Below are 576,716 nucleotides of genomic sequence, written 5' to 3'. Positions count from 1 at the left end.
GTTTTTAAGTCCCCTGGGGGAAGGGGAGCAGGAATAGTTTAAGGGTTAAACAACGTTATTATTAACGTTATTACCTTATTACAACGTTTTAACCTTGATGGAAGCCTCTGGCTAAATAGGTACTTACAATAGTGAGATTATTTCATCTTATATAGGATTCCCTCCTAGAATGGATATGAAGGTCATTTTGCAACAATATTTGAGGATTCCTTCTTTTCCAAGGATCTTCTTTAATTTCTTGATATCCAAAATAAATCCTATTGGAGTTCTTATGACTACATCCTTTTTGCTCATTTTCTCATACTTCAATATGTACGGTACTGAACCTCATTCATCTGGCTTTCTGTGGATTGGGAAAATTCTCCCAAGTCACTTTCATAAACGTCATAATATTAAATTATTATAAGATTTTTATTTTTAACTTTTAAATGTATTTTCTTTGTACCGAGATCTCCCAAATGCTGGACTTTCAGAAATAGAGAGGCCTGTGAGGAATTGACATATGAAAGAGGTAGATCAAGTCTGGCTATAAGGGAGAGAGATATACAAGTAGGACTAATTTTATGAGGAGGCAGCTCTTTAAATGAATATTACACTGTTAGTGTTATTTCTTCCATGAGTAATTTGATTAATAAATATGCAGATCTAAATGAAGAAATTTCTGCATACATACCAATGTATCCCTTCTCCCTTTCTAACTGCTGTATTAGCCAGAATGTATAAAACATAATCTATTTTGTGTCACAATGCCAGTGCCAATAAGACACATATAATGCACACAAATACAGAGAATCGAGTCTCTACTGTCAAAGAGCCTTTAGACATCTCATTCCATTCTGGACTACCTTTGTGCGTTCTTTTCCATAGTCCCCAGAATAAAACAAAATCTATTCTAGTATTTATGAAAAGAAAGTTTCTTTTAAATTTCCTATATTGCTTATAACATCCCCCATAAAACCTCTACTTTTTTCATTTAGAAATTCATTTCATAGAATAAATTTCATTTATTCTACTTAAAAGTTAATTTGTTGTTAATTGCTGGTGTAGCGGTTGTACAATATATGTTTATTTTATATTATATCTAGCAAGAGAAATAAGCACAGTGATATGTGGATAAAAATAAGAAAAGCATGGGTTAAATACATTTATTTCATAACATGGGAAATAGTGACTATATTCAAATTATTGTATGATACATAGTGTTTTTAGTTCCAGCTTAATTTTAAAAATGGTTATAAGCATCTAGAGGGTAAGTTTGCAATTCTGTTATGCTCTGTATGGCATTATGTAATGCTTGTGTGCTTTTTATTACAACATATCTGGAATTGTTTTTAATAAATGCAAAGGTGCAGCATAACATTTGTTATAAGCCACTGCTTAAAGTAGAGCCTTATTGATCAAGGGGTTTGAAATGAAGGTTTGAAATGAAGGTTTAATATTCCAGACTATAATTAAAAGAAGAGAGAAAATATAGAAAGTCAAATCAAAGTCCTAAAGTGAATACCTTATGAAAGAGAACAGAAGCTTACAAAGTGAATCATCAACTAAAATATATATGATTGCTTTGGGGTGTGTTTCATTGTTCAGCTGTAATCAATATGACAATCCAAGTCAGATACTATAATAGCAATAACTTTTAAAAAGTCTTTGAACATTTATTGCTCATCTCTCTTGCATTTCATTTGATTCAGGGTGCTTCAAATTTGAAACAATCTAAGTAGAATGCAGTCATTGTGCTTGAAATGGTTAGTGTAGGCAATTGAAAGAAATGTTCAGCTTTCTATTTGATGTTGCTGCTGGTATCTTATGCCTTCTAGTAAGGCCAGAGATAACTACACATAGTAAAGAAAATTCTATTGACAATATATATATTTTATTCTAATATATCCTATTTATTTTGTGTTCTGTTTGTAAAATATACTTTTGTAGGAAAATACACACACACAAACAAACTTTATAATTCTATAGATAAAAAACACAGTTCCTAATCTCCCAGAATAATAAAGAACAAGTAGATACTAGGTAAGTACCATTGGAATTAAAACAAAGTTTTGTTTCTTCAGTTGGTTGGTTGGCTGGGGTTTTTTTTTTTTAAGATTTTTATTTATTTATTTATTTATTTATTTGACAGCGAGAGAGAGAGAGAGAGATCACAAGTAGGCAGAGAGGCAGGCAGAGAGAGAGAGAGGGAAGCAAGCTCCCTGCCGAGCAGAGAGCCCGATGTGGGACTCAATCCCAGGACCCCCAAGATCATGACCTGAGCTGAAGGCAGCAGCTTAACCCACTGAGCTACCCAGGTGCCCCAGCTGGTTTCGTTTTTATCAGAATTACAAAGACTGTTCTATACATGCCAAGTTTCAAATCTGTTTCTTGAGATTTATTATGCGACTTTTCATTTCTAAGATCCTTGTAATGGAAACTGTATTGTTAATTGTAGCAACTTGGGAATGCTGTACCTATCTTAAAAGTCCCATAAAGGGCAAAGAGTGACCTGTAATGATGAGTGTCAAAATCAGACTGAAAAATGCCAAAGTTTGAAATGATTTTGTTTTAAAAGTCTTAGAGACTTGTCACGAGTTTCCCTAATGAATATTAAGAACCCAGGTTAGCCAAGGGCAAGATCTATTTTTCCCTTTGCCTCATATTTGTTTATCTTCTTTATTTCATATCATCTTTACTTTTTGCAGGGTAACCAGGGAAATTATATGTGAAGAGCTGAAGAACTTAGGGGATCAGATGGGAACTGGAAACCCTAGGGATAACAAAACCAAGGGTACTAATATGCAGTTGATGAGCCCCAAATGCCTCTAATATAAATATTGGAGACATGTTTTCAAAATGAGAGCTGTTATGGGTACTTAATCAAAAATATGAAAGCAAGCAACATTTTGTATTTCTCTTTCATACATCTTCTCCTATATCCCCAGTCCCAACTCCTGCCCCCCCCACCACCAGTAGTCCATAATCATCTACAGACTGATTTAGGAATAATTTTATAGAGAGAACCACACTTTATCCAATGTTCATTCATTGTTTTAAAAACATACTTTTTTTGAAGGGGCAGGGGTGGGAGGTTGGGGGAACCAGATGGTGAGTAATAGGGAGGGCACGTATTGCATGGAGCACTGGGTGTTGTGCAAAAACAATGAATACTGTTATGCTGAAAAAATAAATAAATAAATTAGGAAAAAAACCATAATTTTTTAAAATTTATTTACTTGACAGAGATCACAAGTAGGCAGAGAGGCAGGCAGAGAGAGAGAGAGGAGAAAGCAGGCTCCCTGCTGAGAAGAGAGCCCGGTGCAGGGCTCGATCCCAGGACCCTGAAATCATGACCTGAGCTGAAGGCAAAGGCTTTAACCCACTGAGCCACACAGGCACCCCTAAAAACATAATTTTATTTTATTTTTTTAAAGATTTATTTATTTGACAGAGATTACAAGTAGGCAGAGAGGCAGGCAGAGAGAGAGAGAGAGAGGAGGAAGCAGGCTCCCCGCCAAGCAGAGAGCCTGATGCGGGGCTCGATCCAAGGACCCTGGGATCATGACCTGAGCTGAAGGCAGAGGCTTTAACCCGCTGAGCCACCCAGGCGCCCCTAAAAACATAATTTTAAAGGGAGGGTTAAATTTGACATAGATAATATACCGATCCTCAGAAGTATAGTACATTGTGGGGATGATTGGAGATAACAAATTTAGTAAAATTAGGAGATAAATGTGAAGAAAAGAAAATCATGCAGGATGATGATTAAAAAGGACAATAAAACGATGTTTTCATTTTTTTTAATGTTATGTTCATCACCATACAGTATATCATTAGTTTTTGGTGTGGTGTTCCATGATTCATTGTTAGCATATAACACCCAGTGCTCCATGCAATCTGTGCCTTCCTTAATATCCATCACCCGGCTCACCCATCCTGCTACTCCCCTGCCTTCTAAAACCCTCAGTTTGTTTCCTGGAGTCCATAGTCTCTCATGGTTCAGGATGTTTCACATGAGTGAAGTATTGAATGGATATATGTTTGTAAGCCAGAAGGACTAGTAGTTTGGTCAGATATGAAGACTCAAATGTCTAATTCAAGGCATTTACTTTGAACTAAGTTGACTAGAAAATTATTGCTTTCATTAATTACAGTAGAATAGCAAAAAAAAAAAAGTTATACATGATGTTTAGTGCATGGTCAGGTGTTAGGCATTGTCAGAGATTGGGTTTCTCAGAAAGTGAATGCTGAGACAAATGTGTATGAAGAAAGATTCCTGGGGATCTTCTCTGGGTAATGACACATTCCGGAAGCTGAAGAAGCAAATGGAAAAGTTGGTGTATTAGTTAGAGTTCTCCAAAGCTGGAGACATAGGAGAGCCAATGGTTCATTTCCAATTCAAGTCAAGGATTTTTCAGTAAGATGCTTTATGTTTTTATAGGATAATTTGAGCAATTGTGTATAAAATAAACTGGGATTGTGGGACCAAGATAGAAGGAGTCAGAAGAATTGTTCAGTCGGTTGACTGGATTATTCTAATCCAAGATCACTTGATATAGAAGCAGAATATAGAATGATGACTGGAAGGTTAATATGAACATGTTCATGAAGGCTGAGATGTGCTCTCTGCAAATGCTTGAGAGTAAGGCGAGGGTAAAGAACGGACATTTGAATTTGGCGCGTAAATAAATACATAAATAAACAAAATGTTTCTGGAAAGTTGACTTTCAGTAGAATGTTTGATATCCAAAAAAATACGTGTTTATAAAAAAAAGACAAAGAGAAATGGAATGGACATGTCGAGATTTGACAAATATCTGGAAAAAAATAAGTTTATAGTTCAGGGTGGAATTTTGAAGACAAAATGGCAACTTATATGGAACTTTGGATATAAGACTATAAACAGTCAAATATTATACCTTATTAGATTGTGATGTATAAGATAATGGAGAATGATGGGCACAAATCTGTAGAAGCACACACTTGGAAACCTCATTAATGAAACAACTGATCTTGCTACTCAACAGTCCTGGCAGATTTGTACAGAGAGCCTGACATTTCACCTGATACTGTGAAGAATAAAAACTGAATTTTCAGAAGCATTTCCTAATTTTTTTGCTCAAATTTGCCGTATGAATAAGTTGTAGAATGACAACTTTAATTCTCTTTATAAGCTGAAGACTTCTGAAAGATCTTTCCATTAAGTCTATGTGCTTGCAGGAATGCTGAGAGCAATATTACTTACCTTGCAATTCTCCAAAATCAGTCCTTCAGAAAGTACATTGGGACAATTCTACCATTTTTGGCAAAATAATTAGTTTAACATTAGCTTTAATTTATAGTTCAATAAAGAAGCTCTTTTAAAGGACAATCCATCTTAACTCTCAAAACCAGATCGTTGGAAACAGACAAAACAAATGGCCAGAGCAAATAGAAATTAACACACCAAAAGCAAAATTCTTTGTTTACTTATATGTAAAATGAACTCATCACTCCTTTTCCAAATGGCTATGATTAATCAAATGATACAAAAGCATTTATATATGCCCAACTTTTTAGCCTTCTATAAAATTCTTACCTGTGACTCAAAGATTTTTATCTGCTAATAAAATATTTTTAATTTATAGTTTTCATAAAAGTTCTTTTTGTTTCATATTTAGTTAACATAGTTACTAATTATTAATTGTTCATATAATGCATTTGTATTTCAAATTTTCATATCAAAAAGAGCCAATTAAAATCAATATCTCATCATAAAAGCATAGTCATTTCAGTTTGCTTCAATATTACTTATTTGTTTTCGTTGCTTTTTGTTATACTTGGTTCTTTTATACTATGTCATTTAAAAAACATCTTTTCCACATGGTGAGCAGTAATAGTCCATTTGTAAGTATATTGAACAGCAAATTGTAAAATACATCATATAAATAGCATATAAAATATGTATGCTTTAAAATCATAATAAAACAAAATGATACATGGGTGCCTGGGTGGCTCAGTGGGTTAAGCCCTTGCCTTTGGCTCAGGTCATGATGCCAGGGCCCTGGGATCAAGTCCTTCATTGGGCTCTCTGCTCAGCAGGGAGCCTGCTTCCTCCTTTCTCTCTCTCTGCCTTCCTCTCTGCCTACTTGTGATCTGTCTGTCAAATAAAGTTAAAAAAAATACAAAATATCCACCTTCCAGATCAAGACATAGAATATCAATACTATGTCCAAAGTCTTCCATGTACCTTTCATAATAGCACACTTCCCTCCTTTCTCAGAGACAACTGCAACCACTAATTTTTACGAATTATGTCCTTCACATTCTACATAGTTTTAAAATTATATATGTCTGTTGTATTTGTAAGTTTTCAAACTGGGAAGGAAAACCACATGAATATTGTCATATATGAATTATATTATGTAAATTAGTCCTTGCACCATTGTGGGAGGAGAAGAGGAAGAAGTCCAAAAAGGATCAGAAGAAAAACTAACCATGCCTGGTATTATTAACATGTCAGAGCCAGCAGGAAGCTAGGCATTTCCAGTTACTAGACTAGAAGTACAAGGAGGCTTAGTGGAATACTCAAGGGAAGGTCATTGATTCTTTCTAGCTATTACCTCATAGGTAATATGCATATAAGTTTCTTCCCTATCTTCTTAGGTCTGCTAACTCCCTTCTTTTCAGTGCTGCATAATATTGCATCGCCTGGATGTACCACATTCATTTATCCACTCACCAGCGGAAGGACATTTTTGTTGCTTCCAATTTTTGGCAATTTTAAAGACAGCTGCTATAAATATCTGTGTGAAGATTATTATGGGGCTTAAGTTTTCAACTCCTTTAGGTAAATACCAAGGAGTATGCTTGCTGGATCATACAGCAATAGTATGTTGAGTTTTGTAAGAAACCACTGAACTGCCTCCAAAAGTAGCTGTATCATTTTGCATTCTGACCAGCAATGTATGAGAGCTCCTGTAGTTCCATCCACACCAGCACTTAGAGATATCCATATTCAAGATGTGGGCCATTTTAATAGGTAGAGAGTAATATATCAATTTTGTTTTAATTTTCATCTCTCTGATGAGATATGTGAAGCATCTTTTCATAAGTGTGTATGTCATCTATATATTTTCTTTAGTTAAGTGTCAAAGGCTTTGGCCCATTTTTTTTAGTAGATTGTTTGTTTTCTAATTGTTGAGTTTTGAGAGTTCTTTGCATATTTTGGATAATAATGTTTCATTGATCCTTTTGCAAATATTTTCTCCCAGTCTGCATTCTCTTGATGTTGCTTCTCATTTTTTTGATATTGTCTACCATAAAGCAGAAGTTTTTTAATTTTAATGAACTCTAGCTTATCAATTATTCCTTTCATATATCAGGTCTTTGGAGTTGTACCTAAAAGGGCATCATCATACCCAATAGGTTTCATCTGTCATCTCCTAGAAGCTAAATTTTGCATTTCATGTTTCCATCTATGATCCAATTAGAATTATTTCTCTGAATAGTGTAAAGTCTATATTGAGATTCATTTTTTGGCATATGGATGTCCAGTTTGTTCCAGCACCATTTGTTAAAGATACTTTGTTCCATTGTATTGCCTTTGCTTCTTTATCAACTCATCATAAGATGAGTTGACTATATATATTGGGATTATTTCTGGGCTCTCAATTCTTTTCCATTGATCTTTGTGTGTTCTTTCACCAATACCACACTGTCTTGATTACTATAGTTTTACAATAACTCTATAAGTTGGGTAGCATCAGTGCTTCCATTCTCTTCTTCCTCTTCATTATTGCATTGGTTATTCTAGGTCTTTTGCCTCTCCATACGAACTAGAATCAATATGCTGATAACCATAAAATAACTTGCTGGGATTTTTATTGGGATTGTATTAAATCTATAGATCAAGTTGGGAAGAACCAACATGTGGACAATTATGAATCTATCAATTAACTTGGAACATCTCCCCATTTATTTAGTATTTTTGTATTGTTTATCAGAATTTTACAGTTTTCCTTATATAAATGTTATATATGTTTTGTTGGATTTATACCTAAGTATTTCATTTTGGGGATGCTAATGTAAAATGACGACATGTTTTTAATTTCAAGTTCCACTTGTTCATTGGTAGTATATAGGAAAAAAAAATTGTTTTTTGTACACTGATCTTATATCCTGATACCATGCCATGACTGCTTATTCCTGGAGCTTCTTTGTCAATTCTTTTTGATTTCCTCAGAGACAATCCTGTCATCGTCAAGCTAACAAACAAAATCTTTATTTCTTCCTTCATAATCAGTATACCTTTTGTTTCCTTACCTTGTCTTATAGCATTACTAAGGAATTTCAGTCTAATGTTGAAAAGGAGTCATGAGAAAGAACTTCCTTGCCTTGCACCTGATCTTACTGGGGAAGTTTTTAATTTCTTACCATTAAATAAGTTTGTTTGTTTGTTTTTTTTTGTGATAGACTTTATCAAGTTAAGGAAGTCTCCCTCTACTCCCAGTTTACTGAGAAATTTTATCATAAATGGGTGTTAGATTCTGTCAAATATTTTTTTCTGAATCTATTGATATGATAGATCCTGTAATTTTTCTTTTTTAGTCTATTGATATAATAGATTATATTAATCAATTTTTGAAGGTTGAACAAGCCTTCCACACCTGGCATATACACTATTTGGTCATAGTGTATAATAATTCTTCTTATATTTTTATGGATTTGATTTGCTAATATTTTGTTGAGGATTTTAAATCCATGTTATGACAGGTATTCATGTCTAGTTTTCTTTTCCTGTAAAGTTTTTTGTATGGTTTGGTATTAGGGTAACACCGGCCTCATAGAATGAGTTTTAGACCTTAGATCTCATAGAATGAGTATAAAAGTATGTCCTCTGCTTCTGTCCTCTGATAAAGATTGTAAAGAATTGGTATGACTGGATTCCCCTGGAGTTTTGAACTCTGGAGAATTATCTGCACTGAGCCTCCAGCAATTTTTCAATTACAGTTCACCTTCTTCTACCTAGCACTGGTTCCTGTGATAGTTTCACCTTCTGAGTCTCTGCTTCCGTTAGCCACAGCTCCTTATATTTGCCTGTCTGCCTCCACAGTCCGGGTGTTTTCTCCCCAACCCCCTGCTTTTTAAAAATATTTTATTTATTTATTTATTTGCGAGAGACTTCAGGGGGAGGGGCAGAATGGGAGACAGAGGAAAGAATCTCAAATAGACTCTGCTGAGCACAAAGCCCAATGTAGTGCTCAATCCCAGGACCCCGGGATCAGGACAAGAGTCCAAACCAAGAGTCAGACGCCCAATGGACTGGGCCACCCAGGCGCCCCTGTCATTTCCTCTTACTCATCCAAGAAGAGTTCTTGATTTTTCAGTCTGTTCAGCTTTGAACTTTTTCTCAGAATGCAGTAGCATCTTCCAAACTCTTTACATGAAGCAGTGGAAACCAGAAGTCCAGTAAATTTTAATCTTAAAACACCAAAAATGTTGAAATGAAGGCAAGAGATTTACCAAGACTGCTGCCAAAGAAAGTGTAAAATAATAACCAAAGATAAAAGAAAGAAAATTAATAAGAAGGGATTTCTCTTATATAACATACATTATCCTAGTATCATAAGCATTTGTTGAATATGTTAGCAAAAATTAACCAAAGTACAGCAAAATCACTGGTTTTAAGCCAAATTGATTATTTACAAATGTTATCAACTTTTCCAATCTTCTGATATTGTCCAAGAAACATTTCCTTAATCTCATTATTCTGTCATTCATTTAAGAAAACCTGTTTTTGAGATGCTAAATATGTTATCAGAACTAATAGTCATAGATCTACTACTTCAGTAAGAGTCCCTTCAATAAACTCAATAAACTCGTTGCACCAGCAGTAAATTTTACAAACTTGTAATGACTGTACACATTGCTACCGTAGAAATGCATGAAAATTTAAGAGAAGTATATGGTAGATTTGTTAAAACTGTCACACAGATCAGAGTCATCACTGAATTCTGAACAATTTTCTACCTTCTGAAGGCATTATTTATAATTAACATATTTTTTTATTCTAGTCTTAGGTTTTCATTTAATACGACTCATTCTTTCAATTGGATGTGAGATGAACTTTAGCAATTTCTAGGACACTTCGCCTACTTGGATCTTAAACACGATTAGTGCTGGCTTTGTAGATTAGCATATCTTGTATATCCAGTACAAATGTAATTGTTTTCTTACAAGACTGACATGCTTGTTTAGAATTGTTTGAAATATGTCACAAAGGAATTTATAAACATTTTTCAAGTCACATAACAATGGCTTATAAATAAGAATTATTTTTATATTTTCTATCACATTGGAGATATTACCAAATAAGCTTAACACTTTTAGAAGACACTAGAGATTTCTTGATCAAAAGTCTTTTAAATCGGGGCACCTGGGTGGCTCAGTGGGTAAGCCGCTGCCTTCGGCTCAGGTCATGATCTCAGGCTCCTGGGATCGAGTCCCGCATGGGGCTCTCTGCTCAGCAGGGAGCCTCCTTCCCTCTCTCTCTCTCTCTCTGCCTGCCTCTCTGCCTACTTGTGATCGCTCTCTCTGTCAAATAAATAAATAAAATCTTTAAAAAAAAAGTCTTTTAAATCATTTGGATTAGAAAATTAAGGTCATTGTCCAATATAATCAAATAAAGCTCTAAATATGTTTTGCATTTTATAGATATATTTCCAAATATGTAAGAATAATAGATGTTTCCAGCATCAAATCTAAGAAATAAAAATCACTTCCATAGCACAAACCTTTCATTTCATTTCATGTAATCAATATCAAGCCAAATCTCTCCATCTTACTAACTATAATAAAAATACTCCATTATTTTACTGAATTGCCTTCATCAATTGTAAATTTCTGGAAATTGATTAGCTTTAATATTATGTTTCAATATTTGTATTTTTGGTAGTATAAATTTTTTAATCAAATTTTGCCACTTTATTTTCATTTTTTGGTCTTTATTATGAGATATAATGCTTTTTATTTTTTTGAAGATTTGTGTATTTATTTTAGAGAGGGAGCATGTGCATGTGTGGGGGTTACAGAGGGAGAGAAAATCTCAAGAAGACTCCCCACTGAGCACAGAGCACCATGTGGAGTTCATTTCACAACGCTGAGATCATGACCTGAGCCTAAATCAGGAGCCAGATGTTTAACTAGCTGAGCCACCCAGACACCCCTGATGCTAATGATAAAGTTTACCATATCATTATATTTATTTATTTTTATTTCACTTATTTATTTGAGAGAGAAGAGAGTGTAAACAGGCAGAGGGGCAGAGGGAAAGGGGCAAGCAGACTCGCTTCTGAGATGCAGGGCTCAATCTCAGGACCCTGATATCATGACCTGAGTCCAACTCAGATGCTTAACTGACTGAGCCACCCAAGTGCCCCTTCATACCATTACATTTAAATAACATTAAATTACATTTTCGGTTAAGGAAATATTGTTTTAAATTGCAGTGCAGTTAAGGTGAAGATATGACCAAAGAAGGGTAGGGAAATGTATATAGAAAGCTGCATTTTGGACTCCTGGGTGACCCATTGGTTAAGCATCTGCCTTAGGCTCAGGTCATGATTCCAGGGTCCTGGGATTGAGTTCATCTTCTCCCTCTCCCTGCTTGTGTGTGTATGCTCTCTCTTTTGGCAAATAAATAAATAAATAAATAAATCTTAAAAGAAAAAAAAAAAGAAAACAGCATTTCCAGTGCAGGAACGATTAAAGTTTGAGAAATCTGACACAGAAGATTCAGGAGATAGTAACTTTTTAAACAACCATTTTATCTATTTTCAATATTTATTTTTCTTCTTTGTGAAACTTGTATAGGTGATTCTTCTTGTTCGGCTCCACAGCCCAATATCTCCTTATTTTATCTTACTGTCGGGTGTTTCATAGTGATTTAAATTAATTCTTAATTATGCATCTTAAATTGCTTTTCTTCCCCATTTCTTAAAGCATTCTAAGATTTTTCATTAAGTGACAATTCATATAATAGGATATTTTAAGCTTCTCTTTTATAAAAAGAAGCTTTAGAACATTATTCTTATCACCATGTATTTTGGTAAGAGTCCTATTATGAAAATGGAATTGTTACCTGCAATTTAAATGTACAGAATGCATTGATTATATACTTCTGTTTTGTCAGAATATTTTTACAAAATAAGTACCTTTTGTGAAAATTGAACATTTCCTTGATCCTGCCTTTCTGAATTCATAAAATATACAATTGAAAGCCCTTTTGGAATTCCAGAATATTATTAAATGGAAAGAGGATGGTAACCAGGTGTGCTGTTCAAGTACAAATGAATAGTCTGGATCTCTAAGACATAAAAATTCTAGAATAATTGTTTTTGATAGCCCATTCCCTATTAAGTATGAATGTTGACGGAAATCCCTTCCCTATAAATCGTTCTTTCATCCCATTCGGGATCAGTTGAGGTACTGAATTATGATCCTGCTTATCACAAAAAAACCCTAAATAAACAGATAAATAAATTATATTAAAATAAACAAGAAAAATAATAAAACTTGCCAAAAGTCAAAAATTTCACAATCAGCCTTAACCATTCTAGTTACAGGACTATGTCACAGCAATCACCTAGAACATTTATTTTCTCTGTTTTCTCCTTTATTTTTTTGTTTCTTAAATTCCACATAAGAGCAACATCTTGTGGTACTTTCTATGACTGACTGATTTCACTTAGGATAATACTCTCTAGCTCCATCCATGTGGCTGCAAATGGTAAGATTTCATTCTTTTTTATGGCTGAGTAGTATTCCATTTGTGTGTGTGTGTGTGTGTGTGTGTGTGTGTGTGTGTGTGTAACTCAAATGATATATGCACCTAGAACACTTAGAAAGTGCCTACTTCACTATTAAAGAAAATGGACAACCAAACCACCAAAAATGTTATGGCAACCAGTAGCATTAAAGGAAATAACAAATTTTAAACCAAAATAAGACCATGTAAAAAAAGACCACAAAAAATAGGGAAAAAAAAAGAGGTAATTCCTAGAGTAAAATCTGTTAAACAGAAATCAAATCTCCTATTAAAATTCTTAGAAAATTTTAGGGGTGCCTGGGTAGCTCAGTCAGTTAAGGGTCTGCCTTCAGCTCAGGTCATGATCCCAGGGTTCTGGAACCAAGTCCTGCTTTGGGCTCTCTGCTCAACGAGGACCCTGCTCCTCCCTCTGCCTTCTGCTCCCCCTGCTTGTACTCTCTCTATCTCTCTGACAAATAAATAACTTAAAACAAACAAACAAACAAGTAAATAAAATTCTTAGAAAAATTCAAAGATAATTTTTTTTCAATTAAAAGAACAGAGTGGTGAAAAATATCAAAGCAAAAATATATGTTGCTGAATATAATTAGAGATAGATAGATGACAGATGATCCATGGATAGCCATATTATGGCTAAATTAATAGATCAATATCATCCAAAACATATAGTCTGGACAATAGTGTGAAGACTTTTCCAGTCTTTATCTTTGCAATAAAAAAGACAAAGATATGAGAAGAAGCCATCCAATCATGAATGTTGAATGTCTCATAAGTAGCAGTTTAAGAAAAATGACCAAAAAAATGGAAAAGAGAAAATTACCTAAGATACATATAAAGAAATATTGTAGAACAGAAGATAAATTATAGCAATGGTGGTATATTAATATTCATACACATTTTTTAAGTTTATGATTTTTTAAGGAGAAAAAGTAAAGAAGTTAAAAGAGATGAATATATTCATATGTTTATTACAATACAAGATCAATTTAGAAGCAATAGTTCAGAATTTCTATGGAAAATACACATATGATTATTGAATACATACATGGAAAAATATTAAAACATTTTAAGCTCTGATAATTTAACCTGGACAAGGATACCATGGCAGCTCAGTGGAATAAGATAAATCTAAAACCATGACTTTGTGTGTGTGTGTATGTGTTTTACATATATGCAACATCATATGTATGATAGGCAAAAATGTATGCGAGTTTTCACAAGATACCTGTGATGTTTATAATCATTGGGGGATGAAATGATTTTGTGACATATTGTCTAGGAAAAATGAAATTATACTTCTACTTCATGTTGTCAAACAAGTTAAAATATGAGAAAATTGTTTAATAGTAAGGCAGAAAAACCGGAATAATAAGGAAAATATTGACATGTTTATCTATTTATAGAGTATAAAATAACCCTTTATGCAAAAGAAAATGTGAAAGTATAAATTAAATGACTGATAGATTTTATTTTATTTTGATATAAAATTTATTCCTATAATGCAAGTAACAAAATTTTTATATAAGAAAGTATAACCAAATATGATTTAATACCTGCATTTAACATTATTTTAATATCGTGGGGCCAGTTTTATGTATAAACACATACACACACACACACTTTTAAGGGGGAAAGAAAATTTAAAATTCAAGAGAAAGTGGGCAAATAATACAATGATAAAGTTCAAAAAATGTATCAAAATGACCCACAAATATAAAGAAGAAAAGCTGCCTTACTCATAAAAAATCATGAATGCAAACAAAATAACATTTTAATAGGTATAATGTTCTTACAAATGTGTTTTGTGGACCTGGGAACATTAAATATAATTTATTACCCTGTTTTAAATGTAATTGCATGGAGGAACACCGAAAATTTAATACTTTCATTATCTTTTAGAACTTTCTGTGTGACTCACTGAGGAAACTATTTAGTAAATGTTGTTCTGGATCCAACATATTTTTTTATATTTTCAAATCCTGAAAAATAGAAGGAAATCCAAAGTGTATATATTACCTTTCAACCATGAAACATCACCTCTTTCTTTTCTGGGTCTCACCTGCCCTGTGATGTTTATGGTGAATAAGGAAAGGGAATCCACTGTCATGACAACCTTCTACACTTACTGTCATAATTACCTAACTCCGTATTCACTATTCAACAGATTGCAATTTAAGGTCTTTCCCAAACCACCGAAATTGCTTTTACTCAGATAACAATGACACTGTACTGAAAAATCTAATAAACGTTTTTTTGGTTTTTTGTTGTTGGTTTTTTTTTTAAGATTTTATTTATTTGAGGGAGAGACAGTGAGAGAGAGCATGAGAGGAGAGAAAGTCAGAGGGAGAAGCAGACTCTCCAAGGAACAGGGAGCCCGATGCGGGACTCGATCCCAGGACTCTGGGATCATGACCTGAGCTGAAGGCAGTCGCTGAACCAACTGAGCCACCCAGGCGCCCTAATAAACATTTTTATTTCTCAGTTTACCAGCTCTTTTTGTAATTGTTTTGTCTCATCACTTCTTGTTAAATATCTTTGGCTCTTGCAGCAAACCTGTTTTCTTAATTATAAGTTTTCTGTACCTTCCTAAGTCCCTCCTTCCTTTATGATATCTTTTTCTTCATGAAGAGCTATATTTATAATCTCTTATACATAATCAAGTATCATAATATTAAATCCGTGAAAATCTAAGGAAGTCAGTTTTACTCTTGTTTACTCTTACATCCAAGCAAACAGTCACCAATTCCTTCTAAATTTATTTCCTGAATATGTATTAAATCTATCCTTTCCTTTCCATCTCTGTCACTGGTGCCTTTGTTCAGATCCTCATCAAACAAGGATTATTCTATCCAAGATGGTCTAGCACTTTCTTAATTGATAATACATGTTCCAATTTTGTCTTCATTTAACACCTTCTCCAAATTACCACTGAGCTTTCTAATACTAATATGCAGATATACTCTAATATAATTATGCTGATATAATCAATGCCTACAGAAGAGAAGTCATGCCCCGAAGATCAAATAGATGCCATCCAGAGTCTGGCCTCTTCAACCTTCTATCACCATAAACGTGAATGACTTTTCTGCCTTAAATACTACCTTCAAGTCAACCATTGCATTTTTAAAACACCAGGGTTTTATCCTTGATTAAGAAGGGTTCTTTGCTCAGGAGGGTCCTTTATGTACACTATCTTCGCTTCTTCCTTTGCTCTCCATTTACCTTTTAAATTTGAACTGAAGCTTATCAGAGTCCATAGTCTCTTATGGTTCGCCTCCCCTTCCAATTTTTTTTTTTTATAAACATATAATGTATTATTAGCCCCAGGGGTACAGGTCTGTGAATCGCCAGGTTTACATACTTCACAGCACTCACCATAGCACATACCCTCCCTAATGTCCATAACCCCCTCCCCCTCTCCCAACCCCACCTCCCCCAAGCTTAAAGAATTAACTTTTTTTTACTCATAAAAATCAGTCTTTCCTCAAATCTCCTTCTGCAAGATTGTCCTTTGATGAATTGTGTAAATCTGTCACTGAAATTAACATATAATATATTTTTTTGGATTTTAGTCTATGATCCTTTTTTTTTTGGATGATTAATTTTAATGTGTCGATTGAGCCACAGGATACTCTGATAGCTGATTAAACATTATTTCCAGGTGTGTTTTGATAGTGTTTGAGAATGAGATTAGCATTTGAATTGGTGGACTGAGTAAAGCAGATGGGCTTCCCCAGTGTGTGTGGGCTTCATCCAATCCTCTGAGATCCTGAAAAGAACAAAAAGGCAGAGGAAGGTTAAATTTACTGTCATTCTGACTTTTGAATCTTGACATCTATCTTCCCCTGCCCTCAGTGTTCCTGGTTCTTATGCCTTTCCTGTGGGCCTGGAATCTGCACCTGTAGCTCTATAGTCTCAGGCCTTTGAATGATCATACTGGCTTTCCTAGGTCCTCAGCTTACACACAGCAGTTGGTAGACTCAGCCTCCATAATCACAGGAACTGATAAGTTAGAACAAACCTCTTTACATATAGTATATTCTATGAGATCTGTTTCTCTGAAGAACCATAAAGCAGTCTGTCTCTCTCACTCCTTGTGCATGTGGGTTATTCTCTTGTATATCTTCAGTCACTAGTATAGGGACAAACATAATAGAAACTCAACAATTATTGAATGACAAGCAGTGAATACATTTGCTCCATTGTTGGATGGCGTATAACAAAAGCCTGAACACATCATCTAGGATGGAATGACAAATATTAGAGCCGAAGAAAAAAAGGAAACGAAGCCAAAATGAACTTAACATATCCCTAATAAATTTATATTTTTATATTAATGTTAACATAATTTCATTTTGATGGTTACTTTTTTTTTTAAGATTTTATTTATTTATTTGAGAGAGAAAGTGAGAGAGAGCACAGCAGGGGGGAGGGAGAGGAACAAGCTAACTCCAATGAAGGGCTCAACCCAGAACCCTGGAATCATGACCTAAGCCAAAGGCAGAAGTTTGACCAACTGAACCACCAAGCATCCTGATGCTTACTTATTTTTCACTTTTCCCAAATACTATGGTATTTTAAGTACTTTATAAATATCTTATTTTGAGCCAAATGTCCATAATCTTAAATGATTAGGAAAGAAGGAGATTTAACCCTTTAAAATATCTATTATTTCAGACAAATATAGAAACAAAAGTACATATTTCATTCCTTTCATATGTAAAATAATATGACCTAATTTATATGTATTTCTCAGTAAATTCAATTCTATATATTAAAAAAAAGGATGTGAATAGGTTTTCAATTGGTGTAATTTTAGATCTAAGTTATAATGGAATAAATAAAAATCATATTTTTGTCTACTTTGTGGCTTTCTATCATGAAATAGTTTCTTATACCCAGACTTTGAACTGAAGTTAATTATTTCTTTGATTATAGCAAACATTTAGTGCAGTTTTTATTTCACTAAGACAATTTCAATAAAAATAAAAAAACATATTTTTTGCCAAGCATGAATTTATCATTTATATACACAATTCTATAAAGTTATATTCAAAAAGAAGTAAAAACTGTTTAGTTTATTAATGATATATGTTTTCTTTACAATGTAAGCTAATTTTATCCTGAAGCATTTGGAAGTTAATGATCCTGAGAGTACATATAGGAAGCAATATTCTGATAGTTTCAGGATGCATGGAACTATTATTCCTTAGAACAAGATAAATAATAAGAAGAATAATCAATGTTGTAGTTTAAATTTTATGGATTTTTTTGTTATCAAGGCCAAATTTGATTCCCAGTCATATTATAATCTATAAATATGTAAAGTTTATGGTATCTTTCTTCTAAATATATTAAGATTATTTTGTTAAATATGAACTATGTTTCACCTACTTCTAGAGAATTATTTGGATACACCACAATGCTCCTTAAATGAATAGTTTTAGAATTAATAGTGCATATTTTTCAACTAGGAATTTTTTTTTAAATATGTTTCAAGATCCTACAGAAAGAATGTGAAGTCCAGTTGTATCACTTTGTTACTGCATGCTTTAGTTTCCTTAAGTAAGGATATTCACATAACATACTTTATGAAGATACCTATATTCATTTCTTTGGGGAGAAAAAAAGAAAAGAAGAACTGTGGGGAGAAATAATAGTTCATTTTTTAAAAAACTAACAACTTGAATTCTATTCTTAGTATTGCCACGATCTTGTATGCTTTAGGCTTAACCCTTTTCTAGCTTCTTAGAGTAGAATTTAAAAAATTTCTTTGCAACATCTTATTTTCTACTATCAGCACTTATTGTTAGAATTTTTCCTTTGTGGGTTGCCTGGTGGCTCAGTCGGTTAAGCATCTGGCTCTTGATTTCAGTTCATGTCATGATCTCTGGGTCAAGGGATCTAGCCCCATATCCAGCTCTGTGCCCAGCAGGGAGTAGATTTGAGATTTTCTCTCTCCCCTCTCTCATTTCCTCAAATAAATAAATCTTAAAAAAAAAAAAAAGAATTTTTGCTTGCCTAATATTTTTGTTGCATCTACAATAGGTTGTGTTATAATTTTTATTCAATTCAACATAATGTTCAATCCTCTAGTGACTTCTTTCTTGGCCTGTATAGTCCTCAGAGGAATAGTTTTTTTTTGTTTTTTGTTTTTTCATTTTTTACTCTTGCAAATTTTTATTCTTTCTGAGATAAAAGCTCCAAGTCTGTGAGAGAGAGGAGACAAAGAGGGGTCTCAGGGGGAAAAATATCTTCATATTCCCTTTCTGCCTTCTCCTGGCCCTCCCCCAAAGATTAGGAAATTCTTTACGTGAAATACTATGTGGTAGTTCAAAAGTCCTTATCTTTTAGAAACGTGGGCATTCATTTCTTCGATAAAAAGTTTGGGGTGTCTGCTTTGAGCCACGGGTTGGAGAAGCCACAGGGAACAGGATAGGCTTCGCTCCTGCCTCCTAAGAGTTTATCAGTGGGGGGTATCAGTAGAAGCTATTTTTCTCTGAGCAGACAGTAAGTACTAGGCATTGTGCTAAGTCTGTGATCTTTAAACTTCCAGGATCCCCCTGGAGGGCTTGCTAAAACGCAGATTGCTGGACCCTCACCCCAGTTTCTGATTCAGGTAGTCTGGGATGCCTGAGAATTTGCTTTTCTAGTAAGACCCCAAGTGATGTTCTTACTGCTTTTCTGGGACCACCCTGTAGAAATCATTTGCACTAAGCTCATGGCACACACCTGCTCACGGTGTACTGAGTGGTTAGAATCATTCAAGGTGGTCGTGGGTGTGCAGGCTGAGGTATTCCTGCCACATGAAGACACCAGAGATACAGTAGAACGTATCAATGAAACTAGAAGCTGGTTTTTTGAAAGAATCAATAAGATCGACAAACCATTTGGCCATCCAAAAGAAAAGAGAGAAAGCCAAAATTAATAAAATTATGAATGAAAAGGGAGAGATCACAACTAACACCAAGGAAATAGAAACAATCATCAGGAATTATTACCAACAGTTATATGTCAATAAGCTAAGCAACCTAGATGAAATGGATGCATTCCTGGAAAACTATAAACTCCCAAAATTGAACCAGGAAGAAATCGACAACCTGAATAGACCGATATCTAGTAACGAGATTGAAGCAGTGATCAAAAACCCCCCAAAAACAAGAGCCCAGGACCTGATGGATTCCCTGGGGAATTCTACCAAACTTTCAAAGAAGAAATAACACCAATTCTCCTGAAGCTGTTCCAAAAAATGAAGCAGAAGGAAAACTTCCAGACTCTTTTTATGAAGCCAGCATTACCCTGATCCCCAAACCAGGCAAAGACCCTACCAAAAAGGAGAATTTCAGACCAATATCACTGATGAATATGGATGCTAAGATTCTCAACAAAATCCTAGCAAACAGGATCCAGCAGCACATTAAAAAGATTATCCACCATGACCAGGTGGGATTCATCCCTGGGTTGCAAGGATGGTTCAACATTCGCAAATCAATCAATGTGATAGAACAAATCAGTAAGAGAAGAGAGAAGAACCACCTGGTCCTCTCAATTGATGTGAAAAAGCATTTGACAAAATCCAGCATCCGTTCCTGATGAAAACGCTTCAAAGTATCGGGATAGAGGGAACATTCCTGAACTTCATAAAATCTATCTATGAAAGACCCACAGCAAATATCATCCCCAATGGGAAAAAGTTTGCAGCCTTCCCGTTGAGATCAGGAACACGACAAGGATGCCCACTCTCACCATTCTTGTTCAACATAGAGGAATTGTTTTTAATTCCACATATTTGAGGATTTTCCAAAAGTCATTCTGAAAATAATTTCTAGTTTTATTCTAGTTGGGTAGAGAACATAATTTGTAAGATATCAATCCTATTGAATTTATTGAGACTTATTTATTTGAAAATCATATAGTATAGTTTGGTGAATGTCCTATTTGTGTCCTACAATTTCGGCTGGAGTGTTCTATACATGTCAATAGGGCCAAGTCTTCTATATTTTTACTGATTCTGTGTATGTCATATTGTCCTTTCACTTATTCAGACTGCCTAAATTCTCAACCAAAATGGTGAATTTGCCTATTCCTTTAACTCTTACAGATTTTCTTCGAAGTATTTTATGTATGTATATATTTATATTTTTATAAATTCTGGATGATTTTCAAGAAATATCACTTTTTATCCCTCATAATATTCCTTGATTTTCAATCTGCTTTGTCTGAAAGTATGTAGTTACCTCAGAATGGGATTCCTTTTTCCAAATTTATTTTAACTTATGTCTTTATGTCTAAATGGCTTTTTAATAGAATTACATAGTTGGACATTGTTATTTTATCCCATCTTTCCTTCTTTAGAATTTTTTATCAACTACTTTGTTATGAATAAGTTACCATTTTAAGATGTTTTATATTTGTCTCATTTGTTCTTGATTCCTTTTTATCATTTTCCTGCCTTCTTTTGGATTAATTATTTTTAATAATTCCCTTTTTATCTTCACTATGGGCTTAGTAGCTATATCTCTCTCTGTTTACTGCTTAGCCCAGGGTTTACAATGTATATATTTAACTTTTCAATGTCTGCTTTCAAATAACATATAAATTATACATAATCTAGGAAATGTGGAGTACTTTTCTCCTCCTATCCCTTGTGCTGTTTTTGTTATAGATTTTCTTTAGACATATATTACAGATTTCACATTGTAATTATGTGCCTTTAAACCATTATAATTTAAAGACATTTAGCAAAATAATAAAAAGTGTTTTATGTTTACTCATATATTTGCCATTACCAGAAATCTTTATTCATGTTTGTAGGTCAAATTTTCTACCTGCATTTGTGTTCTTCTTTATCATTTTATTCCTGTCTAAAGAACTGTCATTACCATTTTTTTAATAATGACTGTTGACAGTGAATACTCTCAGGGATTTTTTTTTTTTTTTTTTTTTGCTGAAAAAATCTCCATTTCATCTTCATTTTTGAGTGACACTTGAAAGCTTATTGAATCCTAGTCAGCTAAGATACCCCTGGCTACCTCAAAGATAGCACTACATTGACCTTTGACTTGCACAGCTTTTGCCAAAAAATCTATGACTTTTTACTAATTCATCTACAAGTAATGTGTCATTTGCCTCTGACTGCTGTTAACATTCTTTCTTTATTACTGATTTTCTTTCTTTATATCTATTTTATAGGAAGAATGATTTTTTAAAAAATTCTGTGGGTTTTATTAAAGATTATGTTGGCTAATACTAACCTTTTGCACAGAATATATATATAATATATATATACACATATATGTATATATGTGTATGTATATATATATTCACAAGTTGTTCCAACTTGTGAGTAGTTTAAAAAAAAAAACCTGGGGGCGCCTGGGTGGCTCAGTGGGTTAAGCCACTGCCTTCGGCTCAGGTCATGATCTCAGGGTCCTGGGATCAAGTCCCACATCAGGCTCTCTGCTCAGCAGGGAGCCTGCTTCCCTCTCTCTCTCTCTCTGCCTGCCTCTCTGCCTAGTTGTGATTTCTCTCTGTCAAATAAATAAATAAAATCTTTAAAATAAATAAAAATAATAAAAAAAAACCTGTAAAATTTTTAAATGATTTACACTGAAACAGGTGAAAAAATATGGAGAGATTTGGCATTAAAATAATGAGTCCTCTAATCTATAAACATGGTAAACATTTTTCCACATTATTTATTTTCTCATGGAAATATTTTATGTCTTTAACCATGTACCTCTTTTATTAGATGACTCTTAAGGACCAAAATTTTTGGATAATACTATAAAATCTATATCAAAAATCAATTCTGTCTTCTTCTGGTATATAAATGCAATTGATTTTCTTGTTTTGACTGGGCATGCATGTAGCATAAGAATTATTGTGTTGGACATATACCATTTTTTATGGTTTGGGTTTATTTCTCTGTACATGCACCAAAGTCTCAACAACTTGATTACTAAACATAGTCTATGTATGTATATTTATATATGCATTATTATATGTTATTTATAGATTTCACATATTTATAAATATACTTAGATTTTATTAATGAATATAAATAATAATTATTATGTTCAAGACTTGATACTACATAAGAGACATCCCATATAGTATTCTCTATTTAAGTCAAGCATATGCGCACATCACCACCAATTCACTTTTAACTGGACATTCACAGAAGTGTACCTAAATATATAATAACTTAATGGGATTTGAATGAAAATATTCATATCAGCTTTATGAATAGTAAACCCAAAACAGAAACTATCCAAATGTCCATCAGTAGTAGAATGTTTAAGTAAATGGGGGGTTATTCATATAAAAAGACAACATATAGCAACAAAAAAAAACTATAGCTATTCTAGTATGAAAAGTGCTTTCCCGTAGTAAGCAGTACATAGGAATACCTACCACATTGATTTCAATATATTATATTTAAAGCAGGCCCAAGATGTCATTCCATTGACTTTTAGATGGCAAAGATTTTGACAAGAAATTGTCACTTTTATCCTTTGTCTGTAAGCGAGATTTCATTCTCCACAGTTTTTTATTTTTCCGCCTAAGTTAACATGCTTATCTCTAGGGAGAAAGGTGAGGTTTGTTATGAGAATGGGCATTGTGCCTGCTTAGTTTTGATATCTGTTTTGTGATGTGGGTGAGTTTAGATCTGTTCATTTTACAGCAATGCATTGAGTTCATGTTCTTGGTATAGTGTCTGTATACATGTTATATGCAATTGAAACATTTCAAAATAATAGAAAGGTATGTTATACATACACAGAGGTATTTCACACACATAGCTATATATATATGAAAGAAAGAATGGCATGTGTGTGTGTATATGTATATACACATAAGATACATAAAATTTTTAAAATGAGATATATATGTATGTGTGTATATACATTTATATATATACACACACACATACACACACATACCATTTTTTCTTTCTTACAGGAAAACATATTCTACATCATATATAATATATTTTCTTTTATATATACACTAATATTTTTAAAATATTCTTCTGTATTAGTTTATAATTATGTACCAAGATGATCTCATTTTAAAAATTTTATGTATCTTTAGGATTAAGCAAGTTGTCTTGAATTAGAAAGTATAATGTGTTCATCAGATTAGATATTTATTTTTGTTACATGAAAATGGACTATTACACATTGGGTTCTCAGATTGGTACATAATTAGACAGTCATTCCTTTATGAATGTGCCCTAACTTGTTTTTGCCATTTTCCCAATAATGACTCTTTGTGTGTATATTGATTTGAAAGATAAATTCTTGGAAATGAAATTTCTCATAAAGCTAAGTATTAAAAATGTTGATAGATAATGCAAAATTCATCTTCTTAATTGATTAAATAAACATTCATTCCTATCAATAATGTAAATGGGTGACTGTTTACAAATAGACTCCCTAAACTAGGTAAATAGTAAAATATATTTTTTAATCTAATAGGCAAAATTTAGTCTCATATTGTGGCTTAAATATACAATATGCCTTTTATTAAGGCAGAGATTAGACATACATTAACACATCACATATAAATAACATTTTTGTCAGTAAAAAGCCTGATTCCTTTTCTTTATTTCTCTGCTCGGTTATTCATTTTTTTCTTAATTATTTTGTGTGCAGTGTTGAAAACATAAGACCAAAGTCCCTAGGAGAGATACTATACTATAGTGTTTTTAACACTGATACTTTAGCAACATAAGCATAATACTGATGCCCGATGTTATACTGAGACTTTAATGCTATAGTTCTTTTATGATGGCTCTCCATTAATTTTTCGATATGTGAAGAAACAATGCTGTATACTCATGCATAACAAAATATCAGACTGTGAGCACCACAAAAATATTCTTACTTCAAGATATGCTTACTTGAAATAAGTTTTGTCATTGTACATCCTTGAATAACCTCATTGAATTGATTAATACTTACTATGTCTAAATATATAGCTATTCTTAATATACCCAACATATAAGGTATTGCTCTTATAAATACTAATGCCAATAATAATAAAAATAGCAACAAAAACAGATATCTTACAGAGGTTTTGAATCAAATCTAATGAAATGTATATAATGAAAGATGCTGCTGTTTAATTGCACACAAGTTCGATAGAATTATATGCTAAGGATAAAGATTAGTAGTAAAAATAAATATTTTATAAACAAATATTAAGAGACCATTTATAACACAGTTTAAAAGGAAGCTCAAATGATATCCTTTTTGCTTTCACATACCAAAACAATTTTTACCATACATGCTATTGGGGTTATACTTGATAATATTAAATACTGACTAGAATGAAATAGAATTTTACCAAGAAAAATTTAATATTGCTTATTTTCATACAATTAAATAATTCCCCAAAATATTATGCACAAATAAAGCTATAAAAATCATAAAACAGCAGGGATCAGAGCAGCATGTACTTTAGCAGCACTAATTGACAAAAATTTTCTCCATTAGTAATATTTAGATTTTTGTGTAAACTAGGGTATTTACTACACTGTAGTTCAGACTGCAATATAATGGCAGTGAGGTGTAAAAAAGGGAAATTTAATTATAATAATAAAATCTTATGTACATAGAACTATGTTCATTAGAAAGTGTATCCCAATTTTACTTTTGCTTGCAACTAATTAGGCATCTTTACTTTCTAATCATACTTCAATGACTGGCAAATAGAATAGTGTACACTATTAGTTCAAGTCCTATTCAAAGCTTTAAATGCATATTCTACCTAAAAATAATTATCCTTACATTTAATTGAAAACATAATATATGTCATTGGTGTGCTTGTTATTCCACAAATGTAACTTTGCCTATTGGAAATAACCCCTAACAAAGAAAATATTGATTGTGGCAGCATCTTAGCAAAGCTTCCATTAAACAACACATTGCATGTTTTAGTGTTTATTTTCATATTGTATTGCATGTGTTTAGAATCACTACAAAGTACCCCACCACAGGGAACTCTAATCCCACTTTTCCAAGTTCCAACATCAGTGTCATCTTTTCATCAAGCATCATTCAAACATACCAGGAAACTAATGCTACTCTCCTGTGTTTCCAAAGTCCTTAAGCATGACAGTTACTTCATCATACTTCTGCCATGGTATCTACTGCAGTGTGTTAAGATTTATCTCCATTTCTGTTAATCATGAACCTCTTTAAAAGCAGGGATGATGCCTTAGTCACATTCATATCACTTGCTCTAGCTTGGTGCAGTGCCTTTTGTATCTGACCTTATTGAGTGAATGAAAGACTTATTGAAACATGTAGATGGAACTTATTGAAGGACAATTTTCACCAAGCACTTGATACATTACCGATTATTATGCTGCCCCTAAAAAAAAGTCAAACATAATTTTTATTGAGAGAGAAGTTGCTTTTGCTGGTATTGATTTATTCTGTGGTTTCACAAAATTTAGCATTACTATATTTTTATATATTTTTTTGTATGCTGTCCTTTAAAAATGTTGCATCATGAGTAAATGGTGAAGGAATTAGATTTTTATTTTGGTATTTTTCAACTTTATTGAGGTATAATTGTTGAAAAATAAGTTGCACATGTTTCAAGTGAGTACTATAATGGATTTTGACATAAATATGCTTTCATGACACCATCTCCACAATCAAAATAATGAATATATCCATCACTCCAAAAAGTTTCCTTTTACTATTCCTTAGTAATTAAAGTTAATAACTAAAAGGGCCCCTTTGTAATCTTCTCCCACATCTTACCATTTGCTTATGTTAAAGCAATCATGATCTTTCTGTCATTATGTATCAGTTTGTATTATTTAAAATTGTATGTACATAGAATAATGAAATATGTGTTTTTGTTGGAGGACTTTTTATTGAAGTACAATTGAGAAACTACATTACATTAATTTCAAGTGTACAATGTAATGATTCAACATTTGTATACATTGTGGAAAGATCACATTAAGTCTATCTAACATCTGTCACCACCCAAAGTTACATTTCATTTTTTTTTGGTGATAAGTTTCAAGATTTATTTTCTTAGAAACTTGCAAATATTATTACAATGATATAAAATATTATTGATTATAGTTCCCTTAATGCACATCACATCCCCATGACTTATAAGTGGAAGTTTGTACTTCTTGATCTCCTTCATCCCTTTGCCCACTCCCCACCCCCTCCCTCCGGCAATTACCTATCTGTTCTCTGTATCTATGAGTTATGTTTTGTTTTGTCTATTTACTTCTTTTGTTTTTTAGATTCAATATTTAAGCTGAATAAATTAAGAATAATTATTATGTTGTTAGATTTTTAGATTAATTATTAGGTTAAGATTTTATAGCTGAGTAGTATTCCATAGTGTATTCGTATACCACATCTTTTTGGTCCATTTACCCATAGATGGACATTTAGCTTGTTTCCATATCTTGCCTATTGGAAATAACACAGCAGTGAACATAGAAGCTCCTATTGTCTGAGTTCTTTCATTCAGTACTACTGTTTTTTAATGTATAGGTACGTTAGTACTTTTACTGTTGAGTGATATTCCATTGTATGGATATATTACAACTTATTCACTTACTGATGGGCATTTGGGGTTATTTCATTTTTTGACTATTACGAATAAAATAATATGAACATTTGTGTACAAAACTACTGGCTTCTTTTGTTTTCCATTTTTTTACCTTTTTTAAGATAAGTAACTGTTCAGATATCTTTTTTTTTAATTTATTTGTTTTTTCAGCGTAACAGTATTCATTGTTTTTGCACAACCCCAGTGCTCCATGCAAAACGTGCCCTCCCTATTACCCACCACCTGTTCCCCCAACCTCCCACCCCTGACCCTTCAAAACCCTCAGGTTGTTTTTCAGAGTCCATAGTCTCTTATGGTTCGCCTCCCCTTCCAATTTTTTTTTTTAATATAAACATATAATGTGTTTTTATCCCCAGGGGTACAGGTCTGTGAATCGCCAGGTTTACACACTTCACAGCACTCACGATAGCACATACCCTCCCCAATGTCCATAACCCCCTCCCCCTCTCCCAACCCCACCTCCCACCAGCAACCTCCAGTTTGTTTTGTGAGATTAAGAGTCATTTATGGTTTGTCTCCCTCCCAATCCCATCTTGTTTCATTTATTCTTCTCCTATCGCCCTAACCCCCCATGTTGCATCTCCATGTCCTCATATCAGGGAGAGCATATGATAGTTGTCTTTCTCCGATTGACTTATTTCACTAAGCATGATACCCTCTAGTTCCATCCACGTCGTCGCAAATGGCAAGATTTCATTTCTTTTGATGGCTGCATAGTATTCCATTGTGTATATATACCACCTCTTCTTTATCCATTCATCTGTTGATGGACATCTAGGTTCTTTCCATAGTTTGGCTATTGTAGACATTGCTGCTATAAACATTCGGGTACACGTGCCCCTTCGGATCACTATATTTGTATCTTTAGGGTATATACCCAGTAGTGCAATTGCTGGGTCATAGGGTAGTTCTATATTCAACATTTTAAGGAACCTCCATGCTGTTTTCCAGAGTGGTTGCACCAGCTTGCATTCCCACCAACAGTGTAGGAGGGTTCCCCTTTCTCCGCACCCTCGCCAGCATCTCTCATTTCCTGACTTGTTAATTTTAGCCATTCTGACTGGTGTGAGGTGATATCTCATTGTGGTTTTGATTTGTATTTCCCTGATGCCGAGTGACGTGGAGCACTTTTTCATGTGTCTGTTGGCCATCTGGATGTCTTCTTTGCAGAAATGTCTGTTCATGTCCTCTGCCCATTTCTTGATTGGATTGTTTGTTCTTTGGGTGTTGAGTTTGCTAAGTTCCTTATAGATTTTGGATACTAGCCCTTTATCTGATATGTCGTTTGCAAATATCTTCTCCCATTCTGCCAGTTGTCTTTTGGTTTTGTGAACTGTTTCCTTTGCTGTGCAAAAGCTTTTGATCTTGATGAAATCCCAATAGTTCATTTTTGCCCTTGCTTCCCTTGCCTTTGCCGTTGTTCCTAGGAAGATGTTGCTACGGCTGAGGTCGAAGAGGTTGCTGCCTGCATTCTCCTCAAGGATTTTGATGGATTCCTTTCTCACATTGACGTCCTTCATTCATTTTGAGTCTATTTTCATGTCTGGTGTAAGGAAGTGGTCCAATTTCATTTTTCTGCATGTGGCTGTCCAATTTTCCCAGCACCATTTATTGAAGAGGCTGTCTTTTTTCCATTAGACATTCTTTCCTGCTTTGTCAAAGATTAGTTGACCATAGAGTTGAGGGTCTATTTCTGGGCTCTCTATTCTATTCCACTGATCGATGTGTCTGTTTTTGTGCCAGTACCATGCTGTCTTGATGATGACAGCTTTGTAATAGAGCTTGAAGTCCGGAACTGTGATGCCACCAACTTTGGCTTTCTTTTTCAATATTCCATTGGCTATTCAAGGTCTTTTCTGGTTCCATATAAATTTTAGGATTATTTGTTCCATTTCTTTAAAAAAAATGGATGGTATTTTGATAGGGATTGCATTAAATGTGTAGATTGCTTTAAGTAGCATAGACATTTTCACAATATTTACTCTTCCAATCCAGGAGCATGGAACATTTTTCCATTTCTTTGTGTCTTCCTCAATTTCTTTCATGAGTACTTTATAATTTTCTGCGTATAGATTCTTAGCCTCTTTGGTTAGGTTTATTCCTAGGTATCTTATAGTTTTGGGTGCAATTGTAAATGGGATTGACTCCTTTATTTCTCGTTCTTCTGTCTTGTTGTTGGTGTACAGAAATGCAACTGATTTCTGTGCATTGATTTTATATCCTGACACTTTACTGAATTCCTGTACAAGTTCTAGCAGTTTTGGAGTGGAGTCTTTTGGGTTTTCCACATATAACATCATATCATCTACGAAGAGTGATAGTTTGACTTCTTCTTTGCCAATTTGGATGCCTTTAATTTCTTTTTGTTGTCTGATTGCTGAGGCTAGGACTTCTAGTACTATGTTGAATAGCAGTGGTGATAATGGACATCCCTGCCGTGTTCCTGACCTTAGAGGAAAAGCTTTCAGTGTTTCTCCATTGAGAATGATATTTGCAGTGGGTTTTTCATAGATGGCTTTGATAATATTGAGGTATGTGCCCTCTATCCTTACACTTTAAAGAGTTTTGATCAGGAAGGGATGCTGTACTTTGTTAAATGCTTTTTCAGCATCTATTGAGAGTATCCTATGGTTCTTGTTCTTTCTTTTATTAATGTGTTGTATCACATTGATTGATTTGCGGATGTTGAACCAACCCTGCAGCCCTGGAATAAATCCCACTTGATCGTGGTGAATAATCCTTTTAATGTACTGTTGAATCCTATTGCCTAGTATTTTGGCGAGAATTTTTGCATCTGTGTTCATCAAGGATATTGGTCTGTAGTTCTCTTTTTTGGTGGGATCCTTGTCTCTTTTGGGATCAAGGTGATGCTGGCCTCATAAAATGAGTTTGGAAGTTTTCCTTCCATTTCTATTTTTTGGGACAGTTTCAGGAGTATAGGAATGAGTTCTTCTTTAAATGTTTGGTAGAATTCCCCTGGGAAGCCGTCTGGCCCTGGGCTTTTGTTTGTTTGGAGATTTTTGATGATTGTTTCAATCTCCTTACTGGTTATGGGCCTGTTCAGGTTTTCTATTTCTTCCTGGTTCAGTTGTGGTAGTTTATATGTCTCTAGGAATGCATCCATTTCTTCCAGATTGTCCAATTTGTTGGCGTAGAGTTGCTCATAGTATGTTCTTATAATTGTCTGTATTTCTTTGGTGTTAGTTGTGATCTCTCCTCTTTCATTCATGATTTTATTTATTTGGGTCCTTTCTCTTTTCTTTTTGATGAGTCTGGCCAGGGGTTTATCAATCTTATTGATTCTTTCAAAGAACCAGCTCCTAGTTTCATTGATTTTTTCTATTGTTTTTTTGGTTTCTATTTCATTGATTTCTGCTCTGATCTTTATGATTTCTCTTCTCCTGCTGGGTTTAGGGTTTCTTTCTTGTTCTTTCTCCAGCTCCTTTACGTGTAGGGTTAGGTTGTGTACTTGAGACCTTTCTTGTTTCTTGAGAAAGGCTTGTACCGCTATATATTTTCCTCTCAGGACTGCCTTTGCTGTGTCCCACAGATTTTGAACCGTTGTGTTTTCATTATCATTTGTTTCCATGAATTTTTTCAATTCTTCTTTAATTTCCTGGTTGACCCATTCATTCTTTAGAAGGATGCTGTTTAGTCTCCATGTATTTGGGTTCTTTCCAGCTTTCCTTTTGTGATTGAGTTCTAGCTTCAGAGCATTGTGGTCTGAAAATATGCAGGGAATGATCCCAATCTTTTGATACCGGTTGAGACCTGATTTGTGACCCAGGATGTGATCTATTCTGGAGAAGGTTCCATGTGCACTAGAGAAGAATGTGTATCCTGTTGCTTTGGGATGAAATGTTCTGAATATATCTGTGATGTCCATCTGGTCCAGTGTGTCATTTAAGGCCTTTATTTCCTTGTTGATCTTTTGCTCGGATGATCTGTCCATTTCAGTGAGGGGAGTATTAAAGTCCCCTACTATTATTGTATTATTATTGATGTGTTTCTTTGACTTTGTTATTAATTGGTTGATATAGTTGGCTGCTCCCACGTTAGGGGCATAGATATTTAAAATTGTTAGATCTTCTTGTTTGAGTAGGATATAGGGTCCTTCCTCATCTCTTATTATAGTCTTTGGCTTAAAATCTAATTGATCTGATATAAGGATTGCCACCCCAGCTTTCTTCTGATGCCCATTAGCATGGTAAATTGTTTTCCACCCCCTCACTTTAAATCTGGAGGTGTCTTCGTGTCTAAAATGAGTTTCTTGTAGGCAACATACTGATGGGTTTTGTTTTTTTATCCATTCTGATACCCTGTGTCTTTTGATTGGGGCATTTAGCCCATTAACATTCAGGGTAACTATTGAGAGATATGAATTTAGTGCCATTAGTAGCCTGTAAGGTGACTGTTACTGTATATTGTCTCTGTACCTTTCTGATCTACTACTTTTAGGCTCTCTCTTTGCTTAGAGGACCCCTTTCAATATTTCCTGTAGAGCTGGTTTGGTGTTTGCAAATTCTTTCAGTTTTTGTTTGTCCTGGAAGCTTTTGATCTCTCCTTCTATTTTCAATGATAGCCTAGCTGGATAGAGTATTCTTGGCTGCATGTTTTTCTCGTTGAGTGCTCTGAATATATCATGCCAGCTCTTTCTGGCCTGCCAGGTCTCTGTGGATAAGTCTGCCGCCAATCTAATATTTTTACCATTGTATGTTACAGACTTCTTTTCTCCGGCTGCTTTCAGGATTTTCTCTTTGTCACTAAGACTTGTAAATTTTACTATTAGGTGACGGGGTGTGGACCTATTCTTGTTGACTTTGAGGGGGGTTCTCTTCATCTCCTGGATTTTGATGCTTGTTCCCTTTGCCATATTAGGGAAATTCTCTCCAATAATTCTCTCCAATAGACCTTCTGCTCCCTTCTCTGTTTCTTCTTCTTCTGGAATCCCAATTATTCTAATGTTGTTTTGTCTTATGGTGTCACTTATCTCTCGAATTCTCCCCTCGTGGTCCAGTAGCTGTTTGTCCCTCTTTTGTTCGGCTTCTTTATTCTCTGTCATTTGGTCTTCTATATCACTAATTCTTTCTTCTGCCTCATTGATCCTAGCAGTGAGAGCCTCCATTTTTGATTGCACCTCATTAATAACTTTTTTGATTTCAACTTGGTTAGATTTTAGTTCTTTAATTTCTCCAGAAAGGGCTTTAATATCTCCAGAGAGGGTTTCTCTAATATCTTCCATGCCTTTTTCGAGCCTGGCTAGAATGTTCAGAATCGTCATTTTGAACTCTTGATCTGACATATTACCCATGTCTGTGTTGATTAGGTCCCTAGCCTTTGGTACTGGCTCTTGTTCTCTTGTCTGTGGTGATTTTTTCCGCCTTGTCATTTTGTCCAGATAAAAGGATATGAAGGATCAAATAAAATACTAAAAGGGTGGCAAAGACCCCAGAAAAATGCGCTGTAACCAAATCAGAAGAGACCCCAAATTGTGGGGGGGGGGGGAGAAAGGGGATAAAAAGAGGTTCAGGAAAAAAAAAAGAAAAAAATTTAAAAAATAAAACAAATAAAGAAAAAATATAAAAAAGAAAGAAAAAATATATATATTTAGATAAACTAGTCAAAAAACGTTAAAAAAGAAAAGGGTCAAAGTTTTTAAAAATTTAGCAGAAGAAGAAAAAAGAAAAAAAGAAAAAAAATTGAAAAAAGAAAAAAAAATTGAATTGGCTGCAAGACTAAAGAATCATGGGGAGAAAGCCATGAGTTCCGTGCTTTGCTTTCTCCTCCTCTGGAATTGCGCTGCTGTCTTAGGAATTGAACCTGCTTTCCTTGATAGATGAACTTCATCTTGGCTGGATATTTTGTTGATCTTCTGGGGGAGGGGCCTGTTGTAGTGACTCTCAAGTGTCTTCGCCCCAGGAGGGATTGCACCGCCCTTACCGGGGGCTGGACTAAGTAATCGGCTCGGGTTCGCTTTTGGGAGCTTCTGTTCCCTGAACGCTTTCTGTAGAGTTCTGGAGGACGGGAGTGAAAATGGCGGCCTCCTAGTCTCCAACTCGTAGGAGCTGAGAACCTGGGGCCCCACTCCTCAGTGCGCCCCCAGAGGATAGCACCCAATCACTCCCGTATCCCCAGCCTCTAGCCGTGCTCCGAGCTCACCCAGCCCACGACCAGTTCAAGGTAACCCCAAGCTGAGAGTTCAGTCCTCGGCTCTGTCTCTGTAGCCGGCTTCTCTGTTCTAATACCTGCGAGCTCTGCAACACTCCGACACACCCGATCCTTCTGTGACCCTGACCCCGTGTGGGCTTCACCCTGGTTTAGCCTCTGGAGCAATGTCCCTCAGTGGAACAGACTTTTAAAAGTCCTGATTTTGTGCTCCGTTCCTCTGCCGCTTGCCCGGAGCTGTCCCCTCCCCCTGCGGTCTATCTTCCCGTCGTTTTAGATTCACTTCTCCGCCAGTCCTACCTTTCAGAAAGTGGTTGACTTTCTGTTTCTAGAGTTGCTGTTCTTCTTCTCTTTGATCTCCCGTTGGATTTGTTGGTGTTTGCAATGTTTAGATAAGCTATCGAGCTGATCTCCTGCTGCCTGATGTAATCTCAGCCTGCTATTTCTCCGCCATCTTGACTCCCTCAGATATCTCTTTTTTTTAATTATATGAAGGATAATATGTATTGACTCTTATTTTTTAGATATAGGGCTATTCAGATTATTTTTTTAACTTGTATGATATTTGGTTGTGTCTTTCAAGGAATTGCTCAAAATTTTCTTTTATTTAACTTTCAATATCCATACAATAAGTATTGATGGCATCTCCCATTTCTGATATTATTTTGCATTTTCTTTATAATTTTCACAGCTACCCTAAATGAAGGTTTATCAATTCATTGTTTATCTTAAAACACAAGCTTTTTTTTTTAAATGAACTTATGATGGTTTTCCTGTTTTCAATTTTATTGATTTCTGCTCTAATTTTTATTATTTCTTTGCTTTAGACCTAAATTTCTTTGTTTTGGACCTAAATTTCTCTTCTTTCTTTTGTTACCTATGATGGGAATTTATGTTATTGAATTCAGGTCTTCATCTTTTCTAACATATATGCATATAATGGTATTAATTTTCTTCCAAGCACCACTTTCTCTTCATTCTACAAATCTTGATGTTATATTTTCATCTTAACTTAGTTCAAAGTTTTAAATTTCTCTTGAGACTTTCTTTGGTCCATATATTATTTAAAGCTGTGGTGTTCAATATCCAAATATTTGGGGATATTTCAGCCCACTTTTATTTGATTTCCAGATTATTTTTATAGTGGTTGGAGAACACACATTGTAAGAATTCTTTTATTTTAAATTTGATAATGTTTTGATAAGGCATGTTTTATGTCCCAGAATATGTTGTTAGAGGAAGTCCCATGGGAGCTAAAGAAGACTGTGTACTGTGCTGTTGTTTAATGAAGTATTCAAAAAAGTCTTTCATATCTAATTAGTTGATATTACTATGTAAGAAACTAAATCCTTCCTGATTTTTGCCTCTTTGCTTACAAATTAATGAAGAACAAGTCTGGAAGTTTCTAATTATTATAATGGATTTGCCTATTATTAAATTGCAGGTCTTTCAATTTTTGCCCATTTTGACACTCAGTTGTTAGGTGCATCCATGTTAATGATTGTTAGGAATTCTTGGAGACTTGCCACTTACGAGTATGTAATGTTCCTCTTTATGCCCTATAACTTTCCTTGTTCTGAAGTCTTCTTATGCTGTAATTAGCATAGATATTTTAGCTTCCTTTTATTAATGTTAGCATGAGATATCCTTCTCTATCCATTTAGTTTTAACCTATCATAATTTTTATATAAAGTAGGTTTGCTCTAGATAAAACATATTTCATCTTATTCGCTTACTCAGTTGACAATTTCCATCTTAACTGGTTATGTTTAGATTGTTCACAAATCAAGTGATTACTGATTTGTTGTATTAATATTTACCATGTGTATAACAGCTTTCTATTGATTGGACTCCTTCTTGTTTTTTTTTTTCTTTCCTCTTTTTTGCCTTCTTTGGTTTTGATTGAGCATTTTATATGATTCTAATTTATCTCCTTTATTAACACAAGAAGTATGCTTCTTTTTTGTCTTTTACAGTGTACCTTGTAGTTTTCCATTTACAACTAATCTAAGTCCCACTCCAAATAATACTGTACCACTTCATGAGTAACACAGATCCATTGTAACATAGTGTTTCCAATTCCTCCCTTCCATCCCTAATGGCATTGCTCTCATTTACTTCACTTATCCATATACTCAAACCACCCAATACTATTATTACTTCAAAATTATATTTTACTTTTAAGTTAATTACTAGTTTGGTAATCAAGTTTTTTTTTTAAGATTTTATTTATTTATTTATTTGGAAGAGAGAGAGTGGGAGGGAGAGAGAGAGAGAATCTGAAGCAGATAGTACTGAGTGCAGAGGCTGACACAGAGGTTGATCCTAGGAAAGTGAGATCGTGATCCAATCTGAAACCAAGAGTGAGACACTTAACCCAATAAGCCACCCAGGCACCCTTAAAGTTAATTACTTTACGGTTATCTTTTAAGTCAGTAAGTATAATAAAATATTTTACCTTTAAGTATTCCTTTTTCTGTGCTCTTCCTTTTGAGGTAGATCACAATTTCTGACCTATATTATTTTTCTTCGAAGGCCTATGTGTCTATTATCTATTGATGGAGCTTGCAATTTTGCCAGCCTTTGTTTATTTGACATAGTGTTTAATAAAAAGTTTTCAAAGAAAACAAAATTAAGTATCTAGAAGAATCTAAGTGTAACACTTTTCTGTCTAAAATCTTTTCAGTGCTCCACAATTCTTAGAATAAACCTCATTTTATTTATAGTGTTTTATAACATTTGGCTCAGGTTTATTGTTCCAGCCTTAAGTCCTTTTACTCTTCTTTCACCATAATCAGATATTTTTGCCATTTTTTTTCAAAATGTACACTCAGGCCCCTCATGTATTACCCTCATATATGTTGTTCTGTCTGCCTGGAAAACATTCATTTATTGAGTTTGTAACTGATTATTCTTTCCATTTCTTCAATTTTATAACCATATGTTTCTTATAAAGATAATTTGCCTTTGACCAGTATAAACAAGAACAGGTCTCTTGTGCTAAAATTATATAAAAACCAATACTTCTTTTTTAAAGTATATATAAAAATTACAATTACCAGGTTTGTTCTCTAATTATGGTCTATTATGGCTGCTTATCCTGGTGCTATGGTTCTATTTCATGATTATATCTCTAGTGTTTACCATAGCATCTAGCACTTAAAGTATATCCAATGAATATTCTTTGAGTAAATTCATTAATGCTTGGTGAGAGACCTATCGTTATTTTGACCTAATGGATAATTTAATTGATAAACCCAAACTAATAATCCATTTTTATTTCTTAGTGGAGACACTGTCGTATCTTTACAAAAACACAGACAGTATTTTTATTTTGTTTTCTTCAGTGTAGGTGGCTAGCACTTTTTCTTTCTAGTTTGTGCATAACATCATTTTAAATTTATTCTCGCAATTACTACAGTACTTTTACTACTTCTTATAAATACTTATAGATATACATAAGAACATAAAGATGGCTAAATTTAAATAGTTTTCCATCTTTTTGTGGTTGCACTAAAATGTCACATTACTATCTGTGTCTATTTTCTGACCAAGAAAATACCTTCTTTTAATCTTTGGAAATTTTGTACATATGCAATTATACATAAAATATTTTTATTTTACTAATATTATACTATTTGCACAATGGTCTCAGCTTTTTGGAAGACTGATGAACATTATATGCAGAAATAACCTTCTAACCAAGGAAGTGTTTTATAAATATACCATTGTTTATAAGTAGAGGACAAAGCACTCAAAAGGGAGATGTGTGACAGCAAGGCTTGACACCAGAGAGCATTTTACTGTGGGGGGAGGGGAAATAGTCCAGGTGAGACAAGGATATGCCTGGTTAACAGCTGATATGTTTACACCATCTGCTCTCTCAGGCTTTCATTTACTCTGAGGCACAGGAAAGTATCACAAAGTCACACAAGGTCACTTAGTTCTTTGAGAAAGTCATTTAAGGAAAAAAATTAGGTATGCAGTTAAGCTTATTTAATAATACAGAAGTGTTCAATGCTAAGAAACTTTCAGGCATAATTTTTATCATCATTTAAAATCTATATTCTCTTAAAGACTCTAGATATTTAAAAAAAACCTCCAGATATTTAAAATACTACATTATTCACATATACAGGTGAATTTAAGACATTCATTTTGTGAAAATTAACTTATTTGTTATTTCATTCTTGGTACTGATGACATTTCCTTGGTTAAATTATTGTTATTATTACCTCTATGTATTATCTTTCTTGATAACTATTTAGTCAGGTCCTACAATGTATGCTTCACAAATACATAAACCTCTCTTACTAATTTTGTATTCCTATTCTGTTACAGAATATTCTGTTATGCTCCCCGCCCCCCCAAATTCATATGTTGAAACCCTAACCTCCACTTTTCATAAGCTTAAATTTTAATTTTCTGTCAATGGCAACACTTTTGTTGTAATTCTGTATCATAGGGGAAAATTTTCCTACTGGCTAGAGTTGAACATTTATATCGAATTAATGCTTGTTTCAATCTGTTTCCACACTTCTAATTGTTAATAAAAGAAAAAAAAAAGAAAAAAAAAGAAAAAAAAATAAAAGAAAAAAATTAGTCTCTTAATTAAGATTTCTAATACCTATCTTCCCATATTCATTACATAATATGTATCTTCCTGGTAAAGAGACAATGGCTGCTTCTTTCCAGTTACCAGGTGCTTCATGATAATTTGCTAAATGCCCCAACCATATTCGATAATAGCTAACATATACATAACATTACTACATGCCAAGGGCTGTTCAAACACTGTATGGGTATGAAATCCCACAACTGATAAATTGGCTGCTTTTATCTTCTCCATTTATACATGAGGGAATTTGGGATGTGAAAGGGGCAAAATTGGGAACATTCATAATTATGGGATTTTTTTTGGCATCATACCTCTGCTCTTAACTGTGATTTTTTTTTGTTTAAGTGTTTATTCCAATTAGAAATTCCAATTAGTTAACATGTAGTGTAATATTAGTTTCAGGAGTAGAATTTAATGATTCATCAGTTACAAGGAACACCCGGTGCTCATCACAAGCGCCCCCTTTAGTACCTACCACCATTCTGAATCCAATGTACTTGACTGAAACTCATGAGGAGAAAAGAAAAGAAAAAAGAAAAACTCCTGATTATATTCATTCCCTTTCTTTCTTCACAAGGGGAGGCTGTTTGTTTTCCTCACAACCTGCATGTCACAGGTTGGAGTTCAGATCAATGCCCTTTACATTTCAGCCCTGTGGCGCATACTCGCCTGCTTGTAAAACCATTTCTAAATTAAGGTTGATACCATCTAGCAGCACTACACTCTTAGTCTCTTGATTTCTGATATCTTCTTAACTTACTGCAGATATCACACCTGGCCAATCCTAGCTGATGTTAACACCCAAATATGCAATTTTTTTTTTATTCGTTTATTTGTTTATTTACAGCATAACAGTGTTCATTGTTTTGGCATCACACCCAGTGCTCCATGCAAAACGTGCCCTCCCCATTACCCACCACCTGTTCCCCCAACCTCCCACCCCTGACCCTTCAAAACCCTCAGGTTGCCCCAACCTCCCACCCCTGACCCTTCAAAACCCTCAGGTTGTTTTTCAGAGTCCATAGTCTCTTATGGTTTGCCTCCCCTCCCCAATGTCCATAGCCCGCTCCCCCTCTCCCAATCCCACCTCCCCCCAGCAACCCCCAGTTTGTTTTGTGAGATTAAGAGTCATTTATGGTTTGTCTCCCGCCCAATCCCATCTTGTTCCATTTATTCTTCTCCTATCCCCCGACCCCCCATGTTGCTTCTCCATGTCCTCATATCAGGGAGATCATATGATAGTTGTCTTTCTCCGATTGACTTATTTCACTAAGCATGATACGCTCTAGTTCCATCCACGTCGTCGCAAATGGCAAGATTTCATTTCTTTTGATGGCTGCATAGTATTCCATTGTGTATATATACCACCTCTTCTTTATCCATTCATCTGTTGATGGACATCTAGGTTCTTTCCATAGTCTGGCTATTGTAGACATTGTTGCTATAAACATTCGGGTACACGTGCCCCTTCGGATCACTATGTTTGTATCTTTACGGTAAATACCCAGTAGTGTAATTGCTGGGTCATAGGGTAGTTCTATTTTCAACATTTTAAGGAACCTCCATGCTGTTTTCCAGAGTGGTTGCACCAGCTTGCATTCCCACCAACAGTGTAGGAGGGTTCCCCTTTCTCCGCATCCTCGCCAGCATCTGTCATTTCCTGACTTGTTAATTTTAGCCATTCTGACTGGTGTGAGGTGATATCTCATTGTGGTTTTGATTTGTATTTCCCTGATGCCGAGTGACGTGGAGCACTTTTTCATGTGTCTGTTGGCCATCTGGATGTCTTCTTTGCAGAAATGTCTGTTCATGTCCTCTGCCCATTTCTTGATTGGATTGTTTGTTCTTTGGGTGTTGAGTTTGCTAAGTTCCTTATAGATTTTGGATACTAGCCCTTTATCTGATATGTCGTTTGCAAATATCTTCTCCCATTCTGCCAGTTGTCTTTTGGTTTTGTGAACTGTTTCCTTTGCTGTGCAAAAGCTTTTGATCTTGATGAAATCCCAATAGTTCATTTTTGCCCTTGCTTCCCTTGCCTTTGCCGTTGTTCCTAGGAAGATGTTGCTGCGACTGAGGTCGAAGAGGTTGCTGCCTGCATTCTCCTCAAGGATTTTGATGGATTCCTTTCTCACATTGAGGTCCTTCATCCATTTGGAGTCTATTTTCGTGTGTGGTGTAAGGAAGTGGTCCAATTTCATTTTTCTGCATGTGGCTGTCCAATTTTCCCAGCACCATTTATTGAAGAGGCTGTCTTTTTTCCATTGGACATTCTTTCCTGCTTTGTCGAAGATTAGTTGACCATAGAGTTGAGGGTCGATTTCTGGGCTCTCTATTCTGTTCCACTGATCTATGTGTCTGTTTTTGTGCCAGTACCATGCTGTCTTGATGATGACAGCTTTGTAATAGAGCTTGAAGTCCGGAATTGTGATGCCACCAACTTTGGCTTTCTTTTTCAATATTCCTTTGGCTATTTGAGGTCTTTTATATAGCGGTACAAGCCTTTCTCAAGAAACAAGAAAGGTCTCAAGTACACAACCTAACCCTACACGTAAAGGAGCTGGAGAAAGAACAAGAAAGAAACCCTAAACCCAGCAGGAGAAGAGAAATCATAAAGATCAGAGCAGAAATCAATGAAATAGAAACCAAAAAAAACAATAGAAAAAATCAATGAAACTAGGAGCTGGTTCTTTGAAAGAATCAATAAGATTGATAAACCCCTGGCCAGACTCATCAAAAAGAAAAGAGAAAGGACCCAAATGAATAAAATCATGAATGAAAGAGGAGAGATCACAACTAACACCAAAGAAATACAGACAATTATAAGAACATACTATGAGCAACTCTACGCCAACAAATTGGACAATCTGGAAGAAATGGATGCATTCCTAGAGACATATAAACTACCACAACTGAACCAGGAAGAAATAGAAAACCTGAACAGGCCCATAACCAGTAAGGAGATTGAAACAGTCATCAAAAATCTCAAAACAAACAAAAGCCCAGGGCCAGACGGCTTCCCAGGGGAATTCTACCAAACATTTAAAGAAGAACTCATTCCTATACTCCTGAAACTGTTCCAAAAAATAGAAATGGAAGGAAAACTTCCAAACTCATTTTATGAGGCCAGCATCACCTTGATCCCAAAACCAGACAAGGATCCCACCAAAAAAGAGAACTACAGACCAATATCCTTGATGAACACAGACGCAAAAATTCTCGCCAAAATACTAGGCAATAGGATTCAACAGTACATTAAAAGGATTATTCACCACGATCAAGTGGGATTTATTCCAGGGCTGCAGGGTTGGTTCAACATCCACAAATCAATCAATGTGATACAACACATTAATAAAAGAAAGAACAAGAACCATAGGATACTCTCAATAGATGCTGAAAAAGCATTTGACAAAGTACAGCATCCCTTCCTGATCAAAACTCTTCAAAGTGTACGGATAGAGGGCACATACCTCAATATTATCAAAGCCATCTATGAAAAACCCACCGCAAATATCATTCTCAATGGAGAAAAACTGAAAGCTTTTCCTCTAAGGTCAGGAACACGGCAGGGATGTCCATTATCACCACTGCTATTCAACATAGTACTAGAAGTCCTAGCCTCAGCAATCAGACAACAAAAAGAAATTAAAGGCATCCAAATTGGTAAAGAAGAAGTCAAACTATCACTCTTCGCAGATGATATGATACTATATGTGGAAAACCCAAAACTGCTAGAACTTGTACAGGAATTCAGTAAAGTGTCAGGATATAAAATCAATGCACAGAAATCAGTTGCATTTCTGTACACCAACAACAAGACTGAAGAAAGAGAAATTAAGGAGTCAATCCCATTTACATTTGTACCCAAAACAATAAGATACCTAGGAATAAACCTAACTAAAGAGACTAAGAATCTATACACAGAAAATTATAAAGTACTCATGAAAGAAATTGAGGAAGACACAAAGAAATGGAAAAATGTTCCATGCTCCTGGATTGGAAGAATAAATATTGTGAAAATGTCCATGCTACCTAAAGCAATCTACACATTTAATGCAATCCCTATCAAAATACCATCCATTTTTTTCAAAGAAATGGAACCAAATATGCAATTTTACCAGAACTCTAAATTCTAATATCCCTCAGGTTCCCACTCATTCTCTTTTGCCAAGACATTTCAAAACAGTGTTTTTGCACATGCCTTCTCCACACCTATTTACTATTTATGCCACAGTACACGGTGTTGCTCTTAAAATGGTGCTTGCTGGTCACTGAAGATTCTCCCATTACTAATTCTGAAAGCACACTTCAACTTCCTTTCTTTTCTTTTTTAGGTTTTTATTTAAATTCCAGTTAGTTAACATAGAGAGTAATCTCAGTTTCAGGTGTAGAATTTAGTGATTGAATGCTTCTATACAATACCTAGTGCTCATCACAACAAGCACCCACCTTAGTACCCATCACCTAGTTGACCCATCCGTCTGCTCACCTCCCCTTTAACAACCCTCAGTTTGTTCTCTATAGTTAAGAGTCTGTTTCTTGGTTTGCCTCTCTCTCTTTTTTTTCTCTCCCCTATGTTCATCTGTATATCTGTATTGTTCCTTATATTCTATGTATCAGTGAAATCATATGGTATTTCTTTCTCTGACTGACTTATTTTGCTTAGCATTATACTCTCCAGGTTCATCCATGTTGTTGCAAATGGCAAGATTTCATTCTTTTTGTTGGCTGAATATTCGTGTGTGTGTGTGTGTGTGTGTGTGTGTGTGTGTGTATATACATATATATGTGTATATATATATATGTATATATACCACATCTTCTTTATGCATTCATCAGTCAATGGACATTTGAGATCTTTTGATAATTTGGCTATTGTTGATAATGTTTCTATAAACATTCGTGTGTGTGTATCCCTTCCAATTAGTATTTTTGTATTTTGGATAAATACCTAGCAGTGTAATTACTGGGTTACAGGGTGGTTCTATTTAGTTCTTTGATCCCAACAGCATTTTTAAATTTTTTTAAAAAAATTTTTAAAGATTTTATTTATTTATTTGACAGACAGAGATCACAAGCAGGCAGAGAGGTAGGCAGAGAGAGAAGAGGAAGCAGGCTCCCCGCTGAGCAGAGAGCCAGATGTGGGGCTCAATCCCAGGACCCCGATATAATGACCTGAGCTGAAGGCAGAGGCTTAACCCACTGAGCCACCCAGGCGCCCCTTTTTAAAACTTCTTAATTGAAGTATAGTTGACACATAAATTAATTTCAGGCATACAACATAGTGATTCAACAGCTATATGCATTACAAAATTTTATTTAATTTCATTTTATTTTATTTTTTTAAGATTTTATTTATTTATTTGACAGGCAGAGATCACAAGTAGGCAGAGAGGCAGGCAGAGAGAAGGGGGGAAGAAGGCTCCCCGCTGAGCAGAGAGCCCGATGTGGGGCTTGATCCCAGGACCCTGAGATCATGAGCTGAGCTGAAGGGAGAGGCTTAACCCACTGAGCCTCCCAGGTGCCCCACATTACAAAATTTTAATCAAAGAAACACCATGTGATTTTACTTCTATGTGAAATCTTAAAAACAAAATAAATGAACAAAAGAACAACAAGGAAGAGAGAGAAACCGACTCATACTAGTATAAGCTCAACTGTTTTTCAAAGTTTAAAAAGTTATCCAGAATATATTCTCCAATCTCAGTAGAATTAAGACAGAAATAAATAACAATAACAATAAATATTAGGAAATGCTAAGATCTTTGAAAGTTCAGCTATACACTTTAAAGTCACCACTGGGTCAAAATGGAAATCACAATTGAAATTTATAAACATTTTAACAATAACAGTGACATATTAAAACTTCTTGGATTCAGCTAAAGCCATACTTGTAGATATTTTTTAAACCTAAATGTTTCTATTATAAAAAGAAAGCCTGAAATCAATTATTTAAATATCTATCTCAAAAAGAAAGAGCTTACAAATTAATGCTATTTAAGTGCTACAAAGTGAAATGTTAAAAGATAAATGAATTAGAGAATTAACATACAATAGAACAAAGCAAAAAAATTAAAAATTTGTACTTAAAAGACTAATAAAATGCTTGATCTTCCAGCATGATTGAGAAATACAGAAGAAAGAAAGCACCGTTAATAGTACTGGGAATAAAGTGTCATCACTATGGGTCCTAGATACATTACAAATAGATATTAATAGATATAATAATGGGTATTTGAACAGTATTATACTTAGATAAAATTGACAAACCCCTGGAGTATTATAACCTCCTATTCATTATATCAAATAATGAAGAAGGAATGAATTCCTTACTCATTTTATGGGAATAGTATATCCTATGTAGATTAAAAGAAAGGTATGTTAAAGGTTGTTTAATGAATACAGATGAAAATTCTTAAAATATTACTGATCAGTCTTTTGGTATCGGTTAAGTTCTGTTTTGTGACCGAGTATGTGGTCTATTCTGGAGAAGGTTCCATGTGCACTTGAGAAGAATGAGTATTCTGTTGTTTTAGGGTGGAATGTTCTGTATATGTCTATGAGGTCCATCTGGTCCAATGTTTCATTCAATGCTCTTATTTCTTTATTAATTTTCTGCTTCGATGATCTGTCTATTACTGAGAGAGGCATATTAAGATCTCCTACTATCAATGTGTTCATATCAATATGACTCTTTATCTTGATTAATAGTTTTCTTATGTAATTGGCAGCTCCCATATTGGGGGCATAGATATTTACAATTATTAGATCAGCTTGGTGGATAGTCCCTTTAAGAAAAGACCTCAACGTGAGACAGGAATCCATCAGAATCCTAGAGGAGAACATAGGCAGTAACCTCTTCGATATCAGCCACAGCAACTTCTTTCAAGATATGTCTCCAAAGGCCAAGGAAACAAAAGTGAAAATGAACTTTTGGGACTTCATCAAGATCAAAAGCTTCTGCACAGCAAAGGAAACAGTCAACAAAACAAAAAGGCAACCCACGGAATGGGAGAAGATATTTGCAAATGACAGTAAAGACAAAAGGTTGATATCCAGGATCTATAAAGAACTCCTCAAACTCAACACACACAAAACAGATAATCATATCAAAAAATGGGCAGAAGATATGAACAGACACTTCTCCAATGAAGACATACAAATGGCTATCAGACACATGAAAAAATGCTCATCATCACTAGCCATCAGGGAGATTCAAATTAAAACCACATTGAGATATCACCTTACACCAGTTAGAATGGCCCAAATTAGCAAGACAGGAAACAACGTGTGTTGGAGAGGTTGTGGAGAAAGGGGAACCCTCTTACACTCTTGGTGGGAATGCAAGTTGGTGCAGACACTCTGGAGAACAGTGTGGAGATTCCTCAAGAAATTAAAAATAGAGCTTCCCTATGACGCTGCAATTACACTGCTGGGTATTTACCCCAAAGATACAGATGTAGTGAAAAGAAGAGCCATCTGTACCCCAATGTTTATTGCAGCAATGACTACGGTCGCCAAATTGTGGAAAGAACCAAGATGCCCTTCAACGGACAAATGGATAAGGAAGATGTGGTACATATACACCATGGAGTATTATGCCTCTCTCAGAAAGGATGAATACCCAACTTTTATAGCAACATGGACGGTACTGGAAGAGATTATGCTGAGCAAAATAAGTCAAGCAGAGAGAGTCAAGTATCATATGGTTTCACTTATTTGTGGACCATAACAAAGAACATGGAAGACATGGGGAGATGGAGAGGAGAAGGGAGTTGTGGGAAATTGGAAGGGGAGATGAACCATGAGAGACTATGGACTCTGAAAAACAACCTGAGGGTTTTGAAGGGGCGGGGGGTGGGAGGTTGGGGAACAAGGTGGAGGGTAATAGAGAGGGCACATACTGCATGGAGCACTGGGTGTGGTGCAAAAACAGTGAGTACTGTTATGCTGAAAATAAATAAATAAATTTAAAAAAATATTACTGATCAAATGCAGTGATGTACAAACAAGGATAATATATCACCATAAAATTAAGTTCATTCCAGGGGTGCCTGGGTGGCTCAGTGGATTAAAGCCTCTGCCTTCAGCTCAGGTCATGATCCCAGGGTCCTGGGATTGAGCCCCACATCCGGCTCTCTGCTCTGTGGGGACCCTGCTTCCTTCTCTCTCTCTCTCTCTCTCTCTGCCTGCCTCTCTGCCTACTTTTGATCTCTGTCTGTCAAATGAATGGATAAAATCTTTAAAAAAAAATTAAGTTCATTCCAAGGAAGCAAGCTGGACTTAACATTCAGATATCAATAAGCAGAATTCACATCACTAACAGACTAAAGATGAAAAGCACATAATCTTCTTAAAGATGGCAGAATGTGTTTGCTACAACTCAGTACCCATTGGTGATGATGATGGTGATGATGATGTTAGCAAAGTGGGAAAAAGAGGGAAACCTAGATAAAGAGTGGAATTCGAGCTGTGTGTTAGCGGACTGGTATTGATTAGCTACATTATGAGAGCTGAAATCCACATATACCACAACTCTTCAAAAATGAAGTCTGATTATAGTACTTCATGTGTAAAGTGAATGGACATTTTGTATATAAATTATGTTAACAGAGAAGACATTATGTCAAAAAAAATCATAAAAAAATTTATCTTGTTTTAAGCAGGAATGTATTATATATGTCATAATAACCCTTCTGTATATTAAAGATCAACTCAAACATTTCTATTTTATCTTCTAATGGGTGAAGATAATAAAGAAGAACTATGGATGTAGAAAGACAAGAACAAGGATTATTTTTGTGTTTTTAAGAATATATTATTAAACCAAAGTTTAAAACAATTCAGCAAAAAGTATGAAAAATTGATGTTCTAGATGCTTTTGGTGTTTGTTTTGTAAGTGCTATTATGAAAAAAAAAACATTCATTTTGATGACTCAGTATGTTTAACATGATCAGAAAAGAGAGTGTTTATCAATTCATAGTGTGTTTAAACAGAAAACTTACTGAGGTTGAAATCAGCAGACAACAGCAAGAAATGCAGAGGTTTTGTCATTAGACCATGAAATGAAATAAATTCAATGTGAATATCTAAAGAATTCAAACCATAAGAAATGATTATTTGATAAATTGTTCTCAAGTTTGTTCATGAGCGTATTGTGTTATTTCAGTCCACTGGGTATTTCCTCTTTTATCTCAGTATATATGAATATTCACTTTTATACACTCAGATGCAAGTTGTCTTGCCTTAGCAGAATTTTCAGAAAAAAAAAAGGGGGTGATTCCATAGTTACTTATCATTCAGTAATGAGGGATAGACTTTTATTGAGAGCAGATGAAAGTTTCACAATGTAATTCAATATTTATTTGGGATTTAACTAAATATTATTTATCAATATTACAGATTTATTAATTAGTTGATAAAGTTTATAAATAATGTAATTAAAAATATCTTGCAATGACATCTAACTTGATCTTTGCCATCTTTACTAGTGTCTTCAAAACTGATTACATTGGCAGATGGTAATGATCTAATAAATGCCTTGAATTCACCCTTCCCCACTATAAATCACTTCTGTGTATAAATCACATCTATTTGCTGCAGATATGTACTGGCCATAGTGGATAATTTTTATAAGATACTTTTTAAAGTATTCACTTTTGAGGAGCTCACAATCATTAACAGCCTAACATGTCCTCAGTTAACTTCAGTGTGCAGAGACATATCCCATACCACAATGTATAAGATTAGTATTAATGACAAGGACTTCAGAGAATCTACCAAGGATTAATTCATCACATTTTATTCAGAACCCACTACATGGCATGTAATTGCACTAGGTGCTAAAGGTAAGAAAGTATGAAAAAAACAAAACAAAATAGCAACACTAAAACAATTAAAACCCTCACCTGTCCTTAAGTCTTTTATAGTATAGTAGGAGATTACACAAGGATGCAAATAGCTAAAACATAAGATAGAATGTAACATGTGATATGGGAAGCATCATAGTTCTGGGATTTCAGAATTGATTGATAAATTTGAATCAAGAAATGGGATGGGGGGACAACAACCCAGAAATAGAGACACCAAAACCAATTACAAGTTTTGGTCTTGGGCAACTTTGATATTGAATCCTTGCTCTTAGTACATTTTCCTGATTTATTTTACTCTTTATTAAATGATATTATAAAAATTATATGTGTGTGTGTATATATATATAATATATATATATATGAATGAAATGGCACGTGTGTGTTAAGTGTTCCTTTAAAGTACTATGAATTAGACTCACATAGATTATAAACTTCATGATATTTCAAATGACACAACACAAGAACTAAATTAGAATATTTAGTGTTGGGATCCTACCATTATTTTTTTGTTTTTGCTTTTGTTTTACTTCTAAAGCTTTCCAGGTGATTCCAATGCAGATCCTAGTTTGATAAATACTACTTAGTATTTTATTTGTGGATAAAAGACTATACAGATCAGAGAAGATGATTACTTGACCGGTGGTGATAGATTAAATGTTTCCATTATTTTTATGTCTTTTTTTTCCTTCTAAGTGTCAATATATTCTCAATCTACTGTAAGTTTTAAATTCATCTTGCTTCAGGCTTCTTTAAAGTTACTAGAATGTCTTACCTAAGAGATACTTATTCTTACTGTATTAGCAAAAGGAATATAAGTGTAATGACATTAAAAATTAACTCATTTTTTTATACAAAGGATTTCTCATTTCTGAAGACAGTCTATCAAGTTATCAAGTGATTTCAAGTAATTTAGCTCAGGTTATACTGCTAGACTTGGTTTAGACAGGCAAGATATTTCAGTTGAGGGGAGATCGTTAAGGTCTAAAACTATAATGAAGTATTAATCTGTGAATATAGAGTAAAATTTCTAGCACAGGGCACACTTCTGTGTCAAAATGCCCTGAAATATCTATAGCCAAAAAATAGTCTAGAAGTATTCACCATTTTTCCCTTTGTTTGTCTTTTTTCTTAATTTGGAGAAAAAAGATGGACTTAACTATCCTTCCTACAGCATGAAACATGAAGGAGATTATTTTCTACCTCTGTTAATTTGCATCAGTCATTATAAATTAGATGAGATGAATGCACAATGTATTTGAGATGAATGACTAATATATTATTCAAAACTTTATACACAGTTCTGTCATTACAAACTTTTCATTCTCGCCACTTAGTATTATTTCATTTAAGAACTAAAGGAAGCTCATTTCTCAGTCTATATAAATAATAAATGTAATGAATGATTGGAGGCCAACACTGGCAATCATTTGGAGTTTAAAAAAGGAAAGAAAAGGAGTGCCTGGGTGACTTGGTTGGTTAAAAGTCTGACTCTTGATTTTGACTCAGGTCATGATCTCACAGTTGTGAGACTGAGCCCCATGTAGGGCTCTGCACTGGGTATGGAGCCTTCTGAAGATTTTCTATCCCCTTCCCTCTCCCTCTACCCTTTCTCCCACTCTCTCTCTTTCAATCCCTCTCTAAAAAAGGCGGGGGGGAGCAGAGAAGAGAAAATAAGGTTACTTTTTCCACAAGCAGGCCAGGTCACATCTATAGAGCTAATTTAAAGCAAATTTTTTTTCTTAATTCAATGAATTCAGGAATAGCTTATCAGAAAAGAGCCAAGAGACCAAAGGAGCTAGTATATGAGTGTCACCAGGACTAGAAAATTATTTGAGCATTGTTGGAAAATGTTTATTTTGAAGAAAGTCTGCTCTCAAAATTTTGAAAGTCTTACTTATCATCTTATAAATATGGTCAATTATTTAATTAGGGCCCAACAAAAACAATGAAATTTCTTTGACTTTGGGCCAATCATTTAATAGTCATTTTTTAATGTTTTGAATTTATCTTGTAAATAATCAATGCATACAAATTTTTTAAATTGCAATATAGTTAACATACAATGTTATATTAGTTTCAGGTATAAAATATAGTGATTCAGCAATTCACTACATTACTCTGTGCTCATCATGATAAGTGAACTCTTAATCCTCTTCACCTATTTCACCCATCCCCCTACCCACCTTCCCTCTGGTAACCATTCGATGACTCTACAGTGAAGAATCTGGGGTTTTTTTTTGGTTTGTGTCTTGGTGGTGGTGTTCATTTGTCTTGTTTCTTAAATTCCACATGTGTGTAAAATCATTTGGTAGTTGTCTTTCTCTGAATGACTTATTTCACTTAGCCTTATACTCTTTATATCTGCCCATGTTGTAAAAAGCGAGATTTCATTCTTTTTTATGGTTGAATAATATTCCATTGTATACCACCTTTTCTATATCCATTCATGTGTTGATAGACAGTTGGGCTGCTTCCATAGTTGGCTGTTGTAAATGATGCTGTAATAAACATAGAGGTGCAGATACCTTTTTGAATTAGTGTTTTCGTATCCTTTGGGTAAATACCCAGTAGTGGAGTTAGTAGATCATATGGGATTTCTATTTTTAATTTCTTGAGGAACCTCCACACTGTCTTTCACAGTGGCTGCATCAGTTTGCATTCCCACCAACAGTGCACTAGGATTACTTTTTCTCTACATCTTCACCAACACCTGTTGTGTCTTGTTTTGTTAATTTTATCCATTCTGACAGGTATATGGTGATATCTCATTGGTTTTCATTTTCATTTCCCTGATGATGAGTGATTTGAGACACATCTTTTCATATCTTTTGACCATCTATATGTCGTCTTTGGAGAAACATCTGTTCATGTCTTCTACCCATTTTTAATCGAATTATTTATGTTTTTGGTGTTCTTTATGTATTTTGGATACTAACCCTTTATCAAATGCTTCATTGCAGATATTTTTTCCCATTCAATAGGTTGTCTTTTAGTTTTGTTAATTGTTTGCTTATTGTGCAGAAGCTTTTTATTTTGATGTATTCCCACTTGTTTATTTTTGCTTTGGTTTCTCTTGCCTCAGGAGACATTATCTAGAAAAATGTTACTATGGCCAGTGTCAGAGAGATTCCTGCCTCTGTTCTCTTCTAGGATTTTCATGGTTTCATGTATCGCATTTAAGTCCTTAATCCATTTTGAGTTTACTTTTGTGTAAAGTGTAAGAAAGTGGTCGTTTCATTCTTTTGTATGTAGTTTTCCAACACCATTTGTAAAAGTGACTGTCTTTTTACTACTACATGTTCTTGCCTTCTTTTTAGAAGATTAATTGACCATATACTCATGGGTTTATTTCTAGGCTATGTATTCTGTTCTATTGCTCTATGTATCTATTTTGTTCCAGTACCATACTGATTTGATTACTACAGCTTTGTAGTATATCTTGAAGTCTGGGATTGTGATACCTCCAGTTTTGTTCTTCTTTTTCAATATTACTTTGACTATTAAGGGTCTTTTGTGGTTCCATACAAATTTTAGGATTATTTGTAATAATACTGTGAAAAATGCTGTTGATATTTTTATAGGGATTACATAAAAGCTGTAGATTGCTCCAGGTAGTGAGGACATTTTAACAATATTTGTTCTTTCAATCCATGAGCATGCAGCATCTTTCTTTCTTTTCTTTTCTTTTTCTTTTTTTTTTTTTTTTTTTGGTGCCATCCTCAATTTCTTTCATCAATGTTTTCAGAGTACAGGTTTTTTACTTTTTTGATCAAGTTTATTCCAAGATATTTTACTATTTTTGGTCAATACATACAAAGTTTTTAAGTTTCTGTCTTCACATTTATTTTCCTAGATCTTAAAAGTAATATATATTAAAGAAGAAAACAGCAGGTATATTATTAAGCTAATTAGAAGAATCAGAAGATGTCATATACCAAAGAAAACTATTATTTTTTTTATTATTTTTTTTCTTTTTAGACATATCATTGTTATTAATGATGACTCATATAGAGCTTGAAATTGTATCCAATATTTCACATAGCTTAATTTCAAATCTCATGAATAATTGATATAGGGAGAATATCCCCCATTTTAAAAAAAGTCACTGGATATTAAGATGCAATTCACCTCCTTGAACTCTGCCCATCTCTAGAAAGGACTCCGCAGATACAGAGAATTGCTGTCAGTCTGGGTCCCAGACTGGACCCAGAAATTGTAAATTTCCTGAATGTGGAAGCAAATTGTAAATGGTTATGCAATATCCTGTATATTCCCCAGACACTTGCACACTAACTTCATATAATGAACATATCTATGAGCATCAGGTCTGCAAGTGGATCGTCCAAATTCAAATTCTGGATTTCTGAAGTAACTTTGTATGTTCCCTTACTTAGTCTTTCAGTGCTCAGAGTTCTCACTAGCAAAATGGGAGAATGCCTGTCTCCTAGCACGGTGAGGAGGATAAATGAGATGATTCATACAAAACACTAAAAAGACAGCCTGCCAGATGCAATGTGCACACAATAGTTGTATTTGATTATTACTACTATGAAACATGCCTTTTTAATTAGTGGAGGTCCTAGATAAGAAACAGTGTGGATTCAAAAAAGATAATGAAAGAAAAATTATAAGTAATTCAAGGGTTAGTGATATTAATATTAATTTCAATATTAACTATATACAAATTAGATCTTAAAAGTTATATATAGTGTGTACTATACTATGTATTGTATATATTATAATAGTATATACCACACTATATATTACATATGTAGTATACATGTAGAATAATGTATAATCAATAGGTGAAAGATTTCATGTATTGTCAGTAATCCAGACATTTAGTAAAAAAAAAAAGAAAGGCAAAACTTTCCCTGACTGACTGGGTAGTCTACAAAATACATGTTTGTCTATATGTGTGTAATGAGTCTATGTGCAACTATATATATATATGTATATATATATATATCTCCATATGAAAATATACATAAGTGAATCTAATAAAACTACCTACAATTACAGTGCCTTATGTTTCAGATTTTATGAAATTTCCCATAAGATGCCAGTGGTATTTTTAATAAGCGCATTTTCCTCAAAAACATGTAAAATAACTTTTCTGTAAATATAATCTTGAGCTAAAGAGGTATGTATTTTAGGCTATTACCATAAACTTTAAAAAGCAGAACATCATAGGAAAGGCAAAACAAGCAAGCCAGAAACTCACTTTTAAGGTGACAAACAGAAGAATATATTGAGGACTACATAAGCAATCTTTAACTAATGCTGTGTTTTAATATCTTAGTAGTACTTCGGCTCATTTCTTTTTAAATTCACCTTTTTTTTTTTTTTTTTTTTTTTATTTATTTATTTTTTTTCAGCGTAACAGTATTCATTCTTTTTGCACAACACCCAGTGCTCCATGCAAAACGTGCCCTCCCCATCACCCACCACCTGTTCCCCCAACCTCCCACCCCTGACCCTTCAAAACCCTCAGGTTGTTTTTCAGAGTCCATAGTCTCTTATGGTTCGCCTCCCCTCCCCAATGTCCATAGCCCCCTCCCCCTCTCCCAATCCCACTTCCCCCCAGCAACCCCCAGTTTGTTTTGTGAGATTAAGAGTCATTTATGGTTTGTCTCCCTCCCAATCCCATCTTGTTTCATGTATTCTTCTCCTATCCCCCTACCCCCCCATGTTGCTTCTCCATGTCCTCATATCAGGGAGATCATATGATAGTTGTCTTTCTCCGATTGACTTATTTCACTAAGCATGATACGCTCTAGTTCCATCCACGTCGTCGCAAATGGCAAGATTTCATTTCTTTTGATGGCTGCATAGTATTCCATTGTGTATATATACCACATCTTCTTGATCCATTCATCTGTTGATGGACATCTAGGTTCTTTCCATAGTCTGGCTATTGTAGACATTGCTGCTATAAACATTCGGGTACACGTGCCCCTTCGGATCACTATGTTTGTATCTTTAGGGTAAATACCCAGTAGTGCAATTGCTGGGTCATAGGGTAGTTCTATTTTCAACATTTTGAGGAACCTCCATGCTGTTTTCCAGAGTGGTTGCACCAGCTTGCATTCCCACCAACAGTGGAGGAGGGTTCCCCTTTCTCCACATCCTCGCCAGCATCTGTCATTTCCTGACTTGTTAATTTTAGCCATTCTGACTGGTGTGAGGTGATATCTCATTGTGGTTTTGATTTGTATTTCCCTGATGCCGAGTGACGTGAAAACACAACAGTTCAAAATCTGTGGGACACAGCAAAGGCAGTCCTGAGAGGAAAATATATAGCGGTACAAGCCTTTCTCAAGAAACAAGAAAGGTCTCAAGTACACAACCTAACCCTACACGTAAAGGAGCTGGAGAAAGAACAAGAAAGAAACCCTAAACCCAGCAGGAGAAGAGAAATCACAAAGATCAGAGCAGAAATCAATGAAATAGAAACCAAAAAAACAATAGAAAAAATCAATGAAACTAGGAGCTGGTTCTTTGAAAGAATCAATAAGATTGATAAACCCCTGGCCAGACTCATCAAAAAGAAAAGAGAAAGGACCCAAATCAATAAAATCATGAATGAAAGAGGAGAGATCACAACTAACACCAAAGAAATACAGACAATTATAAGAACATACTATGAGCAACTCTACGCAAACAAATTGGACAATCTGGAAGAAATGGATGCATTCCTAGAGACATATAAACTACCACAACTGAACCAGGAAGAAATAGTAAACCTGAACAGGCCCATAACCAGTAAGGAGATTGAAACAGTCATCAAAAATCTCCAAACAAACAAAAGCCCAGGGCCAGACGGCTTCCCAGGGGAATTCTACCAAACATTTAAAGAAGAACTCATTCCTATTCTCCTGAAACTGTTCCAAAAAATAGAAACGGAAGGAAAACTTCCAAACTCATTTTATGAGGCCAGCATCACCTTGATCCCAAAACCAGACAAGGATCCCACCAAAAAAGAGAACTACAGACCAATATCCTTGATGAACACAGACGCAAAAATTCTCGCCAAAATACTAGCCAATAGGATTCAACAGTACATTAAAAGGATTATTCACCACGATCAAGTGGGATTTATTCCAGGGCTGCAGGGTTGGTTCAACATCCGCAAATCAATCAATGTGATAGAACACATTAATAAAAGAAAGAACAAGAACCATATGATACTCTCAATAGATGCTGAAAAAGCATTTGACAAAGTACAGCATCCCTTCCTGATCAAAACTCTTCAAAGTGTGGGGATAGAGGGCACATACCTCAATATTGTCAAAGCCATCTATGAAAAACCCACCGCAAATATCATTCTCAATGGAGAAAAACTGAAAGCTTTTCCGTTAAGGTCAGGAACACGGCAGGGATGTCCATTATCACCACTGCTATTCAACATAGTACTAGAAGTCCTAGCCTCAGCAATCAGACAACAAAAAGAAATTAAAGGCATCCAAATTGGTAAAGAAGCAGTCAAACTATCACTCTTCGCAGATGATATGATACTATATGTGGAAAACCCAAAAGACTCCACTCCAAAACTGCTAGAACTTGTACAGGAATTCAGTAAAGTGTCAGGATATAAAATCAATGCACAGAAATCAGTTGCATTTCTGTACACCAACAACAAGACTGAAGAAAGAGAAATTAAGGAGTCAATCCCATTTATAAATTCACCTTTTTATAGAGCGCAAAATACAGTGTTGACTTTGCATTTTCAAAACTACTTGTACCAATCAGTATTCTCTTTTTCCTCAATATTTTTAAAATGTATCATGGTCAAATAACACACATAGTTACGTTTCTTTACTCACAGCTAAGGCAAAATTATGATATTCAAGGATTATCATCTTTTCATTCTAAATATTTCCTTCATATTTGTTATATTTGTTACACCTGTCATTTTTCCCTAGGCGATTAAACCCTTTAAAAAAATGTCATTGGGAATAAAAGAAGGACTAGCTGAAATGCTGGGCTTCATCTGTTTTCCGTGGACAATTGGATTTTCTCATCTATTTATACTGGCTTTTAGGACATTAGACGCTAGGATTTTTTTTTTTTTTTCTTGCTTGAACTGAATTTTCCTGTCAAGTAGATAGGACAAGGGACCAATTTAGGAGCAGGATTAATTGAAGAATTAGGCTAAACTATTCAATTCTCAGCTCAGGCATACTGATAAACAAAAGGAAATATAGAAGCTGATGGGACTCAAGAGATATAACCCATTGTTGTAAGCTTTAGCAAGGAAAAAAAAAATCAAAAACAAGAAACCAACCTGCCCCTCGAGACTGGAGGTATTAAAAACTGAGGTATGGGGGCGCCTGGGTGGCTCAGTGGTTTAAGCCTCTGCCTTCAGCTCAGGTCATGATCTCAGGTTCCTGGGATCGAGTCCCGCATTGGGCTCTCTGCTCAGCAGGGAGCCTGCTTCCCTCTCACTCTCTCTGCCTGCCTCTCTGCCTACTTGTGATCTCTCTCTGTCAAAAAAATAAATAAAATCTTAAAAAAAAAAACAGGTATGTTGAGGATCATATGTCAGTGCTGTTGATTCTTCACAGCTGGTGGGTCAGTAGTCTTCTGAGGGTGTTTCTTCATAAGAACCTATGGGGAAACTAAGGGGTAGTCTTCCCTTGGTTGTGTTCATGGTCCACTGTAGCAATCACATTGGCTCTGGATTGAAAACATTTGCTCATAACAAAGTAAAGGGCACTGTGTGCACATATGGTTTCCCAGGGGTTTTTAAGAAATATGGGTCTCAAAGGTGAAAAGAAATTAAGAGGCTTTAAATTCTTAGAAAAATTTTAGAAAGACTCTTCTTCTAATATTGAGGCTAAAAATGTTTTTTGTATAAACATTTTGTACATTGTACAAATGTACAAATGTTTTAAATTTCATAATTTGGCAAGTAGACATGATTATCTCATTCTCCATTCCCTATGAGAAGATAGAAAACAAAACAAAACAAAACAAAAAAGTAAGCACTTGCCCCAATTTAGTAAAAGCAAGGTGTCTCTGATTAATCTTATGCTGAAGATGTCCCCTAATTTGTTTTAAGTTTAAAGGTCTTACTCTCTGGACAGCGGTTATAGATTAATTTTTAATAGTAAACTGAAACCAAGCTAATTGTCTCAGTCTATCCCATCTTCTCTATATATAAATGATTATTTTGATGGTCTTTGGCAAATGTCCTTCTATTAGACTCAATGCTGCATCCTGAGAAAATAAATTTATTTGGCATAACTATCCTAGACCTTAGAATTTGGCTTGATTTCTAAACTTTGTATTGGGTTGTTCTCATGATAACTTCATATAGCTTCATATAATTCATAGAACTTCATATAATTCATAGAACCCCCTTAAAAGTGGGACACAAGAAATATAGATCCACTGACTAGGTCCACTGACTAATTCACTTCCTAAGGTTCCGAAGTAACCTCACCCTTAGACTGAAAATGATCCAGTCTTCACCTGTTACAAGAATCCCACCTATACACAGGTTTTTGAAAGAAAATTCCTCTAATAGAGACTGAATAGAATTAGCATGGGAGAAAATGCATTCTTTTCCTTTAATTCCTTCAGATTTTAACTTACAAGGATTTAATTAATAAGTAATTATTTAATTTACTCCTGGAACATTAATAATGGGAATATTTATATTCAAACTTGTTGGAATTTTATCATTGACTATATTCATACTTTCCTCGGATCCCATTTCAGAACCTCTGGTGAGCTGTAATAAGCAAAGTGGGTGTAGGTAATTTGGAGGAAAAATAGATTAAGGACTACATCTTTGGTTAAACTTTTTGAAACCACTTTGGAGACTTTTAATAACAAACTTGAAACTGCCTAAGGATGATCCCCAAAGGACATTGAAAAGCGGTGATTGGCGTGACGTAACAGCACAAGAAGCTCAGGAAGAGGTCACGGACCATCGTCCTTGGCTATTAATCAGGATAGGAACAGCTCTGATTAATCACAGGCTCAAGAACTATATTCACAGTATAGAAAACGTAGAAAAAATATATGAAGAAGATTGGAGAGAAGAATTGGTGACTTTTGCCATCAGTATTATCTTTCTTCTAATTTCTCACCCAGTTTTGCCTGGAATAAGCTGCACATTTTCTTACTGGAGAATATGTGATGAGCATAGTATATTGCAGAGCATTGAGCCTTGCCTACAAGGACTGTGCTTGAGGATTCTCTCTCTGCCCATCTCCTCACTCACATGTTCTCTCTCTCTCTCTCTCTCTCTCAAACAAATAAATCTTAAAAAAAAATACTTATTTAGGTACAGCTGTCAAAATTTTCTCCACCTGCCCTCTAACCATTCAGAATAGTTGGTGTGGCTCTGCTTGGGATTTCTGTAGCACAAGATTCACACCAAGAGTCATATTTTATAGAAATGACTTAGTCATGTTGCTATCATTTGCTTCTTAAAAGTTGTTTCCTATTTCACCTACAATACCTGTCTCAGGACCTGACATGTCTTGACAAAGATAGGTACTCAAAAAGTGTTTATAAAAATAAACTAACATTCCTTACACATGTCTAGAGCTCACAAGCAGTGCATTATATTTCTTTTGTTTAATTCAGAATAAAAATGTAACTGATACATTCAAAATGCATATGTGGAATCAATGAATAGATCAGTAATGATTAATAATATTTTATGAAAAAGTATTATCTGCTTAAAAACAAAAACAGACCACAAAAAATATTGGTAGATTCACATGGTAGATTTGTTATGTGCTTTCATGGGACAAAGGAGGATCATGGCGTCCTTCTTGCACATTCTTTCTTTCTTTCTTTCGGGCAGGAGGGGCAATGGGAATGGAGAGAAAGAATGTTAAGCAGGGGGGCGCCTGGGTGGCTCAGTGGGTTAAAGCCTCTGCCTTCGGCTCAGGTCCGAGCCCCACATCGGGCTCTCTGCTCTGCAGGGAGCCTGCTTCCTCCTCTCTCTCTGCCTACTTCTCTGCCTAGTTGTGATTTCTCTCTGTCAAATAAATAAAATATTTAAAAAAAAAAAGAATGTTAAGCAGGGTCCCTGCACAGTGTGGAGTCTGAAATGGGGCTTGATCTCAGGACCTGAGATCATGACCTGAGCTGAAAGCAAGAATCAGACATTCACCAACTGAGCCACCCAGGTGCCCTGCATTGGCTGTTTCTTAAGTAATTTTAATTCAAAATAATCAATATGCCAGAATGACATATTTGGGGGTAGCATGTTTTGTTCCCTTCAAGTTAAAAACTTTCCTTAGCTGATGTGCATCAGGGAGCAGCTAAAGATCAAATAACTCCCTGAGCCAAGGAGGACTGGAGTTTTATAGGGTGAAGAGAAAAGAGAGGGGTGTCCTTGTGGTTTGGCTGAAGCAGAACTTCTCCTCATCTCTAACTGCTATTAAAACCTATGTTTGAAAAATACAGAAATTATTGTGGGATTCCCTGCCTCCTGTTAGAGACTGTGGGTGCAGTACCATTAGATAACTGTCAGAACAATCTTTGAGAACTGTTTCTGCAAGACTTAAAATTTTTCAAGGTCCAGAGGAAGGTTTGAAATTCAGAAAAAGGAAAGGGGAGAAAGAGAAGACAGGAAATTATAAGGAGGCACAGCTTGCAGCCAGTGAAACTGAGACATGGGGGGATGGGTGAGCCTGGTGGTGAGTGTTAAGGAGGGCACAGATTTCATGGAGCCCTTGGTGTTGTTCATAAACAAGGAATCTTGGAACACTGCATCAAGAACTCATTATGTATTTTATAGTGACTAACATAACACAATGAAAAAAAAGAAGTAAAAGAAAGAAAAAAGAAAAAAAAGATAGGGTCAGTACCTTCGGTCAGAAAGCCAACAAAGCAACATGAAAAATGCCTGGAGAATTGCCACCAGTGTGAGTCAGATGATTAAGGAGCATAAATTCCCTATAAGAGAATTTGTATTTCAGTTTATTATTTATCCATCCCATCCTCATTCATCTCATGCAACAATCACTGAGTACATCTTATACACCAGATATTTTAGGCATTTTGAATACAATGAAAATATTCATGCCTTTAAGAAATCAAGATTATGGTTGGTAGAGATAGTGCACAAATTGTTAGAATATATGAATAAGGGCTATTTTGTATATACACATACATGTAGAATACCAAAATCAGTAACCAAAAAGATATTTAAAGAAGAGAGGGATGAGAAGGAAAAGATTGAAGGCAAGAATATCACTTACGAGAGAATTCTAACCAAATCTGGTGCTGCACTAAAGAGTTGCTGAAAAATGATGGTTGTGGAGAGAAGAGGATGTATTTAAAAAAAAAAAATTAAGATTATTTGGAAAAGCTTCAGTTCAGGTGTCACTGATTGACAGCCGTGGTTGCCTGGAAACTGAGAACATTTAATGATATCCATTGTTTGGTAATCAAGCCTGATTGTATCCCAGACAGACTAGAGGTGGAGTTGAACATTCAGGAATAGAAACCCATAATAAGCAGAGGTACAGGTACCCACAATTCGTATCTCCCTCCTGAGGCTTGGAAAGAAAAGTCTCTGCGGGAGAACTAGAGTCATAGTGGAGTGGTGGCTGATAAGGAAATGTAGCCACTTACTAGAGTTTTACTGTTCTGATCAAAATTTCTTCTAATAAAATTACTACTCAGGAAAAGGTGATTTGGAGAAGCTTAGAGTATTAAGATTTGCATATCCTTTCTCTAGGTTAACATATAATAAAATAAAAATGCAAATAAATGATTAGCAATGGTTCTTTGCAGAAATAATAGGCAAAAGAGAATTTGACATATATATTGGCTGTACATATCTTAGTGTTTATTTACTAAATTCAATAATATTCTTTCATATATTATATATTCCTTATTAGATTGGGAACGTCTTCTTGTTCCTTAGTTTTCACTTGCTTGATTATTTCAGTATGTAAGACATATAATTATGTATAATTATATAGTTTATTACATATAGTAATTATTCTTATTAGTAATATTGCTAATAAGAACCGAAATAGTTTTTTAGACAAAATAGGTAAGGATATGCGATTAAGAACTAATTTTATCGCTGACCTTCACTAACTCTGAAGCAAAAGTATAAAGGTAGGTTGGGTCCAGACTATTAAAACCATAACCGTCTTGTAAGAGAGTTAACACTCTATTCCAAGGGCCATCTGTCCATTACTCATCTATGCCACTAAACTCATGGAAGTATACATAGTCATATAATGAAAGTAGTTTCAGACTGCATATCCTATAAATATAATTCACCATCGATATTTTCATCTTGGACTTTGAGTAACATATTAGGCACTTTCTTCTCTTTTCACACTAACCCCCACATCATCTCCTTTGTTATGCTTATCAAGGATTCTATGCTAGCAGGTTTTTCAATACATATTTGGTTAGTACTGATTTTAGTCAGTTCGGGGCAAAGGTCTTCTAGAATAATAAATGATGGTTTATATTTTTTAGATGTCAAATATGTACCCTCGGAAAGTAAATAATAACGTTATGAAATCTGAGGGGTTACCTGTGTGTTACCTGTCAAGCTATTCATGCTTGAAGGTAAATCATAAGATTGCTTCCAGCCAAATTCAGAATTTTTCCCAAAATAAGACTTTAAATTCACCCTAGGAACTTAATTAGAAAATCCAGACATCTGTACTATGAGGCATTGAAAGTTTTGTATTGGAAACAGGAATAAGGCAGTCATTTCTTAAACTGCATAGAATCTATATAACAGTTGTAAAGTTGGAAGTTGGGGGTTGTTTCTTTTTTCTTTCTCTTTCTCTTCTTTCTATCTTCTTCTTTTTTTTTTTTTTTTGTTTTTAGAAAGAGTAAGAGAAGTGCATGGGCGCATGTGCACAAGTGGATGGGGGAGGGGAACGGGCAGAGGGAGAAGAGAGAGAATCTTAAGCAGGCTCCATGTCCAGTGTGGAGCCAACATGGGGCTCCATCTCATGACCTTGAGATCATGACCTGAGCAGAAATCAAGAGTCTAACGCTTAACATACTGAGCCACCCAGGCACCCTAACAGTTAGTTGTAAAGTATTAATTTATTTTCAAAATTATGGATTTCTCTTATTCAAAAAGATTTTCATGGTCATGCAGAATAAAAATGAAAAAAAGAAGAAAGGAAGAAAAGAAAATATTTTTACTGGGTGGCAGGGAGACATCTCTGCCTGCATTTCAGTTGTCATTCTGTACTGTTTCTCCATCACTGGGTTTTCTTATACCTGGTTCTATTCATATTTAAGCATGAATTTCATAGCTCTATAATATAGAGTAACCTCAAGTGTCTTGAAGAATATCTTTATTGTTGAATACTTAAACTGTTTGTAAATTTCCACCTTCTAAATAATGTTGAAATGTGTATCTTGGTGCATGAAGATGTTAGCTATTGGGACCAATTTCAGAAAGGGAGAAATATGGTTTATAAAGTTGTGTGCATATGTTTGGAGGTGATATCTTGACTATTATTAATATGTTTCCTGCTTTATTCTTTGCTCATTTTTTTCCTAGTGGTAATTTTGTGATTCTCTTGTCAATCACCTGTATTTAAAAATGAAGCCTCATATTTTCTAGCTTATTAAAAAAAACAAAACCCATGACCTTTAAAAAGTCATTTTCTTAATTTTGTGATCCATACACTCTGGCATCACCTTTGTGAGATGGAACTTGATCTGTGCTTCCTCCCTTAGTGCTAGCAATAGTATCAGAATAAAATCCATTTCTTTTTCTCATCTTTTCTGGTGCAATATTTTTTTTTAACAGCTCCAAAATATACCAGCTCTGTTACATTAGGTGAGTTGCATGTAGTCTGTCAGATTCCTCACTGTCTAATCAAATTGTTGAGATAATACATGAAATAACACATGTCAAAGCATGTAACACTGACACACATTACACATTGAATAAATAGTTCCTTTATACTCCTTCAGCAAGAGAGTACACTTTATGGGACACGAACTGAATTTTCTGGCCCTAATCTTGGCTTATAACACACCTGAGCCAATAAGATGTAGAGAGGAGTGTGAATGTCCCTTATGTATATCTCTGCTTCCCTAATCATTAATCTAGGAACATCTTGCTGTTGCCTCTGTCTATGTTGATGATAATGAGTTTTGAAATTGAATCCCTGGAGAGTCTGTTAAGCTAAAGAACTGTCCAAGTGAGACATGGCCCCAGCCTTCACGAATTTTACATATAATGGTGGTTGGTGACAAGCATGGAATCAAAAATAATATAATGCAGAATTAACATGAAAGCTATAATAGGAGCAAAAGAACAGAATGATAAAATAAAAATTGACCCCTTGATACCTTTGAAGTGAAAATAAACTGTGTCTCTGAGATAGATTTCTGCTATATTATTTAACCCTAAAATAGTGAGCCTAATCAAAACAGTTCTCTGGTTCTGGTGTCTGAACACTAGAGAAGCCTTTCCTAACATCAAGGACAAGTGGTCCCTGAATAGTTCTTCTGATGTTGCCTGACTCTCTTCTGTCCTCTAGTGGCAGTCTGTAGAATTACTTCATCCTTATTTCAAGATTGAACCATCCTATGTTCCAAACAATTGTCCCAAATCCTGCATGCCAGGAATAGGAAAGTGAAAGACATTATGGAGACCAAAAAATTGACTAGAAAATAATTTCAGGTTCTCTGAAAATATCATAAAAAGTGACTTGCACCACAGATACTTTCTTCTAAATTTATCCTGGGTTTATGTTGGTTTGACTAGTTGCTTGCCATGTTAAATTAGAGGGAAATAATAATAATAACAACAACAAAAATAACAATAATAAATGGAATATGAGTAAAAAGGAATAAAAGAGAAATTTTTGGAGATTTTACCATGTATCAGGGACTGCGTTAAATGCTCCAAATACATTCTTTCATTTAATTCTCACAAGAAACTATGAGGCAGACATGACATGTATGTGATTAAGAGCTTGAGTTTTAGGGTAGTTGAGCGCTTTGTTCAAGCCACACAGCTAGCCAGTAAAATATTTGAGAACTGGCCCAGTTGTCTAACCTCAAAAGCCTTACTTAACAACAAGCCGTTGTTCTCTGTCAAACATACTATGAATAAAATTTCTTTGGTAGCACAGAATCACAAGAGCCAAATGTTATCATTCCTTTGTCCCATTTTTTCTCTAATTGTCATTGCATTTCTCTGGTATACATTACCATGCTTCTTTAAAAAGTATCTAATGAGATAACGCCACTTCTTCTTCACTTCCCTGTCATAATTCAGTCTAACTCAGCCTGGCTTTTTCCTCTGTTTCAGTCCACTGAAGATACTTAAGGTTATGATGACCTGTGTCAGGTATCAGGAAATAGCAATGATATATATGTAGATTTCCAAAGATCCTTATTTAAACTCTCAGGAGTATTATTTTGAAGATTTTTATTTATTCATTTGAGACAGAGGCAGCACAAGCAGGGAGAACAGTAGAGGGACAAGGAGAAGCCAACTCCCTTGCTGAGCAGGGAGCCTGACATGGGGCTTGATTCCAGGACCTGGGGGTCATGACCTGAGCCAAAGGCAGATGCCCAAGCTCCGACTGAGCCACCCAGGATTACCCAAACTCTCAAGAGTATTAAACACAAAAGACCACTCCCTCCTTTTCAGAAATGTCCCTCCTTTAAGTGCCATTTACATTATTCCAAAATTCTTGGTTTTTTTTTTTTCCTTTGACTTCCTCCTCTTCCTCCTTTCCCTTCTTTCCTCTTAAAGTTCATCTTCACCTCAGTAGAGCTTTTGGTTTATTTTGTAGACACAAATCCTCCAGTGGAATTCTGGATGAGGGAATTTTTTAGCCTCATTTTTGGCTCTATGTTTTACACTCATAGATTAAAAAGTGAAAATGTGTTTATCCACATTACAGCCAAATTTGTATCTCTATGAGATCTCTAACCCATCTAAGTAATTGGTATCTCCATTTCAAAGTCTCAAATTCATCTAAACTCAACATATTTTAAATATTTATCTTCGTTTTCCTCACCAAATTACAATATCTTTATTTCTATCTACCACCCCACACGCTGTCTGATCTCAAGAATTGCCGTGTTTATCTGCCTGGATCTTTCAACTGGAAACCTTGGAATCCAGCTTTATTTCCACCTGCTTTCCCCTCATCTGCAACATCCCATCCGTCAACATCTTTTTTTTTTTTTTTTTCTGTCTCTTTGCTTTTCTCCAACTCCCCCCTCCAATGCCATAGTCCAGGCCACTGACATCAATTTCCATCACTACTACAACTACCTCTTAATCCTCTCACTTGCTCTAGTTTAGCCTAATTCTCCACTTACAAAAACCTTCCCAATAGTCAAATATTATTGGGGTGCTTGGGTGGCTCAGTCAGTTAAGCACCTGACTCTTGGTTCCAGCTCAGTTCATGATCTCGGGGTCTGGAGATCAAACCCCGCCTCCAGCTTCACGCTCAGCATGGAGTCTACTTTAGATTTTCCTTTCCCCTTTCTCCTTCTGGCCCTCCCCTCACTCATTCTCTCTCTCTCTCTCTCTCTCTCTCTCTCTGTGTCAAGCAAATAAGTAAAGTCTTAAAAAATACAAATATTATTTCACTTACCTACTCAAAGTCTTTCCACAGCTTCTGGTTTTACATAGAATAAAAGTCAAACCTTGAACGGCCCAACACAACTTGGCTTCTACCCACATCTACCTCTGCTCTTCACCTTGTGTAAAATTTCAGTCAGTCTGCTCTCCTTTCATTTTCTCACACATATTCCACTTCTATTTCCAACTTTGGCTGGAATCTTGGTTCCTGAATCCTCATACCCTGCTACAGAAAAAAACAAAACAAAAACAAACAAACAAACAAAAAAACGGTTTCTTACATTGGTTGCCATTTGAGGAATTACATATCCTTTATAATTTTCTTGTCCCTGAAGAGCATTGCTTTTCAGCTACCCCTATCCAGAGTTTTCTCTTGAGGCTTTGCTATATATTTTTTTTCTTATCTATTATTATCTTCTAATATAATAAATAAATTTTTGGCAATTATGCTGCTTTTCTGGTCAACTTTTTTTCCAGTAGACTGTAAAATTCAGGAGAGCCAGGGTTCTTGGTCTGTTTTCTCCATTTGTGTGACCACCCAAAACAGAACCTTGCATATTGAAGTTCCATGATTGTTTGATGAGTGAATGACAAAACAAGTATGCCATTTGAAGAAACCTATATTATGCCAAAGAAACTAGAATATAGACTTTTGGCATACCATTCAAAAGCTGTCTCCTCTTACTCAAATTCTTTTATTTTCTCTGAAAATGAATTTGAATTTTTTGGCATGAGAAATAACATGCCTTGTTTTTTTGACAAGACACCTGTGACAGTTATGTTTATAGTTGTTTTTTTTTACCATGGCTTTTAAACATATATTGAAAATAGGTTATAAAGAAAACTCAGATCTCTCTCAGGTCTAAGAAGCTAATCTAGACGTCAACACACTAGTTTTCACTTATCTCCCCTATATTAAATGAAATATTCTAAAGACCATAGTGAAAAACTGCTTTTTTTTTTTTAGAAATATTTTATTTATTTATTTGACAGACAGAGATCACAAGTAGGCAGAGAAGCAGGCAGAGCTTCTCTGGGGGTGGGGGGGAGCAGGCTCCCTGCTGAGCAGAGAGCCCGATGCGGGGCTCGATCCCAGGACCCTGAGATCATGACCTGAGCTGAAGGCAGAAGCTTTAACCCACTGAGCCATCCAGGCGCCCAAAAAACATGCTTTTTAAAAAAGATTTTATTTATTTATTTGACAGAGAGAGCAAGCACAAGCAGGGGGAGAAGCAGGTTCCCTTTGAGCAAAAAGCCTGATGCTGGGCTTGATCCCAGGACCCCAGGATCCTGACCTGAGCCAAAGGCAGCCACTTAACCAACTGAAGCCACCCAGGCACCCCTATGCTTTTATTATAAAATAAGATTTTTTAGAGCACACATTTCTGATCACAACTGTAACTCAGTTCTCAAATATGCACACATTAAGTTCATCCAATTTTACAGTTTTGGAAATATTAAAATACAAAGATTTAATTTTATCATAATGTTTCTTAAAACCCAGCCAAATGAAGGCAGGGGCTCAGGATTACTGATGTCTTAGAACCTGTATTTTACTAGCTCAAACATATTTAAATGGAGCTCCACAAAGTCATTTTATTTCAGTAACTGGGGAATAAAAAGAGGTAATAGAATGGCTTTCTATTTTAAGAAGAATAAAATACATGCACATCTTTAGAAGTGAGAAATTTTAAAACTCATTCCAGGATTCTAATATTATTGTCTTATATGTATTCCAATGTCAATATAAAATGCATAGTGCTTTTATTATATTTTATTCACTCTATTGTTCCACGTTAGTCGACTGAAGTTCTTAAAGAGAATTTGGGGAACATAATTGAAAGGGGAATGTGAATATATGAAAGTTTTTCCTGAACTCATTATTGTTTTGGTAGGATTAATACTAGTCCCTTCAACTACATATTTCCAAGATTTTTCTGGTCTTGTTGTCACCTTAATACATCATTCTCTTGAGAGACTTTGTATAACCTAGTCACTTAAAATAAGCACACATAGTTCATTTTAAAATCATCTTCTCTTGCTTTTATATTAAAGGTAACATTTTATTTTTTTTCCCACCATTTTAAAAGAACTCTTCATGGACTAAGGAAATAGAACAATGATTGCTTATATTACTTCAAATATTATTGTATTTTTAGAATTTTATAGTTATATGATATATATTTATAAAAATCAGAAATCATAAGTATACAGCACAATTAATTTATACAAAGTGAATACGCCCAGGTCTCCATCACCCAAATGAAGAAACAGTATCAGCTTCAACACAGGAGAGTTCCCCTGCCATGGATTATAGTTATATTATGTTTATTTTTTTATAAATTCATATAAATTAATTATTCAGTAAATACTTCTTTTGTCTAGCTTATTTTACACACCATTATGCTGAGATCCATCAATGTCTTCATACAGTAATAATTTATTTTAATTCATTGTATAAATATATCATAACTTATTATTCATGCTTTTTTGATTGATATTTAAGTTGTTTTTGTCTTCTGGCTACTGATGACAGTGCAGGCATGAATATTCTATTATGTATTTTGGGGTAAAGTGGAATACATTTCTATTAGGATAGGATACACCTATAAGTAGAAATGCTAGATCACAAGGCACGTAAATACTCACCAGTAGTAGAAACTGTCAAACAGTTTTCCGAAGAAACTTCGTCAACTCATGCAGTGTATGCAAGTCCCAATTAATTCACAGGCAGGCCATCAGAAAAAATCACATTTATTTATGGCCATTCAAGTGAGTGTATAGTGGTACTTCATTATAGTTTGAATCTGTATTCTCTTGTTGACTAAATATTTCTGCACCTTTTTACATGTTCATTTGCCATTTGGATACTTTCTTTGGTGAAGGGACTCTTGCCTATTTTTCTATTGGTTTAATTTTATTAATTTAATTGTACTTATTTTTCTATTCTCTATACATGCTTTTGGGTATAAATGGATGTGTGTGTGTTTATATATATATACATATATGTATATATATATATATATATAAAATTTTCCACTTTATTCCTTGTCTTTTCCTTTTTTTAAGATTTTTAAATTTACTTTAGAGCGAGAGAGCAGAGGGAGGGGCAGAGTAAGAAGGAGAGTGAGAATATGGAGCAGACCCCCTGCTGAGCTTGGATCCAGAGTGGGGCTCAGTACCCCCAACCCTGAGATCATAACCTGAGCCAAAGTCAAGAGTCAGAAGCTTAACAGACTGAGCCACCCAGACACCCCTATTCCTCATCTTTTCAATGATGAAAAAAGAGATTTTTAATTTAAGTGAAGTCTGACATTTTTTCAATGTAAGAAAATGAAAGCCATCCTTTTCCAGGTTGGTCTTCAAGACTTCCCATTGCATTTGGTTGCCATGTTACCTTAGGACACTCTAGTCTGTTTCAGTTTTTTCCTAATTTTTCATGATCTTGATATTTTTTGAAGAATATCGGTTAGATATTTTTTTAAAGAGCCCTCAGCTTAGCCTTGATTGATGTTTTGTCCCAGTCAGGCTGTGGGAATGAGTAGAGGGGAGCTGTCCTTCCCCTGCGTTGCCTGGGGTTCACAACTGAAAGCCTGACCAAACTGGGAAGGAGTTAACCTTGATCTCTGCTTCAGATGGTGTTTGCCAAGTTATTCTGATGTACTTCGTTGGTTTGGAGGGTTTTGTTTTGTTTTGTTTTTTTGTTTTTGTGCAGTAGGGGAAGATCTTTTATTTATTTATCTTTTTAATTATTTTAATTTATTTGTTGCTGCACTTTCTCCACTCCATCCTGAGGTGTCTGCTTTCTAGGCTCTGCCCATTCAATTCCCATGGCTCCATCTGCTTTTCCTTCTTTTTTTAAAGTTTCTGTTTGTTATTTTTTAAAAATAATGTATAGCTGTCACGTAACATTATATGAGTTTCAGGTGTACAACATAATGATCTGATATCTGTATATATTGCAAAATGGCCACCACACTAAGTCTTAAATAATATCTGTCACCTAATTATATTTTTTTCTTGTAGTGGAAACTTTTAAGATCTACTCTAAGAAACTTTTCACATAGCCTTTCTTATATTAGTTATGCCTTCATTAATAAGACCCATAGCTATCTGTTGAGGTAAATATTATCATTATCCTCATATCACAGATGGAAAAACTGAGGACGTTCCAATGTAGTTAGCATTTTTTCCCCACTCTGTACTCTGTAAGCATTCACTAAGTCCAGCCCATGTCCAAGGTGGGTATTAAGCTAAATACATATCATTTGAATATATTACCTGAAAGTCTTCCATCAGACTTTTCTCTCTTTCCTCATTTTTTTGAATCAATCATTTATATCACTATGCAGTCATCAATATCTATTTTCTTCTTTGAATTATCATCAAATATGATCATTACTAATTTTGTCTAAAATAGCTCCAGTTTTGGAGTTATTTTAGTTTGACTTCTCTGTCCTTTTGATGTGTTTCCATTATTTTTATTTTATTTATTTATTTGACAGAGAGAGTACAGGCAGGCAGAGCAGCAGGCAGAGGGAGAGGGAGAAGTATGATCCCCGCTGAGCAGAGTGCCTGATGTGGGGCTCGATCCTAGGACTTGGGATCATGACCTGAGCCGAAGGCGGACGTTCAACCGACTGAGCCACCAGGCGCCCCGATGTGTTCCCATTATTCACATAATATCCCCTTTCGTTCTGGCACCATATACAGTGTTGTAGTCTCATACTTTATTTTTCCCATCCAGGCCTAGAATTAGCTATTTTCTCAAGGATCTCTACATTTCTTTTTAAATTAGAAAATGGCATAGAATCCAAGATCTGGGCTGTGCTGACACCTGTAAGATGAAGCCAGGAAATACATGTACATAGGCTAACCATGTGTATTTATTTATACATGTCTGTGTCTGTGTATGTCAGCATGTATGTATGTTAAAGTGAACATGAGGTTATATTGGCATCTTTGACTCCATTCTAGCACTACGGGGTTTGTTCACCTTTTCCCCCTTGCTTACTCTTTACTCTGTGAAAAACCTGCTTAATTATTTACCATTAATTTACATATTTGTTCAACCCTAGTATAAATGATGCTAGTATGTCAAGTAACTTCAGAATTGCTAACCTGAGGCGCTTTCTGCAATTTACTTTCGTTAGCTTTCTTAGAGTCCTCAGTTCTCTGAGGAGCTAAAATATTTTTTCGTTTTGTAGATGAACTGGATCATTTGGCTTTTAGGGTAGGGTAATGATCTCCTGCAACATTTCTACATCTGAACTGGAAATCCTATTTTTCTTTTTCCTTCTATGTACCACTGACTCATAATAACTATCCACTTTCCCCTTACACTGTATATTTATGGCTACTTTTTATCACTCTCTCCTAGTTTTAATATGCTATAATTTTATAATTATTAAGATAAAATTCTATTTATAATATGATCTCTTCTTTGGCCACAGACTATAAATCTACATAGCCAAATTCAATTCTAAATATATTCTAGTAATTTTTGAGTTATTTTTAGTATAATTGCAGTGTGATCAGAGAATATATTCATAATTTTAATTTTTTATTTTCTTATACTTCTTGATATGCTGAATTTTGTGTTTCATGGCTTGAAAAGAATGTTTACTACATATTCAGGGTACAAATTATGCATATATAATAAGGAGAATTTTATTAATAATGTTGCCAAAGCATTTATATTTTTACTGATATTTTGTCTGCATGTTCTATGTACCTCTAATGCATGTGTGTTTAAATCTCCTTATATGGCGGCTTCCTTCATTGTTAACATTTTTCCCCTCTTTCTTTCTCTTCTTTCTTTTTTCTTTCTTTCATTTCTGCTCTGTTTTTTTCATTACGGATTTTAAATCTATGGTATTAAGTACAAAATGTTTAGAATACATAGATTGAATCTTTTAACGTAAATTATCCTCTTTATATCTAAGAATTAAATGTCCTTGGTATCTTTTATGTGTTATCATAATATAAATACATTAGCTTTCTTTTGAATAGTGTATTGATGAACATCAGTTTTAATTATTTTACTTTCAAACTTTCTGCATAACAAATCTTCAGATATGTTTATTACACATAAAATAAATTTGGGTGTTATCTATTTAGCGATCTAATCATGTTTAGTACATTTACTTAATATAATTTCTCATTTACGATTTGCTTTTAATTAATTCCACCTACTCTCTGTACTCACTTTCTCATGTCTTAAATTTTTCTCATTATTTTCAGCTTTCTATTTTTACTCATGTATGCTCAATAATTTTCTAGAAGTTGAAATTTTCCTTCTTGATTTAGCAAAGACTAACATCTTACATTTTACACTTTTGTCATTCCAGAAAATACCAGAAATTTAGGACTACTAATCATCTGATTCTGCCCCTTTCTGATAGACATTTCAGAATCCCCAGTGCTTATTAGCCCACTCTGAATGATTCCTTGAGAGGGGCACCCTCGGCCAGGTGAATATGACTGTGTTGATGACATAAGTATGTATGTATACTTCTTTAAGTTGATTTATGCACTGCTTCTTCTGGCAACATAAAACTTTAAAAAGCTTTAGGTTATTTGGGGGGGCTCTCTCCCTCTCTCTCAAATAAATAAATAAAATCTTTAAAAAGTTATGGCTTATTTTTATCAAAATAGGAAAAGAAAAGAAAAAAAATGCCCTTCATATGTAAATCTACTTTTCTAAAGTTCATATTCTATATTAGGATATTGAGTGATAAATTTATTATGAAAGATCATGTCTTAAAACCACTTATACTGTAGCTTTGTTTTGTTTTCCCAGAACACTGAACTCCTATTTTTTTCCATTTTAAGGTATGTCAGTATCTTCTCTCCATTCCTTCCAACATTCATACCTGGTACCATGAATTCTCAACACCTTGTTTTCAAATCAGTAATAAAATGTCACCAAAATACTCCCATTTACTTCACTTTGCTTTTTTTTTTTTTTTTTTTTAAGATTGATTGATTAATTGACTTTAGAGAGAGTGTGAGTGAGCAGGGGGAGGGGCAAAGGGAGGGAGATTCCTGGAGCTGACTCTCCACTGAGCCTGGAGCCGTGAGGTGAACTCAGTCCCAGGTCCCTGAGATCATGACCTGAGCTGAAACCAAGAGTCACTGCTTAACCCACTGACCCACCTCAGTGGTGCCCCACTCCTATTTACTTTTCAAGCATATGTCCTCCTTTTACTTTGTTCTGCTGTGGAGTAGCAAAGATTCCTTGACTGCACTCTTAAGCTCCTCTCAGCTCTTTTTCAACTAGGGTTTGACTTTTGGACTTCTGTGTTTACCTCTGAATTGCCCAGTTTTAATAAGAATCCTGCTGAGTTTAGTCAGAATCCTAAATCTTCCTCCATTTGATTACCCTCAATATCTAATTAGGTTCCTCACCACTCTGGTCTGCCTTCAGCAAAAATTGTTAGGTCAGTGTAGCCGGAATCCCCACTTACCTCTTTTTAAATATCCATCTACTTAACCTCACCATACTCGGCTATAATTTCCCACTTGGCCATGGTGTTTTTGGACTGAGCCCTGAGGTCTTTCTCCTGTCACAATTTTTTTTTTTCTATATAAAACCTGTTTATACTGCTTTAACTACTGTCCAGCTCTGGTTTTTCTTTGGCAGTAGTGACAATAAATGCAACTATAGTCATGATTCACAGACAAAAAAAATAAAAAAAGAAAGAAAGAAAGAAAAAACCCCTCCAATATGGCACTTAAAAACTGATCTAGGGGCGCCTGGGAGGCTCAGTGGTTTGAGCCACTGCCTTCGGCTCAGGTCATGATCTCAGGGTCCTGGGATCGAGTCCCGCATCGAGATCTCTGCTCGGCAGGGAGCCTGCTTCCCTCTCACTGTCTCTGCCTGCCTCTCTGCCTACTTGTGATCTCTCTCTGTCAAATAAATAAATAAAATCTTAAAAAAAAAACAAAAACTGATCTATAGATAGATCATTTGGGTTAAATCTTAGTTGTTCCAGTTCGTAGCTATAAGATCTCAGCAATTAACTTTTTGGAGCCCCAATTTTCTGATCTCCAAAATCAGAGTAGGAAAAATACTTATTTCACTGAGTTGCTATGAAGTTTAAATGGGTTGTTATTTGTAAAAGATCTTGAAACCATTCACCAAACATACTAGGCACTGTGTAAGTGTGTCTTAAATAAACTTTAAATTGCAAAGAAATGTTAACCCATAAGTGTTGGGGGCTGAATGTTTATTTTCTTCCACACCCCAATTCATAATTTGAAATACTAATGCCTAATGTTACGATATAGTGGGTGGAGAGTTGGGGACATGCTTAAACCATGAGGGTGGAGCCCTTATGAGTGAAATTAGTGCCTCATAAAAGAGGATGCAGAGAGATCCCTACCCACTTCCACTGTGTGAGAAAGCATTTGTCATGAACTAGGAAGAGGGCCTTCACCATACTGGCACCTTGACCTTGGAGTTCCCAGAATCCAGAACTGGGAGAAATCTCTCTTGTTAATAAGCCATCAGCTTGAAAGGACTGTGACAGTAAGTAGAACTTACTTAGTTCTTGCTTTGTTTTATTAGAATGATGAAGAAAATACTGGGGTTTGCCAGTGACATAAATAGTTTTCATAAAGTGATCACAAAAATAATCTCCCTTTATTCAAATTTTTCCATTTACATAGTATAATTTTCTCATTTAAATATTTTTAAAAGATTTATCTTTTAGAGAGAGAGCGTGAATGGAGGGAGGGCCAAAGAGAGGGGAAGAGAGAGAATCCTCAGGCAGACTTCCTGCTGAGCCACAGCCTGATACAGCGTTTGATACTAGGATCCTGAGATTATACCTGAGCAGAAACTAAGAGTCAGACAGGTAGGTAACCGGCTGAGCCACCCAGGAAACCCTCATTTGAATATTTCTAGATGATGTTTTATATGGAACAATGCTGATGCATGTTTAATGTACAAAAGCAATGAAAATATAATTTTTGCTTAAGAAGTCTTTGGATGATCATTCTGATATATTTTTGTATAGACAAAAGATGAAAATATGGTAATATGCAAAATACAGAAGTATTACCCGAGCAATATATAAATTCAAAATATTTCAGATTCCAGCATTAATTTTTTTTTCTTTTAAAACAGTATAAGAAATTGGGGTGCCTGGGTGGCTCAGTCATCTGAGCATCCAGCCTTTGGTTTTGGCTCAGGTCATGATCTCATGGGTCCAGAAATCAAGCCCCATGGGGTCCATACTCAGCCAGAAATCTGCTTGAGATTCTCTCCCTCAGCCCCTCCCTGCCACTGGAGCACACACACTCACATTTTCTCCTTCTCTCTCTCTCTCAAATAAATGGATAAATCTTTTTTAAAAAGTATAAGACATTAAAGATATGATCAAGTTACTAACGTCCTTCTCAGGGAGAAAGAATATAGTGTAAAATATAACACTATTTTACACTACTCTTTGGTAGGTACTTTCTTAAAGCTTTATATCCCATTATATATCTCAGAATTTTCTCCTTTTTTATTATTATTTATGAATTATAACAACCCTTTCATAGGTCAATTTATTTATTGTCTGGATAATCCAATGCAAGTTTGGTTAAAAATTGGTTCCAACATATTTCTTTCTTTTGTTTTTGCTTTTTTTTTTTTTTGGAATTATACATAGATAACCTAAGAGCTATTGGGATACTGTTTTTTAAATTCCTAGATATAGAAACAATCTTCCTAATAAAGTTAGGATTTGATACTTGGGAATCTGTATTTCTATAAATTAGAACTTTCCTTAAAATAAATCCTATAATGTAAAGTCATTTCATTCTTAACAAAACTTCATGTGTATAGCTAGATTCTCTCTACACACATTTATTTTCATTATTTAGCACAGATACATTGATATTTCTTATCCCCAGTGATACTTTTATTTACCATTCTTATCAAGAAATTTAGATGAAGCTTATCTCAGACAGCAATGACATTCATAAACTCTGGACTACCTTGAAATACTACCAGATTATCACCTAATTTTGCTAATGGAGTCCCTGAGCTCCAAAATGATACAGTTAATGTGTCCAATAATGAGATTTATATGAAAATCAGTATATAGTGAGTAGAATAATTCAACCTTTCAAGAACATTCTAGGATATCCAGTCCTAGAAGTAGGTTTCATGGGACCAGATATTATTAACAAGTAGTTTCTAAGGTATTTTATATAAATATAGTGCTGTTCTTTGTTGTACCTGAATACCTCCTAACAGAGCCATCCTACTCCTAGATGATAATGATAAACTCCGGACAAATGTTTTTTTCTTTTTTTAAAATATACTCTGAGGGCTCTGTGTGGTGAACAAGAGGAGACAAATCTTGGAGGTGGTGTCAGTGTCTGTGCAATAGAGAATTGAATATTATAAGAAACACATTTCATTGTGTTTAACCTGATAGGAGGCCACATTTGGTGCCTAGGACAAAAAAATGAAAAGTTTACTAATTGAATAGAAAATGTATTAGAAGAATTAAATATTAGATTATACAACCACAGAAGAGATGATTCGAAAATTGTAGAATAGTTCTGAAGTAATTAATTTAAACTTAGTGCACAAAAAGGATAAAATAAAAATGTGGAAATAAACAAACAAAAAAGTTGAGTGTGAAATTAGCTAGAACTTCTGCTGCAGGATAAGATGCAGGGCATGGTGCTCCTGCTAGAGGGGGAAAAAAAAAAAAAGGTCCAGATTAAATAAAATTTCAGAGAGAGAAAAACCTTCCCTTTCTAGAACCTATAATCTCTTGGAAAATATGACCGGAAGATTCTGTGGTTCCTTTTTATACAAAATACCAGGTACATGGGGAAAAACCCAGCAAAATAAAAATGGAAAAATGAAAAAAGTTATAAAAACAATAGAGAGTTGTTGAAGCAATAAATATTTCAGAAAACAGAGGGAGAGAAAATGTATTTTATGAGGCCAGTGTAAGTAAAGTGAATATAGCACAAAAGTATAATTAAAAATATATACTATCTTTCATAAACAGACATAAAAACCCTTAATAAAATATTAACATGTTAAATCCAGCAGTTAATAAAAAGTATATGTATTATCAAACATTTTGAAGATATCTAAAAAAAAATACAGAACTAACTGTATACTTACTGAAAAAAGATTGAATTATGTTCTTCTAAGATCAGGAATGTAGCAAGGATGAAAATCCTCACCACTTACAGTTAAGTATTGTACTAGAGGAATTACACAGTGCAGCAAGGTCATAAAAAGAACTAAAAGCCATGAAGATAAAAGAAAGAAATTTGACTTTATTTGCAGTTATGCTTGCTTACATAGGAAAAAAATCTGAAAAACTCTACAAATAACTGTTAGACCTGACCTAACAAGTGAATTCATCACACTTCAGAAAAAAGACCAATATGCAAAATTAATTATAGTTTTATATGTTAACCACACAAAAAAAGGAAAGTTGGAACTAAAAGTAAATTCCATTCAGGTAACACCTGAAAAACAAAATTCTTAACCACAAATTTAATACAAGATGTCTGACATCTCTGTGTAAAACAGAAATTACAAAACATTTGCTGCGAAAACTTCCACAGGATCTAAATGAATGACGAGATATACCATGATTAGTAGATTTCATACTGTGAAGATGGAACTTCTCCCTAAATTGAACTACAGATTCCTTGAAATCAAAATCCAATTCAAGCTGGCTCTTCTTCAAGATGATTTTGTGGGTGTGCACTGTTTTTATTTTTAATCTTATTTAATTTTAAATAAAGTTTTAAATTTCATAATACTTTTATATTTACAGAAAAGTCTCAAGAAACTATTCCTATAACTCACACCCAGTTTTTCCTATTATTGACATCTTAAATTACTAAAGGTTATACTCACCAATTTCTGTGTGCGTGTGTGTGTGTGTGTGTGTGTGTGTTGGATGCTATCCCACACCAAAAAGCAATTCTCTAGCACCAACGGGGTATCCAACAATTTACTCAGTTCTGACACCATCTAGAGATAGAATCATATCCTACAGATGAAGGGGTCAGTGCCATGAGACTGCCCCCCTTCACTTCAGGTGCCAATTTCAAGTCCACACTGTTACCTATACTTTTGACAGACTTGCTATGAATGAGAGGTTCCACCACGCCTTCCTTGTATTCCATTAATTTGCTAGACTAGCTCACAGAAACATTTTCTTTACTGGATAGTCAGTTTACTTTAAAAAGATGTAACTCAGAGCAATCAGATGGGAGAGATGCATATGGAAGTTGTGGGGAAAGGGAAATAAGTATTTATTCCCTCTCCAGGAGTGCACCTCTCCCCAAATTTCCATGTGCTCAACACCCTGAAGCTCTCTAAATTTGATCCTTTTAGTTTTTTAGTGGAGGCTTCATTACATAGGCATGGTACATTAAATCATTGGCCATTGGCAATGGAGTCAACCTCTAGCCCTTCTTTCCTCCAGGAGCTAAATGAGGTAGAACTAAATATTCCAACCCTCCATGCACAGTTGGTTCCCCTGAAAACCAGCCCCCACACTTAGGTGCTTCCCAAAAGTTTCCTTGTTAACATAAACCCAGTTATGAAGCTGTAATGAATAAATTACAAGACACCCATTTCCCCTTTATGGCTCTGAAGACATTTCAGGAATTGAGAGCAAAAGACCAAATATTATGACAAAAGATGCTCTCAATGCTCTTAATGCTCAGCAAATTCCAAGGGCTTTGGGAGTTGTGAGCCAGGAACCATGGACAAAGATCAAATATATATGAGAAATATATTTTGGTCATCCAAATAACCAAATCTGAATTTTTTATACATCATAATATCAAAACCACTATAGTACGTTTGTCACCAACTAATAATTATTAATATTAACTAAAGTCCACACTATATGTAGATTTTTTGAGATTGTCCTAGTTTCTGTTTCAGCATTCTATCTAGAATACATTTCATTTAGTCATTTTTCTCTTAGGATCTTCTAGACTTAAGAATGACTCATGCTTTTCTTATTTTTCATGAACTGAATAATATTGAGGATTACTAATCAGATGTTTTTTGAGTTCACATGGTATTTTTCTCATGTTTAGACTGGTGTTCCAGGTTTTGGAGAAATGATCATAGAAATAAAGTATCATTTGCAAACTCATCACATCAAGGTACATGCTTACATGACTTAACACTGATGGAGGTGAAGCTAGGCCACCTGGCTGAGGTACTATCTGCTTCCACTATAATGTCATGTGTCTTCTGACTTATTTGGGAAAAGGTCAATGTGCACAGCTACACTTAGTTGGCAGGGAGTTATGCTCCACCTTCTTGAAGGTAATACGTGAGTTATTTGGAATTATTCTGCATGAAGTTTTGTTTATTTTCCCCCATTTATTTCTTAATTCAATAATAATTTGTTTGCCATAAATATAAATACATGAAAACCCAACAAATGTAAATAGACCAGAATATGCAGAAAGAGACATTCAAATAAGTAGAAATTTGAATATATGATTTTGAAATTTGAAATTTGAATTTGATTTGAAATTTGAATAAATGAATAGTGAATGTTTATATGAATGAATAAGTAAAGAACAAATTTGAAAAAAATAGAGTGAGAAAAGTGCAATAGTCAAGTAGAAGCATAAAATCATAGATTCAAGGTAAAAAGGCTTGATTCAAGTTCATGAGGTTCATTATGTATAGAGAAGAGTTTCAACAAAGTTGGAAATAATAGTAATTTAATAATTATATTTAGGGAGTGCAGAGATTTAAAATATATAAAGCAAACATTGATAATACAGCCAGGAAAGAAATTTACAATAGTAGTTTTTAAAAACCATGTAACTGTGATAACTCAGGCTGACAAAGATGCAGTAAGCAAGTAGAAAAACTTAGATAGTCAATAAATATGATAGAATTTCTGTATGCATAGGGCCACCAATATTTGGAGAATATGATAATGAGAACTGATTTCTAGCATTACAGAATATTTACAAAATTGACTATGTGTAAGACATTAAGCTAGATTCAATAAAACTTTACAAATTTTCAATCATCATCTTTGAGTATATTTTCTATAATAGTTCAACTAAATAAAGAAATAAAAGGGTTAAGAAAAATTTCGTAAACTTTTTAATATTTTACTTCCTAAATAATGTCTGGCTTAAAGAAGAAATCCTAATAGAAATAAGAAATATTTGAAGCTGCACAACAAAAACACTGCAATATAATACCAGTGAAGTAGTAAAATAATGTTCATAGCAAAATTTATTAACCTAAGCTCAATATTAGACAAGAAGAGTGGCTGGAAAATACCGAGCTAAACATTCAACATAAGGAGTCATTCAAAGAATAACAGGACAAATACATAAAAAAGAAGTATATCTGTCCAAAAGTGTTGAAGATAAGACATATTTTAATGAAATGGTGAAGAGGAAAAATAGAATCAACTAAAGAAATATTTTGTTTTGAAAATTTAAAAAATTAAAAAATACTTTTTTAGATTAATCTTAAAAATAAAAAGAATGGATTATATTGAAATAGAAATGACAAATGTGAAGTCATAAATGTTGAAAAGGTAAAAAGCAACAACAACACATGCAAAGCACTAAAATAGAAACATTAATTCCTTATTTTTTTTTAAAGATTCTATTTATTTATTTTTGCAAGAGAGAGAAAAAAAGCACAGGAGCACAAGTCGGGTGATGGGCTTGGAGGGGCAGAGTAAGAAGCAAGCTCCCCACTGAGCAGGGAGCCCAATGTGGGGCTACATCCCAAGACTGTGGGATCATGACCTGAGCTAAAGGCAAGTGCTTAACCAGGTCAGCCACCCACATATCCAATATTAATTCTTTTTCAAAAAATTATCATTATGATAAATGAGATTGAAAGTAAAAATAACAGAAATTTTGACTCTGCCACTATTTGCCATTCGCTACAAAGACAACTGGAGAAGCATGTGTCTTAATGACCAGGAATTATCACAACCTCTTTTTATTTGTTTCTGTGTTTTTCAACTAAGGACTCTGAAACTGTGGTCCACCGATTAGAACTAGCCTTTAATGATGGCAATGCTCTTCTTCAAATTGCAGTGTTGGATTTTTCCTTTTTGTCTACCCACACCCTTCCAATGTTGAATTTCTTGATGGAATAATAAGTCTTAGAATATTGGAATTATAAATTAAAAACTTCCTTCCTACAGTTTTGTAATCTGGGATAACAAAATGTTCGGAAAGGAATGTATTAGGGAACACCAAAGAAAATCTTATATTATTTTGTAAGCCCTTACAATTGATTTCTAAAAATATGTTTCTCCTAAGTGAAGCTTGACTAGGTACATAGTCTAACTGTCTGTTAGAAAGGTTCACGTGGTCAATAAAACCTTTTTGGAGTTTGTCCTAGTTAATTTGGGGCGTTATAACAAAACACCATAGATGGATGGCTTAAATAACTAACATTTATTTCTCACAGTTCAGAAGTCTGGAAAATCAAAGATCAAGGGGACTACATATCCAGTGTCTGGTGAAAGCCTGCTTTCTGATTCATTGATGGTCATCTTCTCAATGTATCCTCAGGTGGAAGGCACAGCAAGGAATCAAGCTCCTCTACCTCTTCTTATGAGGGCTCTAACCACGTTTATGAGGGCCCCACCCTCATAACCTAATCACCTCCCTAAGTTCTGACCTCACTGTATCGCCATATTGGGGGTTAGAACTTCAAGGCATGAAAATTGTGGACACACAAACATTCAGTCCACAATAGTCTTAGAGTGAAATTGACTCTCCCATCACCTAACCTTGTTTTGGGGTGGTTGGTGAGAAGGGTTCCTAAGACTGAGAAACCAAAAGTTTTAAAAAGCGAGGATGGCTTAATATATAGTAATAGAATAATTCCCTAAGCATTTTCTTAGATTTTACTTATTTCTCATATCCATTTGGTACTCCATATAGAAGAGGATAAGATTTTTGACAAACAACCCAGTTTAGATTTTATGGCGACCATATTTTTTCTTTTTTTTTTGACAATATTTTTTCTTACTAAAACTTTTATTCTTTCTTGATCATAAAAGCAGTTTATATTAATTACCAAAAAAGAGAAAAAAACACAAAGAAGAAAATTCCTATGTAACCCAAGTCAGAAATATTAACATTTTGGTATGTGTCATTCTCTTCTTTTCCTGTGAGTGTGTGGCATTTCTATGCATGTGTATATGTGTAACCATGCAACAAATACATTGATGGTCACTTTTTGTTATAGAAACTTATGAGCAAGAATAAAACCCCAGTTTCTTCTGAAGATTTATATAAACTAAATTCGGTTTAAACGTATTGAGAGCAAAATATGACGATATTGGGAACGATTCACTTTGATGAGAGAAATGCCTAAAAGAAAAAAGAGAGAAATTCCTAAAATGCACAGATCATCTAGTCATTCCATCATTCAAATTGATCATTGTTCATGCAATCACCTCTGCCTTTTTCTTCAAACCATTTTCTACATTGAACAAAGAATACTGTTCATGTATAAATTATTGTACACCTACAGACCTGTAGGCAATGCTTTTTTAAATAATGTGTCTTCATTTAAGTTCTCATAACATTTTGCTTAAACTGTTGAAGTTTCTAGGCTGTAATTTTCTTAAAACATGAGTTATGCTTCCGTCTTCAATTGATTAATCCCTCCTTAAGTTGCAAAAAGGTCTGATGAACACTATTAAACTAAATTTATGATTTTCTTCCCTTCAAAAAGCAAGCAGACTGGGGTTGTCCCTCCTCTGTGCTTCCACCGTACCTTCTGTAATCCTTCATTTTAGCACTTACCTCACCGTGCTATAATTATTTGCTTGCATTTGTCTCTCCCTTTAAATAATGATCCCATTAAAACAACGCCTATTTCTTATTCCACCCTAAATTCCTGGCACCTAGCAAAATTCTTGGCATATGTAGACTTCAGGAAATAATTGTTAAATGAATGAAACCATCAAACCTCTTATATCACTGTCACCAGTTTTAATGGCACAATTTGTATAGCAATGTTGACAGAATGGCCAGCATTCCTAAGTTATCTTTAGAGATTTCACAGCTGTTTTACACACATTGAATCATCTTTAGGTTTTAGCAAGTCCTATATAAATTTACAAATCGTTAAAGAATTTAACATGGTAATATTAAGCTACTCAGGTGAATAATGCATTTACAGTTACTAACTGGTTTCTGATTTGGTCTTTGTCAACATCAAAAGAGAAAAGACCAGTAAACATTTCACAGTATATATGTGTATCAAATCAACAGGTTGTACACCTTAAACTTAGTGTTATATGTCAAGTATATTCCAATAAAGATGAAAAAAACACATTAAAAAACAAGAAATGGGATCAGAACACTTTAACACAATACTTGGAAGGTCACATGGGACCTTATGTACTGAGATAAAGAAAATCTCTACATTTAAAAAACTGTAATGAAATAGGATGGTCACTAATATGTGGAGAATCTCTGTTCTCTAGAAAAAGATAATTTTTTTTTTAATTTATTTATTTGACAGAGAGAGACACAGTGAGAGAGGGAATACAAACAGGGGGAGTGAGAGAGGGAGAAGCAGGCTTCCCGCCATGCAGGGAGCCTGATATGGGGCTCGATCCCATGACACTGGGATCATGACCTGAGCCGAAGGCAGACGCTTAACCCACTGAGCCACCCAGGCGCCCCAAAGATAATTTTTTTTAAACTTTAGAACATACTAATTGATATAAATAACTGCTTTAAATAACACTGTCTATAGAAGTCATGCTAATTAAGAACAAGAATAGTGGTAAATCTATATTTCTATTAGAAGATATAGAGTATTTTAACTAACTGTTGGCTTCATTTGATTCTACCAATGCTCAGAGTGTTTTTAAACCCTCTGCTAAAGCTACTATCAGACTATGTATTATATTCTATGGGTTACCTACAATGGTGGCAACTTAATTCATAATTCTCAGAATTATAATATTGTGTATTTTTCATTTTTTATAAAGATTTTATTTATTTATTTGACAGACACACTGTAAGAGAGAGAACACAAACAAGGGGAATGGGAGAGGGGGAATCAGGCTTCCCGCTGAGCAGGAAGCTCAATACGGGGCCTGATCCCAGGCCCCTGGGGTCATGACCAGAGCCGAAGGCAGATGCTTAATGACTGAGCCACCCAGTCACCCCAATATTGTGTATTTTTCATCCTAGAACCTAGCTAAACTTAACAGCAGTCTAGAAATAGCCTGCAGCATTTTAGGACTGTGCATGGCAAAAATATGTGTGATTTTTCAAAATGTGGGAAGACTTGGCCCTGAGGATATTTTACGATGACATTGTGTGAAAGGCTAGCCAGAGGTAAATCAGGTGCTTTAGTTAATGAAAGCAATTTAGTTCTAGAGTTAAAGTTGGAAAATATTGGTGAGTTAAATATATAGAAAAAAACTACATGAGTCTCATTCAGGCTTAATTTAAAATCATTAACATTGAATCAGATTTGAAGTAATCAAAAATAGGAAGCAAAAATAATACATAATTTTTGAAGTCAGATAGGTTTGGAGGTGACCATTGAAGCTCCAGGAAATCATTCAGTTTACTACTGCTCTCTGTAACTTGGGATATGTGAAAGAAGAAACCCAGCCTGAAAGAAGGTATTGGAAAGAGCTGGCCATAGTGAGCTCTAAGTTAATAGCAAGTGTTGACAGAAAAGCGTGTCAATGGAGATGGAGACCCCTTACAACTCCTCCGAGATTCAAACTTATAAATTTAATTGCCCAATTGTCATGTTTATTTGAAAGCTATATAAACATTTTCAACTTTATTTTTGCCATCAAAAACCCTCCATTTCCCTTCTCCTATTTAAAGGAACCAATATCTGCTGTCCCTCTCAAGGGAGGGATTTAGCAATCATCCTTGATTCCTCTGTCTCATTCAATTCCACATCCAATTCCTGTCACTGCCTCCTCTAATCATGTCTTAAAGGTATCACCCTCTCTCGGCTTCATAGGACTCCAGTCTAGCCACCGGCATCCATCTCACCTATACCACCCAGATGGTCTCTCTGCTTCCACCATGAATCCCTCCCATTTTTTTCTCCAAAGGAAAGCCAGAACAGTTTGCACTAACATAAAACCACTCCTCTCAATCCCCTGCTTAAAATCAGTTGGATATCTTCCAAATGAAACTGACCAGAAGCCTCATCCCGTGTGACCTGGCTCTTAGTTATCTCTGAAAATTTTCTTTGTGACATTTCTTCCTCAACAAATGACTCCATTTATATTGGTTTGTTTTCAGATTCTTAAACATGATGATCCTTATCCTCTATGGTTATTTTTGAGATATAGCACATATAAAATTTACCATTTTAAAATGTATACTTAAGTGATTTTATTTATTTATTTATTTATTTATTTATTTATTTATTGTGGGGAGGGGAGAGGGACAGAGGGATGGAGGGTCGAGAAATAGAGAAAACCCCAAGCAGCCTCCATGGTCAGCCTGGAGCCCAAAGTGGGGCTCCATCTCACAATCCTGTGATCACGAACAAAGCTGAAATCATGTCAGACACACAACCGACTGAGGCACCTAGGCACCCCTTCTTCAGTAATTTTTAACATGTTCCCAAAGTTACGCAACCATTACCACAATCTAATTGGAGAATATTCTTAGCATAAATATTTAGCAATATTTTTAGCACTCCTCACTCATTTGCAATCCCTCTTCATTACTCACTACTCTCAGTCCCTGGCAGCCACTGATTTAGTTTCTTTGTAGATTTGCTTGTCCTGGACATTTCATATAAATGGGATCATGCAGTGTGTGGTTTATTATGTTTCACTTCTTTTACTTGACCTTACTGTTTTTAATGTTCATCTATGTTAAGTGTATTAGTTTTTCATTCCCTAAGTAATATTTCATTATGTAGATAGATGTGCCGTATTTGTCTATGCATTCATTAGTTGATGGAAATTTGGGTTGTGTTTCTTTTGGGGCTATTATGATTAATGCTTCCAAAACATTCATGTACTTGTCTTTGTTTGGGCATGTGTTTTCAATTCCCTCTTCCATTCAGTTTGAAATTGCTGTTTCATATGGGAAACCTGCGTTTAGTCCTTTGAATTCTGTATTAGATATTTCCACACCAGCACTACCATTTTATATCCATTTTATATTTCCACACCAGCACTATCAATTTCTTGATGTAGTCATCAACGCTGGCTATCCCCCATTAGTAGAGGTGGTAGTAATACTGGAGGCAGGGTAATAGCATCATTGTTATTATTATTCCAATCCTAGCTGCTGTGAAATGGCATCTCATGTTTGATTTGCATTTCAATAAACACTAAGAAGAATGAGTAGCTTTTCATGTATTTATTGGCTATTTGTATATCTTTCCCCAAGGATACTTTTTCAGATTGTTTGCCCACTTGTAAATAATAATAATCTAATAATAGTAAGTAAAGTGTGTTCCTCAGTTCCGTTAACCACAAGTTATCAAACTGGAGGAGGGGGGCATGGTAACCTATGGTTTTTAGCCAACTCAAGCAGAAGTGAGGTTAGCCTGGGCACCTGAACTACTTGGATTTGGTGTCTGAAGTGGGGGACAATCTTATGGGACTGAGCCCTTAACTTGTGGTGTCTGTGCTAGCTCCAGGTAGTTATAATTCAGTTTATAACGTGAATATTCAATTATAAATTGAATTATAACACACACAATTGGGTCCTCAGGGGAGTTAGAGCATTGGTTGATGCGAGAAAAAAACCGATTCATTCAGTGGTAGAGATATTCCATAGGTAGAGTAAAAGTTGTCTTTTACACATACACATACACACACACCCACACACACACGACACAACAGTCTGGCTATAAACTAGGCCCAAAAGAAATTATAAAATAGGAGTGAAAAACAGTTTTAAACAGTAGCAAAATCCTTGGTCTTTCCACACATATGGCTAATTTAACAATCTGAATAGTCCAATATTCAATTTAATGGAGTAGTAAAGTCACTCATGTTTATTATAACAACATGTAGAATTCCACCATTTTATATCAGGATACAGAAAAGAAAAAAGAAAAAATTTATGATTTATAAATACTTTAAAAATTAAAGCACTGTCCTAAGGAATCAAATTATTCAAAGAAATTAGCAATATGGATTTGTTGTTATTGCTAGAATGTTCATTCATTACAAAACCTAATATGGTCCTTTTTATTAAATTTTACTTACTCTACTTTCTATCCCATTGAAGTCACAGTGAATATATGGTATAGATTTGGCATAGCAAACCAAATAATAGGCTTTCAACTAAATAATCCAAATAAAAGATTTAAAAATAAACTGGTGGGTAGAATAAATATCAAGAAAGTCGATAATATATCTATATCACTTTATCGCAAAAAAAGCATAAGTCTTCATTTGACACATTTTACTGATTTTCATAGGTAGTTCTATTTTTAAACTTACCCTCTGTAAGCAGTGGATTTAATAGGAATTCTCCTTCCTATCCACAACTTAACAGAGCAGGAAGTGAAACTGCTTCCATAGGGGCAATCCTGTTGTCAAAGGTGAGGATTTGGGACAAAGAGAGAAAAAAGTGTGAATTTACTGTCTATAAACAATAACAATTGCTACAACACAATTAAGAAAATTCCAGTGTCTGTGTTTTGAAAAAACTTCCCAGGAGAATTGTCTCATTAGAAGGTAAATGAATGATGTATCTGTCTAAATTCTGGCTTTCAAAAAAAATCATCCTCTTTCTCCAGCGTGTCTGCTTTCTTCAAAGAGCAATCACCACCTGGCCATATTATTACCAAGTTGATGAATTATAGAAGTTTTCTTTCCTGACATCTTTGGGTGATACTCTGGGAAGAGAGATATCCCAGGAGGATGGAACAAGCTGCAAATGAATCGATCCAGGGTTTAACATTTTAGTAGAATAAACAGATATGCAAGCAAATAATTTTAATAAACTAATATAACAAATATTTACTAGAGTTTATCATTTGAACAAAATGGAAATCAGCATAACTGTGCCAAAAATCTAATTGATTAATAATTCTCCATTCTGCAGTTAATTCAACGATATCATGCTCCTAATTGAAGTTTGTTAAAGAATATATTTTTATTTTTATGATCCTCGGTATATATAATTGCCCTCTGCTTTTCAATTTTACTTTTCCATATACAGGGAACATCACTGAGTAAAAATTGCCAGAAGACATGTAATGCTGATACTCATCACTGAGGAGAGGAAGAACTACATGGGTTGACAAGTCCATAATTATATTGATGAAAAAATAAACAACTTTTTAAGCTAATTAATTTTGCTTTTATGTTGCAGAAAGTAGTTCTAACTTTTGTTACATTTGCTTTAATGCCCAGGGCACTTGGCATAGCTAAAAATAAAGAATATATCATTGCTGATCAGAATGATAAACATGCTCTTACCTTTCAACTAATTTTTAGAGAATGTTAATTAGATAACTTGCTGCAAAAATACTTAATGAGTTCTCATGTGAAGTGGAAATCCTAAGTATCTTCCTTTTGTGCCTTAATACAGACTTGATTAGTAGCTCCAGAGTAATTATGTTTCAAAGCACTAAAGCAAGTATATTGGGAAAAGGCACATTTAAGATTGTAACTAATAAGAAATTATATATGATAAAAATTTAAATATAATGTGTTAGGAATATTGCAGTTTTGCCAAACTATGCAAGTAGGCTTGAACTATAGGAATTCTTAATACATTTTATTTGATTTTTGGAAATGACTTAAATATTAGTACTTTTATGTACTTCTGGTATTTATCAAATGTCAATTTATTTGATGCAATTTATGAAAAGATACAAATATACAGCTTATAGCGTATATCCACTAACTGAAAAACACTTTTCCCCTTTAGGTACCTGGCAAGTACTATCTACTTTTCAAGGTCTGATTCATTAAGAGCCTGTCATGCCAATGAATTCCTACCTCCAATTTTCAGTTTTCTCCAACACACCTAATTAAAACCAACAGTTCCATTGGGATATACTGCTATTATTGTTCTATGAGGTGTTTAGAACATGACCCTCTAAATTATATTCAAAATGTTCAGTATATGAAAGTATGTGTTTTTTCTTCAGATATGATATACATTCTCAAAAATATAAAAACAACCATAAAGTTTAATTAAGAACCTCTACCCTAGACTGTGTAACTTGCCAGAGGGAAAAGATCTTAAATTTTAATTATTAATTTTAGATATAGGATAATGACAAATGTATGCATAAGTCATATTCACATTTTAAAGAACAAGATGAATACCACATGCCCAACAGCTGAAAAAATACAGCCATAATACTATTTTTCTCTTCATCTTCTCTTGAAATTTCATTTAGATAAATGTTACACCCTCACTGTACTTCCTATATCTCATGACTTTCATATTTTCTTTCTTTTTCTCATCTATTTTGTTCTACATCCATTACTAATTCGAACTTCACCTCTGTCTAATTTGTTATAAAAACTGCAGCAACACAACCTAAATTTGGGATTTAAGATTGCCATCAGATTCATCAGACACAATTAGGTTTTGATCTGATGCTACGTTTATGTAGCTTTACAGATGGCTACAAGGTAGGATTTACAGCAGGAACATAATCTTCATCTCATCAGGAGATCCAAGAGCTAAACAGGTACAAAGCTTCTTTGGCCTCCTCATCCACACTGACTGTGTATAAAGCAAATGAAACAAGCATAATATCCTTCAGATGTTTTGTTTCTCCAGAAAGAATTCACATTTGCATATGTTGGGCACCTAGGTGTTATGCGGTGGCAATCCTAGATCACCTTAATCCGGTCAGAAGCTATCAGACTTGAACCATGTATTTAAGTCCTGACAGTACTGTTCTATTTAATGTTTATTGTTATCCTTGGGATTTATATCCTTAGAGTTCTGCTCTACTTAGTGAGCCCTACATCCCATGATAAGTATAATTATGGATCTCCCTTGGCTGTATGTTGTTTCTGTTAGTTGTTTCTAAGCATGTTTTTATTTCAGTTCATTGGAATGTTATCTGTAGAAATCTGTATAAGCTGTTTTGTCAAGACAGCATTTATATGAACATATTCCACATTATCTGTAAGCACTAATAAATTATGATCCCTCAAAAACAGACTTTTCAGAGATAATTCTAAACTGGATAGTATATGTCTATGGGACAGGCTTTTGACACTAAATTCTCAAGGGAGATTGTGTTTTGTTTTCCTCTTCAGCATCAAGCATCTATAGGATGACACACAGTTTATGAGTATTAATAAATCTTCCAAGAAATATGATACTTAAGTCAGATGCCTGAACACAAGGATTTGACTCAAACAGAATCTATAATTACATGAACAGAATCTTAAAGTCAGATGGAGGGAAGTGGACCAGAAGGAATTACCTGGTGCCTTTAAGAATGGGATAGTAAAGTAGAAATTAACCAGCTTCTGCTGCTTAGACGATGATTAAATAGAAAAGTGTATGAGTGAAGTTCTAATTCCTCATCTGGTTTTCTTGTCCTGTGCCAGCATGAAGGTTATAGTTCAATTTAGTCTAACTATTCTTGTTTTTAAATATAGAGCAAATGGTCCTATTAAATATACGTAATGTGTGGAAAAGGATAAAATATCAGCAATTTGTAAAAGCAGAAATATAAAATTTAAAGAGTATTTATGTTGTGAATAAATTTGGGCAACTATCACTAGAATGCTAATATTAGTTCCTTTTGATTCCTTATACTTGAGACACTAGATGACTAGGGTAATTAAATTTGTGGAACTATGAGCCACAGCTGTACATAGTTAGTACCATCTCTCAGTGATTGGTTCTTGTTATCTCACCAAACATGTAATTTCCACATGGAGTCCTTTCTTGTCTATCACGGCATATGTATAAAATATAAAATATACTATTTTTTAAACAACATATGACATATCTTTGTATATTAACATATTAAGAATATAAAATATGGCAATAGTCTTAGCAGTTGGTCAGCCTTATAGATAGCCGTCCCTGTAAAGTTTTGTTTTTCCTTTTGCTGTTTCTGTATTTTCTTTATCCCTCTTCTACCAATTTTCCTCATTTTTGAGAGTAGATAATACAAATAGGAAAAGGAACCATTATTGTCTGAATTATTTGTAGCCTTGTTTGTGTCTAGTTGAACTATTAAGTAACCAAAAAGATTACATGGAAAATTATTTGGTTTCCTTTTTCATTAGTTTTTGTTTTGTTTTGTTTCCTTCTTAGAATATGGTGGGTTTGTCAATAAAGTTATTAACAAGATGATTTGCCTTGCCTCAGATTACCATCTACCTATTCCCCAGAATGCTCCAGAAAAAGCTGTTGACCAAAGCTGAGCTTATTAAAATGTGGATGTAAAGGAAATCACCACCTTGGGAATGTCCCAGGGTTTTGTGTCTAAGATTGCGATTTTATGGTGAAATTTGCAAAAGGGAAAGCAGATTGGAATTGGGCATAGTTTAGTGCATAAAATTTTGGATTCCTATACACAGTAAAGTTTGGTTCTTGAAAAAGTCTTGATAAACAATCTGTTATTTTTGATAAATAAATTTGGTTAAATTTGTCCATTGTCTTACCTTACAGGAACAAATATTATTCAGCTATATTTGCCTGCTATCAGTACCATTTTTGCGTGGAATGAGGAAATCATAACTACATCTAGAAATATGTAACATAAGGAAAAGAAAACATGTTTGGTCTCAGTATTGGTTAATATTGTTGTATGCATTGGTACTAAGGACTTTCAGCTTCTGTGCTCTTACTTCAAGGGACCAACGGAAAGAACCTACTTTATTTTTTAACCTTCTGATCTTTTCCTTTGCCCTGCTACAAAATTATTCTAAAAACATGTCTGTTCAGAATTAACCTAATTAACCCAACTAAAATCATACTTCTCATAATGAGTTTCCCCTTAGCACTTACTAATGCAGTTCACACTGCATTATTTTGTTCATATTTAGTTCTGCTCAAGTAAATTACATGAACTCTCTGACACACAGGCCGGTTTTAACACCACAGCATAGTTTCATTCTGTTCCAGGCTTCCTGACAGTCTGTCATTATGCCTTCATTCAGGTTCCCTTCAGTAACTATTTGCATCACTTTTATCATATGTCTGTTGTAATTTTGCATATATTCAGGTCCCCACAGAGAAAGAATAGAGAATTTACACACAAATGCCAGACTTTCCCATGTTGTATCCTTCCACACTGAAACAGAGACTCCATTCATGCCCACAGCTGTCAACACAGAAACTGTTTCCAGGATTTTAGTTATAATAATCAAAAAGAGCACATGATGAGAATTACTCCATTTAACTATTTATTCTTAAAAAATAAGATAGATAATTTTTATTTTCTGGAATTAAATTTGTTTTTTCTTATTTCCCAACCTTTCTGTAAATGATTAGATCTTCAAAACATACTAGAAACTTATGTTTGTGAAAGTATTGTTTTTTTTTTTTTTTGAAGTGCACTTAGTCCTTAGAAGGACTAAGCAGGCAACTACTTTGTATTTTTTTTTATATATTATTTATTTAACAGAGAGAGCACAAATAGGCAGAGAGGCAGGTAGAGAGAGAGAGGAAGGGAAAGCAGGCTCCCGCTGAGCAGAGAGCCCGACGTGGGGCTCGATCCCAGGACCCTGAGATCATGCCCTGAGCTGAAGGCAGAGGTTTAACCCACTGAGCCACCCAGGTGCCCCGAAAGTATTGTTTTTAAAGAAAAATTAGTCCTATGTTTTATACTTAGATTTTCAGAAAAAAAGGATAGTATCTGGTTGTCCTACATTTTTCTTTGTTCTCATCCCCCTCCATACTTATATGGTTACTATATATACTCAATAAAGTTTTGGGATTTTTCTTCTTCCACAAGTAGCTTGTTATGCATTTGGATTATAATTTTAAAAGTAGTTGTGTGATACATTAAATTAAATTAATCTCTATTCCTTGGACTTTGGTTGGTTTTTCTTTTTCCTGTGAGAAAGAAAATCTCCACATGTGTCCTAATTTAATATAAAGGGATCAAAATTGATTCTTTAGTTTTAAGTTTAAATATTTTGTTAAAGTTTAATTTGTAATTAAAAGTAATAGTACACACTTGATCATGATAGCACACTTATATCATAAATGCTTAGAAATACTGAAGAAAAATACAAAATCATTTTGGGAGTGCATGTCTTATAGAGATGGATGGTGATTTTTTAAGACTGAGTTTAAATATCTTTGATAAATATAATTTCTTTTAGAGCTGCAAAGTTTTTTGAGTACAGTTGACACATGATATTACATTCATTTCAGGTATACAACATAGCGATTCAACATTTCTATGTTATGCTATGAATTATATGTATATATTTTTATTTTAATTCCAGTATAGTTGACATACCGTGTTATGTTAGTTTCAGGTGTACAATGTAACAATTCAACAATTCCACATATGACTCAGTGCCCATCAGGGTAAGTGAGCTCTTAATCCCCTTCACCTCTTTCACCCATCCCACCTCCACCTACCTCCCTTCTGGTAACCCTGTTTTTTCTCTACTTAAGAACCTATTTTTTTTTTTGTTTTGTCTCTTTTTATTTCCTTTGTTCTTCTATTTCGTTTCTTAAATTCCACATATGAATAAAATCTTATGGCATTTGTCTTTCTCTGACTGTTTTTTTTTTCTTCTTTTTTTTTTTTTTTTTGCTTAGCATTATACTCTCTAGATGCATCCACATTGTTGCAAATGGTAAATTTTCACTCTTTTTTTAATGGCTAAGTAAATAACATTACATTATATATACCATATCTTCTTTATCCATTCATCTATCAACAGACACTTAGGCTGTTTCCGTAATTGGCTAGTTAAATAATGCTCTAATAAACATAAGCGTATATTCCTTCGAATTAGTGTTTTTGTATTCATTGAGTAAATACCCAGTAGTACAATTATTGAATCATATGGTAGTTCTGTTTTTAATTTTTTGAGAAACCTCTACAGTGTCTTCCACAGTGTTTTCCACAGTGGCTGCACTAGTTTGCATTCCCACCAACATTTATTTATGTACATTCGTGTATATATATATATGCATATATATTTATTTATAAATATTTATAAAATTTTATTTACATTTATATTAGAAATTATTTCTTTATATTTATTTATGTAATGCTACACGCTCACACACACATATACATACACATACACGCACACACCTCCTTGGCGTTCTACCCTGCTCTAAAATGCCAGACAGTTGCATCCTCCTTGCTCAAAGGATGCAAGTTACTCCACTTTGACAGCTCTGGAACTGAAGCATCCCTCAAAGGTCTGAACAGCCATGAAAGAGGCTGCCTCACTTCCTAAAACTGAGTAGCAAGTACTCCTTTGAACTGGGAATTTAGCAGACCTCTGTGTCTACTGAGGTGCACTTTGGGGCTAGTTGTCTATCTCTCCGAATTTGGGAAATGCTGCCTCCAAGACTCTGGTGCCTCTTTTTTTTCTTAGAAGAGAAATGTTAGGGAGAAGAACTCTTTTCTTCACCCCTGTAGTTTGTTTCTAGGCCACAGTCAGCCTTCATCGTTCAACGTCCCCATTATTCACTTTAGATTCCACTTATCCCAGCTAGTTGGTCTGGTGATCTAACTCTGATCGTCATACCTGAGGAGTCGAGTCCTCAGTTATCATGTACTTCTGTGACTGGGTATGTTAAATTTGTTCATTTATAGTCACACTGGTCAAGGTTTCCTTTGTACAATAGCTTCTTGATGACCAGAGGTTTTTCTGCCAAAGTCCCTGAACATAAGGAACCCAAAGTGCCCAGGCATCAGCCATACCTTATCAATCAATGGAATTCTAGATATGAACCCTGGCAAAAGTATGGCTCTTTTGCACACCAGAAGTTGTAATTCAGGGCACCTGGGTGGCTCAGTCAGTTAAGTATCTGCCTTCTTCTGCTCAGGTCGTGATCTCAGGGTCCTGGGATCAAGCCCCATTCAGGGCTCCCTGCTCAGCAGGGAGCCACTTCTCCCTCTGCCCCTCCCCCCTGCTTGTGCTTGCTCTCCTTCCCTCTCTGTCTCAGATAAATAAATAAAATCTTAAAAAAAAAGTCGTAATTCTGTGGAGTTCAGGTTTGTGCCGTGTGTGACAAAATAATTCATTAAGAGTGATGATAAACGCTGCCTTGCCTACAATAGTGCATTAGCACTTGAAACCATGTTTTATTTGTATTTCAGACAGAGCATAATACAAATGCCTTCGATTCCATTATATACTGCTTCCTGAAGAATGGTTTTCCCTCTTTTCAGAATGTTGTCTAGACGGTAAAACCTCACATGTGCAGGCTGTTCCAACTTTTTGTTGAGATAGCAGCTGCTGAGGAGGGTGGTAAGTGTTATGATCAATCTCATGGTCATGGTTACGTTCCCATACCTCATTTGTGTTAAGTGGATTTCTCGGTCTAATGCAAGGTTTTCTAAGAATCCACCCTGGTGGATTAAACACATATTCCTATGAGAACATATCACCGGATTTGTGGAAACTTTCTTATTCTTTCCACACCAATTTGCATAATTCTATTATTTTTAATAGATGAATGAGATTGGTGTTATTTGTGGTTACACTGAGTACTATAGCTTATAAAGGACCCAAAATATGTGCTTTAGAATATCGTTTTGCCATCTCTTTGAGAGCAGTTAAAGGTAATGTGCTTCCATTGTGGAAAGAGCCTAATAAAGTCAAGTTATACTCAGGTCGCCATTGGTCTCCTTTAGAAATGGTTCTATAGGGGCGCCTGGGTGGCTCAGTGGGTTAAGCTGCTGCCTTCGGCTCAGGTCATGATCTCAGGGTCCTGGGATCGAGTCCCGCATCGGGCTCTCCGCTTGGCGGGGAGCCTGCTTCCCTCTCTCTCTCTCTCTCTGCCCGCCTCTCTGTCTACTTGTGATCTCTCTCTGTCAAATAAATAAATAAAATCTTTAAAAAAAAAAAAAGAAATGGTTCTATAATGGGAACCCACAGTTAGACTCTGTTGCTGGAAGATTGTACATTAAGTGTCACCAGGAACTAGATGACTCTGATCAGCCAGCCTTAGTGATCAGCAATGTTGGTGCTGGCATAGCAGACACGCGAATCAGGTCGCCGTATGACAGAAGTGAGGCTGTGCATGGGCTCAGTAGTATGAACTCGTTTCCATGCCTGTAGACGATTGCCTTTAAGGTAGGACTTCAGCTGTGTGATTGACATATAAATATGCACTCATATTTGTTGACTAAATCAATGAAGATCAAATATACAATTGATTGTCACCAGTTCTGAAAACCGATGAAGATGCTTATAGGAAAAAAATTAGTTAATTGAAATATGAATCATGTAGCAAGGCATTAAACTGGCTCAAGGAGGTTATGAGCATGTGATGGTTGAGTCTTCTTGGTTTTGGAATTACCACTTATGTAATGTTTGTGAGTCTGTTATATTTTAAGACTTGAGGATGTACTGTAACATATATGATGTACTTCTCAGTCCTTTACTTCTGAATTATAGAGTATGTCTCTCAGAAAATTCATAGGGAGAAAGCTATGTGAATAAGAAGGAACTCATAGTTTTTGTCTCTTCAGGAATAAGGGTCAGATCTGTTTGGCCTAAAGCAGATTCCAAAATTCTAAATTTTCAGTGTCAGCTTGAATTAAAGAATATTGACTAGACTTATCACGGGGGTTGTTTCACAATGTACAAAAATATCAACTCACTATGTTGTACAGCTGAAACTAATATGATATAGTATGTTAATTGTACTTCAATTTTAAAAAAAGAAAAATAATTTCAAGAGTGCTAAGAAGAGACTAGCTCCCAAATATTTTGTTTTTTCTTATAAAAACAACATATTCTTCTTTTACAGACTTTAGAAAATGTAAATAAACAGTAACAGAAGCAATAATAACAATTAATATTTAAACTGCACTTACTGTATGCCAGGTATTATTATATATAAGTATTATTATATAATAATTATTATATTATATTATATATTATTATTATAATTATTATTATATAAGTATTATTGCATTCAATCCTCATAATGCACTTATGATATGTACAATATTACTAATATTTTTTATGTACAGTAAATGAGGAATGGAGGTTTAAGCACTCTGCCTAAGGTCAAATACTTCCATCCAGTGTAAATTTCTAAACTTTTACTGAACATGTAAGAAGATAATTTTTTATAGAATGGTTTATTTAAATATTCCTAACATTATATTTTTGATACTAAGAAATAATTTGTACACATAATAAGATTTAATGTAGCTAATAAAATGCCTCTTAAATCCCTTTTGTTTATAGACCCAGGAATTTATTTCTTAAATGTATAGAATATATTTTTATGTGTCTTTGAAATATATACACATTTGAGTCCATGGATAATTTCTTTAGATTCTATGTGGAAGTTAAATTAGAAAATTAGAGCACCAAAGAAACCTCAAAGGAACAAAATTGTGAAAGATTACTTGAGAGTTATAAAAAACTAAATTTCTTCTTTTTATCAATACTGACATGAAATAAATAACTGGTAGATAGATATAGTAGAATTAAATGGATCATTGAAATAATACTCCAGTGAATGACTCATAAGAACCCCCAAGATCTTGTTTATCTGGGATGATTTATATTTTCAGTATGGCTGTTCACTTGACAAGGTTTGCTCCTGATCTTGCTTTTCTGGAACAAATTAATGATGATAATCTGGCTTTCGTGATTTTATTTTTCATAAGCTAGTATTGAAACTTCGTTTTTTTTTTCTGGTTTATACCTATGTGTTCTTAGGTTGGTTGATAATTTCTCTACCCCTTAACTTAGAGGGTACTCATCATTGGAATCAAGGATAATTCTGAGCAACATGTGTCTTCCTAGACTATCTGACTGAGGCTTTCTATTTATTAGAAGAGAAAATTTACATTCAATAACATATTTAAGAGCTGTCAAGGAATATGTGATACACTCAAATCAGGTAATTTGAGGGGAATTTAGCAAAGGGAAAGGGTTCATTTTCAAAGATAAAGGTAGAAACTATAAGGAATAGCATAGACCCATAGGGCTTACTACAGAAAGAAAGTTTCTATCCTAAACTGAAGAAATCAAAGGAGAAGGTCAGATTACCAGAATCTGGGAAAGATAGCTCTGTGGAATGACCTACCCAAAGAAACTGTGGCCCTTGATTGAGGGATGCAGACAAATCCCAACACTATGACTCTGAGGAAATTCACAGAATTAAAATTCTGACCTCACTATTTATACAATTTTTTTTAAAGATTTTATTTCTTTATTGGACAGAGAGAGAGAGAGAGATCACAAGTAGGCAGAGCAGCAGGCAGAGAGAGAGAAGGAAACAGGCTCCCTGCTGCACAGAGAGCCTGATGCCAGGCTAGATCTCAGGACCCTGAGATCATGCCCTGAGCCGAAGGCAGAGGCTTAACCCACTGAGCCACCCAGGAGCCCCAAACTCTTTATACAATTTTGAAACTCTTATGACTCATCCCATTGGCTGAATCTATTTAGGATTTTGTCTCGAAGCCAGATGACTTGGGAATCTGTTACGGAGTCTATAATGATAAAGTCCTGATTAAAGGACCACTCTAGAGAAGTAGCGTAGATGTGGAGTAGCAAAATAAAAATCATGAGAACAAGCATCTGGATGAAATATCCACAGAAGATATAAATTTTTCTGACTTTTTAGATCATACATATGAGGGGAAAAAGTGCTTTTTTTGCATGGAAAACAAAAGCTACTCTCCTGGCACTTTTTTAGACATACTGAGGTTATCGGAATGAGAAAGACAAACTTTCTATCCTCATGAAACTTTGATTGGAATGAAAAGAATAAAAATAATGGTAGACAAGTACATAAAGTGTTATAGTCTTAATGAATGCTCTCCAGGAGAGAAGTAGTTGAGGGGAAAAAAAAACAGAATAATACATATGTAGAAATGGAGCGAAGTAATGATTAGTCTCTTTCACAGATGTTGAAATTTAGAGATTGTTATTATGAAAGTTGGCATATTTTAATGATATATATAAAAGACCTAAATTTTGTGTGTTCACACCCAGTTTTATTTTTTCCTATTCCCTGTCAGGGAAGATAGTGCTTTAAAATATTAATCCTATGTTTCTTCCAAACCCATAATTCTTTGTACAATTGGTACTTCCAGTATTTAGTGAACAAAGCTTCCTGTGCTTGTTGCCTCAGGAGAAAGGTGATGAAGTAGAAAGCAAAGAACTTCTATGGCTCTCAAATAGTTTGGCACTGTGGAGATTCAGGATATAAAACAATCACAGTGAGGGGCGCCTGGGTGGCTCAGTGGTTTAAGCCGCTGCCTTCGGCTCTGGTCATGATCTCAGGGTCCTGGGATCGAGTCCCGCATCGGGCTCTCTGCTCAGCAGGGAGCCTGCTTCCCTCTCACTCTCTCTGCCTGCCTCTCTGCCTGCCTCTCTGCCTACTTGTGATCTCTCTCTGTCAAATAAATAAATAAGATCTTTAAAAAAAAAATCACTGTGAGTAATGACAAAGTATCTTACTGACACTAGAAAACTTGCCAAATGGGAAAAGGTGGAAATGGAAAGGTTAAGTCTTGAGCAGAAAAGAAGAAAACAAAAGCTAATAGATAGGACTTTTTCAGATCAAATCAGATGAATTTGGATATGACAACATGATAATGTGCAGCTGCATTCCATGAAGAATCAGAATATGAGGGAAAAACAAAACAAAAAGAGCAGGGGCACTGGGTGGCTCAGTCATTTGAGCATCCTCCTCCTGGTGTCAGCTCAGGTTATGATCCCTGCATGGGCTCTGTGCTCAGCAGGGAGTCTGCTTGGGATTCTCTCTCCCTCTCCTCTGTCCCTCACCCCACTCATGCTCGCATTCTCTCTCAAAATAAATAAATTAATCTTAAAAAGAAACAGGACAGAAATGACTGCCTAGTATATTCAGTTAGAAGTTTCAGGAATGATTTTCTGAAACTATGTGGAACCGCAAGAGATAAAAGAGCAGTAGAGTAATTTTCACTTACACAGAGGTAGTGAAAGGTCCTACTTAACAACATGAGAGTGCACCATAGGATTTCCTTTGTTTCTAGGTAGCCAGGCATACTCCATTCTAGATAAGAACAAAGAATAGAATAGTAAAACCCTAAAGAATAAACACAGAAAACCGACAAAGCAAAGTACATCTCAGTCAATGCCGCTGTCTTTTTTTTTTTTAATATTTTATTTATTTGACAGAGAGAAATCACAACTAGGCAGAGAGGCAGGCAGAGAGAGAGGAGGAAGCAGCCTCCCTGCAAGTAGAGAGCCCGATGTGGGGCTCGATCCCAGGACCCTGGGATCATGACCTGAGCTGAAGGCAGAGGCTTTAACCCACTGAGCCACCCAGGCGCCCCAATGCCGGGGTCTTTGAATGATGCCAGGCGTGATATGAAACCCTCTCCCACTTGACTCAGCATTTAACTTCTTAGAACTCCAATGCAATAACAGGGAAAGTTTCTGCAACCTCAACAGAATAGGGTTTATAAGAGAAATTAGAAATCTTCATGGGAGAAAAAAAAAAGAACAAAATATTCTTTGCATATCTGATCTCACAAAAATACAATTCAAAATATTCAACTTCAAGATTTTTAAATGTTTGGATTACATGTTCTTTTTCTTTGGGCAGTCATCCATATTAAAGTGATTCATTAGGTTTTAAACTTTTATTGTTTTTGTTTTATTTCAGAAAAATGTAAACCATTAATTCTTCTATTCAAAGCCTGGCATGAGGAAAGCATTTGCATTTTTGTGCTATATACACCTGGAATTTATTCAAACTAACCCCATTTTTCTTATCTGTATGGTGAAGAGAATACCATTTACCCGCTAGGGATATTTTCTGACATAAAAATCATGTACAGAAGGGTCTCACAGAGTATATGTTTAATAAACAACTGTTTAATCTTCCTTTTAAAGTTGGTAAGTGAGTCTATAATTCTTTGAGGATTTGATAAACTTAATGTTCACGCTTGACTGATTTTTTTTTTTTTCCAAAATAATCTGTTTCTTTACTGCTCTCTTTATGGTAGTAAGCAGTCATTTGGGAATAAGACGTTACTATCTTGGAAATGATAGTTTTCAGACCTAGGGAATATTGCAGTTGTTTTTGCTAAGTCACATGTGCTACAAATCTGGGAAGACTTCTGTAATCACAGAGTAAGTATCCATTACATGATAGGCAGAGCTTATAGTTGTCGAAATTAAGGAGAAAACACACACACACGAGAACCAAAGAAGAAATTTATGACTGGAAGGAAGATGAGGGCTGATGTTATTTCTGATTTACTCTAATTCTTTTCATGGTTCCCTTCAACTCTGATAATGATATTCAAGTGGTTTAATTCTATCCAATAGTAGAAACAATAAGTAAAACCATGACCCACCTTCAAACTCACACCTAAGAACATGTGGAAATTGTATAAAGTAGGAAGAGAATCATTTAGAATATCCCTGTTTTTCTACTTGCACTGTGTGCTATCATTGCTTTGGCTACTCTGAGTACATATTTGTTGTACACAGATCACAATATTAAAGCAGCAATAGCTAAAAACTCTAGCTAAGAATAGGTGGGAAGTCAAATTAAAGAAAAAACTGAATAATTGGAGTAGATAGAAAAGATATAATGTCAAATGACAATGATAATTCAGATAGCATCCACAAATAAAAGAAGCTATATTCCTAATAAAATCTATTAATTTTGAAAGATTTATTTACTTTAGAGAAAGAGAGAGAGGGCAAGTGAGCACAGGGGTAGGGAAAGAGGGAGAGGGAGAGAGAGTCTTAAGCAGGCTCGGTGCTGCGCACAGAGACCCCTGAGATCATGACCTGAGCCTTAACCAAGAATTGGATGCTTAACCAACTGTGCCACCCAAGCATAGTAAAAATCTGCTAATTTTTAAATGGAAAGTTATAGTATTTACAATGAAATATTAGTTAAATATAATTTATTATCATTTAATATAATTGTATCTAATTATTAATATATTATCGATCAATATTTATTGGCATATTAAATTATGCTAAATATGCAATATAGTTCATATTATAGAAAAATGATTTTTATAAATGATCTTGTGCTATGGGAGATAAAAAATGCAAATGTGAGGAGAGGTAAGTGGCAAAAAACAAGTTAACGTTAAACTGTAAGATTCAAAAATAAAAGTGTAAGAAACTGTTAGCATAGAAAAGAATGGTATAGAGAGATCATACTTAACATTTTTTTAATTTGGAGATTCAAGGAATGTACACCTTAAGTTAAAGTTAAACATATTAAGTTAATGTATAACAAGAATGTCAAAATAGGGATGAATAGGTCAAAGCAGAGGGAAGGTTAGGGGACAAATTGGTAGAACAGAACCATGCCAGGAACTAAAATATAAAGAAGAACTTGATTTCATAAAAGTAGATTTAATCAAACAATTCTGTGTGTGTGTGTGTTTCTTTGGGAAAACAGGATATTTGAGTAATATAAATTAATGGATAATACTATAATTTTTTATTATTTATAAAAGATTTTATTTATTTATTTGACAGACAGAGATCACAAGCAGGCAGAGAGGCAGGCAGAGAGGCGGGGGGAGCAGGCTCCCCGCTGAGCAGAGAGCCTGATATGGGGCTCTATCCCAGGACCCTGGCATCATGACCTGAGCCGAAGGCAGAGGGTTTAACCACCCACCCAGGTGCCCCTATAATTTTTTTAAATCAAAGTTAGTGCTGGTAATGTGTTTGAAATTCTTACAATATATTCAGAATATCTACTATAACCATGCCCCTGTCAGAGCATAGCTGCAAGTCTGGCTCCTGTTTGAGTTTAAAAAGAGAGGAAAGAGAACTCAGGAAATGCATGCTAGAGGCCAGAGAATCCATTGAGGAGGCAAATAGTTCTGTGCCTCAGTCTTAGTGAGACCTGAATGCATTATCCCCACAGATCTTAAGTTCTAAATGGTAGCTGGGTGTTTTTCACTGATTTCAGGGAGGAAAAAAAAAAAAAAAGCTTTACAGATCCGTAGACTGTGGGGATGGGAAAAAAAAAGTGGGGTTGCTCAAGGACTAGGGAGTCTAAATATTTATTACCTCAACTAAAAATAAGATTTGTGCTGCTAAAAGTAATTTTGAAAGCCACTGATTTAGTTAAAATTAACAGTACAAAGTCCCCATTATTTTACAGATAGATATAGAGATACATAGATCTCATTTCCCAGGTTTAATGGCAGTTTGTGATCTAATACAGTTAAAAATGCTCTTGGAACAAAATGGGATTGGGAGGGAGACAAACCATAAATGACTCTTAATCTCACAAAACAAACTGGGGGTTGCTGGGGGGAGGTGGGATTGGGAGAGGGGGAGGGGGCTATGGACATTGGGGAGGGTAAGTGCTATCGTGAGTGCTGTGAAGTGTGTAAACCTGGCGATTCACAGACCTGTACCCCTGGGGATAAAAATACATTATATGTTTATTAAAAAAAAAAAAAATTTGGAAGGGGAGGCGAACCATAAGAGACTATGGACTCTGAAAAACAACCTGAGGGTTTTGAAGGGTCAGGGGTGGGAGGTTGGGGGAACAGGTGGTGGGTAATGGGGAGGGCACGTTTTGCATGGAGCACTGGGTGTTGTGCAAAAAGAATGAATACTGTTACGCTGAAAAAATAAATAAAATGGGAAAAAAATTAAAAAAAATTTAAAAAAAATGCTCTTGGCGGCCTATTTTCCGTATCTCGCTTCTCAGGGACTTCATGAAACTCACTGGAACACCAGCTTCATTGATTACAAGCTGGGTGGTTGGACAAATCATGGCTGTCTCACAGGAGTTTTACTAACCTCACCTTTGTTTCTGTGGCTGTTGTTAATAATTATTGGGGTGTGGTCTGAGCTTGCTCTAGTCAGTTTCTAGAAAACTCCCTTTATTTCAGGAGTCTGCACATCAGAGTCCTGTTCTCTCTGTTGGACTTCCCTGATGATTTCTGCCGAATTCTGATGCTTTACCTTTCTCGCTCTGGCATTTTGTTTCTTTCCCCCCACATTATATAGTGCCAGGGGCACCAAATCAGCCTTGAATACTCACCATCACCTTCTCATCACTTTGGGATTCCTCTAGTGTTGTCTGTATAGTGAAGCTGGGGTTCTGGGTCCAACCAGTCATTTAGGTGAATGAAGCCGGTGTTATCCATGATACACCCCCTGTAAGATGAAGGTTTAATTCTAGCTGTTGGTAAAGCTATGTATCTGTTACAAAATTGTTTATTTTAAAATGATACTCTTAAACAAAATGCTCATTTGAATGGGAGGAGAATGATCTCTTCTGACTTCTGTCTATGCATAGAAATTTTTAATTCTATAATGGTCATTCAATTAGAGATTTCTCTCCTAACTAGGAAGATTCATCATCATCATCCTCTTGTTTTGTTTTGTTTTTAAGATTTTAAGAGATCACAAGTAGGCAGAGAGGCAGAAAGAGGGGGGTAGCAGGCTCCCTGCTGAGCAGAAAGGCCGATGCGGGTCTCGATCCCAGGACCCTGGGATCATGACCTGAGCTGAAGGCAGAGGCTTTAACCCACTGAGCCACACAGGTGCCCCCATCATCTTCTTGTCTGTGGGGTAATTAAAACATTACTTTGAAAAAAGAAAAAAAAAAGAGAGAGTCGTTTAAAAAATTTTAAACATTTTTTTTTCTACTGTGTTCCAATGAATTTGTTTTTATTGGGATAAAATCCCAAGGAAACTGACTCTGAACACCTGATTACAATTTTGAACCATTAGAGTCCTTTGAAATTTAGATTCCAGAAAGGTAATATGTCATTATGTAGCTTTGAAACCACATTAAAATATTGCTTAGGTTGCCAATATTTCTCTTGCTTTTCAGTGCTTGCAGAAAAAATAAAAGTAGCATTATCAAGGTTTTTCTTCCTGTTTTTAAGTTGTTCTATATTTTCTTGGTAAAAACCTCACTAAAGCAAACAATTTCCTTCATCCATATTCAAACCATCCTCCAACTTTTTCATCAAATGTCAGTCTCACTCAGCCTCTCTTTTTTTGCTAAAGTGGTTCCACGTGGCCGCACAAAATACAGAGTTTAATTTAAAAGGAGGCAATAGAATATTGGCATCAGCCAATTGTTGATGTCAAGGGAGAAAATGTAATGAAGGTTTGCCTATTACTGAAAGGAACCTAAAGGTGATTTGTGAATCCCATCCACTTTCCAAAAAAACATATAAATCCCAATGCCATTATCAACTCCAGTAAACAAGTTTCAAAGATTAGGTGAAGTCAGCACTTGAGCCCACAAAGCTTAAAAAGACTTCTAGAATGAACTAAAAACAAGGACAGAAAACCTGCTGAAAAAAGTAACACACGATCATGTTTACTCTAAAAAGAAATTAACAATAATACATGTATCACCAAATATGATTTTGTTCACTAAGATAATCCAGATCCATTTAGAAATATTTTTACAAGAATATGATTACTGACATTTAAAAGAATGAAGGAGTAGAGTATTATGTTGATAACAAATAATATTTTAAAAATATGCCTGATAACAGCCCAGTACATAGCTTCTGTGATGCTTTATGGGTTCTGCCCTGTACAAGAGCCCCTTGGGAGATGTTCTTATACATAGATAGATGATCTGAAAAAGTGCAACCAAAAGAGACTGGACCTGGTGTTGGCCTTTTTAGTGCAGCCCATCTTTAACCTGGCCAACACCATATGATATAGCCTATTGGAATAGTTCCGCACAATATGGCCACTGTGTAGTAGATGGTGATGAAGGAGGGGTTTCTCTACCCTCAAAAAAATTTCATACAATGAGTATTCAAATTAAGAATCACCAAAATATTGCTAATTTATCAAAAGACTTTGAAGAGCTAAAAGATAGTGCCTTTATTTTAGACTCTTCATTTGATCCTTTAGTCCTAGAGTCCTTGTTGGGAAATTGGAGTAAAGCCAAGAAAATGAATATAAAGGCATTGTCCACAAGGACCTTACATTCTAGCAGAGAAGATAAGTTACAAAACAAGACTGTATTAAACATTTTAAAGTGTTTACTAGAAGTAAGTGTAATTTTTTTAATGGGAAAGTCGAAAAAGGAGGGAATAAATTGCTTTTGCCCTGATAAATAAAGGAAAGTTTCCTAAAGAAGTAACATCTGAGATAAATTTTGAAGGATAGATAAGTTAAAGAAGATAAAGAAATTAAAGAAGAGAGAAAAAGAGCATACCACAAAGCTCATGTAAATGCACATTTTTAAATACATAACAAAATGATTCTCTGTGTTTGATTCAGATGTTTTGAGTGGCTGGAAGGAGAGAGAAGGGGAGGCGAAGCGAAAGTTAGCAAATACTGTATATCACAATTGTTGAACTAAAATTAACTCTCCCAATCCTCAGTTTCCTCATCCTTGGAATAGGGACTATACTGCTTGCAGCAAAACTTTTCTGTAAGAATTCACTGAGTTCCAAACACAGAGTCTCTCATATAGTAGATACCCAATAAACAGCAGCTTCATTTCCCTTCCCCATCAAAAAAGGATGGGAGTACAGGGAAAAAAAAATGGATGTAAGACTACACGTAATTATTAAAGAGAATTTGGAAGAGCTGTGAAAGAAATGATTGAATGGAATGTTTTCCTGTATCTTGTGCTACAAATCTATTGTTATTACTTTGCTACGAGGATGGTGAAAAGTATGAATGTGTAAGTCAGATGAAAATGCTAATGTGTGAATTGCTTATCTTTTAACAAATTGCTTTCTTTAACACTTTCTAAAAGATACAATTTTTTATAAGTGAATCTAATTTTCTATTGACCTTAGACTTCGATTATGAAACTATGACATCCTCTGATAAACCAGAAGTTCCTTATATGTAAATATAAATATATTTAAAATGGTAGCAAATCTCAAATCATGCATTTTGAAGGGGATGATAACTTTCTGCTATATTTATATTAATCTGGAAATTGTTGCTTCCTTTAGGAGAGATTAACTTAAATAAATTCAGTGTGTATTTACTGATTTCCTACTATCTCCCAGGTACTTTAATAGCTTTACTACTTAAAAACCTAGATCAGATATGATTAAGAAAGAGATATAATCTTAAGAAACTTACACATAAAAAAGGAAAGATTGAGGATTTCATTATTTATATTAATGACAGAGGATGTAAATGCTATAAATTTTCTACATCCCATAAATACTATGCAATGCTGCATAATTGAATCTAACAATAAGTTGTAAAATTATGCAAGTCATAAGATTTAACAAGATTAGTTAATTTTAATCAATTCATATTTTTGTTTCAAACTAAAGAGCATAAAGCATATTTTCCCATTTGCTTTAGTAGAAATAAAATGCAAGGAAGCTTCCATAATATTTTTGAAGTAAATCTACATTTTACACCAGTTAGCAATATTTTACGTTGCATTAGAATCTACATTTTTAGTTCAACATGTAAAGAGGGAGAGTGACAGGAGAGAGAGATACACAGAGAAAGACATTAAATGTCACGGAAACATACAAGATAAACATGTTCTCTTTTACTGTCTAGCATAGTAATAAAATAATACATTGGAGAGTCAATGACATTTGAATGTGTTTTAAATGATGAAGAATAAAGGAATGGAGAAGGTATCTTAAGCAGAGAAAACAAGGGCCCTAAAGAAGAGGCTCAGACCTGCAGAGCTTCATCAGAAAATGGTGAGACGTTCACCACTAGTGGGAGAAAGTGGAGAAGTGATAGGATGTAAAGATCAAAGTATAGATTAGGCCAAATACTAAGGAGCCTTAAATAGCAGGTGAAGGAGTTGAGGTATTATCCTCTGTATAAGAGATTATATCAGAGGTTTGTGGATACAGATGCAGTACGGTTAGATTTCTCTTTGAGAAATATAATGTTGACAACAATGAGAATGATGGATTCAAGTTGGCAAGAACAGTTAGCAGACTTATAACAACATTGCAGGTGAGGAAATTAAGATGGATTAATCTAACGAGTGACAGCAGTGAAGGCAAAAAGTTATCCACTGGGGTTTGAGTGACAGACGTCCTATAAAACAATTCTCTAACAATGCTGTAAAAACAAGCTTCTCCATAATAACTGATATGTTTGATGGATTCTGAGAATCATATTTTAAGAATAAATGTAAAAAAATACTTTGTTCAGCTATCTACCCAATATAAAATCTCCTCTAGAATAGCAAGACAAGCATCATTTTTCAGTCTTTATTCACTTGTACCTCTCTATTGCCTGGGACAATATGCAATAATTCTGTCTTCTCATTTGTCTTTCATAATGAACAACACATTATTATCTATGTGTTTATTGTTTCCTTACTGTTTTTTTTTTTTTTTAAAGTAAACTCTACACCCAAGGTGGGGCTTGAACTCAGAACCGCCAAGATCAAGAGTCACATTGTCTACTGACTGAACCAGCCAGGTGCCCCTATTTCCTTGATTTTTATTTACTAAATTCTATCCATGTATTATATCTCCATGTCTCTTGGCTTTTTTCAAATTCCATTTCCGTGTGCTAGTTACAGTGGGCATTGAAAGAGAGACTACCTCAGGTTATTTTTTAGTAAAATTCAAGATATCAAAAGAAAACAAACCAGAATAAACATTCTTGTATCATTAGCCATTAACAGTAAAAAATACAGCCATGTAAGACATAATTCAAGTGTGAAGTTATTTTTAGGAACAGAGCCATTGTATAATGAGCTTTAATCTATGCACTCTTAAATTGGATCAACATATGAATTTCCTTTCATACTAATAAAAAATTAGTTCAGGATGGGAAATTTTCCAAGCTGAATTAGTTGAATGAAGATGGACAGAGTAGATCTCAACTCTGAGATTATAGTCAGCCAGATTTCTTGGCACTAAGTTATCAATTTATTAATAACATTATAGATAAGATGTTAAAATCAGCCACACTTACATAGATTCTTTAGTCATGATTCATTAAGTTAATTTTATAATTAACTGGATTTTTAATGTGGCAAGCCTGTAAGAAACCAAGTAAACAGCAGAAATGAGGATATTCTGTAATTTATTCTATAAACACAGTCATATATGAAAGCCAAAAAGTAAATTCTTAACATTTAATGACATGCTTTTTCCACACTCTGTTTCCACAATGTTTCTCAATCACTATACCCTGTTAGAACCACCTGAAGTTATTTGTATTTGTTAAGGGAGAAGAACTTCAAGTGAAAAGATATTTTGTTAATTTGATTATTTTAGTGGTTTTTTGTTCATTTGCTTGTTTTTGATAGCAATTATTACGGAGATGATTTGGGCAGCTTAAGCAAACAAAAAACGTAGAAAGCAATATATATTATTTTGTTGTTGTTGTTGTTGATACTATAAATAATGGGAAGACATAGAATTGTTTTAAGCCTGACTGAAATTGTATTTGTAATTCTAGGAGATCACACTATTGACAAATGTGAATTAGATGGGTTAGACTAAAATGATAGGAATAATTTAAGAGTCTATGTCAAAGAAAGAAGCATGAAGGATAAAGGACTGAACAATGTACCATTAATAGGCATTACAAAGATAGGAAAATGGGGTGCCTGTTTTGTACAGTAGGTTAAGTATCTGACTCTTGGTTTCAGCTCTGGTCATGATCTCAGGGTTGTGAGATGGAGCCCCACATCAGGCTCCACGCTGAGGGCAGAGTCTTCTTGAGATTCTCTCTTCCTCTTTTTCTCCCTCTACCCCTCCCGCTCATGCTCTCTTTCTCTAAAATGAATAAATAAATAAATCTTTAAAAAAATAGGAAAATATTTTCAATTTGGGAGATATTATGAATATAACTTGTTGATTATATGGGCCAAATAAGTGAAAGGCTAGAGTACATAACACCACCATTAACACCATTACAGGAGGTGATGTAGGTCTTATGAAAACATAATTATTATGTTACTTGCCTTTAAAAAGTTCCATAAAGAAGTATAAAAGTAAAAGTCAGGAGGTAATATTGGGTTTCGTTACTCATAATGATCTGTGGACCAGCAGCACTGGCATCTCCTGGGAACTGGAAAATAGGAAAGAATGAGGAGAGAATCGGGCTTTAAAATTTATTTAATGAGATGCTCACAGGAAGAAACTGAGAGAATGAATGAGAATATATTCAAAGATGTAATGATTAGAAAGTTTCTACAGTCTATCCAGGAAGGTCAATGAGTAGCAAGCAGAATGACACAAATTCATATGTGGACATATTTTGATAATACTTCTAAACAACAAACATAAAAATATCTTCAGAAGACAGACAACCAGATGAAACATTTAAAGTGATAAGAAATATGTGTGTGTATACACATATATATGTGTATATGTATATATACGCACACACATATAGATATATACGTATATATGTATTATCTATATGAGTGTGTATTAACAGAACTGTGTTAAAAGAACTATGAAATTTTCTATAAAAAAAGGACAATTCAGAAATATGGTCTTATTTTTTAAAAAATGAGTGGAAATAGTCTTTAATATACACATGCATAAACACCAACATTCTTGTTGCCAAAAAAAAAATTACTGAGAAAAACTAAACAAAAAAAAATGCTAATAGCTTTTTTTTTTAAAGATTTATTTATTTATTTATTTATTTGACAGAGAGAGATCCCAAGTAGACAGAGAAGCAGGCAGAGAAAGAGGGAAGCAGGCTCCCTGCTGAGCAGAGAGTCAGATACGGGACTTGATCCCAGGACCCTGAGATCATAACCTGAGCCAAAGGCAGAGGCTTAACCCACTGAGCCACCCAGGCGCCCACTAATAGCTTTCTTTAAGCAAAAGGATTTCCTTTCTTTTTAAAAAATATTTTATTTCTTAAGTCAATCGGAGAAAGACAACTATCATATGATCTCCCTGATATGAGGACATGGAGAAGCAACATGGGGGGTTAGGGGGATAGGAGAAGAATAAATGAAACAAGATGGGATTGGGAGGGAGACAAACCATAAATGACTCTTAATCTCACAAAACAAGCTGGGGGTTGCTGGGGGGAGGTGGGATTGGGAGAGGGGGAGGGGGCTATGGACATTGGGGAGGGGAGGCTAACCATAAGAGACTATGGACTCTGAAAAACAACCTGAGGGTTTTGAAGGGTCAGGGGTGGGAGGTTGGGGGAACAGGTGGTGGGTGATGGGGAGGGCACGTTTTGCATGGAGCACTGGGTGTTGTGCAAAAACAATGAATACTGTTACGCTGAAAAAAATAAATAAAATGAAAAAAAAATTTATTTCTTTATTTGACAGAGAGAGAGAGCACAAGCAGCAAGAGCAGCAGTCAGAGGGAGAGGGCGAAGCAGGCTCCCATGGAGGAGGGATCCTAATGTGGGGCTTGATCCCAGGACCCTGAGATCGGGACTTGAGCAGAAGACAGACACTTAACCCACTAAGCCATGCAGGTGCCCCAGCAAAAGCATTTTCTACAATTTTTTCTATCTTTAACGTTTGTTACTAAAGATCTTCAGTAGCTAGGCATTAATGATATAATAAAAACAATGATTATTCAAAATTATCAGTTATTCACACTTACTTGAACATCTTTTAAAACTAATCCAGAGTTTCAGATAATTTTGATGATGGTTCCTTAAAGGGGAAAAAGTATCAATATTTTCCATTCTTCTCTTTTCCATTTTCATGAGGATGATCAGTATTTTCCACAAACAGAGGTACTTAGGTGACTCAGTCGGTTAAGCATCTGACTCTTGATTTCACATCAGGTAGTGATCTCAGGGTCATGAGATGGAGCCTGTATCAGGCTCCAAGTCTGCTTAAAATTCTCTATCTCCTTCTCTCTCTGCCTGTCTTTCCCTCCTCATGCTTTCTCTCCCTTTCTAAATAAATAAATTGAACCTTAAAAAATTTTTTGCCACAAACAAAAAGGATACCAATTAGAGTCTTAAGTGTTAGATATTCTATAATCACTTGTCATATTCTACTAACACTTGTCAATTGGCTGACCAGAAATTATCTGTGTATTTTCATATATATAATATGATATTTACGATAACTTCTATATTTTATTAACCTGAAATCACTTGATTAGGTTTTAACTGTTTGTATTATATTCGACATGCATCTTCTTAAGTAAGGTCATCTATATTAACAACAATGTCTGTATACTTAATGAGAAGTGAGTGTATCTATGCCCAATGAGAGTGGTTTAACATTGTTTACTAAAATACAAATTAAAAATGTTCATCTTGCCCAGGAAAGAAAATTGAGATTTATACTGAAAAAAAAAAAAGTTCATTTCATTTATTTGACTCCTTCAGATTTTTTCTCTTTTTTCTTTGCAATTAGTAACCAGAAACATTTCATAATCAAGATATATTTAGGATTGCTTGTGCAACTCCATTTTTAATGCTTCAGTGTAACACTAACACTCTCAACTGCTCTTGCATATTCTGTGTGTTGTGGGGAAAGAGTAATTAGGAATTACTGAATGTGTCACAGACCAGTTTTCCCTCTTTGTGCTTTTTTTCCTAGTAACTTTAATCTTCCATACAATTATAAGTAACTCAAATATTGAAAGTGATTATTAAAAAAAAAAACTTTTCATTTTGAAACAATTTTAGGGGTTGTGAAGATGGTGTAGAAAATTCCTGTATACCTTTCTCCTAGTTTCACCTAATGTTGCCATCTTACTTACATAACCATGGCACATTGATCAATACTAATATACTAACACTGGTACAATACTATTAACAAAATGTACACCTTATTTGAATTTCACCTTTTCCACTAATGTTTCTTTTAATATATTAAGATCCGTTCCAGAACACTACACTGCTATTTAGTCTTTTTGTCTTTCTCTCCTCCAATCTGTGATAATTTCTAAGTATTCCTTTTTTTTACTGAAAATCTATTATTTTTTATTTTCTTAAACTATTTTTAAAGATTTTATTCTTTTATTTGACAGAGAGAGAGAGAACATGAGCGAGGGGAGGGTTCAAAGGGAAATGGAGAAGCAGGTTCCCTGCTGAACAGGCAGCCAGATGCTGGGCTCAATTCCAGGACCCTAGGATCATGATCTGAGCCAAAGGCAAATGTTTAACCACCTGAGCCACTCAAGTGTCCCTGAAAATCTATTATTTTTTTAAAAATCATTGAGTTATAATTGACATATAACATTTTATTAGTTCCAGGTACATAACATAATGAATCATCTATTACTTGTATGTATTGAGAAATGATTAGCCTAAGTCTTGCTGGCTTCCATCACTGTATATTGTTAAAATGTTTTTTCTTGTGATGAGAACTTATAAAATTTCCTCAGAGCGATTTTCAAATGTGAGATATAGTATTATTTAATACAGTCACCATGCTGATATTCCCATGACTTATGTATTTTATAAATGGAAGTTTGTACTTTTTGACCCCCTTCATCCATTGCACCCACATCCACAAACTCCCCCACTTCTGGAAATCACCAATCTGTTCTCCATAACTATGAACTCTTGATTAATTAATTTATTTTAGATTACACATATAAATAAGATCATACTGTATTTGTCTTTCTCTGTCTGACTTATTTGATTTAGCATACTTCCCTCAAGGTCTGCCCATTTTATCACAAGTGACAACACTTCATTCTTTTCTATGGATAATTAGTATTCCATTTTATAGGTCTATATCTATGTCTACCCATAGTGCATCTTTTTTATCCGCTCATCCATCAATATACACTTAGGTTATTTCCCTATCCTGACTATTGTAAATAATTCTGCAATAAAAATAGAGATGCATATATGTTTTTAAGTTAGTGTTTTAATTTCTTTTGGATAAATACCCAGAATGTGGAATTGCTTGATCATATGGTGGTTCTATTGTAAATTTTTTGAGGACTCTTCATACCATTTTCTTTTTTCTTTTTTTTTTTTAAGATTTTACTCATTTGACAGACAGAGATCACAAGTAGGCAGAGAGTCAGGCAGAGAGAGAGGGGGAAGCAGTCTCCCTGCTGAGCAGAGAGCCTGATGCGGGGCTCGATCCCAGGACCCTGAGATCATGACCTGAGCCGAAGGCAGAGGCTTAACCCGCTGAGCCACCCAGGTGCCCCTTCATACCATTTTCTATATGGACTGCACCAATTTGCATTCCCTTCAGTAGTACATGAGGTTTCCCTTTCCTCTATGTCCCTACCAACACTTTTTATTTTTTGTCTTTTTTATGATAACCATTCCAGAATGTTTTGGTAATAGTGGTTTGAATTCACATTTCCCTGATGATCAGTGGTTTGATCTGTCATGTACCTGTTGATTGTCTGTATGTCTTCTTTGGGAAAATGTCTCATCATATCCTCTGATCATTTTTTCATATTAGATTTTTTTTTTTTTGCTATTGAGTTGTGTGAGTTTTTATGTATTTTGGATATTAACTTCTTTCAGCTACACCATTTGCAAGTATTTTCTCCCATTCAGTAAGTCACCTTTCATTTTACTGATGGTTTCCTTTGATATGCAGAAGCTTTTTATTTTGATGTAGTCCAATTTTTTTCATTTTTTGTCTTGGTTGCCTTTATTCTTGGTGCCAATCCCAAAAAGCTACCACCAAGACCAGTAGCGAGGAACTTACTGCCTATATTTCCTTATAGGAGTTTTATGGTGTCAGGTCCTACTGTCTTTAGTCCATTTTGAGTTAATTTTTGTGTATGATATAAGATAGTGATCTGGTTTCATTCTTTTGCATGTGGTTGTTCAGTTTTCCCAGCATCATTTATTGAAAGAAACTGTTTTTCTGGGGAGGGCACGTTTTGCATGGAGCACTGGGTGTTGTGCAAAAAGAATGAATACTGTTACGCTGAAAAAATAAATAAAATGGAAAAAAAAAAAAAGAAACTGTTTTTCTTCACTGTATATTCCTGGCTCCTTTGCCATAAACTAATTGACTGTGTATGTGGGGTTTCATACTGTGCTCTTTATTCTGTTCTCTCGGTCTATGTGTCTGTTTTCATGCCAATACCACACAGTTTTGATTACTATAGATTTTTAAGATAATTTGAAATCAAGAAATATAATGCATCCATCTTTATTATTCTTTCTCAAGATTGTTTTGGCTATTTGAGGTGTTTCATGGTCCCATACAAATTTTCCATTGATTTTTTCTTTTTTTGTCACTGGATTTTTCAATAAGCATTGCATTGAGTCTATAAATTACTTTGGGTAATATGGGTATTTTGACAATGTGAATTCTTCCAATTCCATAACATGGAATATCTTTCCATTTATTTATATTATCTTCAATTTCTTTTGTCTTATAGTTTTCAGTATACAGGTTTTTTACTTCCTTGGTTAAATTTATTCTTAGATATTTTATTTTGATGCAATTGTAAATGGAATTGCTTTCTTAATTTTCTTGTCAGATAGTTCATTGTCAGTGTATAGAAATGCAACAGTTTTTTGTATATTAATTTTGTATCCTGAAACCTTATGAATTCATTTATTAGTTTTAATAGTGTTTTGATAGGATATTTAGGGTTTTCTATATGAAAAAAGCGATGTCATCAGCAAACAATGACAGTTTTACTTCCTCCTTTCTGATTTGGATGTTTTGGTTTTGGTTTGGTTTGGTTTGGTTTGGGTTTTTTTTGGCTGATAGCTCTGACTAGGACTTCTAATACTATGTTGAATAAAAGAGGAGAGGGTAGACATCCTTGTCTGGTTCTTGATCTTAAAGAAGTTTTCAGCTTTTCACCTTTGAGTATGATGTTAACTAAGGCTTGTCATATACGACCTTCATTATGTTGTGGTACATACCCTTTATACACTCTTTGTTGAGAGTTTTTATCATAAATTGATATTGAACTTTGTCAAATGCTTTTTCTGCATCTATTAAGATTATCATGTGATTTTTATCCTTCATTTTTTAAATTTGGTTTATCATGTTGACTGAGTTTCAGATGTTGAATAAATCTCATTTTATAATGTTATAAGATCCATTAATTTTTAAAAAATGGAGAGAGAGAATCCTTAGAATAAATCTCATTTTATAATGTTATAAGATCCATTAATTTTTAAAAAATGGAGAGAGAGAGAGAATGCCTGTGACTATCTGTCCTATGTTATCTATATTGGTTTTCAGTAATCATTTTGAAATATTTATTATAAATATTATATTGGTAATCACTATAAAAATTATATTGGTAATTCACTTCTTATACACACATACACACACATGCACACCCAAACACAAATAGTGTGATCATTGATGATATTTGAACAATTTTGAATCTTACAGTTGATACGCTAAATTCAGACGAAATATTTTTACTTACACTAACTTGCCAAACTGTACACATCAGATTCTAAGCTTTACTCCTTTCAATTATATTCCTGTATTTCTGTCATTCTTTTTTTTTTTTTAAAGATTTTATTTATTTATTTGACAGAGATCACAAGTAGGCAGAGAGGCAGGCAGAGAGAGAGGAAGGGAAGCAGGCTCCCTGCCAAGCAGAGAGCCTGATGTGGGGCTCGATCCCAGGACCCTGGGATCACGACCTGAGCTGAAAGCAGAGGCTTTAACCCACTGAGCCACCCAGGCGCCCCTATTCTGTCATTCTTAAGTACAACAGGCAAGATTTGCCTCATCTGGGTTAGAAACTATTGTTTAAAACTTACTAATAGAGAAATTAATCCAGTACCACTGGATTGTATGCTGACTAGAGTAGATCAAAATCAGATACCCTGACTTCCTGGACACATACCATACATACGACTCTGTATTTAAAACAAAAATAAGAAAGAAACAAACTATCATATTATTAAATGCACAAATTCTTCAAAATAAAAAAGACACTACTATTTCTTAAAAAATGATCAGTTGAAAAACACACAGACTCATAGATACAGAAAATAATCTGATGGTTGCCAGAGGGTGAGGAGGGTAGAGGGTTGGGTAAAATAGGGGGAAAGGATTAAAAAGTACAAACTGCTAGTCATAAAGTAAGACATGGGATACAGTGTACAGCATAGGGAATATAGTGAATATGTGATAAAAACTTTGCATGGCAACAAATGGTGGCTAGTTAATTGTGGTGATTAATCACTTCGTAATGCATATAAAATGTTGAATCACTATGTTGTACACCTGAAGCTAATATGATCTACACCAACTACACTTCAAATAAAAAATAAATAAATTTAAAAAATGATCAGTTGATACAAACTTTCCTAAGTGCAGGTAAATTCTAACTAACATGGGTGAATACCAATATAAAGAGAAAGCCCTCCATCAGGAAGCAGAAGAATCCAGGGAGAAAAAAATCCAGACATATAAAACTCATTGTATGTTGGTATTTGTTGAGTGATTTGTCCACCTTTCTGTGTTAGCTCTATTAAATTCAGTGCCCCAGGAGCCTCTACTAGTTTAAACAAACAGACAAAAAATCAGACATCTCCTCAGCCCGTGATTCTTTTCAACCCCTACTGTGCTCCGTCTAATGTAAAATATTCTTTGGTATAATTTTGTTATAAAATGCTCAGTGAAATAGCATAGATGCAATTTGGTGAAATTTTGAAACAGATGAGGATATTTTAGTTGCCCTCACCCCTTTTGCTTGAACAATATACTTTGTAGGCTAAAACATTTTCTTAAAAACAAGATAGGAGCTGAATATATTTTCAGGCTGTCTTGAGAAAACCATGAAAATAGATATCCATGAAGCAAGTTTTGTTGTTGTTGTTTTGTTGTTGTTAATGCTTACTTGCTTCACACTGGGCCTTTTAAGAAGCCACAAGTAATTTTGTCATGTTATGTGCCTTTGTGTAGTTCCATTTAAGAGGATATTTTAGTAAACAATTTTGTCATGCATATTACATGGAGAAGGTTTTTCTCTTTCTTGATTTCCTGTTATGTCTGACCCTCTGTTTTCTTTCATCATCAGTTCTTTTCATTCTTTCTTGTTGTTGTTGCCCTTGTGTGGTTTTTGTTTTTTTTTTTTTTTTTTTAGATTTTATTTATCTATTCATGTGAGACAGAGAAAGAGAGGCAGAGGGAGAAGCAAGCTCCCCACAGAGGAGGGAGCCTGATGCAGAACTCAATTCCAGGACCCCAGGATCATGACCTGAGCGGAAGGCAGACACTTAACCATCTGAGCCACCCACGTCCCTGTTTTTTCCTTTGTTAATGATTAATATTTTTCCCATCTATATATCTTTTCCACCTTTTATTTTCTAGCCAAACCTATATAGAACAATATAATAATCCTTACACAAGAAATTTCTTTCTGTCTTTGGATGTACAGATGTTTTTCCCTGCAAAATGTACTAGCACATGCTCAGCAGGTAAATTTTTAATTATTCTGTCTCCTACATAACTGTCATAAATGGAGTCTTCCTGACACAGACTTAAATATTTTCACATATGCTAATGAAAGTGACATATCAACTTTACACATAGAATGTGTTTTATTGTTGCCTAGAAAATATATTTGCACACTCTTTTTAGACTTTTCGTAATAAGAATCAAAAATTGACCTAAAATAGCTGCCTTATATTTTCATTTTTATTTTTTTTAGATTTTATTTATTTATTTGACAGACAGAGATCACAAGCAGGCAGAGAGGCAGGCAGAGAAAGAGGAAGGAAAGCAGGCTCGCTGCTTTGCAGAGAGCCCGATGCGGGGCTCGATCCCAGGACCCTGGGATCATGACCTGAGCTGAAGGCAGAGGCTTTAACCCACTGAGCCACCCAGGCGCCCCTATTTTCATTTATTTTATATATTGAATTTGATCACTTGTGATGTCCCTATGTTTCATTGGATTTGCTCTATAAATTGTTTTCCTTTTTTCCAGACATATTGTCTTGAATACTTGAATACCAGTCCTAAGACAAATTAAATCATTAATAAGGTGTTTTTTTTCCAATGACCTCTGACTTTGGGCCCTCCAACTTTCAGTCATCTTCTGAGTTCTCCAAATGCACTCTCCACCTAGAACTCCTTACACAGACTCCTCTTCTGGCTGGAGAACACTTACTCCTGCCCTAAGATTCCATGTAAACCACTCTCACAGGATTTCTCCGCCACTCCCAGCATCACTTCTGCCCAACATATGTTTTAGGCATTGAGTTCCTATGGGCTTTGTTTCCTTTTAGGGATTTTTCCTACATCTTTGATGTTCGCTCATCTTTCTTTCTCAAAGTGAGGCTAGAGCATACCCGAAGATCAGTCCAGAAAATTTGCAGGTCCCAATAGGACAGAATGGAGGGAAAGCACTTCTTCAGCAAGTGAACAAACTGAAACTGGAACAATACAAACCAGAACAAAAGTGGCTAGGAAGCTCTCTATATATGGTTTCTACAGCCACTATTTCACAAGCGAAATGACACAGATTTCCAAAGAGCAGTGTGGGTTAATCAATGTGTTGTATTATTTAGTCCTCTCTACCACCAGCTGTGGGTTTCCTGAAATAACGATTGCATAATCCATCTGAATGTCTGCAGAAAACAGTGCTTAGGATGCTGAAGTTGCTCAATAGTTGTTGAATTAATTAATAAAAAAGGGAGTAAATTAGGCACTCACCGATTCATAATGAAATTATCAAGTAAAGAGAAGATTCCACAAAGATTCACAAATTTCAATATCTTCATGTATTTGAATTAGATCTACTTCTTTGAACATGTCTTCCCAATTGATAGGAAATTTCAAGCTAAATTCTCAGTAGTGAAATACAGCGTCCAAGGTTATGTGAGGCTTCCCTTATGTAACTAAAACATAAATAATTAGATAGTTAAATTATCCTAATAATATCCCATATTAAATTGTTTGCAATCATACAAGCACATATATATTTTTTTCCTTTTCCCTGTTTCTATTGTGTGTAATAAATATTTAATCACTTAAAAATTTTGTTCAGTCAATTTAACTACTTCTGACAGCTTCCACTAAGGAAATGTTTTCTTTCCCTTCCAAAGAAGATTTTTTAAAACATTCACCAAAATATCTTATGGATTCTACAAATATATAACCCTGGAAGAAATCTCTTCTACAATTTTTTTCAAAGCAAGTAACATATAAATTCACTAAAATACTGTGTTACAAGGATGTTTGGAAACTGTCCTAATGATAGCTGTTATGTTATTGGGCTGAAGACTGTTGGATGAATACACCAGCTGCCATGAGTTAAACTTGAAGAAAAATATCCAAGTTTCTGGACACTAAAACATTCACATCGGCTAGAAGTAAAATTAAGAAGTTATCCTAAGCAGGCGCCTGAGTGGCTAGTTGGCTAAACGATCGACTCTTGGTTTCAACTCCAATAATGATCTCCGGATCTTGGGATCAAGTTCGATGTTGGGCTCCACACTCAGTGAAGATTCTGCTTCAGATCCTCTCTCCTTCTCCTTCTGCCTCTCCCCCAGTCTCTCTCTCACTCTCTCTCAAATAAATAAATAAATAAATAAATAAATAAATAAATAAAATCTTTGGGGGAAAAAAAGAAGCTATCCTAAGAATGAAAGAGATTGGATGACTTATTTTTTTAAACAGCACGTTTTATTGCCATTGGTAAAAATGAAATTCACAAAAAGAAGGCTATTATCAATTACAAATAAATGATGTGCAATGGCAAGATTTTTTTAAATGTTGATTAATTCCTGTGCTCTATACGTATCATAAAAAAAAATTTGTAGGAAGAGAAAATGGAAGGCAGGTCCATCTGCTTTGTTAATAAAGAATATATTAATTTTTGTAAGAAAAAATATCCAACCAACATTTTTTTTAGAAGTGAGATATTTTTGCCATAAGTTTTCCCTTTTTTTGTTTTGTTTTGTTTTCACCTGAAAAGTATGTTTACTTTTATACTTCAAAATCAGTCTTTTTCTTTTACTTGCTACTACAGAATTAATATGTATGCATGTTATACAATTAATATAATCCAAAATTTAGAAAAAGGAAAGGTTAATTTATTTCCAAAAGTCCTGAAATTGAGTACTTTATAAGAAATAGGACATTTAGGGCACCTGGATGGCTCAGTAGGTTAAGTCGTTGACTCTTAATTTCAGCTCAGGTTGTGATTTCAGGGTCCTGTTTGGTGGAGAGTCAGCTGGAGGATTCTCTCTCCCTCTCCCCAACCCCCTCCCTCATTCTCTCTTTATCTCTCTCTCTAAAATAAATAAACAAATCTTTTTTTTTTAAGAAAAAGGACATTTGTCTGTTAATCTGCAATAGTGTTACTTAATATTTGTAGAGAGTAAAACTAGTATCAGAACTTTAAATAAACTTTGTAAGCTAAACATGACTATGAGTTACCTATAGTGATTATTCCCATTTTAAAGATGAGGAAATTGCTATAGCAAAGATTAAATATTGCTTGTAGTCACATGAGTCACAGAGTTGGGAGGGTGGTCTCTGATTTGAGTGTGCCATTTAAAATTTGCCTAGTTTCTCTCAGCCTCCTTATTTGGAATTGATTTCGAAAGATCCAGCAGGAAAAAGTGGAACCTTGTTAACAGATTTTCAAGTTCTGAGAAAAGCATTGCATACTCACTTCACTTGGCTATCTAATCATAGAATTTGTCTATAATCTGTTATTCTGAATGGAGTCATTTTGGTTTTTAGGAATGCTTTTCTAATTTAGGGCCTCAGTGTTTTACTCTGGTAAGTGTATAAACAGAAGCTTTACCATACACTTATGATCTATGAGATTGGGTGTGACTTTAAAACAACTGAGTTATAGTTTTCTCATCTGCACAGGGGAGATGATGCCTACCTACGTTATAGTGCTAATGTGAGGATTTCAGGATTATTATCTATGTAAGTTCCCCTGATGACCCTTAGCACACAGTCAATGCAAAATAATTCATTTTAATTCCTTTATATTCCTGAATCCCAACTTAATTTTCTTTCTGTTTAATATCTGCTACCACCAATTATATATTTTGAATCTCCCTTTTTTGGCCAAATGAGTAGAAGAGTTTGACTTAGAATCTCCTGGATACTACCCATACTCAATATTTACTTTCCCTTAATATCTCACATACAGTGCAAAGTATATTATTCCTGTTAATATTGCCCACCTTTAACCACAGATACTTCTCCTCTTCCATTTTTCTACTGTTGCTTTGCTTCCTAGGACCACAAAAACCTTTATCTGCCATTCCTCTAGGGTTCAGCTTCTAGGTTTTATCCTCATCAATCCTTTACATTGCTGTCAGAGACATTCAGTGCTGATGCTATATAATCCTACTGCTTTAACCCCTTTGGTAATTCCCCATGGTCTTCAAAATAAAGTTAAATTTTCTTGGTATGGCCAATGAGAACAATCCCGAAATAGGTCCCCCTTATTTCACTGCTGCCCTCCAGTTTTCTCAATGCTTTACTTTTATCCCATTCTTTATGTTTTGCTGTTTCTTTTGACAAGAACAAATGTCTCCATCCTTTTCAAAATTCAAATAAGCAATTCCTCATTTTTTAGCTCTTTCTGAATTCTATACGGAATGGAATACTTACTTGACTTTAATGCAAAATCAGACCCATTATAAATTTCCACCAGAGTATTTTGGTTATTAAGATCTCTCAACTCATTGAGATATGCACACAAATGGCTTATTTTTTCAAATTGCTACTCCATTATGCCATATCAAAATTTACTGCTAGATAATGCCTTTTTTAAACCATAATTTGCAGTTGCCTTGGTTATAGATGTACTTTCATTATATTTTTCAATCTGAGAGGTGTTAATGTTAGAACATTTATTTAAGGTTTAATTTTTTTTAAATATCAGAATGTATTTGACATATAACATTCAAATTATATATGCATATATAATTTATATATTGTAATATTGTTGCCACTGTAGTGATAATTAGCATATCTGTCATGTCACATAATTCATTTTGGAGAGTAATTAACACCTAGCCTCTAAGCAAGTTTGATGATTATAGTAAAACAACATTGTGTAATTCACTCTACTTTGCATTAGATTTCTAAGATGTACTACTAGTTTCAAGGTGTACACTTAAACAACATCTGTCTATCTCCTCCCCATCATCCCCTGGTAACCATCATTTCACTCTCTGTTTATATGAGTTAGGCCTTTTTAGACGCAATGTTAAGGGATATCATCCAGTATTTGTCTTTCTCTATCTCACTTTTTTCACTTAGCATGTCCTCAAGTTTCATTCATGTCTCAAGTGGCAGGATGGCCTTTTTATGGTTGAGTACACATATTTTTCTTTATCCATTCATCCCTTGATGGATACATTGGTTGTTTCCATATCCTGACTATTGTGAATAGTGCTGCAATGAACATGGGAGATGAACATGCAGATATTTATTCAATATCCTGTTCATTTCCTTTAGGTGTATACCCAGAATTGAAATTGATGGATCATATGGTAATTCTCTTTTTATTTTTTTAGAAATTATCATATTGTTTCCCATAGTGGCTGAACCAAATTACATTTCCACCAACATTGTATAAGGGGTTCCTTTTCTCCACATCCTCACCAACATTTATGTTTTGTCATTTTGATAATAACCATTGTAACAGGTATGTGATACCTCATTGTGGTTTTGATTTGCACTTCCCTAATAATTAGTAATGTTGAACATCTTTTCATATACCTGTTGCCCTTTGGATGTCTTCTTTGAAAAAAAAAATCTATTTAATTCCTCTGTTCATTTTTTTTTAAAGATTTTGTTTATTTATTTGACAGAGAGAGAGATCACAAGTAGGCAGAGAGGCAGGTAGAGAGAGAGGAGGAAGCAGGCTCCCTGCGGAGCAGAAAGCCCAATGCGGGGCTCGATCCCAGGACCCTGAGATCATGACCTGAGCCGAAGGCAGCAGCTTAATCCACTGAGCCACCCAGGCGCCCCCTCTGTTCATTTTTTAATCAGATTGTTTGTTACTGAGTTATATGAATTCTTTATCTATCTTGGATTTTAATCCTTATCTGATGTATGGTTTATAAAATTTTTCTCCCATTCTTTAGGTTGCCTTTTTATTTTGTTAAGTTTTATTTTTCTGTGCAGAAGCTTTTTCACTTGTTGTAGTCCCACATGTTGATTTTTGCTTTTGTTGTTTGTGCTTTGGGTGTCATATCCAAAAAATCATTATAACAACCACTGTTGAGGAGCTTCTTCCCTATGTTTTCTTATTGAAATTTTATGGTATCAGGTTTTATGTTTAACTCTTTAATCCATTTTCAGCTAACTTTTCTGAGTGGCATCAGATTTTATTTTTCTGCATGTGTTTATCAGTTTCCCCAGCACTGTTAGTTGCATTTGGTGTTCTTGGTTCCCTGGTTGAACATCAGTTGACTGTATATGTGGGGACATAATTTTCAGATCTCTATTCTCTTCCATTGGTCTATGTGTCTATTCTTACGACAGCATCATACTGTTTTAATTTCTATGGCTTTAGAGTATAGCCAGGGATCAAGAAGTGTGATGCCGAGCACCTGGGTGTTTCAGTGGGTTAAGCTTCTGCCTTCGGCTCAGGTCATGATCTCAGGGTCCTGGGATCGAGCCCTGCATTGGGCTCTCTGCTCAGCAGGGAGCCTGATTCCCCCCACCTCTCTCTCTACTTACTTGTGATCCCTGTCTGTCAAAAAAATAAATAAAATCTTTAAAAAAAAAAAAAAAGGAAGTGTGATGCCTATAACTTTGTTCTTCTTTGTCAGGATTGGTTTGGCTATTTGGAGTACTTTGTGGTTCCAGGCAAATTTTAAGGTTATTTTTCTATTTCTGTAAAGAATGCCTATCAGAGTTTGGGAGGGGGGAGACTTACATGGCTAATTTCTCTAGATGCATTTGGTAGTAGGGACATTTTCTTTCCTCTTTCTCTCAATGTTCTATTTCTTCAACATGGGTAACTTAAAGAGAAGTAGACAGTCGGGCTGATTTTCACATAATGTTTTCCATACCTTCTTTGTACATGTCCCTCCAAGGTTGGTTAAAATGGAGACAAGAAAAATCGGAGGATGACTTCATGCATAGGAATTTAGAGGTGTTGCTCTCCCATCTCCTTGGGAATGCCTTACCATATCATTTCTCCTAAATGTACCCCCACTTTTTTTGCTAAAGTAATACAGGGGCAGGCTGATGGAAAAGCAGATGTCCAAGTTTGGAGGAAAAAAAATAAAAACAAAGGCTTTCTTTCTTAGAGGTACTCCTAAAATTTATGACTATTTCACTTTGTGCTCACTTTTCATCCAATAAGAAAGCTGAAGTAACACTCTTCTTTTCTACAGATAGGAGATTAAAAAAATAATAGGTGCCCTTTGGCTAGTCATCTAGGACCCATAACCAATATGCTTCAATGCAATTGAGGGAATCGTCCATTAAAATGCTAATTTTGTCATTATTTAATTATCACACATAGAATATTTAGACAGCATCAATTAAGGCATGACTGCCTTCTGGCAGCTTTTATAAATTGGAAGGGTACAAGACCCCAAATAGCAGGTTTTACCTGAGATGTCATTCCTTTTCATATGGCTTATTGAAACCACTTAATCTGAATATTTATTTCTCTTTACTCTCTATGTTTCTGATATTCCAGAAGCTGAATTGAGCATCGATTGGTCTATTGATATAGTACCCACTCTCTATTGAACAGATCTTTTCCTATGTCCTTTACTCTGTATAGAATGTCTTGTGTATATATGAAACCTGCCTTTTAAAGTAGGTTTCTTCCTTATCTACTGGAGAATGCATCAGCTGGAGAATAATCTTCACCAGATTTCTGATATGAAGTTTTCATTGATACTTTCGCAGTGGGTCTCTTAGAAGCCAATGAAGACTAGTTCTCAAAGACTAGTTTTCAAATTTAGGTCTCCAAATTCCATAGCTATGGTCAGGGTTCAAATGTATGTAACTAAACAACCCAAGGCCAACTTGAACCTAGAGTGAGAAAATGAATGTCTCTTGAACCCATGGACAAGCTACTTGAAGATAAAGACAGTCCTTCAAATTGCCCCGGTTTGGTCCTAGATAATGAATGGAATTTCACTCAGCTACTCCTGCACTGTCTACTACCTAAAATCCAGAGCCTCACACACTAATTCCCTGGGACACACAAACCATTTACTCTACTTGCCTGCATATTGGACAGAAAACACACACACACTCACACACCCAAAGTAGCAAATAATTGTTTCATTTTCTTGTTTCATTTCTTTTTTTTCGTGGTATCCTAAATTTTTCCTCAGAATTAGCCACTTACTAAAAAATATCTCAGCACCCACATACACATTTTAAGGACTGTGTTTAAACAGTTCAAAGTCATAATAAGTCACAAACATTACATGTGTTCCTATGAAACCCTGCACCCTATAAAAAGAGCCAATCACCTGTATAAAAATAACTTCTCACCTGCGGATGAGGTCTCATTTGTTAGAGCCATCTGTCAAATCTGTAACACTTAAGTGCACAATTCTAAAAGTGGGCAGGATGTACGGGATGTACAAACCACTAAAATGAAAAATCTACATTGTCTAATTTCACTAACTCATCACTGAAACTTAAATTCACTTGATTAAGGACCAACCAGAAGTTCCCATTCTTACTTTGTACCAAATCTCTTTCCTTGGACGTTTTTCAGAGTTTTGAGCCTACTATGTTGGTTGCTGAAGTTCTCCTAAATTAAACATAATTCTTTCTGCCCCAAACTATAGATCTCGCACAGAGCAGTTGGGAACCCCAGTCTTCTTCCAGGAGAAATGTAACAAGTCTCAAAGACAAAGAAGCAAGTAAGCCCCTGCAGGGGAGTAAAGAAAGGAGAGTAGTGAGGACATGCTCTCAATCTTAAAGTACCTATGTAAGAAGGTCATTATTAGTATCATTTATGACAGGTGTCACAGGTGTTTACTTCATGGTAAGCACCCAGCAAATAGGAACTTTTATTATTAAATTACTATTAGCTTTTTGTATTTATTCCTTGGGTTAGACCAAACCTATTTGTACTGTGTTTTCTCCACTTTTTTTCCTTGTAATCTTCTCTGGTCTTTCAAAGCCATCCACACTGAGGTGAGAGGAAGAACATGCATTAAACCAGCTTCATGCAGAAAAACAGTCTGAGTCAATATAAAGAAGAAACTAGAACAATTTAGTCCTTTGCTCCTTGATGTAAAGTTCACCTCAAATAAGATGAGCATTTATATCCTTTCTTTAATACTTGGGACCACACTTTCTAACATAAAAAATAAAATCAAATATTCTTAATAAGCTAGCAATATGGTGGAAACCAAATGCTCGCTAATAATTATAATAAATGAAGTAAGCATAATGCAATGAGGACTTGAAAGACACGGGTGTGATACCTGTAGAGAGAAGCAGAGTGTTGGTGGCTAGAAAAAGCTGCTTGGAGAAAGAAGACTATAACATTTGGTTTCCATATAATTCTACCTAATTTCTTGCATGTCTATGAGCAAAAATATATTTTTTAAATAGCATAGTTAAAGAGAAATATTGACTTTTTTGGTTTCTTTTGTGTATCTTTTTGTTTTAGTCACAAAAAGAAAAAAAAGAGCAACATACGTCTGATACAGTAAAATCAATAATTCTAAGAATTAACTTACCTTTTCCAGTAATAGAATTAGGCATACACATGAATAATGTATTTTATAGTATGAAAGAGGGAAATACATGTGTAGGAAAAAAATAATTTACTGAAGGTAGCTAAGATTGCTATGAGAAATGCCCAGTGGCATTGAGAGTAAAATAGAGTGGATTTGCTGGGATCCATACTTCATTTTGATACAGAAAATGTGTCAATATGAGGCCTACTTCAGGGATGATAAGCAATGCTTTTCTTTTCTCTTATTTTTTTAGTAAAGTCAGGACATAACTCTTTTCATGAGTAAGTAGTATTTGAATTTGATCATAGTTTGTTTCTTCCTCTTTTATGGGAACACAGATTGTCTATCAAAGAAATTCAGAAAGAATTTACAAAAATGTGCACTACATATACTGCTTCAGAATTAAGAAATGTTAGAGAAAATGTGTCAGTGTTTTTAAGTTAAGAATAAATTCCTTAAGTAGAAATTCCCTTAAGTAGAAATTTTGAGTTGAGTAAAACTACTTTTTTACCTCACTGGAGAAATGTTTAAATCCCAAGGAAACTGTCACCAAAGCAAACTGTCAGTTTGTATATTTCTAACTGATTACAGAAAGAATCATGTCCCATTGCACTCTCCCTCTGGCCAAGAATATTTCTAAGGTTTTAGTAAAATGTGAGTATTGTTAACTACCTAATACATAACACTGAGTAAATGTACACATTACTCTGATTAAGTGAAAACACCACTAACTGAACCAACAAAGCCCAACAATTTGTCTTAAAATAAGTGTCTCTTTTGTGTTCAGTAAATGGGAATACATTCACTATCTTCCTCATTCTATATAATTACAGCAGATGGGAACGTTTTTCCTTAGATTGAGAACTTGGCATTTTACGTGTTTAATTTGGCTCAAGATACAACATTTATAGAACTGCATTCCAAGCAGTGATTTTCTGAAAGATTCCCTATTGAATATGAATGTAATTATGTTAAATATTCCACCCAGAAATTATAACCCTAACCCTAAAGGTTATTTCTTGGGCATAAAACAAAAACATGGGCCTTTTTTGTTGTTTTCTGGACCATTGAGCAAAAGTCTATAAATTGTTACTCCAGGGTAATAACTGACTTAAATTTGAGTCTGAATAGAATCAGATCTAACTAACAGGCAGAATGATATACTAAGCTTTTTTATTATGGCTTTGCTCACTGATTAATGTCAGGGCTGTTTCTGTGTGACTGGCAGGCCAAAGGCTAACAGGAAAAGGAAGAGGTAGAAAGAGAAGGAGATAATTTGGAATACCTGTCAAGCATCTCTCTGCTTTTTCTCTTTTGCAGTTGTTCTGCCTAACGGTGAGGACTGGGCCACATATAAGACCAGCACAAATCATTAAGTCAGTGTTGAGTTTTATGAGAATCACCAGAGTCTATAGAGAATGAGGAAGCCAGGCCAGCCAAAAGGATCTCACCCCCCTCAGGTGTCAGGAACGTGGAACAAGTGAAATGCCTGCTGTGGTAGCTTTGGACACAATACTTAGGCTATACAGAATCACAAAATGTATTCAAAACAACTCGATACCCAGGAGAGGAGGTCATCATGAGAATGAGGCCAGGGACCTACTGAGTTTGTCTAATATTTGTCATTTTTTTCTGAGGAATATGTAATGACTATCAGAAAGGCCGGGGGTGGGGGGGAAGAGGACAAAAGTAATTTCAAGAAAGAATAAATTAAAGATCAAGATGTTCAGAATGAAGCTAGAGGTACACAAAGTATGTATGTGCTTGGTGAAAGTGGTACTCCACCTCAGGTAAAGAGTGAGAGGGAGAAAAGAATGCTATTATTAACACTGGTTAACAGTGTGTTGTATGAAGACCTTAGAAAGGATGAATATAACCTGCATAGAAAATGAATGTGTGAAGGAAAGCAAGAGTCATGACCAGCGTTAAGGGTTTGGTAAGAATAGAAATACACTAAGAGGAGAAAAAGCAGAAATTCTGCCTCGGAGCTACAGAATTCATAGAATGCTTTTCTACACTGAATGGGTGTTGTTGTTTTTTTTAATTATTACAGTGAACACTTTCTTCTATATAGAAGCTCACCACTGTAAGGCAGCTCCTACACAAACTTGGCTCCTTGTGGCTAAGCACAATTTGAAAACCTCTGATTAGAGGGTGAACATGGCTCTTGCTCCGCCCTTATCTGCAACAGTAAGAAATAAATAAATATTAACTATGGAGAACACTACAGCCTTATGAGAATGGTAAAAATAAAATGAAAAATAACAATAAAAATCCAGCAATATCACTTCCTGGTAAGGAGGAAAAGAGCATCTCTGGAAGGGATGTAAAATAGCAAAAATCCCCTGGACAACAGTTTGGCAGTGCCTCACAAAGCTAAACATCGTCTCACCAAACAACCAAGCAATTGTGCTCCTAGGTATTTACCCAACTGATCTGAAAACATATGTTCATGCAAAAACCTGCATGCTAATGTTTATTTCAGTTTTATTCATCATCATGGAAAACTGGAAGTAATTCAAGATGTCCATCCATGAGTGAATGGGTGGAAAAACTGCAGTACATTTATACACTGGAACATATTCAGTGATAAAATGGAAAGATTATCAGCTCACACAAAGACATGGATAAATTTCAAATGCAAAGTAAGAAGTGGAAGAGGTCAGTCTGAAAATTCTTTAGAGTACATGATCACATTTATAGGACATTCAGGAAAAGGTAAAACTGCATAGATAATAAATAATCTCTACTTTTTTGATTAGGTACTAGTTTCTTAGGACACCAAAAGCAAAGGCAACAAAGGGAAAAAATAGAAAAATCAGACACCAAAATTAAAAACTTTTGTGTTTCAAAGGAAACTATCAAGAAGGTGATAAGAAAACTCACAGGGTGGGAGAAAATATTATCAAATTGTAAGTAATTAAGTGTTAGGAAAGGCAGTCTCATTAGTCTTCAGATCTCCACTTATCCACATAAAAATGAGCCCTGGTTTTGGAGCGCTTCCTTACCAAGAGATAAAGAGTTCACGCAACCTGTGGGGCACTTGCCATGTTGTGTGGGCTGCTTCAGCCTCAGTGAATGTTCTCTAGTCTCTGCTCAAAGCATGTACACCATATAGCACCTAGCCAACCCTGCAGCTGTATCTATCTTCTGCCAGGAGGATACAGAGTCCTTCCCTTTGGTGGGAGAAGGGTGTGCACATGCAAACTGCCTTGCACCGGCTGCAGGTTCCTGCAGTGGTTCCTGAAGCAGTTACGGAGGACCAGTACACACTACTGAGGCTGATCTTGAACAGTCTCTTCTCTATGAAAGTACAGCTTTGTTCCTTCCAGGGCTTGACTGTGTTTGTCTTCCTTGGGACTCAGACATAAAGATGCAATGACCAGGAGTGTTTAAAGTCCTCCCCTGGAATTGGTAACCAGTGCACAGTACTCTGTTTGACAATAAGGAACATGTATATAGAATGTTTTTAAAACTCTTACAACTCATAATAAAAGAAATAACCATGTTTTTTTTAAAAAAAAGACAAAGGATCTGAATAGACGGTCCTCTAAAGATAGATATAAAATGACCATTAAACAAATGAAAAAGTGTTCAACATCATTAGCCATCAGAAAAAAAAAAAAAATGCAGGGCACCTGGGTGGCTCAGTGGGTTAAAGCCTCTGCCTTCGGCTCAGGTCATGATCTCAGGGTCCTGGAATCTAGCCTCACATCGGGCTCTCTGCTCAGCAGGGAGTCTGCTTCCTCCCCTCTCTCTCTGCCTGCGTCTCTGCCTACTTGTGATCTGTCAAATAAATAAATAAAATCTTTAAAAAGAAAAAAAGAAAAAGAATGCAAATCAAAGCCACAACGAAGCACGCCTTTACATAAACTGATGTCTCTAATAAAAATTAAAAAACAAAAACAAAATTAGAGTGCCTAGGTGACTCAGTGGGTTAAGCACCTGCCTTAGACTTGGGTCATGATCTCAGGGTTCTGAGATCAAGTCCCACCTCAGGCTCCCTGCTCAGAGGAGAGCCTGCTTCTCCCTCTCCTCCTGCATGTCAATCCCCCTCCCCGCTTATGCTATCTCTCTCACTCTTTCTCCCAAAATAAATAAAATATTTTTTAAAAAATTAAAGGAAAAGAACAAGTGTTGGCAAAGAAGAAATTAGATCCCTTATTCCCTGCTGGTGGAAATATAAAATGGTGTGGCCACTTTGAAAACAGATTGGCAGTTCCTGAAAAACAGTCATAGAGTTACCATATTACTGAGCAAGTCCACTCTTAGAGAAATGAAAATATAGCACCACACACACACACACACACACACACACACGAACACACACACACACACAATGTACACAAATGTTCCTAGCAGCATTGTGCATAATATCCAAAATGCAGAAACAATCCAAATGCCCATTAACAGATTAATCGTTAAATAAAATTTGGTGTATTCGTACAACAAAACATTATTTGACAATAAAAAGAAATGAAGTGAAAAATTAAATCACAGTTTCCAGTCTGGCATGTAAAGACCTCGGAAGTCAGTACTTCATCCTAACAAGTAAAAAGCTGAACAGACAAATGAACAGCTCTTCTTACATCCATAAATAGAGATCCCAGAGTAAATGGCTGCCCCTTCCGTTAGAAAGACCTGTAAGGAATACAGAGGATTACGACTTACCAGAGCAGAACGCCACAAGCAGAGACATCCATGGGAACCAGTGCCAGGGCAAAGGAAACTGAGCCGTAATTGATGAAAAGCTGGAGGCTCAGGGTGGGCAATGACGAGAGATTCAAAACCCCAAGGGGACCCAGTCATTGAAGAGCCCCCACACTTTTGTGAATTATACCTCCTGCAGCTCCCCAAGATTCTCACAGTGAATATGTATTTTTAGAAAAATCCCCTCACACATCCAGCACTGGAAGAAGAAAAGGAGCCATTAGGAAGTATGTCAGAACCCTCTGTTCTTGACCAGGTCTGCCCTCAGCAGAAACTGTTTACCCTGAGCCTGGGCTTTTATCATAGCCTGACTGACCTAGAGGAAAGGAAATATTCCAGTCCATTCTAGCCATCCTGCCCCACTTATATGGGACATTAAAAAAAAACAATTCCAATTCCAGTCCATTCTAGCCATCCTGCCCCACTGATATGGGACCTTAAAGAAAACCCCGAGAAGCGCTTGTGCAGACTACAATCAGATGTACAGGCTTGTAAAAAACTTAAGTGTAGGACTGTAGAATACTTCCTTTCCCCCGACACCACCTCATTCCTAAAGTCCTCTTCATAGCAGTCCTTTTACTCTGAACATTATTTTTTGCTATCAAGAAAATATTACAGTATATTACAAAATATTATCAAGAAAAATACACTGAAAGGCAAAAGCAAAAACAAATAACTATAGTTTGAACAGACAGAGTGACATCAAAACCAGATTCAGATAAGTCATGGATGTTGGAATTATCAGATGATTAATATGCTAAGGGCTGTAATAGTTAAAGGAGACCATATTCAAGAAAATGTGGGCAATGTAAGTTCAAATGTTGAAATTTAAGAAAATAAGAAGAGTTAATACCAATACTTCTCAAACTCATCTAAAAAAACGAAGAGAGAATTCTGCACTTCTAAACGTTGCATTGTTCAATTTTGTCTATTTTAAAAACATAAAATGAGTGACAGTATATTTTTGACTTGCTTTTTCTTTCTATTCAACAATATTATATGGATTTATCCATGTAGATACATACCTGTAGTTCTTTCCTTTTTACTTTTGTACAGTAGCCCACTATATTAATATATGTTATGCACTTAGTGTACTCATGTTGAACTTTTTTATGTTATTTTAGTATGTGACTATTACCAACAATGTTTCAGTGATTTTCATTGTACAGTTCTTCTGGTGTACCTGTATTTCAGTTCCTTTATACCAAGTGATAGAATCACTAAGGGATAGCCTATACATATGTTCTATAATACTAGTTAATACACACGTGCTTTCCAAATAATAATAAATAAATATAAAAAATGTATATTCTCAACAGCATTGTATGATAATTTGCTTAGCTCCCCATTCCTTGTTTATGTATACTATTATGAGACTTTCTTAAGAAAACAAACAAAATAGGGTGTCTGGGTGGCTCAGTGGGTTAAAGCCTCTGCCTTCCACACAGGTCATGATCCCAGGGTCCTGGGATCGAGCCCCATGTCGGGCTCTCTTCTCAGTGGGGAGCCTGCTTCTCCCCCTTCTCTCTTCCTGCCTCTCTGCCTACTTGTGATCTCTGTCTGTCAAATAAATAAATAAAATCTTCAAAAAAAAAAAACCTATACCAGTCCAAGAAATAGCATGCATTAATGTAGTTTTACTTTGGATTGCCCTAAGACATGAGGTTGTATCTTTTTTCCATATAATTATGCCATATGTATATATGTATATATGGCATAATTATATGTTATATATATGTAATATATTTACATATAGACCCTTTATAATCCTAGTCTGTAAAATGCCTTTTCATGTCTTTTGCCTGTTTTTTTTCTTTGAATATTATTTTTTTATTTGTACGGGTTCTTTCATTTTTCAACGATAAAATCAATCATTCCTTCAGGGGTGCCTGGGTGGCTCAATGGGTTCAGTGTCTGACTCTTGGTTTTGGCTCAGGTTGTGATCTCATGGTAGTGGGATCAAGCCCCCCACCCCCAATCAGCTCCACACTGAGTGTGGAGTCCACTTCACATTTTTTCTCCTTCTGCCTCTCCCCAACTCATGTGCACACATGAACACACACTCACTTTCTCTCAAATAAATAAATAAAGCCCTTAAATATATTCTTTAAGCTTTTTCCCCACTCTGTTCTGTACCTTCACAAACAGATTTATAGTTGAATTTATCTGTATCTTCACTATGTTCTGTATTTTGTTTCATTTAATAAATATTTCTCTGTTCTTTACACATGAAAATATTTTCATATAACTATCACTATTTTTTTCTCCTTAATGAGATTTAGTTAGTTAGTTAGTTAGTTGTCATTGACCCCCTTTGCCCATTTCTCCCACTCCTCACCCTCTTACCTCTGGCAACCTCTAATCTGTTCTTTGTATCTATGTGTTATTTTTATTTATTTATTTTTTTGCTGTTGTTTGCTTGTTTTAGGTTCCACATATAAGAGAAATCATACAATATTTATCTCTCTCTTTCTGAATTATTTCACTTAGCATAAAAACCTCGAGGTACATTCATCATGTTACAAATGCAAGATTTCTTTGTGTTGTTTTTTTTTTATGGCTGAATAATATCCCATTGTGTTTATATGTGTATATCAGTTTCTTTATCCATTCATCCATTGATAGACACTTAGATTATTTCTATATCTTGGCTATTATAAATATGCCGCACTGAACATGGGAATGCATATATCATTTCAAATTAGTGCATTTGTTTTCCTTGGAAAAATACCCAGAAGTGGAATTGGTGGATCATATGATAGCTATATTTAAATTTTTTGAGGAACCTCCATACTGTTTTCCACAGTGACTGCAACAGTTTACATTCCCACCAACAGTGCACAAGTGTTTCCTTTTCTTTACATCTTTGCCAATGCTTATTTCTCGTCTTCTTGATCATAGCCATTTTAACAGGTGTGAGATAATGTCTCCTTGTGGTTTTGACTTGCATTTCCTCAGTGATTAATGATGTTAAGCATCTTTTCATGTACCTTCTGGCCATCTGTATGTCTTCTTTGGAAAAATGTCTACTCAGATCTTCTGCCTGTTTTTTTAATTGGATTGGTTTTTACTATTGGATTGTATGAGTTCTTCTTTATATATTTTGGATATTAGCCCATTGCCAGATATATGGTTTGCAAATAATCTCTCCCATTCAGTAGGTTACCTTTTCATTTTATTGATTGTTTCCTTTGCTGTGCAGAAGCTTTTAATTTTGACGTAGTCCCACCTATTTATTTTTGCTTTTGTTGCATTTCCTTTTGGTGTCAGAGTCATAAAGTCATCACCAAGACGATGTCAAAGAATTTACTGCCTATGTTTTCTTTCTAGGAATTTTATGTTTTCAGGTCTTGTGTTTACGTCTTTAATCCATTTTGATGAATTTCTGTATATGGTGTAAGACAGTTGTCCAGTTTCATTTTTTTGTACATAGCTATCCAGTTTTCCCAACACCATTTATTGAAAAGACTGTTCTTGTGTGCTGGGTGGCTCAGTCAGTTAAGTGTCTGCCTTTGGCTCAGGTCATGATTCTAGGGTCCTGGGATTGATCCCCCCACATTGGGCTTCCTGCTCAGCAGGAAGCCTGCCTCTCCCTCTCTCTCTGCCCCTCCCCCTCCTGCTCATGTTCTCTCTCTCTCTCTCTCTCTCAAATAAATAAATAAAATCTTTAAAAATTTTTAAAAAGTAAAAACTGTTCTTTCCCTAATATGTATTCTTGGCTCCTTTGTTATAATTAATTGGCCATGTATATATACTCTCTATATTGTTCCATTGACTTCTATATGTCTGGTTTTATGACAAAGTCATACTATTTTAGTTACTCTAGTTTTGTAATGTAGTTTGACATCAGGGAGTATGATGGTTCCAGCTTTGTTGTTCTTTCTCAAGATTGCTTTATGTATTTGGGTTTTGTGGGGTTTTTTTTGTGCTTTCATACAAATTTTAGGATTATTTGTTTTTTCTTTTTTTCTGTGAAAAAAAAAACGTTGGAATTTTGATAAGGATTGCACTGATCTGTATATTACGTTGGGTAGGGTGGGCATTTAAAAATAGTCATTCTTGGGTGCCTGGGTGGCTCAGTGGGTTAAGCCGCTGCCTTCGGCTCAGGTCATGATCTCAGGGTCCTGGGATCGAGTCCCGCATCAGGCTCTCTGCTCAGCAATGAGCCTACTTCCCTCTCTCTCTCTCTGCCTGCCTCTCTGTCTACTTGTGATCTCTCTCTGTCAAATAAATAAATAAAATCTTAAAAAAAAATAGTCATTCTTCCAATCCATGAGCATGAACTATCTTTTCATTTATTTGTGTCTTCTTCATATTCTTCATAACCTTGTAGTTTTGAATATATGGGCCTTTCACCAACTTGGCTAAATTTATACCTACATATTTTATTCCTTTTTATGCAATTGTAAATGTAATTGTTTTCCAGGTTTCTATTTCTCTTCATCATTACTTCATCATTAGTGTACAGAAAGGCAGCACAGTTTTGCATATTGATTTTATATCCTACAGCTTTTCTAAATTTGTTTATCAGCTCTAACAGGTTTTTTATGGGGTCTTTAAGGTTTTCCATATAGGATGTCATGTCCTTCACAAATAATTATTGAATTGATCTTAATTTGGTCTCCAAAATTAAATGCCAAACTAATATAAATCCATAATATTATAAACACAGCAGCTTCTCAGTGTGCTCTGATCTTCCCTCATGTCAGTGGTTCTCAAAAAAAAAAAATGACTAATGTCACATAAAATATACTATTTTATGGAAATGGTGTGATAAGGACTGTTCACAGGAGTTGACTCAGCAGTTGTGTTTTTCAAACACAAAATAGTTGCTTCCTGTAAAATTAACAGTATTTAATTATTTTGGAGACTTAACTAAAGTCAGGCATAATTCTATGGTTTTTACATATATTAATTTATTCATTCTTCAAAATAACTCCATAAATTAGATACCTCTACCATTGTTTTGTGCTGACAAAAGCACTGAGGTGGAGGGCTAGTAGGTAATATGTCTAAGGTCAAACAGCTAAAAAAATTAATAAAATTAAATTAAAGCTTAGTCATGTAGATCCTATAGCCATACTCTCAATGAATATAATGTATTCACTTTGTAATAGTGTGTGGTCAAGGCAGGCTTCACATGCATATGATCTCTGCAGTTGGTTTAATGCCCACATTGCTTAGTTCATGCTTACTTCAAAAACTCTGTCCCTGCCATCATGCACACATTGTTTGTAAGTCTACTGTGCAGGCCATGGGAAACTGTTGAGGGAAGTTGGCTAACATCAATGCATGCAGATAATTTTATAGCCAGGAGCTGATACAGTCTGGAGGTGTCTTTACTCGCACCTGGTGGTTGATGCCGGAGGTTGGCTGGAACTTCCACTGTGGTTGTTGAACAGAGGACTTACAGTCTCTCTCTGTGGCCTGAGCTTTCTCCCAGGATATGGACTTCAGAGTATTCTGACTCTTACATCAAATAATTCTTACAGACAGCTTACCTAAGCGATAACTGAATAAGTTGCTGTCTTTTTCTTACCTAGCCTCAAAAATCAACTTCTGGTGGCACCTGGGTGGCTCAATGAGTTGAGGCCTCTGCCTTTGGCATGGGTTGTGGTCCCAGGGTCCTGGGGTCGAGCCCCGCATTGGGCTCTCTACTCTGTGGGGAGCCTGCTTCCCCCTCTCTCTCTGCCTGCCTCTCTGCCTACTTGTGATCTCTTTGCCAAATTAAAAAAAAAAAAAAAAAAAACACCTTCTGTCACTTTTACTGTCCGTTATTGGTTAAAGTAGTGACAGATTCATGGGGGAGAGTACCTAGTTCCTACCTCTTAATAGGAGAAGCATAAAATAATTACAACATAATAAAGATCTTTAATAATCTCTCATAAACTCAGAAAAAGCAGGACCATCTATGATACATTTGGAAATCATCTTATATACTTACTATGGATCTATTTGCCATAAATGGGTCATACAAAACGTGATATAAGACATTGACTTCACATAGGCTCACAGATTACATTCAAAACATAGCATAGCACTTGACATGTAACAGGTGCTGAACAAATATTTACTGTTGTTGAGTTACCACCTCCATTGTCATTATTGTATTGAACATTCATAAAAGAATAATATGAGAAGAGTTATACTTTGCATATGGTTACAAAGTTAGAGGATCAGAAAATATAAGATAGATTAGCAGAGGTTTTTCCAGTAATAATAGATTTTAATAAAAATCACAGGAAATAGTAGTAGAGGAAATTGGTCACTGAAAATATTATAGTGGAAATTGGAGTCAGGTGATGAGAAAATTATGGATTTATTAGACAATTATTTGACTTCTTTACAAAAGGCAAAGTGAATTGACTTTTATTGGATACAATTTGAATTAATTCTATTTTTAAATGCAGGCAAATACAAACTTTATAAAATCTGAAAGTATTGTAGTATGAGAATGGTTACTATGGGGATTAAAAAATTTGGATTTTCCGTCTTTTGCTTTGAATTTAGTAAATTAAATTAGGGCTTTCACAAAACTGAATTTAAAACTCAGTCTTATGAGAAAATACCATTCCTATGCATAATTTGTGAAACATTTTAAATTTTGTTTATATATGTCAGATTGGTAAACTCAGCAAACTCACCAGCCATGTTTACATGAAGGGAAGAATTGAGACAAGTCTCTTAATTACACATGCAATCCAATTGACCCCACCATGATCTTCTTTGCAGAAGCTCCTATTGAGACATGTATTAGAGCAATATGTCTAGGCATATGTATAGAATATAAAGTAAGTAAAAAGTAGTCTCTGTATTACCCAACTTTTAATTTCACTTTTCATGAGTCTTTTTTTCTTATGCTGAGCAATGAAGGACACCTCAATTTTCTGTTTCCAAAAATATATTTGTAAAATTCAAAGATGAAGTCTAAAGTATTCTTCAAACATAATTATTTTGTCAAAAGTTAGATGCAGGGGCGCCTGGGTGGCTCAGTGGGTTAAGCTGCTGCCTTCGGCTCAGGTTATGATCTCGGGAGTCCTGGGATCGAGTCCCACATCGGGCTCTGTGCTCCGCAGCGAGTCCGCTTCCCTCTCTCTCTGCTGCCTCTCTGTCTGCTTGTGATCTCTCTCTGTCAATTAAATAAATAAAAAATCTTAAAAAAAAAAAGTTAGATGCAGAAACTCATTAGTATCTAGTAATCAAATAAGAGAACTCAGGAAGCATTCACTCCTTTCATGTATTAAATGTTTGTGGATTGTTTGCCATATGTAATGAACACAGATCTAGGTACTGTGGACACCAACGTGTATAAGATGCAGCCCAGACTTTACAGTTTTCTGGAGAAGCAAAGACTTAAAGCAACTACAATGTAGTGAGACTTTGGTAAAAACTCTAGAACACATAGGAGGGGCATCATAACCAGGTAGCAACAATCAAAGAAAGCTTCCCAGAGGAGGGCACCTTTGAGCTGAGATATGAAGAATGTACCAAGCACTTTCTTACTAAAAGGCTCTGTGTTTTTTGAGTAAGAGTTGGTGTTTTTTTTTCTTTTTTTCTTTTTTTGACAATTTGTGGATGACTGTAAAGTATCTCCTTGTAAATACAATTTAGATAATGCATGTTGCCACTAAAGTAAGTACTTGGAAGCAAATATATGGTACAAAAGTTAACTACAGCATCTCCTTCCTTTACTTAAATCCAACCTCTTACAAATCTTTCAACTGAATTGCATATTTGATCCCCAACCTCTACTTCTTTTGGTCCTATATGTCAAAATGCTCATAGAGTTTTGGATCAAAAGAATTTCATGTTAAGTTTCTGAACATAAAGATTTTGTTCTGATTTTGATAGTGATGTATGTTCATTATACAAAATTTGGAATATGCAAATACAACAGAAGCAACAAAGAAAAAAAATGCTACTTAGACTTTTCTCATCTATAGTAAAAATGACTAATATGTTGATTTGTTTAAACATGTAGGATATGTAATTAGAAAAAAAAAGTTCAAATTCCTCTATTCCCAATATTTAACACTCTAGTAGAGAAAAAGATCCAAATGTACCTGGGATGACTTACGGCCATATTTCTCTGTGTTACAAATAATGTCCCTTTACCCTAATATTAAATTCTCCTACCAGATTAGGCCTTCCTTGGTGACAGAAAGTATCAGGGCATCCTCAGAGTGTCTCCAAGCTATCTTGGCCTTAGCTACTCAGAGCGTCATACACATTCTTCTGCTCCAACTTCTTTATGTGACCACACCCTGCACACTTGCTGCCTCCATATCTGTGGTAGGTGCTTCTACAGGGTTGTCTTTCTTCCACGGCCACAGCCTTTGTTTTCCTTCTAGGTAACAAGCTCTAGTGGGGGGTGCCAGTGAGCTCTATGGCAAAATGAGGTCACTATACCCTTTCCGAGTTAGTGTTGAATCTTCTCGTTTTGACCTTGATACAACACAGTAGGAATAAGGATTTTCAATCAATGAGAATCCTTTGCTTCCAGATATATATTTTCTCTCTGGTGGCATAAAAAAAGGAGCCACATTTTCCTGCCCTCGTATCTGAGCTCAAAGTTCCTGTGCATGAATCTTCTTTATCCTCTGTCAGCACCAAATGATACAAGCAAAAACCTTTTGCAAACACAGTTAAAAATTATGTGCATACACATGTGAAGAAGAGGGAGAATATTGCTCCCCCAACACAATCCCTGTTAGGCTCACGTTCAATGGCTTGCTAAACGTGTAAAAAAGAAACATTTTAAAAACAATGCAAATATGTGATAATAGGTGAACATGTAGAGAAAGGCATTGAAAACTAAACAGATCTTCCTAATGTTTTAAATTTTGAAACTGTCAGAGCACTTTTATTAAACATCAAAAAAAGATGATAAAGTAGACTGCTCTTTAAAACCAGAAATTACACTGAGGTTTTTATAGAAAAGGTGAAAAGCAAACATAGCTCTAGGACTGAGAACCCAGAGAGTTCACTGTAAGTTCAGGTACAAGTAAGGAGGTTAACAGTAAGTACCACCACTGACTTATTACTCGTTGCTACATACTCATGTTTCATTAATTCCCACAGTTATCGAAGGCATGCTTCACCAACTCACTTACATTTGAAGGCTTATAATAAAGTTGAGTAAAAACAATGCCAGGGGTAAAAATAATTTCACAGGAAAAAAGGTTCTTGTTATTTTACATGAAATGACAAAAAAAGCAAAAACAATTATGATGGAGATCAAAGCATAATAAAATTTTTAATTTTGCTTGAGACCAAATTAATTAATCAAAGTTTCTTTATTTAAACAACTAGTTCACAAATTCAGTTTGGTTAAAAGTAAAGAATAGGATATTGTACAGCATGGCATCTAAGTGACTAAAGTAGATTATTACATAGTTTTCCTTTCTTTAGACTTGCCCTGTGTTTACCAGAGGACACTCTGAATCAGTGACTGTGATGCGTATTTTCCATACTCAGGGGAATGAGGAAATGAGAATAGCTCCTCTTAGCAAACATGGGATTGAAATGAGAGTGGCTTCTCTTGCTATTACATCTAATGAACCATGTTCTTTCTATCATAGTTCTGGCTTCTGCTGGGTTCAAGTTCTCAGTACTCGAAGAATGAGTATTTCCAACAAGGGACCCTAGAATGTTACCAGCAGATTAGAAATTGAGATCACCCCCTCTCCATTACATGCTAATCGGGCCATTGGGAGAACAGCAAAGGAGGGGAAAAAACGGAGAGCAGCTAGAATGTTGGTAGGTATATGATCCTGGACTTTATGAGGAAATAGAATAGATGCTAAAAAATAGAGCAAGGAATAAGCAAGGAAACGACAGAATTAAAATACTGTCTATTGGGCGCCTGGGTGGGTCAGTGAGTTAAAGCCTCTGCCTTTGGATCAGGTCATGATCTCAGGGTCCTGGGATCAAGGCCCATATCAGGCTCTCTGCTCAGCGGGGAGCCTGCTTCCCTTCCTCTCTCTCTGCCTGCCTCTCTGCCTGCTTGTGCTATCTGTCTGTCAAATAAATAAATAAAATCTATAAAATACTGCCTATGTAAGTGCTTCTTTTTTTTTTTAAGATTTTATTTATTTATTTGACAGAGAGAGAGATCACAAGTAGGCAGAGAGGCAGGCAGAGAGAGAGGAGGAAGCAGGCTCACCTGCGGAGCAGAGACACCTGCGGAGCAGAGAGCCCGATGCGGGGCTCGATCCCAGGACACTGAGATCATGACCTGAGCCGAAGGCAGCGGCTTAATCCACTGAGCCACCCAGGCGCCCCTATGTAAGTACTTCTTAAGGAAAATTGGATCAATCCACAATGTTAAAAAAAAAAAAGACAAAAAAAAAAAAATCGGAAATCAACTGAGATGTTACCAAAGGTAAAAAGAATATGGAAAGTGGTGGAGAAAACAGTAATACATATAAAATCTCAAAATCAATTGCAAAACTGAAGAAGGTAGTGTTTATTCATTTTCTTCTATCCTATGCTAGACATGCATTTAAATATATTAATTTATTTTGCAATTTATTACATAGATTACTAAATACCACATAGGATATTGAGGCAGAACTAAGAGGGAAATTTAGGAAAACGTGGTGTCATACAGAGGTAGGTTTTTGTTCAATAAGAGGTTTCATGAAACTGACCCTCATTTGGGGACAGAATAAGAATGTTTTTAATTACAGAAGAGATTTTTATATGATGTTAGGCAGAGCCCAGCTATGGCTGTTGTTATTGTTTTTGTGTAGCTTGGATATTTGAGATGGGCTAGAGGTGTATTTTGATGTTAAGCAGTCGAAATGGTCGACTGTAGCATATGTTTTTTCAGTTTTTTGGCTCTCTATAATTTTGAAACCATTCTGTGCAAATGTGAGAAATGTCTAGAACTTATTACTGTGTCTCCTTTGTTTGAAGTCAGAAATGCAGTTTTCCTGCCTTTCTTGTAGGCATTGAAGCGAACTCCATCACTGAAAATTGTTTATACCAACTTCAAAAGAGATGCAAGAATTCAAAGAAGTAGGCTTCTCCTCCTTGAATCTCCTCTGGCAATGTAATGTCAAATCCAGCTGCTCAGAAGTAATCATGTCAGAGGTTTTAGAAAGAAGGATCAGTAGTAGAGAGATTTGACAGTGTTAACTGTGGTATCTGTGCCCAGTGATGATTATCCAACTTTCTATGCTGAAGGGGTTATATGCTCTGAACTGGACACTTCTCTTGGCTATGTAACTTGCAACTCTGACCATTGGGCATATATATATATATGCCCAATGTATATATATATATATTGCTAAAACTACTTATAGTGGGTCTCTCTTGTTTATAATTATGAACTCTTTTCAAATGCCTCAAAGTGATGAAGTGAATGAGTACAGTGATATATCCCATTTCTTGGATGAGGAAGGGATAAAAACTAAAAGCAAAACAAAACAACCCACACAAAATAGTTTGTCATCTCCAATTGTTCTAAAGCAATGAATACAAATGTACATTAATATCTCAAAAAAGTAACCTTCCCGATGAATGTAGATTCTCATGTAATTAGAAAGAAGTTCTCATTTAAATCTATTCCCAAATCCCCCATCTTAATTTTTCAATAAAATGTGTAAATGCAAACATTTACAGAAAGAAAAAAATGCTGGAAACACATGAAAGAAAAAGAGTGTCTAAAAGCAGTCTTTTTAAGACATGAAGTGATTTTTAGATTTGAATGGCTGCTGTTATTAGACAAAGGCAGCTAAGAAAACAACTTAAGGGGGAAAATTCCCTTCCTGTTTAAAAAAAAAAAAACCTGTGGCAATTTAACATAATTAGGTCTAAAGCAGAACAAAGTTTGAATCTTACAAAAAGGAACAAGGTACTGAAAAGGGAACAAGAAAAAATTGGAGTGGACTTCAGTGGTTTCTGGACAGGGACTTGCTATGTCAATTTGTGAGGTTTCCTCTCTGGAAAAAATGTTATAGCAAAGGTGATCTGTAAAGAAGTGTTCATATAAGGATGCTGCCACTTTCCTCTTTTCCAGGGCACGCAGTATGGACATTCTCCTAGTTGCCGGGTAACTGGCAGAAACTCCCCCCAGAAATTAAAGTATAGGTACTAAGCAAATTTAGACATCTTAGACATCTAGAAATTTTCTTCAGGATTTAGAACTGAGGGATTCACAGAACCTGAGATTTAGAAATAACTGGGAAGAATCAACAAACGAGACTGTGGGACATATTACCTTGCATTTTGGATTTGAATCAGATTGTAGAGTTGTGCTAGGTGTAAAGTTTCTCTGAGAAGATTCTTCCCAGGCTTCTGAAGAACTAGAGACATTTCCCTAACAAGAATCAACTATCTTCATAATTTGGCTACTGTAGATAATGCTACTATAAACATCAGGGTGTATGTATTCCTTCAAATTAGTATTTTTGTATCCTTTAGGTAAATAACTTGGAGTGCAATTGTTGGATTGTAGGGTGCTCTATTTTTAACGTTTTGAGAAACCTCCAGAGTGGCTGCACCAGTTTGCAGTCTCACCAACAGTGTTAAGACTGTTCGCCTTGGGGCACCTGGGTGGCTCAATGGGTCAAAGCCTCTGTCTTCGGCTCAGGTCATGATCCCAGGATCCTGGGATCGAGTCCCGCATCGGGCTCTCTGCTCCGCGAGGAGCCTGCTTCCCTCTCTCTCTCTGCCTGCCTCTCTGCTTACTTGTGATCTCTGTCTGTCAAATAAATAAATAAAATCTTAAAAAAAAAAAAAAGACTGTTCGCCTTTCTCCATCCTCTCCACACCTGTTGTTTTCTGTTTTTAGCCATTTTGACTGGTGTGAGGTGATATCTCATTATAGTTTTGTTTTGTTCTGTTTTTCTCTGGTGTTGAGAGATCTTGAGCATCTTCCCATATGTCTGTTGGCCATCTGTATGTCTTCTTTGGAAAAATGTCTATTTATGTCTTCTGCCATTTTTTAACTGGATTACTTATTTTTTGGGTGTTGAGTTTTATAAATTCTGTATATATTTTGGATACTAACCTTTTATCACATTTGTCATTTATAAATACCTTCTTCCATTCTGTAGGTTGTCTTTTAGTTTTGTTGCCTGCGAAATTATAGAAAAAACCCGAATGTCTATCAACTGATGAATGCATAAAGATGTGATATATCTATATATAATGGAATATTATCCAGCCATTAAAAAGAATGAAATCCAGACATTTGCCATGATGTGAATAGAACTAGAGAATATTATACTAAGCAAAATAAGCAGATCGGAGAAATACAAATACCATATGATTTCACTCATATGTGGATTTTAAGAAACAAAACGAAAGAACATGGTGAGGAAAGAGAGGAAACTGAAGAAACAGACTCTTTCCTATAGAGAACAAACTGATGGTTACCAGAGGGGAGGTGAGTGGTTGGATGGGTTGACTCGGTAATGGGAATTAAAGAGAGCACTTGTTATGAGCACTGGGTGTTGTATGTAACTGCGGAATGACTAAATTCCATACCTGAAATTATTACACTGTATGTTAACTAACTCAAATTTAAATTAAAAATTAATTTTTTTAGAAAGGAATCAACTATCTTATATCATTCCCTTTCCTAAATGATAATTAGTTTTTTTCATATACAAAGCTAGAAAACTTTCTTTCTTCCTTTAGTTTTCCTTCCCTCCTTCCTTCCAATCATAGTTCTCCAGTTCCAATGGAAAAGGGAGATTTAATAAAGAATGAATTTTTTTACTTTTTTAAAGAATAAGTTACTTCTCTCCATCTAGTTTAAAAAAAGGTAACATAATTTTTTAAAGAGAATTATATTCTTCATGATTTTGTGTGATATTATGGAGAGATTTAAATTTTCTTTTAAAGCATTTAAGTATTTGACTCCTTAAAACCTCTCTAAAGCTGAAAATCTTATATTAGCATAGAGAAACATTTAAAGCAGCTTCATTTCAGATTTATATTCATGTATGCAAGTATGTCTTAGAGTAAATCTTTCAGCTGGATTTTGAAATATTCTAGCAGAGTACAGAAAAATCACTTTCTGAGTTAGTGAAGTTTCTTATTACTCCAAAAGTAGCAAAATATTTTGGTTCCTTAATTAGTAAAAAGCCTCTACCTTTCAGCAAAATTAGTCACTTTGGTGAAATTTAGGACCATTTACTTTCAAGATAGAGCCAGTAGACTTGGTTTGGGCTGTGAATAATTTCAAAATAATCTAAAGACTTTGTTATAAAATGTACATTTGATGGAGGCTGCAATTGAAAATACATCATTTAAATTTTTTTTCAATTCCTTATGTCTTCACGAAGAACAAATTTAATAAACTCTTGATTTGTGGGAGGTTCTATCCTACCTAACTTAGAAGACATAAAATGCTATTAGCTCAATATGCCCGCCATAGGAGTAGAAGTTAAATATGTGCAGAAATAATACTGCATGCTTAGACTACAGAGTAGAATTATTGACTATGTAGTGCTTAGAGAAGTTTACAAAAATTGATATACGTAATCATCTGAATTTGCTCAAATTTAACAAAAAGCTGTGATTTCTATATATTTATACTAAAAATGTTACAGATATAATTTTAGACTACCTCAATCATATTCTCCTCTTTTTCTCTTTAATTTTCCATAAGTGACCATTATTTTAGCCTTATGATAAATCATGTGAACCTCATCATGTGTTTTTACTTAAATATTAACCATACGTTATATAGCATCTTGAAAGTTTTGAGTAGCTCTTTAGTTATCTTTTATTACATGTAATTAATTTCTATTTATTATGTTTTATACATTTCTGATCTAATTAATACATTTTAAATACTATATAGAGGAGCACAGTAAATATAGGACTAAATGTTTTTACTTTCCTACCAATGACTGATTCTGATATTTTGTTATTACAAGCGAGAGAGCATTGAATATCTTTAGCACATCTCATTATATGTGTGTGAGAGCAGAAGTGCTCAAACAGAAATTGGGGGGTTCACGGAAAGCATCTTTAAATTTTTCTTAAATCAGGAGACAACAAATAGCAAATGTAGATTAGTTTGCTATTGTGTTGAATTTTATCTATTCTCATTAACTGTTTATACTTAATTTGCTTTAAATACTCCCCATCTAAAGATATGCCTACATGAGCTTTCATCAGAATAGAGTTTTTTGCTATTTTTGAAAATATTTTTGAAATCCATTTGAAAATATATTCCTTTGCCTGAAGATTTTAGTTTCTTTATATTAATTGTGGTTACTGATACATTCAGAGTTATTTGTACTTTATTATTTTGTGTCACCTTTTTACTATTATTTAATTTGTTTTTTTAATTTCTTTCTTAACCCTTCTATTAGATTGTTTTCATGCCATTTCTTAGACTTATCCTTATTTTATAAACTCTGCTTATATTGTTCTAATGTTTCCTTTGAATTTTTGCTATGAGTACCTAATATTTCTATCCTTTTCCAGAATCCTGTAACTCCAACCCTCACTTTTTAAAATTCCAGTCAAAATTATGTATCATTATTATCCTCACTTAATTTCCATGTTATAGTTGTTTAGTAGATCCACTTGTTTGAAACTTTCTTAAATTAGTCATTTTATCATTATTGTTAAACTATACCTACATTTTTAGAAATTCTCTTAATTATTTTTGTTTCTGTAAGTTTCTTTAAATTGCTAAATTCAATGTCTTTTCCAAAGAACACTCTTCATAATTTTTTTCAAAGGTAAATTGGAAGCTATAAATTCTGTCACAATTTCTCTCAAAATTTCTTACTCATTTATATTATTTTAATTAAGCACACTTTTGGCTAATTGTGAATATATAATTCTATTACCTTCAAATATTTAGTCTTTGATAAAAAGACTGTTGTAAAATTAATTGTCACCCCTTTAATATATTTTATCTATAAGTCTTTAATATTTCTATTTGTCCTATATATGAATTTCAGCTATTCTATACATATATTATATGTCATATAAAATATGCTTCTTTAAAAATATATCTTCTATTTGAGATATTTCTCAGCCAGTATCTCTTGATTTTCACTTTCTCCATTATTTTTATTCTTTATTTGCAGAATTCTTATTCAATATAAGATACTTTTATTCCATATTCCAAACTTCTTAAACTACTTTTTAAAATATTTTATGTATTTTATCTGTCTGTGATGCATTTTGATGATCTGTCTTCCCACTCACCAATTCTCTTTTCAGCTGCATTTGATCAGCTGTTTAATCAAACTTTTTTTAATTCATTGACAACATTTAATTATTTTTTGTTTTAATTCCATGCAATGTCTTTGATGATGACATTTTATTGTTTCCATTCCTGTTTATTAATTATATTAAATGTTATTTTTAAATTTTATTTCCAAATATTTCATTATTTCTAGTTCTTGACATACTAATTTTATTGTGTCTTACATGTTGTTTTTTTTTTTGTTTTTTTTTTTATTTGACAGAGAGAGATCACAAGTAGATAGAGAGGCAGGCAGAGAGAGAGAGAGAGGGAAGCAGGCTCCCTGCTGAGCAGAGAGCCCGATGTGGGACTCGATCCCAGGACCCCGAGATCATGACCTGAGCCCAAGGCAGCGGCCTAACCCACTGAGCCACCCAGGCGCCCCGTGTCTTACATGTTTTGATCAGATCTAAGGTCACGAATTCATAATTCAATCATGTCATCTGAGGCATGCTTCTTAAGGGCTAGATATTATTATATTCTTGGATATTAGGACTACATTATCTTTCTTCCTTCCACCCAATAGCATGGACTATGTTAGAAAGAATAACATTTTCTGTGGAAAATGTGGGTTTCCTTAATAAACAAAGTAGAATTCAAGTGACTGATAATAAAAAAACATGTCCTCCCAAGGGAATTTTGTTTTTACAATCAATTCTGTCTTCCATTGATAACAACCCCAATTGTCATATGTGGATATGTTATAACCCTCTATTAGGCCTGGTGCAGATGTAGAACACATAACCAAGCCTAAGTCAACCAATCATTACTTTTTCTTATCTACATTAATTGGTTCAAGGTTAGCTTGTGATTCAAGCATTGTAATCATAATGAATTTTCCAATGAAATTGGAAAATTTACTCTTTTTTTTAAGGGTTTATATTTCAGAGGATGAGGTTGTGAGTGGTAATAAAAGAATCAGCGGAAAAAAAAAAAAGAAGCTAGGAAGTACATGAAGTAGTTTCTAGAGATGTAAATTAAACCCTGCATCAAATTTGCCCCTGTCCAGCTATGTGAACCTATAAGGTCTCCCTAGTACATCAGTTAATTTCAGCTGAGATTTTATTAATTAGAAAGAAAAATGGAGGAGGAAGATTCTTAACTGTTAAATTTATTATTCCTTAAAATATATTTAAAATATACTCCTTAAAATATAAAGCCATTTTTATTACCTAGCATAAAGAACAGGGAATCTTAGATTCAGATATTTCCTGCATGGTGATTTTGAACACATCTCTTATTCCCTTTAACATCAATTTCTTTATTTTAAATTTAAACAAAATAGTGCCTATTTATGGAGATATTTTAAGTATAGAATGAGATGTTACATATTCGATGCCTATTGTATGCTAAGAATATTTTTTTAAAGTTGTTAGTATTACTTTAAGAGTTACTAATCAAATTATCAAACTAGAAAATAATCAGTTTTCAGCTAAGCCATATTACCCATTTTGCAAAAAAAGTCTATCTGGATCAAATAATTTACATAATATTATTTTTCCGTGGGGACTTTTGTGCTTGATAGCACAAGTTGAATTTGAATCCAGGTCTCTCAAGTGAAAATTCAGTAACACCTCCTTATTTGACACTATTTTTTATGTACTTACTTATTTAATACTCACAGTTTTCTATTTTTAGTTATCTATGTGAATATTTTTTCACAAAGTCAGATTGCCTTGCAAATTTCTAAGTAAGGATCACCTGGAATTTCTCAAGGTGATCTTTATTATCATTTAGGTATGGCTCCTTAACATGAAAAAAAAAACCTCTTGCTTTTCCTTATTCAAACATTCTCTGAATATGATGAAAGAGAAGGAGGGAAAAAGTGTAGGGAAGAGAAATACAAAATAGGAAAAATATTTTAGAGAATATCAGTTATATGCAATTAATGTAAGCAGAGACCGGTTATTCAAATAAAAGTCGTTTTGAAAAAAAAAAGTAATTTTGAAAAACAGATGAACATGTTTTTATACTTGAAAAGACAATTCTGCAGTGTGAGTCATCTGTCAATAGTCACAAAGCATAGGGGAAAAGAGGAGAGTTCTCTCTTAATTGAGACAGAGGAGGACAGTGACAATGTTATGGCCTGCAGCCCTTTGTTTACACAAGCTTCTTTTGATGATTTATGTTTTTCATAGCAAAAGCTGGGAGCCATTGCTAATATATGAATATATTACAGGTGTCAGAAGAAATGAAATCATTCTTGCTGAAGAATAAAGTAGAAAGCCATTAAAAATGAAGAATAAGTACTATTTAGAACAGGCTGTTCATGTCTCACTCATAAAATCATCTCAAACAATATATGATGACTTGCAAGCTTCTTTAATATCTGCAAGCTATTGTGCTGTTTAATTTAGCAGGTTCTGAGCCCATAACTATTTGTTTTCATCCCCAGATTTAAATACAAAGAAACTAGGTAGGTAAATAGATACATTTAGGTTACATGAATCTGGCTAACATCATATATATGCACAAATATATACATGTATCTAAAAAACGGTTTAAAATTAGTTTTAAACAGCAAGCAATTAACATGTATACAAGATTATTATGTAAGGTGTGGTCCCAGCTAAAGGGGGAGAGGATCAGACAGGAGACTATTCTTAAAAACTCAAGAGATTAGAAGAAGAACAAATTCTGAGATAAGGAAAAGGTACATATTCAAAATGTAGTGGAAAAATGCACATATCAATGTTATGTTGACAGAAGATTTAAGTCAAAGGAATGAATTCACATTAAAGTTTGCTAACATAAAATATAGTATGAATTATAATTCAATCAATTAGGATACCCAGTGAAGAAGTCCTGTGGACTATGGGAATTACAGGAGTGCAGATACAGATGGTAAAAGTCATTAGCATTTATACAGCATTTAAAATCGAAAGGGTAAATGAAATCAACTTGGGATGTATCCTCCTAAAAGAAAAGAGAATGAGTTTCTTGGGAAGCTGTTGGTCAATATTCTGTATTTTTTATTTGATATGTCTGGCTCCTACCCTGATGCCTTACATAAATTTAGGATACATATATTTACAATATTCATAGAATAAATGATTACCAAATTTAGAAAATAGGCAGAAATCAACTAATTTAATACTGAGAGAAAATGGTATGTCCATAGGGGGAGAAAGAGTCATTTCTTGGTAATCAACTGGTCCTGAACATTTTAGTAGGATGGAGTAAAACTTTGACCAACTCATCAGTAAAGTAGAATAAAATCAGGAATAAATACTAGCTATTTGGGGAAGAAGTATTTACAAAAGACATATACAATAGGGGCTGTTATCCCAAATATATAAATAACTCTTAAAACTTAACCATAAAAAAGGAAAGAACCCTGTTAAGAAATGGGCAGAAGACCTGCACAGCAACCTCGTCTAAGAAGATATCCAGATAGCGTATGAAAAGATCTTCAGCTCATTTGTTACTAGAGAACTGAAAATTAAAATAGCAATGAGATACCACTACACACCTACTAGAATTACCCAACCAGAACACTGCTTCTGGTTCACTAAATGCTGGTGAAGATGTGGAACAACATTGCTGGTGGGAGTGCAAAATGGTGCAGAAACTTTGACATACAGTTTGGCAGTTTGTAATAAAACATAACATATTCTTACCATGTGATCCAGCAATCATGCTTCTTGGGATTGACCCAAAGAAGTTGATAACTTATGTCCACAGAAAAACCTGCACATGGATAGTTGTTATAGCAGCTTTCTTCATATTTTTTTTCTTTTTTTAAAATATTCTTTTTTAAATTTCTTTTTAGTATTCCAGAATTATTGTATAGGCACCATACCCAGTGCTCCATACAATACGTGCCCTCCTTAATACCCACCACCAGGCTCATCCAACCCCCCACACCCCTCCCCTCCAAAACCCTCAGTTTGTTTCTCAGAGTCCACAGTCTTTCATGATTCAACTCCCCCTCCAATTTCCCCCAACTCACTTCTCTCCATCTCCCAAAGTCCTCTGTGTTATTCCTTATGCTCCACAGATAAGCGAAACCATATGAAAATTGACTCTCTCTGCTCGACTTATTTCACTCAGCATAATCTCTTCCTGTCCCATCCATGCTGATACAAAAAAACTTTTAAGAAACCAAGATATTCTTCAGTAAGTGAATGAATAAAGAAATTGTGGTACATCTGAGCAATGTGTTATTATTCATGACTAGGAAAACTATCAAGTCATGAAAAGACACAGAAGAAACTTAAATATATATTTCTAAGTAAAAATGAAAAAAAAAGCCAACGTGGAGAAGTTACATACTATGATTCCAACTATGTAATATTCTGGAAAAGGAAAGACAATGAAGACAGTAAAAAGATTAGTGGTTGCCAGAGACGGGGAGGGAGGAAGGGATGAATAGGCAGATCACAGAAGATTCTGAGGGCAGGACTCTACTTGCTGTGATTCTGTAGTGATGGATACATGTCATTGTACATTTGTCCAGACACACAGATTGCACAACACTAAGAATGAGTCCTAGTGTAAACCAAAGACTTTTGGTGATAACAATGTCTCAATATAGGTTTATCAATTATAACAAATGTACCACTGTGATGGGGGATGTAGAAAGTATGAGAGATTGTGAATGTGTGGGGACAGGGAATATATGGAAACTCTCTGTACTTTTTCCTCAATTTTGCTGTAAACTTTAAACTTCTCTTAAAAATTAAGTTTATTAAATAAAAACATAAGCCATATATTTTAGCAATCAGGATCTCTTCAAGGAACTTTCTGATATACAGGAAATGTGTGCAGATCAGAATACAATGAACTGAAAATTTAATGTAACAGAGCACCTGGATGCCTCACTCTGTTAATTGTCTGCCTTTGGCTAAGGTCATGATCTCAGAGTCCTGGGATCAAGCCCTATATCAGGCTCCCTGCTCTTTGGGGAGCCTGCTTCTCCCTCTGCCTACCTCTCCTCCTGCTTGTGTGCTCTCTCACACTCTCTCTCTGTAAAATAAATGAAATCTTAAAAAAAAAAAAAGAAAGAAATGTAATGTAAAATATTGATATTTTTCTCTCTAAATGTCTTGTGCTTTTTCAACTCAATATTTTATTAATATTCTCATTTTTCTTGGGAACAAACCCTCAGGTTTGTTGTTGCAATGATGTTTTTTTCTTGAAGTTTGGTTTGAACACCAAATGCTGGCAAGAATATGAAGTAACCAAAGCACTCATATTGCTGGTGGGAATGTAAAATGATATAGCCATTCAGGAAGACTCTGACAGTTTCTTACAAAAACTAACCTTACAGTTGCCATAGGACACAGCAAATTCTCAGGCATTTAACCCAGAGAAATAAAAACACTTCACAGAAAAATTTGGATACAAATATTCAGAGCAACTTTGTTCATTATAGCTTCAATCCAGAAACACCCAAATGTCTTTTAGTTTATAAATGTTCACACTAACTGTGATCCCCTCACACCCTGGAATACTTCTCAGTAATAAAAGAACAACTTGGATAGACCTCAAGGGAATTGCACTGGGTATAGAAAGCCATCCTCAAAGTTTGCATGTTGTATCATTTCATTTATATAGCATTTTGAAATGACAAAATTACAGACATAAAGAACAGATTAGTAGTTATCATGTATGCATGGGGCACGGTGGAAGGAGGATATATTTATAAAACAGTGCACAAATCATCCTTATGATAGAGCTGTTCTGTATCTTAACTATGGAGGTGGTCAGACAAATCTACCCATGCAAAAATTTGCACAGATCGAAACAGAACACAAATGAGTGCATAAAAAATTGGTGAAATCTGGGGGTGCCTGAGTGGCTCAGTGGGTTAAAACCTCTCTGCCTTCGGCTCAGGTCATGATCCCAGAGTCCTGGGATCGAGCCCCGCATCGGGCTCTCTGCTCCGCGGGGAGCCTGCTTCCTCCTCTCTCTCTGCCTGCCTCTCTGCCTAGTTGTGATTTCTCTCTGTCAAATAAATAAAATAAAAAAATAAAAAATTGGTGAAATCTGAACAAGATCAATAGAGTGTATCAGTGCAAGTTAACTAACTGGTTGTGATACTGCACTATGGACGTACGAGATGTTACTCTTTGGTGAAACTAGGTGAAAGAAAAACAGGACCTATCTACATTAATTTTTGTGACACTACATGAATCAGGTATCTCAAAAATATATTTTTCCATAGTTTTTAACAAATTTACATATTTGTCATAATAGAATCATAGATTGACTGTGGTGTTCAGAATGTTTCAGTTGTTACATTTGTTTCCCACATTGTTCACATTCCTGCTGGTTTTCCACTTTTCCAGAAGCTTTGAGATCAGAAAATGTTTTCTCCATAAACAAGTCAATCATTAAAAAAAAAAAAAAAAACAAGTCAATCATTAGTTTCAGACGCAGGGAGAATTTCAATTGTCATTCTTCAATTCCTCCTGTATCTCTTATTTTACATCTTGCATTATTTTTGTATGTTCGAAAAAAGAATTTTGAATTCCCTTTTGCAGGGTTCTGCTGGTAGTGAACGAGCGTAGTCTTTATTCTTGAATAAGAACTTTAATGGTTATAAATATTAATATATTATATATTATATATATATATAATATAAATATAAATATTAGGAGATGTTTATCAACATTTCTAAACATTATTTCATCTTAATCTACCTTCCAATGTGTCTATTGAGAAGTTAGCTGTCAAACTCAGTCTACTTTTTGTACCTCTCCAATAACCTTTAGCCTTCATTGTAGTTGCTTTATACACCTGTTCTTTGCCTTTTTTTCTAATCAGATTTACTATAATGTGTCTAAGTGTGATCTTCTTAAAATTATTTTTTATACTTGTTGGTTTCATTAGAATAAATTTAATATAATATAATATATATTATATTATTTAATAATATATAATATATATTATATAATAATAATAATAAATTTAATATACCTGTCATCAATTTTAGGAAATTCTGAGCCTTGTGTCTTAAAATATTGTTTTTGCTTTATTTATTCATATCTTTCTCATTACTTAACCACTTGAATTCAACTTTGCAGGTATTGTTTAAGTCAAATTGTATTAGGCTCTAGGGTGGTAACAACCACCCCAAAATCTCAATGGTTTAAAAAAAACTGTTTTTGTTTGTTTTTTTTTTTCCTGTTAACAGCAGCCACTGTCAAACTATAGCACTTCTCTATATTTCTTCTTCATTTTGATACCCAAACTCATGGAGCAGCTCCTATCTCTGGAGAACGCTTTTCTTGCATTTGATTGAAAAAAGGAATTGCAGAACCGTGTCCTGTCTCTTAAATCTTCTGCTCAGAAATAAGAAAGGTTAATTCTGATCACATTCTGTTGTCCAAAACCAGTCATGTAACCAAGTTTACATGAATGAGAGCAAATCTTATCAAAAGGAGATCTATAAATTAACTGTAAAAAAGTGCAATCTACTATATACCTTCTACTGTATTCTCTATATCTTACCACCTCATATCTATTTTCATTATTTTGTTTTTCTATTGTTCTTTCAAATATTTTGCCTTAATTAATTTACTAATTATGACTTCAGAGATGTCTGTTCTGCTGTTAAACACATCTTTTGAAATGATAATATAGTTACCATATATTTTAGTTCTAGAATTTCATTTCTATTTAATTTTTGCTCTTCTATGCTAAGTCACTTTTCATTCTTCCAGTTCTCGGCCAAAATTTTCAAGCTGGAATTTATTTCTTTGAACATAGTTTTTACCATCTGTCTATGATAATTTCACTATCTGAGGTTCTGTGCATCTGTGTCTGTTGTTTGTTGTTTCTGTATGTTTTCACTTCTTATTATCTCCTTATGGGACTGATTATCTTTAGTTATGTGGTGGACTTGAGATTTAAGTGCTATTTATAGAAATAATTTCAGACCAAGAATGATGTTAATCTTTCTAAAGATGTCTGCTGCTGCCAGGTGCAAGGAGTACTGGTACTCTACGATCATTTTAATCCAATTTCAGTGTAGAAAATTTTGGAAAGGGCCACTGAGAAGACTTGAAACTAAAAACCAGTTCACTAAGTATCAGTTTACTCCTTGACTGTCTTACTCTGAGGCTGAATCCTTGCAGCCTTCACTCTTGGTGTACCTGGGACTCCACAATTTTTTTTTTTTCTCATATCCTACAAATTTATCACAAGTACTGCTTATACTCCAAGGTCTTTATTCAGAATTGGTGAAGTGCCAAGACATAATGAGCTCTCAAGAACAAGGTCACATCTATGCATTTTAGCTTTAGCTCAGATTAACCTAGTGAGCCTTATCTTTATTTTTAGATATCAAATGTTTTAGAAGCTTGTTTTCAATATTTTCTGCATTTTTACTTGAAGGAATTGATCTGAATTACATATTCTGATATTCTATGTTGTCAGCTTTGATTTACTGAATCAACTCATGCAAAACATTTATTTAAGTAAAATTCAACTTTTTAATCTAAATTTGTTACCTATAATTAAATAGAATACCTTTCCAAAAATCAGCATCTTCTCCATATGGATGAACTCTACTCTTGCAACTTGGAGTTATCTCAGCCTCTGAAAAATCCAATCTCAGTTTGCTCACATGAGGGAGTCCATTGTTTTCTTTTAAGTTCCCTATCCTGCACCTGGAGTCCAGACATTCCTTCCAGGCAGAAGCCAGGATGATTGTAGGATTCTCCCACACACACACACCCTTCCCCCAGGGGTCAAAGCCCTGTGCTACTTCTATCTAGTGTCTGAAAACAGCTCTCTCATCTATTTTGTTCAATGTTATAGTTATATTTGGCCCAGGATTAAATTCAATCTTATTTACTCCATTAGGAATGTTTTTACCAATAAAAATATTAGTTTGTTTACTTATCATTGATTTATAGGATATTTTAATCTATTTTGTATATAAATTACCACAATATTTGTGAAACTACAAAAACTCTAATAATGTGACCAGATGTGTACTACTGCTATTCACTATTATAATTAATAAAATGTCCATTTATCAAAAAGTCAAAGTGAGAATAAGTTTTGTCACTTTGAATTTCTTTCAATCACCAGAAACTAAAACCTGAGCTAATATCATCTGTCTAAGGAGTTGAAGGGGTCTTCATTTTTTAATTATTTTATTAAAAGGCAATCCTATCTTATAAAAAGCCAATGATTTTAACTCCTAATTGTAATTTTACAATATCAAAAAAGTTTCACAAATGCATAGTGTGTCTGGAGTAAAGATTATTGAAAAAAATTGAGCGGAAAAGTGAGATTTTGAAATCTTTTAATTTACTTAACTTACATAAAGTATTAACGGTATCTATCCAACTACCTGTCATATAAAGATTTTTTTTAATTTTCTATTTTTATTAACATATAATGTATTAATTGTTTCAAGGATACAGGTCTGTGATTCATCAGTCTTACACAATATACAGCACTCACTACAACATATATCCTCCCCAATGTCCGTCACCCAGCCACCCTATTCCTCCCACCCCCCTCTACTCCAGCAACCCTGAGTTTGTTTCCTGAGATTTAGAGTCTCTTATGGTTTGTCTCCCTCTCTGGTTTGATCTTGTTTCATTTTTTCCTCTCTTCACCTATAGTCCTCTCTCTTGTTTCTCAAAGTCCACATATCAGTGAGATCATATAATTGTCTTTCTTCGATTGACTTATTTCACTTAGCATAATACCGTTGAGTTCCATCCAACTCATTGAAAATGTCAAGATTTGATTTTTTTCTTATTTATTTTCTATTGTTTTATAAACATATAATGTATTTTTATCCCCAGGGTACAGGTCTGTGAATTGCCAGATTTACACACTTCACAGCACTCACCATAGCACATACCCTCCCCAATGTCCATAACCCCACCACCCTCTCCCAACCCTCCTCCCTCCAGCAACCCTCAGTTTGTTTTGTGAGATTAAGAGTCACTTTTGGTTTGTCTCCCTCCCAATCCCATCTTGTTTCATTTATTCTTCTCCTATCTCCCTAACCCCCATGTTGCATCTCCACATCCTCATATATCAGGGAGATCATATGATAGTTGTCTTTCTCCGATTGACTTATTTCACTAAACATGATCCCCTCTAGTTCTATCCATGTCGTCACAAATGGCAAGATTTCATATCTTTTGATGGCTGCATAGTATTCCATTGTGTATATATACCACTTCTTCTTTATCCATTCATCTGTTGATGGACATCTAGGTTCTTTCCATAGTTTGGCTATTGTAGACTTTGCTGCTATAAACATTCGGGTGCATGTGCCCCTTCGGATCACTACGTTTGTATCTTTAGGGTAAATACCCAGTAGTGCAATTGCTGGGTCATAGAGTAGTTCTATTTGCAACATTTTGAGGAACCTCCATGCTGTTTTCCAGAGTGGTTGCACCAGCTTGCATTCCCACCAACAGTGGAGGAGGGTTCCCCTTTCTCCGCATCCTCGCCAGCATCTGTCATTTCCTGACTTGTTAATTTTAGCCATTCTGACTGGTGTGAGGTGATATCTCATTGTGGTTTTGATTTGTATTTCCCTGATGCCGAGTGACGTGGAGCACTTTTTCATGTGTCTGTTGGCCATCTGGATGTCTTCTTTGCAGAAATGTCTGTTCATGTCTTCTACCCATTTCTTGACTGGATTATTTGTTCTTTGGGTGTTGAGTTTGCTAAGTTCTTTGTAGATTTTGGACACTAGCCCTTTATCTGATATGTCGTTTGCAAATATCTTCTCCCATTCTGTCAGTTGTCTTTTGGTTTTGTTAACTGTTTCCTTTGCTGTGCAAAAGCTTTTGATCTTGATGAAATCCCAATAGTTCATTTTTGCCCTTGCTTCCCTTGCCTTTGCTGATGTCCCTAGGAAGATGATGCTGCGGCTGAAGTCGAAGAGGTTGCTGCCTGCATTCTCCTCAAGGATTTTGATGGGTTCCTTTCTCACATTGAGGTCCTTCATCCATTTTGAGTCTATTTTCGTGTGTGGTGTAAGGAAGTGGTCCAATTTCATTTTTCTGCATGTGTCTGTCCAATAAAGCACCATTTATTGAAGAGGCTGTCTTTTTTCCATTGGACATTCTTTCCTGCTTTGTCAAAGATTAGTTGACCATAGAGTTGAGGGTCTATTTCTGGGCTCTCTATTCTATTCCATTGATCTATGTGTCTTGTTTTTGTGCCAGTACCATGCTGTCTTGATGATGACAGCTTTGTAATAGAGCTTCAAGTCCGGAATTGTGATGCCACCAACTTTGGCTTTCTTTTTCAATATTCCTTTGGCTATTCGAGGTCTTTTCTGGTTCCATATAAATTTTAGGATTATTTGTTCCATTTCTTTGAAAAAAATGGATGGTATTTTGATAGGGATTGCATTAAATGTGTAGATTGCTTTAGGTAGCATAGACATTTTCACAATATTTGTTCTTCCAATCCAGGAGCATGGAATATTTTTCCATTTCTTTGTGTCTTCCTGAATTTCTTTCATGAGTACTTTATAGTTTTCTGAGTATAGATTCTTAGCCCCTTTGGTTAAGTTTATTCCTAGGTATCTTATAGTTTTGGGTGCAATTGTAAATAGGATTGACTCCTTAATTGCTCTTTCTTCTGTCTTGTTGTTGGTGTACAGAAATGCTACTGATTTCTGTGCACTGATTTTATATCCTGACACTTTACTGAATTCCTGTACAAGTTCTAGCAGTTTTGGAGTGGAGTCTTTTGGGTTTTCCACCTATAGTATCATATCATCTGTGAAGAGTGATTGTTTGACTTCTTCTTTGCCAATTTGGATGCCTTTAATTTCCTTTTGTTGTCTGATTGCTGAAGCTAGGACTTCTAGTACTATGTTGAATAGCAGTGGTGATAATGGATATCCCTGCTGTGTTCCTGACCTTAGCAGAAAAGTTTTCAGTTTTTCTCCATTGAGAATGGTATTTGCGGTGGGTTTTTCATAGATGGCCTGGATAATATTGAGGTATGTGCCCTCTATCCCTACACTTTGAAGAGTTTTGATCAGGAAGGGATGCTGTACTTTGTCAAATGCTTTTTCAGCATCTATTGAGAGTATCCTATGGTTCTTGTTCTTTCTTTTATTAATGTGTTCTATCACATTGATTGATTTGCGGATGTTGAACCAACCTTGCAACCCTGGAATAAATCCCACTTGGTCGTGGTGAATAATTCTTTTAATGTACTATTGAATCTTATTGGCTAGTATTTTGGTGAGAATTTTTGCGTCTGTGTTCATCAAGGATATTGGTCTGTAGTTCTCTTTTTTGGTGGGATCCTTGTCTGGTTTTGGGATCAAGGTGATGCTGGCCTCATCAAATGAGTTTGGAAGTTTTCCTTCCATTTCTATTTTTTGGGACAGTTTCAGGAGAATAGGAATTAGTTCTTCTTTAAATGTTAGGTAGAATTCCCCTGGGAACCATCTGGCTCTGGGCTTTTGTTTGTTTGGAGATTTTTGATGACTGTTTCAATCCCCTTACTGGTTATGGGTCTGTTCAGGTTTTCTATTTCTTCATGGTTCAGTTGTGTTAGTTTATATGTCTCTAGGAATGCATCCATTTCTTCCAGATTTTCAAATTTATTGGCATAGAGTTGCTCATAGTATGTTCTTATAATTGTCTGTATTGCTTTGGTGTTAGTTGTCATCTCTCCTCTTTCATTCATGATTTTATTTATTTGGGTCCTTTCTATTTTCCTTTTGATATGTCTGGCCAGGGGTTTATCAATCTTATTAATTCTTTCAAAGAACCAGCTCCTAGTTTTGTTGATTTGTTCTATTGATTTTTTGGTTTCTATTTCATTGATTTCTGCTCTGATCTTTATGATTTCTCTTCTCCTGCTGGGTTTAGGATTTCTTTCTTGTTCTTTCTCCAGCTCCTTTAGCTATAGGGTTAGGTTGTGTATTTGAGACCTTTCTTCTTTCTTGAGAAAGGCTTCTACCACTATATATTATCCTCTCAGGTTTGCCTTTGCTGTGTCCCACAGATTTTGAACCATTGGTTTTCATTATCATTTGTTTCTGTGAATTTTTTCAGTTCTTCTTTAATTTCCTGGTTGACCCATTCATTCTTTAGAAGGAAGATTTCATTTTTGATGGCTATATAATATTCCATCACATGTGTATGTGTGTGTGTGTACCACATATTCTTTATCCATTCATCTCTCAATGGCTTTGTGGGCTCTTTGTATAGTTTGACTATTGTAGACATTGCTGCTATAAATATTGTGGTGCAGGTGCCCCTTTGGATTACTACATTTGTGTCTTTAGGGTAAATGCCAAGTAGTGCAATTTCTGGGTCATAAGGTAGCTCTATTTTCAACTTTTTGAGGGACCTCTATACTCTTTTCCAGAGTGGCTATACCAGCTTGCATCCCACCAACAGTTTAGGAGGATTTCCCTTTCTCTGCATCCTTGTCAACATCTGTCATTTCCTGACTAGTTAATTTTAGTCATTCTTACTGGTGTGAGGTAGTAGGTATCTCATTGTGGTTTTGATTTGTATTTCCCTGATGCTAAGTGATGTGGAACATTTTTTCATGTGTCTATTGGTCATTTGGATGTCTTCTTTGGAGAGATATCTGTTCATGTCTTCTGTCCATTTCTTGATTGGATTATTTGTTCTTTGGGTGTTGAGTTTGATAACCTCTTCATAGATTTTGGATTCTAGTCCTTTATCTGATATGTCATTTGCAAATACCTTCTCCCTCCTTCTGTTGTCTTTTGGTTTTATTGACTATTTCCTTTACTATACAAAGGAAAGGATTTGTTGACTATTTCCTTTTGCTGTGCAAAAGTCCCAATAGTTCATTTTTGCCTTTGCTTCCTTTGCCTTTGGTGATGTTCTATGAAAAAGTTGCTGCAGCTGATATCAAGAAGATTGCTGCCTATGATCTCCTCTAGGATGTTGATGGATTCCTGTCTCACATTGAGGTCTTTCATCCATTTTGAGTCTATTTTTGTGCATGGTATAAGGAAATGGTCCAGTTTCATTCTTTTGCATGTGACTGTCCAGTTTTCCCAACACCATTTGTTGAAAAGACTGTCTTTCTCCATTGGATATTCTTTCCTGCTTTGTTGAAGATTAGTTGACCATAGTGTTGAGGGTCCATTTCTGAGTTCTCTATTCTGTTCCATTGATCTATGTGTCTGTTTTTGTGCCAGTACCACACATCTTGATGATTACAGCTTTGTAGTAGAACTTCAAGTCCAGAATTGTGATGCCACCAGCCTTGGTTTTCTTTTTCAACCATACCACCCTGAACACACCCAGTCTCATCTGATCCCATATACAAATTGTTTAATGAAACAATCCTCTTACTTTATCTCATTGCAGCCTTCCCTTGCTGCAATGAGATAAAACTACTCTCATTAGTGATTGGGCATTTCAATGGGTTTCTTTGGGAGGGAGGTGGTATGATTGATTTTCTTATTTACAAGTTAAGTATAAGACCATATCATAGATATAAATTAAAATAATAGCATTGCATATTTGATATTTCATCTATTATAGGTAAACACACAGAGATGCTACGTGATTAATAGATAAGTAGATAGAAGATAGAAAGAGATACATAGGTGATAGGTGAGAGAGAGACAGAATGAAAGAGAGAGAGCAGGGAAATAGAAGCCACATATTCTTCCAACCTGCTTGAATTTTTGAATGAGAGTGTATATGTGTATGTATGACCCATTGACAACTAGACATTATAAGAAACTGCATATTTTAATGCATTTTTTAGTAGGATACCAGATTTTAAAAAGTTGAATAAGTTTATACAAACTTAAAAAGTATCTGTGGTAGGTAGAATTATCAACCCTATCAAGATTCCATGCCTTAATTTGCAGAACTGTAGAAAAGGTGATATACCATGCCTTTGAGTAAGTTAATTTACATAGCTAAAAATATGTGCAGATATAATTGAGTTTGCTCGTCAAGTTGACCTTAAGATAGATTATCTTTGATTATCTGGGTAGGCCCCATGTAATTGCAAATGCCCTCAAAAATGGGAGAAAAAAATCAGAGGATGAAGTGGACAAGAAATAGTAGAAAAGAAGTCAGAGAGATGCAAATCATGAGAAAGTCTCCTTGACCTGCTGTTGTAATCCTGAAGATGAAGGAGGTTTATGGAAAGTATGAGAAGGAATGTCAAGCCTTCTGACAGCCAGCAAAGAAACAGAGATTTCCATCCTACACTGCATAGATAAATTCTGACAACTGGAGACATTAGATGCAGAAACTTTCCAAGAATTACGAGCAAGTAACTTAGCTCTGATGAACTTTGACTTTGGTCCTGTGATTAGTAATTTTGATCTTGTGATTAGTTAATGTTCCACAAATGTATGACAGAAATATTTCTGTGGAACTTCTGTTCTTGATGATGAAAAGGAATAAAATGTCTCAATATTGATTATATTTAGACATTCGCTTTATATCTTTTTAAATACCATAGATAAAATTTGTTTAATTAAAAAACTGCATTAGATTAATGAGGTCCACCATGTGCCTCTTTAATTGGTAATGATAAATTTTTTTATTATTTTGAGGGGATGTTACATTGAATTAATAATGTGAAATCTGCTTATATGAGGTTTACCAGTTCAGAAAAACAAGCAAGAAATTTTCTTAAGTTTAAACAGTATAGTATAATCTCCCTCTATCTCAATTCCTTCTACACATAATAATGATATAAATATGGCCAGGCATTTAATGTCCATAATACAAAATAAGAAAAAGATGCATTACTGTATTTACTATTGCCAAGACAGACGAATTTTAACTGCTAATATGCCAATAGTTTTTAATGCTTTCCAAAAGAAAGAGAGAGAGAGAGAGAGGAAGGAAAAGAAAGAAAAAGTTGGGTTTTTTTTTCTAATTTTAATTTTAGTCTTTCTAAACCAAATCAACTCTGCTAAGTAGGCTCAATTCAAAGATTTGACTTTTACTCTGTTTATTGAGTTATTTCCAACAGAGTTTCAGACACACGTTTTAATGTCAGCTTGTAAAGTTCCCTTGTATGTCCAGTAGTGTAAGATTATAACTGCGTAAGATTGATGGAATCAGAAAAGAATCACTGCACAGTTCTGGAAGCAGCAAATACAAGACTCTTCTAACATCAAGGTGGTATCTCACTTAACCAGAATCAGAGAGAATGGATACTTAAGTACTCTTTCCAAGAAGGAAATGTTGCAAGTCATTTATAATTGGAAACTTCTATAACCCAGTCTTGATCTGCCACACCATCTCATTTTATTTGCCACAGCAACAAGAAATATCCCAGACAGTGGCTGCCTGTCAGTATAGGTCCATAGGAAAAAACAACATGAAACCAAATCTTAGTCAATTCATTATCAATGTATAGCATGAGTGGGAGAAAATATTCATGTTTTAACCACTAATATTTTGTCATTAATTACTATTTCTACACAACCTAGATCATTGTGATTGACACACTTTGATTTTACCAACTAGCTCATTCCCAATTAACTTTCTCTTCAGCCTTTTGGCCATCTATCTTTCTCTACTGAGTCTGGAACCTGTAATTGATACTTTAAACTCAATTTTTAAGTGATTATTTATTTGTCTCTTCACAATTTTATTTATTTACTCGATAGTAACTAACTAGGTGTGGATAGAGTGGGCAAAACATCTCATGTAACTGGGGGTACAAATAAACACCTAACATTTAACTCTTTTAAGTGTAATGAAGAATAAAAATGGAGCATACACAAACTATGAAAGTGATTTGTCTCCATGTCAAGGAGATCAGAGAATATTTCTTATAAGAATTAAAGATGAATTTGAGACATGAATGAATGATGAGCATTAACAAAAGAGGGAAGAAAGAGCATTAGTAAAGGGATGCTGGTGAGTGTGAAAGACTCAAAGGCCAGCATAACGATAGGACAAGAAAAGCAGATGAGTATGGTACAAAATGAGCTAGAGATATAGGGAGAATCCGGCTTATAGGGCCTTAAAGTCTCTGATCAGGAATTTGGTTTAATTTCCAAAGAATGAAAAGCTTCTAAAGGATTATAAACTGGGAAGGAACATTGATCAGCAATTTGCAATATCTGGCTGCAGCAAGGAGAAGAGATTATAATTCAGCAAGAATAAGAGCAGGTCGTCCAGTCAGGGGCTACTAGATTATTCGAAGTGAAATATGAGAGTGGCTTATACGAGGCTTTTAATATGGACTTAAAAGAGAAAAAAATGGATTTGATGAGCATTAGAGAGGTAGAAGCCACTAGACTTAGTGATAGATTGCCCAGGAGAGTGAAAGAGATGAAATAGTTTTGGTTAATTTGCAGATCTCTAAAATGTCTGAGTGCATAAATTGTATGGCACTTTATTAAGATAGGAAAAATTAGAAAAGGATCATCTTAGGACAAAAGATAGTAAGTTCACGCAAATCTCACACATATCTGAATTCATATAATTATTTTTAAATATGGAAGATACTCTTCAGTTAGACTGAACTCTTTATGGTTAGAGATATATGACTTGCTTATTCCTTTAGCCTAAAATAGATAGCAGGTCAATACATTCTTTGGTGGTTTGCCATAATGCAAAAGGAAGAAACAAGGGCTCAAAGCAATAAATATTGTAAAACTTCTAAAAGGAATGAGTAGCAGCTATTTTCAAACTGGCGTAAGGGAGTAGAGCTAGACAGTGACACTTCATCTGTGTGTGATCACTAGTGTTTAGCATCCAGTAAAGGAAGGAGAATGTCATAATTGGAGGAAAATCTAAACTTTCCACTATCAATCCTGCATGCTCTTTTCTGCTGAACGGAACAGTTTGCCATTCAAATTAATAATGTCCATAATTATTCTAACAACTTCATGATATATCTGTTCAAATGCTCACGGGAGGAGAACAATGACTTTTTAGCAACCTCAGTCACCCTGTGCCCTGCTCTGGAGCTAGAGGTTGATACTCAACCAATCCTGGTTTCTGTTTCTGTTGCCGCTGTTTGTTTAGTTGTTTGTTTGTTTGTTTGTTTGTTTGTTTTAAGTAACTGTTCATCATGTGATGTGTGCCTTAAAACATTTATTTTAGTTGATAGTTTTCTTCTATGTGGTAAGATATCATGCATTTTATTGAAACATATGGCAACGGGGAACTTGCGTCTAAACATGGGCATCTGACAGATCTTGTTCCTTGCTGAGAAACAATTATTTCACTATAGCTTGACAGTATGGCTTTTTCTCAGACATTCTATGTTTCATCTTTCCCCTGAAGTAAGCATGCTGTTAAGAAAATTTATTCACACAGGATCCTTTATTCAACCTACAGCCATAACAATAAGCTTTCTCCTAAGCCCTCTCAGATTCCCCTCTAGTGACAGTGAGGAGGCACTGCACCTACCAATTCAATCCGGTTGTTTTACACTGTAAGTGTTTAAATTCATTCCCTTTGTGTAGCCACCACTCCTAGGAATTAAATGAATCTAGAGCGTCTATTTCAGCTCACAGACATCATTCAGTATATAGACATCTTTGCATAATAACATCTGCCATTAATCTTGTCCATTTTTTTTTAATATGCCAGTGGTTTTTTTTTTATTTTTACATTTATAATTTTTTTTCATTTTATTTATTTTTTCAGCGTAACAGTATTCATTCTTTTTGCACAACACCCAGTGCTCCATGCAAAACGTGCCCTCCCCATTACCCACCACCTGTCCCCCCAACCTCCCACCCCTGACCCTTCAAAACCCTCAGGTTGTTTTTCAGAGTCCATAGTCTCTTATGGTTCGCCTCCCCTTCCAAATTTTATTATGCCAGTGTTTTTGATTGCAAACTGATTCTGATATGGATCATTTTGTTAGGTTTCCTTAAGCTTCCTCTCAAAGGACACACCACATGTTTTCTAAAAATAGGTTTAATAACATTTTCGTTGTACTCTCATTCAATCAAGAAAATTATATCTAAAAATTTAATTTAGATTTATTTTTCTAATTGATCAGAGAAGGATTTATGGAACTATGTCTCTGGTCCACATACTATAAATGAAATATATAAATCAAAGTTTGTTCATTCCTCTGAATAATTATTCATGCAGCTTTGGGTCTTTGTTATATTATCCTGACACAATTTGTGTTTTGCTTACATTATGGTTTAACTAATATATCCTTCCCCCAATGTATAATGCTTTACTGACTTTTTTTTAAGATTATTTATTTATTTATTTGAGAGACAGACAGACAGACAGAGAGCAGAGCATGAGAGAACATGAGCGGGGATGGGGGGTGGTTACAGATCCATATATAAACAGGGAAAAGAAAACATCATTTTGTCCTCATGTATTGAAAACCTATTCTAACCTATTACATTTTTCTGGCTTCCTTATTAGAGTGTTTACTCTGCCATTACAAAGATGTTAAGTAGAACAGGGAATATAGTAGGTGTTCAAGGAACAATTGTGAAACAGCTGATCTATATAGATCCCTAATGTTGAAAATGTGCCCCAAATAAATTAAATTCGAGATTTCTTGTAGATTTATTTTTTGCAGTAGATAGAATATGGATTCTGGGAGTTAAGAAACAAGTGGGGGCGTCTGGATGGCTCAGTGGATTAAGCTTCTGCCTTCAGCTCGGGTCATGATCTCAGGGTCCTGGAATCGAGCCCCCACATCGGGCTTTCTGCTCAGCAGGGAGCTTGCTTCCCCCCTCTCTCTGCCTGCCTCTCTGCCTACTTGTGATCTCTCTCTCTGTTACATAAATAAATAAAATCTTATAAAAAAATAAAAGAAACAAGTGAATTGTATTATCTGTATTTTTTTTTGATATTTGTATTATCACTCCTTATCATTTAGTGTCTATGTTGGCTAATTAAAACATTTAATATTATAAAATAATCCAGAAATATTTCTCAGGTAAGGTCAAAAGGTAACCATTCTCTTAATGGCATTTTGGATGAACGTGTTCTTAATTTTTATAAAAACTTTTTACAGATGTTTTTGTTATGGATATGTTTTTTGTTCTATTTAATTAGTCTTTGCTCAAATCAAAACCATAAAGAAGTTCCCCTCTGTTCTCTTCTAAAACATTTACTTTGACATTTAGCTCATAAAATATCTAAAATTCATTTTTCTATTCTTTAGGAAATCGTATAAAGGTGAACTTTTTTTCCTTCTATATAGACATCTAATTGGCCCAACCTTATTTAATGAAAAGATCATCCATTCCCCACCACACTCTAATGTCACCCTTGTAATAACAGACGAACCAATAAGCATTAGGATACACAAATATGGAAGGGCTAGTTGTATTTGTGATCAGATTCTATTAATTGAAGATTTTTTTTAAGCCTTACAGAAGCAACTAGGTTGTAAAATGGGACTGGTAAAGGATGAGTCTAATAGGTAATACTGAGAGACCTAGATGCTGTATTTTCTTTTTCTAGAAATCGCTTCTTCTCTTAGCCTTTGTTAAAAGAGTGAAATGTGTATTACCATGATGTAGTAATTCTAAGGTGTGTATTTTATCATTTTTGTTATTTCTGAAGTTGGAATTTATAGGTAAATAGTATTATTCTTCTTAGAAGTACACGAAGAGTGATGGAATTTTAAATGAACAGTGTCATAGATTTAATGACACAGTGTAGGATTCTCTCTCTCTGGCCGGAGATTATTAAACTTTACACCTGACCCAAGACCATTCAGAAACCAGACATGTGTCTCTTCAGAATCTGTGCCAATTGTACTAACAAGACACGAGTAAAGTTGGTGGTTTATAAATCTGTAATGGTACTGGCATGTGGTCTCAGAGATAACACCAGTGTTGGGGCATGAACATGAAGAAGTCATTTGAGAGAATGGAATAGAAAGCTGTAGGGGAGTGTCTAAAGTGAGAGATCATGAGGCCCATTAGCGAAGAACAGAATGTGGCTTTTTTTCCTAAAGGCTACCTCCAGTTCTCATGACACATGCATGTATTTTAACTTCTATTTTTTTTTTTATTGAATAGACTTCATTACATATATCTTTTGTAACATTTTGTGCCATACATAATTGATGATTCAGGTATTAATAAGGCCACTTGCCTAATATCATAATGCTAAATAAAATACCAAAGAATGTTGTTCTTAGTTCCATACCTATTATTTGTAAATAAAACCAGGCTTAAAGAACTTCAAAGAACAAAAAATTTCTCTAAAGAAAATGTGAGATGGTGTAGTTAAATAAATACATTGGGTCAATATGCAGCACAGTTGGTTTATTGTTAAGAATTCCCTTGATAGGCACCTGGGTGGCTCAGTTAAACGTCTGCCTTTGGCTCAGGTCATGATCCTGGGGTTCTGAGACAGAGCCCTGCCTGGGGCTCCTTGTGCAGCAGGGAGCCTGCTTCTCCCTCTCCCTCCACCACTGCCCCTGTTCATGCTCTCTCTCTCTCCATCAAATAAATAAATAAACCTTTAAAAAAAAAAGAATTCTCTTGATACTTTGTTTTATTTTGTTGGGGTTTTTTTTTCAAATTTTTATTTAAAGTCTAGTTAGTTAATATATAGTGTGATATTAGTTTCAGGAGTAGAACTTAGTGATTCATCACAAGTGCCCTCCTTAATGCCCATCACCCATTTAACCCATCCCTCTGCTCACCTCCCCTCCAGCAACCCTCAGTTTGTTCTCTGTGGTTAAGAATTACTTATGGTTTGCTTCCCTCTCTCTCTTTTCTTTTTCTTATTATTACTAATAAGATTACAAATAATCTTATTATTTGCCCCAGGGTACAGTTCTGTGAATCATCAGTCTTACACATTTCATAGCACTCACCATAACATATACCCTCCCCGATGTCCATAACCCAACCACCCTCTCCATATCCCTACCCCCCCCCGCAACCCTCAGTTTGTTTTGTGAGATTAATTAAGAGTCTTATGGTTTGTCTCTCTCCCGAACCCATCTTGTTTCATTTTTTCCTTCCCTACCCCCCACAATCCCCCACCCTGTTTTTCAAATTCCTCATATCAGAGTGATCGTATGATAATTATCTTTTTCTGGTTGACTTATTTCACTCAGCATAATACCCTCTAGTTCCAGCCACATCATTGCAAATAGCAAGATTTCGTTTCTTCTGATGGCAGTGTAGTATTCCATTGTAGATATATATACCACATCTTCTTTATCCATTCATCTGTTGATGGGCATCTAGGTTCTTTCCATAGTTTGACTATTGGGGACATTACTGCTATAAACATTTGGATACACGTGCCCCTTCAGATCACAGCATTTGTATCTGTGTATACTGTACCCAGTAGTGTGATTGCTGGGTTGTAGGGTAACTCTATTTTCAATTTTTTGAGGAACCTCCATGCTGTTTTCCAGAGTGGCTGCACCAGCTTGCATTCCCACCAATAGTGTAGGAGGGTTTCACCTTTCTCCACGTCCTTGCCGATATCTGTCATTTCCTGACTTGTTGATTTTAGCCATTCTGACTGGTGTGAGTTAGGTATCTCATTGTGGTTTTGATTTGTATTTCCCAGATGGCGAGTGGTGTTGAGCATTTTTTCATGTGTCTGTTACCCATGATGTCTTCTTTGCAGAAATGTCTGTTCATGTCTTCTGCCCATTTTTTGATTGGACTATTTGTTCTTTCGGTGTTGAGTTTGATAAGTTCTTTATAGATTTTTGCTTCCCTCTCTTTTTTTTCCCTCTTCCCCTATGTTCATTTCTTAAATTCTGCATATGAGTGAAACCATATGATATTTGTCTTTCTCTGACCCACTTATTTTGCTTAGAATAATACACTCTAGCTCCATCCATTTTTTTCCCCAACAACAATCCTGCTTTATTTACTTTTTTTATTTTTTAATTTATTTATTTTTTCAGCGTAACAGTATTCATTGTTTTTGCACAACACCCAGTGCTCCATGCAAAATGTGCCCTCCCTATTATCCACCACCTGTTCCCCCAACCTCCCACCCCTGACCCTTCAAAACCCTCAGGTTGTTTTTCAGAGTCCATAGTCTCTTATGGTTAGCCTCCCCTTCCAATTTTTTTTTTTATAAACATATAATGTATTTTTATCCCCAGGGGTACAGGTCTGTGAATCGCCAGGTTTACACACTTCACAGCACTCACGATAGCACATACCCTCCCCAATGTCCAACATTCAATTCTTTTTTGATGGCTGAGAAATATTCCATTTCATATTTCCCCCACATCTTCTTTATCCATCATCAGTCAATGCACATTTGGGTTCTAATTTGGCTATTATTGATAATGCTGCTATAAACAACCATTGCGGAACATGTGCTCCTTCGAATCAGTATCCCCTTGATATTTTTAACACAGTTATTTCGTATGATCCTCAGGACCATTTATCCAACCATGTGGTTATCATTTTTACAAATGACAGGCTGTCTGCCTAGCTACACAGTCAAAGGATTTAACTTTTCTCCAAGTTTCTCTGATTCTCACATTTAATCACTAATTCCTACAGAGTCCACATCAGACATATCTAATTCCACTATTTTATTCATTTCCAACTTCACTTCACCACTGTAAACTATAATCTCTCAATCATAACAATTTTTGTTCTTAGTCTACTCCTACTACTCAAAGATGTTCTTCAAACTATTGTCAGAGAAATCTTTGCAGAATATAGATTATATTCTGTGACTCTCCTCCTTAAAATACTATAAGATAAAATTATAATTATGGTAAAATCTAAAATATTTATCCTAGTATATAAAGCTTTGTGTAATCTTGACGTTGTCTATTTCTAAAGACATGTGTCTTATTATCCCCTTCTCTTGTATTATTCTTTAATATGCATGTTGCTTCCCCAGGGGTTCTTCTTTGACCCCGGCATTTTGGGTTTTCCATCATCCTGTGCATGCCATAACACATGCAATCCCCTCCTCTTTGTCCTTTGCTTGGATAAGACTGTATTGTTATTATTCCTCTGCCTATATATATCCTTATCTTTCTTCATTATTCAAAACTGAATTTTCAGCACCTCTTGAAGTGCCTGGAGCCATATAAAGTTTTTAATAAAAATGGCTTGAGTGAATTAAGAAATATATACCTTCTCTGCCTTTATAAAAAACTACTTTGACTTGAGTAAACATATTTATGATATATTAAATATTTGGAGAAATAAGGTTGGAGATAAATTTGCTTCACTGTATGTTTAATTGAATGTTGGAATATTTATTCTTACTACTACTTAGAAGTTTGTGTTTATTTTTTATTTTTTTCTTCTTTTAATTAGTATACAATAAAAATGACTTCCATTTAAACATTAAAGTGTTTCACTTATAATTAAGGAAATGTGAATGAAATCAATAACATATCATTTTTTATATAGATCAAGCAAAGATTTAAAAGAATAGTGTTAAATATGTGTGGTTTATTGCTTGTTGATTATATCTCAAAAATTCTGTTAAAAAAATAAATAAAAAGACTGGTGTTTGAGACTGCTGCCAAATGGAAAATTTCTAGCACAACCAAAAAATGTAAAAATTATTTTTTTTTTCAAGATGTATTTATTTGTTTGAGAGAGAGAGTGAGTGAGAGAGACAAGAAGGAACAAGGGGAGGGGCATAAGGAGAGGGAGAAGCAGACTCCCCATGAACAGATGCCTAACATAGGGCTCATCCCAGGACTCCAGGATCCTGACCTGAGCTGAAGGCAGATGCTTAACTGATTGAGCCACCCAGGCACCCCTAAATCCTTTTGGTTAATGAGATATAATTGAGAAATTTAATTCTAATATAAATTTAAAATACACAAATGTGATGATTTGATATACATATATATTTGTGAAAGGATCCTCACAAAAGAGTTGAATAACCCATCTATTCATCATCTCACATATTTATCTTTTTTTTTCTTGGTGAGCACTTAATATCTACTCTCTTTTTTAAATTACTTTTTATTAACATATAATGTATTATTTGTTTCAGGGATATAGATCTGTGATTCATCAGTCTTACACAATTCATAGCACTCACCATAGCACATACCATCCCCAATGTCCATCATCCAGCCACCCCATCCCTCCCAAACCCCCTCCACTCCAGCAACCCTCAGTTTGTTTCCTGAGATTAAGAGTCTCTTATAGTTTGTCTCCTTCTCTAGTTCAGTCTTGTTTCATTTTTCCCTCCCTTCCCCTATGATCCTCTGATAATTGTCTTTCTCTGATTGACTTATTTTGCTCAGCATAATACCCTCTAGTTCCATCCACATCATTATAAATGTCAAGATTTCATTTTTTTGGCAGCTGCATAATATTCCATTGCATATATATACCACACAGTATGGAGGTTCCTCAAAAAGTTGAAAACAGAGCTACCCTACAATCCAGAAATTGCACTACCGAGCATTTACCTCAAAAATACAAATGGATAAAGAATATCTACTCTCTTATCAAATTTCCATTATATAATACAGTATATCAGCTATAGTCACAATGTCATACACTACATCCTTAGACTCTCATCCAAGCACTCCCCATTTTCCTGACTCCCAACACCTACAACTACTATTCTATTCTGTTAAGAATTCAACTTTTACACTTTTATAGATTCCATGTATAAGAAATACCATGCAGTATTTGTTTTTCTCTGTCTGGCTTGTTTCATTTAGCATAATGCCCCTTAGTTTCATCCATGTTGTTGCAAATGGTAGGATTTTCTTTTTTTTTTTATTTGTTTATTTGACAGATAGAAATCACAAGTCTGCAGAGAGGCAGGCAGAGAGAGAGAAGGGGAAGCAAGCTCCCTGCTGAGCAGAGAGCCTGATGCGGGGCTAGATCCCAGGACCCTGGGATCATGACCTGAGCTGAAGGTAGAGGCTTTAACACACTGAGCCACCCAGGTGCCCCGATTTCCTTCTTTTTTAAGGCTGAATAATATCCATTATTATTATATATTACAGATTATATATTTCATAATATACCACACTTATTTATCCATTCATCTATTAACAGCTTGTTTCCATGCCTTGGCTATCAAGAAAAATGCTGCAATAAACATGAGTATGCAGACATGTCTTTATGATAATGATTTCATTTCCATTAGATATACACTCAGAAGTGCACTTGCTGAATCGTCTGGTAGTTCCATTTTAAATTTCATAAAGAAACACCACATTGTTTTTGTAGCAGCTGTATCAATTTACATTCCCAGCAGCAGTTCATGAGGGTTCCTTTTTCTCCATATCTTCTCCAGCATTTGTTATCCATTGTCTTTTTTTATAATAATCATCTTAACAGGTGTGAAGTGATATTTTATAGTGGGTTTGATTTGTATTTTCCTGATGACTAGTGATTTGAGTCCTTTGCTCATTTTTAATTGGGTCATTCTATGTAGGCATGCATGTAAGTATATGTTTGTTGCTATTAAGTTGTATGAGTTCCTTATATATTTTGGACATTAACCCTGTGTCATATGTGTGGTTTGCAAACATGTTCCCCCATTCTATATGTTGCTTTTCATTTTGTTGGTGGTTTCCTTTGCTATGCAGAAGCTCTTTAGTTTGATGTAGGCTCACTTGCTTATGTGCCTATTTTAGCTTTCTTTGTCTTTGCTTTTGGTATAACATCCAAAAAAAAAAAAAAAAAGATTATTGCCAAGCCCAACGTCAAGGAGCCTTCTACCTATATCTTCTTCTCCTGGGGGTTTTATAAATAACTCAATTTAAAAATGGGCAAAGGGTCCAAATGCACATTTTTTTCTGAAGAAGGCATACAAATGGCAAACACGTACTTAAAAAGGTGCACTAAATCACTAATCATCAAGGAAATACATTAACCAAACACAAAAACACACATCACAATTCCTTTTTTTCTTTGCGGATTTGGAAGTTTTATTAGTATATCTAAGCTTAGTTTTGCTTTTTTCAATATTTCTAGGTTTTTTTTCCCATTTCTGGAAACTCTGGAGAATTATTTAATGAAACAAATTCTTATGAGTTCAGACACCTAAAACATCATTTTGTTATACCTACCAATATTTAATTGAATATTTATTTTATTAAAAGTATACACATATAATCAACTAAATATAACTGTTAGAGGAAGAGACTAATAAAAACACAAGATAACCTGTAAAATTACCTGTAGGGATTTTATGATTGCTTTGTAATTTATGATTGTATGATTGATTTTTAATATAAGGCTTGCAAATAACAACATAAGAAATAAGATAAGAAAATTGTGATTTTTTTTTCCAAATATAATGGGGTCTCAATGTCGCATGATGTTGAATAGTTTTGATATGTCTGTGTGCCCCATCTCGGAGTAACTGGCATGAGCCAAGCAGCACCTTCCTTTCACGGGTCTGGGTTCTGGGTCCACAGGCCTTTTTCCCAAGCCCAAAGATGGCAACATTAACTAAGAGGTGCCTCTTCATCAGACCTGTGATCTCAAGATCCATGCAGCCACTGCTTTAAAGCTCTGATAGCGTTACCTCTTCCTTACCCAGCTCCTCATTAATACTATCTGCTCGAAAAAGAAGCTTAGTACTTTTACTTTTTATTAAATATTTATCCCATATTTGCCCTCTTCTTACCAGAGCAGTCTCATGCTTAGAAATTAACCAGCATTCTCTCTCCTCTGGACCAACAGTATCAGATTTGTCTTTACCTAAAAGGCTGCAACAGAGGTCGCATCTCTCAGTGACACTAGGAAACGTGAGAAACATTGGGACTGGGAAATGTGGGTAGTATTGGGACTATATTTGCAAGGTTGAGGAAACTAATCATAAGGTGATTAACTCCTAATAATCAGCAACTCATCTGGGATCCTCTTATCTGATGGTAGCTGAAAAATGCTTTCTCATTATCAGCCTAGAATAATGCAATGATGCAATGTCTTAACAACCTTTTTTTTTCTAATTTGAAAAAAAAAATGCAAAAGAGCTGGGTAATAAAGAGGACCTCTATCTTCGATCATTGATTGCATGCTATCCTTCCACAGTAGATATTTATCGGTATTTTTGTGGCTTAGGCAATCAATACATTTGAGAGAAAGAGCTCTATAAATAATTGCAAAATTGATCTAATACCCAATTTTTCTTTCCACCCAAAAAACAGGCCAGATCACTGGTTCCAAAAATAAAAAAACCAAGAAGTTCATTTGACCGCATTTGAAAGCTTTGGGTGTGAGGCATAAAATCTGTATTTTAAAAAACTACCACAGGTGATTTGTATAGTCACAATTTGGGAAACACCGGGATCAATCAATGAGTTTCTAGTTTTCAAGATTCGGAATAATCTAGTGAAACTTTCCTTTAAAAAAGAATCTCAGAGGCCATATCCCAAAGATTTTGATTTAGTAAGTCTGAGGTGAAGACCAGATGCTCTTTTTTTTTTTTTTTTTTAAGAGCTTCGTATTCTGTTGTGCATTTGGGGCCACAGACTGCTGATTAAAACCTGTAGGAAAGACAACAGCAGCTGAATTCTGAACTTAGAAGTGAACTGCTCAGAAGCAGCTGCCTGCATCCCTATGGTAACAAAGAAGAATGCATTTTGCAAAGGAGTAATATGGTCATTATAGTTTCTGGAATCTGTGAGGTTACATGGGAACATATTTGGAGTTAAGGAAGTTTAGAACATTTCCTCTAAGCTTGGTCAGAGATCTATTGTTTCTCTTAGTCCCCAGGAAATTTCTCATCCTTTATCCTGAGTAAGAAACTCAGAAAATCAAGTAATCTATCCTAGTGCCTTACCGGCCTAAGAATCCCTCTACTCTCTATCCTCCCAGTCTCTAAGAAAAGCACTTCTGAAAGAACTCCAAAATTAATCAGAGGTTTAAAAATGCTTGCTGGTCTCACACCCATCAATATGCTGTACAGAAAAGTTAATGGAGTCCAAAGATAGAAGGAAAACTTCTATTCCTGGAAATTTGAAAAATTAGATCACATGAGAACCACGCATTCAAAAAGATGTATCAAAGTGCTGAATAAGGACAAATCATTTCTCTTAAAATATTATTTTCCAAAATTAAAGGTAGAGGTCTCATAAATATATAAAATTAATACACATCAACAATTTATTAAGTAACAGATTGAGGGATGCAGTAAAATGGTAATGCCTCTAAGAACCTTTGAGGAAGAGAGATTTATATATTCCAGCAAAAATGATATTTTTTAACATTAGAGTAGCATTACTAACTTTACATATAAAATTAAAGTATTATATGAAAATAAGTTATAGTCTTCGGGCTTATCTGTTCTACTCAACAGAAATTATTTTCATTGCTATCTGACAAGAACTCTCTTTATTGCTTTTGATTTCCTGTAAGTTAACCTCTATCCCTACAGAATGTAAAATATTTTAATCAATAACAAATAGAATGCCCAATACATATATATGCCCCCAGAGAACTAGATAATTCCTGCTAGTCAGTGCCCAACACTATAGTGAAAAGACCCCATTACTTCATTTGGCCAATTACCAGGTTTTGGATACTTTTCTTAACAGTGTTCCCCTTATAAATAATTCTCAAAAATTCTTATTTACCATAAAAATGTGCTCTCATTACATATTGCCTGATTTGCTTGTATAGACACAGGAAGTGTTAATTTACATGTGTAAATTTCCTTATATTGGTCAGCCAATGTGGAACCCATTTAGTGTTAAGCAACCATTAGCCCAGAAAATTAATGTCTATCTGGAGTTGTTTTCAGGAATTTAGGATTTTTTTTTTATAATAGGATTTAGAATTTGCTCTTCTATGTGAGGCTGGTGGCCAAGCCCAAGAAATTCACCTCCACTTTGGGTCAAGGTCCCTAAAATTTTCAAAGGTTCCTGGCCTGCAAGGAAATGATCATTCTTACTATGAGGTTTGATTCCATAAGTGATACAACAGGTAACACCAGCTTCCTCTGAGGGTACTGTTGACATTTGTTCCACAAAGACAGTACAGCAATTCATCTTTGGTGGTGGGTTTATCACATATGATTCCATGAGTGGCATTCTCAAATATGAATCTCATGCCCTTGGTTACCTAATTCATTATTCAATTATATCCTATTAAAAAAGAGGACATATCCTCATTGAACTAATTAGAATAATTATATTGCCATGAAAATGAAGAAGGCCCAGTAAAAACATTTAATTTTTGAATTTTGAATGGTCAATGGGAGTCACATAACATTTTTGAGTGTTTTATTTGAGTTTTCTAAAATACAGTCTACTACTATGCAGGTTAAAGATAAAGGAGAAAAGTGAATCACTTCTTCATTTACTCCTCAGAGAACAGGTTGTTAAAAGTGGTAAGTTTTGCAAAATAACTAATTAGAAATATAGTTTTCTAATCAGTTTATACAGTGCTGTGTAAATAGTTCCTGTTTTGTTGGGGTTGGGTCAGCAATCAGCTCATAAAGTTGTCTATGTCTGGACAAAAAAGAAACATAGAAGTCGTGATTCAGTTTTTTAGTACAATCTGATAATTTTCAAAGAAAATTCACAGCACATGTCTCTATACAGTACTATTATTTGAAACATTATTAATAGTCCGTTCACTATTTTTTCCAGAAGATCCAATTTCTAGCTTGTAGTTTGTAGCAGAATTTTCAGACATTAATCAGAGGAAAGGAAAAATTGCCAAATTGATAAGAAGATGTTCCAGTTCTAAAGTTCTGTTCTTTTCAATGGTCTTGATATATTTTCCTAATTATTTTGAGCTAACAAATAGGCAAACATATAATACAACAATAGCAACAATAAAATACAAAAAAAATAATAAATCTCCTATTTCCTTTGTTCTCTGACTCACCAGAGAATACATCTCCATTTCTACTAAAAGATCACTAAATGGTCAGGTGATGAAACCAAATTTTCAATCCTTGCTGCCAGTAATGGAGAAAAGGTTGAAAGCAAACCAAAATCAGAATAAGACTTGACTTAAGAACCATAAGCAAACAAAGCCTTACATCGAAACTATCAATCTCTCTCAAGGAATCGCTCAAGGAGCCAAGAATAGACCTGCCTGGGATTTCATGGCACATGAGGTGTCCTTCTTCTTGGGCAGCATACTAACCGCTCCTTGCTGGTTAGTCATCATGGGCCCCGTAGCGGGAATACCCCAAAGCATATAAAGCATAATATTTAAAAGCTAAAAATGTGACACTCCAACACATGTAAAACTAATGGGTTGCTCCAGCTGTATTAAATAACTGATAAACGAGAGAAACAGTAGGATGATAAAGCTGTTTTCTAAACATCTGTAAGCAAAAGTTTATATATTCTAACAGGAATTTCTTTATATATATGTAGTAGATTAAGATTGTCAAATCAGATACAAAATAGTAGATGTTCTTTGGGGCCAATAAAGGATAACCTTTGAGATTATCTTTCTGACAGGACAGCAATCATTTGCATTGACATCAGACAAGAGTAATTTGCATTGTAATAAGTCTGCCACAAGTTAACCTTTACCCTCAGAGAGTTGTAAAATATCTTAATCAATAGTAAATAAAAAGTCAAATGAACTACGTAGCCCTAGAGATTCAGATATCCTCAGCATGGCACTGAACAGACATTCAGTAAACTCTTTTGGCTATTTCCAAGGGATATTTAATGGATGGGTTAAGCAGCATTATAGACATGGCTTAGGGAGAATTAATAATTGTAAGAGAGATCTGAATAAATTAATTCTGTGAAGCCCAGAGAGTAAAAACAGCAAGATGCAAGAGTGTTAAATAGAAGTAATTGAAGTGGAGGATTGGACAATACTAATATTATCCCACTAGGGTCCTGGGGCAAAGGATGAAGCAGTAACATGGATGATAGAATGAGTTATGAATTTTCTAGACTTATTGAAAGAGAAATATATTCAGGTTTGATAAGCAGAGTGAATCCCAAACAAAACACACAAGAAGATATTCAGGTCTAGATATAGGACTGTAAAACAGGAGAACGCCAAAGACAACTAAATGAAAGTAGCTGGGGAGAAAAGACAGATTACTTACGAAGCAACAATAATTAGACTGTCAGCAGTCTTCCCAAATGTAAGAGTATATGCCAGACAACCAGGATATAATATCTTCAAAGTTGAGAGAAAACAGCTGTCAACTTCAATTTCTGTATCCTAGAAAAACTCTCGTTCGAGTGTGGGAAACCGTAAAGCTGTTTCTGCTAATGAGCATCAAGGACCTAATACTTAGAAACCCTATTCTTTGAAATGAAATGGGATATTTTATAATACAAAACAAGATTACTGAGAAAACTTACTCTTTAAAACCATAAGATTAAAGAAACTTTGCTCTCTGAAAATGTACAAGGGACTAGGAAAGCAGAATAAACCAGTTTTGAACTGAGAAAGGATAAAATAGGAAAATCAATGGAAGCAGCGTTGATTTCGTGTGGGAGCCAATGAGGGAGGATCTTTCCATGCCGCTGTTAGAAATAATCAAATCTGCTGTTACTGAGTGTGTGTCTAAGGCTTGTGTGAGCGATGTCCCAGGGAACCACATCCCAATGCAGGTCTTCTTTGCCTGGAATATTACATGAATTCAGTTTTTTCACTCACAATTACTGATCTTTTTGTGTCATCAAAAATCATTACGTCAAATTGTATGTTCCCAAATAAACAAAACCAAGCTGTGGTAGTATTAACAGATCTACTTTATAGGTCAGGCTTGTCCAATAGAACTTTCTGTGTGATGAAAATTTCCTTATCTGCACAATCCAATAAAGTATCTTCTAGCCTCATGTGTCTATTGCATGCTTGAAATGTGGTTAATAAAGCAGACTAACAGAATTTTTAATTTTCTTTCATTTTAATTACTTAAAATTTCCATAGCCACATATGACTAGTGACTACCCTATCGAACAGCTGCAAAATGTCTGGAATTTTTATTTTGCTTTTTTTTTAATTTTTTCAAGCAGGAAAGTAAATCTATGATGAAAGTGTGAGATTAAAAAAAATACGTGGAAGTTTTGGTAAATATTTAAATTAAAATCACTGCATTTTTTTTTAAAGATTTTATTTATTTATTTGACAGACAGAGATCACAAGTAGGCAGAGAGGCAGGTAGAGAAGGGGAAGCAGGCTCCCCGCTGAGCAGAGAGCCAGATGTGGGGCTTGATCCCAGGACCCTGGGATCATGACCTAAGCCGAAGGCAGAGGCTTTAACTCACTGAGCCACCCAGGCACACCATCACTGCATATTTTTAAAGGATTAATATTGGGGATTTAAAAAGTAAAACTAAGACAATAATAGCAATAAAAATTGAGTTGAGTAAAATTATTAACATTCATATATTATTACATTGTTCTGGAGCCAAAAAGAGGTATTTAATAAACTTATACTGTTTTAATATATACACACATGTACTTCCAAGAAACAGGGAAAATGGAATGATATAAATATTAACCACATCAAGCATGGAAAGAATGAAGAAGCTCAGACTCCAAAATCACTTTTTATTTCCTTTGCAAGGCACATGGGTAATTTAGAAAAATTTAAAAGTGTTTTTCTTTGGATCTCTCTAAACAAAGCTTGAACCCAACTGCTTTTTATCCTGCCTTTCCCCTTCCTTCTGATAATGTACATAAGTGATCGTGTTTATTCTTCCCTCTGATCTTCTTTCCTTTCATTCTGATAAGCCTGAAACTCTTGAAAAGTCAATTGCCACTTTAAGTTAAATCCATTCCAAATAGGGAAAGACACAGTTGATTTTAGATCTTTTTCTAAGTCTAAACTCAGAGCCATTGTTAATTCTTCTCAAAGTTTAGTTGGGGCATCCAGAAATATACAGAATAATTTGAAATAGTCTTAAACACACACAATTTCGAATTGTGAAATGTTCATCAATTAGTTCACATATTATTAGGAACCATGGATTAAAAAAAAAAATTAGGAGCTTCTTTGTGGCTCAGTCAGTTAAGTGTCCACCTCTTGATTTCAGCTCAGAGCATGACCTTAAGGTCATGAGATCAAGTCCCTCCATGGTCTCCACAGTCAATGAGGAGTTTGCTTGAGTTTCTCTCTCTCTCTCTCCCCCATCATCTCTCTCTTTCTCTCTAAAATAAATAAATATATCCTAAAAAACTGTTTTTTGTTTGTTTGTTTGTTTGTTTGTTTTTTGCCTTTAAAGATGGCAAAGGCAAGTAGGGAAGATTCTGAGGGTAACCTACAGATCTCAAACTGCATATCCCATAGAATATCAAAAGAGTTTAGGAAAGATGGTGTTTCTGCAAAATCTTTTTGAAGTCCTCCCTAGAAATTATGTCAGGCCCTAATCCACTTCTGTAAGCAAAGAAAAGATAAACCCATTGTAGAGTTCAGAGAGAAATCTTCAACACCATTTGATAAGATTCAAGAACAGTACCTGATTCTGATATGACCCTAACTCTCTTTTTGCCTTGTGAAAACGGCCTTAACCAGCCCGTTAGGGGATTTGATATACTAGCAAAGACTGCAATGAGAAAATCCCATTGCTAGATCCCATTGCTACAGATTTTGAATCAATCTTAAAACACAAGCACAATAAGACCCAGAATAAACTAATGGCTTTACAGATTAAACCCGTACATGCTCCCATCCAGGTGGAAACTATTAATGGAGGAGCTTCTTATTAGACACCTGTGGATATTTTAAGGGAAAAACAAATGGGAAAAAAAAAATAATTGTAGTGTATCAGCTAAGAAAATTAAAGTCAAAAATTAAGTGAGTAAGCAATGAAGATCTCTAATGAAAGGAGAACCAAGTGTCCGATCTTTCCATTTGCTCTTAAACTCATAAGGAGACATATCACAAAATATCAAAGAGTAACCTTGAAAACTTTTAACTAAGGTAGGTTTTATAATATTTACTGTAAGACCTTGAACCACCAGATAAATTTCCCCAAACTGCCTATTTGGCAGAGAGCTACAATATTGGCAATCCTGATTTTCATCCTCTAATTCTCACCCTTAATTTAGGGGAAAAAAAGTTCCTTCTTCCTTTGTGATATCCATTAGTTTAACAGAAAGTTTGTGCTGGAATCCACTTGCACTTTCCTATGGGAGCTAACTGTGCACATCTCTCCCTCATTCTGCAACCAGTGACATCATGTTGCTAAACCGAAATTGAATATTATGGTAAAGAAGTCAGGACTTTTTTTTTTTTTTTTTTTAACAAAAGCTGGTTGATAAATCACTAGACAAACAAAATGGCAAATGATGTAGTTTCCTGAAGGTGTCTTCCTGGAAAGCCCCGTGGACCCACTTATTCATAATCTAGTCATAGATAATTTGGACATTTATTTACTGATATCCTTGTGTCTAAATCAAACTCAAATTGAAGATCTCCAGAAGGGTATTTGGACTATCACTAATTCCTGCTTATATGTGTAGAATTGGGGGATTGTTATGAAGCTTCTCATCAAGGTTCTGGTAAACTCATCCAAAACAAGACCCAAGATATGTATTACTTCTGAAACTAGAAATAAAACTAAAGCCAATACTTGAAAGCCTAATGTACTAATCATGCCCTGTACAGGTTTTTGTAATAAACAATCCTGCCAGTCAAGAAAACCAATGAACAAATATGTACATTTATTCATAACTTCAGAGCCACAAATAAAATAATAACTCCCTGCTTCCCACAGTTCTATACACAGTATTATTTCATCTTCAGTTCTCCTTGTCTCTTTGTCTTTTACAATTGCTGATCTGTGTTCTGCTTTCTTCAGTGTCCTTTTAGATTGAGGTTGTCAATACCCATGTACCTTTCCCAGGAAAAACAACAGTGTACAACAATATACGTTAGAATATTCCTGAAGCTAATTATCTCAAGTCCTCCCAATTATCACAAATCCTTAAATAGAACTTAAAAACCTCAAATTTCTGGGGTGACCAAGTGGCTCAGTTGGTTAAGTGCCTGACTCTTGATTTTAGCTTAGGTCATGATCTCAAGGTCATGATGTCAGGATCATGAGATCAAGCCTAGTGTTGGGCTCCATGCTCAGTGCAGAGTCTGGTTGTCCTTCTCCATCCCCCTCTGAATCTACCCCCTCTTCCTGTCTCCCTACTGCCCCACACTCATTCTTTCTCTCTCTCTTCTCTCTCTTTATCTAAAATAAGTACATATATAAAATCATTTTTAAAAAGAGCCTCAACTTTCTCTTTAATGCTTCTCTTTCCCAATACAATATATTGCATCCAGTTACTTTTGTAATATTCTGATTGCGTGAAAATCTCTAAAACTGTTTTGATTTGGCCCAAAAAAGAAAATTTCCAAAGAATATTTAAATTTGCCAATATAAAGTGTATTACTTAAAACTTCATTTATCCTGATGAGATCAGTCCTTCACTTCTGACAGATTATAACCATTCAAAAGTTTCCCAGGTCAGTCATTTTTTTAAAAAATTAAAAGTTTCCCTGTATTTCCCTGGCTACTGCCATAAATCAGTATTGAAATTTTCTGAAATCATTGTACTTCTATATGATTTAACCACATCTTCATATCAGATTCCTTCCTTTGAACCTAAACACGATCAGTCACTTCAAGATTTAAAATGACCTCTTTAGCGATCACACTTTGTCATAAACCTTGTTCTATTTATACATGAGAAATAGAGAAATAGGGGCAGTCATTGATGCTTTGATTCAATTTCATGTGTATAATATGAGATTATGGGTTAATTACAGTCTTTCTCTTACCTCAGGTCAATTTTACACACTTTATATCAGAGAAATAACAGCTGCATTGTAACTGGTGGAAACCTAATACCAAATTGGTTTTTAGTTCTCCTTTAACTTTGATGGTCCCTTATACTGTGCAAACTTTGTTGCTCATTGAATATACAAAAGTTTATGAGACAAGTAGGCTTACCACTTATGAAATTCTATTACTTTTTCTCAGACACATTTTCATAAAACATTGTAAAACTTAAAAATCTGCTGTCATTTTTCCATAAGAAGGAGAAGCTCATTACTGACTAGCCTTTGTTATAGAATTGTCCACGACCCAATTAGACTTAAAGACTCTTATAGAAATTCCACATTTGTTATTGTTTATTGATGGTTTAGACCTTAAGACAAAACCTAATGAATTAAAAAACAAAAACAAAAACAAACAAACAAAAAACCAGAGAATTACCAGGCTGGAACCACCTTTGCAGATTGTAATTTGCTTCACTCTAACAATACACCTTGCTTAAAGCAAAATCAACATGGATGATAATGCTTCACTCATTGAACTCAACAGAGTCTGCCAATTAGCAAAGATAAATGAGTTAATATATGTAATGATGATATACCCATGATTTTGGAATGCTTCAGAAATTGAGGTCTTGACCCCAACAGGCTCTCCAATTTTTTTTTCCATTTTATTTATTTTTTCAGCATAACAGTATTCATTGTTTTTGCACAACACCCAGTGCTCCATGCAAAACGTGCCCTCCCTATTACCCACCACCTGTTCCCCCAACCTCACACTCCTGACCCTTCAAAACCCTCAGGTTGTTTTTCAGAGTCCATAGTCTCTTGTGGTTCGCCTCCCCTTAAAATTTTTTTTTTTTAATAAACATATAATGTATTTTTTTCTCCAGGGGTACAGGTCTGTGAATCGCCAGGCTTACACACTTCACAGCACTCACGATAGCACATACCCTCCCCAATGTCCATAGTCCCCTCCCCCTCTCCCAATCCCACGTCCCCCCAGGAACCCCCAGTTTGTTTTGTGAGATTAAGAGTCATTTATGGTTTGTCTCCCTCCCAATCCCATCTTGTTTCATTTATTCTTCTCCTATCCCCCTAACCCCCCATGTTGATTCTCCATGTCCTCATATCAGGGAGATCATATGATAGTTGTCTTTCTCCGATTGACTTATTTCACTAAGCATGATACACTCTAGTTCCATCCACGTCATCGCAAATGGCAAGATTTCATTTCTTTTGATGGCTGCATAGTATTCCATTGTGTATATATACCACCTCTTCTTTATCCATTCATCTGTTGATGGACATCTAGGTTCTTTCCATAGCTTGGCTATTGTAGACATTGCTGCTATAAACATTCAGGTACACTTGCCCCTTCGGATCACTATGTTTGTATCTTTAGGGTAAATACCCAGTAGTGCAGTTGCTGGGTCATAGAGTAGTTCTATTTGCAACATTTTGAGGAACCTCCATGCTGTTTTCCAGAGTGGTTGCACCAGCTTGCATTCCCACCAACAGTGGAGGAGGGTTCCCCTTTCTCCGCATCCTCACCAGCATCTGTCATTTCCTGACTTGTTAATTTTAGCCATTCTGACTGGTGTGAGGTGATATCTCATTGTGGTTTTGATTTGTATTTCCCTGATGCCGAGTGACGTGGAGCACTTTTTCATGTGTCTGTTGGCCATCTGGATGTCTTCTTTGCAGAAATGTCTGTTCATGTCCTCTGCCCATTTCTTGATTGGATTGTTTGTTCTTTGGGTGTTGAGTTTGCTAAGTTCCTTATAGATTTTGGATACTAGCCCTTTATCTGATATGTCGTTTGCAAATATCTTCTCCCATTCTGTCAGTTGTCTTTTGGTTTTGTGAACTGTTTCCTTTGCTGTGCAAAAGCTTTTGATCTTGATGAAATCCCAATAGTTCATTTTTGCCCTTGCTTCCCTTGCCTTTGCTGTTGTTCCTAGGAAGATGTTGCTATGGCTGAGGTCGAAGAGGTTGCTGCTGGCATTCTCCTCAAGGATTTTGATGGATTCCTTTCTCACATTGAGGTCCTTCATCCATTTGGAGTCTATTTTCGTGTGTGGTGTAAGGAAGTGGTCCAATTTCATTTTTCTGCATGTGGCTGTCCAATTTTCCCAGCACCATTTATTGAAGAGGCTGTCTTTTTTCCATTGGAACTTCTTTCCTGCTTTGTCGAAGATTAGTTGACCATAGAGTTGAGGGTCGATTTCTGGGCTCTCTATTCTGTTCCACTGATCTATGTGTCTATTTTTGTGCCAGTACCATGCTGTCTTGATGATGACAGCTTTGTAATAGAGCTTGAAGTCCGGAATTGTGATGCCACCAACTTTGGCTTTGTTCTTCAGTATTCCTTTGGCTATTCGAGGTCTTTTCTGGTTCCATATAAATTTTAGGATTATTTGTTCCATTTCTTTGAAAAAAATGGATGGTATTTTGATAGGGATTGCATTAAATGTGTAGATTGCTTTAGGTAGCATGGACATTTTCACAATATTTATTCTTCCAATCCAGGAGCATGGAACATTTTTCCATTTCTTTGTGTCTTCCTCAATTTCTTTCATGAGTACTTTATAATTTTCTGTGTATAGATTCTTAGCCTCTTTGGTTAGGTTTATTCCTAGGTATCTTATAGTTTTGGGTACAATTGTAAATGGGATTGACTCCTTAATTTTTCTTTCTTCTGTCTTGTTGTTGGTGTACAGAAATGCAACTGATTTCTGTGCATTGATTTTATATCCTGACACTTTACTGAATTCCTGGACAAGTTCTAGCAGTTTTGGAGTGGAGTCTTTTGGGTTTTCCACATATAGTATCATATCATCTGCGAAGAGTGATAGTTTGACTTCTTCTTTACCAATTTGGATGCCTTTAATTTCTTTTTGTTGTCTGATTGCTGAGGCTAGGACTTCTAGTACTATGTTGAATAGCAGTGGTGATAATGGACATCCCTGCCGTGTTCCTGACCTTAGCGGAAAAGCTTTCAGTTTTTCTCCATTGAGAATGATATTTGCGGTGGGTTTTTCATAGATGGCTTTGATAATATTGAGGTATGTGCCCTCTATCCGTACACTTTGAAGAGTTTTGATCAGGAAGGGATGCTGTACTTTGTCAAATGCTTTTTCAGCATCTATTGAGAGTATCCTATGGTTCTTGTTCTTTCTTTTATTAATGTGTTGTATCACATTGATTGATTTGCGGATGTTGAACCAACCCTGCAGCCCTGGAATAAATCTCACTTGATCGTGGTGAATAATCCTTTTAATGTACTGTTGAATTCTATTGGCTAGTATTTTGGCGAGAATTTTTGCGTGTGTGTTCATCAAGGATATTGGTCTGTAGTTCTCTTTTTTGGTGGGATCCTTGTCTGGTTTTGGGATCAAGGTGATGCTGGCCTCATAAAATGAGTTTGGAAGTTTTCTTTCCGTTTCTGTTTTTTGGAACAGTTTCAGGAGAATAGGAATTAGTTCTTCTTTAAATGTTTGGTAGAATTCCCCTGGGAAGCCGTCTGGCCCTGGGCTTTTGTTTGTTTTGAGATTTTTGATGACTGTTTCAATCTACTTACTGGTTATGGGCCTGTTCAGGTTTTCTATTTCTTCCTGGTTCAGTTGTGGTAGTTTATATGTCTCTAGGAATGCATCCATTTCTTCCAGATTGTCCAATTTGTTGGCGTAGTGTTGCTCATAGTATGTTCTTATAATTGTCTGTATTTCTTTGGTGTTAGTTGTGATCTCTCCTCTTTCATTCATGATTTTATTTATTTGGGTCCTTTCTCTTTTCTTTTTGATGAGTCTGGCCAGGGGTTTATCAATCTTATTGATTCTTTCAAAGAACCAGCTCCTAGTTTCATTGATTTTTCCTATTGTTTTTTTGGTTTCTATTTCATTGATTTCTGCTCTGATCTTTATGATTTCTCTTCTTCTGCTGGGTTTAGGGTTTCTTTCTTGTTCTTTCTCCAGCTCCTTTACGTGTAGGGTTAGGTTGTGTACTTGAGACCTTTCTTGTTTCTTGAGAAAGGCTTGTACCGCTATATATTTTCCTCTCAGGACTGCCTTTGCTGTGTCCCACAGATTTTGAATTGCTGTGTTTTCATTATCATTTGTTTCCATGAATTTTTTCAATTCTTCTTTAATTTCCTGGTTGACCCATTCATTCTTTAGAAGGATGCTGTTTAGTCTCCATGTATTTGGGTTCTTTCCAGCTTTCCTCTTGTGATTGAGTTCTAGCTTCAGAGCATTGTGGTCTGAAAATATGCAGGGAATGATCCCAATCTTTTGATACCGGTTGAGACCTGATTTGTGACCCAGGATGTGATCTATTCTGGAGAAGGTTCCATGTGCACTAGAGAAGAATGTGTATTCTGTTGCTTTGGGATGAAATGTTCTGAATATATCTGTGATGTCCATCTGCTCCAGTGTGTCATTTAAGGCCTTTATTTCCTTGTTGATCTTTTGCTTGGATGATCTGTCCATTTCAGTGAGGGGAGTGTTAAAGTCCCCTACTATTATCGTATTATTATTGATGTGTTTCTTTGATTTTGTTATTAATTGGTTGATATAGTTGGCTGCTCCCACGTTAGGGGCATAGATATTTAAAATTGTTAGATCTTCTTGTTGGACAGACCCTTTGAGTAGGATATAGTGTCCTTCCTCATCTCTTATTATAGTCTTTGGCTTAAAATCTAATTGATCTGATATAAGGATTGCCACCCCAGCTTTCTTCTGATGCCCATTAGCATGGTAAATTGTTTTCCACCCCCTCACTTTAAATCTGGAGGTGTCTTCGTGTCTAAAATGAGTTTCTTGTAGGCAACATACTGATGGGTTTTGTTTTTTTATCCATTCTGATACCCTGTGTCTTTTGATTGGGGCATTTAGCCCATTAACATTCAGGGTAACTATTGAGAGATATGAATTTAGTGCCATTATGAGTCTGTAAGGTGACTGTTACTGTATATTGTCTCTGTACCTTTCTGATCTACTACTTTTAGGCTCTCTCTTTGCTTAGAGGACCCCTTTCAATATTTCCTGTAGAGCTGGTTTGGTGTTTGCAAATTCTTTCAGTTTTTGTTTGTCCTGGAAGCTTTTGATCTCTCCTTCTATTTTCAATGATAGCCTAGCTGGATAGAGTATTCTTGGCTGCATGTTTTTCTCGTTGAGTGCTCTGAATATATCATGCCAGCTCTTCCTGGCCTGCCAGGTCTCTGTGGATAAGTCTGCTGCCAATCTAATATTTTTACCATTGTATGTTACAGACTTCTTTTCTCGGGCTGCTTTCAGGATTTTCTCTTTGTCACTAAGACTTGTAAATTTTACTATTAGGTGACGGGGTGTGGACCTATTCTTGTTGACTTTGAGGGGGGTTCTCTGCATCTCCTGGATTTTGATGCTTGTTCCCTTTGCCATATTAGGGAAATTCTCTCCAATGATTCTCTCCAATAGACCTTCTGCGCCCCTCTGTTTCTTCTTCTTCTGGAATCCCAATTATTCTAATGTTGTTTCGTCTTATGGTGTCACTTATCTCTCGAATTCTCCCCTCATGGTCCAGTAGCTGTTTGTCCCTCTTTTGTTCGGCTTCTTTATTCTCTGTCATTTGGTCTTCTATATCACTAATTCTTTTTTCTGCCTCATTTATCCTAGCAGTGAGAGCCTCCATTTTTGATTGCACCTCATTAATAGCTTTTTTGATTTCAACTTGGTTAGATTTTAGTTCTTTAATTTCTCCAGAAAGGGCTTTAATATCTCCAGAGAGGGTTTCTCTAATATCTTCCATGCCTTTTTCGAGCCCGGCTAGAACATTCAGAATCGTCATTCTGAACTCTTGATCTGACATATTACCAATGTCTGTGTTGATTAGGTCCCTAGCCTTCGGTACTGTCTCTTGTTCTTTTGTTTGTGGTGATTTTTTCCGCCTTGTCATTTTGTCCAGATAAGAGGATATGAAGGAGAAAATAAAATACTAAAAGGGTGGCAAAGACCCCAGAAAAATGTGCTGTAACCAAATGAGAAGAGACCCCAAATTGTGGGGGGGAGAAAGGGGATAAAAAGAGGTTCAGAAGAAAAAGAAAAAAATTTAAAAAATAAAACAAATAAAGAAAAAATATAAAAAAGAAAGAAAAAATATATATATTTAGATAAGCTAGTCAAAAAACGTTAAAAAAGAAAAGGGTAAAAGTTTTAAAAAATTTAGCAGAAGAAGAAAAAAGAAAAAAGAAAAAAAAATTGAAAAAAGAAAAAAAAATTGAAGTAGCCACAAGACTAAAGAATCATGGGGAGAAAGCCATGAGTTCCATGCTTTGCTTTCTCCTCCTCTGGAATTGTGCTTCTGTCTTAGGAATTGAACCTACTTTCCTTGATAGATGAACTTCGTCCTGGCTGGATATTTTGTTGATCTTCTGGGAGAGGGGCCTGTTGTAGTGACTCTTCAAGTGTCTTCGCCCGAGGCAGGATTGCACCGCCCTTACTAAGTAATCGGCTCGGGTTCGCTTTTGGGAGCTTCTGTTCCCTGAACGCTTTCCGTAGGGTTCCGGAGGATGGGAATGAAAATGGCGGCCTCCTAGTCTCCGGCCCGGAGGAGCCAAGAGCCTGGGGCCCCACTCCTCAGTGCGCCCCCAGAGGACAGCACCCAATCACTCCCGTATCCCCAGCCTCTAGCCGTGCTCCGAGCTCACCCAGCCCGCGACCAGTTCAAGGTAACCCCAAGCTGAGAGTTCAGTCCTCGGCTCTGTCTCTGCAGCTGGCTTCTCCGTTCTAATACCTGCGAGCTCTGCGACACTCCGACACCCCGATCCTTCTGTGACCCTGCGGGACCTGGGGCCACGCTGACCCCGCGTGGGCTTCACCCTGGTTTAGCCTCTGGAGCAATGTCCCTCAGTGGAACAGACTTTTAAAAGTCCTGATTTTGTGCTCTGTTCCTCCGCCGCTTGCCGGGAGCCGGCCACTCCCCCCGCGGTCTATCTTCCCGTCGTTTTAGATTCACTTCTCCGCCAGTCCTACCTTTCAGAAAGTGGTTGATTTTCTGTTTCTAGAGTTGCTGTTCTTCTTCTCTTCGATCTCCCGTTGGATTTGTAGGTGTTTGCAATGTTTAGATAAGCTATCGAGCTGATCTCCTGCTACCTGATGTAGTCTCAGCCTGCTACTTCTCCGCCATCTTGACTCCTCCTCCCCAGGCTCTCCAATTTTAAAAATGAAAGATATTAAAGAACTCTGAGTGTTTTCTGAGGATCACACCACTAGTACAATTCATGCAAAAAGAGATGAGAAAAAGACTAAAGAAAAGTACCCTAACTGATAATTATACAATACAGATAGACTTTACCAAGATTTTTGAATCCATAATAACACTCAAAAGTCAAATCTTTGGGGAGGTAGAAAACAAACAAACAAACAAAACCTATTATGGAATGACAGTGATTGGTGCCAAATATAGAGCAAAATAATGTTGGAAAATCTGATTATAAATTACCCAAAGGATGACCTCAAGTGGAACCTTATGAAGTTGTATGAAATTATCCATTGCAGCAAAGAAAATTGGTGTGTATTTAATATTTTGTAGGGAAACCAAATGAATTGCTAGGGTAGCTTCTGGTACATGTTTCACTTATCACAAGCATAATCCTGATAAAAGTGACATTATTGGACATGAGCAAGACCCCAAGCTTTAAGATCCTTGATCATCTCCAAATAGATCTAATACTCTACTCCATCTCCTTAATGGGTTTTGCAAATGAGCTACTCACTACTTAATTACTCACAGAATGGACTAAAGATTTGCCTTGCCAGAGAGTTATAGCTCTGAAGGTCACAAAAAAAATTTTCAATTTGGTGTTCCCAAATCTTAAGAATGCCAACCAACTCAGTAATAAGGAAGCACATTTTGCTGATACTGTCATTAAACAGCTTTGAAAACTTTTCTGCTTACTAAGAAATTTCACTACCATATCAACTCTAATATTTAGGAAAGGTGAAAAAGACAGAATACAAAACTAACACTACTGATGTTCTCTGAGACACATGAGTTTCCATTTCTTGGGATATGCCACTGGCTGTAAAGATGGAATTGATCCCTGTTGAAGTTCATCAACTCTCCCCTTATTGAGATAATTACAGACAAAACCGTATATCTGCCAGTATTACTTTCTTCTTAAGCACTGCCCTGTTGCAAGTAGATATGACAAATATTGCAAGGGACTTCTCTAATCATCCAAAGTACAAACTATGAATAGTCTTTTCTCAGTATCCTCCAAACCAACACTTTTATTTGTAAAACCTAGAGAAGTAAATTCTGATCTTCTAGAAGAAATATCAAGAAAAAAAAGTGGCTTGAAAGAAGGAAGAAGGAAAGAAAGAGAAAAGATAGGCTTCAAACTTTAATTTTTAAAAACTGATGGTTACCAGATGGAAAGGTGAGTAGGAGGATGGACGAAATAAGTGATGGGGATTAAAGAGTGCACTTATCATGGTGAAAAAAATTAAAAATTCTGAACAACCTATAAAAAAAAAGCATGACTTAGAGCTAGCACACCAATAAAATCTCAAACAGTTAATCCTGGGGTCCATATTTTTCTAAGAGAACAATTAAAACTATTTACTCAAATGCTCTTATAATTTGGATTAGAGAAATGATAAGAGACACGTAAATATACCTAAGCAGAGATTTATTATAGGAATTGGCTTACATGGTTGTGGAAGCCAAGAAACTCCATGGTCTGTCATATGGACCTATGATCAAACCATATAGCAGCAAAATTTATAACCACTATATGTCAAAAAACTCAAATTTTCTTCAAGAATGTGGAACATATCTAATATTTTTCTGGTGAAAGTAGAATTGTTATGACCCTTTGGGGGGCAAATTATAAAATTGAAGATGCATATAGACCACAATTTAGCCATTTCACTCTAATTAATATATCTCAGAATAATTATTATCAATCCAGACTGTACACTAATGATAAGGAGAAGTTTCTAGAAATTAATTAATAATAATAAAAAATATTCAGGGCCCCAAATCAGATCATTTTAATTAGAATTTCTAGGCATGGAAATGGGCTTTTTCTATATCCTGGTATCTCCCCAGATGATTCTTACGGATATGAAATCTAAAGAACCAATGATAGAGGAAAATACTCAGAGTAATACTGTATGTAATGACAAAATAACAGAGGAAATATAAATGACTATCAATATAAGACCAAGCATAGAAGTTTTTTATTTCTTAAATTGCTTTAAATAGAGCCATGAAACTAAATGAATAGTACACATATAAGCACAAGAGAATCATAAAAACATATTCATAAGGATAAAGTAACGTACATGAAAACTGAATATATCATCTATAAAAAGTGTAAAAATATGTAGAATATTACTCACTTTGCATGGTTTTAATATGCATGAAATTCACTTAGCATAATTAAAAATACATCAGTCACACAACAACACAATTCAAATTTCAGTTACCATGATATAATATCTGTGAATAATTATATAAAGCACAAACTTTGCTGCCAGCTCTTCTGTCTGCAATTCACTCTGTAAATAACAGATGTGCATCATGATCAGGGGCCAACCACATCACTTCTTTCAAAGCCTAGCTGTTGCTGGTCACCGCACATCTGTTACTCTGTTCAGGCAGACAACAAATCACATAGTTGAGTCGTCTTTTTGTCTTCCAGTGATAAATCCACATTATATGTATTTTTAAATGGATAATTGAAAAGGGAAAGTGGCCAGCAAAGATAAAAGAAATAACATGGGATAGTGCTGGAAGTAAAATTCAAATTAAATGTAAATATAGAAGAAATAGCTTGACCATTGGAATGTTGGAATGTTGACACTGTTGCTTTTCAAGAAGCTCTAGGTATGCAGCTACAGGAACTTAGTTGCTGTTATTAGTTAAATATTGCATTTGTTGCAATAAATGAGAAAATGATTATGGGAAAAATAAAGATGTCCTAGAGGGAGCTATATCAGCAAAAATCTTCATATTAAAGGAACTGTTAGAGATATTTCACATTGAAAGAGCACAAAAGATAATGTTGGAAACTCACTGAAACGTAGAAAAAAGTATGACAATTCTGAAGACAGAAAAAATGCTCAAGCCAGATGATGAGAAGGCAAGTGCTGTTCAAAACATGCTTTTTTTTTTCAAAGAAATAAAATACTTTATCAAGATTTCTAAATTTTAGATTACAGGGTACCAAATAAACATTGGTTTTACTAGCTTTTTTCACTTCCCTACACATTTGTCACTGACAGTAGGAAAAGTTTTTAACACTTGACAATTTTTTAAAGATTCTGGAAAATAAAAATTTTTCCATTGATTATTAAAATCACTTGTCATGGTTTCAGCCTGTGTAGTTATTATGAGCCCATGCTATTGTGCAAAGACTGCAAATATGCGTACATATATACATGTCTACATATACCACATAGATGCACAGATATACATACATAGTTTGTATTATATATATGCTTTACATTATATATATAATGTACATAAAAATTTTAAGATATGGAAAGCACCAAATTCAACATAATAGATACATACAAGTTGTTTTTTCAGGTGGGTAGGAAACTGTATTTTCAATTGAGGAGAGAAACATACAGAGAGTCTACATTTTTCATTTCTTTTTCTTATACTCGATCATGATTACACAGATGTTCATCATACTACTCTTTATGGATTTCTGTATGTTTAAACTACCTCATATTTTTTGTTAAGAAAATAAAATAAATGAATGAATGGGGTTATATTCGTTTAGAGTATTCACTCCCTAATATGCACACGATTAATACAAGGACCGAACTACTTTGTTCAATGTTTTTAGTGGTAATCTCAGAACAAAATCACTGATAATAAGTGCTTCTTATTCAAGACCCATAATTAGATTTGTTAATAAAAAGCTTGCCCGTTTGACGTCATGAATCAAATCTTACACAGTTCATACGCATTCTTTAGCATCAGAAAAATAGGAAAATGATAATATTTAAAATAAAGGAGTACATGAAAAGATAAAAGGAATGAGGGGCCTTGGTATCATAAGGGTGTTTGAAATTCTTGACCTGAAATAAAGAATACACCTAACAGCACTATCACAAATTCACTGCCTAAATAAAAAATAAAACCAATCTATGTTTATAACTCTAAAACTTTAGGTATCACATTTGCTCAAAGGCAGAGGAAAAACCGTAGTGGGTGAAATGTTTTCAGTTATTGGAATGTAAACAATATTATTGGTTTGGATTTGGAAAGAGCATATCATAAATTGTGGGGAAAAAATTAAAAATTTTTGTGACAGTCTTAGTTAAGACAAAAACTATGGTAAATAAAAATCAGAGGAAGACACTAGAATCTAATAAACAGATTATCCGTAAATATGGCAAAGAAGAGTGAAAACCTACCTAACTGTGAAGATTCTAAATTAAAGTTACAGAAAGGTTCTAGAGGGAAGTAAACATAGAATATGAGAAAGATATATGAATCAGAGAAAGACTGTGACTTGTAATGTTGGAACAAGTACTGACAGGAATAACCGCTGTGTAAAAAGAGGTAATAAAAAAGGATTTTAGTGTTGTCACTACCGAGTTTGTTCGAAGTTTTCAGAGTAATTCCAAATCTAGCAAAGGAAAACGATTCATGAGGGATTGCTATGTAGCTAATATATTCATTTGGTTTAGGACTCTGGAATAGTAGCTTTGATAGCACAAACAGCAACAGCTGTGAATTTTTAAAAAATATATATATATATACACATTACATATACACACATATATTGTATCATATATGATAATATACACATGGATATATTGTATTATATATGATATGTTTGTCTCTATATATGCATCTTGTTTTAAATATATTTGCCATTATTAGAGACAACATAGACTGGCTTGTAAGCACATATAAAATTCAGCCTAGTCATTGAAATGACTAGAACACTATGACTTACCCATAATAAAGGTAAATTAATACACAGTAAATATACAGAACAGATATGAAAAAGAAGGGACGTCTATAAAAAAATCCAAACTTGAAGATACCACGTTTTAAATTTTTTAAAAATTTAATTCCTGTTAGTTAACCTGCAGCATTATATTAGTTTCAGGTGTACAGTATAGTAATTCAGCACTTCTATACATAACCCTATGCTTATCGCAAGTGCCCTCCTTAATCCCCACCACCTAGTTAACCCACCGCCCCGCCCAGACTCACTTCCCTTCTGGCAGTCATCAGTTCGATCTCTATAGTTAACAGCCTCTTGGGTTCCTTCCCTCTCTCTTTGTTTTTCTCTTCACTCATTTGTTTTATTTCTTAAATGCCACATATGAGTGAAATCATATGGTATTTGTCCTTCTCTGACTGACATATTTCACTTAGCATAATACTCTCTTACTCCATCCATGGTCGATGAATAGAAAAAGAAAATATATATATATATATATATTCTATATATATAAATATACATCATATATGTGTGTGTGTGTGTGTGTATGAAATATTACTCAGTCATATAAAAGAATAAAATCTTGCTACTTGCAAAGATGTGGGTGGAGTTAGAGGGTATTATGCTAACCAACATGTTTTAATTGAGAGATAATTATTAAAATCCAGCACAAAATAGCTACTGGACTTGAAATTTTACTGAGAAGACAAATGAGCAAAGTTTAATCTACTTTACTCTGCAAAACAATGAAAACTTAACTTGCACCGCTTCTTGTAAATACCACTGAGAACTATAAACAAACTCAAACTGTTCTCCAAAATTGACAGGAGGCAACCACATGTAGCCAGTCCTCTATCACTAGGGAAGCTCCAATGTTATAAACAGTCACTGTAAAGAATAAAGCAGCCTCTGGATTCTCACTATATAAGCTGTCTTATAACACTCTACCTCTGAGCCTCATTTCACTATTGATTTCAGAGGTCCCAGTTTGCAAACTTTTTATGTGCACAATAAACTCTTACTAATTACTGTTTCAGCGATCTGGTGGTTTTACTTCTGCTATTTCCTAATTTTTTACATTATTGACATATATCATTGTGTAAGTCTAAGGTATATAATGTGTTGATTTGATACATTTATACTTTGCAGCATGATTGCTACTATAGCTTCAGCTAATACCTCCAACATGTCTCATAATTATCATTCCTTTTTTGTAATGAGAACAGTTAAGATCTAGTCTCTTAGCAGTTTTAAAATATATATAATATAATGTTGATTATAAACACTAGGCTGCGCATTAAAGCTGATGGACTTACTTATCTACTATTTGCAAGTTTATAATTAGAAAAAATGCCATAAGGTAAAATTATTTTATATCAGTCTCTAAGGAGAAAAGTTAAATTGTGTGTGAGGTTTTTGTTGCCTAAGGTATGGCAATCTAGTGAAGTAATTACCTTCTCTTTTGCTATAAATCTTATACTTTTTATTCCCTTTTATCCATTTCTCCCTAATAGATGTTGACTGCCATCTTCTTAACAGTAATTTTAACAGAATTCAATTTATGCATTTAATTTTGAGAGTACCTCTTTTGTTAATGAAATACTGTTAAATAAGATAATTGATGGAATAATTATGCAATACCCATGTTTGATTTGAGAACTTGGCTATGTTTTCTCAATTTGGTGAAAGCGATTCTTCATATTCTTTTACTTTTTGCATTTATTTTTATTGAAATATAATTAATGTATAGTGTTGTAGTAGTTTCAGATGCACAATACAGTGATTTGGCAATTCTATACATTGCTAAATGTTCATCACAAGTGTACTCTTAATCCCCTTAATCTATTCCGCCCATCCCCCACCCACTGCTCTTGCATCCATGGCAACCAAAAATTTGGCCTCTATATTTAGGAGACTATTTTTTTGTTTGTCTCTTTTTTCTTCGTTTGTTTGTTTCTTTAATTCCACACATGAATGAAATCATGTGGTATTTGTCTTTCTCTGTCTGATTTATTTCAGTTACCGTAATACTCTCCAGGTCTGTCCATATTGTTGCAAATGGTAAGATCTCGAGATCTCATTCTTTTTATGGCTGAATAATATTTCTTTGTGTGTACATAAGTATAAATATACCTTTATATATATTTTATATAAAATATTTATCTATTTTAGGTATTATTTATATTATTTATAGTATATGCTATATATAATTTATATATTTTTTTATATTATATATTTATATATAAATATTTTATATTTAATGCATTATATATTTAACTTATATAAATATATTTACATATATTTATACAAAATATTTTATTTAAAATAATATGTATATATAATATACCACATCTTCTTCTTTTTAATTTAATTTAATGTAATTTTTTTTCAGTGACCCGTAATTCATTGTTTATGCACCACATCCAGTGCTCCATGCCATACATATCCTCCTTAATACCCACCACTGGGCTCACCCAACTCCCCACCCCCCTCCCCTCCAAAACCCTCAGTTTGTTTCTCAGAGTCCACAATTTCTCATGGTTTGTCTACCCCTCAAATTTCCCCCAACTCACTTCTCCTCTCCATCTCCCAATGTCCTCCATGTTATTTCTTATGCTCCTCAAGTAAGTGAAACCATATGATAATTGACTCTTCCTGCTTGACTTATTTCACTCAGCATAATCTCCTCCAGTCTTGTCCATGTTTATACAAAAGTTGGGTATTCATCCTTTCTGATGGAGGCATAATACTCCATTGTATATATGGACCATATTGTCTTTATCCATTCATCTGTTGAAGGGCATCTTGGCTCTTTTCACAGTTTGGCGACTGTGGCCATTGCTGCTATGAACATTAGGGTTCAGATGGCCCTTCTTTACACATCTGTATCTTTGAGGTAAATACCCAGTAGTGCAATTGCAGGGTCATAGGGTAGGTCTATTTTTAATTTCTTAATTTATTTTTAATTTCTTAATTTCTTTGTTTTCCAAAGTGGCTGCACCAACTTGCATTCCCAGCAATAGTGTAAGAGGGTTCCTCTTTCTCAACATCCCTCTCCAACACATGTTGTTTACTGTCTAGTTGATTTTGGCCATTCTAACTGGTATAAGGAGGTATCTCAATATGGTTTTGATTTGAATCACCTTGATGGCAAATGATGATGAACATTTTTTCGTGTGTCTGTTAGCCATATATATGTCTTCTTTGGAGAAGTGTCTGTTCATGTCTTCTGCCCATTTTTTGATATGATAATCTGTTTTTTGTGTGTTGAATTTGAGGAATTCTTTATAGATCTTGGATATCAGCCCTCTGTCTATAGTGTCATTTGTGAATATCTTCTCCCATTCCTTGGATTGCCTTTTTGTTTTGTTGACTGTTTCCTTTGTTGTGCAGAAGGAAAGATGATTTTGATGAAGTCCCAAAAGTTCATTTTCACTTTTGTTTCCTTTGCCTTTGGAGACATGTCTTGAAAGATGTTGCCATGGCCAATGTCGAAGTGGTTACTGCCTATGTTCTCCTCTAGGATTTTGGTGGATTCCTGCCTCACGTTGAGGTCTTTTGTCCATTTCGAGTTTATCTTTGTGTATGGTGTAAGAAAATGGTTGAGTTTCATTCTTCTACACATAGCTGTCCAATTTTCCCAGCACCATTTATTGAAGAGACTGTCTCTTTTTCCCACTGTATATTTTTACTGCTTTGTCAAAGATGATTTGACCATAGAGTTGAGGGTCCATGTCTGGGCTCTCTACTCTGTTCCACTTGTCTATGTGTCTGTTTTTGTGCCAGTACCATGCTGTCTTGGTGATCACAGCTTTGTAGTAAAGCTTGCAATCAGGCAATGTGATGCCCCCAGTTTTGTTTTTCTTTTTCAACACTTCCTTAGCAATTCAGGGTCTCTTCTGGTTCCAAATGAATTTTAGAATTGTTTGTTCCAGCTCTTTGAAAAATGCTGGTGGAATTTTGAGTGGGATGGCATTGAAAGTGTAGATTGCTCTAGGCCGTATAGACATTTTAACAGTGTCTATTCTTCCAATCCATGAGCATGGAATGGTCTTCCATCTTTTTATGTCTTCTTCAATTTCTTTCATAGGTGTTCTGTAGTTCCTTGATACAGATCCTTTACCTCTTTGGTTAGGTTTATTCCTGGGTATCTTGTGTTTTTGGTGCTAAAGTAAATGGAATCAATTCTCTAATTTCTCTTTTTATATTTTCATTGTGAGCGTATAAGAAAGCAATTGATTTCTGCACAGTGATTTTATATCCTGCCACATTACTGAATTGCTGTATGAGTTCTAGTAGTTTGGGGTGGAGTCTTTTGGATTTTCCATATAAAATATCATGTCATCTGCAAAAAGAGAGAGTTTGACTTCTTCTTTGACATTTGGTCTGATCTCCACATCTTCTTTATCCATTGCTCTATCAGTGGACCCTTGGGTTGCTTCTATACCTTGGTTATTGTAAATAATACTGCAATAAACATGAGGATGCATACATATTTTAATTAGTGTTTCATTTTCTTTAGATAAATACCCAATAGCGGAATTACTGGATCATATGATAATTCTATTTTTAATCATTTGATATACCTCTATTTTGTTTTCTACAGTGGCTGTACCAGTTTGCATCCCCACCAGCAGTGCACAGGTGTTCTTTTTCTCCACATCCTTGCCAACATTTGATGTTCCTTGTGTTTTTTATTTTATCCATTCTGGCAGGTGTGAGATGATATTTCTCTATGGTTTTGATTTGTGTTTCCCTGATGATGAGTGATGTTGAGCATCTTTTCAGTGTCTATTGGCCATCTGTATGTCTTCTTTGGAAACATGTCTATTCAGATCCTCTGTCCATTTTTAAATTGTATTATTTGTTCTCTGGGTGTGCTATTGTGATGGAAAGAGTTCATAGAATTGGATATATTTGTTTTCTATGGTCTGGGCCACCCTCTATTTGTCCATGGACTTTTAATGACCTTTTGGTTCTTTTCATCCAACATTATAAGGTCAAATTTATTTTTCAGAAAACTGCCTGATCCTTTCCAGCATTTGCATTCAAATTTACATACCAACCATTTCACAAAAGGCCATTTAATCTCTAATATCCAACCTACCAGGCAGAAAGTGTTATTAAATATATATACTTTCATAGGTATTAGAAAATCATATCTGTCATTGTCATAGTAACTGGAATTGGTTTTGTTTCTTTATCTCCATGAGTAAAAGTAGTTAATGTTTCTTTACTTGAGAAAAGCAGTGATGCCCCTCAGACACCTACCTGTCTTTTGAATACAACAATTCTTCTTTAAAAAAAAAAAAATGGAAGGATAGAATGCTAAATCCATAAGGGGGAACTCAGGACAGCCTTCCTTTCATTGTCCAGCTCCTACTCCATGGGGATGGAATTCAGAGGGATTTTTATGTGCCTAAATAACAAATGAGCAAACTTTCTCCATAGACCATGGTAAATCTTAAGTAGAACCCCCATTAATGTCAGGGTAGGATTTCTGAAGAACAACATCAATGTGGTATGTAAGCTTGGAGCAGAGCTAACTCACTCTTACAGAGGCTAGACAAAAATCCTAAGTGAGGAAAGAAGGAAGGGTAGGAAATTATTAGTGGTAGAAAATGGAGAGAAAGCTATGGAAAGCAGAGACATTGGACGTGGATTTAAGAAGTTGCATGTTCTGTGCACTGTGACATAAACTTCCACAAACATCCCCTTGTAAAATCTTTAGTGCAGCCTTAAAGAAAAAGTTACAAATAGTTGCATATCATTAGAACGTGGTTAGAAGTTATGGGGAAAGAATTGCAATGCCCAAGGTCTGTGTATTCTTTGTCAACAATATGAACCAGAATTGGGCTATTAGAATATAGTTCTGGTAGATCACTGGGATAAATACAACACTGGATTTCCTATAGAGAGTTGGTAGTGTGTGTTATTTTAGAGACCAATTTTTGATTTCCAAGAATGGAACCAAGAGTGGGTTTTATTTTATCCTATTAATAATCAGGCTTTGTGCAGTGAACTCAGTGTCATATAAATAAATAGAATACAGGAAACTTTAATGCTGCCTGATTTGCTTCTCTGACCTTGTGGAGGGAAAAAGTGGTAGAACTCCAGCCTAAATTGCAGCAAAAATTTTAGATTCTCACCACAAGCAAGCGTGGGCCACAGCTGAAGATAGGGCAGAGAGTTAGGCTTAATTTTGAAAGCCCATTGATCCTCCAGGATCTGAATCATGCCTCGCATACAGAAAGGATGAACAATAATTTTACCAATAATTTTATTATAGCAGAGAAGATCCTACAGCACAAACTAGATGAATTTCTTGCTTCCGGAAATAACGTTAGATGATCAATGGGTGTAAATTTTAATAACTTTGACTAAGTAAAGTCTAGGTATTTACTGAACAAACCCAAGCATGCATAAACCATGATGCTTCCTTGAAAAATTCAGCTTTCCATTTAAAATGAGTATTAAGGAGGGCATGTGTTATGATGAGCACTGGATGTTATACACAGTTAATGATGTAATATATGTTAGCTAATTGAACATAATAAATAAAATAAATAAATAAAAATAAAATGTATTGCCAAAAGACAATCTGGTGCTTACATTTCAAATATGACAATTTACCTAGTTCAAATCCCTATGTATAAACAAATTGCATATATATGTTTTATCCTTATGTCCTATAGTCTTAAGCCAGTAGAGTTCACAGTCCAGAGACTTAAGGTGAAATACCTCACTACTCATTTGCAATGAAAGAAGAGCCTGGATTCCCAATGCGCTTTTCCAAGGGAAGTCCAGCCCATTCAGAATTTGGGACTTTTCATTGATTAGTTATTTGTAAGAATCCCTTGAAAATCGAGACCACTGCTATCCATCTTAACTATGAAGACTGAAAACTGAAACTGACTGACAACATTTCTTAAATATTTGCTGTAGGAAATTTTTGCCCAAAATGGCAAGCCTGAAAATCCAGTAACTTATGTATTAACTTCCAAAATTTCCTTAAAACAGTTTGTTGGGCAAATAATTACTAGGCAGTTGACACACTAAACTATCTCCAATTTATTTGAGAAATAATCAGTAATAGTAGTGTACGCAGCAATAAATGAAAATGGTGAATGCATTGTTTTATTCACTAACAATGCCTTTTTTATTTTTTCTAGTTTATTATATTCTCTATAATTTGAGTTTTATTTGTCCTTTATTTAATTATTTTCTGTAACTTTAGAAAGTTGATGCCCATCTTTTTCTATTTAACCTAATTTTTAGTGTATTAAAACAAAATAATATTGATGTTTTCATATTAAATATATTAATAAAAGGATTTTTTAAGAATTTATTTTTTTGAGAGACAGAGAGTGAGAGAATGTGAGAGAATGCTGAACAGGGATCCTGATGCAAGGCTTGATTCCGGAACCCTGAGATCATGACCTGAGCCAAAAGCAGACTTTTAACAACTGAGTCCCCCAGGTACCCCAATAATGAAGGTTTTTAAACCTTTATTTAATTTCAGTACTTTTAAGCAGATGAAAAAAGAGCATCCAAGAAACTCAGTTTTTAGAAGGAAAGATTTGTTAGAAAAAAATCAACAATTTTCTGACTCAAGACACAAAATATAAAGAGTTTTTGGAGAATCTCCCTTTCTAGAGATACCAAGCATCCTAGATGTTCTGAATATACTAAAAAGACTTTTTGAGGAGTAAGAAATAGTATCTTCTTTCTCAAAATTTTCATTTCTATTTTTTGGAATAAATCTTAATTTGATATAAGGAATTCTCCATGGACAAAATATGCATACTTAGAAAAGGCAGCTATACATTTCAAAATGTTAAAATTCATAACATTTCTTGCTGAAGATAATCTTCCCCAAATGAACCAGATATTTGTGTTTCTTTGACAAATGTCCAGTATTTTTATCATATTTTTTCTCATTAATTCAAATTGGAAACAAGGAAGGAAGTTGTCTTAGCTCTGCCTGCTATAGCAAAATACTATAGACTGCATGGTTTAAACGAGAAACATTTATGTCTCAAAGTTCTGGAGGATGAGGTAAGTCCAAGATCAAAGTGCTAGCAGATTTAGTTTCTGATGAGATCCCTTTTGCAGGCTTGAGGCTGGCTACCTTTCTACTCCGTCCTTAAATGGTAGAAGAGGGAAAAGAGAGAGAGGGGAGAAAGAGGGGAGAGAGAGACACAGAAAATGAGAGAGAGTGAGCGAGCTCTGGTCTTTGTCTTCTTATAACACTAATCCGATCTTATGGGCACTTGATCCTCATGACTTCCTCTAAGCCCAAGTACCTCCCAAAGGCCCTACCTCCAATCACCATAACATTGGAGATAGGGTTTTAAAATATGACTTTGGGGAAGGGGAGCAAATTGTAATAGATGGATTATAATAGATGGATTATATGAGTATCATTCCAACAACTTTCGGAAACTGTTACTTCTGTAACTGTAAACACACTTCACTTCTCTGACACCTTGGTGTATTACCATCCCCTCATCATTATCTGAGCTCTACATTTTCAATGTTTCCTTCTCTGAAGTCTTTTTGCCTCAGTATGTGATAATGTTTATTTGTTTTACCACCTTGGAGAAGATATGTTGTTTTCTAACTTCTGTTTATAATATTCTTTTCTTAGACCAAATTTTTATTTATTTTTATTTTTTTTAAAGATTTTATTTATTTATTTGACACACACGCACAGAGAGAGAGCACAAGCAGGTTAAGTGGCAGAGGGAGAGAGAGAAGCAGTTTCCCTGCTGAGCAGGGAGTCTTGACGTGGGGGACTAGATCCCAAGACCCCAGGATCATGACCTGAAGGCAGATGCTTAACTGACTGAGCCAACCAGGCACCCCTAGACCAAATTTTTAGTATAAATTCACACCATTACTACATTATAATCTTCTCTAGCATACCGATCTCAACAATTTTTTTTGGTATTTCCAATACCTAACAAAGAACCATCAAGTTTATAGTAAATATTTAATATATATAATAAATATTGAATATATAACAGATATACAATGAATAAATAAGTGAATGGATAAATGAATAAATGTCTCAGATTTTAACTTCTCAATGCAAGTGGTAGCACTACTTATTCACTAAATCTGTTCCCATCTAGTTTATAAATTAAAAAAAGAAGTTTAAGAACATAGTTTTTTTTTAAATTATTTTATTTTACTTTACAGAGAGAGTCACAGCAAGAGAGGGAACACAACCAGGGGGAGTGGGAGAGGGAGAAGCAGGCTTCCCGCCAAGCAGAGAGCTGGATGCGGGGTAGATCCCAGGAGTCTGGGATCATGACCGGAGCAGATGCTTAATGACTGAAACACCTAGGCAGCCCAAGAACATAGGTTTTAGAAAAAAAAAAAGATAGAGGAACCCCTATTAGTTAGTTAAGCAACTGCCTTTGGCTCAGGTCATGATGCCAGGGTCCTGGGATCCAGCCCCCTGTCAGGCTCCTTACTCAGCAGGGAGCCTGCTTCTCCCTCTCCCTCTGCCTGCGACTCTATCTGCTTGTGCTTGCTCTCTCAATCTGTCAAAAAAATTAATTAATTAATTAATTAAAGTTAACCTAAAGAAAAAAAGGTAGAAAATAGGTCTCGAGTCAACCTACCTTGATTTCAATCTCATTCTACCATCTAAGACCTGCCTTACTTTGGGCAACTTTCTTAAACTTTTTGAGCCTCAGTTTCCTGACACATGGAGTTAATTGGGAGATTTAAAGGATAAAATGCTTGGGCAAAGTAGAAAGAGTAGTGGCTTCATAGAAAGTTACTTTATGTCTTTTAAACTTCTCAAGAGTCTTTTTTAAATTCCTCTCAACAGTGTAATACTTTTCTGAGTAGAGATCTTAAATATCTTTTGCTAAATTTATTTCTAAGCATTACACATTTGCTGTTACTGTCAATGACATTATTGTATTTTAAATTTTGATTCTTTGTTCCTAGTGTTTATTTAAGATTTTATTTATTCATTTATCTAGGTGGGGGGAGGAGCAGAGGGAGAGGGACAAGCAGACTTCATGCTGAGTGCAGAGCCCACATGGGGCTTGATCTCAGAACCCCCAGATCATGATCTGAGCTGAAAGAGTTGGTTGCCTAACCAACTGAGCCACCCAGGTGCCCATTGTTCCTAGAGCTTAAGATATACAATTAATTTTTATACGGTGAAATTTTTATCCTGAAATCTTACTAAATTCTTTTTTTTTGAGTTTTCAGAGCTTTCAGATTTCTAAGTACTTCCTACATAAGTGACAATGATATCTACAAATAGAGTTTTACTTCCTTTACAATCTGTGTGTCTGAAAATTCTTCATCTCACCTTCTTGCACTTTTAACAAGCTCCAGGAAGGTTTACAGTCTATTGTGAGAGGATTCTTCTTGCCTTGTTCCAAGTGGAGGGAAATTTCTCTATCTTTCATAGATAAAAATAATGTCAGTTGTAGGTTTTTCATAAACACCTTTACTGGGTTTAGGGAGTTTCCACATATTTCTAGTTTACTGAGAGTTTTTATTATCTATAAATATTGAATTTCATTAAGTGCTTTTTTCCTGTATATCTTGACATGATCACAGATGATTTTTTTAAAGTTTGAAAATATGGTGAAAAATACAGATTAATTTTTAAATGTTAAATTACTCTTGTATAACTAGGATAAGTCCAATTGGTCATGATGCATTATCCTTTTTATGTTTTATCAGGTTCAATTCACTAAAATTTTAAGATATATTTATCTCCATTAATGAGGAATATGAGTTTGTGGTTTCTTTATACTGACTTCTCCAGTTTTCTTATCAGTGTAATGCTTGCCTCATAAAAAGAATTGGGAAATCTTCCCTCATCTTCTTGAAGATTTTGTGTAGAGTGGGTATTAGTGCTTCCCTAGATGTTTCATTTAGGAATTCACCAAGGAAGTCATCTGAGCCTGAAGTATTCTATGTGAGTAGGTTTCTAGCTGAAAATTATTTTTTTTTAGTAGACTGATCTATTCAGTTTACCTATTTCTTCTTCAATGAGCATCACTAATTTAGAAATAGTCCATAAATATTGTCCATTTTATCTGTTGTTGAACTAGTAGGCCTAAAGTTTTTGATAATATTTTCTTGTAAGCCTTCCAATTTCTATAATATCAGTGATGATCTTTCTTATTCCTGATACTCGTAATTTATTTTATTTTTATTTATTCTGATAAAGGTTTATCAATTTTATTGACCTTAAGGAAGCAGCTTCTGGTTTTATTTTATTGTTTTTCTATTCTCTATTTCCTTGATTTCTGGTTTTATCTCTATTATTTCCTTTCTTCTGCTTACACTGCATGTAAGTTACTCTTTTCAACTTTTTAAGATGGAAGCTTAACTCAATGATGTGATACCAGTCTTCTTTTCTGTTTTAGATATTCTAGTGTTATAAATTTCCCTTTCAGCTCTGCTTTGGTTGAATGAGACAGATTTTGATACATTATGTTTTTATTTCATTTTGTTTAAAATGCTTTCTACTTTCTCTTTTGATTTCATTCCTTATCCATGCATTGTTGAGATCAGTGTTATTTAGTTTTGAAAACACTTGGAGATAGTCCAGGTATTTTTTTGTTATTTATTTTTAAATCAAATGCATTATGGCCAGAGAAAATATTAGTTTTACCTGAAACTTTTGAATTTATTGAGTCTCTTTTTTTTATTACTCAAACATTGTCTTTATAAAAAGTTTTTATTTAAAGCCAGTTGGTTACATACAGTGTAATGTTAGTTTCAGGTGTACAATGCAGTGACTTAACACTTCCATACAATACCCGGTGCTCATCACAGCAAGGGCATTCCTTAATCACCATCAAAATATGGTCTATCTTGACAAATGATTTGTGTTCACTTAAAAACAATGTTGGGGCACCTGGGTGGCTCAGTGGGTTAAACCTCTGCCTTCGGCTCAGGTCATGATCTCAGGATCCTGGGATCGAGCCCCGCGTCAGAGCCTGCTTCCCCCTCTCTCTTTCTGCCTGCCTCTCTGCCTACTTGTGATCTCTCTCTGTCGGATGAATGGATAAAATCTTTAGAAAAAAAATATTCTAGTCTCTCAGGAATCGAATCTTTAAAAAAAAACAATGTGTACTCTGCTGTTGTTGGTCTGAGTGTTCTATAAATATCAATTAGATGAAGTTGTTTGGCAATGTTCACATTTATTATACCCTTAATAATTATCTATTTTCCGTTTGATTATTGAAAGAGTGGCGTTAAAATTTATAGCTGTAATTGTGGATTGTTCTATTCTTCCTTTCAATTTTATAGGATAATGATTCCTGTATCAGGGTTCTTAGACACATACATGTTTATATCCTCTTGATGAATCGACTCCACTGGCATTCTTTAATGACTCTCTTTATTCCTACTATATAATTTGAGTTGAAGGCAGATGCTTAACAACTGAGTCACCCAGGCACCCCAACTACTGAGTCTTCTAAAACAAATCTCGGGGCACCTGGGTGGCTCAGTGGGTTAAAGCCTCTGCTTTTGGTTCAGGTCATGGTCCCAGGGTCCTGGGATCGAGTCCCACATTGGGCTCTCTGCTCAGCAGGGAGCCTGCTTCCCTCTCTCTCTACCTGTCTCTCTGCCTACGTGTGATCTGTGTCAAATAAATAAAATCTTTAAAAAATAAAAAATAAAACAAATCTCATATTCTTACCTATTTTTTACCCCCAATCTCTTTGGTACCTTTCTTAGCATTCCAGTTGAAAATCCTTAGAATGCCATACAAACATTAAAAACATTGTCTCCTTTCTTCCTTAACACACACACCCCCACATATGCAAAACTTAATATCTCACATACTATAACATTTACATATATAATATATGTAACTTAACATACAGAAAGCATAAATATCCTATATTTATAACTATATACTTATGTATGTAACTTTCTACAAATATATAAAACGGACACAACTTACTTTCTTATAATACTTAACATTAAACAAATCTTAGAACATTTCTTCCTGAAGACAGTGTCTTTCTCTATGTTCATCTCTTGGCTGACTCTTTCTCTTCCTACTTTTCCATCTCCAGCATCATATCTCATTATCCAGCAAACCTCCTATGTGCTTACAAATCATCCTTTATTATCACACTCACAAGAAGGGTTATACACTTTCACTTTACTTTTCTGTCTTTCCATAGCTTCTTAAGGGCAGAGATTGCGTCTCCTCTAACACCTGCCCCGCCTGGTCTCCCAGGACCATCCAGAATGCCTGTATTTAATTTGCTTACTGTGCACCTGCTGTATTTCACTTACAAATAAAAGGGAAAATGAGATTCTGTTACTTCTATTGACATTTCCTCACCTATTCCAAAAACAAAACTGCATAACAACATACAAAAACAAGAACCAAGTCAACCTTAAGATATAGAGGTAATCTATCCCGTAGGTAACTTGCAGTTCTTTTCACCTTCTGGATTTCGGATGCAAAGAACGCAATTACTCAGCATGGACTGGGATAAAAAGACCTTTTGTACCCGCCTACATTGATTGCAGTCATTGTGTTTCTTGGAAACACAGCATTAAACTAATGATTTTACTTCATTTAGTTACCCTTAATTATTTCATTTTTTTCCTTGAGTTTTAGGGCTTTCTTTTTGATTTTTGGTATGTATATAACGCAAAAGCTCCAGGGATCTTCAAATGGTGATTATGCTAAAGGCCCAAAATATTTCAGTGATTAAGGGAAATCGATTCATACTTAAGTTTTTCTTTTTTACCTTAAAATAAAATTAAATTTCAAGGTTCCTTTTGATCATTCATCATTACATGTTATGGCTTAATCTTTTTCTTATGTGAAGATTTTCTTTCAGAGACAGTATATCTTCATTTAAGTAGACTTTACTTTTCCAAATCAACATTCTGCAAAAGCGATGTTTTTAATCAGATGCAATATTAAAGACAGGACCAACATTAATTTTTAAAAGACTTTTTAAAAGATTTTTCAAGTTAAAGAAAAATGTTTCATGTGGGCTACAATTTCATTTTAAATAAAATGAATTCCAGATATGGTAAATCACTGTACATTTAGAAGCTAAAGTGAAATGCAAGTTGAGGAAACCATAAGCACACACACTTTTATTGCAATAAAAGATTTTTTTTTTCAGGCTATTGCTACATGACAGCAAAGAAAATATTCAAAGGATAATTAGGACATATTCTTATATGATTGTATCATATGAACAATTTTTATCTTATAGGAATTAATTGTTTAATAAGGTCAGGACTGAAATATTTGCTGTGTATAACTGAGCTAGTTAGTTTAAAAGTAATGTTCTTCATGATCTCTTGATTGCTCATTTCTGGTTTTATCTCAATCTTTTGAGTATTTTGTAGACAAATAACACATTAAAAAAGAAAAAAATAACCCTTAGGAGGGTTTGACATGAAATAATGCAGTCTATTTTAGAAAGGATTTATTACACGATCAACTTACTGAATCTTTGATAAATGTCAGTTGAATATGTTGAAGAATGCTGAAAAATGTCTATGAATTTTTAATTTATTATTCTTAAAAACATGCAGGTGAGTCATCACACTGAAATTACAGTTTGGGGCTTATTTTCTTTCACTCCGTAGGGTCCTATTTGAAACCTTTCCAGCAAAATGAAATGGAGATCACTTTATATTCCCCAAGTTTGGTTTTTATGTTGTTTTGCTTTCAATCTTACTACACATTGCTTTTACTTTTTATACCTTCCAAAGATTCCTGTTGGCTTTTTTTCAATATGTACAAAATTAATATTACATTCATGATTTTTGAAAATATTATAAATAAAATATATAAATATATATTTTATTTATTAATATATTGTATTTATAAATAAACAAAAAATATATTTTAAATAAAATATATAAGATTTTATGCACATCAAAGGTTTTGCTAGTTTTCTAATAAATGTTAGTTTCAGCTAACCATACTGTCCTATAATGTTTATACAGCTAAATAAGTTTTTGTTTGTCAAGGCAAATATTTAAAATATGTCAAGCATTCCAATGACCTCTTTTCAAGTCATTTTTATTATTCTGCAGTCTAGTGTGGATGTTGACAGTATGATACCCAGAGTTAGGTAGTTTTGGGTTCAAATTCATTTCTTCAGTTAATATTTCGATATCTAAAATGTCCCAGTCACTAGGGATCTAGCTACATACCAAAGCCCCTACCCATTGGGGGAGCTTATATTATAGTATATACTAAAAAAAAAAAAAAAAAAAAAAAAAAAAATACGGTTAGTATACTACTTGAGATTATTCTCTGCTCAAATTCTTATGACATGTAAGACTTGGGTCAGTTCATGAACTGCTCTGAATTTTAGTCCCCCTTATCTGAAAACTATGGATAATAATAGAGTTACTGTGAGAATACATGAAATAATGCATATAAAATGTTTATCAAAGTATCAAGCAAATAGTAGACAAAAATCGTATAATATTATGGTGATTATTAATAAAATGTTAGCTATTTTCCCTGCTATGGGTCATGGATTGCCTAGTGGTCTTGCATAAACCACAGCAACAGTAGAACAAAGATCATTTTTTATTCTTTTATCTTTTCATTTTTGTACATTTCACAATGTACAATTGTCGGTAATTTTTCAGTGCTGAAAATGAAGTCCTTAGGAAACCCTACTGTGTTTTTAAAATCTATTAAATGTGGCAATTATCTGTTTCACTTTCTTGAGCTCATTTTCCTGGACATTATCATGAATTAGTGATTATTGCAGTCTTTCCTTCAGACGCATTGCCTGCTCCAGGCTTTGTCAGTTATGATGGGTTTGGAAAAGAGTTCTGGTTTCTGACTACTAAACCTATTCTGGCCTCCATAGTGTGACCCAAAGACCAACATGTTGTGTTCTTGCCACAATTAAATCTGGTAGCTATGTTATTCAAACATACATTATAAGAGTTGTTGGCTTTGCATTTTAGGTTTTGTTTGTTTTTTTTTTTGAAAGTCCAGACTACCTTTTTTTTTAAATTAAGATTTTATTCATTTATTTGACAGAGAGATCGAGAGAGCACAAGCAGGGGGAACACTAGAGGGAGAGGAGAAGCTGGCTCCACTCCTAGCAGGGAGTCTGATACAGGGTCGATCCCAGGACCTTGGGATCATGACCCCAGCTGAGGGCTGATGCTTAACCATCTAAGCCACCCAGGTGCCCCTATATTTTGGTTTTAAAATAAATAATTTATTAGTGAAATTTTAATGCCCATATCAATTTTGGTAATATGAATGATAAACTAAATGTAATTTACACATATGCTTTCTAAATTAATAAAGCTCTTGCTCCTCGAAAATAATATTTGGATTATGATCGTATGATTGATTACTTTAAAAATGCTGTGACTATGTTCAAATAACATTGTTTAATAAGCTAGTGTTGATTTTTCATGACTTACATGACACTTGCCATAATAGGGATATATTAATTTTATAATGATTTTTGCCATAATGATCCACTTTGAGAAATCAGAATAAGAAAATATCTATTGAAACAACCTACATTATAATAAGATCTAACAATTAACTAATTGTGAGTGATTACTTTGATAACCCTGCTGGTTATACTGGTAGCAAGCATACACTGATTTTATTTCATGAGTTATTAATTCTATTTGCCACCACCATAACTCTACTTCTAGAACCTTTTTCTGCCTTTCTTATCTTTGTTATGACCCTGTGGGCTAAGGTAACCTGAACCCTTTGACCTCTGAGGCTAGGATGCCCTGGCAGAAGATCGCTGAACAGGAGCAGAGAGAGAGAGACATCAGCATATTCCCTTCTTGTCATGGGAAATCATTTTTTCAAGGTGCTAAATTCCTGTAGGAAAAAGGCTCTAGCACTGACTTACCACAGTGCATCCTTACTCTGTTTGCTACTTCAGACTTGAGTGGTGATGGTTTCCTGCTTTTGGTTAGTTTCCAGTTGTTTAACCCTTGACTTAAAGACAATACAAGCTAAATGCTACTTATTACATTATTTGTGATAAAAGTAGTGTTTAATGAGGTGAAAGACCAATGAACACGTTCTCGACGTGATATCAAACATTTTCTGAGAAAGTGAAATAATACTACTGTAATGTCAGTGCAAATAATTGCTTTTTCTTTTTTTAAAGATTTTATTTATTTATTTCACAGACTGAGATCACAAGTAGGCAGAGAGGCAAGCAGAGAGAGAGGGGGAAGCAGGCTCCCTGCTGAGCAGAGAGATCAATGTGGGGCTCAATCCCAGGACCCTGGGATCATGACCTGAGCCAAAAGCAGAGTCTTAGCCTACTGAGACACCTAGGTGCCCCCAAAATTGCTTTTCTACAAGACTGCTTACATATTCATATTAGATCTGGTTATAGATGGTTAATCATAGCTTTTCCAGTACATTTTTAATGCCACCTAAAATCTTTTTTCTGCCTCCGATGATTTTTCTTTCACTTAGAATGATTGTGTTTTCCTTCCTGAATCTTCTACAAAGGCCTCTCAAAAAATAATAACTTCTCAAGTATGCCTGGGTTTTTTGTTTTGTTTTGTTTTGTTTTTTGTAGGGGTCAAGGGATATTTTGGGCTTTAAATAGCTATATCCTTTGGGTTGATTTCCCCATAGCTGATAAGTTTCTGTTCCTTGTTAAGTACATTGAACCTTTTTACATTCAATTACCTAAGCAAGGAAACAGATAGATTTTTCTCAGAAGCCCTATCTGCCATGATTTCTTTAAACCCCAAGCTTTAGGCACCATGGTGGGAGCAAAAGTAATACAACTCATGGAAGGCAAGATTAACACAAAAATCATTTTACAATTGTACCTTTTCCTAGAAACCAGAGTGTAACATAACTTCCAAGAAAAAAAAATGCAGCTTTACTGAAAGAAGCAAAATGTACCTTTCACATTGTCAGCAAACAAGTTGTCAACCAAATAAGAAGGCAAACTGAGAAAAGCTCAAAATTGTCAAAAAGATGAGATTATTTAGGAATAGCAGAGGAACTGCAATTCAGGACACGCAAACTGGCAAACTACAAGTGAGTCCATTAAGTTTGGGGTGGGCTGTGTTTTGGGGGGTGGAATGTAAAGAGGGGAAAGCTCAGTTAGAGTCCACTAAAACCAAAAGCAAATGGAGACGTGCTTTGAAAGTTCCCTGAGCAGAACCAGTTCAGTCGTACAAACAGAGCTCAGTTCAGCTAATTTTGTGAGACCATCCTGACCTGGGTCATTTCTTGTTCACACCTCTAGAAACCATAAGCAAAACTTCCCAAGGTTCCCATGAGGCAACTCCTGATCAAATTTCTGTCCTGTAAGAAAACTCCAATATTATCACTTTTCTGTAAATCAGGCATTTGTGGAAAAGCAGTCTTACATTTTGTTTTCCTGAAGGCACATGCATGAGATTTACCAGTTTTTATCCTCCAGTTCCATTTCGGATTGAAATTCTCTCCCACAGTACAGATTCACCTTAGAAGACAACTTTATGTACAAATATGTGGCATCTTTCATAACAGACACCACTTGTTTGGGTTATGTTCTCTAATTGATACAAATTTCATTTATTATTGATGCTTCTAGGTAGGGAAGGGTTCATAGAAACACTCTCCCTTTCATATATTTATGTTTTTCCCAAAACAGTTCATTTAGCCATTTCATTATGTCAATATTTCATTTGTCACTTGGACTGGTTCTGATGGAATAAGCTTGATTCTCAAAACTTTGTCTAGCAGAAGAAAAATCTTTGCCAGTGTAAACATATTAATAAAATGTAATGTATTTTATGTTCAAATATAATAACCAACTATAAATCAATAATTTATTAAAAACAATTCACAAATTGCATGTCAGGCAAAAGTTGGCTGACGTTTCTATATGAGGTAAGTCAAGTGACATTGTCTAAAGATATCTACTCTTGGGGCGCCTGGGTGGCTCAATGGGTTAAGGCCTCTGCCTTCAGCTCGAGTCATGATCTCAGGGTTCTGGGATCAAGCCCCACATCGGGCTCTCTGCTCTGTGGTGAACCTGCTTCCTCCTCTCTCCCTCTCTGCCTGCCTCTCTGCCTGCTTGTGATCTCTGTCTGTCAAATAAATAAATAAAATCTTTAAAGATATCTACTCTCAAAGAAAGTTATGATAGTTTTCATATATATATTCTCATATATATATACATATGAATTTATATATTTTCATAGAGAGAGAGAGAGAACTGGATTCTCAAGGCTTCTCATGTCATCTTGGGCTAGCTATTTCACCTCATCGAGGCTTGACTTCTTCATTTATTAAAATGAAAATAGAGATCCTTCTTGTACTTACCCAAAATTTTCTGTAGTAAAGAATTAACTGTGCTATTTGTTATTCCAAGTGATGAAGGCAGGCAGTGAGAGAAGGGATCAGTTTCACTGAAGAGTGTTTAGGAAAAACACTAAATTTTCCTTTTCACAGCAAGGAAGCTGCCTCTGGCCATGTCGTATTTGTGTAGGTGATTACCAATATTTTACAAATACTGCCTACATTTAGAAAATGAGGTAAAGTCATTGAGTCCCTGACTAAGGGCATTATAGGCTTTCTTACCATATAGACAAGTATCAGAAAGGTCACATATTTGTCCAATGAGGACATTTTCCCAAAGTAGGGGTGGTAGTTTTGTTTTCCCAAAACAGTTCATTTAGCCATTTCATCATGTCAGTATCTCATTGGTCACTTGGACTGGTTCCGATGGAATAATCCTGATTCTCAATTCTACCATAACTTTGTCTAGCAGAAGAATCGTCTTTGCCAATGTAAACATATTAATAAAGTATAATGTATTTTATTTTCACATATAAAAACCACCTATTAATCAATGATTTATTAAAAACAATTCAAAAATTGCATGCCAGGCGAAAGTTGGCTGAAGTTTCTATATGAGGTAAGTCAAGTGACATTGTCTAAAGATCTCTACTCTCAAAAAAATATGATAGTTCTGTACATATAAGAATTTTCATAGAAATTTAAGTCACCCCTTGGGCAATGGGAAGACAGAAATGCTGTGTAGAAACTACATAGTTCAAAGCCATTAAGAATTAATAGTAAAATAAAATGTTTTCCTTAGCTAAGGGTCCAATATGCTGATATGACTAATAACACTACTTATGTAGCAGAAGAGTTCCTTCTCTGAAGAGTCAGTCCAGCTCCTGCCCTGCATTGCCAGATCATAGTTAACACATTGTCAGCCGGAATCAATATTGTATACAGTGATGAAATGTATTCAAGTTTGTGTATTGTATTCATTGAAACCCTTGACATAGCTGCAACTTCAGGTTTAGGATGGTGATAAATAGATGGTACAAAATGCTTAGCTCTGTCTTCATAGATTTTATAATAGCCTTTATTTGTACACTTCTATCCTTTCCAAGATTTAATACACCTTCCAGGAAGCTATCAATCTATCAATGACCTTGAATAAATGCCAATCTCAGTTATGGACTAAAAAAAAAAAAATTGTTGTTTTCAAACAGCAGTACTTTATAAAAAGCTAAGTTCACATAGGGTATATTGCAGCCTAAAAATAAGAACATTTTGAGAGCATAAAAACATATTTAAAAATGCATTTTCATCTCTTGTCAGAGGAGAAGGAAGCAAAGCCAAATGCTTTTATAAATTTAAATTTCAATATTCACAGTCCAAAAAAAATGTGTCTTATAAATAAAGAAATAGAAAATACTATCAAATAAGCTAACTAACATTCATTAAATATCTTGGTGATTGAGAAAATAGGAAGAAATATTTGTAAAACCAAAGTACATTCATTCATTGATAGAAAATGGTAACAGTGCTTTTTGACATTTATTCTACATAACATATTAATTAATAAAATACATTTTATTGAACAATACATTGTAAGAAAAAATATTGAGTCCCTATCATATAAAAATGTTTTCTTTAAGATTTTCAGCAACTTGCAGGTTTGATTTTTACTTTATTCCCCATGTATTTTCTTTCCCTTTCATTGACTTATCTTTAGTGGAAATCCCAAGATATACTCAAGATAAAATTCTAGTCAGATACTTTATCCAATAAAAGAAGCTAGTAAATATGTTGCAAAAAATGGTCCAGGAACACATCTAGTGTTTTTCACTCTCCACATGAAGGTCTCTTCTGAAGTACATGGAATCACTTATATTGGATAAGAACATTCTAGTTAAGTTTACAAACTGTATTGCAAGTGTCATATATACGAGTGTAAGAAATGTTTGAGAAAATATAATTTGGCAATTCACATTTTAGGAAGAACTTTTCAACTCGATCAATTTTAACAGTTATGCAGTATTTAAGTGTGTTGTAGGTACTTAACACAAACACTGAACTGAGACACATCTGAATGCACAGGAGGAGATGAAGGTGGATAAGAGTTGCCTGGCACTGAGATAGAGGAGGGTTTCTTGCAAGGAAGCTGTGCAAAGCCCATAGTATAGGAAGAAGCTTATCAAATTCAAGGAACTACAGAAAACCATTAAGGAAGATGCTAACCCTAAATTTTCAAATTGATGAATAACAGAAAAATAGTAGAGTAGTAGCTCTATTATTTTGAAAAATTTTATTATTATTTTGAAATTATTTTGAAAAATTATATTAGATAATTTCATGTAATCTGTCCATTGCCTATGCAGACTAGACATGGACTACCTGACAGAGGTCATGAAAGTTTCCCATTAGTCTTCCAAAGAGCCAAGTGTAATCCACATAGCTCTTGAAGACAAAGAAAGAACCAAATTATTTGTCAAACTACAACCGTTGTATGAAAATCTGTAAATGGAGAAAAGAGCAAGTCCTATAAACTCCTAGAGAATAAAAACGTGAATTGTTATCTTCAGAGGGGAAAAGTAACAATTGTCGTTAGGCTGACCTATAACTAAGGAGTCTTAGTGGCTTCAGGGACCACTCTGCCAAAAAAAATTAAAACTCATTATTAAGCACATATTTAAAAAATATGAATGGTAGGAAGGAATGTAGGAAAATATCAGATAAGAAATCAAGGGAAGACATGAACGCACAGATGCAATGAGAATGCTATAATCCACTTTCTCCACTCAGAACATTTGTTAATATGGGGAACATGAGCTTAGTTTTTCATATACTCCCTAGAAATAAGGAAGAAAAGACTAGTCGTCTAGTCTCAAGATTTTATTTGTCTTAGTCACTCAGAGTTTTACATGTGTCTAGATGACAATGTATTTGTGTTTACTTGGAATCTGTTAGTCTTCTTGGATGTATATATTGATGCTTTTCATCAAATTTGGGAAGATTTTAGCAATTATTACTTCAATTACGATTCCTGTTTTATTTTCTTCTTCTTTTGATACTCTTATTGTGTATATGTTGGCATGCTTGAGGATTTACTCACAGATCTTCTGAACTCTTTGTATTTCTTCATCCTTTTTTTCTATTTTTCAGATTGCATAATCTCTACTGAGCTATGTTCATGTTCATGGATTTCTTTTAGATTAAATATTAGGTTCCCCTATTTCAGTCAGTTGACTTTTAAACTCTAGAATTTTCATTTGAAATTTTCCATTTCTATGGTCCAGTTGTATTCAAATTTTCTTCTGGGCTATTTCAATAATTTTTCCATTGTTTTTAAATATACATTCTTCTCCCCTACAATACCTAGTATTTTTTTTTAATTTTAAAAATGGCATTTTTATGGAAAAATATGCACATTACTTGCAGACTTGAATCATATTATTTTCCATCAGAGCTTATATAATTTTGCCTCATAAAGGCAGTTAAACTAGAATTGCTAGAATCAGATCACCATAATTCAATTCAGAATTGAACTGATTTGTAGTTCACCTTTGTTTATGTGATTGCATTTCTATTTTCAGTTCAGTCTCACTCTTAACTTGTAATGCTCAGTGGGTCTCAACTAAAATTCTGGAAAAGTCTGTGTACTGTTGGGCCACAGTCTCAACAGGTATTGATCTCAAACAAATGTAAGTTTGATTATTTGCCTTTAATTATAACCTATGAGATTTTGTTTAAATATATTATTTCTTTAAAAATCAAATTATTATATTAAGGTCATACTCTTTCAAGTTGTTAAACAGATTAAATTAGGTAACATATATATGTATTTATGATAGGGCCAAACATATATTAGATTTTAAATCAGAGTTAGGGAAAACATGAATAAATATGATATATTTTAGTATCATATTTTGTTGACCAAATTAGGCTAGGGGCTGTGGGTTATACATATTTCCTATTCAATATCTTTCTTTTCACAAACTTCTTTATCAATGTTTTCCCCAAAAGAGGTGAATTTAAGGGGTGCCTGGGTGGTCACTCAGTTAAGCATCTGCCTTCAGCTCAGGTCATGATCCCAGGGTCCTGGGATCCAGCCCCACATCAGGCTCTCTGCTCAGCAAGAAGCCTGCTTCTCCCTCTCCTCTGCCTGCTGCTTCCCCTGCTTGTGCTCTCTTTCTCTGTCAAAAGAATAAATAAAATCTTTTAAAAGAGAGAGATGAATTTAATATTTGACACTAAGAAGAAGAAATGATTCTAAAATAGATGCTGACTAAACTCACAAAATAAGTTTATATGATTTGGACCATCAAGTTTTAAGTAAATTGTAAAGTTTCAGCTGAAGGTGAATTCAGTTGAATCAATCAGATGTAAGAAAAAAGAGACTGTTTGCTTTCCAACAGACATATTTGTTCAAAGCTTTGACTTATTCAGACATACTTTAAGCTTTCTAGGTTTTATGTTTATAATGCCAACACTAATTAAAATTCTCATCTAATGTACTAACTTCATTACATTTTCAACATGAGTAATTTGTTACCAAAAAAAAGAAGTGTTTGAAATCTCTGTCACCATTATGTAACTCATATGTACAAAGATTGTATAAATGTTACAATAATAACTATAGGTTATATTAAGTAGCATATAATCCTGTTTCTTATCTTAATTTTCTTACTAATTTCTACAACATCCTTTCTAGGAAGTTATGAGTAGGAATCTTTTCTTTTTAATATAGAAGTCAAAATAAAATGGGAAATACATTTTTCTAGAGATTCATGCAGCATGACAGTTGCAGAGCAACGTCTAGACTATAACTCTAGTACATTTTATACTTCTCCACATATTATTTTTAGATGTCTTATACTCAGTCAAATTTTCATGTATCATATCTTATCTTGAATTTAAGAGTATTGAGTTTCAGGGGACATAGCTTTTACTCAAGCAACTAACAGTGGAAGCCAGAGTAGTGTAATCAAACTAGAATTTACTAAATACTATAACAGAGGTAGTCTTTCAAATTAATCAACACAACTTCACTAGCTTCTTATTCTCAGACACTCTGTTGGGACTCAGGAAACCAAAGATTCTCTACCTTGACACCATGGACATTGTGCGGTGAATAATTATTTGCTTCCGGGGCATGTCTTATGCATTTTAGGATATTAAGTGGTATCCCAGGTCTCTACCAACTAGATGCCAATAGTACCCTATTTCCAGGTTTGACAAACAAGACTGGTTCCAGGCATTGCCAAACGGCCCCCCGGGGGAAGGGGGAGTGCAAAATGATACTCTGTTGAGAAATACTGCCGCAGACAAAATTGTGGATAAGGCGAATCAGGTCCCTGGCCTGCATCAAGTAAGGAAAACCAACAGCAAATACATAAAAATGAATGAATTGGACCACTATTGATTGTTGTACGTGATTTAAAAGTACTAAATGGGATGATGTGCTAGGTGACAGGGAGACCGAATTCAAGTCTTATGTCAGGGAGCGCTTCTTGCGGAGGTGGCTCTGGAACTGAGATTTGAGAAATGACAAGGAGCTATCTGTGTGAGCAGGGTAACAAAATGTCAGTATCTTTTAAACTAAAAGATGCCTCCATCTGCCTGTGCAACCCAGACAGATCCTTGCTCGGAAAGCTTCATTTTTAAGGTCGAGATGCAATGAATTTGACAACAATAGTAGTCCTCAAATTATCCATTTTTTTGTACTGAGATCCAGAACCCCAGTTCTCACAGGATCACACAACAAAGGCAAGGTATTAGGGACTGAAGTGGGTTACATAACAAGAGAAGGACCCAAATTTAGGAGACCCAAATCTCTTCTAATGGCAATAAACGTGTCTACCTTACCTTTGCCCCAGTGGAAAACACCGTCATCATAAGGCTGGCAGACAAACCTGCACTAACCAAGGCTGTTGGCTGTACAAACATCCTTAAAAAGATGGTATGGAACAAAAAGGCAGTTAGTGCCTCTGCATGTAAGATGTGAAGAAATGAGAGAAACATATGGAGAATTGTCTTAGAACAGATGGGAATAGGATTATGAACTGAATTGTGTCCCTGCAAAGTTCATATGTTGAGGTCCTAATCCCCCATGTGACTCTATTTGGAGATAGGGCATTTAAAGAACTGATTAAAGTTGAGTAATGCCGGGAGCCTGGGTGGCTCAGTGGGTTAAAGCCTCTGCCTTCCACTCAGGTCATGATCCTAGGGTCCTGGGATCGAGCCCCGCATCAGACTCTCTGCTCAGTGGGGATCCTGCCTCCTCCTCTCTCCCTCTGCCTGCCTCTCTGCCTTCTTGTGATCTCTGTCTGTCAAATAAATAAATAAAATCTTTAAAAAAAAAAAAAAAAAAGAAGTTGAATAATGCCATGTGGGTTCACCCTAATCCATCATGAGTGGTGTCCTTGTAAGAAGGGAAAGAGACACCAAGGACGTACATGCACAGAAAAAAGGCCATGTGGGAACACAAGAAGATGGCCATCCGCAAGCCAAGAAATTGAGCCCTTAGGAGCCACAGTGCCTGCAAAATGCCTTGGTTCTGGACTTCCAAGCTCTAGAATGCGAAAAAATTTCTGTTGTTGAAGCTATCCAGTCCGTGGTACTTTGTTAGGGTATCCAGCGGACTAACACAAGTAATAAGCATATTTGAAAACTTGAAATCTAGATTCTCTATTATATAAAGAATGAGTCTTCAGACAGAAAGAACAACATAATCTTCATCAATACATGGAACCGTTCATATGCCAAAAAAGAGTCTGCTATTTCACTTACTTGCAAGTTAACAAATTGGCAGGTTATAGTTTAGGAGATGCTCGAAGAATACATGAGATTCTTACTGGTCAGAGAAGAAAGGTAGTTTGTTACTCACAGCAATAGAAGTAGCCAGATTCTCAGCACTTTTTCTTTTTCCCCAAGTTCCCTGAGCCCTAGTTCCTAGAGGGCATCATAAAGAATGCCAGACCACAAATGAACGCGTGGTGGTTCACAGTACAGAAAAAGAAATCTGAGCCTCGGGAATTGAAATCATTTTTAATGGCAGTAAGTATGCTCCCTCTTTGCCCCCAGAAGACTCTATGTCTTCTGTGGATGCAAGCCCACCTGAACTTTGCACCAGATGAGAAACTCTCTCTCTCTTCTTAAGCTGTCTGCCACATAAGCATCCTTGAAAAGATAGTCCAAGACAAAGAGAGTTGGTGTCTCCCTTGCAAGATATGTAGCAAAAAGAGAGAATAGGGAATCACTTTTCCACATTAAGAAGAGAGCAGAGAAGAAAGAACCAGCATTTTTTAAATGAGAGAAATGCCTTGCATATTTTCACTGCTTTTCTGTCAGAAAGGTAGAATGTGGGGTTGCCTGTAAGTGCAATTTAAGAGGATGATAGGTCCTACTGCAGAAATATTTCTCCCTTTATTCATAGCTAATACCTGAAGTGCTACCTTGCATTTTAGCTGTTGTGAAAAATATTATGCTATCCCCAAAGTCTTCTTTTCGGGAAACAAATAGTTCTGGGAAAGATAAAACATTGTAACTAACGTTTTATTGTGACATAAATTTAGCTTAATGATTTCCTTCCTAGCAAGAGAAGTAGGGGCTCTGGATGGTGGTAAGAAATCCAGTAAGGTGGGAAAACATAAGAAGAAAAAAGAGATTTTGACGGCACTGTAAACAATATTTATATTACGACTGTTTATCTTGTACTTTTGTTGCAGTAATTTTCTATGTGTAGAATTATGCCACAGTACATTGGCTGGTATATTTTATGAAACATGTACATAACTTTTTATAATGCCTACTAATTTTCCAAAAACCCACTCTTAAATAGATTTTACATTTAAAACAAAAATTAATGACGTTCACCTCCTTGGATAATTAAATTTTCTTGTCTAATAATGAGTGCACCAACTTAATGAGTCCATAAAATTCTGAATCAAGGTTTGATAAATTAATCAACATAGTCAATATAGTAAGGTATTTCTATATGCAAAACTGAAATGCTACTCTGATGAAAAAATATGTATCCATATGTATTTTAATATTCATACTATACTTATTTTATACTAAAATTATTTATTTATTATTAAGAGTATGTGTGTACAGATACATATACATATTAATAATATTTATGCTTCTGGTCCTAAAGAGACTTTTGTATTTCATATGCATTTGAAATGCAGATGAAAAGATAGCATATTAGTGTCAAATTTGTGACACAAACCATAAATTCCAAAGCTACGTAGAAGCAGGGCAATCTACTGTAAAGAAATGTGAACTGAAAAAATCTTCTTTCAAGAAAGACTTCTCCATGATGAATACAACGAAAGGTATTGATGGGAATGGCAAACTGAAAATACATGATAGTGTAAATGATTAAAGGCAGGGACTTGTTATACAATGAACTGTGCCCCCCCACTCCCACCCCAGAAATGCGTATACTCTGGCCCTCACCTCCAAGGTGACCGTACTTGGAGATAGCACCTTTAAGGAGGTAATCTGGCTTAAATGAGTTCGGAAGGGTGTGCTTCTAATCCAACAGCACTCATGTCCTCATAAAAGGGGTTAGAGACACTAGAACTCTCTCTTCTTCTGCAAGTGCATGGAGGAAAGGCCATGCAAGGACACAATATAGAGATGGCTCTCTGTGAGCCAGGAAGAGAGGCTTCACCAGGAGCCAACCCTGCTGGTACCCTGCTTTCGGGCTTCCAGGCTCCAGAACTGTGAGAAAATAGATCTCTGTTGTTCAAGCTGGTCTGTGGTGTTTGGTTATGGCACCTGGAGCCAACGAACAAGTTTGTAAGACATCTTTCAAGATAGTTCATAAGCAGTGTGAGAGAGTAGCGAGGTACAAATGGCCTTTCCCAACATGAGAGAAGCTCCAAATATTGTGTACATAGGCAAATGAGTAAATAAGTGAATGGTGCGTGAATAAGCGAGTAAACGAGTGAATGAAAGTGTGCCTCTGACAAATGCGGAGGGCTGTTGGGGTTAATGTAGAGCATGAAATCAGCCATAATACTCGGCTTGCTAAACTGTAACACAGGCTGCTGAGGGCAGGGAAAGTTTTGGAGAAGGGGTAGACCTTTGGAATGCTGAAACCTGCCTGACCACTCTGCCACAGGAATGCCTCTGGGAGTTGTTCCCCCACCCCCCTCCAAGCTTTCTTTGTTTTTTTTTTTTTCTTTGTTTTTTTTTTTTAATTTACTTGACAGAGAGAAATCACAAGTAGGCAGAGAGGCAGGCAGAGAGAGAGGAGGAAGCAGGCTCCCTGCGGAGCAGAGAGCCCGATGTGGGGCTCGATCCCAGGACCCTGAGATCATGACCTGAGCCAAAGGCAGAGGCTTTAACCCACTGAGCCACCCAGGCGCCCCCAAGCTTTCTGAGCCCAAACAGCCACTCTGTGATGGAAGAAATGTATGCATTGTCCCTTAGGCTATGTTTAGCAGAATTTATAGAACTCGCAGATTAGCATTTCCTACCTTTCCTGTAGCAGGTTACTAGTTTCAGTAAGACCCCTAGTCACCCATCATGTGCTTAAGAAACAGAGATAAGAATTTGTGATTATCCTGAAGAACCAATAAAAAAGGGAACAAAGAAGAGCAAAGGGTCTTTGTCTCTGAGCATTGACCCCCTTGCCTTCTCCTCTCTTTCACAGCAAAGTTTAGAGTAATCTTTCATCCTTCGATACAGGGATTGCTGGCCATTCCCAGCAGAGAGCCTTGAAAGGAAAGCTGAACAATTACTTTTTGGTAACAGGAAGTAACTCAGTTTCTGGACTGTGGTGAGCCAAGGTGAACACAGTGTGAAAGGATTAAGTACAAACCATTTATATCTTATCTTTGCATTTAGGAGAAGAGGCTGAATGCAGAGCATGTGACTCAAATCCACAATGCAATGAGCACATGGCCTGAGGGAAGAAGAATCATGCTTATAAAAAGGAAGGGAAGGGGGGCGCCTGGGTGGCTCAGTGGGCTAAAGCCTCTGCCTTCGGCTCAGGTCATGATCCCAGGGTTCTGCTCTGCAGACAGCCTGCGTCCTCCTCTCTCCTCTCTCTCTCTGCCTGCCTCTCTGCCTACTTGTGATCTCTGTCTGTCAAATAAATAAACAAATCTTTAAAAAAAAAAAAAAGGAAAGAAAAAAGGAAGGGAAGGATGGAAAAGCAATGAGGGAAATCAAGATCTGATTTAATATGAATTCAAGAAGAGTCGATTATGGATCTGTGCTTTACATCCTAAGAGAATAGTGAATGGTGACACTGAATTCAATGGTGGGAGGCAGTTTCGGTGGAAAGAAAATGTTGAGTTGCAAAAAGACTTGAGATGACAGCTGGGTTATGTGAGGGACAGTGTCTGGGGACTGTCGGTGACAGAGACCAAGACCTTGAGGGAGAGAGCTCAGGGAGAGGCAGGAAAAGGACTTGCAAACTCCAGATTCTGGGCCGCCGTAGACTGGATCCATGGCCCATTTGCTTAATCACAATGCATCAACAATGAAATTAAAGTTAAACATTGATTCACATATTTCTGTAGCCTATAATGTTAAAGAGTCCAGTGACTTATCCTTATTATCCTTATCCTAGTTTGTTATCTTATGTAAGACTTACTAGTATAACCAGCAAGTGAGGATGAGTGGTCCACATTTTTATTTCTAACAGAACCTGGAAGATTTCTATAATTCAGAACATTCGAATGACCAAAAAAATAAAAATAAAAATAAAAAAGATTAAAAATTCATGGAACTCCTATTTTGTGCTTGGAGTACTTCTTAAAGTTTTGTTTCAAATTATGGAAATATGGAGTTGCTTTGAAATAGGAAAAGCATTCATGCTTCTCTTGACACCAATTGTTATAATTCTTCCATTAAAATGGATCAAAGAAAATAGTAATGTATTAAGATTTGAAATATGACCTCATTTTTAAAAAATTCCTAATGCTTTAAAATAGTTGAGCTAATAGAACTCCTATATCCACTGATAGAGAGCCAACCAGTGAGGGGTGAGGCTCTGATTCTGATGAAACATATGTCAACTGATTTCTTGAGACCCACACTATGACCCCATTTCTACCCACAAAGAAAGTAGGGACCTGCAGGGCCGAGCCATCAATAACAACATCTAATTAAAACTCATTTATGCCAGAGAAAAATGTCCTTAACTTGGATTTTTCTCTTTCATTAAACCAGAAATGGTAGGGTGGGGAATAACACAACTTGGTGTCATTTCTATTTCATCCTTTTGGGACACGATAAAATCAGTCCTACTCATTATATAGTGGCATTTCTCTGGAAGAGAAATTTGGAGACAAAGGATAGGAAGAATATTATTTTATTTATTTATTTATATTATTAAGTTTGTTAAGGATAATATTCTTCCTTATCCTTTGTCTCCAAAATTGGGCTATCAACATTTTCCTTGTCCACATTTTTTCCATTTCAGGCTGTCCCAGGTGTTATTATCCATAATATTTGTCCTCTTTAGCTCTCTTCTTCTCCATCTCCAACATCAAAACATCCCTCTTCCCCCTCATACAAGCCTCCATGCAAGATGGCTTATCCTCAAACATCTGTACTTGAACCTCATACAGTGTTATCATGGCAGCTCCTCAGAAAAAGTGAGACTCTCTCTATAAACAATTCTTACACAGTTGGAATATTCTTTATCTCCATATATCCATCTATATCATATTTCTGTCTCTTCCATATGAAGGAGGAAGTTCAGTCCCAGAAGGGCTAAGTGACTTTCTCAAAGCCTCATGGTGGGTAAACAGACATACAAAGCCAGACCTTCAGACTTAAGTTTGTTATTTTCTTCACTATTTCTCAATATTTTAAATATAATCATGATACTAAGCACTCTCTTTGAAGTGTTTGTGCAGTAGTAAAGAGCAAACAGGGAGGCCTCATTTTTAAGTACTAAGACATTTCTGCTGACCAAGAGATAAGCGAATCGCCATGAGGTAGGATATTGATAGCTCATAAGCAAAGTATTGATTCTGTATATTTATCCAAATATAGGAATATGAAATATCTAGATAGCTGAATTCTAGCAAAGTAGATTCTTGTTTTGAAGGAGGGTTCTATTTATAGGGAAAAAAAATGCAATTTGAGAAACAAGCACTAATATTTTCAGGTAACTAGTCGATACATCTTTGTTACATAGCGTCAAAGAAGCTGAAATAGTCAAGACCGTATTTCAAACAAGTGAGACCCAATGTATGGTAGTTCAGGTATGAGGGAAAGAGTACTGGTAGAACTGGGGAATGTCCCATAACTGTTATAGTGCTTAGCTGGGTGTCATGGAGAACTCGAACCTCTGACATCCTGCTCTCTCCCTCCGTCACCACTTCCTTCTGCGTGGTTTTCTCAGATCAGCTTTTTCTGTGTGACTGGAAATGTGACAACCTGCACAGTTTCGTATCTCTTGGCTTTGCTATTGGAGTGACAGAGGCTCTGATTATTTAAAGTTTGAAAGTTGTCAGCCTCCTTCTCTGATTTTCTAAGAGAGAGCCACATTTAAGTCAAGCAGATGTTGAAAAGTAGCAGACTCTCCTAGCACAAACATGGGCACTGGGGTCCCGCGTCTGTGCAACAGAAAAAGAGATTAATAATAGATCAGAAAGTATAGCCACACATAACAATTTCTCTTCCTTCTTTAGGGAAGGGATAAAATGATAGCAGCAGAGGGAGATTTTTCTTATCTTTCTTTCTTTCTATCTTTCTTTTTAAAAGGTTTAATTTATTTATTTGAGAGAGAGAGAAAAAAGAGGACAAGCAGGGGGAGCTGCAGCAGAGGGAGAAGCAGGCTTCCTGCTAAGCAAGGATCTAGACACAGGACTCAATCCCAGAGCCCTGGGATCATGTCTTGGCTCAAGGTAGACACTTAACTGGCTGAGGGAGATTTTCTTAATAAACATGGCTGTGGAGACGGAGTGTGTGACTTACAACCACCTGGATGCATTCAGCGCCATCTCGGTTTGGAGGTTGATTAAGGAGTGGATATTTGTGAGCAGAGTAATACAAGAATTTGCTCACACCTCATTGATCAGATCCCTAACACCATGTAACTCTATCAGATTGACAGCACTCTCAGTGGGAAAAAAGGTATTATAATTGCAATTGAACTGGGAGCTCTCTGATGAATTCCCCTACAATTTTGAAGGAGAGAATTCCACCTGAATCAAAATAGTACTTATTTGAAACACAAACACTAACGGACAATTCATCTAAAAGTTGCAAATGCCCAGGAAAAGATGGAGTTAATTTACTTGGCTTTATATGCAACAAAGGTAGCTAAAGTGAATAATTCAGGCCCTCCAATGAATATCAATTTCTTATACTAGAAGAACTCACGAGCTTTCCCATATGTTATGCCAAACCCAAGCTAAGAGCATGTCTACCTCCGTATGCCTCCATCTCCTTTGCATTTCCTCCCTCCCCACTTTGCTTGCCAACATTTTCAACTAATGTTTATAACTGCCTTAATTCCCCCATAAACTAAAAATGTAATAAGACACTGCAAAATATAGTTCTTTCTTTAATGATGTATTGGGTGGAGCAGGGTTTGATATTCTCAGTCAGCCGTTTATAGCCAGAATTACGAAAGCCATTTTTGGCGCTAGATTGAAGGAATGATAAATGGGGGCAATGGACATGCTAAACCGAAAAGCAATTTCTCTCATATGAAGACTTTGCTATTTTAGTCATAAATAGCCTGACTAAAATTATACCACATATTAAGAAAATGAAGAGTGAACTAGTGAAAATGTTTGGTTTTAATATTTCATTTTCCACCATTATTATCATTTATTTATCTGTGAGGTGATGACAGGGACTTGGCTTAATCAAGCTATTAGAAAAGAAAGAGTTCCTGCCCTAACAATTTCCGACAAAAGTGTACAAATTCAGGAAGTAAGATATAGTTTGGTTTAAATAGGGATGAGGTCTTTTTTTTTTTTTTCCTTTCAGAAGGGCAAAATTACTGCTTTTTTTTTTTTTTTCTTACTTAAGGGAGAGGGTAACTGATGTCTCCCCCAGAAAAAGACTTCTAATAATAAGTAATTTTTAGCAGAAATTCAATATTATAAAGGAAAGAAACTTGATTTGATTATTATATGATCATAGAAAGCATTGCAATATTGGATGTGCCTAATTCATATATATCCATTTTATGTTACTAGACAATGATATTAGCAAAACATCTTTTCTTAAGATTGATTTATTTATTTAAGAGTGAGACAGAGAGAGGGGGTGTATGATTGTGCATAGGGGGAGGGGCAGAAAGAGAGAGACTCTGCAAGCAGATTCCCCACTGAGCATGGAGCCTGACTGACAGGGAGGGTTGGGGTGGGGGCTTGGGGCTAGATCCCAAAGCCCATGAGATCATGACCTGAGCTGAAACCAAGAGTAAGACATTTAACCATCTGACCTACCCAGGCACCCCTCAACATCTTCTGATCAAGAATATCAAATGGAAAAAAGAAAAGAAAGAGCAGTTTAAAAATAAACACAAGATTTGCCACATACATAAAAATATAGAAGCCACAACTCTCAGTCTGATAATCTGTCCATGAATTATGTTGTTTTAAAGACCAAAAGGAACTACTGTGTTACCAACAATTTTTCATTATGTCATTTATGGAGAAAAAAAAGAAACACGACTTTTTCCTGGCCTTTCCCAAAAAGTCTTTTGACGAAAAACTGGAGATACTCTGTTATCATTCCTGTGGAAAATGGAATACCCTGAAATTTTGCTTTTGAATTTGCTTCCAATTAGTAGTGATTGATTGTATGCATATTTGATAAATGGTTTTTGGGTTAGAGACAAAATAAACATTGATGCTTCAAAACCAAAGCACAGATGGGAAATAAAACCAGAAAAGACAGCTTCCAAACCTTTCATATAGCACTTGAACTATGTTTTAAAAGATTTTTATCATCCTGCTTTCAAAGTTTTGTAGAGATGGGATGCATTTTCCTTTTCTTCGTTTACACAAGAGGTTACCTGTCTTTTTAGTTAGAGAGTCTAAGAAAATCTCAGAAAATTTTGTGCAGAGATGTTCCATTTTGGTCTACTGCATTTTTCTTTGGCAAACTTTTGCAGCTCATCAGCGTTACAAAGTACGACAGTCTCCAAAGCACTGGCTGCCAGCAGCACAACAGGAGATACCCACCACAATAAAAAAGTTTACAGTGTTTACAAACTTATTTTCCAGGGGCAGAAAAACTGATCTCCTCAACAGACAAATTTAAAACACTTCACAGTTAGAAAAAACTACACTTCAATTTTTCTTGTAATTATTTCAAACAGCTCTAGTTCAAAGATATTCCATACATTCAAGGAAAATCAGCAAACAGTTATGGTAAACCACATGACTTTGTTTCTTCTGAGGAAGAAAGCGTTTCAGAGTGAAAAACCGGAAAAGCTGATGACAAAAATAAGTTTATATACATATTTCTTTGATAAAATAGAGATTTTTTTTTAATTTTATTTATTTGACAGAGAGAGATCACAAGTAGATAGAGAGGCAGGCAGAGAGAGAGAGAGGGAAGCAGGCCCCCTGCTGAGCAGAGAGCCCGATGCGGGACTCGATCCCAGGACCCCGAGATCATGACCTGAGCCGAAGGCAGCGGCTTAACCCACTGAGCCACCCAGGCGCCCAAAATAGAGCTTTTTGTAGTTATAAACTACTCCTGTGTGCGGTCTCACTATTAAAATATCGTCATTATTTTTTTTTTCTTGTTCTCTCCAGGGTATATTTAAGATAACTCAATTGCAGGTGTACATTGAAAAACTCTATTTTTTATTTCCTCTAATTTTCAAATTTATTGACATCTACAAGATGAATTTGAACAGCCAGATAAATAAAAGTATTCTTTTAAATAGGTTTAATAGTTATATCCAATAGAAAACAGGATCTGCCAGGAAGAGAGGCCCTTAATCTGTTTCCCAGCCAAAGGAAAACATCACCAGTAAAAAGTATTCCCAGACCAGCGAGAACAAAGTTCTTCATTCACAAAGCGAAAGACGCCAAGGACAACCAGAATGTTTATTGAAATTCAAGGAATAGCTTTGATTGCAAAATGTTCAATCTAAGTGGAACTAAAATGTACTTTGTGGATAGTTGCAATTTATCGAAATATACTCATTATCCTTTCATGAAATTTCTTTGTATACCACCATATTTACTTTAATTTTAAAGTAGACTATGTCCTATACAACAAACTCCTGTTTTTGTGTTGTTTTTATTCATAAAATCACACCCTTTGGCAAACCACTTCAGAAACATGTCACATTAAAACTCTGCTCTAATCCAACACTTGTTTCTTTTTGTTAAAATTGTCTTGTTTCTAAAACCTACTTAATGGATATTAAAGTATATATTTTCTCTCTCTCTCACACACACACACACACACACACAAATGCCAGAGACCGCCTAGCAAAGTATGCTCAAGTAAAGTTTAACTCTGTCAGTTAAGTATGGTGCATGAGATGGAAAAGATTATCAGAATCTGTTGAGAGCTTTAAATGCCTTTTCAGGAAGCTTGGATTTGTCCCATAGGAGATAGGATAGCATTGTTGGGGCTTTTGTGCATTGTTATCATGGATGGAGTGCTGGGAAAGTGTTGGGTAGGAAATAGCATGATCACATCTAACTTTAGCAAGATCACTTGATAACAAAGTGATGAATGGACAGGAGGGCAGGAAGTCTAGACGCGTGCATAAGGTTTAAAAAATTACTTTTCCTAAGGTACCCAAGTTAAAAACTCCTGAAATCCTGAAATCAAGAGAATGGAACTTGATGAGGTATTGTGTTCTCTTGATGGGAGAGTTTAAAGTAAAAGAGATGAGAAGGATTTTAACTCGGGGATTTGGAGGAGGTGTTAAACTAATAACCGATACAGGAAATAGGCAAAGACAAACTGGTGTGGAGAAAATTCACACATTCTGAGAAATACATTTCCGTCAATATGATCAGTAGTAATCATCTGTTGGAAGAAAAACATAGAGGAACTTGTAAGTTGTTACCCTCTTCTTGTTACTTCTTCCACAGTGATAGACTAACAACCACAATGGGCACAAAATGGCAAAGCAATGAAATCTCAGAGATTTTCAGTCACAGGAGCATGAAGACCGAGTTACACAGAAAGTCTAATCCATTCTTGTGAATATATCCAGTTTGGAAATAATTTTGTAAGACTAAATATATGTTCTTCATTTTAGAAAGAGCCAGTTATAAATCATATATTTCAATTTTGCATAAAGCAAATAAAAGTTTTATGACAAACTTTTAAGAGATAGAGAACTTTCAAAATGAGACAGAAAAGGTTAAAGCAATAGTCACTATTAACAGGTGGCAACTGACCACAGTATGTATTTTGTTGCATAGAATGACTGGCTAAATCAATGCTTTATATTCTTGTTTCATTGTACTGCAGAACTTCTTAGCTCATCTTAAAAATGTTCAGATATGTCTTACAACCGAACTAGAGAAAAACTAATCCATGCTTCTTCGTGCTGGTTGGTATGAGAGCAAGACAGAGTCCATCTTTCGATGTACATTAAAGTGCTTGGCATACTGTCCCCTATAGTGATTTATTAGCTATCACAAGGATAACCAAGGTCAGAAATTCTGAGTCCATTATTGCCACAGATTTCCGATTCCAGAGACTCAAGAAAGATACATGCAAATCAGACAAGACCAACAACTGCAATAGAGTTCCTCAATTAGCCCTTTCTGATCACCTAAGATAGTACAGCTCCTTTTTCTTAAACTATGAGCCTAGGTCTCTGGCATCCTTTTCCACTGGCTCCCCTCCACCTCTTGTTTGGCCTCTCAGATTTGAAGCCAATCTGCTTAAAGAAAAATTGACTTAAGAGGAGTCCAAAGAACTGACTTCAAAAAAATTAACTTCTTGAAGAAATCCCAAGACTTAGGCAAATGGATGTGAAAATCTTCAGCTTCTCTTACATGGCTGAAAATGAACTCTCCACTAACTCTTCACCCAGCCAGGTTGTTCCTTAACACATCCCAGCATCATGATATAAAATATCCTTAGCTTTGACTTTGAATATTTGTACATCTCTTCTTTATCATTTTTACCTGTTGGGATGGGGTTTGTAGAGGCCGGTGGCAAGCTTCCTATTGTAATGGTAATATGCCTCTGTTGACACTCATTAAATTTATTTTATAAATTGAAACTTTTTAACAAATTGATGAGCAACCTGGGAAACTCATTCTACAATGAATTTTAACATCATTGCTAGAACTCAGAAGATTATCTTAAATATATAACCCATTGGAAAAGACCCTGATGATTCAAGACACCTGGTCTGTGTTTCTACCTTTTTTAAAGCAGTATGATATTTTCTGAAACTCTATTATGTCATACGTGTACAACCCATATCTCTGTTGGAACTTTATCTCTGCTTTACAATTGCTGGACTTCAAACTCCTGCAAAGTTCTCATTTTGGAGATGCTTCTAAAGAAGTCTCATATGACTTCATAAAGAAGTTTGATGATGTATTACTTTGGGGCCCCTCCAACTTCTGGGTCCCCTGTTGTTCTACCATTTATGCACTCTCATCACACAAGGAGAAGTACAACTGTCTTGAAGTCACTGCCATCATACTTCTGCCAGCTGCTTCTGTCTTCTGCCTTTACCATCACTGCTCAAGATTTTTTACTGAGAACTATCTTTATCCAATTATCTTTGCTTTCTAGCAGGTATCACCATCTCCGGTTGAACACCACTGCTAATCCTACTCTGATCTTGAGGCGCTCTTATGAGAAAATGTCCTGGGGAAAAGTGATCAGTTACTCTCTCCATTTGTTCTTCACACGCTCTTTCAAAGTGGTTCTAAGGCTGCATACCTCATTACCTAATAACTATAGATGTGTCAGTGAAACCACCATTTTAACCCTATACAAAAAATTTATGATTGGCTCTCTTCCTTTCTCATCATTCTTTTAAGATATGAGTACCTAGGATGCCGGGCCAAGAAACAAGTCTGAGTGAAGTCCACCTCACCCAGCAGCATCTGTCCATTATGATAATAAATGTTTTATGACAAGGTCAATCTTATCTACCCAACATTGTAACTTGTTTCTTCTTAGTTTCTTTTTTTTTTTTTTAAGATTTTATTTATTTATATGACAGACAGAGACCACAAGTAGGCCCAGAGAGAGAGAGGAGGAAGCAGGCTCCCCGCTGAGCAGAAAGCCGGATGAGGGGCTAGATCCCAGGACCCAGGGATCATATGAGACGAAGGCAGAGGATTTCACCACTGAGCCACCCAGGCACCCCTCTTCGTAGCTTCTTAAGCCAGGAGACTTCTGATGAGACATATGTTTCCCTGAATGACAATATTAAGTAAGTTTCAGGTTAAGGTTCATGACATGTAAAGCAAGGCAATTGCACATAATGAGCCTAAAGGTTTATGTAAGTATGGCTCTCTATAATCATGTACTCCTACACTGTTTTATAATGAGTAATGCCTTTGTATCACTCATATTTAGCTTAGTCTTATTTCCTTAAAAAAAAAAAACATTATGTTTGAATTTTATGACACTTTTATTTGGGACTATTTCATATTTTGAAAGTCTCAGAAGGACATCTGCACAAGATTACATTCTGCACTTATTGTGTATGTATATGTTGAAAAAAGTACTCTTTCCAAACAATAGCTAGTATCAGGTACCATTTCTAAGTAGTAAATTCATCTAAAAGTAGAATTATCTCTGGAAATATATCATTTACCATAAAAGAATACTTAATCACCCACAGCAATGTCCTCCAATTAGTATGCAGCTCTTTCATTTCAGAAATGTAATTTTTAAAATTTTAATTAAGGAAATTTTAAATAAATCATTATTTTACCAAAACCAAAACCAAATGTGTAATTTTATTCAACTGACTCAAAATAGCTAAAAGCATAAGCTTATTTTCAGCTACTATGGCGACATTCTTAATCAGGTGGGTGTAGTAAAGTCAATTCTTCAAACTTTTGTTCTGCTTGCTCTTGATAACTTCACATCAAACAAAGGAGAAAGGCTGTAGCCACTGTGGAAAACAGTATGGAGGTTCCTCAAAAAATTAAAAATAGAATTAACACATGATCTAGTAATTCTACTACTGAGCATTTACACAAAGAATATGAAACCACTAATTCAAAAAGATATATGTACCCCCTATATTTATGGCAGCATTATTTACAATAGCCAACTTATGGAAGCAGTCCAAGTGTCCATCAATAGATGAATGGATAAAGAAGATGATATATATTAAAAACATACATATGTGTATATATGTATATATAATGGAATATTAGTCAATCATGAAAAAGAATGAAATCTTACCTTTTACAACAACATGGATGAATCTAGAGAATATAATGCCAAGTGAAGTAACTCAGTCGGAGAAAGATAAATATCATATTAATTCACTCATATGTGAAATTTAAGAAACAACAAATGAGCATGAGCAAAGAAAAAAGAGAGACACACCAAAAAAATAGACTATTAACTATAGAGAACAAGCTGATGGTTACCAGAGGGGAGGTGCGTGGGGATGGATGACACAGGTGAAAGGGATTAAGAGTACACCTATCATAATGAGCTTTGAGTAACGTATACTGGATCACATGGTAATGGTTGAATCACTTTATTGAACACCTGAAATTAACACTGTATGTTAACTATACTGGGATTGTTTTGGGGTTTTGTTTGTTTTTTTTGTTGTTGTTTATTTGTTTTAATGAGAGAGTCAGGGTGCCTGGGTGGCTCAGTGGGTTAAACCTCTGCCTTCGACTCAGGTCATGATCTCAGGGTCCTAAGATGGGGCCCCACATCGGGCTCTGTGCACAGCAGGGAGCCTGCTTCCCCCCTCTGTCTCTCTGCCTATTTTTCTGCCTACTTGTGATCTTTCTTTCTGTCAAACAAATAAATAAAATCTTTAAAACCAGTTTAAAAAATAAAATAAAATAAAAAATAAAATGAGAGAGTCATGTGGAAGAGTAGAACATTGAATATGCTGTGACAAGCAAGTAGTTGATTATTTAATTTTTGCTCTCTACTTTTTATTGATATAAATGTTGTATTTCACATTTTCTGATAGTGTATCTGATTTTCATTAATGTGTATGCATACTCTAACACATCTCAGAGTAATTGTAGTTAAATTAGATGGAGTCGACTTGGGAGTTTAAGGTCGCTGGGAATCAGGAAAAGGACCTATTTAATGCATTCAGTTAGGATCTCTAGACCCATGGTCCTAAAAGTTTTTGGTTAATATGAATCTAATTAAATCTATGTTCTCTGTAGAAACACACATATTAAATATGTATTTTTAAAGTTTTCACCAACTTCCTACCCATGAAACAAAAAGCTCAGTTTGAAATTTAAGAAAAACATAGAGCATGCCAACTTTAATGGAACAACCAAGCTCTGAGGATGAGCAGGTTGGCAAACTAGCATTTTGACTGAATAAAACAGTAAGAATGACTATGGACTTTTCTACTCAAATAGGCAGCATCTAGGAAACTACTCAAAGGACTTAGTAGTAGCAGTAGCAGTAGTAGCAGGCATAGTAGTGGTAATATTTATTAACTATGTGTCAGTTGCCATCCAAAGTACTTTATACATGCTAAAAAATTAATCTTCGCAACTCCATTGGGAAGATACATTGTCATTACCACTCTAGAGAGATGGTGGTGTACAGATGAGGAAACTAAGGTTAAAAAAAGTAACTTTCCAAATCATCCAACATTTATCTGATAGATCCTGAATTTAAACACAGTCACTCCTATTGCTGACTGAAACCTTTAACTGTCATGATATATGACCCTACTATCTGTTGCCTAATATAAAAAGTCTCAGCAAGAGCTGGTTACATTGGAAAATGGAAGACAATAAGTGAATAACAATAGGTTACTCTGTCCTCACATGAAAGACCCAGAGCTCTGGGAACAGACAGGAGGCTTTATATCAGACACAGGTGAGGGAAAATTGTCAACCTAGGAGACAGGGTTGATAGCTATGTGGTTTTGGATATTAGACAGGGAACAAGAGATGCTTGATTAGTAGAAGTGGTATAGATTGAAGATATTAGATCTCAGAACAGAATAGTTTTGTTAAAAGAAATGACAGAGCAAATGAAAAATACACATATTATTACTTCCCTAAAGCATATAATTTCTTCTTCCTAAAATTAGCCTTGGTCTAGTCAATAATCCCAATTTTTAATTCAGAGAGATGTACAAGCTGAAAACCACAGTTGTGTACTTTAAAGTAGAAATACTTGACAACAGGGGCACCTGGGTGGCTCAGTGGGTTAAGCCTCTGCCTTCAGCTCAGGTCATGATCTCACGGTCCTGGGATCAAGCTCCGCATCAGGCTCTCTGCTCAGCAGGGAACCTGCTTCCCCCTCCCCCTCTGCCTGCCTCTCTGCCTACTTGTGATCTCTCTCCCTCTGTCAAATAAATAAATAAAATCTTTAAAAAAAAAAAAAAGAAATACTTGACAACAAAATATTGTAGGGGCACTATTAACTGAAGTCTTTCTCCTGCCTATATAATTGTTCACAGGAGAGAGTCTGTTTCATTCAAATAATTACTTTAGAGAAACAATCGAAAGAATGGTTGATAAATCTAGGAGTAGTGAACTAGGAAATGTTGATTCTCATTTGCCAACTTTGAGAGACAAAGCTAAATTACTGTTACCTATATATATATTCACTTCTTAAATAACAAATCTTCATGTCTAGAATCTGCTAAATATCACAGCTGACTATTTTCTCAATACTCATTGAAGATGTAGAAGGGATATTAGATGTGTAGACAGTTATTATTTTAGAAAGCAAGACTCATGTTTAAAATATCACTGTCTTGAAGTAATACATGGTACATGAATGTAATGCAAGATGGTGAAGTGGCCAGAGACTATATCATATTGGGCAGATAAAATCAATCTTTTTAAAAAAAATTTATATTTATACCTGGAAAGATGAATATATTTTCACGGATATTCAATGAAAAGAAAAAGAAGAACAGAAGTTCTGGTGTCGGCAGCCAATAAAATTTAGAAATTCATTCTAGTTATTTGTAACTTGAAAATCAGCTTTAATTAAAACATTATTCTGGGGGGAAATATAAATATATCTGCTGGAACGAATAAGTGAATAAAAGACTGTAGTCATGTGCAAAAAAAAGTCATACTCCACAGTGAACAAAATTAGGGAGTATTAAATGTTGATGTTAAAGCTGAAGACAAAGACAGAAATAAAAATACTTTAATAAAAGAAAAAGACATAAGTTATTTTCTTATAACTAAGTAATTTAAATTCAAATGATTTTAATTCAAATGATAATTAAATTTAAAACTGAAATAATACAAGAGGGAATAATAACCTTAATCTGAAATAAAGAATTTCCAAATATCTTTCCATAATGACATCTGGTTTGTTTTTTGTTATAGTTGGAGTTGAAAATTATCTGGCTATCAGTGCATTTATTTTTTCATTATGTAAAGAAATACAAAATGAAATATGGTAAAGGAACCCTACCGGGCACTAAAGATAAAATAATAGAAAAGACTACACCCCATCTGCAAGATTATGGTTTATAGCACAATTCAAAACCTGTGTTCTACATAGAACTACTTCTGAGAAAAATTAATGACAAATATTTTGAGAATATAGTGTTCCATCATCAAATAAATTTGGAATTATTGCTTGTACTCCCTCTTTTGAGATATATTTTCTGATATGTCAATTAGCATCTTCTTTAGAGTTAGGTCTTAAAAAGCAAAAATAAGAATATTCAAAATGATCTTTAAAAGTCCCCTAAATCTTCTACAGGATACAACCTACATGCCTAAATTTATAGCTCATGTTGGAGGGAAATATATAGTCTAACTCTATTTCATTGTTTTCTTGGTAGAGGATCACATGAAATGTTAGGCTTGAATATAGAAGCCAAGTTGTGTTGAAAATGTGTATCTTTAAACATTAGTTTCATATGCAACATGGCCAGATGCTTTCATGAAAAATGAGTAGCAATTTAAACCAGTTCAGCCAAAAGCAAATTCCTATCTCCTACCTCAATTTTATTCTGGATAAATGGAGAAGTTCAGTAGGCGGCATCACTTAAAATATTCATGTCTTTTTTTCCCCTTACATTTGTTTTTATGGTTGTTGTGTTACTTTCTTGTTTATCTACTCTAAATGGTTGAAATCTTACAAGTTGCATGTTTAATAGGTTTTATATTTATTCCTAATTATAAATAATTTTAATACTCTTTGTGTTCCTTTAAAGTACGCAATTAACTGATACAAATATAGCCAACCAATTTTGACCAAGCTGTAAAGGCAATTCAACGTAGAAAAAATTATCTTTACCGTAAATGGTGCCAGAAAACCTGGACAATCACTTGAGAGGGTAGAACTGCAACATATTAAAAGAACAGAAATTTTATGTTCACACAAAAGCCTGTATGCAAATGGTCCTAACTGCTTTATTTATTATTGTCAAAAACTGCAAACAACCAAGAAATTCTTAAACAAGGTAATGGGAAAACAAAGTGTGGTACACCCATACCTTGGAATAATACTCAACAATAAAAAGGATTAATTACTGAGTCAGCCCAAAATCTTGTTCTTGCCTGGATTTTCCCCTTTCCTTTTCCTGTTTCTTTTTGTTCATTTCCAGACTTGCTCCTGAGAATACTTCTTTAATAAATCATGTGCATACAAATCCTTGTCTCAGTATCTGCTTCTAAAACAGTAAAATGAACTGAAATAGAAGCTTTCTCTCAAAGTTCCTTACAGTTTTACTTACTGAAATTTAACTCCACAGAGCATTCGTTGTTTGTAGCTCATAACTGTAGTGTAACAATTAAGAGGCTTAATCTAATGCATTAGCATATTTCTTGAAAAAAATGTAACTTAAAGATTGTTAGTACATATAGAAAAAGTAATTTTTGTTTTAAAAGCATTAAATCTGTTTCTTAATTTGATAATTCCAAGTATGTAATTAATGATCCCTCAAACTTGAAAATGAGGGAAAGAAAATATAAAGTTTTTGCAATTCTTCGGTATAAACTCCTAAATTCCAAAGCAGTAGATATCCTTTCTGATTTTCTCACGGGACAATGAGGTTATAAACAATGAAAAATACATGAAACTTAGGCAAAAAGCAGTAAAAATAAGAGTAAATATGCTCAGTCTGCCCACTTAGTTTTATTTTCCCTAATACGGCTTTAAATGACCATATATAATTCATATTAATTTATTTTAATACTTATTATTGGTTTATACTTATTTAAATTACAAAATAATTTGTATATATAAGTTGGTTTGATAAATATTCAAGTAGTTTTAATATGGAGTGGAATGTAATAAGACATAAAATATTTTATTTTATTTTTAAATATTTTATTTATTTATTTGAGAGAGAGAGAGAGAAATAGTTCACACAAGCAGGGGATAGGGGCAGAGGCAGAGGGAGAAGCAGACTCTGCATTGAGCAGGAAGGCCCCCATGTGGCCTTTGATTCCAGGACCCCAGGATCATGACCTAAGCTGAAAGCAGATGCTTAACTGACTGAGCCATCCAGACACCCCTAAAATATTTTAGGCAAGGTGATGAAAAGTAAGGCATTTAGTTTATAAGCAAACTAGCAATAACTACTGTTTGATGGCATAGATTAAGCAATATTAACAAACCTCAGTGAATAATTATTAGTGTGAAATCTAGGCACATTGTTTCTCAATGTGTCATCATGGGGAAAAAGTATCAGTCTGGTGTTTGAACAGAGATTCTGATTCTGTATGTCTTGTCTGGAGCAGTGGTATCCACATTCATATCAAGTACTGTGGCTGATTTTTGTGCATTCTACTGGTGAAAATCTAAATACATCTGTGCTGACAACTTAATCCTTCTTTAGTTAAGACCACTGTCACGTCAAGTAAAAGAATCTTTATGGTTATCTGTATGAGTTAAGAAAACCTTGTTCCTTTGTTCCTGTACATTTGAAAGAGACAAAATCATGACATTATTTGCAACGTAAAAACACAGAACTCCAAGGTTTTGGAAATTTTGAGTGACTAACAAGTGCCGTTTTCTATTTTATAAAAACTATCCAGTTGTACTACAATTGGTTTAAATTATGGTATCTATGGCCTTGAACCACAATCACCACTTTTAGAACATAATTTAGCATTATTATATTAAAATTCAATATCTTTACAGGTACAGTCAATTTCGTGTGTGTGATTTAACAATTTATACAAGTAGAATAACTTCATTTATGTTGTTAGGAGTGGTATCCAGACACTTTGTGATAATATATTGTGTTCAAAGTACTGATTTATGACTTCTGAGTGGTTTGTCCAAATTAATGTGAAATTTGCACTGGGTCATTAATGTTTTCCTCTGTTACTTGGTAACCAAAAAAAAAAAATTAAAGTTTTAATATTGCACATCATAAATCATTTACTTTCTAATAAAAAAAAAAAAAACTACTTCGAAACTCTTTGTGGCTCCAAATACAGCAGTTGTGATCTTCATGAGGTTTGAGTGTCGGTGGAGAGAGCAGAACACAAAACAAAGCCAAGTCTAGCCAGGAAAGCAAGTGTGAGATTTCCAGACAGATTTTTAAGAGGTATTTTGTTTCCCAGAGGAAGAAAAGTGTGCCAGCCGGAAATGGGACGCTTTCAGGGATTAAGAATAAAAAGAAACTAGGCAGAGAACTCCTGCAAGAGCGAAAAAGGAAAGAGAATAAATGATTATTAGTAACACAACATAAAGTTCTTTGCTGTTCTATTTTGCTTGGCTCTTCACTCTCCCTATCCAGGAATGTCTCCAGCTGGGCTCCCTTCCCTCTATTTACTAAAATAAAACAGTTGTTCAATGAAATTATGCCAATACCCGGGGGGGGGGGGTTCATTATAACTTTATCTGACCAGTACAAGGTACCGTGAGGGCGGCAATTTATGATTTAATCCTTAGAATTGTCTCCATGGCCTAATGTGAGATAGAATTTTGACAGTTCAAACCCTCTTTCTTTTTTTTTTTTTTTAAGATTTTATTTATTTAGTTGACAGAGAGAGAGATCACAAGTAGGCAGAGAGGCAGGCAGAGAGAGAGGAGGAAGCAGGCTCCCCGTGGAGCAGAGAGCCCGATGCGGGGCTCGATCCCAGGACCCTGAGATCATGACCTGAGCCGAAGGCAGCGGCTTAATCTACTGAGCCACCCAGGCGCCCCGTTCAAACCCTCTTTCTGAAAATAATCCAAACAATCCATGAACCAAAATTTTCCCTATCGTATTCCCCTTGAGGTGCAATTATAAAGTCCAGTCCTTGGTTAAGAAGTGAAATTGAAGGGAAAAAAGTAAAATTGGATTGTATGTCTAAAATCAGGAAATAGAGCAGAAGAGAAGCTCCTGTGTAGCATGCATTCCTCTGGTGATGTGAAGATTAGTTTTATGTGTCAATTTGAAAAGGCAACAGCATTGGTTGTTTAATGAAACACTAAGCGTGGCTGTGAACGTATTTTGTGGATGTGGTTAATTAACATCTGCAGTCAGTTAATTTTAAGTTAAGATTACCTTCAGTATCACAGGTGGGCCTCAAACAATCAGCTGAAGGCCTTAAAAGCGAAAAGTTGAATTTTTCCAGAGAAGAAATTCTGCCACGATGCAGTATCCAATACTGGCAACCTTTCCAATCTCCTCATGTGCACCATAAATGTCAGACTTGCCAACCATCACAATCACGTGAGCCATTTTTTTTTTAAATCTCCCTTTTCTTCTCTCTCTCCGTATGTACATGTATGTGTATACATATGTATGTAATTGGCTCTTGGTTTTGTTTCTCTGGAAAACCAGGACTCAAGCAGCTACTTAAAATGTCAAATAGTTATAGAGGGTAACCAGAAAAAAAGTAGATGTGTTTAAAAAAAAAATCACTAAGCATCCTCTTTCATGCTTCTTTTTTTTTCTCCTCCTCTTTCCTATTTCTATAAGTAAACTAAACCCCATAGACACAAATAACAGCAAAACAGATGTATTGTAGGCAGAAAACCTAGCAGACTAGTCTACACACACGAGCACGTATGTGTGTGCTGAGTACACACATCTACACAGCCAAGGTGCTTTGTAGAACTAGACTCTGCTTAATGTTTGTAGTTATTGTGAGCTCTCGAGCTCTCAGAATACATTTTAATGTCACTGAGTATTTTGGTCAACGTAAGGAATAGAGTTGAGAAGAATCAAAAGCTGACACATTTTGAAAGGACTGGAGAGAATGATAACATTGAAGAGATGATAAGGGAGCCGTGGCTAAGTCAGACAAATAGGTTTTCCACGTATTTTGACAGTAATGAATGGTACATAATATCAGTTCTAGGTAAGGAATGCTCAGTACATTCAAAAGAATAGAGAAGTCAGAGAAGCATGGAAACATTTGGAATTACTAAATGTCATGAAAGCAAGATGATAAAATAAAGAACACACAGAGTATATTATCATTGAACTGTTTTATTTTCATTTTTAGAAAGCTCTTAGCTTTTATCTGTATATTAAACAACAATCTTAGTCTTGAAAGACACCTAGTGAAGTCATGTTTTCTATTACTGTGCCTCCAGATAAGTTTCCACCTAGATATCATCTCTTTATTTTATTCTGTATATAAAGAGCAAAAGACATTGACATGTTTCTTCGGTGCCTTCTGTCTGCGTTTAATATTCTCATCTTGTCTAGATTATATTTCAGTGGTTTTCATAGTGGAGTCAGTGGATTCCTGAGTGTCTCTGAGATGTATAGAGGGTTCCATAAGGTCAAAACTATTTTCATCACAATACTAAGACATCGTTGCCTTTTTACACTGGTTGTACTGATGGTAGAAAAGGAATTGGTGAGGAAAAAGCATGAACTGAAATTATATTACTAAACTATATTAGTCCTTTTATTTTTTACTTCCACACGCTCACATGAAGAAAATGATTTACTCAGGAATGTCCTGATGAAGCAGTAGAACATTAATTATACTAAATCTCTATCCCTGCCCATGTGCTTTTTAAAATTTTTTGTAATGAAATGGAAACTACACTTAAAGTGTTTCTGTCATGTACTGAAATATAAGAGTTGTCTTGAGGAAAAGCCCCTGTGCAATTGAGTTGCTAGCTGAACTAGCTGCTTTTTTTTTAGTAATGGTAAATCATTCTCACTTGAAAGAATGACCAGCAATCAATGGTTATTCAGACTGGAGTATTTGGCAGGCTTTTCTCCCGAAAGAACAAAGTAAGCCTGTCATTTTAAGGAAAGCAACTGACAGAATTTATGGCTAAAGATGGGATTTGATCTTTTAAGTGAAAGTTAAGGCTTGCTGCTCTGAAACTTGCTCATACTTAAATTATTTTCTGATAAAATTTGTAGTGACGTCCACAAAAATAATTTTCCACATTGCATGGTAATATGTGACAACATTTGGAAGATGTGCATAACAATGAACCTTTGCTTTCCAAATGATCAGAGATGATGTAACCAAATCAACCAAGGATAAATTGTGCAGTAAGAGTGCAAGAAAGAAGACAGGATTTATTAGAATACTCCCTTGATATGATATAAGATTCTACTACAACTTGTTGGTATGATATCAAATAAGAAATATTTACACTTACCTGAAAAAGCTACTGCTGTATTTCTCACTTTCTCAATGACATTCAAGTACTCTGTCAATCTTTTTCCAACAATATAAGTCTTTTCAAGCACATATTCTTCATTAACTTCAACCAGCACAACATACAGTCACATATTAAATGTAGGCAGATATTACAAGCCAGATATCTTCTAACAGCTAAATATTAAAGAAATTTTTAAAAATCAAAACAGTTCCTATGTTTTTACTACTGGTTTCTATTTTCCAAAATAGTTGTATTATAAAAATACTATGTTACCATATCATAAGTTGATTGTGTCACTTTAAGTGAATTAAAAATATATTTAAAATTACTGTTTTAATATTTAATATGGTTAATATAAGTAGAGAGTGCCAAAAAAGAGCTCTTCAAAGCCATAAAAATTAATTGAATTAAAGCTCCACCACTCTGTATATGTCTTTTTAAAATGCTGTGTGATGAATTAGAAAGCACCTAAAACACTTCTGTTATGTGCGAAGCAATAATTTTGAGGTTCTAATTGGATCTTGAGACCAATGAGTTTGAAAATATCCCATGACAGGTTTTTTCAAAGGACATAGATTTGTGCTGGTTTCCACGTTAGTGTCAATATTTATGTATGGGAATCCCTTGCTCTCCAAATGCTACCTGGTTAAATTTGCATAAACTCCAAATTCCCTTGCTCTCTACATTCTTCCCATTTCTTACCTAAAACTCAAACATCAGATACATTTGGATGACAAAATCGTCTTAACTCTCCATACTCAGTCTTCAATTTCCTTGCTATCTGAAATAAAGAATAACACAGATTTGGTGATTAAAGTAGTTGTGTCTTAAAATATGGCACTGCCTGTTATCCTTTCACTACTTTATGATCGTGCCCATCTAGAGTTTTGTCTGCCCAGGCACTCAGGTTCTCCAGGAATCTTGCTTTGCAGTTCAGTTCTATTGGGAGGCCTGTTGGAACGTGTATCTATGTTCATCTACAAGGACGACCTCTGTTAGGCATTTTTGATGAGGCTGCAGCAGGCACCTGAAGTCAGGTGAACTCATGAGCCCATCCATTGTTTTATTTGGACAAACTTTTCTCAATCGGTTTGATGCCCTTAAACAAAGGAGGCTATTAACTCTAGAGCTGCCATTTGCAATTTATCACCAAGGGAACTGGAAATCAAACAAACCAGGGTTGGAAGAGTGAAGCAGATGCTCATGGAGCAAGAAAAGCAGGAATGAGATGGAAAAAAACAAAAAAACTTCTCTCTCCTACTTTATTGTTAGTTTCTGGTCTTATTTTCAAAAGATTCCTTTTCTTAAGAGATTGCCTATATCTTTTAATATCTCCAGTAGAAATTACATTGTCATAACAAATTAACTGCCAAAATTATAGTTGTACCCTCTAGTCTAATTGTTACTTCAAAGTACATCTGCTTAGGGATCCTTGCTTAGAGTACATATAAATGTGTGATGTAAAAATAATTTTTGTTAGGAATTCAAGTTTCTTTTCTGGTTTTCTTATTTTCTGCTTCCATCCCTGACTATTACTTCTTACACCTTCCTCTTTGTTCATGTTCTCATTCTCCAACGTTCTGTCCTTCACTTTGTTTATTTTTAGCATATATAATTTTCCCTATTGCCTTCTGCTACACCTATGATTTTAATTTCTACTGTGCACTGGTAAATCCCAAAAGGACATGTCTTACTCGGACTTCTCTTCTGAGACAGAGATTCATTTAATTAACTGCTTACTGAAAGCATCCTATTGTTGCCATATAAAAAGTCACAAACTTTACAAACTCAACATTGAATTTCACTTTCTCCCCAGGATCAACTCTTTCCCTTCTACCCAATGAGTGGCTTCTCCACCTATTTACTGAAGAGGAAAACAACTGAAACCCTCCTTGATATTAATGATCCCTCTCTGTAAAAATCCACCTACCCCATACTTTTATTTCCTAACGACTGTTAAATCTGTCTCATAAATATACTCTGGATAACCTTCTCTCCAACTCCACAGATTTTCATTATTTCTCACCTGGACAATCAAATGGACACTAAATGATCCCACTGAGTTTAGTTTCCTACTTCTCTACTCCAGTTTTTGTTTTTTTTTTAATATTGCTCCCAAACTGATTCTCCAACCAAATCTGATCATGTCACCTCCTTGATTTTATTTGATTTTATTTCTCCACTATAGATGGATATTTCAGTCTAATGTCATAGTGTCTTAGTTTTTTTTAATTATTCAAGTAAATTATTCAAGTATAATCGCTTTCAAATTATTCAAATAGAATTTATTAATCGAGTATAGTTCAAAATCTTTAAAAAAATAAAAATAACACAGGGGCCAAAGCCACGGTATAAGGTAGTTCTCATTGTAGCTTACATGCGCATCACCCCATCTCACCCTTCCCAGGCAAGGTCAGGTTATCATGGCCAAACAGTCCAAGTTTGAAACAGTAACCTAAATCAACACCAAGCCATGTTGTTCTATCCAAAGGAAGCCCAAGTATCTTCTGCAACAGAATTTCTGCGTAAGTCAGCTCTCGACCCCGGGACAGTATAGAGTATACAGTATATTCAAGTGTTATTAGTTTCAGCTATATGATAAGATGATTCAACAATTCCGTAAAGTTCTTAGTGCTCCTCAAGATAAATGTACTCTATTTCTCTTAATCTAGTTCACCCATTCCCCCCACTAACCTCTCCTCTGGGAACCACAAGTTTGTTTATTGTATCTGAGTCTAGTTTGTTGTTGTTGTTGTTGTCTTTTTTTCTTCTTTTGTTCATTTGTTTTTTTCTTAAAATCCACATATGAGTGAAATCATATAGTATTTGTCTCTCTTTGGCTGACTTATTTCACTTAGTATTAAATCCTGTGGGTCCATCCATGTTGTGTAAATGGCAGGATTTCACTCTTTTTTAATGCTGAGTGATATCCCGTTGTAGATTTGTAGATATACCATATCTTGTGGTCTTGTTGTTGCAGTCTTTCATCAGAGCGAATTTCCAAAGCTAATTTATCACATGCAGTCTGCTGAACTGATCATGAAGAGAATAAAACAAACAAACAAAAGAACAGCCAGGTACAGAAAAGCAACCCATATGCAGAAGAGATTTTATACTTACTGCACACTCTATAGTCTGTATATGCTTATACTGGAAGATTTATAATGTCATAACTGCTAGAAAACACTGGCGAAATAGATAACACTGGCTTTAAGTTGTGAGAGTTGTCTTCCTGCTCTGGAATCTGAATTCTGCTAACTGTGACCCAGAGCAGCAAAGATTGGTGAGATCTGCTTTTGCTGTCAGCCAAATCACAGACCTTATAACTAATATACATTATAGATACAGCTGGCTACATATTGCTCCTTCAATAAGCTTCCAGTATAGGAAAACAAAAAGCCAACAAACCCACCACCACCATAACGTTCTTGAGATTTGTAAAGAAATCTTAATGTATCTCTACACAAAAGACACTCCCACTATAGAGCTAAACCGAAAACTCTGCAAGAAAAGGGAGTGTCAATTACCCTATTCCGAGCACATACTATAGCACTTGTCATAATACAGAAGATTAATATATCTTGCAGAATATATAAATGAATAAATTAATTGAAACAATATATTCCTGAAGGACTTGAAATATTTCTAAACCACTTTCTGTGGCAACTATACTCCCAATCTTTTGTCACAAATACAAGATATATTGAAACAAAGTGTCTCTAACACCAAAGTATCCTTTAGTTTTCTTTTTTGCTTGTTTTTTGTTTTCTGGGAATTTTTTTTTTTTTTTTTTTTGGCTTGGATAGCAGCAGTGTACTTTCTGAGACAATAATAAGTTTCTAGTATTGTGAAAGCAGACTTATCAGATGCAGAGTAAGACATTTCAAGAAACCATGATAATCTAAACTAAATACAGACATAAAACTTAAGAGAAAACAGAAGGAACTACAGAAGAAATGAGACTAAGAACAGTGGTCCTTAGAGAGTTATTTTATTATTTATTTATTTATTTGCTGGTTGTTTGATTTAAAATCACACTTTTTTTTTAAGATTTTATTTATTTATTTGACAGACAGAGATCACAAGTAGGCAGAGAGGCAGGCAGAGAGAGAGAGGAGGAAGCAGGCTCCCTGCTGAGCAAAGAACCCGATTGGCAGCTCGATCCCAGAACCCTGAGATCATGACCTGAGACGAAGGCAGAGGCTTTAACCCACTGAGCCACCCAGGCACCCCAAAATCACAGACTTTTAAAATCAAACTTCCACCCAGGAAAACTCAGAGTCCTTAGACCTGTGGTAAAACTCCAGAGTATGTATTTTTAAAAATATGATAGAACTGAAGAGCAATGATGTTTGGGCAGTATTACTTTCTAAGAACATTTTTAACAAAAATTTTTTAAAAATTAAATTTATTTCACTTATAAATATTTGCATTGCTACAATTCATCAATTTTCCTACAATACAGTATCACCTCTAACATGCCATAGAGAATGAATGATGTAGAAGTCTTTTTTAGGCTTTGTGATGGTAACATCAAATACCTTTTTTGCGAGTTTTTTTCCACTAGTTTGCTCTTCTGTTTTTGACATATTTCTTCTGTGTGACAACAGTTCATTCCAAGGGGATTTCTTCATTCTAACTTGCATGGCCACTCTGGATCTTGCTAAGAAACTTCTGTGTGATTTTTTTGCATGGCCACTCTGGATCTTGCTAAGAAACTTCTGTGTGATTTTTTTTTTCCATTTGAATGATCTAGTCTTATCATCCCATGCCGTATCATTTTATAACCAACTTAGATCTTACTGAATTACTATTCTGCATCCTTACTTTACTTACTTTTTAGAAAAAGAAGAAAAAAAGACTGGCAAAAGATTTTTTAGACATGACTAGAATATTCCAAAGTAACCTAAAGATGAAAACACATTTTCTTTATTGATGATATCTGTCCCTTATTTTTCTGGGTGAAGTATCAAGGCACTTTCTTCAAGGTGAACCATCAAATGTTAAACCTAGAAAACAAAATTTTAAATATTTTTGGAGAAATGTTAATGTAAATTATAGTTGAGCATTTTAAGAAGAATTTGCAACCTTCTTATTTCAATGGCACTATCTACTTACCTTCAAATTGATTGATTTCCCTGAATAAGATAAAATATTTCAAAATAGTACACATTTGCTTGGGATTCAATTTTACATTTTGATCTGAATTTAATCAGTGCAACTAGCCATGGTGAGTCTGATATCTTGCCTGCTATTCCTTTTGTCTGCAAGGTGAACTTTTCCTCAGCACTTAGAACAATGCAGCGTTTAAGTAGGAAAGCTTGTTAGGAGTTTATGACTTAGCGTTATTTCAACCTTGTGATTGGAGGTCTTCTCATCATATGTCATGTGCAAAGTTCTTTCTTTTTTGTTTAGTTTCCTTCAGTTGTGAGAATATTCAATCTTTTTCAGGTATTTACTGCCCTCATTGCTTAATAAGCGAAATGCAGAGAGGTGATGTTACACACAGTTCCTCAATATGTTCGTAAGTCTTCAGCCTGTCTCCAGTGCAAAGACCCTAGACATGTTGAGCTAATTATAATATCTTTTTATTCATCTGACATAGGCCTAAATTCAACATAGGCCTTCTCTGCATGCCCACACCTCATTCTTGTTAATTAAAAGAGGTAAACAAGGATCCATTCAAACAAGTAGTTTTTTCCCCAAATCTGGGAGGACAGACTAGCATTTCATTTACTCTGCCTTTTTGTAAGCATTGTATATGTATTTAAATATTTTCTCCATGAATAAATCTAAATCCATTGCTCCCTAGAATACTATCTACTAACTCAACATTGTAGTCCTAAATTCAACCCCAAATCCTCAGTTCTCCAGAAAGTGACCAAGTAGAAGAGGTATTAAAATGAAATCTTAAACCTTAATGTATGTTATATGAATTTTATACTTGCCATTCCGTATATATGCTTTTATACTTGCCATATCCATAGGTTGTAGAAAAAGGCACTTAGCCAAATCCTAACCTCTAACCTAGGAACAAAAGGACTAGAGTGACTGCCGTATGTCATGTCACATCCTCCAGTTTGGGATGAATCCTATTTCTTAAGACAGACCTTAATAAAAGAATACACCAAAGTGAAAATAATTTCAACATGTGAGTCACCATGACTATAAAATATAACAGTTCTGGAACCTCTACAGAGACATTTGAGTTGTCCAGATGAGATTGGTATGTTTTCAACCATAAGAGACTCTAAATCTCACAAAACAAACGGAGGATTGTTGGGGGGAGGGGTGTCGGGAGAGGGTGGTTGGGTTATGGACATTGGGGAGGGTATGTGCTATGATGAGTCCTGTGAAGTGTGTAAACCTGGCAACTCACAGACCTGTACCGCTGGGGCAAATAATAATTATATGTTAATAAAAAATAAACAAATTTTAAAAAGAGAGATTGGTATGTGCTCAATAATGTGTATATTTGAGTCCTAAAATGAAGACTAAATATAACAGAGTTAGTTTAGCTCCTTAAATATTTCCGTCTAATATCACCATATGCCATTTTTATCAGTTTGTGAAATTGCCTAGGTAAAAAAATATTCTTCCTGTACAGTTTTTCCTCTGAGCTAACGAACTCATTCTTTATAGATATCATTCCTGGCTCTTAATTACAAGATCCAAACATGTGAAGTACATCTATTCTCCCAGTAATGACAAATATTTTATACAGTATTACCTGCATTTAGATGCCATTTTAGTATAATTTTCTCTAATGGTCTGTCACAGTGACTCAAAACAAGGGCTCCATTCATTTTAAAAAGAAATCACAATGTATATATAATAATAATCTATATAAAAATATCTATATATAATAATATAATACATATTATTATAATATATACTAATATAATAATCTATAATAATAGAATATTATATAATAATATATATAATAATCAAAGCGTCACGTATTCATGTAATTTATTATCACTCTTTATAGTAACATTTTGTATACAGAGTAATTTATTTTGGATCAATAACTTGGCGTTCAAGACCCTGAACTGCTTATACTATGTTTGTAGAGTTTTGCTGCAGGCAAATAGCCCTTGCATGTAATTGACTCTGAGGCTTGACTCCCTATGTGGTGTAACTAGTTAAGCTAGGATCTATATCTTTGAGCATTTTGCTTATTCCCCATAAACATCATCTGGGATTTTCTTTTAATTTTCCTCTTTTTTTTTCTGCTAATACAGATTTATTATTTATTATTTGAAAAACAACATTTAAAAAATGGCCCGAAGTTCTGTTGTCCCATGCACAGCAGTGGTGTCAGAAAGGAAATAAAGGGAAGACGGAAAGGAAAACCCTCCCAGTCACTCATTCCTCCCCTGATACTGCTTCCTCAGTATAAATTCTTTTTCTTTCTTTCGAGAGTACACTTCAGTAGGGAGAGGGACAGAGAAAGAAGGAGAGAGAGAATCTTAAGCAAGCTCCAAGCCCAGCACAGAGGCCGACTAGGGGCTTGATCTCAGGACTCTGAGATCATGACCTAAGCCAAAATCAAGAGTTGGATGCTTTCCTGTCTGAGCCACCCAGGCGCCCCCCCAATGTAAGTGTCTAAGTTTCCTTAACTATGTTTACTAGTTTACTTCTATCTATATACCTGACTCAAGAAAACATCCCTGGTGAAACATAAGGAAAATAAAAGAGGAATAGGTTGACTAATCCTCTGGGTTCTCAAGATTAAGAATTTAAAAAGAAAGATGTTGAATAGTAAACTATGGCTAAAGATTTGTCCAGACTACATTCTGTATTCAGAGACTTTATTAAGTAATTAAAATTTTCCCCCACTTAAAATAAGTTTCTCTATGTTGCTAGAAATTTTGCTATAATTTAAAATACTCCTTTATCCTAAACTAATAATCTAAAAAAAAAAAATACAGAAGAACTTTTAAGACAAAGACTTTGCAAGTGAAGAATTGACTGTATTTATTTTTTGTTTGCAATCCAAAGCACTTTAAACTCTATCTAATACTAAGGTAGAAATGTACAATTTTCCTGAGATTATTATCATGAAAACAGCTATTCCATTGTTCACTTTGTTACCCTCCTCACTCTCCTTCCCTACCCCTCCACATCCATATTAATCTATAAGACATTATTCACCATTACCTGATTAGAGAAAATTTCCCAGTTCTGGCAAACTAAGTTCCTGAAGTCCCTAGAGATAAGCAGAAAAGACAAAACCTCTCACAAAGAATGAATTGTCAGTTGTTCTTATAAATTCAAAGTTGAAGTAAGAAACACTTGCAATTATCTAACAATTATGTGTTAAGGAAGAAAATGTTTCCTAACAATCACATACCACTCAACCCTCTTGAGAACTATTCTTCATCTTGAAATACATTCAAGGACTCCAGAATATAACGTGATCTTTACCAGAATGCCCACATTTTAAAATGCTCTATCCATTCCTGATTCCTTTCCTGCAGATTAGTCTTTTCTAGCAACTGCTAGACTGCAGCCGTCCCTTTGTTTGACATCCACGTGGTAATTTATTATCTCAGACTTTATACTTACATTTGACTAAATCCTAAATGTATCAGATGCTAAACAAATCTTAGGGGATATTATGCATGTCACCTATAAGCCATTCTTTAAGGTACAGTGATTACACCGTATCACCAAAGATTAGGCACATTGCCAAACTACTATTATTTTTAAAAAAATCGAGAGCTGTTGCATTAAATACAATGATTATAAGTAAGATGTATATATAAGATATTAGACTATTTATAATAATAATCAAGAACCACTTGGGATTAAAGCATTTCTTTCCCAAAAGAAAGTCCCAGTGAAACTTTTTTAAAAAGATTTTATTTGTCTTTATTGTGAGAGAGAGAGAGTGCGTTTGAGTGGGGAAGGACATAGAGAGAATCTCCAGCACATTCCATGCTGAGCACAGAGCCTGGTGTGGGGCTCGCTCTCACAACCCAACTGAACCACCCAGGTGCCCCTCAGGGAAACTCAAGAACCAACCCTTAGGCCCCTGCTTTACAGAGAAATAGACTGCATGAATCTTACTTACACAGTAGGTTTTGGAATCTCAATAGTATGAAAATGCAGGAGAGCTCTTTTTTACTTATACTACACTTAGGTGGTGGCCTAGATCCACCTAGACCATCACTTTTTCACTTTTTATCTGAGCACAGAATACCCACATCACATCCTCCATAATCTCTAAGAATGACATAGCAATGTAGTTACTTGCCAAACTTCTGATTTCCAAGGACAATGAATCAGACGCTCTCCTTGCCTCTGTAAAATGTGGAATGCTGTTTGAACTATGTATCAGCGGAAATGCTGTCCAGAAAAATGCATCTGAAAATGTAAAGGAGATGATCAAAATAGTTCATGAGCGAAGCTTACTTTGATGCTTCCATCTTTATTATCTCTCTTTTGTAAAATAACAGAGATTTGGAACATATCTATGTCCATTTTATACCTTAGTATAGTCAGACTTTCTGTTTAAGAGTTAGAACCACCAGATTATTTTGTATTTAGTCTTCATTTCCATATTTACTTTTGATTCCCGCCTCCCCATTGCCCTAGTGTTATGCTTTCTTCCCTGCCTCAGTGTGACTTGGTGTTAGAAAGAAAAGTTTTTGGGAGTGCAAGGAACTTGAAAGCCTTTCTTCATATATTTTCATTCCAGGCTAAATTTTTGTTTTTTGTTTTTGTTTTTTGTTTTTTTGTTTTCTAAAGGAAAACTCATTTTTATTCCCTCAAAGGACTAAAAAAAGCAAAATCAAAATTTATCCTTATGTCAAACTATATTTGAGTTTCATAATATCAGCAGTAATATAAAAATGAAATCTGTTCGTTGTTCTAGGTTTTTGTATTTGCCTCATATTTGCAGTCTCCTATAACAACTGTTGGAATTTCTCAGTAAATGTGCAAGTTATAAAGGTTTTACTATTTCCCATGCCTCTGGAATGTACAAGTTAGATTTTAAATATTCAGTGCTTGAAATGCCAAAATGTGTTGCTGGAAGAGGATATATAATCTCTTTTGCTGGAGATCTTTAAGAACAGAACAGACACCTCTTCTCCTGTGTTAGTTTAAATGTAGCTATGCCTAGAGGCAAAGGAAGACAGTAACTGACCTCTGGAGATACTTTAAAGCTCTATGATTTATGAAATGGGTGTGCAGGATTTCAGAGTAGCGGGACCTTCACAGTTAGAAATTTATGAAAATTGCCTAATTTATATAGTACATTAAGGGAATGTATTCTATTAAATTGTAAAAGCCTTAGTCTCAATTTGTTAACTTGATTTAATAATCAGATAATAATCATTGAATATCATAATTATTTGTGGTCCAATGAAGAATGTCCCCACAAAAAGATATGCAACCAAATCCCTGGAACCTGTGATTATTAATCTTATTTAGTAAAAGGGTCTTTGCAGCTGTGATTAATTAAGGACTTTGTAATGAAGACATAATCCTGGATCATCAGAGTGGGCTCTAAATCCAGTGACATATGTCCTTATAACAGGCAGAGGGAGACTGGAGATTGAAGAGGGACAGAAGGCAGTGTGAAGACCAAAGCAAAGATGGGTGTCATGCAGCCAAATGCCAAGGCAGACCCAAGAATACTGTACCAATGGAGCTGGAAGAGGCCAAGAATGGATCTCCCCAATCCCCCCAGAGAGTGTGAGGCCCCGACAGATTTAGGATGTCTAGCCTGCAGAATTGTGAGAATAAAGTTCTGTTGGTTAAAGCCACTAAGGTTGTGGTAATATGTTACAAAAGCCACAGGAAACGAATATATCCTGCTTTATAGTAAAATGTTAAGTCTGAATCTAAATTAATATGAGACAATCACATTGAGTCATTTGCCTTCGCATAATTTTATTATGCTTGCGTTATTACTTATATTTAAAGGATCTACTTCGCAATATTTGACAGATAAAATGTATATACATAGACATAAACTTTACCATGCTTCTGCATATATCTCAGAATTACAGTTTTTATATGTGTATGGGACTAACAACATCTGGGCTCTCTACTCCGTTCCTATAACTAATTCGACTATTTTTTCTTCTTTTTTTTAATGTATATTTTATTTTATTTTATTTATGGGAGACAGACAGAGAGAGGCAGAGACTCCCAAGAAGCAGGGAGCCCAATGTGGGACTTGATTCCAGGACCCAGGGATCATGACCTGAGCTGAAGGCAGATGATTAACCATCTGGGCAATCCCAGGTGCCCACTAATTCAACTATTCTAACCCTAGTGTTATGTGGGCTTAAATGACATTGCTTTATAATAATTCTTGACAGTTCATAGAAAATGTCCTATAAGCTTATTTTTCTTTTTTAAGAGTATCTTTTCTTTAAGTTGGCCTTTTGCTGATCCAGAAGTCTTAGATAATGTAATCAAATTTTATCCACTGCTCTGAGGATTTTGGATATTTTTCATTATAATTACATTGTACCTTTTCATCAATTTTAAGACTATTGACAGTGTTGTCCTATAAATCACTCTTCTCTGTGGGTTTGATATATATATCTCTGATTATTTAACATCTAAAAAAGTTTTCAATAAATCTTGAATTATTCAAATGAGTTTAATTCAATTATATCATGATATGTTCTTTATACTTTACTGAGATCTGCTAATATTTTGCTTAAGAGTTTACCTATTTAGGAATGAGATTGGCCTATAATTGTTCTCTCATACTTTTTCTAATTTTGATATCAAAGATGGGTATTATGATATAAATATGAATTGTGATTTATTAGGTTTCTATATTTCCTGAGTTTAAGTAAGTTTGAATTTTTTTTAACTTAAGTAGAATTTTCTCATAGAAATCACCTGGCCTGGTTTCTATAAGAATTATTTCTTTATATGGTATTAAGACATTGTTCAAATTACAATAAATAAAAAGGAGGTGGTGAAAGACAAAAAAAAAAAAGAAATCATTTAGCTAGTAAACAAAAAAAAAATAAGGAATTCAGACTAGTCTTGCCAAGAAAATAGAGATATACCATCACATATGAAGAAAATGTTTTTTAAGAAACTAGTGACCTCTTACAATTGTTAAATTCCCAATCAGCTAAATAGTCTTCTAGGAAAGTGTATGTTTCACAATTTGAGTCAAGTAGAAAACAGGAGTGGAAAAATAACCTGAGAAAAGACCTGGGATATTATTTATAATCCCAGCATTTGGTATCACCGAATTCAGAGCAGGAAACATACATCTTAGCCTCATCAGGAACTCAAGCAAAAACCATGAAGCTCAAAACTTCTCAGAGATTGTCCATTATTCCCTCCATTTCTCCAGTGCCACAGACTCTCATTTCTCTTTTCTCTGCACACAAGCTTCACCCTTTTCTGTCTACAACCACACTGTTCGGTACAGTAGTCTTTAGTATGTGGTTATTTATTTAAATTTGAATTAATTAAAATGAAATGAAATTAAATATTCAGTTCCTCAGTCCCACTAGTCCCATTTCAAATTATCAAGAGCCACATGTAGATAGCAGCTGTCATACTGAACAGTGAAGATGTAGCCCGTTTTGAATATGTTACAAATTCAACTCATTCAACTCCATCATCTACTTCATCCTGAACGTATCCAGAAGTGGCTGCTCGAACCCAACTTTCTAGCAGTTCCCAGTTAAAGGCACTAATGGAGACTGAATTCTATGGTTTCCAATTCTAAATTCTAATTTGATGGCTCCAGTTAGGTCTAGTAGCTGAATTTTATCTAATCAATAGGAGCCAAGGAACGGGTAGATTATAGAATATAAATATAACCAGGATATGCTCCTTCATTGGGAACAATCTTAGAAAGAAACAGCTCAATGCATATTGCAAAAGCTAATTAAAAAAGAGTAAATATTAATGACCCATAAATTTATTTAATGTTTAAGGAAATGTAAATCAACCGCTAGATTTAACTAACAATATAACTGCCAAATTGCTAGTTTTGTTTTATGTTTTGTTTTTTAATATAATATCCAGTATTGCTAGGGTTGGACCAAATGAACACTCATAATTTTCTAAATGCACTGTAATTTAATATAATATTGTTGAAGTGCAACTTTATAATATTTGCCAAGAGCATTTTAAATGGTTGTATAAAGAGACCCAGGAATTTACACAAAAGCAATATTCCAAGAAGCATAAAAATGTTTATATAATTAAAATCTCTAAGTTTTCAGGTTTTACAGCTCAAAATGAAAACAAATATAATGCTTATGTGAATCAACATATAGGCTGAATCCATAATATTCTGGTGGAGAATGGCTGCCCAATTAATATTGCTTATAATGGCTACCTTTTTTTGCCATTATTATTTAATAATGCATTTCAAATAAGATTATAGAAGTATACCTAAACATTAAAAAAAAAAGTTTGGATGGGAAGAATAATCTCTGGGAAGTGATATCATGAGACATTTTTGATTGTGCCTTCGTATATCTGTTAGGTGGAAGCTAGAGGTGAGCAGTGGAAGGACTCCCTGAGGAGCCTCCATCTCTTGACCTGAAAGATTTTAGAAACCCGGGTCCATGAGGGGGGAATGATAGAGTAGGCAGTTAGACAGGAGCTGAAGGCAAAGATGCTGATAAGTAGGTTACACATTAGAAGCCCAGGGGGCAGGACATATTGACCTGTGGCTTCTGAGACCCTGGGGCTAAAAGACCAAGAGCCACAGGTGCAGAGCATGGAGCATGGACTCTTCTCTTCCACCTGTGAGCCAGGGTAACCCCTAGACTCATTATAATGCATTCACAGTGCAGTTACATCCACCCTCCCCATGCCCATATGGGGGAAACGCTGCCATGACCAGTCTGGTAGAAATCTTGTAGAGTCAAAGACTCCCCATTCCACCCGTGCGAGGAGTCCCCCAAAGATTGGAAGCTATCTCCATTAGAGACCACCTTACTGGACATCACAACTCCTCCCAACCCAGAAAGAAAGAATAAAATTCCAATTCCGAAACAACCTAGGGGTGGGTTCTACCTCAGAGAACCTGCCAACTCTCCCCTTGAGAGTGTACTGTTGCTTTAATCATACTATTTTCTTCTCTCACTTGTGGGGCAGATCTCTAATTCTTGATTGCATCGGTGACAAGAGCTGGGTCACAATGCTTTTTGCTTGAACATACACATCTTCATTTTATTTCAAGTTCTTACAGAGAATGTGTGCTGTTTTTACAGTAATAAACAATCAATGCTATTTAAAGATCTGATATTTTTAGGTTTGTGGTCTAAAATGATAAGTCTTGCTCATCTTATAAAGTGTCTTTGAATTTCTCATTTAAAAAATTCATAAATGTTCATAATTCCAGGAAATTTTTCATCATTGGAAAAAAATGCAACTTTAAAAAAAAAAATTCCTGCAAGTGCATGTCTAATAAAACTGACCAAAGTAGAATATAACGATCTCTTAACACTTTGTTTTCTGAAACAGAATATATGACCAAATTGAGCAAATTATGTTGACCTTAAAAACGAAAAAGAGGCAGCTATTTTACTAGAAAAATTAGTTTGTTCAGGAGCAGCAGAGAATCACAATTCTGGAAGAGTGAGCTACGCTGAACCACAAGCAAGCCTGGAGAACAGAGGAAAGGGTTGTACAGGCAAGAAGGAATCTGTTGCAGCTTTTTACTGGCTGGGTGTGACAGTGGCTCATTGTCTGGGCTCCTGATGGTCAAGGAGAAGTTTTTTTGTTTTTTTTTTTCAACGACTGAGGTGTGTACGTCTTCCAGTTGGAGAGTTGGAGATAAGCTTCTTAGGGTAGGTGGTAGTGCATGAGATCTCCCCTTTCAGGGATGCCCAACTCCAGTTTTTGTTTTTTGTTTTTGTTTTTGTTTTTCCAACTCCTTTTTTAATGAGGTTTCCTTTATTTTCACAATTAGTCTTGATGAGCTGCTGTTACAAAGTATCACTAAATTAGGTGGCTTAAACAATAGCAATGTGTCATCCCACAGCTCTGCAGGCTAGAATTCCAAGGTCAAGGTATCAGCAGGATGGTCCCTGAGAAGCTGCGAGGGAGACTCTGCTCCATGACTCTCTCCTATTTTTTGGTTGTTTGTGGACAGTCTTTGGCATTTCTTGGCAAAGGGTGCATCACCCTAGTCTGCCTTCAACTCATGTGGTGGTCTCTGTGTCCACATTTCCCCTTTTTATTTTCCCCTTTTTATAAGGACGTATTTGTACTGGATTAGGGCTGTCCTAATGACCTCAGCTGAACTTTGTCAACTGCAAATACTCTATTTCCAAATAAAGTCATATTTACAGGTACTGATGGTTAGAATTCAGCATCTTTTTGAGAGACAAAATTTAACCTGTAACAGGAAGTAAATCAGAAATAGCCCACCACTCTCTGCTTCTACATTGAATAAATAAAGCCATTCTAATTAGAATCCTGAGCAGCTACCACGATCATTACTCTCCAATTGCATAAAGTGCTGTTTCCTGAGGAAATTTGCTTTGCTTCCCCACTCTTCCAAAGCCTGTCACCAATTCTCTCACTATAATCATTAAGTGACTAGGGCATACCCAAAGGGAAAGGGGAAGAGACAGTAGAACTTTGCTCAGAATAAACATGTAATCCCTTTGAGAAGTGATTCCGTGTGAGAGACTAGGAAATTTCCAGAATGGGGAGGGTTGACACTGAATTTCAGTAGGTAAAACAGATAAACAGGAAGTAAGGGGGTGGAGAATGTAGGATGTGTAGGCTACCATGTTAGAAATCTTGCCTATGAAAGAACAGGTAATATTGAGGAAGTTGTTATGTAAGGTCGGGGTTTTTAAATCATTTAGTTAGTTAATTTTAAATAGAAGAGAATTCAGTTGAAGGCAAAGATATAATATAATGAGAGAAATGGAAAATATATTTTTAAAAAGGAAAAAATACACAATAGATGGTCTAGGTAGAATGGGATTTACAGCAGTAGAACTATTAGTTGTGGACATAGGCTGAAAGTTATTTACCCTGTATTGCAAAGAGGGCTCCCAGGATTGCAAACAACAGGAAATCAACAAGTTTTTTATTACACAATTATTATGGCATATTTTTGTACTATTATATTTTGTATACTTTTTGTATCAAGTGCTATTTATCCCATGTCTTTGTAATCCCTACAGTAGCAAGATCACATGTGGGAGTCTGATCAAAGATGGTAAACCAAGGGCTAAAAGAATAGTGCTATTAATTCTGGATGTAGGTGTGATGATGATTTACAGCTCTAAAAATTTTAGTAAATAAATGATAATAAATGAAATAGACTTTAGTGGCCTTATTCAGAAGCAAAGAGAGAGACCTTCATTGTCAAAGAACTCTATTTTGTGTTTCTGAAGTTCCATTTCTTAGGTGATATTAATTTTAAGTTACTTTCTAGTATGTGTTGTATTGATCATAAAATACAGAAAATAGGGTTAGCAAATATTTTTTCATTCATCAAGTTTTCTCTCTGACTTTAAATTGCATTTTTTAACAAACTTCTTTTTCTACCTCAGTATATTTCCTATATGAATTATAATATAAAAATTAGTATGCCCATGCAACCATTGATTGAAAGGTGATTTGTAAAAACCATATAACAGCTAAAGTCTGCTCTATTATCCTAAGTTGTCATTCAAACTGTGTCTTCTGGTTATACTTAAGAGTCAGCTCTGTTCTCCCTGACGACTGACAGTGCAGTACTGCTGATTAAATACAGCATTTTGAATTTCACCTCAGGTTTTGAGTGATTACTTTATTTAATAGTTGACTAATCAGAACCCAAAAGAGAATTTCTGAAAATGAACTGATCTGGGCCTCCCTAGCTTGCTCTTCCAAAGTGCCTCTGTAAATGTAGCAAGCTTGACATTCAAAAAGTTGCTATTATTATAGGTAGCCTTAGCCATAAGCCAGAAAATGTGAATTCCCTTAGTAGAGAATATGTAATACTGTTGCTACTAGAATTCCCCCAAAGGAGTAGGAGATAATTCAGTATTTTTCTGGCAGCAAGCTATTTTTAATATTAAAATATAAGATTTTTTGAAATATATTAATCACATTAATGTTTATCTTAGGGGTTTTCTTGGCAAATAGTCAATATACCCATTTTATTAATATTTTTCTTTCTCTTTTGCCTTTGATAATAATTTAACTTTAACTTGTTACTTATTTTTCCTATTTTAATATTTATACGAAACAGAGTCCCACACATAATTATTTAGAGATTAATTAGTTGCCATTAATTAGCTGCCATAGTACGTCACTAGCTTCATAATATGAAAATAATGTTTGGAGAGAATGTGAAGAAATTAACATCTTAAAAGTCTTTACTTTGCCAAAATTCAAAAAAATGAAAATAATCTTTTCAGGAAAACATAAATAACTGCAAAAATGTATCAAAGATATGATAATTTGTAGCCAACCAAAACTGGGTTCACTAGTCACCGTTATTTTAAAAAGCACTATTCTTTTTTTTTCTTTAAAGATTTTATTTATTTATTTGACAGAGAGATCACAAGTAGGCACAGAGGCAGGTTGGAGGTGGGAGGGAAGCAGAGAGCCCGATGTGGGGCTCAATTCCAGGACCCTGAGATCATGACCTGAGCCGTAGGCAGAGGCTTTAACCCACTGAGACACCCAGGTGCCTCAGCACTATTCTTCTTTCACTTTACAAATTCTATGCTTAAATTCTTGATTAAAAGTGAAATTTGAAACCATGCATTTTCAAGAACACTCCAGCAATATTTGAAGTTATCTATACTCTGAACATTTTAAGTGAAATCAAAAGGATTAATTTAGAATGAATTAACCTACATTTTAAAATGTATTGTTTATTAAATAGTTAATATAAATAAATATTTTATTTGTATATTCTTGCATATGTGTATTTATATATAAATGTGTATATTATTAATTTATTACATTTATGCATCATAGTTATATATTGCATTTTATATTTTATTTAAATATGTGTTTTTGTACAAGTATGTATTAAATAATGTATATAATATGATTATGTATATAAATATATGTAATCAATATTATAATATATATGTTATGTATCTATATATAGTCTGTTGTGTCAATCAGCTTTTTTTTTTTTTTAAGACTTTATTTATCTTGGGAAGAGAGAGAGAGAGCAAGCAGGAAGGGGCAGAGGGAGAGGGAAAAAGAATCTGAAGCCCACTCACATTGAGCATGGAGCCCTACACTTGATCCTACAACCGTGAGATCAAGACCTGAGCCCAAGTCTGACACTCAACCCACTGAACCACCCAGGAACCCCATAGCAGTCAGCTCGTAAGATGGCTCTCAATGACCCTCACCTTCTAGTATTTTAGTATTATATATAATCCATACTCTTTAGTGTGGGCTGGACCTAGTAACTTACTTCTAATGAATAGAATATGGTGAAAAGCTCAAAGATTAAGCAACAAAACCTTGGTGTCTTTCTTGCTCACCTTCTCTTGCTCTCACACTTGCTTTGATGGAAGCCAGCTTTCATACTGTGAACTCCCCTGTAGAGAGACTCCTGTGACAAATAACTGAGCAAAGCCTCTAGCCAACAGTCAGTGAGAAACTGAGTCCCTCACTTCAACTACCCCTAAGGAAATCAGTCCTGTGAATGTTAATGACTGAGCTGGGAAGCTGATTCTTCCCTGCCTCCCAGCCATCCAGCTGGTTGAGCCTTCAATTAAGATCATGTTCTTGGCCATTACCTTGATCACAGTCTTGTAAAAGTTCCTGAACCATACAACCTAGTCAAGATGTGGCTGAACTCCTGAGCAACAGAAACGATGAGATACTAAATTGTTTTAAGCCACTATATTTTGGGATGACTTGTTATGCAGCAAACGCTAACTAATGCATCTATGTATTTATCTTCAAATGCACATAAAATGATATAAATGTTGTTTATTTGAGTATTTACTACTCCCACTTACAAAGGTAGTGGTACAAATCTTGAATTAAGGGTCATAAAATTACTCTGGTTTTTACTGTTTCTATTAATTATTGCACAGATAAATTTAAATTCTAGATATTAGGAAATGTATATTTTTCAAATGTGAACTAAGGAAAATACTGTCATGAAACCCTATAGATACTTTGTGGTGACTCCCTCTCTGCTGTTTCAACAATAACATAAATATTTTTAACCTTCTCTGACTTTGCAGGCTGAGTTTTATTTCAACATGACTTTATATTTTTTTCTTAAAAAAAAAAGAAAAAGAAAAAGTTTAACTTGCTTCCTCCTGCTTCCCACCATGAAATGACATCCCTACTTCTTTTTTCATACTCTGCTCCTGATTAAGCAGCATGATGCTTTCCTTTTTAATTATATGAGTGTTCTTATTTGTGTCTATGCTGACTTTTGAAAATTAATTCCTGGAGTTCATAGCTATATACTTCAAAGATAGCCTTCTCAGAAATGAAATAAAAAAGAAAATGCTGAAAATCATTTCTCAATTCATATAATGGTTGGAACCTCATTGAAATATTTTTGCTTTAATTTTGGTTAGTAATAATACTAATGATAAAAGTAATATTTATGAGCTTTGAATAACATTTATTGGCTTTCACATATTTTATTTCCTCTTAATTACAACTCCCATAATAGCTAGTAGCATTCTCATTTTTCATATGAAGAAACTAATGCTCAGAGATGTTAATCAACTTATATAAGGTAACAAAGATGGTAAACAAGTGTGTTAAAAAATGAGTTGGCATACTTTGAATTCAAAATTCTGTTTTTATAGCAATTAAGAATACTTAGCCTAAACAACTAATATCCACGACGATGTTACTATCAGTTCAAAATTATATAACTATGTGTTCCTTTCTTCATATTCTTATTGGTATTGTTACTTATTAATACTTCACACTTGTGTTCATTCACTGGCTTTCAGGCCATTCCCTTTTACTTCTAAGCTCATTTAGCCCCTGGTTCTTTATAATTATCTCCAACATCATTTATAATTTAATGACTGGTTACTCAGCAGTGACAAGATAATTCTGCTGAAATCCTAACTCTCAGTTCCTTAACTTCTCTCTTATGATTCAGTCTCAACCATTCACATTCAAGTGTCATGGCCTCCTGGAATTTGTCAGTATGAGGAATGTCAACTCCTCATTTTTTCTATTTCCATTTTCTAAAAAACAGCAAAAAAAAAAACCAAAGCAAAACAAACAAATGAACACAAACAAACAAACAAACAAAAACAAAAAAACCCACAAAAAACACAAACAAACCAACCAAAAAAAATCCTTAGGATTTTTTCAATTTGTTGAAAAATTTCCTCCTCAATTGGTTACTCCATCTGACAATTCCTGGGAGCCTTCAGGATCTTACTCCACTATACTTTCACTCTACAATGCACTTTTCTCCCTCAATGTCTTCCTTCCCTGCTTACCCAGCCCAACAGTCAATCATTATAGTTTCCTTGAATGCATTAACTCTTTTGTTCTTTCTGTGCTTCCTCCAACTCAGATGGAAGAAACAGTATCCCACTTAACTGCCTATCATTGTCTTCACCAATCCAGAAGGATAACCTGCACTTACACCTTTACATATATTTAGAATCCAATTACTTTTCAACACCCCCATTGCCAATCTCCCTATTCAGAGTCGCCATCTTTTCTCACCCAGATAACTGCAGAAGACTTCTAATTTGTTCCCACCCTGGTTTTTCTACCATCTGAGTTCAACACAGTAACAATGGTCATCCCTTCAAAAATTAATTCAGATCATGTCACTCACCTGCACATGTGCGCGCGCGCACACACACACACACACACACACACACACACACACAAAGACACACAAGAAATATCTCCCCACTTCACTCAAAGAAACATGAAATGTATTAAAATTATGTACAATTAAGGTGAACATATGCCTTCGTTTGCCCAAGAAATTTCAGATGATGCTTATTTTCCTTGCATAATTATTATGAGTTCATATTTTCTTTCTTAAAAGGATTGTAGTTTATGCTTTTAACTATATTATTATTGCCGACTCTTAAGGCCCTATAAAATCTACCTTATTTCCATTATTTCATCTCTGTTGTATCTCCTACTATGCACTTATTTGATCACTTACCTTTGATTTCTGTCTTCACCATTACCTGTTCATGCATGCCCCCTTGAACAATGTAGCATGTTGCTGCGTAGAATCTTCATGGTGACCTTTTTCCTAGAAAACTTCACCCAGATAATCAGATAACTATTTCCTTCATTTAATTTCATATCTTTTTTTTTTTTTCAAATTTCTCTTTCCCAGGGCAGCCCATCCTAACTACCCTATTGAAAATTGCAATCTGATTCTGTAAACTAAGATTCCCAAGATTGCCTTATGCTGTTCTATTTTTTCCCTTGATCATTGATCACCTTTTCACATTCTTTGAAACATTTATATATGTATTTATATATTTAAAAATCTGTCTACTTCCATTAAAATATAAACTACTTAAAGGTACAGACTTTCTGTTTTAGTCTCTCTTGTGTTCCAAGTATCCAAAACATTCTGCGACAAAGTAGTTTCTTAAACTGTGTAATGAAATAAATAATACAAATAAGTTACCATAACCAAAAATCATTACTTTCTAGATTGAAAGGAGCAACCCATCAATAATCATCTCAGCACATTAAAAAATCCTCATACCAGGCACAAAATATTCAAAATATTGTGGATAAAGAAACAGTCTTAAAGCTTGCACAGAAGAAAAGAGAGACAATTAAAATCAAAGTTCATAAATAAGAATGACATAAGAATCTTTTGTAGCCACATTTGAAGTCGAAGAAAATGGAGAAAAACCTTAAATGTTTTTAGGTAAATGTCCAATCTAATATTCTATCCCAAGGCAATTCTTCCATCAAGGGTTCATATTAAATAAGGATATTATAAGGTATCTACAGTCTCAAAATTAACCTTTTATTCATCCTTTCTTCCTTTCTTTGAGAGCTAGTGCAGAATATGTTTCTCTAAAACAGTAAACCAAGAAAGGAGAACCAAGCAATAGAAGGTCCACAAGAGATAAATGAATAGACACCACAAGAGAATGGAGGGTGAAAATCCAAAGATAGCAAATTTAAACAGAGAGGGAGGGCAACCAGACCAGGTTGGAGCATGGAGGGCTGGGGTTTTGATGGGCATTCAAGAAGAGTGGAGGCAATATGCTACATATTTTTTAAGAAGCTGAAGCTGGTATTTCTGAGGAAAATGAGGAGCCTTGAGAGGCATTTTCTTGATGGCATAAAATAAAAAAAAAGAGCTTGTAAAATTCCACCCATAAACCTAATTGAGAGAGTTTGACAATATTTCAAGACAATCACTCAAAAATAATCCAACTGATGAGAAACCGAAACCATAGATCTCAGATACATGTAGTCATGGGGTGCTAATTCTTACATTGTATATGAATCTTCAAGATGAGGAATTACTATCAAACTGTTCCATAACCTTAAGGCTTTTATCTGTAGAAACCATGAAAGGAATAGAACTGCATCTCAAAAATGGAACAGACTGGGACAAAAGGTGGTAACAAGAATAAAATATTAAGTCAAGGGAGGTTTATGAATAGAATAGATTTCAACCTATATAAAGACAGAGACATTGTGTTATAAATGGGGAACAGCTAAGTATAGAGATGAGTTAGAACTCAATAATGAGGTGATAGTTCTCTTCGAGTGGGAGGAAAGGGAACCAGAAAACAAGAAAGCAATCCTTCCTTTGTAACAGAAGAGGCAGAGTACCAGTGAAGATAATGAGCATAACATAGTTGTGATATTGAAATATATTTTAAAATATTTAGTCACTCAGACACTCTTACGGAAGGTAATTAATGCAAGACTAATGTGCTTGCACATTTATTTTATAAAAACTTCTTAAAATTATCTTTAAAAAAAGATTGTACTTTTTCTTCTAAAATTAAAGTCAACTGTAAAAAAAAGAAACAACCATATGCAAGATCAATTTATTTAATAAGTATTTACAAAGGACCCTACTGTATGCCAGATATTCAATTAAATGTTAATTGAATAAAGATAAAATGGTTGATAATTTGATTTCTATCTTTGTTCATGCTCTAGTGCTAGTTTTTCTTGAATATTTAATTCACTGAGGTGGGGAAATTGCATAGAGACTTCATGAGAAAATATATCTATATTAAGGATAAGATCAAGACACTTTATTTTGGAAAAATATCAAACTATATTAATGGAGTATGGCAGTTCCCACTTTCTATAATGATACTATCTTAAGTTATATAATCTGAAATTGTAGAAATTATATTCAAATGTGTTGACATTTGCTTTTTGGAATTAGGTGAGACTCAGTCCTATATTTCATTTTGTGTTATTTTTTTATTGCAGAAATCAACCATTGCATAAACAACTGTTTGTTAAGATGTTGTCTGGTACATTATATAATTATACTGTCACCAATCTCCCTTCAGTAATTATTCTTCCCACAAACATAAGAGAAGTATTACTTATGCAGCTTTGTAAAAGTGTAACAGCATATTATTAAGAGAAAATACACAACCTACGCCTTTCCTTTAGTCCTACAAAAAATACTTTAAGACAAAGATTAGTTCAACAAATCATATTTCAGATAGAATGTGTATATAACTCATGATTACATTTCAAGATACAGTGTTTTAATTCCAAACCCTTACTGGGTTTGAAGTCATTATTGTATTGTAAAGAACCAAGATTTAAAACAATAATAAAATAAGCATACTTATCATGATCGAAAAAATAAAATAAAATGGAAAAAACAAAAAATATATAAAAAATAAAAAAAACAAGTAAATTTTTCAAAGTACTGCATCTCGAGGATAATTATATATATGTATTTCAAAGCTGCATTCAAAGATGTCCTTAATATGAAAATAAAAACCCAACAGAACTTCCTGTTGAACAACTAAAGACTTAGAAGAATCAAATAATTTTTCAAAGTGGAATTTCAAACCAAAGTGTTGATTTACACAATTATTTACTAGCATTTTTGTACCATATATGAGACACTATGGTAGGTAGGTACTATGGGAATAGAGATGTCTATAAAGTATTATCACTTTTCCTCCATGCACAAACTAGGAAGTAAAATAGATTACTGAATACTTACCATATACAACAGAAAGTAACAGATAAGAAATGTGTAAAAAACACTATGGGGGGGTACCATTACTTTTTGAGAGTGAGAATAAACCATTGCTAGATTAATAGGATTTGGTAATTTGGACAATGTATTAGACTTTTATGGCTGCTATAATAAACTTCTACAAATCTGGTTGCTTTTAAAACAACAGAAATTTACTCCCATATGGTTGTGGAGGCCAGAAGTCCAATGTCAAGACTATGGCTGGGCCACACTGTTTCTGAAGGCCCTAGAAAAAATCCTTTCTTGCCTCTTCCAACTTTTGGTGGTTTTAGGTGTTCCTTGGTTTGTGGCTGCAAACAGCTAATCTCTGCCTTTGTCCTCATGTCTCCATAGCTACCTTCTCCTCTGCTGCCTCTTGTAAGGACATTGACATTGGATATAGTGTCCATCCAGGGTAATTTCATATTAAGATTCTTAACTTAAATACATGTGCAATGACCCTGCAAAATCACATTCATTGATTTCATGGGATGAGACATGAATTTTTGGTTTTTGGCCATTATTTAACTGGCTAGTCAGAAATTGATGTGAGGGATTCTTGGGGGGATCCTGTGAACTGATTTATAGAAAACAAAAAGAAAGTAGCATGCTTTAAAGTGAAAACTGATCAATGTAGAAAAATAATATAATGTATAAATATGTGGAAAGTCAACTGAGACCATGTCAGAAAGCATTGAGTATAAGACCAGGAATATTGGAAGTTACGTGGTAGTCAATGAGGAAATACTGAGTTATATTTAGGAGAGAGATCACATGCTTAGAGTTTCATTTTTAAGAAAACTACTAAGTATGAGGAGGAAAGGTTAATGAGAGGAAAGAATGAAGACTGAATGTTCTAGTCAGTCAGCTATAAGAATGAAGGAAATCCTGCCATTTGCAAGAACATGGAAGGACCTTGAAGGCATTATGCTGAGTGAGACAAGTCAGACAGACAAATAGTACATACTCTCTCTTATATGTGGAATCTAAGAAAGCCAAACTTGTGGAAACAAAGTTGAGTTGTAGATATCAGGGACTGGGGTGAGGTGGGGGGCAATTGGACAGATGTTGATCGAAGGATTCAAACTTGCAGTTGCAAGGTAAATGAGTTCTAGAGATCCAATGCACAGCACAATGATTAAAGCCAACAATACTGTATTCTATATTTCAAAGTTGCTAAGAGACTAAATCTTGAATGTTCTCACCAGAAGAAAGAAATGATAATTATATGACCTGATAGAGGAGCTAGCTAGTCATATAGCAATATATAAATGTATCAAATCAACATGCTCTACACTTTAATCTTACACAATGTAATATGTCAATTATATCTCAATTTAAAAGAAAAACAGAAATTTAAGTTAGTAGGAGGATTATTGGAGCTGATCTTTTCCTGGCCATGATATTTCAGCCTGTGGATGACTTTAACCAGTGAGAGTTGAGAGGAGGAAGGGACTTCTTGCCTTCTGTGCAATGAATGCATTCACCTTCACAGGGCCTTATCTTCAACACCTCTCTAAAACCTCTGAGCAGCACCCACAGGTACCTCTACTTTCTTTAACACCACTACACATATAAATGCACTGAGAGCTGCAAATATCCTTTTAAAGTTTCCAATAGCCACATAAAAACTAAAACGGGACAGACAAAATTAATTTGAATAGTATTTTAAACCAATATATCTAAAGGGTAATCAATATAAAAAATTATGAATAAGATCTTGCTAGAGATTGTGTGTGTCCTTTATATACTGAAACCTCTATAAAATATTTGGAGGTAGGACTTTTGGGAGGTGATTAGGTCATGAGGATGAAACACTCGTGAGTAGGATTGGAGCCTTTGTAAGAGAGACCCTGAAATTCTCCCTGCCCCCGCTGCCATGTCAAGGCAGAGCAAGAAGACAGCCAGTCTATGAGCAGGATTCAGGCTCTCACTGGCTCAGTTCGGATGAGCCACATTTCAAGTGCAAAGTGGCTATGCGGGGGTTAACAGCTATCCTACTGATCTTCACAGCTCCGTAAAGTGTCCTTGTCTTTGTGTTGTCTCAAAAAGATAATTTGAAATCTGGCAGTCACAGCTCAGAGAATTAAAGGAGGGTATAGAGAAACAAAGAACAATGTGTTTCCATGCATGCCAGCATTTCTTTTCTCTACATATTTGCTTCTCTGGCTCTTCCCTGTCTCATTTTAAGCAGAAAATCACATCCATCTCATTGGAGACCAGTCTTCCTTACTTATCTGTTTGCGCCCCTCCCCCGTGGTATTTTCCGTATCACCCCATGCCCGGCCCACTAACAACAACTTGTTTGAGCATGACTATTTAATGTTGCACTACAACAACAATTATGATTTCTTTTGTTCAGTCATGATCCTAAAATGCTGAAGAGTTGGCATTAATACTTATATTCTCCAGATAGTCCCAGAGGCAACTGTACTTTGTAATCCGATGTGAAGTGCAGGTGTTAGAAATAAAAGTGGGCCTGAAAACAGAGCTGCTGGGCATCACTGTTACTTTGTATCCTTCTTCTGGTTTGAAATGTGATGCTTTGATGCAACTACTGTAAGTACCAGCCTGACAGATCTCCCTGTAGGCACATTTGATGGATAAAAAGTCTCAGGCAAAGAGGAAAGATTAATGAGCTCATCTGAGGTCGCTTAATAAGACAGTAGCAGAGACAATAGCAGAGATATATACCCAGAAATATGAATTTGTGAGAATTTACACAGAGTACTTGGCAACTTAATTTTCCTTGATGAGAACCATAACTATAGTATAAAGAACAGTAACTTCTGGATACCAGCCACTCTAAATAAATTTAAACTCAGTCATGAGTGTCATGTAAATGCCTTTGTATTAATTTCATATTTGCTGTCAATCTTTCTTGCATGAAAACTGATCTGTATCTTTATCTTGAGCTAACGGCTGTTACTTGTCATGCAATCTAATGAAAATATGTTTGTTGCTTAGTTCCCCAAAAGGACCTCGCATTTCTACTTCATACGAAAATATTTATCTTCGAAACCTTATGAGAACTTATATCAAAGAGTTCAGGGGCGCCTGGGTGGCTCAGTGGATTAAGCCGCTGCCTTCGGCTCGGGTCGTGGTCTCAGGGTCCTGGGATCGAGCCCCACATCGGGCTCTCTGCTCCGCAGGGAGCCTGCTTCCTCCTCTCTCTCTGCCTGCCTCTCTGCCTGCCTCTCTGCCTACTTGTGATCTCTCTCTCTGTCAAATAAATAAATAAAATCTTAAAAAAAAAAAAAAAGAGTTCATAAAAATCTACCCATTAGTTACCAGTTACATAGAATTCAACTGCATATTTGAAGCCAGAAAGATGGCAGTGTGACATGTAAATTTGAGGACAGAGTAGATAATGTATATTATAAATAAGTATTACATGAGAAGATAATGTAAGTATTAGTTACCAAATTATAACACTAAAGTTCCTAAAGTTTGAAGTGTGAGGGAGAGACGAAAGTAACCTGAGCTAGTGATGATAGTGACACAGTACCTGAAAATATAAGGTGTCTCCGCATAGTCTTGGTTTATTCATTTATTTTCTTTATATTCCAAGGTGGCCTAAATATTCTCCTCATTTGATGACTACATTTTAGACAGATTTCTTCCTGATTATAGGCCTCAACCTCTCTTTTCTTAGAACATTTACTCTAGAAAACTTGCACTATTCTTTCTCTGCCAAATTGAGATGTAATTATGTATATATAATGTTTTATATATGATATTATATATACAGTTTTAAAAAATATACGGGGGCACCTAGGTGACTCAGTGGGTTAAGCACCTGCCTTCAGCTCAGGCCATGATTCCAGGGTCCTGTGTAGGAGCCCCGCGTCAGGCTCTCTACTCAGCGAGGAGCCTGCTTCCTCCTATCTCTCTGCCTGCCTCTCTGCCTTCTTGTGGTCTCTGTCTGTCAAATAAATAAATAAAATCTTTAAAAAAATAAAGGTTTGGTCACCAGTTAGACCCCAAAACCTGACCTCTACTGCCCACCTGATTATAGTCACTGACCTCTGTCCCACATTCTTCCTTAAGCTCTTCTTTCCAGCTCATCTCTTCACACAGGCAAATGGAAACCAAAACCACCCTTCAGGTGATAGCCACTACCGTATCATGACCTCCCACCAGGCCAAACCAGTTTGATTGTAACCCTTAACTCACACCTGCACAGATGGACCAAGAAGTGACCTCTAGAATGACCGACAACTACCTTTACCTCATTATAAGACTAAAATTTCACCCAAAGAGCACAACCTCATTTACATAACATGTAATGTGTGTTGAGGCATGTTTCCTTAAGGCATGTGTGCACCCATATGTCCACCTCTACATAGGATGACAAGACTTCCCTCTCTAAACATTCATCCTAAACCTAAGTAAAAGGAACCCATTCACCCTCGCTCAGGGAGTCATGGGTCTGGAAGTTATTCCCGGTGATCTCCTTATTTGCTGCAAATAAAGTTTACTTTGTGTGACAGCTCTACCTGGTGTATGTGGGACTCACCAGTGAGTGCCCTCGTGTTGGTTCAGTTACAGTTTTAGGTAGATATAATTTCAGATATGTGTATAGTTTTAGGTATATATATAATTATAGGTATTACATAATTTTACATATATGTATTTTAGGAATACATTCAAAAGCAATAATCATAAGAGTTATGAATAAGGATATGTAAAAACAATATTATTTTTTAAAAAGATTTTGTTTATTGATTTGACAGAGAGAGAGTAGCAAAGGGAGAGGGAGAAACAGACTCCCCACCGAGCAGGAAGCCCGATGCCAAACTCCATCGCAGGACTCCGGGATCATGACCGGAACCAAAGGCAAATGCTTAGCTGAATGAGCCACCCAGGCTTCTGAAAAACAATACTATTTAGAAAAATAAAACATTTACAACAATTAAAAGTTTCAATAAGAAATCATAATATGGAATAATATAGAAACCTTAAATTCATGATTTGAGACTTACTGTTTTTATTTTTATGTATTTTTTAAAAGATTTTATTTCTTTATTTGACAGAGAGAGAGACAGCACAAGCAGGAAGAGCAGCAGGAAGAGGGAGAGGGAGAAGCAGGATTCCTGCTCATGGGGCTCCTACACAGGACCCTGGAATCATGGCCTGAGCTGAAGGCAGGTGCTTAACCCACTGAGTCACCTAGGTGCCCCAAGACTTACTGTTTTTAACATGCAAATTCTTGTGTTGTATTTGCAGTTTAAAGACTATAGTACAGGCAAGCCTGGGTGGCTCAGTTGGTTAGACAGCTACCTTGGGCTCAGGTAATGGCCAGTCCTGGGTTGAGCCCCATATAGGGCTCCCCAACCTTCGGGACCTTCTCCCTCTGCCTGACGCTCTCCTGCTTGTTCTTGCTCTGTCAAATAAATAAATAAAAGCTTTAAAACAATATTTTTTAAGATTTTATTTATTTATCTGACAGACAGAGATCACAAGTAGGCAGAGAGGCAGGCAGAGAGAGAGGAAGGGAAGCAGGCTCCCCGCTGAGCAGAGAGCCCAATGTGGGGCTCGATCCCGGGACCCCGGGATCATGACCTGAGCCAAAGGCAGAGGCTTTAACCTACTGAGCCACCCAGGTGCCCCTAAAAAACTTTTTTTTAAAGTATGTATGTCATTATTCCATTTTTAATTTGAATGCAGTTATATAGAATATAATTTTGAATACGTTTGTATATAATAAAATCCAAACTTTAAAATAGTAATTGTTGGGTTTGAGAAACTTTAATTTTCATCTTTAAAAATACTATATCACTTAACTTCTCCGCAATTGACAAATATGGTAAAAAAAAAAAAAAAGAACTTATTACAGTATTTTCCTTAAATTAAAAAATATATTGAAACTTGTTTGCATGAATTTATGATTTTTTATAAACTCAGGTCAAAATTCACTGAATAGATGATCGTAGGGAAAATGACTTGTGCATATTTTGTTATTCACACAGCTGTCTTAATTTCTAGTAAGTCTGAAACAGTGAAGTTTTTTTTTTCCCATCATACACCCTTCAGCTATTTTTTTAACTTCTTTATCTCTTATGCCTTATGATCAACTGAAATTAAAAGAAAGTAGTTTTAATTTAGTACAAAAGCTAATTGTTCAGCACATTCCACCAGTTAGTCTTGTCTTAGGTCTGCAAGTACTTTGCCTGAAGCAATACAATTGCAGTTACTCAAAATACATAGGATTTGGAGCATGTATGTATTTTAAGACTCACTTTGCACAGGCTGGCCACAGAGTTACCTTCTGTTACCAGTATGTAATGATCCCTTCATTGGGCTAAGTATTATTTTTAGCAAAGTTAGTCTTCTATAGCCTGTAGCAAAGAAGGTAGAAAAAACTGACAATAACACTTGCCTTCCATTTTGTGACATGTGTTACTATCAGGTACTATACTAGGTAGAAGATACCACCCAGAGAACACAGGAAGAACTGGGGAGAGGGTAAATAGTCTTCCTTGTATATACTGTGGGAATGTGATTTCTTAAGCGGGTAGGGGGTGGAGGGGAAAATATACTCTGTCAGTAGTTTGCATCCAATATGCAGAACAATTACCAGGCCATCCTTTCAGAATTAAGTGCCAAAGTTCAGGAGACTGAGCAGGTAAAATAAAAATCAATTTGAGACATTTTCCTTCTCATTTATCTGGGTCAAACTATATTTGTCTCATAGATTCAGGTTAGCTCTGATTAATATTTCTGATTTTTATGTTCTTCTGATCTCAAAATTTCTTTGGTGTGCTCTACCAATCAATTCAAGATTTTTAATGCAAAAGTTAATTTTTTTAAAAAAGACTTTTTATTTATTTATTTGACAGACAGAGATCACAAGCAGGCAGAGAGGCAGGCAGAGAGAGGAAGGGAAGCAGGCTCCCTGCCGAGCAGAGAGCCCAATGTGGGGCTCGATCCCAGGACCCTGGGATGACCTGAGCCAAAAGCAGAGGGCAAAAGTTAATTTTAACAGAGAATTTGTCCATATTAGGTTACTAATCTTTCTTTTAGACCTTATTTGCTAAAAGCTCTTCTTATAAAGATTTATTTATTTGAGAGAAAGAGAGAGAGAATGAGGGAGGACCCGCATGAGTAGGGGAAGGAGTAGAGAGAGAGAATCTTCAAGCAGAACCCCTCACACCCTTGAGTGTGAAGTCTGATGTGGGTCTCCATCCCACAACCCATGAGATCCTGACCTGAGCTGAAATCAAGAGTAGGACACTTAATTGACTGAGCCACCTAAGCGCCCCTAAAAATCTCTTCTTATAATTTCTCCTAGTCTTTAATCAATCTTTATGAAAGGTATGAAATATAAAGTGACATAAGCAATAAATGTGCTTTCTTTTTTTAGGGAAAGTAAAAAATTGTTTCAAATTTCCTAAATGTGAACAGAATATAATTATGGTATTTATGCATCTTTCATAGGAATCTCTTTATTTAAATTTTCTAAAATAACAAGATGAGCTTTTTCATAACAGGTTTGTTGCCAAAACACAGGTGTCATGAAAACCATCACTAAACCTAAAACAAAATGCGAAAGGAAAAGACTCATTTGACATTTTGGTCATTGACACATAGATTCAGGCAAGAGTACCATTCCTGGTCGTATGATCTACAAATGAGGTGGGATCAACAAAGGAACTATCAAAAAATTTTGAGGAGACTGCTGAGATGCAAAAGGGCCCCTTCAAGGAAGCTAAAAGCTGAACGCAAATGTGGTATCCCCATTGATATCTCCCTGTGGAAATTTGAGACCAATAAGTATTATGTGACCATCATGGATGCCCCAGGACACGAGACTTCATTAAAACATGATTGCAGGCACATCGCGGGCTCATTGTGCTGTCATGATTGTGGTTACTGCCTTTAAAGCAGGTATCTCCAAGAATGAGCTTGCCCTTCTGGCTTACACGCTGGGTGTGAAACAATGATTTGTTGGTGTTAACAAAATGGATTCCACTGGGACACCCTACAGCCAGAAGAAACATAAGGAACTTGTTAAGGAAGTCAACGCCTACATTAAGAAAATTGGCTACAACTCCAACACAGTAATATTTGTGCCACTTTCTGATTGTAATGGTGACAACAGGCAAGAGCCAAGTGCAAACATGCCAGGGGATCCACACTGCTTGAAGCGCTGGATTGCATTCTGCCACCGTTTCATCCAACTGACAAGACCATGTGTCTGCCCCTCCAGGATGATCGACAAAATTGGTGGTACTGGTACTGTCCCCGCAGACCCAGTGAAGATTGGTGTTCTCAAATGCAGCATGGTGGTCACCTTTGTTCCAGTCAATGTTACAGCTGAAGTAAAATCTGTTGAAATGCACCATGAAATTTTGAGTGAGTTTCTTCCTGGAGACAATGTGGGCTTCAAAGTCAAGAACTTATCTGTCAGAGATGTTTGTCATGGCAATGTGGCTGCTGACAGCAAAAATGACCCAACAATGGAAGCAGCTGGCTTGATGGCCCAGATGATTATCCTGAACCTTCCAGATCAGAGCTGGATATGCACCTGTGCTGGATTGTCACACTGCTCACATTGCTTGTGAGTTTGCCAAGTTGAAGGAGAAGATTGATCGTCATTCTGGGAAAAAGCTGGAAGATGGCCCTAAGTCCTGAAAATGCCGTGACGCTGCCATCGTTGATATGGTTCCTGGCAACCTTACATAGAATTTATATGGAATTTCTCTCTTCTGGGCCGTTTTGTTGTTCACGACATGAGAACGACAGTCATTGTGAATGTCAGCAGAGCAACAGACAAAAAGGCACCTGGAGCTGGCAAGGTCACCAAATCTGCCCAAGAAAGTTCAGAAAGTTAAATAAATACTATCTCCAATTCCTGCCACCTCAGGCTTAATCAGTGGTGTGGTTTCAAGACTGTTTGTGTCAATTGGCCGTTTAAATTTAAGAGTAAAAGACAGGTTAATGATAACCATAGATTGTAAAACCTCGGAAGGAAAGGGGAAGCTTTTGGGGACCATTTGTTTTTGTGGGTGTATGTGGCAGTTTTAAGTTATCAGTTTTTAAAATCAGTACTTTTTAGTGGAAACAACTTGACCAAAAATCTGTTACAGAATTTTGAGACCTATTAAAACAAAAGTTTAATGGGAAAAAAAATAATAAAATGAGATTTTTATTCATTCTGTTTTAGGTAACAGTCATTTAATGCTTCATCTGAGATAGTAACTTGTTTGTTTCCTGTTCCTTTTCTGGAACACTTAATGCTCTCGGGTTCTCCCACATAGATGGGGAGCAAATGGAGCTTTAATGATTCGTTCCCAACATTATTTTGTCACTGTATAGGCTGCCTAGTCAGAACTCCTAAATAAAACATCACCATGGTTCAGAATCGGAAGCTCAGAGGAATTCCCAGGAAATGTTTCTTTGACGTGAGCTTCTCCAACAGAATTTCAGGAACCATGCCCAACTCAGTTCCCTACCCCCCCCCCCCCCAAGGTTTGCTGTAGGATACAACTTTGTTTTGGAAACCAAAGATGTAGGTGTTAGAAGCCAGCTCATATCAGAGTCAGGAAGCAGCCTTGCTGGGACTCAAGGGATCACATTTCTTCTGAGCTATAAGGAATTCATTCAGTGTGTTTCAACTCATCATAAGTGAAGAAAAGAATGTGTGATGTTATTTGGCTAACATATAACACTTTCTCCAAAAAAAGTTTAGATAATCAAATTAAATTTATTAAAACTACAAAGGTCATGATTTCACCAAATTTGCTTTAGAGAATCTGCTGTTTATGCTCTAGGCCCCACTCTAGGTGATAAGAATGCAATGTGAACAGATCTGTATGGTCCTTATGTTCATGAAGCTCGGGGGCTGTTGGGGGTTATAGGCATTGAATGATAACACCGTGAGATAAGCTGTTCATGGAAGAAAAATTCCCACACTGAATTTTGAGCTGTCAAGAAAGGCTGCAAGTATGAAGTACACAGGCTGGGTGACCTTCATGATGAATGGAGCAGGTCAGCTGAATTATGGTCGGGTAAGTGATAGAAAGCAGCATGGCAGTATCCCGAGATATGAGAGGAAGTAAACTGAGGTAATTTTGTCCAACAATGGCTGGGGAGGGATAGAAGAAGATAGGTGAGGCATGATCATGTGAAATGATCATGTGAAGGGGCGCCTGGTGGCTCAGTGGGTTAAAGCCTCTGCCTTCAGCTCAGGTCATGATCCCAGGGTCCTGGGATGAAGCCCCGCATCGGGCATTCTGCTCAGCAGGGAGCCTGCTTCCCCCCCCCTCCCCTGCCTGCCGCTCTGCCTACCTGTGATCTCCGTCTGTCAAATAAATAAATAAAATATTTAAAAAAAAATAAACCATGTGAAGAAAACATGTGCACTTCTTTTGACAACAATAGGAGTAATGAGGAGCAGGTGAAGGATAGGCTAAGATTCACATTTTAGGAGAGAATAAGATGAGAATAAGAGGAGAGAGATTAAGAGAAGACTACTGAAGGAATGAAAGAGGTTCCAATTTAGGGGCATGGCAGGGGAGGTGAGAGAAGAGGACAGCAAACTTGAGAAATAATTGTGTGACAGAATTAATGCAATTTGGTGATTAGCTTGGAGTGAGAGGGAGGAAAGAAACTAATGTTTAGATTTCTGTCTTAAGTAATTGAGTTATATATTTACTAAGAGAGCCTTCAAGGGAATGGCAATTCTGGGGAGTAATATTGGATCAGAAACAATGGTGAATTTACATCTGGAAGTTTCATTCCCAGTAGTTTTGAAACATCAATATGAAGATGGCTCTGGAGAACTAGGTGAATGGTTCTGAGTGTGGATTTTAAAGAAAACTAAAACTTAGGGGCACCTGGGTGGCTCAGATGACTAAGCATCTGCCTTCAACTCAGGTCTTGATCCCAGAGTCCTGGGATGGAGCCAGGCATCCCGCTCCCTGCTCAGCAGGGAGCCTGCTTCTCGCTCTCCCTCTGCTGTTCCCCATTTGTACTCTCTCACTCTCTCTGTCCAATAAATAAATACAACCTTTTTTAAAAAAAAAACTTGGAAATTACAGAATTCATAATATATTTTCACCCCACCTACCCCAGCTTTTTTGGCAAATGAATCATATTGGGGGAGACAATAATATTGTTATATGTTCCTGTATTTTTTATTCAATGTGACATTCATATTTTCCATCTCCAGCCTTGTATCTCTTACTTAATTTTACAAAAAAGTTCCTCACTCATGTTCTTAGAGGGACTATTGATGATGGGATACACTAAAAAATGCAACAGATTACTGGAGGTTCTTTAAAAAATACTAATTAAATCTTTCCAAATAAAGTCCCACAATACTGTGTGTTGTTTATTTTTTAGGTGAAAATATTTGTGTGCACATGGTTTCTTAAAGGCCTGTTATTAGGTATTCATTCTTCTTTTTTTTTTTTTTGAGATTTTATTTATTTAGTTGAGAGAGAGAGACACAGCAAGAGAGGCAGCACAAGCAGGGGGAATAGGAGAGGGAGAAATAGGCTTCCCTCCGCGCAGGGAGCCCGATGTGGGGCTCGATCCCAGGACCCTGGGATCATGACCTGAGCCAAAGGCAGACCCCTAATGACTGAGCCACCCAGGCACCCCTGTTACTAAGTATTCAAATAAGCGTTATTTTCTCTTATTTCAAAGGTTCTCCAAAGTTATATTCAGATTAGGGTCTATCCCTTTACTATGAGATAATACTAGATGAACACACTAGGAAATATTTACAAGAAATATACTATCTGGGCACCTGCGTGGCTCTCAGTTAAGCATCTGACTTGATTCTGGCTCAGGTCATGATCTCAGAATCTTGATATCGAGCCCCACACTGGGACACTGTGCTGGGCATGGAGTCTGGTTAGGATTCTTTCTCTCCCTCTACCTTTGCACCTTTGCCCCTCCCCGCTCCCACTCTGTCTCTCTCTCTCTCTCTCTCAAAAAAAAAAAAAAAAGAAAGAAAGAAAGAAAGAAAGAAACGCACTATCTAAATTTAAACTTATTACTAAGTACCACTACTAGATAGAATACGCCGATTGTTCTTCCACCACAGATATACATAGCTCCTAGTAATAATCTCCGTGTGTGCCTTTGAAGTTCAAAATGCTTCTAAAACATATGCAATATAACTTATTCCAAACATCTCTGAATTAGGTTTAATTATTCCTCGTTTGTAGGTAAGATAAATGAATCTCCGTAAGATAACACGGTTTGACTAGCATAACACAGGTCATTTGTGAATTGAGCCCAGACTTAACTAAATATTTCAGGTCCAGTGATTTTCTTTCTCTCTCTTACAAAGTTTTGCTTTTTACCAATGCATTCTATTTACAAGGTGTCTGGCCCACTTTAGGAATGTCACTTGTAGAAATAAAATCACAGGTCCCCAAAGGTATTGAACTCAAAACTTTAGCAAGATGGTTATTGAATCAAATCAAATTTCTGTAATCAAGGAAAAGTTTATTTGTAAATTTGACTAGTTTTACATAATATATAATTTTTATTATATATGTAAACACACATGTCTTTATTCCAGGACTCATTGCTATGTAAGAATAAGACTTTCATACCCACGCACATACACACATGCACACACATGCCCACAAAAGCATATATCAATATTCAATACTAGTTAACAATAACAGCTCTCATTTCTATAGAGCATACTTCGAATTTACATGGAATTTGCAGAGATTTATTAGCTTGTTTCAGCTTACTATTGGTTAAATGGCAGAGCTAGAATTCAAGCCCTATTCTTCTGGATCTGTACAATTTATTTTATCACACCATAATAGTGCCATTATAATATCAAGAGAAAAAATAAATGAGAAATGTTATTCAGAATTTGTTTGGAAAAATTTTTTAGATATTTAATTTTGTTTCATAAAATGCCCCAGTTCAAATGCCCCAGTTGCTTCACACTGTACTAAGAGACTTCTATTAGTTCATACTCCAAAAACTAAACATCTTCTTTTGTTTTTCTTTTAGAGATTGAAAAATTTTAAAAAAGATGTCTTTTTACTTCATAAATATTAAAGTATCAGCATAAATGCAACCATTTATATGCAACTCAACAAGATTGACGAGCATATGGTCATTGTATTCTTTTGAATATTGCTTTGGAAGATTGATCACCAGCTGTCACCCACATGAACTGATTTGATGATCAAGATGGTCATATATAAAATGCTTGGTTGCATAATTTAGAAAACTAGTGTTTTAGCAATGAGTCCATCAGATAGATTTTTCATAGACCATACAAATAAATATTCATTCTAGTAACGTATTCCATTTTGTTCTAAGAGCAAATGCATCTTCTTATTTCTTTATCCTGTATCATGATGCTTGTGCACTTGGTCTTGTTCTCTCTCTGCTTACCTATCTTCCTACCTATATTTATCTATGTTATTTAGAATATGGGTCAGTGGGGCACCTGCGTGGCTCAGTGGGTTGAGGCCTCTGCCTTCGGCTCAGGTCATGATCCCAGGGTCCTGGGATCCAGCCCACATCGGGCTCTCTGCTCCGCGGGGAGCCTGCTTCCTCCTCTCTCTCTCTCTGCCTGCCTCTCTGCCTAGTTGTGATTTCTCTCTGTCAAATAAATAAAATATTTAAAAAAAATTTAGAATATGGGTCAGAGCCAACAAAGAAAATTCACCTCATGTAAATGATAAAGGGACTTTTTTGGCTCACAAGCTCTAAAGTCTAGAGCAGAAGAATCCTCTGCTTGATCCACAGGTTGATATCTTTAAGACTGCATGTCCATTTGCTTGTAATTGTTTCAATTCTGTCTTACTTGCTATGTTGACTTTATGCTTAGCCTGTTTTTCCTCATGGTTGTCAGATGGCTATGGATTCGGGCTACATATGCATTTATTTATTTACTTATTTACATCTAAGAGAAGACCATTGCACCAAGTTTACAATTATTTAAAAGAAGATATGGGCTTCCCTCCATTTGAATTAGCTTAGGTCCCCCAAACCAATCACTAGGACCAGAGGAACAACATCTGTTACTTTATCTTAGTTTTAAAACCATTGCCAAGCCTGGAACAATCACCTTGACAAACATTAAGAACAACAGCAATAATGGAATTACTAAGATTAGGTTAAGCCAGTCAGGGGCATCCCTTGGAGCTTAAGATGGAATCACAGCTCAATAGCGGTCTGAAACATAGAAAGTATGACTTGGTTCTCGAAAGTGAAATCTAGGGACTCGTTGTAATGGAAAGTATGGGATATGGAATGTATCAACAAATGTCCATCATTAATTATCAATCTATTCATTTCTTCACTCATTCATTCTTCCACTTCTATGAATCTATCAATAAGCGCTATTTACTAGTCTATCTCTACCTATGCCTTTTTACATACGTAGCATGCTTCACATATATGTAGTGTATACACAGAAAAAAAGAATAATATTTAGAAGATGCCAAGCAAAACTAAAGGCTCAAAATGATGGAAGCTATTGAGAACTTTATATTACTGCTGAACTATATATTACTGAACTACATATTACTGCTAAATCTTAATTCAAATGAAAAAATGACATTTGAAATGAGCACTACTTAAATATGCTTATTTTATTTATTCATATATTTACTGTTTATTTTTGCTTAATATACAAGAAATAAAAATGAAAGCATTCCATTATGTTTAAGAAGTTACTCTTGGATTACCAGAATAATGATATTTACATTATAAGCTCTATTAAATTTTACTATTACATAAGCTATCATAGAAGTCCAGGAATTATGGGCATATACTGAGGTACTATTATTCATATTAGATATTCTTACTGGAGAAGAAAAGTTGTCAACAATGGATCACTGGAACATAAAGGAGAAACCATATCAGTTTTTCAATTCTTATATTTTTTAAGGATTTTCTAAAATCGTAAAAACTAATATTTATTATTTACAATTATTATGTATAGTTATTTGTATCATATGAAATTTTACATATGGAGGATAAGAAGAAATTCAGTTTCATGCTGTCATATTTAAGGAGGTTAAAGATTGGAGCAAAGCCACTTAATTACTAATAAATTTGATGATTTGGTTAGTATGCTAGAGAAATTAAAAAAAAAGTTACCTAGTTGTTGAGAGAAGAATCAAATAAGTAGGTATTTCAGATTGGAGGAGGTCCACATACATTTTGCTTTCACAATATATGAGATAAAAGAGAGGATCCGTTTTGAAGGATGCACAGTTTGAGAGAGCTTGGTTTGTTTGTTACTTATGTGGAGAAGTGCGTGTGTATTTGCAGATCAAACAACAGAAAGGTTAACATTAAAGATAAAAACTAGAATGATTGGTGACAGGAAGTTGGAGAGGAAGAATTGTTTCTTCACTTGACCTGGTGAAGAGGTAAGCTTTCAAAGCAAAAAGATGTGTCTTTGAAACAGGAGATGGAAAGAGAAAGCTTGGATTTGGTAAACAATTTCAAGTTAAGAAAAGAGGAGAAAAAAATGAAGAAATTCATTGGAGTAGCCACAGAATTTCACAAAGTAGGATGCAGAATTTTCTGCTAATTGTTACAATACTAGAGATTGAACATTCCCTATAGTGAAGTATTGGAAAGACTGTTTTGAGTAACAAGGGATCAGTTAACAAACTGGTAACTATCAGGTCCAAGTTAAAAGGAGGACACAATAGGAGAGGAGATTGCTGTTAAACTGAGAAAGCTGGAAAAGATTCACATAGCTCATGGAGGCACTCACAGGCATAATTTTCTTGTAAAGAGAGCAAAAGAGAGAAAGAAAAAAAAAGAAAAGGAAAAATAAAAAATAAAAGAATCCATCAGTCTTCAAAGGGAGTTGAGCCTCTTATAAATTATATAATGAAAACATCATAATTCTACCTTAAGTCATATATGTATTTTCAGAATTTATATGTTCAATAGCCCAATCAATAAACTATTGACTTGTGCAAGTTTTTTTCTATCCTTTCCCTTCCTCCCTTCTTTCCTTCCTTCCTTCCTTTCTATTTTCCTTCCTTCCTTTTTTTCTTCCCTCCTTCTCTCTCTCCCTCCTTCCTTCCTATCTTCCTTTTTTCTCTTCCATGCACAAATATTTTGAGTGCCAGATATATGCCAATCATCAAAGTATATAGTACAGATTTGTAATCATCTCCAAGCTAATAGGAAAGAAACAGACACAGACTTTTGATTACAGAGTCACAGGGTACGATAGTGGCAAGCAGACAGTGTTATGGAAGAGCATTAACTCTTGAAGACAGACCATAATATTGTTTACAAATGGCCTTTGTCTCCCAACTGGCCCTTTCCTGAGACCCCTCCTTTACTCAATAGCTTGGCTATGTGACTTGTTTTGGCAATAAAATGTAGATCAAAGTGACAAGTGGAAGTTTTATAAACCACTGCAATCTCACTTTTTTTTTTTTTCTGTCACAAGATCCACAGTGTCCTAGAGACAGGCAGTTCCTTAAGCCTTGATCCCAGAATGTAGAGTCCATGAAGCAGGACCATAGCCTACCCACAATGGACATGCCCATGTGAGAAAAATAAACATTGGTAAGCTACTAAGACCCAGCCATTAAGAAGGTACGGTTTACTTTGGAGATGAAAGTTCAATGCAAATGTGTGCAAATAGTGAGAAATGGAAGGAAAGGTGAAGATAGGTATGGATTGAGAGGGGGTCTTGGGGGGTGGCAGGAAGCTGATTAATTTATGTCTGAAGTCAAAGAGACTTTTATTCTAAAAATTACAGTCTCTGGGGGCACCTGGGTGGCTCAGGCCATTAAGTGTCTGACTCTTGATTTCAGGTCGTGATCTCAAGGTCCTGAGAAGGGCTCCATTCTGCATGTGTCAGTTTTGCATTTCACTTTCAACAGGAACTCTGTAATCTGTGCAGCGACCTCTACAAGCCCCTCTCAGCATTATGGAAATTCACTTTTTGTTGCTGTGTGAGGGTGATCCAGGGGCTTGGAATCTGGAAACTGCCTTCCGGGCCACTGCAGGACCCAGGCTTTTTACTCTCATTTTGGTTGGAACCTGCCTGAAGGCAGATAACACAGGATTCTGTTACCTTCCTGAGGAACTGGGCCTGTTGAGGTATTTTCTTATAAGAGAAGAAGAGGAAGCATAGAAAAAGATAATGAAATTAAGCCTATGTTGGCTCAAATTTCAAGGATCTTCTGGAACAGCATTTCTTGCACTGTTTGTGGAAAAAGACCGAGTTTATTTCCACCATTATCTACCTACCAAGGAGTTGTACTTTAGTAAAATTTAACAAAATGAATTGCTAGAATAATAATAATGAAAAAGGTATACAGGGTGCCTGGGTGGCTCAGTCAGTTAAGCGTCTGCCTTCAGCTCAGGTCATGATCTGAGGGTCCTGGGATGGAGTCCCACAGCCTGCTCTCTGCTCAGCAGGGAGCCTGCTTCTCCCCCTGCTCCTCACCTGGCTTGTGCTCTCTCAGGCGCGCCACGCTCTCCCCCCTCACGCTCTCTCAAATAAATAACCTTTTTAAAAAGACATGCAAAAAACAAGTCTAGATTATTTAGTTCCAGTAGGAATAAAAGTGCTCTGTGAAGTTTCTATAGTTGTTTCCAAATATTTAGTCTTAATTTTTATATTGATATTGTTATAGACTAAAAAAAGTTTGCAGACAAGACCTACTTTAAAACCACCTTTTGATTAGAATAATAAAAGTATTAAAATCATATTATGCAACATGTTATATAACATAGAAAATTCAGATCAAATATCAAATAAAGAGGTAAATTGTAAAACCAACCATCTAAAGAGAGTTGTCCCAACAGAGTACTGATGAGCTCTTATTAAAATAAAGCTCTCTATACTGAAGTCCCTACTGCCATATGGCCATCTAATTTAGAATAAGCCAGCAGCCATATTTTATCAAAATAATATTTCAAAAATAATATTTCAATTTAATTTCTCAATTCTTGAAAGCTTCATACTCATTCATATGTATTTTGTTCAGACTGAATTAATACAGCAAAATGAAGAAACATCGAAATGGTTAAAAAATTCCACTCCACATGCAAGAAGGGAAATAATCAAGAGTAGAGCAGAGATCAATGAGGTAGACACCAGAGATACAGTAGAACGTATCAATGAAACTAGAAGCTGGTTTTTTGAAAGAATCAATAAGATCAATAAACCATTGGCCACACCAATCCAAAAGAAAAGAGAGAAAGCCCAAATTAACAAAATTATGAATGAAAAGGGAGAGATCACAACTAACACCAAGGAAATAGAAACAATCATCAGAAATTATTACCAACAGTTATATGCCAATAAGCTAAGCAACCTAGATGAAATGGATGCATTCCTGGAAAAACTATAAACTCCCAAAATTGAACCAGGAAGAAATTGACAACTTGAATAGACTGATATCTAGTAATGAGATTGAAGTAGTGATCAAAAACCTCCCAAAAAATAAGAGCCCAGGACCTGACGGATTCCCTGGGGAATTCTACCAAACTTTCAAAGAAGAAATAACACCAATTCTCCTGAAGCTGTTTCAAAAAATTGAAGCAGAAGGAAAACTTTCAGACTCTTTTTATGAAGCCAACATTACCCTGATCCCCAAACCAGGCAAAGACCCTACCAAAAAGGAGAATTTCAGACCAATATCACTGATGAATATGGATGCTAAGATTCTCAACAAAATCCTAGCAAACAGGATCCAGCAGCACATTAAAAAGATTATCCACCATGACCAGGTGGGATTCATCCCTGGCTTGCAAGGATGGTTCAACATTCGCAAATCAATCAATGTGATAGAACAAATCAGTAAGAGAAGAGAGAAGAACCACATGGTCCTCTCAATTGATGCAGAAAAGGCATTTGACAAAATCCAGCATCCGTTCCTGATTAAAATGCTTCAAAGTATCAGGATAGAGGGAACATTCCTGAACTTCATAAAATCTATCTATGAAAGACCCACAGCAAATATCATCCCCAATGGGAAAATGTTTGCAGCCTTCCCATTGAGATCAGTAACACGACAAGGATGCCCACTCTCACCACTCTTGTTCAATATAGTATTAGAAGTCCTAGCAACGGCAATCAGACAACAAAGAGAAATAAAAGGTATCCAAATTGGCAATGAAGAAGTCAAACTCTCTCTCTCCGCTGATGACATGATTCTTTATATGGAAAACCCCAAAGACTCCACCCCCAAACTACTAGAACTCATACAGCAATTCAGTAACATGGCAGGATACAAAGTCAATGTACAGAAATCAGTGGCTTTCTTATACACTAACAATGAAAATACAGAAAGGAAAATTAGAGAATCGATTCCATTTACTATAGCACCATAAGATACCTGGGAATAAACCTAACCAAAGAGGTAAAGAATCTGTACTTGAGGAACTACAGAACACTCATGAAAGAAATTGAAGAAGACACAAAAAGATGGAAGACCATTCCATGCTCTTGGATAAGAAGAATAAACATTGTCAAAATGTCTATACTGCCTAGAACAATCTATACTTTTAATGCCATTATGATCAAAATTCCACCGGTATTTTTCAAAGAGCTGGAACAAATAATCCTAAAATTTGTATGGAATCAGAAGAGACCCCGAATTGCTAAGGAAATGTTGAAAAACAAAAACAAAACTGGCGGCATCACATTACCCGATTTCAAGCTTTACTGCAAAGCTGTGATCACCAAGACAGCATGGTACTGGCATAAAAATAGACACATAGGCCAGTGAAACAGAGTGGAGAGCCCAGATATGGACCCTCAACTCTATGGTCAAATAGTCTTCGACAAAACAGGAAAAAATATACAATGGAAAAAAGACAGTCTCTTTAATAAATGGTGCTGGGAAAACTGGACAGCTATATGTAGAAGAATGACACTCAACCATTCTCTTACACCGTACACAAAGATAAACTCAAAATGGATAAAAGACCTCAATGTGAGACAGGAATCCATCAGAATCCTAGAGGAGACCATAGGCAGTAACCTCTCCGATATCAGCCACAGCAACTTCTTTCAAGATATGTCTCCAAAGGCCAAGGAAACAAAAGCAAAAATGAACTTTTGGGACTTCATCAAGATCAAAAGCTTCTGCACAGCAAAGGAAACAGTCAACAAAACAAAAAGGCAACCCATGGAATGGGAGAAGATATTTGCAAATGACAGTACAGACAAAAGGTTGATATCCAGGATCTATAAAGAACTCCTCAAACTCAACACACACAAAACAGATAATCATATCAAAAAATGGGCAGAAGATATGAACAGACACTTCTCCAATGAGGACATACAAATGGCTATCAGACACATGAAAAAATGCTCATCATCACTAGCCATCAGGGAGATTCAAATTAAAACCACATTGAGATATCAACTTACACCAGTTAGAATGGCCCAAATTAGCAAGACAGGAAACAACGTGTGTTAGAGAGGGATGTGGAGAAAGGGAAACCTCTTACACTGTTGGTGGGAATGCCAGTTGGTGCAGTCACTCTGGAGAACAGTGTGGAGATTCCTCAAGAAATTAAAAATAGAGCTTCCCTATGACCCTGCAATTGCACTGCTGGGTATTTACCCCAAAGATACAGATGTAGTGAAAAGAAGAGCCATCTGTACCCCAATGTTTATAGCAGCAATGGCCATGGTCGCCAAACTGTGGAAAGAACCAAGATGCCCTTCAACGGACGAATGGATAAGGAAGATGTGGTCCATATGCACGATGGAGTATTATGCCTCCATCAGAAAGGATGAATACCCAACTTTTGTAGCAACATGGACGGGACTGGAAGAGATTATGCTGAGCGAAATAAGTCAAGCAGAGAGAGTCAAGTATCATGTGGTTTCACTTATTTGTGGAGTATAACAAAGAACATGGAGGACATGGGGAGATGGAGAGGAGAAGGGAGTTGTGGGAAATTGGAAGGGGAGATGAACTATGAGAGACTAGGGACTCTGAAAAACAACCTGAGGGTTTTGAAGGGGCGGGGGGTGGGAGGTTGGGGAACCAGGTGAAGGGTAATAGAGAGGGCACGTACTGCATGGAGCACTGGGTGTGGTGCAAAAACAATGAGTACTGTTAAGCTGAAAATAAATTAATTAATTAAAAAAAATTCCAGTCTATGAAATAGGATCAGAAAACCAAACTCTCTCTCTCTCTCTCTCTTTTTTTTTTTTGTATATGAAAGTGGCCAAGTTCTTATAAAGCAAAGATCTGAATAGCTAATTGGACTTCATTAGACAAGTAAAATTGCTAAGATTTAAGCTCCTCCCCAAATTCATATATTGCTTCTATTTGACTACTGATCTTAAACAATGGAAAATGTTGTACTACATTGTGCTCCTACTTATCTCCAAACAGAATCAATAAGCCATGGTGATTAGCAACATTTCAGTTGGTGGCATATTAAAGTACATCGCAACCTTTACCAATATTAAAACATTAATGATAATAATTGAAACAATATGTTTATTTTTCTCCGGGCTTCTGGCAACACCACTTGCAGCCGCACTTAAGGCATTAGAGGAAATATAATTAAATTTCTCCATTGAGAAACCTCTCCAAGAATGCTAATGATGTGTTTCAACATGTTATTTATCCTACATAACAATTCCTCATGAAGTTTAATGATAGCTGTCTTTATACATAACAGCTGATAAATGTGCTTTTAAAATGCAAAGAGTTAGGAAGCTGACTACTTGCAAACACACTGGGGGTTGTTAACATATACTTCCATATTTCCATTTAAAAAGACGTGCTTTGTATGGTCATAGAGTAAGAATGGAATGGGATAAGGATAAGCAGAGGTCCTCCGTGTTGTGTTAGGGAGAGATAATCTGCAAACTTTTATCTAGTAATAAACAATGTCATAGTGCGAGAGAATTTGATATTTTGGGCTGCAGAAAGCTTTTCACTTCACTACAGGAGATACTAGTGGGCGAGGGGATGCTCAATTCTCTCAATTTTATCGTAAGAAAAAAAATTAAGTATAGATAAGAAAATAACAGCAACATGGACAAGAGAAAACCTGTGGAGTGAAAATTTGTTAACTCCCTAGGAGGAATTCAATAACACGTAAGTTAGTCTTTTTGTCAAAAGGCTGCTGCATACTGGGCCTCCGGGGGCCGTTTGTTCATATGCCAGAGCACCTGCTATTAATTTCTTACATCCCGTTTCAGAAAGAACAATTCCTCTCTATGTCTTTCTCACCTCTTACATCATGTTCTAGTAGGAGCATCTAAAAATAAACCGAGACAGACAGTCAAGACACAGGGGTTTTTGAACAATAATTCTGCATTAGTAACCCCTCAATTTTATATTTGGAAGCGTTCAAAGTAACTTTGGTAAAATAAAAGATTATTAATTTGATCAAGCCATAAAGCTAGCAGGTGGTTGGGCTGGAACACAAATTTCCATCTGTCTGATTTCAGAGCTTATTCATGTCACCAACACTCTATAACCATAGAGAAAATCTGCTTACAAAGAATCTTCACGTATGCTTCTTTAATTAAGCTATTTGCTAAGAGCTGGTTATAACAGTAAACATAATTTTGTTTGGTCCTTCATTTTATAGGCTAAATATGCCATTTTCTTTAGCCGTCTTTGAAGTATTGTTACCTTGGAAAATGGGTTCCATACTTTTATCTCAAACAATAGACAACATCTCTAACATTCATCTCTGGAGGGCATTCTCTTCATACAAAAACATATCCTCTGTGAAATATTTTCTCAAAATGTTCATTTCTAAATCTGCTTGTTAGAGGGAAGCTTTCCTACCGGTGCACTTGTTTCTTATATGGAGACACATCAAAATTAATAGTGGAAAAGCAGATGGCTGAAGGAATCCCCCCCATGAGAGCATCTCATTTTGTAGGACACACACGTGGTTGTAAAGGAATAAAATACAAGGGACAACCTCATGGCACTCTGAAATGAAAGGCAGAAACCATAGGTCAAGAAAAGGATCTTTGGGGCACCTGGGTGGCTCAGTGGGTTAAAGCCTCTGCCTTCAGCTCAGGTCATGATCTCAGGATCCTGGGATGGAGCCCCATGTTGGGCTCTCTGCTCCGCGGGGAGCCTGCTTCCTCCTCTCTCCCTGCCTGTCTCTCTGCCTACTTGTGATCTCTGTCAAATAAATAAATAAAATCTTAAAAAAAAAAAAAGAAAAAAGAAAAGGATCTTTATGCTTCCTGAAAACCATTTCCCCCCCGAGGGACTGATTATACTTTTGAGTCAGTCCTTCCTATTATTACTTACACCATTTGCTACTACATCTATTTACCCAACTTTGAGATTAGCTGAAAGGATATGGTAGAATTTTTTTTTTCAACCAGATAGATTAGGAAGAGTCTCTTTATTACCAGGAAATTATTATCAGAAAAATGGATAAGCTATTTTGCTATCAAACATTTTCCTAACAAGTGGCCAAGGTTAAATACTTATAAAAGTTTTATTTGCTTTACTGTTTTTCAAAAAGTAATTTCAGGACATTGTTCATAAGAAAGTTGTGTTGTGTTTTTTGACCCCTCAAAATCTGAGTTGTTACACATTTGCTTCTGAAAATTAAGAATGTATTTTTTTTTCTTTGGAAAGAACATATTTTTGGAATTTAACTTAGCAGGAAAAATTGCAATTGTAAATTTTACTATGATTTCTTTCTCCTAAAAAAGTCTAAAAGAAATATGTGCTGTGGGTATTTAATGCCCTCAGAAGACGCAGCAACTTTATAATTGATTCCTTCTGATTTGGGGTTAAATAAGGCCTTCAACAATTCTGTCCTGACCTAGAATTCAACCAGAAGACAAGATGCTGCAGAGGAGAGAAAACCAAATATCAGATTGTGAAATGTGGCTTTCTAGGATGCCCTGGAAAATTCCTCCCCCTAGAAAAAGGAGGTGATGCTGGTGGTAATTGAGGAAAAGCAAACGGAGTCATAAGTGAGTTGTACAAGAATGTAGAATTCATCCTCTAATTCTTGATTTGGTCATATGGTCATAAATATGTAACTTCAGGGAAAATCAGTTAACCTCCCATTAATTTTCCCTGTGATAATATATTAAAATGTTCATCTGAATTTATAGAGCCTGCATCTTTTTTACCCATTTGCGTACTTTCTTTAGCATGGTGTGCATTGATCTGTCTGATTGTGTGTGTGTGTGTGTGTGTGTGTGTGTGTGTGTGTGTGTATTTCAAGGCATCAGGGGATCCTGGGCTTCATTAGTCTAGGGGAAATGGACAACTCCTTATAGTCATAAAAATTAATCTTGTCGGGGCACCTGGGTGGCTCAGTGGGTTAAGCCGCTGCCTTCAGCTCGGGTCATGATCTCAGGGTCCTGGGATCGAGTCCCACATCGGGTTCCCTGCTCAGCAGGGAGCCTGCTTCTCCCTCTCTCTCTGCCTGCCTCTCTTGTGATTTCTCTCTGTCAAATAAATAAATAAAATCTTTAAAAAAAATTAATCTTGTCTATCACCCTAGATCATAAATGGAAGTATATTAAATTTTATAAAGTGTGGGAAAAATAAATGAAACATTAATTATATATATAGTTAATGCCCATGACAGTATAACTGTCCATAAGAACAGATTTTTACGTCTTCTATGGGAGTTGCCAGTAAATAATATATAAATTCCTTATAAAACATAGATCACATAGGAATAAATATTCTCTCATCTGATTTAGATAAAATGACACTTTTCTATGTCAATAAGAAATACAGGACTGTTTCATGCCTTGAGAAACTGGATATTATTTCAAGTCAAATTTTCTTATTAAATTCTGTGCATGGTTTTCTCTTCATTATAGAATGTGGTTATGCTAGAATATTATGAAATATGAAGAATTATAAATTTGTATATTGTGACTTGTACTCAGACAAAATCAGTTGATTGTCTCAGAGATATAATCTCCACAGTGACACAATGATCACTGGGAAAAATCTACCAAGTCCCTCTTATTTTCTCCTCTTTCCCAGACACATACAGTTATCAATCCATGATGCTCTCAATTGTGGGAGGAAAGCTACACTAGAGGTACTAGTAGATAATAACTCTTCTTCATCCCCTATAGGTCAGGAGCTCCTGCTCATGCTGCTTCTCTCTGTCTCTCTCTCTCTCTTTTTTTTTTTTTTTTACTTTTTTTTATTATGTTCAATTAGCTAACATATAGGACATCATTAGTTTTTGATGCAGTGTTCAACGATTCATTAGTTGCATATAGTACCCAGTGCTTATCACAACACATGCTCTCCTTAATACCCATCACTGGCTACCCTCATCCGTCCACCCTCCCCTCCCTCTGTAACCCTCCATTTTTTTTTCCCAGAGTTCAGAGTCTGTCATGGTTTGTCTCCCTCTCTGATTTCTTCCCATCAGTTTTCCCTCCCTTTCCCTATGGTCCTCCATGCTAATCCTTATGTTCAACATATGAGTGAAACCATATGATAATTGTCTTTCTCTTATTGACTTATTTAACTTAGCATAATCCCCTCCAGTTTCAGCCATGTCCTTGCAAATGGTACGGATCAGTCCTTTTTTGATGGCTGAGTAATATTCCATCATGTATATGTGTGTGATGGGATATTACTCTCTCTCTCTCTCTCTCTCTATATATATATATATATATATATCACTTCTTCTTTATCCATTCATCTGTTGAAGGACATCTCAGCTCCTTCCACAGTTTGGCTACTGTGCACATTGTCACTATAAACTTTGGGGTGCATGTGCCCCCTTCTTTTCACTACATCTGTATCTTTGGGGAAAATACCTAGTAGTGAAACTGCTGGGTCATAGGGTACTTTTATTTTTAATGTCCTGAGGAACCTCCAGACTGTTTTTCAGAGTGGCTATACCAGCTTATATTCCCGCCAACAGTGTAAGAGCGTTTCCCTTTCTCCACATCCTCATTTGCTTCTTAGTTGTAGCTATGTGTCTGCTTCTTAGTTGTAGCTATGTGTCTGCAGAACCCCTACAATAAGTTAGTATTTTGAGAACCAGTATGCACTGCCTCTCACCCATCACCATGTCCCTTACCTACATTCCTCTGGTCACACACACAGAAGTTCTCATTCCTGATTGCTTTAGACAGTCGGTCCCTGTTTACACTCATTTTCTTTGAGTTAATCTAAAGGAACTGCTTGGGGCGCCTGGGTGGCTCAGTGGTTAAAGCCGCTGCCTTCGGCTCAGGTCATGATCTCAGGGTCCTGGGATCGAGTCCCGCATCGGGCTCTCTGCTCAGCGGCAAGCCTGCTTCCCTCTCTCTCTGCTTCCCTCTCTCTCTGCCTGCCTCTCTGCCTACTTGTGATCTCTCTCTGTCAAATAAGTAAATAAAAAATCTTTAAAAAAAAATAAATAAAAAATAAAGGAACTGCTTGTATTTTGTGATGTTCCTTGTTCCCTCATTCACTCTGGGGGCAGAGTAGATAAGAGTTAGTGCTGTGACCCACAAACCAATTTTTCATTATTTGAACAATCCTAATAACATATACAGTTGATTTAACTTCTGCCCCCCCTTTCCAATACATAAATGCTTATATTCTGAAAAGCAAGTGGAAGATTCCTTCTACGCTTTTTGTTTATGTTTCTTTATGGTTTGCAGGAGATACTATCTATGCAGCTCAAAGTGTGCATTGTCTAAGATTAAATTATGATATTATACTTTACTCTTCAGGTACTGACTCAGTCTTGGAGTCCATCTGAGTGAATAAGTAACAGGAGGGCATGGAGAGCTTAATGGGACAAAACAAGTAAATCATTTGTTAAACATAATTTTCTTAACATGTAAAGTATATTATTGGTCCATATTTTAGATGTATTGATAATTCCATGTTGGTCTATGTAACATTTAATAAAAGTTCAGAATTACATTTTTTCAAAGGTCTCAATTTTTTATGAGAATCTTGGATTGGAATCTCAATTTTGATGTAAACTTGTCAACTTGTATGACCCTTAGGTGAGTAGCTTAATCTTTTTAATAATTATTTCTTTATCTATCACATGAGGGTTTTAGGTTTCTTATCTTGTGGTTTAAAATTTCATGAACTCTGGTCCCCTGGGAACCACAAGGACTAGAGTGTTGTGCGCAGGCAGGGAGAGGCATGCGGGCAATCATTTCAGTTCCGGTAGGCAAAGAAAAAAGTCTCCCATCCCACATTAGTATACAGATGGGGTTGTAGAAGCTGCTTTAATACATATTTTAACATGATGTTTGTGAGAGTATGAAGATTTAAAATAAGGTTCCTGCCATGATGTTGTCTGAAGATGTTTTTACTGTTGTGTTTTCATCTAACATCTAGGGGAGGGAGCAGTTCAAGTGACTCCTCAAGTGCTCAATATAGCTCGATTATATGTATAGAAAATCACAGATTCTAGTGTTCAATGGTGCGTATTACACAGTTCTGATAGTTCTTAGGGGTTTACATATATTTGTTGTTCTAATAAAATTTTGTTTACTATTTTGCTTATGCCCCTAGAATGCCAATAAAATTTGGTTTCCTCTTAATGATACTCAGGTTCATTTCTAAGATAAATAGTTTCAACATAACCTATACAATTATGCAATACTTTACTTCATACTTTATTTCAATATACAATAAACGATACTTTATTTTGATACTTTATGAAATACTTTATGCAATAATTTTGGTAATACATAATGAGGACCATATTCATTAATTTGTGATTACTTAAAATACATCAACACTTGTATAAAGATGCATTCAATCTACATAATCTCTAGAGGATACTATTTTTTGACTGGCACAAATTATTTCAGACATTGTAAGTACCTCAAATAAGTTTATGAAAATGTTTTGCTTCCAGAAGCTATGTTTTATTTTTTTTTTTTTTTTATATTTTTTATTTATTTGACAGAGAGAAATCACAACTAGGCAGAGAGGCAGGCAGAGAGAGAGGAGGAAGCAGGCTCCCCGCAGAGCAGAGAGCCCGATGTGGGGCTCGATCCCAGGACTCTGGGATCATGACCTGAGCTGAAGGCAGAGGCTTTAACCCACTGAGCCACCCAGGCGCCCCCAGAAGCTATGTTTTAGAAAGATGTGCAGAGTTTGGTGATTTTGGCTTGCTTCTTGCTCCATTTGTTGGCTACTGTGTATATTTTTAATAGGAAAGTAACACATACAGTTTAACCAGAAGCTGCTGCCTCACAGTGGGACCTCATGCTTTGCTGCCATGTCTATCACTTGAGCAATCTGCTGCAGCAACCCTAGACTACATTCATTCTTTGCAACACACTATACCGTTTCACGTTTTCCTACCTCACCCATGATTGTTTCTTCTTTTTTCAATGCCTTTTACATCAAGGCCAACTAGAAAACTACTACCTTGAAGGTTAAACTTAAATCTAATTTTCTTAGTCAAATACTGAAAATCATCTAAGTAGTCTGGAATATTACACTAAAATATTATGGAATTGTAAAGAATTAGAGGCAAAACATCTGTAGGTGATGATATGGGAGATAAGCAGATTATACTGTAAAAAGCAAATTATGGCTTGTAGATACCGCTGCCCAGCCATGGTCAACCCCACCATGTTCTTCCACATCATGATGGGTGGTGAGCCCTTGAGCTGCATCTCCTTTGAGCTATTTCAGACAAAGTTCCAAAGGCAGCAGAAAACATTTTTGCTCTGCATACTGGAGAGAAAGGATTGATTATAAAGTTTCCTGCTTTCACAGGATTATTCCAGGATTTATGTGCCAGAATGGTGACTTCTTCACGAGCCATAATGGCCTTGGCAGCAAGTTCATCAATGGGGAAAATTTGATGATGAGAATTTCATCCCAAAGCATATGGGTCCTGGCATCTTCTCCATGGCAAGTGCTGGTCCCAACACAAATGATTTCCAGTTTCTCATCCATGTTGCCAAGACTGAGTGATTGGATGACAAGTATGTGGTCTTTTGCAAGGTGAAAGAGGGTGTGAGTGTTGTGGAAGCCTGGAGGGCTTTGGGTCCAAGAATAGCAAGACCAGCAAGAAGATCACAGCTGCTGACTATGGACAAATCTAATAAATTTGACTTGTATTTTATCTTAACTATCAGACCATTCCTTCTGAAGCTCAGAAGAGCACTCCTTCATCCCCATCTGCTGGAAATATCCTATAATCTTTGTCCTCTGGCTGCAGTTCTATGAGTTTTATATTTTCCTTATTCCCCTCCACGTCTAGCTGGATTGCAGAGTTAAGTATGATGATGAAATAAAAACCAAACCAAAAAAAAAAAAAAAAGTAAATTATGCTAACCTTTATGAAAAAAAGTAAATGTACATATCTACATTTTTATATGTAAAATACTAATGAAAGCATTAACAGTACTTAGATCTGGGGTAAGATTGAAACACTTCCCTCATATACATTTTTACTTGAATATTTTGCTATATTCATATGTTACTTTTCGATTAATAATGATTTTAAAATATCCTTCACACTGTTGTTTTCTTCTCCCACTCAAGCAAAATTAATCATGACTTGCTTGTATCTTTAATTTTCAGTCTTCAGATCCTTTGTGTCTAGTACTTTAATAAGAATTTCAAGGAACTTTATACCACTTGACATATTTTTAGAGGAACATCTAAAATTTCTCATTGAAAATGGGAATAGTTGCAAAGACTTTGTAAATTGCTTCTTTCTTTTTGATTGCAAAATTCTTTCTGTCTCTGGCTTTAGATAATTTGACTATGTATCTAGATGTGAATGTCTTTGAGTTTTCCTTCTTAGAGTTTCTTAAGCTTCATGGATAAGCAGACTAATATTCTTAATCAAATCTAGCAACTTTTAGCCATTATTTCTTCAAATGTTGCTCCTGTTTCCCTCCCCCGACCCCCTCTCTTCTTTTTCTCCTCTTCCTCTTTCTTCTTCTTCTTTTTTCTTTTTTGTCTCCTTCTAGAAGTCCCTTTATGCATACATTTTTATGATTGAAAGTGTCCTGCAGGTCTCTAAGGCTCTATCTATATATCTTTTTTTTCTTCTTCTGGATCCTTAGATAAGACCATCTCAATTGACCTATGTTCAAGTTTTAAATAATATATATTGACAGCTCTGGAAATCAGAGTCCTTCCCACCCACCAGGATTTGTTGTTGCTGCTGTTTGTCTGCTTGTTAGTGACTTTCCTGAACTAATTCTGTGAAGTCTAAATCCCCTGTCATATGTGGCCACTGAATTCCATGCTTGATTATTTTGGTTATCTAATAATTTCACTGAGATATTCTTATATTCTTTGAAACCATAAGTCTCCAGCTTTGCTAAAGGGTACCGAGTGTCTGTTCATTTAAACTTTTAACATTCTAGTAGGGAGTCTCCAAGCTGCCTTAGGCATCATCTTCTGCTCAGACAGAACCTCAAAATCAGCCAAAGATAAGAGTTTGAGGTCTTTTTAGATCTTTGCTGGATATGTGCATGTCCTTCTAGGTTTCCAGATATATGTAAGAGTTTTCAAAGCTCTCTCTGACCATTTGATTCCTCAGGTTTTTTTTTTTTTTTTTTCACTTAGGATTTCTTTTTTAGCCTGTGTTAACTCCAGTTGATAATCCCACCTCAGGCAGCTGTGATCTTTTTTTTTTTTTTTTTTTTTAAATATTTTATTTATTTATTTGACAGACAGAGATCACAAGTAGGCAGAGAGGCAGGCAGAGAGAGAGAGGAGGAAGCAGGCTGTCCGCAGAGCGGAGAGCCCGATGCGGGGCTCGATCCCAGAACCCTGGGATCATGATCTGAGCCGAAGGCAGAGGCTTTAACCCACTGAGCCACTCAGGCGCCCCTGGGCAGCTGTGATCTTAAACAATTGTTGCTGATTATTTTTTTACAAATGCTCTGTAGGTAAGGCTGTTCATACAGAGGAAGCTCTCAGTCAGGTTAAATAGGAACAAACCAAGAAAACTGAGCTTTTCTGGGGAATTTTCAGGCAAGTCAAGTAGTGACAATTTTCTGGGATGATGCTTTTGGTGAACCCCAGATATATCTGTCCTGCCTCCTCCAATGGCAGGTTTCTGGTTTTCCTTCTGTGGCTGTGAGAGTGTTGGTTTTCAAGGCTACCATGGAGCTGGGCGGGGGAGGATACAATCACTGCAAGGTAAAAGACAAGAATTGTTCTTAAAGAGACTCCGTTTTTTCTTTCTTTTTAAAATAAAGAATCATTGGATTTCTTCAAGCTTTCCATTAATTTTAAGATTTCAGAAAAAGTTGAATTTGACCATATGTGCAAGTTTTATTGTTTTTATAGGGGGCAGAATTTGAGAGATCCTTACTCTACCATTCCAGAAGTTGCCTCTCTGAATATACTTATATTGGAAATGGTAAATAAAGATGTCTACCAATGTAGCTGATGTAATACTTGTCCACTAGATTGACTTTCTTTGTTCATATCCATGCTGTGTGTGCTTTTTCTTCAACTAGGTTCATGATTTCTTCGAAGTAATGGGCCATGCCTTATTTATTTTTTACTGCCAAATACAATGCCCTGCAGATGTTAAATGAATGATTAAATAAATACACAAAATTTCATATTCCCTTTATTTTTGTCATTCTGTATTTATAAACCCCCCAACAGTCTTCTCCAACACCATCTTGCATAATCTCTCTTCAAGCTACAGTGGTTTTCTTTCATGTTCTTAAATGTATCTCTCCTCTCAAAACCTCTACAAATACTCTTTTTTTTTCTTTCTTTAATACTTTTGCCTTGATTAAATTCTATCCATAATTCAAGATAAAATTCATATTCCACTTCTTTAGAAACACTCATATTGACCCACTCTTCCAACATTAATAAGGTTCCCCTTGCCATGTGTCCTATGTGAAATATATATGTAAAATCACAGGGTTTGGGGAAGCAAAGGAAAATTAACAAAGTTTTAGTTTCTAAAGCATTTATCTTGAGTATATATGTGTGTATATGTATATGTACTAATTTAAAAGTTTAATATTCACTTCATATTTCATATCCATCAGTTATATGGATAATAGCCATGTACTATTGATTTTTATTTAGCATTTAATATACATTTTATAAATAGCAATGTCTCATTACAATTTTGAGTAGGTTATCATTTATCCATTAATTTGAACCACTGAGAAAAGAGACTTTATGTGTCAAGGTTATGAGATGCTAAAAGACGGCATTTAATTATCCTATATTTGAATATGGAAGGTAAGAAAGAGCATGATATGGAGCTAATGGACCAGCAAAAATGCAAAGTACCATTCAGCACTAAAGTAATTGGGCAGAACAGTGGAAAAGACTACGATAAAAGATTACTTCATTAATTTTAAAATTAAAGGGCAAGATAAGGTGGTCACTATCATAGGGTTATTAAGGTAAAACAAGCTAATCAGCACATTTCAAATGTGAAGTTGTCAGCTAATCATCTAATGATTACCAATTTCTGAAGAGTACAAAAGAAAGCAATTTATTCTCACTTTATCAATCAAATCATGCAATCAAATGTTTTACTGAAGGAAAAAAAAACTTCTTAATTTATTTTTATCTTTCCTTAATATAATTTAACTATCATGCATTGGTAGGCAAACTATAAGAATATGGTAATTTTTATTTCATCTGCATAAGCGTCAGAAAAAATGACTTTCTTATCAAAATAATGTTAAATTTCAAAGTCTTTGAAGCTTGACTACACTAACATAGTGATTGTGAATGTGAACCACAGACTCAATTATATCCTCAAATCTCTCTTACAGAAAAGCTGTACTAGTAGAAATCTTATAAGCATATTATATCATAAACACCTTACTAACAAAAAGTCAGCACGCAGACTGCAACATCTAGAAACTGGAGGGAAACCTATAACAGAGAGAAACTAGTTTTTAAAAAGCACAAAACAAAGTTGAAAACATTTTTACAAGGACATATCTTAAATAGAGTAGCAAGTAATAGAACAAAGCTAGATGAAGAAAAGATCAGATGATTGTACTGGGGACCTATATTTCTTCAGTTTACCTAACAGAAGGAAAAAAAGAGAGAGAGAATTTAATGAAATCTGATGAGCATGTAAATGAAAAAGTTATGTATAAAATTCATAAATATCAGGTAGGTAGACAGATGGATAATGGATGAATAATAGTGCATAGATAGATAAATGGAATTTTGCTCCTGGATGTGATAGGGTATCAAGGAGTAGAGGTGCACTACAGTAAAAACAAACAAACAAAAAAGAAAAACAAAGGAAACAAATAAGATGAACCATTCAAATTCTCAAGCTTTCTCTCTGGATTCAATTTCTGGGCTGTATAAGCAGGGAGGGAAAAACCAAATAAGGCATAATAGGTTTTTTTTTTTAAGACTTTATTTATTTATTTGACAGACAGAGATCACAAATAGGTGGGGGGAGGAGGGGAGCAAGCTCCCCGCTGAGCAGAGAGCCCGATGCGGTGCTCCATCCCAGGACCCTGGGATCCTGACCTGAGCCAAAGGCAGAGGCTTTAACCCACTGAGCCACCCAGGTAGCCAAGGCATAATAGTTTTAATGAATCAAGTAACTGAGACAAATGGGAATTGTGTGGCAGGATTATGCAGAAGAGGGGGTATGCAATAAAGGAAGTCTCAGAAGTCCTTTTCGGTCTTTGCTGAATACGCAGAAGTATATGCATAGGGTAAAACCACCAGTCTTAGCAGGAGTGATCAGAGAACTGGGAACTAAGTGATTTCTGGAGCAATCATAATTCTGGGACCTGTTTGAATTTTAATCAACCAGAGAGTAGAGTTTTCAAAGATCACATGGGGCACTCTTAGAAACCATAGAGACCAATGGCCTAACCTTAGTGTTTAGGCTAAGTAGTCAAGGCTACTCTACTCCTAACATCATATAGCTTAAAAACCAGACCCCAAAGGATAAAATTTAACCAAAGTAACTTAACTGCCTTCCAATGCAAGCTCCAGTTCTCTTTCAAGAAAGATAACAAAATCCAGATGCACAAAAACATAAAATTCAAAATATCCAAGATCAAAGAAGTAAGAATATGTAATGAATACCTGGGAGAAAAATTAGTCAACACACACACACACACACACACACAGAGAGAACAGAAACAACAGCTAGAGATCAAAATAGCTCTTACAATAATGTGCCACATCCAAGGAAAAAGAAAAAGTGAACATAATATGCAGAGAAATGGAAATACAAAATGATCCTAAAAGAACTACTAGAGATGAAAAATGCAGTATCTAAAAGCAAAAAGTAACTACATGGAATTATAGGAGTCCATTCACTGTAGGATAACAATGAGCACTGAAACTAACTGAAAAAAACCCACAAAACTAGAAACTAACTGAAAAGAAACACAAAAAAGCACTGAACCAAAAATTGAGTGATGGCGACTTATAAATAGTATCTAGCAGTCTAACATACACGTATCTGGAATCTAGAAAGCAATAGGTGAGAAGATAGAAGGTGGTAAAAACATTTCTAGGTGTAAAAAAAAAAAAAAAAAAAAAAAGCTGTGACCGATCCACTGTGATCCACTACAGAAAATAGTTTGTCTGCTCCTCAAAAAATTAAAAATAGAACTGCTTTATGATCCAGCAATCCACTTATGGGGATATAGTCAAAGGAACTGAAAGCAGGATCTTGAAGAGCTATCTGCACTCCCATGTTAATTTCAGCATTATTCACAATAGTCAAGATATGGGAACAATCTAAATATCCATCAACACATGAATGGATAAAGAAAATGTGACCTATACACACAATGGAATGTATTCAGCTTTAGAAATAAGGAAATCAAGCCATGTGGAACAATGTGGATGAACCTGGAGAACATGGTGCTGAGCGAAATGTCAGAGGCAGAAGGAAAAACACTGCATAATCTCATCTGTACAGAAGCAGAGAGTATAATAATGGTTTCCACCTGCTAGGAGAAGGAAGAAATGAGGATATGGGGATCAATAGAAACAAATTTTCTGGTATGTAAGGTAAGTAAGTTCCAGAGATCTAATTTGCAACAATGTGACCTCCGTTAATACTACTTCATGGTGTATTTGAAATTGAAATTTGCTAGGAAGGTAGATCTTAAGTGTTCTCACCCCATACACAGAAAGCAAAAGAAAGGGAAGGGAAGGAGAGGGGAAAGGAGAAGAGGAGAGGAGAGGGAAGTGAAGATGATACTATCTGAAGTGAGAGAAGTGTTAATTACCTTGGTTGTGGTGACTGTTTCTGAAGATGTGTCTGTCATACACCAAATTGTACACTTTAAATATATATGATTTTAGTATTATTTTTAATAGTTTTAAGTTCACAACAAAATTGAGGATAAGTTACCAAGAGTTCTCATATACTCCCTGCCCCCACACATGCATAGCCTCCTCCTTTAGGAACATTTCTCACTAGGATGGTACATTTGTTAAAATTGAGGAACCTACACTGACACATTGTAATCCAAAGACCATACTTTGCATGACAGTTCACTTTTAGTACTGCACATTGAGTGGGCTTGGACAAACATATAAATTCCATGTTTCGATCATTAGAGGATCATACAGAGTATTTTCACAGCCCTAAAGATCCCTTCTCCCTGCCCCAATCACTGATTTTTTTTTTTTTAAGTACAGTTAACACACAATGTTACATCAGCTTCAGGTGTACAGCATAGTGATTGGACAAGTTTCTACGTTATGTTAGGCTCACCACAGTGTGGATATGTACCTTCTATCCTGATCCATTGTTATTACAATACCATTGACTGTATTTCTTATGCTGTGCCTTTTCTTACCCTGACTTTCTGGTTCCAAACTGGAAGGCTGTGTTTCTCCCTCTCAGTTGCTCATTTAGCCCCACCACTAATCTTTTTACTTTCTCCACAGTTTGCCTTTTTAATTGGAATGGTACAGTATGTAGTATTTTAGTCTTTTCACAGTGGCTTCTTTCACTTAGTAATATGTATTTAAGGTTTCTCCAAATCTTTTCATGGCTTGAAAGCTCATTTCTTTTTAGTGTAGAATAGTATTCCATTACTTGGATGTAGCACAGTTTATGTACCCATTCACCTAGTGAAAGACTTCTTGGTTGCTTCCATGTTTTGACAATCATAAATGAAGCTGCTCTAACATTCATGTGCAGCTTTCTGTGTGGTCATATTTTCAATTCTTTTGAGAAAATGCCAAGGATCTTGACCCATATGGTAAGAATATGTTAGTTTTGTAAAAACAAAACACAAAACTGTCTTCCAAATTGGCTGTACGTATTTGCATTTCCATCAACGATGAATGCAAGTTTCTCTTGCTCATATCCTCATCAACATTTGATATTATTAAGGTTCTAGATTTTGACCACTGTCATAGGTAGGCAGTGGTATCTCACTGTTATTTTAATTTGCATTTCCCTGATCACATATCATGCAAAGCATCTTTTCATGTGCTTATTTGTCAGTTTTATTTCTTCTTTGGTGAAGTTTTTGTTAAGGTCTTTGACCCATTTTTAAATTGGGTTGTATGTTTTCTTAATGTTGAGGTTTTTTTTAAAAAATATTTTATTTATTTGACAGAGAGAAATCGCAACTAGGCAGAGAGGCAAGCAGAGAGAGAGAGGAAGAAGCAGGCTCCCCACGGAGTAGAGATCCCAATGAGGGGCTCCATCCCAGGACCCTGGGATCATGACCTGAGCCAAAGGCATAGGCTTTAACCCACTGAGCCACCCAGGCGCCCCTCTTAATGTTGAGTTTTAAGAGTTCTTTGTACACTATGGATAACAGCCCTTTATCAGAGTTGTTTTCTGGAAATAATATCTCCCAGTCAGTGGTTTGTCTTCCCATTCTCTTGACATGGTCTTTCACAGAACACAGTTCTTAATTTTAATGAATTCCACCTTATCAATTCCTTCCTTCATGTATCCTGCCTTTGGTGTTATATCTAACAAGTAATCAGCACACCCTAAGTCATCTAGATTAACTCCTATGATGTCTTCTAGGAATGTTATGACTTTAAACTTTATACTTAAGTCTGTAATCCATTTTGTGTTAGTTTTTGTTGAAGATGTAAGGTCTGTGTCTATATTTTCCTTTTGCATTTGGATGTCTAGTTGTTCCAGCACCATTTCCAGCAAAGATACTCTTTGCTTCACATTGCCTTGCCTTTGCTCCTTTATCAAAGATCAATTGACTATATTTATGTGGACCTATTTTTAACCTCTGTTCTATTATTCTATTGTCTGTTCTTTCAACAATACCACACTGTCGTGATTACTGAACGCGTCTAAGTTTTAATGGAATGTAATTATAATTCTTCATTTGATTATATTTTGTTCATTTCCATTAAGATCCTAAATTTATGATCATCTTTTCATAATATCTCCAAATGCTTGTTTGAAGACACTTGATTCACTTTTGAGTGTTGTGTGACACTCAGTTTTCTTTTGATCCTTGGTTGTTTTCTTCGTGGGGTGGTTTCATCAGCTGGAATGTTTTTATTTGAATTTTTAAAATTAGATTTGTATGAATTCAGTTGATTGTTTTTTTTTTTTCTAGAAGTTTTTTAACACCAGTTTAAGTTCAAATACACATTCTTCTGTTAGTACAGTAAAGTATCATTTTGTTGATTGAGTGGTGAGGCATATGTCATTTCTTTTATTCCTGTAAGAATTTTAATTTTCCCCTCTTACTTTCTTCTTTACCTTCACTGTCACTTAACACATGGGGTACTACCACTTCTCTACGTGACTGACTTTCCCCATGCAGTGCTTCTTGGAAGTTCCAACCTTTGTCGTGTATAAGTTCAAGTTCCTACCTAATATGGGTGTTGTAGAATACCAATTCCCAGAGGGTCTGTTGAACACTAAATGCTGGGTTGGGCTTTCTAGTCCTGATTTTTTCTTTGTTTCATCTATGTTCTCTACCTTCCTCTTCTCTTTTCTTATATTCTCCTAAATCCCCTCTCCCCTGACAGTGGGCATCTTGGAAAGAATTTTGTTGGAGTTTGGTGTTTATAATAATATTTGCCTCTAGCTATTTTTTAAAAAAGATTTATTTATTTATGTGAGAGAAAAAGAGAGAGCAGTTGGGGAGGGGCAGAGAGAGAGGTAGAGAGAGAATCTCAAGTAGGTCCCACATCCAGTGCAGAGTTTGACATGGGGCTCGATCCCATTGAAATATGACCTGAGACAAAGTCAAGAGTCAGATGCTTAACCTACTGAGCCACCCAGGCACCCCTGCCTCTAGTTATTTTTAAAAGGTAGGCCATGTGTGTTTGTCTCCTGGATTATACTCACTCTCTCTTAATTTCCTTCTCTCTATATATCTACCCCTATCTCTTTCTCTTAGAAGATAAAAGGGTAGAGGTTATGGCTACCTTCATTATCCTCCAGACTCAGAAACTGTAGAAATCTATTCTTTTAAAAATCCAATTTTAGTATAAAGCTTATGATTTTATTTCTAACATATTTATTATTAATTTAAAATAACTAAAAAGTCATTATGTACATTAAACATTTATATAATTGCATAGAGATGTATTTTCCAAAATGTCCCATAATTTAATTTATTAAATTATTACAAGATATTTTATTAATAAGAAAGCTATAATCAGTGACTTGACTAAAGCCAAATGATAGTAGAGACAGACCTAGATAAACTGAGCCATTTGGATATAAATTTATTTCTCTCCCTACTATATGATAGTTCTCTGGGTGCAGACATCTAATTGAATAAATTATTTTTTTCTAGTGAATACTAATTTTTAAGATAACAAATTCTGACCTCATTAATGGGAGCACTCACCCTAGTTCACCTTGGTTATGAAACTGTTTTTAATTCACCAGATGTCTGAGCATTGCTCTTAAATTCTTTGTGTGTATAAACATAAATAACAGAAATTTCCTTTTATTAAGGTTTATTGGAAAAAATGCAAGTGGCCTCAAGGTCCTCTACAAATAAAATTTTATTGGATTTTAGTCAGTAGCTATGATATTATGAAACATAAAATACCTACCATAACTTTGCAAACCAAGAGTTATAATGATTTATTTACTTGAAAAAAAAAAAACCCAACATTTAATTTGTCTCAAGTTCAAACTAACATGCCTGCCTGACTATAATTTTTATCTATTTATCCCAAATATAACACTGAAAAGTAGCATCTCTTGTCACTTACTAGCCCTTGGGTCTCTGCTCTTATGTTTAATTTAGTATCGACTTGTGACTTCTTTTCCTTTTACAGCTGGTAATGAATTAAAATAAAATAATGATTTGCTTTTACTGCCAGACAAGATGCTAGATGTTCTATTTGCCAAGTTTATAGTTTATAAGCAATGGCATGTCTTTAATAAAATGTTTAATAGAAATACAAAATAAAAACTAAAATGCCAAAATGCTTACCTTTTATCATAAAATTATTAATTCTTACCACATCAAATCAAGGAATACATCACTGGTGTCTACATCATTCAAACAAATATTTTGACAAGCAGTAAACCCATGAAGGAAACAATTTTAAAAATGAAACATTCAGGGGAGCCTGGGTGGCTCAGTGGGTTAAAGCCTCTGCCTTCGGCTCGGGTCATGATCTCAGGGTCCTGCGATCAAGCCCCGCATCAGGCTCTTTGCTCAGTGGGGAGCCTGCTTCCCTTCCTCTCTCTTTCTGCCTACTTGTGATCTCTGTCAAATAAATAAAAAAAAATCTTTAAAAAAAATAAATAAATATAAAAATGAAACATTCAGTAGTATAGAAAGTTTCTTGTCAAAACAATGTTCATCATGCAGTTGTCCAAAGGAGTCTGATAGCTAGTGCTCACTGTATTAAAAAAAAAAACACCACTAATTCTATATTACTCAATGTTATAACTCAATGTCTTCAGTTAGATATGAAATCCATATATATACATGTATATATATATATATATGTATGTATATATATATATACTGATGGAAAAGGAAAAAAAAAATTACCCTTTTGTCATTTTAGGGCATGGGGTCAATGCCAAAATAACATTGTCCAGCCATTATTTTAATCTGAACAACTATCTGGACCATTGGTAAATAGAATATTTTTTCACACAAGTGACTATGTCATATAGCATGCTTAACTATTTTAATTGGTGGACCCAAGCTCCTAGATATTCTGAGCTCATATAGAAACCCATGTTTGTTGTTTTTTGTCTCCCTGTTATTTGTTAGTGTGGTATAAATAGACTATCTAAGAATTAATCTTTTGAGAGATAAATCCATTATAAAGCAACCCATACACATTTGTAGATCTAATAACTTGCAAGGTTGAAAGATTTTGAGTAGAAAACATATTTGTTTTATTCCTACATATGCAGTTCTTATCATAGCTAATAGAAATGAACCATGAGAGACTGTGGACTCTGAGAAACAAACTGAGGGTTTTAGAGGGGAGGGGGTGGGGGATGGGTGAGCCTGGTGGTAGGTATTAAGGAAGGCATGTATTGCATGGAGCACTGGGTGTGGTACATAAACAATGAATCTCAGAACACTGAAAAAAAACAAAAGAAAAAAAAGAAATATACCTGTATTAGTAGTACTTACTACCAAAATAAATTATTATCAGTTTATTTGTTTAACATCCACCTCTAAAAATTAGGGTGTTGCTTTATGAGAACATGACCTTTATGTGTTCACTATAATTATTGTCCTAAAACCAAGGACAGTGCCTGGCACGTGATGGAAACTCAACAACATTTGTTATATTGGAAAAAATACCAAAAGTCAATACTTCTTTTTTCAATGAAATAATTGGTTTAAAATATAATACACAAATAGATCATAAACATCTCATTTATTTGAAATGCTGACATTGTTTTGTGTTATAAAATAGCTTTACAAACATAGGCAGCTTTCAAAATAGTATATTTGGACACGTCCCTGACAAATGGCAATTAGAATTAATGAATTTTAGAACAACATGTTGAAATAAATTAATACCAATCTAAATACCTTTGTACAGGTTAACAACTAGAGCTTTCCTGAAAGGGGTGGTTTTTTGAATCTGGAGTCCAGTAAGTAAAGATAACCTTCTAGGACATGATGATTTCAGAAAGACTCATAGTAAATTCATAAGCAGAAAGGCATTTTTGACTGTTGAAATAACAATCAAAACACCAGAGCATAGAGTGGGAAAAACAGAGGTGATCAATTTATCATGTGACCCAATTCTGAAGATGCATAGAGAAAATCTAAAATTGTGGTGGTTGTACCTAATACAGAATTGATCATGAGAAATGGACAGCATTATAAAAATATATATATATATAAATTAATAAAATATCTACTTAAGTAAATAAATAAATACTGGAACTATCTGAAATGAGAATCTAAAACAAGTCAAAGTGAGATTTAAAAACAAAATGTTAAAATAATGATAATGATAATTCTTCTGGCAATTAAACCAAAACAGGTTCTTAAATTTTTTATATAAGACTTTAAATTTTCATAGCTCTTTGTAATTTTCCAAATGATTTCTCATTCAATATTTTATTTACATTTTATGAGCCTTCTGATACAGTAGGTGTAGTGAGTGCCTACGAAAATATCAGGCCTTATGATACGATCTGGGGATCCACAGATGAACAAAGAGCATTCCCTGACCTTTAAGAATTAAGTCTACAGGTGAAAACACTGACTTTCAGAAATGAAATGGATTTTCAGTTATCCCACAACCAGATCTTCTTATTCTAAATTCAATACTTTTTATAAAAATAAATGCCTTATGATACAAGATAGATTAGATAGATGATAGATAGATGATTTATTTTATTAACTCATAAGGAAATAATTTCACAACAAAGTTTTTAATAGCATTGAAAGTTAGGAGCATCCTGAATAATCAACCTTTGGAACTGGTACACAAAATATGATGGTTTCTCACCGGGAGTAATTCAGAAAAGCATGGAATTGTAGGCAGACCCAAAGACAGCACACAGTGACCTAGTGTTCATGAGAATCTCTAATCCGCTCCCTGTGAGTGTTCTCTGGACAAATCTATTTGCTTTTCCCAAACAGACAATGACAAAAGTAATGGGATGCCACTTTAAGGAGTGGGTTACTAAAAGACAGTGCCTTCTACTGTGGGAGCTACTTCTCAGTTTCTCCTGGATCATTCATTCTGACGAGGGAAGACAGCTGCAGTGATTGTGAACTTGGAGCAGAGCTTCTAAAGCCTGACACCTAATGTGTGAACTTGGAGTTGTCTCATCTTCATGAGCCTTGAGAATACTGCAGTCTTGGTTGCCCCCTTGACTGAAGTTTGTTGGGATATCCTGAGCCAGAACCACCCACCAAAGCTACTCCCAGATTCCTGAGCCACAGAAACTGGAAGATAATAAATGTGTGTACTTTCTAGTCACAAAGTTTTATAGTAATTTGTCATATAGCAAAAAGTAGCTAGTCTGGACACATGATATTAAATCCTAGTTCCTCCTCTGACTGGCTGGATGTCCTTAGACAGTCTTTCATCTTCCATTTTTTCCTCTATAGAATATGTGTAAATAAAAATCACATATAAATATATGTAAATCTGCATAAAATAAAATTATTTTAGGATTTTAGGATACATCTAAAGCATTTACATTAGGGATTTACCATATTATAAACATGCAATTAAACATTTCATTCATTAGTTAAATTGCAGAAGAATATTTACTCATATTTAAACTATTTGGAACATCTTAAATGACAAAAGACAGAGTTAAAACATATGCACACTGGTGAGTGCTATGAATTGTGCAAGACTGATGAATCACAGACCTGTGCCCCTGAAACAAATAATATATTCTCTGTTAATAAAAAAAATATACATAAAGTGAATGGTACAAAATATTACAATATTTAAATCTGGGTAAAGGACATCTGAGTATTTGCCATAGTATTTTTATTCTTAACATTTTTATATAAGCTTGGAATATTTCAAATAAACTGTTTTTAAAGTATTTACAGTATAATCACTCCTTTAAAACATTTCATAGAAAATATTCAAAAGCTATATGAAAAATATTAGTAACGCTAACCTCTGAGTGCAGTGATTATGAGATACATTTATTTTTTCATTTTTTCAAAATGTTGTATATTAATCATGTATGAATTAATAATATTAAAATGTCTTTTAAGATATGTATATTTAAGGTAATTTGTAATCTACATTTATTAATAAGGGAACAAAGATCTAGAAAGAAATCTAGAAAGAGGCATAGATTATATAATACCTGAGTAGAAAGTACAATTTAAGATTTGAACTAGAATGAGGAATTGGAAAGAATTCATTTAAAAGAGATGAGAGCTCCATTTTAAGTACACTTTTAAAATGTTTTTTTTAAGCATTTTTATTTTATAGCTTTTAGAAATAATTTATGCTTCACTGTTGTTTTACTTTTTAAAAAGTTCTATTTAGGAAAAAAGTAGGACAGAAAACTACCTTGATCTCAACATTATTTCCATATGTAGATAATGCACATGGAATGACACGAATTATAGTTTTCTATTTAATGAGGTGTTATTCACTTTTATCTTTGCAAGTAGGATACTTTCTGGTTCTTGAAATCAAAGATCAGTTTGGTTTCTTTACTTCAGTTTGAACTACAAATTTCTGTTACAGAAACATGTATCTTTTTTCTTCAGTGCTTTTGCTCAGTCTTTATCACCTTCTGTCTGTACCTACAGCTCTCATGTGTTCTCGTGTGTTTTCTCAGGAAAAGCTCTTAGTATCGTAATCAGGAAAAACATTTATTTTTCCTCTTTATTTTTATTCTAATTTGAAAATGTCCTTCCCTAGAAACTCACATCTGTTAATCCTTAATAGTGAATATTACACACAAATGAAAAGATATTTTAATTCCTTGTAAATATTGCCTACTACTATGACTTTGTTTATGAAAATTATTTAAACATGTTGCATTTCAGAAGTATGCTAGTGATCACTGTAATAGAAAATTCTAGACACTTGCTTCATTTGATTACTTGTAAGGTTATTGCATGTATGTGTCTGTTGATACCAGTGAATGAATTTTCCTATAAGTTCATTGGAAGAATATCTTACCCTATATATTAGCATTGCTAGAAAATATCTTCAAATGGAGTAACCCAGAAAATCATGTGTGGCTTTACTAGATTAATAAACACATTTTTGCCCTTCATTATCCTCACCACTTCATGGAGAGCCCAAATTCTCATTGTCACTTTGAGCTTCAAGTTTCATTCACTCATGTTGGCTTTCTTCTGTCTCGAAGACCTAACCCTAAAGCAACAGCACAGCATGGTCTTAAAAGCTCAGAATTTGAAAGCAGATAGCCAAGGTTCAAATCTCATCTAGGCTACTTACTCTTTCTGTGTCTCACTTTCTTACATGTGAACTGGGAGGATAATAGTACTATGTCATAGACTTGTGAGATACAAATGACTTAATCCATGACATGTGGGCAGAAGAGTGGCTGTTGTACATTAAGTACGAAATTATTAGCTGTATTTATTATTATGTTTTTAATTATGGCAATCGACCATGTAGAACATGATTTTGCCTTTTTTATTTCTAAGGGATTTCTATCTGGTTCTCTTACGTATTGCTGCCTAATGAAGTAATACCCAGCTACTGCATTCTTGCATCATCATTTTTTCCTATTTTTCTTGACTGGCTACTTACACATGTTCACTTTTCTGAATCTGTTTCCAAAAAAAAGAAAAGAAAAAGAAAAAAAAGAAACACATCCAATTGTCCTCCGGTGATTACCCTATCTCTGGTCTCTCTCTCTCTTTCCTTCACAACCAAACTTCTTTAAAGAACAACTGTAGAATATCTGCCAACAATATCCTAGAATACTTCAAAGCTACAGAGAACTCTGATGCTCCTAAAAGAGGAACAGGGGCAGGACCTGGGGCACGTTGTTTCACTCTGAGCTGAAAACCCATTATATTATTTTTATTACTTGACTTCTTTGCCTCTGCCTCTCTCATTAAAGTTGCTTTATCTCACTGTAAAATCTTAGATCCTTTCTTCCTCTTCACGCATCTACAAGCTGAACTCTCAGGGAAAGCTCATCTACACGCTTGCCTCACCAAAAGTCGATAATTCAATAACTTCCAAATCAGGAACCCGTCTCATTTTCTCTCTGGGCTTCAAATCTCCACATGCTATTCAATATTTCCTCTCTATGTAACAGACCATTCGACACAAGATGTCTAAAATTTATTCCCACTATTCAAGCAGCCTACCACTGCCACTCATTCTTTTCCTGCGTGATCTAGTGCTTTGCTTGGAACACCATGAACACACTTTTTCTCTCTTCCTTTCTAATTATTGTGAAAGAGTAGATAGACCAAAAGCTATAAATAATACCATAAAATACATCTTATGTCACACCTAATTCAAGCAATAAACATTATAAAATTACTAACGTCCTCCATACAGCCCCTCTGTATTGCATTATCCTTCCTAAATCCACAAGTACCATTATCCTGAAATTAAAGATTTTTCTTTCCTAATGATCAAATGTGTTAATGAACTCACTGATTCCTGATGTGTCGTTCAAAAATAAGTGAAACTGTTTAATGATTAAGCTATTTTAGTAGGTCTATAATAAACTACACTACATTTTATGTATTTTATGCAGACCGTTCATCTCTGGAAATCAGAGGGAAATTAATTGCAGAATAACCTAATCCTCATAAAGACTGTAGCAATAAAAATAAATAAATAATGGTAAAAATGATATGTCAGAATTGAGCAGTAGGCTGTTCCAACACAGAAGACACAGAAGAGAAGCAACATCTGAAGAGATGAGGTGATGGGCCTTTCTTGTTAGCACAAGTTCTTTTCCTAGGTCTGCATTGTGTTTTCTGTGTCCATGGTCACATGACTCCCTCATAAAAGCTGCATAATACAGAGAGTAATACCTTATATAAACTGGATAAATCACTTTACAAAATACTGGCCACCCACCAACTTCACAGGAATATCCTGAGGAATAATGAGATCATGTTTGCCTGGTTTTATGAGATCCGTGGATGAAAGCAGTTATAAAAGTACAAAGTCCTGGAAGAAATTCTGTTGTGCTCTGAGTGACAGGTATAGTGTCTATGCGAGAAGAATATATAGTTTTGTGTGCTAGTCAAACTAAAAGACATTGTGAGAAATCAGATGTGTAAAGTAGTGAAAGAATACCAAAGAAATGAAGTCAATTGGAGGGCAGGGGGCAACCTCTCCAGAAAACCATAAAAGATATTATTTGAGAATTACCTTGTTTTCTTGTTTCTCATTAAATCTTCATTTAAAAACTGAGGTGCATTATAATTGCTTGAAATAGTATGCATTAACATGGATGGATAGTGTCCTACTTTTCTGAATCATCCTTTACAAGGGTCCTGACCAAATAACTATTTCTGGTGAAGAAAAGCTATTTTTCTCACAGTATGATGGAGAACTAAAAATGGAGTTTCAAAACTTGTATTGTTCATTCCAGTTTCCTGTTCATTGAGCACATCTTTCCAAGTACATATAACAGGAAAAAGTTTCATAAAGTAAATCGAAATTCCTCAAGCTTTGTTCCACGAAGCATAATTAGATTGGATACCCCATGAAAAATAGTTAAGACTGTAAGACCTAAATAAACAAGTTTAATGTAACCATTACCATTATTCACCAAATGTTTTTACTTACAAAATGCTTAGTTAATATTTTACATTGAAAAGTCTAAGAACTTGTATATTTCTAGAACTCACATTCAAAATTAATCAAAATTTTGTATAGGTATGACAATAATTCTAGGCATTTAAGGAGCAAGCTTTAAATGCCATGAAAATTTAGAAAACTAGGCACAGCAATTCGAGAATGGAAAAACAAGAGTTTTATCAAACTAGACAGAACAAAGCTACGTGAAGAAAAAAAATTGCAAATGCGTATACTCTGTGTGTTGGAGTAGGATGAAAAATTTACATTTTTTCCTAAATAATTGTTTAATCTATACCCTGGTGTGAGAGATTTGATAATTTTGTTCTTTAAAATTTGCATTTGACAATGGAAAGAATAACCTGGTGTCAGTTCTGAAAATAAGGTAGAAATAATAACTTTATTCTGAATAATTTAAAATTTAATGTAAAAATAAATCTTATTCTTTGGGCACACACAGACACATCCACACATACAAAGATAAACACATATATAAAAGATATATAGAAATTCATTTTCTCCCCCTAACTATAAAATGAATAAGTTTTTCACTAGTAGGCACATAAGTCAACCATTAAAAGACTCAATAATATAAAATGTTAGAGTGCTTAGATTATGTTTGAGACATTTTTTCCTGTCAAAAATATAACTGATTAAAAGATCAGCACTTAAGAGGTGCCTGGGTGGCTTAGTCAGTTTGGCCACCGACTCTTAAATTTGACTCAGGTCATGATTTCCGGGCCCTGGGAAAGAGCCCCCAAGTCAGACTCTTCACTCAGCAAAAGAGTTCGCCCGAGATTCTCTCTGTTCCTCTACCCACCCCGCCCCCAGCTGCCCTCTCTCTTTCTCTTAAAAACAAACAAATAAATCTTTTCAAAAATCGGCAAAATTAAGCAAAGAGAAAAATAAATTTGAAAATATTTGATGAATCACTTCTCAAGAAGTTTAAAAGCCAGGAAAAAAAATAAAACTCAATAGTACTTGGAGGGAAATGTATTTGTTTGCAAATCCAAGAACATAATAGATAAAAATAAATGAAAGTCCAAATAAATAAAATGTTGATGCTCAGATTATAATATTAGAGGCAAATGCTTAAGTTAGGAAGTTAGTTAATCCTCTTACCAAATGCAATACATTATTAACAGAGAATGATCTTAATTAATTTGGCTCCCAGAATGCTGAAAAGGAGACAGAATTGGTCCAGTCATAAAAGTTCTGTATTTGAACGCTCACCTCACTCAATTTACACCACACCCCTGAGTCTGAGGTTTCTTGTTAGATACTGGAACTGTCTTTTCTGTCTTATAACGACGCTGTGAGATTTAGAGGATCAAAAGCTCTAGTTTTAGTGTTAGAAGATCCAGGTGTTAGTCATACCTCTGGAAACTCAAAGCTTCATTTTATTTTTCTATAATGCAGAGATAAAAACACCTCTTCAAACAGCTATGAGAACTAAAAAGGAAACATGGGGATTGAATACTCTTAACTATAAAGATCAAATCCAAATGTATATTGCACTTCTCTTACTAACCCCAATTTTAAACAAAATCTTACATGAAATCTTGATATTAAAAACAGATCAAAGTGGAGCTCGTTACAGCAGAGCTACATTTATGCTTCAAATCCCTCCAGTCCTCAGCTTCCTTTACCAGGAAGTTTCATAAAACACGGAGATCTGCCCCCATCCCAAAAATCAGCATGAAAACAAGCTTTCCATAAAAGTATTATTTATTTATTTTTATTCAAGTACAATCAACACACAGTGTTTTATTAGTTTCAGGTGTACAATATAATGATTCAGCAATTCTATACATTACTCAGTGCTCATTGGAATAAGTGTACTCTTAATCCCCTTTATCAGTTTCACCTATCTCTCCACCCCCTTCTCTGTGGAAACCACCAGTTGGCTCTCTGTATGTAAGAATCTGGTTTTTCTGTGTGTGTTCATTTGTCTCTTTTTTCCTTTGTGCATTTGTTTTTCCAGGTCTGGGCACATGTCACCATATCATCCTGCCTTTCCACCATCATCAAGTTATGCTTGGGTTGTGAAGAGGTTCTACTTGGATAAACCATTAAGAACTCGAAGATTTAATTAAAAAATAAAAGATCATTTGATTGATAATGATTTGAATAGGCACAAAAATACTTAATATATGCAGTTCTGTTTGAATAGTTCCCTGTTTTCATTTAAGAATTGAGTTATATATCAGTACCACATGTTAATATTCTCTTCCATCTTGTTTTTGTCCATCATCTCTCCCTCTGATTCATGGAGAGAAACATGACATCTTCAGTTGGCAGCAATTCTTTCACTCACAGACTATTATTTTATTGAAACAATGGAGCTAACCTGATTATTTTGATCTCTAATCCTCAACTTAGAGCTAGTACCTCTGGAGGCATGTTTGGAACTGCAGACTCCATTCCACCAGTAATCTTTGACACCCACACTTTCTCAAATCAACACTCCAATTTACAGTTTTGAGGCTGATGAGGTATTCAAGCTTCTTAATTAATTAGATTTGTACAGGTCATGTTCCTATTTTTCTTTTGGTATTATATCTTTATAGGCAATTGCCAATTTCTGTATCATTTATTCCTTACATTAACAAATAAAATCTTCAATATTAGTCACTATCAAAGATCTTAGAAGAAAGGGTTAACCACTGGATTTATGGGTCTTAATGTTGCTTGCCATAAAAAACAAATCCATCTTTTCTACCCTAATTTGTACACCTGATTTTTATTTCCACTTATGCTGTGATGTCTTGTTTCATCCAAATTTTCTTCCAAGAGCTGTCACACTAATACTTAGATGGATGTCAGGAAATGTTTAACTTACGTAGTCTTCTATAGAGGTGTCATGATCTTGGAGCTTGGGTGTGAATCTCTGGTGAAGTTGCCAGATCTTTTTGGTGCTACACTTCCAGTACTAAATTGTCTATCCATTAAGGTTGTCTTTGGCTCCATACATTAGACAACCAAATTACGCTTCCATATATGGCTTTATTTTTCTTTTATAAACAATGTCCAGGATCGCATTGGTGCAGCTACTAGAGAATATGATCAAGGAATCTGTCTTTCCATTCCACTTTCATTAATGTTTGTTTTTTGTCCAGCTTTCCAAATAAAGGATTTTTTATTTTGGTACAGCAGTTAATTCTTACAGGAAGAATTGGTACAACAACAATATCTCCCCTTAAAGCTTTAGCTTGGGATTAACATATCAGGTTGATTGTCTTATCATTTTGGTTTCCAGAATCTTTTTTACCCCATACAATTCCAATTTTTAGAATTGAAATGAAGTTGCACAATACTTGGAAGGTGAAACTGAAACAATATCTATTAAGTTCTGAAATTTGTATCCCCTTCTCAACTGCTAGTCAGGACAACCAATAGCAAACTCAAGGCTACTATCATTTGTTTCATTTCACATTTACAGAGATAAGGCCAAAAAAGCCAACAATTTTCCATGGACTTTGCCCTAGCTCTGTATCTCAGTCCTACTCCTGTACCTGCATGTGCATAGCTTTCAGATTTCCATGTAAGATCTGATTCATTTATTGTAACAGGGCTGATGAATGACCCGTCTTAGATAATTCTTCTCATTTACTCTCCTAGCTTAATACTGACTTAGAGAACTAAAAGGTGTTATAAAAGAATTCTATAGAAAGTTGTACCTCAACAAATGAAATAACCTGCATAGAATTCACAAATTCCTTAAAATCCTCAAATTATCAAAACTGACTCAAGAAGAAATAAAAAATCTGAACAGACCTATAACAAATAAAGACATTGAATCAGTAATAAAAAATGGCCTGGCAAAGAAAAGTCCAAGACTGATGAGTTCATTGTTGAATTCTTCCAAACATTTAAAGGATTAGTAGGAATCCTCTTAAACTCTTCCCAAAAAGTAGAAGAGGAGGCAGCACAACTTAACTCATTCGGAGGCCAGATGTATTCTGACTCCAAAGCCAGACAAGACAACACAAGAAAAGAAAAAGAACACATCATATGCCTTATGAATATAGATGCAAAAAGATCGACAATTTACTATCAAAGTGAATCCAAACGTATTAAAAGAAAAGGATTTAAAATAGATGATGCATATAAAGTGATTAACTTATCTAGCAGAGTATAAGCATTTAATAATTGCCGGTAGTCATTATTGTCATCAATGTTTCTATTGATGTCATTGTTACTATTTTTTGTATTCATAGCAGTGAGTCCAGCCCAGCACATATTATGGTTTTCTGTTAATTTGGTATTACTTATTTAAAGACAATTTTATCTGTCTTTGTGTGTGCCGAATACTGTAACAAGATATATGGAATGATGGTATTTTTTACCAGACTATCCATTCCTATAGTAGAAGAATCTTTTTTATGTTTTCTAATTCCTTCAAACTAAAAAAAAAATGTCTTCTGCATAATTACTCCTAATGCATGGCTGATGATACAAATACATGGTTATTTGAATAAATTAATGAACACAGATTCTGAAAATCTGGTTATGCTAGAACACAGACTTTAAACTCAAAATAAGGCCTAGACATTGATAAATATTGTTTTTTCTTCAAACTGTCAATAGTTTAAGTAATAACATGTTAGAACCACAGGAAACCACTTGGACATAAATTTACAAAGATCATTGGCCATTATCTTTATTTTCTTGCATTTTCACACATCATCAGTTACAGCCTGACAAACACAAATGCTCAATAAGTGAAGATATGAGAGTAGAAGAAATTCAGTAGGTCACTGACACAACATGATACAGGAAGAGTAGATCTTTTCACACATTTTTCTGAGTTCTCTCTTTAAGCTCAAAGGAAATGTTACTAAATTGCATGTAAAAAAAGAAACCTGAGCAAACCACTGGATGAAAAACATAAATTTACATCAGGGCATCAAGAGTTAATCATCTTATATTATGAAACATTAAACCAAACAGAATATTCAATTAAGTCAGTGCCAAAATTAACTGAATATTCTTTACTTGCCCATAGAAAATTATGCCTGAAACCAACCAACCAACCAACCAACTAAACAAAAAAATCTTCAGTTTTCAGCTAATCCTTTTACAAAGATGAAAGACCTTAAAAAGGAGATCATTACTTGAGGTAGAGATTATATTTGAATACTTCATAAAAAATGTTTTTATCAGTTAGGTTTTTTTTTCTTAGCACAATGACTAGATGTTTTTAAATATACTTTACATATTCTTTTTTAATTTTTTAAGTTTTTAAATTTTTATTCTAATTTCAGTTAATTAGCATACAGTGTTATATTAGTTTCAGATGTTATTTATATATTCTTTCCATACAAAGGGAGGAGCTATAGATATCACTTGTTTTTACTTATAAAATGTAGCTAAAATTTGTGAAAAAGACTTGTTCTTGCATAAAATGCAAGTAAATGTACTATATTTTTTTAGCAATAAAGGGTCCTCCCAAATTTCCCTGTAGAGCGATATGAATCTAATGCACTAGACACTTTAGGAAGAATTTTCTTTCTATTTGCACAATCCTTTTCACAGATACCTGTAGTACAGACACAAAAAAATTTACTGATATCTTCACCCTATCTTTGTTGAAATAATACTTTAGTTCCATTGATAGTTTTAAAATTTAAGGAATTTGTGTAATGAGTGAATTTTTATGCACCAATTCAACTTCCCATGCATTTTCAAAAACAGTATTAATCACATAAATTTTTGAGACTCATTGAGAACTTCCTCTAGAGCATACCATCAAAACTCATATTTAATAGAACTCTATTAGATTTCATATCCTGAGACCAAGAATTATGCCTCTAAAAAAGAATATATTCCTCCTTGGAAGGATCATTGTGCTATCTACCCTTCCTCAGGTATATATTCTCTTTTTATAGTATTTTTTCATGTTATCTATTTGGATTTGAATAGTATAAAATCAAACACAATCATAAACTATTGTTTATATCTTCTTAAATTTTAAAAACATGTAATTGTTTATAAAAGTTTACATTCCTCTTCTACCTTATACTTTAAACTTTATGTGAGGAAAACACTTATTTTCATTCATATCACATGCTTCAACTGGTAAGAATTTTAGGAAAAAGCAAAAAAAAATTGTGCAAACTCAGTTCTTTTATTTCATTTAGAATATGGCTAATCCAGATGATAAATTGTACTTACTGCATACAGACCTCATCAAAATTCATACTGTTGGAAAAATTACTTTTCATTTGGAGATTAAATTTATCTTTCTTAATTCAATTTCCAACAATTAGTTTGGCAATTTAGAGGTTAATGAGAAATTTGGTTGGAAAAATTCTACATGTTAGAAATTAACTTGCAAATAATTCTGATAGGAAAACAAAATGCTAAGTATCTATTTGAGATTATTATGAGGCATTTGATTCTATCTCCTGTGTAAGTTTTTCTTTATTGAAGTATAACTGACAAATATAATTGTAAGATATTTGAAGAATACAATGTGATAATTTGATAGATGTCTACACTGTGAAAGGATTCCCTATCCATAATCTCTCCTTTGGCTTTGTGTGTATGTGTGTGTGTGTGTATGAGAGAGAGAGAGAGAGAGAATACTTAAGTTCTACTCTCTCAGCATATTTCAATTATACAATACATTGTTATCAACTATAGTCACCATGTTAAACATTAGATACTCAGACCATATTCATCTTATATTCATCTTATAACTGAAAGTTTGTACCCTTTTTTTATTAACCTCTCCCTTATTTTCTCTGGCCTCTGGCAACCACTTTTCTATTCTCTGATTCCATGAATTCAACTTTTTTTTTTTAATTTTACATCAAAGTGATAACATAAAGTATTTGCTGTTCTTTTTCTAGCTTATTTCATTTAGCACAGTGTCCTCCAGGTTCACCAGCGTTGTCACAAAGGACAGGATTGCCTTTTTAAAGGCTGAATAATATTCCATTTTACATAAATATAGATATAGATATATAGATGTCAATATAGATATAGACATATAGATATAGATACATCCCACATTCTCTTTATCCTTCATCTGCCACAGGACACTTAAGTAGTTTCATTTCAGGGGTTAATTCACTAAGAGGTTATACCATTTGTAAATATTTATGCCCCCAACACAGAAGCGCCTAAATATTAAGCAAATGTTAATGGGTCTGAGGAGAGAAACAGACAGCAATATAATAATAGCAAGGGACTTTATTTTGATTTTATAGTCTTCAGCTCTGTGATTTCTGTTTAGGATGTTTATTTTCTACCTCTTATTGAAATTCTTACTTTGTTCATACATTGCTCTGAGATGAGCATCTTTATTGTTTTATTTTTATTTATTTATTTTATTATCATTATTTTGAACCTCTATCAGGGAATCACTTATCTCTATTTCATAAAGCTCTGTTTTCTGGAATAAGTCAGAGCAAGACAAATACCACACAATTTCACTTATATGTGGAATTTTAGAAACCAAACAAGTGAGCAAAGGGAAAGAGAGAGAGAGAGAAACCAAGAAACAGACTCTTAACTGTAGAGAACAAACTGATGGTTACCAGAAATAGGCCATGAGGATTGAGGAGCGCACTTGTCATGATGAGCACCCGCTGTCCTATGGAAGTGCTGAATCACTGTACTGGACACCTGAAACTAACATCACACTGTGTTAACTAACTAGAATTTAAATACTTAAATCTGTTTCTGGATATTTATCTTATTCTCTTGTTTGGAACATATTCTATTTCTTCATTTTCCTTAACCTCCTGTGTGGCTTTCTACACAGTAGATAAAAAAAAGCCAACTCTCCCAGTTTTCACTGACTGGTCTCACAGAGGAGATGAATCTCATCAGTTAGCCTCTCCAGAGTTCTCAGTTGACTCTGAGAGGTGTCCAAGCCACCTTATTTTGTACTTGGTGACTTTCAGTCGTTTAGGGTATGTCTAGACTCATCAGTGTCCCACAGAGGAGGAACACCGTCACCTCCTAGATAAGAGTATGTTAGGAAAGCATATAGTTAAGCCCTGTCCAAAGAAAAACCAGGGGATGGACTTTTTCATTTGCTCCCTCTGCACTGGGCCTACGTACATATAGCTACAATGCAGTGGGGTGGGGTGGGCTGAGGGAGGGACACCTGTGCCAATTTAGACGTTTCTTGCTCGCTTTGGTCGTGCAGGACTTGTGAATGCAAGCCCCTTCGGCTCCTTTGGCTATTAGAGCCAGGAGTTTTGGGTGCATGCTGTTCAGGTGGCAGCTGCAAAAGTTGGAGCACCAGATGTGTGTACAAGTTCCTTCCAGGGAAGTCACTGGTGACTTGGTTTTATTACTGGAGCAAGCTGGGAAGAGAGGGCCAGAGAGGAAACTGCTGGCTTCATGTTTTTTGAGGAGTGTCACAGCCAGCTCCGAGTTTCTGCTAAATTGGAAATCTGGCCCTTAGGCAGCAGCTAATAAAGTATGCAGATATACCTGTTTCAGGGGAAGACTGGGAGATGGGTGGTTTTGCCTGCTGCCTCTGCCCTGAGCCCTCATGGGGAGAGCTGTGGTGTGCTAGCACGCCCATTTAAGAACTGCATTTAAGAACTGCTTTAAGAACATGGTCTTACGTGTCTCCTGGACAAAAGCCCCATTGGCTTTCAGAGCTTGATGTTTGGGAACCTGTCCCTCAGGTGGAAGTCCTTAAAGTTGGGGCTTTAGGTGTGAATCCAAGTATGTCATTCTTCAGGAATAAGTTGGGAGTTGGGCTTTCCCTCAGGATTCCATGTCACTGTGCTGTGTGTGGAGTTTATGGTGAGAGTTTGTCTCAAAGTGGGTATTTTCTATTCATTTAGTGTTAAGGAGTGGTTCAGCTAGTTTGCTCTCTGAGAGGGAGTTTCTCTACATGCAGCTGGCCATTCAGCATATCTCTTGAAGGAAGGTCGCTGAAGAGCTTCCTATGCCAATCAACATCTCCCCCTCTGTGTAGTTCTAAAAAAGAACTTTCTCCCCTTTAATTTGGAAAGCTTTATCTTATGGGGGAAGAAGATATACAGATTAAGAAATATATTAATAGTCTTATCTAAAATTGAGTGCTTATTCTACAACTTTTAGTAATAAGATTTCTCCAGTGTACTAAGAATTTAATAAATCATAACTGGTATTTTGTTATTATTTTTTTTAAAGAGTTATTTATTTATTTTAGCGAGTGTGAGAATACGAATGAGCGTGGGGGAGGAGCCAAAGGAGAAAGAGAACCGTGAAGCAGACTCGTGCTGAGCGTGGAGCCTGCCGTGCGGTTCAATTCCAGGACACCGAGATCATCACGTGAGCCAAAATGAAGAGTTGGCCGCTTGACCAACTGCACCACCTAGGTGCCCCATATTATTATTAATATTCTTACTATTACTGGAGTAGTCATTGCCAAAGATAAATAGCTAATAAATGATAGAGCTGGAACTCAAACCCAAACAATCTAGATTATAAAATTAGAGGTCACAATTGTAAGGATTGTCTCGGTAGTAATCATGTAGAATATTTTGGAAAGAATAGGTTTTTGGTAGATCTTTTCTCTCAAAAACTATCTGTATTGTGAGAAAACTGGTATGGATTTGGATAATGGAGAATCCTGAACACTAAGCTAAGACTCTGGGATTTGGAACTATTGTTTCCATAAGGAAAGGATATTTTTAACAGAGGAAAGGCTTATGTGCGTTAGTATGTTTCATCTGGGATTGATGTTAATGACGGGTAAGAAATCTTGAAAAATGACGTGCAGAAGAACAATTAGAATGATACTGAAATAGGCCTATAAGACTCGAAACATTCACCTTCCAGGGTAGCTGAGCAAGTTCTTACTGGGCATAACCCTCTCACAGATAATTATAAAATCTGAGGAAATAAATGAAGCTTAAAGCAACTGGAACATGATCAAAAGCAGACAGATTCTAGAGGGGAGTCTAAATTTGGAAAAAGGGAATGACACTGAGTGAGCAACCATTTTTCTGGCTGTTAGTCAGGGGGCAAGACAAATCAGTATCCATTGGGGAAACTAAAATAAAATTGGAGATTTTTCTGAACTGAAAAATCAGAGAGACTTCAGAACACCCTCAGCCACCAGAAACTAATGCAAAGACAGACAAAACCAAATGTGAGCAAGTAATAGAGCAACTGAAATCTCATACATAGTTTATAGCACTGTTAATTGTACAACCATGTGGGAAAAAAATCAGTAGCTTCTTACATTCCTAAATATAAATCTAGTTTATAATGTAGCAGTTTCATCACAAAGTATGTATACAGGAAAAATGAAAACATATGACTATATATAGAACTTTCAGAGAATCTCATTCATACTAGTCCCAAATGGGGAACATCCTGGGTGCCCATCAATAGCAGAGAGTGGAAAACAAACTGCCATTTTTCAAAAAAAAAAAAAAGAGAGAGAGAGAGAGAATTATGCACACAAACGTCACAGATAAATCTCAAAAGAATTCTGCTGAGTGAAAGGCATCTTACATAAAGCACATAGATAATAATCCCAATAGCACAACTAATATGGTGAAAAAAATCTTAGAACAGTGGTGGCCTCTGAAAGATGAGGGTGAAAACAGACTGGGAAGAAGCAGGAGGGCACTTGTTGGGATGAGGCTAATGTTTGATAACTTGATAGAAGTTTGTATTACACAGAATTTGTGTTTCACTCTTAGTATTTCTGTATCTCTCTTTCTCTGTATATATATATATACACAGAGAAAGAGACAGAGAGAGATAATGAAAAGTAACATATATCTTTTAATATAGATAATATATCTCTATCTGCATATATATATTTATATAACATCTATATCTATACATACATAGCACTTGTATTTGTGTGTGTGTGTTTGTGTGTATAACATCAAAAGTAAAACTAGAAAGCAAATACAAATGCTAAATATGCATGATGGAGTAAAAGAACAGATACTGCTCTGACATTTGCACTGATAGCAACTTGAAATAAGACTGATGCATGGATCAAAGCATGGATAGACAGATAGGTGATATGCAACTATAGTAAAATATTAATGGCAGAAATTAGGCATCAGGCATGTGGGTTTTTATTTCAATTTGATGTATTTTTAAGTTTTTATAATTAAAATATTCATATTTGTATTAAAGAATTCATATTCTTTATTATTATATTATTCATCACCTGATTCATATTAAAGAATTGATGAGCTGGTAAACTAGGGGAACATTACTAGTAAATAAAATTAACTACAATGTATTAAAGTTTGTTATTTTACAAATGCTGTTAACCACTCTCTCTCTTCCTCTGTTATCTCACTTAATAATTACAGCAATGTGCAGCAGTTATCATTATATCTATATTATAGATGAGAAAACTGAGACTTAAAGCTGGGCATAGAGTTAGTAAAACCAAGTACTCTGATAGGAATCTATGTCAGAAAGCCCCAAAGCTTTCATCTTTAAATAAACCCACTATACTAGAATTAAAGATAAAGAATTTGTGAAAAGCAGTGAGATGCAGTATAATACTATATTATGTCTGCAATTTACTTAACAGTTCATGAAGTCGTAAGTTTCAAATTTACACGATAATAATGTCAATAACAAAAATAGATGTATAGGTTGTAAAAGCTTATGTGTATGGATACAAACAGGAGGAGAAAATTATAAGTTCAATTAAGAACATACTGAGTAATTGATTTAATTTTGATATAAGCAAAGATGTCAATCAACAATAAGAAGTTTTCAAAACAGAACTCAGAAACACACTGAGTTCAAAATATGTATTATAAATCACTTACATACAAGTAGCTGTTAGAAGACACAAATAAATGGAAAAATATCCTGTGCTCGTGGATTGGAAGAACTAATAGTGTTAAAATGTCCCTGTTACCCAAGGCAATCTACAGATTCAATACAATGCTTATCAAAATTTCAACAGCATTTTTCACAAAAAACAATTCTAAAATTTGTATGGAACCACAGAAGATCCCAAAGTGCCAAAGCAATCTTGAGAAAAAGAGAACAAAGTGGAGGCCGCATGCTCCCTGATTTCAAAACTATATTAAAAAGCTATAGTAATCCGTGCTCACCCAAAGAACAAACAATCCAATCAAGAAATGGGCAGAGGACATGAACAGACATTTCTGCAAAGAAGACATCCAGATGGCCAACAGACACATGAAAAAGTGCTCCACGTCACTCGGCATCAGGGAAATACAAATCAAAACCACAATGAGATATCACCTCACACCAGTCAGAATGGCTAAAATTAACAAGTCAGGAAATGACAGATGCTGGCGAGGATGCGGAGAAAGGGGAACCCTCCTACACTGTTGGTGGGAATGCAAGCTGGTGCAACCACTCTGGAAAACAGCATGGAGGTTCCTCGAAATGTTGAAAATAGAACTACCCTATGACCCAGCAATTGCACTACTGGGTATTTACCCTAAAGATACAAACGTAATGATCCGAAGGGGCACGTGTACCCGAATGTTTATAGCAGCAATGTCTACAATAGCCAAACTATGGAAAGAACCTAGATGTCCATCAACAGATGAATGGATAAAGAAGATGTGGTGTATATACACAATGGAATACTATGCAGCCATCAAAAGAAATGAAATCTTGCCATTTGCGACGACGTGGATGGAACTAGAGCGTATCATGCTTAGTGAAATAAGTCAATCGGAGAAAGACAACTATCATATGATCTCCCTGATATGAGGACATGGAGAAGCAACATGGGGGGGTAGGGGGATAGGAGAAGAATAAATGAAACAAGATGGGATTGGGAGGGAGACAAACCATAAATGACTCTTAATCTCACAAAACAAACTGGGGGTTGTTGGGGGGAGGTGGGATTGGGAGAGGGGGAGGGGGTTATGGACATTGGGGAGGGTATGTGCTATCGTGAGTGCTGTGAAGTGTATAAACCTGGCGATTCACAGACCTGTACCCCTGGGGATAAAAATACATTATATGTTTATTAAAAAAAAAAAAATGGAAGGGGAGGCGAACCATAAGAGACTATGGACTCTGAAAAACAACTTGAGGGTTTTGAAGGGTCAGGGGTGGGAGGTTGGGGGAACAGGTGGCGGGTAATAGGGAGGGCACGTTTTGCATGGAGCACTGGGTGTTGTGCAAAAACAATGAATACTGTTACGCTAAAAAAATAAATAAATTAAAATGAAAAAAAAGTGAAAAAAATAACAATGTGTTACCATTAATGCTGACAGTAACCACCAAGTTTTAATTTAAATAAATTCTTTAAAGATCTAAAAAAAAAAAGCTATAGTAATCAAACAGTATGGTATTAGCATTAAACAGACACATATATCAATAAAATCAAATAGCAAGCCCAGAAATAAAACTCCATATATATGGTCAATTAAATTATGACAAAGGACGCAAGAATAAATAGTGGATAAAAGACATTCTCTTCAATAATTAGTATTAGGACAACTGGAGAGCCACATGCAAAAGAATGAAACTGGAACATATATTACACCACAAACAAAAATTAACTCAAGATGGATTGAAGACTTGAATGTAAGACTTGAAATCATAAAACTCCTTAAAAAAAAAATATGCACCAATCTCCTTGTTAATAGTCTAGACGTGACTTTTTTGGATTTGACTCTAAAAGAAAGGGCAACAATAAATAAATAAATAAATAAATAAATAAATAAAAGACTGGAGTACATGAAACTAAAAATCTTCCGTACTGTACTGGAAATCACCAATGAAATGAAAAGGCAATCTGTTAAATGGGAGAAGATATTTACAAATCATATATCCAATAAGGGATTAACATCCAAAATATATGAAGAACTTATACTTCAACACTCAGCACCAAAAAAACCTCAAAAAATTGGATTTTAAAAATGGGCAAAGGACCTGAACTGATGTTTTTCCAAAGAAGACATAGAGATGGACAACAGACACATAAAAACATACTCAACATATCTAATCATCACAGAAATGCAAATTAAAACCACCACAAGGTAACACCTTGCACAGTTAGGATGACTAAGACTGAAATGATAAGAAAGAACACGTACTGGAAGAGGATAGAAGGAAAGAAACCCTTGTATACTGTTGGTGGGAATGTAAATCGGTGCAGTTGCTATGGAAAATAGTATGGAGCTTCCTCAAAAAATTAAAACTAGAACTTACTATACAATCTAGCAATTCCACTTCTGAGCATTTATTGGAAGAAAATTAAAACACTAATTCAAAAAGATGTATGTTCCCCTACGTTCATTGAAACCTCGTTTACAATACCCAAGGTATGAAAGCAGTCTAAGTGTCCGTTAATGGATGATGAGATAAAGAAGATACAGGATGTATATCCAGTGAAATACTACTAAGTCATTAAAAAAAAAGAATGAAGTCTGGGTACCTGGGTGGCTCAGTGGGCTAAAGCCTCTGCCTTCGGCTCGGGTCATGATTCTAGGGTCCTGGGATCGAGTACTGCATCGGGCTTTCTGCTCAACAGGGAGCCTGCTTCCCTTCCTCTCTCTCTCTATCTGCCTCTCTGCCTACTTGTAACCTCTGTCTGTCAAATAAATGAATAAAATCTTAAGAAAAAAAAAAAAGAAAGAAATCTTGTTATTTGCAACAACATGGATGGACTTTGAGGGTATAATGTTAAGTAAAAGAAGTCAGACAGGGAAGGACAAATACTGTATGGTTTCACTTGCATGTGCAATCTAAAACACAAAACAAATGAATAAACAAAACAAAACAAAATTCATAGATGCAGAGAACAGATTGATGTTTGCCAGAAGGAAGTGGGATTGAGGAATAGGAAAATACACAAAGGGGACCAAGAGGTACAAACCCCGGTCATAAAATAAATCATTCATGGAGATGTAATGTGCAGGATAGTGAGTATAATCAATTATACTGTATTACATATTTGTAAGCTGTTAGAAGAGTGAATCTTAGAAATTCTCATCACAAGCAATTTTTTTCTTTTTTGCAGCACTGTATGGTAACAACTGCGGTGATTATTTCTCAATGTATACAGATATCAAATCAGTACGTTGTGTGCTTGAAACTAATAGAATGTTATATGTCAATTTTATGTCAATAAAAAAAAGAAGTAGCTGTTGAATATTTAAAGTCAGTGAGATTATCAGAGGAAATTACTTCAATGGGAAGAAGAAAGGAAGAGAAGAAAATATAAGGTAAAGAAGGCTTGCCTTTTAAAAAAGAATGAAGAAGGGGCGCCTGGGTGGCTCAGTGGGTTAAAGCCTCTGCCTTCAGATCAGGTCATGGTCTCAGAGTCCTGGGTTGAGCCCGCATCGGGCTCTCTGCTCAGAGGGGAGCCTGCTTCCCTCCTCTCTCTGCCTGCCTCTCTGCCTACTTGTGATCTCTCTGTCAAATAAATAAATAAAATCTTAAAAAAGAAAGAAAGAAAGAAAGAAAGAAAGAAAGAAAGAAAGAAAGAAAGAAAGAAAGAAAGAAAGAAAGAAAGAAAGGTCAGAGGAAAAGAAGCCATGTATGGTCAGTACTTCCTTTACAAGAAACGTAACTGTTTTTGAGCCCCGTGAAGTGATGAATTTGTATCATGTAGATCATAACACTTCCAAGATGTTCTGAAATGTTTGCACCAGTGGGTATAATCTCAGAAACAAAAGCAAAATGACCATTTTAGATCAATTACCTCAAGAATAAGTTATGCCTCGTTTATAAGGTACTATCTTAGAAACCAAGAACACAAAGATGAATACCAATGAATTCCTGAACTAGAAAATATTATACTTGAGGGGGGGATGAGGAATAAAGAATTAAATATCAATAATATTTTTGATCATGTACCAAGAGAAAGGTATGGGAGTTAGTAAGCATATTCCTTTTTTGAAAACAAAATCACATTCTTTACTGTGTAATCACTAACACAGACTTTCTGCATGTGGTTCTTCATTGTTTAGTGGTTAAGTTTAATCAGATTAATGTAATTTAGAGCATAGCAGTATAGATAAAATAATTTTGAGATTCAAAATTGCAGTTTGCATGTCTCTGACTAAACTCTAGAAATGGAGGTAAAATTTGGTCTATCGGGTTCATTCTGAAATTGAGGTCCTACTGTTGACACGTTATCTACTGCTTAGCAATAAAGCACTGGGTTAACCAATACTCCTTGCTTTCTGTATACCATGCAGAATTCAGCCCCAGAAATAGTATCCTATAACCACTTTCAATTCTACTTCATCAATAGAATTTTTTGAGTCTCAAGGCAAAGCTTTCTACTGTACAGTCTAACAAATGACCTCAATTTTCTTCAAGTTTATTGCCAACTTGTAACCACTGACTCAGCATAACTATTCATCATCCTTTCTTATGATGAGTGAGTTTTCTGAATGCAGTTATCAGCATATGGCAGATTCTATATGACTGCTTCAAGGACTTTTGTAGAGGCTTGCATATGATTGAGAATTCATGAGCTGCTCCACACTTGTGTCTCCTCTCTGGATGTGCAAATTTAGCAAATGATGCAGTGAGCTTTCAAGGGCTGGGTTGGAATTACTTATTGCTCCCAGTTTTCATTTTACCAGAAGCTTAAATGTCAAAAGAAATGTTCTCAACCATATAATCAAATGGCATCAAGGTGAAACACTTTTCTGATAATGAGTATATTTAATTTTTCTAGGGAAAGAGAGTCTTCCCTATTAAAACTAATTGGAAAATTTACATCTGTTATTCCTTTAGCAACTGGAAGCATATGTCTTTTTAGGGACATTATACTCTTGGATTTTAAGTTTATGGCCAATTTCCCAGATTTCTTTTTTATTTGTCATTTTGAAGCTCCTAAAAGCACAGAAGATAATAAAATATTTTGGGGATCACTAAAAGCAACTAAGAAAGAACGCCTATCTTGGTGGAGAAGTGGTATATTAATAATGTCAAATGAGACAGGTATTTGAAACTTTCTAGAAATATCTGTGCTTTCAGTAAAAAGTTGTTAAATAACATCAGAATAATTATTATTTTCTTTTGTGATATTTCATGTCTTCTGTGAGCTCTGATGTTGTCATCACACTAAAATCACCTTTTAAAATCCACATATATGCAAAAATCATATAGGTACTGCAAATGTACCTTTCTTTATGATTTTTCTGAATTAACATTTTCTTTTCTCTAGGTTATTATAAGAACACAATATATAATATATATATAGCATACTAAATGTGCGGTAATTATCTGTTTATGTTATTGGTGGGACTTCCAGTCAACAGTATGCTATTAGTAATTGAGTTGTGGGGGAGTTTGGGAATGAAAAATTATATGCTGGTTTTCCACTATGTAAGGAGTTGGCACCTCTAACCTCTGCACTGTTTCAAGGGTCAACAGTACATATATTTAACTATGTACATACATACTTGTGTGTGTGTGTGTGTGTGTGTGTACAGAGAGAGAGAAAGGTAGAGAGAGGACATAACATTAGTTTCAGGTACCTATATTTTATATCAAATTTTATTAGAGGGAATCGATTTCTACCCTTTACCTTTTTGCAGTATAAGGAGAATATGAGTCAATTTGGAAAGAAATTTCTAGTCTCAATAACAAGAAACTTTGGTATGCATGGGAAATTTTCTGCACCACATGAGGGTTAGATCTGTGTTTCCTAGAGCTTAAAAGGAAATTGGTCCCTCAATGTATTGCTAGTTAAAATTTCAGGGTTTTTGTTGCAACCAGGGCATAAACTTTTCAAGTAACAGTAGGGTTTGTAACCCTCGGTGTGAAACTTTTAACAGGTCTGTGCCTAATGAACTTTTGTACGGGACAGCTAAACACAGGAAGCAGCTGGGGAGATTCAATACATAAAGACTGACTGTAACCAGACGCTAAACCAGGTTACCAGCACCTCGTGGTCTCATAATAGCTACTTTTTGTGGCTAGTAAAGCATTTCTATACTCATTCAAAAATTTTTATTCTGTCTCATCTTATAAAGAATTATTTTGGATGAATAAAATGTCAATGAAGCAGTTATGTGCTTTAAGAGCTTTATCTGTCTATATTCAAATACATATATACAAATATGTGAAATATGAAATGTCCTTAAAAAGAACACAAAACTCTAAAAATTCACTAATTAGTGAATCCCTCGGAGTAAGAAAACTTGGGAACTTGGAGGAACGTTTAGGAAGATTTGTATTTTACTGTGGACCCTCATTTAATTTCCAAATTCTATATGCCATGTATTTATAAAATAAATATTGTTTTACTATAAATTTTGTCTAATCTTCTCCCTTTGTCTGACCTGGTATGCACTTTCTTCTAAAGAGAATAAGGGAATTTGAAGCAAGTTTTCCTTTTCAATTTCATCAGAATGATTTGTTCCCCTTATATTTGTTAATTCTCTTGATACTTTAATTATGTCAAATTCAACCACCTAATACTAAAGACAATGCCTTTGTTTAGTCTGAGTACTTTGCATCCTAAAAGAATTAAGAATTTTCATGCTTATAATCCCATATGCCCTATGTTAGCCCCTTTATAGAATGACCCATACACTCCCTACAAAACAAGGTGAAAATCTGAGAATAATGAAAATTGCAAGCAGGTTTCAATGGTGTAATTGACTGTAAGAAACAAGAACACATTTTCTAATGGTAACTATGCAAAAAAAATGAAGCAAAATGAAAAGGTAACCAGTTAGAAAATTTTGGTTAGTCAAGATGCATGTATAGCAGATATTAATGTGTCCAAATCAGTGACTCCTGTCTCACTGTATGTTTTTATCAAGACAAAAAAATAGCTGCAGAGGTTAGTAGGAAACTGAAGAATCAAGAGGAAGGATGTAGTTCTGTGAATATGACTGGTTAAAGTAAAAACTGGTTAATCATGCTCTTCATTTTATGTTACTTCCATCCTTTGTCCATAAAGCTAGATTTTTGTTCTTTTTACTTATTTTTTTCCTTTGGTTTTCATTTGCCATTTCAGTTGCATCCCACTAGTGTCTTTGTTACATGCCCTTAAACGGGCATGTATCTTTGCAAAATATACATTTTTATTTCATGTGTATGACTTTTGATTTGGATGTATTTGCCTTAAATGTATTTGCCTTAAATTCATTCACACTTATTTATGTCATATTTTATTAAATTCCATCATAAGAATACACAAAGTACTGTATGCACTAGTTGCAGTTTACCAATAGCTCTTTGTTTCTGGTAGCTCAAGGGTATCCTATGGCATGTCACTCCCACAGTTTATTTGTCCATTCCCCTAATGATGAACACATAGGTTGCTTTTGGTCATTTGTTCGTATATACTGTGTTTTTTATTTTGTTCTGTCTTTAAGATTTATTTATTTGAGAGAAAGAGAGAGAGAGAACTGGTAGAAAGGGACAGACGGAGAGGGAGAGAGAATTCCAAGCAGAAGCCATGCTGAGCACAGAGCCCAATGTGGGGCTCAATCCCTAAGATCATGACCTGAGCTGAAATAAAGTGTTGGCTCCTTAACCAACTGAGCCACTGAGCCACCTCGCTCTTTGTTAGTATATACTGTGAGAACTATTTCTATACACATTTGTGGGCTTGTGTGAGTTCATATATCTAGGAATGGAATACAGATTACACCATAATAAATATTGGTGTTAAATAGGTACTAGCATATTACTGTATTGTACACTTCTAATTGTTGCCTATCTGATGGCTTTAAAAAAGTGTCTAGTGTTTAAAATTTGCAATTATATGGTACTAACAAATTGATATACCTCTTTGTATTATAATAGCCAATTAGGATTTCCTTTTTGTTTATCCAAATTATTTTCCTATATTCCAAATAGATATCAATACATTTCTTGGCGAGTTAGAGGGATTCTTTTTTATTCTAAATATCGTTATATGCCATACATAAGATGCACCTTAGTTACACATTAAAACATCTCAGTAATTAAGATGGATCTTATAACATATGAACTTGACCATTGCTTTTCCTATAGGCAGTACTCTTATATCCAAATAAATTTAAGTGAATGGTTTTGATATTTAAAAATAAAAAAATTCTAAGTAATGGTAGAATGTTGTACCATAATTTATTTAGTAGCATTTTTTCCTTTCTTAGTAGTATATAAAATAATAAAGTATCTAAAAATCAAAGGCTTCTTAAAATTAGTAAAAAAGTTTTACTTAATGGTTTTGATACTGCACATTTTTTTAAATTTATCACCTGTCACCTGATATTTTGTGTCATCATTCAATAAAAATCCTTAATTTTGTGACTGTTTCACTATTATATGCATTTAAGTTCTCCTCAGGTTTCCTTTTGCATACTCTAGATCACAGACACATTTTCCTACTACACTTTTTTCTGTTAATACTGTAATTTTATCTATGTAATTTAGACACAATCTAGACTACCCAATTAGCTTATATGATGCTTTAGGGGAGGAAAAAATTTTCCTCAACCCTCTTAGGGTCCTTGGCCAAGTCTGAAAATTAAACTGACAAAGACAATTTGACAACAGAATAGTATACAAATTTACTTACTGTATGTTTTATATGCTATAGGAAACTGCATGAGAAAAAAAAGATCTAAAGAAACAGTTAGACCTACTTATCATTATGCTGCATTTGACGAAAAGTGAACATTCACAGAGAAATAAAATAGGTTACAGAATATGAGATAAGTATGCTAAACTGGGAGAAAATTAGGAAGGCCTATTTGTTCAATTTTCTCGGTGTCCTTCTGTCTTTGGAGACAAGATGTTCCTCTCCTCCAGGTAGAAGGAAAGCAAGCACCTGTATGGGTTTTATGATCTGTTGCAGAAAGGGTAGGGGGAAGGTCCAAGTGAGCTTGTCTCTGCTGTTTTCTCACACTCCTTCAGCCTAAAATATCCAGTATGCCAAATTGTCATATTTTGAGGTAGCACATCCTCACCCTTGTCAATGCAAAGTAGAAATATAACTATATTTGTTAATGAGCATTTTATATAGGCATATAGGCAATGAGCCAATAGAACTGTGCTATAGATCAAACAATCCTTCTCATTGAATTATTGTGCTACATTTATTATTTATAATAAAACATGTGACTAACCTCTACATTCTATTTTATTGATCTGTTTTTCATTTCCTGCAAATCCATGTTAATGCTTTTTAAAAAACAATTGTACATTAGAATCTGATGGAGTCATTCTTCCCCTTAGTTCTTGTTTCTTAGAACTGGACTTAGTTATTAGGACATTCTTTTACACACACACACACACACACACACACACACAACCTTAGAATATGTTCATTTCATTTCACAAAAATATCCTTGAGAAATCTGAACTGGGATTGTACAAAAAGTACATTAAAATTCTCTTGCTCCACAGCTCCTTCTGTCCATGGGTCCTGTCCCCACGTTACTTAAATAAATTAAGTCATACCATAAAATGTCTCAAGAATTCTTTCTTGACCATTGCAGTCGATGATCCCACATCATTTTTGATGGCCTGTATGGGGAAAGTGACAAAAATAAATACAAAAGCTTTTATGTGGCTTCGTAAGTGTTCTTTGCCCTGTCTTAGTTCCTTATCTATTTTTTTCTGGAGATGTCCTGAATAGTATGACCATTGGAATGTGCCTTGCCCAAGTGCTCAGGAGAGAACTTCTTGCTCATGGCTACACTATGGGGAGGAACTCGCTCCTACAGCCTACCTAGACACTAGTACCTTGGCTATAATGTGTTGGGCTCAGAAATCACTCTCTCTGTTTTACCAGTTAATACTTGCATTCTTACTTGGCATGGGACAACCATACATGTCATTGGGAAGGCTGCTGATCTTGACCCCCATGTAAGATTTCCTCCTGATAACCTGGTATGATCCCTTGAGGAGCATAAAATCCAAGATACATCTGACTGGGTGCTTCCTGAAAGGAACCATCAGGCCCATTACCCAACTGGCGCATTCTCTCAAAGATGGACCACTCCCTTGGGACTGGATCATGGATAAAGCTCATGAGAAAGTGGCTGGGATTAGACTGGATTTCTACACTTTTGTTTTTTTCATGTCTCTCATTTGTCCTTACCTGTGGGCTATTGGGCATTCTTGGTCCTGCTCTCAGATTAAAGATACTTCTAGCTTAGATATATGACACTTAATTGAGATAGAATAGCTGCCCCTTCTCAATGAAGGCCAAACCTCCACCTCATCACTTACAAAGGTATTATTATCGGTCTCCAAATATATTAACTCTCAAAATTGAAAGATGTAGCATCAATGTTTGTGGCATTCAGCTCATCCACCAGCACCTACTGCACCTACAGTGTGGTAGGAAAGGAAGGAAGGTCGATATCCCTTCTCAAGTATTTTTTTTTTAAGATTTTATTTATTTTTTTGACAGAGAACACAAGTAGGTAGAGAGGCAGGCAGAGAGGGGGTAGGGGGAAGCAGGCTCCCCACAGAGCAGAGATTCCCAATGCGGGGCTCAATCCCAGGACCCTGAGATCATGACCTGAGCTGAAGGCAGAGGCTTAAGCCACTGAGCCACCCAGGCACCCCATCCCTTCTCAAGTATTACAAAGGTGTCAGAATGGTCTAGAAGAGTGATGCCTCCTGCCACTCTGAACCCCAGGAACTTTCAGCAATATTCTTGATGGGATGCCATTTGGAAGCTGAGCAGGATTTTGATAATGAACTCCTAGCTAATATATCTTCCTCATTTTGTGGGATTTAACTATGGGATCAACCTCCTCAATCCCAAAGTATTCCCTTTTGGGCTGTCTCCTAACACATTGGAGTAAATTTGGATTTAAAGACAAAGTGCCAAACCTTAGTTCCCACCCCCAAATAATAAATATTCCACCCCCTAGTTAACAACTGTCAATAAAAAATAGAAACCCAACCCGTATGGTGTGCAGCTCTCTGTCTTGAGATAGCCTGCTCTCAGATCTCGAGAGTATACTTCTTGCTTTAATAAACTTCCCCACTTCTCTTACTCAAACGCTGTGCTACATGTCTGTCCTTGCATTCCTTCTTGTGACAAGACCAGGAACCTTCAGGGATTCCTTTGGGTCTAGCTGAGTCAAGGCCTCAGTGCTGAGGGTCTCCCCACTTCACCCAGCAACATCATTTTGGCATCCATAAAGGACAGGGTAACAGCGGGTTGAGAGACTCTCTTCACCAGTGAATCTCCAACTCTTGCCTTCTTTGTGCTGAAGAGTTGCTTTCACTGTTCTCCTTTGTTCTACTTTTTCTTTCTGATCTATCTGGGAAAAGGCCTAAAAAGTAAACAATTCAACATTTCAGCAATGCTGAAGAGTTGCTTTCACTATTCTCCTTTGTTCTACTTTTTCTTTCTGATCTATCTGGGAAAAGGCCTAAAAAGTAAACAATTCAACATTTCATTGATGAAAAAATTCATCAGATTAAATTCAATCTAAGTGTAGGGGAGACTTCTCCCATTTCCCAAGGAAATGCATGTTAATTGAAAGGAAGGACGGGCAGGGGCTCCCTCTTTAGGAGATGTGGTAGGCCTAAGAGGTTGACAGGTTGGGGACACTCACCTGCACCAGGGATGATAGTTTGATGGTTCCAGGGAAATGTCCCTGGGGCACAGACTATCCAAGGTGATGCTCTTGGGGCCATCAGGGATACCTCTATCCCAGGTCTATCTTTCCTTTAAATCCTCAATCCCATCTAACACTCCCTTGGGATGTATCTTGAGAAACTGGCCCAGTTTGACCCTGACACCTTGAATACTTCCTTCCCAAGTCTGCTTCTTTCATAACACTGCTGTCTTTAATATAAACTAGAGGCAAGGAGGGAAGACTGACCAGAAAAATGGACTGAAATCCTATCTGGTCAGGTCTTTATGGCCTTATACCCAAACCCTCATCTCTCCATACTCCTTTAGGGGGCCTGAGAACACCCATCTCCTCACCCTCTACTATCCACCCAATCGTCATCAGATTAGCTACCTCAGACCCTTCTACTTCTGTTAATCCACCACATTACCTGTGTTCTGTCCTAGTCTCTGTGTGACCCCCCACACCCTTTGTCTCTCACACCTCCTCTGTTTATACTAAGACACTCTTCTTTTCGTTTGCTGCTTCTTTTGTGTGTCAGACCTGCAATATATCTTGAGAGGGCTGGATGAATGTTGCCTGGCTCATTTTATGGGTTTTCTCCCTCATTCACATCCTGGGTTAATCACTATGATAACTGGAGCCAATCTTCTGGTTAGTCTACCTTACCAGGACTTTGAGGAACATTCCCAAGCAGCTGCTGAAACTCCTTTTGTTTCAGGGAGGTTCTCTGTCTTTTGGAGGTTCAAACTGAAGGAGGTTCAAACTGAAGCAGCTCCCAAATCAGCATGAAGGGATCAAAGGGTTCCCTTGGACTTAAGCCACCTCCTTCTATTGCCCCACAGGTGCCCCTAAGTAAAACTGACAGTGGGGAACAATGTAACTCCTGGTGGGCACAGGTGTAACACATTCTGTATCAAAGCTAATTCAAACTTCTTAGTTTAATGAACATAGACATGTGTTCAGAGTTACTACAATTAAATATAAAAGGTTTTTTACCAAAGTTTACTGAAGGTAAAATAAGCTCATTTTATCTTTGTCACAATTTTTCAGCGAAAAATGGCTTAAAATGATGGTTAATTTTGTGTCTTATAGAATTCTCATGGATAATTGTTAAGAATGAGCAGGTTGAATAAATAAAAAGTTTTATAGGTAAAGGTTTTAAATAGCTTTCAAAAGCTTTGGTAACCTGAAACTTTAAAATTTTGCTAAGTTAAGTAAAAAATGGGGTTGAACTTATTGAATATCCAAGTCTTTCCCAAATAAGATAAAATACTAAAGCACTAGTTATTGAACATAGGCTTGTGCTTTTGGCTTCTTCTCATGGAAAAACTGAGGATACTTCAGTCTGTTGGTAAACATATTTTATGCTTTACTGAAAGATTGTACTATGGGAAGACATATTTTTTTTAAGAAATTATGAAATGTATTCATATACTTGCCAATCTAAAGAACTCTGTTATAACAGACAGTTCATAATCGGTTACTACTTTATTTTCATCGGAGACTAATTTCAGTGGGGACTTAATTTTCACTGGAGACTTAATTTTCTAAACTAAAATGTAATTAAGACTGATGGAAATGATAAGTAAAGCAATTCTGTATGTAGAAAGTAGGCAATGTGTAAGGAAATTATAAGAAATGAAAATACATTTTGTTCAGGGACAAAGAAAGTAAATGTGTCCAAGATGAGACTGGTTATTTAGAGAGAAAAGACTTAGGACAAATCTGAATGCAAAAGAAAGCCATAGAAGTTTTGTGAAGGGAAATCTTTGGGAAAAAATTTTATATGTTGTCAGAACTAAGATTAAAAGTACACAGGTATATGAATGAAATTCTATTTTCCTCTCTGTTAAAAAGACAGTCTGATCTTGATAAGAAATTATAAACAAAGTTTTTTTCTTCTTTATCTGCCCAGAAAACCAAAGCTTCTATGTTTTGCCTTACTGAGTAGAAATTCAAGGAAATTCTCAGAAACTTTTGAAATCTGATACTCTCTGCATGCTCCCTTCCCTTTGATTACTAAGTATATAACCACCAGCCTCCCATTGCAAAAAGTGAAGTTCTTTCTGCCCCTGGGTCCTGTCCCCGTGCTACTTATATAAATTTATTAAGTTGCATCAAAAAAGAAAATAAAAGAAATTCTGTTGCCCCCTCTATGACAATAATTTATTACTCTATCTTGTATATCTTCTTTTAAATCATTTCCAAATAGGTCATGGGAAAATTTGATATTTTGCTGCATTGTAATGGTGCTTTATTTTATATTTTATTTTCTAGATGTGTATTGATAATATTGAAAAAAAATTCATTATGTTCTTCAAATTGATTTTTCCAGCAAAACTGCCTTAATTCACTATTAGTTTAACTAGTTTAAATAGGTTGTGTGTTGATTCTGTTTGACATCTCATATTATTAATTATACCATCTCTAATTAAGAAGAATTTTATTGCTTCTCTTCCAACTGCTAAGCCCCTTTTTTGTTATATTATTTTGATATTAACATATTGTATAGTAGCAATGAAGTTACTGTCTTTTATTGCTTTTTTCCTCTAAATTACAGGGAAAATAGCTAAACTTCCCTTTTTAAGTATGATGTTTAATGTAAGCTTCTGGCAGTTAATCACATTGAAAAATTGCTTGCTATTCCTAGTTCTCATTTTCTTATACAGATAAGCAATGAATAAAAAATAAATGATGAAATTTTTCACATTCTTTTTCTTCTTTTGAGATATAGTCAAAGATCTTGTTTGGTCAATTATAATGAATTACATTGTTACAATTTTTATATTATTACTGGGAAATAGATCAGACATACAAATGAATGTTTGCACTGTGTATTTAAAGTTAAAAAAAATAATAAAACAAAGGTCCTGCTTCTAGTAATGTCAGAGTAACTTCTATTTAACAATCATCTCTCCTACAGATAAAATTTATGAACTCTTGACTAGATATTCACTAACGACTGTCATTGAAGAACAAACGAAAGAGAACAGAAACTGAAAGTTATTTGACTCTTAAAAGAAGGGAATAATAGGAGAGATCTATGTTTATATTTCCCTTCAATGAGTGTAATCTCCATTCCATTCAATGCAAGAGAGCTAGAATTTAAATAACAATTTTGCGGGTATGGGAAACTCACAGCTGTAACCCCAAAAGAAAAGACTCACAGGGGTGAAGCCCTGAAATGTGCATGTAAACTCCATCCAAATCTTTGTTTCCTGACTTTGCATTTTTAAGGGAAATTTCAAGGAACTCAATGATAAGCAACAGATGAAAAGCTAAAAGAGTTTAGAGTGTTCAGCTATTGCCAAATAACCAGATTTCTCAATCTGAAGAACACAAAAAATACTAATAACATTAAACACAACCCTAATGATCTGTAAGACAATATAAAGCAGTCTAACTAACATTCATGGGCATAGGAGAAGTAGAGTGAGACACAATAAATGTTCAAATAAATAGTGACAGAAATGTACCATATTTGATGAAAATTAAACATTTTTAGAGATACAAATATAAAAAGAAAATACACACCAAGGCACTATAGTCATATTTCTGACAACCTAAGATAGACTGTAAATATTGGGAATTACCAGAGAAATGGTACAATACATATAGGGCAACAATAATATGAATATATGCAATGATGAGTTAACTGATCATTAGAAGTAATAAAGGACAGAAGACAGTGGAATAACATCATTAAAGTTCTGAAATTAAAAAGTAGGAAAGCAGGGCACCTGGGTGGCTCAGTGGGTTAAAGCCTCTGCCTTCAGCAAAGGTCATGATCCCAGGGTCCTGGGATTGAGCCCCACATTGGGCTCTCTGCTCAGCGGGGATCCTGCTTCCTCCTCTCTGTCTGCCTGCTTCTCTGCCTACTTGTGATCTCTGTCTGTCAGATAAATAAATAAAATCTTTTTTAAAAAAAGTAGGAAAGCTGTTAATCCCAAGTATATAACTACAACTATACTTCAAAAAATACACCAAAAAGTTAAGGTCATTAAAAAAGAATTTATCATCTGCAAATTGAACTAAAAAAATATTAAAGTCATTCGGGATGAAGGGAAATGACACCAAAAGGAAATGCAGATCCACAGAAAAGAAGGAATATCAGAAATGTGAATAAATATAAAATTTACTACATATATTTCAAAATTTTGTTTGGAATTTTATTTAAAGCAAAACTCATAACACAATAATATGCAGTTTATGATGAATACTGATATAACATAGAGGGCAATTACAGCAAATGGGATGATATAAATGGAAACAATCCAAATGTTCATCAATAGATGAAGAAATAAAAAAACATGGTATATACACACAATGGAATATTATTCAGCCTTTAAAAAAAGGAAATTCTTCCATTGGTGACATCATAGATGAAGCTGGAATGCATTATGCTAAGCAAAATAATTCTGTCACAGAAGGAAAAATACTGCATGATTCCACTTGCGGGAGCTATCTAGAATGGTCAAACTCACAGATCAGGGAAGTACAGCAGTGGTTATTGGGGGATGGGGAAGGGAAGTTCAATGGGTGTAAGTTTATACATTATGTTATACATGATGTTATACATGATGAAAAAATTCTAGAGATCTGCTGTAAAATGAACAAGAACTTATAGTTAATGATACAGTGTTGTGCACTTGAAAATGTGCAAAGAGGTAGATCTCATGTTAAATGTATGCCCACCATAAAGAAAAAGACATATGAAATCATTTGGAGTTGATGGAATTGTTTGTTCCTTTGGTTATGGTGATAGCATCACTGGTATATGACCATGCCCAACTCACTAAAATGTATCCATTAAATATGTGCAATTTTTATATATCAACCATACGTTAATAAAGCTGAAAAAAAATGAAATGGTACTGCTGCAAAGTTAAAATGTTTTACACAAAGTCATCCATTTTAACTCTAAGTAACTGTGGAAACCTGAAGATATATATCGTTATCATCATAGCAACAATTAACATCACAAGGCAAAAGGCAGAGCTTTTCAGATTGGATGTGAAAGTTAGAACCAGTGCTTTCTAAAAGAGACAAACAGCTCTCTTGAAAGTAAAAAGATGAAGAAATATGTACTATGAAAGCAGGAAGCATAAAAATGCTGAAAGGGCTTTATTTTTCCATGCACATGTTCCCTTTTGACTTCTTGCTTTTCTCTCCCTTGCTGCCCTCCATCCTTCTTGCTATTTTTTCTTCCTTCTGTCATAATTCAGAGCTAAGTTACTAGTTAAGCCATGCAAGGTCTGAGGCTATGTGTCCAGGTCAAGGTCAGGGACCAGTAACCTAGTAAGGAGTTTCAAAGCTTTGCAGGGTAAAGAGGATCTTCGTATAGGAATGGAAAACACTCACAAGAAATATGCTGGGGCAGGCTGAGTAGGACATCCATGCAAGTGGTGGCAAAAGTCCCATGGTAGGTTTCCAAGCAAAGGAAGAATGTTTTCCAAGCGTGGGTGATGGATCACAACAACATGACTTACTATCCTTCCCAAATAATGGGACACAGAGAAGAGGAGCATATAACTTTTGTAGTTATGAAAAAACGAGAAAGAGAATTTTTCAGAAGCCAAAGAACTATAGGGTTATGGTAAAAGATAAAATAGTGGTACCAAGATGGAAGGTTCTGATAAAAAAAATTTCCCTAAATTTATAGTTTTTCAGGATCCTGGGAATCTCTCCAGTAATGGGAGTTTTACACTACATATGATTTTTAAGCTTTTTAAAGAGAGACTGTTTTCTCTTTATTCCCAAAGCCCAGTATTTCATGTATTTAAGATATATATTTGTCTAGTTCTTAGGACACTTCTGTCATATGCAGCAGCTGGGAAATCACCTTCTATAACTAATATACATAAGTCTCACTTTTTTATTCATCTGCACATCCATCCATTATCCACACAAAGAGTCAATATACATTTATGAAGTACTTACTCTATTAAATCACCATGATAGGCAACAAAGTACAAAAAGATGAACACTCGGACGTCTAGGTGGCTCAGTTGGTTGGACGACTGCCTTTGGCTCAGGTCATGATCCGGGAGTTCTGGGATCGAGTCCCACATTGGGCTCCCAGCTCCACGGGGAGTCTGCTTCTCCCTCTGACCTCCTCCTTGCTCATGCTCTCTCTCACTGTCTCTCTCTCAAATAAATAAATAAAATCTTTTTTTAAAAAAAAGATGAACACTATTTTCCCTTGACATATCATTCTTGAGAACACCCAGGGTATCAGTGATAAGTACAATTTTGTTTGATTCTAAATCTCTGTCTAGTGCCATCCCATGATATAAGAACCTTTAAAAAGCATTACAATGCAATTTGGTTACTATCATTTGGTCACCCTCTGCTTTTGTTGTTACCATTTTTGTTTCCCCTATAGCATTTAATTGCCTATGTTTGCTGCTATCACACTTTCCTCCTCCCACTTTCCCACTCAAATCAGGCAACCAGCTCTATCAGTTGAAAGACCTTTGTCAAGATTGCCAATACACCACAACGTTGTTGCATCCTTGAGCAATTCTTAGCTTGATCTCGCCTAACCCACTGGCAACATTCGACACTACCCTCTTGTGATTTCAGGACTTTATTCTCTCATGATTATTCCTCTACCCTTTTTTCAGTGTTTTTTGTTTTCTTTGTTTTGTTTGGATAGATCTTTCTTGTCCCCCTGTCCTCTATATGTGGGGCAATAACGTCAGATGCCTTTTCTTCCCAGAAAATCTCATTCAGCCTCCTGAAATTAAATAACATCTAAATGCATGATTCACACATTTTCATTTCTAACCCAGATATCTCACATAAACTTCTTTTATAGCCAATTGCCTATTCAACTTTACTATTTGAATATCTAAGAAGCATTTCAGTATAATATATACTAAACAAAGTCCAAGTCTTCCTCCTCTCTGCTACAAAACCATATCCATCCCAACTGTAAAAGATATCAACACCATCCTTCAAGTAGTTCAAGCCAACAACCTCAGATTCATTCTTTTTTTTTTCATTTTATTTATTTTTTCAGTGTAACAGTATTCATTCTTTTTGCACAACACCCAGTGTTCCATGCAAAACGTGCCCTCCCCATTACCCACCACCTGTTCCCCCAACCTCCCACCCCTGACCCTTCAAAACCCTCAGGTTGCCCCAACCTCCCACCCCTGACCCTTCAAAACCCTCAGGTTGTTTTTCAGAGTCCATAGTCTCTTATGGTTCGCCTCCCCTCCCCAATGTGCATAGCCCACTCCCCCTCTCCCAATCCCACCTCCCCCCAGCAACCCCCAGTTTGTTTTGTGAGATTAAGAGTCATTTATGGTTTGTCTCCCTCCCAATCCCATCTTGTTTCATTTACTCTTCTCCTATCCCCCTACCCCCCCATGTTGCTTCTCCATGTCCTCATATCAGGGAGATCATATGATAGTTGTCTTTCTCCGATTGACTTATTTCACTAAGCATGATACCCTCTAGTTCCATCCATGTCGTCGCAAATGGCATGATTTCATTTCTTTTGATGGCTGCATAGTATTCCATTGTGTATATATACCACATCTTCTTGATCCATTCATCTGTTGATGGACATCTAGGTTCTTTCCATAGTTTGGCTATTGTAGACATTGCTGCTATAAACATTCGGGTACACGTGCCCCTTCGGATCACTATGTTTGTATCTTTAGGGTAAATACCCAGTAGTGCAATTGCTGGGTCATAGGGTAGTTCTATTTTCAACATTTTGAGGAACCTCCATGCTGTTTTCCAGAGTGGTTGCACCAGCTTGCATTCCCACCAACAGTGGAGGAGGGTTCCCCTTTCTCCACATCCTCTCCAGCATCTGTCATTTCCTGACTTGTTAATTTTAGCCATTCTGACTGGTGTGAGGTGATATCTCATTGTGGTTTTGATTTGTATTTCCCTGATGCCGAGTGACGTGGAGCACTTTTTCATGTGTCTGTTGGCCATCTGGATGTCTTCTTTGCAGAAATGTCTGTTCATGTCCTCTGCCCATTTCTTGATTGGATTGTTTGTTCTTTGGGTGTTGAGTTTGCTAAGTTCCTTATAGATTTTGGATACTAGCCCTTTATCTGATATGTCGTTTGCAAATATCTTCTCCCATTCTGTCAGTTGTCTTTTGGTTTTGTTAACTGTTTCCTTTGCTGTGCAAAAGCTTTTGATCTTGATGAAATCCCAATAGTTCATTTTTGCCCTTGCTTCCCTTGCCTTTGCCGTGGTGCCTAGGAAAATGTTGCTACGGCTGAGGTCGAAGAGGTTGCTGCCTGCATTCTCCTCAAGGATTTTGATGGATTCCTTTCTCACATTGAGGTCCTTCATCCATTTGGAGTCTATTTTCGTGTGTGGTGTAAGGAAGTGGTCCAATTTCATTTTTCTGCATGTGGCTGTCCAATTTTCCCAGCACCATTTATTGAAGAGGCTGTCTTTTTTCCATTGGACCTTCTTTCCTGCTTTGTCGAAGATTAGTTGACCATAGAGTTGAGAGTCGATTTCTGGGCTCTCTATTCTGTTCCACTGATCTATGTGTCTGTTTTTGTGCCAGTACCATGCTGTCTTGATGATGACAGCTTTGTAATAGAGCTTGAAGTCCGGAATTGTGATGCCACCAACTTTGGCTTTGTTCTTCAATATTCCTTTGGCTATTCGAGGTCTTTTCTGCTTCCATATAAATTTTAGGATTATTTGTTCCATTTCTTTGAAAAAAATGGATGGTATTTTGATAGGGATTGCATTAAATGTGTAGATTGCTTTAGGTAGCATAGACATTTTCACAATATTTATTCTTCCAATCCAGGAGCATGGAACATTTTTCCATTTTTTTGTGTCTTCCTCAATTTCTTTCATGAGTACTTTATAATTTTCTGTGTATAGATTCTTAGTCTCTTTGGTTAGGTTTATTCCTAGGTATCTTATAGTTTTGGGTACAATTGTGAATGGGATTGACTCCTTAATTTCTCTTTCTTCAGTCTTGTTGTTGGTGTACAGAAATGCAACTGATTTCTGTGCATTGATTTTATATCCTGACACTTTACTGAATTCCTGTACAAGTTCTAGCAGTTTTGGAGTGGAGTCTTTTGGGTTTTCCACATATAGTATCATATCATCTGCGAAGAGTGATAGTTTGACTTCTTCTTTACCGATTTGGATGCCTTTAATTTCTTTTTGTTGTCTGATTGCTGAGGCTAGGACTTCTAGTACTATGTTGAATAGCAGTGGTGATAATGGACATCCCTGCCGTGTTCCTGACCTTAACGGAAAAGCTTTCAGTTTTTCTCCATTGAGAATGATATTTGCGGTGGGTTTTTCATAGATGGCTTTGATAATATTGAGGTATGTGCCCTCTATCCCCACACTTTGAAGAGTTTTGATCAGGAAGGGATGCTGTACTTTGTCAAATGCTTTTTCAGCATCTATTGAGAGTATCATATGGTTCTTGTTCTTTCTTTTATTAATGTGTTCTATCACATTGATTGATTTGCGGATGTTGAACCAACCCTGCAGCCCTGGAATAAATCCCACTTGATCGTGGTGAATAATCCTTTTAATGTACTGTTGAATCCTATTGGCTAGTGTTTTGGCGAGAATTTTTGCATCTGTGTTCATCAAGGATATTGGTCTGTAGTTCTCTTTTTTGGTGGGATCCTTGTCTGGTTTTGGGATCAAGGTGATGCTGGCCTCATAGAATGAGTTTGGAAGTTTTCCTTCCGTTTCTATTTTTTTGAACAGTTTCAAGAGAATAGGAATGAGTTCTTCTTTAAATGTTTGGTAGAATTCCCCTGGGAAGCCGTCTGGCCCTGGGCTTTTGTTTGTTTGGAGATTTTTGATGACTGTTTCAATCTCCTTACTGGTTATGGGCCTGTTCAGGTGTTCTATTTCTTCCTGGTTCAGTTGTGGTAGTTTATATGTCTCTAGGAATGCATCCATTTCTTCCAGATTGTCCAATTTGTTGGCGTAGAGTTGCTCATAGTATGTTCTTATAATTGTCTGTATTTCTTTGGTGTTAGTTGTGATCTCTCCTCTTTCATTCATGATTTTATTGATTTGGGTCCTTTCTCTTTTCTTTTTGATGAGTCTGGCCAGGGGTTTATCAATCTTATTGATTCTTTCAAAGAACCAGCTCCTAGGAAACAAATGATAATGAAAAAATTCATGGAATCAGATTCATTCTTAATTCTTCTCCTTCTTTCACACCCGCCTTCAGTATCAGAATATCATTTTAGTTTTGTCTTTCAAATACATCCTGAAACTATGTAACTCTTGGTAAGTAATAACTTCATAATATTGAATTCCTAAGTTGGGCATGAAGTTCAAGTCCTCACTGTGAAACTATGTTGAGTAAATCAAAGTACTTGCCCTCAAAAGCTAACCGAGGTAAAGGAATGGAGAAAGGTATAGATAGAAATAAGACGCTTATAGGAGTTCAGAGGAGACAGAGGTTAATTTTGGGCTGGTCAGCTTTCAAAGTAGTAATGAATTTGAACTTAACCTTGAGGAAGTGTTAAGTATTCTACAGCTAAAAATAGGGGAGAAACAATCCCAGGCTGTGTAAACAGCATGAGTAAAGGCAAAGAGGAATTTGGCATTTGGAGTGTTTGAGAAATGCTGAATGATTCAATGTGATTAAACCATAAGGTGCGTAAGACCCGTTGAAACTGGTAAGGTAGATGGAAGTTAAATTCTAAAAGTCTGTTGTGAAATACTGGCTAACAAGAAATAAAGACACTTGCTGTTCATAAATTCTGACACCCTCAGATGAAAAGTATTTTTTTCTACGTTGCATCCCCTTTGATTGAAAAATCGTATTTTGCACTCACTTGCTACTCCTTTACTCCTGATAACTCCACGTCTATCATGCCTTTCAGTTTTGTGTTTCTTATGAAACTAGTCCACTTTGGGCTGACCACTATTTTTCAGCTCCCTTTCACTATCACCGCTAAATTCAGCAAGAACTGTCTCTATCTTAAACACTACACAAATAACGTTGAAACCCCCTTTGGACATTGTTCTAGAAAGAGATATTTTATAGTTTTTCCGTGGCTGAATTATTAATTTCTTAAATCTCTAACATGTAAATATAACTCCCCTTCATACCTGTCAACTCTCAGAGCTAGAATACAAACAACATACTACCGTTGGAAGAGACCGTGAATTTCCTTTAAAATTAACCACCTCAACTAACCAAACATTCCAAAAGTTTGGAGAGAATTCAAATTTCTGAACTAAAGGTAAAAATAATTCCAATAAATATGATCTTTTATTCTATCTGATCTTCATCGCTCCAGTGTCTTGGCTGTTTCATCTTACAGGATTCAAATATTTTGATTCTCCCATAAACAGAAAGTCTTAATGGTGACATACTAAGGAGACACAGATCTTTCTCAAAACTGAGGATCTAGGGGTCCCGGGGTGGCTCAGTGGGTTAAAGCCTCTGCCTTCAGCTCAGGTCATGATCTCCGGGTCCTGGGATCGAGCCCTGCATTGGGCTCTCTGCTCAGCAGGGACCCTGCTTCCTCCTCTCTCTCTTTGCCTGCCTCTCTGCCTACTTGTGATCTCTGTCTGTCAAATGAATAAATAAAATCTTTAAAAAAAAAAAAACTGAGGATCTAATGTTGCCAAAGGACACTTACTGATTTCAATATTAATATTTCTAGATTACAAGTTTTAAAAAGATAGATGTCTACTGCACTGGCACTATCTTCAGAGAAAGTGTATCAGCTTATATAATAAAGAGTGGCCTTTATTTAAGGTCGTGTTTAGACAGTGTCGTCACTGTCTGGAATAGTCAGCGGAGGCTGACTACATTAAAAGAGTCACAGAGGCAAAGCAAAGAAATATGAACCAATGTGAAATGGACAATGATATAAAATGATTGAGGGAGCACAGAAAAGAGTGTTGACCAGCTTAACGAGGAGAAACTGAAGATTTCACAGAGTAATAATCTGAACTGAGTGGGTCTAGAAGTTTTGTGTGCGTGTGTGTGTGTGGAGTGGGGCAGGGAGGCGGAGTAAATCAGTGAGGTAAACTGGAATGCATGGGAAAAATGTGGCGTATTTAGGAAAAACATACAGTGAAGCATTTATAAACAGGATGTGTTAGGAAAAGTCTACGCAGAGGCACTGAATGTGGATCAGCAAATATGAGCATGATACGCCATAAGCAAGAATTTCAACACCATCCCAAAAGCAATTAAAAAAACACTTTAAGGGGCACCTGGTGGCTCAGTGGGTTAAGCCACTGCCTTCGGCTCAGGTCATGATCTCAGGGTCCTGGGATCGAGTCCCGCATTGGGCTCTCTGCTCAGCAGGGAGCCTGCTTCCCTCTCTCTCTCTCTGCCTGCCTCTCTGCCTAGTTGTGATCTCTCTCTGTCAAATAAATAAATAAAATCTTAAAAAAAAACACTTTAAGTTTTAAAGCAATGAAGAATACCTAGATTTGTGATATAGAGCGTTGCCTCTTATGGCAGAAGCAGATGTATCAGTGGAGATTGGAAAAGTCTATAAAAATGATAAGGCTACGGAGAGCATCACTGCAGGAGCTCAAGTATGAGTGACAAGTCATTAGCTGGAGATAAGTTAAATTGAAAAGAATTTAAAAGAAAGAACCAAATAGCATATAATGCCAAAAATTCTGGAAGACATGAAGCAATCTGTGAATATTTGCTGAAAAGGCTAATTGGTTAAAAGATAAAATAGAAGGCAAACCGGTTATTTTCAAATAAGCAAAATTGGTGTATGATGGTGTCATTGGTGATATAAGTTCAAGTAAAAGAATCTGTATTAATGTATATAGTGCAAAATAGGAGAAAAGAGAAAGAGAATGGAGAAAATACAGAGTTGAGATATTTTGGAGATATGTTTGGTCAAGTTTCATAATTGTAGGACCTAATTTATAAATAGCAGGCTGAGTTTTGCTTAATGTCAGTAAAATTCATTGTAGCTTTTGAATCTGTCATTGTAGCTCTTAAACAAAAGCCTACTTTGAGCACATATATAGAGAACTTTGCAATTAATGAATACTCAAAGAAATAATAAGGTTACATCAGTATTTCAATTCTACCTCAGTACATAATTCTCTGATATTGGTCAAATTCTTTGTTTAGGCTTAGTTTCGCCATCCCTTAAGTAGGTAAAACAATTCTTAACATGTCATTGAAAGGAATAAAGGACATTACATGTGGGATGCCTGGGTGGCTCAGTTTTTAGGTGTCTGCCTTTAGCTCAGGTCATGATGCTGGGGTTCGGGGATGGAGCCCAGCATTGGGCTCCCTGCTCAGCAGGGAGTCTGCTTCTCCCTCTCCCACCCCCCTCTGCTTGTGTTCCCTCTCTCACTGTGTCCTGTCAAATAAATAAATCTTTTGAAAAAAAATAACATTACATGTAAAACTCTTAGCCGGTATGTCTAACACAAAATGAGTACTCATTTGATAATATTTATTCCTAATAATAGAAAAGACCTTGAAAGATTTCTTAGTAAATTCTTATTGATATTTCCCAGAACATAGCTAAATCATAGTGGGAGAGTAAATTTTTCTCTATTGGAGGAACTAGAAAAAACAAACAATATTTTACAAGTGTTTCTTTGGGCAATGGACTTCATTATATTCCAAATTATAACCTTCCCTATCACCAAACAATACTCTTTCAGTGAACACTCAATAAATCACAACTCACTTCCTTAAAAATGTGAATTCCAAATTTAGTTTTTTCTTGTTTCTTAATCTTTTCCATAGTATTATTTTACACGCATATATGCCTCATTATTTCTACTATTCCTCAGAGATTCATTCCCTAGGATCATGGTCTTTGTTCTCTCGCCTTCTCCTTCTCTTTTAACAAGACTCTGTAAACCTTTATAGCTGTAGCTTATCCACACTTCCTTTCACACAATCCTTGCCAACTGGCTCCAAAAGTGTTTTTCTATGGCGTGCTCAGAGACTAGGTTTTGCTGTGTCTCAAAATTTGAAAACCTCCCTGTGAAATATATCTTAAGTTTTAGGTGGTCAAGAATATATTTTCACATCTAAATGGAATTCCTAAAATTTAAATTTAAGTTGGTCATTACAGAAGAGAGAAAGGTGATTACATGAAGTTCATCTGCTTCTGAGAAACCATTATTATTATTTGAAAATAATCTGTTTCTTTTGCAGTGTTCGCAACACTGCCTGACTCAATGGCTCCTTTAAAAAAAAAATACCCTATAATGCTAATTCTATTATTCTAAAATTAAATTAAAAGATAATGTAGGCTATCCACATGCATAATTTTTAAATAATAGTAATGTCTATTCTAATATAATGGAGGATAAAAGGGAAATAATTTATAATTAAATTATATGAAATTTAATATATAAATGCTCACATATAACCACACTGGGAAACAAAATAGAGTGGCCACATATTTTACATATTTGTTATAAGAAAAATAGTATTAGAAGTAATTCCAATAATCGAAAGTAGTTGAACACAGAGAGAAGAATGGTGCTTGGTGGGATGAGGAGATATTGGTCAAAGGGTAAAAAACTTCAGTTATCCAAGATGAATGAGTTCTGGAGGTCTAACGTAGAGCATAGTGACTACAGATATTAGTACTGTATTGTATAACTGAAATTTGTTGAAAAGAGAGATCTCAAGTCTTCTCAACATACACAGAGGCAACAATGTAGAAGTGATGTTATTTAGCTTGGTTGTTCTTTTCACAATGTATAAATATATGAAAACATCAAGTAGTACATCTTAAGTCTGCACACTTTTTATACGTCAAACATATCCAAATAAATTTATTTTAGAACAAAAAAGAAGTAATTCCAATAAAAAAGATTGGTATTAAAATAAGAACTGTTGTTTTAACAAATTAATAACGGACCAGAATTTCTTGTGTATGGTAACAGAAAGAGGAAAAATTTCATTTTAAGTTGGAATAAAATGGGGCGCCTGGGTGGTTCCATCAGTTAATTCCTTTCAGCTCAGGTCATTATCTCAGGGTCATGGGATCAAGTCCCACATTTGGGGGGCAGGTCCCTGCTCACCGGGGAGTCTGCTTCTCCCTCTGCACTTCCTTGCTCTCTCTCTCTCTCTCTCTCTGTGTCTCAAATAAATAAATAAAATCTTTTTTAAAAATAAGTTGGAATAAAATGTTAGAGCAAGTTAAGAATTTTTAAAACAATGAAACCAAGAAATATTATGTTGTTATAAAGGACCTCATTGATAAGGGTAGTGTCTGTATAATTCTATATGTTATGGTATAGCATGTAAGTGATACAGAAAACAAGTCTTCTTTTGTGAATTCTAAATTCTCACCACCTGTCAAAACAAGACATATATTCAGACTCTAGAACTTGGAAACAAAAAAAAAGAAAAATTTATCTTAATTGATTAAGAGTAATAGAAGATGAGTTGGAAAGGAAAAGTAAACAAAGAAGGTATAGAAAGTGAAGTCCTCTGAAGACATTCCTGAATACTAAAATAAACAGGCAACCCCAAGTAAGTAAATATTTCAGTATGTAATGTTTACATCATATATTTGTAATATTATAGTTTTTCAGTATATTACAATTTTACCATTATTTACATTTCTTATTCTCTTATATATAATAGTATTTTGCTCAAATTTATTAAAATTGTTATTCATACTTAAATGGGATTCAATGGGTAACCATATGAATGACTAAGAAGACATTCAAAGTCATGTTAAAGTTGGGAGAATTTCATGTTGTGAGACCATTTCACTAAGTCCAGTGGTGTCCACCAATAACTGTGGCAAACCAAATGCTTTTGCAGATTTAAAAATGCTTTCTAGAAGAAGGATATTATCACCTGTACTGAGATACAACTGTAAGATATCTTCATCTCCTTTCTGAGATTTATAACATGGAACATTTTTAGAAGAACAGAGAAAATATGGATAAGTCTATTATAAGCAGGCAGTAAAGCATCTTTTAAAAAAAAAAAAACCAGACAAGTAAGGCTCACATTCGAGATTTCCACTTATAAATCTATGATATTGGACAAGCTAATTATCCTCACTGATGCTCAGATCCTTGTTTCCTTGAGGTTTTCCTGGTTTTAGCACGAAAAGACCCATGTTACAGGAATCATTTCAGCTAAAGGCAAACCAAGATGATTAGCTAGTTATCCTAATTTCTCCTATTGGCAAAATAGGATATCTCGTTAGGTTTTTATGAAGTTGAGTTATAAATGAAAAAATATTTGGGCAGTACTTAAAACAGAGTCTAGCACCTACAGAGGAAAGCTCAATAAATTACAGATATTATTATTTGATCCTAAATAGGTAGTAAAGTGAAATAACCTGAAAAGTGAATATATGCTTCCATTTCAAAGCTAAAATCTCAACTTGCAGTTTCCTGCATATTGAGTACCTTAACATCTTGTCTAAACAATAAAATCAAAAGAGCAACAATAATAAATGATATTCAATAAGCATTCTTCTATGTAGTGGAATTTTCTTAAAGGGTTTGATTATTTCATTTTGTTTTCATAATTTTCTTATTTTTCCCATTAAAACAGACTTGGCAAAATTAATATTTGCCAAAGATCACACAGTTAGAAAACAGAAACAGGACGCAAAACTTCACATTGATCTGACCCTCAATTTTTTGCTTTTAAACAGCCTGCTCAGTGGCCTCGTTTAATGAAGGTAAAGGAAACTATAAAGGTATTGAAATGAAGACCAAATTTCTCAGATCATGGTACTAAAATGTTCAGCTTCCACATCACACTAAATTATACACTTACACTATTTGTCAAATGCACCTTGCTGGTGAGCCTGAAAGAAGAGAAAGCAAGATATTGGTGCAGAATCATCACACAGGAGGGGAGAGGACTCTTAGATTCAATGACTCTTAGAAAAGTCTTACGTATCAATTAAATCCAAGTATTTCAGCTTGTACTCCATTAGTAGCAGGGTCTGTGACAGTCAAGCGAGAGTGTTGAGCTTATTTAGGTGTGATCTCAAGCAATACAAAGAGGGAAGAAGGAACAGGAGGCAGGAAGAGAGCAGCCAATAAAGAATGCACTATCAAGATCATTATCATGAGGGAATCCGAAACTCATCCTGCCAGGGAGCTCAAGGAACCAGAATAGAACATGATACACAGAGTTGTCCAGCCCAAAGTGAGGAAGCGGGAGCATTAATGCACCAACTACCTCCAGTCACAAGCAGAAGGAAGCTTCCAGTAGGCATTTACGCTACTATTTTTCCTCCAGAGCAGGCTTCAGCCACCAGAGAGAGCCCTCAGACAGTTGAAAATGGGTCAGGATGCACTAAAACATACAGCCCAAAGAGCCAGGGAACAACCGTGTCTGGTGTCTGCTACCCCCGTGGCAGTCTACCTATCTCTTCTTAATGCTACTTATGTTTGAACACGTTCAAATCTGCTATATTATCTACTCTGCCATGTACGCTAAGGGATTTTAATTTTCTATGTCCTTGTTGAAGCTGTCCAGTCTTTATTAAATTCCTTCATCTCTCTAGTTGGAAAACACGTATTCTAAAAAGCTTGACTTAAATACAACCATTTCCAACCTCTTCTCTGGCTACTCTGAGAAACAAAGCTATATTTTCACTTAAATTCTCTTTCGTGATATCAATAAGTCTTCTTATTTTATATTTACATATGTTTCTAGATCACCTAGAAGCTACCTGCTAATTTTGATTTATTTAAGAAGTTTCAAAGTACTATTTTGACACCTTTTGGGTATGTGGTTACCTATCATACTGCCAAGTACTTACCATGGGTTCAATAAAGGTCGAATTGGAAAAACATAATCATCTTTACCACTGAAATCACAAATGTCGGCCAAGTAATTTGAACACTAATATGGATTTCTGTTCAATAAATGGTTAATACATTTCCCATAGTTTAAAAATATTTACATGAGATTAATCTCAGAGCAGCTTTTCCTGATTCCTGATCATATAGAAAAAATCATTCACAGAAAATATCTGGAAATGAATCCTCAGATTAATATTTCTGTAAAATTTCACATTTGTTTAGGTTGATTTATAAATATTACAATCTAGGCAGACAGTTTTGGAATTTTCCTTTGAAATTCTTCAGGACAAATATTTTTCAAAGCATAGATTTAAAATTCTAAGATTATTTTCCCAGAATTTCAACAGATTTTTGCACAGAATATCAAACTTGTATTATGAAAGTGATTCTTACGTCAACATAATTCACCAGTGATGTTCTTCAAATCACAAGTATTGATCAAAGGCAAAGAACATCACAATTATTTTTCCCTTCATTAAGCAAATAATTATCTTCAAATAAATCACTAGATTATTTTTTAAAGCTACCATTAGTTTACATTAATGTTTGACGAACTGTTTTTTCACACTGAAACTTCTTGATGTTTCAGAGTTTATATCCAGAGGTACAATTGCTAAGGGCAGGTATATCTTTTCCTTCTAAGTATACCCAAGAGAAATAAAACTTTGGATGAAGGAGGACAGGAAACTTCATGTTTTGGTATAATATAATTATCATATAAATGGCTTTAATATAAAATAAAAGATTATAGAATATACAGCTAGAACATAGTTCACCCAAGCGTTTTCATTTTACAAAGAAAATGATGCCCTGAGAAGAGTAGTTCTTCTAATATTCAAGGCTAAAAAGAAATAAATTCACATCCTTCTGGTCTCCTAACTACACCTATTTCAGAAGGTAACCTCCCTCTGCCCGTTTCTTAAGTTCAGCCAATTAATAAGTAAGGCACAGGCAATGATAAGGAGGAATCAATACACAGTATAATAGATATAACCTACTAATCCATAACTTCATGGGGAAGTTCAAATAAGGGGCAGGAAGTGTTACTAGAATTATTGCCTGAGTGCAGGGTTCTCAAACTTAGTCTCAGGGATCTTTTAGACTCTTAAAATTACTGGTACTCTAAAGAGCTTTTATTCAAATTTTTAAATCCATTGATAGTATATAGGAAATTTAAGCCAAGAAATACTTAAAATAGTATTAATTAATTATTTAAAATATCAGCAAACCTATTAAATGTTAAAATAACATTTTATGAAAATACCTATAGCTAAAAAACAGTGTTGTAAGTGAATTGTTTTATATTTTCCCATATCTTTTTAATGTCTTGCATAGTAGACAGCCGGATCCCTACATCTGCTTCTGCATTCAGCCTGTTGCAATATCAGTTGCCATTGTCAGATAGGCTCTGGAAATCTCTATTGTATATTCATAAGAGAATAAACACGAAAAAAGTCAAATAACAACTTAATATTGTCAAAATATTTTTGATCTTCTGGATCCTATGAAAGGGTCTCAAATCTTCATGGTCCCTAGACGGCACTTTGAGAGTCAACGCATTAGTGTAAATCTCTCCTCATAGAAAATGGAAGCCCTGGGAATGGAAACATCCATAACCACATAAACAGACCTATAGAAGAAGCTTGAGCTCTGGACTAAAAGGAATAAGATTCCTAAGCTCAATGACTTTTTATGAATCCCATAACCTTTCTGAAGTTAAGGTTCATCAGAATGGAAATAACATTAATGTATCAAAGGCTTATTTTAAAAACTAAACGATATGAAATCAAAACTCTATAAACTTCCTATAAATATTTTTCAAGATCACTCACATTTTCATCCTATCATTTGCTTGTACAGAATCTTGTACCTTTACTGCAAAAAGTTTTATAGGTTTGTCTTTGCAAACCTAGTTCCTGTTATATCCACATGTACTTCCTGTCCTTAAAACCTGTCATTTCTATTCCTTTCATAATATCCTTGATGTTATAAGAAATAGCTTTAATAAATTAAATACTAATTTAAGAAGAGAAAGCCCACTCTCCTTTTCTTGAACTTTCCATGTTGTGGTATATTTTCAATAAATATTAACTAGACAATTATATTATAGAACATTACTAGTATTTCCTTTCACCTCAGGCTGTTAGCCTCATTTTCATTTCCCTTGGAAGCTGCAGGAGCATTTCATAGTTAGAAGGGATGCCCCGAAAACTCTTCCTGCTTCCAAAGGAAAAGGACTGGAAGTGAGACTAAATCTGACCACATATAAGTCAACTAATTTCTACCTGTTTCATTAATCACAGAAGTTTCTTTCCCAAAGGACAGAATGATCTGTAGCTCAAGATACTGGGATCAAAAAATCTGGGGAGGGAAAATATATCAGTGAATTGGTGAGAAAAATAGGTTAATAATGACAGCCATTTAAATGATTTAAGGAGAGTCTAGAAACAGAAACAAGATTACAAAGAAATGAAATGGGAATGGGAAGACATGATAAAAGCGCCAAATGCAAATTACTGTGCCAGAACATATGATAGTTGGATAAGGAGGTGCAGAACTGTAGGCTTTCCTTGGACTGGGGGAAATCTGCATATGTTCATGAGGTAATCAAAGGTAAAGACTGAAGTAGAAAAAAAAAGAGTACTTAATGGGCAATATTGAAAAAAATCTATAGCACAGACAACAATGTTAGCCTTGGAGAGGCATTATTCCACCCTCTAATAAAGAAAGGAGATAATTCATTCCTTTAATCAAAATTTATTTAGTGTGTGCCGATAGGTGTCACTATATCTAGACTCTTGGAGACAAGCAGTGATTACAACAGCCAAAACTCTGCCTTTGGGGCTTACATTCTAGTCGGCAAAAATTGCCATCCAATTATTCAAAGTAACCATTCAATCAAGTGGAGAAGGAAGGAAGGAAGGAAGGGAGGGAGGAAGGGAAGTACTAGCGAAAGAAAGAGAGGGAGGAAGGGAGGGAGGGGGAGGGAGGGAGGGAGGGAAAGGGATAGGAAAGTAGGTAGGAAAAAGAGCAAGAGAGAAAGGGAGGGAGGAGAAAAGGGAGAAGGAAAGAAGTGGTCAATGTTATGGGGATATTATATGGAATGGCGATCTAATTTTAAATAGGGGAAAGGTGTACTAAAAAAAAAAACAAACAAACAAAAAAATTGAACAGCGACCTGAATGAAGATGGAGGTTAGTTAACCATGTAAAAATCTGAAGGAAAAGAATTCTAGGCAGAGGAAATGGCCAGTACAAAGGTCCTAAGGTGGGAATGAGCTAATGTGTTAAAGCAGAAGCAAGGCAGGCAGTGAGACAGCCTAGAATGAGCAAGGGAGAGAGTAGTGGAGCATAGATCAAAGTGGCAATGAGGGTCTAGTTCATGGAAGACGTGACTGGCCATTTTAATATTTTTGGCTTTAATCCTGAGTGTAATGAGTTACTGCTGGAGTTCTGAGCTGATGAGTTATGAAAAGGATTACTTTATCTGCTGTGTGGAGAAGAGATTTTAAGAGGCCAAAGAGAGAGGCAGGGAGGGCCCTTAGGAGTCTATTAGGATAATGCAGGTGAGAGAAGATTGTGGTTTGGACCCAGATGGTAGCCATGGAGATGATCAGACGTGGTTAGATTCTGGATATTTCTTCATCCTAATCTCACAGAATTTGCTGAAAAGTTTTGATGTGAGGTGTGAAAGAAATGGAGGAGTCAGGAATGAATCATGAGGCTGAGGAAACTTATAAAGAACGGGAAGAAAAAAAGGGAATGAGTTCAAGTGATACGAACTTACACTTAACAGTAAAATATCTTTGAGGTCATATTCCAAGACAGGGTGTCAGGCAGTTTTAAGACAGTGAAACGTTTGAAACAGCTGCTCTGCAAAACTTGATATGGAAGTGGGATAAAAATTTCCCCACATTTTCCAAACTCTTTCAACCTCCTCTCCGCTTTATGGAGAGCAAGGACATTGATGTGTTCCTTGACTGAAACCTCAGTATTACTATGTACACCACAATTCTGGGTTAACTGGATCCTGTATGTTTAATCTTTTAATATCTCCTGAAATTCACTGCTCCATGACACTCATATGAGGCTACTTCTTTTCATTGACATAAACTAAACTCCATCTCTGGATTGCTGGCTTTTGCCTTCTGCCCCAACCAGTTTCTCATGGAGTATAATTTTTTTTTTTTGAGTGATATGAAATCTTCTCCAGAAATTCCTTAAGCAGTCTGGGGAATAAAATGTTTGAGAAAACCCATCGACCCATATACAATAGTTAAATAATTAATAATTGTTGGTCAAATATGTTATTAATATTATCTGGGCAATATGTAATGTGAATTTATGGTTAGACTGTTATACAAGATTTTTAGCCTCCCAGAGTGTTATATAAAAATATATACAGTCATTATGCATGACCTTTATGGGGAATTTGGTTGTAGTTAACTACTATTCATGTAGCTAAGTCATCTTACTTCTACCATGGGATGTAAGGCTCAGCATGCCAAACTAAATGAAAGGAACAAAGCAGATATGTTGACAAAAAAAGAACAAGTTTTTCTCTTCCAGAACCATGGATACTTTCACTCATCATTCAGCATGTGTGACATCTCTTAATTTTCAAATCTGTGGATTGTGGAAAGAATAGGAAGGAAAGAAGAACATTATATATTTAAAATTTAATGTGAACAGATAAGAAAAAAAATGGCTCTTCCAGTTTCTGGACTGATTTCCAAACACATGAATCTCCTATATCTAATTACTGACCTCAGAGTTAAAAACAAAACAAAACAAAACAACAACAACAAAAAAAAAACAACTTCAGTAATACTTTAAGACTTTTGTATTTTCATTGGTTAATCAAAAATTAATACATGGATTTATAAAATTATTGATTTTAGTTCTAAAAGAACTTTTGAAGATCACTTCTTGATTTTATGTGATTAGATTACTCATGTGTTCATTTAATAACAAAAATTTTGAGCATCCATCATATGCCATTCACTTCGTGAGACGCACAGAATAAGTAGTGAAAATGATAGACACAAACACTTCCCCAGGGGGGTTCTAGGATTCGTAGAAGAGGCAATCAATTAGAACCATACATCATTGTACAAAACATGTAAGGTTCAGATTAACCCCAAAAGGGCCTGAATCATTAAGGAACATTTTTAAGAGGAGGAGACATTTAAACTGAAACCTAGGGAATGTTTAAGAATTGACCAGCTGAAGTTGTGAAACAAAGCCCAGTACATGTTAGAGTCTAGATAGGAGACTCTGCAAAGCAGCTAATTGTGAACCTAAAAGAAGTTCCACAGTGTGTACATTTCAAATTGGCAAAGATAGCAAAGATACTTATCCTCCTTCAGAATCTGGAATGGTATTGTGATACATTGGCTCTGAACTCCTGTCCTCCATTTTTCTAGGTTTATTTTGTTTTTACCTTGATGTTAAAGCCCTAGAATTTAATGCTCTTTTAAAATTTCTGTATGTACATATTTAGATTTCCCAACATTTCCATGTTTTTGCCCTTCCTTTCCTGATCAAATTTGTGACTTGCTTTATCAATTAATTCTGCCAGTCATTAAATCTATTCACATTTAATTTTGATTCAGTTTGCCATTTTTTCTGCAAATAACAATTTTGTTCTGTTTTTGCATGATTGGTAATGTCATTATTTCACCCTGACTCTTGAAGCACTGATAGATTATTTCTGTATAAACATGTCTAGATTAATCACTCTTTATGAGCACTGTGAAGATATTATCCTATTATCTTCTAGAGTGTGTTGTTACTCATGAGAAGTTGGCTGTAACTCTATTTGCCTTACACGTTAGGTAAACAGTCTATTTCTTTGGGTGCTTTTAAGATTTTTTTTATTTAAAAAGTATAACTGTCATAGAGATTTCTTTTTAAATGTATCCTGTTCAGGATTACATGTGATTCTTCAAAATTTGAACACATATTTCAAATTAAAAATATTTTTTCAATTTCGAAAAATATTCAACCGTCATGAATTGGAATGGTGTTTTCCCTTCATACTTTCTCTTGTTTCTGTAACCCCTAAATTCCTTCCCACTCTCTTTTTTCTATCGCTTTACTTCATTGTGCAGATTTCTGGATAACTTCTCAGAGATATTTTGTCATTAACAAAATCACTTCCTTTATTTAATGTACTATTTAACCTATCCATTGAGTACACTTATTGCAATAGTGATACTTTCTATTCCTAGAACTCCATTTGTTTTCTTCACATAATTGGCCACTTGTTGTGCATTCAATCCTGTTATCTCAGTGTTCTCCTCTGCTCATTATTTTAAAATATTTTAAATATATTTCCAAACTCTCTTAGATTATTATCTCTAGATCTCATATGTAAATTCGCTTAAATACTCTGACTTTCTCAGCTCAATGATTTTCCATTCTTTCATACTATGTTTTTTGTTTGTTTGTTTTCTTAATGGTGATTTCATCTGAAGTGTGGGTTGTTCAGAGTGCAGACTGGGATAGTCTGAAGAATTTTTGAGTGTCTGTGTTGTAAATATTATTCAGCAGAGCCCTTTTGTGTTTTCCATCTTTAATGGAAAACTAATGGATTTCACTGGTTTTATGTCTATTCTCATGTCAATATCTTGGACAATAGGCATTTTGTTCTATGTCCATAAGTGATCCAAATTTAATATTACCAAATAGTCACAGGTGAATCTAGTTCTATTCCAGATCTCAATATATATCAGGCTTCAGGGCCATATTTAAAAATTCCTACTTCATGAAAAAGACATTACTTTGGGTTTTATCTGTACCATAGAAGCTCAGTCCAGGTTCTCTGCATCACATAGGCTTCAGGTCTCAATTTCTCTCTCCAGGGATCATGAAACCCCAAATTCTAATGCCTAGTTTAGCCTTAATTCCATTATCCATTTAGCTTCAACAATCTTTCAACACTATCTTTGAGTTAACTTTTCATTTTGAGTATTTGATAATCAATCATTTTTGGTTTTGATCTTAGATAGGCACTCTAAATTATCTTAATACATAGCTTTCTAATATAGAATTCTAAGTGTTTAGATCCTGGTGTGAGGTAAACTCTCCCAATGAACACAGTCAGTCAACACAATCTTCCATATCAACATGTCAACATGATCAAGGCTGGAGACAGGAAATCCTGTTTGGAGTGTTTCTCAAATTCATTATATATATATATGTGTGTGTGTGTGTGCATGTGTGTGTGTGTATGTATATATATATATGTGTGTGTGTGTGTATATATATATATATTAGTGCCAAAGAATTAAAAGAAAAATTATCAGGTTATTCATTGGTTTTTTGAGTTTAAGAAGAGAAATTGGACATGATTATGTTAATATTCCTGCATATGGGATGAGTGAGATGTCATTAACTAAAATAGGAAACATATGAGGAGGCTTAGGCTGGGAAATTAGATTATAAGTTTCATTCTGGATACATTGATCTTGCTATCCCTTGAGATATCTACTCATAAACAATTTGATATATGGTCTAATACCTAGGAAGAGATTTGAACTGGATATTTTAAAAGCTGATAACAATCTGCATCTCATTTATAATTCAAAAAAATTGAATGGGTTGAATCACTCAGCAGTGTATACAGATTGCAAAAAGAACAGATTTAAGATAGAATCCTGCATTATAGTGACATTTAAAAGATGGCAAAAAACTGGAAAGGAAAACTTAAAAAAAAAGAGCATCCTTACCAGTAGGAAGAAATGCAGAAAAAGATTATGGACTAGAAGCCAAAGGAATAAAATTTTTGTAATGGAAGTAGTAGTCAAGAAGTAGTATCAAATACCTGTAGCTAAGCAAAAGAAGAAGCAAAAGTCCCCTCCAAATACAGATACATTGGTGAGCTTGATTAGAAAAGTTTCAGTCAATTCCTAAGTGGTGAACTGCAAATTGCAATGGAAGTGGAAAGCTTAGGTGATATGCAAATGGAAATTATTACCATGGATAAATTTTTAATTTGTTGAAGAATTAAGAAATTAAGAGGACTTAATAAATGTTGATGGATTGTAAGACTGGATATCATAAAAGTTAAGTCTCCCCAAATTGACCTATATATTTAATGAAATCAGAATAAATTCTTACTCATTTTGAGTATTTGATAACCAATCAAATACTCAAAATTCTTAGTCACAGTTTTGTATTCTGTGTAGAAATTAGGAAACCCAAGGTACAATTTCTGGGCAGATGCAAAGAGCCAGAAGAGTCACGATGAACTTGAAGAGGCTGGATAACTTACACTATTAGACACCTAAACTTAATAAAACTATAAGAAGGAAGACAGTGTGTATTGTCACAGGATGGTGTCATCAAACAATGGAGAAAAACAGAATTGCAAAACATATTCAGATTTTTATTTGTAACAAAGGTGACAAAGTGGTGTAGAAAGGAAGGGATGAACTTTTCAATAATTTCATTCAACATTTCAATAAATGGTGGTGAGTCAACTGAATATCCATATGTGGAAAAAAATTGCCCTTACTTCATACCATTCACAGAAAATCAATTCCAGATGTATTATAGATCTAAATAGGAAATATAAAACAATAAAGCTTTTAGTAAATACCTAGGAGAATATCTTCATGACTTGGGATACACAGAATTTCTTAACTAATACACTAATTATAATGAGAGAAACTGATCAATTGGACTATCATGGGACCCAATCGTGTATCAATTTTGCTAAAATAAGTGCCCCTTAATATAAAGAAATATGTGGAATCCCATGTGTGGCTTAACTGCTTCAAATCGCCTTGAATAGTAGTGCTGGTTGTGGACATGCAAAAAGAAAAGGCAAATCCATGCTCAAAATCCATGTCTTTCTATGACAATAAACTGCTGACTCTTCCAAGATGGAAGGATCCAAATGGCCAACCTGCAACCAACTAACAAGTTTGCCCCCTTAAGGAATAATGACACATTTATAACTCATTGCTCGTCTCTGTTCCTGGAAGGTTGGACATTTGGTAACAGCAGTAAATAAGTCAGCCTTGGAAAGTGAAAGTCCGTGTCGTGGAACCTATTCGTAGCTTCCATCTCGGCCATCATGGCTACTTTCATTGTGTACCCCTTGTTCCAACATTGGAGTAATTGATGGCAAAGACTGGCTGGTCAACTGGCATTTTTTGGGTCTACATCATTATTTAGTGCTTGCTGCATGGTTTGTTCATCGTGGTAGACATATGTATGCTCTATAGAATCTTCATTCTTTTTTTTTTTAATTTTAAAGATTTTATTTATTTATAAATAAATAAGAGAGAGAGAGAAGAGAAAGGGAACAAGCAAGAGCACTAGAACAGGGGGAGGGAGAAGCAGACTCCCTGCTGAGCAGGGATTCCCGATGTAGGGTCAGATCCCAGGGCACTGCTGCCCCCCTGGTGCCCCTCTTCATTTTTTGTTACCATTTTCTTATGTCTATTTATGTGTCTTTACCCCACACTTCCTATTTCTCCACTTTTAATTTTTTAATTTTATTTTTTTCCAAGTTTCTGACTAGCCCTCAATCTCATTTAATACTGCCCACAAGTCTATATATTTTCTAATCTTGGGACACTTCTTCTTCCACACAAGTTGGATGGCGGAGGGGTCACAATCTGAAGATCTTCCCACTGGCAGGTTTAGTCTTCTATAATCTCTTTCATGGTCACTCCAGAATGAGGGTGTACTACAATCACTATCAATTTTCAAGCCAACCACCTGTCAACTAAAACGTGTTAATTTTTTTTTCTTTCTCCTCATTTAGCTAGTTGCAAGACTCTCCACACATGCCTCCATTGTAAGTGGAGGGAGGGGCACTGGTGCAGACTTGGTATGTGCCATTGGATTCTTGGTTATCTGCTCATGCTGCTTGCTTGGGCCCTCTGTTCTTGCTTGGGATTGATCCCAGCTAAACAACTTCCATTTTACAATGACATATATATGTAAGGCCCTCAACTATATGAAATGATGATTCTGATAGGATTCACTTCATGATCATCATTACATGATGGCAGGGAGCAGAGGGCAGGAGCAAACTTGTCCTTAATTAGGAACCATTGTTCTAGAGGAACAATGATAATCAGCAATAGCTATGTGGTCCATTTTTCTTATTGTTATGCTTTTCCTTCAATACCTGATTCGTTCTCTTCCACTGGTAACATTCTCTCAGGTCACTACTGGTAAGCATTTCAATAATTGGACCATGACTTTGTAGCTGGGGTTCTCTGTACTCTGCTTGTCACCAGTAAGGGAGTCTTCATTGCCAATTGAACATTAGTCATCTAGTGCTGAAACACCATCTTACCTCCTGTTTCCTTGATTTCATCTGTCACTGGTTAGGAAACAGACATGGACAAGATGTTTATTAGGAATGAACATCTGTTAAGGGGAAGGGAAAGAAGCATGATTGGGAAGAAAAACTAAACTGTGATGTAGGTCTGACATAATGTCAGTAATCTCTGCAGGGTGGAGATCTGGAGGGACTCTTGCCATCAGACTGTCCATTATGGGAACCAAATGACCAGGTTTTAGATCCTGACTCTCAGCAGATGCAAGTTTCCCTGGAGAAAGATATGAGCTCTGTAAAAAGTGGCTCTCTGCAACTTAGGCAGACCCTGAAAATATGGAGAACTGAAGGATGTCTGCTGACCACATTTCCAGCAGCCAGGCAGCAAGCCCTTCCTTGAGAGATCTAGGTGGCACACCTCCACATTAACTATATATATAAACTATATATGTGTGTGTGTGTGTGTGTGTGTGTGTGTGTGTGTGTGTGTGTGTATTTTAACACAATGAAAAGAGTATAAGTTAAACAATTGTTATATGAAAACACACGAATCTTATAAGTATAATATTGAGTGAAGGAGGCCAGACCTTCCTGCCAAAAGGAAGACTGTCTATAGAATGATTCTAAATATCTGCATTTCAAAGGCAGGCAAAACCCACAGATACTCTTGGAGGTCAATATAGTATTTGTCTTCAAATGGTGAAAGCCTAGGTTTTATATAAGATCTTTTGCCCCACTGTTTATGTTCTATTTCTTTATGTGGGTACAGGTTACACAGCTAAATTCCATTAATGATTGCACATTTTTCTCAGCATATTTAACACCTAAAATTTTTTAAGGAAGTGTTAAAATATGGCGATTAAATGGATGATAAAAATAGGATAGTAATTATGAGTTACTTTACTTAAAAGTTGTATTAGTCTACACTTCAGTGTTACAAAATGTCATGACAATCTCAGTATATTATTTAAGATTCAGTCATAAATTACAATGCTGACAAATAATAGCTTTAAATAAATGAAGACTTGATTTCTATCTCATACAAAAATTTAGAGGCAAAAAGTTCAGAGGTGCCATGTTAGTTCTGCTCCCCAAAGTCCTCAGGGATACAGCTCATTCCAGGTAATTATTTCCCATTCCTACGGTAAGGATTTGTCCTTGGGCACATGAAAATGGCTAAAACTATAATAATAACACCCTATTTTAATAAGTAATAAGAAATAAAGAGAAAGGAAAGAGGGTATGAGGCAAATGTTATTTAAATAAATGTCCAAGAAACTGCCACAAGACTACAGCCATACCTTGGAGATGTGTGGTTTCAGTTCCAGACAACTGCAATAAAGCAAGTATCACAATAAAGGGAGCCAAATGAGTTTTTCGGTTCCCCAATGAATATAAAAGTTATATTTACACTATTCTGTAGTGTATTAAGCGCTCAAAAGCCTTAAGTCTAAAACAACATACATAACCTAATTAAAAATGCTTTACTGCTGAAAATGCTAAGCACTATCTGAGCTTCCAGCAAGTCAAACATAATCTTTTTGCTGGTGGAGTTTGTTGCCTCTTTGTGGATAGCTGCTAACTGATCACGGAGGTAGCTGCGGAAGGCTGGGGTGGCTGTGGCAATTTCTTAAAATAAGACAATTACTATGTTTGCCACATGGATTGACTCTTCCTTTCACAAAAGAGTTCTTTGTAGCATACGAAGCTGTTTTACGGCATTTTACTCACGGAACTTCTTTCAAAAGTCAATCTTCTCAAACCCCACTGCTGCTTTATCAACTAAATTTATATAATATTCTAAATCCTTTGCTGTCATTTTGACAATCTTCACCGTATCTTCACCAGGAGTAGATTACACTTCAAGAAGCCATTTTCTTTGCTCATGCATAAAAGCAACTTGAGATTTTTTTCATGAGACTGCAACAATTCAATCTCACCTACAGGCTCCACTTTTAATTCTGCTTCTCTTGGGACACTTGGGTGGCTCAGTCAGTTGAGCATCCAACTCTTGGTTTCTGCTGAGGTCATGATCTCAGGCCTTGGGATGGAGCCCTCTTTCACGCTCCCCACTCAGGGGGACTTTTGCTTGAGATTTTCTCTCTACCTATCCCTCTGTTTCTCCCTCACGTACACACTCTCTCTCTAATTCTACTTTCTTGCTGTTTCCACCACATCTGCATTTTCTTCCTCCATTGAACTCTTAAACACCCAGAAGTCATCCATGAGGACTAGAATCGATTTTTTTCCAAATTTTAGTTCATGTTGATATTTTGAACTCCTCTAATGAATCACAAGTGTTTTGAATGGCACCTAGAATAGTGAATCATTTCCTGGAGGCTCTCAATTTACTTTGCCCAAATCCATCAGAGGAATCACTGTCTATGGCAGCTACCGCTTTACAAAATTTTCTTAAATAGTAAGAATTAAAAGTTGAAATTAGTCCTTGATTCATGGGATGCAGAATTGATATTGCATTAGCAGGCATGGAAACAATATTAAGCTCACTGCACATCTGCATCAGAGCTCTTGGTGACCAGATGTATTGTCAACAAGTGGTAATATTTTGGAAACAATCTTTCTTTTCTGAGCAGTAGTCTCAGTGGTGGGCTTAAAATATTTAGTAAACCATGCTGTAGACTGACTGATGTCTTCCAGGCTTTTGTGTTTATTTATTGAGCCCCAAAGAGTAGATTTTTTATAATTCTTAAGGGCCCTTTGATTTCAGAATGGTAAGCAAGCACTGGTTTTAATTTAAAGTCTCCATCTGCATTAGCCCTTAATAAGAGAGTCAGTCTAGGCTTTGAGGCTTTGAAGCCAGACATTGACTTCTCCTCTCTAGCTAGGAAAGTCCTAAATGACATCTTTTTCCAATAGAAGACTGTTTTGTCTATATTGAAAATCTGTTGTTTAGCACAACCACCTTTATGAATTACCTTAGCTAGATCTTCTGAATACAGGAGAAGCACTTTTGACTTCCTTCAAGAACTTGCTTTTGCATTCACAACTTGGCCAACTTTTTGGTGCAAGAGGTCTCTAGCTTTCTGTTTCTCTCAACTTTAGACATGGTTTCCTCACTAAGCTTAACCTCACTAAGCTTAATTTCTAGCTTTTGATTTAAAGTGAGAGATGTATGATTCTTTTACTTGAACTCTTAGAGGCCATCATAGGATTATTAACTAATTTTAATATTGTTGTGTCTTGGACAATAGGGAGATCTGAGGAAAGAAGGAGGGGTTGGGGAATGGCTGGTGGATGTAGCAGTCCAGACACACACATTTATCAATTACATTTGCTGTTGTATATGGGTGTGCTTCATGGTGCCCCAAAACAATGACAACAGTAAGATCAAAGATCACTAATCACAGAACACCCTAACAGATATAATAATAATGAAAAAAGTTTGAAACACTATGAGAATTACCAAAATGAGCCACAAAGACACAAAGTGAGCAAATGCTATTGGAAGAATGATGCCAATAGACTTGGTCAATGCAGGGTTTCCATAAACCGTCAATTTGTTAAAAAAACAAAAACGCACAATAACTGCAAAGCTCAATAAATCAAGGTATGCCTGTGTTTCTATTCATGCCATCGACCCCAAATTAGTCACTTGTCAATCACTTGGAACAAAGACGTTCAGGAAATAAAAGACTTATTGAATAGTTGTGTCTCCCTCTAAAAAAACTGAGGTTCTTTGCCTCTGGAAAAAGGAGAAAACAGCTGTTTTGTTCAGTCATCAGTCTCTATGGCATAGGGGAAATAGTAACAGTTTTTAGGTTCCTGGTTTAAAATAACAATAGTGAGTTTTAAAATGTCACATTCACCACAAGGAACTTTAAGAGTTAGCATGAATTATTCTTACATCATTTGGAAAAAATGATCACCTGAATAAAAGTGAGGCAATACAACATAACTAAGACAAAGAACTGTGTCACTAATAGACTGTTATTAATTTTTAAAAACATTGTCTGTCACCAGCTGATTGCAAACACTTTTGAGGAGAGCCAAAGTTTCAGGAAACACAAAGTAATAGGTGGAGGAAAGTAGATGTTCTCACAGATATTACCTTTCATTAGTTTAATCATATTGGAGAGTACCCAGGAAAGTATACTTCCTTTATAATTTGTTAAGGTGAAAAAGTCATGTTCACTGGAAATTGCTCCTGATTTAACTCATCCTGAGATAAATATTCTGAAGAGCAGGGAAATATTTTACATTTCTCCATTAAATTATAGCCATATGCACTGCACACACGTAAGAAATGTAAATATGCTGTAATGAAGTATATTTTGAAATATGTAAGAAATTATTTTTTCCATTTCTATAAAATTATGTTTAAGTATCTGCTTCAATCCTCTGTCCTTCTCTGCCTAGAACTTTATCTCCATTTCTTTTTTTCCCCTCCATTTCTTTAGAAGTATATTTCTTGAAAATGTTGATTTTCACCACTATGTCCCTACCCTTACCTATCATTCGTTATTTCTAATTTTATGATCTGGTATTTTATGTACCAGTGTAGTGCATCAGCTCTCACAAATTCAACATTAATAATCAAATAAATCTGGAATTTTTTCAATCTTTATTTTACAGATTAACTGTATAGAGTTTGATACTATTGACCACTCTTTCTGCTCATGTATTCTTGAAATCCTCATCTTCCCTCTAATAATTTCTTACACAATCTTCTTCATTCCACTTGCTGGTGACTGCAAAATTTTGGCTGCTCAAACTTAAATCTTTGGGGGTCATCCTAGGTTATCAGTTTCTCTTACACCCTACTTCTAAAGCCATGAAGAAACCCCCCTGGTTCCACCTTACATTTCATTCTCTGCACTGGCACTCCCTCGGCCATGCACAACACCTCTCACCTGATTCATTGCAAAGGCCTCCAACTGGTCTCCCTTCTTCTTTCCTTTATTCTGATACATAACTTAGCACTATAAGTGATTCTTCCAAAACAGAGATGAGGCCACTTCTCTCCTCAAAAATCTGAATGGCTCCCAACTTCACTGTGAATGTAAGGGAAAGTTATCCAACGGTATACGAAGTCCTGTGACACCTGCCCCCATTCCTGCTGCCTCTCTGACCTTATCTCCGAACACCTTTGTATCTTTTCTAATGGCCAACAAGTCTACTTGCTACTAATAAAACGTTGTTTTAGATGAGTGCTTTAGGAAACCCATTTCGATTGCCAGAAAGGAAAAGTACTGACCACCCAAAGCACAGAAAAATGTTAGCATGTAAGTGGTCTCCAGAGCAACCAAAACAAATCCTTAACACTGCCAGTACTCTTTCTCTCAGCATGCTTTCTTTTTCCACATTGGCTTCATTTTTTTTTCAAGCTGCCATTCTCCACAGGTGGGAAATACCACTTCCTGGCAGATCCTAGATTCAGACCTTCCCAAGGTGAGCCATAATGTGAAAAATTCAAGAAACATTAGTGTAACAGCCTTCATGTTTGTAGCCCCACAAAACTCGTATGTTAAAACTGCATTCCCCAGTGTGATGGTATTTGCATATGGGGCCTTTGGGTAATTAGGCAGTTAGGTCATGAGTGTGGAGACCACATGATAGGATTAGTGACCTTCTAGGAAGAAACAGGAGAGAGTTTGCTTCTCTCTCTGTGTGTCCACCATGCGAGGCTACAAGAAGATGGCTATCCACCCACAAACCGGAAAGAGAATTCTCACCAAGAGCCAAATCTTAACTTAGGACTTCAGAGTTTCCAGAACTGGAAGAAATAAGTTTGTTGTTTAATTCACTCAGTCTATGGTAATTTGCTAGAGCAGCCCCAGCAGACTAAACAACTAGCTTGGCTTGAAGTATAGGAAGAGACTGTGGAGGGAAACAGATTGTTTTATTCAAATCTCATCTCTGATACTAATTAACCATGAGATTTTTAGATAGTTACTTAATTTTTCTGGACCTTAAAAAAAATTTTTTTCTGGACCTTATTAATCCCAGTAAATTGTGAATAACAATAGTACCTATCAATACAAATGTCATGAGATAAATGAATATATGGAAGGTGCTTAGAAATGCTATCAATCCCCTGTGCTCGGAATAAAGATTTTCTACCTCTATAGAATTGTGTGTTTGAAGTGAGAGTGGGGTCTTTCTCCAAAATGAGGAGTACTAGTTAGAGAAAAAAACCCTGACAACAATGAGAAAAATGATGAACATGATACATTCATAATATATCACCATTAATGCCATTAGATCTCCTATAACCCTAGTCTAGCACAAATTATATATTGTGATTTTTTTTTTTTAGTTTTTAAAAATCAACAGAAGAAAGAACTGTTTATTTGTTATATTGATAGTAATAACATTTGTTGCAAAATCTTGACTTGAATAGCAGCTTTCTATGGGAACCATCTGAAAACACTGAAGGCTAAATAAATGTCTGTGCAATGGAAAACATTACTCAAGTGAGCACACTAGAGGATGTCAGAAGTGTCTTGGAAAGCCGAAATCCAAGGAGCTGGATCACTTAACAAATGACTGCTCAAATACTTAAATTATGCCAGCATAGCACAAAAGAAAGGAATCGGTGATTATTGCACGGTGAGAAATTTATAGTTAGCTGATTGGAATGAATCAGGAGCTCCTGTTTTGCCAGCAGTTCAAGTTCATTGTACCATATGCCAAAATAAGGACAATAGGAAGAATAATGTTTGAGCTCATGAGGTTCTGCCATTTGCTAATAATAAATCATTCTATTTTTAGAATTCAAATGTTTATTGCTTTTATGTAGTGTCTACTATGTAATAGTGTGTTTAAATGTAAAATTGGTTTGAATTTGTTTCTCTTTGTGATTCCAAGATAAAAGACTTAACCACCAAGGAACGCTACATGGTTAGAATCTGAAGTAGCTGGATATCGGCAAGAGATTTAATTCAAATACAGTGCATGGAATTGTGGTTTCAGAGAATCCAACAACATACCAAGGCACGGGTGTTGATATTATGTTTGAAAAGAGCATGAAGATTTCAGATTGTTCTGAAATTCATAAGACTCCCAGCTTCTAGGTCTTTGAAAAATAAGTTACTGTTGTCCATACGCCAAAAAAAAAAAAAAAAAAAAAAATTAAATACAGAAAATAAACACAGGAAAAGTGAGTTGATTGAAAATATGCACTAGAATAAGCTGTTTTCAGGCATAACAAAAAAGAATTCTGAGTATTTACAGCAATATTATTCTATGTGTATGCATGTGTGTGTGTACTGTAGATGTATGAATGTGCTTTAACACCTACCTACATGAATACATATGAAAAATCTCAGAGATGCTGATGGCTTCCACTGAATGAGCCATAAATGTCAGGTCAATGACATAAATGTCAATGTCAATCCCTGTGACTCACTGTACAGATTTTCAAGATGGCTACAATAACATATCCACAGAGTAGATATGTTATTGTAAGTCTGGAAAATTAAAAACAATAATAATAATTTTGTATTTATTATTTTATTGGGTATTTTCAATGTGTCTAATTCAAACCACACATATTAATTAGATTATTATAATACTTTTATTTCTGTAGTAATTTGACTCACTATTTTCTTGAGTGTAAGTTCCACAAGAATGAAGGGTCAATGCTGATTTTGTTCCATTTTACCCTCTATCCTAGAGTACAGCCTCTGATTCAATAAATATCTGGTAATTAAAAAACCCTCCATGACATAGTCAATTAATTTATGATTCTTTTTTTTAAAGATTTTATTTACTTATTTGACAGACAGAGATCACAAGTAGGCAGGGAGGCAGGCAGAGAAAGAGAGGAGGAAGCAGGCTCCCCTCTGAACAGAGAGCCCGATGTGGGGTTCCATCCTAGGACCCCGGGATCATGACCTGAGCTGAAGGCAGAGGCTTTAATATATTCATTATGGTGGGAAAGTATCACTACTAGCTAGTTCCAGAATATTTTCATCACATTACAAGGAAAGTCCATTCCCATTAAGCAGTCACTCTCAATCTCTTCCTCCCCTAAGTGCCTGATACTAATCTATGAATTTATCTATTCTGGCTTTTTTCAATCAGCACACTTTCAATTTTGATCCAATTTGTAGCATTTATTTGTATTTCATTTATTTTAATGACTGAAATAATTTCACATTGCATGCGTGTACCATATTTTATTTGCCCATTTAGCAGTTGATGACATGTGGGTTATTTCCACCATTCAGTTATTATGAATCATCCTGTGACAGCCATTCATGTACCTGTTTTTGTTTGCACACCAGCTTTTAATTCTTTGGGGTATATACCTAAGAAGAGAATTCCTGAGTCATGTGGTATCGATGCTTAATGCACTGGAAGTTCTAGTGATCTGCTGTACAACAGAGTACCTGTACTTAATAGTAACATATTGTGCACTTTAGAATACATGAAGAAGGCAGAGCTCATGCTAAGTGATTTTTTTCAACAAATAAATCCAAAAACACATACACAAAAGAACATGAGGAAAGGTGATAGATATATAAATATCTTTATTGTGGTGATGGTATTAAGGATTATGCATATACCCAAAGTCATCAAGATATATACATTAAATGTATATGATTTTGAGTATCAACTCTACCTCAATAAAGTTTTTAAAAAACACTAGTGAGGATGCAGTGTTGCAGAAATGCAAGTTTTCACAGATATGAGAAAAATTATACTTACAAATGGAGATAATAGAAGAAAAATAACATGATTTTAAGAAAAAAATATCAGACATTTTTCCAAAAAAGACTCACAGATGACCAGTATGTATATAAAAAGATACTCAACATCACTAACCATCAGGGAAATGCAAATTAAAACTGGGGGATAGCATCTCACATTTGTTAGGATGGCTATTATCAAAAAGGCCAGAAATAACAAATGTCAGTGAGGGTGTGGAGAAAAGGGAATTCTTGTACACTGTGTTAGGAATATAAATTGGTACACCACTTTAGAAAATGGGGTTTCCTCAAAAAATTAAAAATACAACTACCACATGATCTATCAATCCTACTTCTGGTATATATCAAAAGTTATGAAATTAATATCTTAAAGAGATATATGTACTTCCATGTTCATTGCAGCCAATATTTTTCAAAATAGCCAAGACATGGAAACAACCTATGTGTCCATCAACATATAAGTGGACAAAGAAAATATATCATATACATATATAATGGAAGATTATTCAGCCATACGAAAAAAAAGTAAATCTTGTTATTCGCAACAACATGGATGAACTTCAAGGACATTGCGCTAAATGAAATAAACCAAACACAGAATAAACTCACATGTGGAATCTAAAGTCAAACTCACGTAAGCAGAGGGTAGGTGGTGGTTGCTAGGGGTTAGGAGGTGGGGAAAATAAGGAGATGTTTGTCAAAAGATATAAACTTTCAGTTATAAGATGAGTAAGATCTGAAGATCTAATGAACAGCACGGTGACTTAGTTAATAATACTGTTTACTTGAAATTTGCTAAGAGAGTAGATCTTAAATGTTCTTAACCACACACAAAAAATGTCAGCTATGTAAGGTGATGGATGTGTTAATTAGCTTGATTATGGTAATCATTTTATAATGTATACATCTATCAAATCATCATGTTATATACCTTAAATACATATAATTTTATTTGATAACTATACATCAATAAAATTGGAAAAATAAATGCCTTAATTAAAAATATTAAAAGCGAGTATGACTATAGTAAGAGGTTAGGAAAACAATTTTATAAGGAAGTAGGCTTGAGCTAAAATACGTGAAGTGAGGAGTTTGAAAGAACTTTCTGGGCAGAGTGTACAACTCATGCAAAAACCCTGTGCAGGAATCTGAGGAAGTGATAGGAGGCCAGTACATCTCAACTTCAGAGAAAAAGTTGGAGGTTGGTACGAAAAGAGGATGGAGAGATATGCAGAGTCCAGGCATGTCGTAGAGAATATGCTTGAAACACAAGCTTATTTAAGATATTTATTCTTTATCCAAAGAGCAATGTCAGTTTCTGGAAGGTTTTAATTGTGCAATAGAGAATAAAATCAATTTTGAGATTTTTAAAGACTATTATGGTGATAACCTATAAGACAGAATATGAGGAGATGAAAATGGTTGCAGTGAAATTAGTTAAGAATTTATTCCTTACAAATAATTAATTGGGTCTGTCTATACTTGGACCATCATAGCAGTGATGTGGGAAAATAAAATATGCACTACTTGGTGATGATTTGTATATGGGACTGAAGGAAAAATAAGGGAAAAATCCAAGTGAAGATATGGAATTAAGAGTGAAATCTATAGAGTTCAGAACAGAAGTCTGAACTGCATAAAAAAAAAAAAAAAAGTCCTTAAAATGTAGGTGGTGACTGAAACCAAAGATTTGATTAAGTTTGGAGAATATGGACCAAGGAGAGCCTTAGCAAACTTTTGTTTTTAATATTTAATTACCAGTTAGAGAAAAATGAACTACCAAGTTGGGTTGGCAAAGAACTACCAGACAAGTAGGAATAAAGCACAGCACAACGGGATACTAAAAGCCATTGAGAATTAAGTTAGGCCAATTTTGAAATCAGTGCTTTGAATTTAGCAACATAGAGAGGCTTGCTAACCTTAGGGAGAACTACTTCAGGAGTAGCAGAAGGAGAAGAAACCTTCCACAGATTGAGAAGCAAGTGAAATAGGAAAAAAAAAATTAGAAGAGGGTTTTTTTGTTTTGTTTTGTTTTTAAGTTCGGCTGTTATGGGGAAATGAGATTTAATGTTTCAGCAACAAAAGGATGTATTGGAAAAAAGGACAATTGAGAGGGCATTGATACTTGGTAGAGATCTGGAGGAAATACGTCTAATGCACACTAGAAAGATTATCTTTATATAGGAGAAAAAAGTACTGTATGTATAAAAGTGAAACATCTAATGGTGGGTAAGATTTAGGTAACTTTATAGTTTTGTAGTGATAAGTAGAAAGTGATAGTTTCATTTTTTTTTCTGGAAAGTAGAATGAAAGATTATTTGGAAGGTGTTGGGAGAGGTAAAGATTTGCAAAGAAGGAAAGATTCCAACGTATATCTCAGTCTAGGAAATTTCTGTAAGTAGGTGAAGCAAGCTTGACTCTGGAATCTGACTAAATAGAATCACACTGATACGAAAGTTTCCCATTTGGATACTAGTTGCATAGATGTCATAATTAAAACCAATCAATTTGTTAGTTAAAGCTCTCCATCTGGCATTCTGTTTTCTGATGGTTGCAAGCCCCAGGTAAATTCTTATTTCAGAGGTAACGACTATCCAAAATACAGAGAGTATTAAAAGAGATTAGAGGGCATGTGGACAATGTACCGGCTGAGGAGCCACCATGGGCACCTTGCTGCATGAGCACCGGCCTACAGCCAACCATGAATGGTGGCCTCAAGCATTGGGGTTGAGGTCACCTCCCTCTTCATGACACCCCTGGGTGTGGTGAAGATAATGCTTGCAGTCTCGGTGCCCCTCGGTAGCCAATAAGCTGATGACCCCTTGCAGACTCTGGAGCCTCTGCTAGGCCAAGGGGAACTACCACTTCTACTGCAGTGGTGCCCTGGAGCCCCAGTTCCTGTGCCCAAACAGTGCCTGCTGTGCCACCTAGTTTCAGGACATGCTCCCTTCTCTGGCACCATGGCTGCCATGGTGAAGATGATGAGACACGAGGTCACCAGGACCCTGTGGAGCAGCCTCCCAGCCACCTGGTTGTGACTATGCCAACCTCTGTCTTGTACTTCCCTGCCTATAACCAACCCAACCCAAGGCCTTCCTTTTTGGTTGAGTCCTGACTTTTGACCTCTTCGTACACGGGGTGACAGGGGCACTGGCTTGCATGGGCACCACGACAGTGACGAGCCCCCTGGAGCTATTGTGGACAAAGCTGCTAGCTCTGCACGTGTTACATTGTGGCTGGTGCTTTGTCTGGGTGGCTGTGACCGAGGGCACCTGGTGATCAGTGTGACTGGGCTGGGACCCCACTGCCCTTCAGGATGCTCCCTTTTCTGCTCTGTACTGGTTCAACTATGAGCTGGTAAAGAACTGACTGAGTGGGCTCAGGCCAAAGGACCAGGCACCCGTGGGCATCAGCTTTGTGGCTGGTGGCATCTCAGGGATGGCGGCAGCTAGCAACCGTGCTGACTCTGCCACCCTGCCCCAGGGTGGAGACTCAAGGCCAGGTCACACTGAGAGCTCTGGAGGCTGTGAGAGTGACACCCCTCCCTCACCCACTCCACCTGACTGCCGCCACTACAGAGGATCCATCTGAGGGATGTCTGGGGGACTCACCAGTCCTCCTTCCCAGGACAAGGGGCTTCAGGGGCATCCCTCCCTCATGCGCCATCATGATCTCATGCGTCATCATGATCAGCTCTTATGAGTTGAGTTCAGCAAAAGCTTCTTCCAGAGGCTCAATGGGGAAAAGCCTCTGGGTTCTTGAAAGAAGCTGGGGGTCATGGCTGAGGGTGGGGCAGAAGGAACCTGAGCCAAGAGTCTAGTTCTCAGCACTGAGAGGACGGCCTCATTTTCTTTCCCTCTCAACTATGAGCCCCAGGGGCAGGGGCTGTCCCTCTGGGCCTGCCCAGACCCCATCTTAGACAGCTTTCTTCTTGCTGCTCCTCATTTCCAATTGAGATCATCAATTTTCCACCATCCCTGCCAAGTTAAAGACCTACTATGTGTCCCCTCCCCTCTCACCATTACCCCGTGTTTGCCATAGCTGTGTCTACTCCCAACAGACTCAAAACCCTGGGTCTGGTGTAGTCTGTATCCACACTCCTTAAGTCTAAAGACGATGAACTTCTTAAAAACAAACAAACAAACAAACAAACAAATAAATAAAGTGCTTTACCCTGAATATCCTTTTTTGTCTTATTTTGTTGGAAGCATGTTCTCCCAGATTCTTTGCCCCTTTCTGGCCATTACTGAAACGATTCTATCATCTCAATCTTTAGGAATCTACTTATAAGAAAAAGGGGATATTTGGGGCACCTGGAAGGCTCAGTCAGTTAAGTACCTGCCTTCAGGTCAGGTCATGATCCAAGGGTCTTGGGATACAGCTCCATATAGGGATCCCTTTTCAGCAGGTAGTCTGCCTCTCCCTCTGCGCTCCCCCTGCTCGTTCTCTCTCTCTCTCAATAAAGAAAATATTTAAAATATATATATGTACACACATGCACACACACACACACACACACACACACACACACACATAGGCCCAGACAGTTCAGATAAATTATGCTAATTTCTGGGAGGTTAAATATAAAGCTAAACATACTCTTTAGAAATAAACTAGTGTTAAATTTATACTATGTTATTCTTTTTTTTAATTTATTAACATATAATTTGTTTTATTATATTATATAATGTGTTTTATATTATACTATTTATATGTTGTTATATTTTATAATATGTTTTACTATATTATAATTTGTATTACTTGTTTCAGAGGTACAGGTCTGTGACTCATCAGTCATACAATTCACAGCACTGATCATAACACATATACTATGTTATTCTTAAAGTCTAAATGGGAGGAATTTTTTTATTTTTTAGGGGACCTATCCTTTAAGAATTTTTTGAAATATTAACAGGAAAAAACCATATTACAGTTCTTATTAATTAAAAAATGAAGGGGCGCCTGGGTGGCTCAGTAGGTTAAAGCCTCTGCCTTCGGCTCAGGTCATCATCTCGGGGTCCTGGGATCAAGCCCCGCGTTGGGCTCTCTGCTCAGCAGGGAGCCTGCTTCCTCCTCTCTCTCTGCCTGCTTCTCTGCCTACTTGTGATATCTCTATCAAATAAATAAAATATTTTAAAAAATGAAGCTGAAATGGTTACTTTCTCTAGGAAATAAAATTCCTTTATCAGTAACATGCCAGTATTACAGTAATACTTTGCTAACAGTTAAAAGATCTTACAAGCCAATAAATAAAAACTACAATGAAGCTGAAATTTAAAAAGGAGATGTATACAGAAAAAACTATCCAAATAAGCAGAAACAAGTTTTATGAATTATCTATCCTACTGTTGCCTTTTACAAGCACAGTTTTCATACTACACATCAAAGTCCAACACAATAATCTCATTGGGAGGGGAAAGTAGAGAAACCTCTTCTGTAAGTGTATAAAGAACTATCAGTGGCAATGAATAATAACATTTTTAGTGTTTAGGATATGTTTTCATAAGTACTAAACTATATCTCTGGCAGGGATTTCTTAATGTTAACATAGTACCATGGTAATAGATTCTCCACTACCTACTCATAATATTTTTTTATTCCTCAAATTATCTAAAATGGTATATTGATATGTTTTGAGTCTAAAAGAATGGCAAGAACAGAATACTGCGGTCAGCGAACTAATAACTCACACTTATGATGATGAGAAAATTTTGGAACCGACGATTCCAGTCTCATAAATGCCGTTCCATAGCAGATAACTGGGTGTAGCATTACGCTGCCAGCTTTCTCTCTCTTCGTACAATTGGATCTACATCATTCAACTAATTCAACACGTGTGGTATTCACTATGTACTGCACACTGCGTTGAATGTTGTGCAAAGTGATATTAGATACAGTTCTTATCCTCAGAATTTCACAGCCTGATATATTAAAATTTTTTTCTACGGATTCATTGTCCTCTGTGTCATCCACAGAGAACGACCCCCAGTGTTCAACTGGAATTCCTTGCTAACCATTTAGTCATCTTAAAGACGCTTATGATATCCCTCATTAAAATAGAATCACTACATCCTATTATAAATAAGAAATTAGAGCTGTGTGCCTGGGTGGCTTACTCAGTTGAGCAACTGACTCTTGGTTTAGGCTCCGGTCTTGATCTCAGGGCTGTGAGATCTAGCCCTGTGTCGGACTCCTTCTGGATATTCTCCCCTTCTTCCCCTGCTCCTTCCCATTACCTCCCCAATTAATAAATAATGAAAATCTAAAAAGAAAAAGAAAATAGAGCATTTGAGAGATTAAGAAAATTACCAAAGGGAAAAACGCCAGTAAGGAAAGATCCATGATTAGAAAACAGGTCTTATGATTCTACAACCTATGGTAAGAATAATGTCATCAATTGTCAGGAAAATCAGCTGCCTGTAAACATGAAGACTTGTGTTACAAAACTGTCTGTCAGTAGTCCTACTCTAATCCTTCTCTAAACCAATCTCACTCTTTATCAGGGCTCCTAGCCTAAAACCACTACTAATTCCAAATCCCAGCCAGGCTTCCTATTATCATCCAATACTTGATCCAGGCAGGGAGCAGAGCCAGCTGCACATAATTATTCATAAAATAAATTCAGTTTAGTATAGCATTTCAGAAACCTAAATACCTCAGGGCCAGCTTTGGTCTGGAGGTTATTCTCATTGCCACAGCAAAGTATCTATGACCACAAAAGACCAGTAAATCTTACAAACCATTGAAAAAAAAAAAAAAAAACCAGACTGTCACCCTAAAATCCCCTATCTCCACTTGTAGCCATAGAGAGTACAAAACAGAACTGGGATTGAATTTGCCTTGGACATTCTGTTTACACAGGGAAAATTTATTCAAGACCTGGAACTTCTCCTGGCACCTGACCGAGATGCTGAAATATTTCCCCTGTGCTCTGATCGTGTCTGACACTTCGCACACCGATGATCATCCAGTCATAGGAAGAGCTAAAGCTCTCAGAAACCCTTGGAATTCCTAAAACCCTGTATGTATACACACGATAAATCCGGAGAGTCTGAATAGAGACAGTCTCTTAATGAGGACTAGTAAATCTACATCAGGCTGATGGAAATGTTTTGTCAACTGATATTTTCCTATACATTTTTCCCCTACACTTTCAACAGAGAAATAGAAAACTCCAGAACATTACATCTGGGCAAAATGTCTTCAATGTAGGTGTAAAATTACTACGGTGGGGAAGGCAAAGAAAAATAGAGAATGGGGAGCATATGCTTAAGCCTAAGCATGGCTTGATTTCCCAAAACATGTGTTCAATAGGATGATGCCTTGCGCAGCCTGAAAAACACGACTGCAAGCTTTTTAATATCCATAAGATAAAAGTTTTAATTGAGATACAGCATAATAATATCTCTAGTAAAAACATGGAAGTATTGTTTTGACAGTGCATTTGCTTAAACATTCTTCGTGCCCAAATAGGGATTTGATGTTCTCTCAGGTTTTCTGAAAGCTAGGCTAATTAAAAACATCTATTAATTCAAGCCATATTACATATAAAATGTTCTAAGTATGTCTCTCACCCCTGAAGGAGCACAATAAATTTAATCCTGTCTGCATCTGTGGGTGTGTTGCTCCGCTGTTACTCTGTAAGTCTAAGAGGCAGTCTGCTACTCATGTGTAATAGTAAATACCTCATTCACACGGTTTTGCATTATGCATAGTTTGTCTCCTGAAGGCATTTCACACAACAGGAGCCATCTCCGATGAAAACACTTAATCCTTAAAACACAACAGTTCAGGGGAGGAGTCAAGATGGCGGAGAAGTAGCAGCCTGAGACTACATCAGGTAGCAGGAGATCAGCTCGATAGCTTATCTAAACATAGCAAACACCTACAAATCCAACGGGAGAGCGAAGAGAAGAAGAACAGCAACTCTAGAAACAGAAAATCAACCACTTTCTGAAAGGTAGGACTGGCGGAGAAGTGAATCTAAAACGACGGGAAGATAGACCGCGGGGGGAGGGGCCGGCTCCCGGCAAGCGGCGGAGCAACGGAGCACAAAATCAGGACTTTTAAAAGTCTGTTCCACTGAGGGACATTGCTCCAGGGGCTAAACCGGGGTGAAGCCCACGCGGGGCCAGCGTGGCCCCAGGCCCCGCAAGGTCACAGAAGGATCGGGGGTGTCAGAGTGTCGGAGAGCTCGCAGGTATTAGAACGGAGAAACCGGCTGCAAAGACAGAGCCGAGGACTGAACTCTCAGCTCGGGGTTACCTTGAACTGGTCGCGGGCTGGGTGAGCTCGGAGCGCGGCTAGAGGCTGGGGATACGGGAGTGATTGGGTGCTGTCCTCTGGGGGTGCACTGAGGAGTGGGGCCCCAGGCTCTCGGCTCCTCCGGGCTGGAGACTGGGAGGCCGCCATTTTCATTCCCGTCCTCCGGAACTCTACGGAAAGCGTTCAGGGAACAGAAGCTCCCAAAAGCGAACCCGAGCCGATTACTTAGTCCGGCCGCCGGTAAGGGCGGTGCAATCCCGCCTCGGGCAAAGACACTTGAGAGTCACTACAACAGGCCCCTCCCCCAGAAGATCAACAAAATATCCAGCCAGGACGAAGTTCATCTATCAAGGAGAAAGCAGATTCAATTCCTAAGACAGCAGAGCAATTCCAGAGGAGGAGAAAGCAAAGCACGGAACTCATGGCTTTCTCCCCATGATTCTTTAGTCTTGCGGCTACTTCAATTTTTTTTTCTTTTTTCAATTTTTTATTTTTTTTTCTCTTTTTTCAATTTTTTTTTCTTTTTTCTTTTTTCTTCTTCTGCTAAATTTTTTTAAAAAACTTTTACCCTTTTCTTTTTTAACGTTTTTTGACTAGTTCATCTAAATATATATATTTTTTCTTTCTTTTTTATATTTTTTAATTTGTTTTATTTTTTTAATTTTTTCTTTTTTTTTTTTTTTCTTTTTTTTCAGAACCTGTTTTTTATCCCCTTCCCCCCCCCCCCCACAATTTGGGGTCTCTTCTGATTTGGTTACAGCGCATTTTTCCGGGGTCTTTGCCACCCTATTAGTAGTTTATTTGCTCCTTCATATCCTCTTATCTGGACAAAATGACAAGGCGGAAAAAATCACCACAAACAAAAGAACAAGAGACAGTACCGAAGGCTAGGGACCTAATCAACACAGACATTGGTACTATGTCAGATCAAGAGTTCAGAATGACGATTCTGAACATTCTAGCCGGGCTCGAAAAAGGCATGGAAGATATTAGAGAAACCCTCTCTGGAGATATTAAAGCCCTTTCTGGAGAAATTAAAGAACTAAAGTCTAACCAAGTTGAAATCAAAAAAGCTATTAATGAGGTGCAATCAAAAATGGAGGCTCTCACTGCTAGGATCAATGAGGCAGAAGAAAGAATTAGTGATATAGAAGACCAAATGACAGAGAATAAGGAAGCCGAGCAAAAGAGGGACAAACAGCTACTGGACCATGAGGGGAGAATTCGAGAGATAAGTGACACCATAAGACGAAACAACATTAGAATAATTGGGATTCCAGAAGAAGAAGAAACAGAGAGGGGAGCAGAGGGTCTATTGGAGAGAATCATTGGAGAGAATTTCCCTAATATGGCAAAGGGAACAAGCATTAAAATCCAGGAGATGCAGAGAACCCCCCTCAAAGTCAACAAGAATAGGTCCACACCCCGTCACCTAATAGTAAAATTTACAAGTCTTAGTGACAAAGAGAAAATCCTGAAAGCAGCCCGAGAAAAGAAATCAGTAACATACAATGGTAAAAATATTAGATTGGCGGCAGACTTATCCACAGAGACCTGGCAGGCCAGAAAGAGCTGGCATGATATATTCAGAGCACTCAACGAGAAAAACATGCAGCCAAGAATACTCTATCCAGCTAGGCTATCATTGAAAATAGAAGGAGAGATCAAAAGCTTCCAGGACAAACAAAAACTGAAAGAATTTGCAAACACCAAACCAGCTCTCCAGGAAATATTGAAAGGGGTCCTCTAAGCAAAGAGAGAGCCTAAAAGTAGTAGATCAGAAAGGTACAGAGACAATATACAGTAACAGTCACCTTACAGGCTACTAATGGCACTAAATTCATATCTCTCAATAGTTACCCTGAATGTTAATGGGCTAAATGCCCCAATCAAAAGACACAGGGTATCAGAATGGATAAAAAAACAAAACCCATCAGTATGTTGCCTACAAGAAACTCATTTTAGACGCGAAGACACCTCCAGATTTAAAGTGAGGGGGTGGAAAACAATTTACCATGCTAATGGGCATCAGAAGAAAGCTGGGGTGGCAATCCTTATATCAGATCAATTAGATTTGAAGCCAAAGACTATAATAAGAGATGAGGAAGGACACTATATCCTACTCAAAGGGTCTGTCCAACAAGAAGATCTAACAATTTTAAATATCTATGCCCCTAATGTGGGAGCAGCCAACTATATCAACCAATTAATAACAAAATCAAAGAAACACATCAATAATAATACAATAATAGTAGGGGACTTTAACACTCCCCTCACTGAAATGGACAGATCATCCAAGCAAAAGATCAACAAGGAAATAAAGGCCTTAAATGACACACTGGACCAGATGGACATCACAGATATATTCAGAACATTTCATCCCAAAGCAACAGAATACACATTCTTCTCTAGTGCACATGGAACCTTCTCCAGAATAGATCACATCCTGGGTCACAAATCAGGTCTCAACCGGTATCAAAAGATTAGGATTATTCCCTGCATATTTTCAGACCACAATGCTCTGAAGCTAGAACTCAATCACAAGACGAAAGCTGGAAAGAACCCAAATACATGGAGACTAAACAGCATCCTTCTAAAGAATGAATGGGTCAACCAGGAAATTAAAGAAGAATTGAAAAAATTCATGGAAACAAATGATAATGAAAACACAACAGTTCAAAATCTGTGGGACACAGCAAAGGCAGTCCTGAGAGGAAAATATATAGCGGTACAAGCCTTTCTCAAGAAACAAGAAAGGTCTCAAGTACACAACCTAACTCTACGCGTAAAGGAGCTGGAGAAAGAACAAGAAAGAAACCCTAAACCCAGCAGGAGAAGAGAAACCATAAAGATCAGAGCAGAAATCAATGAAATAGAAACCAAAAAAACAATAGAAAAAATCAATGAAACTAGGAGCTGGTTCTTTGAAAGAATCAATAGGATTGATAAACCCCTGGCCAGACTCATCAAAAAGAAAAGAGAAAGGACCCAAATCAATAAAATCATGAATGAAAGAGGAGAGATCACAACTAACACCAAAGAAATACAGACAATTATAAGAACATACTATGAGCAACTCTACTCCAACAAATTGGCCAATCTGGAAGAAATGGATGCATTCCTAGAGACATATAAACTACCACAACTGAACCAGGAAGAAATAGAAAACCTGAACAGGCCCATAACCAGTAAGGAGATTGAAACAGTCATCAAAAATCTCCAAACAAACAAAAGCCCAGGGCCAGACGGCTTCCCAGGGGAATTCTACCAAACATTTAAAGAAGAACTCATTCCTATTCTCCTGAAACTGTTCCAAAAAATAGAAATGGAAGGAAAACTTCCAAACTCATTCTATGAGGCCAGCATCACCTTGATCCCAAAACCAGACAAGGATCCCACTAAAAAAGAGAACTACAGACCAATATCCTTGATGAACACAGACGCAAAAATTCTCGCCAAAATACTAGGCAATAGGATTCAACAGTACATTAAAAGGATTATTCACCACGATCAAGTGGGATTTATTCCAGGGCTGCAGGGTTGGTTCAACATCCGCAAATCAATCAATGTGATAGAACACATTAATAAAAGAAAGAACAAGAACCATATGATACTCTCAATAGATGCTGAAAAAGCATTTGACAAAGTACAGCATCCCTTCCTGATCAAAACTCTTCAAAGTGTAGGGATAGAGGGCACATACCTCAATATTATCAAAGCCATCTATGAAAAACCCACCGCAAATATCATTCTCAATGGAGAAAAACTGAAAGCTTTTCCATTAAGGTCAGGAACACGGCAGGGATGTCCATTATCACCACTGCTATTCAACATAGTATTAGAAGTCCTAGCCTCAGCAATCAGACAACAAAAAGAAATTAAAGGCATCCAAATTGGTAAAGAAGAAGTCAAACTATCACTCTTCGCAGATGATATGATACTATATGTGGAAAACCCAAAAGACTCCACTCCAAAACTGCTAGAACTTGTACAGGAATTCAGTAAAGTGTCAGGATATAAAATCAATGCACAGAAATCAGTTGCATTTCTGTACACCAACAACAAGACTGAAGAAAGAGAAATTAAGGAGTCAATCCCATTCACAATTGTACCCAAAACTATAAGATACCTAGGAATAAACCTAACCAAAGAGACTAAGAATCTATACACAGAAAATTATAAAGTACTCATGAAAGAAATTGAGGAAGACACAAAAAAATGGAAAAATGTTCCATGCTCCTGGATTGGAAGAATAAATATTGTGAAAATGTCTATGCTACCTAAAGCAATCTACACATTTAATGCAATCCCTATCAAAATACCATCCATTTTTTTCAAAGAAATGGAACAAATAATCCTAAAATTTATATGGAACCAGAAAAGACCTCGAATAGCCAAAGGAATATCGAAGAACAAAGTCAAAGTTGGTGGCATCACAATTCCGGACTTCAAGCTCTATTACAAAGCTGTCATCATCAAGACAGCATGGTACTGGCACAAAAACAGACACATAGACCAGTGGAACAGAATAGAGAGCCCAGAAATCGACCCTCAACTCTATGGTCAACTAATCTTCGACAAAGCAGGAAAGAATGTCCAATGGAAAAAAGACAGCCTCTTCAATAAATGGTGCTGGGAAAATTGGACAGCCACATGCAGAAAAATGAAATTGGACCACTTCCTTACACCACACACGAAAATAGACTCCAAATGGATGAAGGACCTCAATGTGAGAAAGGAATCCATCAAAATCCTTGAGGAGAACGCAGGCAGCAACCTCTTCGACCTCAGCCGCAGCAACATCTTCCTAGGAACAACGGCAAAGGCAAGGGAAGCAAGGGCGAAAATGAACTATTGGGATTTCATCAAGATCAAAAGCTTTTGCACAGCAAAGGAAACAGTTAACAAAACCAAAAGACAGCTGACAGAATGGGAGAAGATATTTGCAAACGACATATCAGATAAAGGGCTAGTATCCAAAATCTATAAGGAACTTAGCAAACTCAACACCCAAAGAACAAACAATCCAATCAAGAAATGGGCAGAGGACATGAACAGACATGTCTGCAAAGAAGACATCCAGATGGCCAACAGACACATGAAAAAGTGCTCCACGTCACTCGGCATCAGGGAAATACAAATCAAAACCACAATGAGATATCACCTCACACCAGTCAGAATGGCTAAAATTAACAAGTCAGGAAATGACAGATGCTGGAGAGGATGTGGAGAAAGGGGAACCCTCCTCCACTGTTGGTGGGAATGCAAGCTGGTCCAACCACTCTGGAAAACAGCATGGAGGTTCCTCAAAATGTTGAAAATAGAACTACCCTATGACCCAGCAATTGCACTACTGGGTATTTACCCTAAAGATACAAACATAGTGATCCGAAGGGGCACATGTACCCGAATGTTTATAGCAGCAATGTCTACAATAGCCAGACTATGGAAAGAACCTAGATGTCCATCAACAGATGAATGGATAAAGAAGAGGTGGTATATATACACAATGGAATACTATGCAGCCATCAAAAGAAATGAAATCTTGCCATTTGCGACGACGTGGATGGAACTAGAGCGTATCATGCTTAGTGAAATAAGTCAATCGGAGAAAGACAACTATCATATGATCTCCCTGATATGAGGACATGGAGAAGCAACAATGGGGGGTAGGGGGATAGGAGAAGAATAAATGAAACTAGATGGGATTGGGAGGGAGACAAACCATAAATGACTCTTAATCTCACAAAACAAACTGGGGGTTGCTTGGGGGAGGTGGGATTGGGAGAGGGGGAGCGGGGTATGGACATTGGGGAGGGGAGGCGAACCATAAGAGACTATGGACTCTGAAAAACAACCTGAGGGTTTTGAAGGGTCAGGGGTGGGAGGTTGGGGGAACAGGTGGTGGGTGATGGGGAGGGCACGTTTTGCATGGAGCACTGGGTGTTGTGCAAAAAGAATGAATACTGTTACGCTGAAAAAATAAATAAATAAATAAAAAGGGAAAAAAAAAAACACAACAGTTCATAATAATATGGGGGGAATTTTAACTATACAAGCTATAAAAATCTTAACAAATTGCCAGTAGTTACACCCTCACTGATGCATTCATTTCTTTACTTTCCAGGGTCACCCTGGTTAATCCAACCATTTAGGTCGAAATTTTGTACAGTAGGTGATGGATGACATTTTCCATTAAAGATGCTACAGGAAATAAGAAATAATTAGGTGCTACACCATTCACCATAGTAGCTGGTATAAAATATTAGTACACCTGACCAAGAATTGTTCACCTAAGAGCTTACTTAATTATAAAGGATAACTTTATCATGTGCATGAAATATTGCTCCTCAAAACCATGAGTACATTTCATAATATCCAAGAAGGCTAAAACTGACCAAATGCAGATGAAGTTAGAAAAACAAATTATTAGGAGAAGGAAAGGAAAAGTGAAGGGGAGGGGGGAATCGGAGGGGGAGACAAAACTTGAGAGACTGTGGACTCTGAGAAACAAACTGAGGGTTTTAGAGGGGAGGGGGTCGGGGGACGGGTAAGCCTGGTGATGGGTATTAAGGAGGGCACGTATTGCATGGACCACTGGGTGTGGTGCCTAAACAATGAATCTTGGAACACTACATCAAAAACTAATGATGTGTTGTATGCTGACTAACATAACACAATAAGAAGAAAAAAATAAATAAAAAGAAAAACAAATATTATTTTCTGAGATTAAAGAGTATGCATTGCTAGATGTCAGAAATATATGCAACCAGTTATCCTAATAGGGAGTTTATGGGTGTTTCTTTTGTCAAAGGAATGCTGCATGACAATTTAGTCCTCTCTTGGAATTTCAAATATTGGTTTTGTGACTGAGGACAATGATGCTATTATAAATGCTGAGTATAAATTCTACTCCTGGAAGTTTGTTCAGTTTTCTGAAATTTGATTTAATTCCCTCCAATGACCAGTTTTCAGCAGGCTTACCTTCTGAGTTTTAATCTTGATAATGACCTAATTTCATCACTTGGGATTCTGCGCAGACTTTCTTTGTCATACCTAGTTTGCCTCAACCAGTTAGTCTCAACGAGGGGGCAGTGCTCCTCGCCAGGGGACTTTTGACAATGTCTGGATATATTTTTCATTACTCTAACTGGGAGGATGCTACTGGCATCCTGCTGGATGCAACTGGGCTGCTGTTAAATAGCCTACAATGCACAGGATAACCTCCCACAATGAAGAATTATTCAGGGAAAAAAAAAAAGGTAATAATGCTGAGATTGAGAAACCTTGATCTAGATCTAAATTTCTCCTCTCTCCTCCCAGAATGGTTGCCAATTAGGAGCATGTTTATAATTAGAAGATTAAAAAGAAGAGACAGACAATGTACAGTCTGTTATGTTTTTTAAAGCAGGTATACTGTGGGAAGTCAAACTTAACAAGTAGGCAAATTTTTGTATTAATTTAAATTTTACTGAAATTGACATACATAGAGAAAAGCACATAAACCATAAAAGTGCAGCTCCCCCAAATTAAAATAAAAACACAACTAGGTAACTCTAAACCTAAAACAAAATGTTACCATGACCCTAGAAATGTCCTAATTTTGAATATTCATCCCTGGATTCATTTCTGAGTTCTAAACTTACATATTCAGCTGCCTCTTGACATGATACCCTTCTATCAATTTTAGTGGAAAGTTAGAGAAGAAATACATAGGGTTTTTTTTGTTTGTTTTGTTTTGTTTTGTTTTGTTTTTTAGCAACATGTTAAGTCAGAAAGGTTTCTTTTAAAAGTAGACTTAAGGATAGAGTCAAGAGAAAGGTAACATCAAGTTAAAACACTATTGCACCACCATTTTAAAAAAAACATAACATTAATATGCATTTAATTAAAAGTTTTTGTGTCATCCTCACAAATTATATTGTAGAATTCATTTATATTTACATATATATGTTCAAAGCATTGCACATTTATCTTTTTTTAACATCTTAATTTTATTTTATTTTTGTCAGTGTTCCAAGAATCATTATTTATGCACCACACCCAGTGCTCCATTCAATAGTGCCCTCCTTAATACATTTATCTTTTTTTTTAAAGATTTTTATTTATTTATTTGACAGACAGATCACAAGTAGGCAGAGAGGTAGTCAGAGAGAAAGGAGGAAGCAGGCTCCCCACAGAGCAGATAGCCCAATGCAGGACTTGATCCCAGATCCCTGAGTTCATGACCTGAGCCCAAGGCAGAGGCTTTAACCCACTGAGCCACCCAGGCACCCCAATACATTTATCTTTTTAATAGATACCAAATCTCTCTCCCAAAAAAACTATCAATTTCCATTTTATTCATTTATATATTTATTTATTTATATAGTGTATACTTTCCTCTATATTCCCACTAGTCATATTATCATTACATAATATTCCACAATACTATGACATGCAAACCATGCCTAATTATATCTATTGAATTTCAAAGATAAGCTAAGAAATATTTCAGTCATTTATAGTATGTAATCCATTTATTTAAAACAAAGTACAGGGGTGCCTGGGTGGCTCAGTGGGTTAAGCCTGTGTCTTTGGTTCAGGTCATGATCCCAGGATCCTGGGATTGAGTCCGGCATCTGGCTCTCTGCTCAGCGGGGAGCCCGCTTCCTCCTCTTTCTTTCTCTGCCTGCCTCTCTGCCTACTTGTGATCTCCATCTGTCAAATAAATAAATAAAATCTTTTTAAAAAATTTAAAAAACCAAAGTACATATAGGTGAATATAATTATTTAAGTATAAAGTTATAGGTGAATACATACCAACTTACTGAAATCAGTTCATGAAACAAAGAGGGAAGAAAAGAAAAGCAGGCAGTGTGGGAATAGGTGGTCTTAATACTTTTACAAATAACTAAACAAATATAAGTAAAATTCTAAAAAAATTCAGCAAAGACTGATTGGTAAGGATGAGGAGGAGGGAAGGGGAGGAAGAGTAGGAGAAAGAAGAAGAAGAAGGAGAAGAAGAAAACGACTACAGCGAGGAGGAAGAAGAGGAAGAAGAGGAGGAGGAAGAAGAAGAAAGAGGATTCCAACATAAAACTGAATGAAACGCTCATAGAAAGATCTGGAATTGTATTGGAATGCTCTTCTTAGTTAGACCCACTGGTTAAATATTGTTACAAGTTCCTTAAGGAAGAGATACAGGAGGCTGCTACCAAAAGCCACATTCTGCCTTAGATATTTAGCTTTGTATTAGTATCTGTTGTGCTATGTAGTGTTCTTATTAAAATACGCTCCATAAAAAATCCAGCTGCAATGTTGTGGTTTTAGCTCACAGAAATCACACAAATGTCTCAGCTCTTTGAATCCATTATTCCTAACAGGATTTCTGTGGGGACACAAATGTGAGGAGAGTTCATTGTAGCTAAGTAGTACATGGTATTTACACCAGACACTAGTTGGAAGCTGGAAAGAAAGGGTTCTCTAGTCAGATCTGTTTGGGAACTCTGGATTAAACAAAATTAGATAGATTGCTTTACTTTAGAGCTCTAATAGGCAATGTGTAATAAAATCCCCTAAGGGAATAAAAATGGAAAACTCTTGGCCCTGTTTTGAGGAAGTAGATAGATGGAGATGTGTCTTGTGCTGATGCAGCAAGATGCTCAAGATAGAGAATCAAACCATTAGAGCATTGAGATGTGCCTTGCTGAGAAGCAATATCATTGCCTTATAGGATGGCGTAAGTTGCCTCTGGGTACTCATAAGTTTAGGGATATAATACGTAGTGAGTATGCTGTTCTGGCTCCTCTGACCCGGCAAATGCTTCAATCCACGTGGACTGCCAAGACCAGTGACCTAGACGCGGCAACTGGACGAATGAAGAGAGTCAACAGCTATTTACTTCTCCACTGCAACTTTCTCCTTATATTTAACTGTTTCTTCTTTACTAGTAGTTTCTGGAGCAAAGTAAAACAAAGACAACAGATTTGGGAGCCCAGCAGGAACATCTCAGAGATTTCAATATGCTATAGTGGATCACAAATTTCCAGTAAAGGGAGAATGCTTGCAGCACCTTACATAATTTTTAACTACTGGACTTCTTTTTATCAACCATACATTTCAAAGGCAAGCAATCATAGAAGCATTTTGTAAAATAATGCCAAAATGTAGTCAAATAACGTATGAGAGTACTGCAGTAGCACAGGAGACCAATAAGAAAGCACTGCTGATGTGACTGGAAAAATATGTGAAAGACAATCTTCCTAGGACATACCAACTAATAACAGAAAGACAGAAGTAGGAATAGAGTCTGTGTATTTGGTTTGGAAAGTGCAAGTTCAGTAAAATAATTCTTTCTGTTTAAATATATATTATTTATGCAAGACTAAAGAATATTTCTGCTTTTTTTTTCTTATTTTGAATGATTTCTTTAACACATTATGATTCTACTTTTTTTTTCTCTTTTTTAATTTATTTATTTTTTCAGCGTGACAGTATTCATTGTTTTTGCACAACACCCAGTGCTCCATGCAAAACGTGCCCTCCCTATTACCCACCACCTGTTCCCCCAACCTCCCACCCCTGACCTTTCAAAACCCTCAGGTTTTTTCAGAGTCCATAGTCTCTTATGGTTCGCCTCCCCTTCCAATTTTTTTTTTTATAAACATATAATGTATTTTTATCCCCAGGGGTATAGGTCTGTGAATCGCCAGGTTTACACACTCCACAGCACTCACGATAGCACATACCCTCCCCAATGTCCACAACCCCCTCCCCCTCTCCCAGGCAGAGCAGAGAGGCAGGCAGAGAGAGAGGAGAAAGCAGGCTCCCCGCTGAGCAGAGAGCCCAATGCGGGGCTCGAGTCCAGGACCCTGGGATCATGACCTGAGCCCAAGGCAGAGGCTTAACCCACTGAGCCACCCAGGTGCCCCAAGAAAAGAGCATTTTAATAGATTTTTTGGTTAGTAAATTCAACTTATTTGTGGAAGGTTTGCTGGATGGAGGTTTGCTGAGATCTAGTGTTAGTGACAGGATGAAGTTAATTGCTTCTTGAAGTTATTGATTATACAAAAGACCTTCATGGGTATAAAAACCTATAAGAAAACAAGTAAAGTAATCTTAAAGATGTATATTTTTGACCATGAATTTTTACCATGATAAATTTATTTTTATTTTGATCATGATCCTCAAAAAATGTTGTTTAGATGCTCATATTTTTTAATCACTCTAAATATGAGTATAGCAAGGCTGAGACCTCAATACCAGGTCAGGCTTTTGCTTCTTGGAATGGGAGCACATGCACAATGGAACTTGAGGTTGCAGCTGGTTAAAATCAGTCCTCAAAAACAATTATAATGTGAAACCATCAAAAAAAAATTAAAAAGCAACCTACTGAATGGGAGAATCTATTTGCAAATCATATATTCAATAGGGGATTAATATCCAAAATATATGAAGAACTTATACAACTTAGTAACAACAACAACAATCCAAATGGACAAAGATAAGGATCTCAATAGATTTTTCCTAAGAAGACATACAGATCTCTGATGACACATAAAAAAAGATGTTCAACACCACTAATCATCAGAGAAATGCAAATAAAAATCACAGTGAGATACCATTTCATACCTGCCACAATGACTAGTATCAAAAAGACAAAAAAAAAAATAAAACAAGCAAACAAACAAAGCAAGTGTTGTTGGCAAGGACATGAAGAAAGGGAATTTTTATGCATTATTGGTTGAAATATAAATTGGTGCGGCCACTCTGTAGACCAGTATGGAGGTTCCTCCCAAAACTAAAAATAGAACTACCATGTGATCCAGTAAGTCCACTTTTGGATATTTATCCAAAGGAAATAAAAACACTAAGTCAAAAAGATATAGTACACCTATGTTTGTTGCAACATTATTTGTAATAGCCAAGATATGAAAGCCATCTAAGTGTCCATTGATTGATGAATGAATAAAGAAGATATGATATATATACATAAAATGGAATATTTATTCAGCCATAAAAAAAGAATGAAATCTTGCCATTTGCAACAACATGGGTGGACCTTGAGGATGTTATGCTAAATGAAGTAAGTTGGACAGAAAAAGACAAATACTGTATGATTTTATTTATATGTAAAACCAACAAAAAAAGAAAAAAAGAAAAGAAGAAGAAGAACCAACCAACAAAAAAAAAACCTCAAAGGTGGGGATAACAGATTAGTTAGTTGTCAGAGGAATGGAGTTGGGTGTGTAGGCAAATGGGAGAAGGGAATCAATAGGTATAAACTTCCAATCATAAAATAAATAGATCATAAGGATCTAATGTACAGCTTGGTGAATATAGTCAATAATATGTTACATACTAACTTTATATGGTGAAGGGGAAACTAGACTTAATATGGTGATTGTCTTGCAGTGTATACAAATATCAAGTCATTATTTGTACTCCTGAAACTAATATAATGTCATATGTCAATTAGATGTCAAATAAAAAGGATATGAGATTTTCCTACAATGTTCTAACTTAAAATAGAAACTATCCCATGAAGAATTTTTTTTGACTGCTACAATGGCTAATCAGGTCAGAACCACTAAGATAAATCATTTTTACTGGGGTTTTCTTGAAGCAGAACGCATACATTACAGATCACCTTGATAACTTTTGCCTACTAAAGAAGAATATTTTGGACTTCAAGAAGATTCAAATTACTATGGGAGAGATATGCATATTTATACATTATCAAGATCAAATTCAAATACCTATCCACATGAATACTTTTCAACATTTGTATCACCATATCGTTACCATTCATTAAGTTAATTCATTTGTGTAAGAAGTATTCACTGAGTAAGGATTGTTTCCCTGGCTTCTTGAAGGACAACAATGATAAGTTCCTGACTTCCTAGAGCTCACTTCCTGAAGCTTAGTTGATAGGACAAATATAAATTTTAAAAATAAATAAATAAAGGTAGTATGATCAAAGAAAGTGTGTGTGTGTGTGTATGTGTGTGTATGGATCTTTTTTTATTTTGTGTGATTACAGAAACTTTCTCAGAAGCAGTGATATTTAAACTGAAATGTAAAATATGAAGGAAGAGTAGGTGTTTCCAAGGGATAAATATACTCCAAGTCTTTGAATTGGGAAAGACTAAGTATTTGAAGAATTCAAAGCAAGTGTGGTAAGAGTATAGGGAGGTAGAAATAGCACATGAGGTGTTGAAGAAGGCAAGAATGTTCCTAATTTTGTATTTTATACTTAGTAGAATGGGGACATTGTGAATGGGATTTAAGAATGGGAGTAATGTGATCCAGACATATCTACATGGATCTTTCTTACTGCCTTGGGGATATTAGAATATTAGAAGGTCAAATGAAAAAAAAAATCTAGAAAAACAAATACCCTAAAAAAAAAAAAAAAAAAAAAAAAAAAAAGGCAGAAGGGGCACCTGGTTGACACAGTCAGTTTAGCATCCAACTCTTTGTTCTGGCCCAAGTCATGATCTCAGGGTTGTAAGATTGAGTCCCAAGTCAGGCTCCAGGCTCAGTGAGGAGTCTTCTTCAGATTCTTTCTCCCTCTCCCTCTGCCCCTCCTGCTTCTGGCTCACTCACTCTGTCTCTCTCTCTCTCTCACTATAAAGTAAATAAATAAATCTTTTAAAAAAGGGCAAAAATCTAAAACATACTTTGCCAAAGAAACTATATGATGACAAATAAACACATGAAAAGACAATCAACAAATTATAATAACAAAATACAAATTAAAAATCATTATGAGGTACAGCTATACACCTATCGGAAATATCCAAAAAACCAACAATACCTAATGTCGACAAGGATGTCAAACAAAAGGAATTCCCATTCAGTAGCAATGGAATGCAAAACTGTATAGCCACTTTGGAAAATGGGTTGGCAAGGTTTTATTGTTTTTATTTTTAAGTTGTGCATAGACTTATACAATAGAGCAACTGTAAACCTAAATATTCCTCCAAAGTAATTAAAAATTTATGTCCACACAAAAACCTGTACGTGAAAGTTTACAGCACATTAATTCATAGCCACTAACAACTAGAAGCAATAAGATGTCTTTCAAAAGAGGAACACATAAAGTACTTGTGGTACATGCACAGAATGCAATACTATTCATTGATAAAAAGGAATGAGCTATTGATTCATTCAACATGGATATATCTTAAATGCATTTTACTAGGTGAAAGAATCTGGACCCAAAAGGTCACAGATTGCATGATCCATTTTGTTTACTTGACATGCTACAGAAAGGAAGAAAGGAAGAAGGAAAGAGAGGAAAGAAACTACAAAATGGAAAGCAGTGGTTGCCAGGGATTGATAGGGTAGGGAGGTTGACTGTGAAGAGGACAAACATGGAAACTTTAAGAATGATGACACTGTTCTGTATGCGGCTGAGGTAGTGGATCCACAACTGTATACATTTATCATGACCCAAAAGACTATGCATCACAAAATGTGAATTTTGATGTATAAAAATAAATGCACACACGTGCATACACACAGTAATCCCAGGATGCAGTGCAAGATATGGCCACTATATCAAATTTTTAAATTGTATGACACAACTTCAATGAAACAGGTTCTATGAAGGGCTGACCTAAGAAATTTTGGGAAAACAGTTTGATTAGGAGCTGTTAAGTATAAAGACAAATGGAACTGTTCATGAAGATTAGCCCTCAGAGCACCAGGAACAGTGTATTTGAATACTTTTTATATACTCTATACAGTCAAAATATATCGTGTTTTTCAAAATTAATGAATTGGCTAGGCAAAATCAGATTTATCACATCAACAAAGTTAAACTACCTTATTAATATACCAGGCACTTAAAATTTGTGCACTTAGGGATACTTCAGTTTATTATGTGGTTTGAGATAAGAGAGGATGGTATTCTCTATGTTCAAGTAGACAGCAATGGAATACAGCGGAAAGTAATCTACTGACACTATCTTGGGCACAAATATCAAACCTGATAGACTCCTGTTAATTCAAGAATCTATAAACAGGAAAAAAAACAACATTTCGATTCAAAAGGTATTCTGTGACTTAAAGACAGAAATTATTCTAAAACTACAAAGCAAGACAAGTGTTGGATAAATATTTACAACAGAAAGCCAAAGAATAATCTAGATTGTATCCGCATTATAGAAAAAAGGAGAAAGAAGAAACATAGGAAGGCAGGGAGGGGGAATATCAGATAAATGTGAGTTGATAAAACAAGTGAATCAGATAACATAAATGATAGCAATAAAAATCAAATTAAAAGGGATGAAAAAGTATTAAAAAAGAAAAATTATAACACATTAAAAGCAATAATGGGAAAATTTGAAATACGGACACTGAATTAGCAAACTAAAACCAGACTAGAAAAGATCTGAAGATAAAAGGAAAAAAGAGAAACAGAATGAATATTTTAAAACAACAAAGGAAATGATAGACACAGAGGCAAATAAGACAGTCAAACCAAATAAGAGGCTGTCTAAGAAGAAAACAGATTAGTTTTAAAAATGCAATAGAAGTCATACCACTGGAAGAACATAACATTCTTCAGGTTCTTGACTAAATTAAGCATTTGAAACTTGAAGCAATTTGTACTATATCATCAATACAACATAATATTTTTTTCTTTCTCTATCTAAACCACTTTGACAAGAAAAATGGAATATTATATTTATGTCTTTACTATTATGGTGAAAATATGTATGAATTTATAACATAATAGAAATTGAGATAGTATCAATAATAGCTGAGCGCTTACAATGTGCCAAGCACTGCAGTACTTTAGTTGATCTTTCTTATGAAACTAAGAAGTGATACTTACTATACCTACATTATACATGAGCTATTAATATTTAAAGAGATCAAGTAACTTTTCCAGTAAAACGGCTAACGTGTAGTTAAGCTGCAGTTCAAACTTGTCTACTCTTAAATCAGAGTTCTGAAATTCTACTCTATACTGTTTCTTGTATAAACGCTTTAAATATTAAGGACATTATCATTTCTCATTCACGCATAGAAAAAGCTATTACTCGGGTTGCTGTTTGGAATTTAGTTTATGTTTTTGACTATATCAAACAGTTTTCTTCAATACATTATATTCACGACTAGAAAATTCCTTGCCATTTGATTATGTTAATATCCATGTCAGATTTTAGGAAATATTTTAATAGTTTAAACTCTAACTTATTTAAGAAAATCTACCTGACATTTATTTCAATTTTGCCATAAAGCTGGGATATAAATTACTTATTAATAATGGATTCGTTTTTCAGTATTATTTATTTTATCACATACCCATTCCTACTAGTAATTCTTGCACGTGATTTATGAAATATTTTAAACACTAGAGTTGGCAAGTATGTATCATTGATCAAAACACCCACTGATGTGCTCTAATAGCTATGTAATGTAGCTTTTAAATGTATGTGCATATCTGGAAGATTGGATACACAGTTATACTTCTCTTTTCAAAATATTATGAGCTTACCAATCTGGTTTATTTTTCCAAGATAAATCTGTATTAAATCCTGAAATAGACCCTAAGTACAGGATGAGAGTTCTTAAACTCTTATGACATTGCTATTTCTATGAGACAGCTAGATGATAGATAGATAGATAGACAGACAGACAGACATAGATAATATATATATTTCTATTAGTATATGACATGTATTCCAAAAATGCACAAAACATGCAGAAAGCAAAATGAATTATTGCAAATGGAATACCTCTATTGTCCAGGAACCTTTCTTGGGCCTCTTCCAAGTCACTACTCTCTTTTCCCAAGAAATAACCACTATCTTGACTTCTTGACATTGTATATTTTATCTATATAAAACATATAATCTGTATTGAATTTGGTTGGGCATCCAAAACAAAATGCCAGGACTGGGTGGCTTAAATAACATAAATTTATTTTCTCATAGTTCAGCAAGCCAGGAATCCAAGATGAAGGAGTTTCTTCTGAGGTCTCTCTCCCTGGCTTGTAGATGGCCATGTTCTCACTGCGTCTTCACATGGCTTTTGTCTGTGTGAGCACATTCTTCATGTCTAATGTAGATATACGTCTTGTTTAAGGCATGCTTTGTTTTATATCTGGCTTCTTCAACATCGTATTTAAGATTTGTAAAGATTGCTCTTTGTAGCTGCAGCTAATTCATCTTCATTCTTGCATTATTGCATTCTTGCATTATTCTGTTTTATTAACGGGCCATTCAGTTTTCTAATCTATTCGACTCCTAATATTTGGGTTTTCTTCTAGTGTTGGCTATTAAGAATATTTCAGTAAGGTACATTCTCATATAAGACTCTTGGTATATATATAAACTTCTTGTTGAGGTTATACCCAAGATTGACTTTACTGGGTCACAGATTACATGATCAACCTCAGAAGATAAGCCAAACTGGGTTTCAATGTTGTAACAATTTATATTCTCTCCAGCAGTGTACGAGTCCTGATATTCCAAGTGTCTACTAATACTTGGTACCGTCATTCTTTTAATTAGGAAATGCATCAATGGTGAGTGTGACATGGTATCTCATTAATCTCTCGTTTAATCAGTATTTCCCTTACTAGTAATGAGGTTGAGCATTTTTTTTCTATGTTTATTAGATAACCGAATGTCTTCTTTTTCTGAAGTGCCTGTTCAACCACTTCGTCAGTCATTATATTGGAAGTCTTTCTTTTCCTTTTTAATCCATTGGAGTCCTTTTATCATTTTGGGTATAAATCCTATCACATATATGAGTTGTAAATTCACTGTTTGCTCTGTAAGCTTTTTTTTTACTCTCTGAATACTATGTTTTAATTGACAGAATTTTTACAATTTAATTTAATTCATCAAGTTTTCCCCCTTATGGTTAATTTTTTTTTTTGTGAGTTGTTTGAATGTTTCTTCTAATTCAAGGTTGTGAGAATGTTTTTCTGTATCTTCAGAAGTCTGTTTGGCCTTTAACATTTTAGAACTGTAATCTGTATAATTCTCTGACCCAGTATCATTCACTAGCCAGGCCTTTCTGTCACCCCTGCTCAGCAATGCTGTCTTTGTCATAAGGTAAGTGGTCATACAGCTATGAAGCCAGAAAAACACACTGATGAATCCTAAATCATACTGACAGGTAAAAGAAACCACCCTGAAAAAAGCTACCTACTATATAATTGCAATAATATGACTTTCTTAAAAGGCAAAAATATAGAGAGAATAAAAAAGATCAGTGGTTCCCAGGGGTTCAGGGGTGAGAGGTGAAGTACAGCAGATATTTTAAGGCAGTGAAATCATTCTGTAGCATACTCTAATGGTAAATACAATAAATCAAGCATTTCTAAAACCAAAACTTTATAGCACAATGAGTGAGTTTTAATATATGTAAAGTTTTAAAAATTCAAAATCCCAAGATGGATCAGAATAAGAGAAAAGCATCTAAATGTAGACAAATGTATGAAGCAACCTCAGTGAAGAGGGTGAGGGAGTAAGTGCTGACCTCAGTGACTTTGGAAATGAGTGGAGTTTGTAAGTCTAAAGCAAAAGGAAGTGTATATAAACATTTTACTGTAGTTGACAAAGTTTTTCTACCCTATGGGGTACTGTTTAACAATTCTGAAAATGTTATAAGTCCATACTTAAATTGAATAATTCAGTAAACAGTAGATGGTGGAAGATGGGTTTTTTCAGTGGTGCAATGGGAGGTTTAGAGAAAACCAAGGGGAAGATCTTAAAATCATTCTTGTGACAATGATTCAGAATTTGATACATCAGTATGAAGTTGTGTTTAGCTTGACACAGATAGTTTCGAATTGAAATATTTAGATACACACATTTGTATCTCCTTGTTCTTTCATCTGGGAGGACCTAAGAGTAATAATATCCCAGTCTCACCAAGCATACCAAGTGCCCAGATACTGGTCTCTGATATTACTTATTGCCCATTAAGAGAAGCCAGGGCTCCTTGGAGAAATGGATGACATGGGGATTGGGGTAGGAAAGATACAAGATGATCCTGGAGCATCTTGTGGAGACAGAAAGTAAGCAAATGCAAAAATGAACAAACATGCAACAAATAATGATGGAGTGTGTCTAAGTAACAAAGAAATCAATGGAAAGAGCTTCCATTTTTCCAAAGCTGGAACAATTTGAGCAATAACATAAATAAAGCAGTATTGTATTTTAACCTAAAGTATAAAATACTTTATATTTTGTAGTGTAGACTATACTCTACTATGGACCATACTATGGACTCAGTCCATACATACTGATGTAAACAAATTATTGAGTCCAAACTGATGTAAACTATTGAGTAATTTAATAAATGAAGAGAAGAGAGAGATTTCCCACTCAGAAGAATTTAAAATCACTGATGTAATTACCCTTAATTAAAGACAGAATAGCTCTTCATTCCTTAAGTTTGGGCTGCACGTAGTGCTTTTCTCCTACAAAGCACAGTGTGGGAAGGTGAGGGAAAAGGAGTAACTTTATAGTGTAGAAACCTGATGAACACTATCTCAAGCCAGGTGATCAAGGCTAACCTCAATAGGGTAATTCATATTGATATGAAGTGATGAGAATGACAATTCACCTCTCCAATCTTCCTCCCCAAACCTAACCTCAGCCTAATTAAAAGAAAAATTTTAGACAACTGCCAATAAAGGGACAGTCTACAAATTAGCTGACCAGTACTCCTCAACATTGTCCAAGTCATCTAAAACAAGAAAAGTCTGAAACGCTATCACAACCATGAGGAGCCTAAGGAGACACGAATACCAAAATGTAATATGGTATTCTGAATGTAATCCTGGAAATGAAAAAGGCATTAAGAAAAAGCTGGAACGCTTGAATAAAGTATGGGCATTAGTTTCTAATAATATATCAATACTGGTTCACTAATTGTGACTAATGTACTATACTAATGTAAGATGTTAATAATAGAAGAAACTGCTTATGGGGTCTATAGGAACTCTGGTACTATCTTTAAAATAATTCTATAAATCTAAAAACATTCTAAATAAAAAGTGTATTTTAAAAAAGAAATGAATTGACACAAAGACCTCCGTAAAAAAATAAACAAAAAATGTTTAGTGATTTTAATCATGTTTTAAGTTTGTTTTAGCTTAATTCTACTGTGAATAATTTATGCTAAATGATTTCAGTTTTAATTTATATTATGTTCAGAGATTATATGTCATGATTTAACTCATCAGAAGTCCATTGAAACTTTCTTAAGGCCCTATATGTGCAATTTTTAGCAAATATTCCAAAACAATATGCATTGTATATGTTTTAAAATCTCCCCAATGATTATACATGGTTTTCTTTCTCTTTCAGTTCTTTGAACTTTCACTTTATGTAAAATTACATAATTTATATGAGACGTATATTATAAATTCTATGATAGGTAGAAATTATATATAAAAATAAAATTTTATATATACATACTATATATATATATTACATACAATTGCATTTAGAATTGTTATAGCTTCTTAGTAAATCCGTTCTTTATTTATTATGCCATGACCTTGAACCCAATCTCCTTTGTCTAATACTAGTGCAGCAAATAACAGTTTTCTATGGCTAGTGTCTGCATGGGTTATCTTTTTCCTTTTATTTATTATTTTTTTTTTTACTTAAACTTTTTACCTCTAGTCACCTGTCATGATTTTCTGAGAGCATATAGTTGTTTATTCTTAATCTGGTTTGGCAATTTGTACATTTAATTGAAGTAATCTATTCTTGGTAATTGTCAGCTGGGATACTGTTGAGTTTAACTCCATTTTACTACTGCTCTGTATTTGTACCAATTATTTTTCTTGTCTTCTTTTTTATAGATTAACCTTGTCATAACATTTTTGTCTTCTGTTAGCATGACACTTATATACATTTTATTATTACTTTATTGAATATTCAAGAGGTCATAACATGCATCTTTGCTTTATGTATCAATGCAAGGGTTTTAGAATATTTCAACTCTATTTTTTCTTTGCCTGACTTTATACTAGATTTGTCATGTATCTCAATTCTATGTCTATTTTAATATTCAGAAAACAGTATTCTTGCATTATTAGTATTAATTTTTGTTTACCCATATGTTTAACATTTTTGTTATTCTCCATTCCTTCCTGTATCTCCAAGCTTCTATATGGACTCTTCCAGATGGTCTCTAGAAGGTAGGCAGGTTACTTAATGGAAATAAGAACCCAAAGCAATACTTGATTCTTTTCTTTTTCCTGTGAATCACCTATGAAAGTGTATATTATGGATCAAACTCCATCCCCTAATAACTATGATCCTGTATGTATCTGATTCTTACCAAGTGAGCTACCCAATCAGCAGGTGAAGAGTTTAACATTTCCTCCCCCAGCACAACTTCCAAGGGTATAAAAATATAGAGAATATTTTCTCAGCTGTATTGAGTCCAGAAAATAGAGACAAGAAAAAGTTCTTTCTTGACATTGTAATGTAATTTTTATTATTGTATGTGTGCTCTTTGAGAAAAGAAATTTTGCTATATTTATGTGTATAAATTATTGACGCCAAGCTCGAAACAAAGCGATGAAAATACCAGTAAAAACCACATACTCTTATTTAATTTACATTTAGGAACAAACAAAGCCCCCATTTAAAAAAACAGTTTCTTTTTTAACGTTTGTTTTTGGTTATTTTCAATAGTCAGCATGACTGTATCTGGATGAAATTTCTGAAATATTAATCAGTAGCTTTGATCTCTGTAGTCACTGTTGTTCCTGCTTAGCCTAACATTCCCAGTCCATTTAATCACAGGTGTTCATTGCTTCAGGAAGAGTAGGTTATAGAGCAGAACAAAGATATCTGTTGAGTTGAATGGATTTTCAACTCACATCAGGCACAATCGACCGAAGGCAAACAATTTTTGATTTGCAATAACTAGGCACTTGAGAGAAAGAAAAATTTGCTTTGAATTTCAAAAAGGGCTTGGTTTGGCTTGGTTTAACTACAGTCAGCTCATGATACAGAATCCAAATCTCTGGATGATGAGGTTAATAACAATCAGAAAAGAACATAAGATAGGGCATAGGATCAGTTTTCCTGCTGCCAATATATACTGACTCATGTATACATATGACTGGAAAAGTGGCAAGCGGATAGAGAGAATGTGAGAAGGGAGAAAGGGAACTGAACCAATAGTGCCTTGATATAGCTTGGCTCTCATTCAGTATTGAATTTTTTAATATGAGGTCTTGGAAGACAGGCCCTGACCTGATGGATATAGGAATTTATAGAGAAGAGGAACCAGCGCCCCCCCCCCTTTGCCTGGAACCCTGGAAGTATGAAGACCCTCAGTGGGCCATAGACCATGTTGACATGGACAAAATAGGGGAGAAATTTTGGTAGTATGGGTCATGAAAGAGTCTGACATAGTATATATCCCTCCTTCATCCTGAAATTTCTCCTGGGTTCCATGTTGTGTGAGGGGTATCCAAGGGTTCCCACATGGCCCAGTGGAGGACTCAGAAGATAGCAGAGAATGCTGGCTATCATGTGCCTGATGATATGGGCTATGCCATTTTACTAAGGACCTATGCTTTCCAGAGCTGGAGATAGGTTGGAGGTTGATTCTCACCTCAAGAGGCTTGTGTCACTACTGTATGTCAATGCAGAGGCTTGGTCAGGCAAGAAAGATGCAGGAAAAAATGGCCAGCCTCCTCAGGATAAAGTACCATGAACTGACCTTGCTGACAAGTATAAAAATAAGTTACAACAGTGGTGGGTACAGTGGAAACAAGGCAAAGCTTGGCAGAAAGTGTCCCTATGACACCGATCATGAAGAACATGTGAAATCACATGGCATTGTCCAGTAACTATGATATTACATAAGCTTCTGCTGAACACAGATTCCACCAAAGGTAAGGAAAGCAGGAATTAGGAAAAGAAACATAAAAATGTTATGTACTCCAAAAAGACTTAGTTAATCTGGAAGTAACCAAGTTACTTTTAACAGGCAAATTTAATTTGGTATTGCTGTGGGGCAGAAATGGGGTCAAGAGCTAAATAAGTAATACTAACAGAGAAGTAAATAGTTACATTTTTGCAGACTTGAGTGTGGAGACAATGAATTATAAATCTTCTCTAAACCTAAAAGGAAGAACCAACAATAATCAACTCATTCTATCTGTGCCTAGGTGTATCATATATAAAAATGTCCTACAGCTTCTACATTGAAACCAATAGTAGAACATGACTATTTATCTACAAACTGACTTTCAAATCCAGGATAGCCTCACCTAACTTCAGTGAGGAGAAAAAAATAAAAAGTATTTTGTTCTTGCTTTTTTCTTCAATATTACAGAATGCAATTATGGTCAGGATATCCTTAATGTATGCTGTATTTTAATTTTATTTAAATTTTTGCTATATTCCTTGATTTAAAAAATCTACTATACATGCTTGTTATATTTATCAAATTTGAATAAAATTTTTAAAAAAAGAATAAACATACAGCCAGTATTCCAACCAATTCAAGTATCTTTTCCACATTCACAACTAAGCAGTGAACACTGAATCAGCAGTAAATTTACGTCTCTCAGATCATTCCTCATCTTTGATTATATGTCATATTCTTTTTTCTGATTCCTGCAACTAAGATTTTACCATTTGCCTGTCCACTTCCCTCATTCATCATTGTGATTTTTGTTTTTTACATCTACTCATTTTGATTCAAATTTGTTCCATGCTAAATGACATTTAGTGCCTGAAACAAAAATTGATCCTACAAAACATGTTTCATTTAATTTCCTTTCAATAATCCCCACACTAATGGCTCAAAATAAATTTACAGTAAAAATCCAGGTAACACTTGAGGACTAAGTGTTCAAAAACACTTGATCATAAACCAATTTAAAAATATTTTTAAATAAAATAATAGCAATATAAATTTAAAAATTAAACTCTCCACACTTTCACCAACTGAAGATAATCAGCATTCTGCTCTATATCATTCACTGCCTTTTCTTTTTTTTTTTTTTTTACCTAGGTCTTTTGATAATACAGCTAGTATTTTTTTTTTAAGATTTTATTTATTTATTTGACAGAGAGAGAGAGATCACAAACAGGCAGAGAGGCAGGCAGAGAGAGAGGAGGAAGCAGGCTCCCCGCGGAGCAGAGAGCCGGATGTGGGGCTCGATCCCAGGACCCTGAGATCATGACCTGAGCCGAAGGCAGTGGCTTAATCCACTGAGCCACCCAGGCGCCCCTTCACTGCCTTTTCTATACAGTGTTCTACTGAATTCTTTCCACAGTGTTTTCTCCTAGTGTATCTTCTTGATTGTGTTTCATAAATCATTAAGATTTTTCCGTTTCTTGTGTCCATTCCAATACTGAACATTCTGTGGGAGCTAAGGTGACATCATCTAGTTACAAAATATCTTGCTAATCTGAACTAAGACATATACAAAATATGCATATGCATACATAAAATTGCCCAAAACCCTTTCCATCTGTCTTCTTTAAATAGAGCTTCTGCTGGACAGATGTATATTGGAGTAGAATGGTAGCCAATCCAGGCAGAATCTTTGAAAAAAGCCTATGCTTTTAGGGCTCCTGGTTCCTGATTTGAGATGATTCATATCCCTTAAATGTTATTTAATAGGATTTAAATTTTGTTTTCAACATTGAGATCCCCAGAGGAACTGCCACCCTGTTTGCATGGAGATAGGCTTAAAGATTACAGAAAAGCAGACACAAAAGTTTGCTCAAGGCAGAATTTTGACATTTCTCCCATGTCTAGATAAGCAGGTGATGAAGACCTCAATATCCATTCTGTATAGAGCAGCATTTCCAAGGCTTGGCAGCAGAACTTAGTAAGTGGTTTCAATTAACAGGTAAGGAAGAATAGCACAGAGTAACAAACAGAAGTGAATGAGAATAAAGAAAAAGGTCTATATTACTTTTCAATCAATTTGAAAGAGAAAAACAAAAAAGATGGAGTAGTAGCTTGAAAAGGGTTTAAGTCCCAGGAAAGACTGTTTGTTCAGAATCGTACTAACAAGGCTAGGCAACCCCAAATTTTCAGAGGCTTAGAACCACAAGGATGTTTTCTTGTTCATACTACATATCTATCCTTTGGCAGCTCAGAGACTCAGGCTAATGCAGCAAGTGCTTTCTCAAAGGTTTCTAGTTGCTGGGTCATAGGAAAAGATAGAGATCTGGCCATAAATTGCTTATCAGGTAATGCCTTATTTCACTTCTGCTTGTAACTCATTGTCTGTAACTCATTACTGGCCCAACTAAACCACCAAGAACCACAACATAAACTCCTATCATCTGACCTAAGCATGGAGAGCTGGAAATATTTGAAAACATCACTGGATATTACCACAAAGAACTTGGAAGGAAAAAAGACAATGGAGAGAAAATAAAAATTGAAAATATGAGAGCAATCTTTGTTAGAACAAAGTATAACAGCAGGGGAAGACAGGAAACTTAGTGTCAAGGTAGAGAAGTCCTCTTTCTCTGAGAAGACAAAAAATATTGAAGTAAAAACTGAGTTTAAAGGTGAAAGTGTTAGAAGATGAGAATATCTTAACACTCTCAGGGCTTTCTATGAAAGAAAATTTTGAGTTAGAATAAGGGGAGTGATTAAGAAATAACTCATTAGGGGTGCCTGGGTGGCTCAGTGGCTTAAAGGCTCTGCCTTCTGCTCGGGCCATGATTCCAGGGTCCTGGGATAGAGCCCCGTATTGGACTCTCCACTCAACAGGGAGCCTGCTTCCTCCTCTCTCTCTTTCTCTGCCTGCCTCTCTGTCTTGTGATCTTTGTCTGTCAAATAAATAAATTAAATCTTAAAAAAAAAAAACTCACTTAAAATACTGGCAAAGATCTGGAAAACTGGTGAACCTTGACGGGGTAAAAGAAAGTGAGAGGAATGTTAAATAATACTCAGTACTGGGGACCCAACTGGGGTTTGGGACCATATGTTTCACAGGTTGAAATCTTCAGTTTAGGCTAAGTGGCCCACAAGCAGAAGCAAAGAATGCAGCAGGTTACATTTATTCAAGACTCAAAACTGAAGTGGTGAAAGCAGATGAAGAACCAAGGTATAAACATGGTGAGGGTTATGATGAAATGCTTTAGTTATAGACCATATTTGTAAGGTTTTTGGCAAAGAAAAAGAAGTACGTTGATGTCTAGAGACTGAAAAATAGGAAGATCCTGGGATTGAACTTTTCAATCAGATCAAAGAAAAAGGTTATCTTGAAGCAAGGAGGACAAGAGTAAAATGAAGGAAAATCACAATTATTTTATATGTATATATAATAAATTGTTCATGATATTAAAGCTTGCTTCTCTAACAGACAGCTCCCAAATTTTAAGGCTTAGCACAGTACACACTTACTTCTTTCACACAGTGATTGATGGTGGTGTTCCTAAGTGAGACAACTTTCCTGGGCAACTTTCTCTAAGCCATGAATTACAGGGATCCAGGCTCCTCCCTTTTTGTTACTCTACCAGTTCATGATTCTTTGTCTTCGTTCATGAAGGCAGGGAAGAGAGAGCATGGAAATTCACAAGGGATGATTATTAGGCCAGGTCTACATAACTTCTGCCTATAATTCTTGAGCCAGACCTATTTATCTTCATCTAAAATGAATATATTCATAAATGTAGTCTTCTTATTTTCTAAGAAGGAAAATAAAAAATGGTATATGAACTTAGAGTGTCTTCTATCCCATGTTCTCCCCTCTAATCACAATTCATGTAATAGCCATTCCTACACATAGAAGATACCATCTTCCCAAGGAGACAACCCAAGTCCCCACTAGTCCCCATATCCAATGCAAAGTTCAAGATGTCTTATTTTTGTACAAACTTTCACATCAAGTTTATATGTAGCTCCTAGTGTTCCATATTTATAGATATCACATAACAGTAGGTAATGTTTCAAAATAATACTAAAAATAATAAGAAAAAAAAGTTTTACATGTAGCTCTTCTTTGTCCAGCAATCTACAAACTTCAAGGACAGCTTATCTGCCCATACCCTCTCCGTTCATGCACATTCACGGACTCAATACCCAATGGTGGAATAGGGACAAATCTTTTTTTTTTTGACACTTTCTTTTGGAAAAATAAGACTGGAAGACATATACAGTTATTAGTCCATACTACTTTTGAAATCCCACTGGAAGACATCAAGAATGGCCCTGACCCCAACGTTGAGGACGCCCTTTAATAATGCTTTCATTCTTCTCACTGGAAAAAACACTTTGACTCACTGTTCTCAACGACTCCTGGCCGTACCCTGGAGTAGGTTCCTTCTTGTCCATTATTTTCCTTGGTCATATATGATATGTGTATATGTTGGTGGCATCCTCACCTCAGGACCATGGAATTTTCAAAGTCTGCAACTACTCATAGAAAGTTGCAGGTCCAAAGGATTTAAACTTAAAGAATTAAAGGTATTATTAAACCAGGCATAGATTTTTTTTTTCTTTTGCAATACAATTCACTCAAACCTAGTGGGCTTCTCATCTATTTGCTTTTAGTCTCTGCCATGTGCTGATAACCACACCAAAGTTTTTTCTTAGACTTTTCCAGAATCCCAGTACTGATTCCTTTTCTTTCTACTCTCATTCCCTCTCTTTGAAATTATAGCAGCTTCCTTGAAGGTATCTGGAAAAATAATTAGGAAGACCACAACCTTAACTTGTTCTTTTCCCTGAGTCACTTTATTACCTTCTTTAGCTGAGATGGTTTACCTAGCTTTTGTCCACAAAGCCTTCTAAAACAGCATTTCTTAATATTTAGGTTCTGGAAGTATGGAAGATGTTGATTTCTCCAACCCAGTGAACCTCAAAATATCTGTACTCTCTCTCTCTGTGCCCTTTCCTATCTGTAAACTGGTTATTTCCCAAGCTCAAGTTTTGCTTTCATTAACTTACCAAATGTAGCTAGTAATAATCAACATACATTATTCTGTTTCTTTCTCACCTACAGTTAACAGATCAGTAACCCTATAATCAGCCTCCCAGATTACTACAGGCAACCATTTTGCCAATATTGTTTTCTACTGTTTCAATTGTTAGATTGCGATTTTTCTAGAATCTGGTATCAGTGTTCTTGCTGTTGTAGGAACACTACTTTGAAGTATCAGTTTCTATAATTCTCACCAAAATTAATGCCTACTCCAAATCTCAGGGACTTGCTGTAAATAAAGGTAACCAGTACAAAGTCCAATGTGATGTTTCTCATCAGATGATTCTCCTGAATAGTTCTCTTTCAAAAGGTAATTTCAGAGATTGTTGCTCATTACATTTTCTTGCCACCATGTGCTGGTAACCACCACTCACCAGGTAATCAAGACTCCTGAGCTGGATCCCATGCAACCGGCCAGCCTGGAGGAAGAGAAAAAGAAGCACAGAGAATTGTGTGGGGATCTTAGAGACAGAATGGGAGTAATCATATCACTTAGTAACCACATTGTATTGACCAGAAATATTTACATGATTCACCTGGATAGAAGGAGTCTAGAGAAATATGTCTTTATTGGGGCTCTGGAGGAAAATAAAATAATGCATTAAACACAGCATTGCCCCCTGGTACATATATACATGGCATATATTTATGTAAATACATTTATAAATATAAATTATATATTCTCTAGTTCTTTGCCTCAAAATGTCTAAACTAAAATAGACTAAACTATTTCCTGTTAATTCTACTCCAAAGCTATTTCTAATTACTACTTTCAATTAGTGTAAATTCTCTTCTGTATAAGAAAATTTTAAAAAACACAATCATGATTTGTTTTATATAATTTTACTATGTAATCCAAAATGTAATTACACTGAAATAAGCAAAACATAAGATATAATGATAGCTTAAAAAATATTTAAGTAAAGGGACATCCGGGTGGCTCAGTGGGTTAAGTGTCTATGTTCAGCTCAGGTCATGATCTCGGGGTCCTGGGATCCAGCCCACTTAGGGCTCCCTGTTTAGCAGGGGATCTGCTACTCCCTCTCCCTCTGCTCTTCCTCCCCACCCACCTTGTACTCTGGCTTGCTCTCTCTGACTCTCTCTCTCTCATAAATAAATAAATAAGGACATACATAATTCCAAAGACTGGCCCACTTTGAATTTACTTTTTTTTTTTTTTTTTACATTTTGCTGTATCCTGATATTGAATCACTAATCTGCCCTATCTCCTTTCAGAGTTCAATCCCTTCCTAGGACGCTGGTCTCCTGAAAACTAATTAGCATATCTCCATATCAACAGTAACTAATTTCTGAAACCTTTGATACAAATAGCTCTCCATCTGTTCTGGGAATAACATAACGTTTTTATTCATGCACATGCAAGAGAGAAGAAAGAAGCTTCAAGAGTCCTGGATCATGTGGCCGGTTATGTGGAAGGAAGAGGCTGACTACACTCTCTGAATACTTCTGGTCTACAGGAAGTGGCGGCTGGAAGAGGAGCAGCCCTATGCATTTCTAAAGGCTTTGGATGGAGCGCCTTTGCATGTACTTGCAAATATACTAGATTGCACTAGCAAGCTCCAGAGTGTAGAATCGACATGAAATGACTAAAATAAGACCATGTTTAATTACTACAACATTTTGATCTCTTCTATTCTATCACAGAATGATAGAATCTTTCATTCTGAGTCTCGTCTCTCAAGAAATACCTGACACCCCTTTAAACAGACTTGCGTGATTGAGTCAGGCCTACCCAAGATACTCTCCCTTTTGATTAACTCAAAGTCCACCTGCTTTGGAACTTCAGCAGCATTTAGACTAGGTACGCAGATCAGAGAATTAAAATTGGATAAGAAAGAATAAACACGGGAGAACGGATAGATATGGAGAAAGTGAATATGCCGTGGAATTAGAAGTACAGGCATACCTCATTTTATGGGACTCTGCTTTATTACATTTCATACATATTGTGTTTTTCACAAATTGGAGGTCTGTATCAAGCAAGTCTATCAGACCTGTTTTTCCAGTAGCATTTGCTCACTTCATGTTTCTATGTTACATTTTGATAATTTTCGTAATATTTCAAACTTTTTCATTATTACTATATTTGTTATTATATTTGTTCTGGTGATTTGTGATCAGGGAGTATGGCTTGCTGAAAGCTCAAATAATGGTTTGCATTTTTAAGCAATATTTCTCAATTAAGGCAAGTTCATTTTTTTAGACATAATGCTATTGCACACATTTTAATAGACTATGCACAGTGTAAACATAACTTTTATAGGCACTGGGAAACAAAAAAAAATTTGACTTACTTTATTGCAATTTCACTTTATTGCAGTGGTTGGAACTGAACCTGTGGTATCAATCTCCAAGGGATGCCTGAGATGAGAGAGGAGGGAGATGGGGAAAGATAGAGAGAAAGGTTGAAGAGATGTCTTCAGTAGGCAAGAAAAGCTAGGATTCAGAAGATAAATTAAGGGTTTGGCCTTAGAGAAGAACATAAATAATTCATCATAATAATAGCAGGAGCATATGGACATAATAATAATAATAGCCGAGCATATGGGCATCATTATAGGTAAGTGGGGAAATGTGGTGTGGGGGTCTCAGGAAGTGCTCTTTGGCAAGGTCATTTTTTTAAACAAGGTTTTCCGAAGGTGGCAAGTATCTAATTAAGGAAGTGCTCCCAGGAGAAAGCTGTTGGGAGTTGGGAAAGGAGGACAGAGAAGAAGCAGCCAAGCAAATGTGCAGTGTTGGCAGTGTTCCCAAGAGTAGCTTCGGGATGATCCCAAGGGGAAATGCTGGAGGGTAAATTTTATTTCAGAATTTTTGATGGTGAAAGCATAATGTGTCTACTGTTTATGCTATTTCTTTTGTTTCTGTTCTGTCTGTTTCTGTTGGCAGGCAAGGTCGCATGGGCTTTTTCTTTTTTAAGCAGAGTTAGCAAAATCCAAGAATCCAGCACTCAGTGGCTCCATGGATGTCCAGACAGAGCACAAGGCATCCACGTGGCCAGGGTGGACTGTTCCAGGAGCAATGAGGGACTCATCTGACAGAAGTGACGGTAGCTTCCTGGTCACAGAGAAGAAGCAGCTACCACTATTCCATCCCTCAAGCTTTGGAACCTGGAGTACTGCTCCTGAAATACTCTTTTTCTCCACTTCTCTGGCCCACCCACCAGTCTTACAGGACTTTTAATCACTTGTAACAAATCTTGAGCTGTTTGTCTTGGCTAAAATGGATTCAAATCTCTAACAAATACAGATATTTGTAATAGAGTCTGTTCCAGTGATATACATAGTATCTTTTTTCACTCTTAAAAATATTTTAATTTGGATGGGAAATTATATCATCAGCAAAACTCATATTCCTCCGGTTCTCCAGTCAATACTTGTGAATTGTCAGACTGTGTATCTTTACTGAACATATTTCTAGGATTATAACAAGAAGACTAGGCTGTAGAATATACTGGGACCCCAAAGTTTAGATAGAAGGGAGAGCAACTGGATGGTAGGACTTGAGGAAGTGACCAAGTATCAAGATTAAATTTGAAAATATGGCCACCCTGTTAGAACAAATTGAGAATATCAAAGGCAGAGGTGAACACCACCTTAACTGAATCTAACTTCACAAAAAAAAAAAGGTACAAAATTACAGCAGGGGTTCACTGGTGTGCTGAACCAAACTACCATATCATTTAAGTAGCATTCATACCAAAATGTTCAATTCCAAGCCTGAGAAACAATCAGAAAAAAGCAAATCAAGAGAAATTCAGCAAAACAAAACAAACAAAAACAAAACAAAACAAAACAAAACAAAAGCTGTCCTGGATTCTCCAAAAATGTCAATTTCATGAACTATTTAAGAATAAGAAGAACCAGGGAAAATCTGTATCATAGAGACCAATGAAATATGACAACTAAAAGAAAGTATGCTGATTAGATCCTACATTATTTAAAACATAGTAAAATAACAGAGGTTTAAGGATATTATTGAGATAAATGCATTTTTTTAAAGATTTTATTTATTTGACAGAGAGAGACACAGCAAGAGAGGAAACACAAGCACAAGGAGTGGTAGAGGGAGAAGCAGGCTTCCTGCTGAATAGGGAGCCCATTGTGGGGCTGGATCCCAGGACCCCAGGATCACAACTAGAGCTGAAGGCAGATGCTTAACCCGCTGAGCCACCCATGGCCCCAAGACAAATGCATTTTTAATGTGGACCCTATTTTGATAATAGTATTGTATCAACATTAATTTTTAATACAATAAATATACTGTAGCTATGTCCTATTTTTAGGAAATATATGCCAAAATATTTAAGAGTGAAAAATCTTGATGTATGCAACTATCAAATGCATACACATACACACAGACATGTACAGACAAACACAGACACTAACCTAAGTTCAGATGAGAGGAAAATTGTTAGAAACTGATGGGTATGGGTGAGGAGTAAGTGTGATTTATTGTACCATTTCTTATCATTTTTCTGAGCTGTTAAAATTTTTCAAAATAAAACACTGGAAGAACAAAGATAATGTAAAAAGGTACCAACTCTGTAAAATTAAATTCACAAATAACCACTAGGAAATACAATTTTTTTAAAAGATTTTATTTATTAATTTTGACAGAGAGAGAGCACAAGTAGGCAGAGAGGCAGGCAGAGAGAGTGAGAGGGAAGCAGGCTCCCTTCAGTGCAGAGAGCCCGACGTGGGACTCGATCCCAGGACCCTGAGATCATGACCTGAGCCGAAGGCAGCGGCTTAAACCACTGAGCCACCCAGGGTTTAAACTCATGTTTTATGCAAAGTAATACATAAAAACCACTGGATCGTCGGTTCTGAAATATCAACCCAACTAACAAAAGTTATTTGAAAGAGTAACAATTTCAAAATTACCCATTTGTATTAATTTGAGCTGGACAATAAAATAAAACAAGGCAAAAAAATTCCCCTAGCATAACTTAGCAAGCAGGCACAATTTTTGTTAACTTATGTGATCAGTGAGAGATAAGTACCTCCACTTCCAGATTTCATTGTTGAGAAATTATATTTAAAATGTATCTATGCTTGTTATCTGGGTTTTGAGTATGTAAGTTTTCATGTTACTTTTATTCTTAATATACTATGTATATTGAAGTAAATATTTTAAGTAATAAAACTATTGATATTGCTATTAATACATTTATACTAATGTATAAATAATTATTTAAACAAATATTGTTGTAATACCATTATGGGCATCATCCATCATAAATTAATATTCTTCCCATTTTTTACACAGACAGAACACAGAGTATTAGATAATTCTACTCGCTCTCATTTTATTTTCTCTGAAATTATGTCCTATATTACACTACATTTGAAGTTTTTTGTTTTAAGGAATTACATGCACTTAAATCAATTTAAATTGAATGTTAGACTTTATGAAAAGTCCTATAATGGGAGGTAGAGTGTGTTTCTGTGATATTTTCATTAATTTCCTTAAAAGTAAAATGGTACTGGATCATTTCACTAAAAAATCACTTGCATTTCTTCTTAAACTAGAAACACAATAGGTCTGAGGTCCTAAAGAGAATCTTAAGTCTATGAAGAAACTACAGATATTTCTATGGAAACAAGCTTTAGCTTCTAGGAAAGTTGTAAATCAGAGTCTTTTGTGTGGAAAGAGAGATTTGAATTTCCTAACACACAGCTGTCAGGTTACCAAAGTAGCTGATTTTTTGAAGTTTACAATTTTGACAGTATCAATTATTTTGCACTTTATAATTCTCTGAAACTTTTTATATTTCTATCCTTTTTTAATCATCATTTCTTTTAACAGTGAGCAATTCTATAGCACTTCCATTTTTTAAAAAACTGGCATCTATTGTGTAAAATTAACAATGTTCTCCCCACAGCTCTCCTTCATTTTACTGCTATCATTGATTTTGAATTGTTTCAAGAAATAGCAGTAGAACTTTCTCCATATTTGAAATGGGTAAATTTTTGATGAACTTCAGAATATTGGATGTTGCAGGTGTTCAAACAGGAGCAGAGAAAAAATTATTCTCAAACCTACTTTATTAGTTTGCTTTGTGAAAGAAAGTAACCAGTATATATCAAGTTCACACGCTTATTTTGGGCTGAGATCTATAGAAATAACTACATTCTGATCTGTTTTTTGTTTTTTTGTGGTGGATTTTACCCATTTTTCTATCTCTATAGATTGTTGTTTGAATGATACAGAAAACGTCGAATCCACCTTATTGAACTGATTCTGCTTAAGAGAGCGCTGATATTCTTTTGCATTAACCAGTGACTAAAAAGATTAACACAAATCCAAAATCTGTTAAAAAGCTTCCAGGAAATGTATAACAAAGCTATAATAAGACAAATACTAGGATTTATATTTCAGACAATAAGACCACAGGCTAGGATGTAAAATCACAGTCACTGGTTAAAACATCTAAAAAAAACCTCGTGGCACACCTGGGTGTCTTATTGGGTAAGGCTCTGCCTTTGGCTCAGGTCATGATCTCAGGGTCCTGGGATTGAGCCCTGCATCAGGCTCTCTGCTCAGCAAGAAGCCTGCTTTCCCGCACCCCACCCCACTCTCTGTCTGCCTCTCCGCCTTCTTATGATCTCTGTCTGTCAAATAAATAAATAAAATAAAATTTAAAAACCTCGTTATTTTTGTTTTCATCCCCAATGTTGATTTATGCTCCAAAATAACTAAACACTTAGTAAACTCAGGGAAATTTATTTTTTCTTATCTCTAAAAACCTTCCCTGCCAGCTGATCATGCAGACCACAAAATCTTCTCGTTTTTAATTGTATCCGAAACAATAATGGGTATAAAACAAATCTGAAATATCATTAATGACAAGACTAAGACATAGAAATAAATTAAAACAATGAAAAGTGTAGGGAAGTAAAAGAATAAACAGTAAGAATAAGTAAAAGATGTCAAAATAAATGCTTGTTTCAAAATTAAGTATTCAGCAGTCAAAGATAGAGAGCAAAAGCTAGCATCAGGAAAAGCCAATTAATGAAAGTATATTAAAACCAAACAACAATAGCAAAACTAAAAGAACAAGGTTGATAAGGCAGAGGCAGAGCAAATAAAGACAAGAAGTAAAAGAAACAGTTCCCCCATTTAGTCCTATATGTGCGTAGAAGAAAAGTACTCACTATATCTCTTTCCAATAATTATTTGCTGTATGAACCACCTCTTAAGATTGCTACTCTATACCTCTTTATATTCTTTATATTCTAAAACACAGAAACAGGGGATTACCTTTCTTGATTTTTCTGTTCTCCATTGCGTTTAGAACAATGGAGAGCAAGACCACCATGACGCCGCATCAGTGGGACTTTACCTAGCCTCCTCCCTCTGGACATCTTCACCCAGGTCCCCTTGTTTTCTGTGCCCTAACAGTGGTTTGATTTCACATCCTGAATCATGCTATGTTGATGCTGAAGTGAGGCTTTTGTACTTGTTACCTGTGCCTGGCAGTCCCTCTGTTTCTCTGCTCATGTTTTCTAGGCACATCCAAACTGTGCTAACGTATCAGCTTAATACTCTTCTTCTGAAGGTAATATTCTTTGACCCTGAAGTAGTCAAACCATCTCATTAAACATACCAAACAAAATTTCCCTCATAGCATTAATTGCAATGTTACCCTTAATTGTGTAGTTCTTTAAGATCCTAAGAACTGAACATTCTAAGATTCATATATATTATATATAATATATATTCCTCTTCAAACAGTATGACCAGAACAAGAGCCATTTCTGCCTTTGCTTACCATTGTTACCTTCCCTTCTTTTTCAAAGTTTATTTTTAAATTTATCTTTAGTGATCTCTATACCTAACGTGGGGCTTGAACTTGTGACCTCGAGATCAAGAGTTGCATGCTCTTCCATCTGAGCCGGCCAGTCACCCCTTACCATTGCCACCTTAATGTCTAGTCCAGCTCTTGAATCTGTGAAAAGTGTCTCCACCACCCACACCTTTCAGATTTTACTAAAAACAAGCAAAACTTGACCCCTATGTTTAGATTTTCTTCCAAACATGCCTTCTTTTTCTTTCTATTAAATGTGTACATAAATTTGAGTTTACTTTCATTATGACATCAAGATAATAACGCATTTTGGTCCCGTCTGAAGAGGGTTCACAGTTCTGGGTAACAGAAAACACTCTAGCTATTTTAAGTACAAATGGATTTAGTTCTGGTAATCTGGGGTTTAAACATTGTTAGTAGGACTGGAGCAGCTTCCAGGTTCAATTTTCAGCTCCTACACCACAAGAGGCTCATGTAAGGAATTGTTATCTCTGTTACAGTGAGGAAGTTGTGATTCCAGTGCTGATTCCAGTTTGCAACAACTTAACCATGGCCTGATGATCGAAGTCACCCCAGCTACCTTAGGGATTGCCAGTCACTCTGCACCTGCAAGATGTGTGAGATTTCCCACTTCTCTTCCCACTGAAATCAGTTCTTCATTCAAATCTTGCACAAAACATTGACAGCCTACATCAAGGGTTTCTGGGAAATGCAGATGTATCTCAATGCTTTCCAGTCTCTATAGTACAGAAAAAGGCATTGAGTAGAGATTTCAGCAGATGCTGAGCAATCTAAAACATAACTTGTTTTGAATGTCCTTGGACAATAAAAAAAAAAAAAAAGAACTGCCCTTTACAAAACTTTTAAAATAAAGATAAGATTTTGAAATCTGGCTAATTATTTTTCACATTCTCCAAGACATTTTTGGTTATGCTTAATTAATACAGGTAGGCATTTATTATTTTCCACTTTGCCTCTTCAATCAAAATTTAGGCTTATCAAACACAGAAAAGATGACTCTTTTCTCTGTCACTTCTATACATTAGCCTCACATCAATTATGCGATTGTTAAAGGGAAAGGTATTTTTTCCTTACATACAGACTCAAATCCCCTTTTGTTACTATGAAATGTAAATATGAAAATAGTTAAAATTTCCTCCCTCCTCTCTTTTTTCCTTCCTCTCTTTATTTCTTTGTTCCTTCAACAAATATTATCTGACTTCGATAAGCTAAGTTCTAGGCTAAAGACTAGAAATAGAAAAAGGAAACACAATTCTTTTTATGCAATTTAACCTAGCTAGGAAAACAGATTAAATCGCTATGTAAAAGTATAATTAGAAATACAGATAAGGAAAGTTTCATATAGTTATCAGTCAGATTACTGCCAGAAAAACAAGTCCTATGAAAAGCTTCTATCATCCAAACCCAACTGGGAGGTTTTTTTGGTTTGTTTGTTTTTTTAAAAGAAATAATGAAAATGTGAATTTCAAGAGTAAGACCCTTGAAATACACACTAGAAAAAGAGAAGGACAGAAAGTGAACTGGGGAAAAAAAATGCAACTAACCAACACAGGGCATTATGAAAGCACAGAGAGTCTAGGAGTTCAAGGAATGACCTTTAAATTTAAACCTACAGTTTGAACTTTAAATGTATTTAGGGAAGCCTTGGGGAAAGAGTGTCTCAGGCAGAGAGAACAGTATATCCAAAGGCTTGAAAACAGAAAGTGGGGTAGTATTCTCTCTCCATTTTTTAAATCACATTTCAGAGAACCAAAATATGCCTTATATTAGAAGGGATAAAGCAAAACTGTTTCTTTTCTTGTCCATGCATATTTATATACATTTTATTAGAAATAATAAGTAATACTACGACTGTTTTCTTAATCATGAAAGAAGAGAGGAAGAAGAGGGAGAGGGAAAAGAAGAAAAGGAAAGTGGGCCTCTTTTCAAATTCCTTAAAAATATATATTTCACCTGTATTTGTATGTAGCACATACATATTTCTTTAACCTCTTTTGTGGTTTACTGATGCATGATAATCATTTCTAAGTAGTCTCTGATGTTCTCTTTACAGCATCTAATTACTCTGAATCTTTGCCAATAAATTTTTATCATTTCCCTCAGGAAATAAATAAGGACTAATTAAAATGTGGTAACTTATTCTATCGATTATTTTTACTACATTCCTCCTTTATATGCCATGGCAGAGGCAATGATATATATAGGAAAGTGGCTTCCATAACAAACAGTAAATCTCATCAGAGTAGACAATTTAGAACAGCAATTGTGCTCTACTGAAGAACCATAAATCTTTGCCTATAGTTCCCAGATAGAGTGATATTTTAAATACATGGTTTTATCATCATCCCCAAAGTTTTTCCAACTATCACTCATAAATTTTAGGTTTTGAAGTCCACAGCATAGAACTAGGAATAATAAATATGCATTCAATACCTAGTTGGAGAATGAGGATGCTCTATTTCAATGTGGGCTTTTATTACATATGATCAGCACAAAATTATTTCTAAATCCCTTTCCCTCTTACTAGCCTTAATGTCAAAGTTTGAGTGAGTCACTCAGACTTGAACAGAGGATTCAGTAGAGTCCCAAAGCAGTTAGCTGTGTTGGCAAAAATCATTCTTTTCATGAGCAATATTCTTGCTTGATGCTGAAAGCACAAAGCAATCAGCACATCTCCTGAGAACTCCATCAAAGTCAATTACCCTTTCTCCCCAAAAGGAGAAAGTTACCAAAAGGCACTTAGCCTCTCTCCAACTAGTAAAATGGAGCATTTCTCTGGATGTCACTTTTACTAGATAAAAAAAAAAAAAGTCAGAACACGGGCAAAATGAATGCTAATGAAAAAATATTTTTTGTAAGGGACTTCCTCATGACTGGAAAATCGATTATGACAATAAACATAATGCTGTATCCCAAACTGAGAGCCCTTGCTAGAAGAAATAAAATATATAACCTTTAGATTGGGGGAAACAATTTACTATTTGTTGGCAAGAGTATATAAAAACAGATTTTTAAGCATTACTGATGGCAATTTAAACTACAAAAAAATCCCACACTTTCTTCTAGTTAAAAAGAAACACAAACAAACAAAACCAAAAAATTGTGTAGAGATCTAAAAAAATTGTAGCACTTATCTCGGTGACTAGTCCAAAGGAAATTATAAAGGATCAAAGCAAAATTCACTGAAAGTAACTGGGATAAGGAGAGCCAGTTGTGTGGTGCTTTTAGTTCTGTTATTACTTCATTATTTGTATTTCTATACTGAAGGAAAACAGGCATTCATAAAAATGCACAAATCTTAAGTGTACAGCTTTATGACCTTTTGCATATATGCACAATCATACAGCAACCACCCTGATCAAGAAAAAGAATATTTCCAACATACCAATAACTGTGTCTTTACCAAACAGTAAAATGTCCTCAGAGTTAACCATTTTTCTGATTTTCATCATCAATGATTAGTTGTTAAACTTCATAGAAATGGACTTTTTTGTGTATTAATTCCTCCACTGAATGTTGTCTATAGGTTTCATTTGTGTTTTGTTTGAATGTGTAAGATTTGTTCTTTTTTTTTTATTTATTTATTTATTTTTTTTTTTTTTTGACAGATAGAGATCACAAGTAGGGAGAGAGGTAGGCAGAGAGAGAGAGAGGAGGAAGCAGGCTCCCCGCCAAGCAGAGAGCCCGATGCGGGGCTCGATCCCAGGACCCTGGGATCATGACCTGAGCGAAAGGCAGAGGCTTTAACCCACTGAGCCACCCAGGCGCCCCAGGTTTGTTCTTTTTAATTGTATTGAGTATCCCATTTGCTGAGTACAATATAATTTATTTATAAATTCTATAACTTCATGGAAATTCAGGCTGCATCTAATTGGGGCAGCAATGACTTTTAACAGATTACAAAATTTTTAAAACCTAAGTGTTCAAAAATGGGTAAATTTTAAGATGTAATAGATTCTTATAAAATCAGAAAAATAGGTAAATATAAAAGCTATGTAGCAACATGGAAAATGTTAAGAAAAGATAAGCCAAATAGTAAATTGGAATCTAACTTATGATTATAACTATATAAAATTATGTGCTCAAATGAAAATAAATGGGAAGATTATACATATACATGAAATCACCTAATTTGTTAGCATGGTTGGGTTATATGTTATGTAATAAAAGTCATTCTAATAGTTTATTGCAATAAATGCATTTTCAGATTTAGTCAACTTTGTTGAGGTAAATTATACATATACTAAAATTCATCCATTTAAAATATATATTTCAAGGGGATTAAAGAGTACACTTACAAAAAAATAATAAAGTTGCACTAAATCCCTTACTAAAATAAATACAATAAAATATGTGGTTCAAAAGATGTGCCAAATATACAAACTGGTGTCGCCGCCACCAGAATCAAGATATAAAACATTCCAATCAACTCAAAAAAACATTTTTTCTATTTCCCCTTGTAGTATATCTCTTATTCCTACTCCTGGATTAACACAAACTCTAATCTGCTCTCTGTCATATTAATCTGTTTGCCTGTTCCAAATTTCATATAAATGTCTGATTTTTTTCATTCAGTATGTTTTTGAAATTCATCCATATTATTGCATGTGTTAATGGGATGTTCCTTTTTGTTGCTGAGTAGTATCCATTTCAGTGGATATACAACAATTTGTCCGTTATTTGTTGATGGGCATTTGGTTTATTTTTATACTTTAAAAAATCTGCATGCAGAAGGATATTTTGGACAATCATGTAAAACAATTTGATTAGACAAGTTTTACTTCTCCAAGTAAATCCTTAAGGGTGGAATTTCTGGTGGTTTGAAGGTTCATAAATGTTTAACATTACAATTAACTTCCAAAATCTTTTCCAAAGTGGTTAGAGCATTTTACAATCCTAACAATATATGAGTTCTACCACAAACACACAATAATAATCTTTTAATATTAGGCTTTCTCATGGGTTCATACCATGAGAGACATCTCATCTGGGTTTTAATTTTTACTTCTCATAGTAACTAATGGCTTTGAACATCTTTTCATGGCCCATTTTTTTAATTTAAATACAATTTTTAAAATAGACTTACTTATTTTAGAGAGAGAGCATGAGCAGGAGAAAGGGCAGGTAGAGAGGGAGAAAGGGGGAGATAATCAGACTCTTTGCAGAGCACAGAGCCCAGTGAGGGGCTCAATCTCACAAACCATGAGATATGACCCATGCTGAAATCAAGAGTTGGATGCTTAACTGACTGAGCTACCCAGGCACACATTTCATGGCCCAGTTTTTAAATGCATTATTTTTCTTATTATTGAGTTGCAAAAATCTGAATAAATTCTTTTGTTATATGTATCTATGGGAATAATTTTCTCCCTCTCTGTAGCTTATCTGTTTTATCTCCCTAGTGATAGTTTTTGAAGTGCAGAAAATTTAAATTTTTATAAAATCCAGTTCATCAGTATTTTTCTTTTTCTGTTTTTCCTTTTGTGTCCTAATTAAGAAAGTTTGCCTACTCCAAATTTGTAAATATTGTCTTGTATGTGGTCTTTTTACTTTTAAGTTTATAATCTATTTAAAATTCTATTTTGAGGGTACCTGGATGGCTCAGTCAGTGAAGTGACTCACTTGATTTTGTCTCAAGTCAGCAAGGAGTCTGCTTGAGATTCTCTCTCTCCCTCTGCTTCTACCCCTGCTCTCTCTCTGTCTCTCTCTCTCAAAATACATAAGTAAATAAATCTTTTAAAAAATTCTATTTTGTGAATTAGGCAATATGAGAGAAAGCATTTTAAAAAATAGATATATCTAATAGAGTTATTCAACTACATTTCTTGAAAAAAATCTCAAAGTTTAATCAAACACCTTTGTTGAAATATGATTAAATATGTATATATATAGTCTATGTTTGAACTCTGTATTCTGCCTGCATAAATTATTCTTAAAACTGCCAAAGTGATTCTAGAAATATGGAAGCTCTTAGCAATCCTTCAGAGATTTCAAGAAGTCCATAAAGTCTTCCTACTAATATTATAAAATTATTTGCCCTTTTTGGTGTTAGTTAAACTAGTAATGCATAAAAAGAAGAAAAAAAATACACTGGGTAAAATTCATCATGTCTTAGTTCAAATTGAGAAAGTAGCATGAAACTGTATCAATATTCATTGCATCTTCACCACCACACATTCCCAAAGGGGAAAAAATGGTCAGCCCTGTACTAATTTTTTTTTTTTTAATTCAATGGGAGAAATGGGAAGTACTCACAAAGCAGCTCTGCTGCATACAAAGGGATGCTGTTTGTCTCAAGGAAAAGTACTTGTGTAAAGGTTAAAGTTCATAGCTAAACTAATTGTTTCTTTCACAGAACATTGTTTTGACTTGAAATGATAACTGTCAGACAAACCTGGATTATTTAGACTTAGGTATGTGGTAAGATTTCTCTCTGGATGCTTGCAAAAATTTGTTTAGTATTCAGGAATTTAATTATAATGTGCTGATTTTATCTGCTTATGGTTTGCTCAACTTCTTTTATCTGTATATTTGTATCTTTCATCAAATTCAGAAAGATTTAGTCATTCTTTTTTTTTTTAAGATTTGCTTATTAATTTTAGAGTGGGGGTGGGGACACAGGGAGAGGAAAAGGAGAGAATCCCAAGCAAACTCTCTGCTGAGCATGGAGCCCAATGAGGGGCTAAACCACATGACCCTGAGATGATGGCAAAATCAAGAGTTGGTGGCTCAACCAACTGAGCCACCCAAGCATCCCTTAGCCATTATTTCTTTGAAAAATCTTATAGCCTCACTCCTTCTCTTCTTGTAATACTTCTATGATATGACCATTGGATCTTCTGGGTTTTCTTCAGGGACAATATACATTTGCAATGTGCTTATTTTCTGTGTTCAGATTAAGTGAATTCTATTGACCTGTTCCCAAGGTCATCTAATCTATACTCTGTCAACTCTGTTCTAATACTGAGGCCACCGGCAAGGATTTTTTCTAGTTTCTATTATGTTTTTCAATGTTATAATTACTATTTTTTTTTGTAAATTCCCTTTTTTTTTTTTCCAGAGAACTTGTCATTCATTATTGAAGTATTATGTATAATTGCTACTTTGACATTCTTGACAGATAATTTCAACATTTGATTCATTTGGTTTTGGTGTCAATAGATTGTCTTATTTAGTTGTAATGTTCCTGGATATTGTTATGATAGGTGATTTTTAAAAATTTTGTCTTTAACACTCTGCCTTATGTGAAGAGACTTTGGGTCCTATTTAAATCTTTTATTTTAGTAGGCTCTTACTGGTTTGGATGTCCTAGCCTACTTTTGTGGGCTACGGTTCCAAAGGCAATTTAATTTTCAGAACATGTGGTTTGGTCTGTTTGGTTTATCTGGTGCAATTGGGGTTTCTATTTATCCTTGCGGGTGCCGCCAGTCAATCAATAAATAATTATTGAGCAATTGTCTAGAAATATATCCTAAGCAATGGATATACAGCAGTAAATAAGTCAGCAAGATCCCCCTCCTTTGGCATCTAATGTTGAAGTGGAATAGATAAAATACATATGTAAATAAACAAATAATTGAGGGAATAACTGAGGAAGAAAGAACCTACTCTCAAGGATTTGGTATGAAATGAACTTTCTGAGGAAAGCAAATTGAAACTAAAACCTGAATAAGAAGAACCCAAATATTGGGGTGCCTGGATGGCTCAGCGGGTTAAAGCCTCTGCCTTCAGCCGAGGTCATGATCCCAGGGTCCTGGGTCTGAGCCCCACATTGGGCTCTCTGCTCAGCAGGGAAACTGCTTCCCCTTCTCTCTCTGCCTACCTCTCAGCCTACTTATCATCTCTCTGTCAAATAAATTTTAAAAAAAAATCTTGAAAAAAAAAAAAGAACTCAAATATGGGACAAATTTGGGACAAATTTGGGAAAGAGCATTCTACGCAGAGGCAATGATATGCAAATGCCTAAAAGTAGACAGAACTTGGCATGATTATTATCAGGTAATGACTATGAACAGCTGGGTCTCAATCTTACTGGAAAGCCTCTGAAACTCAGAATTGCCCTTTCAGAGAATAAAAGAGAAGAAACATATGTTGACAAATTACAAATCTCGTCTCCTGAGGGTAAGCCCCATTTCATGAATTGTCTGCAGATCTATATGTAACTATGCACAGCCAAGCAAGATCCTATGTTGCATAATCATAAAAATAAAAAGAGAAAAGGATGACTGAACTATGGAATAATTTTCCTAGCTTCAAAACAGCCTTTGACATAAAAAAGTAAAAACATATCATATAAGAATATTCAGGGACACTTATAGATAAATCTATTTAGAATTGTTCTACTGGTTAAAATATTAAAGTCTCCTACCTCAGTGCAAAAATTCCCCAAATCAGACAAGTCATGTACATTTTATTTCCTATCTATCAGCTAAGGATGTTAACTCACAGTACAGACAGTCTTTATTAAATTATATTATCTTTGCATCAAACAGTTGTTAAGTTTTATGCAGTGCAATCCCAAAATGATCTTAATTAGTACGTAAGTATACAAATTCAATAGGTATACATTACATGATAAATCCTCATGACTGCCTATGATTTGCTTTTTGCAACATTCTTACCTTTTTGTAGAATTTGTGAAGTCATAAACATTTTACTGTATATTTTCCTATTTTCAAAGAACATGAAAAGCACATGAAGTATTAATACTATTAATAAAAAAGTGCATTTCATAGGGACACTTGGGTGGTTAAGTCTGTTAAGCAACAGAATCTTGATTTCTGCTCAGGTCATGATCTCAGGGTCATGAGATTGAGCCCCAGTGTCAGGTGCCATGCTCAGCAGGGAGTCTGCTTAGGAGCCTCTCCCTCTGCCCCTCCTCCCACTCATACACCCTCTCCAATAAATAAATCTTTAAAAAAAAATACATTTCACCAAAGGAATGTAACACTGGTCTATTACGTGCAAAGTAAGCAGCTTTTTTCAAGCTATACACCTGAATTTTTAAAAATATAAGTACATAGAAGAAATGGTACAGAAGAGTGTTATGGGACATCCCTGGAAGTAGAATTTAGAAATTTGTATTCTGAATGACTCACCAGCTGAGAAAACCTGAGCAAGGCATTTATTTATTTATTTTTTTAATCTAAGTTACTTCCTTTGTAATAAAGGACAATAACTATACCTAATCTCCAGGATTACTTTTAGGATTAAAATAACATAATCCAATTTAAAGCAAGATGGCCGGGACAATGTAAGTATTAAACGAATGTTGGGTGATTAAGATTATTATTATCATTATTCATTAAGATATATTATACTCCCTTGAGTTTCCTGAGTATGATGATATTCGCAGTGCTTAAAACATTCTGAATACTCCAAAACGTATGCAGTAATAATGGTCTCACCATTTCTCAAGGTTGCTGCCACTGGGGAAGGAAGCAAATACTGCTGTTGGTGATTTTATGCCAACTAATAAACTTTATTCCACAGAGGCTGACTGGGACATATAATCTGGTGTCTCAGTTGGTAAAGGTTTTCAGTGACTTTTCAGAAATTGAACAAAGGTCTACCTTTTATTAAGAAAATTGATCTTGCATCTTAAAGGTCAACACAGTAAAGACTTGATTTTGGTTCCTGCGAATCCCACGAAATAAGCTGCATGTAAGATAGTTTATCTACTTTATGAGTTAACTCCATCTGGATTTGCACCTGTGATTTTTGGGAGCTTGTACATTTGGAGCATGCACTTAAAATGCTAAGAACTTCAGCTATGAGGAACAGAGTTTTAAAATTACAAAATGTACTTTAAGGAAAGCCTTGTTTTTAGCCAACTGCACTCAGGAATAGAGGGTAAAAGTGGTTGTGCTGCAGAGCAGGTGGCAGGGTGGAGTTTCCTGGTATAGATCTGTAGTGCCTTTCCCTTTAGCTGGAGAAGATATGACTGTGCTCACATTCTGGCATCTAGCCAAGATCAAGAGCACTCTGCTGTCCTAGTCAACTTACCCATTCAGTTCAAACACATTTCTCCAATGTTACAAAAACAAAAATGTAATGCACAAAGTTCCATGAAGGATGGCAGAGTGAATTCATGCTTTCATAGCCTCCCTGCCTGAAACCTAATGAAATGAATAAAAATAATTAGAGATAAGAACTGTATGCTTGGGAATTATCATAACCTCATACAATAAACTAAAGAATATCAGTCTGTTACCAAAAAAAAGGTGAATCAAGCTGAGAGACTATGATTATCATAGACATGTTTCCAATTAAGAAAACTAGTCTGGTATAAGAAATAAGAAAAGAAGTCCTGAATGGGGTCTACTAGGAATTATAGTTGAGGAGATGAGGTTGGGGAATAAACACATTATGGGAGAAATGAGAAAAGCGTCCTGTGGAACTAATTCTACCACAGTGAAATGGCAGGTGGGTGGTAGAGATTGTTACTATATAGACATCCCAGGCAAGTCACATTATTTTGTTTGAGCTGATTTTCTTCCAAAAAGAAAAAAAAAAAAAAAAAAAAGAGGTACATAGAAACTTTGCATTGTAGTTTCTGAAACAAATAACATAAGCAAGGAGACAGATCTGGACTTTTCATCTGACTGTTCAACTCCTTATCAACCAAAAAAGTATAAAAAATAAAAGAAGCCTCCAGGTCAGAGTAGTCAATAAACTTAAAGAGAAATTGCTTGATGACAACCGCTAATAGTAGCCTCAGCTCCTTCTCTACATTACTCAAATAAATGATTAAGAAGATACACAAACCAGCAATTCCTATACCTAAAAGTTAATTTCCTAAAGGATTAAGTGATACCTCTTGAGAGAGGGAGCCAAGGGAGAAGGGACATGGGGAACTACCAAGAGCAGTATTTTAAAAGACCACTCATAGCACTAACATTATTCTTGAGCAAAGAATGAGTTCTGATGGTTTTTTCCATTGAAAATGAATAAAGAGGATAAACCAGTATGTTACTAATGCCAACATTAAAATCTCAGCAGAAAAAAGCAACTTGGGGAGGAAGAAAAGGAAAAGCATGTAAATGACAAGCCAAATTACAGAGTAATTTCAGAACAATTTGTATAATAGCTGACACAACACATTTCACTATGCATTCAGATATTGAATACTACCTGATTAGGGAAATGCAAATCAAACCACAATGAGATATCCCCTCTCACCTATCAGAATGGTTAAAATCAACAAGACAAGAAACAACAGGTGTTGGTGAGGATGCAGAAAAAGAGCCTCTTGCACTGTTGGTGGGAATGCAAACTGGTGCAGCCACTCTGGAAAACAGTACGGAGGTTCCTCAAAAAGTTAAAAATAGAGCTACCCTATGACCCAGAAATCACAGTACTAGGTATTTAACAAAGGCTACAAAAATACTGAATCAGAAGGATACATGCACCCTGATGTTTATAGCAGCATTATCTATAATAGCCAAGTTATGGGAATAACTCAACTGTCCATCATCTGGATAAGGATAAGGAAGATGTGGTGTATATATACATATAAATTTGTGTGTGTGTGTGTGTGAACAAAATTCACCTAAAGAAGGACAAAAAAGAAACCAGAAAAATCATGGGCTTTTTTACATCAGTATTATGTCAGGAGCTAATTGAGCAATATTTAGAATTCTGATGAAAAATAAACATATTATCACTCCAGAATGAGAAAAATATATTTTCAGGTATGCATGAAGGAAATACTTATAGCATTTTGGTACTCATCCTGAAGAACACTCATAGATACATTATATACAACCAACAATAAGAAAAGTAGAAATAAATATCAAGATGGGAAAGCCATGGACTACAAAGGCTGATTTAAATAAGAAATTAATTGAAAATAGTATCTGTAATTAGGTGACAAAAGAATATTTTAACATAATATGTATTCTAATTAACATTTTTGAAAGAGACATTATATAATATATAAAAATAATAGTAACTCAATAGCAGTAAATTAATAAAAATATCCAAGAAATCTGCCAACAAAAAAAAAATCATGAACAAAAACATTTTGTTGGCAAGAAGTAAGCTATTTTCCTGCTATTTCATGAGCGGAGTCAATAACACTGTATTTGATAAATTAGTAAACACTGTGACTTTCAGGTTTTAGCCTTATTAAGAAATTAAAAATTGCTATGTGCATTTAAATTTTCCCTGGCAGAGGGTAGGCAAAAACCAAACAAGCCAACCAACCAACAACCGCAAATCATATTACAAATACAAAAACAGAGGAAACAGAAGAAGAAACATAAGATAAAAGACCAAATGCATGTCTTACAATAACAAATATTTGATAAGCTCTTAACCGTTATGGTCCATGAAAATATAAAAACCACGAAGATAAAAACTAATATACCAACTATAAAGTCTTGCCTAAAAGAAACTAGCTCAAAAAATAAATGTAAAATTATATACAATGATCTACCAAGCAAAAATAAGCTGAAAGAGGCAAGGATCACATTATTTATCTGAAATAGTTAAATTTTGAGCATTTTGCAATAACTCAGGCCAAGAAAATGATTTTAGTACAATAAAGGATCCAATGCACAAACAAGATAAAACTATTCCTAATAAACATAGCACTGAAATAGATGAAGAAAAAACTAATATAAGGTATCTAAGTAGAATTTATAGACCAAAACTCCTGATGGGGAAAGTAAAGAATACCTCTGTGTGTACAGATAAATAAATAAATAAATATGTACTCCATACACATGTGGAGTATATGTATATATTTGTTCAAAATATACATATTCCATGAGCACTCATATACACACACTCTCTAAAGATAAAGAGGAAAAGAGGGGAAAAACCCTACTGAATTCCAAAAATGAAGACATAAGTCAAGATATACTTCCTGACTATGTTATAATAAAACTAAGTATAAATAATAAAATGGATATAGAAATCAATTCCTCAAGAATTTTAACAAATGTATTAGAAAGTTGAGAGATAAAAATTGCAAAAAAAAAACCCTTATAGACTAAATGATTTAATAATTTTTTAAAGTCGTTATATCAGGGATGCCTGGCTGGCTCAGTTGGTTAAGTGTCTGCCTTTGGCTCAGGTAATGATCCCAGGGTCCCACATTGGGCTCCCTGCTTGGTGGGGAGCCTACTTCTCCCTCTGCCTGCCTCTCCCCCTGCTTGTCCTCTCTCTTTTTCTCTCTCTCTGACAAATGAATGAATAAAATCTTTAAAATTAATAATAATAAAGTTGTTATAGTCAATAAAATGATATATTAATGTAAACATTTAGCAAAAACATATACTAGAAATTCATGATTGCATGACGGTAGCAAAACTTAGAGAAAAAACTATTAAACATCCATTAATAGGGGAAAATAATGATAGATCTCACAGATTCAGTAAAGGACATATATTACACGTACAGTGAAATGGTATGTAACATTTTAATATTCATGCAGCATATTTATATTTATTGGCCAAATAAAAGAACGTAATGGGAAAAGCCCCTTGTAAGGCACAGAAGAGCTTGGTTACTTATTCTGGATAAGAAGACAAGAGAACTGGAAAATCAATACGTCATACACCTGAAACTAATCTAACATTACATGTCAACTACATTTCAACTAAAACAAACAAACAAACAAACAAAAACCAACACAGGAGAATTAGAATTACTCTGTCTATCCTAATCAGCGATGAATCCCTAGCTCCCAACACAATAATGGAACCCAGACCTTCTTTCATTTTCGCATGTCTTTTTTTTTTTTTTTTTAAGATTTTATTTATTCATTTGACAGAGAGAGAGATCACAAGTAGGCAGAGAGGCAGGCAGAGAGAGAGGAAGGGAAGCAGGCTCCCAGGACCCTGAGATCATGACCTGAGCCGAAGGCAGCGGCTTAATCCACGGAGCCACCCAGGCGCCCCTCATTTTCGCATGTCTTTTGAGGAACTGATATAAACTATAGACCCTTTCTCTCCTGGAAGTTTGATACTCAATTATAGGGTTCTATGAACCCCTGATTAAGAACCCTTGACAATAGCACATGACTGTGTGAGTTCTGGAGTCCGTATTTATGGGTTTGAATTCCATTGCACTGTTGTTCTGTTGTTATAGTTTCCTCATCTGGGAGATGAGGACAGTTCACCTCACTGGTGATTACAAGTATTGTGTGAGTTAATGCACACGAAATGAGTAACAGCCAGAATATAATACATTTTCAATGCATGTATGGAAATTTTAAGCAGCACAGTGCGTGGTGTGTAGTACAAGGTGTCAGTAAGCCCTTCTGAAAGAAACAAATAACTCTGTATCTATTTCTCAGAATTGTGAACATTACATTGTTAGCATAACTTTGGAAACAATAATTTGGGTTAACGTAAGCATCAAAAAGGAAAATTAAAGAACTGATTATAACACATGGAAACGTAAACAATTTCTGAATCCATAGAGGAGGGGACTATGTTTCTTTACATAAAAATGCCAGGTACCATAAGCAGAAGTAACGATGGGATTTTTTTTTTTTTTACTTTTTTTTTTTAAAGATTTTATTTATTTATTTGTCAGGGAAAGAGAGACAGAGAGAGAGCACAAGCAGGGGGAGAGGCAGGCAGAGGAAAAAGCAGGCTCCCTGCTGAGCAAGGAGCCTGATGTGGAACGCTATCCCAGGACTCTGGGATCATGACCTGAGCCAAAGGCGGATGCTTAACCCATTGAGCCACCCAGGCATCCCTAGACTTTATTTTTTTAATCAATATTTTCCAATCCCTGTGGAGGCAAAAATGGAACCTCCTAAATATGTCTAGATCCTAATACATGGAGTCCTTGAACACGTTTACCTTACATGGCAAAAGAGACTCTACAGATGTAATTAAATTAAGAATCCATAGATGGGGAGATTTTCTGGGATCATCTGGGTCAACACAGCCTAATTACATGAAAAAGCAGAGAACCTTTACAGTCTGTGATTGCTGGGAGATGTGCCTACGGGAAGAGGGTTAGTGACATAATGTAAAAAGGACTTAACCTGTTGTCACTAATTTTGCAGACAGAGCAAAAAGGTGATGAGCCAAGGAATGAGGGTAGCCCTTACAAGTTGGAAAAGTTGAGAAAACAGATTCTCCCCTATAGGGTCCAGAAAGTAATTCAGCCCTGCTAAGGAATACATGTTATTCCAGTAAGACCTGTGCCTACTTCTCACCTTCAGAACAGTAAGATAAATTTGTGTTGTCTGAAGTCACTAAATCTGTGGTACTTTGTCATGGCAGAAACAAAAAACGAATCCAACCCCTATATAATAATCAATTCAGCAAGGCTCACCTATGGATGCTAAAAGTTTTGGGCAAAATGTTGCTGAGTAATAGGCTAGTCACATGGCACCTCCCCCCTTATTACTGACACACACAAAAGAATGCACCTTTACCTGAGAAGAGAATGAGGCACCTGGGTGGCTCAGTGGGTTGAGCCGCTGCCTTCTGCTCAGGTCATGATCTCAGGGTCCTGGGATCGAGTCCCGCATCGGGCTTTCTGCCAGCAGGGAGCCTGCTTGCCTCTCTCTCTCTCTCTGCCTGCCTCTCTATCTGCTTGTGATCTCTCTCTGTCAAATAAATAAATAAAATATTAAAAAAAAAAAGAGTTCAAACTTAACATCTTTACGAAGGGGCTATTCTTACAACATGTGTCTGCTGATGAGAAGTTTTACGGAGTTCACAACAGCCACATAAAGTATTCTTGCCAAATGTTTTACTGGAGCTAATAAAACCTCTAGACCAAACTTCCTTATATTTATAAGAAATGCAGAAAATATTTAAAAGGAATATGAATAAACAGTTACACCCCAAAGTGAGATATTCTATAAAACAACTGGCTTTGAGTCCTCAAAAATCAATGTAATAGTAAAAAACTGGGAACCTGTTCTGAATTAAAAGGTAATACAGAGCTATGACAATCAAATGAAAATGGTGAACTCTGATTGGATTCTGGGAGGGAGCAAGGGAGGGAAAAGAAAGGAAGAAGAAAGAAGATAAAGAAGGAAGGAAGAATAGCTACAAGATATTTTAGAGATACAATACCTATTAAAAAATAATATACCCATCATTCCCATTAGCACCCCTTTTCCAATCATGAATAAATGCATTAGCTGTGGACTGTGGAAAGAGCATTGATTTGGAGCCATGGGGTGTTGGTTCCAGTCTTGAGTATGTTCATGGATGATTTAAGGAAAGGCATTTACTCTATCTCTCAGTTACCTTAACTGGATTAGGTTAGATGATGTCTACTGAACCTGAAACTTGTACATTCCTTGATTTTCCTTCAGGAGAAACCTTGGGAAGCTCTTCTTTGATGCTCAATTCTGGTGAATTTCAAATGACAAATTTCCTGAGTTTTATAAGTTTACTATTTCTGTGTAACAAAATACCTCAAATGGAGCGGCTTCAGTCAACACAAATTTATTACCTCAGAGGTTCTGGAGGTCATAAGTCTGGACATGGCTGCGGCTCGATTCTCTGCTCTAGGTCTCAGGAGCTGAAATCAAAATGTTGACCTGAGTTACAGTTCTCATCTCAGCTCAGGATTGTCTTCCAAGTTCACTGGTTGTTGGCAGACTTCATTTCCTTGCAAGTTTAGGAAATGCTTAGGACTGAGGCCCTGTTATCCTTCTAGCAGTTGGCTAGGGGTAGCTTTTAGCTCCCCCAAGCTGTCTGCAGTCCTTTACCATGTGGCCACAGGCAATTCACAGCATGAATGTTTGCTTTCTTCCAGGACACCAACAGCCCATCAAGGCTACCTCCTCTGCCACCTGCCTGGAAGAGACACTCTGCTTTGAAAGGATTTCTGTGATTAGCTCAGGCCTACTGAATTAATCTCTGTACCATAAGGTCAACTGATTGGGACCTTAATTATATCTGCAAAATCCCTTCTGACCTATAGCATATCCTAATTATGGGAGTAAAATTCATCATATTCAAAAAATGTGGGGATTATTCAGGGCATGTTCACCAGGAAACAGTGAATCCTGAGGTCTTTTTTAAAATTCTGCTAACTATATGGCTATCTCAAATCCATTACAGAAGAAAATATAACGCATTCAGTTGTTGTAAGTATGTGGAAAGCATTTTGAAATAGACATAATTTTCTGTGGAAATCATTAAAAATATTGAGTCAAATTGTATTTCTTATTTTGAAGTGGTAAAAATTCAGCTTCTATAAAGACTTAAAACACAGGAATATCATAAGAGAAAATAAATCTGAAATTATGACAAATATGGATTACCACATCAGATCAATAAAGTAATTTATTTGGAAACCTTGCAAAAGTGTATTTTATCATATGTTAAGAGCAATCACAACGTCCTACTGGTGCAAAATGTTCAGATCAAAGAAAAAATAAACACATTTTTAAAGATTTTAGAAACTGTTAAAAAGAACTCATGAATTTGAAAGATCAATAGAGGTGAACACATTCTATGCGATTAAAAAACAATTTAAGTGATTACAGGGACTCTTATGATTTAAAGACATATCCTTAAAGTGTTTGTCCAGTGTTTGAAATGCTATGGGCAAATACATTTGAATATTGTAAATGAGTATGTAAATATTGTAAAATGAGCATTTGCTCATTTTAATATTAAGGAAGGGAGTTCTATTTACAAATGCCAGGAGATGGGGGACAAACAAAGAATTGTGGACAAAGAAAATGAGATGCAAAAGGGTCTGTGAAATATATTCATTTAACCAAAAAACTGGAAAGGTGCTGTGCCAAGTTCTAGGAACACTTTAAAAAAAAAAGGCTTTGGGAGGAAAAACAGACATTGGTCAAAAATTTTAATACTGAGTATTATTAATGATAAAATTCAGTATGCTATTGTAGCATATAGCACTGAAACTTTTTGAATAAATGATCACTGCCATTGGAAGCAGGGAAATTATATTTAAAATAACTTTGTGTCCTCCTTTTGTAATTGCTTCTTACTCCACATTAGGTTCAATGGTGATGGTGAGGGGATAGAACCATACGGAAATAAGATTTGTTCCTGATTTTAAAAATAGTGAAATGTTAAATGAGATATGCCTGGGTCTCGTTTTCATTGCGAGATGAAAAGGATTGATAATACCATCAAACACAATGATCTGCTATTTAAAATTAAACACATTTGGGGGCACCTGTGTGGCTCAGTTGGTTGAGCATCTGCCTTTGCTCAGGTCATGATCCCAGAGCCTTGGGATGGAGCCCTGTATTGGGCTCCCTACTCAGTGGGGAGCCTGCTTCTCCCTTTCCTTCTGCTGCTCCCCCTGCCTGTGCTTTCTCTTGGTCTCTTTCCCACTCTCTGTCAAATAAATAAATGATTTTTTTTAATTAAAGTAAATTAAATACATTTTGAAAGTTTCATATTGGACTTTAAAAGAAAAAACAGGGATTAAAGCAGAGCTTTTTAAACTAGTGTAAAACAACTTATTTCGACAGTTAGAAAAGCACAGTGCTCCGCGTAAAGACACAGTTTAAATGCTCTGCATTCTCATCTCTCAGAAAATCCAAGTATCCTCCACCATGTGCCAGAATATCACCAATCAAGGCATACTCTGCACACCCTGAAGCAACCTCCTCTTTCTTCGGAAAGCTTTTTTTTTTTTTTTAAGACTTATTTATTTATTTTGAGAGAGGGAGAAACTGTGTGTACACACACACACACACACACACACGTGTGTGTGTGCATGAGTGACCAAAGGGAGAGGCAGAGGGAAGGGGAGAGAGAGAGAGAATCTTAAGCAGGCTCCATGCTCAGCCCAGAGCCCAGTGCGGGGCTCGATCCGAAGACCCTGACATCATCATGACCCGAGCTGAAATTAAGAGTTGGACACTTAATCAATTAAGACACCCAGGCACCCTGAATTTTTTTTTAATTAGCCTTCTTCTACTTCAAATTCTTCTCTTTCCCAAACTAAGTATCCCAGTTTCTCTAGCAATCAGACATAATATTTTTTGCTGTTAAATATTACTATGTTAACTTTAGATCACTGTTTTAACATACAGAAGTCTTTCGAAACACAATTATAATTGAATATTGTCCCTTTCTGTAAATTTGCTAAGAATATTTTTATAGTATCATCCAATAAATCAATAGGAATAAGACAGGAACAGGGTAGAGTCTGGTGCACATCGTTGGCTACCTGCTTCGCAACTCAAATCATTTCAACTATTTGCTTGCTTCTAGGACACTGGAATTATTCCAGCTCTTCCAAAAACAGAACTAATATTCAGCTTAATAAATGTCCTACTGCAGTCTAGATGCAATCTGCCTATTGCACTTCACTAATCTACTTGAAGATTAACACTTTCCATAAGCAAAATGAAGCTACTTGGACATGCTTTGTCATTACTGCGGCACCTCCATGCCCCTTGATTCTGAGATCAAATGTTGTTCTAAAACCCTCCACCAGCAGCTATCCCAGATCCTATCCCCTTTGAGCCTAACACTGGTTTAATCATTTTTATCATAGGCTTGGGTGTGCATCGTGGAAAAACAAAACAAAACAAAAACAAAACCTTTGAGGTTATGGCTAATTGACAAGAATGCAGATGAATTGTATTCTTTGCAAAATTCATCCAGTAGCGTGTCTCTTTAGAAAGCAGCCCTGTGCAGGACTGGGGTTTTCTGATGCATAAAGATGTGCTCTAAAAATGCCAGGGAGGTAGAACACTCATTGTGGTTGTCAATGGAATGTCCCGTTAGTAACCCCTGTGGAAATCACAAAGCTCCCAAGCACACTGAGTCATGAAGGTCACCCTGCATAAATCTGTCCACATTCATGAGCTGCTATTGCTAATAACTGCCACCAAGTCAAGTTCAGTGTACACCCCATGCTGCTGAAATGGCAGACCTCATTGGATGAAATCCCAGGTACTACATTCTCATTTCTTATTATTTATCTTTAAGGCAGTACAGTATCTGTTCAGAAACATGCCCTTGAGCATTTGCATATCTGAAATGGCATTTGTTAATGTGCCTGCCATTTGAGAGAAGCATCTATTATTGGGGCGTACACATTTCAAAGGAAAAATACTGGTTCTAGCTCCTTCTATAGAGATATGACATAGTTAGCACATTCTTGGTCTCTTGTAACAATGACAAGTTGAAATAGCTAGGTAAAGAATTGTAGTTCTTCTAAACCCTGACAACTGAAGATCATAATTTTTATATCAAAATAATAATAGTTATACTGTGGTATATGTTTTACATATTTCCCAGCTTAAAATTTCTTTGGAGCATTATTTATTTTTAAAACATAATTATAGGGAAGATACTAATTTTCCCATTTTATATATAATGAAACACATTCAGAAAGGCTAAGATACTTGTTCAAGTCACATTATGAGGAGCTGTATTTAAGATCTGCTCCAAATACGATACCTTTTCAATTTTGGTTCTCTGATTTTCAAGATTATAGATACATAATTTTTAATTAATCACACAATTATTCAAAAATAACCCAATCATTTATATGCTGTTGAATTATGTCCTCTCCTTGTCTGGATATATTAATTTTATTTTACTAAATACATATAATCCATCTGTGAATATCATTTCCTACTGCATTAATCTAGGCTCTACTTTTATTCTATCACTTGGGGTATATTCTATTATTGAAAAATCAATTATAATATAGTGTTTAAATCTTGATTATCCAAATACATGTCATATTACAAATTAATACTATGTAAGTATTCAAATTGAATTCCTAAATAGAACAGCCTATAAAACCAAATTCATGACATTTAGAAAAACACAAGTTAAAAAATAATCCCAGAATGTTAACAGAAACAAAACAAGAATGTGAAAGTCAAGAGAGAGAGGAAAGGACAAAAAGAAATCTAATTTGTAAATGATGGATGCCTCTAAAAAGAGGATTACAACAAATCAAATAGAAAGTTCAAAAACATAATGAAAATCAAACCACTGACTGAAAAAGGACCCGAATCTGCAGATCAAAAAAGCATAATATTACATAATGGTTAAGAAATGGGATTTTGAGCTAGAGAATAGTGCTGAATCCTGATTCAAGGCAAGTTATTAAAATCCTCAAAGCTTCATTTTTCTCACATATAAAACATCAAGTGTCCCGAGGATCAAATGAGATCATATTTGTAAATGGCTTAGCCAAAGTTTTGGCATATTAAAATTGTTTAATACATGTTTGTGTTCATCAATATGATGACGGTAGTGATGATATTTAAATTATGATAGGCTTGCAGAAAATATTAAGTTAAAATAATAAACATCTATCTTCTATTGAAATGTCTAATTTTGAAGAATTTTGCAAGCATCCTGGCAGAAAAAAAAAAAACACTACATAATGGAAATTTTATTGGAAAGGAATTTTAGGTCTGAGAAATACTCTGTATGTCTATTTCTTTCTGAGAATCCAGAAAGAAAAAAAAAAGTCATTTATATGAAATTTGACAAATTAAATTAATGGGAAACATTTATTCAATAAATGGTATAACCATTTGGAAAAATATGAAATATATAATATTTCATTTTAGAAACATACATAGAATTCCAAATAGATTCAAACCACAAAAGTGCTTAAAGAAGACACAGGTGGATGTTTCTGTAACGCTGATGTGAAACAGAAAGACAGACTTGACTATGTATTAGAACTTCTTGTGACAAAAAATATGATAATAAAAGTTAAAAGATAACAAACCAGACAAATATTGAATATGACAAAGGGTAACCTATCACCACTACATGTAGTCTTTTTAGGTCAATAGAATAAAAAGGGAGAAAAGAAACACATTGGCAATTAACAAGTGAGGAAATACAAATGGCAAACCTATTAGTCAAACTTATAATAATTTAAAAACATGTAAAAATGAGACCGGTTAGTCATCTGTCAGATTAGCAAAAGTGAAAATTATTTTTAATGGCCTATGATGTTATAGGAAAAATAGGTAGTTTAGGTATTTCTTTTCTTTTAAATGAACTTTATTCTTAGAGCCGTTCTAGGTTCACAACAAAACTGGGCAGAAAATACATGGTTCCATATACCTCTGCCCTCACCATACAGCTTTCCCCACTATGTCCATCCTGAAGCAGAGATGGCACATTTATTGTAATTGAGGAACCTAACCAGACACAGCTTCATCACCTAAATCAATAGTTTACATTAGGGTTCCTTCTTAGTGTTATATGGGTTTTAGCAAATGTATGATGACATTTGTCCATCATTATAGTATCATACAAAATTTCACTGCCCTAAAAATTATCGATGCTCTGTTTATTCATCCTTTCTTCTGACTAACTCCTGTCAAAAATTCATCTTACTGTCTCCATCATTTTTCCTTTTCCAGAATGTCTTATAGTTGGAATCATATGCTATGCAGCATTTGCAAATTGATTTCTTTCACTTAGCAATATTTATTTAAGGATCCTTCCTATCTTTCATGGCTTGATAGCTCATGTCTGTATAGCATAGAATAATATTCCATTGTCTGGATATATAAGAGTTTATTTATCAATTTACCTACTGAAGGATATTTGTTTTGCTTCTAAGCATTAGCAATTATTAATAAAACTGCTATAAACACAAAAGTGCTTTAATTTTCTCACTGTATATACATAAAGAGGGGTGTGTGCAGGTGATGTGTATATATATATATGTATATATAATACATATATTTGTCTTACTATTTGTATCACTTGCAGACACCTTGACACTTTAACCTTAAATATTATAATTTGTATGTCTTAATAACAAGGATATCCTCCATGTAAAGAAAATGCATACATTCATTATCACCTCAAGAAATTTACCATTGTACAATTCAAATTATGTAATATAAATTTCATATTCAAATAACACAAATTATCCCTTAATTATTTCATAAATGCTTTTCTGTTTCTGGATACAAGATTCAATCAAGGATTACAAAATTGAACTTAGCTGCCATGACTCTTTACAGTCTCCCAACACCCATGTTTCTGTTTATATTCTTCCCAACACTGACATTTTAAAAAATCTAGGCTAATGGTTTTGCAAAATGTTTCTTAACTTGGATTTGCTACTTGGATTTGTCACCACTACTGACAACATTGCTACATATGTGATGCTGTGTCTTCCCAGTGATTTTTAGCAGGAACATGATGTCACTTTGACACAGTGTTGCTGATATCAAAGTTTAATCCTTTGGTGAGCCCATAAATTTCTCCAATGTAAAGGAACTTTTAAAAAATCTTATCCTTTTGGGATGCCTGTGTGGCTCAGTGGGTTAAGCCTCTGCCTTCGGCTCAGCAGGGAGCCTGTTTCCTGCCCCCCACCCCCAGCCTGCCTCTCTGCCTACTTGTGATTGCTGTCAAATAAATAAATAAACTCTTTAAAAAAAAATCTTGGGGTGCCTGGGTGGCTCAGTGGGTTAAAGCCTCTGCCTTCAGCTCAGGTCGTGATCCCGGTGTCCTGCGATCGAGCCCTGCATTGGGCTCTCTGCGCGGCAGGGAGCTTGCTCCCCCCCCCCACCCCCTGCCTGCCTCTCTGCCTACTTGTGATCTCTGTCTGTCAAATAAATAAATAAAATTAAAAAAAAAAAATCTTATCCTCTTACAATAAAGAAGTAATCTGTGGGGCAATACTTTGAGACCATGGAAATAATTTGTTCCTAAACAACCATTCACCCAGTAATTCTGGTAACCATTGAAGATCCTCATCTGAATTAATTGTTTCAATGGGAGCTGTCATATGACGTCTTATTTCTAGCATTCCTTCTTATTAATTTGTACTTTATATAAAAGAACTTTTTTTTTCTGCAAACGCTCAACACTGTTTTAGTACAATTATTGAATTCTAGATTCTTTCATATTCACTCTGTTATACATAAAACAGTGTTGTTATTCTTTTTGATGCTTAAGCTGTCAGTATTTGGCCAGTGAGAGCCATTTAATCTTTCTGCTTAATTACTTTATGATGAAAGTACTGCCATTAGAATACTAAAGTTAATCAAGTAATAGAATTATTCCTAAAGTACTTTTAAATTGTATCATTTTTTTTAAAAAATCACACATTTATTATAAATTAAATATGATTTCCTATTATAAGCCAAACCTGTGACAGTGTCATCTGCTAGAATATGGAGATGCCATGATTCCATTTGTTCAGTCTATAAGATGTAGGCTGGGGGATGTGGATGGTAAAGGAGGATTCTCACAATGTCAATGTGGTCTCTCCAGCAAGAAAGGATTGAGAAGGATAACAATCATTTATCCTTTTTTGGCAAGTAACAGCTGCTTTTTTTTTTTAAAGATTTTATTTATTCATTCATGAGAGACAGAGAGAGAGGGAGAAAGAGAAACAGGTTCCCCACTGAGCAAGGAGCCCAAAATGTGACTTGATCCCAGGCTCCTGGGATCATGACCTGAGCTGAAGGCAGATGCTTAACCAACTGAGCCACCCAGGTGTCCCAGTAGTAGCTGCTTTAAATAAATTATTTGCAATTTTGCAAATATATGTTACATATCCCATTCCTTATTTCAAACAACAGAAAAGCAAGTACACCAGATATATAAATAGAACAAGCTGTAGATAGAGGATGTTATGTGTTTATTATGAAGCCACAAAGGAAATATTTTTCTGCAGTTTAGAAATCCAATCTACAGTTAATATTGAAAAGGTTAGATAACACTTTTTTTTTTTTGCATTTTCAAACAGAATTTTGCAATTGAGAATGGAAATGAGAGACCAGAACTTGGAATAATTAAAAAAGAAGGGCAAAGAAGTAAACTAAATTCCAAAATTTTGAGTCTGGAAAACGAATATAACCTATCAAACATTTGTAAGTGATCACTTCCTATGCATTAGACATTTAACTAAGTGCTAGACAGTGTTTCAATGACTAGGATACAAGAATTACCTTAAAAGAGCTCAATGTCTAAAGAAAGATAATATATGTTAACACTAACTTTAAAAGAATATGGTAAGTGCTTAAATCAAAACATGGACAAAAGTCAATGAGCACATAGAGAAGGTAACTAACTATATTTGGGGGAGGGATGGAAATAAGCAAAAAATACTAAAATAAAATCAGAAAACATGACAATTATGTCTCTGAAGATATTTCTGATTTGCCAGATAAAGGGGACATTCTACACAGAGTAAAAGAAAAGAATATTGATTGACTGCATAGATAGGTTAGACAATTGGATACATAGATGACAGATAGGTAGATAAAAATATAAGAGAAGGAAAACAAATGAATAATAGTTTCTTTTAGTGGAAACAACACCTGCGAAAAACCAGTGTCAGAGAGAGGCTGGAAAGGTAGTTTTTTTACCAGAACTTTTTAATTTTTTTTTTTTAATTTATTTGACAGAGAGAAATGACAACTAGGCAGAGAGGCAGGCAGAGAGAAAGGAGGAAGCAGGTTCCCCGCGGAGCAGAGAGCCCGATGTGGGGCTCGATCCCAGAACCCTGGGATCATGACCTGAGCCAAAGGCAGAGGCTTTAACCCACTGAGCCACCCAGGTGCCCCTTTACCAGAACTTTTTACCAGGCAATGATGTTTAATAAAAAGCAAAATACCAGACTTTGCAGTGGAAAAGGTGATCAAGAATGGGGGTCTATTCACTACAGAAGTGGTTCAAGAGTCTGATTTGACTAGATATGTTAAACAGTTCAATTTACTCAACATTTATTGAGGACCAGACACTAAGTTCCTGGTTTTCAAAAAGCACTGTTGTCAATAAAATTATTCCAGGGCACGGGCGTTGCTCAGTTGACTAAGCATTGGCCTTCTGCTCAGGTTAAGATCCCAGGGTCCTGTGATCAAGTCCCATATAGGGCTCCTTGCTCAGTGGGGAGTCTGCTTCTCCCTTTTCCTCTGCCAGTCTCCCCCCCTCATAAATCTTCCTTGCTCTCACTCTCTCTCTCCTTCTCTTTCTCTCTCTCTTGCATGCACGCATGTGCATGTGTGTGCTCTCTCTGTCAAATAAAAAAATAAATAAATAAAAATCTTAAAAAAAAATACTCCAGATGACAGTGGCTATTTATCAAGTATTGTTGCACTATGAGTGCACAAATGTAATTCTTATAACAACCCCATACTATGGGGAGAGTGCACTTCTTCACTGTGCAATGAGAAAACTGAGGGCACAATCTAGGAACAGCCAAGAACAGACGAGAAATCCAAGAGAGAGAGAAAGAGGAGGAGAAGGGAGAGGAGATGAGAGTGAGGAAGATTATAGAAGACTACAGGCTAAATCATATAGTAGGAATGAAAAAAATTCAAAGAATGTCAAAAACTACCTGTACATGATCTTTTGTTTTCCTTATTAATACTATGAATATAATTTCAGAATACTTTGACAATCATTAAAGAAAATTATTGTAATGAGAGATCTACCTACACTCCTTGAAAACGTGTATTCTTTTACTAGTTATTGCAACATGATCATTCGATCCCATAAAAATGTTTTCTATTCACAAGCAAAAAAAAAAAAAAAAATGCAGAGGGGGGGATGCCTGAGTGGCTGGGTTTGTTAAATGTTTGACTCTTGATTTTGGCTCCAGTCATGATCTTGGAGTGGTGAAATTCAGCCCCCTGTCAGGCCTCATGCTGGGTGTGGAGCCTGCTTTAGTTTTTCTCTTACCCTGACCCTCTATTACCCCCAATTAAAAAAAAAGGTAGAGGGGCGCCTGGGTGGCTCAGTGGATTAAGCCGCTGCCTTCGGCTCAGGTCATGATCTCAGGGTCCTGGGATGGAGCCCTAACCCTCTGCTCCACAGGGAGCCTGCTTCCTCCTCTCTCTCTGCCTGCCTTTCTGCCTACTTGTGATCTCTCTCTTTGTCAAATAAATAAATAAAATCTTTTAAAAAAAAGGTAGAGAGAACATTGTTGTCAATATATTTCAATTGCAAAACAAGTGTCTTTTAATAAGGATACAGAAGATAAAAATATTGGCATATTCAAGTATTGCAACTGAAATAGATATTGGTACATTCTAGATATGTTACTATAATCTTTGGGTTTCATTAGATGACTTTAAATTATAATTAGATTTTCTCAAGTTTTTACATTTATCAAATTATAGAAAAATAATAGAGAAATTTTTAAAAAGGCACTATGTTCATGTGTTTTGCTCATAAAGAGAATCACTTTGACTTGATTTGAAATTTCAACTGTGGTCTAGCCACTAAAATCCATTCCATATGCCAACAATAACATCTTCAAAGTTTAATAACATAAAGTCACTTTCAAAGTCTCCACAATGGAGTGTAACAATCTGGGGACCATTGCCAAACCATATGAAAACAAATAAGACATTTGATTTGTGTGGCATAAAACTATGCTGCAAAAAATCTTAATATGCTAGATATATATTAGGAAATTTATTTAAAACTGTGAATTCAAAATGTTATTTTGTGGTTGTCTGTGAAACAAATATTACCCTCTATTATACCATAACATCTCTTATGTACTTCATCTTTTGAGTTCCATTACTAGCACATAATTCACTATTCTTTCTAATGATGAACTTCACTACTGCATCTAACTGTCAGGTCAATACATCCAGAAATTTTCACAAGTCAGAAATATTTCAGATCATAGCTACAGAAACAAAAGTGCTTCTCACTTAAGTGTATTTCAGCTTAATACAGTACAGCACTGTTTGACTTTATAAAATGTTTATAACATACACTAGCATTACAATAAGTTAATCAGGTAGTCAGTATAGGAACCTCCAGTCTTGTTCTATAGGTGAGGAAATTTAAAACCAAATGATCAACTGATTTCTTCAAGAAATTTTTCACACAACAAAATAGTGCAAGGATCAAATCAGGTCTCCTGACAACACGGGGTTCTTTCTACCCCATTACAGAAACAAATATACTTTATTCTCTACTAGAGTTATTTCAGAAAAGTCCTTAGCCGAACCATAAGAGACTATGGACTCTGAAAAACAACCTGAGGGTTTTGAAGGGGTGGGAGTGGGAGGTTGGGGGAACCAGGTGGTGGGTAATAGGGAGGGCACCTATTGCATGGAGCACTGGGTGTTGTGCAAAAACAATGAATACTGTTACGCTGAAAAAATAATAAATTAAAAAAAATAAAAAAGAAAAGTCCTTAGCACTTTCCTAAAGTTGGTTGAGTAAGAAAAGTGTATCAGTGATGGCAATTTTAAAAAAGAGAAAGGGTTATTGTCATCTTATAACAAACTCTAGCCTGCCAGATTTCTGTTAATTTCTGTTACCAGTCTGATTACCAACATGTAATGCCTACCTGCAGATACAGAATCTACATTAGTACAGCATCATTGTGTTCCATCGTTTTATATACAAAATAATAAAGAAACAGTACGACTCAGCAGGTTAAGCAATGAGCTAGAAACTTCAGGCTCTGCGAATCCTCCTCTCTAGTACCTTGGTGATTTCTGATAGCTAAAACGTTAAGAATTTAACTGGTTAAATCCCATCTGAAGTTAAAATGAGTCCATTTAGCTCAGGAAAAAGGCTATATAGTTTGGGTAATAATCTTATTTGAATGTTCTTCCTCCCTCTTGTATTCTCTAGACAACAACTAACCTACTGATGACCTACAAATCCCCCATTGAGAGATGATTAGGGTTACAATCCCCTAACAGGAATGCTAATATAAAAAAGGGTTATGTGTGACAAAGCTGTCTCTAGCTCCAGCAGCTGGCCCCTAGTAACAGTGCTCTGGTGATCCGATCGATTCCTACAATAAATAATTTTGGAAAACAAATGCTTTCTGTACATGCAGTGCTCTAAAACCATTCCTGTAAGCAAAGTTAGGATAATTTGCTCTTTGGATTCTTACTCCTTCCTAGAGAGCTACAGCTGCTACAAAGAAAGCAACCATCATATTGCATGGAGCACTGGATGTGGTGCATAAACAATGAATCCTGGAACACTGAAAAAAAATAAAATTAAGATACTAAAAAAAGAATAAAGGCAGACATTTAAAATTAAAAAAAAAAAAGAAAGCAACCACTCTTTGCTCTCTTCCAATTAAAAAACAAAGAAACAAAAGCCTCTCTTCCAAATCTCTAATTAACATAACTCATGAAAAAATCAGATAATTTACATGAGAAGCTGGCAGGATGTTGCTCAGGGAAAGGAAACGAAGGGAAGATTCCCAAACTTCACAATTGGGGAAGGGACTGACTGAAGCAGAGATTGGAGCTAAAATGAAGAGCTAGATCTTGGTGATGTCTTAAGAAAGCAACAGGGTAGAGTAGGAGCAATTAAGGCTTAAATGAGTAAACGTACAAGCAGTGATTTGAAAGACTAATGAGAATCCCCATCCCTCCTTACCTCTAATTCTAAATCAAAACAAGGAGGACTGGGGTGAATAAACCCAGTACAGTTCACAGGAGCACGAGGAAGATGTGCGATGGGTCACTTTGTGATATTAACCTCCCTTCAAAGCTTCCTTCATTTTTAAATGAGATTCTACAAATTTAAACGGATAATAGCTTTTAACCTGTGAAAAATAAATGTAATTTTTATTTTCATATAGCATCTGTACATGATTCCAAAGCTAACAATTTTTCTGGAAGATGAACAGGCTGTGTGCATGATCAAGTATTCAATAAGGGTTGGTCAGAGGGCTTGTATTCAGGAAAAAAAATACATGGATTTAGTCATTATTTCTTTCCTTCTTTCTTTTTTTAATTTATCCAAGAAACATATGCTGTGTGTACTTGTCAGTGTCTTGGGTTTAAGTATGAGATGCTGATTTTTCCTTCAATTTTCTCTGTAGCTAGTAGTTTTATCCAGGAAAATTGAGGAACAAACCAAAAACCATGATTAGGCTTTGTGCCTACCCACATTAATGAATATTATTATCTCTGACGGCTTATTTCAGGTTGAAAAAAATTAAAGGAATTCCCCCATCCCACCATGGGAAAAGAAATGCTAGTGCCTTTCTGGACTCATAGGCAGAAGAACTAAGTTATAAGAGGTAATTATCTGGGATGCCTGGGTGGCTCAGTGGGTTAAAGCCTCTGCCTTTGGCTCACAGGGTCCTGGGATGGAGCTCCAAGTTGGGGAATCTCTGCTCAGCAGGGAGCCTGCCTCTCTGCCTACTTGTGATCGAGGTCTGTCAAATAAATAAACAAAATCTTAAAAAAAAAAAAAAAAGAGGTGAGTATCCATCATGATGCTATATTTTGAAACCATTTGCTAAAATTTTTATGTACCCAATAAGATATAAGATGTGATAGCCTTAAATCTATATTATCAGGACCAGCCCTTAGACCCATTACATATGGTGGGCACTTGTCTATCCCATGTGTTTAGGAGTCACTATAATCCTACTCTGTGTACTCTGAGTATCCTAAAATTATATAATCGATTAATAGTCCTTAGGCACTATATTCATCAAACCCTCACTTAATACTTTATCTATAGCCAACATAATCTTAGAACTTTTACAGAGAAGTTACCTCATATATAGCCTCTGAATTATACAAACAATATTCCAATTTTATTATAACCAGTGATTCAGACATGTGAAAATATTTTCATAGACCTCCTTACTGAGAAGTATAAGAATCATAAACTTTGTAAGTACCAAGATTGAGGAAAGAACAGATTTTGAGGATCAATAAGCAGTCCCCACATATATCTCTAACACATTTAACACAATGTTGAATAGTGAATATTCACAAGTTCTCCAAACATAGTCCCTAGTCATATAATGTCTACTGGGGGATAGATATATAAAGTTTAAATATTAATGAACACCATTGTGCACTTTTTTAAATGCCACAAAATGGAAAAAAAAATAGTCCCCCACCCCATTCAAAAATATAATAATAATGAGGCCAACTTCAGGTTGCAATTTCTCTGAGTAATGGTAGTTAAGTTGAGATCGTCAAGTGGAGTTGGAATGATTATTGGCTAGAAGGAAGATACAGGGTTGAGAAGGTTTCTTTCCTATTGGAGGAAAATGTTTATGCAAATGTCCTGATAAGTAAAAGCGATTGGTCCACTAGAGAAACTGCAAGTAGATGCTTTAGTTTTGAACAAGTGCCAGTGATGAAGTTCTAGAACCTAGGTAAGGTTCGGTGGGGTGAGGTCTGGAGCCGATGACCAAGAAAGAATTCTTGAGACATCTTTGGTGCAAAATGGTGGTTTATTAAAGCACGGGGACAGGACCTGTAGGCAGAAAGAACTGCTGCCCCGTTATCCTGAGGAGTGGCTGATTATATACACAGGAGTTGGGTAGGTGAGAACAAAGGGGGTGATGTTAGTCTCTAAGGAATTTTGGAAGCAAGGTCTCCAGGACCTTGAGGGGCTGGCGATTGTTGGGAGAAAGGTTATTTATTACTAGGAGTAAAGATCTTCTTGTGAGACCCTTTAGATGTATATCAGTGGGTCATATGCTTGGGAATGATTCTCAACATTATCTTGGAGATCTAGAGATAAAGTTTCACATTTCTCCTATCAAGTGTCCTTGTTAGTGAGATTTGGGTTTAGAAGAAATTTAACTTTATTTAGGGCTTGAGGAACGGAGTTATTTGCCTCTGGAAATTGTGCTTTTGATAAGGTAACTTCTTTGTTTGTAGATCTCTAAGACATTTGTAAATCAAGGGAGACTCCTGTCTTGCAGGATTGTGATCTCTGCAAGTTAACTATTTGTTTTTCTTTTAGGGCAGTCAGGGGTGCCTGAGGAATGTCACGCATATTACCTAGGGGAGCGGTGGAGAGGGGGTGCAAGGTGCCAGCTTTTGCTTTGTCCCCAGCCAGCGTCCTGCTCCCTTATCACCAGGATACTGTGAAAAGACTCTGATGTGAGAAGCTGACACCAAATTACACAGTCCTGGAGGCCATGTTAAAGAATCACAATTTTTTAAAAAAAGATTTTATTTATTTGACAGAGAGAGAGATCACAAGTATGCAGAGAGGCAGGCAGAGAGAGAGAGGAGGAAGCAGGCTCCCCACAGAGCAGAGAGTCTGATGCAGGGCCCCAAACCAGGACCCTGGGATCATGACCTGAGTCAAAGGCAGAGGCTTTAACACACTGAGCCACCCAGGCGCCCCAAAGAATCACATTTTAAAAATTCCAATTACTAGGAGGAATTTTTGGTAGTAGTAAGATACTAATAGTGTCCAATAAAACTGCCTTGTAGAAATTGAATTAAAGGGGGCTGCATTTTTTTCTGTCCAGCCAATGCCAAATAACATTTTCTTTTTATGAGTATGCCACAAGAAAATGCAACAATTACAACCACTTGTTTCTTAAATCAGGGAAATGTATTACGTTTCTCAAAAAACAATAAACACCACAGTGTTGGATCAGGAATACCATACATTGTAGCCAAAGATAAGATCAATTGTTCTCAACTGTGGGCAAATGGGTCACTCAGAGAACATCTGGTAATGTCTGCAGACAGCTGCATCTGCAGACGTTGGGAGTTGTCAAACATTGGTTGCTACTGGCTACTGGGTAGAAGCCAAAGATGTTGCTAAACATCTTACAAGACATAGCTCCCCACCCCAAAGAATTTTTAAGTCCAAAACGTCAATAGTACCAAGGCTGAGAAACTGTATTGTTGATCAGTAGGACTGTCACTGGATTACTGGTATCTTCTCATATACTCCCTCCTCTGTAAACATTTCATGGTCATTAAATGACCATAGGTGGATCCAAGGTTAAGCACATCTTGGATCCTTCCATGGTGAGGTAGACATGGATGTATAACGCAAAGCAATTTTAGGCCTGAATCAGCTATATTGCTGTTGCCAAAATTAAAATCCCATCATTAAAACAGCTAAAGGTGAGTCCTAGCATATAATATACTTAAAACTTAGCATATAATATAATTAATAATTAATATAATTAATTAATTCTTTATGCAGGCAATAAGAATGAGATGAGCCGGAGTTCAGACAGTAAGGGAATTCCTAGGTTGATGGCATCAAATTAGATGGCAATTGGCTGGCCTTATGCTGACAAAAGGGAAATACTGAAGAGACCGGATTAAAATTATCATTCAATGAAAAGCATTTACAACTCTGTGTGTGTACATGGGAGGGGGCGTGTGTGTGTTTAAATATTTGCAGTAAGGCATACCTTGTGAGCAACTACTATATGGTCTCAATCTAAAATAACATTTTCTAATCTGGCAAATTAAAAGTATTTGTTTTCATTTCATAAATGGCAGTTTAAAAAGATATATATTCTATTGTGTGCCCAGGTCATAATAACTTGAAATGCAAATTCATATGTAAGAGCTATGACAGTGATGCAGGCAACGGTGACCATAACAAAGAAATCATGTGGTTTTCTGTATGTATGGAAATGACACTTCAATTCTACAAGGTGATAAGACCTTGGCACAGAAACTGTGTTCCAGGTTTCTCTCGGTCACAGTTAAAACTAGTTTATAAAGACTTAAATTAAACAAAGAGTAAATGAGAAAATACACTTAAACTACCAAATTCAGAGCCAAAACCTCATCTATTTATACAGGAAACATGTTAAAAGAACCAGTCTCACCACATTAGCAAATTCAGACTACTTAAAGGTTGAAAAGTTTTTCATATGCATCAGTTTTGTTTTGTTTTTTTTTTTAGTAATACAGGAACTATTTCTTCATCGCTGAACTTAAGGAAAAATGTTAATTTTTTTTTAAAGATTTTATTTATTTATTTGACAGAGATCACAAGCAGGCAGAGAGGCAGGCAGAGAGAGGAGAAAGCAGGCTCCCCGCGGAGCAGAGAGCCAGATGCAGGGCTGGATCCCAGGACCTTGGGATCAGGACCTGAGCTGAAGGCAGAGGCTTTAACCCACTGAGCCACCAGGCGCCCCCTAATTTAAAAAAAAAAAAATTGTTTCTTCACCATAAAAATGAATCAAATACACAAATGTTGGTTTGAAAACTCAGGAGCTTCCCTGGTGAATTCTGAAACAACCCTAGTGCATGGAAGGCAAGGAGAGACTGAAGAAAAGAGTCAGAACATTCTGGATTGGTAGGTGACAAGTTTAAAAGCAAAGATCTTAAATACAAGGCTTGTCTTGGGCGGCCACAGAAGGAGTAGTTCTCTGCACCAGCCTGCCAGAATCTTAAAAGTTTATATAAAGGCCTTAACTGGGTTCAGTCATGTAAACAGACCATATGTTTTTCAGTAACCCATCACTCTCTGAAGGTTGTGACCTTGAAAATGGCTCCCACTGTGGGAATGGTGGGTGGAATGCACAATCCAAGGACAAGGGTGGGAGTGAAGAGCCCGGATTGCCTGTGTCCAGCTCTCAGATCAACCAGTGGTCATATCCTCTTATGACCTCCTCCAACAATAAAGAGTTGAATTCTTTATATGAAAGATCATCGGGCTCTCTGCTCGGCAGGGAGCCTGCTTCCCTCTCTCTCTCTCTGCCTGCCTCTCTGTCTACTTGTGATCTCTCTCTATCAAATAAATAAATAATCTTTAAAAAAAAAAAAAAAAAAAAAGGGGCGCCTGGGTGGCTCAGTGGGTTGGGCCGCTGCCTTCGGCTCAGGTCATGATCTCGGGGTCCTGGGATCGAGTCCCGCATCGGGCTCTCTGCTCGGCAGGGAGCCTGCTTCCCTCTCTCTCTCTCTGCCTGCCTCTCTGTCTACTTGTGATCTCTCTCTATCAAATAAATAAATAATCTTATATGAAAGATCAACATTAACTGAAATAATTAATAGAAACTGAAAATATAATAACTGACTTGAAAAATAATCCAATAAAGGTTTTCTTCCCAAATAATTTTAGAACTAAAATAGTATTATATTTAAGTATTTATTACCATTTAAACTGCTGACAAAATGAGGTTTTACAACCAAATTAGTTACTGTACATTTTTAAAGTACATTATAAAAAATTAAACATGAAAAATGAAAATTCAATGTTACATTTATGTTTACACAGAAATAATCAGTATCTCTAAAGGACCAAGTTATGGCATCTACATGAAAAGGAGAAATTTCAGGTTCTGATTGTTATGTGCTCTGACAACTTTCAAGTTCTTCCTTTATTTTCTGATAAGAAAAAGACAACTTATAATGACCCCAGTTTACCTTAAGTTCAAGAACCTAAATCATAACTGTCCATACAGGCCCTCCTGCAGGTGATTCTTTGTCCCAATTAAGTGAAAACTAGACTTGTTTTCTTTAACTTTGCACATAAGTCTAATAATTTCCCATCATAAAAAGATCAAGAATTTTAGATGATAATGATGATACATCAAATACATACACACTTTTCAGATCGTAAGTGAATTGAGGACAATTTTTAAGCTCTGATTTTAATAGAAGAATGAGTTTTTGAATAATATTTTTCTTAAGCATTCTTATCAATCTGAGAAGTCATCAGCACTAGGGAAGTTTGCTTAATGCCTTTCTATTCTTTATTATGCTGTGGTTTAAAAAAAAAAGAGTTTAAAAAAATTTTTTAATTAAAAAAAAAACATTTGGAATTGACTGGACTAGATTGTTAAACTCTTTGCTCTCCAGATGGCAGTTAGGTAACATTAGGTGATTAACGCACCTCTTCCCACCCACAATTTTCTCATCAATAGAATGAAAATAAACATGATCATCTCACAAATATGTTATAAGGATTATTTGAGATGATACATGTAAAATGGTCAGAGCAGTTACTGGCACAAATAAGTAATTCAAACAATGATAATGGTCATTATTGTTATTTTTGGTTTCTATATGGGTTTCTCCACCATGCCAGAGATCAGCTGATTATTTCTTTCTCCAGATATAGCACTTTGCTCACAGCTAAAAAGATAACTCTCCTCAAGCTTTCACTCTCTCTGGGCCTTGCCAATTTAGGACAAAGCTCAAACCAAAGATGTGTAGGAAAACGTCTTGCAGAAACCTCCTCCTAAGTTTTTCTTAGTTTCACAGATTCTATGAACTTTAAATCTTTTCAATTTTCTTTTGAATACCTACTTTATGTTTTAAGTTTGAAAATATACACTAAGTCCCAGCATTCTAAAAGTTCTAACTAGGGGTACCTGGATGGCTCAGTTGGTTAAGTGTCAGACTCTTGATTTCAGCTCAGGTCATGATCTCAGGGTGACGAGATCTAGCCCCAAGATGGGCTAAGCCTTCAGTGCAGAATCTGTTTCAGATTCTATCTCTTTCACTATGTCCCTCCCCACTGCTCACATGCACTCTTTCAAATAAATAAATAAAATCTGAAATAAACAAATAGATAAAAGTTCTAACTGAAGTGGAACAAGTTGATTTTTTAAAGCATTAACCAATAAGGGGAAAAGATGAAGAAAAAGAAACCAACCACAAAATTTTCAAAGGTTGTAAGTAGATGGATACCTACAAACTCACAAATCAGATTTGAAGAAGCAGATTCCATATTTAGCAATGGTGAAAGCCAAAAATTACCAAGTTTATGTTGAAGAGCCCCCCAAAGCTTACAAATCAATGGCACCAAGTCTCTCTAGATGCTATCATGAAGAAGGGGACCAAAAAATAGATTAGGTAGATTGGTTAAATGTCTGTTTATAAAGTAATTAGACACCAACTCCACATAGCTATTAAGTACTCATCTCCCACCTTGATGTAAGACTAAAGATTCAGTCTCTGGAGATGATAAAAGTTCTCTGTGTTTCAGGTGTTGGGTATTATATTGAAAATAACAGAATTGAGTAAATTTGACTACAGAATACTGAAGCATCTGAATTCCATCTCTCATTTATTTTCTGAAACACTGGCAGTTTAACTCCCAAGAGGAAGATTAATATAGTTTTCAGTGTATAATCTATCCAATTAAAGGAAAAACCTGGGGAAAAAAGTCTCTCCAAGATGATCCATATTATCTTTTAGGTGAGCCCAAAGTCCTTTAAGGCAGGAATTTCTGACTAGCTTCCCTATATCTCATTTTAAATACAAATAGACAAAAAGGAATTACCAAATATTTGAGGAAGGCATTCAGTATGAAAGAAAGAAATTCAAAGAAGCAAGTAAACAAAACAACTTGGAGGAAACCTATATTATGCAAAGTAAGACAACTCTACAAAACTCTATTATTAAATACCTCAAAAAATTGAAGAGAGGGGCGCCTGGGTGGCTCAGTGGGTTAAAGCCTCTACCTTCGGCTCCGGTCATGATCCCGGGGTTCTGGGATCAAGCCCCGCATCGGGCTCTCTGCTCAGCGGGGAGCCTGCTTCCTCCTCTCTCTGCCTGCCTCTCTGCCTAGTTGTGATTTCTCTCTGTCAAATAAATAAAATATTTAAAAAAAATTGAAGAGAAAATAATGCATGCATGAAAAATAATAAGATGGTTTTATAAAGAAACATAGAAAATCAAAACAAAATTTAAAAGCTCTTTAAAATAGAAATTAATATTGCTGAAATTAAAAACTCAATAGATTTGGATAGTAATGTTGGGAATCTTCCAGAAAGGAGACAAAATATAGAAGAAACACAGAAAACAGAAAAGAGAGAGAGAAAGCAGAGGATCTGTTTCGAAGAATGAAATGGATAAGTAATTGGAGTAACTGAAAGAAAGAGAAAATAGAAAATAGGACTTGATCAAGGAATTATTCCCAGAACAGAATCACATGAATCACATGAATTTCTAGATTGAATGGCTCAGAGAGAGTCCAGAAAAATGAATGACTAGGGACCACACTAAAACACAACATCGTGAAATTTTAGGACATTGGGGCAAAAGAAAAATCTGCTGACTTTCAGAGAGAGCAAGAGCAAATGAAATGGAGACAAAGAAATAGACCTCATATGTAACACTGAAGGTCAGAAAAAAAAGGGGAGCCAAGCTTCCAAAATTCTGAGAGCAAATTATATCCAAACCAGAATTCCGTCTCCATAAAAACTGACAATAAATGTGAAGATAGAATAAAGACATATACTCCCTGAGCATTCTTTCTCCAGAAGATACTAGAGGTCTTTCCTCAAATCCAGGTAGTAAACCAAGAAAGAAGATTCAGGATACACAGTGTGGGAATCCCTACAATATTGCTGGCCGATCCCAGAACATCAGCTTCTTTATTTTACTTCTTCCCACAAGGCTCCTGCCCAGACTCAACAACTGAATTTACGGTGTGCATCTGTCTCCTATTTTTGCTTTTGAATGAATACAAAAGGGAAAAAAATATGTGCAGGCATATTTATATCATTGATTTCATTAATGGCTTTCTTTTTATGATAAATGCACTATCCTAGTATTACTGTAATTAATCCAACTTGGCATGGCTTCTCTTAGCATTTATAATTTGATTAGTTCATAGCTTCATCAACGTTAGCAAATAGGATTAGCTCATAATTTTCTTTCTCGAGTTATTTTTTTGTCAGGTATTGTCACAAATATCAATGTAATGCAGACTTCCTAAATTGGCTTAAGTATCATTCTCTTTTTCAGGATATCTGTTTTATTTAGAACCAAATTTGGGTTTAAGCCTCTGCCTTTGGCTTGGGTCATGATCTCAGGGTTGAGCCCCACATCAGGCTCTCTGCCCAGCAGGGAGTCTGCTTCCCTTCCTCTCTCTCTGCCTGCCTATTTGTGATCTTTGTCTGTCTAATAAATAAATAAAATGTTAAAATAAAATATCAACTTATTGATATAGTATGCTCTGTTATACAAGAATTTATACATTGTCCATTCAAAATATTGTTTATTTATTTATTTTCTAGAGACATGTTTATTATTAGTAGCATTATATTGTAGATTTATAAGTAATCCATGTGTATTAGTGTTGTCCAATACCATCTTTTGGATTTTGTTGATCCTGAATATTACATATATGTTCATATACACATAGTTTTGTTTTTTCTAAAGACATTTTTGTCTTTTCTAATATAAATATTTATGGATATAAACTTCTTCTTAAATATTGCATAGAATGCAATCTTCTAGGTTTTGAGGTTTTGTGCCTTTTTAGTAATTTAATTGGAAAGTGTAAGAATAACATGAAGGACATTCAAATTCTCTTGACCCCATATTATCTATTGTTAATATCTTACCTATATTTGTTTTGTTATTAGTGCTTATTTTCCCTTTGAACTATTTGAGAATAAGTCACATATTATATACCCTCTTACTTTTAAATATTCAGTATTGTATAGGCTGAGAATAAGGATAGTCACATACATAAACACATTTTTACTCAAATAAGAAAATCTAACATTAATAAAATACTGTTATCTAATCTATAGTCTCTATTCTAATTTGGAAATTATCCCAATAATGACCGTTATAACATTTTTCCCAATCCCAAGGTCAAATCCAAAATTAGGTATTGACTTTAGTTATCATATCGCTTTAGTCCCTAATAAATTTGACTAATAATTTTCTGAAGGAAAAAATTTTTTCACATATCAAGCGTTCATTTTTCAGCTAAAGAAATGAACACCCTGCATTTGACAAGATAAAGAGAATTGGAAGTATCACTTTCTTAAAAATAATTTAATTAGTTCAAGAATATATGAAATTAGCCAAGTTCAGTGCCTTTAAGTCATAATACAGAGAATTTCTCTTTAAAGGAAAGCCCTTCTCCAGATATTTAATGATGCCTATGTATACACTGAGAACTTCAAAGGTAGTAAAAGTAAATGGTCTTTCCTCTAAGTAACTTTCAAAACTAAAATATCTTTTTTTATCAAGGTTTTGACCAAATTTATATATTAAATTACCTATTTGATGAGGCCTTCCTTAACATTAAACTATTAAATATCAAAATATTAAATATTTTTAAAAAGAGAATTTTAAAAATATTAGAAACATGAAACGTAGACAATAAAAAACAAGGTTGTGAGTTATGCATTTTTAAAAGGAAAATAAGTTCTAATTTATGGTGACATACTGCCTGGCTGGTAGACAACAATAATATGAAACCTTAAATTCCAGACTCTGTGGTTCATAAATGGACCCTGACCACACAAGTGGAGGTCAGAGTTGAGAAACTACATCATCAGGATAGTAAAAACCAGCAACACACGAAGCTGTCATTTATTGAGCACTATGAGCTAGGCATTGTATCAAGGGCTATTTGTGTGTTTTATCGTTAACTTTCCCAGTGGCCATAGAAAGTAGTTCCATTTTACCAAAGAATATATTAAGATCCATAAAAGCTGAACAACTTGAGGTGAGCCAATGCTATACCATGCTCCACAGGGATCCTGTCAGAGATCTGGGCAACATCCATGTCCCTTAAGGGATGGCATTCCTTACAGTTCAAGATGGTCCCAAGTTCCAGGCTTTAGTTTAGACACAGGGGGAAGGATACAAGCAAAAGAAGGCTTATAGCAGCTAATACATGGAGCTTTCATTAACATCAGCTTTGGCCTGAATTTAGTCCATACGAGCACATCTCGATGCCAGAAAGGCTATGAAGTAGAGTCTTCATTTTATTATGTAGCTGTATTTCTGCTAAAATTCTGATAATGGAAGAATGGGGAAACAGACACTGGGGACGTACATTAGCCTATACCTGATGATCTAAGTGTTGTTAGACAAAAAAAAAAAAAAAAAAGAGAGAGAGAGACTAAAATTAAAAATGAAACCAATCCCATTATACTAAAAGTCAGTCTTGGTATCATTCCCTTCCAAATCTCTTTTTAGGTCTGGTTGAAACAATGAAGCTAAAATTGCTAAAGAAATCTGAGGCTATACCTAAAAGAGGCAACAACATAAAGCAAAGGTTTCTCCATGAAGCAAAAACATGTAATTTAAGTAACAATAATCATACTATTTGGTTCTGTCCTTTAATACAATTTGAATCTAAGCACTAAACTATAGAATGATAAACAGCCTGAATTTTTGTATGAATACATACTCTTGTTATAATAAGAAATAATTATTAGAAGTTTAATGTTGGAAAACAATATTGGGGGCTTTAAATACATCAGAAATCTCTAGCCAAAATAAAGTACATGAAATTCACCCTGATTTGGCACGCTCCTAAGAATAACATGAGAATGTTTCTATGCACATGTTTAGCATAGTCTTTGGAACTATTATGATTAAGTGTTATATAATTCATGATGTAACACTACTCTCCAGGAAAGAAGAAAAAAAAGATAAATTCTGGGCACCTATTGGGACACTATTAACCAAAAAGGGAAGGACATTCCAGTCCAAGCCTCTGCTGGAAAAAGAAAAGGACAAATGATGAGAATTAGGAAAAAAAAAAAAAGTAAAGAAATACAAGAACATTTTCCAAAGCTTATTACACCGATGAGGAGTATGCCATGGGAAAAAAGTAATCGTAAAATTCTGAGTAAAACAAATAACACAAGTTGTCTCGGTCTAGGAAACTTCTGAGAATCCTGAACAAGCTGACAGGTGTTCTCTTTCACCATGAGTGTGTATTGATGAAGTGTTGTCCAAATCATCTGAGAGTAGGACATGCTTCCTTAGAATAACTAGTGAAATTAGTGATTAATGGGTCAACTGCTCAGGTACCATTGATCTAGGGACTTCATGTATCACTGCTGATCACCCATCTTAGCCCCCAGTTAACCTGAGTACTGAATTTCTTTTCTTCTCTCAGGCAAGAACTCCATCTTCCTCTCCTCAACATACCCTCTTCAATGAATGTCCTTCTGAAGAGCCTCCTTTAGATGTTTTAAGGAACTGCCTTTGCTCCACCTTCTTCTTCCTAATCCCTTAATTATTTCTCTGTGATATTTTTCCTGGATAACTTGTGTTAGGACTATATGCAATCCCTAAATATATTGCTTTCTTAAATGAAGGTGTATGCCATAAATGTTCAAAACTTGAAGGTAGGAGAATATAAGTGAAAGTCATCAGATTATATCAGGAAATTGAAGATGGAGCTAGACTTGAATGCTAAGTGGCAAGCCAGATATCATAGCAGGGAATACGCAGAATATGTAGAATAGAAGTTTCTAATTCTTCCTGGAACATCAAATATGATAAGGGTGTATGAAAAATGAATTATGTGGAATGTGTGTGTGTGTGTGTACACACACTCATTGGCATGTTTCCTTTATCTAGTTTCTCTATTATAAAGATTATGTTTTCTGATTTTTTAATCATCGCTTGAATTTATGTTATGAAAAAAATCAATAACAAACTGGTACTGAAAAATTGGTGAATTAATCCTATTGACAGTATGTGGGTTATGTTTAATATAAATTGAAGAATAATAAAAAAGTTTTTGTGAAATGAAGTTATTCATCAAATACCTTCAATTATTTATTTTTAAATGTATTTGTTTATCAGGCAGTATTTGAGTAGCTAGCATGGGTTGAACACTATGCTAGATGTTATGGAAAGATGATGAGTGAGCCATACCACTGCCCACAAAAACCCCTTAATCTTGTATGTGAGGGTGAAGGGAGATAGCCAAGTGTAAAGCTAAATGTGATAAAATTGCTGATATAAAGGTGACCTGAACAACGTGTTATTGGAGTACTGTGCCAGTTGGAAGAACAATTGATTTTGCTGAGCCAGGGAGGATGATCTGGAAGAACCCACAGAGATGACAACATCTGAGCCATGTCTTGAAGGAAAAGTAAAGATTTACTCTCTGAGGAAGAGATGACAGGGGACAGCATAAGTAATCCCTTGGGGAGATCAAAGTGAATGAAACAGCTGAGAAGGGCAAGTAGAGCAGTCATCTAGCCAATTATCCAAACACAATAAGTCCTCCATATTTCCATTTTATACAAATGAATTTGTAAGTAAATGAATGAATAAATGAGCTATAGATGGGAGGTGACAGAGAGATGGAGGGCTGGTATAGAAACATCTGACAGACAAATTTCAGAATGTGAAGGATTCCCCTTGCAGAATTGTAAAACTCAACTCTCTAATCCACGACATGTCCATATTTTAAAATAAGGATTATCAGTGAAAGAAAAAGTTGACTTGTTGGAATCCATCAAAATTAAAAACATATCTGTGAAAAACTTTGTTAAGAGAATTAAAAACAAGCCACAGTCTGGAAGGAAGAAAACCTGCAAAACATATAAGTGATAAAAACATGAGTCTAAAATACACAGCAAAAAAAACTATGTGAGGTGAGGGATATATTAATTAGTTTCACTGTGATAAACATTTCTCAATGATATCCTTATATCAAAACATCACATTATAAAAAAAATCACAATATTTGCCTTAAATATATGCAATTTTGATTTGTCAATTATACCTCAATAAAGCTGAGAAAGATAAAATAATATAAAAAATACTCAAAGAAAGCTTAAAACTCAAGTTAAAAAAAAACACTACCCCAATATAAGAGTTTAAGACATCCAAAAGCACACTCACTAGAGAAGGTATACATAGAGATGATACAAACTTAAAAAAATATATACTCAACATAATTTGCCACGAGAGAAATAAAAATTAAAACAACAAAGTAATACTTGTATATAGTTGTAGACAGCTAAAATTAAAAAAAAAAACACGAAAATACGATGGCTGGTGAGAAGGCAGAGGAACAGAACTCACTCTCAGTCATTGCTAGTGAGCAAGCAAGGGTTTGGTCACAAGAAAACAGCTTGGAAGTTTCTTATAAAACTAAACTTTAGGTCTGGAGAGCACCGAGATTTTGGGAAATAGATGAAGTGAACTTAGCAACATACACTGAAAAGGAACCAGATGTTCATAGTTGACCTTGTTGCTCTTCTCCAACTTTGAGATCAGACCTTGGACTCCAGCTAACTGGTAGGCAAGTAGGGGTTTAATACACAGCATTGGGTGGATTACAGAATCTTGGAAAGGCTAGAGAAACTACTCTACACTGAGCTTTCAGAAGTAACTTTGGTGGAGGCGCTGGCAAGACCCCAGACCCACTGTACCTCTGTGGCAGTCAGAAAATGACGGCCAGCAAAAAAAAAAACCAAAATCTTGCCATTTGCAACAACATGAATGGAATTGAGAGGGTATTATGCTGAGTGAAATAAGTCAATCAGAGAAAGACAACTATCATATATCTCATAAAAAAATGGAGAGGCAGGGTGGGGGGGTCATTGGGGGAGTAGGAAGGGGAAAAAATGAAACAAGATGGGATTGGGAGGGAGACAAACTGTAAGAGACTTTAATCTCAGAAAACAAACTGAGGGTTGCTGGGGGGTGGGGGAGGGTGACTGGATGGACATTGGGGAGGGTATGTGCTCTGGTGAACACTGTGAATTGTATAAGTCTGATGATTCACAGACCTGTACCCCTAAAACAAATAATACATTATGTGTTAATTAAAAAAAAAAAAAAGCAAAAAACCAGCAAGACAAAAAAAGAAGGAAGGAAGGAAGGAAGGAAAAGAAAGAACGAAAGAAAGAAAGAATGAATGAAAGAAAGAAAGAAAGAAAGAAAGAAAGAAAGAAAGAAAGAAAGAAAGAAAGAGAAAAGAAGAAAAGAAAGAAAAAATGATGGCCTGAACTGATCCCACTGGACACTGCCTCTACCACTCCCCAGTGCCAGTGAAATAAAGGCCTCATTCCTGGCCTCTACTATAGTATAATAATGTTGTGAACCAGTGTCTCTGAGTGCATCTGAGTGGGAGAATGTAAATGACATGATCACCTATTTTGCTCCCTAATAGAAAGGGAAGCTAGAAAGTAAAGGGCTTAGTTTGCCTATTTGTTTTTTCCTTTGTCTGAAGGCCCAAGGTGCATTCTGAGAAGCTATCAAAATGTATACAGGGTTCCCCAAAAATGGCAAGTGACCAAAATAACCGATGTCTTTGCTCATCTGTAAAGTGTGAAAATGAGAATCATACATGAATAGTAAAAACTAAAAGAATCAGTTGAACTAATTTTATTTTGAGCATGTCACATGCAGCTAGAAAAAGCAAATCTATACTTTGGTATTCTCTTATTTTGAACAAAAGCACAGAAATCATATTGACTGAATGGTCTAAAATTCTCTTAGCATGCTTTGATATAGCATAAATCAATTTTGCAGCTGAAAACTAATCTGATATACTTTGATATACTCATTAGATAAGGTAATGTTCTAAGCTTTACGTAGGTCAATGTGTAACTCCATCATTAATATAGTTGTAGTTTTATATAGCTATATTGGATCTTAAAATTTTTTGAATTAAGATGGTTGAACATTTTTTTTTAAATAACAAATGTTAAGAGAGAGTTCCCCTGATATAATTGCTGTCAGTGAGAAATTTAAGGGGAATGTGTTTAGAAAAATAATTGGATTTATTTCTGATAATTGTTTTGTTCATTTCACTTAATGTGAGTTCTCACATTACTGAAATCATTGTTTCTATTTACATCTCTAGTCGAATGTGGAATATTTTAAAATTTTAATTGACTTTTCTTTTGAGGTCAGATATTTCCCCTCCAAATTCACCATATAGCCAGAAATTTTAAGCTCATAAAATATACAAAATAAGGAACATATAATGCAGATAATATAAAACTTATGAAATATCAGGGCACCTGGGTGGCTCAGTCCTTTAGCATCTGCCTTCCTCAGGTCATGATCCCAGGGTCCTGGGATCAGCCCTACACTGGGATCCCTGCTCAGTGGGAAGCCTGCTTCTCCCTCTTCCACTCTGCCTGCTTGTGTTCCCTCTGTCACTTTCTCTCTCTCTGTCAAATAAATAAATAAAATCTTTAAAAAAAATGCAAATCAAGATACCCAACGGGAGTTACATCATAAAGATTTCCCCAAAAAAGTCAACTCTCACAAATTCCATTTTTACCATTACAAATAAAACTATATTGGGGGACGCCTGGGTGGCTCAGTTGGTTAGGCAGCTGCCTTTGGCTCAGGTCATGATCCCAGCATCCTGGGATCGAGTCTCACATCAGGCTCCTCCCTCTGCCTCTGCCTGCCATTCTGCCTGCCTGTGTGCTCTCTCTCTGACAAATAAATAAATTAAAAACAAAAACAAAAACCAATACTTTGGGAGCCCAAACCTACAGGTAATGTTTCCTTTGGAGGACCCCAAGCCTATAAACCTGAAACGAACTGGACCAGATTATTGGGCTTCTATGACCATTTGGAAATTCTTATCCTTGGTGTATTTAGATCTGGTCAGACATATTTATTCTCAATTAGATAACTACCACATGAATAATAATTTAGAGGACTCTGACTAAACTCTTTTAGCAACTTGATTCTTACATACAAGTATTTAATGGTCAGTGACCTTGGGTTTTGCACAGCTAATTGGTTAGTCAAACATAATGCTTTAAAATAAACAAAACAACAGCAACAACAAAAACAGAATCAGTCTTACTTTAATACTCAGCTTGCGGTAATTGATGCTCAGATGGCGTAACTAGGATGTTATCCATTTTAATTCAGATTCAGTAATGCTGGAGAGAAGAATCACACCTTCTAAAACAGGAAATAATAGTGAGCTTTTGACTGAGAACACTATCACTTTGTCAAGTGTACTATTTTTCAAAAGAGAAATTAGCTCAAGGCAGTTTGTTAGTCTACTCTAACAATTAAACTAATAAAATAAGAAGTAACTAAAGTATTTTTTGTTCTTCTGAATCACTGATATAACAAAATGAAGAGGACTTCCAGGAAAGTTGAGACTCTTCCTAATAAAACTCTAATTTGAAGCTTTTATCCGTAATGTTGAGGCCAAAACTGAATATATGTGTTCCTTAAGTTTATCTAAAGTATTCCAAAAAAATTTTTTTATTTATAAAAAAAGTAACTACATACTATGTTAGACTTAAACAAAACCTTTTTTCTCCCAATACTTAACCCTTCTGTACAATAGATGAAAACACTGTTGAAACAAAATTCATAGAAAAAATAAAGGAAATGTTTTATGAAAAATTTTTGATACAGAGTAAGCAAAAACACCTGGCACTTAATAAATGTTTTTTTAAAGATGTCTGTAACTTATAATTTATTTTAAACATTAGAATCTCACTCTCCCCATTATTTTATGACATTTTAATAAAAAATTTCCTTTCAGTATATGGTCATAAAATTAGAGAGAGGAAATTTTTACAATACTGGAATCACATATTACACAAAGTCTGAACCAAGTGCTTTTTCCACTTCCAATTTTTATCCAAGTAATAAATGCACATGGTAGAAATAAAATTTTACAAAGAGCTTATAATATGTCCTACACCTCACAAACACAAGTCTTGTTTCCCTGAGGTAACTATTTTTAATTGTCTCTGTTTTGAGTTTCTTTTGGTAGTTAGCTCCTTAACTTCAATAACCAACATACATTTTTATTTGTTACTGTGTCATTTTAAGTTTTTTTGAAGAAAAGGATTTAAATCGCCCAATCCCTTCTCCCTTCTCCCTTAATTCCAGTTCTTGTTCCATCAACTCTACCTAATCTTTTGTTTGGTTGACTTCTATGTTCATTACAAAAACAATTACCTTACTCTTTCAACATAGGTCACGTACCCTATTCCATTTGCCATATGTTTAGCTGCACCTTTACTTTAAAATGGCCGCATTCTCTTCTCTCATCATATTTTTAGTATTCTATATTTTGTCTGAAGTCATTTCAAAAGTCAAAAGTAAATAAACAGGACTACCAGAGGAAATATTTACTCCTCCACTCATTTCAGTTAGAAAGACCTTCCCTAAAACATTGCTTTCTCTTCCTCCCCTCTAACTTCTCACCAAATGCAGAATGACTTATTTGACAGGTAAGTCTGGAAGGGAAACAATATGCTAAGCACAGTTCCTCCTATTGTAGTCGGTTAGGGCTACTCTAACAAAAATACTACAGACTAGATGATTTCAACAGCAAACATTTATTTCTCACAGTTCCAGAGGCTGGGAAGACCAAGATTCCAAGATCTAGTTACTGTATTTGGTATCTAGTGAGAGACCACTTCCTGATTTATTGATGGCAGTCCTTTCACTGTTGTCTCCTGTGGCAAAAGGAACAGAGAGCTCTCTACAGTGTCTTTTATAAGAACACTAATACCATTCATGAGATTTCCACCCTCATGACCTAATCATCTCCTAAAGACCCCCACCTCTAAATACCATCACAACAAGGATTTACACACACACACACACACACACACACACACACACAGTCTTAAGATAGGTCTGTAAATGTAACTGTTGTGGGGTAATACTTCAGAGAATGAAACTTTCATATTCATTATGCATAGTAAGACAGACAGGGCCTTGAATACGTACGTGTAAGATGTTGAGGATATCAGTGCTTGCCAGGAATCAAGAAAGAGAGGAGAGGTTAATGACAATGGGGACATTTAGAGAAACTTCTAGAAGTTTCTTCAATCTCTTCAATACAATAATTTCTTCAATACAACAATATAGCGCCCTATATTATCATTTATATATATTTTTTAATATATGTACTATTATATTTACCATTTTAATATATATACAATATTGTAAATATATAATATTGGGAGCAGTCATATTTAAGTTTTTATTTAGTTGATAACCTCCATTACACATTACATTAATATTATAGAATGTAAAAAGGAAAACATTTGGAAATTGAACTGAAAGTTCAGAACCTATTAACTCAAACAGAAATACAAACCAATCCCAAAGAAAACAACCATAACAATACTTAGTATTGAAAATGTAATTTCCTTGGTATAATTAATGTTTATGATTCATGAACTTTCCCATATTTTTCTGCTATGCCTTGTACCAGATATGTAACAAAGATAAAAGTTCCTATCTATGCCTATGAGCACAAGGGAATTTTCCATAAATTTTCAGCAAATCCATTTTTGGGATTATACCCCAGGATTTGAATCCCAAAGAAGTACCTTTACTCCCATGTTCATTGTAGCACCATTTATAAATGCTAAAATATGGGGGTAAAATAAATATCCATTAATGGATGAATGGACCAAACAATGTGGTGTATACAGGCATTTGGAATATTAGTCAGTCTAAAAAAAGAAGGAACTCTGGCAATATATAACAACACTGATGAACCTGTAGGACATTATGCTAAGTGAAATAAGCCAAACAAAGAAGGACAGATATTGCATGATTCCAATTATATAGTGTCTATAAATTACTAAAACTCATGAAAGCAACAAATAGAAATGTGTTGCCAGAGTGTGAGGGAGGATAAAATGCAGAATGGCCCATCAACAGCTATAAGATTTAAATTATGCAAAATGAATAAGCTTTAGACATATATTGTAAAACAGTCTGCCTGTAGATAACAATGCTGTATTGTACACTTAAAAATCTGTTAAGAGGGTAGATCTCATGTTAAATAGGCTTACCACAATAATTTTTTTAAATATCCTTTGAAATAAAAAAACAAACATAGAATGGTATATTACAAAGAGTGTGCTTTAATGTATGCAAAATTATAACAAAATCAACCAGGATGTTAGGGATCCCCAGATACAATGCAGACTGTGGTAAATTAATTATATTATGAATATAAGACATAATTGTGTTAAAGGAAGTGAGGGTAAAAAAGGAGCTGGCCTAATTGGACTACTAAGTATTTACCCAAAGGATAAAAAAAATACTGATTGGAAGGGATACATGCACCTTGATATTAATAGCAATTTTATCAACAAAAGCCAAATTATGGAAAGAGACCAAATGTCCATTGACTGAAGAATGGATTAAGAAGTGATACACACACACACACATACACACACACAAAGAGGAATATTATTCAGCCATAAAAAAGAATGAAATCTTGTCATTTGCAATAATGTAGATGGAGCTACAGGGTATTATGCTAAGTGAAATAAGTCAGTCAGAAAGACAAGTACTATGTGGTTTCACTCATATGTAGAATTTAAGAAACAAAACAGATGAACATGGGGGCAAAAAAGAGAGAAAGGCAAACCATAAAACAGACTCTTAACTATAGAGAACAAACTGAGGGTTGCTGGAGGTGAGTTGGGTGGGAGGATGGGCTAAATGAGGAATAGGTATTAAGGATGATGAGCACTCGTTGTTGTATGTAAGTGATGATCACTAAATTCTACACCAGAAACTAACATTAGACTGTATGTTAACTAACTGGAACTTAAATAAAAAAAAATTTTAAAAAGGAGCTGACCCAAATAACTTTAGAAAATGATGGTTCCACTGGAAACTGTAAGACGAGAGACAAAAGAAGTGTATGCCAGTACTGTACTCTGCATATTTGCTTCTCACAGAGTGAAGATTAACAGTTCTGAAACTTACTTATGTGTATATTGGGGTTGAACAAATAAATTAATGGATATTGGAGACTGGGAACTAGGTTTCTTACTGTCAGAGAAGAAAGACAAAGATATGTACTAAAAAAGATCAAAATAAATCCTATGGTATTGAATTGGAGCCAGAGACACTAGTATGAATGGATGTTCGGCTTAATAAATGTACAGATGGAAACAGGTGCAGATCCATGGGTTAGGAGACAGGCAAATATGTTACCCAGCTCTGTGTGCTGAGAGGATAAGGAGCTATGACATTCTAGCAGCAAAAAGCACACCCATTATTCAGGCCCTGCTTTCTAACTGCCACACACCAATAAAGCAAAGCAAATCTACTCAGGAAAAATGAAGCAGAAACAATATGAGATGAACCCGGGGCATTTTGTGGTATCAGCAAGTGAGAAAGGCTCAAAACCACAAAAGATGGGGGCATTTCAAAAAGATAGAATAACCAACCTGAAAGAAGCTCCCTTTGGCCAAAACTAGAACAATTTAACAAAATAAATGTTAACATAAAGTACAATATAAATATATGTGTATTCATCACAATATGAGTAAATTACTGAATAAGTAAATAAATTGGGGGAGGAGGGAGAAAAATATTCCTTAGGAATTCTAAATAATATATCTGTAGCTAGTCCTCCCCGCCCCCCAACTTCAGGAATTAGAACAAAACTCCCACCTCTGACGTGTGGGCGGTGGAGAGAGATTCTGTTTCAAAAAGAAAAGAAGAAAGAGTAACTTTATAGTGGAGAAACCTGACAGGCACTACCTTAACTAGGTGGTCACCAGATTAATCACGAAAAGAACATCAAAATTACCCCAAATTGTAGAAATCCCCTAATATGCTTCACAATACCTGGCCAGACTCCTCAAAATTGTCCAGGTCAAGGAAAGATTAAGAAACTGTTGCAGAGGAGAATAGGGATATATGATAATTAAATTCAGTGTGCACCCTGGATGGAATCGTGGAAGAGAAAGTGGACACCAATGAAAAATGTCGTGACATTCAAACAATGTTTGGAGTTTAATAATAATAACGTACCAACGTGAGTTTCTGTTTTGACAAATGTATCAAAATAATATAAAATAACAAACAGTGGGGTAAACTGGGTGAGGAGTATAGAGAAACCCTGCTCTAATTTTGCAACTCCTCTGTAAATGTAAATTTACTTCAAATACAAAGTTTATTAAAAAATAGATGATGAGATACAGGGATTTGGAAGAAGCTTTCATTTTTACTAGGTTTCCAGAAGCGATAAATATAGCTTCAGGTGAAGATTCTGCTAAGAGTGATTCTCCTGATGGGTGCTAAAAAAAAAAAAAAAGTGAAGGGAATCCTTCCTGAGGAGACAGATTTCACTGACCTCAGAAACTCCATAGCAAGAGGCGGTGGAAACAGCATTTTGTACAAAAACACTTGCTCACAAGAAATTGTCATTAGGCAGCTCCCAAAGCAAATACAGCACTAACATTTAAGGAAAGTTGAGATTCATAGAGAAAAATTTAGAGGTTTTGATGAACTTTTAGGAAAAAGAAGAAAAAAATTCTCAAGATTTCCACAATTTCAAATTTATAAACTTTTCAAAAAAGTATCATAGTTTCTATTGCCCCCAATAAAAAGGATCTTATAGATAGTTGAATTTCATCTCGTGATGTAGGAAACACACAGGATCAATATTAACTCCTGTTTGAAGATCTATCACAATGTAAGTTCGCAGACTATGGAATCTGAAGCATTGGTCCATACTAAACGTCATCTTGGTAAAGATAAATTGAAGTTTTCCTCCAAACATCCTCTCTCATTATCTGTACTCTTTTGCTACAGTCTTTCATAGCACAATTACTAGCAACTAAGCTTATGGTCTTCCCTGGTATAACTAACTCTAGTAACTAGGCATTAGTTTATCTAAATTTTGTGCTAATACTGTGATAGCCTAGTATGTCCTAGTAAACCCTGATTTCTTTTTTCTAAATGAGGCACATGAATTACCTAAAGTTTATTTTCTGTTAGCTCTTTCCTACAAATAAAAGACTGACTGAGGTCTCTGTAGATGTAACTTGCTTATTGGCCTGTCCACCTACATATTTTATTTTTAGGTCAAAACACAAAGGGCTTCTGGACTTAAAGATTCTGGATCCTAAAATGCCAAGATGCAGAAGGCTATAAAAAGAGGATCATTCAACTTCCAGAAGTGTGAAGTTTTTCACAGGAGAATTGGTTTAATTAATCTAGCAAAAAATCATGCAGTTTTCTGACTAGGAATGGAGTGATGGGCTGCCAGCAAAGCCCTCTCTCCCATGCCTGTCACAGGCGGGATCTATGGAATTCAGACTCTAGAAGGAAACTGCATACAGTTAATTCAGGGTGTTTACTAAGAGGCATCCTTGGGATCAACACCTGTGGAAGGAAGGAGAAGAAAGAGAACTACACAAGGAGAAGTCAAGCTTCAATGGCAACTCCATGTGAAGCTCAGAATTGAAAATGGCTCACACATTTGTGGTTGCGTGGGGTCAAAATGACTGTCCCGTCCTCTTACACCTTCACCTCAATCACTGGATGTGGGCTTCCCTGAAAAGAAAGTGACCAGGGCAAGGCAGTTTTCTGCAGCAGAGGCAATCCGGAAGGGCTGACAGTTGGAGGCTGTCATCAGAAGACATTCCCTTAACCCAAGGCAAAAGGAGTCCTTTCTCAAAAGTGGGTCTCAACAGTGCATCACTTACCCAGCACATACCCTAGCATTCCAATCCTGCTTCCTAGAAATATCCTCTGTAAAGAGATTTCCAGGCTTAATTACTGATATTTAAATGCCTCTAATAATGTTCATAAGAATTCAAGTGCCTCAGACACTTTCATCAGACATTTGGATTACTGTTGTCGTTGCTTTGTCATTATAAATATGCCGGGATGAGTATCAATGTTCGGGATCTTATCTTATACCTTCCACAGTGCCAGACACATTACTATGCTCTGCACTGACACTCAGTAAACATGTGGAGATGGTGCAATATAAAAAAATCAACACGGCTATAAATTCAGAGGAATATGGTTACAAGTTCCAGTTTGGTAAATTACGAGCTCTGTTGTTTAAATCTCTCTCTTCATCTGAAAAAGAAGGAGTGCTAAGTAATAATGAAAAACAGATAAATAATAAAAAGAGTGCCTGTTCCACTTGTTATGCAGAGAATTTTGAGTAACTAACAATATAGTCATGTAATTGCTAACCTTCATAAAGGGTCTTTTTTGTACCAGGCAATGATAAAGAGCTGTGAATGCATTCCCTCACCTAACTTTAAAACAAGGAGTGTTTTGAATGTCACTGCTTATGCAGGTTAAGAAACAGAGAGACATTAAATAATTTTCTCAAGGTTATAGAACTAATGAGTATCAGAGCAAGGATGTGAGCTCAGATCTGCTCTTACAAACTACTACATCATACTGCCTCCCCATAAGTATTGTTCTTTACATTCTGAATGCACCAAAGCCAGTTATTATTAAATCCATGCATATATACTTGATCTTTCATGATCTTTGTACATATTAAGAAGCAAAATTATGTATGTCCATTAAACTATTTATTCCCCAAATCCATTAAGTTCCTCATGTATGCCAGGCATTTAACAAAATGCAGGAGAAGAGTAATGAATAAAACAGTAGTCCCCTTATTCATGCAGTTTATATCCTAGTGGGGAAAAGAGGCAACAAAATTATAAGAAAGCAAAATACACAGTATATTAGATAGTTTAGATAGAATAGTGCTGAGAAGAAAACAATGAAACAGGAAGGTTGTTACATAATGTCAGTGCATAAAGTGTTTGATGGAGAGGCCAGAGACAACCTCATAGAGTTGAATATAATTTTTGAGCAGAATTTAATTGCTCAATCAGAGCTTCACATAGATCTTAGCATAAAGTAGATTCTCAATTATGTTCACCATTTTAAAGTAAAAAACTGAAGAAAGAAGATATTTCCACAATATCCATAGATATAATGACTATATAGCAGTGTTAATTCTAATTGCAATTTATGGTATTATTTTGTATGGAAGAAACAATCTCAAACAGATGTAAGTTTTATCATTTGAGCAAATGAAGCAATAGGAAGAAATACCACTTCATCAAAGATTTCACAAACATAAAATATAGTTTTAAATTACACATTTTATCATAATGTGCCTAAAAATTATATTGGATTCTTATATCATCTTCTTCCATTTTGTGTTTTAAATTTAGCAATGTATTCTTCTAATGTTTGAGAATGTAGGGAATTGCAGACTCTGTGCTAATACTCACAATTTAGATTTTAGATGATTGTTTTCTGGGGTGCCTGGGTGGCTCAGTTGTTAAGCATCTGCCTTTGGCTCAGGTAATGATCCCAGGGTCCTGGGATCAAGCCCTGCATCAGGCTCCCTGCTGGGTGGGGAACCTCCTTCTCCCTCCCCCACTCTCCTTGTTTGTGTTCCCTCTCTCACTGTGTCTCTCTCTCAAAAAAATAAATAAAAATCTTTTAAAAAAAGAAGATGATTGTTTTCTATTTGAGGATACTCTCTATTTAGTTTTAGGATTGTAACATGCACTGTACAACATAGACAGAGACATAGACAACTATGTCTATAAGACATAGAGTGATTACGTACACAATCAAAGAGTATCGTTTAGTCTGACCAAAGACACTGTGATCTTAGTTATTAGTCTACCCCTCTTCAAAAAGAAATACTGGACAACTTTCGATTTTAGGGAATTAAAATATGGTTTATTGAAGGATGACAATACTTTCTCACCAAGTGTTATTTTTTCCTTAAAAAAAAATGTGGCATTTTTGTAAGTCTTATATATCATAAAGACACTTTGCTAAAACAACAAAAAAACTCCTCTCAAGACTTCTGGTTCTGAGAAAATGGAATGCACATGTTCCACCCTGTTTTTCTCATTGAATACAAGTATAAATCCTAGATAGAATGCATGGAACAGCTATTTGAGAACACGGAAAAGTAAACAGTAGCAGCTGGAAGGGAAATAGAGATAGAATTTTAAGTTCCCACAAGGAGGTGACTTTGCTTTTTTTTCCTAGGTAGCTAAAAACCCAGTCATGTGACTGGATACAGATAAATGAAGTTTTAAGAAAAGCTCTATTTCTAGTCCAAGCAACAGGAAAGGGTTTCTCAACAAGTTGGGAAAAATGAAGGAAATCCCCTGTTGATTTTTCTTCTCCTTCTTTACCACTCTAACACCCTGGCAATATCATGGCAGCAGTGATAGCAAAGTCATGATGATAGTGAGTAGTTATCGAAGACTCTAATGGAGAAAAAAATATCTCTGACCAGAGAAACTATAGTTCAAAGAATATGAGACAAATTCCTGTTGCTTTTCCTCTTTCTGTTCCCACACTACAGTGAGTACAGAGCAGAGCAAGAAAACTCAAAATATAAACTAAAATGAAATGGTAAGAAAATTAAAATAACAAAAACAGTTGGTAAGGAGAAACAGGAGAACAAACATAAACGGGGTCATAGCAAACCAAAATAATAACAATAATGATAATGATAATAATATCAGTAATAAAGAAAACACATCAAAAATTAGAGTAAGTATAAATGATCTAAGTACACCAATTAAAAGATAGTTTGATTGGATTGAAAACTCAATTTTATGCTATGTACCAAAACCCACTATAAATATAACGATATAGGTATGTTTAAGATAAAACAATGGAAAGTGATAATATATATGTAAACACCAATTAAAAGAAAACTGGAGTGGCTCTATTAATATCATTAAAGTACTTCAAAGCAAGGAAAATGACTGTGGGTAAAGGGAAATATTATATAACAATTAAGTGATCATTTCACCAAAAATACATAACAATCTAAATAAGTATGCACTTAAGGGTTTCAAAACACATGAAGCAAAACTGGTAAAACTGGAAAGAGATATGAAAAAAAAATCACAATCATTGCTGGAAACTTCAACCCTCCTGTCTTAGTAATCAATAGAACAAGTAGACATAAATCAGCAAAAATACAGAATTAATCTAAACATCAACAACTAACTGGGTCAAATAACATTTATAAGTGCTCCAAAAAATAACAGAAGAATAGACATTTTTCTCAAGTGCACATGTAACATACAGCAAGATAGACCATATCCCAGGTCATAAATCAAAACTTAGAGATTAAAAGTATAAAGTATATCCTCTGAATGCAAGGCAAAGAACAAATCAATAACAGAAAGATAATTGGAACTTGAAAATTAAATATACTTTTAAAGGATCCATGAGTCAATGAGAAAGTTTCATAAGAAATTCAAAAATATTTTGAACCTAAGTAAAAGGAAAAATCAACAAGTACAAGTCAAAATTTGTGGGATGCAGCTAAGCAGTGCTTAGTGAGAAGATGGGAGAATTCTATGCTTGTATTATAATGAAACGAGGTTTCAAATCAGCAGTTCAGTTTCTATCTTAAGAAACTGAGAAAAATATAAACTCAAAGCAAGCAGAAAGAAAAGGATAATAAAGAACAGAAATCAATTAAAAACAGAAAAACAGTAGAGAAAATGCAAACTAGACTATTCTTAAAAGACTAATAAAATTGATAAACTTGAAGCCAGACTGACAAGAAAAAATAAACAAATTACCAGTAGGAAAATATTATCCATAATAGCTTAGTTATAATACATCTTATGTTTATTAATCTATATCTGTTGCAGTCAGATGCATTGTGAATTTGCCCACATTTAAAATATGCAATGTAAAGAATAAAAATCTACAATATTCAGGCTGAATATTACAAATTTAGTTAATTAATTTACTCACAAATGAATTACCAGTGTGCTTATTTTGCACATTTCTCTCTGATGGAACAATGAAATCAAATGATAAATGGAGTATTTTACCAAGCAATAAGCTTATAGAATTACCAAAGACAAATCATACAAGATTTAAAGGGGAGTTTAAAAGTTATAATACTGTCACAGCAATTTTCATAAAAAAGAAAAAAATTTAAAAACCTTCTAGATAGCAGAATAAAAGTTTCATCTCTTACAGAATAGTACCAACATCACAAAGCATGATTGGTCATGCACTCTTACAAAATAATTAATCTTAGCAGCTGCCCATTGGTGGAAAGAAATTCAAATGAAATAATCTCTTCTATTTCATTCAGCAATGATACTCTTTTGAGAGAAATTGATGAGATGACAAAAGATATTTGAAAATTAGCTGTGTAACAATGACTGCAGTCAAGCAAATTTTAAATGCAAATGTGAGAAACATCCTGGGTAATAATATGCATATCTGCTTGCATAAAATTACTGGGAATGAATACAAAAAGTTCAGTGTGTTTAACAACCTAAAAAATAATTGCAGTGAAAGACATCCTTTTCCAATGTCATCATTGTACAACAAATGAAACATGAACAAGAGGAATAGTTGTTCAGCCACATGAGTTTATAAGCAACTTTTCTTTTTTCTTTTTTTAAGATTTACTTATTTATTTTAGAGAGTGTGTGAATGAGCATGAGTGGGAAAAGGGGCAGAGGGAGAGAATCTCAAGCAGACTCCCCAATGAGTATAGAACCAGACAAAAAGTCTCAATCTCATGATCGTTGATATCATGACCTAAGCTGAAATCAAAGTGAGGACACTTAACCAACTGAGCCATCCAAGTGTCCCATATAAGAAACTTTTCAAAAGGACTACCAGGTGTTTTTTCAATTCATAGCATTCCTCCCCAAGAATCTTAGAGATAGATTCCATAAATCAGTTATTTGGTCATTAGTATTAATAGTAAATTTGAGTAACCCTTTTTTCTACTTTATAGTCCTGATAGGGCATGGTATTTCATTTCTGTCTACAAATTATTTATCTAGTATTCTATTCTACTTACAAACTTTATTTCAAAATTGTCAAAGTGGTATTACAATTATTTGTTATAAAAAGAATGATTTAGGCTGACAAGATTGAGAGCCACTATCCCACCACCTTGCCAAAGAGCATATTTGTATGACTTTAAAATATTTTTCAAAGTGTATCTTGTTTTTTTTTTACTTTTTATTTTTATTTATCATTTACTATTTATTTTACTTTTTATTTTTTACTACTTTTTCTAGTCTCAAGTTTTTATTTAAATTCCAGTTAATATACAGTGTAATAATAGTTTCAGTGGTAGAATCAGTGATTCATCACTTATATACAACAACCAATGCTCATCACAAGTGCCCTCCTCAATACCCATGTCCCATTTAACCCATTCCTCTGCTCCTCTCCCCTCCAGCAACCCTCAGTTTGTTCTCTATCCTTAAGAGTCTTCTCTATACTTAAGAGTTTTATGGTTTGCCTCTCCCTTTTATTTTTCCCCTATTTTCCCATGTTTTGTTTCTTAAATTCCACATGAGTAAAATCACATGGTATTAGTCTTCCCCTCACTGATTTATTTCACTTAGCATAACACTCTCTAGCTCCATCTATGTCATTGTAAATGGCAACACTTCATTATTTTTTATGGCTGAGCAATGCTCTGTTGCATATCTTTCAAATTGTATCGTTTTTATCTTATCTTTTTTTTTTAAAAAAACCCACTATCAGATAAATTTTTAATTCTTTAATTAGTAATGTGGTTGAATTTTTTGGTATATTCATTAGTTATTTGTGTTTCTCTGAATTATCTTGCACAGTTATTTTGATCAGTTTATTTGAGTTTTATTTTTATGTATTTTATAAGTACTGCATATGTTACATACATTAAGCTTTAATCATAATTAAAGCAGATATTTTTCTTTATGTATCACTGATTTTTTTTAAAGGATTTTATTTATTTATTTGAGAGAGAAGGACACAGCAAGGGAGAGAACACAAGCATGGGGAGTGGGAAAGGGAGAAGCAGGCTTCCACTGAACAGGAAGCCTGATGGGGGGCCCAATCCCAGAATCCTGGGATCCTGACCTGAGCCAAAGGCAGATGCTTAACAACTGAGACATCCAAGCACCCCTGTATCACTGATACTTTAATAGTAGTTGTGATTTTGTTTTATAGATGGATACCAAATATATCACACATTCTTTATTAATACCTTCACTGTATTTATCCTTAGGAAGTCCTCACCTAGGTTTACAAATACTTCAATTTTTTTTTAGTTTTTCATTTATGGTTTTCTTTAATAAATTCAACTTGATCTTTCTTTCAGCATTTATCATACTGAAAAAAATGTAAGATGTGATTCCAACTTGATTTATTTTATGACATAATTTCTCTAGTTAGTCCTTTAACTAACAAACCCTTACATACAGGGTTTGTTTCTATATTTCTTTTTCTCAGTGATCCATTGATCCTTGTCCTGTTAACACAGTATATTAATTATCATGCTTTAAGATGACTATTTGGGGATAGCAAGATGGCAGAGGAGTAGGAGACCTAAATTTCATCAGATCCCAGGAATTCAGGTAGATATCAAACCATTCTAAATACCTACAAACTCAACATGAGATGGAAGAAAAGAATAGCAGCAGCAACTCTATGAACAGAAATGTGACCACTCTCTAGGTAGGACATGTGGAGAAGTGAATCCAGATGATATATGGGAAGACAGACCATAGGAGGGAGGGAGATTCCGTCAGCCAGCTCCTGGCAAGTTATAGAGCAGCAAAGCACAGAATCAGAACTTTCAGAAGTCTGCTCCCCTGAGGGATGTCACACTGGTGGCTAATCAGGAAGTAGAACCCTCAATGGGACAGTGTGGTCTCAGGACTCTCAGGGTCACAGAAAGACTAAGGGTGCCTGAGTGCAGCAGAGCTCCCAGGTATCAGATTAGGGAAGCCAGCTACAAAGACTGGGCCCAGAAGTGGGTTCTCAGCTCAGAGTTATCATAAACTGTGATCCACAGCACAGTTAGGCCACTGCTCTTTGATCTGCCCAGCAAGTGGCAGATCCAAGGAGATTCCCTTTCCTCCCCAGGGAGGAATGTCACGGAAGTGTGCTGCAGGAATCTACTGGGTTTGGAGATTCCAAATGGAGCTGTGTGCTAGAGATAGAAATGCTTGGTCACAAGCTAGGTGAGCAGGGAATGCAGCTGGAGACCAGGGAGACAGAAGTGATTGACTGCTTTCCTCTGAGGGTGCACTAAGGAGTGGGGACCCAAGTTCTTGACTCCTCCTGGGCCAGAAATTGGGAGGCTGCCATTTTCATTCTCATCCTCCAAAGCTATATAGAACGCCTTCTGGAAACAAAAGCTACCAAGAGCAAATATGAGCTATTTTTCTTTCTGTAAAATTTTGGGATGCAGATTCTTTGAACACACCAAAATAAGCCCTAAATATAGGCTTCATTCTATTCACTCACCTGATCACATTCTTTTTTTTTTCTTCTTTCTTTTTTCAACCAACTTCTTATTGTGTCAATTCCTTTTTAAAAATCTTTCTTAATTTTCATTTTTAGTCACGCATATTCCATCCCTTCATTTTGTTTACCCTTATTTATGTATATACATTAGTTTTTCTTTAAAATTTTGAGATGCAGTTTCTTCCAACAGACAAAAATACATCCAAAATATAGTGTGTGGTTCTATTCTATTCACCAGACTGGTCATACTTTTTTTTTTTTTTCCTTGTACACCCAGTTTTGGGTCTCTTCTTATTTGCTTAGTGTATATTTTCCTGGGGTCATTGTTACCCTTGTAACATTTTGTTCTCTCATTCATATATTCTTCTCTGGCAAAATGACAAAATGTAAGAACCTCAAAAATAAAAGAAGAAGCAGTACCAACTGCCAGGAACCTTAACAACAAAGACATTAGTAAGATGTTAGAACTAGAGTTCAGAATGATGATTATAAAGATACTAGCTGGGCTTGAAAAAAATCATAGAAGATACTAGAGAATTCCTTTATGGAGAAATAAAATCTAACCAAGTCAAAATCAAAAAGGCTATTAATGAGGTGCAATAAAAAATGGAGGCTATAATGGCTAGGATAAATGAGGCAGAAGAAAAATTAGTGATAAAGAAATGATGGAGAATAAAGAAGTTGAGAAAGAGATAAAGAGCTTCTAGATCATAAGGGGAGAATTCAACAGATAAGTGATACCATTAGGTGAAAAAATATTAGAATAACTAGGATCCCAGAAGAAAAAGAAAGAGAGAAGGGGTAGAAGGTATACTGGAGAAAATTATAGTGGGTAACTTCCCTAATTTGGGGAAAGAAAGAGGCTTCAAAGCACAGGAGGCACATAGGTCAACACCCTGATATATAATAGTAAAACTTACAAATGTCAGAGACAAAGAAAAAATCCTGAAAGCAGCTCAAGACAGGAGATCTGTAACCTACAATGGTAGAAATATTTGGCTGGCAGCAGACCTATCCACAGAGACCTGGAAGGCCAGAAAGGACGGGCATGATATATTCAGGGCACTAAATGAGAAAAACATACAGCCAAGAATATTATACCCAGCTAGGCTGTCACTGAAAATAGAGAAAGAGATTAAGAAAAAAATTCTAGGATAAACAAAAATTAAAAGAATTTGCAATCATCAAACCAGCCCTATAAGAAATATAGAAAGGGGTCCTCTAAGCAAAGAGAGACTAAAAGTAGCATAGACCAGAAAAGAACAGAGACAATATATAGAACAGTCACCTTACAGGCAATACAATGGCACTATAATTCATACCTTTCGTTAGTCACCCTGAATGTAAATCAGCAACTTGCCCCTCAGAAGACACAGGGTATCATTATGGATGAAAAAAACAAGACCCATTGAAATGCTGTCTGCACGAAACTCATTTTAAATCCAAATACACCTCCAGATTTAAAGTGAGGGGGTCAAAAACAATTTACCATGCTAATAGACATCAAAAGAAAGCTGGGTGGCAATACTTATGTCAGAGAAACCAGATTTTAAGCCAAAGACTATAATAAGAGATGAAGAAGGACACTATATCATACTTAAAGGGTCAGTCCAACAAGAAGATCTAACAATTTTAAATATCTATGCCCCTGACATGGGAGCAGCCAATTTATAAATCAGTTAATAACAAAATCAAAGAAACACATTGACAATAATACAATAATAGTAGGGACTTTAACACCCCCTTTACTGAAATGGACAGATCATCTAAGCAAAAGATCAACAAGGAAATAAGGTTTTAAATGACACACTGGACCAGATGGACTTCACAGATGTATTCAGAATATACCATCCCAAAGTAACAGAATACACATTCTTCCCTACTGCACGTGCAACATTCTCCGGAATAGATCACATCCTGGGTCACAAATCAGGTCTCAACTGTTACCAAAATATTGGAATCATTCCCTGCATATTTTCAGACCACAATGCTTTCAAAATTGAGCTCAATCACAAGAGGAAAGTTGGAAAGAACTCAAATACATGGAGGCTAAAGAGCATTCTACTAAAGATTAAATGGGTCAACCAGGAAGTTAAAGAAGAATTTTTTAAAAATTCATGGAAAAAATGAAAATGAAAATAAAACTGTTCAAAGTCGTTGGGATGCAGTAAAGGTGGTCCTAAGAGGAAATATATATAGAAATAAAAGCCTTTCTCAAGAAACAAGAAAGGTCTCAAATACACAACCTAACCCTACACCTAAAGGAGCTGGAGAAAGAACAGCAAATAAAGCCAAACCTCACCAGGAGAAGAGAAATAATAAAGATCAAAGCAAAAATCAATGGAATAGAAACCAAAACCAAAACTAAACCAAAACAAACAAACAAAACAGTAGAAAAGATCGACAAAACTAGGAGCTGGTTCTTTGAAAGAATTAATAAGACTGGCCAGACTTATCAGAAAGAAAAGATAAAGGATCCAAATAAATAAAATCATGAATGAAAGAGAAGAGATCACAACCAACACCAAAGAAATGCAAACAATTACAATAACATATTATGAGCAACTCTATGCCAACAAATTAGACAATCTGGAAAAAATGGATGCATTCCTAGAGACATATAAACTACAAAAACTGAACCAGGAAGAAATAGAAAACCTGAACAGACCCATAACCAGCAAGGAAATTGAAACAGTAATTAAAAATCTCCCAACAAACAACAGCCCAGGACCAGATGGCTTCCAAGGGGAATTCTACCATACATTTAAAGAAGAATTAATACCTATTCTTCTGAAACTTTTCCAAAAATAATAGAAATGAAAAACCCCCAAACTCATTTTATGAGGCCAGTATTACCTTGATCCCCAAATCAGACAAAGACTGCATCAAAAAGGAGAATTACAGACCAATATCCCTGATAAACATGGATGCAAAAATTTTTACCAAAATACTAGCCAACAGGATCCAACATGTTAAAATAATTATTCACCATGACCAAGTGGGATTTATTCCTGGGCTGTAAGGTCAGTTCAACATCCACAAACCAATCAATGTGATATAATACATTAGCAAAAGGAAGAACAAGAACCATATCATACTCTAAATAGTTGCAGAAAAAGCATATGACAAAGTACAGCATACTTTCTTGATAAAAACTCTTCATAGTGTAAGGATAGAGGATACATACCTCAATATCATAAAAGCCATCTATGAAAAACCCACAGCAAATATCATTCTCAGTGGGGAAAAACTGAATGCTTTTTCCCTAAGGTCAGGAACACAGAAGGGATGTCCACTATCACTATTGGTATTCAACACAGTACTAGAAATCCTAGCCTCACTAATCAGACAACAAAAAGAAATAAAAGGCATGTGAATCAGCAGACAAGAAGTCAAACTCTCACTCTTTGTAGATGATATAATACTTTATGTGGAAATTCCAAAAGAATCTACCCCAAAACTTCTAGAACTAAGACATGAATTCAGTAAAGTATCAGCATATAAAATCAATGCACAGAAATCCTTTGCATTTCTATACACCAGTGAGATAGAAGAAAGTGAAATTAAGGATTTGATCCCATTTATAATTGTTCCTAAAACCAAAAGATACCTAGGGATAAACTAACCAAAGAGGCAAAGAATCTGTACTCAGAAAACTATAAAGTACTCATGAAAGAAATTGAAGAAGACACAAAGAAACAGAAAAACATTCCATGCTCATGGATTGGAAGAACGAATATTGTGAAAATGTCTATGCTACTTAGAGCAATCTACACATTTAATGCAATCCCTTTCAAAATACCATCAATGTTTTTTTAAAGAAATGGAACAAATAATCCTAAAATTCATATAGAACCAGAAAAGACCCTGAATAGCCAGAGGAATGTTGAAAAAGAAAACCAAAGTGGGCAGCATCACAATTCCAGACTTCAAGCTCTATTACAAAACTATAATCATCAAGACAGCATGGTACTGGCATAAAAACAGAAACACAGATCAATGGAACAGAATAGAGAGCCCAGAAATAGACCCTCAACTCTATGGTCAACTAACCTTTGACAAAGCAGGAAAGAATGCCCAATAGAAAAAAGACAGTCTCTTCAATAAATGGTGTTGGGAAAATTGGACAGCCACATGCAGAAGAATGAAACTGAGCCATTTCCTCACACCACACACAAAAAGAGACTCCAAATGGATGAAAGCCCTCAATGTGAGACAGGAATCCATCAAAATCTTTGAGGAGAACAGAGGCAGCAACCTCTTCGACTTCAGCCAGAGCAACTTCTTCCTAGAAATATCACCAAAGGTAAGGGAAGCAAGGGCAAAAATGAACCATTGGGACTTCATTAAGATAAAAAGCTTTTGCACAACAAAGGAAACAGTCAATGAAACCAAAAGACAACCAACAGAATGGGAGAAGATATTTGCAAATGACATATCAGATAAACAGCTAGTATCCAAAATCTATAAAGAACATATCAAACTCAACACCCAAAGAATAACCCAATCAAGAAGTGGGCAGAAGACATGAACAGACATTTCTGCAAAGAAGAGATACAGATGGACAACAGACACATGAAAAAGTGCTCAACATCACTTGCCAGCAGGGAAATAGAAATCAAAACCACAGTGAGATACCATCTCACACCAGTCAGAACTGCTAAAATTAACAAGTCAGGAAATGACAGATGTTGTCAAGGATGCAGAGAAAGGGAAACCCTCCTATGCTGTTGGCGGGAATGCAAGGTGGTGCAGCCCCTCTGGAAAACAGTATAGCAGTTCCTCAAAAAGTTGAAAATAGGTTATCCTACAAGCCACCAAAGGAACTACTGTGTATTTACCCCAAAGATACAAGTGTAGTGATCCAAAGGGGCATGTGCACCCAAAAGTTTACAGCAGCAATGTCCACAATAGCCAAACTATGAAAAGAGCCTAGATGATGTCCATTGACAGATGAATGAATAAAGAACATGTGAGATTATATATATATATTCCATTATATATATAAAGGAATACTATGCAGCCATGAGTAAATGAAATCTTGTCAGTTTCAATGAGATGGATGGAATGGGAGGGAATTATGCTAAGAGAAATAAGTCAATCAGAGAAAGACAATTATCATTGTCTTTGTGGAATTTGAGAAACAAGGCAGAGGATCATAGGGAAAGAGAGGAAAAAAATGGAACAAGAAGAAACCACAGAGGGTGACAAACTATAAGAGACTCTTAATCTCAGGAAACAAACTGAGGGTTACTGGAGTGGAGGGATCTGGGAGGGATGGGATGGCCTGGGGATAGACACTGGGGAGGATATGTGCTCTGGTGAGTCCTGTGAGTTGTGTAAGACTGATGAATCACAGACCTGCACCCCTGAAACAAATAATATATTATATGTTAATAAACAAATAAATAAATGGGAAAAAAGATAACTATTTAACATCTGAAAGCTCATGTCTCCTTAAATCACCACTCTTTCTTTGCAATCACTACCATTACTTTCTCAATCATTTCATTTTGATGTATTTTGGGATAGTCATTTCAAATTTATAAAAACACTTTTGTAAGCAATTTTGTAAGATACCATTAAATTTATATTTTAAGATATAAATGCACAATAGTCAGGCTTTCCAATAACTTTTGTCATTGGCCCCATCAAGCGTAAATTTTGAAATAGTAATAAAATAAATATATAAATGGGCAAGTATATTTAAATGCACTGAGTCATCTTAACCACCCGATGTTCACAAAAATACTGGATTAGGCAATACTCCAATAAGTAATTTGGCTCCTGAAAAAGTTAAGATGCCAAATCTCAAAACAGTAAGAACTAATTTTTATATTTTCAAAAACAAGTTTTACAAAATTGTCACTTAAGAAAAGTTAATCCTGAAGGGCAAGCATAAATAGGAGCTCAACAGAGAATGTAATCAAGACAAAAGACTTAAATGATCAACCTAAGAATCAAAAGAGAGTTCTGAGACCCAACTGTGTGCATATCATATATAGATCTGTAGATCATCTTTTCGAATGAACAAAATTTTGCCATTCTAAGTGCATTTTTCCAGCTTCTAATGTAATTTTTTGACTAAACCATAAGACTCTGAGCCAGTCTAGACCATGTCATTTGTATTTCACCTTTGATGAGTTTTATGGTAACAGGGTGACTGATGAACAGCTAACATGGGACCAGTGGTTTCAACATAATTATAACACATCATTCACTATATTGTCAGTCTCCTTCCATATCAATCTACTAGCTTAACAAAAGAAGTAAAAAATCAAAACCCGTTATTACCCCTACGTGAGAACCCTCAGGGAGGAAAGGAAATTCCTCAACCTAGTACACAAGGATTTTCTGTAATGACCAGCAGTTAACCACACGAAGTGAAGGTTGAACCTATGGCATCAAATCCCCTGTCACTTTTCTTCACAGACACCCACTGTAAGACTCAAGGCAGCATTTTAAAGCAGGAAAGTGCTCCAGCAATGGTTAATGAAACTATGATTTTCTTTCCCCATGGGCAATACCCATGTACTAGAAGAAAACAGGCAAAATTAGCCCATTAACTTTCCTTTGAGAGGGGTGTGCTTTTGTGGCTTCATAAAAATAACAATGCAAAATTGGAAAAAGAATAAAAAGTCTCAGACTTGAAATATTAAAATGCATGCACTTAGTAATCAGCTTAACAAATGCTTAGAAAGTAAAGGAATTGCACACAAACATATATCCCTGAGAAATGAGTGCAAAACCCACATTACATGAGCAAGGAAACCATTCCCAGAAGCAAAGATATGAGAGTTGTTTACCTTTTCCTATGGCATCTCTGCATTTATTAAAGGCACAAACACAGATCAACCAAACTCATTTGCCCTGTGGGCAAGTTTGGGAGCATATGCGAACTGTTTTTCTGGCTTCATTTTGTTCCTCTGAAATCCTGACCCTTAGTTTCTTGTGATGAGAAAATATATATTACTTGAATATAGAACTGACTGCAGCTGATTTCATATACAAAGAATTGATACAATTCACGTCAATATGAATGATGCTTGACTCAGGAAAAGGGCCCCTGAGGTATGAAAGCTGAAAATTTCGTCACTCTATTCATCCTGTATATGCTATTTTCTGAAGGAAAAGGAGAAAAGAAAAGAAAAAAAAAAACTGATTTTTTTTTTCCTGCATTTTAAACAGAGTGGAACTGCAAGTTTCTGAACACAGTCAACAAGAGAGAGAGAGTGTACCAAAAACTATACATGAAAATTGTGGAAAAAGAAAATATCTGAGTAAGAAACTTGAGGCTAGAAAAGTGATTACAAAATGGCTTTAACATTCTCTGCAGCTTAACTAAAATTTAGACAGGCTTCCTCCTGACTGTAGGCCCCTGACCTCACCTATCTTACATTACTTCCTTTAGGAAACTTATAATGTTTTTTTTCTCAGCCCCCTGGAGATTAAATCTTCTCCCAGCCTATACCAGTTTAACCAACAAGATATGCCTTTCTTAGGAAGCTGTAAGCCAAGCCTCTGAAATACAATCCTTAAAAAAGATAGAGTTCCCATGCCCCAGTCTTTATGGGAGAGTAGGAGACTATCTTCGACAAGCACAAATTAGCCAATTAGTAAACACAGTGGCCTAATTGCAGTAACTAACTTTCCCCTTGAAGATGACCAGTGCCTTCCCATTAGCCCCCACTAGTGCTCCAAACCCTCCCACCTTCTGTTTCAGCACAGTTGAGTTCACTCCTAGTACAATGGTCTTGAACAAAGCCTTTCTTGACTGTTTAACTCCGACTGGCAAAATTTTTCTCTGACACTGGGGAGAAAGTAAACTAGTCATGAATTTGCAGTGATGAAGCAACCTAAACAAAAAAATGTATACTATTTGATTGTAAATGATTCAGGTGCCATCCTAAAATGGGCCGCCTCCCAAGCAAATCTACAGGAATGACTGCTACCCATATCTGCCCTTTTTAGTGATTCTTTGGAAGATAGAAAAAAAAAATGGGATAGTGTTTAGCAGGGATGAACTTCATTGGAAAAATGAGAAGAATGAGGTATGTCCTGACTCTGGAGAACATAAGAATTGTGTGGATTATTCACAGACTTCTTGGTAAAGACAATCCCAAAATATGGAATCGGAGATTAAGAATGACTCCAGAAAGGTGGGTGACTTGAAGAACTTCTGGCGGCAAACTTTAAGTATGCACTTTATATGCACAAAGCTTCTGCCTCTGATTATTTATTACAGCATCTAGTCTTAGTCATATTATTGCTAGGGAGGATTCCTTGCCTATAATAAGCTCTACAAAATACTTATCATGAGTTATTTTTACTAGGAAAGGCTTCTTCTTATACTTAATCTGGACTGCAACTCTATCATTGCTCCTGCGTCTGTGTTCAAAGTTCTGTGTCATTTTTATATTATTCACTTCGGGAGAGAGAAAGTAATTTCCAGGTTACGATCTGAACTAAAGTGGGCCACCCTATTGGGCAGGAAACAGGTCACAATAGCCCTTCTCATGTGACATCATTAAACAGCCACAATATCCACTGTGGCCCAAGAAGCTTGCAAGTTTGTATTGTCTATTTCACAACTTCTGTAGAATTATTAGTGGTAATTCTTGGGGGGGGGATAAAATATGAGGAAACCAGGCAGCCGTCAAAATTTCATTGTAAAAGGGAGATTATTCCACTATAAGGAGGGCATATCTTTAGAAAAACTAATTCACTGTTTTTCTAATATTCAAAAGAATATATGGTTTATAATTCCACGTTGTAAGTGGATGATGATATGCCAGTCTAGAAAATGAAATAATTAATCTAGTGGCTATCTAAGCTCCCTTCCAAATCTAAATGTGTTTTCTAACTAGCTGTGTCACAATTCTTTCCTTTTGCCCTTCTTTTCCTCCCTCCCTCCTAACCCTCCATTGTTCCCATCCTTCCTTCCTTCCCTTTCTCCATTCCTTCTTTCTACCTTTCCTTACCCTATGCCCCCTTTTCTGGATTTCAATGACAAGTGCTGTATTTTCTACACCTCAAAACAATTTATTGGTGATAAACCACAACATTTTCAGAAAATACAAGGAAAATATTATAACCTCCATTGTTAACAGTGCAAAAGAGCTAAAATATTCTAGAAGGGGAACATCAGCTTGGTTTCTCTATAGTCGTTGTATGTTATGCCCTAGTGAGAAAAAGATTTCCAGCTGGCAGAGGAAAACAGATTATTTTGAATGTACAGTATTAATTTAGTGCAATTACTATGATTAATGTTTTCAGAACAAAATTGTAAGGTTTTCCTAATGAATGAAGCTGAAACATTTATCTTATAATAATGTTGTAGTATTGTATTAATATAAAGTGGAACAAAAAAAACTAGAGAAGCATAGAACAGCCAAACCATAAATCTAAACACCAAGAAATTTGCTTTTAAACATCATTACCTCACTACAATAAAATTTCCTAAATTGAAATGTAGAAAGTTTATTTTATATTTCCTATTGATATACTATTTCCTGAGGCTTAAATTCAATTTCCAGAAATTAGAACTATATGAAACAAAACAAAACAAAACAAAAATCCCAGTAAAAAGGCATGGTTACAGATCAAGGCAATTAAAATGGCATTATAATACAATGAGAGATATAAATGAGACAGTGTGATACTTACAAATACTAAAGAGTAATGGGCATTTCTTTCTATGTAGAATTTATCTTTAATGAACAAAGAGTGGAGTGCAGTGGTTAAGAACTCCTCTTCTGAAGTCAAAGTTTAAGCTACATACACATTAATCTGTGTGGGCTTTTGCAAATTATTAAAATTCTCTAAATCAATGATCTTAAAACTTGGATTCTTGGATGTACGCAAAGACTTTCCAACAGAACGGTGTGGGTGATTTAAGAAAGTCAGTTTCCAGAACCTCAAATATGTGTTGCTGAGCAACGTACTTCTAGTCAAGGTACCATGCAGGATCTCCTTTCCCACCTCCTCTACTGTAATTATCCTTCTTTTGGTTGACAAGGGAAAATTCTCATTCAACCCAATCCTTCTTTGGAAAATTATTCTGAGCATTAAAAACTACAGGAGTGCCAAATGGACAATTTAGATTGCTTGTGTTGGTGAAACCTCTTTGAATAAGGCACTTATACCCACTGTAGGATTTAGAACATTGTATTATATTTTATAAAGTGTGACATTGAGAATGGAATATTTTGGTTTTTGCTGGAAATTCTGAAATCAGATATATTATAGGATAGGAAGATAATTTTCATTTCAAGACCTTGCCTCTTCGATGTTTTTACTTATTGTCAAAGAATATACTGCTCCTGGGGGAGAAACCCATGAAAATAATGCAAAGAAAACATCAGCAAGAAACAGTGAAGGAAGTGGCACCTCGGTTCATCCAGGTGACACTAGGAAGAAGGCTCCATCCTTTCTCCTCTCTCTGTATCAATCCTTCCTCCCTGTCCCGCTCCCACTCTTAACTGTTCACAGCTGTTACCAAAGAGAAATCCTGGTGGTCTTTTTGCAGTTAAGTACATGAAATTAATTTGTAATTAGTAGCTTCCATTCAGAAGCTAAGGTTAACTTACTTTTAAAATTAATTTGATTTCTGGAATAGGTTGGAATGAAATCTCTGGAATTTCATTGGCTTCATTATTGTATAATCAAAGCAATTCTTTATGGAAAGTAAAAAGAAAAGACTTCTGTTCAACCCATCCTCAATTAAATAACAAATTAGATAACCACATATTTTTTAGCATGCAAATTAATAAGATGTCACTAACGTTCCCTAATGAGAGAAGTTTTTATATTTGTTCATCATTGGCCAAAATGAAATAAGAACACACAAAACTCCTGGGAATGTATTACATTTCATGTTACTGAATAAAAGTAAAAGAAAAGCTTTTTAAACCTTCTATGATTTCTTGGTAAATTTATCATGTTATGATATAACAATTTTCAGCAAATGAAAGTTACAAAATAATGTTCACTTCTATTTGTGTGTGTGTGTGTGTGTGTGTGTGTGTGTGTGTGTGTGTCTGTATGTTTATCTTGCTGGGAAACACTGCTCTTAAAACTTATCTTGCTGAAAATACAAGCACTTATCTTCTACTTTATTTGAACTTTACTCAAAATGAGCATAAAGTGTAGGCTACATTCAGTCCTTCAATTGTTTTTGTGGCTTAAAACATATGCTTAATATCCACATTTTCCATGTGTAATTGCTCTAGAAAACATGGAATAATTTAAAAATTGCTGTTTTGAAAAAGAAAAACACTTGAGGTCTGGAAATAACCATCCATGTGATTTTTGAAATCTAAGTTTTCACTAAATATTTTATGCCATCTTGTTGCATAATACAGTGATGCCATGCCTATATCCCAATCTTCTGAGTAGCCTGCATTTCTCTTTACTTAATAAGCTTGATGTATAAGACAAAAATCCACAGGGAATCCACCATACTGCTTGCTTTCATTTTGTTTAGCCCAAGCACAGGAAACCAGAAAAAATTAGAAATACACTATATGTGAACTACTGACTCTTGTGTACAAAATGGACTTCCTTATTAAAATGGCAGCATATTTTCTCTAACTGCTTACAAATTGATAGGTATAAGCGTGGAATTAATTGTAGGGTAAGAGTATATATCTATAAAAACAGAATTTTAGTATATATTTGATTATTTCTCTAAACTGAGTGAGTCTAGTGGCTGGTACTATCCAGAGGAAGTCCAATAAATAGTGGCTATTATGGAAAATCATGTCTTAACCTGACAGAAGTACAACTCATATCATGGAAAATCTTTTAATGTGCTATAGAGCAATCTAATTTTGCATCGGTATCACCTTCTTTAAAAATAAATTTTTGAATTATGAGATGAAAAATCAGGGATTCTAAGGTTGGGTCTCTAAACCTTAATGCCCTGGTCATTTTGGGACCAATCTATGGTTCTAGACACATAAGTAGTCATAGATGCCTTCACAAGAAAGCCTCCTTCCATGCTGCTTAGTGTTGATTAGATTTTAGACTTCTTAATGAATGTCCAGAATTAAAACTTTTTAAAGTACAGAAAGACAGAAAGATCCTATAAGTTAAAACAGCCTAAAATTTTTAAGGATAAATAATTTTAATATTTTGCTGTATGTATTTTTTTCTTTTCCTTTATTCTATGACTATGCATGAGAATTAGCATGGAAAGGCCATTATCACATGGAATATCATCAAATCTAAGATGCCAAGGATTATACTGCCTGGCATAATTTTACGAAATGTTAAAAGAAAAAAAAAGCCGACTATTAAATTTCAACAAAATTCTTTCTTAACACAGAACTTTTATTAGACTTTTTGCAGGTATACTTTAGAATTACTAAGGCACAAATGATATATGACCCAATCCCATTGGGTACCAACAGTATAATTTTGTGTTCTGTCCGAGAATGGGAAAGTTTTGTTAGCAGTTCCTATCTGTTTAAACTCCTGGTTTCATTTTTCCATCAACTGAGCAACATGTTGCTAAAAGCTATGCAGCCCCTGCTAAAGTCAGCAAGACTTCTCTGTCAAGTTCATGTGATGATTTAATGATGGTTTTATGTTATGCACGAATCTTTGACACTAGCTGTTCATTGCTTAGAACGGTCTTCCATCTTTATTAAATGAGATTAGGAAATTTCTTCGTTCAGTTCCCATTCTTGTCTGGTAATGATACCTTCTTTTCCCGATGTCCCAGTAACAAACATATTAGAACTTCATCCACTTCTCAGGGCTTTCTTAGGGCTTGTAAATCTCCTTATTGTTGATTTGCAAGGATCACAGAGTGAGTGTTCAATTTCAGTAGATGATATCATTTGGTTTTCAAAAGCAGCTGTAATTATAAACATATCAACAAATATATAGACTTAGAGTGCTCCATATATTTGCCAATACATGGTAGTGTCAGTAATTTTCTTTTTAACTATTTTGGTGGCTGTATAATTGTATCTGATTCTTCTTCATTAATTTACACTTCTCTAATTATTTTGATCTGGGTAACAGTAAGATTAAACAACATTTTAAATATTTCTTGGGCATTTGTATAAACCTTCTTTTGAAGTACCAGTTCCTTTCTTATGGCTGTTTTTCTTTTGAACTATATTTTCTTACTGATTTATAGGAAATCTTCATAGTTTCAGAAACTATGAAGTTTCAGAAATAAGCACTTTTTAATACATGCATTGCAAATATCTTCTCCTACTCAGTGGCTTGCCTGTTTTGCTTCATTTCTCAAATTCCTGCTGACTTTAAACCAGAGGCTGCATAACCTTGAACATGTATTCAGTTGATGAAAAAATGAAACCAGAAGTTTAAACATATAGGAACTGCTAACAAAACTTCCCCATTCTCTTTACTTCATTTCTCTATATTCTTAATACAAACAATTGTCTTTAGCTACACTAGCTTTGTCAAGACTTAGTATCTATTAGAGCAAGTTTTCTAACTTTTTTCTTCTACTGCAGAATTTCCTGGTTAGTCTTAAGTCTTTGTAATTCTATCTAAATCTTAGAATAAGATTTTCAAATTCTGGGGGAAAAAAACTTGGAGTTTTGGTTGAGATTGCACTCAATCTACAAGTAATTTGAAGAGAACTGACATTTCATAATATGGAATCTTCCAATCCATGAAAAGTTTTATCTCTTATTAAGGTTTTTCACATTTTCCCTCAATTATAGTTTACATGTCTCTTTGTAGAGATTTTACACATCTTAAAGAAATTTATTCCCATGTTTTGTTTTTTAAATAGTTTTGAAATTACTGTAAATGAAACTTTTTTAACATCCATAGGATTGTTAGTGATGTTTCCTTTGCTGTTCCTCTTTTTGTTTTGTTTCCTTTAAAAATATATATATTATTCACTTTATCCAGGAGCTTATCAGTGTTTTAGTCTTTTCAAAGAATCCACCGTTAGTTTTGTTAGGTCTGTATCATGTATATTTATTTTCTATGTTAATAATTTCAGTTCTTATATTCATAATTTATTTTCTTCTATTTTCTTAGGTATCATTTGCTGCCATTTTCACAAGTTATTTAGAGCAGTTTCTAGCTCATTAATTTTCAGCCATTCACCTTTTCTTATATAAGGGCATGTATCTTTCCTAATAGCTTTAGCTGCACTCCAAAGTTTGGGTATGTAGTGTTTTGTTGTCACTCAGCTCAAAATATTTTCTAATTTTCATTTTAATTCATTCTTTGACATATACATTGTTGAAGAAGTCAATTTTTAAATTTCCAAAATTTAGGGATTTTCTAGTAATCTTTTTTTATTGATTTATAACTTGCTTGTATTGATTTCAATTTTTCTTGGACTGGAAGCAGAACATAAAGTTAATGAGAAAGTATAGAGACATACCAAATTGCTGGCTTGTTAGGTGTCTGCAAGCTAATGATAAAATATGGATTGTCTAGTAAAGCCAAAACAATGTCTATGGGATTTTTTATTACATTTTTTTGCTTTGTTTTTTAGCAAACATTAATTTATAAAGAAATAATGAGTGTCATATAAAGAAATATGAGTTTTAATTATTCTATGAGGTTACTTGTAAAAGTATATTGAAATAAGCATGATAAAAAATAAAGGTATCCTAAAGTATTTTTTCTTTGTTAAAGCCTCAAAATCTTTAGGGTGATGGACTTTGGAGGAGAAGTCCCTCCTAATCATTTAGGTTGTGGTATATACGGACCGAGCCTCATTTATTTGGCCTACATTTGTTGAGCCCCTACTATGTGTTATGCATTCTGTAAAATAACCATGATCAGGAGAGCCAGAGTCTCTCTTCATGGAGCTTAAGGTCCAGCAGGTATTGGGAACGGAGTCAAAAATACGCCAGGGTATTATTTTGTTTGGGTCTGTTCTAAAGAACATAACCATGTATATATGCTAAGATTTCCTTAAGAAAAAAATTATATGTTGCCATGTGTTTTTTCTATTAATAAACAAATTTTACAATAAAAAATGTTTTTCTACTGTGCAAAAAGGACTTAACTATGTGTGGAAATAGTTATTTTTTAATGCAGCATAGAGTCTGGACTTTGAAAATACATTACTTAAAATAGGTGGAAATTATTACTATTGGAGTTAACTTTGCACAGATTTGCATCATTTAGGCAGAAGCTGAAAATGTTGTAAGGCAATTCAAGAGTATAGTGTACTCCATTTCTTAATGCCTTATGAGAGTTGCACCTTAAGATAAATTAAATATGATCACCTGTTAAATCTACTTGTCAACTTCTTGCTCTATTCTTTAAGAATAGGGAATGTAAATCTTCATAATCAATATCAATAAGTAGCAATATATCAATATAAAAATAGCAGCTGGAGGGCATGTAGGCTACCAAGTTAACTGGAAAAAATAAACATAAGTCAAGTAATAAGAAGGACCTATTTCCTTTCCATCTTGCTCTAAGGTACACTTGAATAAAACTATTAAAAATATGTCTTAAAGAAAGAAAATATCATTCTTCATTATTACAGAGTCCATAATTATAAATTCACCTATTTACCAAAATTCACTTGCAGCCCCAAAATCTATTATTAAACCTGTTTCACGGTCATTCATAGACATGTGGAGAATGTCAAAAAATTTGAGTTATCTTTAGAGCATGTTCCCAATGGCAGTCAAACAAGATGATGTTCTGCCTTCTTGTTTCAATTCTCATTCTGTAAGTGATTATCCTTTTTGCAGTTTAATTAGTGCCACATTTTTTGCAATTTTATGCTTTTTTTTTTTTTGGTGATTTAACTGTTTAAAATGGACTCCAAAGCACAGTGCTAAAATGTTCCGTAGTTTTCCTAAGCATGAGAATGATGTCCTTTATGAAGAAAATACATATGTGTTAGGTAAATTTCATTCAGCCATGAATTATATAGTGTTGTGGCCATGAGTCCAAAGCTAGTGAATCGATAATACCTATTAAATAAAATTTTTATAGATAGAAACACACATAAACACCTATGTACTGATAGGTTGATGACAATATGACCAGAGACTCTCAGGAACCTAACTCTGTATTTCTCCTACGATCAATGGTTCAGTGTTCACTAATTCAGTGTTCACAGCAACTTTATACAACATAACTACTGTGAATTGTAAGAATCAGCTGTACTTCGGTAGGAGCTAGGAAGATAGAAGTTTGGTGAGCCTCTGAGAAATCTATACATGACGGTACTTAAGAGCACCCAATTTTAGCCAAGCGTTTTTTCTTGTTGCAGTCAAGAAAAAAAAACAAAAACAAAAAACGAACCAAAAGGGACTCAGAGACAGAGAATAAAATGAAGTGAGAATTTGTCTCTAGGGGAACCAGGGGAGGAGAAAATAGAAGCTGAAACATCTATTCTTTAAATAACTTTGGAAACCAGTCCAAAGTTTTCCACTTCAACAAAGTTCACTAGAAATCTTCAAAAGGGCATTCAGTTCCCATAGGATTCATCATTATCTCACCCTGGGTGGTTTAAGATATTGAAGCTAGAAACATTTCCTTATTCATAAGAAGACATTAATTTTTGTATTTTTTTTAAATTGGAGTATTCTCTCTTTTTTTTCTGATTTCACAAATAGCCACTCATCCTTATCTAGTTACAGTCAAAACTCACCCAATGCCAAATATCAAGTACAATGTGTTGTACACACTAGGTCTCTATAAATATCTGTTGAATTTATGAGTTAAGGAAAAATAATTTATATACATTTGGGATTCAGGGGTGGAGACAGATATACCTGGCTATCAAGAAGCTATTTTTAAAGTCACAATACTCTTCATTCCATGAAGCAGTTCATCAGGAAAGTAATTTCAAAGAAGTGACCTGCTATGCAGAAAGAACTCCAGCCAAAAATATGCTAATTAAGAAAAATGTCTCTTACTGTTTGTAAATAAATTATAAATATTTGATGAGAAATCTCAACTGTTCAAAGCAAAATCACCTAGGTGCTATACTTGGATCCTCCCTAAATCAATTTAAAAATAGAATCAAATTGATTAAGAAAAGTTTGATCCCCTCTAGAAACAGTCATTTTGCAATTGAGCAGTAGACTATTGTCTCAACATTTTCATCAGTTTAAAACCACAAACAGCTGGGCAAATGATTAGATTTGATTTAGAGTCCATTCTCTTTAAAAACACTAGCTGTGAAGAAATCAATAGCGTTCTCAACATATCAATTATGAGCTTAAAAGAAAGGGCAAGGCTTGGTGGGGAAATAAGACTGGCATGAACCAGAAATGGAAATTATTTGTAAACTGAGAAATTCATCAGGGTTAGAAGAGAATCTCTGTGTTAGAGAGAGATAATAACATGATGTGTATTTATTCTACTCTGGCCTTTGGGTCAAACTTAGTCAATGGCCTGTAGTTACAGTATTACTGAAACACAACCATAATTATTTGTTCATGTGTTCTCTCTGACTGCACTCTCACCACAACAACAGATTGACTAGCTAGATAAGGACCCTATGGCCCTTAGAGCTTAAAATATTTACTATGTGGACCTTTAAGAAAAAGTTTGCCAAACGACCCTGCTCTACACTAGTATCTCCTATGTAGAATTAAGAATAGAGCTCCATACATTCTGTGTGGTTCAGTTTTTCTTTGCAGATGTTTTCAATAATTTCTTAATATGGAATGAAATGCATAATGTAAAATATCAAATTTGATTTCCAATGAATAAGGCTCCCTTCCTTTTTACTAACTAGATGTTAGATCCTTGTACATATACTCTTCTTGCTTTTAGCATCTATCCCTTAATAAACTGTATTGTTTTATTAAACCAAATATTTCTGATGCTAACTGCAGAAAATTAGATTGAGAAAGCAGAATACTGTATAATATAAGTAATATATAATATGATTATGTGATTTGAGTCTCTTTCTTTTTCTATTTTCATTTTTTACCCTATGGATCTAGGAGCTGATGCTGAAAAATTAAAAATAAGAGTATAATTGCTTGTCTCTGACCTAAGCTTGTTGTCCACCTTGTAATCAGTTTTGCTGGAGCTTCAGTTTCTTATTTCTGATACAGCATATTATTTTTTTAAATAATACTTCATTTTGTTCAAATTGGTTTGAAAAGATGTATTGCTCTCACTTTTCAGTCTCATTATTTCCTTTGAACCCTGAAATTATTATTATATTAAATATTGTTCCAATGCATTAAAAAGTACTGCCCTTACTGAAGAAATATAATATCCTTCTTAGAAAGAAATCAAACTCTTGGAGAAATATAGGTTAAACTATTTAAAATAAGTAAGAAACAAAACCCCAACCCAATATTTTAGAATTACACCTTGCCAAATATCATATTTTAATGACACAAGAAAGAATAACACAAAGCAGAGGATGTGGGTTGCCATAGAGTTTGGTGAGCTATAAGTGAACTGATAGCCTTAATTTATTGAAGATGTAAATTGAGGGATATAGAATTAACTCGGCCAAAAGAAATACATTTATATTTGATTGTCTAATGTTATCTTTTTGAAGTGAAATTAAGAATATGCAAATAAGTTTTGCATTTTCTCAAACTTTTTGATGATCTAAAGATATGTGACTGAATGGAACCTGAAAAGAATTATAATAAAATGGAACTCTTCCTGTCATTTCAGAATTCCTGCTGAAGATGCAAAAAAATCCTAAGAGCTAATAAGCCTTTCTGCATTCTGAAGATGAACTCCCAGGCATACAGTCACAGGATTTACTAAGATTTGACCAGACCTTCTACATCCTTCACTCTCACTACCTCTTGTAGCCCAAATAAGAGAAAGTCTCAAATCCATCAGAGGGATGAGTTTACCTGAGTGTTCAGCTGTATGATTATTAAAAACATGGTGATATTCTCTGCCCCAAGCTAGTTGGGTTCTGGGAGAAGCATACACAGACATTTAGGGAGCATATTGAAGGTAAGGCACATATGACATTTCCTACATGGATGGTTGTTGAGTTAGAGAAACGTGTGCCATAGTACTGCAATGGACTTGGGTGGGAGAGGGTTGGGATGAGACTGACATATATATCCCTGAAGGTGCAAGGCCTGTGTGAATGTAGAGGCTAGTAGCTGATTCTCTTCTAAACATTTCTGAAATTTTGATTATAAATAGAGCAGCCACAGAAAAATGGAGCAAGGTAGAGAGACACTGGACATGCCACATAGGCCTTCCTTTTAGTGTGGTAAGCCTAAAAGTTGATATAAAATCTAGGGTAGCCAGTTAAGTTTGAATTTCTGGTAGACAGCATATAATTTTTAATGTAAACATGTCCACAGTAGTACATGGAACACACTTATTTTAAAATACGATTTCCTCGTTTATCTGAAATTCAAATTTAAGTCGATGACCCTTATTTTTATTTGTTAAATATGACAAGCCTCACTGCCATGCATGTGTGAATTAAAATACTGCTACTTGCTGTGACAAACTCCAAAGTGCATAATGGTTCATGTATGATGGAATTTATTTCTTGCTCATGAAAATTACAAAGGAGCAAGAAACTCTTCTTTAACTGGATCCATATTTATTCCATCTTATGGTTCCATCATTTTCAAAGGTGCCTTCCGAGATCTTTGTGCTTATTCAAGGAAAGCTGGGAAATACAGAATACCTTTACCTGAAAAGAAAAGAAAATGAATTGGTATACAACTATCCAATCTCTAGCACACTGAATTCCCTTGTACCACTGGAAATTACTTCACCCGGAGTTTCTTTAAAGGACTGGTCCAAGAAGGCATTTTCCATGGAGAAGAGATTCAGCAATGACAGACTACAGTGTACCTGTGAGTGAAGGGGAAACGGATTGCTGAGAAGGGTTTCTAGGGATTAGACGGACTGTATTTCCCATATCAGTGAATTATTCAATGTAAGGATCTTGAAAGATAACCTCCAAAAATACAGTCCAAAAGAAATTCAGCATTGAGATACTTGCAACACTACACAGAAATTAAATGTTTATTTCTCTTTCATTAATGCCTTTTTCACCCTTGTCGGAACCAGGAATACAGGGAAAGAAGATAACCAGATGAAAGAACAGATTCTAGATCTCCACTGCAGGTCAGGCTAATCTAAGAATGAGGAAAATGGGGCATTAAAATCTTTCAGTGGAATTGTTGGGTCCCCCAAAAATGGGTCCCCCCAATAATGGGTCCAAGATTAAAGGAACGAGACTGATACAAAGCGAAGGTTAAGCAAAGCTTTATTTCACGCCAAGCATCAAGAATCAGACAGAATGTTCAGGGACGCACCTCTTTCAAGAGAGGGCGACCCCACCCTGCTTTCCAGACTAACTTTTACAGAGCAAAGGCCATGTGGTTGGGCCTGGCCACGCACAGGTGGCCAAGGAAGTTGTAACACACAGAGAAAGCTGCACAGTCATGCTAGGTGACCATTTGAATTACAATTTACCCTAGTAGACATTTGAACCAGCCTAACACCTTGGTCAGAATTGGCGCCCCAAAGGTGCCAGAAGGGCGGGACCCATACTCCTTGGTAACTAGGGAGATAGTATGTGCCCCCACTGATTGAATACCTCCACCTGGCCTGACCCATGCTTTTTATTTGGACTTTGTTACCTGGGACTGTTTTCCAGGATTTGTTTTTAAGTAAGTTCCCCTAGGGGGTGGGGTAGGGGGTGCAGAGTCAATTTAAGTTTTACAACAAAATGGCAGTTCAACCAGGGTGGGTCTGCTCTGGCTAAATAGGCCCTTACAGAATGTGAGAGTGAATTTATTTGTTTTAGACTAATCAACACATGAAAGTGGCCAGAAAGCTGTCATTTCTATTCAGAGATACTCAAGGCTCAGAGAAGAATGATCTAAAATGGAACTGAAGACAATGTTTAATGAAAAACTCCTTAACGTCCTATTTATGGCCCACATCTACCATTCAGATTCCTCAATAACCTCGGTTACATATGAAAAGGAGAAGTTATCAAGTGGGCTTTTCTAAATTCTGGATGTTTCTACCCTCAAATAATACCTATTGGTCATCAACGTGTGTTTCCTCAGAAGCAGCAAACCTTTTCTTTTTTGGTTTGTTTGTTTTTTAATCCTATTGAATTTTAAGTAACCATGTGTCTTCTATATAATTGAATTCCAGTCAGGAACAGCTAACGTACGGAACCAGACGGAAGTTTTGCTTCATGTTGTCTGGTGCAGATTGATCCCAGGGGCCAAGAGCTCTAGTACAAGACTCAACTGCAGGGAAAAACAAAACAAAACAAAACAAAAAAGAAAGAAGAAGGAGAGTTGTGAAAACTGGCAATAAAAACTCGCTACAAATCATAATTGCTAATAAAAGGCCACAGTTTTTCTTCAGATATCCTTGCTCACAGCCTATAAATTCCCCCTGGGTTATGCTTAAAATATTTTAAATCTCATACCAGGGTTATTAAAACTTAATGGAGAGTACTTATATTTTTAAAAGTATCATAAATATTTTACTGCAAACTGTTTTGATATATATGAAAATAACATGATCCAAAGATAATGTTTTTGTTGTATTTCATTGTTGTAACTCATCTCTTAAACAATTCCCAAGTTCTCTAAGTGACTAGCCAGGAAACAAAAAAAGAAAAAGCAATCATCAGACAAGCATTCCAGCAGGATGTCTCTGTAATTTATCACTTATGTGGGAAGATACTGGCTTTTACTTTTGCATAAAATAGGTATTTAAGAAATGTCTTAAATATTGATGCATTATCATTTCTATAAAAATTAATGTGTTGTTGATGCGGCAATTAGTAGGAAAGATGTATTGGAAAGAATGTAGATCAGCTTTATGTTATGATATTCTTAATGCTATGAGTCCATTTACTAAAAAGTAGAAGAAGGCACATTTTTTTCAACAATTTTTTTTACAGTGCTCACAGTGTCTCTTTAAAAATCATCTATTTTGGGGCGCCTGGGTGGCTCAGTGGGTTAAGCTGCTGCCTTCAGCTCAGGTCATGATCTTGGGGTCCTGGGATCGAGTCCCACATCGGGCTCTCTGCTCAGCAGGGGCCTGCTTCCCTCTCTCTCTCTCTCTGCCTGCCTCTCTATCTACTTGTGATCTCTCTCTGTCAAATAAATTTAAAAAAAAATCATCTATTTTGTAAATTGTAAACCGATAAAGCCACTATGGAAAACAGCATGGAGTTTATTCAAAAAATTAAAAATAGAACTACTATATATGATGACCAAACCCACTTCTGAGTATAGAGTCGACCCCTGAATGACATGGGTTTGAGCAGCATGCATATACTTATTGTATACCGATTTGTTTTCAATACAGTATAGTACCGTAAATGCATTTTCCTTTTCTTTGTGATTTTCTCAATAACATTTTCTTTTCTCTAGTTTATAGAAAGAATACAGGAAATAATACATACAACACAGAAAATATGAATAATCAACTGTTTTTTCTTACTAGTAAGGGCTTCTGGTCAACAGTACAGTAGGCTTTTAGTAGTTAAGCTTTTGGGGAGCCAAAAGTTATTTGCATATTCTTGACTGCATGGGGGGTGAACTCTTCACCCTTGTGTTGTTCAAGCTCAAGTGTATACCCAAAGAAAATGAAACCATTATCTCAAAGAGATACCTGTACTCCCATGTTGTCATAGCATTATTCACAATAACCAAGATTTAGAAAAACACTAAGTGTCCACCAACAAAAGAACAGAGCAAGAAAATGTAGTACATGTATACAATAGAATAGTATTCAGCCTTTAAAAAGGAAGGGAATCCTGCCATTTGCAAGAACGTGGATGAACTGGAGCATGTTAGGCTAAGCAAAACAAGCCAGACAGAGAAAGACAAGCACTGCATGGTATCACATACATGTGGACTCTGAAAAAAAAAGTCAAACTTACCAAAACAGAGAGTAAAAAAGAAGTTTCCAAGGGCTCTGTCATGGAAGAAATAAGTAGAGGTTGGAGTTGGTAAAAGAGTCCAAGTTACAGATTACTTATTAGATGAATGAAGTCTAAGGATATTGTATAATATGGTGACTATAGTTGATAACACATTATTGTATAACTGAAATCTCCTAAGAAAGTAGAACTTAAATATATTCACCCAAAAAGTAAAAAAAAAAAAGGGGGGGAGGAAGAAGTAAATATGTGGGGTGATGGATGTGTTAACTGAGTTGTTGGGGGAACCTTTTCACAATGTATCTGTGTATCAAACCATCACATTGGGCTCTTTAAATACCTTATGATTTCATTTGTCAATTCTATCTCAATAGAGCTGAAAAATATCATGTATCTATTTTGATAAATTTTCAATTGATAAAAAAAATTGTCCAAGGCAGGTATTCAATGACTCTATCAGATAAGAGTCATCACACCCACTATATACTTGCACAAGTCACTTGGAAAGACAGTATGAACACCAAAAGGATAGAAAATGTGTCAACTAGGAATTAGATTTGTGGGGGGAAAATAATTAGATTTGTGAAGTTTATGGTCTTATGAGACCACAGCGACCAAAAAATAAACTGATTTCTCCTAACCTCTTGCTTCTCATGGTTCTAGGATCATTCTCTTCATTTAGCACTTAACCAAATGATGGACAGAGAAAATAATGCCTAGTTAAAATGGAAGCATGATTCAAAGCATGATTTCTAGAGACAAATTGCCTGGATCCAAATCTTGGCTCTTCTATCTCCTCATTACAAGATACTCACAAATTATTTAAAATTTCATTGGCCTCATTTTCTCACAGATGAGGTGAGGACAATAATAAGGATGTTGTGAGGATTCAGTGATTTAATATGTATAAAACCATCTAAAAGTGTCTAGAAAATAAACACTACGTAATTGTTAGTGCTTTTTACCCTTGGGATTTAACCTTTGTTTAAGGTTAAGGGACTTAACCTTGGGACTTAAACCTTTGTTTATTTCTCTATATCTTCTTATATTGATTTTTTTCAATAATAACCATTTTTAAGTGTACAATACAGAGGCATTAATTGCATTCACAATGTTGTGCAACCAACACCACTATTTCAAAACCTTTTTCATCATTCCAAACAGAAACTCTATAATAATGTTGAATAATAACTCCCCATTCATCCCTTTCTTCATCCCCTTGTAAACTTTATTTCTAAGTGTGGGTTTACTTAAGAATTATAAAGATTTACATATTTTTTATTGCACACAATGAACAATCTTTATCTTAAAGTTAAAACTTTCACTTACATGTGAAGTGGTTTTATTTAATTCTTTCTAAAATGTTTTCATTTTAAAAGAGTCAAAAAAGCTGAATTTGTCTTCCAGTAGACAAATAGAATTTGTCTATGCTTAAATATTCACAGTCAAAACAGTTTTTCAAAAGTCTTTAAAAAATGGCTAAAGATAATTTACAAATGGCAATGATTAAAATCTCCTTGTCTTTGGAAGGGTATATTAATGACTCATATGACTTTAAAGTTACAAGCATTTAACAGTTTAATCAAGCATGTAGTTTGTACCAGAATACAAATGGCCTTAAATTGGTTTGGGAGTGATTGTTTTATCAGGAAAAGCATACTTCACCAAAAACACAGCATCAGCTTTCAAACACTGTTTTTGAGGTATTTCTGACTTTCAGCTTTGAACAGAACTGCATTTAATTTCTGTATCTCTTGCATCTGGAGTACCTCATAGACTCCACCATGCCATTCACAAGACCTGCAATATGCAGAATAATGAGTACAGCCTCTTCCTATGTCAAGAGAGGTAGACAGGGGTAAATATGAAACAAAAACGATAGTAACTGTTGCAAGCACTCTTGTCGAAACATTTTCTTCCGTTGCTTCACAGATCCCATTGACAAGCTCATCCTGGCCAATGCAGCAATATTTCCCAGGGTACAAAACCATGCAAACAGTTTTATGCCATCAGGAAGTAATAGCAATCCAGTTCCAAGGGCAGCACAGAAAAATGATGCATGCAAAGCAATTTGCCAAACCATTTCAATCTGATATTAAAATTACAGGACAAGGCATCCAGGACCTTTTCATTCAGGCTCTGCTCCTTGTCATTCTGGTCACTTAGGACCCTCTAAGCTTCTCCATGGCCATTTATTTTCCCAGCTACATCAACAGCTTTCCTTCACCTGCCCTTCTTGTCTAGCAAGGAATTCCAGGTAACCTGTCTCTATGAATTTGCTTATCCTAGATATTTTACTAAGTAGAATCACATATTAACTGTGTTTTTGTGTATGATTTATTTCACCTAACACAGTGTTTTCAAGGTCTGTCCATGCATCAGAATTTCATTCCTTTTTAAGGCTTAATGATGTTCCATTGTGCATATACGCAACATTTTGTTTATGTATTCGTCTACTGATGGACACATACAGTGTTTCCATCTTTTGACTATTGTGACTAATGCTACAATAAACACTGGCATATAAATTTCGATTTAGATTCCTGTTTTCAAGTTTGGGGAAGGTATAAATCTAGGAGCAGAATGGTTGGGTCATATGGCAACTCATTATTTATCTTTTTGTGGAATAGCCAAACTGTTCCTATCTTACATTTCCATCATTTTTCATTCCCACCAGCAATGTACCAGGGTTCCAATTTCTCCACAAAGTTACCAACTCTTGTTATTTTCATTTTTTTCTTTCATTATATCCATCCAAGCACATGTGAAGTGAAATCTTGTTGTGTTGATTTGTATATCCCTAGTGACTGATGTTGAACATAGTTTCATATTCTCATAAGCCATTTGTATGTCTTTGGAAAAATGCCTATTCTTTTGCCCACCATTTGTCTTTTTGCTGTTGAGTTTTAAGAGTTCTTTATAAATGTTGAATTTTAAATGTTTATGAGATATGTAATTTGTAAATATTTTCTCCCATTTTCTAAGTTATCTTTTCAATTCCTTGTTAATGTCCTTTAATACACAAAATGTTTAAATTTTGATGACATTCAATTTACCTTTTTTTCTGTTGTTTTTTTTTTTTTTTTTGCTTTTGGTGTCATATTTAAGAATTAGTTGCCAATTCCAAAGTCACAAAGATTTATCTCTGTATCTTTTTCTATAAGATTTATGGCATTAACACTTGGATTAATGTTATTCATCCATTTTTAGTTAATTTTTGTATATGATATAAGATAGATGTCCAACAAAATTCTTTTGCATGTAGATATCTAATTGTTCCAGCACCATTATTGAGACCACAGATCTTCCACAGTTTACAGTAAGTTTCTACCTGGTAAGTCCACAAGTTGAACATATCGTAAGTTGAAAAATGCATTTAAGACACTTAATCTACTGAACATGATACCTTAGCTTAGCCTAACTTAAATGTACTCATAATACTTACATTAGCCTATAATTGGGCAAAACTATCTAACACTGTGTTTATTTATTTTATAATAAATGTTGAGTATCTTATGCAGTTTGTTAAATATTGTACTGAAAGGGAAAAGCAGAATGGTCATATCAGTACAGAATGGTTTTAAGTGTGTCAGGTATCTACCCTCACCATTCTGTGGTTGATGGGAAGCTGTAGATCAATACCACTGCCCAGCATTACAAGATAGTATTGTACTGCATATCACTAGCCCAGAAGAAGATCAAAATTCAAAATTCCAAGTATGGTTTCTACTGAATGTATATCACTTTGAACCATCATAAAATCAAAAAAATTATTAAGTTGAAGTAAGTCAAGGACTGGACGGACTGTCTATATTCTTTTCCCATTGAGTGGGCAACTCACCCTTGTCAAAAATCAGTTGGCCATAGCTGTATGTTTTTATTTCTGTATTTTCAATTCTATTTCATCAATCTATTATTTATCCATATTCTTGTACCAGACTGTTTTGACTACTGTAGATCTGCTGTACATTTTGAAAGTATAAAGACTGAACTGTTTATCTCTGTTCTTGTTTTTCAAGATCGTTTTGGCTATTTGGGATCTCTTGAAATTTCATATAAATTTGAATATTGGCTTTTCCATTTCTCCAAAAAAGGTTGTTCAAATTTTTTTTTAGATTTTATTTATTTATTTGACAGAGAGATCACAGACAGGCAGAGAGGCAGGCAGAGAGAGGGGGGAAGCAGGTTCCCTGCCTATCAGAGAGCCCGATGTGGGGCTCGATCCCAGGATCCCGGGATCATGACCCGAGCCAAAGGCAGAGGCTTTAACCCACTGAGCCACCCAGGTGCCCCAGGTTGTTCAAATTTTGATGAAAATTGCATCGAGTCTGCAGATTGCTTTGAGCAATACCAACATCTTAACAATATTAAAGATTCCTACCCAAGAACATGAAATGTCTTTCCATTTATTTAGATCTTCTGATTTTTGTTTGTTGATCTTATACCTTACAATTTTACTGCATTTGTTTATTAGCCCCAAAAGCTTTGTTATGGTTTATTTTTCTAAAAGATTATTCTAATTTAATCTCTATGATCCCTTCTTTCCCACTTAGAAGTTTAAAAATAAATACTTTTAATTTGAATCTCCCTACGAAATTCAAGAGAGTCCTGGGGCCACCTAAAGTAAGAGACAAATTTCCTATGTAGGTACAGTTTTTTGGGGAATGGGTTAATTGCTTGCATAGTAATCTCTCCTCCTCAAAAAAATTAAGATCTGTTATAAAAAGGAAACTAACACTGTTAGAATTTTTAAAAATTCACCTTGTTAAGGGGCACCTGGATGGCTCAGTTGGTTGTGTCCAACTCTTGGTTTCGGCTCAAGTCATAATCTTAGGTTGTGAGATCAAGCCCTGCATTGGGCTCAGTGCTCAGCATGGAGTCTGACTGAGATTCTCTGCTCTCTCTCTCTTTCTTTCTGCCCCTCTCCCTACTCTCATGTATTCCCCCTCTCAAATAAATAAATAATAAACTTTTTTTAAATTCACCTTGTTAAATTATTGGAAAATAATGGGGGATGTATGATTATGACAGAAAAATCAGAATATTGATCTTCTTTACTGAACAAAATAAAATATATCCATATGTTTCCATTTCTCCTGATTTAGAAGAGAATAAATCATATTCTGTTTGAAGATTTTTGTATTTTTTTTTTACAACTGCAACATTATCAGTTGGTAAAGCTTGTACTAAATATACATATCCCCTTTCAGCACCTTAGTCTTGGTGTAGTTATAGAGCAGTCAATCTTAAATCGTGGTTCCTGAGGAACAGTAGCAGCAATAACTGTACACAGACTAGAAATGCAAATTTTGTGGCTCCAGACTGGTCCTACTGAATCTGAAAGTCTAGGAGGAGGCCAAGCAATATGTGTTTTAAGAAGAAGCTTCAAGGGGCGCCTGGGTGGCTCAGCGGGTTAAGCCTCTGCCTTTGGCTCAGGTCATGATCTCAGGGTCCTGGGATGGAGCCCCGGCATGGGCTCTCTGCTCAGCAGGGAGCCTGCTTCCTCCTGTCTCTCTGCCTGCCTCTCTGCCTACTTGTGATCTCTCTCTCTGTCAAATAAATAAATAAAATCTTTAAAAAAAAAAAAAAGAAGAAGAAGCTTCAGAAGCAGAGTAAAGTTTGAAACACACTAATAAATAAAGACAATAAAATGTCCATGATCTCAGGTGAGTGGTTTCTCTATTTTTTAATTCCCCAAATCCAGCATCAGATCAGAGGAATTGATTATACTTGATATTCAACAAATATTTATAGGCAAGTATTACCAAATTAAATCCTATGCTAGATTCTGGAAATGAGGGAAAAAAGGCAAAGCATCTGCACACAGGGAGTAACAAAACTACATCAAAGCCTTTTGACTCACTGATAAGCGAAAGGCTATAACAAGAGATATACCCAGAGAATGCCATTAGAATCTAGAAGACCTGGATGGAGTAGGCAGGGATAGTAGAAAGTTATTCAGAGGAAGAGAACCTAAGCTGAGTGTTAAAGGATGAATAGAATTTTTCAGAATAATAGTGGGTGGAGGGTATTTCTTGTAGGATAATTATACATGCAAATATGTTATGGCAAGATTATGTGAAGGTTTAGGAAATAACATGTCTTTCCCTTCTGGTGGAGGCATAGTGCACATAGAAGCTTACTATGCATGGCCAAAAATGAAACTGGAGAGATTATAAAGCCTGGATCATAAAGAACCTTGATTACCAAACTTAAGTAGGTGATAATGTGTGTTATGGAAGCATGTTAAGCCAGAAAGGAAAACAAAGACCTTGGATTTTAGAATAATGATTTTGTCAACAGATTAGATGATGACTGGGAAAGAAAGAGTGGAGAGAGAGAAGTGTGTTAGATGTTTGTTATATACTTACTACAGTAACTTGCTAAGACATCTAAAGTGAAATAGTTTAGACATGTATCAGTATGAATTTGTTCATAGCACTAAAATTCGTGACTTCAATTTCCTATTATTTACAACATGCCAGTGATGTCGTTATTGTCATAAGAGGTGAAAACTCCTAAACAATTGTCTTTAAAGATCTCAATAAAGATTATCATGAGTCTGTTACAAAGTCTATTTGTTTTAAGTCAAATGAAGAAAAATGTCTGCACAGCTGACTTTTTTCATTTTTCTCTAAATTAGTCTCTTCAAGGTACATTTGAAATATACACTTAGAAGCATTTACTGAATAATTGGTTTTAACTCTGAACCATATGATCTTCTGTTTAGGATAGAAGAATATAAATCATTTGTGTTCAAAATAGTAAAATGTAGCTTTAACAGCATGGAATTTTTAAGATGGATATGCCATTTTCTTTGTTCTTACAGAACCTATATTTATATTCAATTGATTATTTTCAAACTTGGTTCTCTAACTTAGAAAAAAAAAATCTGTACAAGTAAACATAACAATTCTCTCCTTTACTTTTTAAATTTTTCTTTCCTAATATTTCTATCACACTTATTCAGGGCCTTTATATGAAATAATGATCCTTTTTTCCTGTCTTCCTTTCTAATTGCTTGTGACTTGTAGATTCAGGGGATTTGTGTACCCAGGACTATAAGAGTCATCTTCCATATACCCAGAGAAACTCCTATGATAGGAATCAATAGTTTATAAAGGGTTAGATACCATATGCAGCTAGATCAGAGAAGACTAAAAGATATCACCATGAAATTGTAAAATAAATACTAATTTCTGATTAAGCAGACAGAATACAGGAATACAGGAAATCTAAACTCTCAAAGAAAGATTATCATTGTAATAATGAAAGAAGATAAATTACTTATTAAATTGTTAAGAAAAATTATCCAAACTTGTAAATAAATCAAAAAGAGGTGTGCATGTCCCTTCAAAGTCATCCTGGAATATTGTCTCATAGGCCCATGCAAAGATTATGTAATTATTTAGGCCTTTATATGACTTGCTGTTTATCATTAATTAGGTTTCAGGGTCTATGGAATTACATGTTAACTTGTGGATTTGTGTCTGGTAGAGATAAGAATTATTTGTCTGATAGAAAAGATAGCCCCCAAAGACTATAGTTTTGTTGCCTTATTGAACTTTAACCAGTTTTATATCCTACTTGTTCTCAGTTGGCAGAAGGAGTAGGAATATCCCTGGAGCCTCTTTTATGAAGTATTAATCCCATTCATGAGGTTCTACTCTCATGACCTAATCACCCCCCAAAAGTCACACCTCCTACTAACATCACCTTTGGGAGTTAGGATTCAATTTATGAAATTTGGGAGAATACACTCAAATTATAACACAGAGTCTATAAATATTCATATACGGCTTTTAGTGTGTCAACTTGGCTAGGATACACTGCTTTTTCCAGAACTGCCTTTCTAGTCTATTTCTAGATAAGGTGGACACCAAGAGATATTGTTCATGATAGCTGGAGGACAGAAAGAAAGCCCTATTTTCTTGTAGCATGAACCTGTTCTCTCCCTGCTGTCCTGTCAAACACCAACATAGGTGCTTCCGATTTTACAGATATAAAGATATATAAAAAGGATTTTACAGATATAAATTATGGATCTAATCAGTTCTCTTAACTTAGAGAGATTTGAGTGGCCTGACTTCTTCCCAGGAAAGCTTTTCCTGAGGATACACCTTGGGTCCCGTTGAATTCTAGCTTACTCCTAATCATCCTCTCCTGACTGCCTTGCACAAAAAGCTTTGGTCCATGCCTATAGGTGCCAGCCTGCTTGTGATCTTCCCTTCTTGACCTCCTGACCTATTTCAGATTTCCTTCACCAGTCCCCACAATTGATAATCCAATTCTTGTAGTAAATAAATAGGTGTTTGGGAAGAAGAAGGGTATAATTGTATATCTTACTTATTCTGCTTAGCTGGTTCAACCCTGACAGATAAACCACATTAATGAGTTAAATATACGTTTGCCATGTTTACTCTATATTGGTAGGAGAGGCATCTTTTTCAACTTATAAAGACTTTTAGTTTGACAAGGTGAAAAGTGAATAACAACAATAGTTCTTTTGGGCTCTGCTAAACTTAAGATAATAGGAAACCAAATTTGGGGGCACCTGGATGACTCAGTCAGTTAAGTGTCTCAGCTCAGTGTCCTGAATTCAAGCCTGGAACTGGGCTCCATGCTGGGTGTGGAGCCTACAGAAAGGGAAGGGAAAGGAAGGGAAGAGGAAAAGAGAAGAGAAAAGAAGGAAAAAAGAAAAGAAAGAAAAGAGGAAAGGAAAGGAGAGAAGAGGAAAGGAAAGAAAAGAAAGTAAAGGAAAGGGAAGGGAAGGGAGAGAAGAGAAGAGAAGAGAAGACAAGATAAAAGAAAGGAAACCAAATTTTATGTCTATTTGTAACAAGTTTCTCTCCATGGTTCCAAGGTAACTATGAGTTGTCATAGTGACACCATTAAACAATGACCTTATATGACAATAATAATTATTATTACCATTCTTTTTGTTAATATTATTTAGAAATACTATTATTTAGAAAGCAGTTTACTTAATTTCTCATTCAGCTTATGCAACCCAGTTCAATGTTGGCGTGTAACTGTGCAAGGATTTTTCAAACAAGATACTCTAGAGCTAGAATGTTGACTGACAGTCACTAATTTTGCTTATCACCCACTTGATCTGATTGCTTTAGCCACATGTAACAGAGACAGGAAAAATACAAGGACATAATGACCTGGAAAGCTGCTGTGGTCAAATGCTGCATCCTATCAGTCAGTTGAAATCAACAAGATGGAATGGCAACTTAAGAAGTAACTCTGGGAAAGGCCAACTATTTATATTAAGTGTTTCTGTCAATTGAGTCAAAACATGACTCATGATGACTTTTGGCAATGAAGGGACAGAAAAGATTATTATTTTTTCCAAATATGCCCTTGGAGAGTTGCATCTGGTGAATAAGCATCCTTTTAAAATAGCCCTTGAGATTAGAAAAGGATGGGTTAAGAGAGGGATGAAAATTAAAAATTGGAAGAAATGCAAGTGAGTAAGAAAAGGGGGGGGTGGAAATAAAACAGATGAAAAGACCCAAAAAAAAAAAAAACAAAAAAACTGGGAAAAGATTCTCTTTCAAATCACTGCCCTACACCACAAAGAGGAAAGCAACCAGTCTGTGGGATTTTCTGCTGGTGACTCAACAGAGGCTTGATTAGCTGTACCTCAGATATGGGCAAGGTCTGTGAGCCAAGTAGGGCCCTTCCTAGACAGGGAGGAGAGCAGGCAGACCTCCACTCCTTGTGACTGAAAGAGGAAGGGCGTAGTCTGTTTGCACTTCTCCTGCATTTCATCACTTCAACTTGTGATGTTTTCATTCACTTAAAAAAAATGATGAAGTGATCCCCAATGGGTGTGTTTCGCTTTCGAAACAATAAAGACGTCTGTTTTTTTGGTGATGCTGGAAGAACAAATTTTCACCAACTGCTTTTTCCACATTACACAGGGAGGGTATTCAATATCCAAGTGGGTGGCTCCCTCAAAGGGACCAATTTTGGAAACCCCCACCTAGAAAAACATTGTGGATTTTTATGGTTCTTTTCATCCAAATGTCTCAAGGGATTACCAAGCAAATATGAGATCCCTGACAGTATTTTGAGGTGGTAGCAGACAAGAATCGCGGACATCCCTTGGCAGATTAAAAAAAAAACAGCCCAAATGAGGGTACCATGAGCCAGAAAGTTACAGTAGAACCAAGAATAGGACAAACAAAACCGACAGATCCTATGCCTCAAATTTCTTCTGCCTTCAAAACTTGTACGCCTCTGTCGCAACAATCATCTCATTGTGATTACACACAAAAACACACAAAATAATACCCCTTTAATAAAATATTACTACTACCTATGTGTTGGTGTATAGAGTAACTTCCTGAAAGAGGCTCACATTTTCAAGGTCCAAGGAAATTTCCAAGATATATGTTCCATAATCCTGACTATTTTAGAATATTTTCTTACCTTTAATAATAGTAACATTTTTGTGGTTGATATTAATTTATTTGTGTGATTAACAGTCAATCTGGAGGACTAACTATGCATATAAGAACTATAGGGTTTTATTTTACTATAAACTGAACTTTCAATAGAATATGCCATTTGGCTTTATTTTGCAAGTGGGTTATTTAAAGCTGACAAATGGGAGGGGGAAAAGATTAGCAAATACATCGTACATATTCTTGAAATAGCTATGCTTTATTTTTAAAATGAATTTTTTCCTACATTTCCAAATAACCCTTTTTGCATTTCACTATACTGCTGACTATAATTCAAGATGACTATAAGCTTGAGAGTTTTCCCAGGAATCGGGTAAATCAATTAGCATGGGTATCATTCAGCCACTAAAAATGCAAAACAAATATCCAGAATATTAAGGACACTCCCTTCAAGTTTCAGAGCTCAGGTTCAAAACATACTTCTCATGACCTAAAGGACATTATCATCAAATGGGCTACAGAGAAGGCTCTTTTTTGTAATGTTAGTAAACATCTTTGACAAATTAGTCTCTGTTCCATGTTTTAGAAAATTCTTCATATACATATTTCAATATATTTAAAACACTGAATCTAGAATTAGAGACCGTTAAATGGTTCATATTTATTTTCTTGAATTTCAAAATGTAGCCAGTGCCAAAAGGCTCTGGGTGTGTGTACAAAATTTGTAAAAATACATAAAAACCTACTGAACCAAAACCACAGTGGAACTCACAATAACTTTCCAGACAGCATAATTCACCACTTAGTCACCAGGGACTGCCAATCTCAAAGATAGATTTTTATACCAGGAAAAGATCCACAAAAAGAAGCCCTCCTTAGATTCAGAACAAAAGAAAAGTCCAACTCTAATGGACATAAAACAATACTAGTGTTAGTGCTAATAAAACAAATTAACTGTCTAGTCTCCAGTACTAACATTTAATGAAAAGATTCTTTTGAAGCATTGTATCTTTTGAAATGATACTGAATCACTAAGAATATTAGAATATACAGTATTAACCACTTTCTATTTATTGTGCATTGAGCTCTATATTTCTTCGTGGTTTCTTATTAGATTAACAGAGAAACTAAATTAAATGTGTTTAGCCACATGAGAGAATTACAGTGAGTTACTGAGTCTCATCCCTCCGTATTGAGCCGAGGTAAGGAGCACAAGATGTCTCATCTGCTCTTGTCTCCTAACTTGGAGACATATCCTAACACATATCCTAACTTGGTTTCTTCCCTTTTCTCCTTCCCATTTGCCCTAATGAAGCCAGGAGGGATCTCCTGGGGGCAGCCAAACCAGATCTCCTCCCCTGCTCCCTCTCTTCTGTTTCTGTTCTTCTTCACTGTCCCCCTGCCACACCACAGTTTCTCGGCTTGGTCTCTCCTCAGCAGTTCAACTTATCTTTTAAAAAATGGTAATCAGATCACTTCATTCTCTAGTTTATAATTTCTTGTAGCTTCTCGCCGCACTTAAAATGAAATCCAGTTCCCACAAGAATCTACACATTGTGTATGTAGTATCTGCCAACTGCTCTCTTGTGCCTATCTGTAGGACCCACGGGGACAAGAGCATAACAGTGAAAGGCTGAATGTAATACAATTCGTTAGTTGTTTAAGGTTCCATTTCTTTAAATAGCTACACACATATAAATCTAAAAACTTCTATTGTGAATGTGGATTTCAGGTGGCTTAGTAAAGGAACTACCTTACAGTAAAAAAGATAAAACATAGAAAGTTACATTAGGTATGTTATGCATAAATATGAAACCCTGCATATTTCCATTTCACCCACTGTGTCATTTTGTGCCTTTCCTCTGCAGCAACACATACATAAATTTCATGCAAATAACCTATAAAAGTCTATTCTTGGGGGCTTGGAGCAGCTAAAGTCGCAATGAAATAGATAACAGAGTAAAGAATAGCAGAGGAATACTGTGACATATTACAAGAAATCAAAGGGCCTAGGTTCTAGTCTGTTTTTGTCAGCTTTGTGATCTTAGGGGAAAATGTCTTAGATGCCACTCCCTTGTTTGTAAGACTAGTATCATAACTAGATGACTTCTGCATCCTTCACAAATGAACTTCTGTGTCACTACAAATAAATGAGATGCGGGGTGCCTGGGTGGCTTTGTCAGTTAAGTATATGCCTTTAGCTTAGGTCCTGATCCCTGGGTCCTGGGATCAAGTCCTGGGTCTGCCAAGCAGGGAGCCTGCTTCTCCCTCTCCTCCCTGCTCATGCTCTCTCTCGCTATCTCTGTTGCTGTCCCTGTCTCTCTTTCCGTCTCTCAAATAAATAAATAAAACACTTTAAAAATAAAAATAAATAAATGAGATGCATGAAAGTGTAAGGATAACAGGCTGACATTAAACTCTTTCTCCCTCCATTCCTATTATCCTTACCCTCCTCTGCTGTATTAAAGTGGTAGAAATATTTATCAGCTTCAGGGTCCAAGTAGGGGCATTCAAGTACACCTGAGAACAAAGACCTCAGTTGAGAAGCTAAACAGAACTTGAAACTCACAACAAACATAACTGTTTAAAACCAGAGAGTTATTCATATGTAAGACCCTAGGCATTTATTATAGGGACAGTTTTCAGTTTGTGGTTCTGAATTACAAAAAAAGGCTTATCTTAGAAGAACAGGAAGCAGAGCCTAAGGGACTAAATAAAGTCTATGAAACTAGCACAGAGTGAAGGCAGATTGAGGATGATAACTACAGAGCAGAGGCCCTGCTGTACAGGGAAGAACTATTAAACACACACAAATTCACACACTTCTGGGTAAGGAACAGTTTGGAGAATATTTGAAGGCAAACTTGAAGGTTTAGATGCTCTCTGGGTCAATGAGAAGACAGCCAGAATACCACACATTTGAGTTCTAGACCTGTTCACTTGGGGAGAGAAGAAAATGGGATATAAATACCCAGAAGTGATTGACAAAATTCAGTGGAGAGAATTTGTATCTTTCTTCACAGGAAACACCAAGGAGAACTTCCAGCTCCTCAAAATTCAGAGAAGTACCTGTGTGTCCGGACACAACTGGAGATTAGAAATGAGTGTTTCCATGGGTGAGTCTCAGGTCATACCTTACAAAGTTCATCAGGACTAAAGTGGCAGGGAGAGCAGTAGAGAAGACATAACTCCCGAGAGGTGGGGGAAGGTACAAGTACAATCAGAGGGTCTTCTTTAGACTGAATGGACTTTGGCCAGGAGCTGGGGCAGGAGGACAGACCACATGACCAGAGACCACGAGGAACCAGGGAAGGGAGCTATGGATGTCAATCTACAAACCCCCAAATCAGACAGAGGAAGGAGTACCACGGTCAAAGAATGACCAAACAATGACATTTATGTCAGACTTCCTCAGGAGGAAAATTATGTTTGCAGATCAGAAGTGACTTAACTATCCAGAAGTCCTTACGTTAATCATGTTGATGTGGGAAATAGAGGCAGAAGAATAATTATTAAATTTCCTTACCTACTGACAAGCCCTTAAAACTGGCAGAGTGACTCCTCTAGGGACTCAACTACCCCCACCTTAAGGCTTTGCTAAGGGCAAAGGGCAATCCTAGCCTGACTGACCTCCTTCCCCCAACCAAGATCCTGTAGGTCTACTTAACAATTCCTTTGGAAACTTTATCTCTAAACCTCCAAGATAGTGTTGACAATAATTCCCAAGCATATGGCCCACTGATAGACATCTAAAGGGTCTCACTGAAAAGTTTTTATTACTGGTAAGGAATAACCTTTTCCCCAGACAATAGCTAGCCCCTCAAGGTCCTAGAAACTTGCTTCCAAAATTCCTTAGAGACTTACATCATCCCTAACCCCCTCCCAATTTACAGTATATAATAGACCACTCCTCACATCCCCGGGGCAGCAGCTCTTCCTGCCCACGGGTCCTGTCCCCATACTTTAATAAAACACCATTTTGCACCAAAGATATCTCAAGAATTCTTTCTTGGTCATCAGCTCCAGACCTTACCCCACCAAACATCACCTATGTTCTAGAACTTCATCAGTGTTATACCATCAGTGAAAAGAGGAGTTCCACAATCAAGTTAAATTCACTTATAAAAAGTGAAGACAAAATTAATTGACATAAAGTACACAACTGAATTGTGACTGCAAAACAGATCTCTTATAAATGTGAATCAGAGCATCTAAAAGATGGCATTTTAATCTATTATTATATTATTATTATTATTGAGAGAATGGATCATTTAAAACTTCTTAGCTGCTGCCACTTTTAGCAGCAGAGACCACAAATCTCTAACAGTGTGACTGTCATTGAGACAGTTGGTGGACGGCAGCAGAATACGTATGTATTCTATCATATATATGTAGCTGAAACATATATCACTATATGTAGCTGAAACAGAAAATCACTTCTCTTTCCCTGTTTTTTCCTCCCCCCCTTTTCCCACAGGGGAATTTTAAGGGAATGTGATGGCCTCCATGAGAGAAAACAAAACCTTTCATACAATACCAATATATAAATGTATTCCTTCATTTGAATAATAAAACATGGGACATTCTGGAGCCCAAGCTGTTGAAAGGGGACATAATATTATGAAGGATATACTGCAACTTATTGCATGGGACATGAACAAATATTAAGAGATAGTCAAATTATGTACAAGCCCTCCTAAACTAACTAAAAGCCTATGACTACATTTAAAATAAGAAATTATAAAAAAATTAAATCAGAAACATTAACTATATAGCATAAGCTACTAACTCAAGACAGTCTATAATAAGATATTAAATACACTTAAGAGATTTACTCTCTGGTGCTAATTAAAAGTTCATATACATTATCATTGTGTTTCTCAATCAACCTTTATTCTACTTACTTCACAAATTCTTCAGAGTCATTAAGACTTACTGTAAGAACCCTGAAGAATTACTGTCTTCCTTCTAACAATGTGAAGAGCAGTAAAGAATCGAAATGAAAATTGTCTCTTGATTGTGTGCTGAGCATAGAACTATTCGGATTCTATGGGAAAATTGGGGGTGGGGGGAGGCAGACAATGAAAAAGGGATACTTATTCTGTTTCCCAATTGTTTGAGAAATTGTTGTTTTGAGCCAGATATACTCTGATAAGAAATGTAAACTAAATAAAACAATTGTTCTGGAAACAATATCAATAGCTAAAGCATCTTAATTGTATGTGAAGAATTTTCAGTCCTTCAAAAATATGTTCAGAATTGTCTGCCAACAAGTTTCAATTGCCAAATCTTATAAAACATAGTCTTTTCTGAATATTTTGAAAATGCTTGCAATAGCTGTATCCCATAAAATCTCATTTATCTGATAACAGTTCATTCAAAATAGAGTTTCATTTGAAGGGGCTTCTATAGTTGCATAAATAGAGGATTTCTGTTAATAGTGATTATTTCTTTGGAAATAAAGTTTCAAGTTTACAGAAATACATGTAAGGAAACAAAATGGCTACTCAGCCATGTAAGGAAACAAAATGGCTACTCAGCAGTTGTGAAACTATGTTTCTCTACATGTGCACACCAAAAACACCATATTCACAAGGATCACTTAATGATGTAATTGCTCTATACATTTTTGAATTTTTTTTTTTAAGATTTTATTTGTCAGAAAGAGAGAGAGAGAAAGCACGAGCACAAGCAGGGGGAACAGCAGGCAGAGGGAAAAGCAGGCTCCCTGAGCAAGGGGCGCAATGTAGGACTTGAACCCAGGACCCTCAGATCATGACCTGAGCTAAAGGCAGATGCTTAACTGACTGAGCCACCCAGGCATCTTTGCTCTATACATTTGGATGCTTTCACATTAAAACCCAATCACCATGACTAAAATAATTGTTAGGTGGTCTCATTTGGGACTCAAGGTCACTAAAATAAATGAGCTAACCCTGAAATTTTTATTCACATGAGAAACAACCGAATGAATTACAACTACATAAAGGGGGGGAAAAAAACCTAAGATTTTGCTCTATATTGTTGATAATATAACTTTTTACTTTAGTATCGTCTCAGAAAACGCAAATATTTTAACAAGATTATACTAAGTTAACAAGAAAAAAAAAGAATAGCTGCCAGAAGTTTCATTTTTCTTTTTTAGAATTAATTTATTTTGCTGAATTTGTAATGAATACACAGGAAACAGAGTTCAAATGATATTAAGGTATATACAATTAAAAAGTAATTGTTTTCCACTCCTACCAAGCTTTTCTCTCCAAAATAAACCACTGTAACTATTTCCTTGGATATCCTTCCATAGATATCCTATATACATGTAAGTATGTACATGTAGATTTCTTTTTTAACAATAAATACTAGCATGCTAAGGAGCCTTTTCCATATGTTGATTTTTTCACTTAATATAAATAGAAGTTTCCATAGCATATAAATCTCCCTTATTCTTTTTAATATCTGCATGATATTACATTGTGTGGATTTACAATACTTTATTTGAACAGTCCCTAGTAATGTGCATCTTTTGTACTGCAATGGCTGTTCTTATACATACGTAATTCTGTGCATATGAAAGTCTATCTGTAAGATAAATTCCTAAAAACTGAATTGCTTAAACAGAGGACATGTATTTACATTTGTGATTAGATCAATAAACCTTTATTTAATTCCAGTTATATGCTCCCATTTAAGGTATGAATCTATTTTCCCATACTATAGGGTTTAGAAATTTATTGAAATTTTGAAATGTACCAAATTCAAATCTTATTTGCCTACCACTGCAAAATTTTAAAAAAGAAGAAAAAAAAATACAAACATGAATTAGTATTGAAAAGATTTCATGTTTTCTCTTAATAAAACCAAATACAATCTCCAAATCTGAATTTTCTTTGAATGGATAAACTGATGTCATTTTTCACAAAGCCAAGTTATTTAAGACTAACAATTCTGTCCAAATTTCAGCATCATTGCAAATAAATCAAAATAAAATAACTTCAATATGAATTGAAATAGTACAAGCAGTAGAAAGCTATGAAGTTTCTCATTTTATTTTAGAGAAGATAATGCTAGTACTCAATTTAAGCTCATTCAATGAACATCAAATATTTAATTCTATTTGTTCCAATTTATGTATTTTCTTAATATTCTATGTCTTTTTTCTAAGAAAAGAAAACCTAGGGCTTTAGTTCCTCCAAATAAAGTACACTCTTAGATATTAAAAGAAAAATCTGAGGTGCCTGGGCGGCTCAGCTGGTTAAGTGCCTGCCTTCAGCCAGGTCATGATCTTAGGGTCCTGAGATCCAGCCCTGAGCTGGGCTCCCTGCACAGTAGGGATTCTGCTTTTCCCTCTGCTCCTTCCTTGTCCCGTGCATGCTCTCTCTCTCTCTCTCAAATAAATAAATAAAATCTTAAAAAAAAAATTATCAGCAAAACTTTTCTTCTTTGAATTACTTGTATCTTTGTAGCATTTTTTTGAACAAATTTGTAGACTTCTATATAAAAATCCTACTCTCAACTTTAATACCTGAGAAATTCTAAGACTTAAAATGCTTGATGAAGACTTATTTGCTCAATAATACTTTCTTTTAAACAAAATCACATTCTATGTTTAAAAATTAATCAATTTTAAGGATCAAGTTCATATATATTTTTTTGCCCAATATGAAGTTTCTAGATTCAGAAGAGCCATGTGGCTATAAAATATCCTGAATACCTTTGATGTGTTAATATGTTTCTATTTGTCTATAAAATGGGATTAAATATTAAAGCAAGGAGAAAAGAACTTCTCCATCAAAACATGATTTGCTACTTACTTTTCTCTAATTTGGTATACCCTCTTTTATATTTCTTTCCATATCAAGGCACATTGAGTTGCTTTTGCTCTGATACCCAGTAGTTTCAACCCGATACTTTGAAGCATAAAACATCAGAGTTAAGTGCAACTCCTTGGCTGTCAAAAGTGTTCCTACAAAGAACTGTTCAACTGAAATTTGTCTCTTTCAGAGATTGAAGAAAAGGCATGCACAAAACTGGATCTTGAAGCCTCTTCTGATTTCAGTGACACTGCAGATAAAGATCTGGCAGAGGTACCAGCTTGACCTATCTTTGAACAGTGCTGGGGTAAAGGAGTATCCAGGCATGACTACAGAACAGTGGCCAGAGGTCAGTTCCACTGAGGAATTTGAATGAGACTCTGAGTAGAAGAAAGAAGGGCTGCCTGGAGAAGCAAGATAGAAAGAAGAGCCTGAGGCTGTATCTTCAGTTTGCTCCAGAAGCCCAGGCCCAAGGATCCTCATCTGAGCAAAACCTGAAAGATTTTCATGAGATACTAAGATTTTCATAATTAACCCAGCATCTCATAAAATATTAATATTCTTCTCCTCAGTGACTGTATATTAGCCCTATTCCTGCACTGAGGTTTCATTATATTGAAATAATTTTTTGCAAATTTCTTACAATTAGAATTTTCAGATATCGATATTTTATAATTCATAAAAGTATGTTGCTGCCGTTGGCTCTTACCATAATTCATAAGGTTTTGAGTATTTAAAAAACATGTTAAGGTTCTCATCATTTCTATACTTACTGTATATATATTACTTTAATAACTTCCTACTATGGTCTATAAGCAGCAATTTCTTCAACTGTCTTTATAAAATGAAGTCTTACCAGCTCTTTCCCACCATCATCACCATCATTTGGTCCTCACCACCAAGAGATAGTCCGAACTCCCAGACTATTTGATATAATATTCAGGATCTAGCTCCAACTTCTAAGTCATATCTCTTTTCACCCACCTACATTTTGCATTAAATACTTTTTGAAGTTCCTCAAATATAAAAATTTTAATATAACTCTGTGCAAGTATTCTTAGTAGTCTATGTGGTATACACCTCTTATGTCTCTAAAGTAAATCATATGGGACACCTGGGTGGTTCAGTTGGTTGAGTGGCAGCCTTCAGCTCAGGTCATGATCCCAGGGTCCTAGAATAGAGCCCCGCATCCGGCTCCCTACTCAGTGGAGAGCCTTCTTCTCCCTCTGCCTGCCACACCCCCTGCTGGTGTATTCTCTCTCTCTGACAAATAAATAAACAAAATCTTAATAAATAAATAAATAAAGTAAATCATATGTCCCTATGACCCTTCTTCTGTGAGGCTTAAACAATCACTTTGTAAAAATTAATAACTTCTCCCACTAAAACCTCAAAAATCAATATTAGAGATTGTGTTAACTTGTAATTATTTCTCTATATGAGTTTACCCTTCATTAGAATATTAGTTAATTTTCAGAAATTTATTTTTATATTTGCATGCATACTGCCTACATATTACCTCCCCCTACTAGGTAATCGATAAATGTGTGTTGAATGGATGAATAAACAATAAATTAAATGCAAAAATGAAGCAAAACTGCACAGAAGAAGAGCTACACGGTTAAATACTTCTCTGGCAGAAGGCTGCCTCGTTTTAAATACACCAACTTTATAGAATATGTGTCTCTTAACACAGTATTTTTCAGCCAATATTTATATAGAAAAAAAATTACATTTATGCCTCTAAAACTCAATATGACATTTCTGAACAAATTGAATGGGGAAAAGTAATTTTCCTAATAGAATTGATAGAATGTTGGAATCACATAGACATTTTGAGAAGCAAGCCAAATTTCAACAAAGGGGGTATTCATCTTAGATGTTGCTGGCATTAAGAAAGGCCATGTTACTGCAAACAAACTGTTTTTTCATAGGCATATCAATTACATTTAGTGATCTGGAAGAAATGTTTCAAACATTTTACAGGTATTTGTATATAAAAATATACTTTTTTTTAAGAAATTGAGGGTTTGGGGTTGACATGTAATGCATTATATTCGTTTTCATTTAGATTTTCTGATTTTGAGGAACAGATATGATTATTAATACATGGAGATAGCTGCATTAAATTAGATATTTAATATATTCACATCATTGTGTTGTTCACTGTGAGAAATGTAAAAATAAAGATGACTTGTCTTCAAGTTGCTTATAGTTTAGTTCATGTCAGAAAGATGAAAGGGTCACGATTAATTTTCATTTCCAGTGCTAACTAAAGAAATTGTAATGGCTACGCAGGGTGCTATGTTGGTAAGGATTCCTCTGCCACAGCCCAGCTTGAGAGAATGCCATGATGATTAGTGATGTTTATAACAGAAATATACTTGCCATCACTGCTCTAGGGATTCACAGGAAAAAGAAAGCACTTCTAGTTAAAGTGGTAAATTAAAATCGTCTGAAAGAGATGACACGTAAACTGGGCAGGGTAATTTTAGGAATAGGAGTGGAAAGAAGTCATTGAAGTGAAACAGTGCCAGAAGAAAGCTTGGAAGAGAAAGGACTGGGAAAATTCAATGAAAGCAAGTAGTCAAGTTGGTTGAAGCCAAACGCATTCTTCTTGTCCTCAAAATGGGAGCTCAGGGTAGCACCTCAGAAAGTCTCTTTCAACTTGACACAAATGACCAATGGGAAAGTCTCTTCAATGGACTAGCAATCTCATGACTTGAAAAATTAAAACCGAGAGCTAAAAATTACTATTATATGGGAGGAACTAATGTTAATTTTAAGACAAAATGTACTTAGTGAAGAAAAAGAAAAAAGGAAAAAAATCTTGGCATACCTCTGATTCAGCTAATGAAACATGGGCTGGATAAAATAAAAATGTAAAGCATTGTAGGCAACAATCTAATCAATAAGGACTAATAAAGATGAAATTACAGAGTTGCTACCTTTCAAAAGGTTAGCTCAGCAAGAGAAAGAAATTATTTCTATCTGCTGATTAGAATAAAACTCTAAAACCTCAAGGCTAAATTTTCAACAACAGCTTCCCAGCAAACATTATGTATCCCACATAAGCACTTCAGACTTCTTAGGAATTATACGTTCTGGGGTTTTAGCCCTGATGGAAACACAAATACCTCAGGATCATTCCTAAGTTGGCCTCAGAATCACCTTCATGAAGAACAAGAGAAAGTACATTCAGAGGGAATGGAGGAGAGGCTAACTGAGAGAACTAAATTTGTTTTGGATATTGATCAATTTATTACTTTTATTTGAGCTCTTCCTGGTCTTTCTTAGCCTCTTACCAGTCTCATCTCAAGCTGACAGAATTTTTACAAGTCATAAATTGCTTTTGTGCATACCAACTGTCTCGTGCATCACCTAATAAGTAAAATCTAATTCTTTTCTATCTTAACCATTTTTCTCCCCACTGTCCTCACAAATACTACAATGCTTGTCACAACAATCTTGAGTTCAGCCAAAGTAACAGAAGTAGTAGGAGATGTACATTAAGAGATTTATTAGAAGGAAATGGCCTCTACAATCATGGGAACTGGTTAGGCAAGTCTACAATCTACAACCTACAGAGTGGGCCTTCGGAAATGGCAGGCTGAATTGAAGTTATTGCCCACAGGCAGAATTTCATCTTTTCTCAGGAAGTTTCAGCTTTTAAGGTCCTTTCAACTAATTGAACTGGCCAACCAACATTATCTGGGATAATCTTGCCTACTTAAAGTCAACTGATTATAGGTTTTAAGTACATCTAAAAATACCTTCATAGCAACATGTAAATTAGCGTTTGACTAAACAACGGGGGACCAAAGCCTAGACAAGTTGATGGTCAAATAAAACCATCATGGCCCACCTCTTGTCAACTTAACACCTACACACCTCATCAAACTATACTTACTATTAAAATTAAACACTAACAAAGTCTCATTTCCATTTAATATAATATAGTTGAAAATACATTAACGCTTAACTCCAGAAGAGAAGTCAAAATCCTTCCCCAACGTCTAATCTTCTCCTTTGATATCCTGTAATATAAATATTGTGATATAAAATAACTAGACACACAGTCAGAGTTGCTATTTACAACTACCTTCTTCCAATGCCAATTCCTCATTCCCTTTGTACTCAGCAGCCCTATCAGCTGGTTATGGTTGTTGGCATGGTAAGGTGACCCAAACCCTCATTCAGGAAGGTTCTAAACCATTAGCATTTCCTCCCTGAATTGGGTTTAGTTTTCTATTGATTTTAATCACATGGTAAAATACACCCTAAGGGATCTCCTGTGTACCTGACATAATCTTCCATACTTCCATTTTGTAGTAGCAATCTTCCCCTGGCAATCCATATCAATCATCCCAGTCTGTATAGTAACTCCCTTCTTTAATTGTGGACTCAATAGAGTAAGGATGACAAAGTGGGTGGGAGTCAGTCTCAACTTCCCATCCAACAGATTCATTTCATCTCCTGGTAGAAGCATTCCTCCCAATGAACAAGTCCTCTAAACCTGCAGAGCCTAAGGTTGTGGGGACTGGAAGCAAAGATTTTGCTAGTGGAAATATTGTTGGTAGAAAACTAAGGATGATAGAGAATGGAGTCAGTCCCATTTCTTTCCTTCTATTCCTGGCTAAGGAAGAAATAGCACTATATATACCTGACGTTGATTTAGAGCATATACAGCCTCCTCCAGGGCACTGTCCTAACCCTGTGTATTTGCCCTACTCCCTCATGCAAATTATTCTTTCAGGGCCTGCTCAAGCATGATCTCATCCATACCACTTTTCATTCATAATGGAATACTACTGAGCACGCCCAAATTCATGGCTTCATGTATCAAACAACACCCAGTTCACAATGGAAAGTTAAGTTCACATGATAACCTGGTGGCCTATGGTCAAGCATTAAGCATCTGGTAAAGCCCAGGATAGATACATATATACACATTTATACATACATACATATATTTTGTTTTCCTGGAAAATCCTGACTAATACAGACCCTTTCAATACATTTGGCCTGACTCAACTTTATGTTCCGTACCCAATTATTCCATACCCATAATATCTATTCCCACACATACTCTCCAGATTTCTATCTATATAAATTGGGGAGGGGACACCATGCAGTTAATGCAGATCTTTGGGTGTGTAGTGCAGTATACTTCTTGACAGGTCTCACTTTGTTCCTCAGCCTTTGCAGCCTGCTGGGAGCTGAGTCTAGTTACAAGTCTAGAAAAGACGGTGGTGCAGGCAGGTCACGAGGAGAATCAGTAGCGCTTTGTAAGGCAACTACTACAGAGAAGACCATTGAAGGTGCTTCAGGCTAAACACTACTAACTCCTCATAAGTAAATATTCTACATCATTTTAAAAATTTGGTTGTCCTATCAAATATATTCACACACACATATACACTTCATCCTATAATTTAACATCTTCCACATATTTCAGGTAATACCCTTCTCTACTCTGAGATATACTGGAGACTTAAAAATCACTAAATGATTATGAATCAGTTTCTAGATACTCCTTATTAAGTTTTCATGTTCTACTACAAAGCCTCTAATAGGAAACACAAAGGCTCAGATGGAGCCTGTAGAAATTATCATTTTCCAAGAGTCCAAATCCAGCCACAGATTCTTTGAGGTAATTTCATCTTCATTTTACATAAATTTATATCCTACTTTTTCTTTATCCATCTGAGTGGTTCATTTCTTACTTCTAGCTTTCATCCATCAGCCTCTTCACAACACATTGTTTCCTTTACACATTAGGAGCTCCCAATAGACTTCAAAATGTATTTTGTTTTGTTTACATAATAAATTCACCCTCACTATCTCTTTGCATTGAGTTTTTTAATACAATATATATTTTAAGGATTTCATATAAACAAAAACAAGATTAAAAACTACCATTTTTTGATAAGTCAATATATACAAGAAACCATACTAATCATATAAAAATAAGGGAGACTGAGAGACAAAGAATTTCTTCCTTCTTAAAACCTATTGTAGGGACACTTGGGTGGCTCAGTCATTAAGCATCTGCCTTCAGCTTGGGTCATGATCCCAGGGTCCTGGGATCGAGCCCCACATCAGGCCCCTGCTCCACAGGAAGCCTGCTTCTCCCTCTCCCACTCCCCCTGCTGTGTTCCCTCTCTTGCTGTGTCTCTCTCTCTCTCAAATAATAAATAAAATCTTAAAAAAAAAAAACCTATTGTAGAGTCTGTGTGAAACATTACTACAATATTGTCCTTGTCTTTAATGAAAAAGATAGCTATGTAAGCATATATAGTCATATGAGGGAAAATAAAGCATTAGAATAGAGATATATGTAGACAGCCATGATCACGTGTGGTAGACAGAATTCTAAGATGGTTGCCTAGATTCCCTTTCACCAGGACACAGGCCCTATATAATCCCTTCCTCTTTAGTTGTAGCCAGATTTGTAAGTATGAATGGATATCACTCCCATAATTATGTTACCTTTTAAAGCTAAGGGATTTTGCAGATTTAATTAAATCCTGAATCAGCTGACTTGTATTTAACCAAAAGAGAGATTATCCTAGTGGGCCTGAGTTAATCAGTTTAGCTCTTAAAAGAACTCAACTGCTCAAAACAGCAGCAGACCCTCTTTTTTTTTTTCAGTATTTAAATTTATTTATTTTTTCAGCGTAACAGTATTCCAGACCCTCTCTTCTGTTGCCCCTGAGGAAGCAAACCACCAAGTTGTGAAGAGGACCATGCATCAGGAAATTGCAGGTCCCTCTGGGATTTGAGAGCCTCAGTCCTAGAAACACAACACATTGAACTCTCCAAAATTTAAATGAGCTTAGAAGAGGACTCTGAACTCCAAATGAGAGTCCAGCAGGGATGACACTTTGATTTTGACCTTGTGAAATCCTGAATGATAGTCCAGCTACAGTACAGCTCAGGTATTACTATCTTCAGAAAGTGTAGGATAACAAATTGGTATTGTTGAAGAAGTTTGGAAGCTAAATTTGTTATAATTTATTATTTAGCAATAGAAAATAAATATACCTTGCAAAGGGGAAAGTAAATGAAGTCACCAATGTCCCCCTTTAAGATAAAATTCCAAACTGATATGAAGTCTTTCCTAGGTGCTTTTTTCTTTTGATCCCAGCTGTTAGTGCTGATATTAAGCCTTTCCTATCTTCTCAAAAGAGATGTGCTCTTCGGAATTACCTGCCAGGGAAATAGGCAGCCAGGTAAATGAGAGAGAGTCCAATTCCAGTGAAATCTACTGAGGGAAGAGAAGAGCAAGCCAGCCTTGAGTGTTTCCACAGGCTTGATCGTCTGAGATATCAGAGCCTATAGTCTAATCAGGCTTTGTCTTTTTAATCACTCAGATACAAATTCTATGAATTCAATAAGCCAATGGTTTCAGAATGATGTGGGCAGATTTACATATAATTGGAAAAGTCTTCTCTTTTATAGGAATGCCCTAACTGGGTGGGAGTCATTCTCTCTAATAATATTTTTCCCCACTCCCAATATGGATGCCTAACTTCCTCTTGTACGGACTGGAGATTTAAGCTATGTCCATTTGGTTATTTTCTCTGTACCTTCTCAATATCTAGAATTGATATTATTTATCCTTCTTGAAACTCTATAAAATTAGATAACTTCTTAGGTAGAAAACTGAATAGATAGATACATAGATAGATAACAGATCTTTTAGTCCCCTGGGTCTTGGCTTTCAGAGAAAGTGGCAGATATTCAGAAATTTGAGTGAAGCTGTTGAGTTTTCCTCCATAATTTGGTGGGTTAGGGATAGGGACAGCCGTCCCATGCATTTTAATTCCATCACTGTATATGTAACCAACCTCAACTGATGATATACTCACTTGGACATTTTTTTTTTTAATGCTAATTACACAGTTCTCTCCATCATTTGTTCTGTCTCATTCCAAAAAGCGGCTAATTGAAAAAAGAGAAACAAACTCTAAGATGTGCTATTGGTAAATGTTGCATTTACAGTTATGAATAAAAATACTGTTTCACAATGAAAATACAGAAAGGGAAATTAGAGAATCGATTCCATTTACTATAGCACCAAGAACCATAAGATACCTGGGAATAAACCTAACCAAAGAGGAAAGGACCTGTACTTGAGGAACTACAGAACACTCATGAAAGAAATTGAAGAAGACACAAAAAGATGGAAGACCATTCCATGCTCTTGGATTGGAAGAATAAACATTGTTAAAATGTCTATACTGCCTAGAGCAATCTATACTTTTAATGCCATTCCGATCAAAATTCCACCGGTATTTTTCAAAGAGCTGAAGCAAATAATCCTAAAATTTGTATGGAATCAGAAGAGACCCCGAATTGCTAAGGAAATGTTGAAAAACAAAAACAAAACTGGCGGCATCACGTTACCCGATTTCAAGCTTTACTACAAAGCTGTGATCACCAAGACAGCGTGGTACTGGCATAAAAACAGACACATAGACCAGTGGAACAGAGTGGAGAGCCCAGATATGGACCCTCAACTCTATGGTCAAATAATCTTCGACAAAACAGGAAAAAATATTCAATGGAAAAAAGACAGTCTCTTCACTAAATGGTGCTGGGAAAACTGGACAGCGATATGTAGAAGAATGAAACTCGACCATTCTCTTACACCGTACACAAAAATAAACTCGAAATGGATAAAAGACCTCAACGTGAGATAGGAATCCATCAGAATCCTAGAGGAGAACATAGGCAGTAACCTCTTCGATATCAGCCACAGCAACTTCTTTCAAGATATGTCTCCAAAGGCCAAGGAAACAAAAGCAAAAATGAACTTTTGGGACTTCATCAAGATCAAAAGCTTCTGCACAGCAAAGGAAACAGTCAACAAAACAAAAAGGCAACCCACAGAATGGGAGAAGATATTTGCAAATGACAGTACAGACAAAAGGTTGATATCCAGGATCTATAAAGAACTTCTCAAACTCAACACACACAAAACAGATAATCATATCGAAAAATGGGCAGAAGATATGAACAGACACTTCTCCAACGAAGACATACAAATGGCTATTAGACACATGAAAAAATGTTCATCATCACTAGCCATCAGGGAGATTCAAATTAAAACAACATTGAGATACCACCTGACACCAGTTAGAATGGCCAAAATTAGCAAGACAGGAAACAACGTGTGTTGGAGAGGATGTGGAGAAAGGGGAACCCTCTTACACTGTTGGTGGGAATGCAAGTTAGTGCAGCCACTTTGGAGAACAGTGTGGAGACTCCTGAAGAAATTAAGAATAGAGCTTCTCTATGACCCTGCAATTGTACTGCTGGGTATTTACCCCAAAGATACAGATGTAGTGAAAAGATGGGCCATCTGTACCCCAATGTTTATTGCAGCAATGGCTACGGTCGCCAAACTGTGGAAAGAACCAAGATGCCCTTCAACGGACGAATGGATAAGGAAGATGTGGTCCATATACACGATGGAGTATTATGCCTCCATCAGAAAGGATGAATACCCAACTTTTGTAGCAACATGGACGGGACTGGAAGAAATTATGCTGAGCGAAATAAGTCAAGCAGAGAGAGTCAAGTATCATATGGTCTCACTTATTTGTGGAGCATAACAAATAACATGGAGGACATGGGGAGATGGAGAGGAGAGGGAGTTGAGGGAAACTGGAAGGGGAGATGAACCATGAGAGACTATGGACTCTGAAAAACAACCAGAGGGTTTTGAAGGGGCGGGGGGGGGGGGGAGGTTGAGGAACCAGGTGGTGGGTAATAGGGAGGGCGCGTACTGCATGGAGCGCTGGGTGTGATGCCAAAACAATGAACACTGTTATGCTGTAAATAAACAAATAAACGAATTAAAAAAAATACTGTTTCACTGTCTCAATGTTAGTCATAGTTTTTTGTTTGTTTTGGTAGTCTTTAAAAAAATCAAAATGCTCTAGTAACTTCCTCTGGCCAAAGCAGAAGAGCTCTACAGATTTTAGTCTAGCTGCCTGCCATCAGTCACAGAGTTGGAAAGGCCCTCTAGCACACAAGACCATCTGAGTGACGCAGAAGAGTCTTTTTCAAGGGTCTTGGAACATGCAATCACTTGGCTGCCATCAAATATTTCTAGAGGATAGGAATCCTCAACCCAATAGACCAGAGGGTCTTCTGGCTCTGCCAAGAAGAGTGACAGAGGCTATGAAACTGTCTGCTCTCCTCTGCTAAATGTCTTGCCAGAAATCACACAGACTCAGAGCTGTTGAAAATAAGGCTGCTTTATTTCAAAATGCACCCGGCAAGGGATGCCGCTTCCTACTCTCTTGCTCCATCTACTGGAGCTTCCTCAAAACACTGATCTATTAACATTCAGCTAAGAAAATTAACGTTCCAGAATACCTTTCATTCTCCTGTTGTTTCCCCTTGAGGGTGAAATCCTCAAGAAGAGTCTGACAGCCAGCAATTTGAATTTGTTTGCAGAATATTTTTTAAAGCAAAAAAAGAACAATGGGCAAGTTGAATAAAGCAAAATTCACTGTGAGCACCATACCTACTTTCTTAGCTTTTCCTCCTGAATTTTTGCCTTTTACTATTTTTCCAGAACTTTTCTCCTTTTTAAAATTTACCTTTTAGGGGCGCCTGGGTGGCTCACTGGGTTAAAGCCTCTGCCTTCGGCTCAAGTCAGGATCCCAGGGTCCTGGGATCGAGCCCCACAGGGAGCCTGCTTCCTCCTCTCTTTCTGCCTGCCTCTCTGCCTAGCTGTGATTTCTCTCTGTCAAATAAATAAAATATTTAAAAAAATTATAAAATTTACCTTATAATTTGTGGTAATTATACCAGTAATTTGCAGTAGAGAATAGGTCCTGGATTTGAAGTCAGATGATAAAAATTCAGTTCTGACCTGCATGCATTAATATCAGAGATTCACCAACTTTCTGCAGGTAACTAGAATAGATGGTCTTACTTAAGGGGATTGCATTAAGAACTCTCATGTGACAAGAGGTACTCTGTAATATCTATAGTATCCCTAATTATGGAACCCCCATCCTCAATTCAGACACCCCTCCTATTGCCTTTTTCAACTTGCCTATGGCCTTTTTATTATTAATAATAATAAACTTCATTTCTTAAAGCAGCTTACGTTTAAAAACTGAACAAAGTACAAAGATTTCCCAAACACCACATCCCCTCTAGCACCTTCAGAATTTCCCTTGTTATTAACATTTTCCTTTAGTGTCATACATTTGTTATAATTGGTGAAGTAATATCAACACAGCATTATTAACTAATGTCCGAGTTTACATTAGGGTCCGGTCTTTGTGCTGTACAGTTCTATGCACTTTGACAAGTTCATAATGCCAGGTATTCACCACTGCAGTATCTTATGGAATAGTTTCACTGCCCTAAAAATCCCCTGTGCTCCACTTACCAACCCCAACCCACAACCACTGCTAACCACTGATCTTTTTACTGTCTCTATAATTATGTGTTTTCTGGTATGTCATATAATTGGAATCATATAGTATATAGCCTTTTCTGATTGCCATTTTTCACTTAACAATTTGCATTTAAGCTTCTTCTGTGTCTTTTGTGATTTGATAACCCACTTCTTTCCATGTTGAATAGATATTTCATTGAATGGATGGACTGCAGCTGGCTTATCCATTCACTTATTGAAGATCATTGGGTTGCTTCCATGTTGTGGCAATTATGAATAAAACTGCTATAAACATTTACAAGTAGGTTTTGTATGGTAGGACTACGTTTAGCTTTAACAGAAATTCCCCCAACTTTCTCCCAAAGTGGCTGTAGCACCAGCAATAAATGAGAGTTCCCATTGTCCTATCATCTTCACCAGCATTTGGTACTGTCAGTATTTTATTTTACCCATTCTATATATGCATTTAGGAAGTTCTTATTTTCACTCCCTTTTCTAAGAGCTCTCAGAGCTTCACTGTAATCTCTCTCCCCTGCTGACTGACCTTGAGGTCCCTTTAAGACTAAGAGATCTTGGGGCGCCTGAGTGGCTCAGTGGGTTAAGCCGCTGCCTTCAGCTCAGGTCATGATCTCAGGGTCCTGGGATCAAGCCCCGCATCGGGCTCTCTGCTCAGCAGGGAGCCTGCTTCCCTCTCTCTCTCTCTCTGCCTGCCTCTCTATCTACTTGTGATCTCTCTCTCTGTCAAATAAATAAATAAAATATTAAAAAAAAATTAAAAAAAAAAAAGACTAAGAGATCTTAATGAATATATCCAACTTTGTTCACCTCTGTATCTCCAGTAAGGAGAAGGTTTGGCATTTAGAAGGTCCCACTCATTGAATGCAATTTCCTAACACCAATTTTTTTGTCCCTGCTGTCCTTGGAACCAGTCTCTGTCTAGCACATCTTTCCGAACACCTCATTTTGTGGTTGTTTGGCCTTGGACAAGTCACATGATATATCGGAATATTTATTTATTTACTTATCGAAAATAGAAATTTCAAAGAGTTCCTTGACAATCTTAAAGATTTTAGAAAAGATGAAATGAATCAAATATGAAGCTGCTTTACATAATGCACAATATAGAAGTCAGTTGTTTTAAATGCTATGCACATGTATTGGGAAACCATCTAATTCAGGAAGCACAAAAAAATCTGTCTACTTCAAAATATCTTACTTGCCTCTGTTCTGGAATACATTATATTATACACACACATACACACACACAAAACTAGTGTCTTAATTGAATACATAGGTCAAATCATGGCAATATTTGAGAAAGTACCTACATAAATGATAATGTACGCAAAACACTTGCTCCTGAATATAATACTGGGAAAATTATTTTAAATTCAGAAAAGTTAAGTGTATTATTTATTCTTTTAGTTATTTCATGGCTAAATATCTGATTATAATAGAAGTAGCTGATGTGGACAATGGGGTGTTGGGGTTTGGTAAAGACAAGTAGCAATCAATAATGCTAAATATTGCTTATGTGACACAAGAAGCAAATGAAACTCTACTTCCTGTATTCCAAAGACTGGATACTGTCCAAACTCATTTGGATCTGGGGTAAGGATAAGCACATGATTGTTTTCTGGACCACAGTCACTCCAAATATGGGATAAGTGTGGAGACCTGCCAATCGTTAAGCTCACAGGTATTTGGGCTTATGTAACATCATGAGGTCCCAACTAAAATAGATTTGCAATCGACTCTGTTTTCAAGAATATTAGGAAAAGAAAAGCTATTTAATTGAGGTCTTAAAAGAAACTGACTTACTAACAAACATTTTCTAAACACCTAAAATATCTCAGGCATTATCCTTCTCAGTTTTTGTCTTAAAAAATATATATCTTAATTTAAGAAAAAAAACAGGTGGGCACCTGGGTGGCTCAGTTGGTAAAGCAACTGCCTTTGGCTCAGGTCGTGATCCTGGAGTCCGGGGATTGAGTCCCACATCAGGATCCCAGCTCAGCAGGGAGTCTGCTTCTCCCTCTGACTCTCCCCCTTCTCATGCGTGCTCTCTCTCTCTCTCAAATAAATAAATAAAATCTTAAAAAAAAAAAAAGAAACAAAACAGGTGAACATAGGAGAAGGGAAGGAAAAATAAAATAACAGAGAGGAAGCAAACCATAAGAAACTCTTAACTATAGGTAACAAACTGAGGGTTGCTGGAGGGGCAGGGGAGGGGGGTGGAAAAACTGGGTAACGGGCATTAAGGAGGGCAGTTGATATAAGGAGCAATGGGTATGCAACTACTATATGCAATAATGAATCACTAAATTCTACCCCTGACACTAATAATACACTATATGTTAACTAAATTGAATTTAATTAAAAAATACATATGTGTCTCTATATCTATATCTACCTTTGAGAACATTATCGAGGGTATTTTCAATGAATTCACAGTTATTTTATATCTTTTATCATATGTCTGACTTCTATATGGTGTTTAAAAAATTAAATATTAATCTACACACCACTCTTTAAAGGTAATCTATATTTTTTAGTTCAGACTGGCTTTTAAGATTTTTACTTTGTCCTTGGTGTGCTGAAATTTCATTTTCTTAAAATTTTTTAAATTTAATTTTTTTTCCAAAATTCATTGTTTATGCATCACACCCATTGCTCCATGCAATATGTGCCCTCCTTAAGACCCACCACAAGGCTCACACAACACCCCACCCCCCTCACCTCCAAAACCCTTAGTTTCTCAGAGTCCACAGTTTCTCATGGTTTTTCTCCCCCTCCAATTTCCCCCAATCACTTCTCCTCTCCATCTCCCAATGTCTTCCATGTTATTCCTTATGCTCAAGTAAGTGAAACCATATGATAATTGACTCTCTCTGCTTGATTTATTTCACTCCACATATTCTCCTCCAGTCCCGTCCATGTTGATACAAAAGTTGGGTATTCATCCTTTCTGATGGAGGCATAATACTCCATTATATATATGGACCATATCGTCTTTATCCATTCATCTGTTGAGGGGCAACTTGGCTCTTTCCACAGTTTGGCGACTGTGGCTGTTGCTGCTATGAACGTTGGGGTACAGATGGCCCTTTTCACTACATCAGTATCTTTGGGGTAAATACCCAGTAGTGCAATTAGAGAGTCATAGGGTAGCTCCATTTTTAATTTCTTAAGGAATGTCCACACTGTTTTCCAAAGTGGCTGCACCAACTTGCATTCCCACCAATAGTGTAAGAGAGTTCCCCTTTATCCACATCCTCTCCATACTTAATGTTTACTGTCTTGTTGATTTTGGCCATTCTAACTAGTGTAAGGTGGTATCTCAGTGTGGTTTTGATTTGAATCTCCCTGATGGTGAATGATGATGAACATTTTTTTCATGTGTCTCTTAGCCATTTGTATGTCTTCTTTGTAGAAATGTCTGTAGAAATGTAGAAATATTTTACTTGTATCTGCCCATTTTTTGAAGTGATTATCTGTTTTTTGTGTGTTGAGTTTGAGGAGTTCTTTATAGATCTTGGATATCAGCCCTTTGTCTGTAGTGTCATTTGCGAATATCTTTTCCCATTCCGAGCGTTGCCTCTTTGTTTTGTTGACTGTTTCCTTTTCTGTGCAGAAAGTTTTGATCTTAATGAAGTCAAATGTCTATACTGCCTAGAGCAATCTATACTTTCAATGCCATCCTGATCAAAATTCCACCAGCATTTTTCAAAGAGCTGGAACAAGTAATCCTAAAATTTGTATGGACCAGAAGAGACCCCGAATTGCTAAGGAAATGCTGAAAAAGAAACATAAAACTGGGACATCACGTTACCTGATTTCAAGCTTTACTACAAAGCTGTAATCCCCATGACAGCATGGTACTGGCACAAAAACAGACACACAGACCAGTCGAACAGAATAGAGAGACAGATATGGACCCTCAATTCTGTGGCCAAATAATCTTTGACAAAGCAGGAAAAAATATACAGTGGAAAAAAGACAGTCTCTTCAATAAAAGGTGCTAGGAAAATTGGACAGCTATGTGTAGAAGAATGAAACGACCATTCTCTTACACCATACACAAAGATAAACTTTAAATGGATAAAAGACCTCAATGTGAGGCAGGAATCTATCAAAATCCTAGAGGAGAAAATAGGCAGCAACTTCTTTGACATCGGCCACATCAACTTCAAGACATGTCCCAAAGGCAAAGGAAACAAAAGCGAAAATCAACTTTTGAAATTTCATTTTAATGTGTCTCAGTTGGAATACTTATTATTTCTAGTCCTCTTTGAGATAGACTGGGAATCTTAAATCTGTCTCTGTCTCAGTTTAGACAGTTCAACAAATATTTTATTCATTATCTTTTTACATGTTGCCTCTTTCCTAATCTCTCCAGCTCCTCCTGGAATACCACCATTTAATCATACGTTAGAACTTACCACATACTCTTCTTTGTCTATTCACCCGTCCTACATGTTTCCTATCTATAAAAATCGCAGTACTAATTTACAGATAGTTTCTTCTAACCTTTCAGTCCCTCTTCCCTCTTCAACTATGGCTAATTTTCTGTTACAATTATCCATTGAGGTTATACTTTTATTTATTGCATTTTTTTTCTTATTTCTAGAAGTTGTCTGGGTTGTTTTAATAAGATTTTTTGATTCATTTACTTGAGAGGGAGAGAGTAAGCTAGAGAGCAGGAGAGGGGAGAGGATGCAGAAGTAGACTCCTGGCTGAGCAGGTACCTCCTCCCCACCCCCCAGTGATGATATAGGGCTCAGTCCCAGGACTTCAGAATCATGACCCAAGCCAAAGGCAGAAACTTAACTATCTGAGCCACCCAGGTGCCCAGAAGTTGTCTGTTTTTTAAATAAAACCTTTGGCCCCTTTCATACTTTTCTATTTGTAGATATTTTCAAGTTTATCTTCTTCTTTTTTTAAACACGGTAAGAATTGTTTATACTCTGTCTCTAAGAAGCCCAGTCATTGTGGGATTATTTCTGTTACTTATTATTTCTGCTAATTCTGGCATACAATGCCATGAATCCTTATGTGTTTGGTATTTTTAACTGTGCACTGCTCATAGTCTTGGAAAACTATCTATGTGGATAGTTCAAAGGTTAAAAAGCAAGAATCTAAAGATCCACCTTGGTTTCTTGAAGGCACCAAGAGCCACTACAACTGTCCAATCACTTTGAAATGTATTCACAATCTGTAGGTTATTTTGTAACTAGTAGATACTTATTAGTTTGGACTGTAAATGTGTTATTCAAGTGGGCTACCATTATCATTTCTTAGGGTTTTCCTCTAAGGCAACTTTGTTTGATGGTTAAGGGATGGAGGGCAAATTTACCTTTGATTTACTTTGTTCGAATGCTGTAATTCTCTGAAGCCCTAGCTTAATGTAGGCAGAATCTCTTATCAGCTTTCTTATCTTGGATGGTTGGTAGGCCTTGGGCTATAACTCTAATGTCCTTATGTTTAAGCCATCAAAACTAAAGTGCAAATTACCTTTGAATAATAATTGCCTTGGTGGCAAAAATAGCTCCAGTATTTCCTTACTCTTGGGTTCCAGGTTTCCCTTAGACTTGGCTTGGTAATTCCTTACTACTTCATCAGCTTTTTGATGGTTTTGAAAGGTAGTCATAAAATATTTTATCCAGCATCTGTTGTTGGTTTCAATGGGAGGATTAGTTTGAATAACCCAACCTGCTATATCCCTGGAAACAGAACAAGACATGCAACATTTTCTAAACAAATTGCTTAAATTGAGTTTGAATCTAAGTCTGATTCAAAGTGGAACAGGACACTTTGTAAAAACAAACCTGGCCAAAAATTAAATTCATGAACCCACCCCAGGGTCTCAGAAATAGTAATACTATTATTCTGTAATAAGTATGTACTGGCAAGAATTTTACAGTGTGCTTTTCAGGGAATCAAAGTACAGCTGAAAACTGACTTAAAAAAAATCAACTCTGTACTTGAAGAGAAATTTTCATAATTGTAGATAGAGAAACAAAGATCCTTCTCAAATAATAACAAAGGGTCTTTTAAAAGAAACAACACCTCAATCAAAACTGCAGTAGGAGAAGGATGGAATAGAAGGCACAGAAGAATGTCAAAACACTGCTGATAATCAAAGAAGAGAATTGGAGAAATGGAAGTCAGTCCTACCAGAAATCCTTTAAGTCTCATAACTAAAGGTTTTATCAATTTCATAACAACAAAACATTACAACTTGATATCATTCATGAATTTAATTTTGTTACATAACCCTAGTTAATTTAAACTATATTATGTATGTCTCCTTTACTAAAGCTTATGTTCAATCGTTATTTACCAATCCTCTTGGACTCTCTAATAAACTTTACAAGCTAAAGAGTATATCCAGGTAGTGTCATGGGTAAATATCCAGACCCAGAGAGCTGTGCTTTTTCCAGAATGTTACCAAGCCAGGCTAATTTCTGGCTGGCTATCTACAAAATTAAGATGCAGATATACAAAGGAAAAGAAATATGTGGTATGTTTTTGTTTGTTTGTTTTTTGTTTTGTTTTGTTTTATTTTATACTCTGGGCAGGAACAAGGGGAACTGATTCTCTAGCAGAAATACCAGTACTTTGTAAGTTCTATAATTATGTAAAATACACCTTTCTTTCGGTTCAACTCTCTTTTAAAATTCCCTTATCTAAATGTTTGACCTCTAAAAGACGATATATTAAAAAGCTTAATCATAACATTTCAAGTTAAAATGGCTTTTTATGGAAAACCTTCATTACTTGAAAGGCTTTGTCATCCACTTTCTTGATCAAAATAGGTAGTGACCTGTAAAGCAGCCAAGAAATTTATACTTGGAGTGGCTTTTTCCTGATGGATGAAGGAGCAGGCAAAGATTCTTCCTGGTTAAGTGTAGGCGGATAATTTTATGTGACAACCACATTATGAATGAGGCAATAGGAGCAAGACGTAGTTCACAGCATTTACTTCTATCAAGTTCTGCTGATTAAAAAACCAAGGTGTGGTTCAAAAATTATCTGAGCCTCCAATAATTTTTGGCTTCTCTGTAAGTCAGACTACATGAGAATACACCAGAGGCTCTGGAAAGGAAGCCATGTCATCATTGGCAAGAAGCATTCTAGAATTGGCCCCAGTTGGCTTAACTGAGCCTTCCAATGCAGCATGAAGGATGGAACTGGTGCATGTAATGGCATAAAGCCTTATATATTAAGACTGACTATCACTCATAGCAGTTGTAAGCTTTATCAGAAATCCTAGATACAGGCATCTCTTCGAGATCTCAAGCACTGAAAGGATCTTTTGTAGTATTGCATACTGTATAACAAACATTGTCATCAGCAGGTTTGGATCTTCTGGGAGTCTGTAGTCTGTCAAGGCCTTTGGCAGAGATTCAGGTAGAGAAACATTTACTTTAAAATGATTAATGATTCCCAATTCTACTTTGCCAAGGACCACGCTTTTTGTCCTCTCTTTTTGGTCATTGATCCCGAAACACTTCTGCAACTTACTCAGCTTTCAAATTAACGTGTATACTTTGAAAAATATACATACTTGATTAGATCTTTCTTTTCCCTGGAAACTGACCATGGCAGACTCTCTTGGAGAAGTACTGTATAAATATCTATTTAATCAGTATTATTATTTGAATGGCGTAATTTAATTAGTCCATTTCTAAACCACATTTATGGGCCAGCTGGTAAAGCCAGGACTCCAAGATACGACCTTTATTTGATAGGGTTTTAATAATGCATTCACTGTAACAGTGTGCGGCACCACATATTACACAGTAATACCATTAAACCATTTCACAGTAAACAATACGATATCTAAGACTCATTTTTTCCAGTACATGTGACCTAGAACTAAGAAGGCAAAAACCTCAGATGGTTATAAATACGAATTCAGTTATACTTCACTCTTAGTAGTAAAGAAATATACTTAAATCTTTCAAGCAAGTGAAAATTTTTACCTCATGTCTCCTTTTCTTAAATGTGCTTTGCTGTAATAGAAGTCTCTTTTTTCCCCTCCCTTTAGGTAGGAGAAATAAAGGGGTAGAAGTACTACGCTTTGGCTGATTTATGAGTGTATGCATGTGTGTGTGCATTTCCTGAAATAGCCAGTTAGTAAAATAATGTAATTCATTAACACAATTTCCTACACTTTAATTTAAATATATTTTTAGGTCTCAAGTTTTAAAATAGTTTAATTTTCGTTGGCTGAGCAGAAAAAATGAAACAGTAGAAAACCATCTTTGCGGTCAAACTTTCTCACCACTATTTCTTTGTAAGAGAAAGATTGGTTGAGAGAAATAATTTATGGGACATCCTCAAACTGGCAAAATTTGATAAGAAAACATGCCTAACACCAGGAGGTAGACAATCCATACTTGGCTCCCTGATAGGCTGAGGCAATTTATACAAACTTTTTAAAGAGTCTTTTTTTTTTTTTTTTAAGATTTTATTATTTATCAGAGAGAGAGCGAGAGTGAGCACAGGCAGACAGAGTGGCAGGCAGAGACAGAGAGAGAAGCAGGCTCCCCGCCGAGCGCGGAGCCCGATGTGGGACTGGATCCCAGGACGCTGGGATCATGACCTGAGCCGAAAGCAGCTGCTTAACCAGCTGAGCCAAGCATCTATCAAAATAACAACTTATCCACAATGATGATGACATGCTACAATTAAGAATGATAAAAACTCGGGGGCTAGGGCAAGATGGTGGAGAAGTAGGACATCCTGTTTCAACCAGTCCCCTAAAGTGAGCTAATTATCTACCAGAACACTCTGAACACCCATGAAAACAGCCTGAGATGTAGGATTATACACTTCTGGATCTCTATGGGGCAGAAGATGCCAGTTGAGAGGTAAAGTGGAGTGGGAATCGTACTGATATTGGAGGATAAACAGAAGAGGGAGGGACCCAACAGAAGCGACCCATTGAAAAGTACTACCTCAATACGAGTGTGCCTGTGATTAGGGACCAGCATTAACTTGGAGTCTGGTTAAAAGCATTCAAAAAGAGCAGAAGATCTTAATGGGCAACTGGTGGAATCAGCCTAAGCCCACACACCCAGGATGGCCACTGCAACCAATGCCAGAGAGAGAGTGGCAAATCCTCCAGGCCATGGTCCCTGAGCTGCCTGCTTTCTACTACTTGCACCAGCACTGGGCCCGGCGCCCTCTGTGCGTGACGGAGACAGATGGGTACGCCAGCCGGTGCTCTCTAGAACCACAGCCTTTTGCACTCTGCACGCACCACTGGGACTGAACCGTGCTCCCTGCCCACACCTGAGACGGCTCTGTGTGGGCGCTAGCTGGTAGGCGCTAGGACCAGGTCAGAGTCTGAACACTCCCAGCCCCAGGCTTGAAAATCTCAGTGCACTATTTCTGGTTTACCACAGTCCCGGAAAAGGCAGCAACTGGAAGTGGGCTCCCTGGACCAATATGGCTCACGGTTTTGGTGGGGGGGGCGGGTGCAGAGACAAGTGGAGGCACTTTGCCCGACCCCTGAGATGGTGAATGAGGGTGTGCACTGCCTGTGGGAGGTGGCATGGCTCAGCGGAGCTTGCAGAGGGGGAGTCTGTATGTTCTGGACCACCCAGAGGGAAGGAGACTGAGGCTTCTCTCTGAGACAGAGGTCCCGGCACAGTTGCTTTCCACTAAACCTCCGAAAAGCCGCAAAAAGCCACCAGAGAACAAAAAACTCCACAGAACAAAAGCCTGAAAAACCAGTTTCAACAGAGCCCAGCCCTTGATAAGGAGCAAAGGAGGACTCAACCCAAGCAAGACTGACTGAGATAGAACGTGGCAGGCCCCTCCCCCCCAGAAAGCCAGCAGAGAAAATGAGAGGGCAACCACCACAGGGGCCCCATAAAACTGTAAAACCCTAATATCAGTGAAAAAGAAGATATTAAGCTCCCAATATTGCCCTATATTTCATAGATACAACTTTTATTATTAATTTGGCCTCACTATTCTCATTCTTTTTAATTTTTTTAACCTATTTACCATAAAACGAGAAGTTCAATACAACAAATTCCATAATAACCTTTTAACTTGAACTTTTTTCATACATATACTTGTGTTTTTCTTTTTTCTTTTCTTTTTTTTTAATATAAATATAGATACAAGCTTCAAGGTAATCCTCTTTCCCTAATCAATACTAGCCCTATATATAAACCAGTTTTAATCTCCCTTTATAAACATTATAAAATGTCCTGATGGGACTTCATCAGGATCAAAACCCTCTGCACAGTAAAGGAAACAGTCAACAAAACAAAGGCAACCCACAGAATGGGAAAAGGTATTTGCAAATGACACTACAGACAAAGGGCTGATACCCAAGATCTATAAAGAACTCCTCAAACTCAACACACACAAAACAGATAATTACGTCAAAAAATGGGCAGAAGACATGACCAGATACTTCTCCAATGAAGACATACAAATGGCTATCAGACACATGAAAAAATGCTCATCATCACTAGTCATCAGGGAGATTCAAATTAAAACCACATTGAGATACCACCTGACACCAGTTAGAATGGCCAAAATTAGCAAGACAGAAAACAACATGTGTTGGAGAGGATGTGGAGAAAGGGGAACCCTCTTACACTGTTGGTGGGAATGCAAGTTGGTGCAGCCACTTTGGAGAACAGTGTGGAGATTCCTGAAGAAATTAAGAATAGAGCTTCCCTATGACCCTGCAATTGCACTGCTGGATATTTACCCCAAAGATACAGATGTAGTAAAAAGAAGGGCCATCTGTACCCCAATGTTTATAGCAGCAATGGCCACGGCCGCCAAACTCTGGAAAGAACCAAGATGCCCTTCAATGGATGAATGGATAAGGAAGATGTGGTCCACATACACGATGGAATATTATGCCTCCATCAGAAAAGATGAATACCCAACTTTTGTAGCATGGATGGGACTGGAAGAGATTATGCTGAGTAAAATAAGTCAAGCAGAGAAAGTCAGTTATCATATGGTTTCACTTACTTGTGGAGCCTAAGGAATAACACAGAGGACATTGGGAGATGGAGCAGAGAAGTGAGTTGGGGGAAATTGGAGGGGAAGATGAACCATGAGAGACTGTGGACTCTGAGAAACAAACTAAGTGTTTTGGAGGGGTGGGGGTTGGGTGAACCTGGTAGTGGGTATTAAGGAGGGCACATATTGCATGGAGCAATGGGTGTGGTGCATAAACAATGAATGCTGGAACACTGAAAAGAAATAAAATAAAATAAAATGAAAAAAATCTTAAAAAAAGAGAAAAGAAAAAAAATAAAAACCTCCATTGTTATTGTCTTTTGACTTGTACTTATATTATAAAAAGCGATATTTAGAACTAAGATCTATTGCAAATAAAACCTTGCAAAAAGAAGTCTTGCATCCATGCATGAATGTAGGTATTCTTTTTTTTTTTTTTTAAGATTCTATTTTTTTTATTTGACAGACAGAGGTCACGAGTAGGCAGAGAGTCAGGCAGAGAGAGAGGGGAAGCAGGCTGTCTGCGGAGCAGAGAGCCCTATGCAGGGCTCGATTCCAGGATCCTGGGGTCATGATCTGAGCCGAAGGCAGAAGCTTTAACCCACTGAGCCATTCAAGTGCCTCTGAATGCAGGCATTCTTATAAATCAACCATTACTGGATTTCTTTTTTTCGGACATTGATGTGTTTTTGTTTCTTAGGTTATACCACAAGCATTTATTAAGCACCTTATGTAACAAACCCTATTCTAGATGTGGGAATTTCACAACAAATATAAAAAACTCCTATGTCAAGAAACTGGTAAAGGTATTTGATGGTTTATGGTAGAGGTCCACAACTATGGCTCCTGAGTCAAATCAGAGCCATTTCCCACCTCTCTCTCTCTTTTTTTTAACAGCTTTATTTTTTTTTTAAGATTTTATTTATTTATTTGACAGAGAGAAATCACAAGCAGGCAGAGAGGCAGGCAGAGAGAGAGGAGGAAGCAGGCTCCCTGCTGAGCAGAGAGTCTGATGCGGGACTCAATCCCAGGACCCTGAGATAATGACCTGAGCCAAAGGCAGAGGCATTAACCCACTGAGCCATCCAGGTGCCCTTTTAACAGCTTTATTAATGCATTATTAATATTAAAGAAGTTCATATATTTAATGTATACAATTCGATGAGTTTGAACTTATGCAAACATCTACCACACTTCACCACAATTAAGGTAATAGACATATCCGACACCTCTGAAACTTCCCTTTTGCCCCTTCGTTTTTGCTTGTTGTGTTGCTGTTGTTGAAAGAGCATTTAATGTGAGTTCTACTTCTTAACAGATTTGAAGTGCACAATACCATACTGTTAACTATAGGCACTGTGTTGTTCAGCAGATTTCTAGAACTTATTTATTGAGCATAAATGAAACTTCTACCCATTGAACAACATACCCTCATCCCCCCCCCCCCCCCCACTCCAGCCCCTAGCAACCACCACTGTATTATCCATTTCTATGAGTCTGGCTATTTTTGATGTCTTATATTAGCAGAATCTCACAGTATTTGATCTTTTGTGACTGGCTTATTTCATTTAGCATGTTGTTTAAAATCACTTTCTTTTTTAAGGCTGAATAATGTATATATCATATTTTCTTTATTTATTGACCTTTTCATGTTCACTTGGATGGTTTCAATTTCTTAGCTAGTATGAATAATAAACTTAGCTGCAATGAAGATAGGAGTGCAGGTATCTGTTCAAGATCCTAATTTTTAACATTTTGGGTATATGCCCAGAAATAAGGTTGCCGAATCATATGATAGTTTTATTTTTAATTTTTTAAAAGACACCCCATCTTGTTTTCTAGATGCTACACTATTTTATATTCCATGTGCACAAGGGTTCAAATTTCTGCACATGCTCACCAACATTTCACCTTTTTTTTTTTTTTTTTTTTTTTTTTGGTAATAGCCATCCTAAGAGGTATGAGGTGATATCTCATTGTAGTTTTACATTTCCTTTATAAGTCATGACTTAGAGCATTTTTTCATATATCTGTTGGCTATTCACATATCTTCTTTGGAAAAATGTCTGTTCAAATCCATTGCCCATTTTTAATGGAGTTATTTCCTTTTTGCAATTGAGTTGGAGGCATTCCTTATATATTTTGCAAGTTAACCCCCTCTCAGATACATGATTTGCAAATATTTTCTGTCATTCTGTAGGCTGACTTTTCAGTGTTTGTTGGTTTGTTTTCTTTGCCATGCAGAAGATTTAGTTTCATGTAGTCCCATTTGTTTATTTTTGCTTTTGTCACCTGTGCTTTTGGTTTCATATCCAAAAATCACTGTCAAGGCCTAAGTCAAGAGACTTTGCCCTATGCTTTCTCCTATGTTTTTTAAAGTTTCAAGTATTATGTTTAAGTCTTTAATACTTTTTGAGCAGACTTTTTAATATGGTGTTAGATAATGCTCTGATTACATTCTTTTGCACGCAGATATCTAGTTTCCCATCACCATTTGTTAAAAAGAAAATCCTTTCTCTACTGTGAATTCTCGGTACACCTATCAAAGATCAATTGACTGTACATGCATGGGTCTGCTTCTGGGTTCTCTCTTCTGTTCCATTGGGCAATCTGTCTGTATCCATGCTGGTACCATACTGTTTTAATTACTGTAGCTTTGTAGTATATTTTGAAATCAGAAAGTGTGAGGCCTCCGGGGTTGTTCTTTCTCAATACTGCTTTGACTATGTGGGGTACTTTTTATGATTCCATATGAATTTTGGGATTTTTTCTATTTCTGTAAAAAATGTCACTAGGATTTCGATGTTCATTACATCAAATATAACATAAACAACATGTTTATTACATCAAATGCTCTGGGTTGTGTGAATATTTTAACAATATTAAGCTTTCTAATAAGTAAATATGGGATTTTCCCCATTTGTTTATGTTTCCTTCAATTAGTTTCACCAATGTCTTACAATTTTCAGTGTATAAGTCTTTTATTCCCTGCTCAAATAAATTGCTAAGTATATTATTCTTTTTGATGTTATTATAAGTGGGATTTCTTTCTTAATTTATCTTTCAAATATTTCTTTATTATTACATAGAAATGAAATTATTTTTATGTTGATTCTGTATCCTATAACTTTACTGAATTTATTTATTAGCTTTCACAGGTTTTTATTTTTCTTCTTGTGAGATCCTTAGAGATTTTTACATATAAAATTATCTCATCTGCAACACAGATGATTTTACTTTATCCTTTCTGATTTAAATTAATTGATTTCTTTTTCTTGCCTGATTGCTCTGGCTAGAATTTCTAGTACTATGCTGAATACAAGTGGTGAGAGTGGGTTTTCTATTTTCCTGATATCAGAGAAAAAGCTTTCAATTTATCACAAGTGAGTATTATGTTAGCTGTGGATTTTCCATATAAGGTGTTTACTATGTTGAGGTCCACTGCTTCTATGTCTATTTGTTTTCATGAAAAAGTTTTCATTAAAATTTTTTTTTCTGTAACTATTGAGATAATCCTGTGATTCTTATCCTTAATTCTGTTACCGTGTCACATTTATTGATGTGTATATGTTGAAACACATTTGTGTCTCAAGAATAAATCTTACTTGATCATGACATATGATCCTTTTAATGTGCTGACTTAATGTAGGGAATGAGTTTGCTAGTGTTTTGTTGAGGATTTTTGCATCTCTGCTAATCAAGGGCACTGGCCTATAAATTTCTTGTTTCTTGTGGTGGTTTTGTCTGGCTTTGCTATCAGGGTAATTCTGGCCTCATAAAATTTAGTTTGGAAGTATTTTCTCCTTTCAGTTTTTTGGAAGAGTTTGAAAAGAATTGGCAATAATTCTTCCTTAAATGTTTGGTAGAATTCACTAGCGAAGCCATCTGGTCCTGGACTTTTCTGTGTTGGAAGGTTTTTATTACTGATTAAATCTCCTTATTCATTACTGATCTGTTCAGACCTTGTTTTTCTTCATGATTCAGTCTTGATAGGTTGTACATATCTAGCAATTTATCCATTTCCTCTGTTATCCAGTCTGTTGGTAAATAACTGTCCATAGTAGCCTCTTATGATCCTTTTTATTTCTGAGATATTAGGTGTAATATCTCCTCTTTCATTTTTTATTTTATTAATTTGAATCTGTTTTCTTTTTATTTTGTTATACAAGCTAAAGTTTTGTCAATTTTGTTTCTCTTTTCCAAAAACCAATTCCTGGTTTCATTGATCTTTTCTATTGTTTTTGTAGCCTCTATCTCATTTATTTCTGGTCTAGCATTTAGTATTTCCTTTCTCCTTCTAACTTTAGACTTAGCTTGTTATTTTTCTAGTTCATTAAGGTATAAATTTAGTAGGGTTTTTTTTTTTTTTAAGATTTTATTTATTTGTTTTAGATGGAGAGAGAGGGGAGACAGGGAGGGAAAGAGAATCTGAAGTAGAGTCTGGACTGAGCATGGAGCCCAATGCAGGGCTCGATTCCATGATCATATCATGACCTGAGCCGAAACCAAGAGTAAAACACTTAGCCAACTGAGCCAAGCAGGCACTCCTAGAACTTCCTTTTTAATGTGGGTGTGTATTGCCTTAAAATTCCTTTTTTTTTTTTTTGCTACATCCCATTAGTTTTGGTATGTTGTGTTTTATTTAATTTTCATTTGCCTCAAAGAATTTTTTTTATTTCTCCTCTGATTTATTCTTTGACCCTTGGTTTTTCAAGAATATGTTGCTTAACATTCACACATTTGTCAATTTTCCAATTTCTGTTCTCTTACTGATTCCTAGTTTCATACCATTATGGCTGGAGAAAGATACTTCATATAATTTCAGTCTTCTTAAGTTTGTTAAGATTTGTTTTATGACCTTACATAGGATCTATCCTGGACAATGTTCCATGTATGCTTGAGAAAAATGTATATTCAACTGCTGTTGGAGAGAAAGTTCTGAATATGTTTGTTAGATTTGTTTGATCTACAGTGTTGTTCAAGTTAGCTGTGTCTTTATTGATTTTCTGCCTGGATATGGCATCAATTATTGAAAATTTGGTATTGAAGTCTCCTACTGCTATTGTATTGCTATAAATTTCCCCCTTTAGTTCTATTAATTTTTGCTTTATATATTTTGGTGTTCTGATGTTGGGTGCCTATATATTTATAATTGTTATATATTCCTGATTAATATCCTTTTATCATTATGTAATGTCCTTTCTGATGCCTTGTGAGAATTTCTGACTTAAAATGTATTTTAAATGTATTGTGTTTGATTCAAGTAAAACCACCCCTGCTCTCTTCTGATTACCATTTGCATTGAATATCTTTTTTCCACCCCATTACCTATGTGTGTTTTTAATTCTGAAGAAATTTCCCCTTGGGGCACACAGGTGGCTCAGTCGGTTAAGCATCTGCGTTTGGCTCAGGTCATGATCCCAGGGTCCTGGGATTGAGTCCCACATCTGGCTCCCTACTCAGCAGGAAGTTTTCTTCTCCCTCTCTCTCTGCCTGCCACTCTGCCTCCTTGTGCTCTCTAACTCTCTGTCAAATAAATAAATAAAATCTTAGAAAAGAAAAGAAAAGTCCCTCATAGGTAACATATAACTGGGTCTTGTTTTATTATCCATCAACCATGCTATGTTTTTTGATCAGGAAATTTAATCCATTTTTTTTTTTGGTTTATTTTGGAGTGGGAAAGGTTTAAATTAGTGTGCCCTCTATAATTTTCTTTACATCTCTTGTAATTTCTGCTTTATAAAAATTGCTGCAACATTATTATTTTATGTACAGATATTCAAACATATTACATATGCATTGTGAATACATATCAAATGCCCTCTGTTTCTTTAAATAATCCATTATTTTTAAGGTAATCATTCTTAGGGAAAAACTTACTATTGCATTGTATTCTGCTTTGTGGTTCTTTTGTCCATCTTTTCTTTTCTTGCTATCTTTGTGTTTTGTTGATTTATTGTGGTCGTATGTTTTTATATCTTTTCTTTTGTGTATATTCTGTATTTTTTTGTAGTAACCATGAGGCTTACATAAAACATCTTATAACAGCCCATTTTAATCCAATACAACTTAAGTTCAATAGCATATAAAAACTTCATTCTTTTTACTTCTTCTGCCCAACACACTTTCTGTTATTGAAGTCAAAATTTTTATCTTTTTTTCCCTTCCAAATTTTTATTTAAATTTTAATTAGTTAACATATAGTGTAATATTGGTTTCAGGGTAGAGTTTAGTGATATATCACTTACAAATAACACCTAGTGCTCATCCTAACAAATGCCTTCCTTAATGTCCATTACCCATTGCACCTGTTTCCCACCCCATCTCCATCAACCCTCGGTTTGTTCTCTATCATTAAGAGTTTCTTATGGTTTGCTTCCCGCCCTTTTCTCCCCTATGTTCATCTGTTTTGTTTCCTAAATTCCACAGGAATGAAATCATATGGTATTTGTCTTTCTCTAACTTATTTCACTTGACATAATACACTCTACCTCCATCCACATCATTGAAAATGGCAAGATTACATTCTTTTGATGGCTGAGTAATAGTCCATTATATATATGTACCACATCTTCTCTATTCATTCATCAGTCAATGGACACTTGGGCTCTTTCCACAGTTTGGCTATTGTTGATAATGTTGCTGTAAACATTGGGGAGCATGTATCCCTTTGAATCTGTATTTTTGTATCACAGTTTATATCTTTTTATATTGTGAATTTATTAATAAATTTTATAGTTGTACTTATTCTTAATGTGTTTTTTATATTTATATTAAAATTAATAGTGATTTATATATCACCATTATAATATTACAGTATTCCATATTTGTTTATATATTTATCATTACCAGGGTTCATGTACTTATATGTTGTTTAGCATGCTTTCATTTCAATTTGAAGAACTCCCTTTAGTATTTCTTATAAAGCAGATTATAAGTGATGAACTCCCTTAGTTTCTGGTGGGGAAAATCTTTATCTCCCCTACGTTTTTGAACTGTTCAGCTACGTATAGTATTTTTGTTTGGTAGTTTTTTTTCTTCAACACTTTAAACTTACCTCCCAATTCCCTCTGGCCTGCAAGTTTTCTGCTAAGAAATCTGCAGATAGTCTTATGAGGAATCCCTTGCATGTGACAAATTTTACAATTTTCAAAATTCACTCCATCTTTGACTTGTGTCAACTACCTTGTAATGTGTCTTCATGTAGACTTATTTAGATTTATCCCATTTGATATCCTGTCTCCCTTATGAATCTGAATGTTCTCTTCCTTCCCCCGATTTGGGAAGTTTGGGTTGTTATTTCTTCATGAATTTGCATGTCATCCTTGTGCAGGGGCCATGCTAATCTCTGTAGTATTCCAATTTTAGTATAGGAGTTGCCAAAGTGAGCACTGTATCATCATTTCTTTAAATAAATTTTCTGGTAATAAACAGATTGATTCTTGTGAAATGCACAGTTAATTCTGTTACCCCTCTACTTAAAATTCCATACTCTTTAGAATGACCTTTGACTCTGCAAGATCTGAATACAGCCTACCTTTCCAACTACATCTCTCCCCAACACCTCTTTTTCCATCCTTTGAGGCACAAATACTGGTCATCTTGGAGATGTTTTTTGTTTTTTTGTTTTTTTTTTTAATCTCAAGAATTAGTATTCTCAGTTTCCTCAACAAATGCTATAGTGGCTTTTCTCAAGTGACTAACTGACACAATAGCAAATGCCTTATTCTGAGGGAATTATTTATGTGTTTGTCTGACACCAGCATTTCACTCTACCAATTATCACAATGCATTTATTCATCCATCTAGCAATACTGTCTAATAAAATCAAGTATTATCCTAGTTAATGCATAGATATCACTCCTATCCGCTGGAGCGTCGGTATCTAACAGTGTATCAAAAATATCAACGTACTTCCATTCTTAGTTTTTTCTGTGACTGGAATTCACAAAAAGCTTTTTACAACATAAACACAATTAAAAGACAATAAAGATTGAGAATTTTATAATACTTAATTGTAAGAGATGATTATCATTTTCTTAGTGTGACAGGTGTTTTTGAAAGTATCAAATCATCTCTAAGCACAGAGTTAGTTAACAGTTATGTGATTTATGAATAAATAATTAAATGGATGGTCATTAAATAGCTCTTTGGACCTGAGCTGTCCATTTTATAGTTCTCTCTTATTTTTGTAGTCTATCCTTGTTGGTAATAAGAAACAAGACAACTGAAAAAAGCCATTGTCCTTCCAAAATTTTGTGGCTACAGATGCAATTCACTGGTACATTAAGGACATCTTCATATCAAGCATTCAATTAATATACCTGAGGTCCTCCAGTCTTAGAGACACATATTCCTCAGAGACTCTGTCACTCCAGGAAATAGCACTTGAACAGAATTTCCTAAAGATTACCTACTTGTCAGCAACTTTCTTTCTCCTATTATCTTGTTATTTTGCAGGAAAAAAAACCCTACCATTTATTTACAATGTGGAAATTTTAAAGGTAATGACCATAAAAGTGTCTTTAAAAAATTTTTTAAAGATATTCTAATGGCCATCATCAAAACCAGCATCTCTATTAAATTGCTAATATCACATCACAGACCTCTAGCAAGCCTGATTTACTTTAGCCATGTACAAATAAAGCTGGAATAAGCAAAAATGTGTCTTATGAACTAGGGTCTTTGAGTGTGTTAATTTGTAACATACTGATTTAACATTAGCCTCATACTAGACTATTTATGAAGGAGAAAAACGGACCAAAAGGCAATTCTGTGACCCCACACATGGCACTTTTTTAAAATCATAGAGCAATGGGAGAGGTCTCAAAGAGGAAACCAGAAAAATAAAACCATAAGCAAACTGCATCACCGCCATATAAGTCATCCATCTTCTGGTGTTTTTATGTCTGCTTTATTACCAGACTTACTCAGATAGCAGAACCACTGGATGGAAGTCACATCTGTCACTGTTTGTGGATATTTTTTCATACATTATAAGTACTTAGGAAACATTTTCTAGTAGTAATGGTTCAAGAAAACAAAGCACAAATTATATTTCTTTTGCACTACACATTTACTAGTTCTCTCTAAAATATAAATTATTATTTTAGAACCTCTACTTCTACTTTATTTAATGGATATTCCTAGGCAAGAAGCAATTTTATACCATTCTGAAATACACTCTGTGCCCGCTGCTTAGGTGCAATTGGATACCACATGAGTTTTTACCTTAACTCCTCTTAATACTTTCTCAAAGTTTAATATATGTCTATTCTGAGTATGGTCTTATTTCTTCAGTCTTTTCAGGTCCTGCTTGAGTTTTATATTTTATATCAAAAATCATTTCTAGGGGCGCCTGGGTGGCTCAGTGGGTTAAAGTCTCTGCCTTCGGCTCAGGTCATGATCCCAGAGTCCTGGGATTGAGCCCCACATCGGGCTCTCTGCTCAGCAGGGAGCCTGCTTCCCTCTCTCTCTCTCTGCCTGCTTCTCTGCATACTTGTGATCTCTGTCTGTCAAATAAATAAATAAATAATCCTTAAAAAAAATTATTTCTATTTAACATATGATATACTCCCAAACTTCTAAATAATGCAATTTTATAAACTTCTTTAAAGAAGTTCACATTTCATTGCTTGACTAACAAAGCTTTATAGAAATTGTTGCTTAGAATTCTTAGAAAAAAGTCACTTTTACCAGAAGCTTGAAACTGATGTCTTGGTTTGGCCTATTCATACGGTTCATAAAACTTAAGTTCCTACAAAGTATCCTGATATCTCTTAAGTCAGTTTGGGCCCCTTACATGTTTCATTAATTAAATGTAATTTTTAAACAAAGGCATTATTTTTTTTAAAGATTATTTATTTATTTATTTATTTGACAGACAGAGATCACAAGTAGGCAGAGAGGCATGCAGAGAGAGAGAGAGAGGAGGAAGCAGACTCCCTGTGGAGCAGAGAGCCCGATGTGGGGCTCGATCCCAGGACTCTGGGATCATGACCTGAGCTGAAGGCAGAGGCTTTAACCCACTGAGCCACCCAGGCACCCTAAACAAAGGCATTATTGTATTAATTAGCTTTGATGAAAAGAATAAAAATACAGAGTTACTCAAAAACCATTTTAATTTTTATTTTTCTCTATTTTTTAAACTATTTTAATTTTTAAACAGTATGCTTAGGTTTCTAAATACTTTACTTTCCCATCAAAAAAACATCCAGACTACCATAGGTGAATGGAAAGGAAGACTCCATGAAGGGGAGCAGTATTTAACATGATTTCTGAAGGTTATGTAGAATAAACATGAAGTTGATGTCGGAAGCAAGTATAAGTGTGGAGGTGGAGGGCTGATGTAAGCAAAGTGGTAGATATCCCAACAGGAGTAAATCTTTCAAGGAAAAACAGCACAGGAAAGAGAGGAAAAGAGAGGAGAGGAGGGGAGAGGAGAGGAGAGGAAGGAAGGGAAGAGAAGGGAAGGGAAGGGAAGGGAAGGGAAGGGAAGGGAAGAGAAGGGAAGGGAAGGTAAGGAAGCAAAGCAAAGCAAAAGGAAGGGAAAAAGAAAGAAAAGTCAGCATAGGATGCAAGGGGGGGGTGTCAGGATCAGAAAGGTAGGTTTAATTCAAAACTTGTTAGTAGTTAATAAATTATGGAGAGAGACAAGCAGGATTATCCAGTGGATAAATACTTGGGCTCAGATTGCCTTTGAAGCGGCGGACAGAGACCAAGCACTCCCCCAGCCCCGTGCACCTGAGCTCAGCTTTCCTTGGGCCTGGTATCTTACACGTATCAAAGGTGTTCTCCCGCACGCACTACCAAGAGGTAGCTCAGAGATGGAAAGTTACCCACACCTGTAACACAAACCTATGTAGTATCCAAAATACCCTGCCCTCAAAGAACCTCTCTGGAGGATGATGAGACATCAGTGGGCTATGATCTTCTCTTACTTATCTTTGATATAGGTTTCCCTATGAAAGCCCATTCTTTATACTCATACCCCCAGAATATTACAGAATTCTCCCTAACCCACATCTCTATGAATTTTGGATATTTTTAATCACCATAAATCACTGTTAATTTCTGAACAGTGCAATTTCATTACAGAAGTACTCACTATCCTGAAAACAGTGTACATGAGAAAGCAGCAGCTAGAATGAAGGAGATGAGTCAGGAGCTAGGTCAGATTATAAGATCTTAGAAGCCTTAGATCTTAAACTTGGAAAATATTTTGGTATTACTGCCCTTGACTGTGGGTCATAATAAAATCAATGCTTAACTATAAAGAATGAAATGGGTAGCAAAAAAACCTTCAATACGTTTCTAGGTTTTCTGGCAGAAAAACCCTGAAAAGCTTCATCAAGACTGAATTATCTTCATCTTTATGACATGCCTGTTTTGCAGTGCTCCAAGGTTAGAGCACTGCCCATGGGCAATCCATCCTCGGTTTGAGGTTGGTGCTTTCTAGATGAAAAGTTATAGGAATATTCAACATGACAGTGGCAAAGAGCATGAGATGGAGGAGAGAACTAAAGGGTGTAGGAGTAAAATTGATCTTAGAAGGGGATTAATTGGAAAAGAAAATGGCCAAGGAAGAGAATTAATCATGACTCTGTTCTGAAAATGGGTGACCAGGAATCATTAACAGTACTATAAGGACATTTCCAGAGAAGCAATGAATATGAGGAGAAAGAAAAGGCAGAGGAGGAGAAAGAGGTGTAGAAACAGACGGAAAAGAATAACAATAATATTATTACTGCAGTTAACATTTATTGAGCACTTACAAAGTGCCAAGAACACTTCTAAGTAGTTTATTTGCATTTCCTCAAATGTCCCTGCATGTGATTATTCCAGAAGGACAAGACTGCTATACATGAACATATTTATGGCTGAACATATGTTCTTTGCATCTCATTTGTACATACATGGAATTTTCACAGAAACGTGTGGCTGTATTTCTCTCCTATACAAAGTGATGTTTGAGTTCTTTGGGGGCCTGAATCAATTGCTTTGGCCACATGGAATATAACTCTTACTCATGAGAACTTTTTATTACATAAGTTAAAACGGAAGATTCTGTAAAGCACTGCTAGAACCAGCAGCAATCTGGCCTCCATTTCTGGCTTCAAAGGGATGAATATTAGGTAGTATCTGTGTGAAATAATTGGCTTCATCTGTGCTTTTGGAGTTGGACCTCCTGGGCCACTCACTGTATGTGTGTAGTTCCCTTTCATAATTTTATCTGACCCAAATACAACTGAGTCATTGTTAAGGACTTCCCAGTTGTTTCTGATTATTTTCTGGTGTTTTGTTTTGTTTTTGCTTTTGTTTTTTTAACTAAGCAATTGCCTTCTTGGCTTCCCTACCTATGTGTGAAAACATCAGACAACTAACATATCCAAAACAAACTCAGTATCTTCCACCCACTTGCAGACACTCTTCTGTGGTTATCCAACAGAGAAGCCCCTTCTCTCTTTTGCTTCTTCCACTACAGAAAGCAGAAATCCTAAAAATAGCTATGTCTCATTTAACATCAGCAATTCATTTCTGAAAACTCTGACATTCTCAGCAAGAAATGCTGAACAAGAGTTTATTTCCCTTTATTTTAAATGGGAAAGTTATGATACAATACACATGAACACTAAACCCCTAATCAATTTTGTAAAACACACATACGTAAAACGCCCATCCATGTATAACTAAAACATTAATATATTATAATGTTAAATATTACTTATTATTCTCTAAAAAATAACATGTTATTAGGAACATGTACAGAAACATGAATTTATAATACAGCATAACAGGATACACCACAATAAATAAATTAGTTGAAAAAATGCAACAAAATTTTCAGTAAAAAGCAATGCAACTTCTGATGATAACTTATTATTTGATAAGTCCAGTGGAGACTTTAAAAAGTTGAGAAGGAAGGAAGAAGAGGAAAGCTGAAAAGTCACTATTTGCCATTAGTTTTGGCAGATGATGGTGCTAACAAATGAAGAGAAAAGCAGCAATTTCAGATGTTCCATTCATTTGTTTCCATATTACAAATTTAGTGGCTTAAAACACTAATTCATAATTCTCCTAAATCTGCTCAACATCCACCTAACTAGTCTGAACTAATTCAATCTGCAAATTTTAAAGTTTCTTTCCTCCAGTTTGTGCTGTGCAAAATTAAGAAAGCGATCTCTCTTGACCACACACCTTGCTTAGTCTTCTAGGGTCTCTTACGAAAAGCCATGGCACCACCTCTGATATTCCCAAGGCCAGTGCCTTGCTGATTGGGAATGACCCACACCCACTGATGTTAATGAGCTCAGTCATCTCTTGGGAGGTTCTCTACCAGAATGCAGGCAGATCTCACAACTGGCAAACTCTCATCCTCTCCTCACCATCAGGAAAAATTCTCCAAACTTCTCTTTGATACGACTCTGTGCACCTCCCACCAAGTTGACAGCACAATTCTCTTCCTTTCACCTGAGAGAATACCATAACCCCGTCTCTACATGCCTTGAAAAACACAGTATAGGTTCCTCCTTCCTATAGCTGGCAGTGGAATCATGAGGAGCCGCTTTTCTTTGGTTTGGTTCCTTTCTAATCATCCTGTACCATTTAATCTATTGTTTATAATATGGACAAACATAATTTTAACTCTAAATAATACCATTGCCTCTTAGTTCCAGCCACTATAGCTCGCTTCCTGATCCATGTTAACACCGTCTGGCACATGATAGGTCTGTCCACCTCTCTCTAGTCCTCAATACCTCTTACCTGCTAGTGACCCCTTTTATCTATGTTATGTCCACTCATTTTAGATCTAAACTTAGATAATATTTGCTTAGGAAAACTGCCTACTCTTCCAACTCCTAGGCTATATTAAGACACTTTGTTAAACACTATAAACATTACCCTCCCTGTATCTTTTCTTCATAGCACTTAAAGTATTTTGTGGTTATACTTTTGTTTGGATGATTAGTGTTTTAATGTCTTTCCTATTAATCTATAAATGCCATGAGAGTGAGGAATCACATCTGCTAACTTTCCCTTGATTTTTCAGGATCTAGCAGGTATCTGGCACATAACAATGTCTAATTAATAATAATGAGCAAGTGTTAAGCATGAACCAAGGTGGCTCACAGGACATTCCCTGTAATGGTAAAGTCCAACCTTTCTTTTTTGTGTTCTACATTTTTCTCCTCTGGTCTGAGACCTTCACTTCTTACTTCCACGTCCATAGTACCATGACTTGGTCTTTGCTTACATAAACGTTCAATGCAGGAATTTTGAAAACCAAACCATTACTTGTTAATCCCTCAAATACCTATGCTACATATTGTTGCATTGTTTTAAATTGAGCATTTTGTGTCTATCATCTCTTTTCTGGCCTGTGTGTAGGAAAAAAGTGTCTTCTGCTCCAGCGATGTGATCTCTCTAAGTGTGGAAGAGGTTCTAAAGGTCCTCTGGTGGGAGGAGTTCTTTGCTGCTCAGAGACGAAGGGAAACAGATTCTCCATTTGGGCAGCAACCATGAGCCTTACTGCATAGCATCATTAAAACCTCCCAAGGCAACAGTAGCTGGGAGACTTTCTGTTTAATCACTTCATACCCAATAAAGTGTACATTACACAATATTTTCATAATGCCATGGTAACCTAATGAGTCATCTCCCATTATAGGAAAGGATTCTTGTGTCCGTGATCAGGGCACAGTGTCATCAAAGCCAGGATGGGCACAAACTGACAGATTCTTACTATCTTTCCTTTTTTTAGACTTCACGATAACCACCATAACATTTGCCCAAGTCACTGAAGCAGCAACTTAATCCCTTACAAAATACTTTCATTCTGTGTTGTGATTTTCACATCTTGAAACCATTTCAAACTGATGGCATTTCAGGAGACCAGACTTCTGATGACCTTGTGAAAGTTCTTAATCTTATCAATGAAATAGCTCCAATTTATGATGAAGAATTGGTGACTTGTAGAAAGTTTTCCTGTATACACTGATTGGATGAGCTGTGATCACGGAGATGCCCTTTACCTTATGAGGATTTCCTATTGACTTCCTGATCTGTTGTCAGTCATTTCTTGTTCTGAAATGCAGCATTTTCCACAACTAATATTTGCCTTCTCCATTTTACTGACATCAATAAAAAGCAGGTTTTCCCACATTATTCACTAGACCTGTTAGGATAATGTTTCTGATACACTAATCCACCCAATCTCTGGTTAGTTTGCTCTCTATCGTGCATTAACATCCTGATTTATTTTGTTAGTTTGTCTGACTGGTAGAAATAGTAAAGAAGATAAAATTATTTACATTAAAATCTTAAAATGTAATGAAGAATAAGCCAATAAATCCAGACAACATAATATGTAATTTAGCACCAATTCAGTAGAACAATAGAGTACCAGAGAAGTTCATAGAAATAAGCTCAATGACATTGAAGAAGATTTTGGAGAGGAATAAGTAAATTTTAACTAAAACTAAAAGGGATACAGAGGGTAAGATTTACCACTCCTCTCTTCAGAGGAGTGGTTAAAGACCTAAAATAAATTATGAGAATACAAGGACAAGATACAATGAGAAAAGTGTGATCAAGGGACAATGAGATAGGCTAAGTGGAACAAATAACCATCATTATTGAGACTGAATTTACAAATATAGCATTTGGTTGAATTTTACCAAGAAGCAGAATATTAAGTGCCAATTCCATTATTTTCTGTGTGTTAGCACAGCAAGTAATGGACAGTGAAACCAACCCAGAAGAATCTGGTTTTATATCCTAGATGTGCTACTTCCTGACTGTGAAACCTTAGGTAATTATTTAACTTCTGTTAGCACCAATTGTCTCATATGTAAAGCAGGGGAGTGGGGAGTTGCCTCATGATTTTTTATCAAGATTATTATATAAGACAATGCTCTAAAATAAGAATTTCTGATTATATATGCTACTAGGAGGCAAGTGTAGCTCTAATTTATACCTACTAAATTCACTGTAATTTCCAAAGAGTTATTAGAGAATGAGCAATATCCCCTCACCTCTACCCCAACATCTCCACCCCTCATGTTTACTCCTACATAAACATATTAACAAAAGTTCTGAAAATAAATTTAGTTCAATATTAACCATAAATTTTCAAATGGTTCCTCAAGTCCTATGATTAGTGCATATGTTTAAATAGGATGGCCAAGTTAATTCTTCTTTCATAGTAAACTGAAATTAAATTTAGTGGTATTTTGAAATAAGGATTCAAAATATCTGAAGAAATAGAAAATGAGATACAGAAATTCTGTTACTATATTTTCACTTATATTACCTAGAAATGGTAAAAAGGTAGTCTGTGAATATATGACAAAATGATGAAGAAGGGTAACTAAATCAGCTTCTTGCATTTCAATATCAGTGCAAAGAGGGCCAGATGGTGAATTGAAAATCTGCATGAGTATTGACTTTTAATGAAAACACTTACATGCTCTTCATGGCCACAATTAGTATAGCTTCTCTGCTCTCCTCCCTTGATGCTGGGACCTTGTTAGATTGACCTCTTATGTCAATAAAACCAGCTTGAAGTTCACATGCAAACACATTCATAGCAAGTAACCTCCCCAGTTAGTTAGGAAGGTTAATCAAGGTAAAGCCCTTGGTAGAGGCAGGATATTTATTTCTAAATTGAAAAGTCCTCTTGATATTAAAGTTTGGAGGGAAAAATATTTGCTAACCCTATAAAATTGAATTACCATCAAGCAAGGGAAGTGGTTCTGCATATTTCATACATGAAAAGAAAATATTTGGTACCCATTCAATTTTTTGCTCTAAGTCCTGTCTTAGAGACTTTACGCATATATGAATAGAGAAAAAGCACTTAAATTAGTGTGATACCATTCCAACACAGTTTCCCTCACTTTCTTCCTGGAGACTTGACTTGACTTTCCTTCCTTCCCTTCTTTCTTTCTTTCTTTTTTTCTTTCTTTCTCTCTTCCTTTCTGCTCTCAAAAAAATTAAAAGAATATTCAGGACATAGAACAGCAGTACCCAGACTTTATGCTTCATAAAAACCTCATCTGAACAGCTGGTGTTCAGAGCTGTTGGAGAAAGAAGGACATCTGCTATACAGATATCTTGCTTTAACCAATATTAGTTTTCTTAAAATTGTAAGTAATATGGATTGGGATATCCATCTGTCCATGTTCTTGGTGTGAATATGAGCATTGTAGCTTTCAGACTTTTCTTCCTCAATATTTACTTTCAGAAAAGCAAAATGAGAAAGAGCTAAAAAACAAAAACAAAAACAAAACCCCACAAAACAGTAGTAGGTCTTATATACCACAGAAAGGAGCAAGGAAAAGATAATATTTCACTGATAAGGGCATTGAAACCCATAAACTCTTCTTTTCAATTCTAAGACATGAAGGATCTTATAAATATTAAGCACCTTCATTATAATAATGTCTTTAACAGGATTTTCAGACTTATTGCATGTGTTTTTTGATATCTACTCCACCCAGAAATTGATTTCTTTGTACACTTTTCTCTTTTACCTACATCCCTAGCAGTTAAAACCAACAATCTTCTTGACAGTATTTCACAGAAGACTAAACATCCCCAACCAATATCTTCTAAGGAGGCTCGTTATTGATTAGTATTCTGTCAAATTTAAATCAGAAAATTTTGTAATAAAATTACAATGGAACAATCAAATGAATGCTGTGACAATAACTGTTATAAAATCAAAGGAGAAGGTATTCATTCTAGTGGGAAGAGTCTACAAAAACTCGATAGAAAAAGTAAAACTCCAGCTAGACATAGAAGACCAGATAAAGAAAAGTGGTACATTCCAGGGTGAATGGCAGGAGAGTCATGTGAGGAAAAAAAGAACAAAAGCAAAAACAGGGGTCCTTTGCCACTTGGTCACTAAAAACTGCATCGTGTACCTATTGTTAATCCCTTAGCACCCTGTCAGGTAGAGGGAGAACTGGAGTAGAAAATATCCCCTACCACCTAAACTTATTTAGTGATTAGTTAGAGAGAAAATATTTTCTATTTATAGAGACATACAGATAAAACAGATGGCATAAATAGCAGGTGATATGGGTTTGATGAGGGAGCAGGAGGCTGGCTGAGGACAAAGAAAAAGCTGGCACTTTGCACCCCCTCTCCAACTGCTCCCCTCGGTAATATGTGTGACATTCCTCAGGCACCCCTGAGGGCCATAAACAAATAGTTCCCCTTGGTTTACAAATGTCCTAGAGATCTACAAACAAAGAAGTTACCTTGTGCTATTGATAAATTTCCAGAGGTAAATAACTCAGTTCCTCAAGCCCTAAGGTCGCCCTCTCCTCCATACACAAAACTGAGGGAGGCTGAGGTAGAAGGAAATGTGAATATAGTTAAATCTCTTCTGAACCTAAATCTCACTAACAAAGACGCTTGATAGCAGGATTGTGACATCCCACCAGGAATCTCCCAACTATCTTGATATTAATAGCTTGCCAAAAGACAACATTGATCAAGCCGAAGACCTCTGGGTATCCTGGAAGACCTCTGGGATACTCCCAGCACCTTGTAGGCCCTCTTTAGCATATGAAAGCTCCATTGAAACCTACCTTCCCCCAACCGCAGGGTACAGAACCTGCCATCCCTCACAACCCCGCATCAGCTCTTCCTGCCCAGGGGTCCTTTCCCTGGTGCTTTAATAAACAACCATTTTGCACCAAAGATGTCTCAAGAATTCTTTCTTGGTCATCGGCTCCGGACCTCAGCCCACTGAACCTCACCTAGGTTCTAGAACTTCATCAGGTTCTCTTAGGAAACTTTATGCATGGAAAGTTTAGTGTGAACATTTTTTTTTTAAATTTTATTGGGTAGAGAAATAAAGGAGGATGCAATTTTAAATGAAGAAGATAAATGTGGGGGAAAAGGCAATCAGTAGCATGCAGCACAGAAATCCAGATTATACAGGTGTTAAGACCATGAGCTCTGCTGTCAGATACACTTGCTTGAATGCCAATTTCCTATGAGCATGTGACTTAGGACAAATTATTCAATATCTCTGTTCCTCAGTTTAATCACATACAAAATGGGGATAATAATAATATTTAATCTCTAAATATTGTTACACAAAGTTAGTATATATAAAGAATTCAGATAATTTCCTGGCACAAGTACTCAGTGAAAATGAATCAACATCATCATCATCATCATCATCATCATCAGCTGCTACAAGATAGTTTCTTAAGAATGCAACAATGAGGGCCCCTGCATGCCTCAGTTGGTTGTGCAACTGCCTTCAGCTCAGGTCATGATCCTGGACTTCCAGGATCTCGTCCTGCATCCAGCTCCCAGCTCCTTGGGGAGTCCGCTTCTCTCTCAGACCTTCTCCTGTCTCATGCTCTCTCACTCATTCTCTCTCAAATAAATAAATAAAATCTTAAAAAAAAAAAAAAAGAAGAATGCAACAATGATGAGGGAACAGAAGGCTGGCTGAGGACAAAGCACAAATTGACACCCTGCAAACTTCCCCCACTCCCACTCCTGGGTGGGACATATGTGACGTTCTTTAGGAATCTCCCAACTATCTTAATGTTAATACCAGGCTAGAGGAAAAAACCTTGACAATGACAGGGCCTCAAGGTATCTAGTATCTTAGAGGTCCTCTTTAGCCTTAGAAAGTTCTATTGAAACCTCCCTTTTCCCTACCTCCCCCAACACAACCATACATAACCTACACCCCCTCACAACCCTGGGGCAGCAGCTCTTTCTGCCCATGGGTCCTGTCCCTGTGGTTTATTTAATAAACCACCATTTTGCACCAAAGATGTCTCAAGAATTCTTTCTTGGTCATCGGCTCCAGACTCCACTCCACCGAACCTCACTTATATTCTAAGACTTCATCAACAATGTCTAAATCAATGCAAGTAAAGGGACAATAAGGAAACAAGCCCAGACTGTGTACAGGTGGTGAGAACTATACTTGGAAGGATCCTGTCAGAGACTAGATTATTTTGTTTCAGGTTCCAAACCCTTTATTGTTTATGTTCTGTAAAGCCAGGGAAGGCTTAGGGTCAACCAACCAAGGGATGGATGTGAGTAAGGCCTCCCAACTGGGACACACCTGCCTTTGCAATCTAGTTCTAGCCCTCAGGCTGTTCCAACTGGATCTTCAAAACTTACTTATACCTCACCTTTCTCAGTTAAAATTCAGAAAAATAACAGAGTCTACCTCAAAGTGTTGCTGCAACTGTTAAAAAAAGATAATGCATGGATAGTTTATTACCACAATGACTGGAACACTGTATTTAGTAAATAACGACTTGATTATCTTTATTATCTTTCCTCTTTTTCTTTCTGAAAGGAGCATTTACAGTATAAATAAAGCACTTCCTTTGGTGTGTATGCAGGACTGCTGGTGAGATGGGTTTCAGGGAGATCCTGGCCTCCAGGTAGAAAACTGCATTTAACCAGACTTGAAATGATGAAGTTGAAGACAACAGTGCAATTTGAAAAAAGGCAAGTACAGGAGAGATAAAAGATATGTTAAATTAATCTTCTGAGGTTGCCTGAAAAACTATGGGATGTAAAGACCAACAGGTCTGTGGATTCCAATAAGAAGCAAAACAAATCACTACTGACTCAATCACCAGTTAACAATGACCTCCAATATCTAAAAGATCTGCCTAATAACTTATAGTTTTCCTATGCATTACTTCAGTTGATGCCCTCACAATTTTATAATGTGAATATTACTCTGTTTCTTATTTTATAGGTAAGAAAAAATATATATATTCCCAGAAAGGAAGGAAACACTCCCAGGTACCATAGGCCAGTAAGTGGTAAAATCAGAACTCTCATTCTGGTTTCTGATTTGAAATTTCATGGTCTCTCCATTATATTATTGCCTTTCTGGAAATTAGGTTGTCTCTAAGGCCTTGTCTGTGTAAATCAATTATGATGAAATCGTTGATGGGTTTTCCAATATTGAAAATTGAATTTGACCAATTGACTTTTTCTGTCATTTCTGACTCTGATTCAGTAAGAGTGTAAATCCCCTGGGGTTGGTCTGGGTTTACTCAGAAAAACTGAGCCCAGGCATTGTCTTCAGTCCACAGGCATCATTTTCGATGTAAATCAAGGGTTGTTTGTTTCACTGGTTGTTAGAAACTGGCACAATTTTCCTGACCTTGTTCTAGTCCCAAATCAGGTGAAAAGCACACATGATTAGATTGTTGGCTAGCAGAGTGATTCTCAAAGTACCTTCCCCAGACCAGAAGCAACGGCTTTCCTTGATAATGTGTTGGACAAAATGTCCATCATGCCCCTTCCCAGACTGAATGAATCAAGAACTTGGGGTGAGGCCCAACCACCTGTGTTTTAACAAGCTTTTCAGTGATCTTTTTTGCACATTAAATTTGAGAAATACGGATTCTGAAGAACACCTTACAAAAGCACAGGCTTCATAGCATAAATCACGTTGTGTTCAGTGTAGTACTCCGATCTTCCAGAAGATGACAGTTTTCTAATAAACGTTCAATAAATCAGTGAGTAAGGATAACACATGGTAGGCAGCGGCACTATCTGCAGCTTAAAACTCACATATTTCCTTATTTTCAGATTTGCAAGTTGTAGACTTTGCTTTCTATACCTTGACAAAATTTTTAAAGTAGTCAAGCAGAAAAAAGATCATCTGGACACAGTGCCTCAGAAAAGATAAAAATTAAAGAAATACTGAAATAAGTATTTGCATGAAATATGAAAAATGAAAATAATTAACTAATAAGAAATCTACAGTTGAATGTATTTTTCCACTTATATAGTATTATCCATCTGTAATAAACTAATATATTTTAAGGAGGGCCATGAAAGTGATTAAGACAGTGAAAGTAAATTACCTAAACAGAGACACCAACTCTCTTAAAGAAAGGTTCCCCTATGGCCATATCTTCTGCAATTTATACCCCTTCATAGACCTCTCCCTTAGTGAATTTGGCCTGACCCTGTATTAAAAACAAAAAACAAAAAACAAAAAATAGAATACAAAGAAGACACTGCTTGGTTTCTAAAGCCAGGTCACAAGTAGCCTTGCAGCTTGTGCCTACATTTCTTTCTTTCTTTCTTTTTTTTTAAATTTATTTGACAGACAGAAATCACAAGTAGTCAGAGAGGCACGCAGAGAGAGAGAGGGAAGCAGGCTCCCCGCTGAGCAGAGAGCGGGATGCGGAACTCGATCCCAGGACTCTGGGATCATGACCTGAGCCGAAGGCAGAGGCTTTAACCCACTGAGCCACCCAAGTGCCCCTTGTGCCTACATTTCTTAAAATAACCCTGAGAGTACAGCCACCATAGATATAGGCTGCCATTTTGTGAAAAAAAAGAAAAAGAAAAAGAAAAAGCCAAGCTAGCCATACAGACAGGTCATGGAGAGAGGGGATGTTGTCCAGGCATCTTCCAGGTGTTCCAGCTAGGACAGGTGAGGCACTAGCCATTCTAATGACGCCTCTGTCTTAGATACCCAGCTCAACTAACCCTTCAAATAACTCTTCTCAGCTACTGTGTAACAGCAAATTCATGACAGATTCAGGAGAAAGAACACACATGAGTCTAGAGTCCACAGGACTATGAGAGAGAATCAGAAATTGCTATTTTAAGCCACTAAGTTTTAAGGTGGCCCTGTACACATCAGTAGATAACAGAAACACTGGTGTTCATTTTAAATAAACTTTTATGTTAATAATCCCAGTGACAAAATATATACATGAGTGAACATGATTCTGATTTTACTATTTGTAATTATTTCTTTCAAAGTCTCATGAATTTAGATTTACTACTCAAATATGTCAGAAATACCCACCAAATTCTACCCCTTTTGCCTATGCATTCTGATCAACAGAAACCTGGAGAAAGCTGAATTTGATAACTGATGCACCTTTGTGTACACAATAACTCACCAAATTACTCTCCAGTGAGCTCTGAGCCGTAAGAGACACGAAAAAAAGTAAGAACAGTACAGCAAGTAACAAAGCTTAGAATATAAATGAAAGAAAGTAACAAAGCTTAGAATATAAGTGAAAGAAAACTCTAAAAGGTATGGTTGGGGAGGCTAATATGCTTAATAAGCTATAAGCACATTTATATCTTTATTTATATAGCTACTTTTTGTACACTGATCAATCATGGGTAAAGAGAAGCTACTCCTCTTTATCATTTGCTATTAAATATATTCAGCCACTGCTTCTGTCAACTCCACTTTATTGTGAGGGAGAAAATGTGCAGAGAAAAGGTGATAATGTATAGTCTTGTTTTGTACTTCAGAATATAAATCACAGCAAGAACCAGATTGTTGCTAGAATATTATTAGCAGCGCTCATACAATACACAATAATGAATCCATCTACCATGTGTAGGTGAATACCAAGAAAACAAGTTCTATATCATCATTTTTTATGTAGTTTGATTATTTGGGTCATCATGTAACAGAGGCGTTTTTTTTTTTTAAGATTTTTAATTTATTTATTTGATACAGAGAAAGAGAGATCACAAGTAGGCAGAGAGGCAGGCAGAGAGAGAGGGGGAAGCAGGCTCCCTGATGAGCAGAGAGCCCAATGCGGGCCTCGATCCCAGGACCCTGGAATCATGACCTGAGGCAAAAGCAGAGGCTTTAACCAACTGAGCCACCCAGTGCCCCTAACAGAGTTTGACTGATAATGTAATTGACTATTGGGAATTTGCCATTCACAAGCTGCTTGATTTTATCAAACTAAGATTTTCTGTAAAAGAAGTCATTTATCCAGCTCGAAGCAAACTATTTTTCTGGACCAGTGGGTATCTGTTTTATTATTAAATAATCTCCTGTTAACTTTATCCCAGAGAGGAAATGTGGTATAACTGAATGAGTTTGGATCAAGAGTTGGAAAGCATCAATCATCTCACCGAAACTGTCAGGTTCTCACCAAATAGTGGGCACCATTTTGGATACTGAGGCATAGCCCCTGTCCATGGAGGTTTTAACACTTCTCCATTCTAGCTCTGAAACTGTCATAAGGAATCTATATGAACCGAAATCATGTGACCTTAAACACATTAGTTAAAGAATGATTTTGGATTGAAATGAGATATTTTAGGTGACTGCCACTATTCTGAGGGAAACTTCTTCCTTAAATTCTGAAGGAACCTCATTTTTATCAAAATATGATGTTTCATGATTCAACACAAGAAAAATAAAAATAATTCTCCTATCTGAGTAATAAAAGTTTATTAAATTTTAAATCCTATTTCTGATTTTAATACATTTTACTTTTTTTTTCTCCTTTAAACATCATATTGTCTAAAAAACTTCCTGGATGCTCCACAAGTTTATTTCATTCAGAATCGTTGCACTGAGTTTCCACCTTGAAAATAAACAAGGAACAGCTATATACTGGAAGGGTTTAAAAGTATGTGTGGGGATATACAGAAAATAATATCTTTGTTTTCAGTGTGGAATAGAGGGGCTCCTGGCTGGCTCAGTCAGGTAAGCATCTGCCTTTGGCTCAGGTCAAGATCCCAGCATCCTAGGATTGAGTCCTGCAAGGGACTCCCAGTTCAGCAGGGAGTCTCCTTCTCCTTTTTCCTCCCCTCTCCCTGCTGCTTGACTACACTCACTTGCTCTCTGGCTCTCTCTCTCTCAAATAAATATATAATTTTTTAAAAAATGTGGAATCGAGTGTTAAATATACATGGATGCTATTCTGGAAACTGTAAACAAGAACACATAATGTGATGTTATTGGGAATCAAAGAAGATAGGGTTTTCTCTCATGTTAAGAAAAAAGCTATTTCTTATAAAGCACTATTGGCATATTGGATGAGAATAGCCTTCATGGTGTACAGCTGTCCTGCACTGCAAGACATTTAGCAGCCTCTGCTCAACATCCAAGAAGCAGGAGTCCCCAGGCATGTGATAATCAAAGTCATTCTCAAATATTTCCAAATGTTCCCAAGAAGAGAGGTGATACCACTGGGTTGAAGGATTCCATAACCTCCTGTCTGCTGAGATGGTTCCAACAAGTTCACATAATGAATCCATATTTACCAATGATATTAATGGATTCAAGAGACTTCATATCATTTGTTTGTTCTGCGGGAATAAGATGAACTTGATCTTAAATCCCAATTGCTTGGCAATATTTTGCTTATTGTTTGAAGACATAGCTAAAATATTCATGAAAGATAAAAAAACAAACAAACTCAGGTGCCTGGGTGACTCGGTGGGTTAAGCATCTGCCTTTGGCTCAGGTCATGATCCCAGGGTCCTTGGATCAAGCCCCACACTGGACTCCCTGCTCAGCAGGGAGCCTGCTTCTGCTTCTCCCTCTGCTGGCTGATCTCCCTCCTTGTGTTCTCTCTCTCCTTCTCTGTCAAATAAATAAAATCTAAAACAAAAACAAAAACAATCCCCTCCACACACACAAAACTGTACTCTCTAAAATACAAAAGGAAACCCTTTGCTCAATGAATTGAAATGGGAGAAATATAGGATATGACAAGCAAAAATTTAAACTGATGTCATGGTTTACAATCTCTTTTACCGACTGGGAAAGTCCAAAGGAGGAACGAGTTCAGGATGTATCTTAGCAGCAATATTATCTTCTGAGACTGTTTTCTTTAAGGTTCCTACCTAATCAGTTTGAGAGCCCAGCACATTTAATAATCAAATACAGTCAAGCTAAAAGGAATAAAACTATTGTAACTCTTTTTAACAGGTAACTATGTGTGTTACTGTTGGTTATGATTTTGTTTGCACATAATACGCAAAACTAGTAATTATTCACCCACAGAGGCAATTAAAGTTTAGCCCCACCATGAAACTACTTATAAGCAATAAGGCTGTTTTCTTATGCAGATCTACTTAAAAAGATGTAAATTGTGTCTAGTTTAAATGTTACTAAGTCAACAAAAATTATGTGCTGGGTAGCACAGCACTGCAGATTGCAAGTTTTGCGTGCATTAAATTGCCATGAAATATCAATAAAGCCTCTTGTGTTTATACATTTCAGCCTAAAATGTATTGGTTTTGCCCCAGCGATGTAGGTTCAATTTCTTGCACAGAAAGTCTCATTAAGGGACATTAGGTAACTCTTCATTCTTCCCATCTAGTTCCATATAGTACTTTGCAGAAAGAATTAATACACTGTCAGCACCCTGTGTCCAGGAACCAGTCAGTATTCAGAATAAGGATGTTGCTCTATAAAAATTATTTTTTTTCTTTTTCCCTTTACTATTACCCTGCTGTTTGCTGCCTTCGTTTTCCTTAAATTGCTTACAGTTTCATTTCATGATGGTATTTGCTACTGAAAACATATACGTGCATTCACACACCCACCCACACACACACACACACACAAGCACACACATTTTGTCCCTGTGAAAAACACCAAGAATATCTAGTGAAGGCATAAATTATTAAACAAGATCTTAGAAATTTTTCTTCATTAAATTTTAATCTTGTTGATTTAATCATACACATTTAATCACCATAATAAGGATGTGCACGCACTTAAATAAAATTGCACAATAAGCACAAAAATGAAAGACTAGCCTCTGGTAATATTTTCAAGCAATTATAGAAAAAAGGGAAGAAAAATAAAGCTGAATATAAAAATAATACAAAGACTAATGTAGACCTAGGAAACCAAGAAGGCATTTAATACATACCCACATCAATACAGAACTATTCCAATAATACAGCCACTAATGTTTTCAGTAATCTAGTTTGTAAATGTCTTTCGTGGTAAAGTCTATATTTCTGTCCCCCAGAGATTATTTTATAACTCCATCACTAGCATTATAAGGTTTTCACTAACTATCCTACTCCAAGCTTATTGGCAATGAGTAATGATGCTTCACTCATTGCTATTTACAGCTTTTGTATATTTGCAACTAGTTTTCTTATCATTCCTGATGCAAGTTAGCCAAATAAAGAAATATGTGTGTGTGTGTATGCACATATTATATAATGCCTGTCAACACACACACACACACACATACACACACACCCAAACACATGTGGTTATATACACACATACCTGATAAAAATGAGACTCAAACCATAAGTCAGTTTCACTTAGTTGTCAACCACAGCCAGTTCTAATATCAATAAAGTTTGCTGGGGTACCTGGGTGGCCCAGTTGTTAAGTGTCTGTCTTCGGCTCAGGTCATGATCTCAGGGTCCTGGGACTGAGCCCCACATTGGGCTCCCTAATCAGTGGGAATCCTGCTTCTCCCTTGCCCACTCCCCCTGCTTTGTTTCCCCTCTCACTGCCTCTCTCTCTGTCAAATAAATAAATAAAATCTTAAAAAAAAAAAGTTTGCAACATTATTCATGGTTGAGAATATGCAGGGAAAAACTTTTTTTTCTCTCAAGAATATTTCCATTTAAGACATACAATTAATATAACCATAGCCTCACATGTGAAAACCATAGTAAAATGGGTAGTGGCATTCTGTCATCTCTGTTCCCAATGCCAATAATTGTAGAAGATTGCACACTTGGTGAGGGAAGGGAAAATATTTTAAATATGTCAACTTAAAGAAACAGAATAAATATAATTCTATTTGCTGCAAGTTCTGTGTACCTACATTTTACTCAAACCAAAGTTAAGTTAAAAAGCAACTGGGCTGCATAATTTCCCTTGACCATACCAGGTTTATTCTCAACTTTAAATACAAGAGTGTGTTAATTTTCCTGGGAAGAAAAAAAATATTCAGGCAGGCATAAGCAGCCTAATAAGCAGTGTTCTGAAGATAAGAGCTAATGATGAAAGAAACACTATCTATGGTGTCACCGACTCAAGATAACCCTTTTAATAAGATACTGGAGCACCATCTTTGATGACTTGAGACCATGCTCTCCCTTCTCTTTCATTTGCCCCAGTGTTGCTAAGACCTGAGTAGAAGAGTGGATCTTCAAGTCCTCCCCTGCTGGATGATCCCACAGAGTCTGATAAAGTACAAATCTTAGTGCTACTGACACAACTGAAGAGTGGACTAGGACGGCCATTTCAGGGACAAGGACAAAATGCTGAGGAAGCCAAGAAGTAACTAGATGTTTCCAAGTCATATGTGTCAAACTCATGTTTCCAGGAGTTTTAATAATTTGACAGTTTAGTAAAAATTGACTTGAACACTTACTATGTGTTGAGGGCTGAGAATATGGGAGTGAAAAAACAGCCCAAATACTTACCTTACGGAGTTAACATCCTGTAAAAAGCTGTCACCTATACCCTTAACAACTTGTTTCAAGACACCAGAAAGCGGACCATGGAACTCTAAATAGGATCCACTTTTCAACCGAAAGCATTTCTGTGGAATCACCACCACCGCAATCTGCTATGGTGGTTCTATTAGTACGAATGCAAGAAGATAGCAGGAGTAGAGCAAGCACAGGAGTTTGTAGTGTCCTTGGTTCTGAAGGTTAGTTACCCATTAGCCTTTCCCAAATTCCATGCCTTGAAAATGGTCATAGACTCCTTATTATTTCCTCCTCAAACTACTCCCTTTCCTTTCTACCAGCCCTGAACTTACACCTCTGGTTACTTTGATTAATAACCAATTCTTCTCTTAGGTTTCTGAATTAACCTGAAGCCCCAGGCGGTACCGTTCACTCTCCCCCAGTCTGTCACCTCCCAAAGTACACACGGCACCTAAAATTCAAAATCATTAATTGATAGGGTGGGGAGCTATTTATTTCCTCTTCTTCTTCCTGTCTTTCTTCTTCCCTTCTCTTTTGTTCCCTTTCACCTTTGTTTCCTAAATCTTTTCCTGCTCATCTCACTTCCTTCTCTCATTCCTCCTTTATCCTCCTACCGTACTTCCTATTTATTTTTTTCTCTCTCCATATTTCTTACTTGATTTGAAAGATAGTTCTTGCTCCTCTGAATCTTTGAATGCACCCTCCATCCATTCCTACCATCAAGTTTGTACCTCATTATTTTGTATCAAAACTTTAGTCTTATTTCACAAACAAGGCATAGAACATCATATGATGAGAAAAATGATTGTTTCCGTCCACTTTTTAAAACCAAATCTAGCAAAAGGTTAATGGGTTTAAAACAAGCCAGAAGGGGGGGGGGGGGGGAAAGCCCTCCAAAGGAACCCCAAATCATAGAGAGATCCATTTTAAATAGGTATTGTCAACTGTATGAGCAAAAAAGATGAAAGTTCCAGTGTTAACATAACTTGTCTGCTTGGGCCAACCAGAGACCTTTTACGTCCATTACTTATATATTGGAAAAACCAAACATAAACTATAGGTATGTTCCAATGCCAAAGTCCTCTGTGGAGTTCTGTCCCCTTAAATGCTCTTTTTGTTGTTGTCATTGAACTGAGAAAAACAGATACATATCATAAAAGCATTTTTAATACATTCAAGAATGTAACTATTACCAGGGCTTATGCAGCCACAAAGAGGAATTCTAATATTTCCTTCCCTTTTGTAGTATCATTATCCTATTCAGAATGCTCACCATACTGATACAATAAATGCAATGTATTTTCAGTTATGTAGCAGATCAAAGTGATAGCATCTAAATCCCTAGGTTTTCACATCCTGTCTCTCAGAAATTCTTGCTGCCACAGGAATATCTTTCAGTTTGTTTAGTCTCATATCAGCAGTGACACCCAGTGGATGGAAACATCTCTTGAACAAGCTGGCTCTCTGCTCTCTCTCTGTCCCCCCACCTCCACCTCATCTCTCCAGGGAAAGATTTTTGTAAGTGCTTTGTTTCTCTGACCTTCTTATGGCTCTCCACAGGAAAATAATTTATCAGATTGCCTAATGCCAGCCAGGTTTTCTTTAAATTTACTCAAATTAGAAAGCCTCAGACATTTCCTTTGCACTGAAGACATTTAAGCCTATCAAAATATGTTCAACTAATCTGATATTTGGTTTCTAAAAATAAAATCAGATATACAAGTATAGGGATAAAAGACGAGAGAGGTACTCAATTAATTTCCTACATTTTGCACTTTTAAAAACTGTAATTGCTAGCAGAAATCATGGCTTTATTATTTATTCATAGCAAGTCATTCAGAGCATATTAAACTAAATTGTGAGGAAAAAGTAATATAACTGTAGACTAAAATCAACTTCATTCCAAATGATGGCTATCAGTAAAAATATATATCCAACTCTTTGTAATGCAACTATTTTATTAAAATTAACTTGTTCAGGGGTGCCTGGGTGGCTCAGTGGTTTAAGCCTCTGCCTTCGGCTCAGGTCATGATCTCAGGGTCCTGGAATCAAGCCCCGCATCGGGCTCTCTGCTCAGCAGGGAGCCTGCTTTCTCCTCTCTCTCTGCCTGCCTCTCTGCCTACTTGTGATCTCTGTCAAATAAATAAATAAAATCTTTAAAAAAAATAAAAAATAAATAAAATTAACTAGTTCAGCTAGTCTCACAGGATGAAATAAATGGCTTTCTCCAATTCCACAGAAACTAACAAGATTTAAGTCTTAAAAAAAAAACCCACAAAACTCTTACATATAGCTTTATTCCAAAAACTCATTTGTGTAACTTTTTTTATTATGATGCCTTGAGAAGCAGACAAAATTTTGTTTCATTTGAAAAACTGGGTTTTTTTCACCTGTATCGTTAGAACCAAAGAGGATACTCTTTACCTTCAAGTAGACCATTGTTCAGAATCAAGTACTAGCAAGGTCCTCAATTACTTAAATGTAAGTCAAAGAAGCACCTACTGGCACAGATTGGTGGTGGTGGTGGAATTAACAGAACATTTTCTGACTTTATCAAAGCTACTACCCTCTGAGATCTCTGGTTGTTAGAGAGGTTTTCTAGCATAGAAGTGGATTAATTTGCATAACGAATTAAGGGGATTTAGGAAAGAAAGGAATACGCAGGTCTTACCAGAGTGGTCATCACCAAAGTTGGGAAAAGTAAGTAAGTTCCCGGAAATAAAATTACCTTGAGTAAACAGGAGGTTGTACTGGTAACCTAAGTTCAAGAAAAGGGATATATTTGTTGGGAGATGGTTGATTTTATTTGGCATCGTTTGTGCATATTACTTAAAGTTTATTTACACCTAGGTACTGTGGCATGGGAATTGGGCATGGAAGGATGAAAGAACAGGCTGCAGTATGGTGCCTAACATAGGGCATTAGCCCTCAGGAAAGAAAGAAATTGTCTAAAGGACAATTACTCAATAGTGTTACCATATGCTAGTAAGAAGGAAAAGGATTTATGGGTTAAGACTCCTCTTATCCAGGGCATTCCAAAAGACTGTGGGTTTCACAAGGCACCAACATCCAGCGGAACACCTATGATCTCTTCAGTGATGGGAGTAAAATGTAGGCCTCTAGTCTAAACACTGGAGCAAAAGAAGAGAGGCAACCCCAACATAATTCCTATGAATCTACAGGGTCACACATACAACTTGGGGAGCACGGTCTCTTCCACTCACCAGAGAAGCTGTTCTAGGCCTTTTCTCTGCTTCTGCCCTCTCCTAAGCTTGCTTCCTGCACCCACTCACAGCTCCTGGACACCCAATCTACCCACTCACTTACTTTCACCCCACTTTGAATGTGACGAGTTGCTTTAGTTAAGAGAGCATATGTGTGCTGAACCTCCAGGACTTTAAAAAGCTCTCCTGGTCCAGGCTGTTCAGACTGTGCAATAATACCTTCACTTAAAACAAATTTTATTTTCATTTAAGGAAGAAATGCTTTCTCTGAAGCTCACAGAAGGTATCACCCGCAGTTAATTATAGCCTGGTCCTTACTAATTTTTGATTGCAAACTAGGCTAACCCTCTTTGGATTAAATTTCCAATTATTTGGGGGAGGGCGGAACGCTGAGGATTAGAAGGAAAGGTCTTCTAAATATATTACTGATTGGTCATATGATACTCAGGAAAAAAGTTATTGGAACAGTGAT

General features: G+C 35.5%; 1 non-coding gene and 2 pseudogenes across 1 annotated transcript; 2 read left to right on the top strand and 1 right to left on the bottom strand.

Moving 5' to 3' along the window:
- Positions 1-298,402: 298,402 nt before the first annotated feature.
- On the top strand, positions 298,403-298,905 carry LOC123953602 (annotated as a pseudogene).
- Positions 298,906-379,483: 80,578 nt separating this feature from the next.
- LOC123925141 lies at positions 379,484-380,540 on the top strand (annotated as a pseudogene).
- A 171,550-nt stretch (positions 380,541-552,090) lies between these two features.
- LOC123928330 lies at positions 552,091-552,194 on the bottom strand. The gene has a single exon (XR_006815668.1). It is a non-coding gene; the product is annotated as a U6 spliceosomal RNA (small nuclear RNA).
- Positions 552,195-576,716: the final 24,522 nt, after the last annotated feature.

This window comes from Meles meles, chromosome 1, assembly GCF_922984935.1.
Source record: "Meles meles chromosome 1, mMelMel3.1 paternal haplotype, whole genome shotgun sequence".
In the NCBI taxonomy this organism is placed as follows: domain Eukaryota; kingdom Metazoa; phylum Chordata; class Mammalia; order Carnivora; family Mustelidae; genus Meles; species Meles meles.
The sequence above is the reverse complement of the archived record's forward strand: the minus strand, read 5'-3'. Positions and strand labels throughout refer to the sequence as shown.